The 576716-nt window shown below is 38.7% G+C and overlaps 15 protein-coding genes and 1 long non-coding RNA gene across 31 annotated transcripts in view; 7 read left to right on the forward strand and 9 right to left on the reverse strand.

Annotated features, from left to right (window-relative positions):
• Positions 1 to 107538: 107538 nt before the first annotated feature.
• cxxc4 (CXXC finger 4) lies at positions 107539 to 142602 on the reverse strand. Its single transcript, XM_079616104.1, has 3 exons — positions 142192 to 142602; positions 139942 to 140880; positions 107539 to 108420 (listed from the first exon to the last, which is right to left on the reverse strand). Exons 2-3 carry the CDS (start codon positions 140764 to 140766, stop codon positions 108376 to 108378), a joined length of 870 nt encoding a protein of 289 aa, XP_079472230.1. The 5' UTR covers positions 140767 to 140880; positions 142192 to 142602; the 3' UTR covers positions 107539 to 108375.
• A 41515-nt stretch (positions 142603 to 184117) lies between these two features.
• Positions 184118 to 213772, forward strand: tet2 (tet methylcytosine dioxygenase 2). Its single transcript, XM_079617026.1, has 10 exons — positions 184118 to 184250; positions 204140 to 206929; positions 208755 to 208845; positions 208940 to 209033; positions 209247 to 209455; positions 210107 to 210257; positions 210346 to 210435; positions 210618 to 210755; positions 211384 to 211735; positions 211927 to 213772. Exons 2-10 carry the CDS (start codon positions 204184 to 204186, stop codon positions 213297 to 213299), a joined length of 5244 nt encoding a protein of 1747 aa, XP_079473152.1. The 5' UTR covers positions 184118 to 184250; positions 204140 to 204183; the 3' UTR covers positions 213300 to 213772.
• Positions 213773 to 220975: 7203 nt separating this feature from the next.
• Positions 220976 to 227903, reverse strand: ppa2 (inorganic pyrophosphatase 2). Its single transcript, XM_079617411.1, has 12 exons — positions 227592 to 227903; positions 227126 to 227190; positions 226940 to 226978; positions 226810 to 226863; positions 226363 to 226482; positions 226108 to 226194; positions 225631 to 225757; positions 225420 to 225547; positions 225246 to 225334; positions 223013 to 223082; positions 222892 to 222931; positions 220976 to 222803 (listed from the first exon to the last, which is right to left on the reverse strand). Exons 1-12 carry the CDS (start codon positions 227764 to 227766, stop codon positions 222775 to 222777), a joined length of 1023 nt encoding a protein of 340 aa, XP_079473537.1. The 5' UTR covers positions 227767 to 227903; the 3' UTR covers positions 220976 to 222774.
• Positions 227904 to 238238: 10335 nt separating this feature from the next.
• Positions 238239 to 254077, forward strand: arhgef38 (Rho guanine nucleotide exchange factor (GEF) 38). Of its 4 annotated transcripts, none has more exons than XM_079615449.1 (15): positions 238239 to 238344; positions 238469 to 238728; positions 241841 to 242025; positions 242285 to 242402; positions 243838 to 243985; positions 244073 to 244090; positions 244393 to 244592; positions 244784 to 244917; positions 245015 to 245119; positions 247585 to 247707; positions 248250 to 248561; positions 249419 to 249550; positions 249627 to 249828; positions 250865 to 251076; positions 253629 to 254077. In XM_079615449.1, the coding sequence occupies exons 2-15, from the start codon at positions 238503 to 238505 to the stop codon at positions 253809 to 253811; spliced, it is 2298 nt and encodes a 765-aa protein (XP_079471575.1). In that variant the 5' UTR covers positions 238239 to 238344; positions 238469 to 238502; the 3' UTR covers positions 253812 to 254077. The 4 variants fall into 4 exon arrangements, with proteins under 4 accessions (XP_079471575.1, XP_079471574.1, XP_079471573.1 ...); XM_079615448.1 differs by having other exon boundaries at positions 238242 to 238344; positions 238437 to 238728; XM_079615447.1 differs by lacking the exon at positions 238239 to 238344 and having other exon boundaries at positions 238406 to 238728.
• An 81-nt stretch (positions 254078 to 254158) lies between these two features.
• On the reverse strand, positions 254159 to 260142 carry ints12 (integrator complex subunit 12). 2 transcript variants are annotated; one of them, XM_079615457.1, is made up of 7 exons: positions 259947 to 260142; positions 259247 to 259452; positions 259006 to 259164; positions 258740 to 258924; positions 256605 to 256764; positions 256203 to 256355; positions 254159 to 254950 (listed from the first exon to the last, which is right to left on the reverse strand). In XM_079615457.1, the coding sequence occupies exons 2-7, from the start codon at positions 259400 to 259402 to the stop codon at positions 254357 to 254359; spliced, it is 1407 nt and encodes a 468-aa protein (XP_079471583.1). In that variant the 5' UTR covers positions 259403 to 259452; positions 259947 to 260142; the 3' UTR covers positions 254159 to 254356. The 2 variants fall into 2 exon arrangements, with proteins under 2 accessions (XP_079471583.1, XP_079471582.1); XM_079615456.1 differs by lacking the exon at positions 259947 to 260142 and having other exon boundaries at positions 259247 to 259720.
• Positions 260143 to 260392: 250 nt separating this feature from the next.
• On the forward strand, positions 260393 to 270231 carry g3bp2a (G3BP stress granule assembly factor 2a). 2 transcript variants are annotated; one of them, XM_079615454.1, is made up of 13 exons: positions 260393 to 260469; positions 261330 to 261448; positions 261540 to 261621; positions 261716 to 261889; positions 263775 to 263865; positions 265615 to 265717; positions 265893 to 266079; positions 266273 to 266374; positions 266492 to 266594; positions 266707 to 266766; positions 266912 to 267037; positions 267163 to 267281; positions 269073 to 270231. In XM_079615454.1, the coding sequence occupies exons 1-13, from the start codon at positions 260461 to 260463 to the stop codon at positions 269352 to 269354; spliced, it is 1557 nt and encodes a 518-aa protein (XP_079471580.1). In that variant the 5' UTR covers positions 260393 to 260460; the 3' UTR covers positions 269355 to 270231. The 2 variants fall into 2 exon arrangements, with proteins under 2 accessions (XP_079471580.1, XP_079471581.1); XM_079615455.1 differs by having other exon boundaries at positions 260414 to 260855.
• Positions 270232 to 272269: 2038 nt separating this feature from the next.
• uso1 (USO1 vesicle transport factor) lies at positions 272270 to 319494 on the forward strand. 4 transcript variants are annotated; one of them, XM_079615444.1, is made up of 26 exons: positions 272289 to 272554; positions 272989 to 273075; positions 274703 to 274767; positions 274887 to 274963; positions 275228 to 275239; positions 276827 to 276927; positions 277040 to 277142; positions 288117 to 288172; positions 288263 to 288383; positions 288485 to 288663; positions 296360 to 296500; positions 300637 to 300725; positions 300823 to 300977; positions 302122 to 302327; positions 303124 to 303144; positions 306384 to 306494; positions 306865 to 306983; positions 307488 to 307669; positions 308265 to 308386; positions 309661 to 309799; positions 310192 to 310355; positions 313464 to 313523; positions 313638 to 313736; positions 318298 to 318393; positions 318503 to 318718; positions 319109 to 319494. In XM_079615444.1, the coding sequence occupies exons 1-26, from the start codon at positions 272489 to 272491 to the stop codon at positions 319190 to 319192; spliced, it is 2871 nt and encodes a 956-aa protein (XP_079471570.1). In that variant the 5' UTR covers positions 272289 to 272488; the 3' UTR covers positions 319193 to 319494. The 4 variants fall into 4 exon arrangements, with proteins under 4 accessions (XP_079471571.1, XP_079471570.1, XP_079471572.1 ...); XM_079615445.1 differs by lacking the exon at positions 303124 to 303144 and having other exon boundaries at positions 272270 to 272554; XM_079615443.1 differs by lacking the exon at positions 275228 to 275239 and having other exon boundaries at positions 272315 to 272554.
• A 2163-nt stretch (positions 319495 to 321657) lies between these two features.
• coro2aa (coronin 2Aa) lies at positions 321658 to 345248 on the forward strand. 2 transcript variants are annotated; one of them, XM_079615452.1, is made up of 12 exons: positions 321658 to 321936; positions 331979 to 332179; positions 334406 to 334522; positions 334638 to 334787; positions 336954 to 337133; positions 337656 to 337772; positions 339192 to 339296; positions 339401 to 339497; positions 341473 to 341585; positions 341733 to 341823; positions 342739 to 343019; positions 343122 to 345248. In XM_079615452.1, the coding sequence occupies exons 2-12, from the start codon at positions 331979 to 331981 to the stop codon at positions 343251 to 343253; spliced, it is 1584 nt and encodes a 527-aa protein (XP_079471578.1). In that variant the 5' UTR covers positions 321658 to 321936; the 3' UTR covers positions 343254 to 345248. The 2 variants fall into 2 exon arrangements, with proteins under 2 accessions (XP_079471578.1, XP_079471577.1); XM_079615451.1 differs by lacking the exon at positions 321658 to 321936 and adding an exon at positions 329011 to 329302.
• Positions 345249 to 347198: 1950 nt separating this feature from the next.
• anp32b (acidic (leucine-rich) nuclear phosphoprotein 32 family, member B) lies at positions 347199 to 352439 on the reverse strand. Of its 2 annotated transcripts, none has more exons than XM_079615461.1 (7): positions 352119 to 352439; positions 350212 to 350361; positions 350003 to 350125; positions 348534 to 348720; positions 348330 to 348442; positions 347904 to 347973; positions 347199 to 347799 (listed from the first exon to the last, which is right to left on the reverse strand). In XM_079615461.1, the coding sequence occupies exons 1-7, from the start codon at positions 352170 to 352172 to the stop codon at positions 347705 to 347707; spliced, it is 792 nt and encodes a 263-aa protein (XP_079471587.1). In that variant the 5' UTR covers positions 352173 to 352439; the 3' UTR covers positions 347199 to 347704. The 2 variants fall into 2 exon arrangements, with proteins under 2 accessions (XP_079471587.1, XP_079471588.1); XM_079615462.1 differs by lacking the exon at positions 352119 to 352439 and adding an exon at positions 351532 to 351759.
• Positions 352440 to 354329: 1890 nt separating this feature from the next.
• On the forward strand, positions 354330 to 356944 carry hemgn (hemogen). 6 transcript variants are annotated; one of them, XM_079615467.1, is made up of 6 exons: positions 354330 to 354421; positions 354940 to 355104; positions 355207 to 355273; positions 355750 to 355828; positions 356007 to 356329; positions 356454 to 356944. In XM_079615467.1, exons 3-6 carry the CDS (start codon positions 355216 to 355218, stop codon positions 356576 to 356578), a joined length of 585 nt encoding a protein of 194 aa, XP_079471593.1. In that variant the 5' UTR covers positions 354330 to 354421; positions 354940 to 355104; positions 355207 to 355215; the 3' UTR covers positions 356579 to 356944. The 6 variants fall into 6 exon arrangements, with proteins under 6 accessions (XP_079471593.1, XP_079471594.1, XP_079471590.1 ...); XM_079615468.1 differs by having other exon boundaries at positions 354330 to 354417; XM_079615465.1 differs by having other exon boundaries at positions 354376 to 354417; positions 355750 to 355840.
• On the reverse strand, positions 356668 to 361776 carry trmo (tRNA methyltransferase O). Its single transcript, XM_079615458.1, has 6 exons — positions 361466 to 361776; positions 361210 to 361364; positions 360762 to 360936; positions 359533 to 359690; positions 357892 to 358428; positions 356668 to 357810 (listed from the first exon to the last, which is right to left on the reverse strand). Exons 1-6 carry the CDS (start codon positions 361552 to 361554, stop codon positions 357578 to 357580), a joined length of 1347 nt encoding a protein of 448 aa, XP_079471584.1. The 5' UTR covers positions 361555 to 361776; the 3' UTR covers positions 356668 to 357577.
• Positions 361777 to 362179: 403 nt separating this feature from the next.
• Positions 362180 to 383375, forward strand: spag5 (sperm associated antigen 5). Its single transcript, XM_079615442.1, has 26 exons — positions 362180 to 362335; positions 363085 to 363127; positions 363240 to 363356; positions 363462 to 365497; positions 365582 to 365771; positions 367644 to 367760; positions 367839 to 367931; positions 368005 to 368118; positions 368235 to 368354; positions 369014 to 369106; positions 369202 to 369336; positions 370546 to 370639; positions 370728 to 370875; positions 373918 to 373968; positions 374065 to 374239; positions 374349 to 374482; positions 374577 to 374745; positions 375103 to 375223; positions 375584 to 375670; positions 377452 to 377578; positions 378293 to 378425; positions 378588 to 378668; positions 378771 to 378920; positions 379207 to 379281; positions 380922 to 381002; positions 381107 to 383375. The coding sequence occupies exons 2-26, from the start codon at positions 363101 to 363103 to the stop codon at positions 381176 to 381178; spliced, it is 4740 nt and encodes a 1579-aa protein (XP_079471568.1). The 5' UTR covers positions 362180 to 362335; positions 363085 to 363100; the 3' UTR covers positions 381179 to 383375.
• A 58-nt stretch (positions 383376 to 383433) lies between these two features.
• On the reverse strand, positions 383434 to 385395 carry foxe1 (forkhead box E1). Its single transcript, XM_079615459.1, has one exon. It carries the CDS (start codon positions 384857 to 384859, stop codon positions 383801 to 383803), a length of 1059 nt encoding a protein of 352 aa, XP_079471585.1. The 5' UTR covers positions 384860 to 385395; the 3' UTR covers positions 383434 to 383800.
• An 11811-nt stretch (positions 385396 to 397206) lies between these two features.
• Positions 397207 to 427483, reverse strand: sh3gl2a (SH3 domain containing GRB2 like 2a, endophilin A1). Its single transcript, XM_079615460.1, has 9 exons — positions 427160 to 427483; positions 405252 to 405320; positions 404813 to 404885; positions 404568 to 404711; positions 402754 to 402887; positions 401691 to 401849; positions 400789 to 400892; positions 399976 to 400094; positions 397207 to 399887 (listed from the first exon to the last, which is right to left on the reverse strand). Exons 1-9 carry the CDS (start codon positions 427202 to 427204, stop codon positions 399691 to 399693), a joined length of 1044 nt encoding a protein of 347 aa, XP_079471586.1. The 5' UTR covers positions 427205 to 427483; the 3' UTR covers positions 397207 to 399690.
• Positions 427484 to 449982: 22499 nt separating this feature from the next.
• LOC306999959 lies at positions 449983 to 451502 on the reverse strand. Its single transcript, XR_013797941.1, has 4 exons — positions 450801 to 451502; positions 450542 to 450612; positions 450295 to 450474; positions 449983 to 450027 (listed from the first exon to the last, which is right to left on the reverse strand). It is a non-coding gene; the product is annotated as an uncharacterized lncRNA (long non-coding RNA).
• A 12702-nt stretch (positions 451503 to 464204) lies between these two features.
• The window catches only part of cntln (centlein, centrosomal protein), a 131241-nt gene continuing 18729 nt past the window's right edge, over positions 464205 to 576716 (reverse strand). Inside the window, exons 10-26 of the mRNA XM_079616070.1 lie at positions 539317 to 539412; positions 526800 to 526921; positions 521926 to 522021; positions 503110 to 503195; positions 497364 to 497458; positions 493214 to 493695; positions 492148 to 492226; positions 490733 to 490808; positions 490020 to 490234; positions 481835 to 481996; positions 479253 to 479350; positions 477438 to 477564; positions 477077 to 477214; positions 476514 to 476699; positions 472637 to 472807; positions 472170 to 472244; positions 464205 to 464878 (exon numbers count right to left, since the gene is read on the reverse strand). Coding sequence (XP_079472196.1) covers positions 464768 to 464878; positions 472170 to 472244; positions 472637 to 472807; positions 476514 to 476699; positions 477077 to 477214; positions 477438 to 477564; positions 479253 to 479350; positions 481835 to 481996; positions 490020 to 490234; positions 490733 to 490808; positions 492148 to 492226; positions 493214 to 493695; positions 497364 to 497458; positions 503110 to 503195; positions 521926 to 522021; positions 526800 to 526921; positions 539317 to 539412 — 2415 coding nt within the window. The 3' untranslated portion in view covers positions 464205 to 464767. The remainder of the gene's footprint in view (positions 464879 to 472169; positions 472245 to 472636; positions 472808 to 476513; positions 476700 to 477076; positions 477215 to 477437; positions 477565 to 479252; positions 479351 to 481834; positions 481997 to 490019; positions 490235 to 490732; positions 490809 to 492147; positions 492227 to 493213; positions 493696 to 497363; positions 497459 to 503109; positions 503196 to 521925; positions 522022 to 526799; positions 526922 to 539316; positions 539413 to 576716) is intronic.

Here is a 576716-nt window from a genome sequence, read left to right on the forward strand (position 1 = left end):
AAACAGTTTCCCTCTGATTACAAAATGGACATTTGCTATCAATTGCTGAATTAATTATGCTAACAAACGTATACAGCAACAATACCATGCAGTATTATCCACTGCAAATCCCCATTTGCTGTGGTCAATGGTGGTTTGTACATACTTCTCCACACAATTGTTTTCAACACCAAAATGAACAGCCCATGGTGTTTAAATGTGTCAAAAAGAAATTCCTTGTTTAACATTTTTATCACATAATTCATTCAACTTTTTTTCCATTCACAGAGCAAAAATCTAACCTTTCTAATCTTTTAGTCCCAAGTAAATGATGAGAACTTCCTCTTCAGTAAACATTGGTTAAATGTCCATGTTTGGAAAAATTTAGTTGTCTTCATCATTCAGAGTTTTCTTAACATTGTCCAAAAAACGATCCACCACTCTCTGTGACCGGAGTCCAAAACATTGTGCCACAGCATTCACGTTATCAAAGTCATTTCCAAAAACCTCCAGTAGATGTCTTAAGGTGCATTTTGCTGTTACTAATATTTTCATCATTCAACATCCAGTCTTGGACCTTTAACTAAAGGATCTTCTAGAAGCCAATGAAGAGATGACATAGGCAGAGTCCTTACAGTTCTTACTAATGACCATGCTTTTAGAACACTACTATGATTTTTATTTAACCCCAAACCTCCTACTTTTTCCAAAATAAAATGTATTCATGCTTTGTCCATACCAATTTTTTTTAAAATAAACTGTAATCTAAACGCTGTTTTACGGCTTTCTAGATGCAGAAGACCTTGTCCACAATCATCCCCTGTTAGATATAACACACATTGTGGTACCCAATGCATCTTCTTATTAAAAAAAACAAAACATTAAAGCCTGGATTCTTGACAGAAGACCGGCAGGTGGCTCAAGTACTGCTACACGATGCCACAATGTTGATGCTACCAAATTGTTCATAATAAAGGAGCGTCCTTTATATGACATTTGTGGCAATAGCCACTTCCATTTTTTAAGTTTTCCTTCAATCATCTCTATAACACCATCCCAATTTTTCATCATAGTTTGATCATCACCCAAATAGACTCCCAAATATTTAACGCCCCCTGTAAACCATGACAGTCCGTCTGGTAAACTTGGTTTTCCTTGGGTTTCCACCCACCTACTTCCAATGCAGTACATTTAGACCAATTCACTTTGCTGAAGATACTTTACCATATCTCTTTTCCACCCCTTTGATTTTTTCCACATCACTACTTGCCTTAAAGGAGAACTCGGTCAATTTTTTGTAAATTTGGAGTGCTGTCAATACAGAGAACAACGACAAAAATCTGTGTTGCCTACACCGTGTTATCCTCTTTTTAAAATTTGCACCCTGTTGACTACAGTGGGGCAAGTTTTAAACCTGCTTTTAGCCTCTTAACATCCTTTATCTGTCATTACAAGTGCCCAGCCATGTGAGTGATTTTTTTTAGAGTGAACACGGGTGAATCTGACTGCAGTAGATGTGAAAGATATGAATAAAAATGATGTTATTTCAGCCAGCGCAAATACCTGTATTTACATCCTGTTTTCGGTCGAAGTCCAAAGTAGTCGATTGTCGAGTTCACACGCATAGGTTTAGTTACCTATGATCACGCGCGTGAACTCGACAATCGACTACTTTGGACTTCGACCGAAAACAGGATGTAAATACAGGTATTTGCGCTGTCTGAAATAAAATAATTTTTATTCATATCTTTCACATCTACTGTGACATCATCAAGGCTATCTTGCATCCCAGGCTATGTGCCTAAAGTGCCATCTAATGGCACGGCCTTCGGTTCTGCAGGCTTTTCATCCTCCACCTCACGTGACGGAGGATGAAGAAAGACTTAATTTGCTCTACCCTGTCAGAGCTCTCAAGATTTATGTCCAGAGGTCTTCTTCATGGCGGAAGTCAGACCAGTTGCTGGTGTGCTTCGGGTCGCCCAAGAATGGGCTTGCCGCATCCAAACAGACCATCAGTAACTGGGTCGTTCAGGCTATCTCTATGGCCTATAAGGTGCGCAGCTTGCCTTCACCTTTGGCCGTGAGGGCTTATTCAACCAGAGGCATGGCGTCTTGCTTCATCGCAGAAGCTAACTCTATTTTGTGCCGGCGTCCTTTTGTAGCTTCCGTGTATGCCGTCACATGTTACGTCATGACGCAACACCAATCAGGATTGGATTAGTTTCATTCATACTTCAGATGCGTTACGCTAAGGGCGTTCCCCAAAGTGTCGGTAGTTGACACAGTGTCTCGTTCCCTACTCAGGGAACAAGGGTTACAGTCGTAACCCGAGACGTTTTCCTTAGTTTCCTATTGGCTGAGCTGGGGAAGTCAGGCTATAAAGCGGAAGGAGGCGGCTCTTGGCCGGCAACCAGCTTGTTCAACACCATTTCATCATGTTTCCCTTGTATTCTTAGTTTGTAACTTTAGTTAGGAGCGGGGAGTCTCAGCTTGACTTTATTAGTTGGGTTGTCTTTCTTTTTCCTCTGCTGCTGAGTTCCCCATCTCTCCTCTTTGGTTACTTTTGTGAGTTGTTTGTGTTGTAATAAATACTTTATTTGGATCACGCTAGTCGTTGTCCATCTCTTATGTTATGTGTCCCTTGAATCCTAGACATTTATATTAGGGACCGTAACACCCACCAAATCCCAGAAAGCTTTATGTAAATCAACCGTTAGACCATCTAACCCTGGAGCCCGACCATTTTCCATGCTCATTAAAGCTATACGCAATACTCCTAGAGTTAGTTGTCTCACCAACATTTATTTTGCCTCCACCTCTACTTAAGGTAGGCCTCCGAGAAAATCTTGTACTAGCTCTTGGTCCTCTGTGTACTCGCATTTAAACAAGTCCTTGTAAAAGTCAGAAGCCCTCCTACACACATCAGCAGTTTCAGTGAGCTCTTGCCCAATGGCTGACCGAAGACAATGCATGATTCTTCTTTGGCCATTTGTCTTTTCCAAGATGAAAAAAAAACTTGGATGGAGCATCTATTTCAGAAAAATTCTGAAAATGAGACCTGATCCCCCATGTGCTTTACTACCGAGCAGATCACTTAAAGGATTAGTTCACTTTAAAAAAAACTTTTGCTGATAATTTACTCACCCCGATGTCATCCAAGATGTCTAAGTCTTTCTTTCTTCAGTCGAAAAGAAATTAGGGTTTTTGATGAAAACATTTATCCATATAATGTACTTCACTGGCGACCAAACGGTTCAAGGTCCAAATGACAGTGTCAGTGCAGCTTCAACGGGCTTTAAACGACACCAGATGATGAATAAGGGTCTTATCCAGCGAAACGCTAGTCATTTCAAAAATAAATTAAAAAGTTGAAGTTTTATAAGCACAAACACTCACCTTGCTCTGTTCTGTGATGCGCGTTCGTGACGTCACGTAATACGCAATTACATTGAAAAGGTCACGCTTCACCGAGTCAGTGTTTACAAATGTGCGGAAGGAGGACCATATACACATATTCAAATGTCTTTGTGTCAGTTTATCGTTTAAAATGCCCATTGCATGTGCGTATCCTGGGTGTTGGAATATTAAAAAGCCTAAAAGAAAATTTTCGTCAGGATAGAAATGTTTTACTTTTCATAGAAGCGTGACCTTTTCAACGTAATTGCGTATTACGTGACGTCACGAACGCGCATCACAGAACAGAGCAAGGCGAGTGTTTGTGCTTATAAAACTTAAACTTTTTTATTTATTTTTGAAATGACCGATCGTTTCGCTGGATAAGACATTTTGAAGCTCTAAAATATCATTTTACAGAACTTGTTTGGTTTCTTTCCCAAATCCCACCATTGTTGTACACTTGAAAACATTGCCTTTTTATCCTCCCCATAGGGTAACACTTTATTTTACGGTGTCCGTGATACAGAGTAATTACTTAATTAATACTTAGTAGTGGACGTTGTAATAACATGTAACAAAATGTAATTAGCATGTAACTAAGTTATGGAACAGCCTGTACTTACAGGCTACTGTTTGAGGGGCATCATGTCCCAGCTGAATGACACTCGGTGGGGGACAGTGGCTATCCCTGCAAGACATGGCTCCCTAATGCCTTACATCCACCCAGAACCGAGACCTCAGTTAAATTACAACAGGTAAGCTCACAAAATGCTAGCATTCTTTTTGAAATTATAGTTATATTGGTCACACAAACAACTTAATTAAATAAAAAGTATTGAAAAAAAAGTTACACTTAAACTGTATTGAAACTTTCAATATGTATTCACTTAAACTGTATTGACCTTTTCAAAAAATGCTGTGCTATGCTTGCTAGGCCAATAGTGACTAATAGGCGACATTGCAGTCAACTTTAAAATAATGTCCTATCTGTTCCAGTTGTTAGTTGCTTGAATTCTGCAATCTCTGCCCTTGCCTGAGACTGCAAACAATACCAGCTCTTTTCACAGTCATCTTTGATTCAGGATAGAAGTGGGAAAGCCACATTTATTTGCACACATATTTTCCCACGCATCTTGTTTGATTTTGGAATTTATCTCAACTCCAAATTTCCCTTTAATTATGTCCTTCCTTTCATGTACAGTACACAAGTTGGGCAAGAAGTAACAGCTGTTCTTGCGTCCAGTTGTTTTCTTTTATGTTTGGATGTCTTACTATAGGCCATGATTATTCTAGTCTGTTAATTAAAAGGCTGTTTACGAGATGCACACATGTACTGTAAGAGGCTGACAATTACCATATACTTGTTTAATTAGTGACACCAAGCCTATAAAAATATTTTCAAATATTTACTTGAATATGGCAACATGATACCTCATTCGACATTATTTCTATATTAAATCACTGACTGATACTTAAGCACATGGAATGAGGAATAGAACAATCTGTCAAGATGTACTACCACCCGAGTAAACAAACTGTAACAGCTGAAGCTACGCAGGGTCTGTGTTGTAGGTCAACATCAAGAAGTATAAAGTCCACATTACTTTGTAAAATATATAGGCCTAGTTTGTATAAAATAAATGTTTTGTTCAGTACATTTGCTTAACAGTAAACTTAAAATTATAACTTTTTTACATTTTCCGTTGAAGCTCCTGTCACTTTGCAATACATTCTTTTAAAAGAAGAGACCAATCTTACATCTGTATTCCAAAGCATTCATGAATTACAAACATTTATGTTCAGCTCTATACTGAAAAAGGGGGGTGAGAGTTCACAGGTTAAATTCTAATTCTAAATAAATACTAATAAAGTGTCATGATCCTGGTTCTCTCCTTCTCGGTTTTCTTCCCTCTGCCTCCCTCTGCTGGTCATATTATGTCATACCTTCTCTTTCCTTACATTCTCGCGCACACACCCTTTGCCTCTTCCTCTCATTACCGTCATTTGTTTGATCTTCATCCAAGTTTACGACTGCTACCGTTACTTCTCTGAAGTTATTCCTAGTCCTGTCCTGTCCTGTCTTGATTGTCTGTAAAACGTCACTATTATCTACTGCTGTGTTTACCGCTTCTGTGCTGTATCCAGTCTTCTCCGTGGAGCATAGCAGAGGGTTCCTCATCTCACCTGCTACCTCGCCGCTTAAGAGCCATCCGGGTCTCTGGCTGAAATCATCCGGACTGGTTGGAAAGAGCAGCGGAACACCGTCCAATTACCTTTTGTGAAAAGACTTTGTTTATTCAGCCTGAGTGGCGTTGCCTTATTTATTTATTAAAAGAGATTCCTGCTTTCGTCTCTGGACCCCTCTGTTCCCTGACAGAATAATCTGACCAAAGATGGATCTGGCTGGTGATCACCCTATCCAGGCCGCCATGGAGATGCAAGGAGCTTTGCTGGGAAGGCACGACGAGGAACTCTCCGCAGCTCCCCGTGTAGTGGACTCTTTGTCAGCTCAAGTGGCTGATCTTTCTCAGCAGCTTCACCTGATCTGTATGGATGCTGCCCAGCCTGGCGCTCAGGATTCACCTGAGCCACGGGTGAACAACCCCCCTTGTTACTCTGGCGAACCCACGGAGTGCCTGCCTTTCCTGACCCAATGTGAGGTCGTTTTCTCGCTCCAGCCATCTATCTACACGAGAGAGCGTTCCCTTATAGCCTACGTGGTCTCACTTCTTAAGGGTAGGGCCCGCGAGTGGGGAACGGCTGTTTGGAATGCCGAAAGTGACTGTCTGATTCGTTACTCCCTGTTTAAAGAAGAAATGCTGCGTGTTTTTGATCGCTCTGTCCATGGTCCCGAGGCTTCTCGATTTTTCCGTGGAGTTTCGGACCCTCGCCACCTCTTGCGGTTGGAACTAACCAGCCCTGGTGGCTTGCTTCACTGAGGGTCTCAATGCTGAGATAAGGGACGAGGTGTTGTCCCGAGAAGTTCCAACTCGCCTCGACCTTTATGTGGTCAGGGCTCGCCGCGCCCTGACCACACCCACTCCTTCATCCACAGCCAGCTTTCCGCTTACTTCTATTGACTCTGAACCTATGCAGCTGGGAGGAATACGAATCTCGGCCATCTAACGCCAGAGCCGGATTGTCAACCGTCTCTGTCTCTACTGCGGGTCGGACAAACACTTTGTTACCGCGTGCCCGGTAAAAGCCAGAGCTCACCAGTCATGAGAGGGAGACTGGTGAGCGCATCCTCTCTGGACCCTCTACCACGCTCCCGAACGACTTTTTCTGTTTTCCTCCGCTGGACAAATTTCTCTGCCACCTGTCCGGCCCTGATAGACTCTGGAGCCGAGGGAAATTTTATGGACGAGAACTGGGCCCTCGAGCAGGGTATTCCCCTTATTAATCTCCAGAACCCCACTTCTGTCTTCGCCCTGGATGGCAGTGTTCTTGCCCAGGTTAGCTGTTCTACAGCACCGGTGAGTCTCACCGTATCTGGCAACCACACAGAGACTATTTCCTTTTTAATTTTTAATTCCCCTAACATCCCTTTAGTTTTAGGCCATCCTTGGCTGACCGAACATAATCCCCATATTAACTGGGCTAAGAATTCCATACTCTCCTGGGGTCTTTCCTGTCATGTTAAATGTCTTGTGTCTGCTGTTTCTCCCATGTCCACTGTATCTGTTTTTCAGGAAGAACCAGGGGATTTGTCCGGGGTCCCTGAGGAGTACTTCGATCTGCGGGCGGTTTTCAGTCGTTCCCGGGCCGCATCTCTCCCTCCTCATCGACCATACGATTTCAGCATAGAGCTTCTCCCGGGAACCACGCCCCCCCCCGCGGGAGGCTCTATTCTCTTTCACCGCCTGAGCGCAAGGCTCTTGAAAGGTATCTCTCCGAATCATTAGACGCTGGCACTATCGTTTCCTCCACCTCTCCGGCGGGGGCTGGGTTCTTTTTTGTGAAGAAAAAGGATGGTTCGCTGCGCCCCTGCATTGATTACAGAGGTCTGAACGACATAACGTTTAGAACCAATATCCCTTACCCCTTATGTCTTCTGCCTTTGAGATCCTGCTGGGGGCACAATGCTTCACAAAACTGGACCTTCGCAATGCCTATCATCTTGTCCGTATCAAGGAAGGTGACGAGTGGAAGACGGCGTTTAATACACCCCTTGGGCACTTCGAATATCGCGTTCTTCCGTTCAAGTTGGTCAACGCTCCCGCCGTGTTCCAAGTGCTTGTTAATGATGTTCTCAGGGACATGTTAAACCTATTCGTGGTCGTTTACCTTAACGATATTTTGATTTTCTCTCCTAATCTCCAAGTTAGACAGGTTCTTCAGCGACTCTTAGAGAACCGTCTATTTGTCAAAGCCGAGAAGTGCACCTTTCACGCCCCATCTGTTACTTTTCTCGGTTCGGTTATCTCCTCCCAGGGGATCAGTATGGATCCTGTCAAAGTTCGCGTTGTTACCGACTGGCCCCGACCTGAGTCTCGCGTTGCCCTTCAACGTTTTCTGGGGTTTGCGAATTTTTATCGACGGTTTATTAAAAATGTTGCCTCTCTGCGCTCACTTCGGTTAAGACTCGGTTCTCCTGGACTGAGGCTGCCCAGGCGGCTTTTGAACATCTCAAACATCTTTTTTCGTCCGCTCCTATTCTGGTCACCCCGGATTTAGAGAGACAGTTTATCGTCGAGGTTGACGCTTCGGAGGTAGGAGTAGGGGCCATCCTCTCTCAGCGCTCCGCTGCTGATGAGCGGTGCCCTCCATACATGCGTTCATCCAACGTAGTAAACGAACTTGGAGAAAGGTCAGATCGGCCCTTTGTAAGTTGCGTTCCGTTACGCTCCGGGCCGCCAATAGACGTCGCGTCAGAAGTCCCCGTTATGCTTGCGGACAGAAAGTATGGCTCTCTACTACGAACCTCCCTCTTCAGTACCCCTCGTGCAAGCTTGGTCCCAAATTCATTGGACCATTGTCCCGAGTCGTTAAGGTCCTTAACCCGGCCTCGGTCAAACTTCGATTGCCAGCCAATCTCCGACGTGTTCATCCTGTATTTCATGTTTCTTGTTTAAAACCCGTTATTCGCGCCCCACCTCGTCCTGTCATGTCCCCGGTCCGTGTCTCACCCGTCTACCGAGTTCGCAAACTGCTCGACGTTCACCCCAGGGGGAGGGGTCATCAATTTCTCGTCGATTGGGAGGGTTATGGTCCTGAGGAGAGATGCTGGATCCCCTCCCAGGACGTCCTGGACCGCTCGCTCATTGCCGTCTTTTTTCGCTCCCGTCAGCCCTCTTCCTCTTATGCGCCAGGTGGAGGAGGGGGTACTGTCATGATCCTGGTTCTCTCCTTCTCGGTTTTCTTCACTCTGCCTCCCTCTGCTGGTCATATTATGTCATACCTTCTCTTTCCTTACATTCTCGTGCACACACCCTTTGCCTCTTCCTCTCATTACCGTCAGCTGGCTCTCATGATCTAGCTATATCTAGTTCTCTCTTTCCTGTCTGTATTGTCGGATTATTGTTTGATCTTCATGCAAGTTTACGACTGCTACCGTTACTTCTCTGAAGTTATTCCTAGTCCTGTCCTGTCTTGATTGTCTGTAAAACGTCACTAGCGTCACAGCATAGCAGAGGTTTCCTCATCTCACCTGTGGTCCCTACCTCGCCGCTTAAGAGCCATCCGGGTCTCCGGCTGAAATCATCCGGACTGGTTGGAAAGAGCAGCGGAACACCGTCCAATTACCTTTTGTGAAAATACTTTCTGTTTATTCAGCCTGAGTGGCGTTGCCTTATTTATCCATTAAAAGAGATTACCTGTTTTCATCTCTGGACCCCTCTGTTCCTTGACATAAAGTTATGCTGCGTTCACGCCATGATGTAATAGCCTAACCGTAATTACGAGATGACATCTGTGACATTCTACTCTGAGCTGTGTCACATGGTACAAGTCGGAGCTCTCAGAAAATTCCAATTTACAAGTTACTGTTTACAAGTCCTAATTACAAGTCCTGCAAGGACGTGAACACTTTTTACAAGTCATACTCTCGTAATCAAGGTATTAACGAAATGGCGTGAACACACCTTTCATTTATAAATGAATGCATACTATCTTATTGCAATTAGTTGTTATTTATTCAAAACTTTCCAACACAATCTCATAGCTATTTGTAACTGTAACGTTTTAGTGGCTTATTATGAATTTATACATTCTCATTCATACTTTTTCATACGATCTACCAGTGACTGTTAGGGGTGAATCTTCATGCTTACATCTTTCTAAAAAGCATACCTTTTAATTTAATTCACATTGTATGCATTTGTATGAAATAGCCAACACATAAAACAGTTAAGTTTTTCTGTGAAATCGGGTTGGACTTTCACAGTATTAAGTTCACATTTTTACGTGTAAGATAAAATGGTAACACTTTACAATAAGGTTCATTAGTTAACACTAGTTAATGTATTTAACAATGAGCAATACATTTATTACAGTATTTATTAATCTTTGTTATTGTTAGTTAATAAAAATACAGCTTTTCATTGTTCATGTTAGTTCACAGTGCATTAACTAATGTTAACAAAAACCTTTGATTTTAATAACGTATTAGTAAATGTTAAAATTAATATTAACTAAGATTAATAAATGCTGAAGAAGTATTGCTCATTCTTAGTTCATGTTAACTAAGGTAGTAAACTAATGCTAACTAATGAACATTATTGTAAAGTGTTAACGATACAATTATAGATGTAAAGAGACGTGTGTATGCATTCATGCTTGTGCATTTATCTCTGTAGTTATTTTAGATTTCATATGAAGCATATTGCTCAAGCATGACCGTTTCTGTTGTTTTTGTTTACATGAGCTGTTCTTCCTTTGGTATGTGTGTATGTTTGTGGCAGTCCTTTTTGCTGGTAAGGTTAAAGCGAAAGCAATAAGAGGAGGAGGGAGGGGAGGGAGGGGAGGGGGGGGGGGGGTGTGTGGGTCTTGTGGAAGTGTCAGCTGCTGCGTTCATTGACAGTGTCAATGCACCCTGCGCCCCGGGAGCGCCAGCAGGCTCGCAAAGACAGACAGCATGAATTAATCCCAGGAGAATGTGCGTGACAGTTTGACAGTGCTGTGAATTGAAAAGGAGGAGGCGCTAGGAATTGGGAGGCAACAGCATTTGTCAAATCATAATTAAATGATGAATCACTGTTGTGTTCTTCAGGACCCAAACCCCTCTCTGAGATATATCATATAAGAAAATAAAGCACAAAGTACATCATAAAGAATTTGGGATTTTTGTGTAGAACAGCATTATTTCTTTTTTTTTTTCTAATCTACTAGTTGGAAAACAAAACAATTATACAATAAAATATCACAAAAGATTTAACACAGTTTATATTATTTAATATAGTTTTTTATTTGTTCAGTTTCTCGAATGTTCATTTTATGTCAAGTCAAGTCATCTTTCTTTATATAGTGCTTTTAACCATTTTTACAGAGATAAACGTATAATTTAAGGTAACAGAGATTGTTTTGGCTTTAGCTATAGTGGTTCTTGAAATGCTATTTTCCAGCTAAATTTAGTTTTGATTGATTCACTTCCGTCGAAATGATCATTAAGCTAAGACGCTAAGACAACACTGTTCTCTCTAAACAGACTTTAAAAGCGAACCTGCAAGAAACGCTGATGGCGCTCACGTGCGCATCAAGAATTAATTCTATAGTTGTGCGTTTGAATATATGTGCGCAGGTTTGTAATTCCCTACAAACTATGTCCTAAACAAAATACTTGTCTTGCCTATAAATTTTGATACAGAATTTTATTTTATTTTATCACTTCAGGCTAGGTATGCAAACCGAATTTTCCCACAACGCTTTATAGAGTGGTAATGGGATCCTCCATAGGGAGAGGCTAGTTGGCACTTCAGCACTGCGTTGTCATCGGGTCCAGGCGAAGGTTCTTTGTCAGATCTGGATACGGCCTGCATCCTGCAGGCTGCGGGAAAACCTCGGGATAAACAAATACACTAAAATTAGCGTAGATTCAATTCTTCTTATGATGTAATGAGTACTTCAGGATTTGTGGAAGGTGTTCCCAGTTCCGGCTCACCTAATCTATGCAGCCTAACATTGAATTAAAGAAGTCTATAATGTATTATGTTAATGCTTGGTCAAAGAGATGTGTCTTTAATCTAGCTTTGAACTGACAGAGTGTATCTGCTTCCCGGACAATGCTAGGAAGACTGTTCCAAAATTTTGGTGCTAAATAGGAAAAGGATCTACCGCCAGCAGTCGATTTTAATATTCTAGGTATTATCAACTGGCCGGAATTTTGAGATCGCAATAATGACAAGTGCCCGTTCTGTATGAAAACCTTGCGCACACTAGAAGCAAGCAACCTAGCCCCAGGGGTGGAGAGGTCTAAATCATAAAATTTGACAATTGTATGCACCGAGGACCAGCCTGCCGCATCACAAATGTCGTGAAGGGAAACTCCCGAAATTAGAGCCATAGAGGCAGCCATACTCCTCGTAGAACGGGCCCGGAAGGCCAAAGGTAAAGGCTGTCTGGCCGCTTCATAAGCAAGTGAGATAGCCTCAACTACTCACTTGTTCATTATCTGTTTAGATGCAGGGCAACCTAACAGGTAACCCAAAGCAAACAACTAATTGCTCTTTTATACGCCACAGGGCAGCTCTGTGGACATAAGCATCCAAAGCCCGGAAGGGCATAACAGATTAAGTTTTTCCTGATCTGGGGTATTTGGTGGAGGACAGAAAGCCTGCAGCACAAATGACCCACAAATTTAGAAGGGACCTAGGAATACAACCAGGCCTGGGGTGAAGAAAGACTATCACCCTACCAGGTGCAAATCCAAGTACGTGCAGAAAATGAAATTAAGGATCTCTCCTCAGAGATAACCCAGCAAAGAAACATTCATTGCATAAATCAAGTATTGTACCATCAGGGCAGATAACAAGATTCAGAAGGTGTTCTCCGCACCAGGCAGATAACAGTTTCTATTTCAATACATATTCAGTATTCTCGTGGAGGGAGCTCTAGACTGGAGTATGGTCTCCACGACCTCAGTCGAGAGACCTGAATCTATGAGCTGGGCGCCCTCAGAGGCCGAGTCCACAGTATCCATAACTCCGGAAGAGGGTGCAATATTGTGTCCCTTATTGGGACGCTAAGTCCCTCCTGATCAGAATCTCCAAGGGAGAGCCATCTAGAAGGGACAGTAGGTCTGAGAAACACTCTCAGGCCAGCCAGAATGGGGCTACTAATAATAGATGAGCCCCTACCCGGCAAACCCTCTCCAGAACTACCGGGAGCAAAGATATCGGGAAATGCGTACAGGTGTAGCCTCAACCACACCTAGTACATTGCATCCAGTCCAAGCAGAGCTGGATCCGTCAGGGAGTACCACAAAGGGCAATGCGTTGTATAAACGATGCAAAAAGGTAGACTTGAGTTTTACCGAAGTTCTCCCAAAGGAGGTCCACCACCTTAACCCCTGCCTCAACAGGATATCTGCTCTGATATACGAGACCATCGGTGTGCTGTCCGAAAGGAGAGGCACATGGTGACCTCTCGGGTCTGACAGGAAGTATTGAGATTCTCGGAATACCGCCATCACTTCTAGCCAATTATGTGCAAAAAGGAAGATGGTCCTGCCAAAGACCCTTCGCTGAGTGACCACTCATGATCACCCCCCACTTGTGAGGGAAGCATCTGTCGATAGCATTATGCGTTGACAAGAAACCCCCAACACTGGGCCTGGGCGAGGAACCAAGGTTCTTTCACATGACCGAGGCACGTAGGCATAGCCGCGTGACCTTGATCATGTGAAAACGGATTTTCCCCTCAGAGAAAACCCCTTGGTCCTGAGCCACCACTGCAGGGGTCTCATGTACAGAAGGCCAAAAGTAATTACTTTGGACGCAGCTGCCATGAGACCCAACAGTCTGAAACTGCTTCACAGTGAGTGACTGGCCTAGTTTTACCCCATTTACGGCGAATCGTTATAGCACACCTATAAAAGTGGTCCTCTGAGCTGGGAGGAGCACACTCTTCTTGTTGTTGAGTCGCAACCCCAACATCTTTAAATGAAACAGGACGACATCTCGATGCCGAACTGCCATATGCTCAGATTGAGCTAGGATCAACCAATCGTCGATATAGTATAATACGCAAATGCCCTGGAGTCTCAGAGGAGCCAGAGCTGCATCCACGCATATTGTAAAGATGCGGGGTGATAAACATAGGCCGAACGGAAGAACCCGATACTGGTATGCTTCGCCCCTGAAAGCAAACCTCAGGAACCTCCTGTGATGAGGATGGATAGATAAGTAAGCGTCCTTCAAGTCTATTGTGACAAACCGGTCCTCGGACTGAATCTGTGCACAGTCATATTAGCATAAGCATACTTTGAACTTGAGATTCTGAAACCTGCTGTTTAATTGACGCAGGTCTAGAATAGGACGCAACCCTTCATCCTCTTTCGGAACAATGAAGTAACGGCTGAAAAACCCTGACTGTCTGCTGGGAGGAGGAACCCCTTCTATAGCTCCTTTTGCAGAAGTGTCAGTACTTCCTGCTCCATAACCAGAGCCTGCTCGGGGTCCACCACTGTGGGGAGGACCCCTAGAAATCTGGGCGGACGAGAACCGAACTGAATTCTGAAACCCTTCTATAGTGTGCAGGACCCACTGAGAAATATGTGGCAGTAGTTTCCACGCTGCCAGAAATTCTACTAAGGGCACCAGTCTCTGGAGACTGGCCGTTGGATTTGGTTGAACAGTCACTTCGGTGCCCTGAAGCGGCGAACCGACAGGGAACAACCGAACTGACCGTTCTAAGGGTTCACACAACCCTTATTTCCAAATAAAATCATCTCGGTCTTATCCTCATTTAGTTGGAGAAAGTTATTCACAAGCCAACACTTAACTTCGGCCAAACATGCATGAATAGACTGAATGGCCCATTTATGCCCATGTTTCAGTGGTAAATAAATTTGAGAATCATCCGCATACAGATGATACTGAATCCCAAATTTCTCAAAAATCAAACTTAGAGGGAGCACATAAAGCGAAAATAAAATTGGTCCCAGTATAGAGCCCTGTGGAACCCCACACACAAGAGGGGCAACGGAAGAAGAATAATCCCCTAAATTGACGGAAAAAGTCCTATCCTTCAAATAGGAAGAGAACCATTTCAGTGCTAAGCCCTGAATATCAACCTGATCTCTAAGACGATCAATGAGAATGTTATGATCAACCGTATCAAATGCCGCTGTAAGATCAAACAAAAGCAAAACAACACGGTTTCCAGAATCAACACTTCGTAAGATATCATTAGAGACCCTCAAAAGAGCAGATTCTGTACTATGACAGCTCTAAAACCTGACTGGAATCTATCTGAAATGTTATTCCTCATTAAAAAGTCATTAAGCTGTGCATTCACAATTTTTTCCAGTATCTTAGAAATAAAAGGCAATTTTGAAATCGGACGAAAACTACTCATGTCAAAGGGGTCTAAGCCGTTTTTTTTTTAAAGGGGCTGAATAACCGCATGCTTAAAACTAACCGAAACAACACCAGATGACAAACTAATATTCATAATAGACAAAATACTTGGGCCAATTGAATCAAGTACCTTCTTAAACAGAGAAGAAGGGAGCACATCACCAGGAGACTTGGTGGGCTTCATATGAGCAGTTATATCATTAAGATACTGCAAAGAAACAGGCATACAACTGGTCAATTGGTTCAAAGGGTCAAAAGAAGCAATACAATCATTGACAACAGATGAAATCTGAGATCTAATTCCATTAATCTTGCCAATAAAAAAGTTTAAGAACTCTTCACATATGTCAGCGGAAGGAGTGAGTGAAAGAGTAGCAGAAAAGTACTCTAGAATTATTACAGTTTCTGTAGATGATAACAGAGAAATAATTTGATCTAACCAATTTAACAGCTCTTTGATACTCGTTCAAACGGTTCTTCAAAATCTCATAAGAGACTTGTAATTTATCTTTAACCCATTTGCGTTCAGCCCTCCTACACTCCTGCCTAAGAGCACGGGTAGTACTGTTCAACCAGGTTTTAACTTTTTTTCCCCTGACTTTGACAGGAGCCACATCTAAAATCTCTAAACAAGAAGAGTTAAACTGATCGACCAACTCTTCTAAACCCATACAGGGAGAGTGTGACTCAGTCAATGAAAAAAAGAAGAGACATTAAAAACAGCTGTAAAATTACTAGCTGTGCATGGCTTGAGTATGCGAGATGAAACCGAGGCAGGAACAATATTACCCGGCGCAACACAAGGAAAGTTAGAATTTAAAATAACAGTCTTATGGTCAGAAAAGACAGTATCAACAATCTTCACGCTATCAGAATCCCAGAGATAATACAAGGTCAAGCGTATGACCACGTTCATGAGTTGGACCCGAAACGCATTGTAAAAAAATCAAATGACTCTAGTAAATTTAAAAATTATTTGACCAGGGGCTTTGAAGGGCAGCACACATGTATATTAAAATCCCCCAAAATTAAAATATTGTCAAAAGAAGAGACAATACCAGATAAAAATTCAGAAAACTCCTGTATAAAATCCCCATGAAAGTTTGGGGGTCTATAAATCAATACACATAACACAGATTTAAAAGAATTCAGCGTAATTAACTGAGTTTCAAAAGTGCAAAAAGATGCAGAAGGTGAAAGTCTACACTTAAACTTGTCTTTAAAAACAACTGCAAGACCCCCACCACGGCCAACAGACCCAGGGGACTAAAAAAACTGTAACCAGGAGGAGAAAGTTCAGAGAGAGAAGTCATTTCACCAGTATTTAGCCAAGTCTCAGTAATAAATAAAAAATCTATTTCATGAGAAAGAAAAAGATCGTTCAAAATAAAGGTCTTATTTGCCAGAGATCTCGCGTTAATCATTGCCATTGCCACTGGAGTGGGAGTGGTATCGGAAGAGGATTGCAGAGAGGAATCATAAAATGTTACCGGACTCCCGTCACATAAAGAGCGAAGATTCTGATGATTAACTCCTCGATCTGCAGACTGTCACCTTACGTAAACCATTCGCAAAGACTGAGGCATCAACGCCGAAGATGGAAAGACAGGCACAATGTATGAACATCTCAGGTTCACGACCACGGCCTCCACCATCGAAGAAGTTGGTCCGATGACTGGAAACTTCCCGATCTTCTTCGATCTCACAAGGACTCCAGCACGCTTCCCACGCTTCCTTCGCCGTTTCCTCCACATGCACAGGCATCCCGGCAGGTAACACATTTTCTCAATGCGACTGGCACATAATGCGAGTGCAGATGCCAATCATCTCTGGGATCGCGAAATAAACAATCGGACACAGCCGATCGAATATTAAATAGGGTCATGCGATCATATACCAGAGGGGAGCAAACAGAGCACGTGATAAAACAAACAAGAAACATTACAAATCAAAGAGACAAGGACAGACTGTGGCAAGCCGGAAAATATCCTGGCGCCATCTTCCTGTCAGTGTAACACCTTAGCTGACTAAATAAAACCTCCTTTATAAATAAGCTTTTAAAAAAATCTTTATTCAACAGAGTTATGAGCTGACTTATTTATTTATTGAAAACTCATAAACATCTGCCTTAATACCTATATACATAAATATATTTTTATAAAATACTAACGATACCAATTCCTCGGAACTGGAGATCGCAGCATGAGTGCCTCATCACGGGGAGAATAAACCGCAGCGCATGCTTCTCCCTGAGATAAGGCACTGGATCTAACAGGTGAAAGCTGAGATAGGGCGACGCCCGTTTCAAACCTCGCTGCTAGATCCATTTGCGATCCCCAAGATGCGCGTCTCCGCTGTGCCTCGGCAGTCCAATGGAAGAACGTCCTCCTCGAATTACCGTCCTCCTCGAAGAACGCTGGCGGGAGCGAGGTGATTTCTTTTTTAACAGACAACCTCTTGCAATGCTCAGTCAGCTCCCTCGAGAACTGACTGGGTATGCTCTACTCCCAAACAAGCAACGCAAAGCTGATGTGTGTCCCCACCCGAGATAAAACGAGGGCAGGGAACAACACAACATTTGAATTCTTGTTTCTCCATAATATATATCTAGTTACTGAGACAGACAACAATAAATAGACATGGACATACAGAAAACGTTTGCTGAAGGCAACAAAGCTAATGTGGTATGATCTCAATGGTGCTTTATACAGATGGTACTCAACCAGAATGCCTATTACCGCCGCGCCAGCCACCGCCGCGGTAAAAATAATCCAGTCCGCGGTAAAAATAATCCAGTCGCATTTCAAAGTCATTCGCGAAATGACCGCCTGGTGGCGCAGAGGGACATTGTGCAAAACAGCAGCTATTGCCGTATTTTTAAATGTAAGCGGGGTTAATGTCAATTAACAGATAAAATAGGCTACTATAGAACATTGTTTAGGACAGAAAATAGAATCATAATTTAAAAATATAGACGAGAACAATATAGGCCTAGGCTTTATTTCATATTGTAGCCTACGCCTAGACGTCGGTGGGCGACATAAGCCTATTGCCCGTTGGGAGCAGCGTGATAAAATAATAAATAATAATAATAACAAAAATAACAAACAAAAACAAATTAGGTGCAATGAAGCTGATTATTTTTTACGATTCTATTGAGGAATGAGACGAATGATGAGCGCTTCTCTGGAGAACACACACTGGAGAAACCGGGCATTTCTCAGTGAGTAAATTCATGGCCGAGTGGTAGAACTTACGTATCGATCATTTGGATAACACGGGTTCAAATCCCGGACAAACATAGACTATTGTACATTTTATATTAGCCTATTAATGCATGTCATAGCCTATTATTAATGCAGACAATCAAACAAACAAAACATTTTTTTTATACAGGATATCCTTTTTTTTTGGTTCCTAGCCTATAAAGAGTTTGTAAAAACATGGTTTTAAGCAAGGTGCGATATGCCAGGGGGGACGGGGATTTCCTTCTGGTCTAAACATCCCTGCTTCTGCTGAATTATTTGAATCCTCCCTCCACAGTAATCAATGCTATAAATTACTTCACCAATAGACCATTTAAAATAAAATAAAGATATGCAACAGGCACGTTTAAACGACAAACAATAAAATCAGAACCAGTTTCAGTTACGTTCATGGTTCCCTTAATGCATGCACGGCTTTCAAAATGTCACAAAGCGTTTTGAGATTATTTTGAATGAAATATTGAAGTTTATAATTAAGTATTTTGGCACACCACGCCGAGTGGCGCTATCCATTGTTCTAAAGTCAGGTTTTATTCTGGCATGTTGAATTAGTGTTCGGCAGACGCGGCGGCGCGTTCATTTGGATTTATTTTTCTCATAACAGACAGCTAAAATAACTTAGGCTCTAATAGGCTACTCCGTAGTTTTTTAGTCATACAGATCAGAGTAGAGTAGCCTACAATGCTTGACTTCAATAAACAGTTACCTATCTAAGCATCAAGAATGGTAAAACATTTAACGCTGTCAGCCAAGGCTGAGATTCGATCTCACATCGCTTGAAACTCCGTGAAGCTCGTGCTGTTGCGTTGTCCACTGAGCTATCGTCGGACCGCTGTTAACATCACGTTTTATGCTCTTACAAAGCCTCATTGATATAACCTAATATTTTTCTATTGCAATGTTTTGTGCTGAAATGTTTTCATTATTTATTAAATGTATTACATTTAATTTAAGTCTTGTGATTATGAATTCGTTTAACTACATGTTTCACTTGAATTGATCTGTTACCACATTTCAACCACTCAATGAGCCGCGGCGCGGCGGCAGATTACGCAATAGAGAGAATAAACTGACACTTTTCAAAGTCTGCGAATGTAGCGCCTCTTAGCGGTCAAAGGCAGCAAATACACACCCGCAATTTTACCGCCGCAGGAACGGCGGCGGTAAAAGTCGTATTCTGGTTGAGTACCATCTGTAGCTTCCTGGTCGATGACGTCACCCGCCTATGATGTCTAATTTTTCCATTGGACTGATTTTACACGTGCTTCACAACGCAATCACACAAGGGTTTCCCACCGCGTTTCGACGCAGCTCGAGTTCCCTTGAAAGGTGTAACGCGTCTTTGCATTGACTTAACATTGAAATCACTCGCGCCTGACGCGCTATTCGCGTCCGGTGTGTGGGTGCAGTAAGGAAAACTCAGGTCTTAAATACACAAGGAGGTTAATCAAGAGAACCAGAGACAGGCACATAACATAATCAGTAACCATAGAAACAAGCAAAGCACCAAATCAGCATAATATTTAGTAAGAATCATCTGACACTGAAGACTGAAGTAATGGCTGCTAAAATTTCAGTTTCGCTATCACAGAAATAAATTATAGATTAAAATACATTAGAATAGAAAACTTTTAAATTGTAATAATATTTCACAATAGTGAGTTTGCTTTTTGTTAACAAATAAATGCAGCCTCTGTGAGGATAAGAGACTATTAAAAAACATTTAAAAAATCTTACTGACTCCAAACATTCAAACAATGTTCTTGCTTCCCCCCTAAGAGTTTACAGTTTTTTGCTAATTGCTTTGGTATCAGAAAGGTGTTTCATCAAATAATAAAATATAATTTAATTAAACTCCTTATGATCCATACCTACGAGGAATCAAATTATTCACAAAACTACCAGGCCTCATATAGTCAACCATTTTCCATAATTGAAGCTAATGCAAATAGAACATGTATGAGAGGAAATGGTTGCGCGAGAGAGCTAAGGGAGGTAGATGGAGAGAGGTAAAGCCAGTGCAGACGTGTTGTCATTTTCTGTGCAAGGAAATGGGCGATGTGTGCGTGAATGTAGAGGGGTGGGGGTAATGTTAAGTGTTCTCAGTGTGGAGTCAAGCCTCCTCCGCAGATTGCTGTCTTGTTCTCACCACTCGTTGTCCCTTTGAAGTAATTACTCTTTCACCTGGACAAGCTAATCAGTGAAGGCGTGCCCTGCATCAGCACCCACAGGCTCAGCGCCTTCCAACAAACAACAGATACATATGCGATTTAACACACATACACAAACTACGAAACCGTAAATTAGCGGTATCAGTAAACAAATGTATTGTATACATACTGTATTGTATTTTTCTTTCAAGTGCTTAATTTATATAGGTAAATCATACAATGATACATTCAATGCTTTATCCATGATAAAGGTATAACTAATACAAAATTTCTTGCATCATAAAAATCACTGGTGCTTTTCCGTTGCTAACCTTCAATGCAGAGGACAAATGAATAGAAATAAACATGTTTTGTGTGGACACACACACACACACACACACACACACACACACACACACACACACACACACACACACACACACACACACACACACACACACACACACACACACACACACACACACACACACACACACACACACACACACAGCCCTGTCAGGGGGCTGTGTGGTTAATCTTTATGCACTCTGTGACCTCCTCACTGCCAACCCTGCTAAATATATTATTCCCGTGGGGCTTTCAGTGCTGCTTGGTGTCAGAAATCAATATGTATGAGCCGTGTAGATGGGAATTTCTAATAGATCTCCACGGCCCTGCGCTACTCTTCAATATCTGCCTCGGACTATTAGTGCCGGCTCAGTGGCAGTGAAATAACCGAGATAATCTGTTAAGGTTCCGCTCTTAAGGTGGAACTGCTTTAACAGGTTTTACTGGAGTTTTTTTCATCAGGATTAACTAAAAAGCCATATTATTCATAGGTATGGTAGGTCATTTTTAATTTCAGAGTTATAAATGAAGTGAGCTGTTTTTAAACAGAAAATTTAAAATTATATACATAAAACAAATTTGTACAATTATGAGTCTATCACATTTTAATGGAAAGGTATAAGCAATTTTTTTTTCTATTTGTGAGTGGTTATAGCTACAATATAGGCCTACTTGCTGTTTTTGTGTATCAAGATGTGTATGTTTGTATGCGTGTGTGTGTGTGTGTGTGTGTGTGTGTGTGTGTGTGTGTGTGTGTGTGTGTGTGTGTGTGTTCTCTGTGGTGTTGTCAGGAAGGGATATGGGTCATAGTGCTAATTGATCATTTCCTAATGTGATGATTTGCTGCAGCACTTAACTGCAGTGCATGGCTTCTTTACTGGAAAAAAGACATCGAGTTTCAAGCGGCAGGAGACTGAATGGGGGAGGGGAAGATTTGAATGGAAGAAAGAGACGGAAGAGAGGGGAAGACTGACTCAGACAGCGTGAGGTCTCAGGGGAGAGAGAGACGCTGAAATTATTTCATGGTCATGGTGGCTTTTTCTTCCTCTCCCATCTCACATGCAGGACCTGCAAATATAATCTACAGCCATATATCTGCTGTCTTTTGCACAAAGGTGATCTCCTTAATGCTGTCTGCTACCGGCCAAAGCTGCAGACAGGGAAACTCACTATCCATCACCTGTAATTGCATTAGATTATTGGTACAATGTAGCTAAAAGTCCATTTAAGGAAAACGTGTCGTTTCTGGTCCCAAAATGTAAATACAGATAGTTTTTTTCTATTATTGAATAATAATGGTAAATGAATGAATGAATGAATGAATGAATGAATGAATGAATGAATGAATCTTAGTGGCACCTGGGAAGCTATTGTGATATAGTGTAGCTATATAAGAACACAAGTTATACATTAGTAACCATATCATATTTATGTATGTATTTATTGATTGATTGATTGAACTAGCATATTTTAGTAAACACTTTAATTCAAAATAACCACTTCAGCAGATGGACCATTTCTTATAATTTCCATCACTTTTGGCACTTCATTATGTCTCGTATTCTACACCAATTCCATTTTCCTGTTGCAAATAAATTGAACTGTGTATATCTTCGAGTCATTCTATATTTTGGGGTACATTACATATATGTTACATATTCTTACAACATTTAAGCCTGTTGAATGATGGACACATAACTCCGTTTTGTATAACGTTAATTCTTTACTAGAGAACTGGATATAATCATCACATGTAGTTCTTCAGACCAACCACCACTGAACCGGTTTGTCCTAACTACGGATTCCCCATCAGTACAATTGCGATTCAGATATAACTAAGAACATATAGTCAATGTTCTACATCCCCTTTCTTTAGTAATCTCTCATCAGCTTATAACAACAAATATCCATATTAACTCAAAATCAAAGCATGCATAACCAAATATGCCATTGGCACTTAAAGTGTCACATTTTATGAACAAATGAAACTCAGAACATTTTACTCTAAATGCTTTAACAGTCTCTCTCCAATGCTTAAACATCTCTAAGCAGGTTGCTAGATATACTTTGGATTTGGTTTCGAGATTCTGCCTGATCGAGTCACATAAAGCTGTTTTTCAGAGTCCTTGGTAGGTACAGTGGCCTCCGATTTTAGTTTAGAGTCAGTAGCTGTCACTTGTGCACTTGTGTGATCGGAGAAGAAACTTTGATCTTTTCCTGGTGTACAAACTTTTGGATGTTCTGCTGGGTTGTATTCATCATTTTGTTGTGGCAAAGTTTCAGGGACTGGTAAGATGTGTCTACGATTCCTTCGATAATCCCTCCCCTCTGATTCCACCATATACGATCTTGGTTCCTTGCAGATGTCTTTAATGATTCCCACTTTATTGTACCCTTGAGGTGTTTGTAACCTGACTACTTCACCTTTGAAAAGAGGACGGAGTGGCTTGCTGCTTTTGTCATAATACAGCTTCTGTTGTTGACGCTTGTGTGCAAGTTGTTTTCTGACCATGACATGGCTTTTGGTGGAAGGGACTAGCAACTTCTTGTCAATTGGGAGTGTTGTCCGTGTTTGTCTTGACAGAAGTCTTTCTGCTGGTGATCCGAGAATTCCATCACGAGGTATGTTTCTCAAATTGAGCAGATCGAGGAAGACATCTGTTCCGTCTCGCTTTGATTTTTCCATCAACTCTTTTGCGCTTCGCACTGCTCGTTCTGCTAATCCATTGGATTGCGGATATTCTGGGCTGCTTGTTACATGAACAAAATCCCAGGAACTTGCGAAGTTCTTAAATTGTTGACTGGAAAATTGTGTTCCATTGTCTGTGATCACTTTTTGGGGACAGCCGTGTACTGAAAAGTGTCTCTTTAATTTTATAATCACAGTGGTTGATATCAGACTTCGAAGAAGATCTATTTCAAACCAACTTGAATACGAGTCCACCAGAACAAGATAATGTTGGCCATTCCATTCAAATAGATCAGTTGCAACAATTGACCAGGGAAGTTCTGGAGTATCATGTAGCTTCAGTGGTTCCTTTTGTTGGTGCGGTTTCATACCATTGCAGACAGAACATGAAGCACATTCCGTCTCAATGTCCTTATTCATTGAAGGCCAAAACACTACACCTCGTGCTCTGCGTTTTGTTGATTCTACTCCAGGATGCCCTCTATGAAGAATAGTGATGTATTCTTTCTGCAGTGACTTGGGGATCACAGCTTTTGGGCCTTTCATCATGACCCCATCCTTCGTTGTCAGCTCATCTCTGTATGGATAGTACTGGTGGAGTTCAAGTGAAAGTTTTGCCTGTCGGTCTGGCCAGCCCTGTTGTATTGTCCTAGAAAGCTGTTGCAATGTTGGATCTGTGGCTGTATGCTCTGCCAACTCAGTGAGCCTTGATAGCGAAATATGCTCAACAGACATTACTTCAAAGTCGGCCTTCTCACTGCTTAACACTTCTGTGTTTTTCATGGGGGCACGTGAAATAGTGTCGGCCAGAAACATTTCTTTTCCTCTTTTATAGCTTATCACGAAGTCATACTTCTGGAGCCTCAACATCATGCGTTGTAATCTTGCTGGAGCCATGTGCAGTGGCTTGTTTAGTATTGTCACTAATGGCTGATGGTCTGTTTCAATGTGGATTTTCTTCCCATATATGTAGTCGTGAAACTTACCACATGCAAACACTGCTGCAAGAAGCTCTTTCTCAATTTGAGCATATTGTCTCTCGGTTTGTGTCAGGGTACGTGAAGCATATGCTATGGGAGCATTTTGTTGAAGGCATGCCGCACCAAGTCCGTACTGTGAAGCGTCACACGTCAGTGTAACGGGTTTTTGGACGTTATAATATCTCAGTGTTGGTGGGCTTGTGATGACCTCTTTCAGCTTGTTGAATGCATCTTGATGTTGTTGAAGCCAGCACCATTCAATATCTTTGCGAGTCAGCTCTCGTAAAGGTGCTGAGAGGTCGCTGAAACCTGGAATGAATTTTCCAAGATAGTTAACCATCCCTAGGAAGCGTTGTAGGGCTGTGACATTCTCTGGAACGTCCATCTCTGTGATAGCTTTGATCTTTGAAGGGTCTGGTTTCAGTCCTTCACTTGTGAACACATGTCCTACATAGCATACTTCTGACAGTCGAAACTTACATTTGAGAGGGTTAAGTCTAAGGTTGACCTTTTGTGCACGATCCAGCACTTTTTTAAAATTCTCGTCATGTTCTTCCACATCCTTTCCTCCCACGAGGATGTCATCCACTATAATAGCACATGGATAACCAGCGAATATTTGCTCCATGGTCCTTTGGAACACCTCACTCGCTGTGCTTATTCCAAATGGCATGCGTAGGAATCGGTATCTCCCAAATGGGGAGTTGAACGTTGTCAACATTGATGATTTTTCATCAAGTGAAATTTGCCAGAAGGAGCTTTTCACATTCAAGACTGAAAAGACAGAAGAATTCGGCATTTTAGATGCGACTTCTTCTACAGTACGCATGGGGTGGTGCGGACGTAGGAGGGCCTTATTAAGGTCTTTTGGGTCAATGCATAGACTTATCTCCTCTGAATTCTTTTTGTGGGTTGCCACCATTGATGATACCCATTCGGTGGGCTCCGAGACTGGGGTAAGAACACGCATATTGACCATTCTTTGTATTTCTGCTTCGACCCTGCCTTGCTTGGCTGCAGGAATTTTGCGTGCAGGTTTTACAACTGGGTGCACTTCTGGGTTCAGTCTCATTGAATACGTTACTGGAAGCTTACCAATCTCATCCTTGAAAAGGTCTGAATATTCAGAATGAATTTCGCTTGCAAAGCTTGAAACTTCATCTGTTGTCACATGATGAATTTCTTTGTTGAACGAGACCAGTTTCATTTGTAAGCAGTCTGGCAGACCTATCAATGGTTGCACGTTTTTTTTTATCACGTAGAACGAGAGGTTAAATGCCCTTTCTGCTGTGTGGCAGGTGAAAGTAGCTAAGCCTGCTGTGGGTATCTCCTCACCTCCATAGGCTATGAGCTTGGTCTTCTTCGATGAGCTTAAATCCTCTCCATTTTTTATTTTCATGAACAAAGCCTCAGAAATAACATTACATTTGGCCCCTGTGTCTACTTTAAGATCAACTGAATGTCCATTGATGTTCACAGTGCAAATTAGCTCAGTCTTTTGAGGGGTTTTCTTTTCCACTGTTTGTACAGCAGCATTTTCAAGTGACACTCCATCCACATAGTAGGATTCATCTGCGCTATCTGTGGAAGTTTCATTTGGTTTGAGCTGGTCTACAGCTCTTCTCCATCTATTCGGCATGTGCTTTGGTGTAGTTTTACAGCACTTTTTGAAATGATTCCATTTTTTGCATTTGTGGCACTGCTGACCATATGCTAAGCATTTCTCCTTTTTTGCTTCATGCTTGCCTCCACAACTATTACAATTTACTATCTGAGAGCCTGTGCGATCAGAGTTGGATCTTTGTTTAAATCCTTGTGTCATTTTAGTCTTTGTCTTATGGTACACACTGTCCACGTTAGTGTTGCTTTTAGGCGCTGCAAGAGTCTTTGTGTGCATATCAGTCAGCTCGTGGATTTGACACAATTCTATCGCTTTGGCTTTTGTTAACTCACTGTCTCTCAATAGAATTTTTCTCATACTATCATTGGTCACGCCACACACGAGTCTGTCTCTTATGAGTTCATCACCGAATCTGCACGTCTTTGCTTTGTTCCTTAAATCACTCACATATGCTTCAATGGTTTCACCGGGTTTTTGGTTTCTCATATTAAACTTATGGCGTTCCATAGTTATATTTGTTTGTGGGTTGCATAACTCACGTAATTTGCGTTTTATACATTCCGGTTTCTCTCTGGTTTCAGCCTCCGCGATCATCTGTTGTTGCTCTCCTTCTCCCGTATACACGGCAGGTGCATACACAAACGCGCGCTCCCGCTCGATGGCTTCAGAGCCGGCCAAATTAAGGAGAATAAATGCCTGCGTCTTAGCATCTTTGTCTGAGTGAGCAGCTGCTATAAATATATTGTATTACTGCTCGAAAACGCGCCAGTTCTCACTAATGTTGCCATCAAACACTAGCGGTTCGGGTCTTCGGAAGCCTTCCGCCATTTCTGACGAGGTACGCGAAACTTCTTTTTATCAAGTCTTTTCGATGAAACTTGATGTTCTTCAAAGGCGTTCTCCTTTCCACGAACCATCTTCTGACACCATGTTGAATGATGGACACATAACTCCGTTTTGTATAACGTTAATTCTTTACTAGAGAACTGGATATAATCATCACATGTAGTTCTTCAGACCAACCACCACTGAACCGGTTTGTCCTAACTACGGATTCCCAATCAGTACAATTGCGATTCAGATATAACTAAGAACATATAGTCAATGTTCTACAAAGCCCAAATATTATTTATACATGTGTGTGTTCACTATCTGTCTAGCAATGTGTTTATGCTGACATTTGCATATAACGGTTTGTCTCATATTTATTGAGTTGGCTTGTGCGTTTCTTTTTGTGCGTAAGTTATCTCTGGTAAGGGATCTCCGCAACATCTGACTGCCGCAGGGGTGACGGAGGAACTCAACAGGGTTAGCCATTTCTGGGGATCACTACTGGAGCAAATACGCACGTATCCGGTCCAGTGGGCAGGAGTGGCGCTGCAAGCTGACACTAAGAACGGGTCCTTTGCGCTACTGGTTACTGCGAGGATTTTAAATCAGGATTTAGACCGTACCATAGTACTAAGACAGCTCTCATTAGAGTCACAAATTATTTGCTCTTATCACCCGATCGTGGTTGTATCTCTCTATTAGTGTTACTGGATCATAGTGCTGCATTTGATACCATCAACCACAACATTCTTTTGAATAGACTAAAAAATTATGTTGGCATTAGTGGAATTGCACTAGCATGATTTAAATCATAATTATCTGACCGTTATCAGTTTGTAGCAGAGAATGAAGAGATGTCTTATCGATCAAAAGTTCAGTATGGTGTACCACAAGGCTCAGTACTAGGACCGTTGCTGTTCACTCTGTACATGCTACCCTTAGGAGATATCATTAGGAAGCATGGCATTAGTTTTCACTGTTATGCTGATGATACTCAGCTCTATATTTCTTCACGCCCCTGACGAAACTTACCAATTCACAAAATTAACGGAATGCATAGCTGATGTAAAAAACTGGATGAGCAATTTCCTACTACTTAATTCTGAAAAAAAACAGATATTCTAATTATTAGACAAAAAACTCACGTAATAACTTTGAATACTGTCTAACACTTGATGGCTGCTCTGTCAAGTCCTCGTTGTCGGTTAGGAACCTGGGTGTGCTCTTTGATACCAATCTTTCTTTTGAAAGTCACATGTCTAGTATCTGTAAAACCACAATTTTTTTCATCTTAAAAATATATCTAAATGACGTCATATGCTCTCAATGAAAAATGCAGAACAATTAATTCATGCGTTCATGACATCAAGGCTAGATTATTGTAACGCTATTATGGGTAGTTGCCCTGCACGCTAAATAAACAAACTACAGCGGGTCCAAAATGCAGGATCTAGAGTTCTTACCAGAACTTGGAAGTATGACCATATTAGCCCGGTTCTGTCAACTCTGCATTGGCTCACTTTGAAATATCGTATACATTTTAAAATATTGCTAATTTCTTACAAAGCGCTATGGTTTAGCTGCCCAGTACTTGAGCGAGCTCTTAACACATTATAGACCTTCACCTCTATTGCGATCTCAAAATTCCGGCCAGTTGATAATACCTAAAATATCAAAATTGACTGCTGGCGGTAGATCCTTTTTCTATTTAGCACCAAAACTTTGGAACAATCTTCCTAACATTGTCCAGGAAGCAGACACACTCTGTCAGTTCAAAGCTAGACTAGACTAGAAACACATTTCTTTGGCCTAGATGTACACATAACACATTATAGACTTCTATAACTCAATGTTAGGCTGCATAGTTTAGATCAGCCGGTCTAAATCCATATTGAAATCCTCGCAGATATAATTTCTTGCTAAAGGGAACATAGTTGTGAAGATAGTGCCTTTTCTAGTATCTTTGACAAAAAAGGTAGATTCGAGATCGGCCTGTAATTGACTAATTCTGTAGGATCAAGTTGCGTTTTTTTAACAAGTGGTTTAATCATAGCCAGCTTAAAAGTTTTTGGTAGGTATCCTAATGTCAAAGATGAATTAATGATATTAAGAAGAGGATCTATGACCTCCGGAAGCATCTCTTTCAGTAGCTTAGTTGGTATCGGGTCTAACATACGTTGTCGATTTAGATGATTTAACGAGTTTAGGAAAATTCTTCCTCTCCTATAGCAATGAATGAATTAACATTTTCGTCAGGGAGACTACAATGCACTGCCTGGTGCATTACTCTAGTAGACGGTTGCATTGTTATAATTTTCTCCCTAATATTATCAATCTTCTAAGTACAGAAGTTCTTCTATGCTATCTGAGATGCTAAAACTGATCAGGAAGATTATTAATAAAGCAATCTTTAGTGGCAGAAGTGATAGGCCTAACATATTTGTAACATGGACTAAATTAAGTTTACAAGAGACTAGATAATGATCTGAGATGTCATCACTCTGCTGCAGAATTTCAACGGCATCAACATTTATTCCATGTAATAATATTAGATCTAGAGTATGATTACGACAATGAGTAGGTTCTGACACGTGTTGTCTAACTCCAATAGAGTTAAGAATGTCTTTAACCCTCTAGGGTCTGAGGTGTTTTCTGGGTCCTGGAGGTGTTCTGACATGCTCTAACATTTGTGCTTATTTCTGTTGCTTGTGACATTTTCATGGCTAAAGTCTTATTACACTGCATTCAGCACAAACTCTGCTACAATAATATGTCAGCAGCATGTAATAATAATAATCAAACTGATTATTTCTTCACAAGACTTTTGAAAATTGTATCACGTAGCCTAGAATATTTGCTCCAAAACTATGTGAAAATCATCCACGAGTACTCATTCAGATAAGACAATATATTGATTTAAAATTTGTAAGACATGTCTTGTGTAAGAAAGCTTTATGCGAGTAGGCATAAACCATAAATAGTATGGAGTTATAGAGTATAGAGTGTTTCACACCTGAGAAAGACAAAGACCCTCCCATAATGGCCCTATTAGGAGCTCTCAGGCACTATCATTATGAGGAACCCTCAACAAAGAATGAGGAGATTTAAAAAAGAATGGCTTTTTGATTGTTTGGATTTGTTTACAGCACAACATAATCCAAAGATACACAACAAATGGCAAAAAAGCACATTATTTAACACACTGAACTAAAGACAAAGACACACACTTTTGTGCCATTCCTGAAACATAGTACATACCTGTCATTTCTAAGATGTTTGATTTTTCACTTTACCATGTCTCATGTTGAAGTCAGCAGGACTGGTACCTACAAAAATGTAATAAAAAAAAGCTGTGAACATGCTGATATCAAGATAAACTAGGGCTGCACGATTTTGGGAATAGCCTACATTTTAGATTTGTTCTGGTTAAATTGCTTTTTAAAATTTACAAAATACACACACATACAGTATATATATATATATATATATATATATATATATATACATACATATATGTAAGGAATAATTGACGACAGGCCGTTGAATTTTTAGAAAAATAATGCACACCCGAGGTGGTAATGCGGTCACAGGCGCGCATGCACGTGTTTCGTTGTCACGGCTACACAAATTTCCGCACACAGGAAGACAGATGTTATTGTAATTTTTTACATGTATTAACTAACAAACTAACGTTTGCATCAAGTGAAAGCATCAGGCACATTGGCTACCTACATAATAAGCTGTTTTAAATTTAAAATGTTCAATGCCTTATCGCGCTGATGTGGGCTCGGGTATCCATCCTCTATTTCAAACAGTTATGTATGATTAAAATAATCATTGTTACTTTAATACATAAGTAATGGGTGGAGTCATGTAGTGATGACGAAGTGATGTGCGTCACATATATGTTGAAGTAAATGTGAGCATTAAAGAAGACGTGAGTTCTTGTCGTTCCTGTATTGGTATTCCTGACTCTTCTTTAGTCTGTCTTTATAAGTAAAAGAGGAAAGACATGACAAAGTGGCGAAGAAACTTTCAGAACACTGTGAATTCGGTGATGTTATGAATGACACCATCAGAGACAGGCTCGTATGTGGATTAAGAAGCGAAGCCATTCAAAAAAGACTGTTAAGTGAAAGTAATCTCACATTGCAGAAAGCCACTGAAATAAGTGTAAGCATGGAGCTTGCTGCTAAAGAAGCACAGCATTTCTGTAGCTCAGATAAAGTTCATAAATTGTCTGCTGACATAAATGTAACGTTATAGATGTGGCAAAGTCGGACATCTTGCATCTGAGTGTTGGTGTAGAGATTTGGTGTCCCGTAGTTGTGAAAAAAAAGGCCACCTAGAACGTGCTTGCAGAGGAAAACAAAAGACTATGAAACAAAAATTCAACAAAATGCCTGCCACATAAAAGAAAAAGAAGAATGTGTATACAATACAGTCAAAGGAGTACACAGACGACACGGACTCATCTTTGGAGGAAGTCCCTTTAAAAATTCTAGCCATGGAAGGAGACTCCAAAGGCTATTGGGTGACACCTGTCATTGAGGGAGAGCCGGTGCGTATAGAGATAGACACTAGCGCTGCTGTTTCTATTGTGTCAGATGCTGTATACCACAAAACTCTCAAACATGTCTGTTTAAAGCCCCCCAAAATAGTGCTGAAAACATATACGGGGGAGCCTGTGGCCCTAAGAGGTGTAATGGATGTGGAAGTGGAATTAAATGGTCAGTCAGCAACGCTGCCACTTTACGTGGTTAAAGGGAACTACCCAGCTTTACTTGGACGAGAATGGCTGGAAATAATGAAACTGGACTGGACGATGGTGCAGATGGTGTCAAAGGGAAACACTGAGCTTAGTGCAGTTCTGGAAAAACATGCTGATGTTTTCAAGGATGAACTGGGTACGATGAAAGACATTACGGCCAAACTCGATATCAAGCCTGATAGTAAGTCAAAGTGTTGCAAAGCCCGTTCTGTGCCATATGCTATCAGAGCAAAAGTCGAGACTGCTGGAAGAACTGGTAACCAGTGGAGTCATCGTACCAGTGAGTAACAGTGAGTGGACAACGCCTGTAGTACCGGTGCTTAAGAAGGATGGGTCCATTCGCATTTGCGGGGATTTTAAAGTGACAATAAACCCTGTATTGTCTCCTGACCAGTATCCTCTTCCCCTCATTGATGATCTGTTTGCGGGCTTAGCAGGGGGGAAGCGGTTCAGCAAACTTGATTTGAGTCAAGCCTACCTACAAATGAAAGTCGTTGAGAACTCTAAAGACTTACTGACGATTGTTACTCAAAAGGGACTTTTCAGATACCAGCGTCTTCCTTTTGGTATCACCTCGGCCCCTTCGCTTTTCCAGAGGGCCATGGACCAGGTGTTAAGTGGCCTGTCGGGGGTGCAGTGCTACTTAGATGACATCTTAGTAACAGGAAAAACGGAAGCGGAGCATCTGAGTAATCTGGATGGTACACTCCAGCACCTAAAGGAATATGGTTTAAGAGTGAGAAAAGATAAATGTGAGTTTTTCAAGCAGTCAGTTGAATATCTTGGACATGTGATCGATGCTGATGGACTGCACAAGGCACCTTCGAAGGTAAGAGCCATACTAGAGGCTCCAGCACCACAGAACACCACCCAGCTCCGCTCATTCATAGGTCTTCTGAATTACTATGGACGATTCATCAGTGGCTTAGCTACACTGCTGAAACCGCTACACCAACTCCTGTGTAGTAACCAGTCATGGGAATGGACACAGCAACGTGAGACCACCTTTCAAGAAGCCAAGAAAGCTCTGGTGAAGTCGGGTGTGCTGACCCATTTTAATCCAAAGCTCCCCATCCAGTTAGCTTGTGATGCGTCACCTTATGGTGTGGGAGCCGTGATTTCCCACATCATGTCTTCAGGAGAAGAAAGGCCAATAGCATTTGCCTCACGCACCTTGAACAAAGCAGAGAGCAAGTATGCGCAAATCGAGCGAGAAGCTTTGGGAATCATTTTTGGTGTTCGAAAATTTCACCAGTATCTGTATGGCAGGCAGTTTATACTGCTAACTGATCACCGACCTTTAACCACTATTCTTGGGCCACACACAGGTATCCCCTCTCTGGCAGCGAGCCGAATGCAGAGATGGGCTCTGCTGTTATCAGTACACACATATGAAATAAGATATCGGAAGGCAGAGCAGCACGGAAATGCTGATGGTCTATCAAGACTACCATTACCCGTGACTTGTCCTGAGAGCAAGCAGAAAGATATTTTCTACTTTGAGCAAGTCACAATGGCTCCAGTGACATCAACGCAGGTGAGAAGATGCACACGGAACGATCCAATTTTGTCTGCAGTCATGGACATGGTAAAAGATGGAGCTGTCCCTAAGGACTCCACCAACTTGAAGCCATACATATCTAGGAAGAATTAATTGACGGTTCATTCAGGATGTCTTCTCTGGGGACAAAGAGTCATCATTCCTTCATCGTTGAGAAAACCAGTCCTCCAGCAGCTTCATGTGGGCCATTGTGGTATCGTGCGAATGAAGGAAATGGCACGGAGTTACTTTTGGTGGCCAGGACTTGAGGGGGACATTGAAGGAAAAGCAAAGTCATGTCCATCCTGTCAAAGAGTGAGAAACGAACCTCAGCTTGCCCCATTACACCCATGGGACTGGCCCGAAATCCCTTGGCAGCGTGTACATGTGGATTTTGCTGGTCCAGTTGAAGGAAAGATGTTGTTTATAGCAGTGGACGCCCACAGCAACTTGGCCTGAAGTTGCTGTTATGCACTCTACAACTGCTGAGAAAACAGTTGTAAAACTTGGAGAAATGTTTAGCCGTTTTGGCTACCCCGAACAGCTCGTCAGTGACAATGGGCCACAGTTTACATCACAAGAATTTGCTGTGTTCTTACAACGTTGTGGTGTACAACATATTAAATCAGCTCCATACCACCCAGCCACGAATGGTCTTGCAGAGAGAATGGTTCAAACCATCAAACATGCCTTAAAGACATCACAAGGACAAGCAAGCCTCCAGCAGCGCCTGAATGATTTCTTGTTGTCATACCGAAACACCAGCCATGGGACAACAAAGGTTTCTCCAGCTTCTCTGATGTTGAAGCGTTCGTTGCGCTAGGGATTTGACTTACTGAAACCTTCTACGGTCAAAGAGGTGGTAACTCGTCAGCAACAGAAGCAAGTTCACAGGAGAGACATGAAGGCTAAAAGCAGACTGTTCCATCCAGGACAAAGTGTTTTGGCACGCAACTATACTTCAGGACCAAAGTGGGTACCAGCGACAGTGATGGCTCAAACCGGCCCAGTATCATACACTGTGCTAACATCTGACAAGCTTATCTGGAAAAGACATCTGGATCAGCTGTTGTTGGGATCTGCAACTGAGGCTGAGTCTGTTGTTGCCACACCCACTGCTTATTCAGACTCTTCGATGTTTCCAGAAATGATTGTGGACACACCACTTACACCAGTGGAAGCACCTGCACCACCAGAAACTGAAAACATTCCGCAGATCCAAAACTTTGAAAAACAACCTAAACCAGGCTCCAACATATCTGTTTCAGAGCCCATGTCAAACACAGAACGCCGTTATCCCACTAGGGAAAGATGCCCACCAAAAAGACTTGATTTATAGTCATAAAAAAAAAAATAAGTAAAGAAGAAAAGAGTGTAACTAAGGAGTCTGATCGTTTAAGTTCTTTATTTCAATTCAGTTCAGTAATTGACAGTAAAAGATGCAAGGATGTTTCTGAACTATTTTGTGTTGACATTCGTTCCTGAAAAAAAAAATTTGACGTTCTATTTTGGGGGGAAGGAGTGTTATGTATGATTAAAATAATCATTGTTACTTTAATACATGAGTAATGGGTGGAGTCATGTAGTGATGACGAAGTGATGTGCGTCACATATATGTTGAAGTAAATGTGAGCATTAAAGAAGACGTGAGTTCTTGTCGTTCCTGTATTGGTATTCCTGACTCTTCTTTAGTCTGTCTTTATAAGTAAAAGAGGAAAGACATGACACAAACACACAGCGCGACTGACTCAAAATCACAGTGTGTGCAGAGAACATTCACTGCATCAAGCAACAGTTCGACTGCAATGTGAAATTTATGCAACAATAACTCTAACTAATATAATTCAGAATTATTTCTTACCTTAAAATCTTTCTTGTCTTCAAATCGCGTTCTTCTTCTTCTGATGTAAATCCAATGTTAGATCACAGCGTATCTTCCAAACTCGACGACAGCAGATGATTGATGAAGTTCGGTGCATTGTTTTTGAGGTAATGAGCGCGTTCGCGTGACGCGTGGAAGATTTGCATGTCAATATCTTTTGCGCGTGTGGGTGTGGTCACATTAAAACTAATGAGCAAGTGTTAGAGAAACTGGATATCTTGTTGGTTTTAAACAAATTACTTAAACAGAGAATATTTGTTTTCGTTTTGAATCAGATAATTTAAAACTACACACTTAAATGTTTATAAAGATATATAGCTCATAAATGTGACGAGTTTAGAGACGTGCTCAAGAAGAAAAAGTCCACGAGACAGAGAGGCAGAAACGTCTCAGGTTACGTATGTAACCCTGGTTCCCTGAGAGGGAACGAGACGCTGCGTTGAGACGCGGTGGGAACGCCTTGCGTGATTGCGTCGTGAAGCACGTGCCGCCTGCCGCATTACAGATGTCGTGGAGAGAAACTCCTGAAATTAAAGCCCAGAGGCAGCTATACTCCTAGTAGAGTGGGCCCGGACAGCCAAAGGTGAAGGCTGTCCAGCCGCTACATAAGCAAGTGAGATAGCCTCAACTACTCGCTTGCTCAATATCTGTCTTTAGATTTTCCTGATTAAGGCGAGACACGGCAGGCAAAAACATCGTTTTTTTTTTCACTGGTCAATTTTGAGATTTTTGGCTATTTGTCTTCAATAACATGTCTTCTTTCAGACTTGTGGTGAAAAAAAGTCCAAAATACACATTTAGGTCTTTATTTTACTACACTTTGTCTATTTGCGTCTGTAGATTTATCTGAAATTCAATAAAAGTTGGCGTTCTAAATCAACGTGCTGCTCCGCGATCTCTGTCTGCTTCCTTTAATCTCACACATGTCTGGGAAGCTCTCTCTCTCCTTTACAATGCTGTCGGATCCAAATATGGACATTTCCTTTTAATCAGCAACCAATCGTGAAAGTACAATGGGCATTTAACCCTAAAAGCGAAATCTCATTGGCTGATGTCAATTTCTGACAACCTGATTCGTTCAGATGCATCACGTGACGCGCTCTGACATTTAGATGTGTGTTTTTTGATTGTTTTTCTGCTCAGTTGAAGGCCATAAATGCTGTGTTTATAAGTTTTGATGTGATTTAGGTGGTTTGTATTGTTGTTGCTAATGATTTGATAAGATATTGTGTCAGTAAATAGTTGATTGAAATAGTTGATTGAAATAGTTGAAACATGGCGAAAATACATTTTTTAAGGCTATTGACAGTATATTCTGATTTACAGAATAACAAAAGTAGATATCCATAAATCCCTCTGTAATTTTTTCCCCATGTAATATGTGAACACAAAGAAAAAATAATTTGGAACCTGGCTTTATCCAATTCTGAGATTTCGTTTTTTAAAATATAGGCAAATTAGTGTATATTTAATTAGATAATGCCTAATTTGCATATTTAAACATTAAATTACAGAAAACTTGTAATACATTTTTTTCTCATCTTAATGTAGGTAATCAACTGGGAAAGTTTCATGGTGATATCTGCTAGTTAAAAATATTACCCCATTCACCTGTAGTGTCTCGCCTTAAGGTGGAGGACAGAAGGCCTGCAGCACAAATGACCCGCAAATTGAGTAGGGACCTAGGAAAACAACCTGGCCTGGGGTGAAGAAAGACTACCACCATACCAGGTGCAAATCCAAGTATGTGCAGGCATAGCCTCAAGTACCACGGATAAGACGACATACGGATCTCTCCTCAGAGATAACCCAGCAAAGAAACATTCATTGCAGAAATCAAGTACTGTACCATAGGGCAGATAGCAAGATTCAGAAGGTGTTCTCCGCATCAGGCAGAGAACAGTTTACATTTCAATGCATATTCAGTCTTCTCGTGGAGGGAGCTCTAGACTGGAGTATGGTCTCCACGACCTCAGTCGAGAGACCTGAATCTATGAGCTGGGTCCCCTCAGAGGCCAAGCCCACAGTATCCATGACTCCAGATGAGGGTAACTCCCGGGAGCAAAAGATATCGGGAAATGCGTACAGGTGTAGCCTCGACCACACCTAGTACAATCGCATCCAGTCCAAGCGATGCTGGATGCGTCAGGGATAACCACAAGGGCAAAGTTTTAACCGAAGTTCTCCCAAAGAAGCTCCACCACCTCGGGGTAAAGTCTCCATTCCCCGGGCCTCAGCCCCTGCCTCAACAGGATATCTGCTCTGATATAAGAGACCATCAGTGTGCTGTCCAGAAGGACCTCTCGGTTCTGACAGGAAGTATTGAGATTCTCGGAATACCGCCATCACTTCTAGCCAATTATGTGCCAAAAGGAGATGGTCCTGCCAAAGACCCTTCGCCGAGTGACCACTCATGATCACCCCCCACTTGTGAGGGAAGCATCCGTCGATAGCATAAGTGTCGACAAGAAGCCCCCAACACTGGGCCTGGGCCTGGGCGAGGAACCAAGATTCTTTCACATGACCGAGGCACGTAGGCATAGCCGCGTGACCTTGATCATGCGAAAACGGATTTCCCCCGGAGAAAACCCCTTGGTCCTGAGCCACCACTGCCATGAGACCCAACAGTCTGAAACTGTTCCACAGTGAGTGACTGGCCTAGTTTTACCCCATTTACAGCGAATCATTTATAACACCTGGAAAAGTGGTCCTCTGAGCTGGGAGGAGCACTCTCTTCTTGGCGTTGAGTCGCAACCCCAACATCTTTAAATGAGACAGAACGACATCTCAATGCCGAACTGCCATCTGCTCAAATTGAGCTAGGATCAACCAATCGTCGATAGTATAATACGCAAATGCGCTGGAGTGTCAGAGGAGCCAGAGCTGCATCCACGCATATTGTAAAGGTGTGGGGTGATAAACCTAGGCCGAATAGAAGAACCCGATACTGGTATGCTTCGCCCCCGCGACCCTCCTCAAAGAGTCGCACCCCAGAGCTCGCCGAGGAGAAACGATTTCTCAAAACCGTCCCTGCCCCGGAGGAACCTTCAGAAGCCTGATAGCCTCAGCGTCAGGACTTCTTGTCTAAGTTTTATTAGAGATAACGACAGTCCTCAGATCTTGCCTACCTCTAACTATCTTAGTTCCAACGACCCTCCTCGGAGGATCGTTGGAAAAAGCAGGCACCTCGGCGCCCTGAAACGGCGAACCGGCAGGGAAACAGAACTGATCGCTCTACGACCCTCCTCGGAGGACCGTTTGGGGACGCTGACACCTCGGTGCCCTGAACGGAGGACCGGCAGGGAACAACCGAACTGTCAGCGCTGCGACCCTCCTCAGAGAGTCGCACCCCAGAGGGCGCCGAGGAGAAACGATTTCTCAAAACCGTCCCTACCCCGGAGGGGACCACCCTCAGAAGCCTGCAGCCTCAGCGTCAGGGCTTCTTCTTCCAAGCTATATTAGAGATAAAACAGTTCTCAGATCTTGCATATCTCTAACTGGCTAGACAGCGACCGCCACCCAGGTCCCTCTCGATTGTGGATGAGCCCGAATGGCGACGCTCTATTTTGCAGCACTTTATGCTGAGAGGAGCTTTAGTAGACTGAGACTGCTCCCGCCCAGCAGTCTCAGGAACATTAGATCGGTGAGGAAGACACCTCTGGAACGCCGCTGGATAGTTTATATCTTCATTTTGTTGAAAGCGAAGCGTTCAGAGAACAGACATATTTTTTTTTTCTTTTTTTTTCTTTACACCAGAAAAACTTATATATATCACTCCGTGGCCACCAGCAGGAAAACAACCGAACTGGCTGCGCTGCGACCCTCCTCAGAGAGTCGCCCCCCAGAGGATGCCGAGGAGAAACGATTTCTCGAAACTCTCGAATAGCGTCAGTGCTGGCATCCTCACATTCATCCATGTCCTTATATAGTTTACCCACTATTCGGGAGTGCTTCCTAGTCGATGACGTCACCCGCCTATGACATCTCCCTTTTTCCATTGGACTGATTTTACACGTGCTTCACAACGCAATCACGCAAGGCGTTCCCACCGCGTCTCCACGCAGCTCGAGTTCCCTTGAAAGGGAAGCACACCCTGTTTAATTTCTTTATTTTACAAAAGCACGTTTTGTTTTGATTGTAAGTGGACACATACAAAAGTAGACATCTCACAGATTATTTTTTTCATATTTATTAAGTCTGTATGACCATAAATGACAGAGTATTTTAAGTTTATTTAGCTGCTATGTGAAAAAAATCGCGTGATTGCCGACCCTAGAGGGTTAATGTTTTCTTTGTTCATGTTGTTAACAAGATAATGTAAACAGTGTCTACTGTAACCATAAAATGTTTACTACAGAAAGGGATAATCATTCACTTGTAGATTAGTAGCTTACATGACTCCCACATCAGTTACAGCAGTGCTCTGTAGTTTGTATGCTTCAATTCCTGTCTTTTTAAAATCTGTATTTTGAATTAGTGCTATTAAGGCTCTTCTGGGACATGTATTAGTTTGATAATTGAGATAATGAACACGACCATGCCCTCACTAAAATGGCACCACACAGAATTGCAAAAAAAAAAAAATGTTTACAAACATTTTTCCCTAAAGCCAAAAGTATACTTAAGTTTGTGTGACATAAATTTAATCATCAGCGTAGTATGCACATACTGTATGCATACAGACAGATTTTTCTAACCACACATAATTTGTGTTACGGTTTGGTATGATGAACAGAGAGCTCGGGGGACCAGGGCGGATCGGTCTTCGTGGCCTAGCCGATGTAGCCAGGCTCGACCACTATGGCCGGGGACAAATTACAAGGCTTTGGGGAGACAGGGATGGAAAAGAAGTCCGAAAATGCTTCCTCGGGGGTGTAGGACGAAATAGCTTGAAGAGTGGATCGTCCAAACCACTCCAAAAGTTGGCTTTGAGGGTCTCATCGTTCCAAGACACCTGGTGCGCAAGTTCGAGGAATTCCTCTGTATATTCCTGGACTGGGCGGTGGTTATGGGAGATGGAGAGAAGCAGATCGGCTGGATCTAGGGGGATGAGGAAGATGCCCATCTTGCGGTCTGTTTTAAGTTGGTTCTTTTTGGTTGGTTTGTCCTTCTGTTACGGTGTGGTGTGATGAAAAGAGAGCGCACGATGAAGAAGAATAACTTAATAATATTTACATTTAAACAATATTTATAAACTTGGAGAAGCAAAAGGAATAACACAACCAAAACTAAATTCAAACGAGGACTAATAAAAGTATTAACAAAACACACCTGAAAGAAGGATGCTAATCAATTTGAAACTATGGAGACAAACAGGGAGGAAAGAAGGATGACTGAACCAATGAAAAATAAGTTTCATAATAAGCACTAATAAGTTATTTAAGGTGGCAACTCTGCCCCCGCACATTATTTAACTTTCAAAAAACAAATGGATGTGAAGGAACAACAACAAACTACAATTTTTTACAATCCAATGGAGCCACAGGAAGGATGACAATGACAATGACAATGACAAAATGTACAGTATTTATCACACACACACACACACACACACACACACACACACACACACACACACACACACACACACACACACACACACACACACACACACACACACACACACACACACACACACACACACCTTTGTGGGTTTAACTTAAAAAAGCAAGTTACCTTGTTGCCTTAAAATTTTGAGTTTGTTGTAATAAAAGATTTGGGTTAATACAATGAAGAAGAATGGTTTAATGAACAGAAACTCAAAATAGTATGCTATCTTCACACATTAGTTATCGAAGTTGATTTGACAAAAGGTAAAAAGTTGTGATAACAAATCAGGATTTTTTTTTTACAGTGTACCCATCACAGAAAACTTTCTGTATTTTTTTTAATTTTCAAAGAAACTCATTCTGTATGATTTAAAAGCTTGTTTCCTCATGGGGACCTCAATTTGGGTCCCCACGGTGACATGATTTGCCATGAGCCAGTGTGCATTCAGGATAAAGTCCCCATTGGGATAGCACACACACTTCATTTTATTCTTTTGACATGGCATGTTTCTGAGCCAAAGTGTTTAATTGGTGTGGAATCAGGTGAATTGTATGCAAGGTCAGGTCCAGTTTAATTGAAGATTATTTTCTTATTTATTCAAGCACAGTCAGAGCTAAATACCTTACGTCAAAAAAGAGCATACATTGTCAAACCCTGTGGTTCAATGATTCATGCAATTAGAGACTTATCCCTGACAGCAATTCCAATTATTTCACAGCCAAGCAAGAACTGGATGGAACACTCAAGCTTGTAGCTTCTCACTCAGCATTCACAATCTCTTACATTATAGGTTAGCCAGGAGTTATGCAACCAGGATAAGAAAAAAATAACTCTAATCTGTTACTCTATGTATGAGATACTACATGACCAGTAACAGAAAATTTGAAAAAAGTGCATTAACAAAATTAAGATTACTAGCAGGATTACATTTTTGGCAAAATAAATAATGAATCTTGGTATGGAACCATGCAGTTCTCGGTTCTGCTTCAAATGCTCCTTGATTATCACTTATGCCTATGAGCTTTAGTGAATTTAGATTTTAGACAAATTTGTTTAGTCTCAATTTTTAGACAATCAAATGTAATGTTTTAATGCATATACCGGTAGCTGCAGCTTTGGATTGTCCTAAAGAGATGGCTGTATTCATTAATTTTTATTTTTGTATAGTCAGAAGTTATTATATAGCAAGGAGGACAAGACTGGAGTAACAAACGTCATCCATTTAGTTTTAAAGCCACAGAAAAGTACGGTCATGTTCCATCACTACATAATTTCTAGCATAACTTACCTAACTTCCTGTTTCTTTATACTAAGCAATACAATATTACTCATGAACACAACATTTGTCCCCTTTTTTAAACTAAACCCAAAACCATCCTTGTTCCTCTCAGCAACACTTTAACCTAATATTTAAAAGGCACTGTAACAACAATAATAAAAACTATACAAACAAGCCCTTATCATTAGAACATGTTGAGTCAGAATAATGCATCAGGACCATATCAATAATAAAGACACATTCAATACATTAAATCTAAGTGACATAGTCATTCAACCAATTAGGCCTAAGGGTCTTGCTGCCAGAAATACTGTTAAGGCACCATTTCTCCTTGGACCACTTTCAGGGCACTTATAGCATGGTTCCATTCTAGAAAAAAAATTACTGACATGATTAAAATCATAGAGAAACTTATTTTTATTTGCTAATTATAACATAACCCCACCTCCACATATTAAACCCATAAAGAAATGGAAAGAATATAGCTAAATTTAAATCTAGGCCATCCTTGAAAACTTTGTGGAAGTGCAAGTAGAACACTGGTTAGTGTGGCGACCAATGACAATGAGCTTTGTTAAATTTCATGTGATTTCTTTATTCATTATTTTTTCTCTTTGAAGTGCCTTTGTCAATCACTTTGCTGGAATAAAGGGATACATCTTGCAATTGCTGCAGGTATTACATATTTTTGTAGGCCAGAACCCATAAATAAGTATTTTAGCACTTCCAGCTCCATTGTTCTGAAGTCAGTGGGTTTTTGAATGGGTTTTTATTACAAATGCTTGAAAGAAGATCTGTGGTTTACACAAGCTTAAAGGGGTGGTTGAATATGATTTCACTTTTCTAACTTTAGTTAGTGTGTATTGTTGTCGTTTGAGCATAAACAACATCTGCAAAGTTACAACGCTCAAAGTTCAAAGCAAAGGGAGATATTTGCTTTTAAAGAAATGATTTTTAAGGACTACATAAACGGCTGGTAGGGACTACACAACATTCCTCCCGGGTTAGTGACATCACCAACCCTAGAATTTACATAAACCCCGCCCCCGGAACACTATATATAGACTTTCATGATAGAATATGCTAATCAATAACTAGAAGATAGTTAAAGGCCGTGTTGCAGGTAAAATTTTTCAACAAATTTGTGCAATTTGCTTGTTGGTAATGAACATTTAAACTGTTATCCATTGTATTTTATGTTGTTGGGTATCACAAAACGGAATATAATACGAAAAAGTAGGTACTATCTTACAGCGCCAACGATTCTCCTTTCCGCCACAATGCATTCCATGACGTCACGTTGGGGAGAGAGTTTACCAAAGCCCGCCTTGAGAGCGTTGAGAGTGACTAGAGAGACGAGTAGTAGACGAGAGTATTCAGATAGTGCAGATTATAGAACATGATCATTGTCTATACAACACATCTATAGTCTATAACTGTTTAAGTTGGTTCATAAGACTTCGTGAAAAAAGTAAACAAACAATTAACATAGGCTACTCGTGCGTGCTGGCTTGAAGGGGACCATGATCCTGCCTGAGATGTGTGTATGCTATCTCCAGCACAAACGGGTTCAGGCAGCATTCAGTCACATCTGGTCGCGGGGTGAGCTCCTCGACCAGCGACCCAAACGCACTCACTGCCCTACAGCACAAGCTTTCCAACGCAGTTTCCATGGGACGGCACCGCCCGCACGAGCACCTGCCAAACACCGCGACAGACGCGCGGCGGCTACGTTTGCAAAAACATTTTCACCGGAGGAAGAGAAACGCTTAGAAACGCCCATATAGCTAGCACGAAGCCTTCTATTTAACTTATAGATGACAAAGACAAAGTTTACCAGTAGCTACTATGACAAAGGCTACCGGTAACGTTACTTATTTGAACTAACGTCATGATCACCGCCACTATAAAGAAAACGTTGATTTTTCACTCGGTGCTATTCAATGACAGTAAAAAAAAAATGTGTTGTTATCTCATTGCTGCGTTGCTAAATGATAGCAACTCACCAGGACACTTCACTAACTCTCCACTCACACCTCGGACCATGCATTTCATCGGCTTTGACGGCCATCAGGCTACCTTTCCTTTACTTCTCCCCAACGTGACGTCATCACTCAATTGCGTGAAAAAAAAATGTAATACCAAAAACGTAAAAAAATGGTATTTAAGACCATTTTTGAGACATTTTAAAAATGATATACATATCTTGAGTGATTTATGTACCCATTAATCGACAGTGGTGGTTAACCTGCAACATGGCCTTTAACTCCACATCAGCTACATAAATTCATCAACTAATCTTTCAGAAATCTCCTGTTGCTTTTACATGTTGTCACTTCTTATTGAGTCATCATTTTCTGACTCCAGTTTGAACATAAAAGGCTAAAAGTTTTTTTACTTTTCAGTGCGTGTGTGTGAGGTAAAAGGAGACGAACTGTTGTAGCTCCACCCTCTGTTCCGCGAGCTGCAGCTCATTTGCATTTAAAGGGACAGACACAAAAACTGTGCGTTTTTGCTCACCCTAAAAAAGTGACAATTTTAACATCTTGTGACTAGGGCATTAAACCACCCCTTTAAGATATTTTCATGTTTAATTCTACGATATAGCAGATAAGGAACTCCCGCACACTATCGTTACTTGCAATTTAAAATTAATGTTTCTTAACACACTGTTAATAAACACTGGAGTTTATTCACTAATTCTACGATATAAAATACATTAGAAATGCTTAACTTTTATTTGTATTGAAAGTGTCACAGTGTCTGGTTTGTGTTTCCCTGGGTATCCACTAGAGGTCCTCAGTTTTCACGGTGTCTAGGCATTCTCACTACAATTCCCATCATCCTGTCTGTCACTGATTGTTCATTGTGTTCAGCTGTTTCTCGTCACCTCGTTTAGCACTTGTGTGTGTATATATACCCTGTCTGTTCTAATGTTTGTCACGGAGTCCTTATGGTTTGTCACTACACTTCCGATGTCTGTTCCCTGGTTTGTTCTTGTTTTGATTATTGAGTTGGACTGCTTATTTGGATTTTGACCCCTGCCTGGATACTACGATTTTGGATTACATTTAAATAAACATACTGCACTTGGATCTGTCTTCCCCGCGTGTGTATCGTGACAGAAGGACTCCGTCATCACAAGATCCAGCAGTATGTTTTTTAATGTCTCTTCCCCAGCCACCGAATGGGAGAGAAGAAAATTTTTTGATGCCCACCTTCAGTCCCGCCACGGCCAAGAGGGCTGTCTTTCTCTTTTATGCAGTGGCGGTACTGCATGCGTGGAGGAGGCACAACACGTCTGCCAATCCAGAGACTGTTCCTGTGCTGGAGGTTGTTCCCGTCAGTCCTGCCACGGTCAAGAGGGCCGTCTTCACTTTTTATATGGTTGCTGTCCTGCGTGCCTGGGCTGCACACAACACCAAGATGGCAGCCTCCAGTCCAGTTTGAACCCCGGACACTCTGCTTCAGCCCGTGACTGTTCCTGAGCCGGTGTCCGTGACTGTTCCTGAGCCGGTGTCCGTTGCTGTTCCTGAGCCGGTGTCCGTTGCTGTTCCTGAGCCAGTGTCCGTTGCTGTTCCTGAGCCGGTGTCCGTTGCTGTTCCTGAGCCGGTGTCCGTTGCTGTGCCGTGGCCGCCCGAGGGGTCTTCACCGCCCTGGCCGCCCGAGGGGTCTTCACCGCCCTGGCCGCCCGAGGGAAAGTCTCCGCCCTGGCCGCCCGAGGGAAAGTCTCCACCCTGGCCGCCCGAGGGAAAGTCTCCGCCCTGGCCGCCCGAGGGAAAGTCTCCGCCCTGGCCGCCCGAGGGAAAGTCTCCGCCCTGGCCGCCCGAGGGAAAGTCTCCGCCCTGGCCGCCCGATGGAAAGTCTCCGCCCTGGTTGCCCGATGGATCGCCTGCTTCGCCCTGGCCGCCGGCTAAGTCGTCACCCCTTGTTCCTGTTTCCCTCAATGGACCTGGCCCCCCGTCCCGCCCCCTGATCCTCCACCATTTCACCTCCCGCCTGGACTTGTTTTGTCTGTTATGTCTTGGAGCGTCTGGTAGCCGCTCCGTAGGAGGAGGATTATGTCCCAGTGTCTGGTTTGTGTTTCCCTGGGTATCCACTAGAGGTCCTCAGTTTTCACGGTGTCTAGGCATTCTCACTACAATTCCCATCATCCTGTCTGTCACTGATTGTTCATTGTGTTCAGCTGTTTCTCGTCACCTCGTTTAGCACTTGTGTGTGTATATATACCCTGTCTGTTCTAGTGTTTGTCACGGAGTCCTTATGGTTTGTCACTACACTTCCGATGTCTGTTCCCTGGTTTGTTCTTGTTTTGTTTATTGTGTTGGACTGCTTATTTGGATTTTGACCCCTACCTGGATACTACGATTTTGGATTACATTTAAATAAACATACTGCACTTGGATCTGTCTTCCCTGCGTGTGTATCGTGACAGAAAGAGCCAGGTGCTAACAAGGGGCTAAATGAGACTACAGAAGTTGTACGGCCATTAAATGTCATCCCAATAATGTTCAGTTTAAGTCATTTATAAGTGGTTAGTTATTGACTACGTTTACATGCAGCCAATAGCCCGTTCAAAACCGGGATATTAGCAATAACCCGGTCGCGCACGGCCATGTAAACACCGGCAAAAACCCGGATATGCTCATATCCCGGTTTTTAAAAACCGGGATATTATACCCGAATAGTGACCTTAACCCGACCATAACCCGAATTTTAACAGCTTGTAAACGTAGTCAATGATGAACTAATCGTTTGCAAAACATTCACAAATTAGTAAGTTATATGCTAACGTTTTACGTATGTTTTGGAAATTCCGTTACAAATAATTTACAAGTGATTGGTAAATGATTAACTAATCATTTACGAAACATGTCTATGTGTTCATAAATGATTAATAAGTGATATGTTCATTATTCTATGTTTTGTAGATTCAGTTGTTAGTCATTTACAATTGATTAGTTAATGATTAACTAACCATTTAAAAAACATGACTATGCGTTTCATAAATGTTGTAAGTGCTGACTGGTGAGGGTATAGACAGCTGTCTTCACTGACACACATGGAGTCTCCACTGTGCACCTTATGCGAGCTTCAGTGGAGGGTAAAACCGGTTCACATTATCACTAGATCCCACACAGAACACAAGTCTGCACTGATAAGTGAAAGGATTTAACTTAACGCCGGCAATCCTCTGTCTGACTTTAAATCATTTTAAAATGTTTTTTTTTTTTTCATTTGACAACTAGTAATTCATTATTTAAAAAAAAAATATTTAGCATAATTGTATTTTTCTGGGTTTTAACAGACCAGCTAACAATTTTAACGATGCATCAATAAATTATATACTTATCATTTACTAATTGTTTGATCATCATTTGTTTTTGATTAACAATTGTTTATGAGATAATGGTACGTTGATATTTTAGTGATTAATAATATATTAACTAGTAACTTAACCATTTACTAAGGATCTGTTTGATTATTTTATGATATGCTATGTTTTAAAGATAACTTACGATGTATTTGTAAATTGTTAGCTTATTAATAATTTATGAACTTATAGTCATGTTTTGTAAATGATTAGTTTATCATTATCTAATCGCTTGTAAAATAATGTATATGTCATGAACTGCTCCGAGACACGAAGGTAGAGAATCCAAACGCAGCTTTTATTAAGGGGTAATCCAAAGAACAGGCAGGGTCAAACACAGGAAGGCAGTCCGTACAAACAAACACACAAAACGAGCAGGGGTCCGAGGCAAAAGAGTAATCCAGGGAACAAGGCAAGAAATCCAAAAAGCAAGAGACAAGAAAACCGGGAGAATGCTCAGAAATGCAGTGTGACACTAAAACAAGACTTCGCAGTGAGTGAATGAATAAATAAATAGACTGAGACTAACAGGATGATGAGACACAGGTGAATGCAATCAGTGAATGAGGTACAGGTGAATGTGATCAGTGATAAGTGATGATAAGTCCGGGGAGTGAGTATGAGAAATGTAGTTTGTGAGTGACAGTCTTATGTGGAGTGCCCTCTGGTGGCTCTCAAGGGCACTCTAGCTGGTGACCGTTACATAGCCCCCCCTTTAAGGAGCGGATTCCAGACGCTCCTAAAACTGTCCAGGAGGGAGGTGGAGCGGAGGCGGACCCGGGGGCGGGATGGAGGGCCAGGCCCGTGGAGCGGAAGAGGACCTGGAGACGCAGGGGCGACCGGGGCGGAGCAGGCTGTGCAGGCGACCGGGGAGGTGACGACCCTTCAGGCGGCCAGGGAGCAGACGACCCTTCAGGCGGCCAAGGCGGAGCAGACAGCTTCTCAGGCAACCAGGGCGGAGCAGATAGTCCATCAGGCAGCCAGGACGGAAACCACCCTACAAGTGGCAAGGACAAAGACTCTCCCTCGGGCGGCCAGGGTGGAGACGACCCCTCGGGCGGCCAGGACGGAAACAACCCTACAGGTGGCAAGGACAAAGACTCTCCCTCAGGCGGCCAGGGCGGAGACGACCCCTCGGGCGGCCAGGGCGGAGACGACCCCTCGGGAGACCACGGAACAGGAACCGGCTCAGGAACAGACACCGGCTCAGGAACAGACACCGGCTCAAGCACAGATTCAGTCTCGGCGGGACGAGACTCGGGCGGGCATGACGTGATGCTCAGTCTCTGGATCTGGCTCTGGCTCGGCAGGACTGACGTGAATCTCTGGCTCTGGCTCGGCAGGACTGACGTGAAGCTCTGGCTCTGGCTCAGCAGGACTGACGTGAAGCTCTGGCTCGACAGGACTGACGTGAAGCTCTGGCTCTGGCTCGGCAGGACTGACGTGAAGCTCTGGCTCTGGCTCAGCAGGACTGACGTGAAGCTCTGGCTCTGGCTCAGCAGGACTGACGTGAAGCTCTGGCTCTGGCTCAGCAGGACTGACGTGAAGCTCTGGCTCTGGCTCGGCAGAACTGATGTGAAGCTCTGGCTCGGCAGGACTGACGTGAAGCTCTGGCTCTGGCTCGGCAGGACCGACGTGAAGCTCTGGCTCTGGCTCGGCAGGACCGACGTGAAGCTCTGGCTCTGGCTCGGCAGGACTGACGTGAAGCTCTGGCTCTGGCTCGGCAGGACTGACGTGAAGCTCTGGCTCTGGCTCAGCAGGACTGACGTGAAGCTCTGGCTCGGCAGAACTGACGTGAAGCTCTGGCTCGGCAGGACTGACGTGAAACTCTGGCTCGGCAGAACTGACGTGAATCTCTGGCTCTGGCTCGGCAGGACTGACGTGAAGCTCTGGCTCAGCAGGACTGACGTGAAGCTCTGGCTCTGGCTCGGCAGGACTGACGTGAAGCTCTGGCTCGGCAGGACTGACGTGAAGCTCTGGCTCGGCAGGACTGACGTGAAGCTCTGGCTCGGCAGGACTGACGTGATGCGTAGGCTCAGCAGGTCGAAACCCTAGAACGATGGCCCTCTTGGCAGCGCGTGCAGAGATAAGCGGGGGATCGCCACGCTGGAAACCGTTCCTGTACGTCCATAGACCGATCCAGTGGCTGGCTTGATGGTTGGCAAGACGTGACGATTCCCAGGCCGGGCGGGCGAGATGTGAACTGACTCTGGCTGGGCAGAATGGACGTGGAGCTGTGAAGACCCTGGACTGGACGCGGCCAGCGGTGAGGGCTCTGGGGGTACTGTGAGCTTGCAGGGTGTTTCATCAGCCAAGCCCACAATAAATGCCGTACCGCTCAAGGAGAGGGCCAAGTCGACATACCCTTCTAGGGTCCAGCCGGCATAGTCCTCCGGCATAAATTGAGCAACGTCATCATCCAGCCCGCTCCAAAACAGGTCCATGAGCTGGGTGTCATTTAACGTTCCCAGATGACAGCAAGACAAAAAGTCCCTCGCATACCTCTCAATAGGCTGGCCATCTTGGAACACCGAAGAAAGGAACTTACTCAGGGCCTGGTTGCTAACAACTGCTGGATAGATTTTGCGGCGAAGTCTTCTGTCATGAACTGCTCCGAGACACGAAGGTGGAGAATCCAAACGCAGCTTTTATTAAGGGGTAATCCAAAGAACAGTATAAATAGACTGAGACTAACAGGATGATGAGACACAGGTGAATGCAATCAGTGAATGAGGTACAGGTGAATGTGTTCAGTGATAAGTGATGATGAGTCCGGGGAGTGAGTATAGGAAATGTAGTTTGTGAGTGATAGTCTTATGTGGAGTGCCCTCTGGTGGCTCTCAAGGGCACTCCAGCTGGTGACCGTTACAGTATAACTGAATCTACAAAACATAAACTAATCATTTATGAACTTATAGTCATGTTTTGTAAATGATTAGTTTATCATTATCTAATCACTTGTAAATAATTTATAACTGAATCTACAAAACATACACAAACTGTAACATATAATTGATTAAATATTTATGAAACGCATAGTCATGTTTTGTAAATGATTAGTTAATCATTAACTAATTAATTGTAAATGACTTATAACTGAATCTACAAAACATACATAAAATAATTACCGTATCACTTATTAATCATTTATGAACGCATAGCCATGTTTCGTAAATTATTAGTTAATCATTTACTAATCATTTGTAAATGACTAACGGAATTTACAAAACATACGTAAAATGTTAGCATATAACTTGTTAAGTTTTGTAAATGATTAGTTCATCATTAACTATTATAAATGACTTACAACTGAGCGTTATTATAAAGTGTTACCCACACATCATTATCATGATGTACAAAACGTATAAGAATCAATAAACTTTTGTTGGTCATAGAGCTGGTTTTCTGCAATAATCCAAAAGTCAATGGAAAAATGATATTGGGTTTTTGTCAAGGGAACCAGGTGATGCTAACTTTCGGTTTGACCTACAAAAATACTCGATCACTATATCACACTGTTTGGTGGCCATAAGTGTATTTTTCAATGGTACATCAATGTATTTAAGCCACAGTTTGCCACTGGAATCTATTCAGGTAATCAATTTCTATTTTTTTTTCCAGTTTACTTGTATCCAGTGAAAACACAGAAACTGTTAATCATGGATTTAATGTGGGGCAATTTTTGTACAACAAAACTAAAAAAAAACTAAAACTGTTTTGTGCTGATAACCTTCTACATATTGCTCTATTGGGTTCAGTATAAAGGCAAGTAGCATAGGGGACAGTGGGCAACCCTGCCCAGTGCCCCAGGCTAGGGAAATGTTTTTTTATATTATGTTATTTGTTATAATGGATGCCAGGGGTGAGGAATAAATGCTGATCCATTTGAAAAATTGCTGCCAAATCCAAATTTTCCCAAAGTGCTTCGGAGGAAGGGCCAGCTGACCCTTAAAGCCTTCACTGCATCCCAAGCTTTATTGCTTCAAATTTAATATTTGAAGAAAGCAAGAAATCCCAACAAATCTAGCATTCGATTTAGTACCAACTATCAATATTTCACTCTTCTCATTTATATTTCATTATCTTGATCCAAATTCCAGTGGTAGCAGATTTGAAACATCCATTAAAATATCTAATAGACTGATTACAGAGTTATCATCATAAATACAGTTGTGTATCATATGTTCATCTATGAAAATGTCTCCTATCCATTTTCTAAACCGCTTGTCCAATAGGGTTGCGGGGATACTGGAGCCTATCGCAGTGTATCAGGCCATAGGCAGAGAAACCATCCCGGGGCTAACACACATACATGCACATTCACACCTATGGATTCACACCCTGGCTGACAACAAAAGTCTCCTGTTTTCTTTATTACTTTATGTTTGGGCAACTTAGTCAATAGCGAGAAGAGTCCTTTTTTGTAATTTTTTATTTTATATTCTACAAAGCAACACAAATTTCCATTCAGCATGATTTAAGCCATTCCAAAATGATCTTTGAAAAAAATTAAGCAGCTTTTAAGTTGTTAAATGAAAATCTTGTGATTTGCAGCATCAGCACAGGGATGACATCAAGCAAGACCAAAATAGAACAATTATGTGTATCAGCACTCAGGCTCAGATCATTTACAACATGAATCTATGTTCATACAGGGAAGGTCCTGAAGGTCCCCACTCAAGAGTCAGTGATAGTCTATGACCAAATAATTCATTTAGCAGCAAAAAATATTTAAGAAAGCCTATCATGTGGAGGTTGTCCTTTCACTGCAAAAAATAGTATTTTTGTCTGGTTTCCATTCCAAATATCAAAAAATTCTTAAATCAAGATGCATTTCTTAGTTAGTAAAATGGCATAATATATTATGTCTTGTCCTGGGGAAATTAATAAAAATCAGGTGAGTTTTTGCTTAAAACACACAAAATGATCTGCCAATGGGATAAGATCTTGCAATCTCGTTTTTGTTTGAATTAAGATTGTTTTTCTTACCCCTTTTCAGGGAACGATAGTTACAGTCGTACCCATTCAGGGAGCGACACATATATATACACATATACGGGGAGCGACACATACATATTTCTCGGACACCTCGTCCAAAGGTTCGAAGGGTGCCAGGGATAACCCTTCAAGAAGAGTAACCCCAGAGTGCAGTTTGGACGATGGGGCGGGGCAACACTTTGGGGCGGGGCGACACGTGTCGCTCCGCCCACCAACAATTTCATTGGTTTATAATACAGCAATCTTATTGGAGTAGACACTTGAGGCATGAGCATGCACATTCCTTTATGTACGAGTTTATGAATGATCTTCTACGCAGTTTGGCCGTAGGCTACTACGCATGCCGATTTCAGTAACGATCAATTAAATAATGTTTTTATTAACTTAATACGAGTTAAACAGTTAATACGACTTAATAAGTTAAATGAAGTTACTGTACAACAAACAATCCCTTCAAGGCAGACCGCCGTGTAATATAGCCTATACGCGGTGCTAAATCTGGGGAACGAATTCTTCATTCGTGGCCACGATATATACCTATGTCTATATCAAGTGAAGTCAAGTCAAAAAAATGTGTATAGCGCTCAATTCACATCGTTTTATAGCAGCTTTACAAAAAGTAATATAGGCCTAAGCATTAATATTGAGCAGTTTTAGAGCTGGCCGTGGCTGATATAAAGAAATATGTTGCTGATATAGATGATACAATGTTTTAGATTTAGCTAAATTATATTTATTAATTTACCCAGCAGATATGTCAATAGCACTTTAAGTGAGCAATGATCATGATTGCATTAAATTACTAGCATTGCAAGGAGAGATAGCCTATTAGGCTGATAGTAGACAATATTTTCCGAATGTCATGCAGGGCTGCGTAATTTTACATCATTAATTTATGCTTCTTAATTTTTCCATTAGGATTGGTGAATAAAAACAAACTCGGGATTTTACACTACATAATGATAATTCACTGTATTTCAGTAAGACACAGTTCCGAAAGTGACAAAAATAAGACAATAATAGGCTACCAAATAATACAAGCCCTGGCCATTGTTTTTTTGTGTGTTTTTTTTGCGTACAATGGGAATTTAAAAACCTGCAGTGCTGAGAAGTGAAAAAAAACCTACTAAAACAGATATTATTATGTCGATCTATAGCAAATATTATTATGTATGTGCTCAATTTAAGTAAGTAGGTATAAATAAGTAACTGTTTGAAGTAGGCTACTAGGCCTATGCACAGATTTACAGCGGTGATTTTTTTTTAATAGTTAGGCTACAGCTTCCTATGCCAGTGTTAATATTTGAAACTATTTTTAACAGGTAAACAACAAGGAAATATGAGTTTGCCATTAAAAATTTGATTTACACTTTGTGCCAAAAAATGCAAGCATTGGAGAACAAATCTTGTTAAAACCAACAAAAAACGGTCGTGCTTTAAATTTAAAAAATGTAAATTTAAAATCAGCTGCTTGCGTTCGGGTTTGTCCGATATGTCTTTCCTTTAATACAGCGATTTATCATAATTTGCGTAAAATCCCGTTTTTAAACAATAACTTTGTCTATTCTGTGTCTTAACAATAAAACATTAGCCAATAGATCTTAACTAAAATTACCATGGTAAACCGATAATAAGATACGATTAGAGTTAGAATTTAACATTTCTTTAATATAGAATAGAATAGAATATACTTAATTGTCCCCTAGGGGAAATTTGTCATGGACTCCAAAGTGCGTAGTGCATAGAAGCAACTGCCTTACAGACAAGAAACAAAAAAAAAGAAACACACGTTATAAATACTGAACACCAAGTTATTGCACACTTCTCAGGCCTATCTATTACAGATCGTATAAATCTATTTAAAAATTTTGATTTAAAATTTTGATGGAAACTGGTACAAAGGAGTATTTAAAACGGTTCAATTTAGTTTTAGGGATTCTGTATCTTCTGCCAGTAGGCAAGAGCTCATATTCCGTATGGAGGATGTGAGACGGGTCCAACAATACTCTCCGCGCCTGCCTAAGTACAGACCGCTCGTAGATGGACTGAAGGGAGAGCTTTTCAGTCCTCCCCATCACCTTCATAGCAGTCTGTACCAGGCGCTGCAACTTTGACTTGGACTGTGTGGAGAGATTGCCGAACCACGCCGTCATTCCATACCTGATAATACTCTCCATCACTGCCTGATAAAATAAAAACATGATGCTCTGGCTGACACCAAACACTCTTAGTCTGCGTAAAAAATACAGTCTTTGCTGTAAACGAGAACATACATAATCTACATGGTCACTCCAGCTTAAGAGGTTGTCCAGGTGGAGACCCGGATACCTGTATGAAGTGACCTGCTTGATCTCCTCTCTATGAATGGACAAGGGAGTATGATCCCCCACCGACCGAGGGTCAAACACCATCTCCTCAGTTTTTTTAATGTTGATGGTGAGATAGTTCTTGTCACACCACCCAACAAATTGTTTAACCTCTGAAAAATACAGTGATAGATCTGAGTTCTGGTGAAGCAGACTAAGAATGGCAGTGTCGTCAGAGAATTAAAAAAACAGGTTGCCCGGGAGACTATTAGTACAGTCATTAGTATAAAGCGTAAACAAGACCGGTGAACTTACACAACCCTGAGGTGCCCCCGTACTAATGCATTTTGATTCAGAAAGTAATACCTTCATTTAGACTTATTATGGTATGTGGAATTAATTTCTGATATTGTTATGACCATATTGGGTGATTTTTTACCTTAAAAGGTCAATGTCAAGGTAATTTTCCTATTCTGAAGACCTTGGCCATTATTAGGAATAAAACCAGATGCAATAAGTCTAATTCTAATAAATCTGACATTTAACATTCATTGCTAATATTGTTTTTAACATTAAGGATCATCTTGTCATTGAAATATCAATGTCAACATAATTTTTCAATAACTCGATGGGATCAGATTGTTTTCTTTTATAGTCACTTTTTTATTGTATTTTTTCCCACAATGATTTGTTTTAATTATAACAAGACATGAAGAGAAGAAACGTAACAATTATAAACATCCCCTCAGTGCATGCAGATGGCATTCTGTCTGTTTCAAAGTGTGGTTGTTGATGAGAAAGTTGAGGATATCAGTGATCATCCCAATCTCATGGAACAAGAGCTCAAACTCTGCTACAGCATTTGCATTGTTTGTGGCTCCTACTACATAGTGACCTCCAGGACCCTTTGACACTCGCTGAATGGTCTGCTCGACCTTCATGTCACCTCCCACAGCACAGAACCAGCCAGGGCGATCCTGCACAACCCACTGGCCTATAGAGAAGCGCCGGTAGAGCTCAGGATGTGTGAACTCTAGCACCTTGATTTGTTCAAGATACCATGAGCCATGACTAAGGTAGTTTATGCAGTCACATTCCGCAAAGATTGGCATAGAATCCTCTATAGTAGCCACGTCTAGGTTCCAGTTTCCTTCTCTTTCGGAGACTACAGCATTTTTGATGATGGCCACCAATTCCAGCCAAACTACAAAGAATTGGCAGAGCTCTGACTTTGCTTCACACTCCTTCTCAAACTCCAGAAAGTCCTGATTCAACTTCTGCACTTGTTCAATCAAGGCCTCAAACTGCTCTGGGCAACGTTGATTTGCAGCCAGTGTAGTGTGCAGTGCCTCTACCTGTGCTAGCACTGGATATTCTGCTTTGTCCTTGTGTTGCCAGAACATCTCCCACTGGAGCGACCTGATCACATCCTCCACAATCAGCATCCCAGTGAGAGCCCGGACATAATGACTACCATTTAACACCGACTCTGAAGGTCCAAACATTTCACACTCCACCAATGCATCATCCAGGCCAGAACCTCTAAGCAGTTTTCCCTGGCATCTGAGTAGAACATGGGTCCAATGGAAAGGGCCAATGCAGAGGAACAGATCCTTGAACTGTGCTGTCTCGTGCAGGTAAATATCTACAGCCAGGGCAAACATGCTTTCATCACACCAAATCGCCATTGATGCCTGATTCAGTTGTCTGCGAACACACTGGAAGTTGGTGATGCAATGTCTGACGGTGGCACACTCAGTAATGGGTCTTGGTATGACAGGGAGGAAGCCAACACGCATCATCGGCACCACAGCAGATGAGAAAAGTGTGTGCACAGCGGCCCATATCAAAGGGTCTCCTGCTGATGCACCGCAGCGGATCAGACTGATGAAGAATTCTCGCTTTCCAGATACACTTTTGGCAGTTGCAACATCAAGTAATGTTGCTTGCTTGTTTTCAGGATGCAGCAGCATGTCTGGTGGCAGGGCAGGTCGAACCACTGGCTTGGCATGGTGAGGTACCTCTTGGCATGGCAACTTTGTCCACAGGATTGGATCAGCATGGCTTAATCCTGTGCTTGACACTGGAGGCTTATGAAGGGGTCTGTTCACTGTGGCGTCTTGGAACAGTACTAATGCTGCATAGTGTGAACCCTTGGTACCAGACAGTGATGATTTATCACCATAATCAGAGTTGTCCATGCCTGCCATAGTATAATCCTTCCTTGTAAAAGTACTTGGTATGGGTGTCTCTCCATCTTCTGAGCATTTTACAGCATAGCTACAGATGGTACTCAACCAGATTAAGACTTTTACCGCCGCCGTTCCCGCGGCGGTAAAATTGCGGGTGTGTATTTGCTGCCTTTGACCGCTAAGAGGCGCTACAATCGCAGACTTTGAAAAGTGTCAGTTTATTCTCTCTATTGCGTAATCTGCCGCCGCGCCGCGGCTCATTGAGAAGGATTGAAATGTGGTAGCAGATCAATTCAAGTGAAACATGTAGTTAAATGAATTCATATAATCACAAGACTGAAATTAAATGTAGGCCTAATACATTTAATAAATAATGAAAACATTTCAACACAAAACATTGCAATAGAAAAATATTAGGCTACATCAATGAGGCTTTGCAAGAGCAACGTCTTATCAGCGGACCGACGATAGCTCTGTGGACAACGCAACAGCACGAGCTTCACGGAGCTTCAAGCGATGCGAGATCGAATCTCATTAGCTTTGGCTGACAGCGTTAAATGTTTTGCCATTCTTGATGCTTAGATAGGTAACTGTTTATCAAAGTCAAGCGTTTTGTTTAATTATCAATGGCACATTACAACATAAATTTGCTACTTTCCAGTAAAGCCGCTGCACAGACGAGAAAACTGATGAAGGAAGATTGTCAGCCGATCACGTCAGAAAATGAAAATGACGAAGCTATCTTTAATCTGCTAAATTATTGTTTTGTGAATCATCCACGAAATTGAGATGACTGACATTGATACCCGCCATGTGCAAAGGAAGACATTTTTAGGAAGAAAATTCTATTTTTCTGTCCTAAACAATGTTCTATAGTAGCCTATTTCATCTGTTAATTGACATTAACCCCGCTTACATTTCAAAATACGGCAATAGCTGCTGTTTTGCACAATGTCCCTCTGCGCCACCTGGCGGTCATTTCGCGAATGACTTTGAAATGCGACTGGATTATTTTTAACCGCTGTAGTTTTGCCGCGGTGCCTGGCGCGGCGGTAATAGGCATTCTGGTTGAGTACCATCTGTAGCGAGAAGACTGTGGGAAGATCTGATTGTCTGGTAGCTTGAACATGAACCAATCCTGTTGAAAGTTGTGAGAAGGCTCTTGCTGCGATCTCTTGCATAAATGGCATGGCCAAGCATAATATGCAACGGTGTTCGCTTTACTCTGTGAATGCTATACAAAAGTATTTGGAAGAGACAGTGCAGTTGTGTACTCTTGTGATCTCTCACCCATTTCCCCTCTTCTTCTAGTAGAGACTGTTCTCTCAGTAGATGTTCTTCTCCATGTGTGGGCTGTTGCTGTGGCTGTTCTTCTGCTAGCTGGCTGCCCTTATCCTCCCCCTGTGTGGACTGTCCATTATCCTCTCCCTCTGTGGAATATTGCTGCTGTGATAGCAGTTCCTCTGCTGCTGACTGATTGTCCTCATCCTATAGAGGCTGGAGAAGCTCCTCTAGGTCTCTAGCACTGCTTCTAAAGAGCTTGTGCTTGGGGACCTTGAACAGAGATGCTAAGAACGTAAGAAGAGGCGCTGGCATCATTGTTGTCTCCCATGATGCTTTCAAGTCAGTACTGTCACAGAAGCTGTCTTGCAGACCAAAATCAACGTCCAGGAGCACTTCTCTCAACTTGGTGCCTGCCTCTCTCATTATGTCCTGATTCTTCAGCTTGATGGCCAAGTCGGTAGCGTCAATGTCAGATGAGAAAAAAATCTCAGATTCATTCACCCTACTGTTGGGAGTGAATGTGACCAATTCTCCGTAGTGATTAAGGATCAGCTGTTTCATATCATGGGTCTGGAAGGTACTTGTAAGCACCTCGCCTTCTTCGAACAGGCTATATGCAAAATCCACAATATCACTCTGTTACGTGTTACTGTTTATAATTTTCTATACAGGTCACGTGAGCTCCCGCCGGCTGTGATTGTGGGCGGGCCAACTGCCTTAAAGACGCCCAGTCTGGAGACCGTGGCTCTCTCTCACTTCCCATCCGCTCCTGGTGGCAGACGGAGCACTCTAGCTCCGCTGCGTGCTGGGCCTTTGTTTTCCTTTTGGAATTTGTTAGAGATTGATTTAATGTTGGGTTCACAAGCACGATCCCGATATGGGAGTTCTGTTTGTTGTTTTTTGTTTACTATATTTATTTAGAGCTGGTGGTAAATGGTGATGGGTTTTTCATATTATTTAGCAGAGATTAGTGAAGAGCAGGAGAAAGAGGACCCGGAAGACTCACACAAACTCTGTCTTTTGTTTTGAACGGGAGGCAGGCAAGTTTCATCTGCTAAGAAGAGTAGTGTGGGTCAGGGTTTTCTTTTGTTTATGTTTTGCTTATTTTTGCCACCATGCTCTGCCTACGTCAAGACGTACTACTTGATTAAAATAATTTATTAACACTGTCACCGAATCTCTGTGGTCTTTTATATGTTATGTTGATCCATAATTCATTTGATGGGTTCGTAACACACTCACAGTGCAACACTCTCCCTTCGCCAAAAGCTTATCAATATATGAAAGAGCACGAGCAAACAGCACTTCCTTGATGTTGGTAATGGCCGGTTTCTCTAGTGCTTTGGCTTTGATGCCACGTTCATATTTTCGCATGTAGTTTTGGCGACAGAGATTGTGGCAAAATAAATCAGCTGATATGACTGATTTAACAGAGCTATCTTCATCGTCCTTCAGTCGATCTGCAATTCGTGTGAAAACTACATCTTGGTTATGTTTTGCTGCAGCAATGAGTTTCTTCACACTATCATACTCACAAATTCTGTACTTGTCTCGACATTCTTGTGTTCCACATATCCACATATAACACAGGGCAATGTTCTTGCATCCTTGTCAGAACTTGGAGGTGCACAAGGTGTAACACTTCTCCGTAAGGTTTTCATTAATTTAACACTTGTAGAAGCCTCATCTTCTGTCGCACACACCTTCGATTCTTCAATTCTTTTCTTCTCAATAGATGTCAGTTTGAGAGAATGTATGACTTGTAGCATTTGTTGGTATTATGGTAAACAAACATGCTATTATCATTATCTTCATCATAATCCCCCATCAGAGTTTTGAGACGATTTGTAACCACATCATTACAGATTTTAGCAGCTTGTTTGATTCTCTCACGTCCTGTCTTTTTACTTGTTACAGGCAATTTATTATCATCTTGACAGATGATGCATAACCTTTGATTAAGATTGTCCTGATCTGAAATTGAAGCAACCAAAGTCAAGCTTTTGGGGCCAGCAGGGTTCGAATTACAAAGTGGCTTTCGGGGGAGCCCTATTTTCCAATCCTCCCTGACCCTGACTGACTTTAACGCTTTTGGTGCATGTTCGGGCATTTAAAACAATAGGTTTACAGTAAACCTATTGTTTACTTGGTAAACCGTTACTTCAAAACGCAAGCGTCAGTCAGTGTTGTCAGTGTTAGGGCAAACAGCTCTGTCCACGGTTCTGAATCAACCGCGCTTAGGCCTACATCATGCAAATTAGGGCTGCACGATATTGGAAAAAAATTACATTGTTTGTGCAAAAAATTACAATTAAATTTTTTTCCCCAACGATATATATTGCGATATTGAGAGCCATAACTCCAGGCTAAAGTCAATAATTACCATTCCATGATATTAATAATTTCACTAATAAGCAAGCTTCATTACAAGTGACAAAAAGGTCACTTAATATTTTATTCCAAAATTAGAACATTTCTGTAAACACAAAAGCAGAACACATTTTTTAATAAAACAGCAGCTTTACACCAACCCCTGATTGGTTTACAACAATATAACTTAAAATAAATATATTTTTTATAAAAACAACTTAAAAGATTGTGAACCAAAATGCTTATAAGTCAACTTTTCTTAGCCAAAGTGCCAAAGTAAAACAGTGTTGGTCATCAAAATCATATGAAATAAACAAAATGAAATAAAACTTTAATATATTTTTATCTTAAATTATTATTAAATAGATTTAATTATTAAATTATGAGTGACTCTTCTCCGGTTCCACAACGCGGTCAGATTATCTCTTCCTTTTCCTAGTCTCTTCCGATCTTTGCTTTTTCCATCGTCGAGTATCACGTCTGAAATGCGCGCAAGTGTCTTCGTGCTTACAGAGCGGTGCTTCATATGTTGTTGATGTGTGTGACGTCATTGCCGTAGAGCAAGTCGTGATTCGTCGGGGGCGCTCCTCTCAAACTTGCATTGCTGGTTTTTCCAGCGGCGTCCCCCCCAAGCTTTACTACCAGGATAATTCGCCCTACTATGAGTTTACTATCAGTGTGCCTTTAAGACATGCTTTTTTGGGGCGTTAAATAATGGTGCGAATACCATAAATTGGCTAGCATAAACCTTAGTAAATCACGTTGCATGATTCATTTAAATACTTTTCTCCCATAAATATTGCATTTGAAAGGGAAATTTCTACAAATGCATACACTTGCTTACAAATGTTATTGTACTTATGTACTTCAACCCATTTTGGCACTATAGCTACATAAGTTAGCTAACTTGCTTGCTAGCTACAAAGCAACGAAGAGCACAAGAGTGAACCGTTATCCACAGCACTCTAAAATTTGAACATCCATGCCATTCTTTACGGATTATTGCCACTTTCCCCCCTTATTTCCCCCTTGAAGGTGCTTTCATTGTACGTGGATCTGTTCTTGCTTCATGCTTTTTGGTGGCTACTAAAAAATGTCTAATAAATGTTTCTTATTGCACTTAACACAGAGAAAAGGGAAAGGAGGTGGGGAATTAATTATATAATCAATGATAAATATTCATTATTATTTTTTGAACAAAATTTGTTTAATGTTGTGTAATAATAATTATAATAGGCTACTTTTAAAAAAAATGACACTGACAAAATTTGGTTTACTGCTTATACAAAATAATCATGTAAAATAATTTTTAACATACTTTTTTTGAGTTCCCTTTCGTTGTCACTTCGAGTTACGTCAAATGACGACAAAATGGGGTTCGCTTAGAAGCCTATCCTCTTCGAACAGTAATAAAACGAGCCAATGGCAAGCAAATGCCATGGGTCTGCTGAATTTGCATAGCATAACTCCGCCCCACCTCGTGGGTATAAAGGAAGTGCGCCGGCAACATGCAGATATGTTTTCGCTTCGGAGCCAAGAGCATTCTTCACTCCACAAGCCATTCTGAGATCATCTCTCTTCATTCTTCGAGACGAGCTACTCTTCCGGTGTTGGTGTGACGGCGAATTCCAGCGAGCTTCATATTGCCTGCCGATCTGTGCAGTGGTCTGCCAGTCGTGTGTCTCTCCCTGGGCTTCAACACTGCTGTTTGAGTTTTATCCTCTCTAAAAGAGCTGCACGCGGCGCGTCTTTTTAAAGACGGTTCGCCCGTGTATTTCTGGGTGCGATACACAGATTAAATCAGCTAATGGGCACGGACGCTGTCTGATGTGTTTGGGAAAATGCGCAGACAGCATTCGTGGATGCGTCATGTTCTCATTGCGGGAACATGAACATCGCAATGTAACGATCGAGACTCGATGACCTCCTTGAGAGAGAGTCCCCTTATCCAAACCCCGATCTATTCTCTCCGCAAGAGGGAATACTTCGGCTGGTGGCCAGGGTGATCAGAGGCTGCTGTTGTGGAACCAACCCGACGATCTATCCTCGGTCCACACACCCCTCTTCACATTGCAACCCATGTGGTATTAGGGATGGGACGAAATATCGTTTGACAAAATATCGCGATACAAAACGTGACGAAACGCATCGAGGTCGAAAAAAATGGATCGCGAAATAAAGATAGATGGCACTGCTGCATGATTTGCGTAGTATATAAATAATTTAGTGTATTATATGTGTGTGTGTATGTATATGGGGAAGACATACAGTCTATGGTGACAGGCTGGCAGCACTATCTGCTGATCAAGCAGGGTAAAACTAAATGAAAAAATATATATATCCGGGGAACGGTGCGGCTGCGGTACGTCATCACGTCAAGACAGCGCTGCAACAACAACACTGCAGTCTAGAGCGAGCTAACAAATATTAGCATTAGCACCAACTGCCTTGCCCCCAAACAGCCGACCATGGAGTCAAATGAGGTCGAAATTGAGGACGCTCCGCCTGGATACAAGTCATATATGTCTGGCAGTATTTTGGCTTTCTCATTAAAAAAGACAAAGACGGCAATAGAGTAACTCACCAACTCTACCTCCGTCAAGTCCGCGTGCAAAACAGATTGTGTGAGTGAGCCCGTTTCAGTTGTGTGTGTGTGTGAGCGCGTTTCAGTTGTGTGTGTGAGCGCGTTTCAGTTGTGCGTGTGTGAGCATTTCAGTTGTGTGTGTGTGTGTGTGTGTGAGCGGTGAGCGCGTTTCAGTTGTGTGTGAGCGCGTTTTAGTTGTGTGTGTGTGAGAGCGTTTCAGTTGTGTGTGTTTGGCCAGTTAGGCCTTGTGTTTCCCTGTGTGCAGCTGAAACAAAAATAAATAAGTTGTTGTTATACAGTAATATTTTTTTCTTTTTTTCCCTTTTTTGATATCGTATCGTGACGTATCGTATCGTGACCCTGGCATATCGAGGTGCATCGTATCGTGAGTTTAAGTGTATCGTCCCATCCCTATGTGGTATCCGGATGAGATCGCTGACCAGTCCCGGCCAGAGGTCGCGGGCGGGCCCAGCATTTCATTCGATGCCCCGGCAGATGAAATCTTGTCTATCGCCGCATCACAAGGTGGGCGTGAGTACGCTGGAGAAGACTCGGCTGTGCTGCCTCCTCCGGGTGTGCCAGCATTGCCCGAGTCTGAACCAGAACTCTGCCATGCTTTCCTGGGCAGTCGCGAGCATCGGCCATGTGTGGAACCCTCCACCATGTCCCGAGTGCTTAAGGCTGATGATTGGTTTTTGGGGATGCACCGGCACACGTCGGTCCGCCCCAAATTCCTTTCTTCCTGGACGTGCATGAAGAGGTCATGAGACTACTCGGCCTCTTCCGCCTTCTCTGCCCCCGATGAGGTCGCGGCCAGGGGGTACACTGGGGTTCCCCCCTGTGGAGTGTTCTGTGGCAACACAACTGTGTCCCCACAGCGCCTCCACTTGCGTGGCGACCCGACCACCCACCCCAAAGCCTGTAGGTTTTTTGTCTACTCAGGTGGCAGAGACCTATAGAGCTGCGGGGCTGGCTGCCGCCTCACTGCATGCTATGCCCACCCTTCAGGTCTACCAGGCCAAGGGTGCTCATTGCTGATGCACGAGGGTGGGGCTGGTCCAGGGCTCTTAAAAGAGCTGCGTGCCACCACCGACCTCGCTCTACGGGCGACGAAGGTGACCACATGCTCCCTGGGTCAGGTGATGTCCACATAGGTGGTCCAGAAAAAAAAATGGCTTAGTCTGGTTGATATGCGCGAGGCTGAGCTGAGCAAACCCACTTCCTCAACTCCCCATATCCCAGACTGGCCTCCTCGGTGGCGCAGTCGAGGACTCTGCCCACAGTTCTCGGCTGCCCAGAAGCAGACTGAGGCTCTGATCCCGCGGCCAGCTGCTCAGCCGCCTCAGGCGGCTTGCCAGCGAGGGCGCCCTCCTGCGACAAGGGAGGCAAGCCAGTCTGCCACCCCTGGGGTTGAAATATTACACCCTGCGGGCTGGACACCCCAGTGTTCTCCGTATGCACCCCCCTCTGGGTCATATGTGTATTCTTAAGTCCCCCCCCTTTGGGCAGGCACTGATTGCATATTTCCACTGAGATATGCTTCCCAGTGTACCTTGGTATTCCTGTGTTAAGTAGGAGTCATTTGTCCGTGCTAGTCTCACGACAGGGAGCTCAGACTTACGCAGGGCACTGGAAGACAGACGAGGTGGCGTGATTGGACTGGGAACCCCATTTTGTCGTCATTCGACGTAACTCGAAGTGACAACAAAAGGGAACGTCTCGGTTACGGATGTAACCCTCGTTCCCTGAGTAGTTTCCGTTACGTCTTCCTGCCACTTCCGCTGTACCGCTGGAACAGCCGAGTTCAGCCTTGGCTCCTTCAGCGAAGAAACATATCTGCTTGTTGCCGGCGCACTTCCTTTATACCCACGAGGTGGGGCGGAGTTATGCTATGCAAATTCAGCAGACCCATGGCATTTGCTTGTCATTGGCTCGTTTTATTACTGTTCGAAGAGGATAGGCTTCCAAGCAAACCCCATTTCGTCGTCATTCGACGTAACGTCTCCGTTTCCTACTCAGGGAACGAGGGTTACATCCGTAACCGAGACGTTTCTCAACACACAAAAAGTTTTAGGACAAATTTTCTCTTTAAAGCACAGGATTTTCTCTTTGTTTTTTTATTTATTTGTTTGGTTATTTATTTAGTCTATTTGACTATTATGTAATGCTTCTTCATACGCATTTAATAATTTAACTACAACTGAATGACTGGATTTATTTAACGTGAATGACATAAAGTGGAATTTAAAGAATTGCAAAAAAACGACAGGTAATGATGAAGTGCACTTTAATTCTAGTTAATAAAATAAAAGTGAATTCAGTATATACAATATTTAAATTAAACCAGTCTCTCTATCTGTCTGTCTCTAGAGCATAATATACAACTGTCAAACGTTTATCATTTAGTCTTTGTAAACTTTTTCTTTCCTTTCAAACTTTATAATTTTTTAATCATCTTTGCAACTGCTATCAAATTCAGCAAATGTTACCATTCTTCAATTTTGAATGACTCACAACAAAGAGATACACTCATGCAGTGGAACCACTGCGAAGGTCAACACACCATCCCCCACTTCTCAATCCTGCCATCCCTTCTTGCATCTCTCCCTCTTTCTTTTATTCTCTCTCCCTCTTTTCTCTCTGCCTGTATCTCCTCCTCTCCCATTCCACACACAGACATTTTGACAAACAGTTTTATCGGTTACGTCATATTTCTTCCCTGTTTTAATCAAACAGTTGGGTGGCAAGCTGACTGGCAAGCAGATTAATATCACTATTGATCAGATTGGATGAAAATATTCTCACACATGTTCCTCCTCTCCTCTCCTCTCCTCTCCTCTCCTCTTTTATATAAAATATCCACTGAGAATTTTACCATGTTCTCTATGTTCTATATAATAAAATATTCTATATTTTTATTTTCAAGTCCCCCTCCCCCTGTTACGCAACTGCTCAGAGACAAGACGTTGATATCCAAATGCAGCTTTATTAGGGTTAATCCAGACACGTAATCCAAGAAACAGGCAATGGTCGAAACACAGGTAAGCAGTCCAAACGAACAAACAAACAAAAGCAGGAAACACAGGCAGGGGTCAGAGGCAGGAGAATAATCTGAGGAACAGGCAGGGGATCCGGGAAACAGGAAACCATGAAGAAACGCTCAGGAGTGCAGTGTAACAACATTGTAAGGAAACATACTATGTATAATACGTTTGTAAGGGTCAATTTAGCTCAAAAGGAATTATTAATTAATTTATAGGGAATCTTATAAGAATCGTTTATACGGCCGAGCAAATGACTCGTCCAGCATTCATTTGAACGGGCCGTAGTTATCAGCTCTGCAGCGGATATAAATATCCAAACTATAGTGAAAACACTATTTATTAGCAAGGTAACTTAGATCAGCAGTTTAAGACATTAAATTCGTAAGCACATAACACAAGAACAATTATCTTTCAAATACAAGCAAGACTTTATTGATTATTCTAACACATAAAACTAATCCCAAGTCTCTATATGCACTTATAAGACATGACCTGAACGAACCATCAATCCTTAATTTAACCCTTCAATTGTTTCTTAGGCGGGTTATTAAATTTATATTAATGCACCAGTTCAGTTAAGAGTCTGGAGGTTACTTGCTTGCGTTTCTTTGGGGATTCCTTTTGTCAGCGTAAAAGGGGGTTTTCCCGGGTTCGTTGATTGGCTGGCAGTCTTCTCGTGGCTGGATAGATGTTTTGGGTGGCCAATCACGTGGTATGTTGGCGGGTGGATGGAATATCTTGCCGTCTCTGAACCAATCAGTCTTTCCCAAACTATCTAACTTGACGACGTTCTTCGTTGTTGGGCTCATCTCTTTGACCTTGCATGACCATACATTTCTTACTGGGGGGTTTTCATTGGCTATGGTAGACTGGCTGGTTTTATGACTCTGGATTGGTGATTTTAGGTCTGGAGTGTTGAGTTCTGTGTGGGATTATGTTTGAACGAATCACCTGGAAGATTAATTTGTGTTTGGTTCGCCCTCAAATCCTACAAAATACAAAACTTTGCGGAGAGTGAATGAGTGAACAGGGTACAAATAGGCTAGAGAGACTAACAGGGTGACGAGACACAGGTGAATGCAATCAGTGAAGATGAGTCCAGGCAGTGAATTAATGGAAACAGTAGTTTCCTTTCAGTCGCTCACGTTCGACCTAACGTCGACGTGACTACGTAATTGGGATCACTTCAGGGAGCCCTATCATCTTCAAGTGTCTACAGACAAGCATGGCGTGTGTGAATCGTGTCACGCGCCCTGCCCCGCGGGTATAAACAGGATGCGGGTGCACGCACAAATTGTCTTTCACTTTGGAGCCGAGCTCTCTGTTTGACTTCAGAATTCTACAAGACTCTCTGTTTCCAGTCTTGGTGTGACGGCGCAATAAGCGAGTGGCCGTGAGCTTAAGCTCACACAGCTGCTGTTTTCACAGCAAAGCATATTTCTTTGTCGGTTTCGGTGGGCGATTCCCTGATAGTGTTTACAGCACTGTTGTACACTGCGGCCATTCCCTGGGTGCCTCAGCACTGTGAGAGTTTTCGTAAAAGAGTATTTTTCTTCACAAAAGAGGTTGAGGCTTCACAAGCATGACCCTGCGTCCTTTTCAGGTTGTCATTCCGCTTGTGCGTTTCTGGATGCGATCGTTCCCTGGAGCCAGCAGGCGGCCATAATAGTTGCCTCTCGTGTTTGGGCAATCAGCATGCTGAGGCAGCCTTTGTGAATAGTTCATGTTCCCATTGCGGGAATATGACTATGGCAGCGCTAAGATCGAGACTCGCTTACCGCAAGGGAGGTGCAGTCCCCTCGCCTATGCCCCGATCTAGTGTCTATTCTGGACCTCAGAATAGACCTACTTCTGTGCATGGCCAGGGTGATCTGAGGATTACTGTGAGGGCTTCCCCGCCGAGGCAATCTCCGTGGGTCCCTCACGCCTCACAAGCGCTGCCGCCCGGGTACCTTTCCTTCCGAAGGTGCATGAGGAGCTTACTAGGACGTGGACGGCACAGTATAGTGCCAGAAGCCGACCTAGAGGCTCCTCCCCCCTCAACACCCTCGACGGCGGGGCAGCTAAGGGGTATAGGGGATATCCTGCCTCTGGAGTGTGCCGTTGTGATGATGCTGTGTCCAGCGTCCGCTTCCTCTTGGCGGGGTAATCTACGCATCCCGTCCAAGGCTTGTAAGTTTTCGTCCGGTTTTTCGGCAAAGGCTTACAAAGCCTGTGGACAGGCTGCTTCCGCCCTCCATGCCATGGCACTCTTGTAGGTCCACCAGGCCCAGGTGCTCATGGACATGAACGAGGGTGGTTCTGACCCAGAGCTCCTCCGGGAGCCTGTGTGGCAACTGACCTCGAAGGAAACCGCACGTTCCGTTGGTCCGGCGATGTCCACCTTGGTGGTCCAGAAGCGCCACCTTTGGCTCAACCTGGCCAATATGAGGGACACCGATAAATATCGATTCCTGGATGTTCCTCTGTCCCAGGTTGGATTGTTCGGTGACGCGGTCGAGAGCTTTGCCCAGCAGTTCTCAGCCGGACAGAAGCAGACCGAGGCAATCCGACACATCCTGCCCCGGCGGACCGCTGCTGCTCCCACCCGTCTGTCCCGCTCATCGCCGAGGTCGGCCTCCCGCGGTGTCCTCCGCTTCCGCTAAGCCTCAGCAGAAGCCATCATTCAGGCCTCAGCATGGAGCAAGCCGCAGGAAGCCGACCCCGCCCGTCCAGGTGCTCAGGGCAGAGATCGCAGTCCCACTGGCAAAGGACGCGATTGAGCCGGTCCCTCCAGCCGATATAAAGACCGGCTTCTACAGCCTGTCTTTCATTGTACCCAAGAAAAGCAGTGGGTTACGACCAATCTTGGACCTGCGTGTCCTGAACTGTTCCCTTCGTTCAAGATGCTTACACAGTCTGCCGTTCAAGATGCTTACACAGAAACTCATTTTTAAGTGCATCCGTCCCCAAGATTGGTTTGCAGCGATTGACCTGAAGGACGTGTACTCTCATGTCTCGATTCTCCCTCGACACAGACCGTTTCTTCGGTCTGAAAGTCGCGGAGGTGGCCATTGCTCCCATGTGCGACAGCGTTGTTTGTATCCTCAACTACCTCGACGACTGGCTTATCCTGGCCCAGTCGAGAGAGCAGTTGTGCGAACACAGGGACATGGTCCTCAGTCACCTCAGCCACCTAGGGCTTCGGGTCAACTGGGAAAAGAGCAAACCCACCCCCGGGCAGAGGATCTCTTTTCTCGGTAAGACTAAATCCGCCTTGTCCACTCTCTAATCCCTCTTGGGATTTGTCTCTGGTTCTTTCGGCACTTCAGAGACCATCGTTTGAGCCTTTGCAGTCAGCAGAGTTAAAAATTCTGTCCTGTAAAAACCAGTACTCCTGGTTGCATTGGTCTCCATCCAGAGGGTAGGGGACCTGCATGCATTTTCGGTCGACGTATCGTGCCTAGAATTCGGCCCGGCTAACTCTCATGTGATCCTGAGACCCCGACCCGGATACATGCCCAAGGTTCCCACCACTCCCTTCCAGGACCAGGTGGTGAACCTGCAAGCTGCTGCCTTCGGAGGAGGAAAACCCAGCCCTGGCTATTCTCTATACCGTTCTGTACCGGCGCTGGCATGCGACACCTCGTCTGTAGAACTGTAGAACTGCGGGCTGGGTGACACCTAACACTTTCGCTAGGTTTTATAGCCTACGTGTTGTGCCGGTTTCTTCCTGTGAGCTCGCTTCAACCAGCCGGTAACACCGAAGTTCCCGCTCTAGTGTCGGCTTGCTGCGCCACTCTCCTCCACATAGAGCGGATACGTGTGCTTTTCTGCTCTAGTCGAGTTCCCCACTCAGGTGAACCCTGTAGAGTTCCTCAGCACCCCTTCGGCAGTCAGACGTTGTTGAGCGTCCAACGCCAGGCCTAGTGCTCGTATGCATGTGTAACTTGTGCTAGGCTGGGTTCCATATGTGGTGATCCCTGTGGCTATCCCATGTGCATATTCTTCAACGATCTGCTCCCTGCGGTGAGCCCGTGAGCCCTTGGCAGAGTCCGCTCTGCTGTCACTGTCTGGTGTTGCCTCCCCCTTCTTAGGCTGGAGCCACCCCAGTGACATTCCATATGTTGCACTGCCCCTTCGGCCAGTCCATATGTGTATTCTCCACATGTACCTCTCTTCGGGCAGGATGTGGCTTCCGCAGCGTCCCTTTGGCTTTCCCAGTGTTATCCAAGAGTTCCATTGTGTGGGTAATAACGGAATAGCAGTTTGAACTCCCTCTATGCAGGCGTTCCGCCCCAGCCAGTTGGGGGTCTGAGAGTCTTGCGTAGGGTGCTGGATGTGGCAGCAACCGTGGCGTTTTCCATGGGATAGCAATTACGTAGAACGTGAGCGACTAAAAGGGAACGTCTCAGTTACTAATGTAACCCTCGTTCCCTGAAGGGAACAGGTAAGAAAAACATTTGCTACGAGCCACGTTACCATTGAAGGAAATTAAGTTTCTAAAGTAAGCAAAGTTTATTTTGTTTCATGTTTTTTTTCTGTTATATTTTCTATCTTTTCTCTTCTCCCTGATGCCATGCACCCAACACTGCACTGTTCTGTCTTCCGCATCTCTGCATAATGCGCAGGGGTCAGTGACAGAAGTAAGGAATGTTCAGTGATCCAGGGAGAGAGATGGGATGCACAGAAAAAATTACCCCACATCTTTGGCAGCTAAGTGTACGACTGACCAATAACCAGACCTTTGGCAAACGTTTACTGCAAGGGTGTGTGTGTGTGTGTGTGTGTGTGTGTGTGTGTGTGTGTGTGTGTGTGTGTGTGTGTGTGTGTGTGTGTGTGTGTGTGTGAGAAAGAGATCTGCCAACTGGTTGGTGGATAATCTGAAGACAATTTTAAAGAATATGGGTTGAGTATAGCATTACTAATTAAAGGTGAGGAGTGGCGGAGGTGACAGAGAGCAGGCTGAACTCTCTTTTTCAGGACAAAGGGGTGCAAAGTAAGGCACCGAGGGCATCTTAACAGCCTGTTATTTGTGCCCTTATGCCCTTGTCACTTTTTATTAAATATTTTGGAATTGTTTTTTCAAAATTGAGCTTTAAGAGCAGCAAGAGATGTGTAAAGTATGTACAAAAAAGGACAGAAAGAGATAAAGAGAGAGAGAGGGTGAGAGAGAGAGAGAGAGAGAGAGAGAGAGAGAGAGAGAGAGAGAGAGAGAGAGAGAGAGAGAGAGAAGAATAAGAATCCCCCAACCCCTCAAGAGTGAGCACCTGTGTCATTGTTATGCTTGTTGCCTAGTAACAACATTCTTCACCGCCCACCACAGAAAGAGTGGAAGCCATGCATGAAGATAGGAACAAAGAATCTCATATTTCATAGACATTTTAAAGAGTTTATGTTGGAGATGTGACTGCAAAGTGTCTGCATTCATGTTTTAAAGGTTTATGACAGTCAGTTATAAAAGTAGTAGTAGGCTATATATATACATTTTAGAGTCTTAAAATATGTTTTTCTTCAAATGTGGCCTATTTAAATTTGCACAAGGAATTCAAACAGCAGAACCTGTTACACAATAAGTTGTACAATATACTGTAATACAATATTTACCTTAGCAAATGAATAGTTAAAATAAATAAACATTTACAAAATAAATCACTCCCTTACCCAGTATCCTGCCACCTCAGGCAAGATGAATTTAAAAATGGATTTTAATACCGAAATAGAACAGACTATTTAAAATCACAACGGCCATGTGCATAGACTTTCTGGCATTTAATATTAGCCTGCTATAGCAACATTTTAGTTAAAGACAGTCTGTTTCGCAAATTCACATTTTGATTGGCACCTACAAACTTCCCGTACCACAAAGAATGCAGGTCTACTGAATAGGCTAAATGTATGGAATATTTAGAGAGCTAGATAATTGGTCGTATTTCATTGATTATTTCACTGTATTTGTATTGTATATGTTAGTGAAGCAGCCCGTCCAGGTGCTCAGGGCAGAGATCGCAGTCCCACTGGCAAAGGACGCGATTGAGCCGGTCCCTCCAGCCGATATAAAGACCGGCTTCTACAGCCTGTCTTTCATTGTACCCAAGAAAAGCAGTGGGTTACGACCAATCTTGGACCTGCGTGTCCTGAACCGGTCCCTTCGTTCAAGATGCTTACACAGTCTGCCGTTCAAGATGCTTACACAGAAACTCATTTTTAAGTGCATCCGTCCCCAAGATTGGTTTGCAGCGATTGACCTGAAGGACGTGTACTCTCATGTCTCGATTCTCTCGACACAGACCGTTTCTTCGGTCTGAAAGTCGCGGAGGTGGCCATTGCTCCCATGTGCGACCGCGTTGTTCGTATCCTCAACTACCTTGACGACTGGCTTATCCTGGCCCAGTCGAGAGAGCAGTTGTGCGAACACAGGGACATGGTCCTCAGTCACCTCAGCCACCTAGGGCTTCGGGTCAACTGGGAAAAGAGCAAACTCACCCCCGGGCAGAGTATCTCTTTTCTCGGTAAGACTAAATCCGCCTTGTCCACTCTCTACGAGCCTGTCATCTTCGAGTACTATTAACTATTCCCCTGTGTGCTCCGGCACTGGCGATGGGTCCCATTCCCTGAAAGAGCAACACAGATGCGTTTGCATCTTTTTCAAGATGCCATTCCACCCGTGCGTTTCTGGGTGCGATCGATCCCTGTCCCCCCAAATGGACGGTCACAATAGTTGTATCATGTGTTAGTAAAAAAAAAAAAATTTGTCTGGAAACCACTCTGCAGTACGTTGCACGTGCAGAATGAGGAATGGCATTGTCTTGCTTCCCAGAAAAGATTCCATCCTGATTGCAGTTTATGTCTGTGTAAAATTAAAATATATACCTCCATGTCAATGGTACCTTCACACATATGTAAGTCTCAGATGCACCCCCATACCATGACAGATGTTTGCTTTTGGACCTGTTGCTGATGAAATTCTGGATGGTCCCTTTCATCTTTGGGACTGAGAACTGTTTTTTTCCCAAAAACAAGCTGAAACAGACACTCATCTGACCACAGCACACATTTCCTCTGAGAGACATCTGAGATGACTTTTGGTCATTTTACAATTATCTCGTGAAATTTGGCACAAAGTGATAAGTCATGACCTATCTTTGCTTGCAAAGACAGAGAAGCTAATTTTACACCTAATCACAATACCCTCACAATAAACGTTGGCGTGCATGAATCGTGTCACGTGCCCCACCCCGCAGCGCGGGTATACACACGGAAGTGGACGCACGCACCTTTGTTTTTCGCTGAGAAGCCGAGATTGTGACAGCCGTACAGCGATGGTCAGCAACGGGTGGCGACGGGACGTAAAGTCTCCCGTTCCCTCTTTCAGGGATCCCTATGAAAAACGCCAAGGTTGCTGCCACATCCAGCGCCCTACGAAAGACTCTCAGATCCCCAACTGACTGGGGCGGAAGGCCTGCGTAGAGGGAATTCGAACTGCTGTTCTGTTAACCCACACAATGGAACTCTTGGATAACACTGGAAAAAGTGTGCCTTTCCAGGGGAGAGGGACGCTGCGGAAGCCACATCCTGCCCAAAGGGAGGTAACATGTGGAGAATACACATATGGACTGACCGGTTAGGGGCAGTACAACATATGGAATGTCACTGAGGTAGGAAGGGGGAGACTACACCGGACAGTGACAGCAGAGCAGAGCAGACTCTGCCAAGGGAAAGACACAGGCTCACCGCAGGGAGCTGATCGTGGAAGAATACACATATGGGATCGCCATAGGGATCACTGAACCCAGCCTATCACAAGTTAAACAAGCATACGAGCACTAGGCCGACGTCCGACTGCCAGAGGAACTCTACAGGGTTCGCCAAAGTGGGGAACTCAACTGGAGAAAAAAAGTGCACGTATCTGCTCCATGAGGAGGGGAGTTGGGCAGCAAGCCGACACTAGAGCGGCAACTTCGGTGTTACCGGCTGGTTGAAGCAAGCACACGGGAAGAAACCGGCTCAACACGTAGGGCCCTATCTTGCACCCAGAGCAATTGACTTTGTACACCGACGAATGTATCATTCCTATTTTGCACCCGCGCACAGCGGACTTTTCCCTAAAAAAATCTAGATTAGGCTACACATTTAGAAATTATACGCCTGTTTAACCGAAGCTAATTTGGGTGGGTTTCTCCCATCATCCCCATTATCACTTCTCTGTGTTTTACGGTCCTGACGAGAACGTCAGCCTCCTCGGCTGTGAACCGCTCCTGTCGTGCGCCGGCAAATCCGCCGTTATAATAGCAATCCGCCATGGAACAAGCGCGCCTGCTCTTAAAGGGAATGTGAGAGGACGCTCTGATTGGTTTATTTCACGTTACGCCCAAACCACACCTATGAATAATGCAGCTACTTCAGACGAACCCCTTTTAGATTTGCGCCAGGTGCAAGAGGCATTTATCCCGCCGGGAAAATAGCAACAGCGCCGGGATCCGCCCACAAAGTTACTTGCGCTTTGCGCTTTGACACTTGCGTTTCAGATCGTTAAAATAGGGCCCGTAGACTATAAAACCTAGCGAACGTGTTCGCAACGTGACATATGTCAGAGAGGCGCCGTGTCCCAACGTCCAAGAAGAAGCGACACTCCAATGGAGTAGGCTCTCAACCTGAGCGGGCAAGGCACGCCTTGGGCTTCGTAAGTTAAGGCAACGCACAGGCCAGAAACGCACAGGCGGAATGACATCCTGAAAAGGATGCAGTGTCACGACTGTCTTGCTTTTTGTGAATGTAAAAAGAAAAAAAGAAGAAATATTCTCTGCGTCTCTCACACAGTGCTGAGGCACCTAGGGAATGTGGAGTGTGATAACAGCAGTAGTTGAACTTTGAGCTTGCGACCACTCGTTGCTCGTGCCATCACACCAACACCAACCAGTTGAGAGAGAGAGAGAGAGAGAGAGAGAGAAAGAGAGAGAGAGAGAGAGAGAGAGAGAGAGAGAGAGAGAGAGAGAGAGAGAGAGAGAGAGATCTCCAACGCACAGTAGAGTCTGCAGTTTTGAAGACAAAACAGGAAGCTCGGCTCCGAAGTGAAAGACAAAGGTGCATGCGTCCGCTTCTGTGTTTGTACCTGCGCCATTCACGCCATTCACGTTCATTGGCTCGTTCTGTAGATACTCGAAGATGATAGGGCTCCCTGAAGTGATCCCAAACTGTTAAGTGTACTGTAAGTATTAAGTTTATTTTTTACATAACAATATAAATGAAAAGATAACTTATTAATATTAATAATAATGTATTAATATTTCTTTATATTTTTAATTTTTAATTTCATTACAACAAAACATCACAGAAACACTGCACTGCAGTTCCCTGAGAGGGGACTCGAGCTGCGTCGAGACGCTATGGAAACGCCCTGCGTGATTGCGTCGTGAAGCACGTGTATAATCAGTCCAATTGAAAAACGAGACGTCATAGGCGGGTGACGTCATCGACCAGGAAGCTATAGCACCCCTGCAACCAGACCTCGTTAGCTATTGTGCCTTCAGCAAGCGCTCTATGTATACTGTCCCTGTCTATTTGTTGTTGTTATATTGTTGTCTGTCTCAGTATCTATCTATATATATATATTATGGAGAAACAAGAATTCAAACGTTGTGTTGTTCCCTGCCCTCGTTTTATCTCGGGTGGGGACAAGCATCAGCTTTGCGTTGCTTGTTTGGGAGTAGAGCATGCCCAGTCATTCCCTGAGGGGGCTGACTGTGAGCATTGCGAGAGGTTGTCTGTTTGGACGCCTCGCTCCCGCATCCATTCTTCGAGGAGGACAATTCGGTGCGCGCTCCCAGAGGCGTGGGTACCGCTGCTGCCGAGGCACAGCGGTCGACGCGCATCTTGGGGATTGCAAATGGATCTAACAGCGGGGTTTGAGACGGGTTCTGCCCTATCTCTGCCTTCACCTGTTAGATCCAGTGCCTTATCTCAGGGAGAAGGAAGCCCTGCGGTTTCTTCTCCCCGGGATGAGGCACTAATGCTGCGATTTCCAGTTCAGAGGAATTCGTTAGTGTTTTGTAAAGAGGGGCTTATAAAAGGAGGTTTTATTTAGTGCTGTTGCTAAGTTAAATATTTTCTGGCCAGCTGAACATTATGAGAGTAAGAATATAAGGAACACTCTATATCTCAGCCTCCTCTTCGGGGAATGACGTTTTTTCCCTGTTGAGATCGTGGAATAAACCGGTTTCTATTTTATGTGTTTATCCCCAAACTTCTACTATAGTAATGTTATGGGTATTAAATATCATGGTATGACAGTGCCTCGGGTTAAAGAGACGCTTACTAGCTATCTCTCTCCTGAGTCGGCGTCATCATTACCCCGACGTTACCCACCAGCCATCATAAATAATAGATAAATATTATCAGGCAGCATTGGTGGGTAAAGTATATAAGGACATGGATGAATGTGAGGATGTCAGCACTGACACTATTCGAGAATTGCGTCGCGCAACAGATAAACTACACCGGGGAGGGACGGTTTCGAGAAATCGTTTCTCCTCGGCGTCCTCTGGGGGGCTACTCTCTGAGGAGGGTCACAGCGCTGCCAGTTCGGTTGTTTTCCTGCTGGTGGCCACGGAGTGATATATATACATATATATGTTTTTCTGATGTAAGAAAAATAAAGATAAAATATGTCTGTTCTTCTGGACACTCTGCTTTAAAGAAATATAGAGATAAACTATTCAGCGGCGTTCCAGAGGTTTCTTCCTCACCGATCTAATGTTCCTGAGACTGCTGGGCGGGAGCAGTCTCAGCCTACTAAAGCTCCTCGCAGCAGAAGCCCTGATGCCGAGGCTGAAGGCGTCTGAGGGTGGTCCCCTCCGGGGTATGGACGGTTTTGAGAAATCGTTTCTCCTCTGTGCCCTCTTGGGTGCGACTCTCTGAGGAGGGTCGCAACACTGCCAGTTCGGGGTGTCAGCGTCCCCAAACGATCCTCCTAGGAGGAGCAGTCAGTTCTGTTTCCTTGTCGGTTCGCCGTTTCAGGGCGCTGAGGTGCCTGCTTTTTCCAACGATCCTCCGAGGAGGGTCGTAGGAACTAGGTAGGCAAGATCTGAGGACTGCCGTTATCTCTAATAAAACTTAGACAAGAAGTCCTGATGCTGAGGCTATCAGGCTTCTGAGGGTTCCTCCGGGGCAGGGACGGTTTTCAGAAATCGTTCCTCCTCTGCGCCCTCCAGTTCCTGACTGTGAGGGTTGATCCTCCGAGGAGGGTTGAAGAACGGTCAGTTCGGTTGTTCCCTGCCGGTTCGCCACTTCAGGGCACTGAAGTAACTGTTCAACCAAATCCAGAGGCCAGTGCCCTTAGTGCCCTCGAGAGACTGGTGCCCTTAGTAGAATTTCTGGCAGCGTGGAAACTACTGCCACATATTTCTCAGTGGGTCCTGCACACTATAGAAAAGGGTTTCAGAATTCAATTTGGTTCTCGTCCGCCCAGATTTCTAGGGGTCCTCCCCACAGTGGTGGACCCCGAGCAGGCTCTGGTTATGGAGCAGGAAGTACTGACACTTCTGCAAAAATGAGCTGTAGAAGGGGTTCCTCCTCCCAGCAGACAGTCAGGGTTTTACAGCCATTACTTTATTGTTCCTAAAAAGGATGAGTCCTATTCTAGACCTGCGTCAATTAAACATCAGGTTTCAGAATCTCATGTTCAAAGTATGCTTATGCTAATATGATTGTGTCACAGATTCAGCCCGAGGACTGGTCTGTCACAATAGACTTGAAGGACGCTTACTTATCTATACAGTAGGTAGTCAACCAGAATGCCTATTACCGCCGCGCCAAAACTACCGCGCTAAAAATAATCCAGTCGCATTTCAAAGTAATTCGCGAAATGACCGCAATAAAATCAGAACCAGTTTCAGTTACGTTCAGGGTTCCAGTGGCCTTAATGCATGCATGGCTTTTCAAAATGTCACAAAGCGTTTTGAGATTATTTTGAATGAAATATTGAAGTTTATAATTAAGTATTTTTGCACACCACGCCGAGTGGCGCTATCCATTGTTCTAAAGTTGGGTTTTATTCTGGCATGTTGAATTAGTATTCGACAAACGCGGCGGCGCGTTCGTTTGGATTTATTTTTCTCATAACAGCTAAAATAACTTAGGCCCTAATAGGCTACTCTGTATTTTTTTAGTCATACAGATAGAGTAGAGTAGCCTACATTGGTCAAAACTGTAAACTTTTATTCATATTAGGCTAACGACAAAAGTTCATCTGTCGTCTAGCTCTGTCTCCGGGAACTGCGCGTCACAAAAATGAACCGAAACCCACATTATTGTTTCATTTAATTTCATAATTATTCTATAAATGTTATTTTGTTTAGCAGCAGCACCACGAAGCACTGTGGTTCGAGATTTATATTAAAAAAAATTAATAATAATAATTCACAAATCGCATGCACACTGGTTGTAAGGATCCAAAGATCCCCGTGGAATTCAACAATGAGTTGAACATTTTGTTCATGACAACAAATGAACATGCGTTTGAAGATTGTATTTTTGCTTGGAAAAAGCTGGCCCAAACCCAGATAGTATTTTATTTCTTCAATTATTGAAATAATTAAATGTTTATTAATAAACTTTTATGACAGAAATATTACTACATGTAGCCTAAATAATAAAATTCCTTCATTATCAACACTTTTATAGCCTAATGCTAATATCTATAATTAAGTGTGAATTGCGACTTCTCTTTGTTTTAAGTCGGTCTCAAACTCAGATAGCCTGTGGGGGGTTAGGGGTTCAAGACAAGAGGTGTTAAATGTTCTGTCTTTCATATGGAGTGTGAGCCTGATGAGCAGGCAAAGGCAAAATACTTTTAAGGATAAATCTCTCGATGTGTCCAAATGTAGGCCCTATATCTTATTAAATTATAAATATTGTAGTTTTATGTATTGTATTTAAAGGTTTTTCACACACAATTTCAGTTGAAGTGTTCAATCCATTTGTTTCAACTGGTTTTGTAGAGTTTATAAATGTTTGAGCAGTGTGTTTGTCAACAAACTGGCATTATCCAAACATGAACTATTGACGAAACGCGTTCTTGCCAACTAAACGAATGCGAGTGAGCAGCAGATACAGAGCTCTTTTATTCGTGATCCACCTCGTTTTATTGTAAGGTGAATTCAACCAGGCATTCTGTTTCTTTGAAGCAACAAAGGAAAAATCATTTGTTGCAGTTTTTTTCGTGATTTGTATGGATGACACACAGTGACGTACAGTATTATCAGCTGTATGATGTGTTTTAACCCTGAAATGTTTAATTTCGAGAGAGACCCGGCGCGCACAGTGCAGGGAGACTAAATAGCCAAGTCAACAAAATCAGCCTTTCTCTAATTTGTTCAATCAATACATGGATCTGTTTTTAAAAATGTCTTCCTTTGCTATGGCGGGTATCAATGTCAGTCATCTCAATTGCGTGAATGATTCACAAAACATTGGTAATAAAACAAAACGCTTGACTTTAATAAACAGTTAGTTACCTATCTAAGCATCAAGAATAGTAAAACATGAACGCTATCGGCCAACAACAGGCTACAATGAGATTCGATCTTGCATCGCTTGAAGCTCCGTGAAGCTCATGCTGTTGCATTGACCACAGATCTATCGTCGGACCGCTGTCAAGATTACGTCTTATGCTCTTGCAATGCCATTATTTATTAAATGTAATAAATTTTATTTCAGTATTGTGATTATGAATTCGTTTAACTACAATGTTTCAATTGAATTGATCTGCCACCATATTTCAATCACTCTCAATGAGCCGCAGATTACGCAATAGAGAGAATAAACTGACACTTTTCAAAGTCTGCGATTGTAGCGCCTCTTAGCGGTCAAAGGCAGTAAATAGACACCTGCAATTTTACCGCCGCGGAAAAGGTGGCGGTAAAAGTATTATTCTGGTTGAGTACCAACTGCACATCCTCATCACAGGAGGTTCCTAAGGTTTGCTTTCGGGGGCGAAGCATACCAGTATCGGTTTCTTCTATTCGGCCTAGGTTTATCACCCCGCAACCTTTACAATATGCGTGGATGCAGCTCTGGCTCTTCTGAGACTCCAGGGCATTCGCGTATTATACTATATCGACGATTGGTTGATCGTACAACGTAATTACTTTTGGCCTTCTGTACATGAGACCCCTGCAGTGGGGGCTCAGGACCAAGGGGTTTTCTCCGAGGGGAAATCCGTTTTCGCATGATCAAGGTCATGCCTACGTGCCTCGGTCATGTGGAAGAACCTTGGTTCCTCGCCCAGGCCCAGTGTTGGGGGCTTCTTGTCGACGCTTAATGCTATCGACGGATGCTTCCCTCACAAGTGGGGGGTGATCATGAGTGGTCACTCGGCGAAGGGTCTTTGGCAGGACCATCTTTCTTTTGGCACATAATTGGTTAGAAGTGATGGCGGTATTCCGAGAATCTCAATACTTCCTGTCAGACCCGAGAGGCCACCATGTGCCTGATCTTCCGGACAACACACTGATGTTCTCGTATATCAGAACAGATATCCTATTGAGGCAGGGGCTGAGGCCCTGATTTTGATCTCCAAAATCAGTTGTGATATTTTCCCCTTCTCATCTATGATCAAATTCCTTAAAATCCGTCCCAGATATTCTGCTCATTCCCCCCTTTTTATTTTACCCAATGGAGCACCTCTCTCTCAAACCTGGTTCAGGTCCCATCTCATTTCTGTTCTCAAAAACTGCAGCTTATCTTCCTCTCAGTACATTGGACATTCCTTCAGGATCGGGAATGCCACTACAGCATAATCCAGCGTAATCCATGTGTCAATCAGAGACGACTGTGGTCCACGCGTCAAATCAAAAGATGGCCTGTGGTCCATGTGTCAGATATCAAAAGATGGCCTGTGGTCCATGTGACTTATCAAAAGATGGCCTGTGGCCCATGTGACTTATTCAAAAGATGGCCTGTGGTCCATATGACTTATCAAAAAATGACCTGTGGCCCATGTGACTTATTCAAAAGATGGCCTGTGGTTCATGTGACTTATCAAAAGATTGCCTGTGGCCCATGTGACTTATTCAAAAGATGGCCTGTGGCCCATGTGACTTATTAAAAGATGGCCCGTGCCCCATGTGTCAGTTCCAAAGATGGGCTGTGGTCCATGCGAATCAAATCAAAGATGGCCGTGGTCCATGTGATATAAACCAAAGATGCCCCGTGGCCAGTATGAAGTATTTATACAAATTACATAATATACTTTTCCCGAGAACTTACTCTAATATATTTTTCTCTCTATGTTTAGGAACTACAGGATTCACAACTGGTGGGTATACTTTCCTCTACCGTTCTTTGGGGGTGGGCCCCGTCCCGGTGGATTTATTCCTCCACCTATTTTTGGGGGTCGGCTGCGCCCCTGCCTTCGTCTTCAGGCAGGATATGCAGATTCCCTACCCTCGGAATGCGAGCTACGGACGGGGCCTACGCCAAAGAACTTGATTGTTTGCTGAGCCCTTAAATAAATGTTCATTGTCACAGCATTAATTCTCCCGAGTCTTTCTGGTAGAACTGGTGGCAGACTAAAATGTACGTTATGAAATGAGATTGGAGTAAAAACACGAAGCCTAATGTCATACATGTGTTTCTTTATATAGACAGAAACATGTTGAAATGTGAACTAGACTGGTAGGTAACTTTTCAATGCTAAATTTATATACATGTATGACACGAGGATGATTTTATGTTCGATAATAAAACAAAGCATGATAAAAGTAGGCTAGTATTACTGTAGTATGGTGAATAGTATAATGTTTAGTCCCGTGTTTACTGTTAAATACTGTGTTTGTGGATATCTGCTCAAATGTAGATGTATGTTTTTTCTTGTTGTTTTCTACAGAAGTAAACTACATCCAAGTATAGCAAGGTCCTGATGTCATTTACAGCGCAGTCGTCTCTCGAAACTGGAACTGGACTGTGGATATACAACAGCAAGCAGCTGATTAATTTTTGACAAGCAGCTGATCACAATGGACTCTATGCACATCTGCACTACTTCCTGAACTTTAGCCAGCTCCTTTGTTTCCTGTCTGCCATTATTGGACAAACTGATTAATCCAGGTGTGCCTGACCAACAACAATAATCAGACACACCTGGATTAATCAGTTTGTCCAATAATGGCAGACAGGAAACAAAGGAGCTGGCTAAAGTTCAGGAAGTAGTGCAGCTGTGCATAAAGTCCATTTTCACTTTTCATTTCAGGTGGTATGTTATTCATTACAATATGCATGTTTACTGCTAAGCGTTTCGGGTATTGACAACATGCTTGTTGCTATGGCTCATGCGGGTATTGGCAACATACTCGTTTAGGTCATCCAGGTAAGGGCAACATACTTGTTGCTTAAGGCTTTCCGGTATTGTTGGTAACATGCTGTTGCTCAAGCTTTTCATGTATTGGCAACATGCTTGTTGCCTTGGCTCACCCAGGTAACCACAAAAGCATCCAGATTGCGTTGTCAGTTGGGTTTGGGGGATATTGGCATATGGTTTTGTTTTGGGGGGTTATTGCTGCTCTCCTTGCTCTTATCCATGTTAGGCTGCATGGATGCTCAGGGAGTTCTCGCCCAGAACGGAACCATACCGCCAATCCAAAATGTATGCTAATTGTCAATCATATATGACGATAGTGGTCCTGACAGAAATCAAGCGTAGCGTTAGTTCTGGCAGGTCACGTTAGTCAAGCTCGCATCAGCTGACTATCAGCTGATCCACATCTACCTATAGGAATACGACGCCTATCACCGTATACATATATAAGCTCTTGCGTTTCTCAGGACAAATTACCCTCCTCCATCCCCAGCCCCTGCTCTCGTCATATAGGATTTGGCATTCTGATTCCCCTTGAATCAAAATTCTCGAATTATGTCGTACTTAAAATCTTGAATTAATGATATCTGCAATACATTCATGTTGGTTCTGTTCTGTTTACCCCAAGGGGGGTTATTGCTGCTCTCCCTGCTCTTGTCCATGCTAGGCTGCATGGATGCGTAGGCAGTTCTTGCCCAGAACGGAACCATACCGCCAATCCAAACTGTATGCTAATTGTCAATCATACATGATGATAGTGGTCCTGACAGATATGTGCTTTTTGTCCTTTGTTGTGTGTCTTTGGATTATGTTGTGTTGTAAATAAATCCAAATCCATTCTTTTTTAAATCTCCTCATTCTTTGTGCAAGGTTCCTCATAGGGCCTGATAGCACCTACTAGGGCCATTATGGGAGGGTCTTTGTCTTTCTCAGGTGTGAAACACTCAATATTCATGACGAGTCACGCCTTCCTCGCATACAGCTTTCTTACACAAAACATGTCTTACAAATTTTAAATCATTATATGTGACCTGATCCAGCAAAATGAGTCACAGTGACCCAAATTTCAAAATTGAGATTTTGATATCAATGGAAAGAGGAGATCATAAGCTTTCAAATGATATCCTAGTCAAAGTCATACCTTGAATGGTTTTAAAGATATACACATTTGAATTATGGTCGTCTGCCCTCTTTTTCCAACTGGAAACCTGAGAAAATAGCTTTTAAAGTTTTTTGCCCATATTTTTGTAGATATCTTTCAAAATCCATTGCATTTAAAGGGATAAACTATTTTTTTACAGCTTAATTTGACCAAAGATATTAATATATATAAATGCTATTACAGTAAACCAGGCTGAAGATCAAATTATTGTAAAGTATTTATTTGAATAAATATTTCAAAAGGCACTTTTACAGAGATTTACAAAAATCAGAAAGATTGAACAGAAGTGCTACATTTTAGCTAGAGAGAGAAAGAGTGTGTGTGTGTGTGTGTGTGTGTGTTTGTGTGTTTGTGCGTGTGCGTGTGCGTGCGCGCGCGCGTGTGTGTGTGTTGTGTGTGTGTGCGTGTGTGTGTGCGTGCGCGCGCGCGTGTGTGTGTATGTGTGTGTGTGTGTGTGTGTGTGTGTAGGCTAGTTGACAATAACAGTGTAACAAATTAATAACGGAGATACCAACAGTTAAATATTGGGTTTACACAGAGCGCTGCGAGTCTGACAGGAGGATGGCTGGACCAATCGCGTGCCGCGGGGCTTCCCATTGACAAATGATCAGCGTTTGTGTACATTTCTAAACTTTTTGATTGGCTCAATACAACGTGTAACACCATTTGGAGAGCAGAGATAGTTTCAGGGTATATCCGGGAAATGTTCAGAGGTGACGAGAGGATTTGAGAAAAGCAATGTTCATTTCCAACGAATTTAGTAAAACTTTGTCAAGTTTAATAGTCATTTAAATACATTTGCTCAATCATCTGGACCACGAAACTTTGGAAGATTATTTTTGAATGTCTTTTCTTTGAAATTAGCAAAAAAAAAATTTTTTTGTTTTTTTATTGTTTTTTCACATTATCGGCCCGTATCTTAAAATGGAACGTTGCGACTTCCGACTCATTTCGCCAGATCGGGTCACATATTGTTTTATCTGAATGAGTAGGCAGGATGATTTTCACATAGTTTTGGAGCAAATATTCTAGGCTACATGATACAATTTTCAAAAGTCTTGTGAAGAAATAATAAGTATGGGTTTCATGAACTTATTTCAGTGACAATTGTTTTGTTTTTTCACAAACCACACATAAATGTCATTATCTCAAAACTACACACTTTTACATACATGGTGCTTACATATTATTGTAGCAGAGTTTGTGCTAAATACAGTGTAATCAGACTTTAGCCATAACAATTTCACAAGTAAAAGAAATAAGCACAAATGTCAGAGCATGTCAGAACATCTCCAGGACCCAGAAAACACCTCAGACCCCAGAGGGTTAATCTGGATCTGTTTGCGTCTTGAGAGATGACACACTGTCCACTGTGGTTCTCCCTCACACACCCAGCCCCGCTGGGGTTGGATGCCATGGTGCAGACATGGCCACACACATTCACAAGATTTTATAGCCTGGACCTCCCATCAACACCTGGTGCACGAGTGCTCTTGTCCTAGTTGTGCCTGAGACAGCTTCACACTGGGATAGGCAGGTATGTTGTTGTGGCATAGTGGGTACTCGTTCCCCAAAGTGTCATATCTATGCAGTTCGAGTTCCCTCGAAAGGGAACGTCTCGGGTTACGACTGTAACCCTTGTTCCCTGAGAAAGGGAACGAGAACTGCGCCCCTCCGCCATGGCTCTACCTGCCTGGGAGCTACTTGCTTCATCGCGAAGCTAACACTGACGGCATCCCTTTGTAGCTTCTAGGTGTGCCATCACACTCTACGTCATCACGCAACACCAATAGGATTGGACTAGTTTCATTCATACTTCAGACGCGTTACGCTAAGGGGCGGTTCCCCAAAGTGTCATATTGGAGCAGTTCTCGTTCCCTTTTCTCAGGGAACAAGGGTTACAGTCGTAACCCGAGACGTTTTTCATAAATTTTTGTATTTTGGAACAGTGAGAAACAAACAATTGCTACTGCAATTTAAAATATTTAATTGGACCAAAAACACGGTTTGGTAAACTACATTTTTCCATTGGCTCAACATATTATTTCTGGTTGAGCCCATGTTACCAGACTTTTGCAAAAATTTATAATGTTAAATTCACAGAAATTCAATTATGCCAATTGAAAAATCTAGATGTGACTAGTCAGTGGAATTTCTAGTCAGTAATTCGACTTTGGGTTGCACAACGCATGTGACAAACCATTACCATTTTTATCTTATGAAGATGTCTGTCATTCAAGTGTAAAGAGAGACTTTTTTGTTTAAAAATTAATTTTCTTTGCCCTACCTGCTTGTGAGCACAGAGCGCCACTGCTAGGGCTGTCATACTGGATCAGAGCTCTACTGATTACTTCCACTTTGTCACCTTCATCAGGAAATGATTCTGGCATACACTCACACCCTGGTTTCACCACATCAATATGTGCTGTGAGAAAAAAAAAATGTAGAAAGAAAATAAATAATAAAAAGGAGGGCATGATACAACTTTACACTCTCTCTCCCTCTATGGCTTTTGAGCCATATTTTCCCAGAGGAAAAATTAATTGCTCAGTGGTTGCTTTTCCTAAGCTCAGGAGACTCCTATATCTCTCATTTTAGTATCAACAATATTTCAGATGATTCTTCTAAAATATTAGAAATTAAAGTAGACACAAATGAGACATGAGAAATATCTGAGAGAAAAGGAGTAAAAACTGAGAATGTGCTGGATGAAACATAGAATGTTTTTATTTTCTTACTGTAATCTCTTTCAAGACAAAGGTTGCTCTTTCTAAGCATGAGACTTAGTTGTGATTCTTATATATCTCTCATTTTAGTTTCAACAGTGTTTCAGATTTTTGCCGTAAATAATAGACACAAATTAGACACAACTGAGACATGGGAAAGTTGTTGAGATCTCTTCTGAAACATAGGAGACAAATTTTAAGTTTAGCTATCTATAAATATAAGCCAAATTACTTGGATCTTTAAATCTTTAAATTGCATCTTTGAGGCAAAGTGTTTGTTTTTTTCTTGAGCAGATGGTTGACCCTCTTTACAGGTTCATCAAATTCCGGTTAGTAGAGAGAGGAACGATGGTGGCGAATAAGGAATATTCCTTCCTTCCAGAAAAATAGAGAAATCAGCAAACGTAAACTGAACACTGTTATCAGTAACCATACTTCATGGTGGCTAAAGACTAATGACAGAACCAAAACATCTCAGGTTACGACTGTAACCTATGTTCCCTGAGAACAGGGAACGAGACACTGCGTCAAAGCGCTAGGGGAACGCCTTCGTGTGAACCGGTGTCTGAAACGCTTGTCTAATCACGACAATCATATTGGCCAGCAACAGCCTATGACATCATCACCATGCGACCCGGAAGTATATAAGTGGAGCCTGGAGAAGATGTCAACAACTTATCGTCTGAGGGGACTGTTCAGCAGGCATCCCCGAGGCATGGCGGGAAGACGCAGTGTCTCGTTCCCTGTTCTCAGGGAACATAGGTTATAGTCGTAACCTGAGACGTTATGGTGGGCTCCTTTAAGGCAGGGGTGCCCAATCCTGCTCCTGGCGATCGACTGTCCTGCACAGTTCATCTCCAACCCTAATCAAACATACCTGCCTTTAATTTTGAAGTGATCCTGACATGCTCTGAAGACCTTAATTGGTTGCTTCATGTGTGTTTGATTAGGGTTGGAGATGAACTGTGCAGGACAGCCGATCGCCAGGAGCAGGATTGGGCACCCCCGCTTTAGGGGAATATGGCCAGGGGGTCCAAAGGATTCCCGTCCAGTTACTTTCTGAGGGGGACATGAAGTCAACCCCACATGCCACCAGGGAGGCTGACCAGGTCTAATTTAATGACATAGTCTTGCCAACAACCTGTCTGTTTTCTAAACAGAGTCTCTGACATATTTTGCCTCACTTGTCGATGCATCCGATACGGGGGACTGCAGATAGTGGCAGTTATCGCTCATAGACCGGATCGTAGAGACGGGCACCCTGGAGAGTAGAACTCAGCATAGCACTTTCTAACCCTTGCGAACAAGGAGAGTAACTCTACTCGATCCTGGATCTACACAGTGCTTCAGAGCCCTGTGGAGGCCGGGCACTCTGAAAGGGACCCTAACCAGGGGAGAGCCTTCAACTCTAGGGCTGATCTAACAGGGAGGTCTCGTGAGAGTTCTTCGACCTTCCAACCAGAATTAGGGAGCCAAGTATTCATACAGAACGATCCTCAGATAGATTCTGGAACACTATACTCAAAACCTGATAAGTATTGACCAGGCTCTGGGCTAGGTTTTGCCTTTACAATGCTAAGAATCCATCTCGTTGGGGATCCGCCTTCAAGGAGTGGAGGCATCCGATAGGGCGGACTGCAGATAGTGGCAGTAAGCACTCACAGATCGTATCATAGAGATGGGCATCCTGTAGAGTAGAACTCAGCATAGCGCTTACTAACCCTTGCAAATGAGTGGAGTGAATCAACTTGATCATGGATCTACACAGTGCTTAGGAGCCCTGTGGAGGCTGGGCACTCTGAAAGGGACCCTAATAAGGGGAGGGCCTCCAGCTCTAAGGTTTACATTGCCAATGGGCAGTGTTAAGTATTATCGACCCTTTAAAGCAAGGGGAGTATAATCTTACGCAACCGGACTATCGAGGAGGCCTACTGTAAGGCCTACGACCTAGAATGTCACAGGCGTCAGCCCAGGCAGTGCTTCGGCTCTAAGGGAGCATACTCAACCATCCCAAGTGGGAGGGAGTAACTAATCTGTCTCTACCTGAGCCTGGGTGGTGAAGGGTGATATCTTATATGAGCTATGGGTAGCAAAGTACTGTAAATAAAGACCCTAACAAGGGGAGTACTATCAGCATGACCCTGAGGAATGTATCAGGGTCGAGGCCTATTATATTGTATTTTTACAAGAAAGATTTTACATTCTCTACTAAACCCAAGGAAATGGAAGCTACAATAAGCCAACGACATTCAACCTAATGACTTGAATTATTTTATTCAAGGGACTTGTATTAAATTGTAAGGCCTAGCTGGATAAACTAGCTACAATACTCAGATCAGGAGGCCTGAGCACACTGCTTCTTACTTTCTAGAGAGAACAGGCCTGACAATGCCCATGATATATCTGCATGGGAGAATTTGAAGATAGCCTGCTACTTATGCTGCTACCCTGTAACACCACTAGCATTTTTACGCCTAGTGCAAAAGGCGGGCCTTGGCTAGACGACTTTTGTAGTAAGAGGAGACCAGTACTAGGAACAACTAGATTTACAGAAAAAAAATATCCTGATGGGCTCTAGCTCGAGGCGAGAATGCTTGCAAACCACCACCAATTTCTTAGTTACTAAGCCTAAGCCAGAAATCGAGGCGGCCCCATAAAGGCCGACACACGAATATAAAGTGACTGAAGTTCAGAACTATAATCGCAGTTCATACTTCCCCATTAGTATGCATCATTTGTGCAGTTATTGCCTTTCACCTGTTCTGCATCAGTGTTCATTGTTCAGCCTTTATCTGCCTCGTTTACGGAGTACTCCTTGCGAAGTATTGCGCCTCTACATGTTCATGTCCGAGCCGTTTCTCAATACCCTGTCTTCCTGTGTTACTGACCTTCGCTTATCTACATTATCTGATTGTCTGTAGCCTGCTTTTCGACCCACTGCCTAGACCTCTCACCTGTCCCTGGATACTGTTTTGTTCGCCGCCTGCCTATCATTCAAACTTACTAAAAATTTATGTAAAGGGAGGAGACCTACCAAGCTCAACCTGCTACCCAGAGAGCGATGGCCTAAACGACATTCCCAAAAATGGAGGCCTATCACCATAAAGCCTGTTTTATGCTTCTGCGTCAACTCCACGCCGTAGCTACGCCGTCACTCCTACGTGTACCGTGGCCGTTTTATGGTTCTGCATCGGGTTGTGTTGCATCGCGGTGCATTTCACCGCAGGGAACGCTAGGGGGGTGGGGGTGTGACCAATCACAGCCCTTGTGGCCTGCGTCGCCTCGACGCGTAGTTACAATTTTTTGGAGGTGCACGTCGAGCTACGGCAAATTGAAGGAATAACTCATAATAGGTCCAGCCTCAGGTTGATGCAAGAAGCGCTTGGGGTGCAGGGTGGCTGTGAGGGTTTGGGTTGTATATCCTCTTCACCCTCATCAGCCGCCATCTGCTCTCTTGGGCTGGTTGTTTTTATACACAACAGAGCACCCGCTGCTGGATCAGTGGATGTTAGTAACAACACATATCCTCATCCTGCAGCTCACTCTCGCGAGTCTTTGAAGGGCGTGATAAATTAACAACTCTCTCTACTTCCTCAGCGAGCTCCCTCTGAAAAAACCCACTATTCTAGTCTCTGCTCCGCCTTGTACAGATGTCTGTCCCTCTTCTCTTGAGAAGAGAGCAGACGAGAGTGGAGTTTTCTCAAGGGAAAAACTCACAGTGACACAAGCAGATCCCTCAGGAACTGATCGTGCATGCTCTGAGCCCAAACAATAAACACACAAGTTGTGTGTTCCATGTAGCCATCCGTCCTCATCACAGGAAGTCCCTGTGGTTCGCTTTCGTGTGCGAGGGAAGTGTTACCAATATTGTGTTCTTCCTTTCGGCCTAGGTAAAACTAGGCCAGTCACTCACTGTGAAACATTTTCAGAGACTGTTGGGTCTCATGGCAGCTGCGTCCAACGTAATATCTTTTGGCCTCCTGTACATGAGACCCTTACAGTTGTGGCGCAGAACCAAGGGGTTTTCTCCGAGGGGAAATCTAAAATTTTGCATGATAAAGATCACGTGGCAATGCCTACGTGCCTTAGTCATGTGGAAGAAACCTTGGTTCCTCACCCAAGGCCCAGTGTCAGGGGCTTCTTGTCGTCGCGTAATGCTAATGACAGATGCTTCCTTCACAGGTTGGGGTGCGATCATGACTGGTCGCTCGGCGCAAGGTCTGTGGCATGACCATCTACTTTCTTAGCACATAAATCTGCTAGAAATTATAGTGGTTTTTCGAGCTCTCAAACACTTCCTCCCAGACTTGAGGGGTCATCATGTGCTTGTCCGCATCATGTGCTTCTCTCTGCTCCAGGGACTTCTAGAGAGTTTGCCGGGACAAGGCCCGTCTTCTGTCAATAGCCCCGTTTTAGCAGGCCCGAGCACGGTTCTCAGACCTTGGGTTTCTCCTCGACGGCTCTCCTCTGGAGATTCCGCTCGGGGGGGACTTTTTATCTTAGGCGAGCGGGTCGATCCTTCACCCTCCCCAGAATTGTGGAAACTTTGGGCTTGGCCTCTGAGGGGGCCCAGCTCATAAGTTCAGGTCTCTTAACTGAGGTTGTTGAGACCATCCTCCACTCCAGAGCTCCCTCCACGAGGAAACTCTACACCTTGAAGTGGATATTGTTCACTTCCTGGTGCGGAGAGCACCATTTTTACCCAGTTATCTGCCCAGTGGTTGCAGTGCTGGAGTTCCTGTAGGACCGTTTCTCCACATGGCGGCCTTAGCTGCTTACCACGTCCCTTTAAGTGTGTGCAGAGATTTCACACAGACAGGCACTTGTTACTATGGCGTCGTGGGTATAGTGTTCACACTGCGTCTCGACGCAGCTCGGGTTCCCTTGAAAGGGAACGTCTCAGGCTACGTATGTAACCCTGGTTCCCTGAGAGTGAACGAGACGCTGCGTCTATGGGATTATTTTTGTGCCAATAATAATGAACGTAACTTTTCAAGAAACTGATGAAAATATCAATTGAAACTGAAAAAAATATCTTTGAAACTGAAAAAGAATAAATCGCGGGCACATTTTTTTACTTCGTTTTTAATACACTGCATGTTTTGCTAACTATTTCTCATATTTCTTTCGCTGATCTGAACTTACAAATGCGCTTCCAGAGTTTTCATTTACGCTTCTGAAGTTCCCCTTCAGGAACTCTCGCTGCGAGACTCGCAGTGGGAACGCCCCTCAGCGTGACGCGTCTGAAGTATGAATGAAATCCGTCAATGAAAAGATGGAGCGTCATAGCGAGTGACGTCACCGACCAGGAAGCTATAAATAACCCCGAATCCACAAGCCGCTAGCTTTTTGTTCTTCAGCAGCTATCGAGTGTGTTTGAAATCTGTGTGTGTGAAAATTGTGTTTGACTGTTGTAGGCAGGAGTTTATCACTATATATCTCTATATATAAAAAAACTAACGAGTGTCAATATGACGAGCGAAAAGCAGCAGTATAGAAAGTGTGTTCCCCCCTGTACTCGTTACATCACGGGTGGGGATTCACACCAGCTATGCGTTGCCTGTCTCGGGGTGCAGCATGCCCAGTCAGCTCTCGAGGGAGCTGACTGTGAGCATTGTGAGCGCTTCCCATCCAGAACTCTGCGCTCGCGGCGCTCGCTCTTCGAGGAGGGTGGGTGGCTTCGAGCTCCCCAGGGCTCGGGTCCCGCTTCAGCTGAGGCTGATCGGAGACGCATGTCCTGGGGTTCGCAGATGGATCTCACCGGCGATGTTGAGACGGGCCCCGCCCTATCTCAGCATTCTCCGGCGGGATCCAGTGCTTCATACCCGGCTCTGGAAGCGCGTGCTGAGGCCGCTACTTCTGCCCGGGTCGAGGCACGGGATGATGATGTGGAACTTAGATTATCCAGTTCTGAGGAGCTGGATGTCGAAAGTTTCACATCAGGAGACTCGTCACACATAAATGCAGATGATGAGCTGATGGATGTTTTGTCTCGTGCTGTGGAAAGACTCAGTATTGAATGGCCAGCTGATAGGCAGGAGTCTAGTGATAAAAAAAGCAAATTATACGATAGATTTCTGCCTCCACGTCCACAGCTTTCTCGCCGGTGTTTGCCGTTTTTCCCTGATTTGCACACTGAGGTGTCTAAATCATGGGTCAGTCCAGTTTCAAGCAGAATTCACACGAATAAATCTAATGCTTATTCTAACATTTTTGGAGCGAAAGCTTCAGGGTATGTGTCAATGCCGAAGGCGGAGGAGACGCTGGCTTGCTATCTCTCTCCGGCTTCGGCGTCTTCACTTAAAACACCGGCCCTTCCCTCTAAACCACTGAAAAGTACATCTGTGTTGGTAGGGAAAGCTTATTCGGCGGCGGGGCAGGCGGCTGCATGTTTACACACTATGGCCATTATGCAGGCTTATCAGGCCGACCTGCTCAAAGATGCTTGTGAAGGGGGGGAAATTTCTGTAAATACTGTTAATGAATTAAGGCAGACTGCTGATCTTGCTCTTCGGGCCACTAGGGAGACCGCCAAATCTGTCGGCAGGTCTATGGCAGCTCTGGTGGCCACGGAGAGGCATTTATGGTTATGTCAAACATCGATGAAAGAAAAAGATAAGAATCTTCTTCTTAATGCTCCCGTCTCGCCTGTGGGTCTCTTCGGTGACGCTCTTCATTCTGTCGCTGAGAAATTCCAGGAGGAGAAAAAACAGACGGATGCTTTTCAGAAATTTATTCCCCTAAAAGTGCGTATTACTGGGCCTGCTGAGCGAGGGCAGACCCAGCCGCCGAATACATCTGCTAAAAGAACACAACAGAAACGGAGCGTCGCGTCTCGTGCCCCCCCGCAGAGAAACTGGAGGGACGAGACGAGGCGCTCTCCGGCGCGACCTTCTCGTGGCAGGGCTGATCTGAGGACAGTCATTGTCGCCAAGAAGGCCGCGTCGAAGAGGTCCTGACGCGATCTGCGCCAGGGCTCTGAGGGTGGACCCCGCCGAGAGAAACTCGTGTTCACCTCCTATAATGGTGCCCTGTCTCTCTCGGCTCCCTCAGGGGCCTGCTCTACCAACCCTGCCAAACCAGGGCGTAGAACGGCCCGGCGAGTGTTTTCCCGAGGGACGCTCGCCGCCTCCAAGGAGGGCTCTAGTGTGCTCAGACCAGCTGCTCCCTGCCGGTGCGCCGTTACAGGGCGCTGTGTCTGTCACGCCGAATATTCAACCAGAGGCCAGCCCCGAGGGGCTGGTTCCCTTAGTAGAATTTTTGGTAGAGTGGAGAAACCTTCAAAATGTGTCTCGTTGGGTCCTGCGCACGATCGAGAGAGGTTACACCATACAATTCAGGTCTCGTCCACCTCGATTCAGAGGGGTCCTTCCCACTGTGGTGGGCCCCGAGCAGGCTCTGGTAATGGAACAGGAGGTTATGACTCTTCTACAAAAAGGAGCTATAGAGCGGGTTCCTCCTCCCAGCAGGGAGTCAGGCTATTACAGCCGTTACTTCATTGTTCCAAAGAAGGACGGGGGGTTGCGTCCGATTTTAGATCTGCGTATTTTAAATCGCACTGTAGGGAAACTCAAGTTCAGAATGCTTACTCTCAAACAGATTGTGTCACAAATCAGGTCCGAGGACTGGTTTGTCACAATAGATCTAAAGGATGCCTACTTCCACATATCGATCCTTCCTCAACATCGGAAGTTCCTGAGGTTTGCGTTTGGGGGCCAAGCGTACCAATATCGGGTTCTTCCGTTCGGCCTAGCACTGTCACCCCGAACTTTTACCAAATGTATGGATGCGGCGATAGCCCCGCTGAGGCTTCAGGGCATCCGCATCCTGAATTACATAGACGACTGGCTAATCCTAGCCCAGTCGGAACAGCAAGCGGTTCGGCATCGAGATGTCGTTCTCGCTCATATCAAGAAGTTGGGGTTGAGACTGAACGCCAAGAAGAGTGTGCTTTCTCCATTACAGAGAACCACTTTTCTCGGTGTAGTGTGGGATTCGACGACGATGCAGGCACGTTTGTCACCTGCTCGTGTTGCTTCGATTCTCGCCGCAGTCAAACAGATCAAGCTAGGCCAGCTTATCACTGTAAAGCAGTTCCAGAGACTGTTAGGTCTCATGGCAGCAGCGTCCAACGTGATTCCTTTTGGCCTGCTGCACATGAGGCCGCTGCAGTGGTGGCTCAGAACCAGGGGATTCTCCCCGAGGGGAAATCCGCTCCGCACGATCTTGAGTTCGCGACGGTGTCTTCGCGCCCTGATCGTGTGGAACGATCCTTGGTTTCTGTCCCAAGGTCCTGTGCTGGGAGCTTCTTGTCGTCGCGTTCTGCTAACGACAGATGCCTCTCTCACGGGTTGGGGGGCGATCATGAGTGGTCGCCCAGCTCAGGGTCTGTGGCAGGACCATCATCTTCAATGGCACATAAACTGCCTAGAAATGTTGGCGGTGTTTCAGGCTCTGAAACACTTCCTCCCAGACCTAAGGGGCCACCATGTTCTTGTCAGGACAGACAACACATCGGTGGTCTCTTATATCAACCATCAGGGGGGTCTGCGCTCGCGGCCTCTATGCAAACTAGCCAGTCAGATCCTTCTATGGTCCCAGGGGAAACTTCTGTCTCTGAGAGCGATTTATCTCCCGGGGTATCTAAATCGAGGGGCAGACATCCTGTCGAGGCAGGGGCCGAGGCCCGGGGAATGGAGACTTCACCCCGAGGTGGTGGAGCTCCTTTGGGAGCACTTTGGTCGTGCCGAGGTAGACCTCTTTGCATCCCGAGAGACATCACACTGTCATCTGTGGTTCTCTCTCAGTCATCCAGCCCCACTGGGGTTGGATGCTATGGTACAGACGTGGCCGAGGTCTCGTCTGTACGCCTTTCCCCCGATTGCTCTGCTCCCAGGAGTTCTGGAGAGGGTCCGCCGGGACGGAGTCAAGCTACTCCTGATAGCCCCGTTCTGGCCGGCCCGAGTATGGTTCTCGGACCTTGTGTCCCTTCTCGACGGCTCTCCCCTGGAGATACCGGTCAGGAGGGACCTATTGTCCCAGGCGAGCGGGTCCATCTTACACCCTCGCCCAGAACTGTGGAGGCTATGGGCTTGGCCTCTGAGGGGGCCCAGCTCGTAGATCTTGGTCTCTCGACTGAGGTCGTTGAGACCATCCTTCAGTCCAGAGCTCCCGCCACTAGGAGACTTTATGCCGCGAGGTGGAAACTTTTCACCTCCTGGTGTAGAGAGCGCCAGCAGGACCCAGTTAACTGCCCGGTTGGTACAGTGCTGGAGTTCCTGCAGGACCGTCTCTCTACAGGGTTATCCCACTCCACACTGAAGGTGTACGTGGCGGCCTTAGCTGCTTACCACGCCCCTTCGAGTGGAGGTTCTCTCGGGAGACACCCACTGATATCTCGTTTCCTCCGTGGCACCTTGAGGCTGAGGCCAGCAGTACGCACGAGGGTACCATCCTGGGACTTGGCCATCGTTCTAGAAGGCCTTTCCCTGGCTCCTTTCGAGCCCCTAGAAGAAGTATCTGAAAAGTTTCTCACTCTTAAGACTATTTTCTTGCTGGCTATCTCATCTCTAAAGAGGATAGGAGATATCCAGGCACTGTCAGTGGCTCCCTCGTGCTTGGAATTCTCGCCTGGTATGGCTAAGGTTTTCCTCTACCCTAGGCCAGGCTATGTTCCCAAGGTCCCAACTATGTCTGCTAGACCTGTTATACTGCAGGCCTTTTGTCCTCCTCCCTTTCTGACGTCAGACCAGGAGAAGCTTAATCTTTTGTGCCCAGTTAGGGCCCTAGACACTTATGTCCACAGAGCTGCCCTGTGGAGGAAGTCTGAACAACTGTTTGTTTGCTTTGGGTCCCCTGATATGGGGGCTCCCGCTTCTAAGCAGAGGATGAGCAAGTGGGTGGTCGAGGCCATCACACTTGCTTATGAGTCGGCCGGTCAGCCTTCCCCTTTGGTTGTACGGGCCCACTCTACTAGGAGTATGGCTGCTTCTAAGGCTCTCCTTTCTGGAGTTTCTCTTCAAGACGTTTGTGATGCGGCAGGCTGGTCCTCACCGCATACTTTCGTCAGGTTTTATAGTCTTGATTTTAGCTCCACTCCTGGGGCTCAGATTCTATCGTCAGTTTGTGCTCCCTAATGCACACACTACGGGTATTTGCTTGTATGGAGACGTGGGTATTGCGTTCCCACTGCGAGTCTCGCAGCGAGAGTTCCTGAAGGGGAACGTTCTGGGTTACGCATGTAACCCTAGTTCCCCGAGGGAACGAACGCTGCGAGTTCCTGCCATACTCCCTGCATCCCCCGGATCGCTGCTTCAGAACTTTAGAAGCTAGCGGCTTGTGGATTCGGGGTTATTTATAGCTTCCTGGTCGGTGACGTCACTCGCTATGACGCTCCATCTTTTCATTGACGGATTTCATTCATACTTCAGACGCGTCACGCTGAGGGGCGTTCCCACTGCGAGTCTCGCAGCGTTCGTTCCCTCGGGGAACTAGGGTTACATGCGTAACCCAGAACGTTTTCGTTTACGCTCCCTGAGTTTTCGTTCGCAGTTCAGACACATAGCTCTCGTGGGGGCGGGGCTAGTAGCAGTGTGTTCTCATTGGCTACTGAGTTTTTGATTGACAGCTTCTTGACCTGGAAGTGAAGACGTCAGTGTTGTGTTTACATGTGTGGATGTGAGCGTCTGAAAGCGCAGCTTTCTATTTAATTTTACTGATATTACGTTTGTATCTGTATTTATTTGCTGGTAACGTTACACTATATTGTTGAGATTATTTATTATAGAAGGAATAGTACAGACGAATGATATCATTATCATTAGTCATCGTCGCTCTATCAGGATACTGGATACTCGTGGTAAGTTTTTTACTTTTTTTATACAATACTTAATAATACTATTCATAATACAGTACTTGCTTTTTCAGGTGGTGAGGCATTTTAGAGCTCAGTGAGCCCATAACATTACACAGTGTTGATAACATTATACAGTGTTGTCTTGATTTAACTGTTAGCCCAATCATTACATGACTTGTTTATCTACATATTACAGTCTTTGATTAGATCATATTTGCTTCGATTAGATCATATTTCCCCCCAGCCACCCCAAATAACATTGGGCTAGAGTACTGTACAGTATCTGTAGGCTACTGTGTTGCACTTCAAATTAACATTTCTGATAGTTTTTTTAAAATCTTTAATACTCTTTAATAATAAATATATGTCCAAATTCAAAACCTAATACATGCAAGTAATTATGACTGAAAACATCCAGCAACTAGGGAATACATAGCCATGGATATGTTTATATATAGGGCTATACAGCCATCTACTGGTTACACAACAGTATTACAGATGATAAATGGTGCATGACTCAGATGTACATATTTAGTACTGTAAAATCCCTTAAAATATTTAGATAATTTGTTTGAAATAAATATTTTAAGTCTTCAACTTGTTACTGTATGTGGGAGTTCAAAGCAGTTTGTATTGTTAGATTATAATACGTTTCCTTTCTCATTTTCCATAGACAACTATTCCATAGACAGAATTCTGCTGCTGACACAGAGGATGGAGTGATAGTGCCAGTCAGAGATCCACTGTCCACATCAGACAAGAGTCTTACTTTGTTCAGACACATCACATTTTAATGAGTGGAATCTTGATCTTCAGACACCTGATTTATTTTATTTTTATCTAGCAAATATTTTTATTTCCTCTAGATCAAAACAAACACAGTTCGCAAGTACACAAGAGGTTGCACTTTATTCATATTAGTCTATGCTGATCATGGATTAGCATACTAACCGCATATGAATGTTAAGGGGATAGTTCACCCAAAAATACAATTCTCACTTATTTTCCTCACCCTCATGCTGTCCCAGATGCAGTTTACTTTCTTTCTACAGAAAAACACGAATTAAGATTTTAAGGAATGTAATCCATCTCTGCGAGTCCTAAAGATGCTTTGAAAACGTCTCAGGTTACGTATGTAACCCTGGTTCCCTGAGAGGGAACGAGACGCTGCGTTGAGACGCGGTGGGAACGCCTTGCGTGATTGCGTCGTGAAGCACATCTAAAATCAGTCCAATGGAAACGGGAGACGTCATGGGCGGGTGACGTCACCGACCAGGAAGCTATAAAGCACTCCCGCGATCAGAGAACACTAGCTTTGAAAAAGCCTGAAGCAAGATGATCACAGGTATGCAGGGAGTATGGCAAAGCAACGCAGCGTCTCGTTCCCTCTCAGGGAACCAGGGTTACATACGTAACCTGAGACGTTCCCTTTCAAGGGAACTCGAGCTGCGTTGAGACGCGGTGGGAACCCTATACCCACGACGCCATATGACAAATGCCTGTACTGTATGAAGACCATGCGCACACTAGAAACAAGCCCCCTAGACCCTGGAGTGGAGTCTAGGTCCAAGTCATAAAAAATAGACAACTGTATGCGGTAAGGACATCCTGCCGCATTACAGATGTCGTGGAGAGAAACTCCTGAATTTAAAGCCATACTCCTAGTAGAGTGGGCCCGGACAGCCAAAGGTGAAGGCTGTCCAGCCGCTACATAAGCAAGTGAGATAGCCTCAACTACTCGCTTGCTCAATATCTGTCTTAGCTTTTCCTGATTAAGGTGGAGGACAGAAGGCCTGCAGCACAAATGACCCGCAAATTGAGTAGGGACCTAGGAATACAACCCGGCCTGGGGTGAAGAAAGACTACCACCATACCAGGTGCAAATCCAAGTACATGCAGGCCTCAGCCTCATGTACCACGGAGAAGATGAAATAAGGATCTCTCCTCAGAGATAACCCAGCAAAGAAACATACATTGCAGAAATCAAGTACTGTACCATAGGGCAGATAGCAAGATTCAGAAGGTGTTCTGCACACCAGGCAGAGAACAGTTTACATTTCAATTTTCAGTCTTCTCGTGGAGGGAGCTCTAGACTGGAGTAAGGTCTCCACGACCTCAGTCGAGAGACCTGAATCTATGAGCTGGGCCCCCTCAGAGGCCGAGCCCACTGTATCCATGACTCCAGATGAGGGTAACTCCCGGGAGCAGAGATATCGGGAAATGCGTACAGGTGTAGCCTCGACCACACCTAATACATCGCATCCAGTCCAAGCGGAGCTGGATGCGTCAGGGATAACCACAAAGGCAAAGTTTTAACCGAAGTTCTGCCAAAGAAGCTCCACCACCTCGGGGTGAAGTCTCCATTCCCCGGGCCTCAGCCCCTGCCTCAACAGGATATCTGCTCTGATATACGAGACCATCAGTGTGTTGTCCGGGAGGACAGGCACATGGTGACCTCTCGGTTCTGACAGGAAGTATTGAGATTCTCGGAATACCGCCATCACTTCTAGCCAATTATGTGCCAAAAGGAGATGGTCCTGCCAAAGACCCTTCGCCGAATGACCACTCATGATCACCCCCCACTTGTGAGGGAAGCATCCGTCTATAGCATAAGCGTCAACAAGAAGCCCCCAACACTGGGCCTGGGCGAGAAACCAAGGTTCTTTCACATGACCGAGGCACGTAGGCATAGCCGCGTGACCTTGATCATGCGAAAACGGATTTCCCCTCGGAGAAAACCCCTTGGTCCTGAGCCACCACTGCAGGGGTCTCATGTACAGAAGGCCAAAAGTAATTACGTTGGACGCAGCTGCCACAAGACCCAACAGTCTGAAACTGTTCCACAGTGAGTGACTGGCCTAGTTTTACCCCATTTACGGCGAATCATTTATAACACCTGGAAAAGTGGTCCTCTGAGCTGGGAGGAGCACACTCTTCTTGGCGTTGAGTCGCAACCCCAACATCTTAAATGAGACAGAACGACATCTCGATGCCGAACTGCTATCTGCTCAAATTGAGCTAGGATCAACCAATCGTCGATAGTATAATACGCAAATGCGCTGGAGTCTCAGAGGAGCCAGAGCTGCATCCACGCATATTGTAAAGGTGTGGGGTGATAAACCTAGGCCGCACGGAAGAACCCGATATTGGTATGCTTCGCCCCCGAAAGCAAACCTCAGGAACCTCCTGTGATGAGGATGGATAGATAAGCGTCCTTCACGTCTATTGTGACAGACCAGTCCTCGGGCTGAATCTGTGACACAATCATATTAGCGTAAGCATACTATGAACATGAGATTCTGAAACCTGCCGTTTAATTGACGCAGGTCTAGAATAGGACGCAACCCCTCATCCTCATTCGGAACAATGAAGTAGCGGCTATAAAACCCTGACTGTCTGCTGGGAGGAGGAACCCCTTCTATAGCTCCTTTTTGCAAAAGTGTCAGCACTTCCTGCTCCATAACCAGAGCCTGCTCGAGGTCCACCACTGTGGGGAGGACCCCTAGAAATCTGGGCGGACGAGAACCGAACTGAATTCTGAACCCTTTTCTATAGTGTGCAGGACCCACTGAGAAATATGTGGCAGTAGTTTCCACGCTGCCAGAAATTCTGCTAAGGGCACCAGTCTCTCGAGACTGGCCTCTGGATTTGGTTGAACAGTCACTTCAGTGCCCTGAAGCGGCGAACCGGCAGGGAACAACCGAACTGACCGTTCTACGACCCTCCTCGGAGGATCGTTTGGGGACGCTGACACCTCGGTGCCCTGAACGGAGGACCGGCAGGGAACAACCGAACTGGCAGCGCTGCGACCCTCCTCAAAGAGTCGCACCCCAGAGGTCGCCGAGGAGAAGCGATTTCTCAAAACCGTCCCTGCCCCGGAGGAACCTTCAGAAGCCTGATAGCCTCAGCGTCAGGACTTCTTGTCTAAGTTTTATTAGAGATAACGTCAGTCCTCAGATCTTGCCTACCTCTAACTATCTTAGCTCCAACGACCTTCCTCGGAGGATCGTTGGAAAGAGCAGGCACCTCGGTGCCCTGAAACGGCGAACCGGCAGGGAAACCGAACTGACTGCTCTACGACCCTCCTCGGAGGATCGTTTGGGGACGCTGACACCTCGGTGTCCTGAAACGGTGAACCGGCAGGAGAACCGAACTGGCAGCGTTGCGACCCTCCTCAGAGAGTCGCACCCCAGAGGGCGCCGAGGAGAAACGATTTCTCAAAACCGTCCCTACCCCGGAGGGGACCACCCTCAGAAGCCTGCAGCCTCGGCGTCAGGGCTTCTTCTTCCAAGCTAAATTAGAGATAAAACAGTTCTCAGATCTTGCATATCTCTAACTGGCTAGACAGCGACCGCCACCCAGGTCCCTCTCGATTGTGGATGAGCCCGAATGGCGACGCTCTAAATTGCAGCACTTTAAGCTGCGAGGAGCTTTAGTAGGCTGAGACTGCTCCCGCCCAGCAGTCTCAGGAACATTAGATCGGTGAGGAAGACACCTCTGGAACACCGCTGGATAGAATATATCTTCATTTTGTTGAAAGCGAAGCGTTCAGAGAACAGACATATATATATAATTATTAGTTTATTTTTATTTATTTTTTCCTTTATTTTTCTTTACATCAGAAAAACTTATATATATATATATATATATATATATATATATCACTCCGTGGCCACCAGCAGGAAAACAACCGAACTGGCAGCGCTGCGACCCTCCTCAGAGAGTCGCCCCTCACATACAACCATGTCCTTATATAGTTTACCCACCAATGCTGCCTAATAATATTTATCTATTATTTATGATGGCTGGTGGATAACGTCGGGGAAATGATGACGCCGACTCGGGAGAGAGATAGCTAGTAAGCGTCTCTTTAACCAGAGGCACTGTCATACTATGACATTTAATACTCAAAACATTACTTTAGTAGAAGTTTTGGGGATAAACACATAAAATAGAAACCGGTTTATTCCACGATCTCAACTCCTCAGTGTAGAGATAGGAAAAAACGGCAATCCCCGACGAGGAGGCTGAGATATAGAGATTTAATTATATTCTCACTCTCATAATGTTCAGTTGGCCAGAAAACATTTAACTTAGCAATCAGCACAAAATAAAACCTCCTTTTATAAGCTCCTCTTTATACAACAGAGTTATGAGCTGACTTATTTATTTATTCATTGAAAACTCACACACATCTGCTTTATTCATATATATATATATATATATATATAGATAGGCTATACACATATATTGTTTTTAAACACTAACGATCACCAATTCCTCGGAACTGGAGATCGCAGCACGAGAGTCTCATCGCGGGGAAAAGAAAACGCAGCGCGTGCTTCTCCCCGAGATAAGCCACTGGATTTAACACGTGAAGGCAGAGATAGGGCGCGCCCGTCTCAAACCTCGCTGTTAGATCCATTTGCGCTCCCCAAGATGCGCGTCGCCGTTGTGCCTCGGCAGCAGCGGGACTCGCGCCTCGGGAAGCGCGCACCGAATCGTCCTCCTCGAAGAATGCCCGGCGGGAGCGAGGTGATTAACAGACAACCTCTCGCAACTCAGTCAGCCCCCTCGAGAACTGACTGGGTATGCTCTACTCCCAAACAAGCAACGCAAAGCTGATGCGCGTCCCCAACAACCGAGATAACACGAGGGTAGGGAACAACACAACGTTTTGAATTCTTGTTTCTTCATAATATATATCTAGATACTGAGACAGACAACAATAAATAGACATGGACAGACAGAGAGCGCTTGCTGAAGGCAACAAAGCTAGTGTTCTCTGATCGCGGGAGTGCTTTATAGCTTCCTGGTCGGTGACGTCACCCGCCCATGACGTCTCCCGTTTCCATTGGACTGATTTTAGATGTGCTTCACGACGCAATCACGCAAGGCGTTCCCACCGCGTCTCAACGCAGCTCGAGTTCCCTTGAAAGGGAACCACACACAGTGACCGTGATGTCCATCCGACCTCAGTGATGAACCAATGCCTTCTGGAGTGAAACAATAGGCTAGATAAGAAAAATACTAATAATGTAAACTGTTTTAACTAGGCCTATTAAAAATCACTTCCGACCAACTGTCACACGTACATGAATTACAATCCACTTGTATTATATGGACTCACAGAGATGGATTATTTCCTTAAAAATCTTTGTTTATGTTTATGTGAAGAAAGAAAGTCATACACATCTGGGACGGCATGAAGGTGAGTAAATGATGAGAGAATTCTCATGTTTTGGGTGGACTATCCTTGTGCCCACCCAGTCACTGCTTTACTTTTACTGTAACAGGAACTGTTCAAAGGATCCTAGCATCATTTAAAATGTATATGAATTGTAAATATGTATTCTGTATTTAGAATTGTGCATTTTGTATTGTAATAGCCTATATATCATGAGAATACTGTGCATTACATGTATAGTATGCAGGTGATGTTTTGTGGATTCTGGTCTTTCCTGTCACAACATTATTGCATCCAAGACTTTCACTTTGATACTTGTGTATATGCCATAGTGACAGTAAAGAATGTACATTTATTTGAATTCCTATTTTTAATTACATTAATTTAACTGGTTGTATAAGTCACAATTTAAATTGTTGATGATTGTTAAAAATTTTAATTTACAATTTTAAATGTTAGAAGATATTAACTAAATTAAATAACAAAACAAAAAAATGGCAACAAGAACATTATTTGTGTGAAATATGAAATGCTCTTTGAGGTCTGTATCATCTGACAGCAGGCCACGATTGCAATTTTCATATTGTTTAAATTCCTCTTATTTAAAGGATTAGTTCACTTTTAAAGTGAAAATTCTGTCATCATATACTCAACCTTAAGTTGTTTCAAACCTGTATGAATTTCTTTCCTCTGCTGAACACAAAGGAAGATATTTAGAAGAATGTCAGTAACCAAACAGTTTTTGGTTCCCATTGACTTCCATAGTAGGGAAAAAAATACTATGGAAGTCAATGGGAACCAAAAACTGTCTGGTTACTGACATTCTTCTAAATATCTTCCTTTGTGTTCAGCAGAGGAAAGAAATTCATACAGGTTTGAAACAACTTAAGGTTGAGTATATGATGACAGAATTTTCATTTTAAAAGTGAACTAATCCTTTAAAGGGTTAGTTCACCCAAAAATGAAAATAATGTCATTAATGACTCACCCTTATCTTCGGAACACAGTTTAAGATATTTTAGATTTAGTCCGAGAGATTTCTGTCCCTCCATTGAAGCTGTATATACAGTATACTGTCCATGTCCATAAAGGTAATATAAACATCATCAAAGTAGTCCATGTGACATCAGTGGGTTAGTTAGAAGTTTTTGAAGCATCGAAAATACTTTTTGGTCCAAAAATAACACAAAATAAGACTTTATTCAGCATTGTATTCTCTCCCGGGTCTGTTGTCAATCCTTCACAGTTACGCTGATGGCGTAAGACGCTGATGACGTGTTATCTGGTGCGCCCGAGCTTCATTTATAGACTGAGGGAAACGCACGCTGTAAAAGTGTCTCATCCGCGACATGCACATTTACGCACCATTAAAAAAATGATATCGACGCAAACAATGTAGAATAGCTTGAATATAGCGTGCGTCTTCCTCAGACTGTAAACGAAGCTCGGGCGCACCAGATAACACGTCATCAGCGTCTTACGTCAGCAGCGTCACTGCGGAGTCCTGAACGCAGATTCACAACAGACCCGGGAGAGAATACAATGCTGAATAAAGTCTTATTTTGTGTTATTTTTGGACCAAAAAGTATTTTTGATGCTTCAAAAACTTCTAACTAACCCACTGATGTCACATGGACTACTGTGATGATGTTTATATTACCTTTATGGACATGGACAGTATAATGTATATACAGCTTCAATGGAGGGACAGAAATCTCTCGGACTAAATCTAAAATATCTTAAACTGTGTTCCGAAGATGAACGGAGGTCTTACGGGCTTAGAACGACATGAGGGTGAGTCATTAATTACATTATTTTCATTTTTGGGTGAACTAACCCTTTAAGTGATCATTAATTTTGATGGTGTAAATGCATATGCTAACAATGAGTAATGTGATGGCCATGGTTGCCAACCTTGATTACCAGGTTAAAGTGAAACTTTCTTGACGACTGAATATATCACACGTACTGTATGCCAGTATTCTCTTTAAATTGTAACAGCTCAACCTAATCAGTGCCTAACATGCAAAAGAATCATCAGGAATTAAATATTCTCCGAAAACATTGGAGACTATACAATATTTCCAGTATTATATACAGTACTTTAATGTACAATTACACCTGAATAGATCTCGCTCCTAAAAGCTTCTGTCGGTTAAGTAGTAGGCTAGCAGCAGGTAAATACAGATAAAATAAAATAAAAACATAACTTAATATCAGTAAAATGAAATAGAAAGCTGCGCTTTCAGACGCTCACATCCACACATGTAAACACAACACTGACGTCTTCACTTCCAGGTCAAGAAGCTGTCAATCAAAAACTCAGTAGCCAATGAGAACACACTGCTACTAGCCCCGCCCCCACGAGACCTGTGTGTCTGAACTGCGAACGAAAACTCAGGGAGCGTAAACGAAAACTTCAGAAGCGTAAATGAAAACTCTGGAAGCGCATTTGTAAGTTCAGATCAGCGAAAGAAATATGAGAAATAGTTAGCAAAACATGCAGTGTATTAAAAACGAAGTAAAAAAATGTGCCCGCGATTTATTCTTTTTCAGTTTCAAAGATATTTTTTTCAGTTTCAATTGATATTTTCATCAGTTTCTTGAAAAGTTACGTTCATTTTTATTGGCACAAAAATAATTCCATATGCGTCGCCCTGCCATAATCCCTGCATTCCTGTGATCGACTTGCTTCGGCTTTTCAGAAGCTAGCGCGGCCTGTTTTCAGGTGTGCTTTATAGTTTCCTGGTCGATGACGTCACCCGTCTATGACGTCTCGTCTCTCCATTGGACTGATTATACACGTGCTTCACGACGCAATCATGCAGGGGCGTTCCCACCACGTCTCGATGCAGCGTCTTGTTCCTTGTCAGGGAACCAGGGTTACATACGTAACCTGAGACGTTTTATTTATTTTCACACATATTATGAATGATATGAAGATTATAGAATAATAAAGATTTATTTTCATGCTGTTCCTTTCACAATTCTATGATCTCAAAACACTGCATGATTTGCATACTAATACATTTTGACATTTGCATCACATATAGCTTAATATGTGTTAATTGTTATGATGTAGTAAACTTGTTCGGTTGCTCACCTGGTACAGCATTGCATTTGTGAAATCTTAATGTTTGGGTATGAATCCTGTGAAAACATTTGTCACAATAAAAGAGATATCAAGACCTGTAGAAGCAAACTAAAATGCCATCATTACTTCAGAAAAATATATGTTTAATCTCACATTTGCTTTTGTTAACACTTTCAATAAGGTAGAGCTAAGTGGAGGTGTACGTTAATTTCAAACGCAATAGAACATTGTCAATATGAACCTGTCCGTGCCATTCGCTGGACATTTCATTTCCGAACCTTCACGATATGTACAACAACCAACGTAACAAAACATTGCCAAATTCACATTCATCTATTTCAGATGAAACTGAATGTGCTTTTAGTGACACTCACTGGACATTTCACTTTGAAAGTGTCCTGAAATTTGCAAGAAGCACCGTAATGTTATATTGCATAAATGTCGCCACATGCATGTTTTTCCATGGGTTGATTTGGTTTATTCAGCTTGTATATGAGTTGTTGTAGCCTATATTTTGCCAGTTGTAGTTGTAGTTTCCAGTAGAGGCTAGCTAGTTTGAAACCAGGTGTTAGTGTATATTTATTGATAATGTTGAATTTGCAATAAATTGTTTCCCTTCAATCTTCCCATCAAAAAAAAGTTGTTCTTTCCCTTTTCCAACCATTGAAATATGATTCCAACATCACAATATCCAAAGCTTGATTTACCCAAACACTCGTCTACCCATCAAACTTCAGTATTCCATACACCCAAACCATTCCCCCAAAACCCACCCTTTGCAAGCATTACAAACCACATGGGATTTCAGTCTCTCTTTAAAGCTTAACGCCTCTGGGAGCCACTCTCTTTTCCATGTGACATTTTTGCATTCCAGGGGAAGATGACAATGCCAATGCCTGTTTTCTTCCCACTTTGTATCACCTGTGAGGGTTTGCATTACAATTATGTACACAGAGACACAGGAAATGTATGCTTGTAATAGGATAAGAGAAAGACAATAAATATATACAAATGATATTTAACCGCACATGTGTGATTAAAAAATAATTAAAAATGTTAATGTTTCCTGGCATCAAATTACGTTTATCACACTTTTTTTGTTTCCTTTATTGTTTTAACACGTAAAAGCATCACAACAACAATATACAAATTTTTTAATTAAAAACACATTTACACATGCAACATTAGGGTAAAGACAATGAGCAACTTATTGGATAATTCATTTCGGAATGTGTAATTTACTGTGTTGGGAGAATTAAAAATTCAAGTCACAAATCTTACTGTGATGTTCACAAAAGTTCTTTACTGGTTCTCTACCTACCTTTAGGCAGGTTTTTAAACAGTTTCAACCAAAAAAAAAACTAAGTGGAATGCAATCGAACTTTGAGAGACTATACAAACAACCTTAAAACACCTTCTCTCAGTCTTACCAGACTTTTAAAAGTATGCCATGGCAACAAGATAATGTGCCCTGCACTGCAATATGCCACACAAAATCAACACAGCTGAAAATAAAGAAACTGGCTTTTGTTTACTGTTCGTACATAGTGTGTCAATTACAAAACATCACATTAATAACAGAGGTCACAACGTGTCCTCTCAAACTGGTTTAGGTGAAAAGAGGTATTCTTAAGATCGTTCCAGAGAAAGCTGGAATATGATGGCAAAGAACAATCACCTTTATGATTATTGCTCCAGATCTAAAGATTTATGTTGTGTTTTAAAGAGGTTTGTGATCCCTTTGGCCAATAGCCCATCGGTTGACATTATTTTCTCCTGTTTGTAATGATTGTCTACTCAGTTCTTTACAAGAATGGCTGCAACTTGCACAGCCAAGACACTGAGACACATTGATAGACACTGAAAAATATGCATTATGATGCTGCCATAATTACAATATTAATTACACAGGAAATAAAATTACAAAGGTTTTTTTGTTTTGTTTTTTCACCCTCTCTCATGCTCTGTCATCCACAGTCTGGGTTTCATTTTGGGTCACTGTTGCCCTGCAAGTTCCTTTAGTAGAAAGTCTGTGACCACTGCATATGATGTCACTTGGTTCAGAGTCCTAAAAGAACCATCGAAATGCTTCTCCGTTGTTTACCGGTGTTCTCTAGAGAAAACACAAAAGGAAAGTAGATCAGGCCCACATTAGTTAATGCATTAAATATTGTTACATTTCACCCTATTGCTACATTAATCCAAATGTTTACCAGAAAGTCAAAAGTCAAATAAGTCTCTTAGCTTATTAGCTTATTCAATCTGCAACTGACATAAAAGAAGACAATGAATCCTACATCTTGTTAGGTTTTTATCCTGATGTCTCCTGTTTGAGTATTCATATGAACATATCAATTTCTTTCTCAAAACAAGGCATACAGTAACAAATACATTTCAAATTTATTTTTAGATTCCCTCCACAACTGCAAAATTAACCACACTTCCCTTTGTTTATTTAATTAATTTAGTAATTATGTGATTTACAGTATGTCACACATGTTCAAAAATGTTCCCTTTTTCTTTTCTATTTCATGTCCAGAGAGTACTGTTTGGTTCTCTCGTAATCTATGATGTGTCTAATTACCTAACTACATACAAAAATAAACAAACAAACAAACAAATAATTTGAGCCAAAATTTTAGCCAGTGGTCTAGGATAATGGACATATAAGCTTAAAAGCTCAAAGCAATGGAGCATTCAACAGATTTTAATAGACAAAAGAATGTAGCATAAATCAAAATATGTATTTGTATGAGTGTCAAAAGAACCTTTCAAACAGTTTCAAATAGATATTTTAAAAGATGTTCAAGGCCTAAAATGGTTTAAGTTTTATTGGTGGTTGATTTTATGGTTTTTATTCACAAAAAATAAACATCATTAATCAGTACAAGGACATTCATCCCGCAAGCAAGTGGCGAGACACGACCAAATGTAATGACAAAAGGTTAGAGTTGTTTCATTCAACATTTAAAACCTGGTTTCACTTCATCACAATTACTTGCTTTCAGAGTGCATGAGCATGCCATTTTTCCTATTCAGATGTGCATGGACTTCAACATTTAACATACTAACCACTATAAAGGGTGACAAACTGAAAAATAATAGTAATGCTAATAATAATGATAACATCTAAATCAATAATAATGACCACAAATACATTAAAATGACAAGAAACACAAGAACAGTTATAATATAAATAAAATCAGTAAACAGTAAAATAATAAAGTAACATTGTATTCAAACCTGGGTGCATTGCTGGGAAATCGAGAACTGCATCGATCATTGAAGGCATTCCAGAATTATTGAAACTCCACACTTTCCTCAAAACTGCTTACGTTTGCACTCGACATTCATGTTCACACTTTACATTCCAGTTTGCACTCAATGCAAAAAAAAAAAACTGTACTCTGGTTATTCAAGTCTTTGTTGTGCTTAATGAAAAATAACATGTGAACTTGTGACCTCTTACTTTAAGAGTAATAAAGATACTAGCTAGACCAACACAGATCTTATTCTGAAGGAGCTGAGCTCCCTTAACCTCAAAGGTCCAGTCAGAAAATAAGGAGAACTATCTTTCACGATGAGCAGCAAAAAAGTATTTAAATGAATGTTCTGAATCATAGGGGGTAAAGCAAAAAATCATCCAAAATCCTAGCCCAAGGGTGCAGGAGGATGATATCTTCAGTAAGAGCAGGAGAGGAACAGAAAGAGACAGGGACAAAGTAGAGTAATGCTCTTCTCACATATATGTTGTATAACTGCCAACCACACAGAAAGAAAAAAAAAATCCCAGTGTTGAGATTTTTCTGAAAAAGACATACTCAATATTATAGACAAAATTTAGACAAATAATATAGACAAAAACCCATATTCTTTTGAATGAGAAACCACTGAAATAAGCTGTGGCTTATATTCCCCCATTGATCAGTCCCTAGTGGAAATGTGGCTCGCTGTAGACAGTAATGACCCTGATGTGCGTGGCCGGCATGTCTGCGTTTTGTTAAGTCTCGCACTATTGATCTGGTTGAGGCTTCCTGAGTGCTGCTCAAATTCACTTCCAGCCGTCTCTCCTCGCCTCACTGCTGTGACCAGGCACAAAGAGAGCTCAATTAGCACAGCTCAACGACGGCTCTCTCCCGCCTGCGCACTCCATCAAAATCACTCCATCAAACCACCCAGAGAGAGGGAGGGGGAAGAGAACAGGAGATTGGGGGGTAGTGATACAACGGGGACATGCAAGTAACTTTGAGGTTTTATTTCCAATCAAAAGATGTCAGGACAAATACATGGGTATACAGGTACATGTATATCATCATGCATTCAAAGCTTAGCCTTTGTCAAGAATACAGGGATTCTATTTGTTCTAAAGTCAGCTAATATTAGTAGGCCTATTTTGTAAAACTGGTCTGATTGGTCCAGAATCAGATAATATCAGAGCTTATCTTTTTTCCTCTTTTTCCCCCTCAAAAGTCTGATTCTCCATTGGAACTTCAGTTTAAATTTTAATATAGCAATCTGTATTTACTACCTCAGAAAAGACTCTCACACTTGTTACCTGTTAGCACTCAATCACCGGTTGGACTTCTTTAAAACTGCCTTTTACAATTTTTAGGATAAGTTATTATGATTAAACATACCTAACATGTCTTTATGATATATTTTTCTGGCAACAGTTTTCAACAAGGTTTTATTTGTTACATTAGTTAATGTATTAACCATGAGCAATGCATTTGATACTGCATTTGTTAATCTTAGTAAGTGTTAGTTAAAAATACTGCTGTTTACAGTTTCTTCATGTTACTTCTGTGCAAGAACTAATGTTAACAAATACAACTTTTGATTTTAATAATGTATTAGTCAATGTTAAAATTAACATTAACAAAGACTAATAAATTCTCTAGAAGTGCAGTTCATTTCATGTTACCTAATGTAGTTAAAGCTGCACTGTGTAATTTTTTAAGTTGATTCTTAGCAAAAATCACTTCTTTCAATATTATATGTGCTCATTCATGTGTAATTACTTCCACCAACTAATCAGGTATTTTCGTAACGTAAGCGTATAATCTGCCATTCAGAATAATATGAGCGAGTCGCTCGAATGGCGGCAGCCATGTTGCACCTCCATCTTGAAAATACATTAGCCAAAGAGGGACATACCTGTAAATTCAAGCTTCGCCTTACGCGCTTTTATACTCAGTGGCACTGTGACAAATGCGAGGGGGAGATTACTTGCGACTGCCGGCAGATATGAAAGCCTGTTGAAGATGGAGGATCACGTCTATTCTAGAGGACATGTAACAGAGTCGCCAAGGAAGCGAAAGAGAGAATTAAAACGACAACGCGACATGCAAATCAACAAGACCAAAGTCAATATTGGAGTGGCTTTTCCAAGATGGAAAGATGTTAATGAAGAGCAAGGATTTTAAAAGGGACGCTGAAGTTGCCTGCTTTCTTCTCGACAGGTATTTCAGCCTATTTGTGTTAATTCTAAGTTTTATAGTTGCTTGGTTAACTACAGCATGGTTGTGCATAACGACGTCGTTCCTAGAACTTTTCCGCGTCAATGATGAAAAAGTATTGTTTACCTTAGGCCACCGTAGGAGTTAAACACCCTCAGAATGGGAGGGGCTAGAAAGAAATATACAGTTGGTAGTCATATACAATTTCACCGCTAGATGGGAGAAAATAATAGACAGTGTAGCTTTAACAAATTCTATATAAAACCTTATTGTAAAGTGTTACCATTTTTCTTTATAATGTGTGTGTGTGTGTGTGTATACACATGCACAAACTTGTTGGGTTTCCATGTTTTATGAGGACATTTCCATGGACAAATGATTTTTATACTGAACAATCTGTATATTCTATCTCTAAACCTACCCCTAAACCTACCAATTACAGAAAACAAGATGTATTTTTACATTTTCAAAAAATATATACTGTAATTCTGTATGATTTATAAGTTGTTTTCCTCATGGGGACAGAAAATGTCCCCACAAGGACAATGATTTTGGATATTGCCATCTTTTCTTTTTTACCACACCGCGCGCGTGCGCGCACACACACACACACACACACACACACACACACACACACACACACACACACACACACACACACACACACACACACACACACACACACACACACACACACACACACTAAAAAAGTAGCTGTGTTTAGGTTTGGGGATAAAAAGGGAAATCGGATAAAACCTATCTAAAATATATATTTAAAATGCTAAAAATGTATACTGTAATTTTTTTAACAAAAGTGCACTAAAAACTAAAACTATTGCAACTTTTGCTTAAATATTGGGGAAAGATACTCCTGTTTCATGTAGTGGTGCTTGTTACCCTCTTGTTCCATGTAGTTGCAGGGTAAGTGTGACAATTCGTGCTATAAACTAAAGTGGTGCTTGTTATTGTTATTGTACATATTGTTCCCTTATACTTACATGTAAGTACTTTATAGGTACGCTATAATTACCGAAAGTTACACTGTAAAATCACTTTAATTACGCAGTACTCAATGGGCTGGAATCTAAAGCCTTACCAGGATTTGTAAACATACTGCTTACGTTTTAGATGTTGCCAATAAATCCATATTCTACATTTCAGCATCTACCCATATGTACAAAAAGTTTTCATATCTGTTTCATAGATACATCGTATATCGTACACCTACATATGAACAATGAGACCTGGCTGTCATATCAATTATTATTTATAATAACATAACATAAAATAATGATCAATTATTTGTATCTGACAAAATGTCAAAATCAGTGCACCTCTATTCTTACCTAAAGCCTTCAATAATCAGCATGGATGTATTTATGTGATTGAGATGTTCTGAATAAAGAATACAGTCCTATGTCCTCCTCACAAAAGGAAGACACATCAGAGCCAAAATCAGGCAGGCTGAATGAAAGAGAGTTCTGGATGCAGTGGGGGTCCTAACAGCCATTGACACTGATTGGGGATGGCAGGTGCAGTTAATGACATGGGCCGTGTATGTCCTGCTCTGATTGAGGTGAGAAGTAGAAGGAAAGAGAGGAGAGATGAGTGCTGACTCATAATCAAACCTTAATCAAATGGCAAAAAAACACACACAGACATATATGCACTGAAACACATGCAAATTTTTCACGTAAAAATACGCACACCGATTTTTTCTCTGTCTCACGAATCAAACAGACATACACGCATCCTATCCAATCCCATCCCTTCTCCCCCACCCCCAGCAGCCCTGATATGATGATTCGTGGAGGCCACAGATAAACCACTCAAGACCATGAGGATGATAATGGCAGATGCTGCGGAGACTCAAATTCAATCAGCAGTGGGCTGTCAACGTGGATGAGTTTAAGAGTGAAACACGCTCGCTGACGTACATTAAAGACACATCAGCTGAAGTAAGACAAAAACAGCCCTGGATTAGAGAGATGGTTTGCCCAATCATGACACACTGACATAATCATTAAAGAATCCTGGAGGGAAAAAAATCACATTTTCCACAAAAAATACTAAGCAGCACAACTGTGTTTAACATTAATAATAAGAAGGATGCTTAAAATTCAGCTTTGCCATCAGAGGAATAAATTACATTTTAAAATATATTACAACAGAAACCAGTTAATTTAATAATATTTCACAGTATTACTGTTTTTACTGTATTTTATATATATATTATTATTATTATTATTTTTTTTTTTTTTTAAATATGTCGGAATGTCCTCTACATTGCTAGAAAGTTGGGTTAAAAAAAAAAGAGGGTAAAGTTTAAGAAATAGAAGGCTGACGGGGAAACAATGGGGGTTGGGGGTTCACTGACAGTGGCTGAGACCCTTGTCTCTTCACGAGATGAATACCAGTCCAGGCAGTGTGCTGATGTGCTCCAGAACGCTCATTATAACGCACAGCCCATACGTTGCCCTGACATATCCATTATTTATTAACGTATGGACTAGGGAACCAGGCCACCATTCATGACTGCAATCCTTTGGAGGCAATTCTGACAGGTTCTTTCAGAAATAAATAAATAATCCTTCACTTCTTCCTTCCTTCATGGCTTATGCGCCCAACACAAGAATAGCTCATATGCTCAGACTGTTTCTGCCGTGAAACCTGTAAACATATTTCACATGCATTCACTGCTCAACATATAAAACCTAGAATTGTGATAGACCGTTATATTGTCCAGGCCGATTAATCCAACTCATATTTTGAATAAATATCATGCATAATAAATGTTGTTTATTTCAGCAAATGTGTGTACATCTCACATGCAATTATTAAACAAAGCATGGTAAGTATTTTACCCTTCAGTATTTTTATGGTAACGATATTTACGATGCTACAGTTATTTATACTGTACATTTTAGAAAATAGTTTAAATCATATATTATTAATTCTCAAATGGTGGGTTGCGACCCAAAAATATATTGCAGGTGTGTTCTGACACCAGGATTACAAAAAATGTCATAAAAACAACCTTTAACATTAGTTTTCAAAACTGTGCAACTCACCGAGTGATTAGTGATGTTAGTTGATGTTCCAGAAACAAAAAGTGTTGCGAAATACAGTTTCTGTCGTGTTTTATTCGTCATTTTGTAAAATCCCATTGAATTCTGTTGAAGGACTGAGTGCTCGTTAATATAAATGCGCTACCGGAAACGGAAAGGGGGCTGTTTACATTTGGTCGATGTAGTCTTTTTGCTCGCTTCCGTTTCTCATAAGGCTAGCGAGCAGAGCAACTGTGCTCCGGGAGAGTAAGCGAAATAAACAAACAAAACCTTCATTAATTGTAACTTGTAAAATGGATTATGAAAAGTGGATTATGGAGGACCCAACATCGGTTATCGCCATCAAGTGGTCGGGAGTGTGCTAACGCTTCAGATTCAAATATTGAGCGGAAGTTACACAGTTGTGAAGTGTCTGAAAAAATAGTTCCACTATAGCAAAATAAACGGATTGGAATAATATATTGCGACGATATATTGTTTATAATCATCAACGAACACCACTAACCACTCGGTGAGTTTAACAGTTTTGTAAACGAACATTATTGGCTGTTTTAATGACATTTTCGGACATGCCCATTGACTCCAATGTTAAATGGGTCCATGGCCAATTCTATTATAGTCAAAAACTCGAGAGAGGATCCATTGTCAAAAAAATGTTGTCCACCACTCTTGTTCATCCAAAACAAACTACAATATAGACTCAAGGTGTTAAATACCGGAATTATCCTTTAAGCCCTTTGCATTTCGTTTTGCCATTTAAAAAAATATTCAAAATATTGAGTTACTAAAACTTAAAAAAAATGTTTTATTATAAATCTGTGAAATTAAATATCTCACAAAATATTCAGTTGATTATTTTAAATTTTATGTCTGAAATCCAAAAGAATAGATCACTTATAATAACCAATGAATAAAAAGCCTTCACATTATGTAATGCATGAGTTTAAAACAAAAGGTTTATTAATTAAATTATTATTAATTAAAACTAATATTATAAATTGGTGTTTTCAACTGTAATTCCAATTGGATGAGCTGCATTTGAAGCCAGTCAAATAGTCAATATATGCACACAAAATACGAAACACGTGAACACAATTTGAATACTATTATTAGTGCAGCAATGGGTTGTTAAATGTTAAATGCTCTGTATTTCCATACTAATCCATGTATAAATAACGTAAAGCAGTCCTGCTCACTGATATGCAGATCTGCATTACTATCTATTTTGGGATAGAAAGTAGCAAAATCTCCAGTATGATCGTATATACAGTACTATGCAAAGGTAATGTATATGTCATACAGTATATATCATACTGCCCAGCCTATCATTAAACTGTATTATATATTAATAATGTATTTTATTTTTCAAACTGTATTTTTATCAGTATTAAGCTGTCCATCAGCCACCCTGCTCTCTAAATATCACTATTCAATCACACTCTAATGTTGCGTTGTTGTCTTACTGTTAGTCAAAACAGCAGAAATGATTAAAAAATCTCGTTGTAATGACTAAAGCTATCTGTCTCCAAATAAAAAACTTCAAGCAAGTAACCCTGATTCTTTATTGCTGGCAAAAAAGAACAGAGGATGACATAATCACAGAAAGAGAGGAAAAATTCAACAGATTCAAGCAGTTCAGGGCTGCTCTCCAGACAGAGAAAAATAAAGTTTCTCTGGTGCAGTCAGCCCAAACTGATGTGTTATATATTGCCTGTCACTCTATTCTACGGGAATATTGGGGCGTTGCCTAGCTCAAACCTGGAAGGTACAGCAATCCATCACCAACATTCACAGGAGGAGATCTCATCTCAGTCTTGGTAGCCAATATCCCAGCCGCTTGAGTGCCACATAATAGGGACCAGGTTCAAGGCTGTTTCAAACACCGCTCATCTATGCCTTCCACATTCTGCAGTTGATTGCTTTAGTCTTACATTGCAACGCCTTCATACAAACAGAATGAATGATTAAAAATAAAGGCAATCATATTCGAAAATTGCTTGTACTAAAATAACTTCTTCTTTTTTTTATCTCATCCCTGCTGAAAAATCCAACATTGCTGGTCATCAGCATAAGGTATGTTTTGCATGCTGGGACCAGCATGGGATGCTGGTTGCTGGTTTGCTGGATCCCAGCATGGGATGCTGTTTTCTGGGTTGTGGGTCCCCAGCATGGGATGCTGCTTGTGGACCATCATAAGGTATGTTTTGCATGCAGGGACCAGCTTTGGATGCTGGTGGACAAGCATATGTTGTCTTTTGGGTGCTGATATGATCCCAACAAGACCACAACAAAACTTGCTTATGTGTTAAATATCACTTTTCTTAGTGTGAAAAAACTGTTTATGATTATGCTTTTAAGCATTTTTCTTGGTTTTCATATGTTTTGCAATTACACAAACTCTTTTAAACTGATCTTAACTGATTTGTGCAGATCTTTTGAAACAGGAGACAATTCATTTGATGCTTTAAAATGTTTTTTTTTCTAGTTTACCAGTGACATTGATTAAAAATGTAATCATAACTAAACAATAAAAAAAAATGATATACTTTCAGCAGAGGAAGCAATAAAAAATACAAAGTTATTATCATGTAATTCAATAAATCATATTAACCTTATATTATTTTCCATTTCCATCATTAATGTGTTGAGTATATAAATATGCAAGCGAAAACAATGCTTGTCCCCAAATCACTGCTTGCCAGACAGCTTTCCTACGCACACTCAACCCTGCAAGACCATTCTGGTGAACCAGTTTCACATGCTCCGTTTTGCATGAGAACAGCATGAATATGCTAGACCAGTACTAAACCAGCATAAATCAGCCAGGACCAGCACTATTTAAGCACCAACAAGTGGTGCAGTTTCCTATACAACGACGGAACTTGCTGCTAAACTACCATAGTCACGACCGTTTCCCGAAACCATATTGTCGCAAATTTGTCGTTCAACCACGTTGGTTGATGTTACGCACGTGATGGAGTAATAACTTTAATTTTAATGAATCAGTTTGAGATCGAATTAATGCTAGGCCTATAGTTTTATGATGTCATCTGAGGACTAATTCTCATATTTATCAGTTATTTTGCTTTATTTCCAGATTCAATCATAGGCTCGTTCTTATAGCACGCACATTGAATCTATTGACAAACTAAAAGACATAAACAACATTTGTATATTCTAAATAAAATAGATTGTAGCTACTGAATGTCAGCTTGCTTATTTTGCTCAAGATAAGGATTTATTAAGTCCACGTGTTATACAAACAAAAAAATTATGCTTCTAACCACAGGTTGAGATCTGTTGATCCAACCACACAACTCACACAACTTTGCGATGCTGTTTGCGAATGTTCGTTGAAACTATGGTTTCGGGAATCTTCTGTTTACAGAGCTTGTCACAGAGACAGCACACCATATGTCAGTGATAACTGTCAAGTGGTAGGGATATTCTGTGTTGAATTCCAAATGTAAATTCCTTACAGCACCTTTAACTTGAAGCAATGTCTTATTTACTTATAATACATAATGGTTGATAGCTTTTGATAGCTTTAGGAGTTTGCCACAGTTATCAGACCACAGAGCAATGAAAGAAAAGTGGAATTACTTATTTACTGCAAGAAAACATGTATTCAGACGAGGACAGAGAAAGAAATGTTGAAGAGAGCAGTTAGGAAATGCAATATCCATGTCGTCTTCTGAGTACATATTTAACCTTGTAAAATGAATAAAAGACCTAGAAAACCATAAAGTACATCTGGAGGTTATGGACCATAATTATTTCCCCTCACACAAAAATATACAAAGATAGAAATCAAGGAGAACTGTTACAATCAAGCTGGAGAATTCATTAAGTGTGTTTACCAGTTTAATTTTACACAGACTGGGTAGGTATGACCAATGTAATTAGCACAAAGCGAATAAATAATAACAAAAACTATTTCGTTTTAATGTATTTATTTGTTGATCTCCAATGAATGTACACTGCACATGTGCCTAAAGGGACACAATCAAATTGTTTAATGCGTCCATTGCGAAAAACAAAAGTGTTGGTCAAGTGTTAAGTGCTTGCTATCATGCGCACAATATCATGTTTGGTTTGCGTCATCTCGTTAAGCATTACGATCCTTCTCATCCTCTCTATTAAAAGTGCCAATAAGATAAAATAAAATTGAATTAATATTTAAAAAAAAATTATATTCCAAAATTTCAGTTTTCTGATGAATACATCTCTATTATAATTTTAAGTTCCACAGCATGCAGTGTCTCTATACGCTGTCTTCCCTGAAGAAGGCCATCCTCCATGTAAGCTTTCTGTAAGGCCACTTCTAAAATATTATCATTTCTTACAGACCACAACCCCATAAACAGAGATAATACAGGAATAGGCAAGCGAGAAACTGGGAAATGGGGTTGACGTCACTGTAAACTGTTGATCTACATCAAGAAAATGAAGATTTTTAGAAGGAGAAGTGACACAAGTAGAGAAGGTTCAAGAGAGGATGGTGAAAGAGTGAGAGGAAGACAGTGGCAGCAGGGTTCTTTCTAAGGGCTCTCAGGGGACATTTTGTGGAAAGCTTCCCTCCCTGTGGCGGCCCGCAGGCCTTTAAAGAATGGCAGCGGGACGTCAGTCACTGGCATCGGCACAGGAGAGTGAGTGAGTGCAGCATAGCGATGAGCCATGTGGGTGTATCAGTACGAGGGCTAAGCGATCTGAACAGATTGCCGGTTCTCTGAAATGTTAAATCAAAATGCAAAACAGGAGTTGACTGGTCTTCCTCTCTTAACAGATTCACCAGCATATGTGTGGACAGCTTCTTGTGGATCACTAATATTTAAGGTAATTAAGCTGAACCTCCAACTGCCTGAGAAGCCCTCAGTCTGTCTGTTTGCAATGTTATTTTAGCCATCTTCAGGACAGAAGAATAGGTCTGTGCTATGTTGTACTTGGTATAATAATTCTCTGAAAGTCAAGCCAATTTTGTATTTAAGTTCTTCTCTAACTTAACCATAATTTAGATTATAAATTTGATATAGATAATCTAATTCAGCAGACATATCTATGTGTTTTGAAATGCACACTGTCTGTAAAACCAAATGTACACTGTGATTATCTTCTGTTTTCGATTGGTGTTTGTCAGACTGTACAAAGTGACCTTGGGTAAAAGCCAAGTTTAAACATAAACATGTGAAAATCCTTTTTTGAGATCATTTTAAGGTTTATAAAAAAGTTATACAGTACATGTTGGGAATGACATGAGGGTGTGAAAATTATTTTTTCAAGAATTTCCATATTTGAGTGATCTAAACCTTTTGTACTGTACTTGTCAAATTACAGCCTTAAATACATCTTGACCAAACATACTCATCTAGGAGGAATAATGTAATAAAAGAAAATATATTTCCTAATATATGAATAATCAATATATTAAATTATTTAACTGTATATTAGAAAATATATGGAATAATATATTGTCTAAATATGTTACAATATATTGAATAAGGAATTTACACTTTCATATATTGAAAAATATGTGACAATATATTTATTTATATAGCATAATGTATGTAATTTCATATTCAGTAATACACTTCATAACAAATAGATATATAGCTAGCTAACAATAGTAGTATTTAGCAAAGAGACTATCACTGTGCTGAAGAGGGCACATCCATTACTTTTTATATAAAGCAATTGTAGTCTTCATGGCGTTCAACCAATGGTCAACCTAACCACAGGCTCTACTCTTCAGCACAATAGTAAACACCAAAAAAGGAATATACCAGAAAGCCTTTTAAATTCCAAAATAATACAACTCAAAAACACTAACAGATCTCCCCTATATTAATATTGAGTAATATGTGTAAAATTACACTTTTTTTTTACATTTACTCTCCTTTAACAGTCAAAAGCATGCTGGGAACTAGAAATCTGTTGTAACCACTGATTGCAACTCATTCCGTGAATGTGTATACAGTATGTGTGTACAATACATTCACATTTATATGGGAACAAATATGTGCAATATAATGTACAATTTATGTACACAACAAAGGATAAAACTTTATGAATATTACATGTAATGCTGCATGTCATTCCGTGAATGTATATTTACAGAATGTGTTCAATACATTCACATTTATATGGGAACAAATATATGCAATATATGTGCAATATATGTGCAATATATGTACACAACAAAGGATAAAACTTTATGAATATGACATGTAATGCTATTTTTGTCTTCATTTCTAAATATTTTATTTATATATCAATATATAGCCATACATGGTCAATACATATCGCCTGTCTGCCTCGCTGTGACTGCTGCTGCTGTGAGTTTGTTTGCTGCGTCTAAGCCTCGTATTAGCTTCGTATTTCTTTCTGTTTTGAACCATCATTTATTATAAATTCTAGTTGTTTATACTACTAAATACATCTTACTCAACATCTCAGATTAACCTGACATTGCTAGCTTCCGTTATTGTCAGCACAATACGCTAACTCGCTAGCCTTTTAACGCACCACCCGTGCGCTCAGTTATTTATTTTTCTCTCGCGCGCCCGCGCCTTTGAGTTCATAAAAGCCCAGGTGAGTAAGAATCAGTCAACAAACACGGTGAGTAATGTCTTCTCCTGTTATTGTCACCTGCACTTCATGTCACATGTTTACCATAGCCTTCTCTGTCGGCAATATAGGATTTATATGTGATAAATGCAAGGAGACAGTCAGGCTGACGGAGAAGATTTCAGAACTAGAGACACGCATCCAAACTTTAATCGAGAATAGTAAGAAGAGTGCTAGAGCTTTAGATACTATTTTGGATGCGCCTAGCCTAGTGAACTCTTTACATGAGTCGGTTCCGGCTGAAGTAGAGCCCGTGCAGCAGGGCAGATGGGTGACAGTGAGAGATCGCTGTAGTCGCGGATCAAAAAACCCCTTTTCCGTTCCGATAACAAATCGATTTGCCCCGCTCAGTGAAACACCCACTGAGAATTATTCTGATTGTGCCCTAGTTATTGGCGATTCTATTACACGGAACGTGAAAATAAAGACACCAGCCACCATAGTCACATGTTTGCCGGGAGCCAGAGCGCCTGACATCAAAGCAAATTTGAAAGTGCTGGCTAATGCTAAACGTAAATTCTCTAAGATTATTATTCACGTCGGCACTAATGATGTTCGACTTCGCCAGTCGGAGATCACCAAAATTAATATTAAAGAGGTGTGTGAACTCGCAAGTACGATGTCAAGCACTGTAATTTGCTCTGGCCCCCTTCCTGTTCGCCGGAGTGATGAGATAGTTAGTAGATTGTGTTCACTCAATGGCTGGCTGTCTGGGTGGTGTCCGCAGAATAATATAGAATTCATAGACAATTGGAAAAGTTTTTGGGGCAAACCTGACCTGTTGAAAAGAGATGGTATTCATCCCTCCTGGGATGGTGCTGCTCTTCTCTCTAGTAATTTGGCTCATAGTCTTAGAGCTAAAACATGACAATCTGGGCCTCAGGTCAGGAAGCAGACAGACTGGCTTACCCGACCGTCTGCTAGCGGCCTCACGTCACCAAGGTCAGATAAATCCCATCACATAGAGCCTCTTTCACCGAGATATCATCATATAGAGACTGTGTCTGTTCCCCGAACTTGGAAATCCAAAATACGTTCAAACCCATCTAAGGTTAAAAATTTAATTGATGTTCAACAAATAAAAAACAGATATAATACAAATGAGCAAATGATAAAGCTTGGGTTGCTGAATATTCGATCTCTTACTTCAAAAGCGCTAATAGTTAATGATATGATTACAGATTATAACCTAGATGTGCTGTGTTTAACAGAAACCTGGCTAAAACCAAACGATTACATTGCTTTAAATGAGTCAACCCCACAAGATTACGGTTATAAACATGAACCTCGTCTGAAACGCAAAGGAGGAGGTGTTGCTGTAATTTATAGTAATATTTTCAAAACCACTAAGAAATCTAGTTGTAAATATAATTCTTTTGAAGTGTTGGTGCTTAATGTAAAAATATCTAGTGTAAACGATAAATCACGTTTGAAAATTCTGCTGGCTACTGTATACAGGCCACCAGGGCACCATACAGACTTTATCAAAGAATTTGCGGACTTTCTATCAGAATTAGTATTGGCTGCAGATAAAGTACTAATTGTTGGTGACTTTAATATACACATAGATAATGAAAAAGATGCATTGGGATTGGCATTTAAAGACATCATAAACTCAATTGGAGTTAGACAACACGTGTCAGGACCGACTCATTGTCGTAATCATACTTTAGATCTAATACTATCACATGGAATAGATATTGATGCCGTTGAAATACTGCAACAGAGCGATGACATCTCAGATCACTATCTAGTCTCGTGTAAATTACATTTAGCCAAGGCTGCAAAGCCGACTCCGTGTTATAAATATGTTAGACCGATCACTTCTGCCACTAAAGATTGCTTTATCAATAATCTTCCTAATCAGTTTCATCATCTCAGCATCCCGGATAGCTTAGAAGAACTTGATATTGCAACAGAAACTTTTAACTCTCTCTTTTCCAGCACTTTAGACACAGTTGCTCCGCTGCGCTTAAAGAAGATTAAAGAACATAGTCCAACGCCGTGGCACAACGAGCACACTCAGGCCCTTAAGAGAGCAGCCAGAAAAATGGAGCGCAACTGGAAGAAAACAAAACTAGAGGTGTTTAGGATTTCATGGAAGGAGAGCTCGATTGCTTACAGAGAGGCTTTAAAAGCTGCTAGATCTGCTTATTTTTCAACCCTATTAGAAGATAATAAACATAATCCTAGGTATTTATTTGAAACAGTGGCTAAACTAACGAAAAAGAAAGCTTCAAGCCCAGAAGTTTCCATGCAACACAGCAGTAATGACTTTATGAACTTCTTCACTTATAAGATCGATAATATCAGGGACAAAATTATAACTATGCAACCGTCTAATACAGTATCGCATCAGGAAGTGCATTGTAGTCTCCCTGAGGGAAAATTTGATTCATTCATTGCTATAGGAGAGGAAGAATTTTGCAAACTCGTCAAATCATCTAAATCGACAACGTGCATGTTAGACCCTATACCGACTAAGCTGCTGAAAGAGATGCTTCCAGATGTCATAGATCCTCTTCTTAATATCATTAATTCATCTTTGTCTCTAGGATACGTACCAAAAACCTTTAAGCTAGCTATGATTAAACCGCTTGTTAAAAAACAGCAACTTGATCCTACAAAGCTAGTCAATTACAGGCCGATCTCTAATCTGCCATTTCTGTCAAAAATATTAGAAAAAGCAGTATCCTCACAACTGTGTTCCTTTCTTGAAAGAAATGATATCTGCGAGGATTTTCAGTCCGGATTTAGACCGTACCATAGTACCGAGACAGCTCTCGTTAGAGTCACAAATGATTTGCTCTTATCATCCGATCGTGGTTGTATCTCTCTATTAGTATTACTGGATCTTAGTGCTGCATTTGACACCATTGACCACAACATCCTTTTAAATAGACTCGAACATTATGTTGGCATTAGTGGAATTGCACTAGCATGGTTTAAATCATACTTATCTGACCGTTATCAGTTTGTAGCAATAAATGAAGAGATGTCTTATCAATCACAAGTTCAGTATGGCGTACCACAAGGCTCAGTACTAGGACCGCTGCTGTTCACTCTGTATATGCTACCATTAGGAGATATCATTAGGAAACATGGAATTAGCTTTCACTGTTATGCCGACGATACTCAGCTGTATATTTCTTCAAAACCTAACGAAACCTACGAATTCACAAAATTAACGGAATGCATAGCCGATATAAAAAATTGGATGACTAGTAATTTCCTACTACTAAATTCAGAAAAAACAGAGATTCTAATTATTGGACAAAAAACTTCCACACGTAATAACCTAGAGTACTGTCTAACACTTGATGGCTGCTCTGTTAAGTCTTCGTCGTCGGTTAGGAACCTGGGTGTGCTCTTTGATACCAATCTTTCATTTGAAAGTCATGTGTCTAGTATCTGTAAAACCGCTTTCTTCCATCTTAAAAATATATCTAAATTACGTCATATGCTCTCAATGAATAATGCAGAACAATTAGTTCATGCGTTTATGACCTCAAGGCTAGATTATTGTAATGCTCTACTCGGTGGTTGCCCTGCACGCTTAATAAACAAACTACAGCTAGTTCAAAACGCAGCAGCTCGAGTTCTTACTAGAACCAGGAAGTATGACCATATTAGCCCTGTTCTGTCAACACTGCATTGGCTGCCTATTAAACATCGGATAAATTTTAAAATATTGCTGATCACTTACAAAGCACTAAATGGTTTAGCTCCGCAGTACTTGAGCGAGCTCTTAACGCATTATAGTCCTTCACGTCTACTGCGATCTCAAAATTCCGGTCAGTTAATAATACCTAGAATATCAAAATCGACTGCTGGCGGTAGATCCTTTTCCTATTTAGCACCAAAACTTTGGAACAGTCTTCCTACCATTGTCCGGGAAGCAGACACACTCTGTCAGTTCAAATCTAGACTAAAAACACATCTCTTCGGCCTAGCATACACATAACACATTATAGACTTATATAATTAGGCTGCATAGTTTAGAACAGCCGGGACCGGGAACACTTCCCGTAATCCTGATGTACTTGGTACATCATAAGAAGGACGGCGTCTACGCTAATATTAGTCTCTCTGTCTATCCCGAGGTTTACCGCTGTCCACTGGAACCAGGCCGTATCCAGATCTGATGAAGGACCAGCGCCAGGACACGACGACGACGCCGCTGACCTGAAGTGTCAACCAGTCTCTCCTCCTCTCCACTCTGACTTCAAACAACCGGAACTGGACAAATACTCTGATTCATTCTGAACTTCATACACTGTTCACTCATTGGCCAGAGGAGAACTGGCCCCCGACTGAGCCTGGGTTCTCCCAAGGTTTTTTTCTCCCTTCTGTCACCTGATGGAGTTTTGGTTCCTTGCCGCTGTTGCCTTACCTTCTGGCTTGCTTAGTTGGGGACATTCAATATTCAACAATATTATAGATCTGCCTTAAAGGTGGATGATGATGAAATTATTTTTTGTATTATTTTCATGTTATCACTGTGAAGCTGCTTTGATACAATCTGTATTGTAAAAAGCGCTATATAAATAAAGATGACTTGACTTGACTTGACATATATATACATATACATATATTGCAGTATATAGAAAAATAAGCAGTAGTGTCCTATATATGGAAATGTATTATGTAATATATTGCATTATATTTTGCAGTATATTCTCATATATTTTTGTTACGCAAGGGAAGCGCAGACACTGTATTATACTGTACATGTTGGTCATTTTTGGACATACCTCTTCCAGCCATACCAAAGAAGTTTAGATCAAAGTTGTAAATAATGTTATCCATTAAAATAATGTTATATGCACACATCCATAACTTTAGGCAGGTGCACTATCAGATAAAGCACTTGGGAGCAGCAGTGGCAGTGTGCCGATTTTTGCTTATTCTTAAGTGAAGCACTGTATTACTGTTGCAATTTTGCAATATTAGTTTTCACATTTGAGAATATGTCAATGTTGTTGTTGTCTTTTATTTTTGTTTTTTTACTTCAAAATGATGTATGATTTTTGGGAATCTGACAAAAAAAATAATGAGCTAAACCTGAAGTCGATAGAGTTAGCAAAGTCAATTTTGAGAAAAGTTTTCTGATAGCCTGGTTAACACCAGACCCTTCGCAGTTGTAACTGAGAGTGGGTCTGGGGAAGGTTCACACTCATTCACAGCCCATTTCCAAAGGGGCGTCACCAACGGACATTGCTCAAATGCCTCTGGGCACAATTGGATAGACCTAAAACCAATCTGGGGTGCGTTTCCCAAAGCCAACTATGGTCGCAAGTTTTGTCGTTACCAATAGAGTTCAATGGAACTTGCGACCATAGTTGGCTAACGATGCTTTTTGGAAACGCACCCCAGAGCGATCGTCATCGTGTAATGCCCGCCTCAACGTTTGTGATTGGTGCCTCGATTTGGAAAAATTGGAAATGGGCTTGAATGGGGTCTTGGCCAGACGGACTTGCAGAGCAAATCTCAAATTTGCCAGAAGTTCGTCAGGGTTTTCCCAGGCTAGTTTTCTGAAGGTTCCAAAACAAAATCTCCTAGCAACCATACCTTAAAATCCTTGTTAATAACACCAAATTTGGCACACACCAAGTCAAAACCCATATATATAGGGAAAATATACAGTACTGTATGTTCAACTTTATTCAAATTAATTATATAAGGAATATTTAACATTGTAATCTAAATGATTTTTCTGTTAGTGCGACACTTGTTAAGGGCTACCCTTTCAGCAATCCACGTAGCAAAATTATGCAACAAAATATCAATAATAACAATAAATAACAAATTGTCCATCTCAAGTTAACAAGTTTGTAAAAAAAGACTAAATTCTGTAAAATAATTTTCATGATTTTTCCCGCATGGATGTGTGGCCAGATTAATATAGTGATCAACACAGCTAGCAACGTTAATTTTAATACAGTGATGACAGTTTCATATTGTGCCCATGCCCGACCATTGTACAAGATTTGCAAAATGAATTTCCACAATCATCTTGTTTTGGTGGTGGCACATTATCACTGAAGTAGTCATTAATAAGTTGAGCAAAATGTGCTATGTCAATTGCTCTGATAAGATTCGCAAACCACAGTCCATTTAAAGCATTAGCCACTGACTGAGCACTCTTATTGTCATCCAAATACATTACAAAACAGGCATATATAGACAAAATATTTAATTAAAAGCTTGAAAATGTTACATTTCTGCCGTGTTTACTTTTCGTGTTTCGCACTTCCATGATCCCACAATGTGGAACAAGCTGTTAACATCAGCATGGATTTGAAAATCACAATTCATTGGTTCAGACTGATGCTATTGAGAATTCGCTATGAATATTCACAAAGTTGGAATGTTGCGCTTTACAATACCAAACTTGTGCTGAGGGGAAGCACCAGTAGCAGAGAAAACTGTAATTGTCCATGGATTATAAAGATTTAGGAAGGTACAACTCTCAAAAAAGTTACAAATAAAGATAACTTTAGATTTTGAATTACTATTTGGAACATTGGGATTGCTAATATAGAGCTTAATGAACTCATTTTTGTTAAAATCTTAAATTCGACCGACATTTACATATTTCACTTGTTTTGCCTGTAGCTCGTAATTAGTCTGTGCACATTCTGACTCATTTTCCCAGCACAGGTCACATATTGTGGTGGCTTCCTTTCATTTGTAGCCACTTATGTGGGAAAGTATATTTGACACTACAAACCTGTTTGAGCAAGACTTGTATTTATTGTAACAAAGTTAATAGAAAGGTAGTTGCAATGCAGGTCAAAAAAGGTATTGGGTTACGACTGTAACCCTTGTTCCCTGAGAAGGCGAAAACAACACATTGGAAAACGCCTACAGCGTGATAGGGTCTGAAGCACGTATGGAACTAATCCAATCTCGATTGGTGTTGCGTCATGACATCATGTGACGTTGTAGCGGAAGCTATAAAGGGACCCCGGCTCATAACAGCATCAGTTTATGATAGACACTAATAGGTTCTGATAGGTCCTGATAGGATCTCAGGCACTCAGGAGGTGTGGCAAAAGGAAAGGAACGTCTCGTTCCCTTCTCACGCTGCGTCGAGGAACGAAATACGTGTGTGGAGGGCAGATCCAGGCTATAATATATTATAAAAGTGTGTGGGGAGGCACAGCCAGCAGCATTTCAGACCTCTTGAAGGGAAACCCCTGATAGCAGGGCTTTAGAAGATGCCACTCTGCGTAGGAAAATCATACGTCTCATGTGCTGAAGAAATAGCCTCCACAATCCACCTGCTAATGGTATGTTTAGAGGCAGGGGAACCCTTCTTATGTGACCTAAAATACACAAGCAGCTGGTCCAACTTCCTCCAGCCCGAGGACCTATGTGCATAGGCCTCCAAGGCTCGGACAGGGCATAGTAAATGTATATTCTCTTGATCAGCCGACACATGTGGTGGAGGATGAAAAGCCTGCAAAATCACAGTCCATGACACATTAGACATGTAGCCCGGCCTAGGGTGGAGAATGGCCTTTACTCTACCAGGAGTGAACTCGAGGCAAGAGGGAGCAACAGATAGCGCCTGCAAGTCCCCAAATCTTTTGAGGGATGTGATAGCTAGCAGGAAGGCCACTTTTAAAGAGAGACACTTCTCCAACACCTCGTCAATGGATTCGAAGGGTGCCAGGGATAACCCTTCGAGAACCACTACCAGGTCCCAAACAGGAACCCTGGCTTGGATAACCCTGGTTTTATAAAACCAACAAGATATCCAGTTTCTCAAACCCTTGCTCATTCGTTTTAATGTGACCACACACACACGCGCAAAAGATATTGACATATGCACCGAACTTCATCAATCCTCTGCTGTCGTCGAGTTTGGAAGACATGCTGTGAGCTAACATTGGATTTACATCAGAAGAAGAAGAACGCGATTTGAAGACAAGAAAGATTTTAAGGTAAGAAGTAATTCTGAATTATATTAGTTGGTGTTATTGTTGCATAAACTTCACATTGCAGTCAAAACTTTTTTTGTCCTTTTCACAAACCACGCATAAATGTTATCTCAAAACTAAAAAATTTTACATACATGCTGCTGACATATTATTGTAGCAGAGTTTGTAACGAATACAGTGTAATTAGACTTTAGCCATGAAAATGTCACAAGTAACAGAAATAAGCACAAATGTTAGAGCATGTCAGAACACCTCCAGGACTCAGAAAACCCCTCAGATCCCAGAAGGTTAAGTGTGAAAGGGGAGAGCCCTTGGAGGAACTCCAGCACTGATGCCACTGGGCAGTTAACTAGGTCCAGCAGATGTTCTCTGCACCATAAAGTGAACACATTCCACTTTAAATGACGTAACTTTTCCACGTGGAAGGAGCTCTAGAGTTTAAGATGGTCTCAACAACCTCGCTTGAGAGACCAGCACTTACGAGTTGGTCCCCCTCAGGGGCCAGACCCATAGCTTCCACAGCTCCGGCCGAGGGTGATGTATTGAGCCCTCGGCCTGAAATAGAAGGTCTCTCCTGATTGGAATCTGCCATGGAGGGCCTGCTAGAAGCACTACTATGTCTGAAAACCAAACTCGGGCCAGCCAGTACGGAACCTCTCTAGAACCCTGCGAGCAGAGCGATCAGGCAAAATGCGTACAAACGCCGCCTCGGCCAGAGGAGCTGGATGCATGAGGGAAAATTAATATTATACCATTACAAATATTATTAATATTGCCATTAATATTACAGACGTCCTGTGGTAAAATTACATTATTTCATCTAACCTTGTAATGTCAAATTTCCTTCGGGACAATAAAATCTATCCTATCCATTCACATATATATATATACACACATATATATATATATATATATATATATATATATATATATATATATATATATATATATATATATATATATATATACAGGTGCTGGTCATAAAACAAAAAGTTTATTTATTTCAAGAATTCAAATTAACAGGTGAAACTAATATATTATATAGACTCATTACATGCAAAGTGAGATATTTCAAGCCTGTGTTATAATTTTGATGTTTATGGCTTACAGCTTATGAAACCCACAAAATAAAAAATCCCAGAAAATTTGAATATTACATGAAATCACACAGTAATACCATGGTCATTGAACCAGGTTTTGGTTCGTTTGGCAGTGTGGGCAGGTGCAAATCCTGCTGTAAAATGAAGGAAGCATGAAGTGCTCTTAAAATGTCCTGGTAGACAGCTGCGTTGACTCTGGATTTAATAAAGCACAGTGGACCAAAGTCCTCTTTTTGGGGAGCCATGTCATCGGCTGCAGTTGGTCCACTGTGCTGTCCACTCAACGCAGCCGTCTAGGACATTTTCAGAGCACTTCATGCTTCCTTCAGCAGACAAGCTTTATGATGCTGACTTCATTTTCCAGCAGGATTTGCACCTGCCCACACTGCCAAAAGAACCAAAACCTGGTTCAATGACCATGGTATTACTGCGTAATTACTGTGTGATTTCATGTAATATTCAAATTTTCTGAGATTTTGATTCCGTGGGTTTCATAAGCTGTAAGTCATAATCATCAAAATTATAAACTCACTGTATAATATATTAGTTTCAACTGTTAAGTTGAATTCTTGAAATAAATAAACTTTTTGATGATATTCTAATTTTATGACCAGCATCTGTATATATATATATATATATATATATATATATATATATATATATAGTCATTCTATCACATGCCTCAAATTACAAAAATCAACATCAAAGTTCAACAATCAACATCAACAACAAACGAAGATTCTACATTTTTCAGAATTCATAACAATTCTACAGAAATACAATATTACATACTAAAGAGTTACATAGTTAATAAATTGCAATGCATTAATGTGTTAACTTTTCCAGCCCTAAAAATAATATACAATATGTATTATAATAATATGTTGCACTACTTTTTCCCCAGGGAAAAATGGCATGACCTCAAGTGCTGAGCATGAACACACGACACAACAGCCACAGACATCACACCACAAAATGTTTCTGTTAAAGACAGAGCAACCATACACGGAAGAAGAGAAAGTTCTTGAGCCAGCCAGTTGCAGTCCAGCATGAACCACTAACAGCAATCAAAAGTTTGTTAGGATTTAATCCAAGAATGTAATTTTAATGTATGTATGTTTTCAGAGACCAGGAAAAAAACATATACAATAATGTGCTAAAAAGCCACACAAAAATTTACATTTATTGATTTTACCTCTTACAAAATCAACACTATAAGAATACAAATAGGGGATCCCTTACAGTATGTAGTCTAAGCAACAACAACAAAAACATTACATAAACATTAAAGACCCACACATCCTTTGTATAGTCCCATCACTGTCCCATTCAATTACGTTTTACAGAATCAGCACATGCAACCAGTACCTTATACTGTATTTAACAGACACTCAGAAATAAAGATAAGACATGACACAACAACACAAGTAGAATTACACTTTTTGCCACTCATTTGACAAAAAGGAAAAAAATATATACACCAGTATATTTCAGTATAGACCACTGGGACAAATAAAAGACAACCAAAAAATCAGTTAAAGACACCATGAAATTGATGTTTTTGGTGCTTTTATTATTAGTATGTTAGCCTTAAGCTTAACCATAAACTGGTTTGCTCAAAAACAATGACAACACTATCGTTTAGAAGATATATGAACAACAAATTTACAGTTTCTCTTAACCAGCAATACAGATCGACAATTTTAATGACATCATTCTGCACTTCAACTTGTCATCGGATTTTTTTGTCCAATCAAATGGTCTCAAGAATCTGAAGCCTCCCGTCCCCTGCATTACAAAAGACACTAAAGCTGCTTATGAAATCTGTCACATTTACTACGTATATGTGGTCTGGCTATCACCAGACCAAGCTCAATCTTTTAAGATTGATCATTAGTCTGGGGAGTCTGCTATGTATTTTCTACTGCGCAAGAGATCAACGGGCATAGTTCAAATGACTCTGTACGCAATTGGATAGTCCTTAAACCAATCAGACGTGACAAAAACCAACCAACAAACGTGTCGGTTTGTAGCATTGATCAGAGGTTTGCAGAAGCAGCAATGGCATCAAGCGATTTTTACAGGTTGTGCAAAAAAAAAAAACATGAAAGTGAGTGGTATTTACACCCACTCAAGCGATTTGTTTGCTAAACTAAAGAACCCATTGAACATTGTCGAGAGGTTAAAAGGAATTGGATTCGTCGCTTCTCTATCGTCATCGTGTTAAACCTGCCAATAGCGCGCCAGGTGGATAAGCCAGTTTGTGATTGATTCTTGCAAATTTGTAAAATTCGAAATCAAATCGCCGGCAGATCAGGCTGGGTTTACCCAGTCTATGTACTATTATTTAGTGACTGAGCCCACTCAGTGTGCAGGTCATATGCAAGAGTTGGTGCAGACCACGAAACGTATCTGAATCATTTGAATTCTACACAGAGTGCTGTATTTTATTATGGAGGAGAATATGAATTAGACAGCCATTACAAACAGCACTAATGAGCAGATTAAACAACACTGGTGCCACTCACCAGCCTGAATTTTAAGATTTTCAAACTGCACATCATAACTACTAAAGATTATCACCATTTTGCTGTAATATCAGTTCAATATTAAATACGACTTAATAGTTAATACAATTGTGGCTGTTACAAGTTGTCAAATGCGGATTTGCTAGTCTGTAATGCAAACGAAATGCTACTGGCTTTTTAAAAAAAGGGACAAGCTCTTATGCCTCGCCCAGACTTCTTGTTTTAATCGGAAATACGCCAATGCAATATTCTTTTAATTTGCCCCCTTTCTCTATTTTTTTTTGGTAAATAAAACAAAGATTATTGGAGTACGTTAAAAAAGAAAATACTATTTCAGTCTTTCTACTTAAAAATGTCTTACTTGCTTACTTGCCATTTCTCTGTAATTATTTATGAAAGTTGCTAGCATTTTCTGAGTGAAACCTGTTTCAAAGTAAATCCTGCACATCCTATTTTTAAGTGCATTGTTCATACCCAAATATGTAATACGCAAATTCTGAGGAGACTCAAGTCATTTGACCAAATTACAGTCTTCCATGCTGTATTGTGCTGAGATATAGTGTGATTATGGTTAATGAGCAACATGTTGGATTCAGCATCAAGTAATGCAAAAGATTTCAGTTCATTTACATTTATGCATTTGGCAGACGCTTTTATCCAAAGCGATTTACATTGTATTTCAAGCTACACATTTACATACTTATCAATTCTTGCTTTCCCTGGGAATCGAACCCATGACCCTGGCGTTACTGTTTGAGCTACAGGAAGGATGTCAACACCACTTTAACTTTAACCATGTTTCAAAGACAAAAGAAGTAATTATGAAACTATAAAAATTATATACTTACGTCCTACTTTAATTGTTCAAAAAAACATTCTAAAGTTCTGAAATTCTTAAATACGAATTGCGTTTAAGAAAAATGTAAACTATAAATTTCCATTTAATTGCGATTAATATGTCCAAAAACATAACATTCAGTTTGCATTTAAGTATATCCTTTTAAAGTATATCATTTCTGTCTCAAGTACTCTTTTTAAAAGTATTCTAAAGTGTACTTCTTTTTCACAAGGGTATATGAGCCTTGATCTCATGTGGCACAATTTTTCAAATTTGTCAAAAGTATCTTTTCTTTCATTAGGGTTTTTTAAGTGTACCAATAACTTAATCCGCAAATGTTACTGAAATTTGGTACAAAATGTATGAAATGTTGGCATATTATTGATGCCCTTAATGTAAATGCATTGACTTTCCTCACAAACAGGTCACTGCAGTGATGGGGGAACCATTTAACTTCTCAGCCAGAGCTAGCTATCAATTATTTACAGTCACCTGTTTAAAATTTAAAGTGCCACACATTAACGTTCCCAGCACCTACACTTTCACCCTGACCATCCTCCAATGATCCGCCACCCCTCCCCATCCTAGAAACGGCCAATGATAATGAGTTGCTTTCGCCAGTGAACTGAAGATGTTAAATCAAGCCAGGTCAGAGGAGATGGCAGGCGTCACGGTAAGGGCACAGGCCAGGCATGTCCGATTACGTTTCGGTCTTAATTGGTAGCACAAGCAAAAACAATAAATTCAGCAACAATGTTGTAGCACATTGTGTAGAGCGCTGGTATTTTGGGAAACAGAAACCTAGAGGTGGACAGAACCATATTATTATTATTATTTTTAAGAAACTTTTACTTCACTTCATTCCAATGCATAATATCATACTTTTTACTCCACTACATTTAATAAAAAAGATTTTGTTCCTAGTTATTTACTGAAAACTGAAATAATCGCCACCCGCTCTGTGACTTGAGTGGTGTCCGATTCTTGAAGTGATGCTGCGAAAAGCAAATTACTAATGCCGAATTATATGCCCATCCAAAAAAAAATCCAAATTAACCCCTTATATTGGCATCAGCCACAGCCATTACATATTTAAAACAGTAATATCCTATACTAAACCTAAACTAATCTTGACAAACTATATATAATTTGAAGGCTTACAATCTCTAGTTTAAATTTTCAAAATAAATTACAGAGAAGTCGTAATGTATCAACTTGCAACAATAATATTGTCATACTCCTAAATTCAGACCTTTATTTTGAAATAGTGACTGATGAACATGAAAAATCTTTTTTTTTCATGCCAAGAGTTCAAAAGATAGCATCCATTCAATTCTTTTAGAAAAAAATAGTCTGAAAATCTATAAAATAGTCTGAAAATCTATAAAAAAATAATAGATTCACCATTTGTGATGTGGCAGCGAGCTACAGCGAGCTATAATGCACATACGTGTGCTTTTTGTGTTTCTTAGAGGTTGAATTCATTTCAAAATCTGCCAAACTTCCAATACTACTTCTGAATAGGATGTCTACTTGATAAATTGTATGAAAATTGTAAAAATAATGGTTCAGATCAATCAAACAACATATGGAAATGGAGGCACCTTTATATAGGCAGTAATGTCAACTAGTGAAAAAGTTTGGTACTGCGCCCAAACAAAATCTTACTGAAAGCTTATTTTTTTTGAGATATCAACCTAAAATTTGAAACACAACTTGTTCAGATTTTTGGCTTTGATTTTTTTTGTCCGCCAGGTTTTGAAAATATATATTTTATATAAAATATGAATAATTAAATGTTTAAGATTGTACATTTTCATAAACTCAAACTTCTATAACTTTTTTTCTGTTTAACTTTCTTAATTTATTCCACTTCTACAAAAATGGCAAATGTCTTCTTTAAAACGAGACCAATCTTAAATCTATATTCCAAAGCATTCTTGAATTACAACCATTTAAGTTCGGAATGTGCATTTTCATGTCTATTAAAAAAAGGGGGTGCCGCTTAAGGGGTTAATGCCCATGTGTCTTCCCCACCACCATAGCAATTTCAAATGATTAAACTTGTATGTTTGCACTCATTACACAAATTTAGTTTTTCCTCATTTCTACTATGTTATATTGAATTATTTTCACTTGTTTGCACACTTGAATTATAGGTGTCAGTAGAGTAGTATCAGTGCATGACACGTAAAAAATTAAATGTTTTATTTAGTGTGTAAACAAGTGCATAATCGTCCTTGACTGAGCTGTAACCAATTTAAGCTCTATCTATGTGTCTAATAGTATACCCCCACACATATTTTGCGCAGTAGGATGGAGTGTATAAAATTTCAAAACAAATCAACTTTCATCAATCAGTACATTTTTACTTTTTCACCCACGTAAAATTGAAAAGGAGTACTTAATACTTCTACTGGTATAATATTGTATTGGGGTATCTGTACGGCCTACTTGATTTGTATCCACCACTGCAAACGTTTCCACATATTACATTTTTATTTGAAAATTGGAGGGGAATACTTCCAGCTTTACATTTTACTCCATTTTAAACTATCACTTTAAATTTTTGTCTGTTTCTGTTTTTTATTATATTTTTAACGTGTCATTTACTGTACATACTATATGTTTGTTTTTAATGACATATTTGTGAATAAATGAAATGGTCCAATTCATAGAACAAACAAATTCTTTAATTTCCTCAAGCAAAAAAAATCAATAATTTATGCAGCATTTAAGCTGTGGTACCTCTCATAATCACTTAGATGAAAAGCCCTGTTGTATTACTAAATCTCTCCTCACGCATTACCATAAAAAACAGCAATTTTTGCTTACATTACAGACTATACAGCAGTTTTCATGTTTTCACGGTGAGAGAAAATGATCAGTTGCTTCATGTCCTAAACAGACATTACAAGTGACATTACTGTAATTAAAAGTAAAACCAATCAATTTCCAATATAGATCCTGGTTTATGTAAGCACAAAGCCTCTTGATCAACATCTTTTTTTAAATTCCAACACAAAACCCATGCTCAAACTGTCTGACTAACCTGGAGCATTACTGGACCTAAAGCAAGCTCAGGAAATGTTAGAAAAGATAAGATGACTCCACTAGACTAATCCATTCTGGTGGCAGAGAGAGAGAGAAGAGAGAGAGAGAGAGAGAGAGAGAGAGAGAGAGAGAGAGAGAGAGAGAGAGAGAGAGAGAGAGAGAGAGAGAGAGAGAGAGAGAGAGAGAGAGAGAGAGAGAGAGAGAGAGAGAGAGAGAGAGAGAGCAGTGACACAGGGTAATCCTCCGGGGTCTTGCATTAGCGTGCTAAATTAAAGGCGGCATTAGATTAAATTGGCTCTCCGATTTCAGGGGTGTAAGTAAAATTCTAATTTGCATTTTCCACTGCCGCTTAAGATATAATTAGTTCAGGGTGATTCCCAGGTGCAAAACACTGACAGCAACATCCAGCTGCTTACTGGGAGTTTATCATTTGTTAGCAGCAAAAGGTGCAATCAGCTGGGTCTACATATGCGTGTTTGTGGGTTGTGTATCTGTTCGTATAGGCTTATTGGGAGCAAGTCAATTATAAAAATAAATAAAAAAAGAGTGCATCTTAGTCTGAATGTGTCTGCAGACGCTTGTGTAAAGACACATGGTTCTCCTATACTTGTCATTACACATGTTTGCTCAATATAAATTAATGAAGGAACTGTGTGTGGGCAGAGGATGCAAATCAGTCTTACAGCAAACTCTGATCATACCTCGCACATATACAAAAATACAAATGAATGCAACAACAAAGAGTCTATAAAGACCCATCACGGACGAAAAAAACATTAGCATTATAAATAAATGTGATCAGGTTTCTCTGAATTGAATACAGTAAAACATAATAATATGAAGTATTATTACAATTTAAAATAACTGTTTTTTATGTGAAAATATTATGTAATTTATTCCTGTGATGGCAAAGCTGAATTTTCAACAGTCATTACTCATCTTCAGTGTCCCATGATTGATGAAAACAGTTGTCCTAATTTAACAAAAAAATATTTCTTTATAAGAATGTAAAAGTCTTGACTATCGTTTTTGATCAAATGATTAGCATTGTAAGGATTTACTTAAAATATTAACATATATACAGTTAATATAGTTTTTGTCTTTGTCTTCCACAGCTCCCCAATCTATGGTCACTGAACATGATATCTACACCTCCGTACCCTTCTAGATCTAGATAGATTCATCTCTGTATCAGTCCATACACCGAAAGTAACATGTTCATTAAAACTTCAACCAAGGAAGTTTGTGCTAAATAACTCAAAACTGTATTCTACAGGACATGTTTTCCACAACCCAGAATCCCATTTAAAAAAAATCCAAACTTCCAATCCATAATCTCTTAATTTCTTAATTTAAGACATACAGTATGAATACACTTAAGGTGAAGTCTGTTACCTCTGTTCCATAAGAGGCACCTAATGGAAAATTTAAAAAAAAGTCTGCCACTGGTCAGCCAGACTGGACAGGATATTTAAATATATTTACTTGGACAGGATATTTAAAGACTGAATATTTTTTAAAGTGTCACAGAGGAGCACTGATTAAAATTCTAATGGGAAATCAAACTGTGAATGGTTTACATCCCTCCATATTAATCGAGAAATCTACACACTTCACCTTTCACACGACAACTACATCAACAATGCCTAGTTTGTGATTAGCAACTTGGCCTGTACATTCATGGTAAAGTAATGAGAAGAAAGTAGAACAACATATACTACTTTATCCTAGCTGTTACCAAACACATGTAACAAACTGTATTCACATGCAACCTTAACCTGCACACACGTCAACACATTTAAGAAACCTGTATTAAAAAATCTTTCCATGCACTTAATTAGCAGGTGGAAAAATTTCTTTAGGAAGTACTTCTATGTGAATATATGCTTAGGTGCTGTTTACACCTGGTTTTTACATTCCTCTCAAATGCATTTCCTGCAACCACTTGTGATTGTATTTCATTGAATAGAAGGTTACTGAATGTTGGCATCAGACATGCAGTACAAGTCAATGTGTAATTTTTAATCCTTTGTTTTGGTGCATTGATTGCATATTAGGTGAGTAGGCAGTCATTCGCTGTTGTCCGATTAGCATTAGGACACATTAGTCTTTACACTACAAATATATGTTCCTTTATGTGTCCCTATGTGTAATTGTGTAAGATCAGATAATGGTGCATTGTAACCTGTTTACACTTGTGTTTTGCACTGTCCACATCACCTCACACAAGACGGATGTTCATGCCATGTGTAAACAGAGCCTTCGTTTGCTGAACTAAATTCTTTCAAGAAATATATCCTCTATTTGTCCACTCTCATGCAAACATACACACACCAATACACCCACATTTGTATTTTTAAGGTATTTGTTGGACTGTTATATTTGTATTTTACTTGGACCAAAATTATGGATAAATCACTGCCTGTAAGCCCTTGAAAATAGAACATTTTAGAGAACTCGCATGTCAGAAATAATAAAAAGTGGTTAATCCGTTTAATGGTTTTTGCTATTTTCTTTTCAGTGTGGACATCAAGGACATCAGGAAGAGAATCTAGACTTTCCACATCCCAAGTGTGATAGAAGAACAGCAGCAGGAATTTTCCTATTGCTCTCATTGTGGGGGAGATCGACTAGCCTCGTCAGGAGACAGTTTCTATAATTGGTTAAAATGACCAAGTGCAGAGAAGGATGGCTCTCTGCTGAAAACCATTTCCCAGCTCAGCTTGGAGCAGAGCCAAGCCCTGGGTTGTTCGGATGCGTTCCAGCCCCAGCCTGACTGGCAGCAATTAGGGGTGTCTGAGCCAAGCTCAGCTTGCGCTCCGCACAAACACCCCTAATTACTGCCAATTAGGCTAGGCGGGTAGGCAGATTTGAGAAGCCGGGGGGATGTTCAGGCATGGGTGGGCATGGAAACAATTTTCAAGGGCTTAGAAACGTGACTAGAAGGAAAGGTTAATGCTTTTGAGTGCACGGAGGGAGGGAGGGGGAGTGTGGTGTCTGAGCCGTCGTCTCACCTCTAGTGATGAGCCTGGCTTCTTTTTTAGCTCGTCGCATTTCCGAAACTTGCAGATCTGGTGGCCCGTCTTACGGTTCCGACAACTGCTGCACACTCCACAGTTGATTAGCCTCCTGCAGGGCGCGCAGACCCCACACCTTTTCCTTTTCTTTTTTGCTGGGTTTCCGCTGGATGCAGAGGAATTATTCTGTGGGCAGTCTGCCAGATTGGCAATTTGAAACGCACTGTCTGTAACGGCTGCTGAGGCTGCGGGGGAGTGAAGGGCTGTCATGACGATGACCCCGGGAGGTAATGAGATGCCCCCTAAAGCCGGAATAGCGGAAAAAGTTCCAACACGTTCCGGGAGATTCATTATCTCTGCTTCAGCAGCACCGCATTTCAGCTTGTTCATGCATTCTCCTGCTAAAGGTCTGCAGTGTTCAGGGGATAAGCTAGAGAGGAAATTATTATTTGCCATTTGCAGCGTCTCTGGCGGCACGCCAGGTTTCCCCGGCCTTTGGGAGTCATTTCTATGCATGCTGGTCCTATTAGGGTTTATTGCTGCTGATTTCCTTCCCCAGAGCATGCTGTTATCACAGTTCCAAGGGGACACACCGATTCTGGCACTGGGAAAAATTGGTGTCGTTATGCGGGCAATCTTAGCAGTCTGTGGAAATGCCCCATTAGTTTTGTAAAAGTTTGCAAACGACCTGTACCTTTCCATTTCGGCATTGTAATCCAACAGCTGGCTTAATCCACCGTCCTGAAGATTATCCTTTTGCAAGAGTGACACGTCTGTTCTTTGGCCGCTTTCAATGCAAAGTGCGTTGTTAAGATTAGACATGACTGCTAAGTTTCAAGCGCTCACAATAAATATTTGGGGGAGGGTAGCAGTTGGTTTTTGTCAAGGTGAAGCTTGTTAGACACAAGACGTTACCATCCTGGTTTATCCTCTCCACTAAAACAAGAGAACAAAATTACGGATACAAGTGACAAACATTTACTGGTCATCATCTGGCACTTCCAAATTACTCAAATCTAGTGAAAGCTTTTCACACATCAAAATTGTGAATTACTGATTGCTTTAGTCATAAAATTGGGATTCTAATCTTGTGACTTACCATTGTAGCTATGAAACTTTAATGTTGCATAACAACATAAAACAGACATTTGCATATGTGAAAATAATATGATTAGTACAGTAAATTTACAGTAATTTTAGAATAAGACCACTACAAATAAGTAGTATCATAATAGAAAAAAATAACATTCATGCACATTTTACGGAATTTTTAATAATATTAAATTTAAATTTAATTTAATTAATTCAATAATATCTCGCATATAAGCAGCCTCAAACTATAGAAGTCTCGTATTTTCACAAAATCATATGATCATGCATCAAGCAAGTTTTTTATAAAAATATGTAGAAAAATGAATCACATTGTCAAGATTCACCCAATGATACAAAAAATGCTTTGTTGGGCTCTCTCCAAACAAGTCTGAAGGACTGAGACCTTGACAACTGTAGTGTGTGGGATCCATTTCCGATCTCCCAGTCTGGCTGGGTTTTGTTGCCACAGATAAAAGCCCATTAGACACATATTCCTCTTCTTGCATTACCTTTCTCTAGACTCTCTCACTGACTGCCATACTACACTGCAAGAAGACTACAGCAATTCAAAGCACTGTGAATATCTGAATCTAAATGTAATGGTGCATTTCCACCTGAGAGACAATACTGGAAACCCATCTAAGACCCTGCCATTAATCATTTGAGACCTCACATGAAGCAAGTAATGTTTCTTTATTAAGTTTGTTAAAGAGGCTCATGCTCCTTTATAACTTCCTTATTAAAGGCAAAAAGAACAAAACTGAGTAACAATATGACTTTACACTTGCAAGCGTAATAAGTTTGATCTGTTCTGAGAAACAATCCACACTGTATTGATGATGCAAATTATTTGTTTACTATTATTATCATCGCTTGTTTTAATTAAAAGGGGCTTTTAAAACGTCGATGTTCAAACTGTAAACAAAGTTCAGAGAATACGAAATATCCGATAGGCTACTCAGAGGAGACAGAAAGAGGTCGAGAGTAGACAACTGTGCCTTCGATTACAGCCCGAGACACATATCAAATTGCATAATGGGATTTAATCACTCTGGTGCCTACGAAACCACCCGAAATAAATAATAAAACAGTGGACATTCAGAAAGCATGCGCCACTATCGCTAAGCCAGAAAAAAATGAAAGAGCATCACCTACCAGACAATCCAGACACTAGAGCAGCACATTACTGCGATGAATACACAATAAACACGCGCCGAGTGATCACTACATAAACACCATCTTTACGCACAAAACGCCATTGTTCATGCGAAGAAAAGTAGAAGGAAAGGTATATGTTTATGATGGCGTCCGGGTTGAGGCTGTTGTCCGTGGAGCGATGACTGGAGGTGAGGTGTCTCCTGTCGCTGTGTGTGGCTGATTGGTGCTGAGGTGAGGAGGATGGGGATGTGGACACCAACTGATCATTGGCTGGAAATTACTATAGAAACACCAGGAGCTCTGGGGAGGGGGATGCTCATCAATCGCCACCGGGAAACAGCGTGCTTTCTCTTTGCTATCTGTTTGGTAACTCTTTACATTACAGTCTCAGAGATTACATGTAATGAATTACAATATTAAGTGTGTTTAAAAGCAGTTACACAAAATATTTTCATATTAGCTTTAGACACCCTGGTCCATAACACTGTCAAAAAGTCAGTCAGCTCAATAGGTTGTGTGACATAACAATTAGCCGAAGTATACACCAGTTAAAACGAAATGTTAGCCTGGTAAACTAATGTGCTCAGTGTGGCAAAAACAGTGTTTTTTCATGCATCTATAAATTTTGAGGTTTGGGGCTTTTTGGCATTTCAAAAAAGTGTTTTTTAGACTAGTGGACATGAAAACATCCAAAATACACTGGTAACTGTATCTTTTAGAGCACTTTATCTATTTGCGTCTGTAGATTTCAATTACACTATATATTTAAAGGCCGTTTTCTCAAAATTAGTTTTTCCTCCTACATTGAGCCAGAAATATCCACTTCAACACTTACATGCACAAAACTTTACAGTTTTATTCTTATCTATATTCTGAAGGTTTTTACTGGGGGGTTTGTTCATATATCATTTTTTTTTTTTTTTTTTTGGCTGTTTGACAGTATTTTCTGATTTGTGTAGTGTTAAAAAGAGATATCCAAAATCCCCTCTGTACTAATATGTATTAATATTCACTCCAAAAAGTGAAACAATAATTTTAAATCTGACTTCATCCAATGTTCAGATTTTTGTTCTAGAAATGTATGGACATTAGTGCATGTTTAATTAGATAACGCCTAATTTGCATATTTAAAAATTTTTTTTTTTTTTTTTTTTGCAATTATTAATGTAATTAACCAACTGGTGAAGTAGTGATATTTATTAGTTTTGTGGGTTTTTTTTACCCTATTCACCTGGGGTTGTCACAGTCACCCGTTAGTCACCGTCTGCACTACATGTCCCATCATCCTCCCCGGCTCACACCTGCACTCAGTCCATCTTACCTGCATCTGCCAGCTATTATCAGTTCATCATCTGTTTCTGTGTCTAGTTTATCATCATCTGTGTCACCTGGTTTCTGCTAATCTGGGTTCATCAGTTTTTGTATTTAGTTCCTTTCAGTTCAGCCAGTCTTCGTTCGTTTTTAGTTCTATTTAGTGTGTGTGTTCGTCCTGCGTGTCTGTACCTGTTGGAATTGTATTATAAGTAAAAGTTTGTATTGGAGCCTTTTGACTCATCGTCTTCATCTGCCTACACCAAACCAGACAGTGACAGCGGTGTCTCACCTTAATTTAAATGTTTTTGTCAAAAAGAAAGAAAAAAAAAAATTGTCAAATATAATTTTACTGTCATTGATTAATGTGTGTTTAAAACAAAAATACTGGAGTGGGGCTCTATTTTGTGTTCTCATAATGTCCCAACCAACAATAATCAATGTGTTGACACCTACTGTACCTCTTAATTTTGTTAGAAGCATTGGCTGTGGATTTGTACATCTTTGTTTTGCAATGTTAACCAAAATAAATGCTATTTAATATTTGTGCTAGTTTAATATGCATTTTGAGCATACATTTCATATAACTGCACTCGCATTACTGAATATGTATTAACATGCCTGTACTAAAAGCTCAACAGTATAAGTTCCAGAAGAAAGAATGCATTTATTAATTTAAAAGGTAAACCATTTAAAAGCTCTTGGTGAATTCTTGGTGACAAACTACACTTCCTAAAATCCTGAAGCACAATCCACCAATCAGAGAAGTCCTGTTACCATAGAACAGTGTACCCCCAGTGGCATAGTAGGTGTCCCGTTCATTTCCCATTGATATTCCAGATATTGATGAAATGATGAAAAAATTATGAAAACACTTGCGATCACATTTAATAATAAACACACAAAAAAATGATCAAAATAGGCACCCTACAAACAAGAATACTTCAAGTTCATTTTAATGTTCAACTATATTTTTTAAGTATACATACATTATGTAGTAAGTATACTAATGTCAATATGTACTAGTAGTAAACTTGTAAGTGTACTATTTTAATACTGCTTGGGAGTAAATTGGCCCACTTTTAAAAGTATAAGTTTAAGTGTAAGTGTAAGTGTAACAGCAGTAGTAAACTTTAAGTGCGCAACCAGTTCATAATTACGTTTCTCATTTGTACTGCAAGGGAACTTATGGGTATACTAGTAGTTTAAAAAATAATTCAGGGGCTTAGTAAATATCACAGAAATAATTAACTGTATTAACTTAATAAAATCTCTGAATATCATTTACTTAATGGTTTGAGTTGTTTTCACTAAAATAATTTGGTATTTGACTAAAATTATTTATTTTAAATAAACTTATTCGTGAAATTTCTATCAAAATATTTGAGAATGGAGAATTAAACACACACTTTAAGTATACTATCTACAAGTATTGCCCATCTGCTTTTCTGTAGTATGCATTATTAGTATGGTGTTTACTAAGTTTGATAATATCATTTATTTATTTTAATATCAGTCTAATGCATTAAGCCATGTAGCGTTTCAGATCGTCCCAGAGGACGCGGGTTTCGTGACATCATCGCGTACAATAGAAGTCCCATTTTATTGGCTAGGCGCCAACCAATAAAACGGCTCATTTGAACACCCCCGCTCCCACACCCCTTTCTCTCTTGCCGCCTCTGAGTTGCAAGTGCACAAGTCAGTTCCCTTTCGAACGGTCATTTCGTATTGCGTAGCTATACACAGTGGGGAAACTCATTTCCTCAGATTTATTGAAGCTTAAACTGTAAAGCGCATTGCAGCTGCACAGCTAGACAGTGAGAGACTGGCTCAGTCATTGGCTGTGCTGCAGCAACTGCACATCCAATGCCGAAGACATACGTCAGAGCCCGCCATCAGGGCGTGGCAGAGCCATTATAGCAGATTTACTCAACTTCAGCGACAAACTCCGTCTCTGTGTCCTCTGGATAAATTTGAAGCTTCGCCGTCGAATCAAGCCCTTTTCTGCTAGAACGAGCCATTTTACAACGGACCGCGCTCTTCTCTTCGAAGTTGCTTTCCCCTGTCGCCGTTCTCCTGTAGCCATCCGGCGGTCATCACATATCCTTTGCAAACTAAACTGTTACGTTATACAGTTTTCAGAGAGGCGAACGAGCGTTGTTCCAAATGCCTCGTTCCGCTTGCACCACGTGCGGATCCCATCTGCACGAGGACGACGGGCACTCGGAGTGCGTTTCTTGCCTGGGGCCTACCCATGCCGAAGCCGCGCTCTCTGCTGCCGGCTGCGCTCTCTGCGAGAGCATGCCTGTGTCGCTGCTGCGGTCGCGGCTAGCCCTCGCAAAAAATGGCGACGCCGCACCCCCCACTTTTCCGTTTCCTGCGCTGCTTCTGCTCTTCTGCATGGAGATTAGTGAGCCCATGCCGGCTACGTCCCCGCGTGCCTCGCTTTCTCCGGCCCTGACACCTTCACCCGTCCTGTTCTCACAGACGGACCAGAGTCCCCCCACCCACGTGGCGGGCCTGGTTTCGTTTGGTGCATCGGATGACGAACACGATGACAGCCTCTCCATCGTGGCTTCTGAAGAGGACTCGCCGGGCTCTGCCAACCCCCACCTGTCCCAGTCGAGCGCTAGCATCCCAGCTAGCACGAACTCGGATGTGGAGATGCTCAGGATCCTGGTCTCCACGATTGGTCTCTAAACCCTCAGACAGTTCGTCTGATTTGGAGTGTGTTCGGTGAGGCCAAAGTAGACCTTTTTGCCTCAAGAAACAACTTTCACTGCGCTGTGTTCTTTTCGAAGGACAGGGATGCGCTGGCCCATGTGTGGCCCAGCTGCCCTCTGTATGCGTTTCCCCCGTTTCCATGATCCCCCAGGTCAACAAACGGGTGAGAGATTGGATGTCCAGTCCTCCTAGTGGCACCTCCCTGAAAACCTCTCTTTGGTTCCCAGAGCTGGTTCAGATGGTGGATGAAGTCCCATGGCCTGTCCCTCTGAGGAAAGATCTCCTCACACAGGCGAACGGGACGATCTGGCACCCTCGTCCCGACTTATGGGCCCGACATGTGTGGCTCATCAACGGGTACCTCGGGACCTCCACGAGAAGGGGTCAAAAGTGGTCAGTGTTCTCTAGCTGGTGCTCGGATAGACACTTTGAACCTCAGTCATGCGAGGTATCAGTGATACTATCTTTCCTTCAAGAGCTGCTGGACAGGGGTCGTTCCCCGTCCACGCTCAAAGTATATGTGGCAGCCATAGCAGTTCATCATGCTCCGGTGGTTGGCCAATCACTGGGAAGGAATGACTTGGTTGTGCGGTTTCTGAAGGGAGCTAGGAGTCCTCCCAGACCTGCCTCTGTACCGCTGTGGGACCTCTCCATGGTCCTTAGGGCCCTGAAGGGTCCGTCATTTGAACCACTTCAGTCGGTTGACCTCAAACCGCTTTCGCTAAAGACCGCTCTCCTGTTGGCACTGGCGTCTATTAAGTGAGTGGGTTTGCAGAGGCGCTCTCTGTGAGCCCCTCTTGTTTGGAGTTTGGTATAGGTGACTCTAAAGTCACTCTGAAACCCAAACATGGCTATGTGCCCAATGTGCTCTCTACACCGTTTAGTGCACAAGTGATTTCATTGTTGACTCTTCCCCCTTCTGATGGGGATGTGGAAGTCAATTTACTCTGTCCTGTCAGGGCTCTGAAGTTCTATTTGGAGCGCTCCGCGTCCTATAGGCAGTCAGAACAGCTCTTTGTCTGCTTCGGTGGCCGGTCCAAGGGGGCTCCTGTCATGAAGCAGAGACTGTCCAAATGGATAGTGGGTGCCATATCATTGGCATATGCCTCTGTGGGCAGGGTTGCCCTATAGGCACTAGAGCCCATTCCGATAGAGGTATGGCCTCGTCATGGGCATGGTCCTGTGGGTTTCCCATTCAGGACATTTGTGCGGCGGCCGGTTGGTCTTCGCCCTCCACTTTTGTGAGGTTTTACAACTTGGAGGTTCCTTCCCTGCAGGCGAATGTCCTTTCTGTATGATTAAGACTTGACTAGTCTGGTCTTGTCCATATATTTAAGTCACTGTTCATAAGCACACTATCTCTTACCATGAACCAGCCTTGGCTGTTTTGGTCCCTGCATACATGTATTAGAACCCCGAGGGTTCTAGTCTATTGATGAGTTATTGGGGGTATGAGATGGTGGCATTATTATATATCTGATTTAGACCCGACGGTGTCTGGTCTTATCAGTATATTATGCATATATATACTTATATATGGTATTCTGGCTTGCTTCGTGGACTCAGGGGTCCTGAATTTCATATTCGACCAGTTACTTATGGTGCGGCGTTTTACATTGTGTCCCCACTGCGTATAGCTACGCGAAAGGGAACTACTCGGTTACTAACGTAACTTCAGTTCCCTGAGATAGGGAATGAGTATTGCGTAGCCTGCCGCACTATAGTAACATGGCAAGTTTGTCGCTTCAGTTGATTAAAACCTGCCATAATGGCGAATTCGGGCTCATTTTATAGGCTCTGGCACGCCCTGATGGCGAGCTGGATGTGGCGCCTTCGCTTCGAATGAGCGAGTCACTCACTGTCTAGCTGTGCAGCTGCAATGCACTTTACATTTTAAGCTCCAATAAATCTGAGGAAATTAGTTTCCCCACTGCGTATAACTACAAAATACTCATTCCCTATCTCAGCGAACTGAGGTTACGTCAGTAACCGAGTAGTTTTGCACCTAATATATCGCGAAAAGAGTAGCAAAAGTCAAGGCGCGAAATGTGAAATTGTAGTGATAGATTTGAGAAGTTGCAAGTGACTAATTGAGGTTGTACTGCGAATGTGAATGTAAGATTAAATGCAAATATATTTTACAATTTTGTGACTGTTATTGTATTTTTGTGAATGGCATTTTACACATTTGTGACTACTTGTCTGCAGCCAGCTTCAAATTCAGATTACAGGTTTGTGTGACTATTTGTCTGCGAGTGCAAATTTTAACATTCAACTTCAGATTTTTATTTTACAGGTTTTCACATCAGAGCTGTGAGTGTAAATGTTCGCGTACAAGTATGAATATTTATTGTTCATACTTGAATTACTGTTTCAGGCACCAAACGTGCCTGTCTGGTGGTTATATGGAATACTATTTTACAAAGGTTTAGATGAAAAAAAAAAAACTTCATATTACCCATAAATATTGTTTTTTAAATGTTTAAATGTTAAATTATTTCTTCTAAATTTTATTTGTTAATGTACCAGATGCAGTTACTCATATTTATTTATTATTTTTTACTTGCATTTACTCAATTCATACTGTATATTTCATTGATTTCACAGCTTTAAAATGTACCAAAAAAATTTGAGTGTAAAAATGTTTCACAAAAAACATTTAGTAAATCATAGTTAAACTTTTTAGAGTGTAGGCCTACTTGTAGAAAAAAATTTGTTTATGAAAGTAGTACACAACGTGTACACGTTGATGTACACTCTCAGTAAACTACTAGTTTAGTAGTTTTATACTACAAGTTTTCTTTAAGTGAACTAAACATTATACTTATTTTACTATTTATATATTATGTTTGCACTTGCAGTAGGCCTACCTTTAACTGTACTTTAATTTTAAAAACATTTTATTAGCTTCATGCATCCTTTTTTTATCAACACTTGAATGTTAGTAAGTTTCATAAATAAAGGCAACATTTTAAACAAAACCTGTTGAGAAAATCTCATTTTTGTCAAAGACTACATCTTGATCAGATTCAGAACGATGATCAAAACACAGATGGAGCAAATCGAGTCCAACAACCCCAAAGCTTCACAGTTGTTTTCTCTTCATGTGTTACGCTTCATTTCATTTGGAAACATTAAGCAGTTTTGATTTACATGCTGTTTGATGATCACGTTATTTTACATTTAAGTGAGCAATCTTCTATCAATTGTTTCAGCCTCTTCTCCTGTGTTTTGATCCGGAGATTCTGTACTAGAAGATGTGTCATAGCGCCCCCTATAGTATAACATTGATAGCTGGAAAATTCAGTCAATGGTGGGGAAAGAGTAAAGTAGAATTAAAGTAAATTCTTGTGTACACTACCAGTGGACTAGCCTACACAAAAATTCAGATATGCAGAATTAGAAACATATATGTTTTATATCAATATTGTAATCAATATTTTCAAACCCTGTAAAGTAAAAATTAAGTATGTGTTCTGAGTTTGTCACACCACAGAAAATGTGTTATTAGCCACCCATCCAAATTTGAATTAAAAAAAAGCCGCCAAGTAAATAAAATATGCTATCAAAATCTTGGAAAAAATGGGCTTTATGCACAGCTGCACTACTTCCTGAACTTCAGGCAGCTCCTTTGTTTCCTGTCTTCCATTATTGGACAAACTGATTAATCCAGGTGTGCCTGACCAATAACAATAATCAGACCTGGATTAATCAGTTTGTCCAATAATGGCAGACAGTAGTTCAGGAGCTGCCTGAAGTTCAGGAAGTGGTGCAGCTGTGCATAAAGCCAATTAGCAGTATTCTCTGCTCTTAAACGCTGGGGGTGTGTCTGCTGGCTGCACTGAAACCACGCCTGCGGGAAAGGAGGATGAAGGCAGAGGCGGGAGATAGTCGGTTCGGACCTATTTACCAGTAACAGCGGATCATTATCAGTGAATCCAGGTTTTCTCAGACGAAAGTTTAACTATCTTGTGTAAAATGATCACTACAGAGGCGGGTGTTGGTGGCTCTCCATCGTTTTAGCCGCACCCAAAAAATCCTGAACACAGCAGCGGTTTCTCCACAATTTAGTACTGCACAGTTCACAGTCTTTGTAATGTGTTTTAGCAATACATTTCTAAAATCTATAATGTGTTTAGTTTTTTTTTTTGTTAGAATTGCCTTTATGGGGAACTTTAAGTATATCTTGATCAAAAGATTGAGTAGGCCTACAAGTACAGGCCAAATAAACTTGGACGTTTCTCTCAGTATGAGTCAAGTACCCTTAAGTGTAATTTTAAGTATATTTCTGAAAAGGACATAAAGTATTTTGATACAATATAGGAAATTAACCATTCAAATACATATAAAACACAAGAAAAAACACACACACACACACACACGTTGGGTTTTCATGTTTTATGGGGACATTCCATAGACATAATGTTTTTTTATGTTGTACAAACTGTATATGTTATCCCTATACACTAACCTATCCCAAAACCCACTCATAACAGAAAACATTCTGCTATTTTGGATTTTCACAAAAAGATCATTATGTATGATTTATAAGCTTGTTTCCTCATGGGAACCAAAACAATTTACTAGTATTAGCCTACTATACTTGTGCATGGGGACATTTGGTGCCCATAATGTAGGGGATGCCAGGGCCACACACATACTTACTGTTTAAATGCCCTTTTAAGGAACTTGCAGCCTCCCTGCCAACATGCTCAGCTGACACAATTTACACTACTACCATTCAAATGTTTGGGGTCAGTAAGATTTTCCATTCTTCTTTGCAGAACTTCTCAAGCTCCATCAGGTTGGATGGGGACAGTCAGTGCACAGCCATTTTCAGATCTCTCCAGTGATGTTCAATCGGATTCAAGTCTAGGCTCTAGCTGGGCTACTCAAGGACATTCACAGAGTTGTCCTGTAGCCACTCCTTTGTTATCTTGTTCTTAGGGTTGTTGTCCTGTTGGAAGGCAAGGCAACACACTTTATTTCTGGAGCAAATTGAAAACAGCCACTGCTGGAAGATGAACTGTCGCCCCAGTCTGAGGTCCAGCGTGCTCTGGAGTAGGTTTTCATCAAGGAGGTCCCTGTACAATGCTGCATTCATCTTTCCCTAAGTCCTGAAAAGTCTCTTCACTGTAGGGATGGTATTGGCCAGGTGATGAGCAGTGCCTGGTTTCCTCCAGACATTATACTTGCCATTCAGGCCAAAGAGTTAAAGGTAGGGTTGGTAATCCTGTTCAGAAACATTTTTTATTATACTGGGTGAAATGGTCCTTCCATTCTGATAGTAGTCAATACATTATGTGTTCAGAAAAAGGAATGAAACAAATCTGACCTCTGTAGCAGCTGTAGGACAGTAAAAACTCTGACCAATCACTGCCATTCGGTGCGAATGTAAAGAACCAATCAGATGCCTTCATGTCTCGTGCCCGAGCACCACTGCGTGCACAGCAGTGATGCGCGGGTCAATGTATAAACAACCCGCACCCGACCGACGTTTTCAACTAACCGGCCCGCAACTCGGACCGCAAAAAAAGGTAAGAAAATATTGTACCTGACCCGCGTTTTTTAAAGTAGCAATAGTAAATGCTCATCGCGTCATGGGCCATAGACGGAGGAACTAGGGGTGCGCATTTTTCAGAATGCTGTATGATATAGCCTAGTGTTTTGTAATAAAGGCTTGATTTATTCATTTATTTCGTTTCATTTTCTTAACAATTAAGATGCTGCATGTGTTTATCCAGTCTAATCGACGTGCGTCTTTCCCCGGACTTTCCCAACAAAAATCCCGCCCCCTCTCAGCAAATAGGCTACATAAAACTGACATTACTGAGCTATATGCGTTTAAAAGTAGCCTATTAAAATGGCACAATGGCATTGCTCAGTTCAACGCGTTGGGAAATCGGGCATTTTGTCCCGCGTCAGCTTTTATTCAAAAGTTAATAACGCGTTCAACATTCAAAAGGTAAATAAGGATTTCCCACTGTCATCTGCAGACTGAGCTCGTGCGTCATCCTCGCGCATTCAGCCAATAAAGTGTAGACCTATGTATTTCATAGAACATTGTGTCTAGTACTATATAAATTACAAAGGTAAACGACCCGACCGACCGCGACCCGAATATCATTAAAAATATTTTTGGATGACTCGTAACCGCGGGCGCAGGCACCCGCTCATTTTGGATCAACCCGCGCATCAGTGGTAGGTATGCAGCTGACTCCAAATGTGGATGCGCGTTCATGTTTGTGGGGGGGGCGTAGCTTTGGACGGAGCACTGACAGGAGGGGGCGGAGCTTAGAAGAGGTGCCACTTTCAAATCTGGCTAGCTCTCCAACATTACCTACTCTAGCTTTAATCTTTGTTTCATCAGACCAGAGAATTTAGTTTCCCATGGTCTGGGAGTCCTTCAGGTGCCTTTAGGAAACTCCAGGCTTTTACGGAGGGCGAGGAGGAGGAGTGGCTTCTGTCTGGCCACTCTACCATACAGGCCTGATTGGTAGAGTGCTGCAGAGATGTTTTTTCTTCTGTCAGAGTGACCATCGGGTTCTTGGTCACCTCCCTGACTAAGGCCCTTCTCCCCCGATCGCTCAGTTTGGCCTGGCGGCCAGCTCTAGGAAGAGTCCTGGTGGTTCCAAACGTCTTCCATTTACGGATGATGGAGGCCTCTGTGCTCATTGGGACCTTCAATGCTGCATACATTTTTCTGTACTCTTCCTCAGATCTGTGCCTCGATGCAATCCTGTCTCGGAAGTCTACAGACAATTCCTTGGACTTCATGGCTTGGTTTGTGCATGCACTTCTTCTTCCTTTTCTTCTTCTTCTTCTTCAGGTTTTAATGGTAGCTTGCATCCCTAGTGTTGCATTACTGCCATCTTCTGGTTCTAATTATTTCCCATATACTTTAGTCATCATATTCTTGTCATTAGTCCCATTTTGGTCAGAAAACAAATCAAATATTTAATTCCTTGTTCACTCCTACTGCAGTCCATTATACTCTTTACTCCATGTTCTATTAGTCCTATTTTGTCCATGTCTTTTATCATATCTATCCTCTGTAATTCATATTTTAAGCAATTAATAAGCACATGTTCTACAGTCTCAGGTATTTAGCACTGATCACAAAACCCAGTTAGACGTTGCCCCATTATATGAAGAGTGTTATTTAATTAATGCCCTGTTCTTAATCTGGTTACAATAGTTTCTTCTCTCCTGTTTCCTGTCTTATTTTCCACAGTGCCAACTCTTTTTCAATTGAGTATTAATGTCTTCCTTTTAATTCTTGGTCCCACCTTTGTTGCCATTTTTTAGAAATTTCACCCCATACTATACTCTTTCCTTCTGATCTTGAAAGGCTGATGACTGCTTCTATACTCACTTTTTGCAGAGCTTCCTTAACTATTTTGTGTACATTTTCATTTCCTATAATACCCATTTGTGCTGGGACCCACATAAAAATAATGTCATCACCTTTATTTTTTATTTTTGAATAGATAACCATAATATTATAAAAAACCTCCTGATGATTCTTAACCATACCGGTCATACCGAGACTCTGCAGTACAGAGACAGAGTCGCTGCACTGACATGCACTGTTAACCGTGGGACCTTATATAAACAGGTGTGTGCCTTTCCAAATCATGTCCAGTCAACTGAATTTACCATAGGTGGACTCCAATCAAGTTGTAGAAACATCTCAAGGATGATCAGTGGAAACAGGATGCACCTGAGCTCAATTTTGGGTGTCATAACAAAGGCTGTGAATACTTCTGGACAGTTTCGTTTTTTATTTGTAAAAAAAATTTGCACAGATTTCAAACAAACTTCATTCATGTTGTTATTATGGAGTATTGTTTGTAGAATTTTGAGGAAAATAAGGAATAAACAACAAACAGCAAAATGTGGAAAGAGTTAAGCGCTGTGAATACTTTTCGGATGCACTGTATGTATCACAGTTTTTATGAAAATACTGTTTTCACAACTGTTTTTAACTGATAATAATAATAAATGTTTTCGGGCATATTATCAGCATATTAGAATGATTTCTGAAGGATCATGTGACTCTGAAGACTGGAGTAATGGCTGCTGAAAAAATCTGCGTTTCCATCACAGGAATAAATTACATTTTAAAATATTTTTGTAGCGTAGGTGAGCATAAGAGACTTTCAAAAACATAAACCAAATCTTATCAACCTCTCACATTTTTTAAATGGCAGTGTTGTATATATGGTGTTAACTAAAAGGTCTTACATCATATTTTTAAGACCACAGTTTTTTTTATTAGGATGGGTTTGGAGTTACATTATTTTAGCTCTTTAGGCTCAAGGTAAGCAAGCTTAACTACTAGCTCAGTATTAAGTCAGCTATCAAAACAGGTGCCAAAGTGTAGTATCATGTAAAAAAAAAAAAAGTCTAGGCAAAATTTCATTTATTATGACTGAACCAAGCTAACTACATTAGATTACAACAACAAATTTGTTTTTGAGAGTCAGATCAGATGGATAGAAATAGATGTATGTAGAAATAGCTCTTATAATAACAATTGCACACTATCTCTTTTCATTGTGCTGGTGAGGTGAGCTCTTTTAGATAGATGCTTTCACTGCCACTTCGCCGTTTTAGACCATTATGCATGGACACATCTGTGTCACTCCAAACCTCCCTTACCACAGGCACATTTTATCTTATGAGCGTCCCCTTAATCCTCCTGGGAAATCTGCAGAGATGGTCCTAACTGTCAGCAGACAGAGACGAGAAATCGAGAGTATTTGTAGAATGGAATGGGCCAAACATGGCAGCCACGTGATTGGCTCTGTGCCTGTCTCTTCCTACAGGTGTGTGTGTGTGGTCCTGGTAAACCATATCATCTAATCACGTTCTCTGGGGTATATAACCCAGCCAACATTTGTATGTGGGGCCCATATAGGTATGAAATGGGCTGAAAATGGGCCACATATAGGATTGTCCGCGAGTTCCATAATGGCCCCATGTTAATTGCCCACATGGATTTCATGCAGGATTGCACTTGCTTCTAGGTGGGACCCAGGTGGGCAACATGCATAAGACCCATCTCTGTCCCAGCTTTAAGCAACTTCTTAGCTTACCTTCTTCCGATGACGTAACTCAAGCTCCTCCCCTTCTCCACCTTAGTCCGACATTCATTGTTCTATGTATTCTCAAGGGGGGTGGGGGGATCTAAAAGCTCATTCTACATTTAAAAACAAACTTTACCCATCGACAGCACGCCAAACCCATTTTCCTATACATTTTTGCCCTATTATTATATGGTCAAGCGAACTCATGAAATGAGAACAATGAGTGCCTCAAGAAACTATGGAGGCCTGTTTTATGCCACATAAGAAAATAGTGCATGCTTTAATAATGAGTTAAGTTAAAATTATGGCAAAAAGTGGAAATTATGAGATTTTTTTTGTAAGTTGACTTAGTATGTCATAATAAAGATGTTCTCTTACGAGAGTACTCTCGTGTTGCGTAAGCTAGCTTACGCTATGGGAAAATCCCTTTTCTCGAGAATACTGAAGCCAAATATTATCCTTAATTTTGTATTATTTTTAAACGGATATTGCTGCAGCAAGCAGACCTAGGTGAGGCAGCTCGCGCGCCTATTGGCTGCTCTGAGGCAACTTTCTGCAACCTATCGACAGGCTGCCCGTGACGTAAGCACCAATGAGGGCGCTGGCGTCACGACCCGCCAGAATGGGCGTGGCTTATGCCTTTATAAGCCAGATCCCGATAGGATGCACTTTGATTTTTAATCTCTTCAGCGAAGTGTTCACTTCACATCACTGGATCTTGCCGTTGAAAAGGTACTGCAGCGGGACGAGCCATCTGCATCGCAGAGCCAAGTGTCTGAGGAAGCCAGCCATCTTCTCGCCGCCTTCAGCCGCCGTTCCTGCTGTGCTATCTGGCGCCCATATCCTTTAAACTCTTGCTCCGTGTGTGTTGTTCGCTGCCGCGACACTCACGTTTTCTTCTTAAAAGAGCCGAGGCGTTGTTTCAAATGCCTCGTGTTTCCAAATTTGTTTCCAAATTCTACAAGGGCTCTTGTAGAGCCCTTCTCCGCGACTGGCACATCATGTGTGCTTCCTGCCTGGGACCACGCGGGCCGCGCGCTTTCCCAGGGTGGCTGCCGGGAATGCGATACCATGACTATGTCAACCCTGCGGGCTCGATTAGCCATCTTCGATGTGGACTCCGCGCTTCTGCCTCCCTCTGGCATAGAGCGAGTCGGGTTTCTACAGCCGGTACTTCCCAGTACCCAAGAAGGATGGCGGTCTCAGACCCATCCTGGACCTCAGGCCTTGAACAATGCTCTTATGAAGCGAGCGTTCAGAATGCTCACGACCAGACAAATCCTCGCGCAAATTCGCCCGAGGGATTGGTTTATTTCAGTGGATCTGGAGGATGCATATTTTCAGATACAAATAGCGCCCCGTCACAGGTCTTTCTTGAGATTCGCCTTCGAGGGCCTCTTTCAGGCATGCAAAGTGATGGACCCCAGGTTCATAAAGAACTATCTGGCGAGTCTTCACTCCGCACCCCGCAAGTGAGCTGACTGGTCTTCTTAAGAGTCATTTCTGTGAATAAATACAAAAATGTATCTCTCTACAGACCTTGTTCCCTGTATCGAGCCATGGGGTCATGTCAATGCAATAGGTAAGGCCAAATTCGGGGCCCTGAAGTTCCCCTTTATGTGGCTAGAACGATAGGAAGAAGCACCAGCTGTAGGGGCTTCTCTTGTGATTTAAATTGTGTTAGCCCTTGGGCTCTTTGCCACCTCAGGGTAGAGTAGTTGGTCTCTCTCTCAAATAGGATTTTTGACTTGAGTTTGACTGACGCAAGAGCTTCAGATAGATCTTATGTCCGGCCCATGGGTCCGTTTGACTTCTTTCCTGAGCACATCGCCCCCTTGAGCTCTGTTTCGATTTTCAGTGGGCTGAGCGATTCTGCAGCCCCTTGTATGAAATAATAATAACAATTTTTCTAGTAAGACTGTGGCTCCTTAGAGCCCTCAGGTAGATCTATGCTTGCAGGCTGGCCCTCACCAGGGCCTCTGTAGCTGGCCTAGGCTGTGCCAGGGATAGTGGAGGCGCTCTGCTTAAGCATTTCTGCCTCTGACCCTTCACTTTGTGAATGTAGGTTTCTAGCATCCCTGTATGACAGCCTCCTCCCATGTCGTTAGGCCAAGGCCCGCCCCCTTCTCTGCATTCTGGGGCGACAAGCGTAATGCAGCGTGGTGCAGAGGCATGGTTTATAAAGATCCTAGGTTAGGCCTCAAATAGGCCTCCCCGGTACAATGTGTCTTTATTGAGCAGGGTTAGGCCGTCTTTCGCCTCACGAAGAGACTGGGTCTGTCTGCCCGACCCTGCCGTGCAGAACTAGCATATGGATCTGGGCTGCCAGTATAGGCTTCACTCACCTCGCTGAGCTACTGCTCGAGCGTCAGGTTGTAGGTAGTTGGCTCACAAACAAGCCCCACTCCCCTAGGTTGGGCACAGATACATTTTCTGTCACCCCTAGAGCGACTGGCAGGCCCGCACCCTGGTAAACCTCAGGGTGAGGTGGGAGTATTCCCCTGTGTTACAGGGTAGGTCTGAGTCCTTCCCTTCCAGTTCTGTATTTTCCTACCTCACATCACTATGGCTCGGGTCGAGCAGGAAGCCTTCACTGCTTTTTTGATCGAAGTACGCTCCCCTGAAGCCAGAGCATTGCCATGAGCTGATGCCCATGCGTACAGCTGGTAGGCCCCTGACTCTGGGGCCTCCGTTGAGGCAGAGTGGCATATGTTTTACTCTCCTTGGTTTAAGGGTGCTAGCTGTCTTACTGAGTACACTGCCATGGGCAATGTGATTAGGCACTAGGACGGTAGGCACTGTGTAAACAGCTTATCTGCCAATGAAGGCTGCCCCGTTAGGTAGTAGGCCTCAGCAGGCCTCCTTGAATGGGCAGCCCCCAAGAGGGTGCTATAGGCCAGCTTACTTCACGTGGTTGGCCTTGGTGGTTCGGGCAGGTGACCCACTGATGGGTAGTAGGCCTTAAACAGGCCTCCTCGGAAGTGAGTCCCAACATTGTGGGACATACTCTATAGCCACTACCAGGTTGCTAGCCGTATTAGGCCTCCTGTGGCTGGACCCAATAGTTATGTTGGTGTAGTATGGTTCCCAACAGTGTACCTTTGTAGCAGAATCGACTTTCTATCAGCTAGTAGGCCCGACCAGGCCTCCCTGATAGGCAAGTCCCCAGCTGGCTGGCCTTAGCAGGCCGCCTTGGAATTATCACCACACTTACGCTGGCTATCAGGTAGTAGGCCTCACCAGGCCTCCCTGAAGGTGAGTTCCCCACATGCTATGGTTATCAGGTAGTAGGCCTCACCAGGCCTCCCTGAAGGTGAGTTCCCACATACTGTGGCTATCAGGTAGTAGGCCTCACCAGGCCTCCCTGGAGGCAAGCCACAAGGACAAGGCAACTGGACAGCTAGCTTCACTTACTATCGGGTAGTAGGCCTCTCCGGGCCTCCCTGAAGGTGAGATCCCACATGCTGTGACTCTCAAGTAGTAGGCCTCACCCGGCCTCCCTGAATGTTAGCTCCCAGATATTGTGGCTGTCAGGTAGTAGGCCCCACCAGGCCTCCCTGAATGGGAACTGTCAGGTGGTTGGCTTCAACAGGCCTCCCTGAAGGTTAGTTCCCACAGACTGTGGTTATCAGGTAGGAGGCCTCACCAGGCCTCCCTGAAGGTGAGCTCCACATACTGTGGTTATCAGGTAGTAGGCCTCACCAGGCCTCCCTGTGAGTGGTTTCCCAACTATGCTGGGTTCTGGAAGCTAGTGGCCGCTTGCTATCAGTTCAACTGGCCTTATTAGGCAGCTGCTGAAAGCGAGCTTGTGCCCTGGTTCAACTAAAGTGTTTGTCCTCTGCTACTGGTTCCCTCCCGGAACTTCTTACTCTGCCTACAGCCTGGTTTGCCTACCAGGCGAACCATTGCTCCCCTCACTGAGGGTCGCTATGAGTCTTTGGACCCCTGAGTCTGGTCAGACGGTCGTAGGCCTCTTGTGAGGCCTCCCACTTAGATCAGCCCCTAGGCCTTCACAGGCCTCCTCAGTGTTTTGAAACACAAACACTGGGTAGATCCGTGGATCGAGTAGAGAAACTCTCCTCGCTGGCAAGGGTTGTAAAGCACTATGCTGAGTCATACTCTCCGGGATATCCCATCTCTGAGATCCGGGCCGAGTGGTTCACTGCCAGCTTCGCAGTCCCTTGGGTTGGATGCCTTACGTAAGGCAATGTCCAGAGGCTCTGTCTCCGGACAGACAGGAAGTTGGCCAGACTGAAGTGTCCGACGTAAGTGACACCAGGTCAGGCCGTCCTGGTGGCATTTCGGATGGTACGTTCCCCCGAATAGTGACTGGCTGGGGTTACCTCGGGTTTCCTAGCCACATTCCCTAGAAGGGACCCCTTCTAAATTGAAGTTGTGGTCCTAGGCCTTTGAGCAGGCCCAGGTAGGCCTTCGGTAAACATCGTTTTGGAGGTCCTCCTCCTGTTAGGCTTATAGCTTGGTCTATGACCTTAGAGAATGCTGTCACTGACAGCCCAGTGTGACCTGAGGGTGAGTGGTTCTAGCGTTTCATTTGAATTTGCTGGTTCTGATAGTTGTCACTGCCTCCTGGCATGCACTCCCCTCAGCATGGCGCGTGGTTATATCGTTCCCCAAAGCGTCATTCGACGCAGTGCGAGTTTCCTTCAAAAGGGAACGTCTCAGGTTACAACTGTAACCTATGTTCCCTGAGAACAAGGAAACGAGACACTGCATCTCCTTGCCATGCCTCGGGGCCTGCCTACCAAACAGTCCCTTCAGACGGTAAAGGTGATTTCTTAGGGAACATAGGTGACAGTTGTAACCTGAGACGTTTTCTTTACAAAAGGGAAAAGGGATTCAGATTAGCGTAAGCTAATTACGCAACACTCGTTCCCTCTTCCCTCTTGTAGCAGAAATGGACTTCCATAAGAAACTAAATTGCTTTAGTGGGTTTAGGGGAGAGCGGGGCACAACCTAACGCATTTTGGTTTTGGCTCAATTATTTAAAAAATAATTAGGTTAGATTAATTATTTTTTTTACACAAGAAACATACACATCTCTGCTACAAATGAACACTTAAAGTTTTTTTCTAGGACCTTCCATTTTCGTACAGTTGCACTGAAAGTGACAGAAGTGCAAATGTTACAACTTACCCCATATGCGGGGTTAGTTGTAACAGACAGAGGGGTTAGTTGTAACACTTGTGTGTAACACACATAATTCAGTACTATTTTATCTGTATAGTTTGATGTTGTTTGTACATCTGTATAGATAGATATCCATACATACATCCCTCATCCAATCATCCTTCTATTATGGATCAATATCATGGATAGAGATATAGGAAAGGGCTGAACAGTTTTGCATGCAAAATTATTATTATTATTAATAGTAACAGTAATAATAATAAAAACAAGCTTAAAATCACATTTTAAAGTGTTTATTACATGAAAACAGGCAATATTTTTAATAAATAAACAAGTGATCAATATAGTAAACAAATCCCATAGCCTACAATATTGTGAACACTTGGCGGCTTAGTTGTAACACTGTGTTACAACTAACCCCGCTGTGTAAAAAATATTTTAAACCTAGCTAACAGTTGCTAGGAGTTGCTGACATGTTTCAAAATGGTGCCATGTTTTAGCCAACAAGACAGCGATTAAGGCAATATAAAGTTAGATTTGGTGACGTACACACACAACTAAGAAACAGAAAAATACGTATGATAAAAAAAAATACTAACATGGTGTCAAAACACTCTTTGTCCCGTATCTTCACAAAATATTACCAAAAATTTTCACAAATCCACGGGAGACCGTCTTCTGGCAGCGAGAGAAAAAGATCGTAAACACAACCCGCGTGACCCTGAGTAACTACGTAAAAGGTCCGTGTTACATTTAGCCCCGCGTTAGGTTGTGCCCCGCGCTCCCCTACTATGAGTGAAATATTACAGAATTTTATAAAATATTATATAATGTTTTTTGAAAATGTTTTTTTTTAAGTTTTCTTTGATGGGTATGTTTAGGGGTAGGTTTAGGATTATGGGATACAAAATACATTTGTACAGTATAAAAATAATTATGTCTATGGAATGTCCCCATAAAATATATATGTTGGTTTCTTCCCCATTATACTGAGTTTTACAATAATTTAGCAATTTCACAAAAAAAAAAAAAATGCATTTTGGTTGCAATTGGATCACATTACAACATCAAAAATTGTTATACACATTCTAAAAATTGCTTTAAAATATGTAATCAAAATATAGCTAATGTGTAGTTCACAAATTCGGATTAAATTATCACTACTAAACTGTCACTTTGAGAAAAGTAAATTTGTCTCAAATTAGGTGTCACAAACTCCTGTCTTCGTTTCCATAAACTTTCTATTTCTTTTTATCAGTCACCTGTTTTTCTTTGTCCCAGTATCCCTCTCGTCGTTCTTCTTCTTCTTCTTCTTGGTTTTATGGCGGGTTATGAACCAACTTCATAGGTGCATACCGCCACCTACTGTGATGGAGTGTGAAGAGAATGGACTTTTTCTATACTCTATTTTTTAATCCACTAATCCTAATAAATTTCATGATTGCATTTATCTTCTTTCCTGCGTTTGGACCAATGTTTACTATTTTATTTATTGTGAATTCTTGGTTTCCCAATAATTGTAATTCCTCCTTTAGACTCTTTCGTTCTCTTTCATATGCCTTGCATACCATCATTACATGTTCCACTGTCTCCTCTATTAAACAAACCTCACATAAACCTGTATTATGTTTCCCTATAATATGTTTCCCTACACCATGGCATCAGTAGTCGATTGTCGAGTTCACGTGCGTGATCATAGGTAATGACAATCGACTACTTTGGACTTCGACCGAAAACAGGATGTAAATACAGGTATTTGCGCTGGCTGAAATAACATCATTTTTATTCATATCTTTCACATCTACTGCAGTCAGATTCACTCGTGTTCATTCTGAAGGAATCATCTAACATGGCTGGGCACTTGTATGACACATCAAGGATGTTAAGAGGCTAAAAGCAGGTTTAAAACTTGCCCCATTGAAGTCAAGAGAGTGCAAATAAAAAAAAAGGATAACACGGTGTAGGCAAAACTGATTTTTGTCGTTGTTCTCTGTATTGACAACACTCCAAATTTACAAAAAAATTTGCTCAATGTTAAAATTGACCGGAGTTCTCCTTTAATTGACCCAATACTACCCTCTGCAGGACTAAATGACACATCATTCCCTTCTTTCAATTTTTTTAAAACAGGCTACCTGTTAGCCTGTTTTTAAAACCTCGAAAGAAAAGGAATGAGCTTTGCCACTTAGCTAATATTACACAATATAATTTTCTTTCTTTGCCTATACCACCTCATGTTATTAATTTATAACTACACAGTTCAGTGTCATTTCAGGACAATTATAACCAAATGTGCATTTTGTTTACGGCTCCTGACTGTAAATTTAGGTAGGGCCGATTATGTGTCTTAGCGCTAGTTTAGGATAAACATTTTGTAAGCTTTACATTCTAATCATTGAACACATGTAGACACACTTTTGGCAAAGGTCTAATGAGTTATTCAGCCTATGTGGTGCTCTAATGTTTATTGACAGTCACGCATAGAATGCTATCTTAGTATTGTCTTAATGTAGTATCATGCATCTGAATGTTGTTTTAGAATGTTACAAGTTGTTACAAAGAAAGTTGTTTCTTTTCTCAAAACAAACATAAAACAAACACAACAGAACTATATAAAGGATATCTATTAGCATGTTTAAACTTTCATTAATTTGAAATGAACAAAGACTATATATTTATAGAAAGAATGTTAACTCCTATTACTTATGTTATGAATTGGAGAAACTGCAAAGCGCAATATGGCAGAATACATCCTGCCTTCTGAGCAAAAGAGCCAATCACTGATTGGTTAAGTCATTGCGCCACTGCAGCTGTCTAGAAACTCCAGTTCCCATACAAAGCTGAGACTCGCGCTCAGGACTGCACATGCGTATTGGATGGTCTAGCCTGAAAAAAAACGCTTTTAAATACTTTTAGGCATTGCAAATGGTGACTGAGTAAAAAGATTTTCCTTGAAATGGACTTTGATATGAAGAACACTTGTAGTTTTTGATGTTCTCTTTCGTCTGTATCTCACTAAGGGAACGCCTCCGGCTTGACCGACTATGGGAGCACCAATTACACCACATCTGTCAGACTGACAGGCCAATCGCTACAGCGTTCAGGGAGTCCCGCCTCCCGTGTATATAACTCGCTGCAGCCCCCTGCTGCGTCAATCTTGCTGTCTTCCCCGTGAAGATTGTGGAAGCTGTACTCACTGACGTATTTTGGATTTACTGCTCAGCGGTTTACAGACGAAGCTGACCGGCAACATCACAAACGCGGAAAATCTATATTGCTGTTGGGAGTGCATTTTCTTGCCAGTGTGGGACAACGTCTGCGTCAAGGCTTGTGTCAAATGTCTGCGTCTTCTAATCTAATATGATTCAGTTCTTAAGAGTTTATTTTCAGAATTACTCTGTATTCACTGCTCCGGGCTAGTAAACGTACACGTGAAACTAAAGGTATTTAATACCATGGACTTTAATGATGATGTGGATGATTTTGAAGTGCTCAAAGAGAATTTTAGAGAATACTGTGAGCCAAGAAAGAATATTACGTATCTGAGGCATATATTTTTCACGAGAGCACAGAGACCGAACAAAACCATTGATGCATACGTGACTGACTTGAAAAATAAGGCAAAAGACTGTGAATTCAGAAGATTAAATTATGACTTGATTAAAGATCGCATTGTCTGTGGTGTTAACAATGACACTGTGAGAGCTAGGCTTCTCAGGGAAACAGATTTGAACCTAGCAAAGGCTGTGGATATCTGTTGTGCAAAGAAATAACACAAAGCCATATGAAAGTGCTGCATGAAGAAGCAGAAGTGGCTGTGAACAAAATCACGAAGACAAAGTCAACTGTCAGACAGGTGAATTTCAAGCACACAGGGAAAGAAAAGGAAGAGTGCACAAGATGTGGATATGTACATGAGCCAAGGAAGTGTCCTGCTTATGGAAAAATTTGTAATGAGTGCTCGCGGAAGAACCATTTTAGCCGCATGTGCAAAACACCATAACAAAAAGGCAAACCTAGAAGATTTGAGAAAAAAGTCCATGAGATAGAACAACAAGAAGAAGCTGAATTGTTTATAGGTACCATCAAAATTGAACGAAGTGAGGAAACAGCTAGCAAATGGCTGACACAAATGAATACAGTCTCCACCATGAAAACAAACTTGTTTAGCATGTCCCGGAGTACGTCATTTATAAGGGCCTGGAAGACTGCGTTGGTGAGCCCGAACAGCATCACTAGGTACTCATAGTGACCCATGGGAGTGTTGAAGGCCGTGTTCCATTCATCCCCTTGCTGAATCAAGGGGATGAATGGAAAAGGAGATTGTAGACGTTGCATAGATCCAGTTTGGAGAAAATGGAAGCCCCTTGTAGCAGCTCAAAGGTGGAGGCCATCAGAGGAAGGGGGCAGCGATTCCGAACCGTGATTTTATTAAGTGCCCGGTAATCGATACACGACCTGAATCCTCCATCCTTCTTCCCCACAAAGAAGAAGCCCGCTCCTGCCGGGGAAGTGGAAGCACGGATGATGCCAGCCCCTAGGGACTCCTTGATGTACATGCCCATAGCGATACGTTTGGGAGGAGACAGGAAAAAGATCCGACCTCTAGTGGGACAGGTGCCAGGGAGAAGGTCAATGGTGCAATCATAGGAGCGGTTTGGTGGTAGGGAAGTGGCTCGGGACTTACTAAAAACAGCCTGGAAGCAGTGGTAGACACTAGGGACTCGAGACAGGTTTATGGGTTCTTGAGACTCGGGACTCTGGGCTGGGGGACTCGAGAGGGGACAGGTAACCTTGCATGTAGTACCCCAACTCAGGATGGTTCCAGCTAACCAGTCGATGCAAGGGTTGTGTTGGTGCAGCCAGGGATAACCCAAGATCACAGGGAACTCGGGAGAGTCAATTAGATAAAACTCTTCCATATGTTGATGTTGGAGAACAGTGAGACGAAGAGGGTAAGTGATCTCCGTAATGCAGCCCGGTTCCAAGGGTCTGCCATCTAGGGCAGTAACGGTTTGGGGTCGAGGAAGTAATTGGGTTGGTAGTCCAAGCCTCCTGACCAGAGACCGGTCCAGGAAGTCGCCAGCAGCCCCGGAGTCGATCATTGCTCGGACCTGATGTTGATAGCCCTCCCAGGAAAGAGTTACAGGAACGGAAAGCACTGCATTGGGAGGAGTAGCACTAATCTTCCCCATCACAGCCCTCCTGTAACTGGGCGGGGACGGTCATTTCCCGGAAACTCGGGACAGGGGAGAGTCTGTAATGCCCCAACCCTCACTGGATGGTCGAACACCCGCTTGAACTCCTCCACAAATAGAGCGTATTTGCCACAACAGACATCTTGAGATTCCCATACCGCAGTGGCCCAGGAGAGTGCCTTATCTGCAAGGAGAGTGATGATGTAGGCAATCTTAGAGCGGTCAGTAGGGAAGCTTGAGGGCTGGAGTTCAAATGTCAGGGAACACTGAGTCAGGAATCCTCCACATGAATTGGCATTCCCCGAAAAGGGCTTTGGAGGTGGAAGCCGAGGCTCAGCGAATACTTGGGCTTCATCAATGGGAGGCGGTGAATTCCCTGGAATCCGTTGAAAAATCTGGCCAATGGATTTCATCACATCAGCGAGAAGGTCAGAGTGCTTGGCCATCAGTTCCTCCTGACGGGTGAGAACTGCTTCATGACGTTGATACGCTACCTCATGCTGAGCCATCACTGCCACCAGGTCCTTATAGGTGAGTGTTTCTGAATCCATTGGTCTTTCTGTCACAACCCGGCCTAGAACTCGGGTCTCTAGTGTAAGAGCTAGGCGGTAATACCATTAAGCCACCAGAAAGCAGGGGTAGGATCCAATCGAAACACAAGATACGAGGTCTCAGGTAAGATGGTTTAATAAACAAAAGAAGATGACAAAAACTCCAACAAAGGTTCTCCTCAAAATGGAGGTAAAAAACAAAAGGAAGAAAACAAAAACAAAACAAAACACTAAACAGATGCAAGAGAATTTCTTTAAATAACTTAAACAAAAAGTCTTACTAGTTCAAAGGGTCTCAATAAATCCTAAGAAACTCAGGGCGCACGGCAGACATCTCATACAAAGACCAAGTAACAAGGGAGAACAAAGACAGAGCTAAAATACACAGAGGGAAACAAGGTGTAGGTGAAGATGATTACACAAACGAGAGACCACAGGTGAGTGACATGACATCTAGTGGCAGAACTAAGGAAACAGCAGTCCCAAATGATAACACATAGTGGATGATATTCTGGTGTGGGGTGAAGACATGGAACATGGAGACTAAGACAACTGTTAGACAGAATCAGAAACATCAATCTAAAGTTGAACAAAAACAAGTGCAAGATCAGGATGACCGAAGTCAGCTATGTTGGACACATTCTGACTGCAGAAGGGTTGAAGCCAGACAACGAGAAAGAGCGATACAAAACATGCCAGAGCCAGAGGACAAAGCTGCACTTATGAGGTTCTTAGGCCTGCTTCAGTATCTGTCCAAGTTCGTTCCAAACATGTCAGACATCAATGCTCTGTTGAGGAAACTGCTAGAGGGAGATGTAGCATGGCATTGGGAGTCAGAACAACAGAAGAGTTTTGAAAGACTGAAGTCACTTGTGAGCAACGCCCCAGTGTTAAAGTACTTTGATGTCACCACTCCTGGAAGATGAGTTACAAGTTCATACTTTGTTAATTTGTCTACCAATCTCAAAGGCAAAGCAGAATACATTCAGAACAGCAACAGCAGAAGATGAAGAGTTGCAGAAAGTCGTGGAAGTAGTTCAGTCAGGATGGCCTGCAGACATAAGACAAGTTCCAGCAGACATAAGAAAGTACTGGACTTACAAAGAAGAACTTACCTGTTCCGACGGGTTACTCTTCAAGAACTGGAGAATTGTAGTTCCACAAAGCTTGAGAGCAGACATGCTAAAAAGAGTACATGAATCACATCTGGGTTTTGTCAAATGCAAAGAGAGGGCAAGAGATGTGATGTTCTGGCCCAGCATGGCGAAGCAAATTGAGGATGTCATGTTGAAGTGTGCTATCTGTAATAATTTCAGACGGAGTAACACCAAAGAGCCACTCATCTGCCATGACATTCCAGACAGAGTTTGGACATACCACCTCAAGTCCTGGATTTCCACAGGCAAATGGACTAAGTGAAAGAGCAATCCAGACAGTCAAGAACCTGTTAAAGAAAGCACAAGAGAGCCAAAGAGATGCTGATACTGCTCTACTGGAGTACAGAAATGCTGGATGGTGTGAAACTATCTTCTGCACAGATGCTTATGGTCGAAGACTGAAAACAAAATTGCCTACATCAACACAGGTGTTGAGACCACAACTGTACATAAAGACATCCAGGACAGACAGCTGAAACAGAAAAGTTACTTTGACTGTGAAGCAAAACAGTTACCACCTATAGTAGACGGAGAGAAAGTAAGAGTAAAAGTCAAAAACAACTGGCAACCAGCAATTGTGTTGAGGAGTCATGAAAAACCTAGATCTTATGTGATTCAAAGGCCTGACGGAAACACCTTCAGAAGAAATCGACGACACGTGCTGAAAACCAGAGAACTGACTTTTCCACAACCAAGCTCTATAGAGTTGTAGGAATGTTCTTCAGCAAACAGAGAGTTTGAAGAGAGTAGTACTCCAGTGCAATCACCTGCACTGTCACCAGTGAAAAGACCTGTAACACCAATTGGGGACAAGGAAGAACAGGTCAAAAGGTCAAGATAGGGTAGACTGATTAGACCACCAAAACTCTACTCTCCGTGAAAGCATTAAAGAGGAGTTAAAGAGTAAATATATATTTATAGTTAATTGGTTATGGGAACAACATTGGTTTAAGTTATAGTGTGTAATTGAGAAAATAAAAATAATAGTAGATGTGTTGTTTAAACTATTCTATAAGGGAATTTAGTCCTTAACAGGGAAGATGTGATGTATGGTAATTGTAGTATTATTCCTTACCTGAGGATGGCGCCTCAGTCTAAAAAATGTGTTGGGTTGTAACCTGTAAAAAAGGAGAATAAGAAAGTTCAGCATAGAACCAAGGCTGGGTCCCAATTCCCCTACTTATACTACGACCTAAAAGTATGTACTCTTTTTGTGAAGAAAAAGTATATACTTTTGAGTGTGTAGCAAAAACGTAGGCAAGCTTTGAGACATACTACTTCGTCATCTTTAACGGACAGATCTGTCGCGTGCATCCTGTCACTGTAAACTGCCCTGTCAATCATCTTGCTGCAGATGCAATATAATGTGGACAACATTGAATAAATACATTTTCGTCAGGTTAGATACTGATATATAATCACTCGAACCCCTTTATCTAAACCTCTCTACATAATGCCGGACTACTGTCTGTAGTTTTTTTTAACACTTTTTACTCATGTTTGTAGTTCTAACCGAATCCTCGCCCAACGCACGATGGGGTATTGGCAATATTAGCAGTTAGAGTGTTCATTGATCTGCACTTCGGATTCTGACCGGAAATAGTAGACCATCCGGGTATCTTTGGAACACTTATTTCAACATACTATGATTTGGGACGTACTAATTCTACTTTCGAATGCTATTTAGGACGGATATATGTGAATTGGGATGCAGCCCAAGTCGCATGAAACCAGTGTCTCCGTGAATTATTCAAACTTGCATACAACAAACATCACACCAAGTAAAGCAGAATTTTCACTTTTGGTTGAACCACCCCTTTAAACTACAAGGAGTGTAAATGTTGGAGACACTCACAACAATCAATAATAATAATTAAATACCAAAGAGAAGAAAATGTTGTATGAAACTTGGTATGATATGATTTGAAATGTTGCCTAATATGCTCACTGAATAGTGAAACAGATCACTAAGATCATCAGGATCAAGTCACTTAGAAATACCAAGGGTTCACTCAAAGCAAGAGTCTGCTTTTAGCTACTATGCCAGCCGCAGCTGGAACCAGCTTCCAGAAGAGATCAGATGTGCTCCAACAGTCACATTCAAAGCCAGACTGTGCATTTACTGTATGTCCAACTGATTGCACTTTATCTTATCTATGTATTAATGACTCATCCAGTCAGACAGGGGCACCACGAATTTGGTGATTCAGGTAGTCACGAATAGGATTTTAGCCTAAAGTTAAATATGTTTTTTTTTTTTTTATGCATGATATTGTTCATTCTTATGCATATGGTGTGATTATTTTATGATTATTTTAATTCCTTTTATATGTAAAGCACTTTGAATTACCATTGTGTAAGAAATATGCTATATAAATAAACTTGCCTTGCCTTGCATTGCCTTGCCTTGGTGACTATCTCATTCAACAACAAGAATGTAAACTGCAGCAACAGGCTGGGCATGACAAATGCAGCTCTTGGTGGAAAGTCTCTCAAGTTCTGGCAGTTTCTTTTCTGCTTTTATGCTGAACCCTCTTAGGAGGACCCAAAGGGAGAAATGCAAAAAAAAAAAAAAAAAAACACACACAAATGAAGAAAACACAGCTCTTCTGACTGCCCATAACAATAAAGAATATGTCTGAATCCAAAATAACCCCCTAAACCCTCAATCACTATTCCCTACATTAGTCCACTGTTCACTTGAAGGAGTGAATGAAAACGAGTGAGCGAATTTGGACAGTGGCTGTACACTCGTTATTGCGGTGCAATGTGGGATAGAATGAGTGCACTCGATAATACTATGGTTTCGGACATCACTACAAATGGCTGTCCCTTCAAATAATGCCCTATTTGAGGGTATAGGATTTTTTAGATTTGGAAATCAGCATGTGTCTTGACGTAACGCATGTAAACGAACCAAAAACAGGAAATTATGTCACAAGATGCGACATAAATAAGGACAGACTACTCAAGCATAGGCCTACCTGTTTTTTCTTGTCATAGTTGCGATGTTGCCTAACACAGTTCGGTACAGACAGAGGTGGGTAGTAAAGTGCATTTACTTTGTTACATTTGCATTCAAATTTTTACTTTTAAGAGTACATTTAAATGTGGGTACTTTTACTTTAAAACAATTACATTTCTAATGAAAAAACTGTACTTTTTCTTTGTTACATTGGGCAACGTTCCTCTCTTTACTTTATTTTAATGCAATACATGTTAAGAAATACATAATTTATTCCAAGCGCTCCGTCTCCTTTTTTCTGGGGCATGAGGTCAAATGAATCACTCTTTTGAGTCAATTCTGTTCAAAGACTTGATCAAACAAGTTGGCAAAACTGTCTAAGTTGGTTCACGAATCAGTTTGAATTATTTGTTCAGTTTTCTGCACGCACTGATTTGTCTGAAGCAGTTTCTCACTAGTGATGGGCATTTCAAGGTAAAAAAAGTATAGCAATTTTTAAAAAATCGAAACAATTTATATTGATTCATCCATGAATATCACCTCAAGCCATAATGATTTTAGGCAAGGCCTAAATGCGTAAAAACATTGTGAACAGCCTGAATGACGGTACTTATCTGAACATTAATTTTAACGTCTGTCTTCATAACAATAGCCTTTCTCATATTTTTATTTTAAAAAATTAGCATGTCCACATGTTCAGGACGAAGACGGAAGCGCAATCTGTTCACAATTAGTCAGAACACCCTCTCTGATGGCACAGACCTCCCGGGCACACAAAAGTAGCCTTTGCTAATTTTGCCAGTCGGGTATTTGTGGTTGTTGGTTTTCCACCAGTTCAAGGGGTCAATGTGGATGGGTGGCCACATGTCCTGGCAGCACTGATTTAGTTTGGTTATGTTTGACATTTCTACGTTATAGTCCTCACCAAAGAAGACTGCAATTGCAGATGCATACAGCGAATCACTTCGTGGCTTTTTGGCCAATGGTTGTTTCATCTGATTTTACTGTTATCTCTTCTTCGCTCTCTGAGCTGTTCGAGATGAGATCACGCACCTTGGCCTGCACACCGTGTTTAACTTCCTCAGTTGCGAACCTCAGGTGTTTGAGTCTAGGATCCAGGAAGGATGTGATATATGCAACCTTGCAAGTGCTGCTGACATCTGCAGGTCCAAGTCGGCGCTCCAGTGAATTAGTCACTGTTTGCCTGAACTGAGAGACTTTGGGAGACTCTCCTTGGATTTCTTTGAGGTGTTTTGACAGAAGAGTTACTGTCACTGGGTAAACCATGGAGATGGATACTCCGGATTCTCCACACAAGGCAGTGGCGGCACATTTAAGTGAGTGAAGCACTGGTAAAAGTTCCTCCGTAACTCTCCAGCTATCATCAGTCAGTTTGAGGGTTTGTGCATCTGATAGTTTAGTGAAAGCTCTGTCTGATAAGACCACAGATATTGCCCATCTTTGCTCTAGTAAGTGCTCAAACATGTCATGAATAGAATTCCATCTAGTTCGGCAGTACTGCACTTGTGCTCAGGCAAGTTCTGCAGTTGCTGCTTTTGTTTCAGTGCTTGTGTTGCAGTTGTGCTGTGATGGAAATGAGAAACAAGACAGCTGGCAGATGCAACGACATGGTTTGTGTTGAAGCTTGAAACCGTAATTTGTAGCAAGTTGGAGTGTGTGTGCAAAACAAGGTTGAGAGTCCCACTCTAATCATTCAATGTTGGCAAGCACCATGTTGCTCGCATCGTCATGCACGCATGCAGTGAATTTTCCGCATAGTCCCCAGTGGTCCATAGCAGTGGAAAGGGTATTTGCCAGATTTTCAGTAGTATGCCACTCTGGCATTAGCCTGGTTCTACCAGACTCTCATACATTTAATTTGTACAGAGAGTCTGGCCTCTCTCCATTCACAAGCGTCCTTGTAGGCGGGTACTCTGTTGAAGTTTAAAACTATTGGATCTGCCCAGAGCCACTCAGGATCTGCCATAACCAATCGCTAACGTTTGGTCTTGACGTAGCCTATGTCATGCGCCTGAACCAGACGTAAACACGTATCCGAATGATCAGAGGATTGTGTTTAGAATAAGATGTCTGTCAACGAGAGCTGCAGGTTTTGTTCTTCGAATTGAAGAATTCACGAACCAATTACAAATTCTAAATGTATATTTGACACTAAGGACAGTGATAATGTATTCTAGCTGGGTCTAATGTATGACAAGCTGGGTCTAATCATTAACAATACGCCGCTGCGCTCGGTTCGGATCTGCCGCAAATGCTGTGTAGTGATCAGTGATCGCTCGCATCTTTCTCCGCTGCCATTACTGAACTACAATTCAAACTAACGCACGACATCAACGCCATCGTTCTCAGCCACTCCCTCTGTTCGCTGATTGGACCGGTGAAATTTTGATTTCAGAAAACCAAAGAATACACCACAATCCCAGACCTAGTACTGAAGGAAAATTAAAATTGAGCGGAAGTACGTAGGAGGGCGGAGCCAGGCTACGCTGGCATGGCTTTGGTCTGCAGAACAGCACTGTGAATTTCCCAATCAACAATCTAATGACATGTGACTGTGATGTATGATTTGGTTGTACATCATTTGGTTCAACATTTGTTAACTGACTAAATGAAGCATCCCCCTGCGTAAAGTTACCTCCAGATGACGTAGTTTCAACGCTGTGCTTGTCCGTCCTATGTCGGTATCAGGAGGGTGCAGACTGTGACGCCAGACAACGTATTTTTTCGACATCTACCGCACGTCTAATGTTGACCTCCGTGGGACCTCCGTGTAAGGGTTATTTATAGTCCAAATGTGGTCGTTTGTGGACATCTTTTCAACATCAAATTTAGACAAATTTTACGTTGTTTTATACAACTTCTATAACTGTAGTCCCATGTTTCAAAATGGTGGATGACGTGTTTTCTGTACCATTGTATTTACATTTATGCATTTGGCAGATGCTTTTTATCCAAAGTGACTTATATTGTATTACACATTTATATTCCCATCAGTTCTTGCTTTCCCTGGGAATCGAACCCATGATCTTGCGTTGCAAGCACCAATGCTCTGCTGTTTGAGCCACAGGAAAACTATAATAAACTGCGTCTCCAGATATTAGCTGGTGCTGAGACAATCAAATGGAGTTTTTGGAAAACAATCTTAAATAATTATTAATAATCTGTATGCATATGTATTAATCATGTTGATGACAACAATGTTGATATTTTTAAATTAAAAATATTATATATTAATCATGTACATTTCCTGCACCTGCCATAGACGTCCAAATGACGTCAAAAAAATTACCCATTTCAAAGGTCAAATGTTGAATGTCAATATGACGTCCAAGTTGGGTCATGGTTGGACGTCCAAATTGTGAACCTAGTTTGGACGTTGAATAGATGTCCAGAATTGGTCATGGACCGACAGACCCAATATAGACATGATCTGCACGTCTATCTGACATCCAATGTTTAGTGGGAAATCATGTAAATTTCCTCCACCTGTCTTAGACGTCCACATGGCATCACAGTCTGCACCTTCAGGGAACCAAAATCTGACTTCCAAACATGACGTAGAAAAGACCTCATTTGGAGGTAACTGCAAACCTAGATCATGTCAATTTCCTGCACCTGTATTAGACGTCCATATAACATCCAGAAAATTACCTATTCCGGCGTTCAAATATTGAACATTATATTGACGTCCAGGTGGGGTCATGGTTAGATGTCCAAATAGCAGACCTAGATTGCACGTTGCATAAAGGTCAAAAATTGGTCTTGGACTGACTGACGCAATATAGACATGATCTCCCTGTCCAATAGACGTCCGATGTTTAGTGGGATACAACATTTCTCCAGTCTGGCAGTGATCATTTTTCTAGACAGGACCGTGCTCTCGGGCTCTACAAACTCCATTAGATTTCTAAAACTCTATCCTTCTACAAAGCTGATTGGTTGTTTGCTCTGCCCATCTAGCATCCAACTTGGTTGATCATGAAACTAGCTACTGATTGCTGCTGACCTGTGGATGGACTACTGAGTGCCTCGCCCTCAAATGACTGTGCATTGTGGTTGCCCTATGAAAAGCAAGCTTTGCACGGCAGACTTTGCACTGCACTTCATTCTTATTAATTGTCTAATAAGAACTCCACACAGAACTCTTATTTGACCGACCCAAGTTACTGTATCCGTTATATGCGACGCAAGTCTACAGTGTGCATGTGAGACAATGTGTTCTTCTTCTGTTGTTCTGTGAGTTGATTGACAGCTTTTAGGTGCGTTATTGGCAGTGCCACCTTACATGAACGCATCAGCACCGCATCAGCACCAAAAACATGGGGATTATTTTATTTTTTTACAATAATCACAAAATCTATTAAATTTTCTATAATTAAATCAACTTATCGAATATTCGAAAATCGTGACTGATCTACGGTGTCGTAACAGGAAATTTAAGAACATCAAAAGAGTTGGATGAAGTGGACATAGATTAAAATCAAATCTGCAGACACAGATCTTTATTAGTTGAACATCTGTGTATGCTGAACAATTATCAAACAATCCGTTAATGTGCACTTGTTGTTTGTGTGCAGATCTTCATAGCGGTCATGAGCGCGAGGCGAGCACATGCAGAGTTGTCACTCTTTCTACTCAATGTGGTTCCCTTTACATGCCTTTAATCACAAAACTCTGGACATTCACTTTAATTTGACATTGTCTAATAATCCAAAAGTAGCTGTATACATTTTTATTACACAAAGTAGTGCTGGGCGGTATGACCAAAGATTATATCACAGTATTTTAAAAAATTATACCAGTTTCACGGTATATGCCGATAAAAAATGTTTCAAGCATGACTGGGTGTTAACCACATTTTCTACTGATTGAGAGAGGAAATACTGCAGTAGAGAAAAACTGCAAAAAGGAAAAAAGAAGACTGTTAAGATTTTGTCGGATGCATGATATATATCTAGGCCTATAAAAAAAAATTCAATCTCAAAATTTCTGTGTAAAAGTGTGTGTGTGTGTGTATGCAGCCCATTTAAGCTGAAATGTTTTAATTTAACTTTTTTTATTTGAAAGAGCACGTCAGAACATTGCTCATAAATCTTTGATTTGTTGGTAAGCTTACTTATAATTGCTTATACCCTTATAAGTGATGAATGTCTTGTAGATAATGTAAATAATTGGAATCTGTTTTGGGAGCGACCTAGGCTCTACCGTGCTGATGGCCTACACCCCGGCAGAATCGGAGCGGCTGTTCTGTCGGACAACATCTCCAAGACGTTACACACCATATGACTAGTAAGTCAAAGTCCAAATCACATTCTTTGCTGCCCCAAATTTAGTGATATAAGTACCAGTGTAGAACACTATATAGAAACTGTGTCTATTCCTCGTTTAGTGAGGCCAAATAATAAATCTACTGCAGGATCTAAGAAAAATCTAATTGTGATTAAACCAGAAAATCTCAATATTAGTGAACAAAAACAATGTCTAAAGCTAGGTCTTCTAAACATTAGGTCGCTTACACCTAAGGCGGTTATTGTAAATAAAATGGTCACAGATAATAGCTTCGATGTACTTTGTCTTACTGAAACCTGGCTTAAACCAAATGATTACTTCGGTCTTAATGAGTCCACTCCGCCAGGATACTGTTATAAGCATATCTGATTGGTCGTGGCGGCGGTGTTGCAACAATCTATAGAGATATTCTTAATGTTACTCAGAAAACAGGTCACAGGTTTAATTCGTTTGAAGTACTTGTGCTAAATGTGACGCTTTTAGATGTAAGAAAGAAATCTCTATTATCTCTAGCCTTGGCAACTGTATATAGACCTCCAGGGCCCTATGCGGATTTCCTAAAAGAGTTTGCAGATTTTCTCTCAGATCTATTAGTCAATGTCGATAAGGCAATAATTGTTGGAGATTTCAACATACACGTTGATAACACAAATGATGCGTTAGGGGCTGCGTTTACAGATTTACTAAACTCCTTTGGGGTCAAGCAAAACGTTAGTGGTCCCACTCATCGTCTTAATCATACTCTAGATTTAATTATATCATATGGAACCGATCCAACCGATATAGATATTATACCGCAAAGTGATGACGTCACTGATCATTACATGGTAACTTGCATACTACGTACGGCTGAAATGTGTCATGTTGCGCCGCGTTATCGACCAGGTAGAACAATCCTTCCAACCACTGTAGATAGATTATTGAATAGCTTACCTGATCTATCTCCGCTCCTCAGTGAACCGAAACTAACAGATGAACTAGAGGAAATGACTAGCAGTATGAGCACCATTCTCTCTAGTACATTAGAAATTGTTGCACCAATTAGATTAAAAAAGGTTAGAGAGAAAACTAAAGCACCATGGTACAACAGTGCTACGCATGTTATCAACAGAGAAACTCGTAACTTAGAGCGCAAATGGAAACAAACTAATTTAGAGGTCTTTAGAATTGCATGGAAAGACAGTATGTCACGTTATAACAAGGCTCTAAAAGCAGCCAGGGCTGAGCATCTCCGCAAACTAATAGAAAATAACCAAAATAATCCAAGGTTTTTATTTAGCACCGTGGCTAGACTAACAAATAAACAGACATCACCTGACCAAAATATTCCGTTACATCTTAGTAGTAATGATTTCATGAATTTCTTCTCTGAGAAAATAGAAAGCATCAGAAATACAATTGTAAATGTACAATCTTTGACAGAGTCTTATGATTCAGCCTCAATTATCGCCCCTCAAGAACAACTACAGCGCTTTACAACTATAGGACAGGAAGAGCTAAATAAACTTATTACTGCATCTAAACCAACAACATGTTTATTAGATCCAATACCCACTAAACTACTGAAAGAAGTGTTACCTGTAGTGGAAGAGCCTCTTCTCAATATTATTAACTCGTCTCTATCTTTAGGTCACTTTCCAAAAACGTTCAAGCTGGCAGTTATAAAACCTCTTATTAAGAAACCACAATTAGATCCAAATAACCTAGCAAATTACAGACCCATTTCAAATCTTCCATTTATGTCTAAAATACTAGAAAAAGTTGTGTCCGCTCAACTGTGCTCTTTCTTGCAAGAAAACGATATCTATGAAAAGTTTCAGTCTGGATTCAGGCCACATCATAGCACAGAAACTGCGCTCGTTAAAATTACAAATGATTTACTTTTAGCTTCTGACCAAGGGTGTATCTCAATACAAGTTTTACTCGATCTTAGTGCTGCGTTCGACACTATAGATCATAAAATACTCTTAGATCGACTTCAAAATTACACTGGTGTTCAGGGACAGGCATTAAGCTGGTTTAGATCGTACCTATCAGACCGTTACCATTTTGTCCATTTAAATGGGGAAAAATCAAAGATAACGTTAGTAAATTATGGATTGCCGCAAGGATCTGTATTAGGCCCTCTGCTATTCTCAATTTATATGCTGCCACTTGGTAATATTATAAGAAAACATGGAATAAGTTTCCACTGTTATGCTGATGACACTCAATTATATATTTCATCACAACCAGATGATAACACTAAATTATCTAAAATGACAGAGTGCGTTAAAGATATAAAATATTGGATGACGTGTAATTTTCTTCTATTAAATTCAGAGAAAACGGAGGTATTACTGATTGGTCCAAAAAACTGCCCACAAAACCTCTTACAATACAACCTTAATCTAGAAGGATGTCCTGTTACTCTATCCTCTACAGTAAAAGACCTGGGTGTAATACTAGACCGCAACTTGTCTTTTGAAAATCATATTTCAAATGTCACAAGAACAGCCTTTTTCCACCTTAGAAACATTGCTAAGCTACGTAACATGCTCTCTGTTTCTGATGCAGAAAAGTTAGTTCATGCATTCATGACCTCGAGACTGGATTACTGTAATGCTTTATTAGCTGGTTGTCCTGCATCCTCAGTAAACAAGCTACAGTTAGTCCAAAATGCAGCCGCTAGAGTTCTTACTAGGTCAAGAAAATATGATCATATAACACCAATTTTATCATCTCTACACTGGTTACCTATTAAGTTCTGTATCAATTACAAAGTATTGCTACTGACCTTTAAAGCCCTAAATGGTTTAGCTCCTGTGTATTTAAGGGATTTTCTATCGCCCTACAATCCATCACGCTCTTTAAGATCGCTAAATTCGAGGCTTCTGGTCGTACCGAGGATAACTAAGTCCACTAAAGGAGGGAGGGCGTTTTCACATCTAGCTCCTAAACTCTGGAATAGCCTTCCTGATATTGTCCGAGGCTCAGACTCGCTCTCCCAGTCGCTCGCTCACTAGCCTGTCCCGAGATAACTCAAATAGAGTTCGTCAGCTCCAGTTATGTATCCAGCCCCTCATGGAGACTTCAGATGCCCCAAAGAGACGACTCGACGCCTGTGACGAGACGACCCAACGTCGGCGATATGTTATGCCCTAAATTTATGATTAACTTACTGTATTTTTGTATGTACATTTCTGAAATGCATTTTCTGTAAAGCTGCTTTGAAACAATATGTATTGTGAAAAGCGCTATACAAATAAATTTGAATTGAATTGAATTGAATTGAATGTAATTACAATGTCAGGCTCACTTACTTTACAATTTCTCTTAAAAGCTTCATGTAACACCCTGCCCTGCAATCAAAAATATTGTTACATGTCAACAAGTGTTGAAGCAACAATGCAAGATCAGCTAATGTGATTGGCTTCAAAAATGTAAAGAGATATGACTCTACAACCTTATTTGGTCCATTTTACCTTATAGCCCATTTTAGCTGACTCATCACTATCCGTGATCTATATATGATCCGAAGAAACTAGTTAGCTACTTGAGTAGTTTTTTCATTGGATACTTTTTTTCTCTTTCTCAAGTAACTATTGAAATTATTTATTTTACTTTGAGTCAATATTTCTATTAGTACTTGTACTTTTACTTTTACTTGAGCACAGTTTTTGGATACTCTATACCATCTCTGGGTATGGGCATCAGAACCACGTCTTGCAGCAGATCTTCATTTGTGTGTGTGACAGAGGGATTCCTGCCACTGTTTTGATACATATAGGTATGCATACGTCTCTATTCAGGGTTAAACAGCAGGGGGGAATAACTTATTTTTGCATTTCCATTTTGTATTTTTCTGTGTACTTATTATTTGGATATATATATATATATATATTTAGGCATTAGTGTCCAAATAACGGATTGCTGCAGACTTTGATTCCTGCAGTGACTGTAGTTCGCCAACAGATGGAGGCGCACTTCTTCCATCCATTTTAAAATACCCTACCTTGAGCTAAAGCTGAGTTTATGGATCACAGTTCCCTGCTCTTTGAAACAGATGTTTATCTGGCTGTATATTTAGCAGACTGACAGTGAACTGTCCTTCATGCCAGATGACTTAAAAACAACATATAAATAAATGTAAACAGTTTTGACCTCAATGCAATAAGGAGGAGGAGAGTATAAAAAACACTGTGACTGATCCTTATACTCTGGACAGTTATAAGCCTGGGTAAAAAGCTGAGTTTTTAAACTTGGATTTAAATTTAGATTCTGAAGAGACTGCCGTATTCTGAGGGAAACCGGAAGACAATTCCACAGTTTCAATCCAGCAATTGCAAAGACAACGTCACCCCTCAACTTCAATCTGGATCTCGGGACCATCAACACTCTTTGTTCCGAAGACCTCAGAGATATAACAGATGTATTTGGGTTAAAAAGATCACAGAGATATTAAGGAGCCGTTCCACTCAGAGCTTTTAAAAACAAACAGTAACAGTTTAAACTTCTATAACAAGACCAGAAGCCAGTGCAAAGAGCAAATATAGGGGAGATATGATCAAATTTGCAGGTGCAATCAGAAATCTGGCAGCTGCATTTTGAACCATCTGCAGACGATTTATGTTTGATTGACTTATTCCAATACAGAGGGAATTTCAGTGATCAAGCTGAGATGACACAAATGCATGGATCACTTTCTCGAACTCTGAAAAAGATAAGAAACTCTTAGCTCTTATAAATAAATGTGATTAAATATCTAATTATAAATACTATATTTTGACATTCTGTTTATTGTCACTACATTAAACAAATAAATATGAATATGAAGTGTAACATTGGATTTGTAATACTCTAGTGCCAAGAGATCAATTTGATATTACTTGAATTAACAAAAATCAACATTCGTTACTCTATCTGCAGTTACAGCCAGTGTTATCAATAATGTGTCAGTACATGGAACTGTAAAAGAAAATCTGAGTAACCAAAAAGAAAAACATAGCAAATCTACCCAGATTAAAATCACAACTGAGAGTGGGGGTGCATGCATTTATATTGGTGATTGTTGTTAAATGTGGATATTAAATACCAGCATTAACAACAGTATAAGTTTACTCTTTTACTTAAGAATATTTTCAGTACATTACTGTGCAAACTTCTTAGGCACATTAGATGATTCACAAATCATCTGTTTTAAAATGGTAATTTATATCCGTTGCTTTAGTGTGCCAGTAAAGACATCAAATCCAGCTAATGCCTAATCCCCACTATACCATCTGTTCATGCTGATATGTGAATCAAATGATAGTTTGGTGAACCTAACGTAGAGCTTGAAAAGCAGAAGTGTAATGCAGAAGCTCACGGGAACCTCACGTGAACAGGCCAGCAGTGGCCACAATATGGTCTCATCCCCTGAAGGCCCTACATGACCTGTGTCTGTGCAAAGAGAATAATAAGCCTTTGTGCATAGGGCCTCGTAAAATCCTGCATCCCTACAGAGTGAGAGAGAACCAGGCACCTGTAAACAGAGTGCGTGAAAACAGCTTCAGACCTTTTCACTTGAAGCAACTGCTTAGTAGGGGGTAATTAAAAATGGTTAATTACAATGGAAAATAGCCGAAATGCAGATGCAAGAACTAGAGAAACACAAAACTAATTTTCATTACAAGTTCAGATTTTCTTACTTCTTTGAGTTGGTTATGTCTGCGTAATGTTTGTTCTGCTGTAAACTTGCTGTAACTCTCTGTGCCCTCCTGAACTCCCCAGTTTAGGTCTCTGGCCCTCCTGCTGGGTCTGTATTATTTAGGAAATTAAGGTCTTACACTAACGACTCTTGTAAGATAAGTGCAGAAGTGACTTCTTTTTAGAGGAGGTCCCTAAAGTAATTTGTGTATTTGCACAGAAGTTGATTTATTGCATAAAATTATTTAAGTTAGCCTAACAATCTTAAAATTCAATATAGCAGTGCATGTTGTTTATCAAGCCTATGTCAAATGTCAGCTCTCATGTTTTTATTTGGAGCATCACAAGGGTTGCCTTTAAACTAAAGGTTTAAGCCCTCTTTAATGCCTGTAATCAAGCAGATGTGTGAGGTCACTCGTGTTAAAAGTGTGTCCATTATGTCATTGTCCCCAGCAGTGTGGGATCATCCCCTTTTTCACGCACAAGGTGAGAGTTTTCCCCCAAGACGTGAGGAGTGATGTGAAAGGATGATTTGTCATCTCTGACACCTCTTCACACGACATATATAATCTGTAGAGGGTACGCTTAGATTTGTTTGGTCCATATTGGTAGCTATGTTAATTTTAATTACATTTCATTTTCTAATTGAGAGTATTCACAATGTGCTTTGAGTCCAGGAAACTGGAAAATGCCATAGAGCATAAACACAGACCAGAGCCAGAATGCCGTACAATTCAATCCTAGTATAAGACCCAAGTAATGTCACCAGTATTGAGCCTGGAGTGCATTTATGTTTGTGTATAGGGTGTGTCATAGTAATGACATTAGTAGTTATTGTATGACTATAGGACCAGTGATACCACAAGCAACAAACTATGAAAAAGCACCTTATGATGACAGTTTGTCTTTACGGGACTGTGCGAGATGTGTGTTAATGAATGCACAGACGAACAAACGAATGCAAATGAACAAAATAAAATAGTTACCAGAAACTGAGCCGGGTTTTCAAAAGCAAGAATTGTGTTTTGTTGTGTTTAATCCAAATTGTATAATTTCTTGATGGTTCCAACACACTGATTTTTTTTTTTTTTTTTTACAATTTGTGGTGAATTTGTACAATCCTAATTATATATTTTAAATTATCTACTCGTGCGATTGTGAGGGTTAGTTTTAGGGGTGAAACTTGGTCACATGGTGAAGTTACCTAGAAAGTTTGTGTGAGTAGAAATCAACAACTCGAACAATACTTACAAATTGTCATAAGATACTGGATGTAACATGTTAGCCTAGTAAAATTGCCTTAGTAAAATATGTGGCACAATTACATTATACATCATCTATAAATGTGTTATTCGGTAGTTATTACAATGTTGTAATCCATAAATTGATTATGATGATTAAAACAGCCAATAAATTGAAAAATAATTAAGAATATGAATGTTACAAACATTGGGATTACAATGTGATTACTAAAAAAAAATCTGAAAACATGACCAAATGACTTGGAATCTTTGATTAGTGTTTTAAGTGTTTGACCAGGGAATGCAGCCTGTTCTCTTATTGCAAAATTGCTTAACCTGATATGTGCAATGGCCATTTCTGGTGAGTACTGCTCATGCAAACCTTCCTGCCTTCCCCCACTTCCCTTCCTCCATGCGGTGTAACAACAAATCTCCTTTTCTGCTCCATGCCTGAAACTATTGAGTCAACAAACGTCACTCCAGCTAGGCTGTGTCTCACAGGAAAGAGGTGGGGTCTCCCTTTCAAAACTGGAGAGGAGCTAAAGGCTAATTTTTTTTTTCAGACAAGAACCACCTATTAAAATCCAGACAAGACCAAAAAAAGGATGTTTAAAAGTTTTAAAAAGAGAGTGATGGAGGAGGAGAAGAGCTATTGCAAGCTTTCACATGTACATGACTACACACAGGGCCATAGTGTTAACTGAGAAGCTTTGAACTTTCTGTCTTCAGTACAGAAAATATTTATCTGCATTCAGAGTATTAGGTCAAATATCAGATTTGTTCAATCTAATTTTTATCTCGCTAAAGTCTCACTTTCTTGTCTTACAGTGGTGAATTCAACAGTATAAACTCAGTGTCATGCCTCCTGCTGGTCAGACAAGAATTTGTTCACTTTTTGAAGTCTAAGTGTGCAGCTCCCAAACCACTGTGTGCCAAAATAAGACCAAGCATGTGTAAATAAGGGCAAGGCTTCATAGAAGCTGAGGCAGTGCTTCGCCATCTCAGAGAGAAAGAAAGACAGACTATCAGAGAGATTTTAGTATTATACAGAATAGAGTGAGTAAGAAATTTTGGTTTAATGTCTTATAATAATTCTTTCTCTTTACATGTTTCCATTTTGGTATGCTTTGCGTAGGTGAAACAGATTGTGAGTGAAGGTGTTTTCCCTCCCTCTGTGTGCGCTGGAGTGGGCGGACGGTGCAATCCAGTCCAGTGCTTCGGGGCAGCCAGTAAAGTGTGCACTATTGTGTGCGGCTGAAAAAAAAAAAAGAAAGAGAGCAAAAAAAGGAGGGGGAAGAAAAGAAACTCAGTCCCTTTGTGTGTAGAGGACCCAGCAGGAAAGCGATTTTGCAATTACTTCAGTTTGCCGGCAAAGCAAGCTTGGTTCCTCTAATCTGCACACACTTGTACACTGGACTGTCTCACTCTGCTCACTGTCTTTACAAGCACATACAAGAGTGAGCGTGTGTTTATGGGTTGTGTCTGGAAACGCTTCGAGAGCCAACAACAACGCAGGGTTTCTGCCCCTGATGATGAAAGCAAACGTCAGACTAACCCATGAATATTGATGCGGAGGTAGTCTGTTTCATAGACGGAACAGAAGGAAGCAAGATGGCTGCCCTTTAGGATTTGTTTAAGAGGAGACCTAGACGGTTTGTTGGAATTCTACAAAGTGGAGGGACTTAAAACAAGGTGAGAGAGTTTTTCTGTTCTTGCCCTTTTTCCTCTGTCCCCCAGGGTCTCTTTAATGGCTTCAAGCTCTTGTTTAGCATTGTGCTGTCCTCTTTAAAACCCGTGAGCTGACATAATAATGAAAGCATATTAGATAAAGCTTCACCAACATGGCTGACGTTTTCTGTCTCTCTTTCTCCCTCCCTCTCTCTGTCTCTCTCTCTCTCTCTCTTTTTTTTTTTTTTGGCTTGTGCAGTCAGAAAGTATTTCAAGCATTTCAATCTCATTTGTTTTCATTATTCATTATTTTTTAAAATATAAGATGTTGTGCAGAGGACAGATTTAGAAATGTGCCTGCTTTAAAAAAATGTGATCTTTGTGGGGCTGTTGGCCAATTCTTCTTCAGGCATTATTTCCCAATGGATCTCCTGTCCTGAGAGCAAGACTAAACAGTCACACTACTAACAAAATTATCTTATCTCTTCAGTGTCCACCGGCCTTATTGGACAGCTGAATGTAGTTACAAGAAAGGGGTGTTTTAGGAGGTGAAAATAATTTCTTTAATATTTATTCAAAAAAACTTTCTTCATGTAAAGGATTTTTTTTTTGTATCTGACAAAATTATTCTTGCTACATTTTCTTAATTTGTTCTGTGCTTTGATTGAATGTGGGCGTTTGGCCAGGGTTAGTGGAACTCCTTGCTTTCATTGCATTCATCAGTGAGTGACAAGCAGACACAAAGACTAGCACAGTTCTGAGGTCAAAAAAAAAAACAAAAAAAAAACACAGAAGAGCGTAGTGGTGGAAGCCCACAAGGTCAGAGGCTTTAAAAGAACTGAAACCCAACCCCATAGCACCATTAGCTGAGGGCCACCGGAGAGCGGACTTTTTTTAGTTGTCTGACATCAATAGGATTCCCATTGTTTATTTGTGCACAAGATCTAAATTATATCTTTAAAAAAAAATTTTTTTTACATTTTAGAGAACAGTTTATTGTCCATGCTAAAGTTGATTTAAATTCCTTTAGGATATTATGCACAGCAGAGGTAGGCTATGGTTGCCTGGAACATATCTGCATATGTTTGACATTAAGCTTTAGACTATTGAAATTCCATACTGAGCAAAGAACAAAGAGAGAAAAAAAGAACAAAGACAAAAAGTCAAATGCTTAAATAACTTTGACCATTGTATTAATAAAGTCAACATTCAGCTGAAAGTGACCAAGTCTGAATGTTTTAGATATGTTGAATTCATAGTTGCTTTTGACACGTAACAATCAAAAGTATTAATTTGAGTAAACTGTTACAAAAGGCTACTTTATCTGTACTAATGAATTGCAAATACCACCTTTGTTTAACTGATTTTAACAGCCCTATTAGGATTTACATCATAATTGGCTGATGGAATAATACAGATAAAAGTCCTGCCCCCTTATTTTGTATATTTAGCTTGTGTATTCCAACACTCTGCTTGGATGAGAAGTGTGGAAGTTAGTCCATGCCTGCAAGGGGATGCTTTATGGAGTGTTGTCAATAAACATGATAGAGAGGTGGTGCCAATGCTAATGTAACTACAATGAAGGGATCTGGAGAGAGTCAAGGGCCATAATGACTTCATGTTACTGTTTAAGCTTCAACTCCAACTTTAAGCTTAGAATTGATAATCCCTTGGTGATATAGCAGAGATATCGCAGTACATCACTCGATAAGCATAATTATCAAGCATAGCTTCAGTTCTGGCAGGTCACCTTAGTCAAGCTCGCATCAGCTGACTCTCAGCTGATTCACGTCTACCTACAGGAATATGACGACTATCACCGTATATATAAGCTCCTTCAGTATTATCAGCAGCTATCATGTTTCTCAGGAGCTATTTACCTTCTCCATCCCCAGCTCCTCCTCTCGTCAGTCAGGATGTGACATTCTGATTCCCCTTGAATAAGACTAAATTCTCAAATTATGTTGTACTTTAAAATCTTGAAATAATGATATCTGCAAAACATTCATGTTGGTTCTGTTCTGTTTAACCTAAGGGGGGTTATTGCTGCTCTCCCTGCTCGTATCCATGCTAGGCTGCATGGATGTGCAGGGAGTTCTCGCCCAGAACGGAACCATACCGCCAATCCAAACTGTATGCTAAATGTCAATCATATTTGACGATAGTGGTCCTTACAGAACTACTTTAATACAATTGTAACTGGTACATCTCCATGGGATGACATTATATTTAGTGGTGAGAATACACAACACTGACAACATTAGCTGGAACTGGAACTGAAGTTTAGTCAGACCCTTTTTCCTTGTTAAGAAAGTTTGGATCAAGATCCAAAATTCATGTACTTCTGTTCATGACATGGTAGATCCTTGCATGATAAGAAGTAGCCTATATTTGTGTGGGGTAGACTTGAATTATTCCTTAGGGGGTGGGGGGGATATTTGGTTGAATTCATGAGTGACAAACAAACATTCTGTGTTCTAGAGAATGGCTAATGTGGCTGACAGTGTCTTTTTATTGCATATTCAATTTTATAAACAATCTCTGGCAAAAAAAAAAAAAAAAAAGAATGATCTGTTTTCAAATCAATGCTTAGGGTGACAGATTTTACATTAATTGTACTTATGGTATATTTTATTATTGTTGGTGTCCTTGTTGGTGTTGCTAATTGTAGGATTGAAAATTTTTTAAAGAAAAAGAACAATGAAGAGAACAATGAGCATTCAGGCAGAAATCAAGGTTTATATTGATATTTATTTGCTTTGGTTTGGTGTTTATAGTCATATTTTCCATATAGTTTCCCAAAAGAGATTTTATTGTCTCTACTTGCATTGTATTTTTATACTAGGCATTTAAAGAATTTTTATTTGTAGGGTTTATACACATTTTTATATATACTCTATATCAATTACCATACCCCTTGATCCAAAACATTTTTCAGCCTGCATAGTAATTTATTAGCTGTCTTAGATGGCAGCTTATATTGCACTGTATTTAATAATACTTTAGCTATTTTGGTGTAAATTTTCACAATAGCTCTGATTTCTGGCATTTATATGACACCAGATACACCTCTCATCCTTCAGTGCAAGTCATTGGATGTTTGATGTAAGCCAGCAAACTGAGGAAACTTTCAGGGTATTATAATATGTATTGTTGTGAAGGTTTAATCTTAAACTGAATTTGCAAGGGCACGAATTGAAAAGCACACTCCACGTGCGTACGCGCACATGGTTGCTCTGTTTACAAACATTAACTTACAACCCAGTCACACGGTTAGGTAGGGAAGTGTACTTACGCCAGCCAAGGAGGTCACTGGAAAGCAGGTCATTGACTACGCCAATTCAGACCCTTTCCAGAACATCTGTATTCAAAAGGATTTAGCTAAATTAAATAAAATTATTGCATTTTATTCTGCCATCTTCAGTTCTTCGAAAACTACAAATGTCTTGTGTTAAAGGAGTTGGCTGAACATCTTTGTAAATCTCAGGGAATCACTAAAAAAGATTTTTCAATGCATCATCTTTTAAAATAAAGTAATACAGATTGGTATCCTACTTATTGAGAAAGCCAAATGTTAATTTCCTCTAAGGTAAATGAAGTGATGATGCATTTATAAATGAGGTTTTCAAAAGGTCTTCTCTCCAGTTCCAGATGTGGAGATTCAAAGAAAAATTGATTTCAGAAAACAGTGGTTCATAACAGAAACACTTGATGGTTTTCCCCCTTCAAAATCAAAGATTAAGAAAAAATGTAGGTCAGGATGATTCAAGAATCATTTGCCACATGCTAATTTCGAAAAACGGTTATGTCAGTTCAAGGTTGTAGGGGGATTTTGCCTAAGAATTGCTCAGAAATAAGTCTACCGAGAATAGGATTGTTGCATGTGTCTGTGAAATGTTGTGTGTGTCTGTGTGTGTGTGTGCACAAATCTAATACCAGCAGACTAATCACAACCAGGCTGCTCACAAGCCCATGCAGCCCAGTACAACAAGGCCACAGAGTCAAGCAATCTAAAAGGACCCTTCTCATAAAATACTTCAGAAGAGTGTTTTCAATACTTATTGATACACCGAAAATGCGTGAAAAAGGGTTTATCATTGACATACAGTCATTGGTTGGCACGCTAAAAGTCACCTCCCCATAAGCCTTGCATGACATTACCCCATTTCTAGAGATTAATGATGACCAGGGGTCGATCTGAAACTTGTAGAATGAAATTTCAAACAGACAAAGGGTGTAATGTAGCCAAATACTTTTCATATGGTGTGTCCTGTGTGTTTGTGTCAGAGACATTGTCTGTGCTTTTCATTTCCATCAGTAAAAAATAATGGCATAGCAGTGGTCTCTGAATGGGAAGATATTCCAAGCTAACATCAAATGTAGATCACATGCTTTGTCAGTGTTGTGTGGAATATGTTTCCTGTAAAATTACATAATAATATTAACTTTATTTATTTATTTATTAGAGCTTTGTGCATTACATGTTGTTACAGACATTTGCAGACTTAAATTTCTAGGTAAAACTAGGAAGGAACATTGGGATGAAACAAGATACAAATTACCAAAAAATGCAATTACTATTTTAAAGTTCTGATTAAATATTACTGTTAGGAATAATCACCCATGGCCAAACCGGGGGTAGATTAGCAATAGCTTTAATATCTTTAGGGAAGTCTCATGCCGTCACGCCGAATTTTTTTCTGAATCACCAAAACATTGATGTTGTGACATTCTTACCTTAGTTCAGACTATTATGTGAGCACATTGACAAAAAAAAAAGTGTTTTTAACTGCAGTATGTTTTTATTTTTATTGTAATTGTATCTATCTAAACTTGCTTTGTAAGGAAAACTGGGTTTGCCTATTATCTAGCCATTCCCCTTTGTAGAGCCCAATGATAATCATAATGGATGTTTGTTTTTAAACGCTGACAAATACGTAACAGTTACGTAGAATATAAGATGGTAAATACAGTGCTATGCATAAGTTTAGACACCCATGCTAAAGTTGACTAAAAAGAGGAATAAAAAATAATCTTTTGGAAATTGAACTTAATGCCTTAATTTAAAAAAATAGGAAAAATCCAACCTTTAAGGACACCAATTTTCTTTGTGAATGAATAATGTATCGTAAATAAATAAATGTTCTTCCTTAAATCACAGGGTGCATAAGTTTGGACACCCCTATGTTAAATTCCCATAGAGGCAGGCAGATTTTTATTTTTAAAGGCCAGTTACTATATGGATCCAGGATACTCTGCATCCTGATAAAGTTCCCTTGGCCTCTGGAATTAAAATAGCCCCACATCATCACATACCCTTCACCATACCTGGAGATTGGCATGGTTTTATTTTAGTTAGTCTAACAGCTGGTTTGATTTGCATTGAGAGATGATCTTATGAAAAGTACTCCATGCCAATCTTCAGGTATGGTGAAGGGTGTGTGATGATGTGGGGATATTTTAATTCCAGAGGCCAAGGGAACTTTATCAGGATGCAGAGTATCCTGGATCCATATAGTAACTGGCCTTTAAAAATAAAAATCTGCCTGCCTCTATGGGAATTTAACATAGGGGTGTCCAAACTTATGCACCCTGTATTTTAAGGAAGAACATTTATTTATTTACGATACATTATTCATTCACAAAGAAAATTGGTGTCCTTAAAGGTTGGATTGTTCCTATTTTTTTTTAATTAAGGCATTAAGTTCAATTTCCAAAAGATGATTTTTTATTCCTCTTTTTAGTCAACTTTAGCATGGGTGTCTAAACTTCTGCATAGCACTGTATGTAATTGATGAGTTGTCAAGTAAGGGATAATGTACATTCGCTTCGCGTCGGGATCCTGATCAGCCTGTCGGGGTTGTATTCGCTATAACAACCGCCTTGCTCTACATTATCCCACTTATTACATGGCTACCTACCAAATAAATCAATAATTTGACACAAAATATTGATTTAAAAAGGAATTTATTGATTTAAAACGATTGTATTGTCCATGACAATACTCTATTTTTCATGGCAATGGTGTGTTATCCTTAGCAGCGGTCTGTTATCAAGAAATAACAGACCGCATTCTACATTAGAACCAAGTAATAATACAATAATAACCTATGATTTTACCCCAAAATTCTACATATCTGACACATAATGGTAACTGCAAATCCACGTGTCGCTGTCTGGATTCCAGTTAATTCTGTAAATTGCAGGGATATTATTATTTTTTTTTGCTACTCAGTGGGTGTAACTGCAGTGACTCACGCCTACTATGACGTCATGTGCATATGCTCTGTACTGTTAGTGAACATCCCGACGCCGTCCACACTGCTTACACTGGCATTTAGATGACTATGTAAATATGTGCTGTGTGATTTCCTTTCAATAACAAAATCAAATAAAAAATTACAGCGATGAGAAAACAGTAGTTGAGAAAGCATCTGATTATAGCAATGTGGATATGTTTGCACAAGCTCTGCATTTCGTCACTCCAGTAAAGTTACATCACGTTAATTTATATAGCACTTTATACAACACTTTATGCAATTTATGCAAACAAAACATGAAAAAAAACTGTCAGTGTCTCTTTCAATTAGAATTACAACTTCAATATCTATAAAGTGGCACTCCGGTGTATTCATATTTTCCTCACAGACGTCTGACCTCGTCAGACTGAACAGAAGAAATGAACTGGAGAAGATTTAAACGTCAAAGAAGGTGCAGTGTCAGAGCACACATACCTATTATGTAATCGCCATGGACCAATTGTAGTTCAAATTGTGTTTACCAGCCAGAGCAAACTTTTCCAGAAAATTTGCTTTGGCAAAATGTTTCGAACTTCCGAAATGAAAACAAAACGAACTTCATTTTGGCCTTATTTTGTTCAAAATAACGTCACACCAGCTCATTCTTTGAATTTTCTTTATGTATATCTGGCTCTTTGGACCCAAGACAGCTTTGTGGAAACCATATTTGACTTACATCGGACACCTTGTTATTTATATGAACAAAGTGATAATGATTTGACAGGTGTAATCTCACTCCTCAATCAATTATACTCCTAATCACCTCCCTATAAACAGATTGACCGTATCACTCTCTGTCTCCAGAGTTGGTGTGTGGTGGACAATCTGGTGCACTATGGCTGAAATGCATGGATGGATGCAGAACACTGAAGCTGGTTAATAAGGTAATTGTCCATGTTATAGGCAATTATACAACCTTATAAACTCAATATATGGATCACTGGTAAGAATACCATAGGAGTAAGAAGATAAACCCTTAAGAGTGCATTTTTTTATCAGAAGTGTATGCTCCATTTACTAGCTTCAGAATGCCTTAGCATCAAATAAAGGCAATGCAAACCACTAGCAAGCCAGAATCAATCAAATATTATTAACAATTGATCGACTCAAAGTTTTGGTTCTGTTAATGCTGGGAATCTAGTGTTAATATATTTAAAATATAAACTGAATTAGTTGAACCAGTAATCAAAATGAAGATATGTTGAGATATGCACAAATAGAAAATGAATAGATGGAAACACTGCAACCGTTCCTGAGTGCCTTGACAAAGTTATATGCTGACTATGGCTGCTGACTACCAGCATGACATAATTGTGGTCTCTTACCTACAGAATATCAGTTATCTCAGTTAGTAATCATTCAAAGATTTCATTCTTCACACCATGAAAAGAACAGGTGAAATGATAATCTTCATCTCCAGTGCTGCACTTCATAAGGCTGCAGAAGTCTCTCTTTGGGATCTCCAGTTGATGAAGTCTGATGTCATTGACTCTGCTAAGATGCTCTTGGTGCTCCTCAAGAATGCGAGCACCAGAAAAGCATTGGGACCTCATCTTTTGCCAAAGTGATACAGTATATCTCGTATTACACTGAAATTTAAAAAAGATGAAACCCAACTGCAGCTTGCCCGAGTATTCCCATCCACAGGTTACACTTATGTTAAGGTTTGGTTATGCATACATGGTTTGGCTCAGGTAATGTGCATTTATAAATCAGTGTTAACCAAAGGCCCTGTTTACACCAAGTATTAAGATTCGTTTTCGTGGATTGGACAAGTAGACAAGGGAGACATCTACTCATTTACACCTGGTGTTTTAATGGTGAGAATGGAATGGTGAGAGAACATTGTGCTTTGTACGTTTTTTGTCTTCAAACCAAACTTGGGTCTCCAGCCAAAGCCAAGTCAAGATACCATCATTTATATAGCACTTTTTAAAATACAGATTGTTTCAATGCAACTTTATAGTGATAATAGGAAATGAATGAAACAAAGATTGTTTTGGCTGTATACCAGCTCAAGACAAAAATCATTGTGCAGTTTAAGTAAGATTTTTAACAATTCATTTCTATTGTAAAAATCATTAGTTATTAACTTAGGGGCAGCTTACACGGCATTAATGGTGTTTGGTGGACCGAGAACGCAAACTTTGAAATAGGTTTCAAAATGCACGTTTTTGAAAACAAGTTTTGAAAACGATACCGTTATCATCTCCGTGTAAACTTCAAAAAAGTGAATCTGTGAAAAGTGATGGCATGCACATGCGTATTATGCGTTTAATCTATAAGTATGCGCGTTTGAATGTGTATGTGCGTGGGTGCATAGTCTTTCTTTGTCAAGTCAAGTCATCTTTATTTACAGTGCTATGCATAAGTTTAGACACCCATGCTAAAGTTGACTAAAAAGAGGAATAAAAAATCATCTTTTGGAAATTGAACTTAATGCCTTAATTTAAAAAAATAGGAAAAATCCAACCTTTAAGGACACCAATTTTCTTTGTGAATGAATAATGTATCGTAAATAAATAAATGTTCTTCCTTAAAATACAGGGTGCATAAGTTTGGACACCCCTATGTTAAATTCCCATAGAGGCAGGCAGATTTTTATTTTTAAAGGCCAGTTACTTTATGGATCCAGGATACTCTGCATCCTGATAAAGTTCCCTTGGCCTCTGGAATTAAAATAGCCCCACATCATCACATACCCTTCACCATACCTAGAGATTGGCATGGTTTTATTTCAGTTCGCCTAACAGCTGGTTTGATTTGCATTGAGAGATGATCTTATGGAAAGTACTCCATGCCAATCTCCAGGTATGGTGAAGGCTATGTGATGATGTGGGGATATTTTAATTCCAAAGGCCAAGGGAACTTTATCAGGATGCAGAGTATCCTGGATCCATATAGTAACTGGCCTTTAAAAATAAAAATCTGCCTGCCTCTATGGGAATTTAACATAGGGGTGTCCAAACTTATGCACCCTGTATTTTAAGGAAGAACATTTATTTATTTACGATACATTATTAATTCACAAAGAAAATTGGTGTCCTTAAAGGTTGGATTTTTCCTATTTTTTTAAATTAAGGCATTAAGTTCAATTTCCAAAAGATTATTTTTTATTCCTCTTTTTAGTCAACTTTAGCATGGGTGTCTAAACTTATGCATAGCACTGTATACAGCGCTTTTATAATTTAAAATACAGATTGCTTCAAAGCAGCAGCTGGGCAGCCAACGGACGAACAGTGCATGATTATGATTCAGGCTGCTTTTCAGGTCAGAGGTCAGATTTGATCGGACCATTTAAAATATTTATCCAGTTCCATCTGTTTGAAGATCGGATTCATCACGCCGGTATGGAGACTAGTTTGTTGAAGATCTGTGCCGATGAGGCCTTTACAGGGGAGAGGCACAATCTCTGCTGACACTTCAGGGATAAGTTGTGATTATGTCTAGGTCCTTTACAAAATAATATTGCAAAATTACTTGTCTGGCATGCATAATAAATCATTTTTAGTTGTTTCCACGGATCTGTGTGAACGGGAATCATTAAAAAAAAAACTTTTGTAGAGAAAAATAACTTTTGTAGTATCGAGGAGGCCTCGCAGGGGAGAGTCTAGTAGACACGGTCTCTGCTGACACTTCAGGACTCCGCTGTGGTCGTGTCTAGGTCCACCATCTGATCTGGATATGTCCTGGATCAAGCAGACTATGGTAAACCTCAGGAGAGACTAACATTAGCATAGATCCCATTCTTCTTATGATCTAAAAAATACATCAGGTGTTATTGGAAGTATTCCCGGCTGACCTAACTTATGCAGCCTATAACAATCATTTTATATTACTTGAATTATAGAGATTGATAATAGGTCATGTATGCCAGATTAAAGAGATGTGTTTTTAGACTAGATTTAAACTGACAGAGTGCGTCTGCTTCTCGGACAACGCTAGGAAGACTGTTCCAGAGTTTAGGTGTTAAATAGGAAAAGGATCTACCGCAAGCAGTTGATTTTGATATTCTATGTATTATTATCAACTGGACAGAATTTTGAGATTACAATAGATGTTAAGGACTATAATGCGTTAAGAGCTTCCTCAAGTACTGAGGATCTAAACCATTAGTGTTTTGTAAGTAATTAGCACGCTTTAAAAATGTATGTGATGTTTAATAGGGAGCCAATGCCGTGTTGACAGAACCGGGCTGATATGGGTCATACTTTCTAGTTCTAGTAAGAACTAGCTGCTGCGTTTTGGACCAGCTGGAGTTTGTTTAGGGCAACCACCCAGTAGTGCATTACAATAAGCTAGCCTTGAGGTCATGAACACAAGAACTAACTGTTCCGCATTTGTCATTGAGAGCATATGTCGTAATTTAGATACATTTTTAATATGGAAGAATGCGGTTTTACAGATGCTAGAAATGTGGCTTTCAAATGAAAGAATGGTATCAAAGAGCACACCCAGGTTCCTAACTGACGACGAAGACGTTACAGAACATCCATCAAGTGTTAGAAAGTATTCTAGGTTGTTACGAGGTTTTTGGTCCAATACTTAGAATCTCTGTTTTTTTCATAATTAATTAGTAGGAAATTACTAGTCATCAAGTTTTTATATCAGTTATGCTTTACGGTAATTTTGTGAATTGTTAAGTTTCGTCGGGGCACGAAGAAATAAAGAGCTGAGTATCATTAGCGTAACAGTGAAAGCTAATGCAATGCTAATGCAAACACCACCATGATCAGATAATAAGAGCAAATCATTTGTAACTCTAATGAGAGCAGTCTCATGATACTGTCTATGATACGGTCTGAATCCTGACTGGAAGGAAATCCTCGCAAATTCCTAAAAAGAAACATAGTTGTGAGGATACTGCCTTCTCTAGTATCTTTGACAGTTTGAATGTAGATTCGAGATCGGCCTGTAATTGACAAATTCTGTAGGATCAAGTTGCGTTTTCTTAATAAGTGGTTTAATAATAGTCAGCTTCAAAGTTTTCGGTAGGTATCCTAATGACAAAGATGAATTAATGATATTAAGAAGAGGATCTCTGGAAGCATTTCTTTTAGTAGCTTAGTTGTTATAGGGTAGTATATGTTGTTGATTTAGATGATTCAATGAGTTTAGACTATTCTTCCTCTCCTATAGCAACGAATGAATGTTTTTTTTCTTCTCAGGAACACAACAATGCACTGTCTGATGTGATACTGTAGTAGACGTTGCATGGTTATTTTCTCTCTACTATTATCAATCTTGCAAGTAAAGAAGGTAATAAAGTCATTACTGCTGTGCTGCTTGGAAACGTCTGGGGTTGAAGCTTTATTTCCCATTCTTTTAGTGACTGTATCAAATAAATATAAAAAGTTGTATTTGTTTTCTTCCAAGAGGGTCGAAAAATAAACAGATCTAGCAGTTTTCAAGTTCTTTCCACGAAATGCCAAAAAACTGTTTTGTTTTCTCCCAGCTGTGCTCCATTTTTCTGGCTGCTCTGGCCTGAGTGTGCTTGTTGTACCACAGCATTGGACTCTTTAATCTTCTTTAAGTGCAAAGGAGCAACTGTGTCTAAAGTGCTGGAAAAGAGAGAGTCAATAGTTTATGTTGCAACATCGAGTTCTTCTAAGCTATCTAGGATGCTGAGGAGATGAAACTGATCAGGAAGATTATTTATAAAGCAATCTTTAGTGATAGAAGTGATAGTTCTGCTATATTTGTAACAAGGAGTCAGTTTTGCAGCCTTGGCTAAATGGAGTATACACAAGACTTGATAATGACCTGAGATGTCATCGCTCTGCTGCAGAATTTCAACGGCATCAACATTGATTCTATGTGACAATATTAGATCTAAAGTATACCGACAATAAGTGGGTCCCTGACACTTGTTGCCTAACTCTAATAGTTTAGAGTTTAGAATGTCTCTAAACGCTAATCCCAATGCGTATTTTTCATTATCTATATATGGATATTAAAATCCCCCAAAATTAGGACTTTATCTGCAGCCAGTACTTACTCTGATAGAAAATCAGCAAATGATTTGATAAAGTCTGTATGGTACAGTATACAGTAGCACAAATGTCAAATGGGATACTTACACTAGATACTGTAGCTAGATAGTGTTACATAAAGCAGCACCTCCACCTTTGCCTTTCAGATGAGGCTCATGTTTATAACAGTAATCGTGCGGGGTGGACTAATGTAATCGTCTGGTTTTAGCCAGGTTTCTGTCAAACACAGCACTAGGTTATGATCTGTAATCATATAATTTACAATAAGTGCTTTTGAAGAAATGGATTGTATATTTAGTAACCCAAGTTTTATCATTTGTTCATCTGTATTATATAAAAAAAGTTATCTGTTGAACATCAAGTACATTTTTACCCTTAAATGGTTTTGGGAGTTTTTTGTATTTGCTAATTTGGGGAACAGACACAGTCTCTATGTGATGATATCTAGGTGAAAGAGTCTATATGTGTTGGGATTTATCTGACTTCTGTGACGTGAGACAGCTAGCAGACGGCGGATTAGCCAGTCTGTCTGCTTCCTGACCTGACCTGACTATGTTAGTCAATGTTCAGCTCTAAGACTATGTGTTATATTTCTAGAGAGGAGAGAAGAGCGGTACCACCCCGGGAGGAATGAGTGCCATCTCTTTTTAACATGCAGGTCTTCCCCAAAAACTTTTTCAGTTGTCTATGAACCCTATATTATTTTGCTTATTCTGAAACCACTTAGACAGCCAGCCACTGAGTGATGACAGTCTTCTAAGTATCTCATCATTTTTATCAAAGTTTAAATCCCATCTGGGTAGCGCTTTCCATAATGTTTACGCATTAAGTTAGTAGGTGGAGAGTAGGCGGGCTTTCACGGCTGTTTGTACACATTCGACCACATGCGTTTACACCAAAAGCTATCTGGACGAATGGGCTTTCGACTACCTCTTGAAGTGGTTGAAAGTGGACAAGCTCAAAACGTTTTACACACAGATTACACCTGTATTTAGCATTTTTCACTTGTGATCCAATTGACCAAAATGCATTTTAATGCCAGGTGTAAACAGGGCCAAAATGTTTAGAGGAAACTGTCAGGATTTACAATGGAACATTTTATAAACGAAATCTTTAATTAAAAACAAAGCAGACTTAAATGTCTTGCATATGGAAAGCTTAAACATCTTATCTATAAGATGCTTGTTTTTTTTATTCTTGAGCTTGCCACAAGCATATGCCTTTGTTTAGCTTTGTTTTGTAACTCTGAGCATATTTTCTTCACAGCAACTGAAGACCCCAGTCAATATATAAGAGTTACATTGAAAGTAAAGATATGGCTAGCTTCTCAGCTTTCATGTCATGGCAGTAAATAAAACTCTGTCACATACCCATAAAAGAGAGCTGATCCCACCAGAATCAATGTGCTTAGCACATGTGTTCACTCTTTTGCATTTTCTCTATCTCTTGTCTCTATATCTGTGTCAGTCAGTCATGCTTGGTTAATGTTTAGAGCAGATGGCCATGCAGCACCAATATAATGATCACCATGGCTACCTCACTCTCTGAAAGAAATTTGCTTTGCACTGGGCACAGTTCATCAAATTAGTCAGATATATTGACTGGTGCAGACACAAAGAAATGGGGTGGGGTGTTGGGGGTTGTAGAAAGAAACAGAAAGAAGTTGAGATTAATGTATATTGAAATTATATTTTGGAAGTTGATTTTTGGGAAGGGAGATTGTATGGAACAATGTGCTTAAATACATTAATTACACTGTAATATGTGGCTGTTTTTATGGTTTACTGTCTGAAGCAAAAGGTCTGTCTACTAAAACTGGAGTTATAAAGTGTCTTATAAAAACCTATGCCAAGTTAATTATCATCGACTCAAACACACCAAACACCACCACCACAGGGAAGAAAAGAGGCAGTGTAGGTTTAAGTGAACAATTACAGATAGCCAAAAGATTGATCATTATTTGGGGATCAGCGGGGATTGAGGATGGGATTTCTTTCTTTTCTTACACGTCAGTACAGTATAAATGTATTCAGTTATGAAGTTTTTCAAGACAAAAAATAACATTGTGATTTAATTTAATGCATTATCTTATTTTTTCTTATCTTAAAATGTAAATAAATGTGTTGGAGCAACAACCTAAACACAATTGAACAAAAAATTAACTTTTGACAAGTTAATATTTAGCATGTTAATGTTGATGTTATAGCTGCTGTAGCAGGGTGGATACTGAACCGTACTTCAAACAAAAATCAGATGCTAATTTCTGAATTAAAAATAATAATAAAACCCAGACAGTGACTTATACAATATAACTGGAACATATTGTGAAAGACCCCATTGTAATAAATGTTTCCATAATCATAACATTACATTTTTTCAGTACAATTTCTGTCATGTCAACTTGATTATGTTAAGACTGTGATATGAGTTTAAAGTGTTTTCAGATGTTCAACTTGATATTATTTGCTATAATCAAAGTAGTTGAAATGTGCAAAGAACTTATCACTGAAAGTTGTCAATTTGGCACAACTTTGATTTTTATTAAGAGTTTAAGGCAGAAATTAAGTTAAGTTCATTAGTTGTATCTATGTAGGTCATGCAAAGGTGGCTTGGTATGAACGAGAGCACAAAAACTGGATTGAAAATTGTTTCAGCAGAGCCACATCTGCCTTCTATTAGTAACAAAGGACAATGGCAGGTCCAACACAGACCTGACTCTTCAGAGGGGACCTAGTTGTGGGTGAAATTACAAACAGAAGAGTGTATCTGCCTAGCATTTGAAGTAATCTACCTCTCCTCAAATCCTCTCCCACAAAGAGGATTTAAAATGTCACTGGGGATGAACAAAGGGTTCACATAAAAATTAAGAAACTTTAAAAACAACTTATATTTTATTTATTTTTTGTTTACTATTCCGTTGTTCTAAAGAAATCTGATTAAAATCAAAATGTGATACAATCAATCAATAAATTACAAAACAATTCTCACAGATCTCTTCCAAGCAGACTCAAAGGCATGTCTCATACCTTCCCCCGTACACATGCTGACTCTATAAATACCCGTTCATTTCAAAGGGGTTCTTTCCTCTTTGTTTCCATTCTTATGCTTGTCTTCTGGTTTCTTATTGGAAAATGACGAAATGTTACGGATGTTGGTGGCACCTTTAAAACAGGCAGCGGTGTTCAGAGCCCAAGTAAAAAAAAAAAAAAAAAAGTTGGTTAGTCATAGTGCTGATGTGTTGAATGGAGTGAGAGTGCAGTTTTTTCCGGACACACTCACACACACACACGTTTGTTTTGCTATACTTGTGAGGACATTCCATAGGCTTAATGGTTTTTATACTGTACAAACTGTATATTCTATCCCCTACACTGCCCCTATCCCTAAACCTACCCATCACAGGAAACATTCTGAATTTTTTTTTCTTTTATAAAACTTTTTTTTTTTTTTTTTTTAAAGCTATTTGAATTATGAGGACTCATAAAATGTCCTCATAAACCACGTTTACCGTAAGTTGTAATACCAGTGTAATACACATGTATTTATACAAATTTGTGTCCTCATAAATCACATAAACAAGAGCACACACACACACACACACATTCCAATGGCAGTGTGACACTTGAAAAGGAAAGAAACACTAATCCTGATTATGTTAACTGGCTTATGGTTTCTTTTGGTACTCTTTATAGCAATGTGGAAAATGTTTTCAAGTCAAAGTTCCAAAATGCCAGTTGTCTGTGAAACCTGACATTCTGGTTGAGCTTGTTTCCTTGTCTGTGTGTCAGGGGAAAATAAGGCATGGTTAATGCTCAGAGGAGAAAAGTGAGAAAGACACTTTTACAACCCTGCATGCGTGACATTTAAAGCACACTTGCACATGAGCTGTATGATCAAATTACAGTGGGAAGAACCAAGGGATGAAGTTTCACTCAAGAGCACAACTACAGCCAAACACCCAGCAGCAGTATGTTTAGCTATTTATCCATTCATTATTTAGAGCTTTAAAAAAATAAAAATAAGAAAAAAAGTAATTCCTGTCTGAACTGAGCAAGAGTAACTGTCTCAATTTTTGGTTTTTGAAACAAAAATATATAGCCTATATATTACAATCATGCCTAATTTAATTGTGGATCCTCTGACTGTTTATCCAGAGACCATGTCTGAAACAAGAACAACTCCTGTCTCTTGTCATAACACAGAATCACATTGACACAGAGTAGTGCACCACATATTTTTATAACACTTAACCATAGCATTAACCCAAATACTAATCTCAAAGAAATAATTTAAAGCAATACTACTACTACTACTACTACTACTGATGATAATAATAATAATAATAACAATAATAATAATAATAATGATGATTCACTTGTTTGTCCATAGTACCACTATTAGAGTGTACACCATGAAAGTCATAGAAAATGTCACTCCCCACTGACCTGCTCTACATTTTAACCACAACCCTGAGGCTAAGGAACTGTTAAATTACAAAAACAAAAAATACCATTGCTGTTGTACCTATGTGCTTTTTTTTTCGTATTGGTTCTGCAACCAAGGCACTGATCAGTTGTTTACACTTATTTATTACAGTTGGAGATAACAACAGTTTGAGCTCTTGTGAGATACAGAGAAAGAATGAGGATTTAAAAAGTAAGAAAATAAAAAAACAGGATCGACAACTAACTGAATTTAAAGCCACTCCTAGCTGTCAAGAGACCAGATAAAAACAAATGGATTTTTGTTCATAGGCAATCCTTTGAAATATATCACATTGAAGTTTAAGAAACATATCAATCTTCCTATTTTAATTATATGTATGGATACAGCCAATGCAAACCAATTGTCTCAAAGTTTAGTGCATATAGACAGCTTTCAGCTGGGATCTCGTGCTTTGTCATTCTAGCTCAGAGAGATTTTTTTGTATTGTTTTCAGTGTGGGCTTATCCAACTGTGGCAAGCCGTTTGGCTTTTCTCAGCTGTTGGGAAACTCTGAAATGGCTCTGGAATGGATCCACATTCAAGCTTCATGGAGCACACCAATCACAATCTACCCCTTTCCAGAGATGATAATAGATACAATTTTAAAAACATGTGAACAAACTTTTATTAGTATTGTTTGACTGCAGCCAGTAATATATCACAGGTCAAGTCACAGAAGAGTATTTTGTTCATGAAGATTTCATAAAAAACAAAAAGCCACTTTCCTTTTTTTTTGTTGGTAGAAATAAAAAAGACCAGCTGTTATTTACTGACTACCCCATTATACATCAACTTACACAGTGTGTGTGTGTGTGTGTGTGTGTGTGTGTGTGTGTGTGTGTGTGTGTGTGTGTGTGTGTGTGTGTGTGTGTGTGTGTGTGTGTGTGTGTGTGTGTGTGTGTGTGTGTGTGTGTGTGTATTACATTTACAACCACCAACCTGCCAAATGCAGGTGGATTGTAATATAATCTAAGCTAACGCAAAAGCTAACGTGGGTGTCACATGTAACCAAACGCAATCATCAAACATTTAACAGCATATAATTCTCTGTTTTGATCATCATTCTGAATCAGATCCTGACTTTTGTCTTTGACTTGTGTTATCTGCTCTGTTCTTTATTTTGATATTGTATGTTCAGATATTCATATAACGGCGGAGAAAGAGTTACATTTTTAATATTAACATAGTAAATAAACCTAATCCAACTTATTTGACTATGTGGGTATGTGATGACAAGGTAGATCATGATGGACTTTTCTCAAATAAAAAAGTTAATTAAATAAAAATATATATTAAGATATTATTTATACATCTTGACCTTATTGCTCCATGCTGACTCCAATTTAACTGTCCTTTACCCCCACCATTCTTGACTCAAACAGATGGAAACCATTCAATGAAGAATCTGTTACATATTAGATATCCTGTAGGGCAGTTCTTTCTGTATGGCTCTGTAGATTTGATTACAATACAAACAAAAAATCTACAGTTGTCTATTTTCAAAGATATTTTAGCATTTCTAAGTTATTTTTACATGGTTGCATAAATGTGAAAATGTGTTTTTGAAGAGATAAAAAATTATGATTTATAGAAGTCTGGTTTTGATAGTGCATAGTAAAATTAAATAGAAATGTACAGTGAAATAGATAATGATTTTTGAACATGCAAGGGACTCAAGGAATAAAGTCGCAATATATATTATAATGGCCACGGGTATAAAAAAAAAACACAAATCTTTCTTTGCTATAATCCAAAGCCACTTAATGATAAATGCAGTATTAGGAGTGTACATTTACGTATGTGTTTACAATTTAAAAGCATAAATTGTAATTATAATCAACCCCTAGTTACTCTCATGTTCAACAGTTCTAATTCATATATGCTTAAATCTATAAATACCAACCAACATCATTAACAAATTGACATGGGTACAAAACACCGGATATCAAGATGGCAGGAACCATTCTTTGTCATTAAATATTTAGTGAAAGTTAGGGTAATGTTTATGACTGAAGCTGTCTTAGAACATGTCTTAACAAAATGCAAGAAGTCATTGGTATGCAGATGCACTATACAACCCTTGCCTGTAATCTTCTCAGATTTGACTGTACAAGACAATGCTAAGCATGCAAGGAATGACATCTCTTTTTCTTTTTTAAAGACCATCCCTGGTGGGCATGTCTATTTTGAGATATGGGCTAATATTTCAAAACAGAGTCTGACTTGAGAGGGGAAACAACATTCAGTTCAGACTTTCCTCAGCATCTGTCAACTGAATTCAAGCTCCCTGCACACAAATATACATTAGCTGCATTTCCACCTTCGGACTGTAAGTTTCTAAGGTACAGAACCATTACGGTTATATTTCCACTTGAGCTTGGTTCGGCACAGCACGATTGCAAACTTCTTGGCCCGGAATTCTCAGTACGGTTGACCATGCTGGTAGAATGCATGTAGTGACGTCGCTGCTTAGGATTGGTCACTTGTCTGGCTACCAGTTTCTCTGTATCTGGCAAAGCGAAGTCATTTGAGTGGTTTGAGCGTAGTAAACACCATAATAAAATTAAAATAAATATATGATCATCATCCAACGCGATCACTATTTTCATCTCATACCATCTGTAAACTCTTGCGGTACCAAGGCAACGACTGTTGCATTTGTAATACATTCCAAAGAACTCTGTAATGATATTTTGAAAACATCACTCTTACACTATGTCTATACCAGAGGCGAGCGGCACAATGTAATGCGACAAAAGCAAAAAGAGCCCATTATAAACAGTAACGTTGTCTACACTGGATGCGGCGTGACTATTTCTATATTCCCCATTCTATTTCTGATGTATTCCAAGCGCACATGCAACTTCTGTCACAAAGGACAAATGGATTTGCAACGGTCGCTTTGTCACGTCCAGGCGGTGCGCCGCAACAATGGTCGCGTCCAGTGTAGAGAAAGTGTTAGTAGGTATGAGATCTTGCTCAAATCTAGGCCATTTTTACTTTGATTATCTTTTTTTATTTTTATTTTATACATTTTTGACAGTCCAGATCATTAGCAAGTACCCCCACTACACCAGTACATTATAACTAAATTATGTTTTTACAATCATGGTACTATTCCTTCTCTTCCATGTAGGACGCATAGAGGGCAGCCTTGTGAATGGACCCAGAGCAGACCAGATGGAAACAGAAAAGACCAGTCATGAGACGGAAAAAAGTCTGATACTTGCACAAATCGGTGCTACTCAGCAGACAGACCCCCTTCTCATCAAGCAACAGAATGGAGATCAGTCACCTGAGGTCTTGTCTCAGCAGTTCAATGGAGACTGCAGCCATCTCAATCCCAGCACAGTGGTCTACCCCATGAAACGACAACATGATAATTGTTCTAGCCCTGCTAACATGCAGGGCATATTTGATCAAAACATGTATGAGATGAATGGACAGATGAAACATGCTCTAAGTGAACAGACATATTTGGACTTTCACCAGCCTAAAAAACTCTGTACTGATTCAGAGGTGAATAGAAAGGAAGACCTGAGGCTTTGGGATAAAAGAGAAACCGGAATGGAGAACCGATTAGAAGGATTCTCCAAGCTCAACAAGCCAGGAGATTTTGAGATAAAACATAGTAAAAGAAACTGTTACTTTCCTAATGGGGATTTATTCTCACTGTCACAGAACAAGCAAGTTCCAATGTCCAATGGTGCTACAACAAGCCCACATTCAGTAAAGGGTATAACTGGTGACCTCTTAGAGAAAACTTTGTCTCAGTATTACCCAGAGCATGTGTCTATTGCACCTCAAACCAACTCATCTCAAGTAGATCAGGTCACCAGCAACCTGCCTGAGCAGGCGACTTCTTCACCTTCATTTACCTCAGGTTTTCCTATTTCACCCCATACATCTGCCTCCGAGCCACTTGCCAAGGCAGCCCCAGAAGTACAAAGCAGCAATGGCTACAACCCTGAATTTACAGTGAATGGATTCTCTGGCTTTGCAGCTGAGCAAAAGAAGCCTGCTTATGATCTCTCTGACCTCCCAGAGTTGGGAACACAATCGCTGAGTCCGGAAGCTTCAGAGTCCAATGTGCCATCACAGACAGGCATTAATGGTTGCTCACAGATTAAAAAAGATAGAGAAGATAACCTTCTGAGCGAGACTGAGTGTTTAAGTATATTCTCTAAGTCCAACCAGGATTTTAGCTGTGAATCGTACAAATTACCCCCAGTGATGACAAGTGCCCCCTCACAAAAAACTCAGACAGGTCAGCAGAACCTACAGATTAAGGTGCAACAGAATCTTGAGCCACCAACAGTAGACAGAAGGTTGATTTCCCAGGCCTGTACACCAACATCTCAGAATCAATACAGTGACCACGATAATAAGCCTAAACCAGGTCAAGAAAAGACAATGTCAAAGAGTACAGATCACCCATCCCAGATGGAATGGATAGATTTAAACTCGGCTTCAGCTCCACAGCCATCTACTGACCACTCACAGATGTGGGATTTTTTCCTTCCACAGACCCAAATGCAGCAACATACAGTCTCACAGAGCCAAAGTCATTGTACAAATTCCATGCCCTCAAATAACTTCCAGTCTTTGAATTTCAGTAATCCCAGTTTTCCCTCACATGACAGTCAAGCACAAGATTGTTACAAAAACTCCCTACCTCCTACACAATTTCCCCACAATTCTGCCCCTGAATGTCAACAAAGAAAATCCGGAAGTCATGCTTGCATGCAATTTGACAAACCCCAACACATGTGCCAGGAATTATGCAAAAATGATCAAGACCAGATACAATCCCAGAGCTTCCTCTCTCAGCCACCACCTACTGAGCCTAATCAGCAGGCCACCAGCACATTTCCCCATCAGCTCCCTCAGGACAGACAGAATATGCAAGCAGCTCCACAAAAAGATGTTTCCCACATCCAGGTAGATGCACCACTCTTGAAACGGCTTAAAACAGAGGGTTGTCTTCATTCAGAATCCCAGACAATATCTCTAGCTATTGAACCCCCAGCACAAACACTGTCTAGGACAACTATGAGAGAATACTCAACATTTCCAGACCCATCTAATTCAAATGTACAATCCTTGTCTAAAGAAACAAAAGCTCTAGCAGAGAGGAAACTCCAGCAGAACATACAGTACTCTCAAAACACCAGTAAACAGCAACCAAACTACCAGCAACCTCTCCATCCCAGGGTACACAATCATTTGGAATTCCCACAGTCTCCGATTTCTCATTCACAAGTTTCTAAGGGTCTTCAGATACCGGCTCAAACATTTACCAAAACTGAATTCCAAGAGCTCTTTGCCCAAATCCAGAGGGAGTCTCTCCCAAGCCAAGGTGCTCAAGGAGATTTGCAGAGGCACATAGCCTTGCGAATGCACCTTCTGCAGAGGCAGGAGCGGCAAGGCCCCGACAACATCAGACCAATTATGCCAGCCATAAAAACTGAAAACTGCTCAGGTTTAGAGACCTCAGCTCAACTGCCACCCATGGAAGTGCTACAGCAAAATCAAGACAAAACCAAAGTCATGCCAGTGGTTGTAAAGCAGGAGTATCCTTCTTCATCCTGTGAACAAAGCCTGCAAAGGAGTATTCTAGCTACCATGGAACAGCGGTTAAAACAGTATCAATTATCGCCTGTGTTTGAAAGAAAGTCTTTGGTCATCAAGTCACCCAATAAGGTGAAGGTGGAGATGGCTGGGGCTGTGACTGTGCTCTCAACCAATGCTGAGGGGAATGTCAAGGAACAGTGCAAACCACAAAACTTCACACCACCTAAAAAGATTGAACCCGGGTTACAAAGCTTTCTGGATTCACCCATGAAGATGCTTAATACACCAATAAAAAACTTACTAGATACACCTATGAAGACACAGTATGATATTCCTTCATGTCACTGTGTTGGTAAGAGATTCACACCGCTTTTTTTTTTTACACATTTTGTGTTGTTTATGCATTAGAACTGCACACTTAAAGGAGTAGTTCACTTTCAAATTAAAATTAGCCCATGATTAACTCACCCTTAAGCCATCCTAGGTGTATATGACTTTCTTCTTTCAGAAGAATACAATCAGAGTTACAGTATATAAAAAAATATCCTGGCTCTTCCCAGTTTTATAATGGCAGTGGATTGCAACCAACAGATTGAAGCTCAAAAACGTGCATCCATCCATCGTGAAATGAAACCCAAACTTTATAAAGTAAATAACTAGCTTGCGGCCAAACGAACATACGAATTCCACTTAAAGGGTTAGTTCACCCAAAAATGAAAATAATGTCATTAATGACTCACCCTCATGTCGTTCTAAGCCCGTAAGACCTCCGTTCATCTTCGGAACACAGTTTAAGATATTTTAGATTTAGTCCGAGAGCTTTCTGTCCCTCCATTGAAACTGTATATACAGTATACTGGCCATGTCCATAAAGGTAATAAAAAGATCATCAAAGTAGTCCATGTGACATCAGTGGGTTAGTTAGAAGTTTTTGAAGCATCGAAAATACTTTTTGGTCCAAAAATAACACAAAATAAGACTTTATTCAGCATTGTATTCTCTCCCTTGTCTGTTGTCAATCCTTCACAGTTACGCTGATGGCGTAAGACGCTGATGACGTGTATTTCTGGTGCGCCCGAGCTTCGTTTACAGTCTGAGGGAAACGCACGCTGTAAAAGTGTCTCATCCGCGACATGCACATTTACGCACCATTAAAAAAATGATATCCACGCAAACAATGTAGAATAGCTTGAATATAGCGTGCGTCTCCCTCAGACTGTAAACGAAGCTCGGGCGCACCAGATAACACGTCATCAGCGTCTTCCGTCAGCAGCGTCACTGCGGAGTCCTGAACGCAGATTCACAACAGACCCGGGAGAGAATACAATGCGGAATAAAGTCTTATTTTGTTTTATTTTTGGACCAAAAAGTATTTTCGATGCTTCAAAAACTTCTAACTAACCCACTGATGTCACATGGACTACTTTGATGATCTTTTTATTACCTTTATGGACATTGCCAGTATACTGTATATACAGTTTCAATGGAGGGACAGAAAGCTCTCGGACTAAATCTAAAATATCTTAAACTGTGTTCCGAAGATGAACGGAGGTCTTACGGGCTTAGAACGACATGAGGGTGAGTCATTAATGACATTATTTTCATTTTTGGGTGAACTAACCCTTTAAGTGCAAAGCGCAACTTATGCGAGTAATGCAACGTACTGTTGATATTTAAGCTATACCATGACGCACTACGCTACATCTGACATCATAAATTTCGTAAGTTGCGCATTAGGGGCAAGTAAACTGCTTTTGGCCGGAAGCTAGAATTTTACTTTGTGACATGTAACGTGTTAAAAATTATTTTTTTTCTTACACAAACTCATCGTTTGGCTTCAGAAAACCTTTATTAACCCAGCCGTTTGGAGTTTGTTTAATATGGATGTATATAAGTTTTTTAAGCTTCAAACTGTCATTATAAAACTTGGAAGAGCCAGGATATTTTTTTATATATCTCCGATTGTATTCGTCTGAAAGAAGAAAGTCATATACACCTAGGATGGCTTGAGGGTGAGTAAATCATGGGCTAATTTTCATTTTAAAGTGAACTAATCTTATAATGTAAATAGTTTATAATATCTTACTGATATTTTGTGATATTTTTAATCAAATTAAATCATTTTTATATTAGTTATAAAAAAAAATTCTCCTGACAATCTACTACAAAATCCACAGACCAAATCAGTGAAAGGGACGAAGGCCCATATTATACTCACTTAGGATCAGCACCGACTGTTGCAGGCATCCGCAAAATTATGGAGGAAAGGTATTATGAACTTCTATCATGCACAAAATAAATGCTTGTAACTTACTTTCTCAGATGTATTTGTTTAGCTATTACACTATATTTCCTGTGACAGATCTGGACTGACTGGAAGTGCCATTAGGATTGAAAAAGTTGTGTATACTGGCAAGGAAGGCAAGAGTGGGCAGGGCTGCCCCATTGCTAAATGGGTAAAGGCAATTTATTTATATCTTGTGTGTTCTCTTTTTTGTGCATATGCATCACCTCTCTTTGTCTGTTTCTGTAATTAAATATTAAAACATTCTTGTTAGTTTTCTCATCTACAGCACCCTCTATGGAAAACTCAGTTACATGACAGAGGTCTCAAACTGCTACCTGTATATTTTCTGGATATATCTGTACATGTGCACTATGTTGTGTAGGTAATACGGAGGGCAAATGTAGACGAGAAACTCCTGGTCTTGGTACGAGAACGGGCTGGTCACTCATGTGAAACATCCTGTATAGTAGTGGTCATCTTAATTTGGGAAGGCATATCAACGAACATGGCTGACCATCTCTACACTGAACTCAGTGACACGCTAACAAAACATGGTGCCCTAACCAACCGCAGATGTGCTCTAAATGAGGAGTAAGGACAAATGTTTGTTATTGCTTTTTTCACAAATACAATAAACATTAAAGTCAAGTCAAGGCATTTTTATTTATTTAGCGCTTTTTACAATATAGATAATTTCAAAGCAGCTTTACAGTGATAAAAGAAAAAGTTTGTTTTGGCTGTACAGCAGCCGTAGAAGAAAATAATGTCATTGTCCAGCTAAAGTAAATTCAGTGTTGATTAATTTCGGTTGTAAAAATCATTGGTTACTAATTTATTTAATTTATCTATACAGCAGCTCTGGAGAAAATAGTTATATCATCAGTCAGCTCAGTTCAGTTCTCAAGCAATGGTGTCAATGCAGTCAGATCAATAATATCATTGAATATTAAGTGTGAATTTTAGTAAACATTCACTATCCAAACGTTTTTATTAAAAAAAATGTATTAAATAAATAATTATTATATAATTTTAAATTATTATCAACTAATAAATGTATAGTCTGTGGTCTTGGTATTGCTACATATCTGACCACTTTCTGCTTATTGTACAGTTACGTTATTTATGTTTTCCTAAAGACAAGATATGTCATGGCTTCAACAAAACATAACATTCTAGATATCAGAAGGTATCTTTACAATATGTTATTTGTCTTAAAACTTAACATTCTGTAATTTTCCTTAGGAGAACATGTGCATGCCAGGGTTTGGAACCTGATGCCTGTGGAGCTTCTTTCTCCTTCGGCTGCTCGTGGAGCATGTACTATAATGGCTGCAAATTTGCCAGAAGTAAAATCCCACGAAAGTTCAAACTGCTTGGTGATGATCCCAGGGAGGTGAGATGCTCTCACACAAACACAAAATGGAGTCAACAAAACACATACAAAATAGGAAATAACAGGATCATTTTTTATTCCCTTACAGGAAGAGAAACTGGAACAAAATCTCCACAGTCTTGCAACTTTCATGGCCCCAGTGTATAAAAAAATGGCACCCGATGCTTACAGCAATCAGGTATACATTGAACCTTTCATTTTACAGTATAGTGTATTTACATATATGTATAGTGTTTTAATATATAAAAATAGGTAAAGTGACTGCAATAGTGCATTAATTGAATAAGGGGCATATCCCAAAGTTGGCAAAATTTTTATTTAAAACATTTACACATTTATATATCTACCGATATTTGACAGGTGGAGCATGAACACAGAGCTCCCGATTGCCGCCTGGGCCTAAAAGAAGGACGGCCATTTTCTGGTGTGACAGCCTGTCTAGACTTCTGTGCTCATGCCCACAGAGACCTGCACAACATGCAAGGGGGCAGTACTGTGGTAAGAATTAAAGATGACATCAAACAGACATTGTGATTGTCTTATCTTCCCTATTGTGATGTATTTCTGAGTGAAATGGCTTCTGGGATGAGAAATAAATGTAGGGCGGGACTGGATTTCGTCCTTGGGAATTGATTGGACTGTAGGAAGTTGGAGTTGCTAACTGAATGGAGGCAGATCTGAATGCCAGTTAGCAGTCAGTTGTGAAGGATATTTAATCTCACCCTACACTGAGACATGGCACGAATAGAGCAGATGCTGTTCGAAAGGCAGATTAATGTTTTTTTATTGAATATTATGAGTGGACGTGAATTCAAAAAATAAATAAAGATGTGCACAGAAAATCTATAGAAAATCATCTATAATAAAAACTTTTAAAAAATAACACTCACATAACATTCACTAAAAAAATAAGAATTGTCCATTTTGTTTTTATGGTGATTTTACAATACAGTACAGTGTACCCTAATAAGACCAATAAAGAGCATTCACCAAAGCCAGCAGTTAAGTCTATTACACAATACAAAATATATACCCTGCTTTATACTCTGAAGGTGAAAAAAAGAGATAAAAACACAATTACAAATTAAACAGGCCAAACCTCCCTCTCTCTTTACTCCTGTTGTAGGTCTGCACGCTAACACGAGACGACAATCGTGAGATTGGAAAAATTCCTGAGGATGAGCAGCTGCACGTGCTTCCCTTATACAAGGCCTCATCCACTGACGAGTTTGGCAGTGCTGAGGCTCAGCTGGAGAAGACCAAGACTGGTGCCATTCAGGTGCTCAGTGCCTTTCGTAGACAGGTGCGTATGCTACCAGAGCCTGCCAAGTCTTGCCGGCAAAAGAAGCTGGATGCCAAGAGAGCCGCAGCTAACAAAACAAACCCCAACACACCTAACTCCAAAATGGACAGCACCCAGCAAGCAAAGCAGAAACAGACCACTTATGAGAACCCAGGCCAGAACACAACTGTAGCAGGTACAAAAGCAAGGCTTCAAAATGGATAGAACCAATACTCAATTTTTCTAAATGTATTCAGTTATAAATATTTGAATTAGGGATGATCAAATAAATTATATATAAAAAAGTAATGGAACAGATTCCAAGTGTTTATCAATGTTTCAACACCAAAAGTTTACATTTTAGTCTAATCCCATTATTTCTTCCAGGTAACATAAATCTGGACTCTGGGCATCTCCCCCATGCTCATGCTGGCCATCAGCCTCAGCAGCACCGGCAGCAAACACAACCTAATTCTAATCCCACTTACACTGTCCCACAATTCCCTAGATTCTCAAATGCATCAGGAACCCTCTCAAATGCTTCTAAACCAATGACCCCACATCCTCAAACACCGCCTACTTCCAGTCCTTATCCCTCTCATTTACATGCACCCAACTCTTACATTACCGTGTCTAATACACCCACCCCATACCCCAGGTCTCTTACACCCAACCCTCTCTATACTGGTTACCAATCTAATGGGGGGCTTCCCATGGACAACTACCACCCTTACTTCTCTTCTAATCTAAAGCATCCAGATATGTATCATCCCCAAAGAAATGCACTGTACTCTGAGCAGCAGTACAGTGCACCTCAACATTACGCCGTCAACTACCCACCACACTATGGTGAGCCTAGCTTACCACCCAATGGTTATGGCACCTGTAACATGAAACCTGGCATGCACCCTATGGGACATTACCCAGGTTATAATCCTAATATGCCACCTGATGCCTTCTCCAGGCCTCCTTCAACCCATCTACATTTGGACTATGCTACTATTGGCAAAAGCAGCCAGTTTGAAGCTTACCCCAAACCTCATATGCCCCAGAATCCTCAGATGTTTCCCCCAAATCCAAATACCTTAAGTATGCAAAGTAATAAAGATTTAGAGATAAACATGCATGGAGCAAATGGTATCCCTCAGGTGTTTCCTCCTTTGGGTAATGAATGCTTCAACCCAAACCAACATCCAGGCTTGAGGCATTCCAGTGAAAATGCCCTTAACCCAGTTGTCAACCAGACACCACTTACCCAGAGTTCAGAACAAAAAGAAAAGGAGGATGTGTGGTCTGACAGCGAGCACAACTTCCTTGACTCTGAAATTGGAGGGGTGGCAGTGGCACCTAGTCATGGTTCGATCATTATCGAGTGTGCTAAGCGGGAACTCCATGCAACTACACCAGTCAAGAAGCCTGACCGCAACCATCCCACCCGTATCTCACTGGTGTTTTACCAGCACAAGAACTTGAATGAGGCAAAACACGGACTGGCTCTGTGGGAAGCAAAGATGGCAGAGAAGGCCCGGGAGAAAGAGGAAGATGCTGAGAAGCACGGTGCTGAAAATACAACGAGCAAGAGCAGTGGAAAGAGAGTGAAACGAGAACATTCAGAACCTTCTGAAGCCTCAGAACCTCCATATAAGCGGTTTCTTCTCATGCTTACAGAACGGTCAATGTCCTGCACTACTAATACATATGTAAGCACATCTCCCTATGCCTTTACCAAGGTGACAGGGCCTTACAATCATTTCCTGTAAAAACCTCTCTAGGTTCAGAGCATTCATAAACACAAGAATGAGAGTGGCATCAGAAAAATGATATGGTGCATGAAATGGTGCTACAATATAGTGACCTCAGTGCCACTGGCCACATAACCCATAATTCTTGTTCAGTTTCAGGTTATTGACAATAGTAAGATTCTATAGTATTACTATACGTAGAGCATCAGTTGGCTTTTTACACACTCTTAAAAAGTCAATCTTTACTGTTTGATCAATTGGAAATATTTATGTATTATTTAAATACTCACGTATGATAACACTGTTCTTCATCCATGGTGCTTACAGTCCAACAAATTTGGACATATTTCTGGAAAGAAATATTCATCTTAGGTGACTTTTGTGGCTAATCACTTTTTATGGTGCTAGTGAGTGTTTTGAATGCAAAAACGTGTTTTTAAATGCCTTTCTTTAACAACACACAACTTGTATAATTTTAAAGTTATACACAATGTTTTTTTATTAAGCAATTAAGACATTATCTAGCTTAAATAGTGTTTTAGAAGCACTTTTTTATTAATAATGAGGGTATCACTTTCTGCTCTACAATTTGAAAGACAATTTATAATTACACTGCATTCATTTTAGTTTCAGAATGTGGAAAACAATAATGATGAACTCCATAATGGATAGTTACAAATCATTTACAAATATTTTTTAACTATTTCTCTGGTGCTTTTACAATTTAACAAATTCTTTACACTTACTGTATAGTGCGCCACTGAGGGTCAATTTTGTAACAGTAATGTTCTGAGAAAGAAATAACACAAAATAACAACAACAAAACGTGAAATTTCAGAACACTGAATACTGGAGTCAAGAAAAACAATGGTCAATTTTAGGTCCTGGAAGCATATATCAAGGAACACATAACAGGGTTACTTTTACATCAATGTCACTGTTTCAGAGGCAGCTGGCTTGGCTTGCTGTGGGGCTTTTTTTTACATAATGCAACTTTAGCTGTATAAAAAAAGTTGAGATGTGTACAGTAAATTAATTTGTTTTTGAATGTATGCATAGACAATAGTTTAGTAAAGAAGAGTACTATTTCTTTGGGTTTGAACTGATTTTATTTCAAATGGTGCTACTTGACCTGCTATAAATATAATGTGAGAATCTCTAAGGGCGTTGAGAAGGCTTATGAATGATGTAGAAAAACCTACTTATCATATACCTCAGAACTAGTTTGGCAATAGAATTATAATATCAAGGTGTTTGTTATTTTACTTCCAAACACTTTGTAGCAAAAATAACACATACCTTAAGGCCATTATTGACGCAAAGTTCATTTCTTACTTTCTTCACACTTGATCTACTAGAAAGTGTTGCTTGAACTTCAAGTGTCAATGGAATTGCAAAATCAGGGATATATCAGCTCATTTCTGTGCATAAACATCACTTGTGTTCATGTTGTCTTCTCTAATTCAGGTTTGAGCCTTTATATTTTAAATCCTTATGAATTACTTGTATACCACACACATATCTAACTTTATTAGAAAATTAAAACAATCAGAATTTATGTACTGTTGAAGCAAAATGCTGATAACCCTTTTAAGAAGTAATTTGAACATGCACTGATTTAATTAAAGGGAAAGTGTCATGAGATATAAAGCAATGTATTTGCTCTTTACTGAAGGGTTAGACCAAGTCAGTTAAAATATGTGGACAATTAGTTGCATATGTATAGTTTGAGTTTGAGGCTAAATGCATTTACAACCACTAAACATATGTTGATGCCTCTTACACTACTCCTATCCCTGAATTAAATTAGATATTTGATGAGTTATTGGTGATGAATGAAATACAACTCATTCCACTTTGACATGAAAAAATGAAGCACTTCAATTTGTTTTTTAAAAAAATTAGATGTAAATTCAAAATAGAAAGAATCTTGTAAATTTATTAAATAGATTATTCCACGTTGTAAATACCACATAATTGCATTGCAGAAGTCTAAGTCCATTCTTCTTAATTCTAAGTCCATGTTATGTACAAAGGTTAATTTCCATGTTTTTTTAAAGTACCATCAACCCACACAATAATAATAATAATCATAGATTTTGCTCCAAAAACCTTTGTCTTGTTGGTATTCGGGTTACCTGAGTTTTTTTTTTTCTTTTTTTTCTGTCATACAATAGCAGCGTTTACAAAAAAAAACAAAAAAAAATCTATTAGAAATCAATTTGATGTACTGACTAGTTAAGGAAGAAGCTTCCAGTTCTGTAGTTTAAATTAGATGTTAAATTTAAGTGTACAGGGCCCAGCTTGAGTAGCAGGTTGTGTATGAAGCAAGTGAAATGGGTGGTTAAAATTTAGTGAGTGACAAGAATAGCCATACTTGAAGATGCTTCAGAGTGTTTCTGAGTGGAGTCAACTTTACTTGAATGAATTTCTGACTTCAACTAACGAACTGGGGTGCACAACTTTTACATAGCAGTTTATGTACACGTTGGTATTTTGCCATTAGACACTAAAAGTTTTAAATGTGCTATTTTCTGCCTTTTTTGTATTGCTCCTCGTTTGTAATGCTTAAAACATTGAATTAAGAATGGCTTTGAATACTGTAAGTATTGTATTGTACTGAAGAAGTGTATGCAGTTTATTTGAAAACTATTTGTTATGATTTGTTATCATTCCTAATATTGCTGAAATGTGGGTTTTTTAATAAAATGTATATTTATTTCAAAAGCATTTACAGTAAATTGTACAATGTTTAATAACTTTGACTTTTTTAGTAATTAAACTGTTAAATATATAAAACGTTTTATTTATAATTTGCAAACTAATACTATCAATCAATAGAAAAGTGTTCAACCCTTGAAGTTTTCATGTTTTATTCCTACAACATTTGGATTATTCGTTGCCTTTTATTATTATTTTATATTCCATTTAAACAGTCTAAAGAGGTGAAAAGGCACAGCATGTATGTTTTCACAATAATTGCTGCTTTATAGAAATTACAATCAATTTAAGACACCATTCATCTTGCTTTGAGAATGTATTCATTGAAAAAGCTTTTTTTAAGATAAATATTGGAGAAGTTAATTTATACTAGTCCTTGATTCTGATGCTGCACATTTCAGGGAAAGTAGTACAGCATTATTTATAACGTTTGAGTTTATCACCTTACTAAGACAAACTCATCTTGTCCTAATTTGAACAATTAGGTGAGTTGACAGAGTGAATATATGGTTCCTCTCATGCTGATAGGGTAGACATGGCAATTGTTTGATGACAAGTTGATTGTATTGATTATTTGAACGTGCTCCTCCCGAACTTTGTTTATGAAACATCATTACTTTAAATTATGTTTTAAATGATGGGGAGGGGTGACATTTGCTGTCATGTAATTACAGCAAATTCCATGTTGCTGTAATTTCTTCAGGATTATTGAGAAGTCTTAATATAATTATTTTGAATTGAATGCCTTTCTTGTCATTGTACTTTACAATACAACGAAATTAGGACCGTTTTCCACTGCATACAATAAATACCATTAGTAATAAATATAGCTGCAAGCAGCCATCACCGGGGCCAAGCGCAAAGAAGACGACAAGACATGCCAACATGGCTGGGAGCGTGAGACCAACTGCAGCAAGGAGCAATAGAAGACATTTAAAGACGAATTTAGGCGAAACGGCTGAAAAATCACATACATTAACTACAAATATGATTTAATGGATTATCACTTTCGACCAATAGGTGGCGTAGTTACAGAATTGATGTGATGTGGTCAGAGTGAAGTGAAAATGATTGGTGATACAAAGTTTGGTGTCAATATGTCAAGGCATTGCAGATATAAAGCCTGAATAGTCATTTTGGCATCATGCCTTAATTTTGCCACTGCGGTTTACAAAAACGGTTTCGTTTATCGACACGAAATCCATAACTTTTACTCGGCACGGTCTGGAGATGACACGATCCGATTTTGGTGAAAATCGGACGTTCGGTCTAGGAGGAGTTCGAAAAAGTAGGTTTTAAAAGAAAATAAAGATGGCGGACAGGAAGTTTGACTGACTATGGCAAAATCGGTATCTATGTTTTCAGCATAACCCAAGGAATCTATTGAGATCAGTGTCATTACTATAGGCAAATTTATTCAAAAGTTATTAGCATTTTTGGAAATTTCATTATAACTTTTGACCAAAAGGTGGCGCTGTCTCATAATCTTTTGAGTACTTTCAGGACATGGTGTTGATGGCACATACTGAGTTTCATAATGTTACAGCAATGTATTCGTTAAGTATAGCATTTTACATCACTAAACTGCATTGAAGTCATTGGGAATTTCATGTTTTGTTTCGTTTTAGCGCCACCAAGAGGCTCAATCCCACAATTTTTTTTGTGTGTCCTCAGACTGAGCCCATGCATCTGTGTGTCAATTTTGGTGAAAATATCTCAGTTAGATTCAACGTTATAGACATTTATGTGACAAAACACGTCAAAAATGACTGACACGTGACTTTGATTGAATTTTACTACCCCTTACGATCAATATTTTGAGATTTGGTCATTGGCGTTCAGCTATCGACCTATGTTTTCAAACTTCTGACGGTGGTTTCGTGTCGATCGGACAAGAGGTTTCGAAGATATCGCCAAATGTTTTTTAAGCGCTAAATTACAATGCTGGACAAACCATATGCGAAACCTGGCAAGTCTGGTATCGTTGGACTCGGCAACGATTCAGGAGTCTAAGGAGATGACTCCCGTGAGAATAAGTCGACTACACCCAAAGTTATAAGCATTTGGAAAAAAAATTATCCACTAGGTGGCACTGTTTCGAAACTTCTCAGGCTCCTTTAGGGCATCATGGTGATGACCCATACCGAGTTTTGTAACAATTCGTTCATGCGTTCATAAAATACAGCATTTTAGCACATAATTCAAAATGGCCGACAGCCAAAAACGCCGATCTGGGAAAATTGGACATCAGATGATTTGCCATGAAGCCCTGAATCCAACGAGACCGTTCAGAAGTTATAAGAAAAACTAGCCATTTTTCATATCTCCGGACCAGTAGGTGGCGCTGCGCCGAAATGCTGCATGTTGCCTCAGATCATGCTTGTGATGACATGTACCAAGTTTGGTTTGAATTCGATAAAGCGTTCGGAGATACAGCCGTAAGTCTGTTTTTGTAAGCTCTACGTAAAATTAGTTTGCGCGTTTAATGAGAACAGTTCAATGTTTAATGTTTAATGTTTAATGAGTGACGAATCAACTTGAATTCCATAACTTTTTGTCCCCACAGCCTGAAGATGATCTGGTGCAATTTTGGTTCAAATCGGACAAACCGTCTAGGACAAGTTTGCAAAAGAAGGTTTTTTGGACAATTCAAAATGGCGGACATATTTGTATGACGGAAAATGACGTCAAAGGGTGCAATCAAATTGTCATTAGCTCAGGAATCAGAGGAAACAATTATTTTGTTGATAGGCCTAAAGGTTTAAAAGTTATTAGCATAATATAAGTGAAACTTTGGACAGGTGGTGGCGCTAGAGGGAATGAGTTAGAGACACCAAAATTGGTGCAATTACTGTTGGGACTGTCCTCTATCAGAATGTCAAACCAAAATAAGTTTCCCGCAAACGGTTCTATAGGCTACCATAGACGCCCAGTCGGAAGAAAAAGAAGAAGAAGAAGAACCGGAACAGATACAATAGGTGCCCGCACCTTCGGTGCTTGGGCCCTAATAATAGGAACGGGAACAGAAACAATAGGTGCCTACGCACTTTCAGTGCTTGGCCCCTAAAGAAGAATAAGAACCGGAACAGAAACAATAGGTGCCCGCACCTTCAGTGCTTGGCCCCTAAAAATAATAGTAAAATATAATTAAAACAGTAATCGTAGTGCAGAAGATGACAGTAAGTGACTGGGTTTGCCTATTTGTTTATGGAAACTATTGCATTTGGGAAGAAGCTATTTTTAAATCTGGTGGTGCTGGATTGTATAGACATATAACGCCTACCAGAGGGTAACAATTGAAACAGAAGGTGGCCTGGATGAGTATTGTCCTTGATGTTCTTTGCTCTTAAGAGAGTGCGACTGAGAGTAATATCTGACAAGGAGGGGGCAACCAATGATTTTTTCTGCAATCTTGATAATTCTCTGCAGAGCCTTTTCGTCTGCAGCAGAACACGCCACAACCCACACAGAGATACAATATGAAAGGATGCTCTCAATGGTGTATCTATAAAAGGACACCAGCAGACTCGCATTCATGTTGTTGTTCTTTAGTATCCTCAGGAAGTGGAGGCGCTGCTGTGCTTTTTTTAACAACTGTTGTGGTGTTAGTTGATCATAAGAAACGGTCCGTAATAAGGATGCCCAGGAATTTGAATGAATGAACTTTCTCCATGCACTCACCATTTATGAAGAGTGGTTGGTGCGCGTTACATTTTCTAAAGTCTATTAGGAGTTATTTTGTTTTTATAGTTTAGGAGTAGGTTATTGGCAGAGCACCACTCAAACAGATTCTGCACTTCCTGTCTGTAGGAGGACTTGTCCCCGCCCGTTATAAGTCCTACCACAGCAGTGTCATCTGCAAACTTGGTGGGAAATGTTGGTAAACAGTCAAAGGTGTTTAGTGAATAGAGGAGTGGTCTCAGCACACAGCCCTGAGGTGAGCCGGTGATAAGTGTGATGGTGGAGGAGAGGTGGGGGCCAATTCTGACAGTTTGTGGGCGATTTGACAAAAAGTCCTTTATCCAGCTGCAGGTAGGTGGGGGAAGGCAGAAAGTCAGCAGTTTGTCAGTCAGGATGTCGCGGATAATTGTGTTAAAGGCGGAGCTATAATCCACGAAGAGCATCCTGACGTAGTCATTTCTGTTCGATGGCTCAGGGCAGTATAGAGAGTAATGGATAAGGCGTCATCTGTGGATCTGTAGACCTGTATGCAAACTAGGGGTGGGCGATATAGCCTCTAAATTATATCACGATATTTCAAGAATATTTGCGATAATAATATTTATGACGATATAGAATTTTTTTTATTGTTGAAAATTTTCTTATGTTTATCTCACCTAAATGTTTCCTCACTCATTGTGTTTTTACAATGGGGTAATTTTGTTTTAAATTTCTGGCTTAGTCTGCGCAAGCGCCGTAAAAAAAACACATACGTAATTGTTTTCTTTTACGTCGGTTTAAACATCCTGGATAAGCACAAATTAGTACCATTTCTATTAGCCGTCTTACCTACAATCTCTGTTCTGTGTAAACAATGAGTGACGTACACGCACGAGAGATCACTTACTACTGTATGTTTGCATGTCAAGACAGGCATGTTGGCATGATTTTTGTGTGAATCTGTCTGTTCAAGCACAAGAAGACTTGAAAACAAACTCAATTTAGTATTCATGCACCATCTGAGACTCCCCTTTGAATGAGTGTGTACAAAACTTCACACAGCACGTGTGAGTTCTCTTTTGCATCTTCTTATGCTTGATTGTTTAAATTGGCAAGGCTTAAAAATACACAAATGATCAACTTTTGTGATGATGCAGCACAGGCCCTGTGGACGATTGGGCAGTCCTTACTATCGATCCATGCCAAGCGCTTTTGTTATGGTTTTGTTTTCGTTATTGTTATTGAGTGCCTTCATCCTTCCCTCGCTGGGCAAAATGACCCGAAGCCCTAAATTTTTTTTTTTTTTTTTTTTCATCCAGAAAGCTTATTTCATTTAGATAATTTAGCAATTTTTTGGGAGTCGTTTTGTTATTTACCTTTAAATTACTATTTTATCAATAAATAACAAGCACATTCTTCAAATTTTTTCAACTTAAATTCACAACAACTCATTTCATGCATAACCCTTTTAAATTCAACTCAAAATAGTTGATAACATTGGGTGTCTCTGCTGACCTCTTGTGGAAAAACAATTATATTAACATATTTCATAACTCTTGCCACTAAATGGCCTTTATAGCCCTGGCCTCCAAGGTCCTAAAGACCGTTTCATTCCGTGTTTTCCATAAGTATGCATTCAGGTATCTATTTAGACATTATAACATCTTTTTTTGGCAAAGTCTTAGCATTTTTAGTGGTCATTTTTTTTCTTGTTTTTCTATATATGCATGAAGTGTCAGATATTGTAATAATTCAAGTTAGTAAGTTGGACAGCAAGGAAAAACATTTAAAAGAAGTAAAACCTTTTTAATTCAGAATAAAAAAAAAATGCTGTCACAGCTTCAAAGAAATGCTGTTATAATTTCACTATTTATTTTGTATTTGGGGTTGTTCTGCAGTGTAAATCTGTTAAAATCGAACAACTTCATATCTATGAGCAGTCTTGCATTGTTACCAATTGATTTTTATTTGAAAAAAGGGTTTTTGAATTTCAACCACATTAACTCCTCGAATCCAGTTAATTTATTTTGTGTGCATTCCGAGTTCAAGTGTGACAAAAGTCCTAATGTCTTGGACTACGATGAACACACAAAAAAAAATGTATACACTACAGGTCAAAATTATCCATGGGAAGGATGAGGGTTAAACACAGAAGGCAATGTGTGCTGTTTTAGTCTCACCTGCGCGCTATCAAAAACCAGGTGATGACAGCGTAAGAGTCATATTAGACCTTACATAACTCGCATCAAACAAAGTTTTCAAAGAGTGAATGTTTTGTTCAGTTTTTTCTGTAGCCAGAATGTTCCCAGACAGGAGATTTATGTGATGCATGCAGCAGCTCTATCAGCGGCTTGTCTCCTTCGCTTGCCATGCTGAACTGAAACACCCCAACAACTGTTGTTGTTGGAACTGTGAAGTCAACAATAGATTTACATACTAACAGATGATAGGACAGCTACTCTTATGTGAAACTAATGCGGAGCGTATCAATCGACAGAAGCATACATTAGCGGCCTGTTTTACACATTTTACTGAATAATTAAGTAAACAATTTCTTCATCTTTGTAAAGAAACCTCATTGCTTAACTGGCTACTCTCTGCTGTCTCGGACGACATATTTTCCTGTCGGCCACTGTAACTTCTGTTGGTTGCAATTCGCAACATCACCACTAGATGTCACAAAAAAAAATCATCACACACACACACTGCACCTTTAAAAGGCACTGTAAAAGTATGATGGAAAAAAAAAAACCTCATCACGCTGTGGAAATTGTTGACTATTTAACCATTAAAGTAATAAAGTTAACATGAGCTTTGGCACTGAAACACGTGTATTTTGAAATATGTAAATAAGAGTAATTAAGTACAGAAGCATGTCAAACAATATTACTGCAAGAATACTGAAATACAAGAAAATTACATATATGATAACAAATGAATGACAAGTAAGTGGGTATTGCCTTGTGCTAATAAATAAAGACAAGTTTTAAAAATAAAAAATTTAATGAAACATAAAAATCTTTGAAACATGGACATTACTAAACCCATGTAAAGGCATCGTCTGCCCTTTACTACTTTCTTGTGAATCACTCTGCAAAGTGTGAATGATCTTTTACTTTGCAAAGAAGTGCCATTTGTCCACTGAAAAATGGAAATGAGTTAAAGTTTTATAATTTGTAAAATAAAAATGAATAATAGTAATAAAAAATATATATAAATAAAATTTTACCTTCAGAAGATACTGCGAGGGGTTCCCCATATTCTGCAGCCTACAAAAGCAAATGTGCAGTTGTCTTGTCTGTTCTCAAGGAATAGCAAAAATTTGCCAATATTAAAAGACAAATACTCACAACTTGAACCACAGCACTGGCCTCTGCATCACTGCATTTGAATGGACTATCGCACAAGGAGGTGTTTTGACTAAAAAGAGAGATCAAACTAAATAACAAGATCATAATTACGGTCATCAAAATGACTACCAAATCTTTAACATAGGCTGCGTTTACACTTGGCATTAACATGCAACCTGTATCCGGATGTTGTCCACATACACAGTGTAAACGCGTTTCTGATCGGAATGTTATCCGATCAGCGTGTCGGTCCTGAGGGTTATTCCATAAAACAAGATTAGAATACAAGCCAGGCTTATTTTGGTTAGTCAGACTTATTGTCGGTTGATTCGGTTTCATAAAGCAAACTTAAAATAGTTCAAACTCAGTTACCCTGGCAACTTATGCTGGGAAACTAGCCAGGTCCAGGGCAGGCTAACTGTCAGGCTAAGCCTCAGGTGTTACACAGATCCTCTAACACTGACCAATAGGAACACAATGACTGACAATCTCTCATACCATTATTTGACTTTATTAACCACTATCAGTCCAAAAATAAATATACAGCAAAGAAAATCAACTTAAATAAGGCTACAATGATAAATTAGACAATATAGCCCTACAAACATATGTCAGGGTTTATACATATACATATATATATATATATATATACTGTATATATATCCTACAGGTTTTCTTTTCTTACTGGCTGAATGTTTTGTGATTTAATTAGATAGTTTTAAAGATTTATGAACACATTTCTCTCTGGTTTTATTTGGTAGCTGTAATAAATGGTTATTAGAAGAACATTAGAACATTACAATCTAAAAAAAAAACAGCTTATTAAAGCAGAAGTTAAAAACACAACATTTAAAATATAATTACAAAAGCACAGTATACATTTAAACTGGTAAGATAAATCTGAGCTTAGTAATTGGCTATATTAGTCTACATTTGATTTACCCCATTACAAAAGTCCCTTTACAGTTATTATCCTAAAAACACACTAAATTGTAGGTTTACGAGCAGCGCTCGTTCAATGTGAAGTTTACAGCAAAATGGAACTATTTGCACGACTTTCGAAGATTTTCAGATGGAGAATATTCCTGTGAAATGTAAGTTTTGCAAACACCATGTCTCAAACGCATAAAACAGCACAAAATATATGCTGTTTGATGGTGGATCGATTTGATCTATGATCGACCTCCAGGGCTGCTTAAGAAACGCGTGCACACACAGTTATCTAGACTAGATAAACCTGGATCAAATTAGTGGGATTGCGTGAACTTGAACGACCTTTAATGAAACCGCTTTAGCCCCAACTGATTTGTTAGGTTTATTCAAGTCGGGTTTTGGAGTTTAATCCCCGCTTTTCTTAGCATCTTTTATGGAACAACCAGAGGTAGTCGAGGACGCATTGTGATCGGATCTCAGTGTAATGTAAACGCAATCCAGCCATCGTGTCTGCATTCACAGGTGAACGTCATATAAATCCCCACCCAGACGCAGTTTAGACAATAAATTACACTTATTTGAACCTTACAATAAACGTCAATATTTAAAACAGTTTATTTAGACTTAGCCTACATGATACTGTGCGTGTCATTTTTTCATTTTAATTGTGCAACTTTATCTGAACGAGGCGATCGCCGGTACAATCACAGCTGTGATCAGTCATGAGATCTTAATGAAGAGCGTGCGCTGCTTTGCCAGAGGAATAATGGGAATACATTTTTTATTTTTTAATGTTTTAAAATGTTGAATGTTTTTATTGTTTCAGCATGTTTATCAATCTCCCATTTCTGTTAATATAGTCATTGTACGCTATAATCTTAAACCCAGATGATCGCTGATGTGACTTGTTTAACATGATCAACCCAGTTATGATCAACTCTGGAAATATTCCTTCATTCGAAAAACGTAATTTGATCTAAGACTGGAGATTGCACAGGAAAGTAAAGTGAGTGAGTGAGAGCAATTGGGACATTGCTGAATTTGTATCATCTTTACTCTTAATTTGGTGTCATGCTACAGACCTAATTTAAATATTATGGAAAAACAGAAATCCGATCGGTTATCCAGATACAGAGGCTACTTAATATGAACAAATGTAAACGCACCATGCCCTGATTGGCTAATGATCCGATCTGCTTGATCGGATCATGGTGATCGCATGTTAATGCCAAGTGTAAACGCAACCAAAGAGAAACTCTGTTGTCATTTAAATCTGGTATAAAAATCAAATCTCACTCACCAAACAATTTCATCACCTTTCATCTTTTGTCTCATCACTAATGCTTTCCAGAAGCTGTGTGTTGATTTTATGACTTCTATAGCAAAGTCCTAAAAATATATTTACAACATCAACATGAGATGATCATTAAATGGATTAACACTTCTCCATCAGCAATCTACCATGATACGCTACCTTATCCTTAAACTGTCCATTGAATGCAAACTTGTTCTCAGGCTTTCCATCTGGTACTTTATATTTTTTAAACCAATCCACCGTAGCCTCAAGATGACCAGGCTTAATCTTTCTCACATCCTCAATACCTGTTATTGATACACTAATTGAGATTACTCAGTCAGAAATGTAGATAATACAATAACTACATAGTGTAAAAACAAATACTCACAGTTAAGGCTTGATGCATCTGGGTCCTCTATATTGATGGCTATTACCTTCCAGTCAGTCTCTCCTTCATCTATCAAAGCCAGAATTCCAAGAACTTTAACCTGAATCACCTGCCCCGTTACACACACCTGTGACAGAGATTTACAGTGAGTTACAAAAGTAATCAATCAGAACCCATGTGTTGGTAAAGAAAGAAGAATCTATTGTGCTAAATAATAAAACACCAAAATACATGGAATAATGGGCCAAAAATTCTACATACACATATTTTGTCACAAGCTACAAAATAATTAGTTAAATTGTCAAAGTATTATAATATCAATATAATATATATATATTAAATTTAAGGTTTCGGTGTATTGAATTAAAAGCTAAACTTAAATGTAGGATTTGCAATTTTGTGAACTACGAAACTGCTTAATGGTTTAAATGCTTTTGCAAGACATTATATTATTATTAACTATGCAGTTCCACCCACCTTGGAGCTAATCTCACACACGTCTATGGGGTCATTGTCTCCACAGCACGTAGTTTCCTTGTCAGTGTGGTTGGGATCTTCCCATGTCTTTATATATTGTAAAAAAATAAAAATAAAATAAAAAGTATTATATTCATATTAAAACGTGATAGAGGATTAGTAATACAAAAATATGACAACAATTAAGATACAGAAACAAAAACTGCAGACAGATCTTATGGAAATTCATAGCCATAATCAAAATCAGGACATCACCTGTGGAAGTGCACCATAGTTCCAAATGTAACCTTTGTGCGGAAAAATGTTAGCTACATATCGTAGCTTGCCTTTCTTCACATCTTGCTTGATCGGGTTTAATGGTTCCTTTGTTGCGATCTGTGGGTAAAGAAAATTATGTAGTGCGTTTTTAATTCTGTGCTCAAAATAACGTACTATTGTATTGCACATAAGCACAATATAAGAACATGCAATACTGTATTTAAAAGATTTTTTTTTCTACTGATAGATTCTATCAATCTAATTTAAGTGTTACATTTAATGTGTTTGTTCAATCAATTAAATTAACTTTCCAATTAATTGGCCAAATCAACTGATTGATTTCCAATCAAATTAAGAAATGGAGAGATGCTGGTCATCCTAGCCAGTCAGACACAAGGACCACAGTGGGGTAGAGACTTTTTTAATGTTGAAAAATATACTTACCTCCATCTTGGCATTTGACCAACGAGGAACTTCTACGACCATATTAAACAGGATCTGTTAAAGACAAACCAACATTATTAGTATATTTTGCAACAGTAAGGTCCCAAAATGCTTATTGATGAATGGTTACCTCATTCGTTTTTAATTTCTTTGGAGGAACGCCACATTCCTGATAAATAAGAAGCATTATTAGAAAATAGACTGATTAAGAGTTGTGCCAGTTATCTTGATGCAATTAGGTTATTGGACGAATTCATTATCACCTGACCAGACCTGCAATGATTTGAAGTAGACATCCACATTTATACATACCAACCTGTTCATCAGCAACATACAGAGGAATGTCATGGAAAGGGGATATGTATTTTCCATCGGAAGTTTCTGCAAAGCAAATGTTACAACCTGTATCAGTCGTTCAAATTCAATGTATCTCTCAAGGTATCAGACTCTGATTGTGTTCAAATGAGGTTCTTCCTCTTTCTCATAGTGTTTGATGAGATAGACCATGGGCGTTGCTAGACGAGATGTAGAAAGCATAAAGAGCACAAAAAATTAATTTGAATAGTTTAATAGTTTGGTTTTCAATGCAGTTGAGTGCAACCTAAACCGGGAATGCGTGCATGCATGTTACGTCTTTCACAATCTCCCGCCGTTGGCGCTCACAAATTCGCAGCGAGGTAATACTGTCAGCAAAAAATATTTTATTTGAGAGGAGTGAGGGGCTACCGGGCTAGTCCTCATTTTTTATTAATGACATTTAAAGACGAGAAGGGCAAACTTACTTAAATAAATCCTGTAGTCAGTTGAGTTTGGCCGTCCCCTCTGCTCTGTTAGGTAGTGCACCATTTTTCTCAAATGAAAGGAAGCAGCTGAAATGAAAGACTTGCTTTTCCGAGAGGACTGCGAACAGAGAACAGCTGCAGAAAACTTCGCAGCAGTATAAATAACTGAACGCATTATTTACATTGACTCTCGATTTATATTAGTTCCTGATTGCGTATGAACGTCTCCCACGTTACGCATCACACAATCTCTTTTAGTTATTTCATACTGCCACCTATTGTCAGATGACCGTAATTTACACAAAAGAATCCAAGCAAGTATGGGGAACAGTGCAAATATTAGCACTATTAGCAATATTATTATATTAAAGGGAAGTAGGCCTATAATTTAGTTAATTGTTCATATCACGTTTAACTTATGTTTTTCTATTCAGAATTTTTTTGTTACAAAAATGTAAAATAGAAGACAATGTTTTGGTCTTCTGATGAGGATTCCATATTTGTGATGAGAGTTCAGTAGGGGGCGCTCTTCGTATTTTTTGTAGCTGTTAGAAGGTTCACCTTTTAATAATCTTCATTTTATTCTAGAAGCCTATACAAGAAAGTAGAAAAGAGTAGGATTTGTTGACATTTTTTAAAAGTGAAAGGTGACCATGAGCTGTCAAAACAATAAATAATACATAAACCGTAAATAAATCATGTCGAGAATTCTGAGATCATAGCATATTGTGTCAGGAGCAGACTGAAATTTAACTTGTCACTGATAGTTCCTCAGCTGCACTTCTAAAATCTCATGTGTCGTAAGTCGTAACCCATTAAATTTTTGAAATTATGTTTGAGAGTCTTTCAGTAAATAATGAATCCTTAAAACTTAAATCTCTGAATGTTTCTTAGCTATCCTGTATATCAACCACAACAGAATTGCCTGAGGTTATGAATGCAACCTAAAATGAAGAATACAATAAACATTGTATAAAGCAGGACTGATCTCATAAAAAGCACATTAGTCAAGTATTAAACTCTGATATTGACTGAAGATAATTAGCTTTTTCATGTTGTTGTTGATGTTGTTTTGTCTATTCAATAAAGGTCAAATAGATCCTGCTGCTGCGTAGTGCGCATGCGGACGGGTAGGCCTATGAGAATGTTTATAAACAGAAAATTGAATACAAGCGTTTAGATGACTAGCCCCTTGTTTCACAGACAAGGCTTAAGCCGAGTCCCAGGCTAAAATGCAAGTTTAAATTGTAAAATTAAAGCAATTTGCACTGACATTTCCTAAAATATGTCAGTGCTATTATTTTTGTTTCAAGATGTACACCAGTAGCTAATGCCTTTTTCCCCAGGTATGTTTATGAAAGCTACCTTAATGTCCTAATTGAACTAAAACCTAATCCTGGCTTAATCCGAGACCTGCCTGTTGAAACCAAGCCTATAGATAAGTTGCAAACCACATTTAATAATTTCATTATATTTGTGAAATTTCCTTAATGCAATTTTCAGGCACCATACAATGCCTTGTAGGGCCTAGGCTACTCTTTATTTAAAAAAAAAAATACTAAAACGATTTTCACTAGCCCTGGTAAGGATGAAAAATAAAAGGCTGTGAACTAATTTGATTTATTTGTGAAAGTTTGTAAAGGTATTAATGTATTCCTTGTTTTTGTACTTTTTGTTCTTGTATACTTACTTGTACTTTTACATTTTTTTTTATTTTTTTTTATGGTTTAATATTTTATTTTTCATTTATGAAAAAAATAATTAATTTTTCAGTTATGTTTATGTTTTTTTATTTTTATTGATTTACATACTACTGTAAACTTAAAAACGTATATTGTTCTGGTTCTATCCATAGGTTCTATCCATGGACTTTTATGCTGAAGTTGTAAACCTATTTCCTGTTCTTCTTCCTTTGGATTTAATGGCAAACCAGCTTTGGTGCATTTTCGCCACCTTCTGGGGTGGAGTGTGAAGCGTGGTTGTATATGGAAGGAAAGAAAGGGAAAAAAAAAATCTAAATTCTTCCATTCAAACTTGTTTTCCTAAGATATTCTAATAAAGGTGTGGTCACTTTTGAATTATTGTTAAAAGTTATTTAATGTTAACCTTTTTACAGATACAGATAACATGTCCGACTGCTTCTGGTAATGTTTGCTGCAATTCTGTATTATGTTTACCAATTACAAAAACATTTTTGATTCAAAGTTGAGAGTCCAATACGAAGTCATGAAATTGTTGAGTCATCCCTTCTTTAGCACAAACGGCTCTCTCATTCCCTACTTCTTTATACAATTTGTGGAAGTGTCTTCCCTTTCTTTCCTGTCCACAACATCTATTCATCTATTCTTTATGATCTGTTTAACTAACCCCCTAACTTCAGCTTTTCCCAGAGGGACATTAACATTCTTGAATAAAGCCTCTTTTTTTTTGCCAACTCATCTGTTATTATATTTCCCACAATCCCAATGTGTACAGGCATTTTATTAGATGTTAAATTCTGAACAGGGTCGAAAGGGTTTCTGTGAGAATATCCTGTCTTGAGTCAGATTTTCTTTTAATTTTTTCAAGGCTTGGTAAATAATCAAAACAAATAACTTAAGGACATTAACCTCTTCCACCACTGAATTGCAATTCTGAGGAGTAAACAGATACGAAATTAGATGTTCTTTTATAGTCCAGCTGTGGAATGACTGTTGCAGCTGTTTGCCCAGATTCATGATCTTTTCAGCTGTCAGTATATATTTGAGTGCAATAATGATGATACTCTTGATCCAAATATTGTTCATCCTAATTCCGGTGCCATGTTTGTAGTCCTTTTTAGTTTTCCCTGTTGATATAGTCTTGATTTTTCCTATAGTTGTCTTATTAGTCTATTAGCCCATATGTATACCCCAGTGTTTCTTGTGTTCATTGTTGGTTGTTGTCCATGAACATTACATACAGTTAAGTTACTTTAGTTCCTTGTGTTCCCTTGTTTTGTTTTTGGCTTTGTTTTCATTAAACTATCACTCCTGCACTTACTCCTGCATGGTACGTTAACACAATAACAGTGTTCTAAAAAAAATTCGTTCACACGCATCCACGAAAATGACTACAAATGCTTTATTATGCAGGCCAGGCCAGTAGTTGGCGATGTCACTTTGTAAAGAAACACTATGCATGTGCATGACGTCACCATTTTCACAAAGTTGCATTTTTGTAGTTTACACGAAGAAGATAACTGTATCGTTTTCAAAACTTTAACACATTGAAACCCATTTTCAAAAGTTTGCATTTTAAGCCCCCAAAAATGCTGTTTTGGGGGCTTAAAATCTTGTAAATGAATGGGCTAAATGCATAAAAAGTTATTGAGTCAAAAACAGTGTCGTATAAACAGCCCTTAAGGCTGACCAACACTAAAAGATTTTAAAAATCTTAGTCAAAATCAGGAGTACGTGCACCACAAAAAAAAAAAAAAGTCTGTCACACTGGTGACGGCGCACCATAAAACATTGTTACTCACTGCTATGACTACACACACATAGGCCTAGGTCCAAATACATCAAATAGATGCTCACTTACATTACAGAGCCATTTTCCAGACTTTCCTCTGTGCGAAGTTGTCCTATTAAATCCTGCTATCTTTTTAAAGAGGCTTCCTATTTTTGGTAATTTACTCATTAATTTCTCCAATTCCTCATTTTGTTTTCGATTTTGAAAGCCACTTTTGTGTTTGTAATTTGACGACGACTCCATATGAATATTGTCTGTCTCAAGTTCAAAGTTTTTACTGTTTTACACGCAATACACGTTCACTTACCATATCCGGGATTCGAAATCCCATTTCAAAACAAATTACACCAAAATCCATCATTGTTCGTTTCAAACATGTATTTAATGATCAGTAAAATATGTTGTTGTCATTATTTATTCAAACAAATTTGCGGTAAAGTAAAATGCGATCAGACTAAAACTAGTAAAATGTGATAGGGGGACCCGGCTGTCAATCAATATCTTCCAGTCACGCGGGCCCCTGATTGGTCCGGGCCCGTAAGCAACCGCGTACCCTGCTTACCGATAGTTACGCCTGGACCACAAATTCATAGATTTAAAAGTTGTGTTGTGGAGTGCAGTGGAGTGTCTGAATGTGACAAAGACAGCACACCACAGATTCCAAAGACAAACAACCAGATTCCCGACTTTGAACACAAGAAATCTCATTTCCAAACGTGACTTTATAAACAAACACTGTAGATGACAGGCAAAAAGAAATTGCGATAATAGTGTTTGGACTGCTTTTTACAGGAAATATATGGTGGGTGGGGGGGGTGGGGGGGGAGTTTGGATGAAGTCATGACGATTGTTATGCTTCTGTCTTACGTCAGAGCTCGCTTTCTGATTGGGTATCGTTTCATTCCACGTGACAATCTACTGACTGTTCGAATTTGCCCTTAGGGTTCCCCCTACACAACAGGATTTCTGAATCTTAAATATTCAACCTGTTGGATATACGATTTGAGATTGGTGCAGCCCCAATGTTCTTCTGAGCAGGTCCAATCACTCTTATCACACATCACACCTCTCTTATCACACATCACACCACAACTGAAAATGCAACTTTTAATGACTTCTGCAGATTCAAAATTATTCAACCCCTTCATGGCAAGCATCTTTAGTCCCAACACTCTTTTGCTGTTATGACGTGCTGCAAACGAGATGTATAACCAGACACCAGCTTCTGGCAGTAGGAATCTTAGCCCTTTCCACATGAGCAATGGCCTCCAGTTCAGTAATATTCTTGGGTTTGCGTGCTGCAACAGCCTTCTTCAAATCCCACCAGATATTTTTTATAGGGTTCAAGTCAGGTGACTGTGATGGCACCCAGAAAATCTTCCAGGACTTCTGCAACCAAACCCTGGTGGAATTTGAGGTATGCTTGGGATCATTGTCCTGTTGGAAGGTCTAATGACGCCCAAGCTTCAGCTTCCTCACTGATGGCATGCTGTTTTCTCCTATAGATTTCTTGATACTTCAATGAATCCATATTGCCTTCCACACGCTGCAGGTTTCCAGTGCCAGAGGATGCAAAGCAGCCCCAGAGCATCACTGAGCCGCCACGACCACCATGCTTATAGACAGGGTGTTCTTTTCAGCATATGCTTCATTCTTCCTCCAGAAATACCTTTGATCCTAGGGCTGAAAAGTTTCAGTTTTACGCACCTTACAGTGCAAGCTAAAACCTCAATCTATGTTGCCACCAAGTCTTGCTGCAGGTCTTTTGCAGTCACTCAAGGAATTTTCTGAACCTGTCTTCTCAGAAATCTGTTTGCAGCCATTGATAGCTCCCTTTTTCTGATTTGCAATGGTGATTTAATCATTTTGATTACAACGTATACACCTGTGTTTCAGTCTTTGTTTTTTTCGGTCATTTTCTTTGCAAGTTTTTGGTAAAGCTGTTAGGTTTCGGTTCCCCTTTGGATTGTGTTCTCTCTTGTTTGGATTATTGTCTTCTCTGTTTGGATTATCTTTGTTTTCAGTGGATTCATAAAAAAATGTGAAATTAAGCCTGAAATTAATTTATGAGGAGAGTGCACAGGGATTTGACAATTTTCTTTATTTGAGGAATTATGTAGTGTAGCACCAATAAATAATTATAAAGATTTACAGAACTGGACATATTGGAACTGGGAGTTTGAACCCTTGTGCACACAGCACTTTTAGGTATTTACATCTCAGTTTAAATTATCATCTAAAACACTGAAAAACCCAGAAGTATTCCACTGAGTATTTGTTAAATATAAGTAAATTTTTAACTGTTTGTTCTACAGAGGGGTGCTAAATTAAATGTGGTCATTATTTATTTTGTCATCAGTATTTTTGTTCTTTAGGATTATACAAAATGATTTTAGTCTGATATGAAGTTTATCACAGAACATTGGGCCTCTTCTCCTGAGCCTGTGTAATCACGTGAAAAAGACATTTTGTGTTTATTTAGGCAAACTTTTGTGACTACGTTATAGAAGTTAAAAAATAAAAATGTATACACAATTGCATAAAAGAAAAAGTGAAAATAACATTAATAACTGACATGAATGCAATTCAGTAAATAAAATTTATGTCTGATGCCTTATGTTGATTATGTTAATTGTGAATTGAGTGTGTGCACCCTGTTTTAAGAATGAATGTGAGTCAATGTTTTCGGAAAGGATAAAGTTACTCATATATTTATGAAAAGTTTCATAAATTAAGCCATTGTTCCTTGTTTTGTTTGGTTCAAGTCAGCACGTGTTATCATTTATCATGAATAACTGAATCTGATTGGCTGGAATATACAGTACACTTTACGCACACTGAACATATTTAAAGATTTTTGAGCTTTTATAAGCAATGGTTGAAATTTGTTTATCATATATCTGAATAATTTTTTGTTTGTTAGTCTTGTTACTTTTTTAAAATTTTTGAAACTCTATTTGTAAATCGTCTAATATATTATTTGTGAAATAATGTTGGATTTATTTACTCCTTCCGTTATTTGTTCATATGATCCACACCCACGATGTATTTTAATCTCATAAATGCACTCAAGGTAGGCAATAAACACGAGAAAGCCTTTATAAAACTGGTTTCTGAAAAAAAGGTAATGTCAGACTACAGGCAGAACCGGGGAAAATGTCATCATTAGCTGTAACCAGCTTCAGTGGTGCAGTAAAGTAGAAAGATAACGTTCCTCACAACATGTTTCAATTAAAGGAGAACTCCGGTCAATGTTAACATTGAGCTAAATTTTTAGTAAATTTGGAGTGCTGTCAATACAGAGAACAACAACAAGAATCGGTGTTGCCTACACAGTGTTATCCTCTTTTTAAAATTTGCACCCTATTGACTTGAATGGGGCAAGTTTTAAACCTGCTTTTATCCACTTAACATCCTTTATGGGTCATTACAAGTGCCCAGCCATGTTGAGTGATTCCTTCAGAGTGAACACGATTAATCTGACTGCATTAGATGTGAAAGATATTAATAAAAATGATGTTAATTCAACAAACGCATATTTACTTCCTATTTTCGGTCGAAGTCCACAGTAGTCGACTGTCGAGTTCACGCGCGTGATCATAACTAAGATGATTTTTTTTACAAATATCCATCAGGGCTGATATTCTCAAAACACAACACAGCACCGTCTTCGGCTGACAGCTGACAGTCTGAGTCTCCACTGTTGCTTAGTTACAATCACGCGTGTGAACTCGACAGTCCACTACTGTGGACTTCGACCGAAAACAGGAAGTAAATACAGGTATGTGCGCTTGTTTAATTAACATAATTTTTATTCATATCTTTCACATCTAATGCAGTCAGATTCACCGTGTTCACTCTGAAGGAATCACTCAACATGGCTGGGCACTTGTAATGACACATCAAGGATGTTAAGAGGATAAAAGCAGGTTTAAAACTTGCCCCATTCAAGTCAATAGGGTGCAAATTTTAAAAAGAGGATAACACGGTGTAGGCAACACCGATTTTTGCCGTTGTTCTCTGTATTGACTCCAAATCACAGCACTCCAAATTTACTAAAAATTGAAAATTGAGTTCTCCTTTAAAAAAGGATCCAAATAAAAAGACAATATATTCATCCTTATATTGAAACTGCTGTGTTTAGTATAAACATGCTCATTCAAACTGATGAGGCGGAGATGAGGCGAGGACTCAATCGCAGAAGAATGAAGGTTTTTATTAAAAATAAAACAAACAAAACCTAAGGGGGATGACTTGACTTGACTTGACTTGACTTGACTTGACTTGACTTGACTTGACTTGACTTGACTTGAACAGGAGGAACACACAAGGATAAACATACGACGACAAACCAGCACAGGACTGCAACACAGGGAGAATAAATAGGGAGAGCAAACAAATAGGTAACGAGGGAGGACAGGTGGGGCAAATCAATCAATAATCAGGTAACAAGATGGGAAGGGCAAGACAATAGACAGAGCACATGGCACAAGGGAACACATGACAAGCCATGTCCTCACACCAAACATGACAAAAACACAAGCTCATGGCCAGTAAAACAAATCATAAGCCATGTGCTCAAACAAAACGAGACATTAAAGCACATAGCTAGTGTAAAACACAAGCTGCGTGCTACACAGTACCAGACAAAACATGACATGAAAGCACATGAAACAAGGCACATAGACAAGACAAAACTGGAGTGTACGGCCTCTGTCACAAAACCAAGAAATAGACAGAAGTGACAGAACCCTGACACAAACGGTAGCATGAATTTCCTAATAGAACAGGTCAATGCGTGATTTATTTCACAGGCATACTCTCTGGGAATGACTGGACAATGACTTTGTTAATCACAATCATGTGTTGGGTCTGTATAAGATTTTTCTTTACCTCTTTTTCAAGTTAAGCTAGCACAAATTTGAGAAGATCGACCCTTGACTGATCTGTTCTAGTAAAACTGGGCATAATTAAGTAAAGTTGTTCATTATAATTAAATGAAGGCACATGTTGAGTGAGTTATATTTACAGGAAAGTAAAAAAAAAAAAAGTGTATACAAGAAAAAAAGGAAGGAGAAGGAGGCCAGAAGCAGTGAATGGCACACAATGTATAAAATATACAAGGAAGTTCACACAAATCAAATCAAACAAATAAACAGGGGAGTTCAGTTACCACAAATGACAGGCAGTTTATCACTCCTCTGATACTGAGAAATAAAATAATTTATTTATCACGTCATCAGCACAAAAAAATTGTCAATTTTCTTTCAGAAAAAATAAAACTAGTTGCCTTTTGACTTAAAGACTCAACAACAAATAAAAAAAAATGGTAACACTTTATAATAACTGCATGTTATTAATCATTAGTTAAGCATTAGTAACAGTTAATTCATCATTTATAAAGGAATATTAGCTAAACATTAATAAACAGTTTATAAATACAGCTATAAATGCTTTAGACTTGATTTAAAAGCATATAATGTGTTTAATAATTGTATTTTCATACTTTATTAAAGGTGGGCTATGTAATTCTCTGTTTTGGCCATTTTTTCAAAATCACTTAAAATCCTATTCCTAACCCACTTAACAGCCACTGAGTTAGAAGCACTGAAATAAAAATTAAGCAATTTAATCATCGGTGGAACGGGCAGGACTTGAAAAACTCAATCAATGCGTCAATCAATCGGTCGTACCATCCCCCCTCCCCCCATCCATGTCCATGTTCTTTGAATGGGTGGAGTCAAAGGAAAGAAGGTAGGACCATTTGAGTTGTGTATTTTCAAAATCTGCCAGCCGTTTTGCAAATCACATACCCCACCTTTAATGATCAATTTATAATTTCAAAATGAAGTATTGCATTATTTACACACCAGTTATTTAGGAGTTGTCAGTGGTTCATAAGATCACTAATGTCTATTAATGATTAATACCATGCAGTTATTATAAAGTCTTACCAAAAAAAGTTGAATTAACCTCTGCTGAAAATATTATTAAACTATGCTGGCTTTACTTGTCTACTCTCAGGACTCAAGTTCAAATCTTGTCCTAAAATATTATTTTTAATAATTAAAAAAGCAGATTTGCCTTTATGCGACTATAAAGAGTGAGTATATTGTGACATATTTTTTTGTATAAAGCAAATGCACTGTGGAAGACATGACTTGATTGAACAACCCAATCACACTAAATGCGTCTCTCTATGGTGAGTCAGGTTCAGTCTGCCTCAATCGCAAATTTGTTCTTTCCCAAATAGAAAAGGAACCATACCTGTCGTCCTGTTTGGTGGATGACATGTACAGTAGCCTATATGGTGGAAAAGTCCCTGCCATCATACCTATTTTTCTGAAGATTTAAGGATTTTTTTTTCATCCATACCAGTAGTCTACCCAACACAACTGTTGTATGCAAAAGAAACTCATGCTGATCTTGTTTCTCTCTGTAGTGGACAGTTAAATGCATCCACTCATTCTTTATCTACACCAAAACAAATTGTTATGCAGCTCATAGTTCCAGATTAACCATGTCACCTGAATGAAGGGTAAATTCACATACCTGTTTATAGGAAACTTTTGTATATATTTTTACACAAATACGCAGCTGACCCCTAATGTAGTTATGCATGTCAGTCAGAGTTAATATGACTTGACAACCATCTCTGATTAAGGTACATTTGAGTTTTGAGAGCTTAATCTGGTTTAAATCTAATAAATATCTTATCTATTAAAATATTAATCTGAATAAAACAAAAGGCTTATTTAAAAGCCCACAGATTCTGTCACATGACATTTCATAGGGTTTACGCATTTGGTCGTAATGTTGATATATACACCAGCATTGACGTAATGCTTTGTAAATGTTGACACAAATCGAAAACTTTGCAGGCCTGTTTGATATGTCGACCTTTGTCATGGCCTTCAAAGTTAAGTCATCAGACCCTCCTTCTTGTTTAATATTAACTCTATCTGCACTCATCCGAAACAATATTTCCAGTAGTCTATTGTAAAGCGTCTCACATATTGCTTGTGTCTTGGCTGGCTGGTGGTCTGTTGCTCTCAGTATTTATCATATTCCACATGTCCAACAGGTATGCAAATTCAAGTCACTCAGCAAGATATTACACTGTGTGAAACATTTTATGGCTTTGCCTTAAGGGAGACCAGACTCTAAAGAGACCAGAATCCTCTATCTCTAGCTTCATGACTACTGTCTATTTTGTTAAGAGAGAAGTGAAGGAGGTGTGGCTACAGCTCTCGTGAGACAGGTATGGCGGAAACAGAAGAGGGGGAGGGTTTACCTGCATGGAGTTAGTGTACACAGCAATAGAAGCAACACTGCACCTGTTCCTCTTCCCAGACTCTCCCTCTCTTTCACCACCTCTACTCCAGACAGCCAAACAAGAGGGAGAAGAAAGGGGTCAACATGGATCCCAACCAGGCCAGTGGGAATGACAGAGAGAATGAAAAGGTGGAGAGAAAAGAGAAGGACAAAGGAATTAAAAGGAGAAATAGACTTTTCGTAAGATACCTGGAAAGGAGGAAGACAGATACTATTGTGGAAGATGACGCTTCCAAAGGTGACATCAGCATCGCAACCTTGGTGAGAAGGAGCTATTCTGACAAGACAGAGTATAGTGCTAAACTTAAAGGTAATTTTTCCTCACAAACTGGATAGAATTCTTTATCAGCTAATTTGAATGAAGTTCTGACTTTATAGTGGTTAAACATCAGATCATTTTGTAGTAAAGCCTTGATAACCTTAGAAAGACCGCTGTCAGGCTTACATCAACACGTTTTAACTTGTCACCAATTCTTTTTCTGACATCCTGCAGAGCAGCAGGTTAGCACAGACTTGATTTTATACCAATTATACTCTTTTAAAGCCTCCCATCTCAAATTCCATTAGATCTTTGTGCAGAGTGAAGTAAAAAAAAAAAAAAAAAGAAGAGGGCATGTGTGTGCTGATGCTTAGCACCTGTTGCGTTGTTACATTACAGAGAGAGATCTATTCCCACTGGACTGATGTCACATATGCAAACTGAACCTCGGCCACAGTGCTGAACATGGTTGTGGAACAGTCGTAAACAAGCTCAGCCACAGTGCCGACGCTGTTTACTTTATCAGGAAGTTGCTTTCTGCTCATTTATATTTGGTTTATTCCGCATTGCACTCTTTTTGCATTATTACAGCATTTAACTTGATGGGTAGAATATATTATAAGAAATATGAGGTAATTCATTCATTCATTTTCTTGTGAATGTCATGTCACAGTCTGGTTGTGATGATATGTGAATGTCATCATAATCTTATCTTGAGAATGACATCAGCTGACAGAAAAACTAGTTTAACAGCCTCCACCGAGCAGGGAATGAAGCCTTTCAGGGCTGCCTAGTCATGACATTGAGGACATCTCACAGCTATGAGGACAGTCTTGTCATTCAAGCGTCTTAGTTTTCATACAATAGCCCTTATATAAACAAAATGTGTTGTCATACATTCAAATCATGTCAAGGAGAATTCTGAGACTTCACAATTCATCTGTAAAAAGCAAACAAACCATTTTGAATTTCACTTAACAAACAGCACATAACTGAAACGCTTGCAACTAGTCAGCAGTTTTAGTTTCTTATTGTATGTGTAAAGCATTAGCAATGAGACTTATACTTTTTTAAAACCTTTCAGTTCTTGTAATTAGTTGTTAAATTAACTTTTTTGTTATTAATATATACCTTCGTATACCTCACTATGTTGGAACTATATGAAGGTATATTAATAATTTATTTTAGGCTAGTACAACTCCAACAAAGTGAGGTAGCCTAGTTCATTTTATATTTTTATTTTTTAAATTCGAGACACTTCAGTTCACACATGTTTAGCCATATAGTATATTTATATAGCATAGTATGCCATTGACAGCCAGCTGTATGTCATATGGCACAATTAAAGTCAAATATGATGACATCATTGAGGAAATGTTGATCCCTGAACAGGAAATGCTCATAAAACTGAGTGTTCTTGATCACTTATCATGCTTCATAATGAAACAATAGATTTTAAAACAAGAATGTTGTGTTCGGACATCAGTATGACTGTATAAATGTGTTTGAAATATGATATTTTCATGTCTTTGCCAAAAGAAAAAAAAAATGTCCAAAGCAAACACTTGATCATATGAGATACAAGCTCTTAATGGGCACTTGCAGGGCAGGTTCCACTTGTGTGTGCGTGTGTATAAGAGGTATGTTTGGATCCTGTATGTTTACTTTGTGTTACTGAATCAAACCAAGCGGAGAAGGTAGGATGGGAGTCTTGCTTGAGGCTTTCAAATTTAGAAAATAAATAAAAGGAAATAGGCAGATAGTTATTGATGCTACAAAAGAACTGGAGCTAAATCAACACTCAGTGAGCTCAAAGCACATCTCCAAGCTTGAGCTCAGTCAGGTCATGTTTTCTTGCAGAAATGTGATCTGTTCAGTGTGGCACAGGTTTCCATTAGCCGGCCTTCATTGAGAAGTCTTTGTGTTTTCTTTTCATGAGGACCTTTTGCCAGTCTAAATTGCTCAGCCAGTCAAAATGCAGGTTCACAAGAGAATAATGTATTACTAATGTATTACATTTGCTATGAGGAATTTTGAATTCACTGTATTAGCTTAAGATTGCTGTCATGTTTTCATGTATTCTGCATCAAGACGTACATGTTGGTGATTTGTAGGGCAGAGATTAGTTACCGGTATGATTATATGAGTGGAGTGGAATGAGTGAAACACAACTCCTCTATTGTCATAACCAAACTCGTTGTCTAAGACTTGCTCCTCGAATCATATCTGCCAACTGCTTATTTTTTCCAAACATAATAAGTCACAGTTTTGTTTCCTGGGTAATTAAAGCTGATTTAGAATTTATAAGCATGACATTTATGATTGGATCATTTAGACATATTTAATGCAAGGGAAATTCCTCATATTATTGTAGTAATTTCCTTATTTACATCTAAAAATATTCAAATAATTATTAGTCATTTTAAACACCAAATATGTATGTCTGAGATGTGCACTAAAAGAAATAAAAGGCCTTTTCAGCATTGCATCACTGTGCCAAAAAGAAATGTGACACCTGGCCCAACCTTTGCCTGTAGCCTCTCTGTCTCTTTCTGTAAGGAGGAAGTGTCAAATGGAGGTGACCAGGAAACAAAGAATCATCTCACTTCCCATGAGTACATACTTGCTTTGTTTAACTTTCATATTGCCAGCAGCAATACCTATTTAGTTTTATTTAGTAAGCTAGTGTATTCTATTTTGATGATTCATAACTCAATATAATAATTGCACTGCTGAAAAGACTCTTAATTGCATGCAATTATTCAAATATTAAATTAAATTAATTTAATTAAAAATTTTTAATCCCATTATACCCACATAATATACCCATAATTGTCCCGCAATTCTGACTTTATAACACGCATCTGCACGTTTATATCTCGCAATTCTGAGGAAACCAGTCAGAATTAAAATTATAAAGTCAGATATTAGTCAGAATTTACGAGATATAAACTTGTATATCTCTAATTTCTGACATAACTCACAATTGCGTGTCAGAATTGTTTACATCGCAGTATTTTTTTTTTTTTTTTACTATGAATTTCTGGCAAACACAGATGTGTTTTTTACCAATAGTTTTTACAGGATTTTTTTAAATAATGTATGTACAATCTGAATGTAATTCATCTCTTTTTCTTTTTCTTTTTCTTTGTGCTCGCATCAGAAAAAATGTCCCCGCATGATCTCTCTTTAGCCACATCCCTGGCCATGGATCCAGAAGAAATCCGCCACAGGAAGATGATAAAAAGGTCAAAGGTCATTGAGGAGCTGGTTAGGACAGAGGGAGATTATCAGAAGGACTTGGAGCTCTGCATAAGCGAGGTTCTGCTTCCTCTCAGAGCAGCCCAGGCATGTTCACAGTCCCATAGAGATGCATTCTCTCAAATATGAAAATTCTGTCTTTTTTAAACATGATCAAGAGCAACTTAAAATACAAATCGGTTGGGCCATTACAAACACACCACATTACAATTTTGTAACTGCAGATTTAGATCACATTTAGATTTGTAATGTCATTATCACCATAATGTACATAGAGGTTTTATGTTATCACTAAATACTACAAATTTACTAAACTTGATTTTGGGGTCTGATGGGTTTGTTATAGGTGGTGGATGTGGATCGACTGTTCACCAACATTGAGTCTGTGTGTGTTGTCTCTGCTGATCTGCTCCAAAGGCTACAAGATGCCATATCTGACCCTGACCCTGAAACACAACTCATAGGTAATTTTGAAATACATTTGAAATACTTAAAAAGGCTGACTTAAAACCATTAAAATAACAAACTAATACGTTGGCTATAATTAATGGTTACGTAACAACTGACATTACAAATTAGGATTAATTTAGTGGTTATTATTAAACTAAAGATTAATTAACTTAATAAACCCAATAAAGATAATGTTAATATAATTTTTTTAATTAAAAAAACAGTTAAATAATTATTCAACTATTGTATAATTTTATTAAAATGTATGCAGATTTTTTTTTAAACCTTTTCATAAATGTAAAACATTATCCTATATTGTGACTTAAAGGGGTGGTAAAATGCCATTTTCACAAGATGTAAAATAAATCTCTGACGTCCCCAGACTCCCCAGTGTGTGTGTGTGTGTGTGTGTGTGTGTATGTGTGTGTGTGTGTGTGTGTGTGTGTGTGTGTGTGTGTGTGTGTGTGTGTGTGTGTGTGTGTGTGTGTGTGTGTGTGTGTGTGTGTGTGTGTGTGTGTGTGTGTGAGTGAAGTTTTAGCACAAAATACCCCACAGATAGCATGGTAAAGTTGTCACTTTTTGAGGGTTTGCAAAAACGCACCGTTTTGTGCCTGGCCCTTTAAATGCAAATGAGCTGCTGCAGAGGGCGGGGTTTCAAGAGCTCATGTGTGTTAGCAGCTGCGATTACCTCACGCAGACACAGTAAAATGACAGAAACTGTTCTGTCTTTAATGATAAAACGGAGTCAGACCATGATGGAGAGACTCAAGAAGAAGTGACAACATGTAGAATGCAACAGGACGTCTCTGAATGGTTAGTTTATGAATGTATGTTGCTGATGTGGAGTTAACTATCTTCAATTAGGATATTCTGTCATGGTAATCTATAAATCGTTTGTATAGGAACTGTTGTGAGATGCACACAGAGTGACTTTCTATTGCATGTGAAAAGATGGATGCTAAAGTTTGAGCTGATTTACAAATGTACTCTTATAGCTACAACGTTTCCTCTCAACATGGACTGTGTGTTCCCGGGGGCGGGGTTTATGTACATTGTAGGCTTGCTGATGTCACTAACCCCGGAGGAATAATGTCCTGTAGTTCATACCAGCCGTTTGTTGTAGTCCTTTTCTTTAAAAGCAAATATTCCTTTGCTTTGAACTTTGAGCGTTGTAACTTTGCAGATGTTGTTTATGCTCAAACAGCAACATGAAGTTAGAAAAGTGAAATCATACTTTACCACCCCTTTAATTACACCTTTATAGATTTCTAAACATTAAAAAAAGTTTTAAGTACAATCAACTTGGCTGTTTAAGTCATTTCAACTTAAATTACATTAAACTGACTTGAAAAAAAAGTTGAAAATTGCTTAACTTATTTTGATAAGTTAAAACAATGTGAAAACATATGTTGCCATAACTTGTTGATCATATACTGATTTTTTTTTTAGGAGAAGTTTTTATCCAAGCCAAAGCTGTCATGGAGGAGGTATACAAAATTTACTGCTATCATCACGACGAGGCTAATGCTTCACTCAAGTCTTACGAGGCACAGGAGGACATTCAGCAGCATTTTAGAAGATGTATATCAACACTCAAGTAAAGATATTACCTGCATTTATCTCTTAGATATAGGCCTTCGGCTCTGATGTGTACAATAATAAGTTATTGTCTCTTCTGTCACAGGAAAATATATGACCTGGAGTGAGTATGCAATTTTTTATTTACTCTGCGATAAATAATATACAGTAGTGAAAATTTTGACATTTTATAATTATACAAATGAATGTTACATTATAGACATGTTAATAGACAGCTTAGTTCTCAATGCAACTTATAATTCAAGCTATGCATTAATCGAAACTGTGACTTTGTTGTTGCTATAGCCTCGTGCTCAGTTGAGCTACAGAAACATCATAAAAGTAATTTATACAGATTGTACATAGTGAACAAAGGGGAGTTCACAAAATCTGAATGGTTGTTCTTCATTCAATGTTATTTTTTAGAGGGAAGCCCAATTTGCTTGACATGGGCTCTCTGATCATTAAACCAGTGCAGCGTGTCATGAAATACCCACTGCTGTTGGCTGAACTGAGTAATGCCACACCCACGGACCATCCTGACAACAGGCCCTTACAGGAAGCTCTGACCACTGTGAAGATCATTAACGTCAACATTAATGAGTTTAAGAGGAGGAAAGACATAGGTGAGACACACACAGCATCTTATATAGGCCTACTCGTTTTTAGGTTGCAAGTTGTCCAATGGTGCAAACGTGGTTCAGAAAGTCTTGTGGGTTAAAACCATGCATGTAAAACTCATGTATTAAATATTTTTGTTGTTGTTTGCTTTGTAAGTATTCAAGTTTGCAAATATATGACACTTGTGTTGTTTCAGTGCTGAAGTACAAGAGGAGTGACGATGAAACCTCACTGAGAGTTAAATTCAACAAGTTCAACATTCATTCTATCAGGAAGAAATCTGACCGCCTGACAAGCTATTTTAAGATGCTCACTGGCGTTGAGCCACAGGTACTTTAACCAAACGAGGCAAAAATAACCATGTTTTTACTCAAGCCTCTGTAAAGGCAGTCTGTGTGTATTGTTGCGGCTTTTCTCTTCTCCACAGGTGAGAGATGAAGCGTTTGACAAGGAGGAAAAACTTTTCCGTTGCCTTGAGAAAGCTGTGAGACAGCTAGTGAAAAACATCGGCTGTTACTTGCTCTATACTCAGGTATGAAGAAACATGTGACATATTTTTAGTTATACAAAAATAGATGCAATTAAGGAAATACACTTTAGGCAGTAGTATTTCCATACATTGGTAGATATTTAGATTTTTGAGCTATTTTGCTTCCATAACAGACTAGTAGTGGAAAGAAAACATCCAAATACAGATTTAAGTGTTTATTTGATTACAATTTGTATATTTGCGTCTATAGATTTCCAGAAATCCCCTCTTCAGTTCACACCAAAATTCACAGTTTTATTCATATATCTATTCCATTGTTTTAACAGATGGGATTTGTTCATATACAAGTTTTTTACATTTTATTCGTAAAACATGCAACGTTTTTTTCTGCTGTTGACAGTATCTTCTAATTTATGAGAGTTTATCCAAAACCTCTGTAAAAACCTTTAACTCTATTATTCCAACAAAATGAAACCAAAATTTTGAACCATGGCTTCATCCAATGTTCAAATTAACTCTTCTGGAAATGTATGCAAACTAGAGCATATTTAATTAGATAATGCATAATTTGCTTGTTTAAACAACACAACATTTTAATAACTTAATGATAACAATGTAATAATACCAAGTTCTGGCAAGAAACTGTTGTGCAGGCTGATAGGTCCTGAACTCATTTGGTAGCGATCACATCGTCATCTACATAGCTTAACATGCAAACAATACCAGTATTGCTGTTAGCAGTCTGCAGCTTTCAGAAACTCTCCAACTTCCTCAGCTCCACCTGTATAGATCTGCTACATGGGGATATTTCATGTCTTACATCTGCAGCAGCAGCATGTCTTACATGCTCACAGCAATATCTGTGGATGTATTGGCAGTACCAAGTCATAGCATAGCAGATCTATTCCGCCAAGTCTAAATAAATTAACATTTCCATATCCACTCCCATTACCATGCCAGTCTCTCCGAGAGTTGTCCTGACATAACTATCTTAAAGGGGTGGTATAATGCCATTTTCACAAGATGTAAAATAAGTCTCTGATGTCCGCAGAGTGTGTATGTAAAGTTTTAGCTCAAAATACCCCACAGGTATTTTTATATAGCATGTATAAATTGTCACTTTTTGAAGGTGAGCAAAAGCGCACCGTTTTGTGCCTGTCCCTTTAAATGCAAATGAGCTGCTGCTCCCAGCACTGGGGGCGGAGCTTCAAGAGCTTGTGTCCTTTTACCTCACACAGACATGCACTGAAATTTCAATGTTTATATTCAAACCGGAGTCAGACAATAATGGAGAGACTCAAGAAGAAGTGACAACATGTAGATTGCAACAGGACATTTCTGAATGGTTAGTTGATGCATTTATGTAGTTTATGTGTAGTTATCTTCTAGTCATTGATTAGCATATTCTTTCATGATAATCGCGTTCTCGGGGGCGGGGTTTATGTAAATTTTAGGGTTAGTGATGTCACTAACCCGGGAGGAATGTCGTGTAGTCCCTACCAGCCGTTTGTTGTAGTCCTTAAAAAAAAAACGATTTCTTTAAAAGCAAATATCTTCCTTTGCTTTGACCTTTGAGCATTGTAACTTTGCAGATGTAGTTTATGCTCAAACAGCTACATTACACACTAACTAAAGTTAGGAAAGTGAAATCATAATCAACCACCCCTTTTAAGCTACTTTGATTAATCACCTGGGGAAATATAAGTGATATCTATTAGTTTTTTTTTTTTTGCCTATTCACCTGTGGTGTCTTGCCTTAAACATCTCTTTATTACATTTCAAGTATTGTTTTTGATTTAGAACAGTGCAATGCACATTTGGAACCTCACTGTTAGTACAGACATTGGCCTGTTTCACAAAGGAATCTCCATTGTGATTAGAGCAGTCCGTGTCAACACATTCTTCGCAAATATGATTCATTTAATTTATAGAAAAAATCTGCTGCAGTATATTATCCATCTTCCTCCTGTGAAAAACTAACAATGTTTTTATTTCTGCCTCAGAAGGTATTTTATAGGGGGCATTTTGTACCTCAAATACTATCCTTGCATTTATTCAACAGTTCCTACTAACTGTTAATTCAATCGCCTTGGGGGAAAAAAGAAGAAAATAAAGTATATGTGTAACCTATCTATGTTATAAAGTCTCATAAATATATAAATGGCTAAATTCGTTCTATATAAATCATACCTCAAAACCAATCTTAAAATGGCTGCATGGTTCAGGACAATTTTTGCAGCAAAATTACTGATAGTGCTGGCTACTGAGGGTTTATTTAGAAAAGAAAAAAAAAAACATTCAAAAGGCCTAGCGCCATTCTACTGTAAATTTGGTTGCATTTCTATTAATTGAAAGCACTCAAACTTTTAAATAATGTGTTCTAAATATATTAGATTTATATATAGAGAGATTTTTAAACTACTGGAATATTTAAGACATTAATTATATTGAATTATATAAATGTCGATCAGTGCTATGTCCTGTTTTAATATTTATATTTTCTGTAGGAGATGATATCCATTGCTGTTCAAAATGCACAGGACCTAGAAACTATAATGAAGGATCCAGACAAAATAGACACCAATGGCTTTCAGCAAAAGAGGAATGGCAATGACCCATACAAACAATTTGTAAGTGTTTCCCCTCACACACACACACGGCCGCACGCACGCACGCGCGCACACACACACACACACACACACACACACACACACACACACACACACACACACACACACACACACACACACACACACACACACACACACACACACACAACCACACAAAAATGTATTTGCATAAACTATGGAGTAAAATTTCCCCTCAGTTCTTGTCAGCAACTGCACTGTGAAACATTCTCAAACTTTCTCAAACAGTCATGGATGATCATTTTTAAGTTTCTCTTTAAAATTACTTACAGTATAAGCAACAGGAAGTACAATAATGCACAATATGAGCTCAAAGCCAACATGCTGATTGCGGCACTCTAATATTTTGGCTAAGTGAGATTCACTAAAGTATTCCCTTGAATTTCCACATTTCATACACACAATTGTATCGTTATGCTTCCTTTTCAATCAAAGCATTTAGTCTGTAAGGGCTGTGAACCTATTAAATGTCTGCATCTGCTGCAAATAGCAGGTTAAAAATGTGTATGGTTTGTGTTCCTCAGAAAGATCATATGGAGCATCTGGTTCTGGCTCCTCTCTCCAGCCTGCTGGGAATGTTCGCATCACCACAGAAGCTGATACAGAAGCGCTACGATAAACTGTTGGACTACTGCAGCCAGTTGGATTCCCGATCCTCCAAAGAGGAACAGGGCCTGGCCAAACGAGATTACCAGGCCCTCAATGCCCAGCTGCTCGATGAGCTGCAATGCTTCAACCGAGCTGTCAGGACCATCCTCACCAACTGCTTGATTTGTATAGTGAAATTAATTAGAAAGCTGATGGATGCAGCCCAACCGCCTGTCCACCAGCTACCGGTGAGTTAAAGCAGGCAGAAAATAAATTATGCTAAAAAATAATGATTTGAAAAAAATCCCCAAATAATTTTGAACTGTAGAGAAAGTGACAGAGCCCTTTTTGCACGTTGGAAACCCCAGTTTTAAATGTCTTGCTCAAAGGCAAAACAGTGATTTTACAACGTATCAGATTACTTCTGTGGCCCATGGCTGGATTCAAACCTACAACCTTTGTGTTATCCAAAACCATTACCCTGTTATATTCTAAGCATAAAGGATCACACCATGAAATGTGAACATTCACGTTCAGTGGGCTACATGATAATTTGTTTCAGTTACTTTCTGTAAAACAGTAACAATGGAGATAAATAATAAAGCATATTCAAAAAACTATGTTTAATATAACATTTTAAAGAAGTGTGAAGTCCGCACAGTGAAATTAACTGCTTCCAAAATGGATTTTATTATTAAAAAGGCAACGTTTCGACCCTCAGGTCTTCATCAGGCACAACCTGTATTAACACAATGTTAATATAACATTTTAACCATTACAGTGGTTGTTTCATCTACAACGATGGTTCTCAACTTTTTTTAATCCAAATAGGCTACCTTCTTAAAGTAAGAAAGTAAATTTTTTGTACCCTTTGTACAAGAAAATATTCAAAGGCTATCTAGTCTGATATGTACATCTGGGACTTGTGTTATTTAGATTGTTAGTTTGTGTTTTTAGCATTTTAATTAAGATTATGTTATATACATTTATTTGACTTATTAGGGCACCCGTGGAAGTTTCCTGATGCCCCCTGGTTAAGAATCACTGATCTACAGTATGTCCAACAATAATGAATTTTAATCATTGCATTGGTCATTCCATCCAGGTTCCCTTGTCGAACTTTAATGAAGTCCAAAATTCTATCATGGAGGAGCTAAACAACCTTGGATTCTTCAAAGAAAATTCCCAAAAGCTGATGGAGCGCAAAGTGAGCTTTGAGAAACGGGACAAGAAAATGGTATGATTACAAATAACAAATATGGGTTAACCAAGATTGCTATTAAGGTCTTAGTTGAGTGTAAAATTCTCTTCAGGCCCCAGAGATCCTCAGACAGACCGAGGAGCACAGAGCCTGGCTCCTGGAAGAGTATGCAGTGGATCGGCTCTATCAGCTCAAGCGTAACTGCAATGCCTGTCAGGAAAAAGACATCAGCCTGCTGGAGGGGGAGCTGGTGGCCCTGGTGGAAGACAAAGACCCAATGGGCAGCAGCAGCCGCTGGCTGGTACACACTGGGAGTAAGTTTGTTTACTTGTGTTCAAATACACTTTCATTTATTTTCAGAGAAAAAAAAAGATGTATAATAATGCACAGCGTGTCAGAGGGAAGTTTTAAATATTGATAAGTTAAGATGTACACTACCATCAATTGTGGCTGCAGAAAACATTTCTTATTATTATCACAGTTGAGTTGCTAAATATTTGTGTACAAAAAAAGATTTGTAAAATGTAAAAATTAACATTAACTAATATATTATGAAATAATATGAATTAACAATGTACCATATGTATAAATTAACATTAACCAAGATTAATAAATTCTGTAACAAACTGTTGTACATTGTTAGTTAATGATACCCTAATGCATTAACAAATTTAATTTTATTTTAAAGTGTAACCAGTTTTTTTAACGTTTGCTCATGCTTACGCTATTAATTCACATGAGAGTTTATACTTGTAAACTATATTTAAAGTAGACACCATTAACTAAAGCATTAATAAGGCTGGTGGAAATTTTTTATGCCTATCTATCTGCTGTTGAACTTCATAACCTTACAGCAGAGAGTAATGAAATCCCGTAAGGATATTCTTTCGTCACCTGTCTATAAACTAGCCTCTTGTTAACTCCACAGAGACTGTTGCTTCACAACAGGACCAGCATTCTTGTTATGTCAGGTGATCAACATGTCTGTTATCAACTAATGAAAGGAGTTTCAGGTCATTGGGGGATAAAAAAAAACAGTGACTGGAATTAGACAAAAAAGAGTTGAGCCAATAAAGCCCTTGAAATCTTTAAATATCACAAAAAAATAATGTTATGCACCAACATGCTAACTTGGTCGTGAAAGTGATATTTGAATTGTACTATTAAAAAAGAATGTGAAAAGTGAAATCCATGATCCTTCAGACAGCTCGTTTGAGGTCTGAAACTGATCCATCTGAGATCACGTTCACTCTTGTGGTCTTACAGAGCTACCATTCTTTTGCTCCTATTAGATTAACCAGGCTCCTCCTGTTGATAATGACATTTCTCTTTGTGTGTGTGTGTGTTTAGGTACGCAGGGCTATGTGTACTCCTCATTCCTGAAAGCCTACAACCCCCAGCGAGAGGTGACTGAGAAGCCAGATGACTTTGACAATCTGAGTCTGTTTGTCTCGGGCAGCAGGAGCAGTAGTATGAGGAGCTTCAGTCCAAACAGCACTTCAGACAGTGTGTCCCCTCAGTCTGGACCACAGGACGAGCCGGACCACTCCGAGGACCAATATGTAAGACACTTGGAGTGTGTGTGTGTGTGTGTGAAAGAATATTTAATCAATTTCACACATGCAAGTGTGCCGTTGTTCCCAATATCAGCACTAGTGATGCACTGAAAATATTCACACGAAACAGCAAAAAAAATTTTTTTATCTAAAGCATATCTGAACTCAGATGGCTGTAATTAGAGAATGTTTTGAAATACAAACCTAAGGTTATACTTTCTAAAAACGAAGACTAATTATTGCATTAGTAAAAGTAGCTTCAAAAAAATAAAGTGTAAACAAAATCATACTAGTTTAAGTTTACTGTAAAGTAAAATGTATTAAACTAAATATTTTTGTTTTATACAAAATATACATTTTACAATATAATTTGAACTCTAAAATTGCTAGTAAAACAAAGCCATATATCTAACCAAGTTGTGATGATGTTTATATCATATAAATTGAAATGCTAAAAGGTTTTAAGTACCCGTTTTGCATGCTAACGCAATGTCTAATTTCAAAACGGTTTTCACAGGATAAACTTTGAATTTTTAAACTTTCAGATGATACCTAATTTATGATGATTTCTAAAATATGTGATAAGGAAAAAAGGCAATTAAAAAAAGTGTGTCAAATGTACATTGACACTTAACAGGTTTCTCTGATGACACGTTTTCATGTGTCAGTGTCTATTTCAAGCACACAAGATGGATCAAAAGGTAAACATACAAAAGCTACAAAAGGTGCAAAAAGCTACAAAACATTAAACATACAAAAGCTAAAAACATGTCAGCTTTGTGGATACACTTTACCATGACAATAAATTAAGATAGTCGCAATAAAATTCACAAAAACAGGCGCCTCGTTGCCTGGCTTAATGTATCACCTGAGAACACAACACCCTGAACACCATAAAGAGTTAAATTAGAAATTACCCAAATTTAATTACTCAAACTTTATTTTCGGTTTTGAAATTTTATTTTGGTTTCCAAACTTTGTGGGTGGGAAGTTTGAGTTCAGCAACAACACTATAGAACAGAACAATTATTATTGTGATTGCTTATAAACAATAGTTCAATAAACAAGGAAACTTATTGAAAAACGTAACATTTTAGACACAATGTTCCAGCTACTTTGTCCATTTTTGCTCCACGAATGGAAATAGTTCCAGCCATTCCTTGCCTCAGAGCAAAACAATGGTGTTCCCTTCCTGAACGAATCAATCTTTTTTGAATAATCAGTTGAGTAATTGATTCAATAACTCACTCATAAGACCTGAAAATGCATTTCAGCCCAATTGTAAAGCCAATCAAATTAAAAAGGACAATAATTAACTGTTGTGTAAAGTGGTTTCACATTTTTGAAAAAGTATAATTGAAAGTTACTGGAACAGTGAAAATCTAAGAATATTATTTAGACTTAAATTTCTTAATACTACCTGGAGGACTTATGTACTTTATGTCAAGCAGTAAAGACAACATGAAATGGCATTCCGACTACTTTGCTGTGATGTATGTCAAGTGAAAAAGAATATTGGTCACTAAGGCCGCATTCACATTACATGGTTCAAGTGAACCAATTCGGATTTTTTCCTCCCATATGGCACTGATCAGATATGACCCACAAACATGTAAGCAGGATTTTTTTTTTTTTTTAAATCTGATATGAATAGGAAATGCATTTGCGTCTGCCGTAAGCGGACAGATCGGATATTCCTGTCAATGCGAGTCATGCGTCATTGAAAAAGCAACGTTGGTGAATAACGTCAACTCGTCAACTGTGATCACATGACTCTTTTCAATGGTGTAATGGAGGACGAAGGCTCAACCCAATGTTTTGTTGACCTTAAAAGATGGTACGGAAAGCAAAAGCTTGTATTATCATTTCATTTGCGTCCATTGCAAATCGCACCATTTTTACTTTCTTTTCAACCCAAGCTTTTCCGGGTCAGTATGTCTACCTTTGGTCGTTTCGCCAAGTGTATAGTGGAAATCCAGATATCGGATATGGGCCATTTAAAAAAGATGATGTAGGGTAATACTGGTAGTAAGCTGGTAGTCAAAAAAAAAAAAAAACATAAATAGTCAACAAATGAGGATTTGTCTTGTGATGGGTTGAAGTATGTTAGGCTATGATACTACTTAATCATCACTTAATATCATATTCATATTTTGTTTGCGAACATGACCTTGGCTATAACATTAGAAGAAAAATTATTGTTTCAGGAGGCAGAAAAGTTAGTCATTTTGATGGAAGATTATGAAAAAGTTTTTTTCTTTAGAATAAGATAAATAGACGACTTGAGTGAATGGGGTCAATCGAGTTTAAAATGTCCTATTGTGAATGGATAGACAGCACCATCTACTGGTCATATGTCCTGGAAAGGACAAATCATTTCAAATGAGACAACTGATTTTCAGACACTGTACTGTTATGTAGCAACTGTTTTGCAGTTTAAAACTAAAATGGCATCTGATCACTAAAGTTCAGCTTTCCTGTTTTGAGACTGTTGTTGTCAAGCTGAATGATATAAAGAGAACAACAAGACACTAATTCTACTTCTCTTCTTTCTGCAGTTCTATGCAGTGTATGCATTCCAGGCGCGCTGTGAACAAGAGCTCACGCTTCAGGAGTACCAGCATGTTCGTATTCTTCAGTTTTCAGACCTCGGTGGTAACAAAGACTGGTGGCTCGCTGAATCTAATGGACAACGTGGCTACGTTCCAGCAAACTACCTTGGAAAGATGTCATATGCCTGAAACTATTTTTTAATGTCTCTATTAATATTTTTATTTAAAAAGGAAGAAAATATGAATGATAAATGAATTGCTTAATGAAGGCCAATCCCGCACAAATATTTTTGCACTACATGATGCTACCAACAGTGTTTACTTGAACTATATATAAAACAAAATATGGACATGTTGCTAATTAGAAAAAAATAATATTTTAACTAATTGTATATAGTTATATTAATATATATATAAATCTTATGTGATTATTAAATTATTTATAATCATGCAAATGACCTTGTCTGTTTTGTTTGTGGGTTGTCATTCATTAAAATAAGTATTTAAGTAATTATAAAAAGGTTAACAACAAGATTAAATTTTCTTAAAAAAAGGTGTTATTTATTAAACACATTAAAATGAGCAGCTTGTTTTCAATAATGTGAATGGTTTAGAAAGAATGAGGCACATATTTAAACCAAACCGCTCCAAAAAGACCAGTAACATTCAAGTATATGATTTGAAAAAAACAGATTTGACTTGCTGTTTAACATAATAGTCTGGCTTCGTCCTACTCATTTCTTCAGTTTCTTCTGTGCTGCTTTCTTTTTCACCATCTGCAGGCGTTTCATAGCATTGAGCTGAGACTCCTGGGAAGTGGGCGTCTTGCCATCAGCTGAAGCTTTTGCTCCATTGCCGTTATTGTTGTTGCCACTACTGCCACCACTACTGCCCCCGTTGCCTCCAGACCCACCGTTGCCTCCCAGGCTGCTAGAAGGTGCCGCCCCAGGTGACAAAGATCCAGTCACAGTCATTTTCCCCAAGCTATCTCCACTGGCTGAACGGCTCAACACTTGCTTGCCAAGTGTGAGTGGAGGGGGTGGTTTCATAGGTACCGTGCTGGAGCCATTGTTCCCATTACCACTTCCACCACCACTGCCTCCTGAAGGTTTATTGGCCAGACCTGGCTTAACATTGGCCAGTGCAGAGAGCCCCACAGGTTTAGAGCCTGAGGAAGGTGGGTTGGATTTACTGCTACCTGGCTGACTGGTGCTCAACTTGGTACTGGAAGGTCCTACATTTGAGGTCTTGGTAAAGGCAGCCCATCCTGTAAGGCCTTGGGGCAAAGATGAGCTACTGCCGGAAGCATTTCCTGATGCCGCAGGCGCCTGGTTAGAAGAAGAAGAAGAAGAAAAAAAGTACTTGAGACTTCATAAAGGACATTATACATTGGCGTACTGATCTCTATTTGATTACATGCCTTTCTCACAGTATATAAATAAAACTAGATCACTATAGAACTGGATGTTTTCTCCTTGAAACATCAAATACCCGAATTAGACTTAATTAACATAGAAAAAACAAAACACAGAGCAATGTTTGATACTCTATCTATGCACAACTGTCCTTACATACTGGAGGGTGAGGGGCTGTCAGACCTATCAATGGCCTATCGATGTTGGATGACAAAATAACCTTATAAAGTTCATGTATTAAATGGTAGAGTGCAAAGTATAGTCAATGTATAGTGTGCCATTTGGGAAGGTAGATTTATCCAGTATTTTATTTTAGCTCTTTTATATTTAAATAATTACTGACCGTTACATTGAAGCCAGCTTGTGATTTTTCTTAGACGTTAAAGGGATAGTTCACCCAAAAATTAAAATTCTGCCACCATTTACTCACCCTCATGTCGTTCCATACGTGTAAAACTTTCGTTCATCTTCGAAACACAAATGACATTTTAATGATATCTGAGAGATTTCTGTCCCTCCATTGACAGTCCACTCAACTACCACTTTGATGCTTCAAAAAGTTCATAAAGAGATCATAAAACAAATCCATATGAATTGAGCAGTTTAGTCCAAGTTTTCTGAAGAGACACGATCGCTTTATATGATAAACAGATTGAATTTTAGGCTTTATTCACATATAAACATTCCTCAACTCACACATCAGTTGTGGTAAACAGAAGCTCAAGCATGTTTGCTCAGTGTGCGAGAACCAATGAGGATCATTCTTGTGTTACGCAGGTTGAGCATTTATGTTCGCTGATGAATGTTTATATGTGAATAAAAGTCTAAATTCAATCTGTTCATCATATAAAGCGTTCAATTCTCTTTAAGATCAGGATTTGGACTTAGCAACTTGATTCATACAGCTTAGTTTTAAGATCTCTTTATGAACTTTTTGAAGCAACAAATTGGTAGTTGCGTAGCTGTCAACGGAGGGAGAGAAAGCTCTCAGATTTAATTTAAAGTATCTTCATTTGTGTTTCGAAGATGAATGAAAGTCTTACAGGGTAGGAATTTTTGGTGAACTAACCCTTTAACTGTTCAATTGACACTTTTTTTTTTTACAATTGGTACTTTGAGTTTGAGACCCCTGGTCTATAATCTCTACTGGTGTGAATACACTCACCTTCACCTCTGTTCTCTTAAAGGCCTGGAATGAACCAGTTGTTTCAGGTTTAGGCTTTAGCTCAGCTTTCTTCACTAGTGGATCTTTCAACATAGGTACAGCTGTTGCCAAAGCAGGAGCTGGTTTCTGTGGAGGCTTCTGAGTCTTTTGGGCCTGAGACATTTAAAAAAAAACATCACATTAAGTGTTCCTACTACACTGTAAAAAAATACTTTGACAAATATGATTGGAGCATGTTTTACAAGAAAATACTACTTCAGTCTTTCTACTTCAAAATGTCATGTTAATTCAATATTACTTGCAGTTTCTTTGTGAATTTTAGCAGCAATTTCTGAGTGAAGTTTTTCAGTGTGTTATATAATTTTTTTTTATTGTCATAACTTATTGTCATGCAATTCTCACCATTCGTTTCATTTGCCTGGTGCATCGAGCACAGTACCACACTAGCCGTGGGTCATTGACATCCTTGTCAGTAACTTGAGGTTTGTGGCACTCCTGATGATACAGATTATGACACTCTTGACACTCCACTAGTTGATTGCCAGAAGTGACCGTCATTTGCCTGAGAGGAAAGAAAGCAGGATTAATTTCACACATACAGTCATGTTAAAAAGAAAGTACACCCTTTTGAATTCTATGGTATACGTATCAAATAAAAAAAATACCATCAGGTATTAAAATTATAGTAAGTAAATACAACCTCAGATGAAGAACAACACATGCTATTATATCATGTCATTACTTAACAAAAATAAAGCCAAAATGGAGACATCATGTGTGACAAACTAAGTTTGTAGAACCGCCTTTAGCAGCAATAGCTTGAAGTAATCATTTTCTATATGACTTCATCAGTCTCTCCCATCGTTGGGAATAGTGAATATTCCTCGCTGTAGAATGATGGACTTAAAATAGTTTGGATCATTGCTGATGTCTTTCCTCCTTGGCATTGTGTTAACACATCTGAATGCTCTAGAGCAGCAAACTGCCAAAACTTCTGCTTTTATAGAGGTGATCACGCTTGCTGATGATCAATTAATAAAAGACATATGATTTTTTTTTTTAATTAAGCAGCGCCTGACTTCTACTTACTGCTTCCATAGGAATTAAGAGGTTGTGTACTTAGTTTGTCACACATTACGGCCTAGTTTTTGTTAAATAAACAAAGACATGATGTAATATATCATGTGCTGTTGCTCATCTGGAGTTGTATTTACCTTATTCTGAGAGCTGACAAGGACCAGATGATTCTTTTATTATGTCCTGTGATACATAACACCAAATAATTTAAAAAGGTGTACTTTCTTTTTCACATGACTGTACATGCCTCATCAAGTGACATGAGACATACATTTCCCAAAAAGTTGATCAAATATACTGACAAAGCAATGTCAATACCAAAATAATACTAATATTTTTTAATATTGATATACTTTTCTATATATTGATTTATATACTATTATAGTATATATTATAATGTTGAATTAGCTTTCATTTTAACTGTAGGGTAAGTTTTAGTAATTTTGTACTTTTTATTTCAGTTTTGGTCTTAGTCTAAAAAATATGGACGTAGTGTCCGTGAAGTCACCCGTAGGTTTCTAAAGAGCATTTTTGAAACCCAAAGTAGGCGGAGTCGGCTGTGGCCATCTTGGCGTCACTCCCGGATAAACAAAAATGGTAAAAAAGGCAGGATTAGCTGAGGTGACGTGGACGCTAAAAGACAGGAGACAAACGGCTAGTAGTGATAGCAGCGGCAAACCACCTGTCACTCAAGTGGCCACGCCCTTAATTATGTAGAACTTTAGGGCTTAATATAATTTAAACGGATGAGTTATAAAATAATTCATCCCTCTCACAGTTGTCATGAAGGGCAAATTTAGCTATATAGACCAAAACCACTTTTTGCACCAGGCTGTAAACACATTTTTTTCTGCTGTGAAGTTGGGCATTTTAACATGGGGATATATGGGATTGACTCTTTTTTGCATCCAGCCTCTAGCGATCAGTCGATGAATTGCAGTTTAAGTCACTTCCTTGTTGGTTTCAAGTGAGAGACAGGTAGGTTGCCGTTTGGTTTTAGTTTATTTGTTGTACTTATTTTGAAATGCATTTACTTATGGTAAGAAAGTAAGTTGTCATTTAACATATTATACCTATGACTTTACTGGCTGAGTTAATCGGGAGTAGCTAGTTTTAGACCTGGTTTCACAGACAGGGCTTAGATTAAGCCAAAATTAGGCCTTAGTTAAATTAAGACATTTAAGTAGGTTTTTTTTTTTTTTTTTTACATGCCTTAGAAAAAACATTACTGATGTGCATCTTGACACAAAACAATGGCACTGACATATTTGAAGGTATATCAGTCCAAGATGCTTTTAGTTAAAACAGCTCAAACATGCATTTTAGTCTGGAACCTTGTCTGTGAAACCGGGCATCAGTTTCACAATGGTGATAAATCATGATCCTTGTGGGGTCTAAACCAGTAACCTTCTGGTAACCAGGCCTTAGTTTAGGCTGGTGTGATATTCTACATTACTCACCGACAAACCACACAAGCAAGACCCATTTCCATGGCAAAGTCATCAGCGTTGGTTTCATCAATGTCTGTGAAATCTGGGATGGGAATGTCCTTGGTTTGAAAAGCAATCGGAGCGGGATGACTGTCCTGCTTTTCCACACGAGGTTTTTTAGGTGGCTCTGCTCCTTCTCCAGGATCAACCCTAATCTAAATATCACATTATCTTTTATTAGGTTGAGCTTTTCAAGTTATATCATATTTACAATAATAAACAATAGTGCAAAAAACCTTTTCCAAAGATCTTTTCTCGCTCTCTTTTTTGGTCTTCTCTGAGCTACTTGATTTACTGCTGCTGCTGGTGATGGATGATGATGATGATGAACTGGAGGAGGATTTGGAGTCTTGTTTGGTCATTTTTGGTAATGACACTTTGCTCACTTCAGCTTCCTAATGAATGGAAAATGAGACACAAATTAAAACATCTAACAATTAAATTCCAAACATAAAAATACCTTGGTGATTTGATCACCTTCAGTGATGTCCTATAGATGGAGTCACTGCCTCTGGATAAAGACTCATCCAGCAGGGCCTTAAGTTTCTCTGCTGAGTCTTTGCTCTTGGAGTGAAGGTACCCCAGTCCCTTCAGAAAGATGGGGTCTAGCTCTAGACTTACTGTTCCAGCCATTGTTTAGCATTTATTATAAGACTTTACATAAGACAACGAATCAGCCCGTCCTATGGAAAATAATGTGGTGTATAAACGAATAACACTAACGTTAGATAACCAGCATTTCAGTCTCGTACAATCTCTAGGATTTGTAAGATAAACTAAGCAACCTGAACCGATTCACTCGAGACTAACGTCTTCCAGCTTTTGTCTAAAACACGTTTTATAAACAGTATAAACTATTATTCTTAGCACTGATTAATTAAGTTTACAATGAGTAATTTGCTGCTTGAAATGGTCTGACGACCGCCTACCTATACCTAATAGAAATAGAACAAGTAGAAGCGCTTGATAAAATAAGGAAAACTGAAATGGGAGGGGCTTCGCAGCAAGACTGTTGTCTCTAATTGGTCAGATGGATCCATTTTCAGTTCTTATTTTTTTCTAATAAACACATTTCCTCAGTATTTTTAATTCAAGACAATATTTGACAAAATTATTGTCCACATAAATGCTGAAGCAACACGTGCACGGGTCACATGATAGTTGTTACTTTTCTTACCGTTTACTAGATTGGGATTATTTATACACACACACACAAACAAAGAGAGGGCGAATTGCGTGTGCGGAACTCATGAGAGGGTCAGACAATATTTGAGTCAAACGATTATACTTCAGTGAAGAAATGTATCTAACAAGACAAACAACTTCTCAGATCTGAATGTGCCTCACTGGAGTATCCTGCTTTCTGAGCCGTCAAGTGCCCCCTATAGGACAACAATTTAATAGTGATATTTGCAGTCTAGTCTCCTATTTCTTTCTGATGACGCTATGTGTTTCTTTTAAAACATACCGATATAAGCGATGCGTTTCAACTATCATATTCAGCCACAACACCCCACACAAAAGATACAAACTTCCAAATAATTTATAAATAGCACTGTATAGTTATTAACAAATAAAAACAACAGGCAAAAATGGGATCGTGTCAGTGAATTAAACAATCAAATGAGTCGGACAATAATAATTGTAACACAAGGAAATGCTACGTAGTGCGTAGAATTGTCATATCCTCGATGAAATTGGTCAGTAAAGTCTTATGATGAACTCTTAAAACCCTGTTCTCATATAGCCATCTAAGGCTATCTATTTAAAGACAAATCGTGTCGATTATTTCGTTGTTAACAGTGGACTGAGGAATGCGTTGTTGGAGCGTCATAATTGTGCTGTCGAGTGTAAGAAGCTGATTGGCTGTTGCCAGTGTGACGGGGGTTCTTGTCCCAGATCGCAGGGGTTAGACAATAAGGATCCAAACAGCAGCATTTCCATTAATAACACAGCATAGATGGAATTTTTCTCTCTGTGATTTCAAGCAGCTGGCGCTGACATACACATACAACTGTTATAATTATATGATACGACTTAATACTTATTCTTATTTATTTAATCACGTAGATAAATCCCAGAAAAGGTAAGTGTCTCAAATATATAAACCCTAAACCATTTTAGTTAATTTCGACCTGCTTCATTTCTCTCTAACCTAACGTTAGTCTAACAGAAATCTATCAGAGATGTTATAATAATATATCTTATTTCGTATAGATAATGTTGATTGTGACATTATTGGCAGATATCTTAGAGTAAAGTTGAAAGATTTCTTTGTCATTTTTTTTAACGAATTGTATACAGCCCTCATGTAAGCATCATTATAATAAATTACATGAGATACATTTAAAGCATTCTTGGAATGTTAATGATAGTACAAATGATGATAAATACATAACATACTTTTTAATGATTTTAGGGTTTTCTATTTTTCTTTATTGTTATTATTAGTTTATTGTATATATTGTCTTGTTTTCTAATATATTTGGACCCCGAGTCTGTAAAAAAAAGTTTGATTATGATTAGCTATTATTATTAACAATATTTTTTCCCTCTTCAGATTCTGACTTTTTTTAGCAAAGAAATGGTGATGGAGAAGCCCAGTCCCCTGCTGGTAGGGCGGGAGTTTGTGAGACAGTATTACACACTTCTCAATAAAGCGCCAGACTTTCTGCACAGGTATGCTCCATAAAAATCATAATTTCATTACTTTATATGTCATGGCATTTTTATCTGAAAATTAAAATTATTCAAAACTCGCATAATTCAGATTTTATGGACGAAACTCATCCTATGTCCATGGTGGACTGGATTCGAATGGAAAGCTTTCAGAAGCAGTCTATGGGCAAGCTGTAAGTCTTAATGTTAGTCATTTGTTTATGTATAACCTGTGAAAACATCCAAATTATAAAGATATTCACCAGCATCTGTTTTCCTCATCTGTAGGAGATACATAAGAAGGTAATGTCCCTGCAATTCAGTGAGTGCCACACAAAAATCCGGCATGTGGATGCCCATGCCACTCTGAGTGATGGTGTGGTTGTCCAGGTCATGGGAGAACTTTCCAATAATGGACAGCCCATGAGGAAGTTCCTACAGACATTTGTGCTGGCTCCAGAGGTGTGTATAATAATAACATGCCATATGTAGTCATCATACAATCAAATGCATTATACAGTACCCATAAAAGGAATTGACTCCTTGAAAGTTTTTCATTAAAACTCACAGGATTTTTTTGTAATTGATTACTGCAGATACATTTCTACAGATTTGTTCAAAATGTATTGCTGTAAACACCAAATAAACATTTGTATAGGTATTCACCCCAAGTTAATATGTAGTAGGTATGCAATTATAGCATTTGTGTAGATGGACACAGATTTGCACATATGGTCACTGGAATTTTTCTTTGCAGAACAGCTCAAGCTCAATCAAGTTGATTAGAGATCATGAGTGGAACAGCCTTTATTCAAATAATACACCCACATATTCTGGACGCGGCCACACCAGGACATTAAATGTGCAGTAAGTGATTTCTGAGAAACACTGTTGATGATTTAAAATCAACACCCCAAAAAAACACAACCCTACCCAAAAGAAATGCATCAGACAGCTCGCGCAAATATGGATAAATCAGCTGTGATTCCACAGTAACGGCATATCTTGGTTCTGTGAAATAGCAAAAAACAATGTTACTCCTGTATTGAGCAGAACCAATGCAACCCCTCCAGTGATGGAGCTTTTCCAATATTAATTCAAGTATTAGATCTTGCCAGATCTTAACCATTCTTTTTCCAATTACATTCCTCCACGCCCCCTATTGCTGATGAGTGCTTGTTTTGGTGCGCGGTGGATCAATCCAATCCACTTTCTTTTTTCTCCTGTTTACACAGCCAGGACAATGTACAAACACATTTTTTTCGGCACACACAGAGAACAGGCAACTAATATAATATTCACTAAATTGTTTATTTCAGTGTTGATTTGAATATTCAATAGCGTTTCTCAGAATTCGCTTACTGCACCTTTAACATGACGTTGTTTCTCAAGCTTTCCAGCTCAGTGCAATCTTGAAAAAGTGTGTGTTTTTAAATGCATTGAATGGTTTATAGCCATCTGTAACATAAGTTATTTCATTATATGTTATTTATTTAAGAAAATTTGTGTTTGACAATTTACTCAAGTTTGGCAATGTAAAGAAAAGTGGTCACATTTAACACTTAACTATTCAATTAGTTAAGAAGCGCAACATTTATACACCACCACATTTATACATTATTCATGAGAGACCATGAATTTGTGATAAAGTGGCAGGGAAGTTTGTTTTCACAGATGAGTTAAATCTGATTCAATCTGTATACATTTATTTTAAGTTGGCTTTCCTTCCCTGTTGTGACGTATACCTGAGTGAAACTGCTTCTCGAATGATACAAAATTTAGGGCGGGACTTGATTTTGTCGATCTGGAATTTATGGGATTATTGTCATTTGCTACTGTGGTGATATGTGAGTGACAGGTTGTCAGATGGCGGTTTTTTCCCTGTCCTCAATCCAGTTCACATGTCATCAGAGAAGGAGGGCATGTAAATAAAATAAAATAAAAAGATTTCATGGATAAATCATTTATAATATAAAATATACCGCAATATATAAAGTATAAATATAAAGATTTGTCCATTTTAATTTCATGGTGACTTTAAGAAAATGGAAGTGACAAATATAAGCCTAATATAATGTTGTGAAAACATGTATTAAAAAGCAACAAGAAACCTTTCACTGTATCATAAGACATTTAATCTGTATTTAAAAATCAGCATCATATATACATTTCATTAATGTTTATTGTTAAGTATCTACTGTTAATTTTTCTCCTTGATGCTAAGAATAAAGTTGATCTTTTGTTTGCTAGTATGGTCAGAATATTTGACATGAATTATATTTGCTTCACCTGTATAGCCAGTGGGTGAGCTAATCTGAAAGTCTTTTTCTTTTTAATTGGTGTCTAGGGTTCTGTGGCAAATAAGTTTTATGTTCACAACGACATCTTCCGATATGAAGATGAGGTCTTTGGGGACTCTGAGGCTGAGCTTGATGAAGGTTAGTTGAGAATTAAAGATTATTACATGTATACAGTTCTTACATTACAGCATCTATAAAAAGAAGGGCTGTGAAACGATTAATCGCATCCAAAATAAAAGTTTGTGTTTACATAATAAATGTGTGTGCTCTATAAATACACACACGTGCATGTATATATTTAAGAAAAAGGTGTTATATATATAAATATAACACATATGTATATGTGTACCGGTAGATACATTATATATAAATCTATATACAGTATATACATGCAAATATTTCTTAAATGTATACAAGCATGTGTGTGTATTTATATATATATATATATATAATTCTACACAGTACACACACATTTATTATGTGAACACAAACTTTTATTTTGGATGCGATTAATCGTTTAACAGCGATACATGTCTTGACTTTGGTTGCTAAATGTTTTTAGCTAAGCTGCTCTGGCTCCGTTACGCTTGGAGTCATTTACTCCACTTTTACAATCTGCTTGGCCCCTAATGATTTCCAATTGCAGCTACATTTATTATTCTTACTCAATCTGATTCTGAACTTTATCTACATTTAGTGAAAATTCACCTTTGTGCGCATAAATGGTATGTGGTTATTCATATTTTGTGTAGTTTTGAGATGGATGTGATATGTAGTTGCCTAGCAACTAGCAATGAAATTTGCAATATTCCAAACATCAGCCCTGCTACCCTATTTGAGCTTGGAACTAGAAACTTAACATTTTACATGAAAATCTCTCTCTACATCAGGATCAAATTAGCTTCAAGTCCAACCTTGGAAATGTTTTGAATATTTTATGAATTATACATGCATATTAGATCAAACATTTACAAATCTTCTGATGAACCGCTTGGCCAATAAATCAGAATTTGTTGTCTGTCTGGATATGGCTTTTATGTGTTTTGCTAAACCAAAATAATTTTGTTAGATATGTTTTAAAGTGTGGTTAAAGTTTCAATGCAAAGCACTTAATGTTATACATCCGAATGTCTTTGTGCGTGTTTTCTGTGTGTGCTTGTGTGCGTGTACGTGTGTGGCCTGGTAAACCCTATGGCAAAATGTCTCCACAAAGATGGCAGTATTCTAAATCCTTGTCCTTGTGGGGAAATTGTTTAGTTTTTTGAAAATGTAAAACTGTAGAAAGTTTTCTGTGATGGGTAGGTTTAGGGGATAGAATATATGGTTTATAAAATATAAAAATCATTATGTATATGGCAAGTTCCCATTAAACATGGAAACCCAATGTTTGTGTTTTTTCCCTCAAAAGGTTACTCTTAATAATTTAAAACTGCCATTTTACAGTAACCAGCAATGCACAAATTGTTGCAGCATTTTCCCTCATGCACAAAAAGTCACACTACATCTAAAAAACAAAACACACAAAAAAAACTTTAACAAGGATATTCCTTATAACCCATCTCAAATGGTCTGTAACTGTATACCTTTTGGGATATAACTTTATTTTTGGATGGATGGCAAGGATATACTGTAAACAGTCAAGGCTGGCTTTTTAGACGAAACTCAAGCACACAACACTTTAGTTCTGACGGGCATAAAAGACTCAATTACCATTGCAGAGGTCACCTACAAGCTTTTCACTGGTAAATCCCTATCTCTTGCAGCTGTATTTTGTGAATTGGTTCCTTTAGAGCTAGAGTAATTAAGATGTTTTACAGCAAGGGGATGGTACTTGCTCATTCAGTTTGTTTTTTTCAATGATTTTAAACAAATGTTTTTCTGGGACAGAGTCAGAAGAAGAGACCGATGAGCCAGAAGACAGGCAGCCATCACCCGAACCCCTCCAGGACAGCCCCAGTAATGCAAACTGCTATGAACCCCATCCTGTGAGGTAACCCATATTTCACTTTGAACTTAAAATGAAAGCCTACTTGGACTATAGCTATAGATGATTCTCAGTCCAGTATGGTACTGTTGGGTAAATATCTTGAAAATTGTAAATTGAAGCTCTGTTTGAATTTTAAGAGTTGTCTAATGTTTTTTATCCTTCTCTTTTTCACCTTCAGCTGTAACAATGGTGTGGAAGAAGCTCATGAGGAAGCAGCTATGGAACTAGATTCTGAAGTTGCCCCAGAACCCAAGATTGAGGAGCCGAAGCTCAAGGCAGAAGAGAAGGTTGTAGAGGAGTTTGAGGAGAAGGCACCGTCTCCTGTTCCTATGGAATCACCACCTCACATACAAGAACCACCTAAAGTAAATTTTGACATTTAGTGCCATTTCTAAAATGTAGGTAATTTAGGTTAAAATTGATAGGTATTTTGATAATTTGATAGTTAACGTTATTTATTTAAGAATGCACAGTACCATTTGTCTTAAAATGTCTAGTGGTATATTTTTACTATTCCTGATATGTCATGCTGGGGCAAAATGATCATGTCTCTGGCAGACTTCTTCTTGGGCCTCTGTGACCAGCAAAAATTTGCCTCTCTGTGGGACGGTTCCATCCTCTGGAGGTCAACCACATGTTGTTAAAGCACCAAACTCACAGGTAGCCACTTATGAATACATTAATATCTTTCTTTCTTATTTTGATAAAATGCTGTTGACTCAGCATTACTTGAACCATGTTTCATTTGTATGCTTTCTTGATTTGTACTGTTATCAGCCCAGAGTTGAGACCAAGCCAGAGGTGTCGTCAGCTACAATCCGTCCACGTGACCAGCGCATCCGTGACAGACCTCCAGTAACCTCAAGAGGGCCTAGATCTGGTATGAATCTAGAATAGAATACTTATAAAGCAATGCTTCCATACAACTTTGTAATTTTTGTTTAGGGATTGATGTGATTCAATTACACTCTTTTTTTATCATTTCTCATTAGATGGTATCTCATCTTCCGAATCTCAAACTGGGAAACCGCATTTCAGCTTTGTAAACAAAGGTAAATATGCCTTTCCATTGTGAATATGTTGTAGCTGTTTTGTTTGGGCAATGTTGCTGTTTATTGATAAAGAAAGACTGGTGTTGTTGGTCCCTGTATAGTCATTATTGACGAAAGCTGATGAAATATATTGGATGTTGCTTAGGAAGAGGCGAAGAGTCGAGTGAAATGGACAGCAGAAGGGTTGTCCGGTATCCAGACAGTCATCAGCTGTTTGTTGGAAATCTCCCTCATGACATTGATGAGATTGAACTCAAAGACTTCTTCATGAGTAAGTTTTTTTTGTTTTGTTTTGTTGTTTAAATTGTCATGGTAATCATTGGACTGATCCTTGTTCTCTCATATGTATTAATCAATCATCTTCACATTTGATTGTTCTTTGTCTCTCCAAACTAGCATTTGGAAATGTTGTTGAGTTACGAATCAACACCAAAGGCACTGGAGGAAAGATTCCCAACTTCGGCTTTGTTGTCTTTGATGATTCTGAGCCGGTGCAAAGAATTTTAGGAGTCAAAGTAAGGAAAGCTATTTGTCTTTTGGTAAATGTATTTAAAGCGTTATTTTAAAGGGATGCACTGATTTTACTAATTTGTCCGTCACAATAAGACGTATTTTATACATAAGATATCACATATTTTGTGTTTTGGCTGATGGCCTATAAATGGTCTATATTTAACTAAATAAAAACTAAATGCTATAGTGAATAGACATCACAACATTCTAATGCACTGTATACAATTTTTTTATGAGTAAAAAGTAGGGCTGTAAATGATTAATCGTGATTAATCGAATCCAAAATAAAAGTTTGTGTTTACATAATATATGTGTGTGTGTATAATTATTTTGTATATATAAATACACACACATGCATGTTTATATATTTAAGAAAAATGTGTTATCTATATATAAAATAGTTCTATTTATATATAATATAAATAAAATAAAAATATATATGCAGTATATAAATGCAAATATTTCTCAAATATATACATGAATGTGTGTGTATTTATATATACTAAATAATTATACACAATACACACACATATAATATGTAAATACAAACTTTTATTTTGGATTCGATTAATCGCGATTAATCGTTTACAGTCCTAGTAAAAAGGGTAAATGAGCTTGTAAATTTGTATATGTATGCCCGCCCTGTCCACTGCTGTCAAGGAGGATATTATCAAAATGGTTAAATCTTGTCAATTGAATTATTGCAAAGCACCGTGAGACAGGTACTGTCCAGAATGTAAAGTTCTTGACTGGTCAAAGAAGACTACAGAGCGTTTTGTCACTAGGTTGAGCATTACCACTATGTGACTATTTCAAAATAACTTCCAAAGTCATGGATGAAATATACACTGGATGAGGAACCTCCAATTTAATTTTTCTCTGCAAGGCAAGTATGAAGGATCTGTCTGGATATTGACTAATTTTTAACACAATAAAGATCCCAAACAACATGCAATACAACAAAAACTTAAGAAAAAAAGTATAACTTTAATTAAAGCTGCAAGCAGCAATGAAAGGGCCCTAAATATTAGAAATGACACATAACACAATGTGTAAATCTTATTGAGCAATGCTCAGACTGGCTGTTATTGATTATATTTTAGTCAAGGTTATTATCGTTAACTAAAACCATTAAAAAAATGCATTACTTAAAATAAAATATACAAAAAAACGTAGTTGCTCAAATTTAATTTCAGCTAAAGTACTAAAATAAATTAAAAACGAAAACCTAATAAAACTATATAGACATATTCAAAACTACAATACAAAAAAAAAAACTGGACCTTTAACTGAAATTTAACTGGAATATAGGTTTTATTTTACAATGCAAAAAAAAAATGCATAGAAAGACAATAAGCTGCTTATTGTCTTTCTATGCATTTTTTTTGCATTGTAAAATAAAACCTATATTCCATAATAAGCTGTAGTTTGCCTTTTATGTCAAATAATTGTGTTAGTTTAATATCTTAATACATTTTTACGTTTTCTTATTTCCAGTTTAACTCCACATATTTAATAGCATACCATAATCAAACTTGTAGGGTCATTAAAAACTAATTTTATGCAAATATCCGACCCGGACATACTTTTTTTTACCACAACTGTATATATATATATCCATAAAAAGTCGATATGATAAATGGAAAATACCCCTCTAGTTTTGGCATTGCTGAATGGTACTGATAAATCGGCATCCCTATACTTTTCTTTGTAATACATTTTCTCAGGTGTAAAGAGATATTGATATTGAGAGAATATTTCATAACTGACTCCACATGTTCCTTTGTGATTAGCCAATCATGTTCCGTGGTGAGGTACGTCTGAACGTGGAGGAGAAAAAGACGAGGGCAATGCGTGAGAGGGAAACCCGTAGTGGAGGTGGAGAAGATCGTCGGGACGCAAGACGTAGTGATCGTGGTCCAGGAGGGCCGCGTGGCATTACCGGAAGCAGCATGATGCGAGACCGTGATGGCAGAGGCCCACCTTCACGTGTCGCCACCGTACCTAAACCAGGCATAGCCTCTGGGAGGGGCACGGCTTCAAGTGAGGGCCGGTTTGCTCCTCCGAGGCGTTGAGAGGAGCTCCCCTTGTAGTTCGGATGTAGTACAATGTTCATTTATTATGATATTGAGAAGTCTACGTTAAAACATATACATACTTTTTATTTCCTTACTCCTTATGTTGTACACTTGGATTTTTGCCTTAGGAACGTCAGCTGTTTCACGTGAAACAGATCAACAACTTGAACAACCTTGACTCAAAACACACGAGTCACTTTGAATTGGAATTGTGCTGCAAATCCTCTGGTTTGTCATTTATCAAAGGGTAAAAATTACAAACCTGATGAGGAAACAAGTCAGGTGTATTCAGTGCCGTTAGAATTTCTTTGACATTTCATACTAATTTACCTTCCAGTTGCTATTGGTGTAAAATATGCAGATTGAAAGATTTTTTTTTTATGCATATTATTTCCGAAATTACACTAATCAGCTCATTAATAAGATAAAGGCTACATGGAGGCGCAATTGTGAACTAACAGTATTTCATTTAATTGTATTGAACTGTCAAGAAAGAAGAAAAAGAAAGGCTTTAATTATGTGTTCTGAAAGACAGTGAGAGTGCAGACAAGATGGTGTCCTCTCTCCTATTCTGTTTGTCTTTTTTTTTTTTTTTATGTACATGTTTGATAGCATTTTATGTTCTGGTTCTGCCTGAATAAGTGAATGGAGCAGCAATAGAAGCAATTGTAAAGTGTAAAGGTACCAGGATTTGTGTAAAGGTGTTTTGGATTTATGCTGAATGTTTTTCTTAAGGCAGAGGCACTTTATCAAATTTCTTTTTTTTTTAGCCCAGTTTTCATAACTTTAATCTCATTTTGTGACATGAGTTTCAGTTTACATCCTATGCATTGTTCTTCTTTTTTTAATTAAAACATTACAGATTTATACAGGGTACAGAGAAACATGGCGGGTGTATTTCTCACTTTCCTGACTAGTTTTGCATACATTTTTTATTGAAATTATAATAATGAATAACATTTTAAATATCACTGATTAGAAAAACTGCTCGTCAAAATACTTATTGTAAATCTTTGTTTCCCCAGACACACGTGAGCTGTAAGAGACTTCATTTTCTGAACATTTTGTAAAAAAAAAAAAAAAAAAAAAACTCAGTTAGTAGTTTATGCCTTCTGAAGTGAAGGCATTTTATTTTCTTCTGTTTTTTTTTATTTTGTTATATATATATATATATATATATATATATATATATATATATATATATATATATATAATATATATATATATATAATGATTGATATCCACACCCATTTTCGCCTTGGTCATAATGAGGAACATGTGAATGCCGTTCTTCATGAATTCGAGGAACCATAAGTACAGTAGGCACTGTTTTTATTTTGCAGTGTTAGTCTAAAATTTGCACTGATTTTGTAAGTACAGTTTGATGTAGCGCTATTTTTTATGTTTAATGTCTTCCGTGTCAGGTAGATTGCACTATTTGCAGTATTTTTAGGACAATCCTCATCAGGGACATTGCATTTCTTTTCTTTTTTTCTCTTTTTTTTTGGGGGGAGACAACTTGTTCTCTATAAAAAGACATTTTGGTTGCAGATGCATTTACTTTTAGAAGATTTTGGAAGAAAGTATACCAATATGTCCTGTCTAGAGCCTTCTTTCCCCATCCATTCTACCTAGTTCTTATGTGTTTGGGACCTGGAACGTTTTAATTACCGTGTAAATAAATGCCACAATGGCCTTTCTATTTAGACTTTAAGCACTTCAATCAGCCAAATACTTTAAATGTTTGGATCACAAGAGAGAAAAAATAAGACTTTACACCATAGGGCTTGGTCAAATAACTGCTTTTCAACCCAAAATATGCTTCAGACTTTGATTTGTTTTATTTGTTTATATCATTTAATCATTCTTTTTACCCTCTAATCCTAATGCAAAATATTTTCTTTGGTTTCCTTGCAGTTATTGTGACATTTATAGATGCTCTGTTTATAGATGTAGTTTATTTTGGTGGAACATGAACATGGTTTTGTATTAGCAGGTGGTTACCAAATTATTTTCTTTGGACTGCATATTTGTATGAGTAAAATATGTTGCAACTAGTGTTTATTTTTACTGGGATTTTTTTATTATTTTTATTTCACTTTCATTAGATTTCAATGTGTTAAACTTGACATACAATAAACAGAAATCTGTGCAGTGCAGAATCTTGCAGCACTTGCAGTCTGTTTATTTAGACTCATGAAATAATTATCAGCATGTTTTTTGGTAACAAATAGCAGATTTGGCCAATTTAGAACCATTAAGACAATAAAGTATTATTTGGGGGTTACAATACATACATTTCCAAAATGAATGAAGCAAGTTTTAGAGTTCAAGTCCTTCAAATATCAATATCTTTCTTGAAAATAATAATAATAAAAAAGAACGTGTTTTCTTTGAAAAAAAAAAAATACATTTATGATTGTAAAATTGTGCAATGAGCAGCAATATAATAACTATAAACGTAATGTAAAATGGGTCTATTTTCAAAGGTTCACCAAGGACAATTTTTTGGCTAAAACAGATTTTTTTATACTGAATTAGAGGTCAATCCAAAACACTGCGATGAACACAATTTCAAAATAAGAGGATAATTATTTATTCAATGTGATGACAAAAGGAGCAATTGGGTGAAATACTGTCTTTAAACTAAAAGTTTATTATTTTCTGGGTAACAATTATGAAGTATGAAGGAACTTCACCAACTTTGTTGAGCAGAAATTTTGTGAAAAAATACATATTTAAATTTTGTCACTAAATATATAAATCCCCAAACTTACAAATACAGTCAGGTAAAGAGATCTTCCAAAAGTTTTTTGTTGTTGTTGTTGTTGTAACATTTGAAAAGCTACTACACACAAATAATAGATTAGAGTCAATCAGAATGACTGTAACTGTCTCTTTAAGAGAACGTCACTGACGCTATGGTCAGCCACGTATCGCCACGTCTCTACGCATGCGCGTCCGAGTCAGTTCCGGGCTGGGTGCTGGTGTGTTGTGAGATCAACATCAGGCAGCTGCTAATTTTAATGACATTTACTTTCTGCCTGTCCTTTGGAATCTATAGTTTAACAGACGTTTAATTTGTCTGTAGATCAACGTCTAAAATATTACTACAGCGGACACATAGAAAGATGAATTTCCTCAGGGGAGTAATGGGGGGGCAACCAACAGGCCCACAGCCGACTGGAGCAGAAACAGTGAGTTTAATTACTGCAAAAACAATAAATAAATATATTTGAGAATAAATAAAAAAAATAATACAGTTTATAAGCAGCTAAAAGCAACTACTCATCAAGTCAATGACACACGTTTAGATAGGCTAATGCTTTCAGATCAGTAACGTTAGTTGATAATACTGTACACAGAAATATGAATATGATTAGATGTACATGAACCAGTGTTTCAAAACATTTCTATATGACACTTCCAAATCAGACAGTGTTTATGCTCGAACCTTGATGTAAAATATGTTCAATTAACGTTACACCGTATGTGATGTTTGGTTTGTTACCAATATTCTTTGCATAGTGTTATTTTTACCATTGTGATGTTTCCAAATACATTTTCTGTAGGGATAATGTAACTTCACTCTGACAAGTCATTTACCAACCGTTATTGTGTGTCTGTTCAGATTCAGAAGTTGTGTGACCGTGTGGCTTCATCCACCCTGTTGGAGGATCGAAGAGATGCTGTCCGTGCCCTCAAATCTCTGTCCAAGGTGACCAGCAATTAATGTGTGTCATGTTGATGTTTGTTAATGAGCTGTTGTAATTATACACTGCCATTTAAAAGTTTGGGGTCAGTAAGGAAAGAAATGAATGCTTTTATTCAGCAAGGACACGTGCATACATTGATAAATAGTCTCAATAAAAGATTTCTGTCAAATAAAATATCATCATAGCATCCTGATTTTAAAAAAAGTATCACGTTTAATAATTATAAATGTTACTAGAGCGTCAAATTCAGCTTTTCCATCACAGGAATAAATACAATTTTTAACCATTTTCAAATAAAAAACTGTTTTTAAATTCAAATAATATTTCATAATATTAGCCTACTGTGTTTGCTGTATTTTTGAGCCTTGGTGAGCATAAGAGTTTTCTTTTGCAAACATTCTTATAGACTCCATACTTTTGAATGACAGTATATGCTCAATAATATTGAAGCTTGATGTAATTTATCCATGAGTTTTTGAGTGTGTTTTTTTCTTATTGCTTTTAATATATTCCTACATAAAGATTTTTCTTAAAGACCTCCTGTGGTGAACATCAAGTTATTAATGTCGTCAATATGTCTATGTGGTGTTTTTAATGTGCTTTACGACAAACAATTTGCAAATGCACAAGTCAATATGCCACTTAATGCGTTTGCTTAAAGTCCCCCTGTAGTCAATAATTGTATCCCTCGTTGAGTATTTTCTCCTTAAAACTGCAGTGATCTAAAGACAGTCTCGAAAACGCAGTTTAAAATCGCTGGTGTTTCTGACTTCACAAACTACCTTGTAACCAATCAGGTCAACGTGCCGGCCGGCTTTAGCATATCTTTACTATGCCGTGAAGCAAGGGAGTCTCAAGAGAAGCCAGGTTATCTCGTTATTTATTCTGTTGATATGAAAAATCTGATCAATATAATACAAAATATATGAAATACATCAAAATATGGGTGTATGATGTATATTATAACATTATGATGAACTATTTGCCTTTCTCCACTGACGTTCTGAGTTCTTCAACCTGTTTTTAAGGATGCTGATTGTTAGAAGGTACCTGTCTGAAGGCAAGATTTTAAGGCATGAAGATAATTTTTTTACAGGATTTTTTTATTGACTATTGACTCGAGGGGGACTTTTAAGCAAATGCATTAGTGACATCAGTCTGTTAGATATAGTCCCTACAGAATGTTACTGTGCAACTAAAATAACAATCCACTATGGGAGTTGCACAGTGATATGGTGAACAGGTGTTATTTTGTGAAATATTGCACATTTTATAATAAGCCTGTACACATTTGGCACTGTTTATAATGCATAGGTGACATTACAGTAAATAGAATATAAAAAAAAAAATTAAAAGTACTTCCTCCTATCCCAGTAAGTAAGCCATCATAAACTGATTGGAAATAACTTATTGGTGGGTCATTATGCAGTTATGTTTGGTGCAGCTAATGTTGCAGAAATTTCACTTCTTTCCCAGAAGTTAAATTTCAGGGTAATTTCATATATTTTATTCATATAAAATTGTTATATATTAATATATTTTTCATATATATACATCTCAAATAAACAGAAAATATATACATTACTTCGTTATTTGTTGAACATGTGTCAAGTAGATTTTTAATTACAGAAATACCGTGTGGAGGTTGGAAATATGGCGATGGACCATTTGGTTCGTATACTACAGACTGACCGGTATGTTTCACAATTTGGTCAAAAAAATTTTTGTTGCTATGACGTGAAAGGGCTTTGGTTCATTTACCACACATTGTAACTGTTTAAACGTACATTTTTTTTATTTATTTTTTAAACAGGTCAGACACTGAAATCCTTGGTTACGCTTTGGACACTTTGTACAATATTGTTTGCAATGATGAAGAGGAAGAACCAGGTATGTTTTTAGGCTATATTCTTAAGTTAGTCTGGTTCAGATATGATCATGTTGGGATTTAATTTGAATTGTTTCAATGTCCATAAGCGTCTTGGGCTGATTCATGTCTTATTCTTTGATTCCAAATGAATAATTTTCTTTAAATTGTTCTTACAAACCTTATTTCAGTCTGTTCCTAGTCTCCCTCTTGCAGTTTGTTTGATGAGCTGGGAAATATTGTATATCTGATCCTCCTCCTTTTTCTTTCCATGTTTAATCCACCAGATGAATCTGAAGGTAAAGCACTTTTTTGTGCATGATGCTGTCTAACCACTAGCCTATCCATGCTTTGAAATCACTCAGATTTCACTGCGTTTGAGACACTCAGAGAATTTCACAGTGATCTGAACCTAAATAAATTTTCCTTATTCCATAAAGCAGCAAATTTGAGATGCCTGTATTACGGCATAATGACACTAGCAGTTTTGTTCTTCTCACAAGAGTTCCGTTAAATTAAGAAAAGTCTGTTTTTGAACAGTCTCAAGTGTTAAAATGTTGTTTAGATGTCCAAATGAAAAGATTTGTATAAATGAAAAAACCCAAATCCAGTTTATATTATAACACCTGTGCAGATTGTGCTGCTGGTCAGTAGATAATATTTTTTATTTTTTTCAATGCTAATTTCTGTTAACTGACAGTTGATCATTATGTAGGTCAATCAAAGTTTGAGCTACTGCATATTTTAGTTGTTGTTAACGATAATCTTCATTAATTTTAATGTAAGAGAATTAACATTGTGTACTAATAAACAATAATAATGTAACAGTTAATAACAATTTTTTAATAATAATTGGATTTAGTGTATGTGTTCTGTTATTGTTGTTTTAGTTTTTTTGTTTTTGTTTTAGTTAACAGTTTTTTAGGTTATGTTTAAAGGGAGAGTTCACTTTAAAATGAAAATTCTGTTATCATATACTCACCCTCAAGTTGTTTCAAACCTGTATGAATTTCTTTCTTCTGCTGAACACAAAGGAAGATATTTTGAAGAATGTCAGTAACCAAACAGTTAACTGGTCCCATTGATTGCCATAGTAGGCAAACAAATACTCTGGCAGTCAATGCGACCAGTTAACTGTTTGGTTACTGACATTCTTCAAAATATCTTCCTTTGTGTTCAGCAGAAGAAAGAAATGCATACAGGTTTAAGCGTTAAAGGACACCAAAAAACAGTTTGACGAGTGCAGTTATCTTTCCTTTTTTTCAAAGTGACATTTTATTTTTATTTCATGGTGTCTTTATTAAAAGTAAATAACTTAAAGTTCACTGTCATAAGGGATAGTAATTAAAATTCTGTCATAAGGCTGAATGAAAGTCTTGTCAGTATAGAACCAAGAATTGTCATACTATTAATAATATTTAGTGTAAAAAAAGTGTACTCTGTGTGGGAGAGGTAAGGCTTTATCTGGTGTGGGGTTTTGTGTGTTCTTCTTTTGTTTTATTTATTTATTATTTTATATTATTTTTTTATTTTTTTGCTTTTCACCCTTTCCACTGTCCAATTTCCTAACCTGTGGGTTGATGTGCTTTTTCTGCCCCTCTTTGTATTAATACAGTTCTTGTCCGCAGACACATTCCACTGCTCTTCCGTCTGGAGGCTTGATAACATATGTACTAAAAATAGTTCATTTTCTGGCTCTTTGCAATTTTATTGTGATCAGATTTAGCACAAACGTTTAATTTTCTTCTTCTTAGTATATTACTTTCCTTATCTTTCTATCCCTCTCCCTTTTTTCTGTTTCCCCCTGCATTATCTGTGTTAAAATAATCAAATAGAAGTAAAGACATTAAAGAACAGGTTTCTTTGCATCGCATTTTCTCTTTCAGAGGAGAACCCGCAAAAGCAGGAGGATGATTTGGGAGCTCAGTTCACTGACAAGTTTGTCCAGGAACCAGAAAATGTCACTCTTCTCCTCACACTGTTGGAGGTAAGCTTAAACTGCCAACTATACTGTCTTTTTCAAAATTTTGAACGTCTTGTTGCTTTCCATATTTCCTTCACATATTCCTGATGTTGTTTGACTGTTTTCCATGCTGTAGGAGTTTGACTTTCATGTCCGCTGGCCATGTGTTAAGCTCTTAACTGCACTTTTGAAAAACCAGTGTGCTCAGGTCCAAGGCATCATCCTGGTCAGCCCAATGGGTGAGTAATTTAATTAGGGCCCAAGCCTTGAAAAGGCGAAGGCCCTATTGTTTTCCTCCGGATTATTAGGGCCCAAGCCTTGAAAAGGCGAAGGCCCTATTGTTTTCCTCCGGATTATTCTTCTCTATTATTATTATATTACTACCTTTTGGGCACTTTTGGGGGCCTTAACGTGCTCAAAAACTCTTGAAACTTTGCACAAATGTCAGAACCCGCGGCCATTAGAGCCGGACTGAAGCTGGTACCCGGGCGTGGCAGGGGGGCTCGACAGCGCCCCCTGGAACGCGGTCCGAAAACTTGGTCCATAAATCAAGCACGCTTGCGTGGAATAATATGAAACTCGGTACACTTATAGATCTCATCGGTTCATATATCCTTCCTGCTCTGACTTTTTACCCCAGCCCAACAGGAAGTCGGCTATTTGGCGTAGTTTAAAAAACACATGCAATGGAATTTAAAATACTCCTCCTAGAGAATTCAACCAATCACCACGAAACTCGGTCAGCATGAAGTCAAGACATGGAGGATGATAAATTGCGAGGGGATTTTTGATATCTCGAACGGTTTGGCCGTGGCGAGGAAACGAATTTATGGCGAATATTGGAAACAGGAAGTGTGTTATAACATCCTCATACATTAACTGATCTTGATGAAACTTCAGCAGTGTGTTCACTGTAAGAGGCCGATCACATGGATGTGACTATTGTGAGTCAAAGTTATAGCGCCACCAACTGGCAGCAGGAAGTGTGTCACTTTCAAAATGCTTTGAATTCACCCTCTTATTTTTACCCAATTTGCTTCAAACTTCATCTGTATAATGTAAACACACGGCAGATGTAGACCTGTGAAAGGATTATTGATATCTTAAATACTGTTGCCATGGCAACGCATCAAACTTTAATATTCTTTTTTAAAGTTTTTGAGACTCTTAGCATACTTGAAATTGCATGAAACTCGACAGACACTTTACATTTATTGCCTAGTACACTTGTGCAAAGTTTCAGAAACGGGCGTGGTAAGGGGCTCAGTAGCGCCACCTTTAGTCAAAAATGGGGTATTAGTTTTACCTACAGTAACAAAAATCGGTATCTATATTTATCTCCCCGAGCCGGACAACTTTCTAATTGACAGTCATTAGCTCCGACCAACAGGAAGTCAGATATTTTGGTTTGAATGTGATTTGATGGGAATTTTGCCAGTCTCTCTCAGTGTCTGTGTGTGTGTGTGAGGAGGGGGGCTTTATTTTAACCCTTTCTCTGCTGTGTGGGACTTCTCTGGCACTTTTGAGGGCCTTAACATGCTCGAAAACTCTTGAAATTTTGCACACAGGTCAGAACCCGCGGCCATCAGGGCCAGGCTGAAGCTGGTACCCGGGCGTGGCATGGGGGCTCGACAGCGCCCCCTGGAATGGGATTCGAACACTTGTCCATATATCAAACACGCTTGCATGAATAAGTATGAAACTCGGTACACATTTAGATATCATCGGGCCGAAAAACTTTCGTGCTCTAAGTTTTACGCCAGTCCAACAGGAAGTCGGCTATTATGGGCTGTATGAAAATGCATGCCCCTGGAATTTGATATACTCCTCCAAGAAAAATTATCCTATCGCCACCAAACTCAGTCAGCTTGAAGTAAAGACATTGAGGACGCTAAATTGCGGACGGATTTTTGATATCTTGAACGGTTTGGCCGTGGCGAGGAAACGAAGTTATGGCGAGAAAAGAAAAACACAATGTTTTATAACGTCTTCATACATTTATTGAGCTTGATGAAACTTCAGCAGTGTGTTTGTTGTAAGAGGGCGATCACATGGATGTGACTATTATGAGTCAAAGTTATAGCGCCACCAACTGGCAGCAGGAAGTGTGTTACTTTCAAGATACTTTTGACTAAAGTGGGGGGGGGGGGGGGGGGTATTTTTACCTACAGTCACAAAACTCGATCTGTATATTGTGCTTATCGATCCGGACAACTTTCTCATTTACAGTCATTAGCTCCGACCAACAGGAAGTCAGATATTTTGGTTTGAATGTGGTTTTGTCTCTCTCTGTGTGTGTCTCTGTGTTTGTCTCTCTCTGTGTGTGGGGAGGGAGGGAGGGCACACACACAGACAGCCCCCCCTTTTCTGTGTGTGTTTGGAGGGGAGCAGAAAGACTCACACTGATACAAGCTCTAAAGCAGACTTCTTCTCGACAGTCAAAGCAGGGTTACGTTATTGCCCGTCGTGCACAGGAACCCGAAAGGCAACGGGATGGCGGCTTTTTATATATATATATATATATATATAAATAAATATAGCTGCAAGCAGCGATGGAGGGCCCAAGCCGCTGGCAGCGCCAGCCCGGTGCCTTTAGTGTAACTAAAGGCACCAGGGTGGCGGTGCCACCGGCTTGGGCCCGTAATCGCTGCTTGCAGCTATATTTATTATTATTTTTCTTACGACTATTCGGGCACTTTTGGGGGCCTTAACGTGCTCAAAAACTCTTGAAACTTTGCACACGGGTCAGAACCCGCGGCCATTAGAGCCGGACTGAAGCTGGTACCCGGGCGTGGCAGGGGGGCTCGACAGCGCCCCCTGGAACGGGGTCCGAAAACTTGGTCCATAAATCAAACATGCTTGCATGAAATAATATGAAACTCGGTACACTTATAGATCTCATCGGTTCATATATCCTTCATGCTCTGACTTTTTACCCCAGCCCAACAGGAAGTCGGCTATTTGGGGTAGTTAGAAAAACGTATTCAATGGAATTTAAAATACTCCTCCTAGACGATTCAACCAATCGCCACGAAACTCGGTGTGCATGAAGTCAAGACATTGAGGATGAAAAATTGCGAGGGGATTTTTGATATCTCGAACGGTTTGGCCGTGGCGAGGAAACGAATTTATGGCGAATATTGGAAACAGGAAGTGTGTTATAACATCCTCATACATTAACTGATCTTGATGAAACTTCAGCAGTGTGTTCGCTGTAAGAGGCCGATCACATGGATGTGACTATTGTGAGTCAAAGTTATAGCGCCACCAACTGGCAGCAGGAAGTGTGTCACTTTCAAAATGCTTTGAATTCACCCTCTTATTTTTACCCGATTTGCTTCAAACTTCATCTGTATAATGTAAACACACGGCAGATGTAGACCTGTGAAAGGATTATTGATATCTTTAATACTGTCGCCATGGCAACGCTTTAAACTTTTATATTCTTTTTGGATGCATTTGAGGCTCTTAACATACTTCAAATTGCATGAAACTCAACATGCATATCACATTTATTGTGTAATAGACATGTGCGAAGTTTCAGAAACGGGCGTGGTAAGGGGCTCAGTAGTGCCACCTTTAGTCAAAAATGGGGTATTAGTTTTACCTACAGTAACCAAAATCGGTATCTATATTTATCTCCTCGAGCCGGACAACTTTCTAATTTACAGTCATTAGCTCCGACCAACAGGAAGTCAGATATTTTGGTTTGAATGTGTACTTTTAGGAGCATTTTCCCTCTGCCCCTCTGCGTCTGTGTGTGTGTGTGTGTGAGGAGGGGGGCTAGTTTAGTTTAACCCTTTCTCTGCTGTGTGCAAAATCTCGGGCACTTTTGGGGCCCTTAACGTGCTCGAAAACTCTTGAAATTTTGCCAACAGGTCAGAACCCGCAGCCATCAGGGCCGGGCTGAAGCTGGTACCCGGGCGTGGCAGGGGGGCTCGACAGCGCCCCCTGGAATGGGATTCGAACACTTGTCCGTATATCAAACACGCTTGCATGTAATAATATGAAACTCGGTACACATTTAGATCTCATCGGGCCGAACAACTTTCGTGCTCTAAGTTTTACGCCAGTCCAACAGGAAGTCGGCTATTGTGGGTGGTATGAAAACGCATGCCCCTGGAATTTGATATACTCCTCCAAGAAAATGAGTCTGATCACCACCAAACTCGGTCAACATGAAGTCAAGACATGGATGATTCTAAATTGCGGACGGATTTTTGATATCTCAAACGGTTTGGCCGTGGCGAGGAAACGAATTTATGGCGAGAAAAGAGAAACACGATGTGTTATAACGTCTTCATACATTTATTGATCTTGATGAAACTTCAGTAGCGTGTTTGTTGTAAGAGGCCGATCACATGGATGTAACTAATGTGAGTCAAAGTTATAGCGCCACCAACTGGCAGCAGGAAATGTGTTACTTTTGACAAAAGTGGGGGGGTTAGTTTTACCTGCAGTCACAAAACTTGGTATGTATATTGTGCAGATCGAGCCGGACAACTTTCTGATTTACAGTCATTAGCTCCGACCAACAGGAAGTCAGATATTTTGGTTTGAATGTGATTTATGGTATACTTTAGACTACAAGTTTTTAGCGGTGGTTTATTTTATTCACAACTTTTTCAACATGATGAAAATACATTAAATATGCTAAATTGTGAACGGATTATAAATATCTCAAACGGTTTTGCTATGGCGAGGGATTAAAGTAATGTCCAAAAAAGGAAACACTAAAAGCCTCATATCTTCTAAAAATTTTATTATTCACCATTTATTTCTATATAAAAGTATACAAATATCAGAACTAAACCCATTTTGTTCTTTTTTTCAATTTAAGAATTATGTATATGTTAAAAAACAGCCAGAATGCGCTATTTAGTCAAAAAATAAGTCATACATAGGGCAATACTGCCCTCTTGTGATCAAAATCAGGTAGGCCATTGTATATTGTATCTATATAAATAGTGACTGTTAGAATATTTTCCTACTGGTTAATCGATGTGTGATTAAAGCGGGGGCTTTTAAATCGCTAACTTAAAAGCCAAAGTAAGTAGGCTACTGGACGTCTGAATGAACTAAAACACATTCACTCTGTTCTGCTCGTTCCTCGCCGTGAACGCGTTATTGCTCGTGCAGCCGTGAGCATTTCGTTTAATTTTAAACATAGCACCATTTTGGGGGTGGGATTGCTTGAATTGCGTGTTCAATAGCCTATTATTCTTAATCTTTTCAGTCAGCTCTTCACTCATGATTAATGAAATTGGACTCCTTGTGCTGATGTTTGCTGAGACTCATTCAGCTCACGATTTATTAAACGGACACGTTCAGGTTTTAATAGGCTAGTGCCCACTATATTTGAATATCTGTATGTAATATCTATACCTAGTCACACCCTACTCTTATTAAATGTATGCTTCATAGTTCAATTTTAATTTCTAAATTTGATCTATAAATTAAATTATTTAGAATAATAAGACACTATAGGACTGTTAGCCTACCCTGTGGCTGATCAAATTAAATATTTTACACTGAAAAATAACAATGCATTAAATAATGTTACAAGATTGTTTTAAATATAAGTTAATTAACGATCGTTGCAAAGAATGAAAGGCTACTTTTAAACATAACACTAAACCTCCTTTAGGTGTCGCCAGGCGACCGTCTTAATGAGCGAGTCATTGATTCATTCGTTCAAACGAGTCGTTCAAATGACTGAGTCATTCATGAATGACACAGATTTTTATGGATTGATCATTGAATCTTTGAGTCAAGCGATTCTTTCAAAATGCGGAATCATTCACTAATGAAAAAACACTGAGATGCGCAATGGTTCTGCTGTGATCTTTGTTTAACTATTTTCGCTGCTGAAACAGAACAAAAACAGTCAACATTGTTGTGTGTGTGTGTGTGTGATTTTGGTTGGGTGACATTTGTAGGTTACAGTTTGACAAGAGTTTATAGTTTAACAAAAGCACAATGTTGTGTTTTATTGCGAGTGTACACAAATATAAGGAAACACTTTGCAGTTTGAATGATGTCCTGTATGAACAAAATGACAGAGTATGTTTTTATGTCTCCATTTTTCGATCGATCCTCGTACACACACACACACACACACACACACACATTGCAATCTTGACATTGCAGCCACACACACAGACAGCCCCTCCTGTGTGTGTCTGTGTGGGGAGGGGGGCAGAAAGACTATTAAAAATAGGTATATTGTGCCATCTAGTGTTTTATACTATGCATAAATGTGTTTTTTCTTTTAAACAAGTGTTTTAAAGTACACTAATTTCAATTAATTCAATGCTGCATTTTTATGTATATTTAAACATTATCAAAGACTACTTTCTGTCAAAGTTAGGATGTTATTTTTTTTAGTTTCAAAAGTTCTCTGTCTCCCTCTGTCTGTCATTCCCCTCCCCTATTCCTGTTTTTTCATTGCACGTTTTTCAATGTAAAAAAATCTTTCTGTTTTGATATATTTAAACTTTTTAAAAAAATCTGGCAAAAAATATGCCCTCGATGAGCCTTTTGCACAACCCATTTTTTTATTTTATTTTTTCACTGTTCTAATCAGGTCAGGCAAGTCAAATTCTCTGTCTTGTCCCTTAAAAATTTTAATATATATATATATATTATATATACCACACTTCATATGAATTTTTGGTCTTGTTTACTTACAATGGCTGCTGATTTCATGTGTCCGTTAAGTCCATGAGACTGTAGGGTGTCTAATTTTTCATTTTAGGTTTCAGAAGGGTGCTCACGCATACTTTGTGGTTGATATGTGCCCTCGATGCGCACTTTTGCAGAACCCACACTGATGCAAGCTCTAAAGCAGACTTCTTCTCGACAGTCAAAGCGGAGTTACGTTATTGCCCGTCGTGCACAGGAACCCTAAAGGCACCGGGGTGGCGGATTTTTATATATATATATATATATATATATATATATATATATATATATATATATATATATATGTATATATATATATATATATATATATATATATATATAAATAAATATAGCTGCAAGCAGCGATGGAGGGCCCAAGCCGGTGGCACCGTCTTCCTGGTGCCTTTAGTGCAACTAAAGGCACCGGGGTGGCGGTGCCACCGGCTTGGGCCCGTAATCGCTGCTTGCAGCTATATTTATTTATATATATATATATATATATATATATATATACATATATATATATATATATATATATATATATATATATATATATATATATATATATATATATATATATTTTAATTTTGCTCTTGTAATTGACCGTTCGCAAAGACCCGCCCCCCTTAGTTACTGTCGCTGTGTCCGACAAGCTACGCCGCTCTCACGCCACACCATGTTGTCACGCACTGAAAAATACATCACGGAGCAGAGAGAACACTGACAACACAACGATAAGACAGGACAGACCAGGTTTCTTTTCGGTTACTTTTGATATTAAACATATTAAACAAAGTCTCACTTCTCAAATTTGGTCATTTTTTTAAAAGAAATGTAAACAATAAATACCGTTTTGTGGCTTTTTAATGTGTCTGACAGATTGCTGTAGAGCCTCAGTTAAAGCTGCTTGTGAACCGATCATCTCTTCCTTCTAGTTCATTTATAGCATCAAATAAACATGAATGAACATAAGAAGGAATGTTGTTTTCCTTGTTGATCTACTAACTCTCCTGACTGCTTTGTCTGACAAAATGGCGGATGGCGAAGTATGATTGGTCAAGTCACCTGTCAATCAATCCCTGCGAAGGGTCAATTATCTGATAGTTTAGAACTATTTGCCAGATTGTTTGGTAGTCAGTTCTTTGATCTTTGATTCTACCGTGTTATATATTATCATATTTTACACATTTTACTAACTTTATTTGCTTTTTAACCAGCTGAGATATCTAAAAAACATCTAATTTCAGAATCTGTTGACTCATATGACACAAATGTGAACCGATTGTCTAACACAATTAAAAAAGATGACTTACACATTCTCCTTAAATTTAAACTGGTCTCAGCTATAAATAGAAATTCTGAAACAAGAAGCCCCACATAAATTCACTTCACAAGTTAAAATTCTGTCGTCATTTACTCACCCTCACGTTATTCCAAACCTATATGACTTTCTTTATTCTGACAGAATAATGATGACAGAAATTAAATTTTTGGTGAAAAAAGCGATCTCCTGATACCTAAAGGAGTTTTAGAACCAAAGTATTTTACATTTACATTTAATAATTTAGCAGATGCTTTTATCCAAAGTGACTTACAAATGAGGAGAGCAATCAAGCAAACAATAGGGCAACAAAATGCAAGTTCTAGCAGAGTACATGTAGCAATGTGTTTTTATTTATTTATTATTAAATTAAAAAGAATAGAATAATAAGTGTTTATTTTTACGGGTCAAGTGTTGACGAAAAAGATGGAAATGGTTGAAGACTCAGTGGCTTGGGTTGAGTTAGGCAGGTCATTTCAACAGCAACATTGGTGGTAAGAAGATATTGGTGGTTAAGATAATAAGAAGATATTTTATACATACAGTCAACTTCGCGAATACAGGCAGAAGCCATCTTTTAAAAACAGTCTCTATCAATCAATCTACGAACCGCCGATAAAAAATGCGCTGAACTGTGTAGAATATCATATGGTCCAGCTCATTTGGATTGGCAGTTCGTAGATCGATTGATAGAGACTGTTTTTCAAAGATGGCTTCTGCCTGTATACGCGAAGTTGACTGTATGTATAAAATATCTTCTTATTAAACTGTCTGGACACTTACACAGTTCTCAATGCTTCGGTTTGCATGTAGGGACCCTCATTATGCTACCGTGTTAGTGTGGGGCTATTTTGAGCCTTGTTAGTGGTATTAACAAGCGATTTTTATTTGTCATCATTACTCAATGCCCAATATACTAGCGTTATACTAGCGTTATAGGCTAAACTGTTTTTAGAGATAAAACTATTCGATAATCATGAAAACAAATCTCAGATAACGGTTGACTAGGTAACAATGTGTAATTAGACCAAAGGTTCATTTTGCGCAGCAGTTCTCCTTTAACATTTTTGGGATGTGCTGATGTTGCACTGCTTGCTTGAAATATAACATCCAATATATACAAAAAGTGAGTGGCATGGCAAAACTGCAGCACCCTTTTGTTCATTTAATACCCGAGTATGTGCCACTCCCAAAAATCAAGGCAGCCATACTTGTTTCAAGTTAATGTGGCTTGAGGGTAGGTTTTAGTGGTTAAAGACTTTCATTTGTACTTGATTGGAGTTAGCCAGAGTGCTATATATGTATATATATATATTGCTAGTACCGGGTTGGACCCCCCTTTTGCCTTCAGAACTGCCTTAATTCTTCGTGGCATAGATTCAACAAGGTGCTAAGAGATTCCTCAAGAGATTTTGGTCCATATTGACATCATGCAGTTGCTTCAAATTTGTTGGCTGCACATCCATAATGCAAATCTCATGTTCCACCACATCCCAAAGATGCTCTATTGGATTGAGATCTTGTGACTGGAGGCCCTTTGAGTATAGGGAGCTCATTGTAATGTTGAAGAAATCAGTTTGAGATGATTTGTGCTTTGTGACATGGCATGTTTTCCTGCTGAAAGTAGGCATCAGAAGATGTGGTCATAAAAGGTTGAGCATGGTCAGCAACAATACTCAGTTTGGCTATGGCGTTTAAGCGATGCTCAGTTGGTACTAAGGGGACCAATGTGTGCCAAGAAAATATCCCCCACACCATTTATGCCACCAGCAGCCTGAAACGTTGATACAAGACAGGTGTGCTTTCATGTTGTTTACGCTAAATTCCGAAGTTGGTCGCACACCGGACGAGAAGCGCAGTGCCACGTCACGTCTAGGACAACTCGAGGTATCGCACACCGGACGCGCACTTTCTCAGTTTATGGCCAACAATATTGTTATGTTTAAGGACATTGTGGAATTAAGATAATGTCTGTACTATGTTATGATTGTACTGTAGTCTAGAATTAAATACAATCAGTCTGAACACTTTACCTCAGAGCGTCCGTTAACTGAATGAATTGAGATTATCACCTGAAAATCCGATAACATCAGCAATTTTCATTCAAGCAGCTGATTTCTGTAAATGAATGTAAAACTAAATTTATATTGCAGCACAGTGTGAAGTCAGTATATTCATTAATGACGATTTGAGACAAATAAATGTACATTTAATATAAAACTATGTAAATGGCGCTCTGTGGTGCGGCAGGATTTTGAACACTGTCTTGAGCCGTTGCTGGGCGCCGCGGACAGACGCCAAATGTGTAAACTCATAGAGAATAATGTGTTCGAATTTTAAAAATGTGCCGCTGAGCGACGCGGCGCTTCTCGGCCGGTGTGCGACCCCCTTGACCCTACCATCTGAATGTTACAGCAGAAATCGAAACTCATCAGACCAAGCAACATCTTTCCAATCTTCTTGTCCAATTTTGGTAAGCCTGTGCAAGTTGTAGCCTCAGTTTCCTGTTCTTAGCTGACAGGAGTGGCACCCGGTGTGATCTTCTTCTGCTGTAGCCCATCTGCTTTGAGGTTTGACGTTTAGTGCGTTCAGAAATGCTCTTCTCTGAGTGATTATTCGAGTTACTGTTGCTTTTATATCAGCTCGAACCAGTCTGGTCATTCCCCTCTGACCTCTTTTATTTATAAGGCATTTTCTCCCACAGAACTGCTGCTCACTGGATATTTTCTATTTTCTGGACAATTCTTTGTAAGCCCTAGAAATGTTTGTGCATGAAAATCCCTGTAGATCATCAGTTTCTGAAATACTTAGACCAGCCCATCGGGCACCAACAACCCTCCCACAATCAAAGTAACTTAAATCATCCTTCTTCCCCATTGTGATGCTCAGTTTGAACTTTGTTTTCAACATTGAAAGAAAAATGTCTTGACCACCAAATCAGCATATTAAAATAGTCTTCAGTGTCACATGATCCTTCAGAAATCAGAGTAATGGCTGCTGAAAATGAAGCTTTACCATCACACAACTAAATAACATTACATTTTTTTTTTAAAGGCATGTGTTCAGTGTTATGCAAACACTGTATTTCTATTCCTCATTCACTTTAATTCATTTGTCAAGTTAAATATGGTGTCTACTTTCACTTGAATACTGAATGACTTACTGAATACTGGTTTCTAATGTTGATTTTTTTTTTCTTATTCTGCAGGAGTGTCCAGGTTAATGGATCTCCTAGCTGACTCCAGAGAAGTTATCCGTAATGATGTAAGTGTTATTCCTCTACATTACCACGAGTGTTCATACAGGAAGTCTCTGTTGAAATTAAATTAATCAATTTGACCTTTTTCCATTAAGGGTCTCCTACTGCTGCAGCAGCTCACCAAAGGCAATGCAGCAATTCAGAAAATTGTGGCCTTTGAAAATGCATTTGAGAGACTTCTTGATATCATCACAGAGGAAGGTTCTAGTGATGGAGGTATGCAGTTAACAATCCCATTTAATTTAAAATGGAGAAGGACACTCGTGAATTTCCAAAGGTGGCAAGATTGTGCATTAAGCTCTCTATTCACCTCACAGGTATTGTGGTGGAGGACTGTCTCCTATTGTTGCTCAACCTCCTGAAAAACAATAGCTCCAACCAGAATTTCTTTAAAGAAGGCTCCTATATACAAAAGATGAAGCCGTGGTTTGAGGTTGGGGATGACAACTCTGGCTGGTCAGCGCAGAAGGTCACCAATCTCCATCTAATGCTACAGGTCTGAAATGAAGAATCCATTTAATATGTTTTGCTTAGTGTTACAATTCACACGCAAAAAAAAACAAAACATACACAGTAAATTGGATGTTTTTATACAGATTAAATTAATGGTTAAATATTATTGCTACTACTTTGCAATAAGATTTAATTTAACATTGCTTAACTACACTGAACAAAAATTATAAATGCAACACTTTTGTTTTGCCCCCATTTTTCATGAGCTGAATTCAAAGATCTAAGACTTTTTCTATGTACACAAAAGGCCTATTTCTCTCAAATATTGTGCAATATTTGTGAATTTGATTATGTAGCCTACCTATCCATTTTCTTGCGATTGCCGTCAAGATTACTCTCTGGTGCTGTGCACTTGACGCGAGAGCCCGCCCACACGCTATTCTGATTGGCTGTGGGATTTGATTGATTTTTAAACATCTCGCAGTCGCGTCTAGTGTGGACAGACAAATTATTTGTCGCTGGAATTTATTGCATCACGTCTGGTTAGGACACGGTGTTAGGCTGGCCACAATAAAAGGCTACTCTAAAATGTGCAGTTTTACTGTATTGGTGGGGGGTGGGGGGTGGGGGGGGGTCGGTCTGAAAACCAGTCAGTATCTGGTGTGAACACCATTTGCCTCACACAGTGCAACACATCTCCTTCGCATAGAGTTGATGAGGTTGTTGATTGTGGCCTGTGGAATGTTGGTCAACTCCTCTTCAATGGCTGTGGGAAGTTGCTGGATATTGGCAGGACCTGGAACACGCTGTCGTATACGCCGATCCAGAGCATCCCAAACATGGTCAATAGGTGACATGTTCGGTGAGTATGCCGGCCAAGCAAGAACTGTTTTCAGCTTCCAGGAATTATGTACAGATCCTTGCAACATGGGGCCGTGCATTATCATGCTGCAACATGAGGTGATGATCGTGGATGAATGGCAAGTCAAGTCACCTTTATTTGTATAGCGCTTTTTACAATACAGATTGGATCAAAGCAGCTTCACAGTGATAACATGAAAATAATACAAAAAACTATTTCATCATCATCCACCTTTAAGGCAGATCTATAATATTGTTGAATATTAAATGTCCCCAACTAAGCAAGCCAGAAGGTAAGGCAACAGCGGCAAGGAACCAAAACTCCATCAGGTGACAGAATGGAGAAAAAAACCTTAGGAGAACCCAGGCTCAGTCGGGGGCCAGTTCTCCTCTGGCCAATGAGTGAACAGTGTATGATTATGATTCATGAGCATTACAGGTCAGAAGTTCAGAATGAATCAGAGTATTTGTCCAGTTCCGGTTGGTTGAAGTCGGAGTGGAGAGGAGGAGAGACTGGTTGACACTTCAGGTCAGCGGCGTCGTCGTGTCCTGGCGCTGGTCCTTCATCAGATCTGGATACGGCCTGGTTCCGGTGGACAGCGGTAAACCTCGGGATAGACAGAGAGACTAATATTAGCGTAGACGCCATCCTTCTTATGATGTACCAAGTACATCAGGATTTACGGGAAGTGTTCCCGGTCCCGGCTGTTCTAAACTATGCAGCCTAACATTGAATTATAGAAGTCTATATTGTGTTATGTGTATGCTAGGCCGAAGAGATGTTTTTAGTCTAGATTTGAACTGACAGAGTCTGTCTGCTTCCCGGACAATGTTAGGAAGACTTTTCCAAAGTTTTGGTGCTAAGTAGGAAAAGGATCTACCGCCAGCAGTCGATTTTGATATTCTAGGTATTATTAACTGGCCGGAATTTTGAGATTACTGTAGACGTGAAGGACTATAATGCGTTAAGAGCTCGCTCAAGTACTGCGGAGCTAAACCATTTAGTGCTTTGTAAGTGATCAGCAATATTTTAAAATTTATACGATGTTTAATAGGCAGCCAATGCAGTGTTGACAGAACTGGGCTAATGTGGTCATACTTCCTGGTTCTGGTAAGAACTCGAGCTGCTGCGTTTTGAACTAGCTGTAGTTTGTTTATTAAGCGTGCAGGGCAACCACCCAGTAGAGCATTACAATAATCTAGCCTTGAGGTCATAAACGCATGAACTAATTGTTCTGCATTATTCATTGAGAGCATATGACGTAATTTAGATATATTTTTAAGATGGAAGAAAGCGGTTTTACAGATACTAGACACATGACTTTCAAATGAAAGATTGGTATCAAAGAGCACACCCAGGTTCCTAACCGACGACGAAGAATTAACAGAGCAGCCATCAAGTGTTAGACAGTACTCTAGGTTATTACGTGTGGAAGTTTTTTGTCCAATAATTAGAATCTCTGTTTTTTCTGAATTTAGTAGTAGGAAATTACTAGTCATCCAATTTTTTATATCAGCTATGCATTCCGTTAATTTTGTGAATTGGTAGGTTTCGTTAGGTTTTGAAGAAATATACAGCTGAGTATCGTCGGCATAACAGTGAAAGCTAATTCCATGTTTCCTAATGATATATCCTAATGGTAGTATATACAGAGTGAACAGCAGCGGTCCTAGTACTGAGCCTTGTGGTACGCCATACTGAACTTGTGATTGATAAGACATCTCTTCATTTACTGCTACAAACTGATAACGGTCAGATAAGTATGATTTAAGCCATGCTAGTGCAATTCCACTAATGCCAACATAATGTTTGAGTCTATTTAAAAGGATGTTGTGGTCAATGGTGTCAAATGCAGCACTAAGATCAAGTAATACTAATAGAGAGATACAACCACGATCGGATGATAAGAGCAAATCATTTGTGACTCTAACGAGAGCTGTCTCGGTACTATGGTACGGTCTAAATCCGGACTGAAAATCCTCGCAGATATCATTTCTTTCAAGAAAAGAACACAGTTGTGAGGATACTGCTTTTTCTAATATATTTGACAGAAATGGCCGATTAGAGATCGGCCTGTAATTGACTAGTTTTGTAGGATCAAGTTGCTGTTTTTTAACAAGCGGTTTAATCATAGCTAGCTTAAAGGTTTTTGGTACGTATCCTAGAGACAAAGATGAATTAATGATATTAAGAAGAGGATCTATGACATCTGGAAGCATCTCTTTCAGCAGCTTAGTCGGTATAGGGTCTAACATACAAGTTGTCGATTTAGATGATTTGACGAATTTGCACAATTCTTCCTCTCCTATAGCAATGAATGAATAAAATTTTCCCTCAGGTAGACTACAATGCACTTCCTGATGCGATACTGTATTAGACGGTTGCATAGTTATAATTTTGTCCCTGATATTATCGATCTTATAAGTGAAGAAGTTCATAAAGTCATTACTGCTGTGTTGCTTGGAAACTTCTGGGCTTGAAGCTTTCTTTTTCGTTAGTTTAGCTACTGTTTCAAATAAATACCTAGGATTATGTTTATTTTCTTCTAATAGGGTTGAAAAATAAGCAGATCTAGCAGCTTTTAAAGCCTCTCTGTATGCAATCTATGGAAGTAAAATAATGACAAATGTTTTTGAAATAAAAAAGCCTGTTGAATTGCACTACTTGAAAAAAATATGCATTGCATTAACCATGCTTGTATTTTAATGCATTGTATTTTTAGGCCTCGCATTTTTATGGGCTGAAATTCAACATGGTTGTATATTTAAGCTGTGAATATTACAATTCAAAACATTTCAAACACATTTTCATTCATAACAATTCAATAATCCATTTTCACCTTTCATATTTCACTTCCAAAATATTCAAACTGTTTAAAAATACAACCTATAATATTCAACGGGCAATATTCGGTCCACTTTATTTCGCTTTACAAATTCGCTTCCACAAATTCAGTGGTTCAAATTCGACAGTAAATTCAACAGTGACCTCCAGGAACTGCAGGAAAAGCAGTAGATTACCGAGCATAATCTCCATCTGCTGTTAATCAAGCTCACCAGCAGGGGGTGCAAGCGCGTGTTGTTGACGAAGACCAGAGCAACAGTTAGAGCAAACCATTCATTCATAAAACTGATTTTTAGAAATGTAAGTGTATTTGTGATTATTATGAGGGCTGTTTTCATGTTTAATTCAGTGTCTTCACGGTCCCTGTAGCCTACATCTTTCTCTACCGTGAACAAGATTACAATGTTATTCCCCCGATGCTGATGTACAGAACATATGTTACATTTGAGGTAGACATATATTTCTCTCGGTTGTTTTGCCTTAACTTTATATCGCGACGATGTGCTGCAGTACTGGGGTTTCCCTCAATAATTCAGGATTGCTGGACATATAAAACGCTTAACTTATCCTAATGGACTATTGATATAGTGATATAAAAGACCAAACTCGCACTTTATTGAGAAGGCTGTACTATATGGCTACAGGCAAGCAGACTCAGAATATGAACTTAACACGCAAAGTTTCACGCGTTTCCCGGTCATACTGGTTATAAAGTTGGCATCTATGGTTGGCATGACATTCGCACATTTAGGGGCCGTCTCTAAAGTTACATACGACATTGGTATACACGTTTCTAACTTCAATAGCATTGGAAGAGAATGACTTGCAGTCATAAAAACAACTGTAAGTGTTCATGTAGGTGTCAGGCATGATGCACACCTTTTACATTTTTTATATTTATTCATATAAATAGAAGTTTGCTATTGAAGTTAGAAACGTGTACCAATGTATGAAACTTTAGAGACGGTCCCTAAATGTGCGAATGTCCAACGTCAAGCCAACTTTATAGCCATTGGCCAGTAAGTTATGCTGGGAAACGCTTAGCGTGAAACTTGCTTGCGCGTTAAGTTCATATTCTGAGTCCATCTGCTTGCCTGTAGCCATATAGTACAGCCTTGTCAATAAGGTGCGAGTTTGGTCTTTTATATCACTGTATTAGTCCATTAGTATACGTTAAGCGTTTTATATGTCCAGCAATCCTGAATTATTGAGGGAAACCCCAGTACTGCAGCATCGTCGCGATATAAAGTTAAGGCAAAACAACCAAGAGAAATATATGTCTACCTCAAATGTAACATATGTTCTGTACATCAGCATCGGGGGAATAACATTGTAATCTTGTTCACGGTAGAGAAAGATGTAACGTTAGGCTACACAGGGACCGTGAAGACACTGAGTTAAACATAAAAACTGCCCTCATAATAATCACAAATACACTTACATTTCTAAAAATCAGTTTTATGAATGAATGGCTTGCTCTAACTGTTGCTCTGGTCTTCGTCAACAACACGCGCTTGCACCCCCTGCTGGTGAGCTTGATTAACAGCAGATGGAGATTATGCTCGGTAATCTACTGCTTTTCCTGCAGTTCCTGGAGGTCACTGTTGAATTTACTGTCGAATTTGAACCACTGAATTTGTGGAAGCGAATTTGTAAAGCGAAATAAAGTGGACCGAAAATTGCCCGTTGAATATTATAGGTTGTATTTTTAAACAGTTTGAAAATTTTGGAAGTGAAATATGAAAGGTGAAAATGGATTATTGAATTTTTATGAATGAAAATGTGTTTGAAATGTTTTGAATTGTAATATTCACAGCTTAAATATACAACCATGTTGAATTTCAGCCCATAAAAATGCGAGGCCTAAAAATACAATGCATTAAAATACAAGCATGGTTAATGCAATGCATATTTTTTTCAAGTAGTGCAATTCAACAGGCTTTTTTATTTCAAAAACATTTGTCATTATTTTACTTCCATAGCAATCGAGCTCTCCTTCCATGAAATCCGAAATACCTCTAGTTTTGTTTTCTTCCAGTTGCACTCCATTTTTCTGGCTGCTCTCTTAAGGGACTGAGTGTGCTCGTTGTGCCACGGCGTTGGACTATGTTCTTTAATCTTCTTTAAGCGCAACGGAGCAACTGTGTCTAAAGTGCTGGAAAAGAGAGAGTTAAAAGTTTCTGTTGCAATATCAAGTTCTTCTAAGCTATCCGGGATGCTGAGATGATGAAACTGATTAGGAAGATTATTGATAAAGCAATCTTTAGTAGCAGAAGTGATCGGTCTAACATATTTATAACACGGAGTCGGCTTTGCAGCCTTGGCTAAATGTAATTTACACAAGACTAGATAATGATCTGAGATGTCATCGCTCTGCTGCAGTATTTCAACGGCATCAACATCTATTCCATGTGATAGTATTACATCTAGAGTATGATTACGGCAATGAGTAGGTCCTGACACGTGTTGTCTAACTCCAATTGAGTTTACAATGTCTTTACATGCCAATCCCAATGCATCTTTTTCATTATCTATGTGTATATTAAAATCACCAACAATTAGTACTTTATCTGCAGCCAATACTAATTCTGATAGAAGTCAGAAAATTCTTTGATGAAGTCTGTATGGTACCCTGGTGGCCTGTATACAGTAGCCAGCAGAATTTTCAAACGTGATTTATCGTTTACACTAGATATTTTTACATTAAGCACCAACACTTCAAAAGAATTATATTTACAACTAGATTTCTTAGTGGTTTTGAAAATATTACTATAAATTACAGCAACACCTCCTCCTTTGCGTTTCAGACGAGGTTCATGTTTATAACCGTAATCTTGTGGGGTTGACTCATTTAAAGCAATGTAATCGTTTGGTTTTAGCCAGGTTTCTGTTAAACACAGCACATCTAGGTTATAATCTGTAATCATATCATTAACTATTTATTTACATAATGAGAATTATTGACGATAACAGCCAGGCTTTATCGCCCAAGCCTACCCTCAGCTCAAGGGATTACTCTACAACTGTACACTACAATGTAATGTATATTCATAACAATAAAGCAACGCCTGTCTCCTTTCATTCTGCTTCGGTTGTTTGTTTGTGTATACATCACTAGCCAACGGCGGGAAAAAACGCCGGTAAAAGGCAATGGTCTCTTGACTGTGGGGGCTCGCAAGCTAACTTAACACCTGCAGATGCTTATGGAGATTCTCACTTCCGAAAACGTTTGAGCACATTTTTTATTCCGCATACATTTTCGTAAAAATGCCAATATTTAAAATCTACACAGTTGATTTCGCGCATCAAATGTCCTCAGAAGTGAATTTAGTGATGAAATAGCGTACGAAATTGTAGAAAAACGACTTTCTGTATTGACCTGCCTCTCCTTCCTCGAAATCCGAAATGAATGCTGGGATATTTCAGCCGTCAAGTTCACACAAGTTACCAACCGATGCATCCTCGGTAAAATGGACGTGTCAAGAACACTTCCGGGATTTTTAACCGTTCTTGCCATAATGCAAACTTGTGTATTGGGACAGTACTTGGGCCACAAAAGATGACATTTCACAATAACACAAGTACAGACAAGAACATAGACCGATTTGTGAACAATATTTGAGAGAAATAGGCCTTTTGTGTACATAGAAAAAGTCTTAGATATTTGAGTTAAAATGTGGGCAAAAACAAAAGTGTTGTGTTTATAATTTTGTTCAGTGTATTTTAGTTAATATGATCTAACAATTAACAATACTTCTACAGCATATATTACTCTTAATCAATGGTAATTTCACCATTTACAAATGCATTATTAAAATCCAAAGTTGTATTTGTTAACATTTGTTAATGCACTGTGAACTAACATGAACAAACAATGAAAAATGGATTTAACAAAGATTAATAAATGTTTTAGAAATATATTGCTCAATGTTAGTTCATTTTTTTAACTAATGTTAGTAAATGAGACTTTGCTGTATCCTCCACATGTTTATGTGCTGTTGAGTTAAAATCTCTAGTTGTGTTTTGTCTGTAGCTGGTGCGAGTGATGGTTTCTCCAGTGAACTCTCCAGGGGCTACTGCCAGCTGTCAGAAAGCCATGTTCCAGTGTGGTCTCCTCCAGCAGCTGTGCACCATCCTCATGGCCACAGGTGTTCCTGCAGACATCCTCACAGAGGTCAGATTATTCTCAGAATCTTATTCTCATTGGCCTTATTTACACTAAAGGCCTGCGTTCCGCTCCATATAGCACACAGTTGAGCATATATAAGCCATTCAAAGTATATTCCACTGACCGTGAACATGTAGTGACTTTGTTTCTGAGCATTCAAATCACTTGTACATGAGCACAAGTTTGGGCTAACGCAAAAAAAGAGACAAATTGTATGGAAAACGTGCAATAATTTCAGTTTAACTGCCCAGTGATCCATTATGATCAATGGATTTCAAACTGAAGTGAAGTAAGATCAGAAAAGTCTGTTTGTTTGTTTTCTCGTTCATTGTCCAAAAGTATAAATGCAGACTACAGTAATGTTTCCTCTAGTGGCCGACCGATATATTGCAGCAAATAAATATTTATATAATTTAATTAAGTCTTCGAATAACTAATTAACATTTAATTTTTAAAACCTTGTAAACTTCAGGCAATCCAGTTGTGAGATCTTGTGATATGTGGATTTGTAGCCTGCATAAAAATGTGTGTACTAGCGGAGTAACTCTTCACATGACTCACAGCTCAGGTTGTATCACGGTTTTAGGGTCACGGTTTCGGTATGGTTCCTTATGTCCTATGTTCAGGAAAAAAAATGTAACTATTGGTTACAGTGTTTACTTCCTTTTTATTCATATTTTTTAACAGTTTCTTTATTTGTGAAAAATACTGTAATAGTATTACGAAACCAAGAAGTTGCGATCTAAAGTAAAAATCATATTTTACAGATCAAGTTCAATATTTTCTGATTATTTATTTCTAATTTAGTAAATAGTTCACTAATTGTTATGCATGTGTTTTTACTATCTTTAACCTAAAAAGCATGATGTCATATACTGTCTTTATATCAGCCAGCCTGTTCTCTAAGATATCGGTGATCAAAAACATCAGTCGACCAGTAGTTTCCTCCATTGCCTGTGCTCTCTCATGCATGGCATTAGTTCAGAACCATTGTGAGATGTGATGTGTGTACAATAGAAGTGTGAATCTTCACTTGCCTCATGATTCAGAGGGCAACAATTCGATTATAAAGTGATTCTCGATACTGCTTTTCCTCTAATTCTTTTATTAATAATACTTATTATTTTAATAATCACAAGGTTATTTTAGTTTTTTGTCTTTGTCATTAAAAAATACAACAAAAATGTAATTAACAATCCAAAAAAAAAAAAAAAATTACCAGTACATTACATTTGATCATTTCATATCTATTCAACAGAAGCATTCAAGTGAGAAATAATACAGACAATTAATAATCACATTTAAAAGTAGTCACTGCATAGTCTTTAGTGTATTAGATATAAATAAATTGATTATTAAAGGGCCCCTATTATGATATTTTTAAGTTTTCTAATGTTGATTTGGAGTCTCCTACAACATGTTAACATGCATCAAAGGTCAAAAAACAAAGAAGTTTCATTTTCTCATAATATACATTTGCATATCACCAGATTTTCAGTGATTCTCAAACGACTCGCCAAATTAATCAATCTCTCTAAATCCCTCCTTTCCGCGAGCTACTCTGCTCTGATTGGCCACATGATGCTGTCCAGTGTTCACAGGAATCAGCTGCCGGTTTGAGGTTTAAGATTCCCTGGTGTCTGCGCGCGCAATAAGTGGGCGGGCTAATGTTTCGTCTTGATGTCACGACGAAACGGCTTATGACTCGTTTGAAAAACCATTTAATTGATTCAGAGTCGACTCTTACTTTTGAAAGACAATAAATCAAGCATCGCGCTAGTTCAGGCAGGCCACGTCAGCCAAGCCCACATCAGCTGTTAGCCAACTGTTCATGACGTGGTCCAATCGGTGTCGACTTCTATCTCAGCGGCACACATAAATCTCACACTCCTTCAGCATTTCCCACATAGCTTGCTGCTCGCATCTAACCTTCATCTTCTGATCACTTGTTTTCTCTACAGTATAATCTTGTCAAATGTTCTATCATGTATTGTATTTCATATGTAATTGCTCATTCCAAACCATGTAATTGAGAATTGTAATCATGCATATACTGGTTCGGTTCTGTACCCCATGGGGGTTTGCCTTGCTGCTCTCCCGCTCTGTCCAGGCATAGCTGCATGGACAGGCGTGGGAGTTTTGCCCAGAACAGAACCATACCGCCAACACTAACTGTATGCTATATTATCGCAATAAATCAATTTATCCATAATTGACAAAGTGGTCATGACTGAATTATACGGTGCTCTTTTAGATTTAAAACTTTGCAGGATGTTTTCATTCACTTAGAGCTATATTACACACTACATGAAAGGTAATTTTCAAAAATCCATAATATGGATTATAATAATTTGACTATTCAGTCAAGAGCAGTGAGTGATTCCCTCTTTTCTTTTGTTGTTTGATTAGCACCAGGTTTATATTAAGACCTAATGGGAGAATGCTCATGCCCCAACTGTTTATATTCACTTAAGATGTAACAGACAATGTTTACGTGAATACTCGCCAAGATGGATATTTTGAAAATTCTGTGTGTATTTGACCGTTCAAGCGAAATATGCCGCTAAAGAGAACTGAATTTGGGATTGCATGCTGTCTGAGGCCTCGTTTACACTGCAGGTCTTGATGCCCAATTGTAATTCGTTGCCTATATCTGATATTTTTGACCGTCCGTTTACACGTTCTTTCAATTGTCACCCATATCCGATTAATGTGTTTACACTCGACATACTATCTGAAACATCAAACGGGGTTCTTGCATAGATGGACGAACGTGAAATATGCTTGATGCTAGCTCTTCGATATATAAACATCACCATGATTTTGAGGCGGAGGAGGACGAAAAGTCATTGCAGCCTGCGCATGTGCTTCAGTTATTGTGTGCGAGAGAGATCTCAGGACTGGTGGGAACATATTGTGGCGGGCTTTAATGAGGAGCAGTGGGTCTGAAATTCTAGGATGAGCAAGCCAACCTTTGATATGTTGTGTCAACGTTTGTCACCATCCTTTCCCTTTGCAGATATGCCTGTTTACATGACAGTCGCATTGGCACATATCTGATTTATATCTGATTTATTTCCACATATGAACGAGGCATGAAACCGATCTCGAAATATCTGAATGCATGCATTTTTTTCCTGTTTACATGGTCATAGAATACATCTGATCTGTGTCACTTATGAGCAAAAAATCTGAATTGGGTCACAATTCACTGACAGTGTAAACGAGGCCTGAGAGGGCTTCGGGTGTGTCAGTCAGTGCGAGTAATGCATTGAGATCTTTGCGTGGCTTGATGCACTTAGTAACTCATCCCGCACTTTATTTTCTCATTCATGCATGTTCTTTTTGTGTAAACCGAAACATCAGACACAAGTGCTTTGCTTACGAAGGACATACACAACATTTTTATTAATATAGCATATAATAGAGTACTTTATTTACAATAAAACATTACATTATACTGATGTATGATAGGCCTATTTAATCAGTTTTTAAAAATCGATTAGTTTTATGCATCGATGCAGAAACGTTCACAACAGCGTTTTTGATTAATCATCAAAAACTATTATATTCCACAGCTCCATTATAAAAGACATGAACAGAAGCAAAATGTCCAGTTTTCTCTCTACTCTTATCATTCTTGCTGCTCTCAATTGTTCAAGCCACTTGACACAATGATGCATGTGTCATTACTATAGCAACCAATGTAGATACGGTAACTAGATATTTAGACCACTGCTCAAAGTAGTGGATCTCTATTGAGCCCTTATAAAGTGGCCATTCACACAGAACACGTTTTTACATTGAAAAACGCAAGACACGAGCAGTGGATTGGAAAAATGGCTAGGTATATTGAGAAAGTTTATCTTATTTTGCTTAAATGCGCGTTTTAAGAATGCCATGTCATGCACTCAATGTTTAAAAACCACCATCTAGTTCATTTTTACATGGAGAACAATGGAAAAAGTAGCACAGTGGAATTTAAAAATATGTTGTGTGAACGGCCTCTACCGGTGCTGCATTCAGTTCTAAAAATCTGCTTTGAAAAAATTAATTGCACAGAATTGCATAATGTTTCTTAAATTATTGTGTACCACTGAATTTTTTTGTTAACTATTTTTCTATTTTTCTTTATTGTACAGACCATCAATACTGTGTCTGAGGTCATACGTGGATCTGAAGTGAATCAGGACTACTTTGCATCTGTTAACGCACCATCCAATCCACCAAGGTCTGGTTTGTCCTTTGTACTGTTTTTGAAACGATAATCAAAAAAGTATTTTCTGGTAAAGATTTGAGAATATGACCTTGTTGGCTGTTTTCTTCAGGCCTGCAATTGTGGTTCTTCTCATGTCAATGGTGAACGAGAGACAGCCGTTTGTTCTCCGCTGTGCTGTACTTTACTGCTTCCAATGCTTCCTGTACAAGAACCATAAAGGACAAGGGGAGATTGTAGCCACACTGCTGCCCTCCACTATAGATGGTAAGGGTTGCCCCGACTAGGCGCTTAGTTCTGCCATTAGTTGTTGCAGACTGTTCATGGATCATATGACTTCAGTTGCACTTATTTTATACATGGTGACAGCAGGAAGACAATGTTTCTGTACAAAAATTGTGACCCAGTGTAGCGGTTTCATTTTCTGTGCATAGTCAGCTGTAATTACCAAATAAATTTAAAATTACATGTAAAGTAAAACTAATGCACTTTGTGTTACCTAGGCACATTATTATAATTATAAGCATAATATAAATAAAAATATATTGTATTTATAAATTCTTTTTGCCATATATTTACGCACCAGCACTTTGGACATCTAAGTTGTCTGAAACATGAGAATGCTTTGTTTCTAACTTAAGCAGTTCAAACTAAAGCATAAGCTTTTACCACGTCTTGCCCTCTCCCGCTTTGACAGATGCGAGTGCTGTTTAATGCCTTTTGCACAGCGCATTTCCTCAGCGCAAAACTTACATTTTATGGTTATATCCTCATCTGTAAATGTTAGAAGTTCCGGCAAGTATTTCCATTTAGCATATTCTGACAACAAGCATCTTGTTAAACTTCACAGACTTCAATGAACGTGCACGTCAAACAGACGGAGTGCAGTAGAATAGGAGCGCAATAATTCTGACTAAAATATACATTTTGCTAAAAAAAAAAAAGTGTTAGAAATTAGGTGTAGGTTTAAAAATATACATGTAACACAAGTTATCATATTTATGGGAACAGTAACAGTAAAGGCACAAATGTTAGAATAGCCCATTAATGTAATATAAATACTATGGTCATACGAGTGAATGTGTTCCTCATAGTTAACATTTTGTGCTTTTGTTTTAATTTCTGCTTTAAAATAGTAAGCAATCAGTTGTTTTTAGGTTTAAAATGTTTTGCTTATAATGTACAGCATAGCCTACATAGATACATTCACTATATATGGTTACATAGGCTTTATATTACACATTTTTTTGGAGGACTGCATTGGGCAGGATATGGAATAATATTGTTTAAAATAATGGATCATTTTTGATGGATAATACATTTTCGATTTTTTCAGATTAATCGAAAAAGTAATCGACAGATTATACTTTAATATTGTTTTTGTTTTTTTTCTTGTCTCTCCGTCCCTCAGCTAACTCTATCTCAGCGGGACAGCTGTTATGTGGAGGTCTGTTCTCAGCAGACTCTCTGTCAAACTGGTGTGCCGCTGTGGCTCTGGCGCATGCGCTGCAGGATAACCTCACCCAGAAAGAGCAGCTACTGCGGGTACAGTTGGCCACCAGTCTGGGCAAGCCACCCGTATCCCTTCTGCAGCAGTGCACCAACATCCTGTCCCAGGTACCCATTCTCAAACTTTTAATGTGTGTTTAGTCAACATTTTGGGTTTAATTGGGCTCATTGACGTTAGTCAGGGCTATTAAAGGTTTTGCCTCAGTAATTCTACCATATCAGTCTCTTTGGACTCTGTCTGTTGAAAAGACGAGAATATGTTGTGTTTTGGTTGCTGGTAGGGGTGTGCGATAGGTATGATATTGTTAATATCATACAAGTAAGATTTCTATTTTCCCCTGAATATCAGCATGATTGCAAATGTTTATTGAACTGTTGTATAAAATCATTATCACAATATGTTAAAATTAAGTTAAATTTTAGACACCATATTGTCTGTTTTGTTCTTTTTTGAGAACTGGTGTGTCTCCGAGCTATACACAGTGGTGTTTCGTTCCTAAATAAATTAGCTTTTTTTCTTCCCAAATCGAATGAACGCATGACTCATTGAATCAGTCATAAACAGAGTCAGAAAATGTTAAAAAATTAGATATCATTTTTTGTCAATAGCACACACCCCCAGTTGCTGATCTACTCCATGGGGTGTTGATTTGCTAGTTTGTTCTCGGGCTAAACATCAAGATAAACTTTTTCAACCAGCAGCATGGCTTTCCTCCCGCTAGACCAGCACCAAACCAGCATAAACCAGCCTCAACCATCTTAAAAGTTTATGCTGGTCTAAGCTGTTTTTTCGACAGTTCTGGGCTAGGTTTCCCAAGATTTGGGGACATTCTGAACTCGCATGGGAATGGTAGCTTGTGGTTGTCACTGAATATCAAAGTGAACTGTGCTGTGGTTTTTGCAGGGTGATAAGCTCGACCGGAGGGTGAGTATCTGAGCGTGGACAGTTTAATGTGATGGTGTGGCTTTGCCTCATTTCCACAATGGGGGTTCATTAGGTGTTTTGTGTTCCTTCTGTTTGCTGTTTCTGCCCTGTTTGTTGTGTTCCCTTACTGACCCTGGCAGCCCTGGCTTTGACCGTTTGATTTTCAACTGCTGGCTGCATGCTATGGACTTTCGGGCTTATTCTGGAAGAGACAGAAGTTTCGGACTCTCTGCTAAGTCCAATGAGTTTATGGCTAAATATTCACTCAAAACTAGAGATGCACCGATTATTTTTTATTTTTTTTGCCGATACCGATTTTAAACAACCATTGGCCAATTCCGATACAGTATTTGCCACATTTTATTTGAACTTTTGTCATTAAAAATAGATTGCTAATTTAAAACATGCCTAATATTCCTGCTGCGCTGCTGCTAAGAGCTGCACAGATCCAGTATACTGGTACACATGTGTTTTAGACCGAACCGACTATGTTTACATGAATACTTGCCAAGACAGGCATTTTTATATAATTTTGTGTGAAAGAGAACTCGATTAAGTATTTGATCCGCTTTCCCGGCGTGTGCTTTGGATGTATGCGCTCACAAAACTTCTCAAACAGTAAGTAGAATTGAGTTCTCTTTCACATCATCTTGCACTTTAATATTTAAATTTGCAAGGCCTGTGGAATGGATACATTTTCATGAAGATGCTGCACTGGCCTTATTCTCAAGCCCTGCTGTATTTTATACAGCTTTCATTTTGTTTTGGCAAGTATTTAATTATTTTACCAAAATAAAAATGGATCATGCAACAGACATTATACAACTCAGTGCCTTCATGCAGTTAATTAATAAACCATCGGTTTGTTATATCGGCCCCTTTCTACAGCCGATATGCAGATTGTTTTAAGTTGATAAAAAAAATAGTCTGATACACCGGTGCATCTCTTCTCAAAACTATTCCTGGTTGCTTTTTCTGCTGCCCGGTACTTTCCTGTTTTGCTTTTTGCTAATTGTTTTATGTACATCTTAGTTATCTTGTTGATAATTATTATCTTGTTGAAAAGTTAATAATTACTTTTAAATTTCCATTATGCCTTTTTTTTTTAACCCCTAAAACTAACAGTTCTTATAAGCTAGCCCTTACAGACACTGATGTTTTTAAATAAAACCCTCTCCATATTGTTTGAATGGAAACTTGCTTAGTCCCTTTTAAACACCATATTATAACCATTTTGTAATATACAATACCCTTCAGAAGTTATCTTTTTTTGAAAGAAGGTAATACTTTTATTAATCAAGGACGCATTCAATTGATCAATAATGGCAGTTAAGACATTTATTATGTTACAAAAGATTTTGAAGTCAAATAAATGCTGTTCTTTAAAAAAATATATATCATGGTTCTGACAAAAATATTAAGCAGAACAGCTGTTTTCAACATTGATGATATAAACTGTTTCTTGAGCACTAAATCAGCATATTAGAAAGATATCTGAAGGATCGTGTGACTGAAGGCTCAAGTAATTTAAAATGCAGCTTTGCCGTCACAGTAATATAATTTTTTTTAAACGGTCCCACTTTATATTAAGTGGCTTTAAGTACTATTTACTTACATAGAAAAATAAGTACAATGTACTTATTGTGTTCATGTTGTATTGTAAAATACTTTTTCTGCTATTGAGGTGTGATGCGGGTAAGGTTAGGGACAGGTGTGCTGGTATGGGCAGGTTTAAGGGTGGTGTAAGGGAAGGGTCAACAGTGTAATTACAAATGTAATTACATAAATTAATTACTGCTGTAATTACAAGCAGGTATTTTTTAAAATATAAGTACTATATAAAAACATATATGTACACAATAAGTCCATTGTATCAAATTATTAATTTCATTGTTAGTACATAGTACTTAAAGCCACTTAATATAAAGTGGGACCAAAAAACAGTTATTTTATCACTGTTATTAAATTCAGCCCTGGTGAGCATAAAATACTACTTCTTCTTTTTTTAAACATACAAAATAAAAACGTTTGAAGGGATTGTAAGTAACTCAAGTATTGTTCACACTGTAGACATGTAGTGTACTACGAGTGCTTGATTGTTGTAGTTCTTCAAAAATATTGAAACACTTTATCACTTTATGCACCCAGTGTTTACCACTTTCTTCAAGAAGTGGAGAGGCTAGTACAAGTACCAATGGCAACACATCACGTGCATTTGAAAATAAATGTAATTGAAAAACTGTGAATTATTCTGTGTAGTAAAAATGTTAAATGTTCCATTTGACATGACACTACCATATAGTGTATACATTTTAGAAGAGTAGAGTTGATCGTGTAAGTGCATTAGTATAATTAGTACACCATTTGGGATGCAACTCTTGTCATCCTTTCAAGGTTGTCTCTGTATTTAGACCACATTTTACATTGAGACACTTCAGAGTTTGTGTTGCAATTATCCTGATGGCATTTTATCCTAAAAACTAATTTAAAAAGATTAGGGTTTAACTCTCGCCATTAACTAAATATAAACGCCTAATTACGGTTTATTAATAGTTAGTAAGGTAGTTAAGTTTAGGTATTGGGTAGGATTAAGGGATGTAGAATATCATGCAGAATAAAACATTAATATATGCTTTATAAGTACTAATAAACAGTCAATATCCTAGTAACATGCATGCTAATAAGTACCTAGGTAATAGTGAGAATTGGACTGAAAACTAAAGTGTTACCTCTGGTTTTAGGCCACTCGAAATTTGAAATCAAAACTAATCCTAACAAATAGCACACTATTTGTGCCTGTTTTTCTTTAGCTCATAGATGTTGAATAGAATTTGCCAACAAACATTTTTAAATTAAGTTTTCATTATATGTATTATCTGTAGACTAATTAGTGGAAAATCCTTTGGTCACAAACATCTTGTGTAAGATCAGATAAGATTGCAAGCAAAACCGGTCAAAAACAAGTTCTGACTGAAAGCAACCATCTGCAATTTTGCTTTTTTATTGTATTTCTGCAGAAATGAGCAAATTCGATTTGGAGAACCTTGGAAATACTGTCTAAAAGGACTTAAAATTTAAATTGTACAGTGTTAAGTGACTTGTTTCTTGCAGTTGTTTCTTTATCAATTTATTTGCTCATTTCTTAGATGTTAAAGTTGTAAGTTAGCTCAATAATAATGTGTATGGCAGTATGAGTGTGTGATTAAGACTGTATAATTGTGTTTTTTTTCTGTGTTCAGGGCAGTAGGGTGCAGACGAAGGTCGGTCTCCTCATGTTGCTCTGCACCTGGATCAGTAACTGTCCAATCGCTGTCATGCACTTCCTGCACAATCAAGACAATGTTCCCTTTGTATCCTTTTATCCATACATACACACACACACACACACACACCTGATTTATATAGTTGATATACACACAAACAGTGTATAACTAATCTAATTGTATTGGTACAGTGATGATAAAAAGTTTGAATCTTAGTTAATGATTCACAGAGCGACTTTATTTTTTACCTATGTTTAACTCTGTATGGTAGGGTAGTTCTGATCACAGCTTGGTATGCATTAAATTATATCACAGCAACCACATTACATTTTCAATCTTTACAGATTAAAGTACAGCAAGTGTAAACTTGTCTGTGTTTTTTATGGCTCGTGTCATTTTGAGTACAGTTACCTGTTTGTCAGATACTGTGTTGTGTTTCCTTAAATGATGTGTTCAGCTGACAGGTCAAATTTCAGAAAACCTGGGTGAGGATGAGCGACTGGTTCAGGGTCTGTGTGCTCTGTTGTTGGGGATTTGTATCTACTATAATGACAACAGCTTAGAGAATTACACCAAGTATGTTCTTAATTTGTTTTTCTATTTCCACTCATGCTTTCTTTTGTTCATATTTCTTGGTCTTATAGCTAAAGCTGTCAGCTGATTTAAAATGATCCATGACTAAACTTTTTGATAATTGAAGTGCACATAAATAAATTGTATTCAATAGATTAACACATCACACGTGTAAGTGCTGGTTTTGATTATTTGTGAACAGAACAGAACAGCACAGCCAGTGTCTTTGAGTATTGAACATGGATACTGTTGGTGCTTTTTTCCTTTTGCTGGAGTTTTTAGAAAGCAGATAGAAAACAAAAATGATTCCTATAATGTGTTCAGCTTTGATATCACAGGAATAAATACAATTTTAAAATAGAAAATAAAAGTTATTTTATTTTATTTAATAAATGAACGTTACAATTGACAGCACATTTTATAACAACTCCCCCAGTGCCTTCATTAAGTGTTGAGCCTCCTTCACCATCTCTCAATGTCACACAAAATATATTTTCCTCTTCACAGAGAAAAGCTGAAGCAGTTGATTGAGAAGCGCATAGGGAAGGAAAACTTTGTGGAGAAGTTGGGCTTTATAACCAAACACGAACTGTATTCCCGTGCTGCTCAGAAACCTCAGCCAGCCTTTTCCACCCCAGAACACATGCTGTTTGATCATGAGTTCACCAAACTTGTTAAAGAGTTAGAAGGTTAGTTTTGGAGTCCTGAACACAAACTAAGACCTCTTTTCCATTGTTATTAACATCTGTTGGTGATCCAGTCACAAGTACACAGTCATAAATTCAGGTGTAAATGGGAATCACTCAAGTCACCAGGGGTGCATAGCCATCCTAATGTGTCCTGTCCAACATTAAAGGTTCACTTACTAATGTACATAATCTTTATGTAAAGACAAGGGATTTACACTTTACTGCCTAGGCTCAGCTTTAATAGAAAGCAATCGTCTGATCAAAAATGTTCAGATTGGAAGTTACTGGAAATAGATCACTGAAGACGGATGTTGATAACTTTGTATTTCACACAATGACAAGTAATAACTGCATCCTTAAGAGACAATGTGTTTTTATTATTATTGTATTGTTTTCTTTCTCTGAAGTCCACCGTTTATTCTTTGCTCTAAAAATATGTATATTCATTATTTTCTTCCATGCTCCCTCTGTTCCTCAGAATTATTTTTTTCTGTGCTATGTGAAGTGCTATGTGAATTTGATAACTCATATGATCCATTTGGGTTCAGATAAAAGGTTTATTTTTCATGTTTGCGGTTCTTTTTGTTGTTCATAGGAATGATAACAAAAGCAGTGCTTAAGTCAAGCGAGGAAGAGAAAAAGGAAGAAGAGGTGAAGAAAACACTAGAACAGCATGACAGCATTGTCACCCAGTACAAAGAGTTGATCAGAGAACAGGTAAAAAAATAAAAAAATAATAATAATTATACTGCATCAGACTATCACATTCTCACATTTGTCAGAATGCAATGTTTCAAACTAATCCTAGTGATATTTTAAGTTATATAGTGTATATGTAAGGAATAATTGACGACAGACCCGAGGTGGTAATGCGTCATTATAGTTTGAATAATTCAACAGCCTGGAGTCAATTATTCCGCTTATACTACAGTTACCACACCTCAAAATATTGGTCAGATGATGTATTTCAAGACGTTTGTAATGTTTTTGTCATTAAAACGTTCTTGTATGTAGGACTAATTCCTTGCGCATCTAAACCCATGCTCCGTTGCTAATTCCAAAACGTAATTTTAGAGTTAGTAACGGAGGTTTGAGCCACTGATAGCAGAGTAATGCTGGACACACTTAACGACTTGAAACATTCTCTGACTGTGAATGCAGCAGATTTTAAACACCGCTGTGAACACAGACTGAACGCGCTGAAAACGCGTGCATGATCAGTCATAAGTATCAAATTACATTCATAACCGGCCTTACAGTAAGTGTGTCCCCGGCTTTTTACAGTTATTAATGCAGTTATGAGAGCGAGAGAAGCATGTGTGTCAATTTTATTATTTATTTATTAATTCAATTCGTTTTAATTCATTTGTTTTTTCTATTAGTGACAGTAGACTAGCCTATTAAATGAAACACAAAGCCCTTTTAAGAAGTTTAGGCCTATCAATAATTATTTATTTGTTATATTATCTGCAATAATTACGAAAACCTGTGCAGCAGGACTATCAATTTATTTAAATATTCTGTTTAATTTTCTATTGATAATATATACGACTATATACTTTATTTATTAAACTGCATGTTTCCATTGAGTGTGAAGTTAGACATTGAAAATTGCAGATCAAGTGCATGGGGCTGCATGGTTTTTCTTGTTATGAATTGTATCCTATTTTCCGTTATTACAGTTGACTACGCGAAGTGATATGGAACTGTAATGCGGTCAAGACCTGCCGGAACTACTTTAGCCGTGCGGTTCCCTGAAAAAAATTGCACACCGTAGAACGTTTGTCAACCAATCAGATTCAACGGCCCTGTAGTATAAACTATTAATTTGCCTTGGGTTATTCATGGGGTAACAACAGTTTGCATGCTTCATCAGTCTAATTTTTCCTCTGTATGCTTACAGGAAGTGGAATCATTTCAAAATAGGCATATGTTTAAATTGTAAATAATTTTTTTTCTTTCTCCTATATTTTATCCCCTTTTAATTGCAGGATTCTCAAATAAATGAGCTGAAGGAGCAGGTGACACTGCTGGCGTCCCAGAATGAAAAGATGCAGAGCACTATGACACAGCAGATCTCTCAGATCCAGCAGCACAAAGACCAGTACAACATCCTCAAACTCAAACTAGGTACTGTGCAAATGCTGCGTTCACATCATGTCGAAATTACAGCAAATAAAGCTCCATATGTTTTCCATGCACTCTCGCGGTATCTTGATGTCATACACCGCTAAGTTGAGCACACCTTAAATCTGCAGTGGTCAGGTGGTACAAGTCGTAGCTCTCGGAAAATGAGTTTATATGTTGTGATTGCAAGTTCTACAAGCACGTGAAGGCTTTTTACTGTTCAAAATCATTACAGCAATTACGACATGGTGTGAACGCACCTATAGATATCAGTTGTTTGAGAAGTATTTGCAGTATTTTTGCAGAAATCCATAGTAAATTACTTTTCCTGACCTGCCGTTTTTGACTTTTTAGTTACTTTTACAATTGCTCCACTCTTTCTTCACACTCTGTAGGTAAAGATAATCAGCAGACAGGAAATCAGGCAGAGGCGGCCCATGTGAACGGACTCCAGCCAGAGGAGCTGAGCCAGCTCAGAGAACAGCTTGAGGAACTGCAAAGACAAAACCAGCTGCTGCAGACACAGCTGGGTGACAAGGACTCTCTAATAACCAGTCTGGTATGTGTGTGTGTGTGTGTGTTCAGTTCTTCCAACCTCCCAACATGTATTTTATATTAGTATTAGGGCTGGGTTGACGATAACAATTTCTCGATTTTAGTCGATTCTGATCGAACAATATCGATTCTTAAATCCTAAGAATCGATCTTTCAGTCTATGACGATGTTTTTCAGTTGATGCTTGAACAAAACTTCACTAAACAGCGCTAGTCCCATCAAATAATTCGTTATGTATCTTTTTATAAACTTTGTGCTTTGTTACTGTTGATATGGAACAGTCAAATTCTATCAATTGTATTACGAAATACACTCTGGAGTGGACAATTTTTCTAAATATATATGCACTGTCAAGTCAAATCCCATTTCAAAGCAGCTTTACAGTGATAAACAGGAAAATAATTAAATATTGCATATTTTTACTTCAATGTTGCTGTTCTTTAAAACCGGTAATAATGTATGTTTGAAAAAATCTCTCATGAAAACAAGTTATTGTTATAAAAACCACCTTAAGTGTAATTTAAATGTTTGTATACAAATCAGTTGTTAATTTTAACCTTTAATATTATAGTATTGTACTATGTGATATACAGGGTTCCCTGTATAGTTTTACAGCATTGGTCGAGAGAAATTGATGTACTGTACTTGAGAGAGATTTTATATATATAGTTTAAAATCAATTGATATTGAATCGAATCGTAAGCTTGTGAATTGAAATCGAATTGAATCATGAAATTTGTGTCAATACCCATCCCTAATTACCGGTAGTATGCTAATATCTTAGCCTTTTATGGTATAATTTACACTACCATTCAAAAGTTTGGGGTTATAAACAATTTTGAAAGGAATCTCTCATGTTCACCAAGGCTGAATTTTTTTTAATCAAAAATATAGTAAAACAGTAATATTGTGAAATTATTATTATTATTACAATTTAAAAGAGCTGTTGTTTGATTAATACAAAGCTGTTGGTGCAAATTAATTTTATGAATACAAACTGTTGTTGTTATTATTATTATTATTATTTTTTAAATATATTTTCAAATGTAATTTATTCTTATGGCAAATTTGAATTTTCAGCAGCCATTACACCAGTCTTCAGTGTCACATGATCTTATAGAAATAATTATAATATGCTGATTTGATACCCAAGAAAAATGTCTAATTATACATTTTGAAAACAGTTATGCTTAATATAACATTAAATGTAACTTTATAAATGTATTCACTGTCACTTTTGATCAACTGTAGGCTACTGGTATACAGGTGAAACTAGAAAAATTAGAATATCGTGCACAAGTTTGTATATTTCAGTAATTCAACTTAAAGCTAGAGTAGGTAATGTTGGAGAGCTAGCCAGATTTGAAAGTGGCACCTCTTCTAAGCTCCGCCCCCTCCTGTCAGTGCTCCGTCCAAAGCTACGCCCCCCCACAAACATGAACGCGCATCCACATTTGGAGTCAGCTGCATGTACCTACCAGTGATGCGCGGGTTGATCCAAAATGAGCGGGTGCCTGCGGTTACCCGCGGTTACGAGTCATTGGTCGCGGTCGGTCGGGTCGTTTACCTTTGTAATTTATATAGTACTAGACACAATGTTCTATGAAATACACAGGTCTACACTTTATTGGATGAATGCGCGAGGATGACGCACGAGCAGTCTGCAGATGAAAGTGGGAAATCCTTATTTACCTTTTGAATGTTGAGCGCGTTATTAACTTTTGAATAAAAGCTGACGCGGGACAAAATGCCCGATTTCCCAACGCGTTGAACTGAGCAATGCCATTGTGCCATTTTAATAGGCTACTTTTAAACGCATATAGCTCAGTAATGTCAGTTTTATGTAGCCTATTTGCTGAGAGGGGGCGGGATTTTTGTTGGGAAAGTCTGGGGAGAGACGCACACGTCGATTAGACTGGATAAACACATGCAGCATCTTAATTGTTAAGAAAATGAAACGAAATAAATGAATAAATCAAGCCTTTATTACAAAACACTAGGCGATATCATACAGCATTCTGAAAAATGCGCACCCCTAGTTCCTCCGTCTATGGCCCATGACGCGATGAGCATTTACTATAGCTACTTTAAAAAACGCGGGTCAGGTACAATATTTTCTTTCTTTTTTTTGCGGTCCGAGTTGCGGGCGGGTTAGTTGAAAACGTCGGTCGGGTGCGGGTTGTTTATACATTGACCCGCGCATCACTGCTGTGCACGCAGTAGTGCTCGGGCACGAGACATGAAGGCATCTGATTGGTTCTTTACATTCGCACCGAATGGCAGTGATTGGTCAGAGTTTTTACTGTCCTACATCTGCTACAGAGGTCAGATTTTTTTCATTCCTTTTTCTGAACACATAATGTATTGACTACTATCAGAATGGAAGGACCATTTCACCCAGTATAAAAAAAATGTTTCTGAACAGGATTACCAACCCTACCTTTAAAAGGTGAAACTAATATATTATATAGACTCATTACATGTAAATTGAGATATTTCTTAAGACTTTATTTGTTATCATTTTGATTATTATGGCTTACAGCTATGAAAACATTTTCACAATATTCTAATTTTGAATTTGGGGTTTTCATAAGCTGTAAGCCATAGTCATCAAAATTATAACAAATAAAGGCTTGAAATATCTCACTTTGCATGCAAAATTGGGACACACGAGAAAGCGAAAGTTTTCAAGTAATTGGTTTATTAACTTAAAGGAAAACGATACAAAACTGTGTAATTTAGTAGTCAGTTGTCAGTAATGTCATGCTAGATGAATTAATGAAAATGTAATGTGCTGTAGGTTGTGATGCATGCAAAAGAAGGAAAAACAAAAGTAATCTAATCAAGTCGGCCGCGCCCGTCTGCCATCAGTCTTGCTTCTCTTAAAGGTGAAAAGGGAAGTGGGCAACGGGTGTCACCGATGTAATCAGGTAGAAGGATGGAGTAATCGTCCACTGATGGGGATAAACCTCATTAAAGACACAGGTCGTCACAATATAATATATTAATTTCACCTTTTAAGTTGAATTACTGAAATAAATGAACTTTTGCACGATATTCAAATTTTTCTAGTTTCGCCTGTATTTGGAAATATTTGGTTTGTGTCCAACAGAAAGCCGAGGGTGTCCCATCAGCAGAAGGCTCAACTTCAGAGGTTACAGTGTTACAAAGGGTAAAGTTCCACTGTTTCTCTTCATTATATTCATTCAAGATTTCATCACATAACATTATGCACCATTCTGCACCTGCTAAACCAAACACTTTGAACACTTATGTTTGGCTGCAGGAGGTGGAGTTGCTGAAAGCTCAGCTGCAGAGACAGACTGCAGAGATAACACAATTACAGAGTGAAAGACAGGAGCTTCTCAGAGGATCTGATACTACAGTAAGTGTGCTCCACTCATTGATCATTGTACAGACACTACAGTCCAGTGTGCTGTTGTCTCGGCCTTAGATGGCATCCACACAGACCACCTTTGAACTGTCTGTTGCATAATTCAATCTTAAAATCGCAAGATCCACAGTGAGTCATCCAGGGCCTTTTTTTATCAATCCATTAGGGGAGTGAGAAAAATACATGATTATATCATGCCATGTCCCATGGCATGGATTATTTTATTATTTTATAATGTTTCCTGGGGTACCCTTATAATGTCAGTATGTTTTTTTTAGTCAAACAATTGACCGTTCGCAAAAGCCACGCCCCTTAGTTATTGTTACTACGCCCGTCAAACAATTGAGAACCAGACACATGGCTGGGTTGAGCTCCATACATTAAGTGATTGGTTTTGGAGTACCGGTAATGCAGCAGACATATCCTCCAGGGCACGACAGAAAGTATAGACAGAATAGCGCACGGGAGCACATGCACAAAACAGTTTTGTAAAATATATATATATCAATCATTTTTATTTGATCATATTCATATATAATTTTACAAAACTGTTTTGCGCATGTGCTCCCGCGCACGCTATTTCAGTCACAACACTGCAATCAGAGGACGCGCTGAAACCATCAACTCTCGATGCTGTTCTCTTCATTCATAACTCGTAGCCTACTGAGAAGGATATAGTTGTGCAACTGCGCAAACTTTGTTTTGAAGTGTAATGTTTGAGTTCCAGAGGAATTTGTAACTGTGTACCTGTTCAACCACATCAAAGTTTCGTAATTAGTAAGTCCGTGCTTTTTCTCTTTTTTTCCCTCTTGTTTGCTGACTGATGAGGGGGCCGCAGTGGCGTAGGGAAACGGTGTCTGTACATGTAGCCTATTTTTTAATTATAGTTGCAAGCAATCATAAAATACAGCATATGAAAAAAAAAGGGGGAAAAAAGGTGAGAAACGGACCTCGGGTCGGGCTTAAAATATAACCGTAATGTTCGGGTCAGTCAGGTTACATTATTTCGGGTACGGGCCGGTGTGCAGACCTCACTGCCATAGGCACATCTTTTCACTATCTTGCTGAAATCGCAATGTTTGACGGAGGTCCTTCTCCTTAGTTACAGTTGCTGAGCTAGGATTGGACGAGAACCGTTCGAGGGCAGGGTTTTGCGAACGGTCAATTGTCATAATTTAGAAATAAAAGTAATGTTTCCTAGCTTGATTTTAGCCTCTGATTTGAACGCTCTGTTTGAAGGGGCGTGTCTGTGTGAGACTTCAGTGTAAACACCCACTGTGATTGGCTGACATGCTTGTATATGAAACAGCTAGAATTACATGTGGAACTCTCTCGAAAACTTTTACTATTACAGCTATTATACATTTTTACTAGCTATCGAGATTAACGAAACGTGAGAAGTTTTTAAAGTATTTAGATCTATTCCCTTCACATAAAAGGTTGCAGTGATGAGCATTGAGCAAGCAGATGACAGTCTAATGATCGCGTGAATGAAGATCTTATCATTGCAACGCAGTTTCTGCACTCTCTCTGCTTTCACCAATGCAAACATGAGTTATATACAGTAAGAGCTTCGTTGTGCAGTGTAACAGCGTCATTGATTTCATAACAAGTTTTGGCAAGTGTCCAGATAAACTTGCACTGTGTGATTGACCGCTTTGGTGAATGGAAAGGAATTGTTCTGTGATCGCTTGTATATATTTTAATCTGTTTAAATAAGATTATGTTCATCCTACTAAGAGAAACGATGTGAAGTTGATATTTTAGTCACTGGCTTGATTTACTGATGCACAAACAGTATTGAACGATTTTGGGAGAAAGATTATCTGTCTGAACTTGAATAATTACACATCAGAAATTCACATTACCCACTGGTTCTTCAGAGGCTCGGAAGAAGGAACTAAAAAAAATACTGTTGTGTTCATTTGTACATCCAAACACAGCAACTGCCATGCTTCGCTCGTTTGCAAGCCTGATGTCTCTCTCGAGGAAAAAACAATATTGCGCTCGCGTTGCTCATTTTCTCATGGGTGGGACAAATTATCTTTGCGGGCAAAGCAGAGAAAGGGGAGGTAACCTTTCCTCGTATGACGACATATAGGGAAGATTCCAGATTTGGCCGTCTAAGCTTTAATTTTCTCAAAAGCGGAGCAGGATTGGTTTACACCTATCGAAATTTCTAGCCACTGGGGGACCATATGCAGGATAGGGGAACTCATATTAATGTTAAAAAACATCATAAAGTGAAATTTTCATGCCATGGGACCTTTAAATATTCTCAAATTGCAAAAATCGATTTTCTAAATGTTAGTTAATAACGTAATGTTACCAGAACTGAAAAGGTGGAGGTCAACTGCGAGAGAAGTGCAGCGCCCAGACAGTTTAGAATAGAATGAGGCATTTATATAGCGCTTTTCATATGTACTACTGTACACCCAAAGGGCTTTACAGTCATGCGCTTTACAGTCATGTACAGAGGGTCTCTCCTCAACCACCACCAGTGTGCAGCATCCACTTGGATGATGCGACGGCAGCCACAGTACAACAGTGCCAATGCACTCACCACACACCAGATACAGGTGGATAGAGAGTGATAGAGCCAATTCAGTGGATGGGGATTATTAGGTGGCCATGATTGGTAAGGGCCAATGGGTGGAATATGGCCAGGGCACCGGGGTTACACCCCTACTCTTTATGAGAAATGCAGAGAGTCAGGACCTCGGTTTTACGTCTCATCCGAAGGACGGTGCTCTTTGACAGTATAGTGTCCCCATCACTCTACTGGGGCGTTAGGACCCACACAGACCACAGGGTCAGCGCCCCCTGCTGGCCTCACTATCACCTCTTCCAGCAGCAACCTGGTTTTCTCAGGAGGTCTCCCATCAAGGTACTAACCAGGCTCAACCCTGCTTAGCTTCAGTGGGCAACCAGTCTTGGGCTACAGGGTGATATGGCTGCTGGCACACCTCATAAAGGTGTGCAGTGTGCACATAGAAAGTGCACACCTCATAAAGGTGTGCAACATATATCATCTACAATAATATCATAGCTGTTGTTTTAACAATGTGTCACTCACTTTTCAGAAACAAAACAAAAAAAGCCTTGAAAGTCCATGGTTTCTCTGCATGACGTAAAATAAACTGACTTAAAATGAAGCAGTTCCAGTTCCAAACAAGGCCACACCCGAACCGTTGCACATTTCCAAGCAGCACATAATTACTGAATGAGTCTGCATTTTTGAACGAATCGCTTAAATCTGCAGTCCGTAACTTTTTTTGTGTACCACAAATTTTTTTGTCAACCACAAATGAAAGGCACAGAACAAAAAACTCAGGGAAATATATTTTTTGTATCAAGTTGGTTTACTAAATTGAATCGAATTGATATAAAAAAAAAATCTGTTATTTTCTCACATTAACATTTTAAGATTTACCCATTTTTAGATTTACCCAACTAAATGTTGCATGTCACTCAGAAAGCAAGAATAAGCTGCAATAAGTGTGTGTGCCATTAGGTACATTTATGGCTGATAAAATGATTCATTATTTATAAACACTTCAAACAATTCAGTGGTGTGTGGTTTGTAAGATTTGTTTTTTTAATGTTTTTGAAAAAAAGTCTCATGCTTATACCCAAGCTGCATTTATTTTATTGAAAATACCGTTAAAAACTGTAATATTGTGAAATGTTAATACAATTTAAAATAACTGGTTTCTATATTCATATATATTTTAAAAGGTTTATTCCTGTGATGGCTACGCTGAATTTTCAGCATCATTACTCCAGTCTTCAGTGATCCTTCAGAAATCATTTTAATATCCTGATTTGGTTTTCAAGAAACATTTATTATTGTTATCAGTGTTGAAAACACTCCCTGATATTTTTGTGGAAACTGATACTTTTTTTCAGGATTCTTTGATGAGAACAGATTTTTCAACAGATTTTTGTAGCATTTATTTGAAATAGTAAAGACTTTTACTTTCATACAAAATAGTTCTGTCACTTTTGATGTACCATTGCTGAAAATAGTATTAAAGGAGCCGTATGTAAGATTGTGTCCAAAACTGGTACTGCAATCACTTTCAAATTACTGTAGAGCGGTGTATCCCCTCCCTCTCCCCCCTGACTCGAGGTTGCCAGATAGGCGTTAACGTTAGACATTTTTTACCCGACTAGAGTTAGAGTTAGAGCAGACTAGAGCAGAGCTGGCAACCCGGATGCCGAAACACTACTGACTTTGTGATTGGTAGATAGGTGGAGGGTGGCGCTTCTGGCCAAAACACAAGATGACAACATCAACATCAGTTGAGGGCTGCAACTTCACTTTTTAAATAACAATATCCTGGCCGTACTAATGTTGTCAGTGATATAAGTATTTGAAATGAACATGATTTCTTAATGTCTAGTGACATATCAGGGCCATTTTATGATGAATTGAAATACATTTCTTATATACAGCTCCTTTAATTTCTCTCAAATATATATTTTACTGACCCCAAACTTTTAAATGGTAGTGAATGGGCTTTTTAGTTCATTACTGTCTTTCTTTCAGGCTGCAGTTCCAGGAGAAAATAGTCTCTACACAGAGAAAAATGCCGAGTTAGAGAGCAGGCTCTCTACTCAGACAGCAGAGAATCAAAAGCTTAAGGTGACTTACTATAGACAAACATCATTTACTGATTTGCATTTTACATTTTACATCATTTGCTGTTTGACCTAATTCTTGCTCCTTTTTTCTGTCCCTCACACTCTTTCAGGAGGAAGTTAAAACTCTTCTGGAGAGTCAAGAATCGATGGAGAAAGACTTTGCTTCAGCCACAAGCACAGCCGCCATCATGCAGGCAGAGAATAGCAAGTTGCAGCAGGAGGTGCAGGAGTCCAAGAAGGAGCAGGACGATCTTCTCATGCTGCTCGCCGACCAGGACCAGAAGATTCTGAGCCTAAAACAGAGACTCAAGGACTTGGGAGAGACGGTACATTCCTCACGGCACTCCAGAACATAGTTTCACTAGCTTTGTATTCATCAAATGTTGTTTTGTGGTGTACTTCAGGCCAGTTCACACAGAACACATTTTTGCTGTTAAAAAAGCAGGTCAGTGGAGCGGGAAAAAGGTCTAGAGAAGCGTTTTTTAATTTTTTATTGAACTTTTAACTTGAGCTCCACGTTTTAGAATGCCACGCCACGTGTGAGATACTGGGAAAGACGCGAGACTCGAGCGCAAAGTTTAAAGAACTGCTGTCTAGCATGTGTTTACATTGAAAAACAATGGAAAAGTAGTGCAGTGGAAAAGCTTGTTCTGTGTGAAAGGCCCCTTACATTTCTTCTTACTCTTGGTTTTGATTGACTTTTTTTTCCCCTACAGATTGAAGATGAGGATGATCTGGATTCAAAGGATCAGTTTGATGATGATGATGATGAAGAGGAGGAAGAAGAGTGTGATGAATAAAAAAGTATTGACTTAATAGTGGAAGTGAAAGACTGCTAACATTAACCTGTCACTTACGCTTAGAGAAAGAGATTGAAGGCCTTGGACAGTAGAGCTGATCTTCTGATTTTTAGAAGAATCACATATTTCTTTACTTTCTTCAGACCTGCATTTTAATTTTTGGAATTTATTTCACTGTAGGAAAACAATACAAGGATTATATTTTCCCAGCTAATTGAACCGGACTCATTTCATAAAAAAAAAAGCTTAAAATTTATTGAGATAATAAACACAGGTGAATACTTTGTTTTTGATCAACATTCCCAATGCTTATATGTCATGGTCTCACACCGTAGAAGATTCTAAAGAGCTCTTTGCACTAATGATGGAGAGGAGACAATAAAGAAAAGATTTGCTCCTCCTTTGTTGTACATAGTGCAAAACCATGAAGATGTTCAGTCTGCATTTCTATACTGCTTGAGGGCTTGTTAGAGTGTCTTTGTGCTGGATGGATGGATGGATGGATCCTGAAAGACATCTTTGCTCAGGTGCATAGTGAACTGTGTTTAACATCTCAATCAAATGGTCCATTTCCTGTTTTGCATTAGATTGCCTCCTGGTCAGATAGCTGTTAAGTTTTTTTGTTTTGTTTTTTTTTGCCTGCATGTCAACAGTTTTCAGAATTGTTTAGTCATCCAATCATATTTACAAATGATCAAAACACCAGCCTGCGTTGCATTGCGCTCACCCTAGCCACCTTGTTTCCAATGTGTTGTTATTCATCAAAACGCTGCTGGATTCCCACTAAATGTTGGGATGTACCACTTTCAGGTTCCTCAAAAACTGGAGAGATATTCTGCAAAATTTGGTTTAGCCTTTGGTTAATTTATGGATAAACAAGATTCATTAGAATAAACTATATAAATACTTGTCTGTGATGTTTTGGCCTTAAACTTAGTTTTTAATTCAAGTTTTAAAAAATCCTGGGGGGAAATCCTATAATATGATATAACATATTATATTTGTACACTACAATTCAAACATTTGAAATCAGATAATTTTGTGTTTTTGAAAGAAATGTATTGTTCTGTTCAAGGTAGCATTACATTCTAAAAGTTAAAATGTGTAATAATGTAAAAATGTTTAATTAAAAATAACATCTATTTTTATATTTTAAAAATGTTACCTGTGATGGCAAAGCCCTATTTTCAGCAAGCAGGCGCGAGAGAAGTGGGTGACCCTGATGCACAACAACAATAAGACAAGTATATCAAGTCTCTCAAGACCTGTTGCTCAAATGCTCGTGCCTGTGACGATGTTTTTATGAGTCCCATTTCCTCACTGAATAGGCTGTCGGTCTGTCATAGGCCTGGGACAATGATCATAGCTCTACTGAACATTTGAAAAACAGCGTTCATTTTGAATAGAAGTATTAGTTTATAACTTTATAAATTTCTTTATTGTGATTTCTGATCAATTTAATGCTCCTTCAGTGAATAAATCGATTAAAAAATGTCAGTGATCTCAAACTTATCAACAGTGCTATGAATACAATAGACTGCTTTTAATAGTTGTCAAATAAGAAATATTGGAATCAAGTGGTGTAATTTCGACATCTAGGCCTATACCTGGGCTTTTTTTCTGACCAGCCAAATCCTGAACCTCACGTTAAAATATTTACGTGATTAACCAATAGAACGAAATACAATCATCATATTGTAGTTTAATACTACATCAATAAATCTAGTATTTAACGAATTGAAATTATTTCAGCCTTTAGTTGCAGATGTTACTTGAACATTAAAACACTTTCCTCATTGGATAATTCATTATGTGTTTATTATTTATTGTTAATGTGCATTTAAACATTTAACCCGCACATGTATTTTTTTTTTTTTTTTTGTCCAAAATATAAATCTGGTCCTCTATGAATCACTATGGGGTGGGGGAGGGGTGTTCTCAGATACAGGTTATGGGTTATATCATCTCTCATCATCTCTCAGTCTCCACCCTTTCACTCCACCGCAGCGCCGCCCCACGCCCATAGACATCGAAAAACTGGACGAGGACCGAAAGAGACAAAAACAAGATGAAAATAGGCGGGGCTTAGTGCGAGGAAGTCATTTCTAACTGGACAAGGACAATCTGTCCAAAAATAAAATATATATTTTTTAAACTCTTAACCATATCTTTAAACTAAATGCCAAAAAAGTTTTTCAGGAATATTCTTAATTAGGGGAAATTATTGGCCAGACAAATGTTGGAGTAACTCATTGTCAGCGATGTCACATGGCATATGTTACTTTACACTCCGCAGTAGATGCTGGACCAATCCTAGTCGTTCTCGTTTACTTTTATTTAATCCATTTATTGAGTTTCCTTACAGATATTTACATTTGTTCCAAGGGTAACTGTCATTGGAATTCTTACATTTAAATGATTATACATTGTTGTGTATAAATACATCCAATAAAACAAACAGCGTCTTGGGATTTGAATGGACCTCAATGGCGCGTCAGTCTGTCTGAGCACCTAAGCGCCTCTTTAGGAGGACACGGTTGTGTCACACAGTGAACAGTAACAGATGCCCGCTGATGCTCACACCTCACCTCAAACACTGCGGCATCGATGGACCGCTCATCCTATAATCTCTCACACTCTTCTCTCTCTCTCTGACACATTTCTGTGAGAGACTGTTTAAAAAGACGCGGATCTAGTGGCCGTGGGCAATACAGTTCTCTTCATAGTGCCTGGCCATCACAAAGGTAAGAAAACTAATATTTGCACTTAGCTGTAGTTTTCTCTAGTTTTCTCTGTAAATATTATAGGCAGTGTAATGTTATGTCATTTATTTAGTTTGACGGTAATAGTTAGAGTGACTTCACTTTAGGAGTAGGCTAATGATTTTGGTGAATAGGCTATTATTATTACAACATTATTCTCCACTTGATTATTCTATTAACTGTATAACGCTTTTTATATATTTGACATTGTTTTCTTGTAACCTTTATCACACTTTAGTTAACACAATTCCAGCAATACGTTTACATTAGCCTTATTAATCTTTGCTAATAAAATACAACTGTCCGTTGTTAGTTCATGCTGCTAGCTCAGGTCCATTAAATATTATTAACAAATTCATCTTTTGATTTTAATAATATGCCTATTAGCAAATGTTGAAATCAACATTACATAATAAATGCTTCAGAATGAATTTTATTGTTAGTTCATGTTAATTATCTAATGTTAACAAATGAAACCTTACTGTAGTGTTACCTTTATTTTATTGTGTTTAGACTTTTCCACTATCCTTTCTCTTCAGCTGAACTCACACTTTACATGTGTGAATTGCTTTGAATGCACATGAAAAAAATGTCACCAAAAATGAAAATTTTGTCAACATTTACTCACCATCGTGTCGTTCAAAACCTGTATGACTCTCGTTCTTCTGCAGAACTCAAAAGAAGATATTTTGAAGAATGTCTGTAACCAAACAGTTTTGACCATTGGCTTCCATTGTATGCACAAATTTGTAACATTTTTAATGATAAACAATGACAGAATTTTCAATTCGGGGTGAACTAAGTGTGCCATTTGTGTCAGAACCACAACCACAGTTTTGACATCCACATTTTGACTACTTTTCTTCAAAGAAGCAACCTGCATCGTATAAAACACTTCTGTCATACAACCAATGTCTAGTTTGAGTTGTCTTAAAGACTGTCTTTCACGTGTTTCATGTAAATGGAGAAAATAGGCATGGCTGGTGTGCTGAGTGAGACTCAGGGGAGGCCAGGTAAAGAAAGACAGTTCATGAGGGTTGCCAGGTGTCAAAGTCCTGAGGGTGAGACATGTCAAAGGGAGGTGTGGTCGTGTTCAGACATGCCTGTGAGCCATGAGTGCTGCTGCATTCTGGGTCTTTACCTGGACACAGATTCACTCTGGCTCTTCTGTCCAGGATTTATTCTCACTCCTTCATGTCTTTCTTTAACATCTTTTCATTCAACTGCACATCATTATTAGCTCATTATATTTCCAACAGTTCAGTGATAATTCACAGCATAGACTGAAAAGCAGATTTTCAGAATTGATGGCTGATATTTCGCTGGTTGACAATAAACACTGAAGCAAACTATTTACTTGTATAGGGTAAGAAGAACAGTGCCAGTAAGACTTGACTCTCTCTCGGAATGGGTGCTGCAGTGATGATGTATTTTTGTAGGCCAACCCGAATCACCCTTGTTCCCTTGATGAAAACCCAGTTGGATTTTTCCACTGCCTTTTGGATTTTCGCAGTTATTTTTCACAATAATCTTCATAACTGAACGCTATTGAAGTCTATACAATTGGCAGAAGTAAAATCTATATGGCTATAAACGAACTACACCACTCTTTTAGGCTTTATTTTAAAAAAAAAAAACGTTTTCCCTGAAAGTTGAAGTGAGAATAGTTTGCACATTATAAATGTGAGGCTGTGAAATTGGACTAGTGAGTAGATGAGTTTACCTGTTTAATGTCCCAGATAACTTCCGTAGACCAATTTAGCTTCATATTAGCAAATTTATTTTTCTAGACAAGTAAAAGCTTTAAAAAATTTACAAAAATATGTCATCCCTGCAGCACTCCATTGATGAACTATACACAATTGTATACAGTCATATTGATCAAGTTGAAACAGCGAAACTGATCTTTTCTTCCATATTGTGATGTATACTGAGTGTAATGGATTATCAAAAAAATACAGTAGGGTTTGGGACTAAATGAGCGGATTAAATGATTGCTGAAGTCCTGCATACATCACCAGAGAGAAATCATAATGTCGTTGTTTTTTTCCATCCAGTCATGATCTATTTTGCTAAAAAATAACAAGGTCAAATTTTTTTAAACATACATACTGTAGATGAATCATTCACAATAAGATTGATAAACATGCATTTAGATTTAAATCAAGATTTCATGCCGACTTTAAGACAGTTCATTTTACTTTTAACAACACACCAAATGTTACACCAAACACGAATATTCGGTGAGAATAAAGGTTTTGAATAAAAACAATGAATTTCTGTGATTTTGTTTAGAAGACATCTAAGGGGGCGTTTACACAATACCTATTCAACTGTTAAAAAGTTCAAAAGGAAAACGTTTTATGCATTTTAGCGTTTCATTTACATAAGGGCCTGAAATGGGTTTCAAATTGTACGTTGTTAAAATCTATACCGTTATCCTCTTCGTTTAAACTAAAAAACATGAGTTTGTGAAAACGGTGAACTCTGCTGATATACCACATTAGCTTGACCTGACAGGGAATCCTCAGGGACTATCTTTCTTTTTTTTTCTTTTCTTTTGGTAAAATTAGAAGCTTTCTGATGGAAACGCACACCGGTCTATTGATTCAGTTTTTTTAGAATGGCTGTTCATCGCACAGTTGTCGAGTTAAGAAACAAGGCAACATATGTGCATCAGTAATTGAACACTCTGAACAATTGAAATACAGTAATACTACTTTCTCTGAACAACTTGAATTGATCAGTTGATAAATGCAAAACATCTCATTCATCCAATAAGTTGATGTCAAAAAAGTACACAATTCTTGTTGAACAACGTGTTAATAAGCTAAATAAGTCATCTTTATTTTTCTTTATTTCATTGTTTACACAGTTGAATAAAGTGATCTAGGCCTCTGAAGAGCAGTAGTAAAATGTAGACACATGGTCCTCAACTATTAACACACACAAACCTCAATGACAGTCAACAAACAACACCATAAAGAAAAAACAGCAACATAAAAGATAATAGATAGATAAATATTTTATTCATCCGCTAGGGAAATTCAATCTTTTTTTTTTATACAGCTATATGTTTAGTATAGTGTTGTTTTATCATATTTTTTATTCTATATAAATCAAGTCAGCATACAGCAAAACAATAATCCAATACCTAATTCATCCTGCAATGCATGCTGGGAGCTTACAAACCCTTAACAAATAACGTTGCTCAATATGAAACCACTCTTAGGCTATAGTAAGGACTAGAGTAAATGCCGGTAGCCTAACATTTTATGTACGATTAAAGTCAATTATGCTGATAACATAAAAATGCATGCTAGATAATATGTGCAGCAAAACTCTGCCCTGTTTCTTTTATTATTAATATCACACTGCAGTTACTGTACCCACTTTGAAGACCATAAAGGACAGTTTCCGAACATCCTCTTTTCTTAAGTGGGTTATTGAATGGCATGGAATCTTCCTGACTTCACATCCCTCTGTAATGCTCAAGTCATTATACAGTTTGTGTGTGCAGCACTTCCCTTCTTTGTATTAGTCGATAATCATATTGATTCAGTTTCAGGTTTCATGAGCTCTTCTAAATGGCATAGTGTTTGATGAGCAGATGGCTGTATTGTTTGCAATATTAGGCTATAGTTTCCCTCATTTAGGCAGATGGACAGGTCATGAACGGATCATGATTTATATTAACAAATCGTATGTGGATCCATAGTGTCCACTTTCTATTGTTTAATATATGGTACCATAATAATATAATACACACTAATGCATCACATAATAATTTCAGAGAATACAGACTTATGCAGTTCAGCCATATCCAACTTGAATCATTTGTTTGGGGGAGAAATTACAATTTTGTTCATTTTGTTGTAGTTATGTTTGACTTGGGTTTAAGAATCAGTTGTAACACAAAAATGGCCATACAGGCAAACTGTAAAGTTATTGAAAGGGACAGTTCCTTCACATTATGCTCTTAGATAGTTTGAATCAGTCTGCTAACAGAGTAAAGCCACGTGGCACATTCACTCTCCACCCATATTGCAAGTGTCATTATAGAGTGAGATTTAGTTTGTAAGCCTCAAGACTTGCATTTGATGCACAGTTTTGATTTAACAAGCAACTGCAATTCACGTTGTGTATAGTAATAATAAATCACCCTAGACTGTTTTGTTTCTCTGGGGGATGGAGATGTTTTTATCCATAGATGTCTCTATATAAACCAGCTTGGTGAGCCTCAGCTAGTTTTTTTTTCTGTTAAGAGGGAAATTCAAATGTAAGCTTTGAAATTCAAATTGAACATTCCCACTTTTGTGGAAAAAAAAGAGCTGGTAAAAATGAGCCATGTCCATGTCCAGCTTTAGTACATTGCCAATACATTTGCATTTGCATTTCTCCTGGACACATTGATTGACAAACTGCTGCTCACCTTAATGATTTCACCAAATCAACCAATGATTTCACAAATCCAGATCACCTCCTAGCCTACTAGTGCTAAATAGAGATTGAGTATTTGCTAAGCAAACCGCACGGAGACAGAGTGTATGGGGTGCATTTGCAAAACATATACAAATGTTTTCTTACCCGAAATTTTTGTTTTGTTTGTCTCTATTTTGTTGTTTCCTTTATCTTAACTTAATACTTAGCTCAAAGTTAATGTTGGTTGCAACCTCATTGGAAAAAATGCCTACATTTTTCCAAAACGTACCTAAACATATACAATTCGCTGCAGTTTCCAGCTGAAAGGATCACTAGTAGTTGTAAAACGCCCAACACTTTTATTCCTTTTCAAGCAAATTATGATAACAGGCAGATTACCAATTAATGAAGACTTAATTTTGCACGGTTCCTTGCACAATATCCGTGACCTCAAAACAACAATACCATAGTGCATGATTTTTTTATTCGAATAGATTTGACATTTGCATCACATAATCTTGCATGGTAGCTTACCTGGAACAGTGTTTCACTTGCAAAACAGAGAGCCGTAAAGGACACCTTTACTTCAGCAACTGCAATTTCATGTTTCATAAATGTTTTATTTTTCCAATGAGCCTGGGTTGGTTTATGTAGCATCTTAATACATTCATAAACATTCACGATTGCTTGAAAAAAAAAAAAAAAAAGTATATTAAATATTTCATAAATCTTATATTAAATCATATTCCATATACATTGTATTTAATAATCATAACCTCTAAATGTTATTACATTTATACTGCTAAGAAAAATAAACGTAACATTTTGTGTTGAGCTTTTAATTCAGCTCATTTGGGGATTTTAGGGTTTCAGTTATCAACTACTGTTAATAACTAACAAATACTGATCTTGTGTTGGTGCAATAAAGCTGTTGATTTATTCAGGACACACACTCATGTCCTTATTCCAGATCAAACCTCACTCACAGACCTCCTTTGCAAGAGTGAAAAATAAAGACAGGACCCTCTTGAAAAGCCAGCAGACATTTATCATATCAAAACACAGTCTTTATCAACATTTTAAGGATCATTAACATAACAACCAGTCAATGACCTGTATACTCCCAGGCAATAATAAAGTCAGTGCCTCATCCACACAGTTAGGATTTAGTGAGGTCTTAATGGCCCATAAACTGAAACCAGGTGTCGTATTGTCAAAATGCGGATCTCCCCATTCAAGATCAAATACCCTTTCGGCGCTGAAAGATCTGCACCCGTCGAGCTTTTCCTGTGCTGTAGCTGGTCATCAGCATAATGTCTGTAATCTCTGGACATTAGTCAGCTCTTGAAGATGCATGTCGAGCTGCTCTATAATTGCTTGTATAACAGAGCCTGAACTCATCGCTAATGGTAGTTGTGAACACTTCTTTTTTTGTGTGATCGACATCCGCCTGCAGCAAGTCAGCAAAACGACGCAGTTAGCAGGTTTTTCAACGATTTCGATCATCCTGTGGCACAGGACCTGTGCCTTGTAGGTGTTCAGTTCCACCTCCATCACTGAGCTAACTCACCTTTCAGGTGAAACTTGAACTCATTTGATAGAAGTGATACTGCTCAAACTCTTTCAGACTAAACCTGACCTGTGGACTGGACTCTGTCCCCATGCGTGTGTTTACACTCCTCATATTGAGTTACATCCAGTAACTCTACCGCTTTTACAACTCATGTCCTCCTGTCCTCAATCTCTGAGTATTTGTTTTACCTTACTTGTTATTTACAAAGCATAAACATATTTCTGCCGTGCCTCTGCTGTACTCAGATAACACGTGATAATGAAATGAGCAATCCTTGTTGTACAATCAAACAGCGAAACAGCTTTTGCTTTTGTTTCTGCTCAGTTGAAATGTGTCACACAGCAGACAGATTCGGACTTAGATACCACAAAGAATGGGTGATATGTCAAATACTCATAATAGCCTATATTCTGCTGGAAATAAATATTTAAACAACAGCATGCGCATGCCAAAGAATAGAGAAACTATTTATAGGTCCTTGAGCAAAAATAGAAAGGTAACTGTAGAAAAAAGTGATCACACTACAGATCCATGGAATAAATAATTGATTAAAATCTCACCAAATTGAGCAAAATTGTGAATATTGCAGTGATTTTAATCCTTCTAGCTGCCTCACTATACTGACAAGCATGAGAGAGTGTTAAGAAAAAGAAGCTTTTCTGATTTAAACTATCAACAAATGTTTGATTAATTTTCCTGAATCATTTCAATTCATAACTGTGTATACATTTATATGCATCATCACTCAGAAGTCCATTTTTTCATGTTAGGTGAATGTTTCATTGGAAATGTTGATACACGCAGCTGTGTATTAGTACATTTTGTTATATTGGTGCATGTAAATTATAATAAATAAATAAATTGAATTTAAAAAACACTCCTTCCAAAGAAAATAAATAATTGTCAATATTGTTTATTAATTATAAACGTACTGAGACTTAATTAATTTTGCTTTATCGCCCTAGTGATTAATGTACAGGAAATCCGTGTGAGGAATTTGTCCTGTCTTCCTTCACACCTCCCCATCCCCTGTGCTTTCTGCTGTGAGGCGCCACCCATTTAGGGAGTGTGCGCACATGATCTCTTACCTGCTTCGCTCACACACACTGGACGTGCTGCTGGCATTCTGTCCATGTTTACTCAGGCTGCAGGGCAGAAGTTTGACTGCTGTGTTTATGTGGACCTTTTCTTTCTTTGTCGTCTTCTCTTTTTCTGCGATGCTTTACAAGAGATCTGAAATGGAACTATAACTCGTCCGGTGGAAGTGGCAAACAGGGATCATTTTCTCCACCTTTATTTCTGCACCTTATTCTCTCTTTTCTCTCAGGTCTTCGTGTGCTCAGCACAGACAGGGTGAGTAGTTGAAAATTAAAGGAATTTTGAAACACTTAAAATATGATTTTGCCTTCACTGACCCATATTAGTACATTTCAGTCCAGAGGGGTTTGGAGAGATGAAGGATATTATAATGCATAATATAAATAGGCATTTATGATATTGATATACTCACTACCGTTATTTATTTGTATTTTAACTAATTTTTGGTTGTAAAGATATGATAGTAGTAACACATTAGTAACACATTATTTTTTAGTTAACATGAATTAATAATGAACTGTGCTCCTACAGCATTTATTAATCTTTGTTAATGTTAATTTCAACATTTATTAATACATTATTAAAATCAAGAGTTGTATTTGTTAACATTAGTTAATACACTGTGAACTAACATGAACAATGAACAGGTGTATTTTTATTAACTAACGTTAACAAAGATGATCAAATACATTAACAAATGTATTGCTAATGTATAGTTCATGTTAGTTAATACATTAACTAATGTTAACAAATTAAACTTATTGTTAAGTGTTACCGATATAATTGATTAAAAGACACCCAAAGTCTCCTTTTCTCACTAAATGTGGCAATTAGCTACACTCGAAAGAAAAAGAATGAATACTTTTAGATAGAATACTCACTTTAAATGCCACGTTCCTTATGACATCTACCCTTAAAGTTTTAGTTATTTTAGTAATTGTGCTTTAAATCTATAGCCATGCTTTTTATATCTGTTACCTCCCACCACACCTACATGTCTAATCCATCACTCCGTTAATCATTACACCAGCTTTTGAAAGCTGAACAACTCAAACATACAAATCCTGCCACAGAAGGATTTGCTTATATATTTAACAGTGTTGCAATACTTTATGTTCTCAACTTGATTTCAATATATTTTTGTATGGTTGTGTTTATATTGACGCTGACAGTATTCAGTGGATTCATTTTCGAGGCTGTCTCTAATAAATCAATGAGCATATATCAATGAGCAACTATTTTCCCCCCTTGGCCTGTATTGCCCAGATAAACCTTTACTCCAGCATGTATTCCATTTAGAGGGAAGCTTCATATGTTAATCTCAGGTGTGTGTGAAAATATGTGCGCTTGTTTTGGCGTACAATAGTTCATTGTGAAATCACCTGTACATTTTTAGTTACTTGTAGTTGCAGTTCTAGTCAGGCAGACTCACAATAGTCAGCACACTCACAAATCAGATATGCAAATCCAGTTCTTGAAACAGCATATTTTCTTCTGAATAGAGTTTTATCTTGCTTTTATATCTAGTATGGAAGAACTTTATCCTTCATCATCAGCAAAACCTGTCATCTTGTTTTCAATATGCATTAATCTACACAGTCATCTGGGTTGTTGCTGATGCTTGTTTGTGAAATAGTTTCTGTCAGAAGAACTTGTCTAGTGGGGGGTTTTCTTCATTGTTTCCTGCAGAGGTGGATGATAACTAGGCCCACTTGGAAATCTTTATGGGTAGCTGAGAGTATTAACAAAATTTCCTAGAAAATAAAATTATCAAAAAGGGACAGATATGTGTAGATATTTTTGAATGCTCTGTAAAAATCTGTGCAGGTCTAATAATGGATTAATCTGTCAATTATTTATTTGATTAAGTAATTATATATATATATATATATATATATATATATATATATATATATATATATATATATATATATATATATATTTCAAATAGCATTTATTTGAAATAAAAATCCCGAACTTTTGAACAGTAGTGTGAGTATAATTATATATATATATATATATATATATATATTTATATATATATATATATATATATATATATATATATATATATATATATATATAGGCCTATATATAATTATACTCACACTACTGTTCAAAAGTTCGGCATTTTTATTTCAAATAAATGCTGTTGTTTTTGTTCATAAAAGAATCATGGGGAATAAAAGTACCACGGTTTCCACCAAAATATTAAGCAAAATTAAAAAATAACTTCATAATGGTGCAATCCTAATGGTGAAGTTACAGCATCTATCAGCAGGGTCTTATTGGGTGAGGCTACCCAGACTATTCCTGATTTACCGATTAGAATATCACAGTAAAATATATATTAAGAACTTATGAGAATTTCCCAAGCACATTAAACAGCATAAAATCGCCTGACACAGGAACCACTGAAATCTGACATATATCTTTTTTTTTTTGTCAAAGTTCTTCAATTCTTTGGTCAACTTGGCTCATATAGGCCTACTTTTAGTTTTTTTCTGTTGCCCTTTAGCCTCTATCATTTATTTTCAAATACATTGTTTTCCCAAAAAAGTGCATTTCCCCCCTTCTGTACAGTGATTGAAATAACTAATCGACATTTTTATTATTTCAGTTATCGATTTTCAATTGTTTCAGCCCTGCTAACTTTTATGTTTGTGTTCTGTTGGTGACTCATAGTATTTCATGAGCTGTTCTTACACATTCTCTGTTATGCATTTATGGTTCTTATTTTCATTAAATATTAAACTTGCACAGAACAATTTGACCTTTCTGAACTCTCAGCCTCCTCTTCTAGATGTTTTTAAGGTTCAAATTATGATTATTTTTTCTCTCCCTGTTTATGTCTTTCCTAGCCTTGTGGCATTGGCAGAAATGTTAAATGTGTATCCTGCTTATTTCACTAATTCTTCTGTTTCACTCTAGATGACATGGCGTCCTCAGTACCGTAGTTCCAAGTATCGCCACGTGTTTGGGAAGCCGGCCACAAAAGAGAATTGCTATGATGGCGTCCCCATCACCCGGAGTGTTCACGACAACCCCCTCTGCGCCGCCAACCCTCGCTTTATCGCAGTCATCACCGAATGTGCGGGGGGCGGATCATTCCTGGTGCTATCCATCCATCATGTGAGTGAAACATTCTCATATACGTGACTAGCACACTTAATACTCTTTAAACTAGTGTAACATTCTTTCAAGGACAACCTGGCGAGTTACAGAAATTGGTGTCTTCACTCTTTCTTCAAGGCAACCAAAGACCAATAGCCTTTTTTTACATATTTATTTGCTTCTGATATTTTACATGCTGTTTCTCTTTACACACACACACACACACACACACACACACACACACACACACACACACACACACACACACACACACACACACACACACACACACACACACACACACACACACACACACATGTTGGGTTTAACCCTAACTCTAATTACAACCTTCACAGAAAACTTTCTGCAATACATTTTCAAAAAGCATCACTGATAAGCTGTTAACCAATAAATGTCCCCGAAAGGACAAGGATTTCCGATAGTGCCATCTTTGTCGGGACATTTTGTCCCCATAGTGTAGGACCACACACACACACACACACACACACACACACACACACACACACACACACACACACACATACACACACACACACACACACACACACACACTCACTCATACATGCTTGCCTGTTCTGACACACTTTAGACTTCTGTCATTTTATTGGTCTGTTGACTGTCTCATGTTTAGTCAGGTATTATCTCATGTCTCAGGAATGGCACAGGTTACATGAAAAGCCTGGAGGCATCTTTCTATATTGTCTGTCTCTCTCAACCCTCACACACACACACACACACACACACACTCAACTCTCACACACGCACACACACACACACACACACACACACACACACACACACACACACACACACACACACACACACACACACACCATAGGTTGACTAAAAAGTAGTATTAATTAATTTAAGTATACAATACAATGTGCATATGTAGGAAACAACAATGTAGGAAACAACATATAAAATGGTCTGATCGCACATTTCAAGTTAATGCAGGTTTGAACATTTCAACATTTTAACACCTTTGCCCAGAATCAACACAGTTGTTAGTTTAGATATGAATAATGATAAAGTCAAGTTTCGTCACTTGTTATCTGAGTCATTTGCATTACGTACTTGTTTTTTTTACTACTGAAGGATTTTCTCTTTGTTGAGACTTGTATCTTTTGGAACACATTTCTGTGCTGTGATTCTTGGTAACAACTTTTTTTGTACTACGCTGGAAACAAATCCTATTCTAGTGTCGGTGTCTTGTTTTCAGATAAAATATCGAAATATCCATAAAAAATGGAATTGAAAAGCAACATTGCATAGACTTGTTTTTGGAGAATGTTGAATATAAGTACTCACTTCAGTTGTTTTAACACACATTTTGTGAGATGTATCCTTAAAACAAGCGAAACAAGACCAAACACATTTGTTGTATTCAAGATACACTATATAAGTTTGGGGTCAGTATGAATTTGTATGTATTTGAAAGAAGTCTCTCTTGCTCACCAAGGCTGCATTTATTTGGTTAAAAATACAGTAAAAATAGTGATATTATGAAATATTATTACAATTTATAACCATTTTCTAGTGTAATTTATTTATGTGATGGTAAAGTTGAATTTTCAGCATTATTACTTCAGTCTTCAGTGTCACATGATCCTTCAGAAATCATTCTAATATATTGAGTAGTTGGTGCTCAAGAAACATTTCTCATTATTATGAATGTTTGAAATGCAAATGAACGTACTGCTTAGTGTCACGCAGTGGCTGTAACGAAGTGCAAAGAAAAACAGTCTTTATTTAAAACTCAGGACATCGCTGGAGTATAATGAACACAATCACGTTTAACTTCTTAGACGATACCAGACAAGGGAATGAAGGAAACACAGGGCATAAATACATAAGGGTAATCAAACTGAACAGAAACGGGTGTGAGGGACTAATTAACATTCAAGGAAACTAACTAGGTACTCAGACACGCAAAACAGGAACAGAACTCAGTGAAAAGAAACCAAAACTGAACATACATGTTACACCTAGTATAATTGTGGAAATAGTGATAGATTAGTCAGGATTCTATTATTATTATTATTATTTTTGGATCAATTTAATGTCGCCTTGCTGATTAAAAGTATTAGTCTTACAGACCCCAAACGTTTGAACAGTAGTGTACATAAAAGGTCCATGCTAAACATCCCAAAAACCTTGACTCCATGGTTGTGTATTTATGTGTATATGCATAAATAACGGTGTATCTTTGTGCCTTCTCAGACTGGCAAGGTTGACCCTCATCATCCAAAGGTTTCTGGTCATAGAGGCAATGTACTTGACATCAAATGGAATCCCTTTGATGACTTCTGCATAGCATCTTGTTCAGAGGACACCACAGTAAGTGTGAATCACCTCAGATTCAGACTGGTGCATGTATACGTTTTACTCACGAAAACGGATATCGTGTTCACATTTTTACAGCTTATCATGTGTGCACATGTTTGTTGTTCAGGTAAAGATTTGGGATATTCCCGAACATGGTGTTCTGAAGAACATCACAGTGCCTTGGAAGGAGCTGCAGAGTCATTCACGACGAGTCGGCCTCGTCGAGTGGCATCCAACTGCCGACAACATCATTTTCAGTACCGGCTATGACTACCAGGTAATTAAACTATACGTACAGTTTGTCATGGAATGAAGAGAGACGAGATTTCAGTGAATTTCCCCCTCAGGAAGACATTTCAAATAATCACAGTGATAGGAAGCTCTTTTTGTTAGCTTGAAAACAGTTTCCCAATCTTTTAATTGTAAACACTTCCCTTCCAGTTCCAAGGCCAAAAGAATTGTATTCTTTGAATGTGTGAATGAAATAAATAAAACATTTTAATTATTTTTGTGGATAAACTAGTGTAGTTATTTACTTAAATATGTTTTAAAAGGGAGGGAAAAGAAAAAGGTAATTTAGAAGTGCAACTCTCCAACTGAGCAGATGATAAAGCATAAATGCATAATTAAAACATATACCAAACAAAAACAGGGATATAACATTATATTTTGGGGTAAAAGTTGCAATATTTAGAATATCAGGGTCTTATAGTCTTTATATTCCATTCGATGTATTATATGAATTAAACTAAGTGTTATAATAGTAAACCAGCAGCTGAGTTTTTGGTAGATATCATTTATAACCTGAAAGAGACCCAAAAGTCTGCAGTGACCTTGATAACATTGGAAGAGAGGCTTAAGGATCTCCTAAATAAATAATTATAGCTATTAGTTGGACAAGCAGCGTTCCAAAAATGATGATATATAGTATTGCAGCAGTGACTCTTTTATTTATGTGATCTGATTTAGTTTAGTTCAATTCAATTCGATCTCCCAGTTTTGCTTGTGGCTTATTTTATAAACATGTAATTACAGTTAAAACATTGTAGTCAAATCCAAACTTTCTAAGAACTTTGAAAAAATAGCCCGAATTTTTCTGCATAAAAAGCCTAAAATCAGCAATTCAATTCAACATAACTGTATTAGCATATGAATGTGCCTCATAATATGTAATGTACGCATCACATCTTTCACAGTCAGATAGTAATGCCCCTTTTACAGCCCCCTGTTAAACGTATAATGAAATAAAAATCAGAATAACCAAAAAGGTTGCCAAACCCTGGTGTAGGCAAAGATTGAAAATGTTAATTGATTCCGTTTTGAGCTTCTAAAAACCTGAAGCTGTCTTGGTCTTTGTGTCTGGACTGTTTGTATTCCTCATTACATTTCTTGAATGCTCATAGCCAGTCTGATACATTGTTTCTGGCATTCAAGATGAGATTTTCTTATTTCTTATTCAATTACATTGAATTCCCCCTCCATTTGTATTTATGATACCCCTCCACCCCAACCCCCATGAACAAAAGTGGCTTTAACCATCACTCTTTTTAAGATCTTATTTTTCATGGTCTTCCGACCCTGTCCTCACTTCTTTCTGTTTGGGTTGTTTTTGTGCTGTCCCGAGGCAGTGAAGGTGGGTGTAGAGCAACAATCTTCACAATGATGACTCTCACACATTACCTCACATTCCTTGCAACGTTTCCTTAACTGTAGCTTCGTAACGTAACTGTTGGATTCTTAACTGTAGAGAGTGTGTTGTGTGTTTAAAATTGGTTTCCCACTGACTGAAACGTTCTCCCCCAGTCTTTATCAGATTTTAATGGATGAGATCTAAATTAAAAATTGTGTGTGTGAATTATGTAAAACATTTTTTTAAATACAATTGAAATGTGTCATGTTGTTACAGTTATGGGACACTAACAAAAGTTTCAAAAGTCGGTATAATTTGTAATGTTTTTGAAAAGAAGTTTCTTATGTTCACAGAGACTGCATTCATTTATATTGTGAAAAAAATATGACAGTTTAAAATATCTTTTTCTATTTTAATATATTTTAAAATATAATATACTCCTGTGATCGATGAGCTAAATTTCAGAATCATTACTCCAGTCTTCAGTGTCACATGATCATTCAGAAATCCTTCTAATATGCTGATTTGGTGCTTAAAAAAACGATTTATTATTATTATCAATGTTGAAAACAGTTGTGCTGCTTAAAATCTTTGTGGAAACCATGATGCATTTTTTAAAGGATTGTATGATGAATAGAAAGTTCAAAATAACTTTTCTGAAAAGAGTCTTTTCTGTCACTTTTGATCAGTTAAATGCTTTCTTGATGAATACAATTTCAAAGAAATCGTACTGACTTTTGAACGGTAGTGTATTAAATGTCAGTAGGTGCAACTTAATTGACTTTAAGTGTTTATTTGTGTGTTCATGTGTAGGTTTTGATGTGGAGGCTGGACGTTCCTGAACAGGTGATCAAGTACCCTGTGCGGTCCATCAGTGTGCATTCAGATGTGGTTCTGTCCATGTCCTTCAACACAGATGGCAGCAGACTCGCCACCTCTTGCAAAGATAAGAAGATCCGAGTGATTGACCCGCGTACTGGCATCCTTTTACAGGTGTGTGTGGCCTTGAGTCTGATGTTCCTCTCTATCTGTCATGTTTTTGATGCTCATATTATTAGGTGGAACCAATCATGAGTTTTGACTTCATTTTTCCCCCTGTAAAACTTTACCCATTCCTTCACTTAATTTGAATTATGAGCTGGGACACATACAGCGTACAGTATGTGGACTTGCACAGAAATGCACTTCCCCTTGTCTGCCCCTCTGACACCACACATCCAAAACTAGCACCTTTAAGAAACCAATGCAGCCATGGTTGATCTGTTACCCAGAGGTCAGCATCAGCCCAGAGGCTTACATTCACACTGTCATGTCTCCTCAAGTGACTCGGACGAACACAAGACTCAATTCACGCTTTATTTCATTTTACAGGACATGGTTGATTGAATTTTTGTGATAATTAAAATGTGTTAAAGTTTTGTTAAGGTTTTTTTTTTTTCAGTATATTTTTTGAAAAAGAAAGAGAAAGGGAACGTGCGTTTATTTTGAAATGTCATGTGTAATGTGTGATTTTAGGAGACTGACTGCAAGTCACACAGAGCCATTAAAGTGCTATTTATTGGAAACCTGAAAATGCTTCTCTCTACGGGCAATTCACGCTGGAACCATCGTCAGATTGCACTTTGGGATCAGGTAAGGCTTGTTAAAAATAGACTCCTTAATTATTCCCGTTTTTATATTTGTATAAAAACACACAGCATGTTATCTTTTTATGGCAACATTTTCATTCGTTAATTGAAAGAAATTCTCGATCAGAGCAATTATGGCTACAATGTTACCTATAAAATCAAATACAAAAGTAAAATAATGCACAAGATATCATTACACAAACATGCTCTTCTAAATTGCATTTGATTATAAAAAATATATACTTTCTGCTGTTTACTGTCACAGTACATTTCCATGTAATCACTGTTCATGTTCAGTCTTTAGTGCTATTTTTATTTTAGTTTATTTTCATTAAAAGAGTTTCATATTAACTACACGCATACAAGGCCTAGAATGGAATATAATGAAATATATAAAATCTTAGGTAACAGCTAAACATATATATCCAGCAGAAATTACTGGGCCAAGCAAACCAATGCTAATGCAATTGAACAGAATTGTTTTGTCATAGGCAGTTTTTTATTACAAAAAAAAAACGTCTGAAATTATAATCAAATGATTTATTGATAACTGATATCTATTAAGTCCTATATAAAAATAAATCATAGCACAACTAATTTTTTTATTTTTTATTATTACATTCTAAAACAAAATAACAAATGTGACACCCAATAGTACATTGAAAGAGATAAACTGAAATATGTATACAATCTATATTCACAAAAATAGATGTAAGACAAGTTTGAAAAAGTAAATTTTCACCAAAATTCTAAATGGCAGAAGATTTAGCTGAAACCCACGGGTGCAATAAACTGAGCATAAAGAAAGTATCTTTATTTGTTCAAAAATACAGTAAAATCATAAATATTATAAAATATTATTACAATAAAAAAAATAAAAAAATTTAAGGGTTCTTCGATGAATAGAACAGGTCAAAAGAACAGCATTTATTTGAAAAATATTAGTTTTACTGTCATGTTTGATCAATTTAGGATTTTTTAATTGTTAGCGGCACTAGAGTTTTTAGAGATTAACTTATCATTCCAAAAACAGAGGAATTCACTAAGCACATTTGAAATATCTGGGACATTTTTCCTCACTTCAGGTGGTGTTTTTAATGGGTTACATCTGACTCTGGTTGGAATGGACAGATCATCTATATACTAGCTCCAGTTTGACAGGTCCATCCTCAACAGTCCACGACTCACTTTAGATTTCCCCCTAGTGTCACAATCATGCTATCACAATCACTACAATGCTTTTCTGTCTACTTCCCTATGGGATGAGTTAAATATGGATCTAATGTAGATACAGTTCTAATTTTTGTATTTGTAATAACTTTTTATGGGTATTTTTGATTCAGGGATTTGGTTTAAAGAAACCAGTGCTGTTTAGATTAGATGTGTTGAGTCCTAAACTTACGTTCATGCATGTGTTCTACAGGAGGACCTCTCTGAGCCGTCTTATTCAGAGGACTTGGACGGCTCCTCCGGTGTCCTCTTCCCTTTTTATGACCCTGACACACACATGCTTTACATAGCTGGGAAAGTGAGTACTTATAACCTGGACTACCAGATTGGCAACTAGCGTTTTAGTGCTGTATTGATGATAAAGGTTATTAATGGATAACACAATCCTCCTTCAATCTTTAGGGTGATGGAAATATCAGATACTATGAAATCAGCCCGGAGAAGCCATATGTGCATTATTTGACTGAATACCGATCTCTTCTACCACAGAAGGGAATGGGTGAGTACTATACATGTGCACAAACACAGACTTATGAAAACAATTCATCATAAATCTATTTCCCGATTCCAACTCCATCTCTTGCACAAGTAGTCAAAACAGCAGTAACATAGTTTGAATAGTATAGAATATTGTTTAAAAGCTGGCTCATCCTTGCTACTTCAAAAGTATTTTTGCAATTTATGCCACTAATCAGGTTGGGTAAGTAAATACTTTAAATGCTTTAGGTGTTTGAAACGCACTTAACATAGCGCTTGTACATAAATATAGATCGGTTAAAGAATGTTCCGCTTCATCTGCATCACATGGCTACATACTGTAACATGCCTGTCTCAACTGAACAGACTTCATAATCAAACATGTTTAAGACCCCCAAAAAAATATAGGGACACTTAAATGTATCAATGTTTTCTAAAGAACTGCATTAGAAAACAAAATATTACATTAAAGAGAAGGCATAGGCACATTTTTGAAGCAAACTACTGCACAAAAAGTACTTCTTACTTAGAAAAAAAGTTTACATCTAAAAGATAATTCTGAGAATAGCTCTAGCATCATTTGTTTGCAGATGCCTCTTGGTTTGCTATTTTATTGTAATACAGTTATTTAAAACAACAACTGTACTTGCAGATAATATAACATTAATGAAATAAAAGGCCAGTTAATTGTACGTAAAGAGTTCACTTTCATGACTATGTTTCTTAACACAATAAATACGTGACTTACACGTTTCAACATTTCGTGACATTGAAGTATATATTTAGTTTACCATAAATACTTCAGTACGTCAGTGCATTCATGTCAGGGCTGGGCAGGCAATCAAGAGGAGAAGAGGATATAATTGCTATTGATGTCCGATTCTTGAATGAATCGTTCTATTGATCAAAATTACCCGAAGCCATGAAATTAAACTTAGTCCTTTTTTTTGTCCAGAAAGCTTTTATCATTTAATTTTGATAATATTATAAAAAAAAAATTGTTTACCTCTAAATGAAATTATATATAATTTAAGCACATTCTTTCAACTTAAATACAAAAATTTGTTAAAACAGATCAAAGTGTCTCTTGTGGAAAAAAAATAACATAACATGATATTTCATGACTCTTGCCGCTAGAGGGCCTTATCTCTATATGGAGCAAATAAACTGTTCCCCTGCGGGTCCTAAAGTCACTTGTTGTTGTTTTTTCAGGGTTTTTTTTTCTTCAGTTTGCATTCAGGTACATATTTAGACATCATAAAATCGATTTTTGGTAAAGGTTTAGCATTCGTAGTTTTCATTTTGAGCATTTTTTACGTTTGCATCAGATTTTGTAATAATTCAAGTTAGTAAGGTGGACAGCAGGGGGAAAAAAACAAAAAAGTAAAACCTTGAACAATATTTATTTGAAAATGCTGATTTTGATTCAGAATAACAAAAGTGTCTGTGTGTGTGTGGGGAGTACAATATAATTCTGATATAAAAAAAAATTGTTACTTTAATTTACTATTATCACAGTAAAGCTGTAATGGGAATTGCTAGGTGTTGTGGCTGTGAGTGTGTTATACATTGGATGTTCATGTCTTCATTTGTGTGTGTGAGTGTTTGTTTTGGATTGTGCCAGATTATAAAATTTTTTTGACAAATAAAATAAAAAAATGTATTCCCATTTCCCATTCATTCCTATGTGGGGTCAAATTGACCCGCGAGGGAAGACTATGTTTTTATTTTTAATACAACCACAAAAACGTGCGTGCGTGCGTGCGTGCGTGCGTGCGTGCGTGCGTGCGTGAACACTCAATTTAAAAAAAAAGAAAATGAATTCCCGAAGAGAGCATAAACTAAAATACAATTTGCAATTAACAATTAAGTGTCAGAAAACATTTCATTTAGAAAAGTATATCATTTCTGTTTTAATATTCTATTCGAAAGCATGCTAAAGTGTAATTCTTTTTCTCAAGGGTGATTTTCTACTCAGAACATGTGTTCTCTTTCAGGTGTCATGCCAAAGAGAGGGCTTGATGTGTGTTCCTGTGAAGTCTTCAGATTCTACAAACTAGTGACAATCAAAAGTCTCATAGAACCTCTATCCATGATTGTTCCACGAAGGGTATAATCCTGTTCACACATCCATACAAATACATATAACATAAAGTAGAGCTAGTTCTCTCATATCTGTGCTGTCCTGTCCTTGATGATAGGATCCCTAACTATCCCTAAGTGACTTCAAGAGATGTGTTTGTGTTCTGTTCTGCAGTCAGACTCCTATCAAGACGACATTTACCCCATGACAGCTGGGAACCAGCCCGCCATGACAGCAGATGAGTGGATCAGTGGTCTAGACAAAGGTCAGAGTCTTTAAAATAAATTTTCTGTCATCATTTTTGTACCCTCACACCAACCTTCTTTCTTCCGTGAAACAAAAAAGTAGAAATTTTGTAGAACGTCTAAGCTGCTGTTTTCCATACCATTCCATGTTGACTTTATAGCTTCATAAATGACCCATAAAAGCACCATAAAAAGCATAAAAGTGGCTCAACTTGCTAAGTAGCCATTTTAGTCTCTTGCCCTTCAAAAGACTAAAATAGCCACTTCATGTTTGGCCAGTTTTATGCTGGGAACAGGGGATATTAAAGAGATAGTATATGAGACAGGACACCAAAAAATACACTACCATTCAAAAGTGTGGGCTTAGTAAGATTTTTTTAAATGTTTTATGTGTCTCTTATGCTCACCAAGGCTGCACTAACCAAAAATAGAAAAAATACAGTAAAACAGTAATGTTGTGAAATATTATTGCAATTTAAAATAGTTATTTAAAATGTAGATTTGTCCTGTGATGGCAAAGCTGAATTTTCAGCAGCCATGACTCTGATCCTTAAGCAGTCACATGATTCTTCAGAAATCATTTTAATATGCTGATTTGGTGCTCAAGAGACAATTCTTACTAGTATTAGTGTTGAAAACAATTGTGCTGCTTAATATTTTTGTGGAAACCATGATCAATTAGATAAATAAATAGATAGTTAAAAGGAACAGCATTTATTTGAAATATATATATATATATATTGTAACAATGTAAGAGGCTTTACTGTCACCTTTAAACAATTTGAATGCATCCTTGATGTATAAAAGTATTTAAAAAAAAACATTGGATTGGTAGTGCTTGCATTATTGCTACATATGATGTTATAAAAAATATATAGAGTTTTTTGGGTGATTCAGAGACTGTGCCTCACTTATACTTGCTTTTTACTCTGCAGATCCTTTGATGATGTGTCTGAGGCCTGGAAGTAAACTGGACTCATATGTGGAGGTGGGCTTGAGTAAAGGCCCAACCGACTCGACGGAGACACGCCATTCTCGCAGCCGGCCGAATCAGCTGATTCATGAACGTCTGGATGCCAAAGAGGAGAACGAGCGCAAAGAATCCCACCCTACCTTGCTGCTTCCATCCACAGATGAAAACAGCAGCTCCACAACATATGTCAGCAACGGACAACTGGACTCCACGCACTGCTCGCCACCAAAAACAGAGAACGAGGTATGGTACATGGTACAGACACTCTACTAAGGGGCTACTCACCTCAAAAGTGTTTTCATACGTTCCTCTAATGTGTGTTTATGTATGTGTTTCTGCATATAGCTCCGACAAATGTTTTATAAGCAGCAGGAAGAGATCCGAAGGTTGAGGGAGCTTCTTAACCAGAAGGATGTGCGGATGAAACAGTTGGAATTGGAGATCAAAAATGTGAAAAACTCACAAGCCACTCTTTGAGAGAAACTGTCAAAAGCCGTGTCTTCTTCACTAACATTCTGCCTCATGAATTATGCTGTTAAGGTGTGGTCACGTTTACCATTGCTCAGTAAAATTTCGCGGGCGAAAACCAGTCAATAGGAATTTGCGCTAACAGGAATTTTGTGTAAGGAAGGACATTTTTGTTTGTGTTCAAGTTGGTCAAAGAGAGCTGTTTTTTTTTAAAGTGACTGTGTGAGCTGGACTTTATGCATCGCTACACTATTGACAACGGACAATGGAGCTTTTTTGCCCCCGAAATTTCGCTAACGTGACCGCCCCTTATGGAAACAGGCTACATTCTCATTACTAGCATCTCTTTATGAAAGTCATTCCTTGTATGCAAGTGTTGTGCACATAAACACTGTACAACCTCCTTGGAAGTTTTTTTTTTTACACTTTAGCACTATGCAAAAAAAAAATTTGATTGTGATCATACTTGTTTAAATGTTTTTTTTTAATTATTATTTTAAAAAAGGCGTAATATGTGTGGTTTGTTTTATAAATTGGGTTATTTGTGAATAACATGAGATTTTTTTATTTTCCTGATTAATTTTCTATTTAAATTTATGTGCAAATGGATGAGTGATGTGGCAAGAAAGCTTGATAATGGAAATCCGAATTGTTTTGAACAAAGGGACATAAATTTGAAAATGTAAATTCTTAACTTGTACATTATCATCTTATGTTTAAGTTTTTTTTTTTTTTTTTGGTGTGTGTGTGTGTTTAAATGCTGTTAAAAGAGTTTAGTAAATCCCAGCATGCACTGATGAGGCACTATTGTGGGAACTGGCTGGGGTTCACACAATATCTAAGGAAAGTCAAGTTTAGGTTCAGTAATTCAATTCTGTAACACGTTTGCTGTGAACTGCCAAAATGCATGTAAGTACCATGATATTTTAATGGTTTACCGTGTGTTTCACTTAAAACCAACCCGTTTGTTATGTAAATTAAAAACAGTGACCCATTAGGGGTCCCTGATACAATGCTTAGTTTCACAAATTTGGAAAAGCCATATTTTTTTTATTTTATATTTGAATAATGTTTTGTTTATATAAGGGATCTGTACATGTAAACATCAGAATATATAATGGAATAAGAGGTTAAAGATGCTATTTTAAGTGTTGCTCAAATATTTCTCCAAATTATCTACTAAATGTTGTCCAAACAGCCTTGATTGCAGTCTCTTCTTTTTTAATCCTAACACAAATAAATCAGATAATCGGGTAAAATAGGCCAGATAAAGAGGCTTTCAATAAGGAATTTATTGCAAATAAACATTTGTCACGACTGTTAGGCTGAGTTTTCCAGGGCAAACTGATCAGTTTCTTAGGATAGAGAGACAAAATGGTAACATTTTAAGGTTTCATTAGTTAACATGAACTAACAATGAACACTACTTCTAATGTTTATTAGTCTTGTTGATTTAAATATTTAAAATCAAATGTATCTATTCAAATTAGTTAGTTCACTGGGAGCAACACACACACACAGAGATAGAGAGATGCATGATCACCCTTACTTGTGGAAATTTCACTGGATTGTATCGGCCTCTGTTCCACCTGCCACTCACATTTAAAAATGACTTGTGACTTAGCTGGTATCCTTTTCCAAACAGTTTGAGTGATATTCGTGCCTGTCTCTCAAACACACCCAGCTTTGACAGAATGGTCTAAATGAGTTGAATAAAGTATAGAATGCTATTTATTATATGCATGTTATTTCTAATGTAATTGCTAATTCATCTTATTGTAACACTGACTTAAATTCACACAAACACAATACATATAATTTCTTGTAATGCCATATTCAACAAAAATAAAGATATTAAGGTTTTGAGATGGTGGAGGGAATATGACATTTAAATACACTTTGGAAGTAAACAGTTGTATCTAGTTATAATCAAAGTGTGAATTATGGCAGTGTGATGTGTAATGACAATATGTCTATATACACTACATTAAATGTTCATACACTACCTGTATCATTTATTTATTTTTAAATCATTTTAAAAGAGGTGTCTTACGCAATTTTTTAATCAAAAATACAAGTAAAATAACTGTTTTCTATTTTGATATATTTTAAAATGTAATTTATTTCTGTATTGACAAAACTTAATTTTCAGCATCATTACTCTAGTCTTCAGTGTCACATGATCCTTCAGAAATCATTCTGATGTGCTGATTTGCCCATTTACAGAGCCCTTCGGATGCCCGGTTTGTCCATGTACTTGCAAAAATAGGTGTATCCTGTGTGATTCCTAGAATTACATAATAGTAGTCTACTGAAAATAATAATAAAATATTAATAAATAAGTCCTGCACAAACCATATACACAATCTATATTATGGTACGGGTATATTACAAATTCTAAAGGCAATCCTGTTCCTGTAGAATATTTGACAGGACAAATGGACAGCAGTGACCTGTCCCCTGTCCTGCAGGGGTCCTATCCCTGTTTATAGAACTACACAACATTTTTGTGTAACCATGACAGAAACCAAAAGATGTGGTGTGGTGTCCTCATGTGGCTGTGAAAGGAAACGCAACCACTTTTCAATAGGTCAAAGCAATTAGGAATTAATTTTGTATTTTGAATACAGTATCGAGTTTAAAGCTCCAAAAACCTACAGCTGTTGCACAGGGATATTCTCAGACTGTCTGTCTCTCGCCTCAATAGGATTACGAGACAAAAGTCTGATATTAAGATAATTGTCAATTGCTCCTACTAATATATTTGCTAAAGCCGTTGAGGAAATAAGTGAACACAAGATCACACTGGAATACAGTGAGAAAGGATCTTCTATACAGGTGAAACTCGTGCAAAAGTAATTTAAGGTGAATTACTGAAATAAATGAACTTTTGCACGATATTCATTTCTCGAGTTTCACCTGTAGGCTATAATGAACATTTTAACCTAATGCCTGAACTGTGATTTAAAGACGTATTTTATACGTCAAATGTCAGGTCCGGGCAAGCTCTCGTTGAATTGTTCATACTTTACATACATTCATACAATTTGTTGAACACAATGTTCGGTTGGCCAGCACAATGGTTTATTTTTTTGTGCTATCATTTATCCTTGATATTTAATGGAACGGTTTTACCGATCAACTTTCGCTGACAAGCCTATAATGGGCTATTTAATAACATGTTCCCATTGTGAAAACGTACGTATTTTTTTTTATTGGGCAAAAAAAAGAGAAAAGAATAATAGTTAAATTATTCAATAGCGTTTTTGTTGTGAGTAAACCTATCTTGGGAATTAATCATTGGAGTATTAATGGCTTGTTACAGGCCTCAATAATCACACACAGGAATGCAGAAACATCTAACTACGCTTGTGGATCACAAGTCATTTTCCTTGAACGCAAATGTAAGTTAGTCCATTATTCATAAAATGTTTGTATTAATGTTGACTACAATAAGCTAGTTACAAATAATTATGTAGTGTGATAAGGTTATATGTCAGAGGAGTTAATCATAAAGTGATAATGACTTTTAACAAAATCTGAAGACTTCATAAAATAAAAATATCAGTTATATTTAGTTTTTTGTTGTTGTAGGGCCTCAGACTTGCTTTATTAGTTTGTCACTGCATGTTGATTAAGTTACAGGTTAATAATCATAACTATTTGATCCCAATAACTTAAAGTAAAACTGGCAAAAAGGTAAAAGTCATGATGTATCAGCAGTGAAGAATGAACCTGGTTTTGATTGCATTTGAAAACTATTAAATGGAAAAGGAAAATAAATGACTGCATAATGAATTGTGCATCTGATAAAAAAGATCAATCTTTCCAGCTGCCCTGCAGCTTTACAAGAATCAGGCAATGGCTGTCTTAAAACATACACAAGTCCTCAACCTCTCATTGTCAGTCATCAAATAAATGTTTACACAAAGTACAGAGAAATAGGAGAGCGAGCAAAGCACAAAATGTTATTTTATTTACAAAGTTTTTGTCTTACAGAAAGTAAAAATGTAGCTACAACCTTGATTTGTGCCACAGGCTGCCACACTAAAATTATGGCCCGCTTGTCACACAGTTGCTATAGCAATCGTATTGGGAAATTTGGAACAAAAACTAAAGGGGTAGGAAATGTCAACAAAAGAAAAAAGAAAGAAAGAAAAACACTTTCAACAAAATATTAAAAGCACAGACCCAAAACTAAATACCAGTCCCCAAAGGTTTTTGGAACACAAACGGGCAGGGGATTGACAGTGGACTTGTGGAATGCCGAGTAAGCCACCGACCCAGAAGGCTTTCATTCAGCTCGTAGGCTCCATATGAACAGCTCCACCCGTCCGGTACAGTCTTGCCCCCACAGGGAGCTTAGCGCTTGGGTAAGGGGGAGAGAAAAGGTTGATGGGATAGCCAAGTTGTTGGAAAGGAAGGAGAGGGAAGGGTTGGTAACAGTTGTTCATTGGCTTTTAATCGTCCTCGTCGTCGTCGTCATCATCATCATCGTCCTCCTCGTCGTCGGCTTCTCGTTTTCTCTTCTCACCCTTTCCTCCTTGCACTTCGACTGAGCGAGAGAAAAACAATGTTGCTTAATTAAAAATCACTTGGACACCAACAGAACTAAAAGGATGCCGTAAAATCAGAAAAAGGTTCATTTGAATATCTCACCTTCATCATCATCGTCGTCGTCATCATCTTCATCATCCTCTACTTCTCCATCCCGACCAAAGTCTTCCTCCTGAAAGCAACAAGCCATGTAATTAAATAGGTTTTCTGTGTTCTTAAGGCTAATTTATACTTCTGCGTTGGACCTACGCCGGAGCCTCAACGCTATACTTCATTTATACTTCTGCGTCGTTGTCCGCGTTGACGCGCAATTACAATGCAGAGGGAGCAACCCGAGGGAGGGGTTCTAGCAAACCAATCACAGCGCTTGCATCCACGTTGAATTGGCGCATTGTTACATTTTTGGAGAGGTGCACGTCAGGGTACGCCGAAGGGTACGTGCGCTACACAGCCTACGACGTGAGTTCGATGCAGAAGTATAATTGGGCTTTAGACTCCATAAATAAACACACAATAGTAAACTCGTACCTCATCCTCTCCACTGCCATCCTCATCATCCTCCTCGCCTTCAACCTCATCTTCGTCATCATCGTCATCTTCCTCTTCGTCAAACTCCTCCTCGTCCTCCTCTTCTTCTCCTTCTGTGATTAAAGTGACATACATGAACATTGGTAAGCCTAAAACAAATAAACAGCGGTTTAAACACTGAAACTGAGAGCTGGCCACACCAACCCTCATCATCGTCATCATCGACTCCATCAGCTTCTCCGTCAGAGTCCGATGCCTCACGGTCATCCAGATCGTAGCCGTCAAGATATGTGAGCTGCGGAAGGAGCTTGAAGACGCTTTCCCGGTAGTCATTCAAGTTTGTGACTTCGCAATTGAAAAGGTCAAGACTTTTCAAATGGTCAAGTTTTTTCTGCCAAAAATGAACAGATCAAATCACAAAACTGTACAACTCCATGGTTTGTTTTATTTTCACCATAATTTTTGATGAGGAACACAGCTCAAATGTTTAGTACAATTAAAGGGATAGTTAATTTTTTTTTTTACAATTTACTCATTCTTATGTCATTGGGAAAAAAAATTCTTAGGTGTTACACAAAACATGATATTTTGAGAAATGTATTTTTTGGCCATACAATGGAAGTCAGTGGCAACCACCTATTATTAGGTGCATTTTAGAATATTTAATTAAAATAAAACGCTGGATGGAAACACCATAATGGCAATAAAAAAAACAATCGAGTCGGATAAACTTTTTTTCCGATAAGAAAAGATGCGCATTAACTATGAAACACATTTACCAAATATATTCCTTGATGTACATGAAAAAAAGTACATGACTTTGCGATGGGACGGCATAACTAGAGGAACCGATCTGGTTGCACCGCATTTTAAATGCTGTTTTGGTTGTTCTGTTGTCAAAGTGGTTCAGTATAATTACCTCTCAGAACTCTTACATCACTGTTCCCAAACAGCAGCATCCGCCTCCGAAATCACCACGAATATATACGAAATTATTATATACAGTGGCTTCTCCTACTACAGCAACCATTTTCCTAGTGATATTTAGCCCCAGTTTATCAGGAAGTGAAGATTTTGTTCTCTTCGGCTCAATGGATGGATACCATGCTATATTTGCAAAGGTTTTATGCAATATTTCAATTTTGAGTACAATTTAAATTTGTAACTTTGGATGGAAACATAACTAGTGGTAACCATAACGGTTTGGTTACCAAAATTCTTCAAAATATTGTCTTTTGTGTTCCGCAGAAGTAAGCAAGCCTAACAGGTTTGGAACGACATGAGGCGTTTTTATTTTTAGGACACTTTAACCCTGTAAAGCCTGACATATGAAATACTGTCTTTAAAAATAGTTTATTAAACCTTTAAGACAAAATCCTAAAATCAAAATCCACAAAACAAACGTTTCCATGTGTCGAGTATCATATTTGATACATCAAACTTTTATAGTCAATATTGTATGATACAGGAGATCATATGAGAGGAAATAAACTAAATTTCATTCGGAGGTCAAAACGGAGCCAAAATATGAAATATGGTGCGCTTACTGATATTTATGTCCAAAAAGTAAGATGAAATTCTGACAGATTGTAATGTAAATCAATTAATAGGTTTAATAGGGTTAAACATGGTAAACTATATGCAAGTTCATGAGACAGGAAGTCTGTACAAACCAAAGGTTCCAATGTGCTGATGTCTTTTAGTTTGTTGCCACTTAGGTTTAGATGTGTGAGATTGGGGAGTTTTTCAGCTAAAACATCGAGGCCACCAGAAATTCTGTTGTCACTGAGTTCCAACTGAAAATAAAAAATACATGTATATGTCAGAGCACAAATAAGATAACATTGTACTATAGAGATCAATAAACACAATGTGACATTACCTTTTTAAGTTTTCCAAGTTTAGGAAGGTTGGAAACTGAGAGAAGACCAACATTTATCAAACTTAGAAATTCAAGATTAACAAATTCTGCTGTGAGGCCTTCAATTTTCCCTTCATTTGATCTGCAGTTGTCAAGGACAAGTTCTCGTACCTAGAAGGATCCAACATAAAAGAAAAAAACGTAGCTAACGTGTTAATAAGGTTCAACAACAATAACATGAAATGATGTAAGTGCAACTAATTTAATCAAACAGGGGTGTTGGACACGCTGGCTAACATGGACATGCTCAATGGAGGCGACAAACTATGCTGGTTAAAAAAAAGTTTATCAACTGAGAAAAAAAAATGTTTTGCAAACCACTTGTATTTACAGCGTGGTAGTGCATTTTGAGTTGCCTTGTATGTTATATAGATTTTAGGAAAGAATCAAACGTTAACGTGAAAATCATTGAACACTGTTTAAGCGGTTGTTGCTGTTGTATGGCCCGATGGCTCACTGTCGCAGCGAGTCACCAATGAGAAAACAGCAGATTACACGCCGACAGCCAGACAACATGGACATATCCGAAAGACACCACCGTCTTTTTAGTGAAATTATGTGTGACAAACTGCAAATGGAGGGTACTTAAGCCCCTGTGTAAGATGGAAGCGATATGTCGATGGCGTATTCCTGCTGCGAAAGACGAAGACAGAGCGGAAATTAGTGAGACAAAAATGGAGAGTTTCTTTCTCTCATGACAACATGGCGCCTCCTCAGATACATTATGTTGACAGGAAAACTCTACATATTAAACTAAATTCAAACGCTGCGTTCGAAAACCTGATTCTATGCGGTTACTTGGATTACATGATCATATTTTACGCGATGTTTTGTTGATTTTATAACTGAATTTCTACATTTCCACCGGATTGTCCAACCAAACTAGCACATGTAACGTTAGCTTCTTTTTACTCGAGTCGCTCGTTCCGTCTTTGCAGACGTCATGCTATTTACTAAATCCGTAAAATGTTTGAAAACCATCAGCGCGAATATTTATTCACCATACGCGTTAGTTTAATCGGTAGAGGCGCGTGGGGAGTAATGGCGGGAATCGGTGTCTCGCAGCAGCGAGTAACAATTTAACGAATAAAACTCAACACCATCTCATTAATAACAAATACATGTGTTAATATTACATAGTTAAAGACTACTTTTGATAATCTCTTTACAGTTTAATAAAAAACTTTTTTTAAAATATCACTATTCATATAATCGTCAAGCCACGAATCCCTTAAAAATTAAATTCATAATGCGACTATGTTCGTCAAATTACATATTTACTTTACTTATTGAACCGGTGGTATTATTACGCTTCCTGGACATCGTTGGAAAGGAAGAGCTTTGTTGTAGTGTGATGAAGACCAAAATGTGACCGTATTTAAGAAAGTGTGTTAGTGTATGGTTATCTTCAGATATATCTGGTTTATTACTTTAGCGTTTAAGTGGATGTAATAAAGGGCGCCTCATGTTAGCAACAAACATGGCCACCACGGTGAAATAAACCATCCCAGCCATATCGTACCACGCCGATGTTAAAACGAGCAAATATTACGTTAAGCATAAAAGCATGCTTGATCATGAATACACACATCCAGCATGGGGGGCATAAATTGCTGCAATAATGCCTTCAGCTTTCTAAACTAACATTACTCAGTATAGCTTACACAGTCAGGATCCTTTCATATCAAAACAAGACGAATGGACAACATTAATGCTGTGAATCTATACACGCAGTACTTTCTCTGTGCCGGGGGTATTACACCCATGTGCTTACCATTAAACTACTACACACAGGTCAGTTGAAGTAGAAAGTAGCTCAGCTAGCATGGCTGGGCACAAAACTAAAGGTTTGGCTCAAAATTACTCACATCAGATGGTGTCCTGTTCCTCAGCTCCAAATGAATCCTCTTTTTCATGTCCATATCGCCCTCAAAAGTTGGACTCTTCCCTCTTGGGTTCTGGAGGAATTTCTGTTCAGCCCAAAAGGTAGAAAGATGCCTTAATGGAGGGAGAATATGGGACTGTATAATGATCTGAGCCCAGCGCCAAGTTACTCTGGGAGAGCAGAAACCATGGAGGGAAACGGCACTGAAACAAATATATACTCAATAGCGCCATCTCTGGCCAACGACACACACTGCAGCCACACAAACAAGATCAACGACAGCAGTGCTGCATTACAGTAGCCTGTGACATGAGAAGTTTGTCAACATTTTGTACTTGCACTAAAATGGGTTGGAAAGGTTCCATATATTTTGTATGTAATTTATTGTCGTATCAATAAATAATGTTTATCATGGCTTTTAAATACACATTCATGCATCATTATGGGGAAACAAGCAGAACCCTGTTTTTCTGACTGGGACAAAATGGCCTTATTTTTTTGTATGGCATATCTGCGTTAAAACGTGTAAACATCAACATTTTATTTTCCTTGTTACATCAAGTTAGTTATTCTAGCTCAGACAGCCAATGTTATAGCTATTTTATTATTCAAATGATATCTGCAAAAAAGACACGATCTTAAATCCAAAATGTATCCTAAACGTTTCACTAAAGAAATTATATTAATATTATATTTCCCCCCCCTAAAATATTGTCAAATGCAGTGTTCTCTCATCATATTTATATTCTATATGTATATATTACTTGATTTTCCCTATACTTTGTTGTATTCTTTCCATTATATTTATGGTTAACAGTGTCTGGTAAGCAAATCACTTCATACTGACTATATACACCAACTCTTCAATTATTCAAAATTAATATATAATTTATATATTGATTATATAAAATTAATATATAATTATATAAAATTCCCCCCATGATCTTGCTATTGCAGATACATATGTGTGTGTGTTACTACTATATTAATATGCCTCAAAACAGTATGATTTGTTTTAATCGGGTTGATATAATATATATAATACAATATATTACAAAATTAAAATATATGTGTGTCTTTTTTCGATTTGTGTTAATGTTATAAGGTTATAAACATAGTTTGCTGTTCAACAAGTTCACTTGCTAAATAGGATCTTGCCAGGAGAGGGCATCATTTTGCTTGTGACAAAAATTAAGTGAAACCAAGGGTAATAACTAAATATAACAATTACAAAACATATGCAAATGATTGTCATAGGCTACTTTAAATAAACACCAGTCCTATGTAAGCAAACTAAAGCACACAAGGCAGCAAGGACCAAAGAGGCTACAGAGTCAATCGCAACTCCAACAACTGTTCACAACAAATAATGACTTCATTAGCCAGATATGAACAAAAGGTATTGACAAAGAAGAACGGTGGTCAAAGCTGACCTATTAGACAGACCGTTTCCCTGCAGCATAGTTGGTCAATACTATAAAAGTACAGCATTACGAAAACCCCTGACCCAATTTTAACAAGCACTCTATGCCAACATGGTAGTAGGAGACTTGTAGGGTCAGCCATCTTATTGGTATCATTAAGACCAATGATTGCTCTGTTGCATAATGGCCAAAGAATATGAGGCTGTTTTATACTCGGTGCATGTGGTGCAAACACTTTCCCCTTATGATATTTCAGTGCTCCAGGATGATAACAACCCCCAAAAAATGCAAAACAAGACCAGTTTCCAAGGCCTCTCTGACTACTTTGAACATTTATTTTATCCTACAAAGAACTGTAGGCTTTTCTTCATGAAGAATAATGCAATATCTCACATACAGGCTTCAACTGTTCTGAAGGCGTCTTGATATTAAAATGCTGTTCGCTGTTGCTGTTATTTTGTTATGATGGTGGAGGTAACCACATTATGCAGTGGGAGAGAAGAAAATGAAGTATTTAATTTTAATGGCATGCAACAAAGTGCTAGGGGAAAGTAATTTGTTGCAAAAAGTGTAATGAATTTATAAATAAATGTTAAATCATTTTAATATTGAATTGTCTATGCTAATTTTTAATTCATTAACCTCAAAGTTGTTCAGGGAGAAGTCACGCACAGTATCTAAATGGCGGGACAGCAGAACTCAATATGTTTGGACCTGATTGTGAACACACCCAGTGAGCAGCAGAGATAAAATGAGAGGGCATGAGCTTTATACTTGTTGAGTATTCAAATAACATGGAAATACAGAAATGCCTTTAATGTCAGCATGGTTGTTTTCTCATTCAAAAGGGAGTTTATTGTGGGTGAGATTTCTTTTTTAAACGTCTTCAAAATACAATACTAAGAATGAGAGAGTTAGTGTGTGTGGATTCATTAACCATAGGCTACCTTTTTATAATTTAAACTATAAATATAATTTATCTTTAAATAATTAAATTATTTTAATCTCCCAAAACATCCTGTTTTATGACTTATGTTACCCAAACAATAAACAAAGGAATAGAAGGCATGATAACTGATTATTGATATGTAGAAGGTTAGGTTAAGAGAACGTTCCCAAAATGTTCCAAAAATGTTTGCTGGGATACAGAAACACCTGGCGTCTTGGACTTTAGTGTCTTTAAAACCTTGCTCAACTCCTGTGATATAAAGTTACTTATAAGTTGGCTCTTCAGGATGACAAATAGATCTTCAGCACTATACAATTCTTTGTCTAAGTCATACTGTAGATTAATTTAAACCTATAAATTAATCATTATTAGTTTTGGCCTATATTGATCATTTAACTACATGTTTGTCTATGACCCTTGACCGAGTCCAGAATAGCGGTCATCTCTTGTGACGGCAGGCCAACAGTCACATAAGTGCACAGGCAGCCAGCATCATGACCTCCTTTTTTTTACTTTCTTCTGTGAGTATTGTGCCAAGTCCTCCACCTTTGCAAATAAGATAAGAGCACAACTGCAAGAACTCTCCCAGCACTACGGTAATGTTTAACCAGATAATTATTCTCTTAGCGGCAGGAAGAGTGAATGGGCACATATTTTTTTCAGCCCTGTCATTTCAATACTTCATATTCATGTGACAGGACAACAAAATGGAAGAGATGTTGGAGAAAGAGATTCTGCTGTCTGAAGTAAAAGATTCCGATGAAGGTATGACTTTTGTATCAAAACTTCAAAATTAATCACTTTTAAGAACAGCTTGATGACCTGAATTTGTGCATTATCAATTCATTAAGATTGTATATTAGTGACCGTTTAAGTTTTCAATAAAACTAAACAAAAATGGTTTAGATGAATCATTCAACATCAAGACCAAAACCTTTTGAGTACCCTAGTTCTTTGTTCTTAAGGATTGTAAGACTTATTTCCATGCGGTTTATAAGATATGCGTGTACTAGTTGTTTATTTTTGTGTTGCAATGAGATATTTGAAATGCTCTGGAACCAAAATAATTGCCATGATATACTGATCATATATCAATGCATGAAACATGCATCGAGCAGCTTTTTTATACACTCATGACCTGAATTCTGAACACTTTTGGATGGTGCTATACTGTTACAAAGTAGACTAAAACCTGCAGCAGGCAAAACAGCAAAGGACTGAGTGATTTGTTTGTTTGGTAGGTGGAATTCGGCGGCGACTGAGAGACAGAGACCTGTTGAAGAAACGAAAAGCCGAGGCAGAGGAAAAGGCAACCAACCAGTGGGTTTATGGGTACAGTGTATATTAAGATAGTGTTGAATGAGGCCAATAAAAGCACTGGGAAAGGCTATTGTGCACTGATTATTTATTTTCAATTCAACTCACATTGTGATACTGTGATGCAGATCCACAAATGTGGAAATTTCGCTCAAATAATGTCTCCTAACATTGACTGCAGGGCACAAAGCCTTAAAAGAGCGAAAAAGAGGACCAGCAGTACCCCAGGAAGGAAAGGTCGACCGAGGAAAGAACAGCCCACAGTTATTCCAGAAGATCTGGGTCTGGCTGAGGAAACAGATCCTTCTCCTGTCACACTTCCCATCACAGTACCTGTATTACCCACGACAGCAGAGACAGTGCCTATACAACCAGCTGAGCCACAACCAGAGCTGGTGCCTGTGGAAGCTACAAGTGAAAAACCTCTCGAGGAGTTTCTGATTGAGGATCTGGGGCCGGATGAGGAGGAAGACATGCCTCAAAAAAGCCTTATCATTGATACAGGTATTTGGGGAAACGGCCCTACATTTTTCAGTAGTGGTCTCCATTAATTACTGGGTTATTTATTTGTTAAATGAAGCATTGTATATATTGATTTGTCAATGCAAATGAATGTATGTTGTTTTAGGTGATAGTGAGCAGCCATTTGCTGATGTGCCCGAGCAAAGTGAAGTCTCAATGCCTGTGTTTCTCCCACCACCTGGTCCTTCTCAATCAGACAGCCTAAGCCTTTCTGAGAATTTACTTATCTGAGTATCTATTTTCTACAGAAAAAGAAAAAAAAAATCATTGTGACTAACTCATTTACTATTTACTTCATCTCAAAGGATTTCAAAACCTGAAAGAAAAAGTGTATATTTATTACAATTGTTCATGTTTCTGTGTATATAAGCCACTCATCAATACACTCTGTCCAAATTTTTTAAATAAAATAAAAATATGAAATTGTGTTACAGACTAATATGGCACTTTTGTGCCCCCTGGTGATTGTAAAATAGATTTTTTAAATACCAAATAATTATAAAAAAATGCTATTTTCCTTTTAAACTATATGACAAATAATCTGTGTTTAGTTTGTTTGTACAACTTACTTTAAAATAAATGGGTTTTATATTTTGTCTTTGTTTCTTCATTGGATCCATCCTCCTATGAGAATCAATTTTATTTGCAACACTTTGTAAACAGTACTTCACTGGACACAAATTCTAAAATCTAACAAATAACACACAAACTATGATTAAAATAAAAATTGTATTATGTTGTTAAACTATGAAATTATAGTAATACACTTTCAAACCATTTTTGCTGAGCACAGTATGTTAATATAGAATGTCGATGCTGCGAACCGCAACAATATCTTTAGGTGTTTTGTGAGAAAGAAGAATTTTTAGAAGAATTTAAAGTATTTTTTTTGAATGACAAGGATGCTGCATCAGTTTGGTTAGAGATTTACTTCTAAATCTCTAATACACATAAAATAAAATAAAATCAATTATACAAATTAAAGGGTAGCTGATTTACTCACCCTCATGCCACTCCAAACATACATGACTGTATTTCTTATATGAAAAATATTTTGAAGAATGTTGGTAACCAAACAGTTTTGGTGAACACAGACTTTCATTATATGGACAAAAAACATTTCAAAGTTTAGAAGGTGAGTAAATGATGACTGATGATTAAATTTTCTTTTTTTGGTTGAACTATCCTATTAGTCATTTTCACTGAAAGTGCAGGAATCTGACATAAACCTCACACAATATTTGGGAGTTCTGAACTCTGCACAGGTTTGACTCTCACAACCTCCGCAAAACCATCTCCAAACCAGCAGGTGATGTCAGCTGTATCCAGGGTAAAGAAGAACAGGCGGTCTTGACAACGTGTGCGACGATATACTGATCTGGGGTCAGCTGACAGAATGCCGTGGATAGCAGCCACTGCTTCATCTGGTCCTTTCAAGAACTGGAACTTTGGTCTCGTGCTGTCTATTAAATAAGAAATCAATTACACACAAATGACAATTGCCTTGATTAGAAAAACACTCGGGTATCGGAATGATCTAATACCTGTACTGTCGGGGGGGAGAAACTCTTTGAGCTCTTTTTCCGCATTAGCAGTAAATCGCACATCTAGGTTACTGATAGGAGGTGCCCTGACCCAGGCAGCGATAGTACTGTAGTCCTCATGGCCAAATCTGAGACTGGATGACTTTAAAGGGCTTGTACCCGCCGAAGTGCCTTCAGGAGTATCCGTGTTTTTGTTTTCATCTGGATTCTCAGGGAAAAGTTGTTGCTGTCTGAGATAGTTTTTAACTTCTTCAAGTACATCAGTCACTTCACTGGATCCAGACCTTTCTGAAGAAGAGAAATCTGAAGCAGCGGCTGGACAAACACTGAGCTCCGAGGAAGGTTCAGATGATGTCTCTAAGGTGTCTGGTTCTTCATCTAGATCCATCGGGTCTGTGAATGATGATGTTTGTTTATATTCACTGCTGGTATCATCTGTTCTTGTTTTGGGAGAATCATAGTCTGGAATATATGGCTTGATGTCCAGGACAGGTGTTCCAGCGATAATATCAACCCCTGACAAGTGAAGTGTATCCCCTTGAAAATCAAATGATAACAGATTACTTATATTACATAGGCTAACATATTGACTATGACAAACTTGATGCTACACTAGCTGTCCCGTTAAGCTGAAAGTTATTGTTAGTTTTCATTAAAGATTTGATTGATGATGATAATGGCCTAAAGTGAAAATAAAGTCACTGTTATCACTGTTTCCTCTGAAAAAATCTTACAATGCAGTACATCTCTACACAATATATTGAATCTATCCAAGATAATTGAATAATAATAGTAATTATAACACAAACACAACAACCAACTGGTTAGTTAACAGTTGTTGTTAACTAACTAAAACTATTAAAAATAAATTGTCAATTGAAAATAAAGCTGAAAAAAATATAAATATAAATATGAGATGAAAAACATAAAACTGAGAAATGTCACCTTGCCAACTAACTTAAATAAAATGTAAATAACATTAAAATACAGTAAATAAAAGTACTAAAATGACTAAAAGTAAAAAATAAAAAGAAATCTAAAAAGAAATAAATGTGATTAAAAGTACAACAAAATTGCTAAAAATGTAAATGAACACTGAAAATATAAAAAGCTATTGCAAAATATGAATAAATAAAATAATAGTACATAAATAACACTGGTTCTCAAGCTTTTTGGCGTCCATCATTGATCACAAAATTATTTAAAGGCCCCATGACTTTTCCTGTTTTTCGTGATTTACTGGATAAGGATTAAGGATAATATTTTTTTCTAACATTTTTTTTTCACTCAAATTATTTCTGACAAAATATGTTTTGAGCTAAGCATATAAAAAATGTATTCATTAAATGCTCATGGATTTTTAGAGCATTTATTAATATACACAACTTCTCCATTCAAGAAATCACATTTTTAAAACTAGGCGGCAACGGCTCATACAGTATATCCGGACATTGGAAACCCTGGTTCTTCAAGAGGTGAATTAGAATGGGAAATACTTCTTATACTATCACAAATTATTGATAATTTGTTGTTTTGGCTACTTTAATGCTTATTTTGTTGTCATTTTCATGCCCTCTTGGAAGTTTGCTAGGTTGAGAACCACTGTCCTAGAGTTCATGAAGTCCAGTAAAACTGTGGTACCTGTGATTCTTTCTAGCTTTGCCAAGGTCAGTCCCAAAGCATTGGGTCTGTGGGGGCTGCGGGTGGAGTACACCCCCACTCTCTGGCCATTCAGACGGGGCGGCTTTACTTTGGCTTTATAGCTCATTTGCCCATTCTTATGGAAAAGGAAAATGATCCTGAGAATGTGAAAGACAAAGACAAAAGAGCTCACATAAATGTGTACTTAACTTTCTATTGTCATTAATTAGGTCTGACCACTTGTCAGGACAGTTTAGAAACATTATCAAATGTACTTCTAATGGCTAAACCCATTCACTTTTGACTTTGAATGACCAACATTATCTCCTACACTACATTGCTTTCAAAAAGTGCAGTTCAGTTAAATTATGCTATCTATTGTCCTAACCATCCAGCTAAGCTCTGAGGAACATTATGATTTTGCTACTAGGCTTGCAATGGTATGAGATTTTCATGGAATGGCAACTGTCTCAGAAAATATCATGGTTTCACAATATACAGTATTACACAATAATTGTTATTATTATAATAGCTACATACATCATTGACAGTGACACTTACCCTTAAGAACATTGTTTGGCTGAACATTACGATTGAAACGATTTTTAATGGACGTATGTGTGCAAAAGTCTACCTTTTGAAAAATAAATTTAAAGATATGTACATCTTCCATTTTAACAAAAGCAATTAGTTCTAAAAAAGTAATAGTCACATTTACTGTTGTTCTGCTTTTTTTGTGAGCAAAATCCAGTCATTTCAACAGGAATATTTTGTATATAATATAAATTTGAGTGAGGAGGAAAGTTTTCCCCACGCTGATTTAGCAACGGGTTGAAGTTGGTCAAGCGGATTTGCCACATTTACAAACAAAAAGCTGCTTAGTTTGTAAGTGACTGACTTCTGTGCTTTATACATCGCTACATTATAGACAATGGACCTTTTTTGCCAGTGAAATGGTGTTCATTTCATGTATAGACAACATACATGGGAGTATAATTTCTGTTTAATAGTATTTTGTAACAGAGATCAGATTATTATAGCAGCATGATTTCTGTCTGTAATGAAAGTAGGTAAATCTGACAGGCAGTCGAGGAGGAAAAGAGATGATGTGTATGCGCAAATTAAATTCTCTGTCCAGATTTATTTGTCAATATCCTAGAATAGCAATTTTAAATACCTTAGAATACCATGAAAACCAGTATACCACTGCAATCCTATTTTCTACACACCAGATATGGGAGTATTGTTCCAGTCCAACTAAAGAATGTTCAGGGTTATTGAAGACGGATGGTTCAATCTTCAAGCTGGCCTGTGAAGAACTGCATATTGTGGGTTGTCGTGGAGTGCCAGTTTTGACTGCAAAACATGAGCTGACATATCCAATAGGTACCGTCTGAATACGCCCTGGGATGTTAAAGACAGACACATATGGTTTAGACATATTTATATGGCATGAAAACAAGGCGGTGTGACCACAGCCTCTATAATATTACTTAGGTTGGTTAACATGGTGGCAACAACAACATCTGGACCCAAAAAGAGACTCTTTGACAGCTTTGACATCATCTACGTTAGGGTTTATATTCATCCAATTCTGACAAAGTGCAGCAAATTCAAATGCTGCCTACAAAGTCGACTGCTGTATCAAAAGTTAAAGTGCTATTAGATTAATTTTACCTTGTTCTAATAATTGATTAATTCCACCATGGCTCTGAGATGGGCTTTTGCTCACTGATTGTAATCTGTCATCATGTTTCATACAGTCTGTAAGCATGGACTGAAGAGATGACAACTGCTTCTTATGTGCTCGTATGGATCCATCAATCTGCTGTCTGTTTGACCAACAAACCAATAAAATGAATAAAGGAATCACATTTTCAGGATAATCATATATCATATACGACAATCATGCTGATTTGAGAACCTAACTTACCTGAGATTTTTTATCTCTCTTCTCATTATTGATGCCTGCTGTGTCAGTTTTCTGACTTGTTCGGCACAACTACACAATGATGGAGACATTTTAGTGATACTAACTGTATAAATACACTTCAAAAATTATTTGATGTGATGGTAAACTGATTCGTTTGTTTGTTCCATCAGTTATTATTCTGCTTCACTGACTACAACTGCAGTACGAACACGTGTTTCGCTATTGAGAGGAAAATGTTGGACGACCAACTACTTTCAAGGAATTAACTTCTACTGGCGTAGTACCATACCGCCACCTACTGTTTACTGTGCAATCAACACAGGCCATCTAAAACTAAATTCCTTACTGACCACTAACAAAGGGAATATCTATGTGGAAAGCGAGGACAATTATTTGTATAACAAGGATTTTTTAAAATGTTGTTGAAAGAAGTCTTTTATGTGTACATATTTGATTAATTACAGTTAAACCAGTAATATTGTGAAATATTATTACAAATAAAACGTCCTATCCTCCATTATGGCAAACGTGATAGCAGTCTACAGAACTCATTCTACGTTGTGCAAATAATGTTCTATCAATGATATAAACGGGTTTCGTAAAAAAAAACAAGCAAAGAGAGAATGCCGAATTATTTCACTACAGTCCAGTAGCTGGCACTGTGCACAGTGCATGCACATTTCCAATAAACCAAAGAAGAAGAAGAAATGAGTTTCCGTATGTCACGTGGTGTTTTTACCCAATGAGGTGTTTGTGCGTTTTATTTTGAACGTCGTATTGGCGGTTAAGTCGATAACATTGTGTTTTTATAGTAATCAAGTCAGAATCAAAATAAGCAGCAACGTTAATAAAGGTTTATGAGACGTAAAGGTAAGAATAAAATAAGGAACATACTTTATTATACATTTAACGTTAATCATTAATAATATGTTGTGTTAGTCGATGTCGTTTGTCCAATTTACTTTCATATTCTGCAAAATAAAGACTGTGTTTCAGAACTTACCGAGTTAACTTGCCTAGCTAAAGTTACCTGAACAGTATTTAAGCAGATTTGATAGGCGCGTTTGACAGTCTGCTGGGCGTTGAGACACCGCCAAAGTTGACATTTCTTGAGAGGATGCAATCAGTGTTGTTTATGTCTTAATGCTGATATATATCTATGAATATATCAAACAGCAATACTAACATTACTTAAAAATGTACGTTACTCTGTAGAAACGGGAACCTCATTTCAATAATTTATTTAGCAGATGTGAGAAATGGGTGCACTATATAATTGTATGTTTAACTTCAAAGCAATATAGCCTAGTTATCTCGGCTTATAGTTATTGTAAGCAAGATTTATAAAAAATAAATAAAACGTATATAGAAATCTAACCTTCCCTAAATATTTACTTATTAATTTTGTTTGCTTATTCTCTATTTGCATATTCATCAAACTCTTGTCAAAATGAAATTAACACGACTTTTAAAAATAGCTGATTTAACCTATGTTGTGTTTTCTTGACGAGGGTAACTTAACAAAAGAATAAACATTACGATTTTCCATTATGTTCTTTGACAAGTTTGCTAGTTGAATCTTGTATCATGACCTCTGCTTAATTATTTTGTGATTGCAGATATTGATCTAAAAACATGTCATATGTCAGTGGCTTGTCAAATGTGAGTACTCCATGCCTATGCATATTTTAACCATAAAAAATGTATCTACTGTTCCTACCATCAGTATGACAGTTTGAGCTCTAGGAATAAAGGTTTTTGTTTTGTATTTCAGCCCAGATCAGATAGAGTCCCGTTCAGAGATGTACAGAATGAACTGCTTCATTTGCAGGACACTCCAGCTCTGATGCGTAAACATGTGTCGATGCATGAGAGGGACCCTAAAATAGAGGTATGAAGTAATTCTTTTGCTGATTTCAGATCACTTGCTTTATCTTTCAACCTTCTGTGATGTGTAGTTCATAGGAATAAATTATGATATTTTGATTTCCAACAGCATGAAGTTGTCCCTGATGAAACAGAGGTCCAAAATGATGGGCAAGTTGTTGGTGCCACTGATGAACATCAAGATGTCATATTAAAATCCTTTGTGTGTCTTGAAGGAGAAGTGGTAGTTGAGGATGAACCTGTAAAGTCAGATGAGTCTGTTCTCATCAGTCGTCTGGCACTGGAGGATAATGACCCACCTGACCCAAATGAAACCGCTGAAGCCGAGGGCACAGAAGATAATCAGACCAGTCCAGAGCATGCTGATCATCCATACTATTATAGGAACATGTCGACTGGTTCAGATTCTTCATCCATACTGTATCATGGGGAAGAGGTTTCCACCTGTGAGCTGGGAAACGTCACATTCAAATCCCTCATGTGCTTAGATGGAGAGATTCAGGTTTCGGATTGCTCAGCCATCTCTAATGAATCGATTCTCACAAAGGATCTAACATCAGCAAATCAGTCACAATGCAAAAATACTCCTGTTTCTAAAGTGGACACAGAGGCTGAATCAGTAAACCCTCAACCTTTGGGCCATTCTTACTGTATTTGGAAGAACCATGTGTCTTCATGTGACGATAGTAGCACTATTAGTACAGTCAATGCGGATGACGCTTCTCAGTCAACTCTCGAAGACATTGGAGGTACTCCGTGCAAGCCTAAAAATACAGTGAATCTAAACAATCACAAGAACACTGATCTCTCTGAAGGATGTCATGGCGTGTTAAGCAGAGAAGGAGAGGTCACATTTAAAAGCTTGTGTTGTTCTGGGGTTGAAATAGAAATTGCTGATTTATCCAAGGTGTTAGAAATGTCTGTGCTCGTGGAGAATCTAGCTGAAGAACAAAGTCTGCTTTGTTTAAATGACATCAGTGAAAATGACGGTCAAAGCTTTGCTGCTTTGGCACCTGCAAACAAGCATGTTGACCACGTGTACTGCCATACTAAAGAAAAGTCACAGGTCCTAAATATATCAAGCACTGAAAATGAGGTCTGTTCCAAGTCACGGCGTTCCTCAGCAAGTATTTTGGAAAAATCTGGAAATACAATTGGTAATACAACATCAACTATTGGAAACATAGAGAAAATGTCTGAAACAGTCACATGCCATGAAATAGAAGCATCAAAGACGGTTGATAGCAAGGAGTCAAGCCAACACTTTTCAGCACTGAATAGTGAATATAAAATGGAAAGTACAAATACTGTACTGTTAAGTGATAATAATGACAAACTTAAATTGCTCAAGGATGACTCTTCTGTCACGACTGAAAAGAATGTGGAGCACCTTGATCAACAGTTTCTTCCAGAAAGGACCATGGAAGTTTCAATTTCTGAGGAAATCCTTTGTCCTCAAGGTGCCTCTTTTGAAAATGTTACCCATCAAGCCAGCATTCTCAAAGATAAGACACAGGATTTAAAGGATGAGGAGAGCCAGCCAGAGATTGAAGTTATGCGGTTGTGTAATAGATCTGGTGAAGCTGTCTCAGTTCATCAAGATCTTCCTAGTGCTCTCGTTCTGACAGGTCCCTGCACTCCAAAGACACCCACCCTAAGCAGGAGTGTTTTGAATAACCACACAGCCGAGAACTTATTGAGCCATCTGTGGCCTGAACTCCCGGAGAGTCCCATGCCGCCTCCACTTTTGAACTCCACATCCCTGGCCAATGCTTTGAGCTATACACCTGTTCCTCCAGACCCACCCAAGAAAAAGAGTGTGGAACCTAAATGGGCTACTGCAGACCATCATAAGCTGTTGAAAGCCCCTCCTATTGTGGGCAATGGGCCTCTACAGGAACAGCTCATACAGATGGCTGAACTGTTAATGGCTGCGTCAGGAAAGGTGGTTGTTCAGGCTTCAGCACCAGTGAATCACCGCAATGCCTTAGTTGGCACTTCTCCAATTGCGATGCGTAACGCTTGTGTGTGGAGAACCCCAGTTCAACTGATGGAGCGGAGCGTTAATACTTCAGGAGCCATGGAGATTTTAAATGAAGTTTATGTTTCTGATGCCAACACTTCAACGGACTCTCTGCTGTGGAAGTAAGTTCAGATAAGCAGATAAGCATGAATCTTTGACTCTGTTGATGTGATCTATATTGTCTCTGTGTGACTTTTCCTTTGAAGCCTTACTCCTGGAAATCTGGAGCATTTGTCTAGATCAGAGCTGGAGCAGAGACTGACTTCAACACTCATCATGGTGGAGGTTCTTTCCCAGCAGCTCACTTCTGCACGGGCACATAATCCGAGCAAAGACTCTTCTCCATCTGATCTCAGAGATAAACTCATCCAGACGGACCACACTGAGCTCAGACAGGTACGAACCGCCACTGCTAACATGCGTTGTATCCAGGTATGATGGCAAGTTTCCAGCTTTTTCAGCTGGGCTGGGCAATAAAACTATATATATATGGGAAAAAATAAATCCACATTTTTGATAATAAACCTTTGAGGTCATTCCATATCAAATCAACCAAATTGCGGAAACTTCCCCGGTTAACATTTTGTATGTTGTTAATATTTTTTTCTGAAGAAAGACAAAGATAAATAGTGATGAAAGACAAAATATTAAATGTCAAGAATGTATATATTTACTGAGTTATCCACTAGTTTGTGGATTGGGGTCAAAATGACAATTTTCACCTGAGATATGGAGCCATCCATGAAGATGATTTTAGAAAGATGGCAGCATCATTATTCTATTTTTACACAGAGATTGGTAGGTCTATTAGTTAAATCTGTTCACTTTAGCAATCTTTGTTGCTTTAAATGCCAACGGAGACAAAAAGCACTTGTGTTTTTTGCCCCAAGTTTGCATGCCTGTAACTCAAGAATTATTAAAGATATCTTAATATCCTTTTATATTTAGTTTTTTAACAAACATTTATTTTGGTATCTTGGCATTGCTCGATGATCTGGCGAGAGCGTGTCTGCAATCAGCGGCAATTTTGACGAGAGCGACAAAATGCTGTAAGGAAAGCGTGTGCGGAAAGCCCTTATATGGAGATGGTTTGTGCGTGTTTTATGCAAATTACTAACCTTATGTTAGAAATAAAGTCATGTGCGTAGTCTGCATACGAGCGCGTTGTGAATTAGAAATATTTTTCATGAGAAGTTCTCCTGTGCGTACAAATGCAAAATAATCCATGCAATTATTAGTGAATGAGACCCACTGTTTTTTGTTTAAAACGGATCATGATTCTCGCTCGATTCTGAATAAACAACTAAACAAAATAACATGTAATTTACTACAGGTTCTAACAAAATGTTAATTGCTGTTGTCTATTTAAAAAATATTTAATGAGTTTGAATTATTTTTGTAAAAAAGAAAAATTCAAAAGGTGATTTATTCTGTTTTGATCACTACAGTAGATATCAGTGTTTATATCTGAGCTATAAACTTTTGTCCCAGTACTTCTGTGCTAATTTGAATGAATGTTACAGAAATAATGAGACTGTGTGGTTGAAACAGATTGTTTGTGAAGTTATACCTATACATGACAACTGCTCTCTCTTGGTCAGCGGCAGCGCCAATGTAGATTTAAATGTTCAGCGGTCATCGTATTTGTCAATAGACCTAGACGAATCGTTGTCATTTAGGAATAAGATCGCAATCTTTAAACAATTAATCATGCAGATCCATTACATTTTAAAAAATGTATTCCACATGTTTGTTAGACCTTAAGAATAAGTGTAAACATGATTGTCGTTTTATTTTATACAAATTTATAATCAAAAATCATGTCTAATGAAATAGATACATGATTTTTTATTATAAATTTTATGATTTTTGTATAAAATAAAACGACAATCATGTTTACACTTATTCTTAAGGTCTAACAAACATGTGGAATTAATTTCCTTCCCCATTCATTGTATGAAATTAATATTGTGGCAAATGTCGACATAGAATGATATGGGAAAAAAATATTTTGATAATATATTTGGCCATATTTCCCAGTCCTAAATTCCAGTAATTTTTCTGACCACCGAAAGTTCAGTGCTGTGCTAAGCTGCCTATTAAAAATATGTTGTTGTCAAATAGACTATGCAGAGAAGGATTTTGGACCAGTGAAATTACTCAGCCGGAGGAACAATCAAAGCTCCACAAAAACCTTTCTGTAAAAAAATTAATAATCTCTGAATATGTCTTGTTTTTGTTTTTATTTTTCTTGTCTTTATTTGCCAGAATGGGACATATAGAGATTTGTATGGGACAGCACTGGAGAGAATTCAGAGTCTTGAGCAGGATCAGGAGGTTCTTCAAAGTTTATTTACCAGCATTCAATCAATGCGGGTTGTGATGGTGAGACATTTTTCTTAATTTTTCAAAGCTACACTTACATCTAAATTATTTAATTAAATTGTTATAATTCTTCTACAGAATTCATTTAATTCAAGCACAGAGGATGCCATCTTTAAAATGAAACAGATTGGAAATACTGTTAATGTTGATCAGGAAACTTTATCTAGACAGGTAAGTCAAAGAGCTTCTTAGAAGATATTTGCCAAGGACTCACAGCTCATAATAATAAGTCTGTGTTATGTAGGCCAGTCAGATGAAGTCTCTTCATGGGAGGTACAAGGAAATGCTCCACAGGATGGAGCAGAAGATGAAAGACATGAGACATTGCATGGATGATTTTCTAATAGAGAAGGAAGCGGTGAGATGACATTTTATTGGTTTTGCTGAAGCTTAAGAACACAAGATTTTTGTTGATGAATATGCTGTTGATCTTAGCCTATCCTCTTATCCTGTTCAATTGTTTTTGTTTGTCAGGCCTTCAGTGTAACGCAGCAGCTGAGGAATTACCATACTGCTCAGGTGGCCGAACTAGAGCACACTATTGGGTCTCACCAGGAACTGATGTCAGGCCTCAAACTTGCCTACCCATCACTGGTCTGTTCATATTGCTTGCATCACTACCTCATATGAAAATATAATGTTCCCATTAGCTTAACTCTTTCCCTTGCAGTTTTTTTTTTTCAGACTGCTCCAGCGTTTTTTTTTATTTTGATCAGTTTTCATGGTAGAATATTTTGTTGTATGAATGTCTGAACATACAATATAACAAAAGAAAGAACAGAGCCATTCTTTTTTATCAACACTTGATCGTTTCATAAAACATTTTGAACAAAAAGCTGAGAAAATTGTGTTTTTCTCAAAGACTTAGTCCGGATCGGATCATTCAAAACATAGATGGAGTAGATCTAGTCCATCAACAGCCCTAAAACTTGCACAGTTGTGTACCTCTTTATGGGTTTGACATTTCATTCGGTAATGTTAGGCAGTTTTAGTTCATCTTCTTTCACATGTTTCTGACACATCTTTGTTTGTTTTTTGGATCTGGAGATTCTGTACTATTTCAGAAAATGTGTATCGGTAATAGCGCCCCCTACCGTATAACAGCGAAAGCGGGGAAGCGTTGTCATAAATGATAGAAAATCTGGCGGGGAAAGAGTGACTACAGACAGTCATGGCATGATTGTTTTGCATAATGCATGCTTGAATTTGTGTGTCATTTCCTTATATTCTGAATGTGAATTGTGTAAACCAAGGTTGATCTGAGCAAGTCCTACATGGAATCCATCAGTGCAGCGAATGTCCATTTGAGAAGGAAGCTTGAAGATGACATGAGCTTGTTAGCGGAGGTAAGACTTTACATTAAAATGAAAATGAAATGCAAAGACTAACTCAACCTTTAAATAGCAAAGTAACACATTTGCCTCCTTTCCTCCATGGGAAGCTGAGAAAGACTCAAGAGCTGGTTCAGATGATAAACCCAGTGCTTCACCAGCTCCATCAGAGGACCACCACCGCCGTGGAGCACAGCAAGCAGCATCTGGCAATGAGAGACAGAGCCATTGAAGAGCGAAACCTGGTTAGGCATTTACCACTGAAATGAAACGAAAAGTCTTTTTTCATACTCAGTTCCATGTCTGTTAAACCAAATAGAACCCCAAAACCACCAATAAAATAATCTGAAGCTATATGATAGCTTTGTGCAAAGAACAGACTGAAATTTGTGAGGATTCAATGATCTTATATTTGGTTTTAAAATCAGCCTAATTTTGACCAGCTACTGCATGTTAAGATACATTTACCGTTGTTTGCGAATCCAGTCATTTAGGAATCCATGCAATCTGGAATTTCGTGTGAGGGCAAAGGTTCTCCCCATGCAGATTTCACAATTAGATCAAGGTGGTCACACAAAATCGCCACGTTGACCAAGAGAAAACTGCTTGGTTTGAAAGTGACTGACTTGATTTGTGAGCTGTGATCCTGGAGTTTCTAGACTATTGACAGTAGAAAATGGGCCTTTTTGCATGTAGAAATTTTGCTGATTTAACTGCATCTTTAGATGCAGATTTTTCACTTTCCATTGGCATCACTGCTGCTTGCTCATAATTAAAATAACGTCATTGGTTCCCACACATACCAAAAGACCATTGAGCTTCTAGTCTTTTCTCTGCATATCCATAGACTTTACAGATTATTTCTTTAAAGTCATGACTCTGACAATACGCTTGCATTAATTTGCAATGTATTATGAAATGTATGTACAGCCCTGCAGCACATGATCAATCCAATTAGCTTTTATTTAGGACTTAATGTCTACACTGTCATTTCTTTCATTCTACTGATGAAATTGGATCCATTTGTTCAGACAGTCAGGTCAATATCTGGTTAATTTGTTACTGTAGTAACAACTTCAGCTTCAGCACAATGGCAAAGAACAATAAATAAAAAAAGCTGTCATTGTGGGAAGATTCTAAATTCCATTTCGTTGGATAAGATGCAGGGCTATTATAGTTAACTAAAACCATAAAATATTTTTTTTAAATAAAAATAATGTTAACTAAAATAGAATAGGCATATTGTTTCCCTATCTAAAGCATTAGTTTCAATAAATGGGTAGACATGGTGAAAGCTTTGTGTTGTGAACGTTAAGAGTATGTATATATCTGAGAATATATTTGAAAAAAGTGAACGCAAAATCTTTTTAATCTCTCCATCCAAAGAACTTTATGCATTTATTTAAAATGCAGTCTCTCTTTCTTTAAACACTTATGTTTCTGTAAATCCCCAGATGGAAAATGAACTAGAGCACGTGAGTTCAAGCTTGCATGATGCCAGTCAACAGATTTCTGACTTGAAGATGCAGCAGACCATCATGACTTCAGGTGTGATAGTGATTTACTTTGAATTGGCTTATTCCCTGTGTAGTCAAAGGTGAGCTTTTGCTTGATTTAGCTGTGTGTGTTTGTTCAGAGATGTCAGTGCTGAGGGAGCAGCTGAATCAGGCAGAGGAGGAGCACTTTCAGCTGAAGAGGAGAAGTACTGAGCTCTCAGCCACTGTAACGTCCACGCTGGCCTCTTACGCCTTCCTTGAACAGACCCTCGCCTCTGAGACCAGCAAGTATGTTAGCAGAAATGCCTTTTGCCTTTTGGTTGACTAAATTGGTGCTGAAACTCACCTCAATGAATGGATGCAATTCAGAGTTTTGGTCACACTTTAGATTTGGGTACAATTCTCACTATTAACTATGACCTTTGCCCCAATAAACCCCTAATTACTGCTTATTAATAGTTAGTAAGAGAGCCTACTTGTGAAGTTTAGGTATTGGGTAGGATTTAAAGGTCCCATGACATGGGGTTATTTTATTATTTTATAATGTTTCCTGGGTTGCCCTTATAATGTTATGTTTTTTAGATAAAAAATAGTCCGAATTTAGAAATAAAAGGCATTTTTCCTAGCCTGATTTTAGCCTCTGATTTGAACGCTCTGTTTGAAGGGGCGTGTCTGGTGTGAGATTCAGTGTAACCGGCCACTGCTGTGATTGGCTGACATGCTTGCATATGAAATAGCCACATTATTATTACATGTGAAACTCTTGAATACGTTTACTACTGCTATTATGCGGTTTTTACTATTACAGCTATCGAGATTAACGAATCGTCAGAAGTTTTTAAAGTATTTAGATCTATTCCCATCACATAAAATGTTGCCGTGATGAGCATTGAGCAGATGTTGATCGCGAGAATGAAGATCTTATCATTGCAACGCAGTTTCTGCACTCTCTCTAATGCTTTCACGAATGCAAACACGATGATGTAAGAGCTTTTGTTGTGCAGTGTAACGTGCGTCATTGATTTCATAACGAGTTTAGCAAGTGTCTAGATAAACTCGCGCTGTGTGGAAAGATTGTTCTTTGATCGCTTTCTGTATATAATTTATTCACAATTTAAATAAGATTATTTTCATCCTACTAAAAGAAACGATGTGAAGTTGATATTTTTGTCACTGGCTTGACTTACTGATGCAAACAGTATTGAACGATTTTGAGAGAAAGATTACCTGTCTGAACAATTACACGTCAGAAATTGTTGCTTGGTAGCTCAATCGATTTATTTTCAGACCTTCATCGAGGCCAGCTCTGTATTGGTCCAAGCTGAGGAAACAGTCGTTGGTGAAATGTTTGTCGCAGACATGTATATATGTATACCCAATAATGTGTCGGCGCATTTCCAGAGAAAATTTAATTAATCCACTGGTTCTTCTGGGGCTTGGATGAAGGAACTAAAAAAATACTTCGGTGTTCATTTGTACATCCAATTGTTGAGCAATTATAATGCTTTGCTCGCTCAAAAGCCATGATATCTCTCGAGGACAAACTAAAATCGCGCGCACGCGTTCCTACTTCCTAGCTCATTTTCTCATGGACTGGAAATATTCTCTGGGCGGGCAAAGCAGAGAAAGGGGAGGTAACATTTCTTCTTATGACGTCATAAGGAGGAGATTCAAGATCAGCCCGATTGATCTTCCATTTTCTCAAAGGCAGAGAAAGATAGCAAAAGCTCGATTTACACCGATTGAAATTTCTAGAAACTTGGGGACCATATACAGGCTAGGGGAACTCATATTAATGTTAAAAAAAAACAGAAAGTGAAAATTTCATGTCATGGGACCTTTTAAGGGATGTAGAATATGGTCATGCAGAATACAATAAGGCATTAATATGTGCTTTATAAGTATAATAAACAGCCAATATTCTAGTAATATGCATGCTAATTAGCATTTAGGTAATAGTGAGGATTTTAAAATAATCAAAAACAACTAAGATATTTCTCAATTCATCTTGATTCATGATTCAAGAATCATCCAAGTCATATAAATTAATAATAATCTTATAACTACCATATGCATTTTTGTACTGAATATACATTTTTCTAGTAATGCCAACTCTGAAGTACTGTGTATAAATTTAAGCATGTTTTATTTAGTAAATCTTGAAAGAAAACTGTAAAAGTCATGGTGTCTTTGACAACTGTTGTGGACAATCGAGGCCCCGGAGTCAAAATTGGTGAGAAGAACCACTTATCTAGAGTATAGAATCTCTGCCGCAGGCAGAAAACAAAAGAAGCACACTTGAAATGGCTCAGTGATTTACTGAAGAGAAAGTACTAAATGCAATCAAATATTAGTGTCACTTGATGGTGGATCTGGTGAAAAAGCTGTCAGCGATCAAAATATTGTTTTTAAAGATGTTGAAAATGACAGTTTTGAGAATATGTTTGAAATCGCGAATATGAGCCAGTTTCTAAATGTATTTAGAAATGACCTCTGACAAGGACAGTGATGATGGTATAAAATATCTGCTCAAACAGAACCATTCAAAGCTCTATAAGGAAACAAAATATGCTTTATTTTATTCTTCTGTAATTTTTACTCTAATATCAGGAGAATTTTATATTATTGCCACAGGTAGAGATCCATCCGTGTTAGATGTAGATGTGGGTCCGCAAAAGACCTGAATATGTAATAATGATTGCTGAAACATTCATACATTTAAGGGTAAATCTAACATCTAATTTTACATGTTGAGATGTATTCATCATGGGTGCAGTTTAGCAGACGCTTTTATCCAAAGCGACTTAAAAATGAGGAGATCAATAGAACCAATCAAACCAACAATATGCAAGTGCTGTGACTATTCCCAGTTAAGGTCATTGCACCTTAAAGTTTCGTGTGCGTTTTTTCGTATTTGTGATTTGGTGGCTCTGAATTGTCAAAACACCTCTGAAAATGATTCCTACGTATGCGAAAATAAATAAATACTACCTTATGTTTTGTTAATCACGCTTACACACTGCCTCCGAAACTTTTTTCTGTCATAAAAAAATCGGATCTGGTGTGATTTTCTGCGTTTTCCGCATCCATCGCAAGCATTTTGAATGGTGTTTTGACAATTCAGAGCCAACGAATCACGAATACGAAAAAAACGCTTACGAAAATTTTGGACTCAATGTGCAAGGATCTTTAGTCTAGAACAGTACATGCAGCAAGGTGTTTTTGATTTATATATAGGCCTACTGTATATATATTTTTCCTTGGAAATGGCTAAAGACTCAGCAGCTCAGTTGAGTTATTATTTTCTATCATTTTATTTTTCTACTTTAGGTTGCAGCAGTCAATGTATGATGCACAGCAAGCTACTGAGAGAGCAAACTGGTATAACTTCGCAATTTAATTTCTCCTCTTTTGTTTATCGTTGTATAAAGAAATGTACAAAAATTTACTTTTTAAATCTAAAAATGCTTTCGGCAGTCTTGAAGAAGCTCTTGAAACATCCAGGAAACAGCTAGAGGATTATGAGGACGCTCTGTCACAGAGAGAAACCCTGATTAAAGAACTCCACACTGAAGCTGAGATTCATCGCCATCAGCTCGGTCAACTGGCTCAGCTGCAGACTGAACTCTCCAGTGCAAAAGAAATGAGTGAAGTGAGGAGATATTACACCTTTCACCATAAAACATTGTTAGTACATGTTCACAATATCTTTGCCATGCTAGGTCCTCTCACAATATCCGATATTTGTTTCGTTCCATCAGTTCCTGCAGGCGGAACATGTACTGGCACGGGAACAGATGGAGGAAAGTGAGAGATTTCTGCGGTTCCACTTACAAGGCCTCAGGGAGAGAAACCTGGAGTGTGAAGACCTCAAACTAGCACTGGAACAACTTCGGTACAGCATATTCTTCTCCACCCACTGTTAAGTTTTAGAGCAGGTATGTCAGAATAAATGGCTTTTTTTCTGATGCCGTCCATCCTCCTCTAAGGCTTGAGAAAGAGTCCCTTCAGGAAGAGCTGGACAGCACACGAGACAAAGCTCGCAGTATGTTGCTGGAACAAGGAGAGCAGATGGCTCAGGCGTCTAATGATGTCATGCTCCTAAACCACAGAGTTTGCTGTCTCACAAGTATCTTAAAGGAATCCCTAACCTCCAAGGTTTTTATGCTTCAAACTTCTTTTTTTTCTTCTTTTTTTTAGTTTTCATTTATTTCATTTTCAGATAAAGAAATTTTGTTTTTTAATTGGTTTTTAGTTAAAACACAATAACACTGGTTTGTAAGTTTGCATTTACTATGGACGTATATTGGTCAGTTACACAGGAAAGTTTAAAATCAGAAATGACCTAATGGGTATTCTTTCTTACAAATCCATAATATATTCCATGAAACTGGGTTTTTAGTGCTATCCTCCCTTCTGCTCTGGTTGGCTTAATGTGCTGTAAAAGTAAAAAAAATTACTTGCTTACACAACTTTTTTGTTGTTGACATTGTTTTGCTGTCTTGCATTGCTCAGGAGTCAGAGTGCTCCGATAAGGCACTGCAATCTCGACATCCCTCCAGCTCGTTTGTGGATTCTGTTATGGTGGCCATGATGAAGACACAGGAACCTGAGCCAGAGTCTCCTGAGGATCCAGGTGTGTTAGTGTTTGGTGCTTGTTTTGCCTTATTTGCATTATAATGATGCATAATTTATTGAGGACAACCTTCTATTTTGTGTGAAAGGTTTCTGGATACAAAACTAAAACCTAATCACTAATCACAAACAGTGTTTGTGTGTGGATGTTGTGGTGAATAAAAAGGCCTTAGAAGTAATCTATAGGCCTATGGATGTGTACATTTTAGGAATATGGCATAGAGACCCACACAAAACTATTGATGTCAATTCTATTATAATTTATGTTCATTGTTTAATCACTTTTACATCACTGGAAAATAGATCTGAGATTTGTTTGTCATAATTGTGCAGCTGTCTTTTGTTATCTAATGTTTTGCAGAGGAGAGGGAGGTGCAACAAGACGGCATTGGCAGTGGAACCAGTGCTTTTACCCGAATACCCCCAACTACTCACACTGAAGTGAAAGGTATATTCATTACCAGATTATAACAGTCATATATCAGAACTCAGGTTAGATCTAAACTAGGGCTGTAAAATTTCATTAGAATTTCTAATATTTTTCAAACTGAAAATAAAAATAGACATATCCATCGTTTTCGTTGTAAACAGGTGCTAGACTAGACGGACATCTTTGACAGGTGCACTCGCGTCTCACAAGAGAGCCGCATTTGTGACTTAGTGGGGATTTTCTTTTCCATTCCACTGCATGTCATGTTTTTAAACGCAAAAAATTGCTCTTTGTATTAATTTATGCATTTTTTTTTTACAGATAGTCATGTTATTTCATTGCTTTGAATAAACAATTGATTATGGTGCATTAATTCTGCTCACTGTGCCCTCTTGTGGCCTCAGGAGACAAGCCAAAAGCTTTTTTCCCCCTTTAAAGGGTTAGTTCACCCAAAAATGAAATTTCTGTCAGTAATTACTCGCCCTCATGTTGTCCCAACCCCATAAGACTTTCGTTCATCTTCGGAACACAAATTAAGATATTTTTGATGAAATCTGAGAGCTGGCTCATAGGCTGCTAGGTAATCGATATCTGCCATGCCAGAAAAGTTAGTAAAGACATCGCTAAAATAGTCCAAGTGACTACAGTGGCTCAACCTTAAGTTTATCAAGCCACTTTTTCTAACTTTTCTGGGATGGCATATATCGATTACCTAGCAGCCTATGAAGGAGTGAGCCAGCTCTCAGATTTCATAAACATCTTAATTTGTGTTCCGAAGATGAACAACAGTCTTACGGGGTTGGAACAATATGAGGGTGAGTAATTACTGACAGTAATTAAAATTCCAATTGTCCTTTTTACTTGTTATATCAAATGTGATTATTGATAGTTCATTTAACATATCAAAATATGCTCCCCATACACTTACCCTGTTTTAAATTAAATAACGATGTGATAATATTGTCACCATTATGGAAACAAATAGAGAATGAATCGACATTCTCTGCTATCGATTCTCGCTACTGTAGCATATTTCGACAAGGCAGCACAAATCGTCAGAACACCGGAACTAGCCAGAGACCTACACAATATAAAACACAAAACTACACATTTTTAACACCCGGTAGAAAATATATACATCAATAATTAATCATACTTACAGTTTGTGATTCAGAGGAACAATTTGGTCCAAATAAAGTGGGCACTGTCCCATCTTTAAGGAATAAGCATTTTGTAAATCCCATTTAAACCTCACAGAGACTTGAGTAGCAATCATCAAAAGGTTATACTGCTGTTGTATCGCTGTGGTCATTTTAAAACACTGACCCTTCACATCCTCATCCTTTTGAAGTGTTTACAAAGAGAATTTGCTTTTGCAGAGCAGAAAACAGTGTCTTCTCGACATGCACACAACACCGCTACAGCGTTTGAGGACGGGTCAAAGTAGATGTTGTTTGCGGGCATTATGCAAATGTTACCCATTGACGTGTAGCTGTAACAAAGTGGGATTCGTTTAGTTCAGAGTCGATTCATTCATTTTTATCGTGCACTCTCAGCTTTACAACCTTGCAGATCGTTTACATTCACAGACAGCTACATTACGAATGGCATGAAAGGTAATATTCGAAAAAGCATAACAGGCCGGGTCACTTTAATTTGATTGAAAACAACAACAAATAAAACCATATATGAAAGAAAACAAATAAACAACTGAGTCTTACCTCGCTCCCTGTCAAACATAAGCAAAGTTCAAAGAAAATAGCATATCTACATTTAATGATGTTGTCATGTGTTCTCAGAGGAGAGACGGAGCCATGTGTTGGAGCTGTTGTCTGATTTTGGTGAGGCCATCTCAGATCTTCAGTTAACCATGGACCAACTGAGAATCCATAAAGACACGGAGCAGCAGACTCTGAAGCAGACCATGTGAGTTACTCACACTCAGATTTACTCAGAAATGCTCATTGTTCCAAGGGGAAACCATTTTTCAGGTGAAGTGTTTCTTTAATATGGTGTAAGTGAGCACAAACCACAAATGACATTCAAACATTTCATATTTTGCCATTTTATTTCATATTATATAGGTTTTGGGGATAGAATACGCCTATACAGTTTACAGTATACAATTTTTTTCTATGGAGAGTCCCCATAAAACATGAAAACACATGTTGTTGTTTTCTTTACTTTTTTTAGTATAAAACCTGTTTCTATGTAAAAATAAATAAAAAATACACACATTTTACCGGGCTAAAGCTGTATGATGTGGTTGAGAGGAATTTTTTCGCCAGGGCATAGCTACTTGCATTTTATTATGTAGTTACAATTTTAGCATTTCCATTTCGCACAAAATAACTCAAACTAAATAGCGCAAGTGAGTAATTGAATGTTGCTGTTGTGATTGAAATGTATAAATGCTTCATAGAGTGTGAACAGAAATCAGTTGGAGTGCAATCCCCGTCTCATATTCATTGTTGGACACCAAATTGAGGTTTTAAATTAATGATTATTATATTATTATGTTATAGTCAGTTGTCACGCAACTGTTTTTATATGTATGGCAGTACAGGATTACTGAAAAGGCACAGTGTTTACACAGTCCTCTTCTATGAGGTATTGCCTCACTCCAGCCTGCTGTTTCAGATGTGACCTGCAGGAGGCGCTGCAGGAAGAGTCTCAGAGACGCACACTGGAGGTCTCAGAGCTGAGGCAGAACGTGGACCGTTTGCAGGCTCAGGTGGAGAAGGATGCTGTGGTCCTGCAGCAAAAAGCTCAGGTAAACGTTCATCTTGCTGATTATTACAAGCGGCATTTCATTGAAGTTTCAAAGTTGGTTTTCCAGGGGCAATTATTTTTTTATTCAGCACTCAAGAATATGGAGCATAAGATGATTGAATATGTGATTACATAAGTCATATGTCTGTCTGTGCTTTTTAAGGATGAAAGAAACCTGAGGAAACTCTGCAGTGAGATGGAGGAAAATCTGGAAGCGACACACAAATACAGAGCAGAGAATAGTGTATGTACCCACAGACGTAATGCTGACTATATACTTAAAAAATCAGTGCTGTTATTAGATTGTTGTATAGTATCTAGCATTTGCTCTGGTTGTGTGAAACAGGAGTTGCGTCGAGAAGTTGCTGATTTGCGTCGACTGGAACAGCAGGCACAGGTGGAGGCTCAGGTCTTGAGGGAGGAGCTCAACCGAACAGGTGTCCAATCAGCAGCCAGGACCAATGCATTAGATGAAAGAATCAAACTGCTCAGAGAGGTATGGTAGTTTATCCAGATTTTCCTCTACTAGCACGAAATACTAAATAATACTGAATATAAATTTCACTTTATACCCCCCAACTCTCCAGATGTCCAAATTCTAGACTGGCTCGCTTGTAAAAAATGATTTTTCATTTAATGTAATATTGGGGGAAATACTCATTTCTATTTTTACTCAAATAGAAATGAGTAAATTCACTTTCTCATGGACTTTTGAAAAAAAAGAAGAAAAAAAATTCAACACCCGTACACATTACAACACCCATGGTACATTCTGTTCTTAGGTTGAGAAGCTTAAGGCAAATTTAATGGAAACTGAGGAAAATCGTACTAAGGTTTTGGAGAGGGCAAAACGACATGTAAGTCTTACCTGCTTTATTATTATTACATTATATTCGTTTTCTATAGAAGCTGTGGAAAACAGTGCTATCTGTGTAGAACAGAAAATGTACAGTATGCATTTTTTTTAAAGGGGTCCTATTATGTACTTTTACAAAGACTTGATTTTGTTTTTGGGTTGTACTAGAATGTTTTCATGCTTGATTGTTTAAAAAACGCATTATTTTTCACATATTTTACATCATTACAGCACCTTCTGGCTCGAACACGCCGATTTTGACGAAGCCCCTCGTTCCGAAATACGAAATGTGCTGTGATTGGTCAGCTGGCCCTGTGTGTAGTGATTGGCACCGCTTAGCGCGTGTTCGGGAAATGTCCCGACCCTAGAGTTCTTCTCTAGTGTAAATATTAATTTACCAATTCGAGCGCGATTCAGACCTTGACAATGTTAACGAACAAGAGGATCGTGATTGCATACACAGACTTAGCAAGAACAGATTCACAGGATGTTTCAGAGTCGTGTTTTTTTGAATTATGCATTATAGATACGATTATCCACCATTTAATTGTGATATTTGTCTGAAAACTAAGGTAGCAACCAGTAATGGATCACTTAACCATGGTTCCATTCAGGGATGTTTAGATGACCATAAGAGTTCACATATTCAGATTTCTAAATATTTAGCTATTATATCTATTTAAATGCTTCAGTTTGTTTTCATATTATAATAATATAATATTAAAACAAATCAAAGCATTTAAACTGTTATATTATATCACTTTAAATACTTCAATTCGTTTTTATTTTATATATTTTATATTATAAGCCTAATAAAGAATTTATCTCACAAGGGGATTGTTTAGATCTCCTTGCCATTCAAAAGTTTGAAAACCCCTGATAAAATATGGGAAATTCATAAGCAATAAATGTTTTTTTTATTTTTTATGGTTTAATGCTACCTGTAGCCAATAATTGACTATCCAAATAACACTTAATTGTTGTCCCAAACCATGTCAGTGCAACTGCTTAATTGTTTTTTTTCCGTATTATATTATTGTAAAGAATGGAACTGTCCTGCAGGAGATTTTTTTTATATGATTTTTTTATAGAATTTATTGGTAAAGATTGGTACAATCTTTGTACCAATGTACATTTGGTACAATGTAAAAAAGAAGTTCTCAGGTAACCTAAATTGTGCTTCATTTAGTGACGACTTAATTTTAGCTTGTTTTCTAAAATATTAATACCACTAAGTGTCAAATGAAATAGAAATGGCACATTAAAGTTAAAAGTTACAACTGCACGATGAAACCTTTTGTGTGTGTTTACGTACGCTGTACAGGTCTGCTATAAAGAATGTTTTTGCTCAGGTGGCGAATTAGAGGGAACATTGTAGTTCGTTGCCGTTCTTGGAAAGTGGATTCTGTTAAATAAAATATCTCCCTTTTGAAGTTGACTGAGCTTTGTAACCTTGCAGACCTTTTTAATGCTCAAACAGCAACATTACACACTAACTAAAGTGGAAAGCATAACAGGACTCCTTAAAAAACGCATTTAAGAATTGATCAGAAAAAATACATAAGAAATAACATTTCATGTCAATTTGTATTAATTTTTTTATGTCATTTTAATTCTATAATAAATGAACTGGTTTTGTAGCAAAGGGTTCATGCCATGAACCAGAGTAAACTGGAGAGAGAACTACATATGCTTGATGATATGATCGAAACAGTCAGGAAGGTAATGGAGACTTTAAAAAACTACTTTTGCATCTATCCAAAATACTGTAATTTATTGTACATTTATTAACACATGTACTTTTTTCATATTTATTTTATTTGCAGACATTGTCCTCTGTACCGGATCTTGTCGAGAGCTGTCCTGAACTACAAAAGCTTGTAGAATTTCTTGGATGAGTTTCTGAAAATTCTTAAATGTGTCAGTTTAATTTTTAAACGCATAATTGTTGAATAAACAGGCTTCATGTTTTCTTATCAATATGTTTTTATTTTAAGTAAAGAAAATTCTTCAGACATTACGCCTGGGGAAGTGTAGGTCAATCCGCTCACTGTGTAAAATTAATTTAAGATTAATAAGTTAAATTAGGGTATCGACACATTGTTTAAAAAAAGTAATTGTATTATATTAAAGGTCTGTACATGTGTATTAAACTATTATAGTTATCAGGACGCCAGTAACATTTGTGCTTTTTTTTAGCATTTTAAATTCCTGTATTACAGATTGGGTTTAAACAAATGTATGATTGAATGCTTTTTTTAGGTGTTTACTCATAGTCTGAATCATATACATAAAGGCTGATTGATGAGCAGATAGTCCAGTAATTAATCATAGTTATTCTAATCATGCCAGTGCTTGTGAAAACCTGGTGAACGTTGTGATGTTTTAATCCACCCATTCAAGCACAATGTGTTACTCTGCTTCACTGATACTCAATACCTTGGTCTCTACTTTGGCCTGCCATTTAAAACCTACGCAGTTGACTGCTAAACTTTCCCTTCTCACCATATTAAGATTTTAGTTTTCTTCCATACCTTTTGTTGGAGAAGTACAGTTGTTGAATTATGTGACTAATACAGCAGGACATGTATAATATGTTGAAAAATGTCACGTTAATCCTAGCACTAACTCTGGAGACTTCACAAGCTTGTCAAAAATGCCAGCTTTACACTCTACCCTGATCTTTGAGTCATGACACATGCTACATTGTATGTAGGTTTAAAAAAAAAAAAAAGCTCATGATATTTTCAGTTTAATTGTTAGGTATCAGTCCCTTCTATTTGTTTATGGTTTATCCTGTTTATTGCTTTGTTTTATGCATTGCTTTTGTTTTGCGACTGTTTTTTGGTAACACTTCAATAAGATTTTATTAGTTGACATTAGTTAATGCATTCACTCACAATGAATGAAACATTTGTTACAGAATGCATTAATCTTTGTTAATATTAGTTAGGGTTAAAAATACAGCTGTTTATTTAGTTCACAGTGCATTAATTAATGTTAACAAATAAAACTTTTGATTTTAAAAATGTACTAGTAAATGTTGAAATGAACATTCATTTAGATAAATAAATCCTTTAGACATATTGTTCATTCTTAATTCATGTTAAATAAAGTAGTTCACTAATGAAACCTTATTGTAAAGTGTTACCGGTTTTCTTTCTTTCTTTTTTTCATTGTTATAGATTTATTTAGTTGGTCTTTAACTACACTAAAAATTTCTGCAGCAAGTGTTTACCTCACTAGTGTTTTTTTAATTTTGTCAGCAAACATGCATCTGGTATACTTTTATTAGTATATGTCTTTTTAATATTACTCCTTTAACAAAATGGAGAGTGACTGGACAGATATTATACGTCTGCTGTCAGATCGCAACCTATTTTATGGAACTGGAAGACTGTAATTCTAATAAACCTTAACAAACATAAGTGGCAAAACAGTCCTGTACTCTTAAAAATAAAGCTTCTTTATTTGCATGGATCAATGAAGACCCTTTAACATCCATTGACCTTTCCATTGCACTAAAGAATAGGTTTTTAATATGTAGATGTATTTATTTTATTTTTTAGATGTTAACACTAAGAAAAAAAATTACCTTTTAAGAACTTCTCTGAAAGGTTATTTTTTTTAAAAATTACTCTGACCATTTTGTCATCAATTTAATGTGCAGTGTAACCAACATTAAAAACCACAGTTGCTAATCTGCATGCTATAAAGCACTGTAAAGCTGCTTTGAAACATTCTGTATTGTAAAAAGCGCTATATAAATGAAGGTAATTATATATATACTGGTATACATATTTGACTGAAAGCTTGTCACAAAAGAATATACACATAAAATCCTTAAGTAATTAAAAAAAAATTAAAATTATTTTAGTGCTATATGAATTGTTTATTCTTTCAAATTATATAATAATGTTGTAATATTTTTCAGTAATTTGGCATGATCGGTTTTAGAATTTTTTTTTTAATTTAGAGCTCCGCTGGAGGATGTATTTTAGGACATGTATATGTCATGGTTTTCTTTATTTAGAGCCTACTGTTCATATATTCAATGTTAAATGAAAAAATAAATAAATATGATTTCCTCATTCTCTGAAAGATCCAAAGTTTTTATATCACTGACTTAAGTAAATGTAGTAACTTAATTCAGTAAAAAGTAAATGGAAGCTTTATACTTTTACCACAGATGGAAATGATAAGAAAAGCATGTACAAAGCATATGAACACATTTCACTCAAATAATTAAAAAAAACACCTTGCTTAGAAGACCATGATTAAAAACAATTGTAATTTGTAAAAAAAATTTCCAGCTTGTTGAAATAGGAAAGGTCTGTACATATGTAAATTGAGATCATTAACATTTCAATTTACTATATTGAGGGAATCACAATAAAACAACAACATTTTAAATATCACAGTTGTTTTTCACAATGTTTTTCATAAGTCACTAAAATCGTCTTTCCAAATGTTCCTTTGTGTCAGCTGTTCTCGCTATGGGAAAAGATCCTTGATCTTTGTCAGTTGGCAGACACAAATCTGTCCATATTACCTGAGTAAGCTGGATGCCTGATGTAGGCTCCCGAGTTTCCTACTGGACCAGAGTTATTGTATTGAACAAAAGAGCCCAGCTGTGCGGGGGAGGTTCTTCCATACGGGTCCCCGACAGCATCACCAGCAATGGGAGACAAACTGGAGATGGCCACCCTCCCTGTTGGCCCATATGCCTGGGTGCTGCCTTGTGTATATGATACCTGAGTTTGTCCATGTCCCGGGCCCGAGTAGGCAAATGCCATGTTGTTTGAGGAGCTAGAACAGCAGGATAGCACCGTCTCCCCGCTGCAGGACTGATGTTGGAAGCCTGGTCCACCCAAACTGCAGGATCCACTCTCAGGACTGAAACTGCGGCAAGACTGCTGAGGAATCATTTCTGCGGTTTGGCCCATCCTGCTTGGCGACCCAATGAGAGAGTTGATTCTGAAGACCCTCGACTGACTTCCGCCAAAGCTCGGAGTGGAGGCCTGGTAGTAGGCGGACGGCAGCTGTTGTGCGTATGGTGGGCTCATGTTAGAGTAGACCGAGTTGGCGTAGGCTGAGCGTGCAATTTGGACTGGCGAGAAGACGGGAGACTCGTGCACGTACGATGAATACGTAGTGAAGTCGCTGCGTTTAAAGCGCTTTCGGCGTCTTAGAAAGCTTCCGCTCTCAAACATGTCTTCAGCATTGGGGTCCAGCGCCCAATAGTTGCCTTTTCCGGGTCTACCAGGCTCTCGAGGGATCTTGATAAAACAGTCATTGAGTGTCAAGTTATGGCGGATGGAATTCTGCCATTTCTTGGAGTTGTCTCGGTAGAAAGGAAACCTCTCTGTGATGAACTTGTAGATCCCTCCCAGAGTGAGTTTGCGGTCTGGCGAGTTGGCGATGGCCATGGAGATCAGGGCGATGTAACTGTATGGTGGTTTGCCTCGCTGAAGGGGCCTCTTCCTCCGGCGCCCTCTTTGCGGATCTGCTCTCTGACTGTCATTCACTGGAAGAGTGGTTTCAGAGGGAGAGTCACTCTCCACTTTAACCACAGGCATGACTCTAGGTAAAATGACTCCCAACGGTAGCACAGCTTGGAAATCACGTTTAGTCTGTCACAGTTTTGGATCGCTTGGTTCTTTGTCAGGAGTAACAAATGTTTTTTGCTTGCTGGATATATTCTGGTGAAAAAATACCAGTCATAATTCAGACCTTAAAATCCCCAACCAGAAATATCAGTTCCTTTGCACTTCATCTGTGACGACAGGTGTGTCCATGTAAGTGCAGAGATGCCCTTAAATCTGAGCAATTCTTGCAAGACCAAGTTTTAGAAAAATGGAAGCACTCACATAAACAGCCTTATTTGATGGTGGTCTTCATAATGTTGAAGAGAGAAGTGAGCAGTCAATAACTGGCTGTGCTACCGAAGGAACACACAACCTGAAGAGTTAATAGCCACACCTCCTCAAGCAGGTTATCTGTCACGTGGCTAAAAGCACATGCCTCTGCAGATTTGTATATCTTTAAGTGCTGTCCAAATCGGTAACATTTATTTACTTCTACTTTTGTGGAAACAAGTACACTGTACACTGTAGCCGACAAAAAAGAAAGAAAAGTAAATCAATTGACTGAGTATTTTCTGCAAAAAATTCTTCAATCTCAGAAAATCCACCAAAGCACTTATTCCCCAGACAAAAAAAAAAAAAAATGACCGTAAATAAACCAGAAAGATTTAAAGGTATCAACTATTTGAGTACTCATCCTGTTTTTGTTTATGCTGTAGATTAGTGGTTCCTATCATTGTACTTTTCCCCTACATGCAGCTCATTGTCTTTCGAGGTCCTAATTTTCTAGCTCTCCCGGCAACTAATGGAAAACAAGTCAGTTTATTTTTGTAGCAAGCAAAACAGATTGGGATTCATTTAGGCTAAAGTGGGGCATTATTGAGCTCTAATAGCCCTGTTTAGTGGTTACACAAACTCCATGTCCTCCGCAGAATATATATTTTTCTTCAGTGCCGTGTCAGGCGGTTTCATCTGTGTGAGAAGATGTAAATATGTTATTGTAAGCCATAGTGTGTGCCTCCCTCTGTTTTAACAGCATGCAAATCTGGGTCACATTTTGGTGTGTGGGTATAGACAGGCTGATACCTAGGCCTGGTATCCTGTTTCCATGTTTGGGAGATGTTTTATAAAGAGAATAAAAAATGCAATTGCTGGTATTGTTAACCAGATTTTTGTGGTTTTTAAGTGGAATATAGCCTTGTTTAAACACTGATTCTCATTGAGATTTCTTGCACTTCTTGATTTAGGTGAATTATAAAATGTTGTCCTTAAACAACCTCTCTGACCTGATCAGGTGAGCATCATTCATTATATTCAGTGGTTTGCTTCAAGCTAGTACTAGCAAATACTCAGGCGAAACCTCTTATGTGAGAATCTGCACTTGAGGCCAAATGAAGGGTCTTGAACCTGGAGAGTTTGAGAGGTTATGGGTTGTTCCTCGGACAGACGCCAAGACAACGAGCCTGTCTGTAAAGGTTAAACATTACTTGAGCTTACAAAGAGATTCCTCACCTGTCATCTGAGCGTAATCTCTTGTGCTCGGCGGATTTATACAGAATAATTCCTAAGGGCTGCCCACCTTTGTGCAGTTGGCAGAAAATGCTATAGGGATGAGTCATAAAATGTTGCACTCTATCACATAAAGGATTTTGCATTTAAGAGAAAGAGTTTACCTTAATACCTCATATTTTGTTCATGTTGTCATTGACGTCATCAGAGTTTATAAAAAAAATAAACTCCAACAATTAGTCTACCAAACACTCTTAATTCTACTTATTACAGTATTGAATTGATTAAATACAACAGCTCTGCCTATACAATTAATAATCGTAAAGACTATTTCATAATTACATGTTGACAGTTAATTATTTTTAATATTTCAATATTTAAGACCTTTCCTTGAAATTTGGGTCATGCAATCTAAATGGTAATGCATGAGTAAATTTGCCACATAGCTGAATGATGCACTTTGTTAAAATGAATATAAAAAAATTATACACTTTACAATAAGGATTCTGCATAAAATTTTAATTCTATATTTGAAAGAGCATTTTCTCTACTTTTACCTACATAACTACATTGCCAATATGTGTGACATTGCTGCGTGGAATACTGCATCTGATAATGCAAAACTCTTAACTTGACCTGCAACTTCAAGTGTGTAGAATGAACCAGAATAACCGGAATGATGCCAGCAGTGAATCTCTCTGGTCTCATTATTGTATCTCACCACCAAAAATATCCGGTAACACTTTTTTCGATAGTCCACTTTAGACATTCTACTAACTATACTTAACTTTGCAACTACATGTCAACTAACTGTCATTAGATTATTAGTACTGTCTGCTTAATTTGCTAACACTTTATTTTGTTGGTCCCCCAACAGACATTCTACTGACTATAAGTAACTTGGCAACTACAAGTCAATTTATTCTCCTAACCCGAACCCTAACACCTAACCCTAACCTACCAGTCCACTGTCAGTCTACTAATACTCTAATGAGAGTTAGTTGACATGTAGTTGAAAAGTTACTTATAGTTAGTAGAATGTCTAAAGTGGACTATCGCAATAAAGTGTTACCAAATATTCTTTACAGAAAAAAAAAGCAATATCAGCATTTCACATTTTGCTAAAAAACACACAAACAAAAAAACATGAGGCATGCAGTAAGAAGTACATTAGTATCACATTCATAGTAGCCCTATTTGATATGTGGCAGTTGTGCCAGAATGACAGGAATTTTAATTCTGTAGAAATCACAAGCGCTTTCCCTGGAGTTTTGTGAGTTGAAAAGATTTAATGACAAAGCAAACAATCAACTTCTAATTCAAAACATTTTATTTTTTGTTTTACTTGTAGAGTATGTAATATGTGTATTGTTTGGAGCTGATTGTTCTGTGGATCTCTTCTGAAATTGCCTGGCCTAATAATGATGATAATAATATAAACTTTGTTTTGTTTACATCTCTGTGGTCACACTTTAGATTAGGGTCCAATTCTCATTAACTAACTATTAGCTAAGACTTTTGCCTCAGTAAACTCATAATTACTGCTTATAGTTAGTAAGATAGTTGTAGTTTAAGTATTGGGTAGGATTAAGGGATGTAGAATAAAGTCATGCAGAATAAGGCATTAATATGTGCTTTATAATAAACCTAGTAAAATACATGCTAATAAGTTACTTTAATAGAATTGGACTCTAAACTAAGGTGTTACCATTTCTTTTACACAGACTACTAACCTTTACCTATGATATGCTTGACATGTTGGCATATACTATGTTGATCTCTGCTGCCTGCAAATAACCAATGGAGTTGTGTAATCTGTCCAAACCGACAAGCAAGATGGAGTAAAACTTAACTAATATATTTTTTCAAAGTGTCTCCTAAAAGCATGTTGATAGCATTTTTTGTAAATGATTTAAAACATTGTCAGAAATATTTTACTAGAAAATTGTTCTGCACAAGTATCAATGCGAACAGAACTTTGTTTTTTCAAATGGTTCAAGAGGCGATCCATTGATGAATTATGTAAATCAGAGCTTTGTCATTATAAGCCATGCAAAAGCCTCTGACACCCCCCTCACTCTTCAGGTGAAAAATTGAACCCCATAAACTTCTGTACGTAAAGTCACTGTTTGTGTCAAGTGTAAAATACTTTATAAACTCTGTTCCTTATTGTTCATCTGTGTTATAAATTAGATCACAATCTCATAATTATTATTTCATCTAAAAAAACTAAAACAAACATGTGGTATTGACCTATGATTTATATCCACGTCATTACTTTTTTTCCAGTAATATCATTGTTATTTTACAAATATCCTACCTGTAATTTGATTAGGAAAAGAACCTATAGTGGAGAGGACAGACAAATAGCGTGTTATTATATGTTAGCATAGCTGAAGGCTATAACCCTGATGCTGCTGACAGTATTTGTGTTGATTTTCTCTTAGTGCTCCTCATGCTTGCTGTGTTTAGAATAATAGACATGACTAATTGCTCAGGCGTTCAGTGTATAACATGGCCACTCATTTGCTCCTGCCACGGTCCGTGTGTATCTCAGTGCGTGTTCAGCACTTTACAAGCTGGTAAATTCAGCAGATTCTGGAGATCTTGCACATTTTGTTGTTACTTGATCTTGAAGTAATAATGACCGTTAGGCTCAATGGGTTTAACATGGCTTTAACATATGAATTTAATCAGGTTGGTTTTAGAAGTGTAGCAGAATAGTCTCATTCAGATGTTGTGCTTCAGAACTAGAGCCAAGCTTTATATGCAGAAACTGCCCTTGTAAATATAATCTAGGCTACTCTATATTCAGAGCTATAGGCTACTCTGAAATAATATTTCATATGGAATAAATATACAATTAATCACATAAATAAAACATCAAATGTATTCTATACACTACTGGTCAAAAGTTCAAATAATTCCAACTAATGGGAAAAATGGTGGGAATTCCATTTTTGGAATCATTACTATTTTTTTATGTTTTTAAATGAAGTCAATTTTTTTTCCACAAAGGCAGCATTTATTTGTTTAAAAAATACAGTAAAACAGTTTAAAAGAACTGTTTTCTATTTTAATATATTTTAAAATGTAGTTTATTCCTATTCCATTTTAATATGAACAGACATTTATTAACACGGATAGTGTACATCACATTATTACTAGGCTGCAGATATTTATTTGTTTGTTTGTCTATTTATTTACCCATCGTGTGTTATGCATAAGTGTAGTCATGGTTGTAAGTGTGTATTTGTGTACATCAACATGTATACTGTTTGCATTTAGCCCGAGCCTTGTCAGTGGCAATGCAAACTCCTAGTGCCGGTTGACTGGTTCTCAGGCCTGGCCAGTTTACATAACTGAAGCAGAATGCTGGCTCTCTCTGCTAACGTTCACTCTTTATGACTCTCCACAAGGCAGCCACCTGTCTGTATTGTGACGGCCAATCAGCACTGCTCTGTGTACTGTACATTCGCATTAGAATTATTCAGTAAAAAAATATATAAATTGAACAACCAGTCTGAAAAGATTTTCAGTTGAAAGTTTTTCATTAAAGTCACCCCGAAGAAGGAAGCATTTTACTGTGCATTTCCATTACAAACTTTTCAGTGGAGTTGTTATTCAGCACACATAGGCCCTATATATTCTGTTTTTGGGACTTATGACTGCTCTAAAACTATGTTCAGACTGAAGATAAATATAGCCTAAATCCGATATATATATTTTTGCTCATGACTCAGATCTGTTTTTCTCATGACAGTGTGAACCGCACAAACCACATGAAATCTGATATTTTCAATTCCGATTTGCGCCCCTTCCATATGTGATCCTAAATCCGATACAGATCAGACCACAGTCTGAACAGTCATGTTGGAATACATCTCTCTCAAGATATCTCACAATGCTGCGCTAATTTGCTAAATGCTGCTCAGATTTGACAGATTTTCGCTTACTTTAACGTCCTCCATATTTAAATGCATATGACATTGTGCATAGTGACGTCTTTTTATTGTACTTTTGTGTATGCAGGTCAGTACAGGATCAAGATCTGTTCACACAGGAATCTGATGTAGGCCACATTTAAAACAACAATGTGAACAGCTATACAAAATATATCAGATTTAAATCGGAATTGAGCGCTAAGGCTCGCAGTGTGAACGTAGCCCAAGTCATCTCTTGAAATATTGTCTTCCGATGAAGTTTTTTTTTTTCCCCAACACTGAACAAATTTCAACTGAATAATTACTACCGGTATATTGTATATGATATACTTTATTGTGTACTGATTGTCTATTTAGAGCTGCTTTACAGCAAAATATAATTCTATCTGCATCGTTGAATCGTTATTTTCCTGTTTGTCATTGTAAAGCCGCTTTGAAGCTTGTATTGAATAAAGCGCTATATAAATAAAGGTGACTTGGCCTAAAGTACCTACTCGCTATATTTGCTCTAAATGTAAAGAGATAGTAATTAAACAGCCTGAAAGCATCAAGAACAAACCTCTGCAAACCTCTCTTCAGTGTGCAACAATGTGCATCACTTTCATGGCTTTGAGTTGGCTCCAAGTGTCTGCAGAAATGTTGGAAAAGTACTTTGGTGGCCAACATCTCACTATATGCTCTCAGACACATCTAGACTTCTGTTGGCTCAAACGCTCATTCTCTTTCCCCCTGCCTGCTTCTGAATGGGTTGCTCAATCCAGTTGTATTGTGAGTGTGAAGGTTCAATGTTCTCCATGGAATGTTCTCTCTCATTAGCGAAACTGGTTGTCTAGGAGGACAGATGCGACCACACCTCGCTGGGACGCGAAGATGAAAAGTTCCAGTCGTCAACCTTGAGATCTATTTCTTTTGTTTATTTGCCATTCATGGATATTGTTTCAAATGACAGAGTGGTGATTGAAATTGACTCCGTTCAACCGTTGGAAACCATAGGACTGATTTTTTTAGAATGTAATCCAGATATGTGTATGTGTGTATATCCCTATGCTTTATGAGTTCATGCATGATGTCAAGTGTTCTGAACACCCAAAGCTCTACGTCTCTCATGAATGTCATTCAATGTCTAATCTTTCAACTCCAGCAGATTTAGTTAAGTGTTGGCAGGATTTTGGCTGTTTAACATGTTGAACCTTTTAATATAACAAACATGGTTTTGAAATCTTATTAAAACATCTTGAGCTTAACAAATAAAAAATTAAGGAAGAGAACATGTCAGCAGAAGAATCCCGATATTACCGCTGAAGAGGAATGGATTATCTATCTATCTATCTATCTATCTATCTATCTATCTATCTATCTATCTATCTATCTATCTATCTATCTATCTATCTATCTATCTATCTATCTATCTATCTATCTATCTATCTATCTATCTATCTATCTATCTATCTATCTATCTATCTATCTATCCATCCATCCATCCATCCATCCATCCATCTATCTATCTATCTATCTAATATATCTATCATCAATTCTTTCAAAGTGAAAGAGAGAGGGAGATGGTTGGCATTCGGGGATACCTGACAAAGACAAAGAAAGAAAAAAATTGCATGGTATGCAGTTCTTTTCCAATGCCACCTGCATGTCTGTTACTGCAGGATTTGTATCTCCTCAATCACTGACAATACTGGATTACCTGTTCTTAAAGCAAAGAGCCAACGCAAGCCACATCTTGTGCACAAGTATTCAAGCTCTCACACACTTGATTTTCTTTGCTTTGTGGGATGGATTTTCCCTATTATTACTGGCAGTAGTCTGATATTACACTAATTTCCTGCTCTTTAAACGCTGATTAACCATTCTCGAATGCTTGCCGTTCATTTTTTAAAAACTAAAACCTTGATCTCCAGAAACCAGTTCTAGGAAATACTCACAGCAGCAAACAATAAAAGAACAAAAATGCCTTTTCTCTGTGGTTCAGACCCGACTACGATTCACAACTTTGGTCGACTTTTGGTTCAGTGGTTGGGTGAAAAGGTGTGTTATTGTCCTAGAGAGACAGGCTCACCCTGGATAGGGAAGCACTTTGACAATCAGACTAATCTCTATCAATAAACAACTCCCATCGCCTTGGGTCACACTACAGCAGGTGCATTCTGGGTTTAGAATCGCATGATCTGTCTACGGGACTTTCTTTGAACACAATTTTATATTGCAAACACTTATGAGTTATTCACCAATTTTGACCAGACTGCTCCTTTATGTTCTATGTCCTTTAAAAAATGGTTGCTTTTTGATTATTTTAGTTTAAAATCATCATAAAAAGGCAATATATCCATTAGCATTACCAAGCCATGACATGTCATTCCCATTCCCTCTTCGGTTTACAGAAATAATAAAGTAAACACTTATCACGTTGCAGTGTGATCGAAACGTTATTTGATTGCAAACAAACACAACAAAAAACAAATACCATTGTTCATGCTTTTACCTGTAAATAAAGCAGTAAATTGGTCAATAATTATTTATTTTTTTGTTCTTATGCTTATTTGTGGCTGGCCCATGGCATGTCAAAGTATAATGTGTATATGGCTTCATTTGCATATACTAGTATATTTGCACAACAAATGGTGCCTTCACTGAGCTGTTTTGCATGGTGTGTGCCTGCGTCTTTAGCTGACACTGAGGGTGAACGGCTGCTTTGTTTTTTCTGAAGCTGCACCCAAATATGTGTCCACCTGTCAGTCATCTCCCCACTGTATTTATGTCGATCACATTATGTGTGTTGTGTATGCATTACATGTGAAATTAAGTTAAAGTGGTTTAGTGCCTGGAATATTTGGAGAATATTTTCAAGAGCATTAAAGCAATAAAGGATAAATTATTTTTGGTATATATTGCATTTAAAAGTTGCCATGGGTAAGTAAGATTAATCAGTAAGAATTTTTTTTTTTTTTTTAAGAAATTAATACTTTTATTCAGCATCTATTAAATTGAACAAGAATGACAGAAATATTTTGTAACAATGTAAAAGTTTTTACTATTTCAAACAAGTGCTGTTTTATCTTTCTATTAATTAAAGAATCCTGAAAAAAGTATCATGATTATGTTGTTTGTTACTTCAGCACCAAATCAGCATAATACAATGATTTCTGAAGGATCTCGCCACACTGAGACTGGAGTAATGATACTGAAAACAGGAATTAATTACATTAGATCAAATAAAATGGAAAACAGTAAAAAAACAAACAATATATATATATATACAGCGGGTGAAATAAGTATTGAATACATTACCATTTTTCGCAGTAAATATATTTCCAAAGGTGCTATTGACATGAAATTTTCACCAGAAACAACCCAAGTAATCCATACATACAAAGAAACCAAAACAAATAAGTTCGGAAATTAAGTTATGTGTAATAATGTGAAATGATGACACAGAGAAAAAGTATTGAACACATGATGCAGACTTGATGCAGACATGAATGCATGAACACTGTTTCTGATGCAGAAAAGTTAGTTCATGCAACCATGACCTCGAGACTAGATTACTGTAATGCTCTATTAGCTGGTTGTCCTGCATCCTCAGTAAACAAGCTACAGTTAGTCAAAAATGCAGCTGCTAGAGTTTTTACTATAGGTCAAGAAAATATGACCATATAACACCAATTTTATCATCTCTACAGTGGTTACCTATTAAGTTCCGTATCAATTACAAAGTATTACTGACCTATAAAGCCCTAAATGGTTTAGCTCCTGTGTATTTAAGGGATCTTCTATCGCCCTACAATCCATCGCGCTCTTTAAGATCGCTAAATTCGAGGCTTCTGGATATCTAAGTCCACTAAAGGAGGGAGGGCGTTTTCGCATCTAGCTCCTAAACTTTGGAATAGCCTTCATGATATTGTCCGAGGTTCAGACTCGCTCTCCCAGTTTAAAACTAGATTAAAGACGCATCTCTTTAGCCAAGCATTCACATAATGCATCTCATACCTTTTATACTACAGTTAAATCAGATCAAATGCATTCATATTATGAACAGCAGCTACGCTAATTATTTCCCATCTGCCTTTTTTGTTGTTATCTCGGGACGCCAGCTCCAGTTATGTATCCAGCCTCTCATGGAGACTTCAGATGCCCCAACGCCTGTGAAGAGACGACCCAACGCCGGCGATATGTTATGCCCTAAATTAATACATGATTAACTAACTCTATTTTTCTATGTAAATTTCTGAAATGCATTTTCTGTAAAGCTGCTTTGAAACAATATGTATTGTGAAAAGCGCTACAAATAAATTTGAATTGAATCGAATTGAACATGAAGAAAGGGAGGTGCAAAAAGGCATGGGAAGCCAAGATAACAGCTGAAAACTATCAGTAATTAAAAAGCAATCCAGCCCCCTGTCAGTGCAAATATCAGCTGGTTCAGTCCCAACTGATGGCCTACAAAAAGGTCTCATTGCCAAGGTGTCACACAAGACACATCTCATGATGGGTAAAAGCAAAGAGATAATGCAAAACATAATGATGGCATTGGTTATATGTGTATTTCTAAGCTTCTGAATGTTCCAGTGAGCACTGTTGGGGCCATAATACGGAAGTGGAAAGACAATCATTTCAACATGAATTTGCCTCGACCAGGTGCTCCTCGCAAGATGTCTGACAGAGGAGTGAAAAGAATAATCAGAAGAGATACATTTTTCTATATAATGTGTTGCACTTTTTTAAATTATATTTTAAGTAAAAAATACATATTCAAATATTTATGAATATTTGTTAATTTATACCTTCAAAAAATAAATATAATTATATTTATACATTCTTGTAGTGGAATATTGGGGACGAATTCTCTCCCCTGTTTTGATCAGACCCTTATCTAAATTCCTGCAAAAATTGAGACACAGGATTGGACATTAGTTCGTAAAATAGGCTCCAGGCCCACTTTGAGAGCATTGGAGCAGACAGGTACACTTTACCAGACACAATATTCAGCGAGGTTTCTCTGTCTTACACCCACACACATTCCTGCTGCCACTTCTGGCCTTCACCCTTATCGCATGCTTTTTGTCTTCCAATTTAACTCTTACCTGGCACTCTGTGGGGTTTTCTGATCAAACTCTTTAGATTATTTATTCTTTGAGTAACTAGAGGACATATTTACATTCTGTCTTTTTGTTTTAGTTTAGGCCAATTTTACTACCACAGAAATAGGCTACTTCTGTTAATAAAACAAATAATAATTATCAGGCAATAAAATAAAAAAGGTGATTAAGTCATCGTTATTAAAATATTTATTTAGTACGATTGTTTCCAACAAACTTTAGTCTAAACTACTATTGAATAGGCGCATCGGTGCACTGCGGCTCTAACAGTCATGTTAGCACACCTGAGCTTGTTGCAGTCTGACCTGTCTTACCGCCTCATTTGTCATCTCCAATCACAAGCTCTTTTGAGGGGAGCTGAAAGACAAGGAATTAACAGCCCATGCTTGGCGATGAGAGCTCAACCTGCCGTTCAAAAGAGAAAGTATGTGAGAACACCAGCAAGTTGAACATGTAAGAACACAGGCAAACACACTCTCCTCTGCCAGTACCCTGTGAAGAGTGACTCATGCTTGCATCAAATATTTCTGACATTTAGGCAATGATTAGCGACGCAATGTGATGACATATTTTGAAGTCACAACACTGATTGGATGTCTTTGGCCATGTTAAGGAGAAATTTTAGATCATGACTACTACATTGTCATTACTAGATAATATACTCTTTAAAATCAGGTGAAATTTTTTGTGATTACAATTTTAGTGATTACAGCCTTTTGCTACTCTAAAAAATGCTGGGTTGTTTCAATCCAATCTTGGGTAAAATATGGACAAACCCAAACGTTGGGTTAAAAATGTAATGTAAAAATTTAACCCAATGGCTGGGTTTGTCCATATTTTACCCAAAATTGGGTTGAAACAACCCAGCATTTTTTAGAGTGTAAGCACAAGTCATGTCGTAATTTCAATTTTAGTTCAATTGACAGATGCTTTGCCAAAGCAGTTTTGCACAAACGTAACATTGGAGACAAGTGTAAAATATTGGAAACACTTAACAATAAGGTTCTATTTGTTAACATTAGCTAAGTGTTGTGACCCAGTTTAGTCTAATGCAGTACACATAATTTTTTGTTTTAATAGATATAGAATAGAAAAGAAAGTGTTAGTAGCCTATTAATGGATCAAGTGTTGCTGAAAAAGATGTGAAAGATGAACAAAGATTAATCAATTCTGTAACAAATGGAACACATTATATAATGTTAATAATGAGCTATTAGAAACACTTTACAATAAGGTTCATTAGTTAACATAATGTATTAACTAACATGAACTAACCATCAGCAATACATTTGTTACTGTATTTGTTTATCTTTGTTAATGTTAGTTAATAAAAATGAAGCAGTTCATTGTTTGTTAATGTTAGTTCACAGTGCATTAATACATGTTAACAATATTTTAATAAAGTATTAGTAAATGTTGAAATTAACAAATATTAATAAATCCTGCATAAGTGCAGGTCATGCTCACTAATGTAGTTAACTAATGTTAACTAATGAACATTATTGTAAAGCGTTACCTAAATAACTTTTGGCAGGACAGATTAGTTTGCTAACTAATTGAAATGGATATCTTTTAATTTAAATAATGTATATGATATATTGTATATAGAAATATAAAAAAAAAATATATATATATATACATGGCATATTTATGTATTTGACACACAGACTAATAGCCATTGTCCCAGGCAACATTGAATAAAACCTTATGTATATAATATATGACCCTATGTCTTAGAAAATCAATATTTCATATTCAGGGTGATCCTTTGTTTCATGGTGGGGTCCTGATCATCCTGATGGGGTTTATTTTGTGAAAAACAACAACCTTATACACAATTTCAGACATGAAATACAAGTAAATGTATAAATATGTACTTTCATTCACAGTATGCACAACACACTCTGTTAGTCTTTGGTGTGTTTGCCGACACGCAGTGAGTCTGGGAACAGGATAAATGTTTACATTGTGGCTGTGCAAGAGTGAAGCTTGCTGGATGGTTTGTGTTCATGGAGGGGTGGGGTGGAGTATAGGGTGGATGTGATATGCCTCACTGACTGTAAGTACAGTTGTGAGATGAAGTGACACATCCCTGGCGTGCCAGTATCTGGGCGGGACACATGGAGGTGGAAAATATTGGCGGGAGAGAAGCAGTTGAATGCTTTTTGTCAGAGCTATTAATATCTTAAGATCCCAGTGAATGGGTGCCAAAAATGGAAACTCATCAAAAATAAAAATATGAAAATCACCACAATTTGGGATTTTTCTTAAAATACTAAAGTGTTATCAGTAGCATTCCTTTTGTAAATCATCCTCAGTAAGAAATTACTACCGGTAGTTCATTTTAACAGATTTTTCCAACATGCGTTCCAGTTTCCACATGGTACATTTTACCAAAAAGATACAATTTAATGTAGATGGTGTCAAATAATAAATTGAAATATGTCATTTTGACCTCAGTTGGCACATAAAGAAAAGTGTATTGTGAAAAATCATTCATTTGGACAGATACAAAAAATACTCAGTCTATTGTGGCAGTACTGGTTTTCAAACAAAATACACACACTCCAAGTGCACCCTTAATCTGTTGTATTTATTGTAGTTGCACAGTTTTTTTTTGTGTGTGCTCAATACAAGCCTATTCATTCAGATGAGTCATGAAAATTCATGCTAAAAAAGGAGTTGATATGTAGTGCTTTACGACTAAACACTCCACCAGCACTTCAATAAATATCCAGTGTCTATTTTATATCTAATGGTAAATGCTTCAACACTGATTCAAAAGTAACACATGGTACTATAGTTACATGACTATACACAAAAAGGAAATAAAACACAATAATGACTGTACATACCTCATTGAGGATAACAACACAATTGAAAAATATTGGTATTTCCTGACAATACAAACTACGCTTGTTTTTTTATATATATATATATATATATATATAAAGGGGATCTTAGATTTAATAATAATACCACATTTAATAATAAAATAATAAACACCACATTTTTTTTAGAACATACTTCTGTTTGTGGAAACTTTTGACCAAATTATACATCATTTACAATCAGAAATTGCTTTATATCAGCCATCTTCAGCCTTTTTTTTTCCAGCCAAAATCAGCCTTTTTTTGCGATGTTAAAATACTTTCTCTTATTCCAGTTTAATATGACAAGGTGCAACAACCATTTGTTGATCAATTCCCCCAAACAGTGCAAACACTGTTGCACTTTTAAATTCAGGCCAGGACTGTGCGGTTTTCTGATCAGTGTCATATGGGGAGTACCTGTCATTTCTTTACAATTCATTGCCATTACTTGCACAGAAAAAAACCGCACACTTCACCATCAAAAAAGATATGAAAGAAAAGATGAAATGCACAGTTTCATGGGTTCTGATAACATACACTCAGGCATATTTATAGTCATATATATATGTACACACGCACACATTACTTCATAAAACAATTTTATGTTGCCTTTTAGTGACCAGTTTAACATCTATGGAATGTGATATGGAAAGTTTGAAAAGGCCCACAGGATTCATGGACCATACAGATTGTTAAATGACCGATGAATGACACACTGTAACACAACAAATAAATTATTCTCTTAACAATCTTTGTCTTTTTTTTTTCTTTGTTGCTAAATATGAATCTATTTAAATAGTCAAATCTACCACCACTTAAAGGCTAAAATTTGTTTTAGGACATTAAACAAACAGTGGAACATTTCACGCTATGAATAGGAAAGATGTTACAGTATACAGATGTTACAGTTTGTTTTACAATTATTGCAATTTCGAAGAAAATAAATATGTAAATGTTTAATACTTCAATTCAACCATTATCCTTCAAATAACGTTTCATTAATACTTTATGCTAATAACTTAATACCAAAATAATGTGTTGTCTTCTTTTATTGGAAATATTTTATTTTTTAAAAGGGTGTGGATAAATGTTTTGTTGCAAATGGAAACAGGCAAAAAAAAAACATAACGTCCGAACATACAGGAGGCATAGCAGCAGGCAATGCAGAGGTCTGATCAACCTCAAGAAAGATAAAATAAATCAATATTACAATAAAGTGGTGGCATTCCAAGTCAGGGAATAATATTTACGAAAGGGCACTCGAAGTTTTCATTGCTTATTTCCTATGCGCAAATACCATAACCAAGCTTTTTGTGCTGTTTGTTTTGGTTATTTTCTCCTCTTGCAGAAGTGGTTTGATTGGTCAGGTCATGATTAGGGAACATGCATAAGACTTAGTGGGGCAAAGCTACCAGGATATCTACGTAGTTGACAGGGAAGAAGCCAGAGTGCTCATTGACCTTTCCTTCATACCAGTTGTCGTCAATCTTGCTGGTTAAGGTGATGATGTCGCCTTCCTTGAAGCCTAGCTCACCCTCATTTTCAGCGTCAAAATCATAAAGTGCCCGACAGCAGGGGTGGTCCATTGGAGCTGAAACGGGTAAAAAACAAAATAAAATCTTTACAGCACAGAAAATGAAATCCTGCATATCATAGATTGAATTATTTTAGTGGCTTACCTGGTGACCTAGAAGGGCCACTGAGTCCAATATTCCCATTGTGGTTCTCACTTAAATCCACGGAGGTGCGAGGTTTGGGGACATACTCTCTTCTTGGCTTACAAGAAGCCTCTCTTATTCTGCCAAAATAAATAAATCCGTAAATACGTCTGTATAATAAACTAGGCCTGATAATTTGTATCATTTGTGACAAGACAATGTGATAAAATGAAAAATAAACGGATTACCACAAAATTAACATCTATTAACCATAACGCATACTTAATTTTTACACAATACATTTTCCTCCGAGCAAGCCTAAATGCAAAGCATGGTTTTGCGTATTTTACAGACTTACCATCCCCAGTTGTTACGACAGACATCATAACGTGCTTTACCAAAGCACACTTATCATGAACAGGTGGAGTCATTCACACAGGATATTTTGTGTTCAAATACAGATGGAGTATCTAAACGTGTCAAAACTACTTTTAACTTCAAATACTGAAATGCCTATGTGCGATCAGTCATTATAGAAAATACAATTTAACATGACAGATCACGGTTGTTATGTTGTGTATTTACAGTTTTTTTTTTTTTCATCGCTTGCACTTTAAAAGTAATTCCTGTGTTAATGGTTCCACTGATGATTCACTATATGAATAAAAGCCTAAATTTAACCTAAATGTAATTTTCATTTTTGGGTGAACTATCCCTTTAAGAATAGATGCCTGTAATCGCATAGTTTTTTTGTGGGAAGAGAGGTTCCATTTAAATGTTTAGACTAGATTTCCGAGGAGTTTTGTACTGTGTGGTTTGTTCTACAACACAAACCTGTCCTCTATCTTGGTGGACAGCTGCTGAAGGATCTCTGCGGCCTGTCTGTGGTAGTTCACCTGAGCTTGGACCAAAGCAGAAAGCTGACTCACTTGTTCAATCTGCAGAAACAAAGTTAGAACATCAACAACTATTACACGTGAAATTCCTCAAAGATTGCATATGGCAGGTCAAGACTAGTAAACAATGGCTATATTTACATGCACCCTTATAAATGCAGTACAGTGAAGTACTGCGAGCTCATGTAAACAATACCGTGATTATGATTACGTTCATATTTGGAGTAACCATAAATCACAGTAAAATATGTGGAGTGCTGCGGCTTTAATCGGACTATGCGCTCATGCATGGGTTCGAAAACATGCTGGAACAGAAGAAGCCACACTTCTTGGCATCATGCACATTGATGCTCAGAAATGTGCCAATTCTGACCATCAAAATCAATAAAACACATGATGTCCATGTTGTGTAAAGCTATAGGAATAAACTCCCCAGAAGTGTGGCTTCTGCAAAATGAGGGAGACCATGTACCCTAGAACTGGTGAACAGGTCCGTGAACGCTGGGAGGGCTTGAAGGCTGCCTATTTTAAAGCAAAAACATCACAACTCTTAGCAAATAATCTAAATATGACATGTATCATGTAAACGGGATTGAAAAGGTTTTACGCATGTCATGTTAACATCTTAATTCTTACTTTGATTATTGGTAATAATCAGACTATTAACCATGTAAACATAGCCATTGTGTAAAATGCACTGATAGATGAAAACAAGTGAATCCAGTGATGTATTGCTTCAGAATAAAAGGAAAGATTCATTGGATATAGTATATGGCACAAGAAGGACAGATAATGGAGGCATTAAATGAATGGTGAACAAGGGCAGGCCACAGATCTTACATCACTCTCCAGAAGGTTAAACATGCTTTGTTCGGCAATATCCTTTGAGTCATCAAACTTCTCCAGGGCTTGTTTGATCTCATCTTCTGTGACTTTTCCTTGTCTTTTCTTCTTATAGTCAAAGTCCAACCGTCGCCCTTCCAGCTTCTTCAGGTGATGCTGTCACACACAGAAAAAGAGTTGAAAATTGCACTGATCAGTTACTGACCTCTAGTGGGATTTCAAAGCATTGCCTCCATCAATGGTTGGGACTTCAAAGCTATTTCAAATATTACTACAAAATATTCTCACTGAGATGAATTATTTAGAAGTACATTTAAAATCACACCAATTCTGAAAGTTGAATTCTCAACAGATGCGTATTCAAAATCGATAAAAACAGTGACTGATAAGAGTTAATCAGTGGTATTTTAAAGAGGTGATACTCAGGGGAGAATATTAACAATAAAATTCTGAGTTACACTTAAAATATTGTTAGTACAGTTAGTAAAATCCAAATACAGTCATTATTATTTTTTTATGTCCATTTTTGTTCCTCTTCTCTGATCTGAGAAGTAAATGGCCCATTGCTTGCTGATGTGTGTGAAATGAGATTCAGCACTTTCCAGAATAGTCTTAACCAGCCCCATCCCTCATTCAACAACCTCTTTGGCCTCGCTTACACCTGGTATTAAGATGCGTTTTGGACGATGTACACGGGTCTAAAACGTTTTGCCCTTGTCCACTTTCAACTACTTCGAGGACTCTAAAGGGACAAGACCACAAATGCGGAGATATCACTAAATAGCCAATTCACTGTCTGATTCATTTGTTAACATCCTTACTGTGATTGGATGTAACACTGTGTAACCGGGTTACACTGGATTGTTGGAGGTTAGTGAATAAGATGCAGGTTTTTACACTGAAATATCGCATGCAAAAGGAACAACTGTGAATTTGCCAAAATTTACAAAAAAAAAGTTAGAAAATTGGAGGAATTAAATGTTTCTCACTGCAAGACTTCCTGTAATCTCAAAGGTAGTGGTTTTGGAGGGTTTCAATGCAATAATGTATTGTATCTCACCTGGATCTCTTTTAAGTCTTTATCATGGATATTCTGCAAGGGATCAATGAAGTTCTGCTTGACTTCCATGTCTAGAGCATCTTTAACTTCACCCAGCTCTCGCATGGCATCTCCAACATCGATCAGAGCCACACCTGTAAAACACAAGGGTATGCTATATGTATATTTTAAGGGGAAAAAACATAAAGACTCAATATAGACATCAATGTACTGAATGAAGAATTTATCTGGTTATAGTAAATTACAGATTACTTTTTCACTTGGTTTTAAAATTTGCAGAGACAAACAATTATGGCGATTTCTTAAACAAACCTCATATTTTGAATCACCTCCTTTATCAAAACACTTGATAAAAGTGCTGGTCAGTTTTTAAAACACTCTTTTCATTTTCCAGAGCATATGGTCAAATGTTATTTAAACACATGCACTTATAAATGTTAAGGTAACATTTTATTGTTACCTTAATTGTAACATATCACCAATCTTTCCTGCTAATTGGAACACAATTTACATTTTAATATGCAGCAAACCGTCACTATGCACCATTCAGTGATTACAGTTTTAATTTGATTGCCAATTAAATGTAATTTAACTGTGTGCAAGCAAGCAGTGTGCACAAGAAACTAAATTGCTCACATTACAAGTGCTTGGAATGTAGGCAGATTATTTTATTATAAAGGGTAATACAATGCATCTAGTTGTTGCTTTGCTTCAAGCTGCTCTCTCTCAATGCGTGCTACAGAAGCTGTCTCTTTTACATCCCAGACAGCTTCATTTATTATAATGGGAATGTTCTGATTTGTCGTGCTGCATTGTCCATTTGCAGTGCAGCCAGCCACAAAAGCAGAACTACATTGTCAAAACATTTTGGAATATGGTTGCGGGCCATTGGTAACCTTGTCATGGGCTAGATCTGGCTTGCTGGCAAGTATACAGTGATTTCAGACAACCATATTAAACACCCACAAGCTTGCATTCATCAACACATTTGAAAACTAAAGAGCATGAACAATAAAAATGTTTGTGCTGATGCTGAGTCACGTCAGTTTTTGTGGGTTGCATTTAAACAATATGAATTCGGAATAGCATACTTGTCACTCACTACTACTTCTGCCATATGATTTGGGGCATACTTCTAGGGTGTAATAATGGCTACTTTCATATAAGTTTGTGTGTGTGTGTGTGTGTGTGTGTCATCAGCTACAGATAAAGCCACAATAGTCTGCAGAGCTAACTTGTCAATCCATCTTTATGGGTGATGCTACAGTATGAGCAACAAACAGATGTACTCTGACCAACGAGGGGACAGTTTTATTTGCATGTGACTTGTATAAGCACATTATGGTATGCTTTGAAAGGTTGTCGTGTGAAAGCAAACTGAAATAAGAATAAAATGTAACATTATAACAATTTAAAACACTTTTTCAGAACAAAGCAAACGGGTCTGAATGCATCGAGTTGAACTGTGTTTGCATTTTGAAATTCAGATTTTCTGTTATCAATCTGTGGTGCAATGGTTTAAACATCTAAATACTACCACATTTTTTCTTTATGATTGATAAATCCATTCAGTCATGGATTTTGCTCTTTACACACCAACAGAAGAATGATGCATATTTTATAGTTTAATCTAGTTTGCAAACTAAGTAACCATGTAGTCAAAAGAGCTTGTTGATGAACGCAAAAATAGAACTCATTATTTTGGAATAATGCTATTTGCATTGTGTGTGTTTATACTGCGCAATGTATGGGATAGCTGCCCACAAAGCTAACGGCTCTTACATTGTGTATGTTTATAACAAAGCAAGCATTACCAAAGCAGGAATCCTCCCCGAGTTCCCTGCCAAACTTTTGCATGGACTCTCCCAGGATGACTTCAGTCTGTATGTAGCCGGGACCTTTATCTCCTCCACGGATTTTAGACATGGAGCTCATCATACTCATCTTGGCACGAGTTGCTACAAAAACAATCCACAAAACAGATGTACATGAATTACATTTTTATTTTCTAAACTAGGGATTTACAATGAAAAAAAATATAAAAAAGATCAGCATTTACCTGGATTGGGTTGCAGGTACTCCGTTGTCTTGGTCATAATGTCCATCACTGCCCTTGTGGTGGTGTCAACTTTCTATAGTACAGTAAAGATGAGAACATACAAGAATAGAACAGAAAGAAAACAATTTAGACATGAATGAATTAAACATTCCACATATTTCAAAAGCAGTGTTTGGTATCACATACTGTATCAGCTAGATGCCCAAAAGCCCCCATAAGCTGCTCATTCATTCATTCATTCCATTTTTAACCATCCTTGTAAGAGATAATCTAAAATACACATTTATAAACTCACTCAAAATATTCACACTTAGACTATAATTTTGAGTCAACAGATGACCTAATTAAACCTTCCAAAATTAGAATTCTAATAAACAAGCACATGCTCACTGCCATGCTTCTTGAAAGAGAATCATAACTCTCGCTGGAGGAAACTTACCTTTTCCATTTCCGTAAAGTCATAATCTAATTTAGTTCCTTCTGCCCCTCCGACCCGCTCACTAACTCTCTGCAAAATAAAACACATTTTTTTTCAATTAATTCTGAATTCGGTCATAAAATGTACATTTAATTTATTTTTCCTTTAAATTTTCCATAGACCTCCTAGCTTGAAAACCTCTGCTCTGTATGACATATAGGCTACTGTACTTGTAATCCTGTTTGGACCATAGCCTTAGCATATTTAACTTGTACTCTGATGCAACATGATGCAAATTAGAAAGAAATCAGAAACTTTAATTCATAGAGGTTATTGTAGCATATCCAGTAAAATGTATTCATAAAATCAGACCAGACTCCAATAAATAAAAGGCGTTTCTTGCGTCAGTTGTCTAATGCAGTGGTTCCCAACCCTGCCTCTGGATAACCTTTTTTGATACACCTATTTCAGGGTCTTGTTGTCTACTAATGAGGCGATGAGTTGATCCAGGAACATGGTTGGTGTAGTAATAGGGAAACCACAATTCAATGACACGTGTATTGCTTCTTGACCACATTTGAAACATTAGTACGAGGGGACAGAATGTTCACCAGAATAATAATAATAATAATAATACAAAAAACCTGCACCAAAAACAGTTCTGTAGCGGTCCTGTAATTCAAACAGCAAAGCATGCAAGCAACATCGAGGTCATGGGTTTCATTCTCAGGGAATGCATGTAAATGATGAAATACATTGAATGTAATGCAAATTGAAGAGGTTTTAAGTCAAACCTTTTGTCATGAGTCCAAGTCTCAAATCCTTTTTAGTAAAAGGACAATTAATTGTATGTACAGTATACATATTTTAAATATATTTAATAAAAAAATGCTAAGAGCAAATATATCAAGATTGATCCTTTTCATATTTAATACCTTGTACTTTTAAAATAAATAATTTATTTACTATCCTCCAAGTTGGCACAGAAGGAACTGTGGAAGTTATAGGCTAGTCTTTATTTTTAAAGTGCTTGCTCAACAGGACAACATTTTTCCTTGTAAACCAAGTCAAGACTTCAGTGGGACTCGAGTCGAAGGATGCGTGTCTCAATCAGCACATCATGTACATGAATTTGGGGACTGGTAAAGACAGTAAGGAGTCAGACCCTGGCTCACAACACATAGGGACACGGATGGTGACATGACAACACCCTCATTGTACCAACTCACAACTAGTATTTATGAACAACAGCAGAACGGATCCAACTTTTTTTTTTATAGATTATAAAGTACATTATGATAAATACCTTGATTGTTACATATACCTGCATCATTTCGGTCGTAAATTTAAATGTATTATGTTAGCTAGCTTATGTTCAGTACCTGTCTAGCAATGTATGTTTATATTTAAATATAATAAAATAACGGTTTGTTTTTTCAAAACCTCCATTGTGTCATTGTGTTGTGAGTTGGCTTATGTGATTTATGTTTTGCGCATTAGAACTTCCGTTATAGGAAGTGAGCATCGATGCTTCCTGGATCATGATGTATTGTGGGACTTTTTAGGGAGCAAACATTTCAGTGCAAAACAAGGACTTTTGTTTTAGGCCTACTCAACTATGGAGCTGATTGAGATGCACCAGAAGTCTCACTGCAAATATTGAGGCTTGAGTCTAAGACATATTCAGTTCTAATGGCACCATAGACTAACAAGGTGTTGGTTCGAACCAAAATTACATAAATGCAAAACATTATTAGTATTACATGTGATTACTGTAGTAATATAACAATAGCTCCTCACCAGAAAGGCAATTCTTACTAACCCAATTCAATACTAAAAATAAACAATATTTACTTATAATTATATTATTTAGATATAAAAATATATGATATCAATTATTTAAGTTCTGCTGTACCTTGTCATGTGGAAATGAAACCATTACCAATGTAGTACTTCAATTAAGAGCATTATGCATTTAAGCATTTAGCCTACTTTCTGAAGACTTCTACAAACACACTAAGTCAAATTAAAGACTTGGCTTTTCTGCCAAAGGTTTCTCTTTGCCAAAGACTTTACACAGAGCTACATACTTAATAAAAACCCTTTCTCCCTCAAGATTGAGCTGTCACTGAGTTAAGAAGATTTGAAGGAAAAGATACTAATAAATCCCATGGGATTGGAACAAAATGGCTGCCAAGGATGGTGGTGATAACATGTTTTAGAATAACTCAAATTAGTCAATTTAGTACCGAGGCTCCAATAAGGAAGATCTCATACCAATGAAATATTACAATAAAAGTGAATTATTGCAATACAAGTAGGCTACTTAAGGAATAGTACTTTATCAGAATCCCTCATTCCCATCATTCTCTAAAGCAGGGGTGTACAATCCCACTCCTGGAGCCACTGTTCTGTAGAGTTCAGCTTCAACCCAAATTAAACACACCTGAACCAGCTATTCAAGGTCTTAGGCCTGGGACACATAGACAATTTTAACAACATTTTTAAACCGTGGAAGACCACAGGCATAAGGGCCATTATAATAAATGTTAAAGGGAAACAATCTTATTATAACTCATTTTAGTAAAATAATAATTCTGGAATTACCCATGATTAATTGACAGCTGAAAATATGGATGCAGTACTAGGCCTAGATTCAGCAGCATCAACATTACAAACTGATATGGCCTGCTGAGGAGGATGATGATGATGGATGATGACAGGATACATGCATTGAATACACAGAAATGTTCTTAACACACCAGCCTAATGGTGCACAGCTTAAGCAATCATGATTCATTTATTTAACATGTATGTGTGAATTAAAAGTACCATTTAGCCAACGAGAATGTTTCTGAGCCAAATGAAGATAAAGATGTGTTCTGGCGACTGCCGTGTTTATTGAACCAATCAGATTAGAGTAAAACGAGAGTCAGCTAGAAGCTAATTTGATTGGCTACATGATAAAGGTGGACCCGCCCTCCTCTTCATGCTTGCAAAACTCAAGGAGTGAGAGAATGGTGCCAAAACTGTAAGCGCAATTAAAAGAAAGACGCAACTGTACAAATCGGGTTATTTCGAAGAACTTGTTTGCCCCATGCACACAAGTCATTCAGACATTTGCAATATTAAATTTTTTTTACACAAAGGTTGGTTTTACGTGATCAATCTGTTTTGCAGTTCCTGACTTGCAAATGGCTGTTTACAGGTCAGCAATGCTTTTGGCCGTATTTGTGCACAAAAAAAAAAAAAACTTACCAAAAGTGTAAGCGTGGAAGAGATACAAGAGAATACAGATCCTATTTATTTTGCATTAGCATGAAGCTGCAGCTTCACAATATATGAATTACACTTACGAATTACAGTAAAATGCTGCAAATATTTTTTTCTTACACTTGAAAGGCACTTTACACCTTTACAAATCTTCTCTTGTGCATGCAAATTGAATTTACGCTTGCAAACGTATGTACACTTTCACAAATCTTACCCTGCGCATGCGATTCTTTATGGCATAATATTACCTTATTAGGGAGCCAATGTAGAGTAGACAGAACCGGGCTAATATGGTCATACTTCCTGTTTTTGGTAAGAACTCGAGCTGCTGCATTTTGGACTAGCTGTAGTTTGTTTATTAAGCGTGCTGGGCAACCTAAGCATTACAATAATCTAGCCTTGAGGTCATGAACGCATTAACTAATTGTTCTGCATTTTCATTGAGAGCATATGACATAATTTAGATGAAAAAAAAAAGCGGTTTTACATATACTAGACACGTGACTTTCAAATAAAAGATTGGTATCAAAGAGCACACCCAGGTTCCTAACCGACGACGAAGACTTAATAGAGCAGCCATCAAGTGTTAGACAGTATTCTAGGTTATTACGTGAGGAAGTTTTTTGTCCAATAATTAGAATCTCTGTTTTCTCAGAATTAAGTAGGAAATTGCTAGTCATCCAGTTTTTTATATCAGCTATGCATTCCATACATTTTGTGAATTAGTTTCGTCAGGGCGTGAAGAAATCTTTAGAAGCTGACAATCATCTAAGTAAATTACCAAACATGTTTGATATTTACGACTTGGAATCGTGCAGGCTCCGACATGATCGGGAGCAGTAAAACAATCAAAATGACAGCACACAATTGAGGATTTTTTGGACAAGAAGTCGTTTTTGACAAGCCTTGAACTGGGCCCTGCCTCCCCGATCGCTAGAGGGTGCAAATCGGGCGCAAAATCTTCAAGTGTGTGGCCAGCCTAAGCATTCTAGAAATTTCCAGGAAGGTGTGTGGAAGCAAGTTTGAGCTAAAGTCTGCAGGACAGTGGCCCTCCAGGACAGAGTTTAGACAAACCTGCTCTAAAGTAAACTACAAAATGAGAGAAATGAGAGTGAGAAAAATGCTTAAAATGCATCTAAATACAAAGTGCCGAGCTAAATCATAGAGTAATAGAGGAATACTTAGAGTTATATTACTATGACAAGTTGTCAGAGGAAAGATGAATGTGAAGCCCAGTGGAAACCGTGGAACAAATTCAGCAAAATAAAGTAATACAAGTATGGAACAAACTATGGGTGAACAACTTTTAACTTGACATGGTGTAATAAAAATGCTCATGCTGTAAGGTGCAAACAAAATATAAATTTGGACATAGATTAACAATTACTGGTCTACAGCTGTGCATAATAGCTCACATAGAAATTACATGAATAAAAGTATAAACAAAAGTAATAATAAAAAGAAAGATATTGAATATTGTGCAACTACATGTATGGTGCTATTAAAATAGCCTGGTTCTACCAGACTCTCGTTTATTTCATTTGTACATAGAGTCTGGCCTCTCTCCATTGACAGGCGTTAACTTCATTGTAGGCGGGTCCTCTGTTGAAGTTTAAAACTATTGGATCTGCCCAGAGCCACTCTGGATCTGCCATAACCAATCGCTAACGCTTGGTCGTGACGTATGACGACTCAAACTAGCGTACGACCTCAACGTCATCGTTCTCAGCCACTCCCTCGGTTCGCTGATTGGACTGGTTAAAAATTGACTGGAGAAAACCCAAGAATACATCCCAGATGTAGTTCTGAAGGAAAATGAAAATTGAGCGGAAACGCGTAGGAGGGCGGAGCCAGGCTACTATTAAAACACCTTAAAAGCAATTTCTTACAACTCAGTGAAAGGAATGCTTCGCTTTAACTACAGCAAATAAACATTCCAAATTGCAAACAAAATAAAAAAGATTGATTCAGCAGCGGTGAAGTTAACTTTAAAATATAAGATGATCTTTCATTTGGGTAAAACTTGTTAATGGCTTTCTCGTTAAGATCTGGCGATGGACCGACAAGTGGACGGATGGATTCAATTGAGAGCACAGTGAGGGTGTTTAATCTCTGATGACCCATGGCATTTCATTAAAAAGAAATTAAATCAAGATACAGATGGTTGACATCACCATATCATTCTCATATTTAAAGTGATTACTAGCCTACATTTCCTAATTCATCATAGCATGGAGAGTAATTGTTGAAAGCCATTGAAAATAAATGTTGATTACCTAATAAAATGCAGTCATTGTTTTTATAAAAATGTATTTGATAAATGCTGATTATCATTCATCTATATAGAAATACACCAATTATCTCCATGTACACTAGTACACTCTATGAAGCATGTAAACATACTGTATACAGAATACAAGCTTAACACTAGAACGGCCATGACGGTCATTTTGACCGTTTTGAATTTTATATCTGCAATAACTAAAAAAAATCCTGCTGGTTCCTGACTTTTTAAAAGTCTCTGTATTCTCATTTAAAATGTTTTTCATATAAATTACACGAGACAAAAAAACAAATGAACATATTTACCTATTTCGGCCATAGATGGTCATATTTATTGACCGCACTGAATTTCGCGGTATTCTTTTGTTACATTTCCCGCAGTTGATCTTGGTCTCTCTTACAGTCAACAGAAAGCTCAGAAGCGATCCTGAGTGTTTGCATATATGCTAATTTCTACAAACAAAAAGTATATTAGATAAAATTTGCTGATCAGAAATAGGCTAATAATACCCGACTACTCATGCAAACATGAAACATGATGCTTAGACCTGATAAAACGTAAAAGTGACAGGGAAATCATTGAGTCAGAGGCTCTAGGGAAAGAGCAAAAGCAGAGCGATAACAGGCACTCCATCTAGCAACTGTACCAACTTGACTTGATTAAAGAACAAAACCCTGCCATCACAGTAGTTACATCCATCCATCCATCCATCCATCCAAACCAGTAGGAGTCCCTCTGACCTTTTTAAGTGTATTTTACCTATTGGGTCACCAACATTTTTGTATCAATTGAAATGTCTCCTTTAATAAAGTAAAAAAAAAAAAATGACATGCATATTTTCTTTATATTATAAATTATCTTGTTTTATCAGTTGACACCATCTCTTTAGTTATGTCCCTCATGGCCTTCTATGAAAGTGTACTTGGGATTTGAATAATACAATTAGAAAAAAGACCATACATGTTGCCATTCCCATGAATATATATGTGATTTTTGCTGTTAATGTTTTTTTTTTCCCAATGTGATTTTATTGAATAATCATGAATTTACTTAATTTAGATCCGTACCTCAGTAATCCCTCAACCCCGTTACACAAATCATTCTCCCCCATAAACATAATGAACAGATTCTTATGTGACATCAATAACAGGAAGTCTTCTGAACAACATTGTGTAGACACAGGCCAGTTACCACCTTCTTATACAACTATAGCTTATTTAGAATTGTGATATTGTGGTATTGTGGTTGACAAGCTCAACGACTCAACCTCGTTACATCAAATAAAGATAGAATTCTATTACTTGTGAAAATTATCTTGTTATTTCAACAATATACAGGATTTCTTAATATCACTCATGCCATGTGCTCTCCTGTTATTCACTACATGTAGAGCAGTGGCCATTTGAGCAACAACAACAACAACAACAACAAAAAAAATCACAACACCCTCACTCAACCCCATTACTTTTTTCGCCACGAAGTGCACGCACATGCAAAAAAACACAAACACACACATCAAAAAAGCACACAAGTTGTGTTTTATTTTGATGACCTATTTTTAATGTTCTAATCTAATGCATACTATTTTATTGTTGTTTTTCCTGCAGTCAGGTTAATAAAACTTGAGTTGCAATTGCAATTTATATCTGAATACAAAATACAAAAATGTGAAAGTCCAAATCGTACCGGTTTCGTGGAATGACTCGTATATACATACACATATATATATATACATATATATATATATATATATATATATATATACGTGGCTAGGATATATGGATATATATATATATAAATAATTATACACACACACACACACACACACGTATGTGCGGCTAGGATATAATCTCCCAACTTTTTTCACAGGGAAATTAAGATCAGAGTTTGCAGTGGATCTCTCAGCCAAGAGGGAGCCAGAAACACTAGACATACTATCATGGACCCTTGAGACACATTGACAGCCACTTAATCTTATCTGCAAAGAAAGGCTCAGACTGTGAGATTACTCGCACGTAACTTTAACAAAGCGGTGAGTGTACCGGTATGAATTAAGAATTAAATATATTAATTAAAATAATACATTTCAATGATACTTATTATCAGGTGGTTCTTTGACATGGCAGGATAAGGGGGAAGATGCTCTGGAACAGCCTTCCTGATAATATATTTGGGGTTTATACACATTCTCCCAGTTTAAATCTAGATTAAAGACATCTCTTTAGCCAAGCATCCACAAAAAAAAAAAAAAAAAAAAAAAAAAAAAAAAAAACTCATACGAAATAACAGTGGTATACGCTAAAGAATGTTAAGTTGTTTCAACCCAATTTTGGGTGAAATATGGACAAACCCAGCCGTTGGGTTACATTTTTAACCCAAATTTTGGGTTTGTCCATATTTCAACCAAAATTGGGTTGAAACAACCCAGCATTTTTTAGAGTGTACAACGTACTCCAGTTCAGATCAAAACTATCTATTGCTTGAAATGTTACGAACAGCAGCTACGCCAAGTATTTTCAATTTGCTTTTCTATTTCTACCTCGAGATGCCCATCCTGAGGTAACTAGAGATTACGGCAGCTCCAGATTGGATCTAGCCTCTTACGAAGATTTCAGATGACCCAACACCTGTGAAGAGATGATGCCAACCCCTGCCAGGACTTCAGATGATGCCAACTCTGAATCAACATACACAACTGCCAAATTTTCTATAGCCTATATTACCATTATGAGTTCATTGTTTCTGCCTAAAATTAATAGGCATGTACATGTTAGCCAACTGCATGATTTGTATTATCTTATAACTATACATTTTTAATATATGGACATGATGGACACATTTGATAACGGATACCGGTAACTCTAAATGAAACATGCATTTTCTGTAAAGTGGTCATATAATCTATGATGTTATTATAAGAAAAATTAAATGTGCTACATTTCAAACGGGCCTTAATGAATATTTTATGTTAATCTCATAAATTAAAAATTCTCCAAACTTTAATTTGTAATAGCTATATGGCCTATACTGACTCCTATTCAATTTGATCTGTTCTGCTGCTACAGTACCACAAATGTGCTTTATTGGCATTACAATTGCAATGTATTGCCAAAGCATGTCTAGTGGTTACAGTGAAACTAACAGATGGAGAAAAAAAAAAAAAAAAACGAAAAGAAAAAGTTTCAAAAGAAAAACAACCATTTTAGAATATGACCTATTTATATTTATTTATAATTCAGTGTGCTGGGTGTTTGTGAGCACATCACTGATTTGTCAACGACTCCCTTTTTTTCCTGACAGATCGCTAGTAAAATACAATCTCTTTTTTTCACCTAATAAATATTGAAGTTGTGCATTATTGTTTAACTTTCTGAAGTAAGGGCAAATTATTTCCAATTTTGGATAGAATTTCCTCAATTTCATCTGAATTCATGCTCTCTACAGTAAATACAGTTTGGAGAGTTACTTTGAATGGAGGGAGAGAGAGAGAGAAAGAAAGAAAATATATACACTGTAAAAAAAATTGGCAGATATTTTACTTTTATTTATTTATAATTTAACACATTTTTCCTATTATTACCATCCAACACTTTCAATAAACAGTAAAAGTTCTGCCGAGCAACTGTTATTTTACAGATTATTTAATTACAATTAAAAACCTTCAATAAAGTGTTAAATCATGCTCAAGATTGTAAATTAACAGTTTAATTTTGGAAGAAAAAATTAAAAGTCTGCACAAATATGCTTTACAAAACTGAATTTATTTTTTGAAGAAATACAGTACAAAGTTGAAATGAAATCCATTTAACATTTAAAATACAGATTATCAGTAGAATATACAATACATTTGAATACAAAGTTGAATGAAATATTCTCAACTTACAACTGAAGAAATACAAAACTGACACATCTACAGATTTTTCACTTCCACAACACTATTGATTCTAAAACCAACACATCTAATTTTTCACTTCCACACCACTATTGATTCTAAAACCGTTTCATTATTCAGATGTAAATTTACATCAACAATTTCTTGACAAACAGTTCTTCAGAACCCCCAGGAGGAACTGAATAACTACAAATACAAAGGCATTTCTCCATGTGCCTAATCTTATCATTTAGGGTTACGATCAAGATGAGGTCATGATTTCATGTTATAAAACGGTGGACAAAGGAACAAATTATGGGGTTTGCTGTTAGCTTTGTATTTTATCCGGTATTCTCCAAAACAGTTTTATATTGTTTTCCACAACATTCTACTGATCCCTGTGGGCTCCATATATGGAAATAAAATAATGACAAATATTTTTGAAACAAAAAGCTTGTTGAATAGCACTACTTGAAAAAAAATATATGTGCAAATAGGCTATATGTGCATTGTATTTTTAGGGCTTGCATTTTTATGGGCTGAAATTCAACATGGTTGTATATTTAAGCGGTGAATATTTCAATTCAAAGCATTTCACATGTTTTCATTATTAAAAATTTAATAATCCATATTAACCTCTCAGATTTCCCTTCCAAAATATGAATTGTTTAAAAAATACAACCATAATCTCCATAGCTGTAAATCGACCTCACCAGCAGGGGGTGCAAGCGGCTGTTGACGAAGAAAACTAGAGCAACGGGTGAGAGCCATTCATTCAGAAAAACGGATTTACAGAAATGGAGCAAGCGGTAAGTATTTGTGATTATTATTAGGGCCAAGGCCAATATATATACACACGCACGCACGCACACGTGTAAGTAAATGTACAAGTAAAACATCTGCACCAGAAGTGACACAGCAGATAAAGAGCAATCCTCCTCCAAGTGGCCATAACTTAGCCAGATCCTTAATGCATCAGGGGGTAAAAAAACAAAACACACACAAAAAACAAAACACTATGATTCACTGAAAAGTCCTAAAAAAGGAGCTTTTTTAGCTCCAGATTATGTCAAAAGACACCTGCTTTGTCAGCTATATCTAAAACATGTTAGCACAGAGTTTTGTCTGATACCCAAAACAACTATGATTTTAGTTTGATTAAAAGGTTTCATATGTCACAACATGTTGATGAATTAAAAAAATTCCCCTAACAGATGTCAGTCCAATTAGAAAAATGTGAATTACCAAAAGGAGGAATATGAGGATTCATAACAATGGACACCTTTTTCCAGATGTATCATAGCAAGGTAAACACAGCTGTACCAATTTTTGTACCAAGAAAAATGGCAATTTGTACAACAACTGTGTGTGAATGGACAAAACACAAAATTGTCAAAAAAGTCTGTTTTCTGTCAGTTTTTTTCTTGATGAGTATTCTCATAAGCAGTCTTAAATGAGTTAAGTCTTAAATGAACGTAAAGAGTTGTGAGAAAATCAGCTTCATGTGCATGATCAGGTCTTAAAAATGACAGCTGTCAGCTGCAGGCTGTCATTTAAAGGATAGGGACATACGGGGCACGGTATTTACGGTCTTAACGTTAGTATGGCATGAATACTCACTTCCTCTGATGATCATGTGTCAGAAGACTTTCATTCCCAAAACTTCTGGATCATGAGGGGGAAAACCATGGGGAAAACACACACACAAATTAATATAAATTTGTTTAAAAAAAAACTAGGGATGCTCAGATCGATAAAACGCAGATCGATATTGGCCGATAATCACATTCAATGACTGGATCACTAAATTTGGCTACACAAAAAATCGTGCAAATTGATGACTTAAAACCGTAAAAATAGCTGCAGACGCACAGCGCATCCCTGAAGTGCCAGCCTCATCAGCCCTGTGCAGGCCTCATCGACACCATCAGCCATCGGCACTGATCCTCAACAAACTCGTCTCCATACCGGCGTGATGACTCCGACTTCCAACCAGATGGAACTGGATAAATGCTCTGAATGTTCTGATCCAATCTGACTTCTGACCTGTAATGCTGCCTGAATCATGAACATACACTGTTCGCTCATTGGCTAGAGGAGAACTGCCCCCCGACTGAGCCTGGTTTCTCCCACGGTTTTTTTCTCTCCGTTCGGTCACCTGATGGAGTTTTGGTTCCTTGCCACTGTGGCCTTGGCTTTTGGCTTGCTTAGTTAGGGACATTTAATATTCAAAAATATTATTGATCTGCCTTACTTAACGTGGGCGATGACAACATTTTCTTCTAGAAACAAACTTTGTTGTATTATTTTCATGTTATCACTATGAAGCTGCTTTGATACTATATACATAAAGCTGACTTGACTTGACATGTAAACAGTAGCCATACAGAATGCCATACATTCTGCTCAGTAACTTTGCAAAACATTAGTAAACCATAATTTAAAAATGCACATCTTTATTTAGAGCAGGTTGTCTTGATTCAAACGAGCCCACACATACCATAACTAGATGCATAGATCTTGAGAAAATCCTCATGGAGTGACATGACATGCTGTTTGTCTAAAGCTAAGACTTGTGGGATCTGCACGTCACGATCCTGACGCAAACTTTCCAACGGCATTTGAAATTTCAACCAATGGAAACTGGATCTTGGGTATGGTGGGTAGTAGGGCTGGGCATTGCAAGTTTGTAGTGGCGCTTTTCCACTGCATGGTACGGTACGGTTCGGTACGGCACGGCACGCTTGATATTATATGTATTTTTTATAACCAATATAGAATGAGGCAATAATACCGTTTATATCGAAATACAGTTTGATAAGAGCGCATCTGAAAAATAGCAGAGCACACAGAGTGAGTTGCTACACGGAAAGTGCATACTCCAATTTGACCTAAACAGGAGACATGCTTATATTAAGGGCTTCAAAATAACTTGTAATATATAGTTAAATAGTTTAATGCGGCTTGCCCCGAGAGATACTCTGACTGATACAGGTTGCCTATATAACTTCCATTTCACAGGTATATTCTCAATCTAACAAACATCACAAATGTTAGAAAGTCATGCAAATATTTCCATTTTGCTGTCAGGAGTGGATGAGCCTTCAGCAAGCATCCGCTAGACTTCACAGACGTCAGAGAACGAGCGCGCCAAACAAACAGAGCACAATAGAATGAGTGCAATAATTCAGAGTAAAATAGCCTACAATGTAAACAATTGTAAAAATGTAATGTTAGAATGTAATGTGATGTGATTTTTTTGTACATAATAGCATATATAATAGCATAGCTTACATGGTTACATTCACTATTTGTTTATAGCCTTCAATATTACATTTTTTTGTAAGACAACATTGGGCAGGGAGTGAAATAACATTAAATGTTATAACGTACACTTTTTAAAATATATATAGTTTATCCAAATAGAAAAAGTTAAGGGTGAGAAGTATGTCCACATACAGATATTTTTTTTGGCCATATTATCACCCAGCCTTAATGTGTTGAGACCAATCAGACAACGTGTAAAAATGTTTAACATCATGAACATTCTTCATTCATAAGGTTCTTTATTCCTCATTAATGCACGCTTATTTCAATAACCAAGTAACACTGTGCTACGCGGATATATTTACATTTCGCGATATAAAAATGTATTAACACACAGCCTCCTAACAAATCACAGTAACAGAAACTGGTAGGACATAAAAATGTGCAAATATCGCAATTAGCATCTCACTTTAATGCACTACATCTTGATGTAACTAGAAATTATATATAATAAAAGGTATTTCCCCTCTGCAGTTTGCAATATGTCCATTAGCCATTGTAAATCTTTGTCTTTATGTATACGGCCCTTTACTGTATTGCAGTGTTACACAAACTGTTGGTTAATCCCTTGTCCACAGTAACACTTATTTTCAAACAGTGCCATAATTGACCCTTCGCTAAGCCCCGCCCTCCTTAGTTACTGTTGCTACGCATGACAAGCTTTCGCGCCTCCACGTCTAGCTACAGTATGCATGCACCAGTGTCAGACATTCCCAAGGAGATAATTAGTCATTTGTGGCAAACAGGTGAAATATCAGAGAGCAAGACATAAGGGAATGCAGTATGCATTTAAGGGATATATCCACGACATGAAAACCGATTAGAGAATCATTTAATCAAAATTGAAGCTAAAGTTGGTCCCAGCTGCAAGCAGCAGCCGCCTCATACGCTGACCATTCAAATGGGAAACACAGAAATTGAGGAACAGCTATGTTCATGGACAGCAGGGTAAGTGAAATGTTATCTAATAATTATCATCTAATAATTATAAATCAAACAGCTTATCCATACATCTTGTGGAATAAAAACACTGGGAGAGCCGCGATCAGATTGGGGTAAAGTTACTCAGGGGTAGGCCGTCGATTGACAAAATGCTGAAATATATTTTAAAGTATGTTAGTGTGACTTCGTCTTGCCTTTAATAGTCTTATTTTACGTTCAAATATATGCATTATGAAAAAAAATTAAAAAAAGTTGTGAATGGGGTCTCCCACTGCTTGATCCACGCGCTCAGCATTTCTTTCCTTGGCTTTTAGGTTTCGGGAAGGAAAAAGATTCCACCCCACCGTCCAAACTTTTAGAATACCGGGTATCAGATTTGCACAATCCATATGCACAACGCTTCGGCATGTCTCCCTCGCTCGCGCCTAGTTACGGTTGCTAAGCCACGATTGGCCAGTGGCGGTTTTTAGGCGTGGCTTAGCGAAGGGTCAAATTGTACAAGGTAGCGGTACAACATTTGTCTACAGACTTATTTAACAGCATAGATACTTCAAGCTGTTGACTGCAGTGGTTATGCCGTCATAGCATTCGTGATATGGGACTGAGTAAACAGTCTAAAAAGCTAGTTCACAAGTTTTCGTTTCACGGTAGAAAGTGACAGTCTGTGATGTATTTTAGTTATTCAGAAGTGAAGTCAATGTCTGTATGGATTGGCCCTAAGCCAAAGCTATGTTCCGTTATGACAGTGTTGGCCTTGCTGTCTGACTAATTCAAAAATAATTGAGCAGTTTGATTGTGCATGTATTCATTTCAAAACTGTAGTCAGTGCTTGCAGCAGCATGATGGCTCAGTGGTTAGTAATGTCTCCTCACAGCAAGGTCTTCCCAAAATACCAACACATCCACATTTTTGACAAACTGAGGACTCTACTAAATTGTCCATATATGAATGTGTGTTTTTCACACATTGCATGCAGGGAAACATTCCAGTATTGTTTAAAAACAAAACTTTTTCTCAGGGTTTCTCACACACACTGTGTCATGCTTTGAAATGACCATATGATATGTACATTAACAAATGCATATTCTGATCAGATAACATAACCAATACTTTTAAGAATGTATGCCATCATGAGTGTGTTTGTGAACGTTAATGGGTGGTTTTGGGGGAGTTTGAGCTAGTAAAGATGTGTGCTTTTCTCATCTTTATTCACATTTTCCTTAAAGCAATTTGGATCAACTGTTGTGTGGCTGGGCAGAGGCCTAAAAGTTTCAAGCTGGAGAGCAGAGCTGCGGAGCTCGCACCGAGGGCAAATATTGACTGCAAAGGGGGCGTTTGAGACCAAAAATGACAAATGGGATACCCTACGGTCCCATAGACTTAACGAACACGCACACGTGGCAGCCACAGTAAGTCCACAAGACTGAAAAGTGTGCAATTTTTTGATGTAAAAACAAAAGGCAATAAAAAAAAAAAAAGTACGGTATATTTGTTTCCAGAATATAAAAGTACACCTAAATATAAAAATAATACGATTACGAATACTTTCTGTAAAATTAGGATTTTTTTTTATACATGTTTAAACCCAAACGCTTAAATCAGGGCTTGCCAAAGGTTTCGGATCAACCTTGTTACCTGGAAAGCTACAGACTAAATGGCATTCACATGAAGCCCAATGTGACAGCAGCACAGAAGAGAAATTTCCACCCCCACCCTCCAGTCAGGCGGTCTTAAAATATCCCCCTGAGTCTGTGCCTCCTGGATTACAACCACCAAAGATTAACGTTTTATAAATAGAACAGATAGATGGACAAATGAAGGAGGTTATGGGAGGATGTCCTCCCTTGATTTGTGATTGTCTGCATGGCAGAGAGGGACACGCATCCCTTTGGCAGGACGGACAGTTCCTGCGAGGCTGTATCTCTCTTCTACTATTATTATTATGTGTGTGTAATTAATGGCAGCTGAGAAAGCTCATGCATAAAGATGGCTAAAGGAGGCATGCGTCTGTTTCCTGAACAGATATTATTGTGTGCTCTAAATGCTAGATAATGTTTTAATTAATAAAATCATTCTTAACCAATAGTATCTAAAAAATTAAAATAAACTTTGCAAAAGTAAAACATGTTGGAACAAACAGCAAAAAAAAAAAAAACTGTAAAATAATGATTAATGGCTGGTGAAAGGGAACATTTTTTAAGAATGAATTGGAATTCAAACAGACATGTAAAGGGAAATAGTACTCAAGAGTCAGCTAAATCCAGGGGACACACTGTAAACAAGCATGTGGGGACATGGGAGCCCTTGCTGGAGTGCATGTATGACAATGCTGAAGGTAACAGAAGCACTGAATACAGGATGACACAGCAGTGATCATATGGTGACATTCATATACATTCAAAAAGAAAGATGAGATCATGATTGCTTCAAACCTAATATTAATAAAATACCAAGGACAAGTGCCTGCATGGGTCAATCCAGAGTCATTTTGATGCTATGGGAAATCTGAAATGTTATTGTGATAGTGATGTAATTTTTAAGCCTCAGCCATTACGTAATAGCAGGATGAGCCCTTGCTAGGGATGGGCAACGATTAATCGCATCCAAAATAAAAGTTTGTGTTTAAATAATATATGTATGTGTACTGTGTATAATTATTTTGTATATATAAATATATACACAAGCATGTATTTAAGAAAAATGTGAATTTATATATAAAATATTTATATATAATATAAATGTATAAATATAAACAGGCAAATAGTTCTTAAATATATTATATATATATATATATATATATATATATATATATATATACACGTGTGTGTATTTATATATACAAAATAATTATACACAGTACACATACATAGACTATATTATTTAAACACAAACGTTTATTTTGGAAGCGATTAATCACGATTAATATTTGCCCATCCATAGCCCTGGCATGTAGGCCTAGTATCTTCAGACTACAACTAAGTGATGATTTGGAGATGAATATAGAATAGAATAGATAATCAAGGCTAATAGAAAGTTAGTTTGTATAGTATATTCTATTTGGGATCAGACAAAATTATCTCCCCCATTTAAAAATCAAATAAGGAAGTCTGGAGCTGAATTGATGATGAGATGGTGTATGTTATGTGCTAGTTTTTGGAGCAACATGTAGCCTAGTATGTTCATCTTTAACAAGTCAATTATGTTGTATTTTGTTGATGGGGAGTTTAAAAGGATGGAAATCTACCAAGATATCAAAGATGAAACCAGAGGCAGAAGAGATTAGTGATGTTCTCATTTGTAACACAACAAGTATGTTTCATATGTCCTATCCATTTACTGCATTAGCCCACAAGGCCTTCAACAATCTTCTTCTATACAAGACAAAACAGTTTGTACCCTAACAATGGAGCATTCCTTAATTTAATATAGATATTTGCCACACAAGCAAGTTATTGTGAAACAAATACTGTAAGCATATTAGGGGGCTTGAAGCGACATGGCTTTAATGTGTCCAAAGTGTTATACATAAATAGAAAATGGTCGAAAAATGTACACACAGTGCTATTAATTTAAAGTGCATTGAATTTGGTTCTGACAGTGCACTGAAACTATTAATTCTAAATAACAAATATTGCATTTTGCAATCCTGGTGTGACTATCTGGGATAGGTTCTTCTTGGTTTACTTTTAAATAAAAAGCAAGTAAAAAAATCGAATGATTTAGTCAAAAAAAAAGTAGCTCTTTTGCTTTCGACTGAAATCCAACACAGTTCCTAAAAGTTAACAAACATCCTTAAAATCAAACACTGCAATAAACCCAACAATATTCAGAATTACTCTACATGACTTTTCGTAAATGGTTTCTAAATATCTCTAGAATGTTGATGGTTTCATGCTCTTTGCAGCCAAAAATACACAGCACAAAGCTCATGGTGGTCAGCACAAACAATGTTTTGTTTGTCCTCATTTCAAGTGAACAATGTGGTTTCATGTTTTATCTTCCTTTTAGCTTGCATGGTTTTGTTCATGGCTTTTGAGGTCTCACAACCTGGATGTCGCCATTTGCACTTTTTCCACCAACCCTATAAGAACTAAAAACCTATGAATCACAAAATATGGCAGCCTATTCTAATGCAAGAATAAGTTGTGGCCAGGGTTTTTCAAAGCGTTCCAAATCAGAGGTTAGTAGTGTTGCCTATACAACCATGGCCCTGTCCCAAATGGCACACTCCGGACTTGTGGACTTCCTCAGAGTCCACACTTTGCTGACGTCATGTAGTGCAGACCTAAAGGGCCCTTGGCGCGAGTCCACGAGGGCGCATTGAGAGGTATTTTTGGGACAGACTCGATCGTCACGCCGGAAATAGGAAGACGGTCCGGTTGTTGTTTAAATATTATATTTCTACATTTATATATGACTCAGTAAAGCCCTGACATTCGGTTATATTTATTTAATGAATCATAATGTGATCGTAGCCTATTATTCAGCAAGCTATTTATGTTTATAAAATATAAATATATATTTATATTTATGTTTGAGATATCAACCACTGGTTGATGACCATAATGTTTGTATAAACTGTAGGTAATAACTGGTAAAATGTACACATAGGTCATAAAAACCATAATGATATTTACACTTAAATATTTTCTTCTCATCCATGTTAACGTGAGCGAAAGCTCCTCCCATTCGTTGTCTGATTGGCCTTTCGCAAATTCGCGAGGATTCCTGGGTAGTTAAAGTGCGTGAAGCCTGCATCTATGCGGGCTTCGCGGAAGACCGCTTCAAGGGTACAAAGGGGGCGCTGCTGAGCACACTTCAGAGCGTTAAAGTGATGAATGGGACGGCCTACGGACTCGTAGACTCAGCGAGCACGCGCAATTTAAGTCCACGAGACCGAAAGTCCACATCAAGTGCGCCATTTGGGACAGGGCCCATGAGCGCTCCGACTGACCTAAGAAACGTTTTAGTACGCAGTTATTAATTATGTGTGCCCCATATTTCTGTCGACTGAACCTGCGATGGCAATCATTTGTGAATTAATCAATTTCTTTAGTTGGTGCTACAATGAATTTGCCAAACGGTTTTGCAAAACGTTCAATTCGGATTCGTTCAGACTGCTCACTCTCACTCCTGTGAAACTGACAGTATCAAGATTACTAAAGGACAAACAGCGCTAAATTAATTCGATATTCACCTACAAACAAAAGGCTATTTTTTGGAAGGAAACATTGAGAAAATTCAGCTGCTGCTGCTCTGTGACACGTAAATAGGTGGCCATTCACCCCAAAAATTTGTTTGAAAAAAAAAAACCCCCCCTGTGCACACCCTCAGATAAAATCCTGCAGGCATCCCTGGAGATTAGAACAAAATTCCAACAGGCCCAGCTAGGCTACATGGGACACTGACTGACAGACCAAAACACCACTTTTTAAGATAATGTCTATAGAATTACCATATAATTAACCCTAAGTTGGCTTATAAAATCTTAAAATAGTAAGCCTATTGGGATAGTAGAGAAGATTTTATAAACCCCATCACCTTCACCACTATAAGTGTCTAGAAGCACTTTCAAATGAACAAATTCTCTAAAAAGCAATGCAATGCTTTTTTCCCCCAATGACAAATGTATTAATTTAGTCCTAACTACAAGATCACCTGTATAACACTATAAAAGACATTCTATCCTGAAGGTACTATTTTAGGATATAAGGATATTTTAGTATAATCTGCTTTCTACAATTTGAGACAGCATTTATGTCAGAGACTTCCCATGGGATGCTTAGAAATCCTGTATTGGTAGACACTAAACAGCTCACCTGTTAATTTAATAATATTTTTAAAATAAGAGAAACTGGTAGATATATTATAGATAGCGAATCGATGATGCTGAACATTATTTTACACCGGTCCAACGGTCCAATTCACTAAGATACAATTCATCAAAAGAATGAACCATAAGAGACTAAAGAGCAAATAAAATAAAATATGTATCATCCTTATGGTGTTAAAATATCCTTGTTTGCATTGCTCATTAATAAAGATATACTAGTTAACAAAAATATATTGTCCATGTCCAGGATTATTTTAAAAACACTGGCTTGCCAAGTGTGTTGTATAGCTGACAATTTAAATAGGAAAAACACTGTAGTGAACAATGTCTAGAATTTGTAATAGAGAAAGAATAAAACATCAGCCACGTTTGAGACAGACGATGTGGTGCATAAACAACGCCTTTACATCAAAGAAAGCAAGAGAGAGAAGCTAAAGAAAGGCTCACACTTCTACACTTTAAAGTACAATACTGTAGGAGAACAGATAACACAGAGAATGACTGATTGTGACGATCTCAACTCGCAAATCCAAGTTTTCATCCATCCCCAAATACCCAACGGTGAGCAGGAGGCAGATAATCTCTGATCTTTCGCTTCAGTCTTTTGCATTACACAACACGTGATAAAAAAAAATGAAAAAAAGCGTGGTAGCTGAATGGCAATTTAACTTTATAAGCAGGCTCATTGTATTACAAGCTAGAATTATCAGGTTAAACAACAAACTACATTTTATTAAATTGAAGTACATTTCCAAAACAAAACGTCAGTATAACTACAAACATACATGTTTAGACAATTTACATGAAATCTCTCTTCTCTTTTATGTAAATATTATTCTGGACAAGGAAAAGCCAGAAGGCATGTAGAGAAACTATGTGCTATATAAGCATAACACTTTTCACTATAGAAGCAAATTTCCAAGAATAAATAATGCAGGTGAAACAGGATAAACCTGCCTCTACAACTGAAAGGAGATAAATAAGGGAAGAAGAGAAAAACCCATTCCACCAAACAGGCACTATACTTTGTCACGACTGCAAGACTGCATAAAGATTGTGTGTAAAGTACACAGCAAGCTGTGAGAAGGAGCAGTGTGTTTGAGGAACCATCTGTTCTAAGAGCAGCTCTGAGTCATGCCACCCTCTCCACTGCGCAGCATGCACTGATGATGTCAGAGCCAGACGATTGGTCAGAATGAGGCAGATTATGTTGTTTAATATCAGGCAGCTAGATGCAAGTCCGGGTCCACAACTCACAGAATGTCATATTCCTTTTAAAACAGATGGCCTTCAAAAAGATGCAGAGAGCCAGCTGTCATATTAGTTAAACCTTGTCCCTGGAGCCCCCCCCAACAGTGCATATTTTGAATCTCCCCCTCTCTATCTCTCTCTCTTCATTTTATTTTATTTTATATCAAACAAACCTGATTCACATTATCAGGACCGGATTTGAGAACCAAGGTATGCTGGGGTGATGCCTTTAGCATGTGAGAGCAGTGGTTCCAATAGATGCTGCTGTTCCACAGCTATCCTTAAAATGACAGATACTTCCTCCAAAACCTTTGTTGCACAAACTGTTAGCATTCAATGAGATTTTGATTAATGCGAGGGGAAGCTTCAGGCAAGGAGACTAGATGTACAAAACAGACAAGCCCAGGAGTGAATCGGGCTCAACCTAGTCTGATGGCACCAGAACATTGTTAACCAGCTATTAATTATGATTTTATACTCCCATGAAAAAAAATAAAAAGACATAATATAAATTATTTATGATTTTTATTATTATTATTATAAATATATATATATATAAATAAAAGTCCAAGAGCAATAGGTTGCATAGACTTAAAATATAATTGTACAAAATATTAAATTACTATAAGATATTAAACTGAAAAAAAAAAAAAAAAAAAAATCAGAATTAAAATACCATACAGCATTGGACCCTAAACTAAAGGCTATGTGGTGGCTTTAGATCATCATGGATTGTAAGTGTCACAGCATCATGACTGCTTTAGAGGGCATCGAGGTCAATTTAAGGATATAAGCTATTATGTAACAACTCATGTACGCATCTTAAATATTCATGTTCACACGGTGTCATTTTAACGGTGCAAATAACACCTGATAAAAACAGCACGGAAAGGCACTGGACATACATTCATCTGAATTAATTGATTTTCGACGACAGTGACTAGCCTGCTAGTAACAATGTTAGTGCATTTATTTGTTTACCTATACATCATATTACGGTGCGTTCAAAGAAGCACACACTGTTCCGCGTAAAGATCCGCATTACGATTCAGGACACAAGCTGCTCTGTCTGCTGTAGCACTGCAGCAAACCCTTTTTCACGCATACTGGTCAAGAGAATGATGAATTTCATTGCCGTTGCTTCTTACCTGAGTGGCTTTGTGGAATTGTTTCTTCAGTCCCGCTACAGACATGATTCCGATTGGACTAGTGCTAACGCCGTTTGTGATGTGCAAAGATGTAAATATGCTCACAGATACGTGGATGTGAGACGTTCAAAGATACACCCTTGTACACTGGGAATCACCACAAGCGTAGGCTGATTATAGCAGCTGATGATGACGTGGCCGTGACATCACGCGTCAGATACCGCCTCTCTACAGATTAGAGCAGAGCCCCTCCTCCAGGGGGAACCTTCAAGGTTAGTTCAAAAAGCCGTAACGCCAACAGGTAGAAAGAGGCAGGTCTGTTTTACTGGAGGTCAAGGGAGGAGATGCCTAAAAAAAACTGCAAACTGAAAAAATAATCTTCAAGGTTTGCATTAAATGTTTATTTTGGAGTGACCTGTCACTGTTCATTTATTCACTACATTGTGGTGGAACAAATAAAAAAACACAGTTTATTATACCATACAATTAACCTAGCAACCTAAAAATGTCTGTATCCTACACTATTTTCTCATGAATTTGTTTTTATTTCTGAATTGATTTTAATTTCAGATAGAAATACTTTATACATTTGTTTTTATTAATTGTATTTACCGTTACATAATGACATACACACTATATAACTATTATTATGATTTAATGTTCTAGAAAATCCAAAAAGTCAGTTTTGCAGCTGTGGTGGCAAAAACTGCAAACCTCACATACAATACAAGTCAAGTCAAGTCACCTTAATTTATATAGCACTTTTTACAATACAGATTGTTTCGAAGCAGCTTTACAGTGACAATAACAGGAAAATAATGGAACTAAGTTTGTTTTGGTTGTACAGCAGCTGTAGAAGAAAATACTAAATCTGCTCTGGCCACCGAACGGACAGTGAATGAATGATTCAGGCAACATTACAGGTCAGAAATCAGATTAGATGAGAACATTCAAAATATTTGATCCAGTTCCATCTGGGTGAAGATTGTATCCATCACACCGGTATGGAGACAGGTTTGTTGAGGATCTTTGCTACTAGCTGTCAATGAGGCCTACAATACAAACAATAGAAAAAAAGGGAAAAAATAAGTGATATATTATATATAATATATCAGCTCAATTTAGGGACCATGTGTTATTTCTCTTATTCAACACTTTTCAGGGACCCTGTTTCTATATCTATTTTCAGAAAAGAATGATAAACAATTTTGAAAGGTAAATAACAAATACTAATAACACACAAAAAGACTAAAAAATATAATTAGGCCTTCATCATTCTTCAATTGTTGCAAAAAACATGCATTTATAAATCAATTGAATAACCAAAATGGTAACACTTTATTTTGATAGTCCACTTTAGACATTCTACTAACTATAAGTAACTTGGCAACTACAAGTCAATTTATTATCTGAACCCGAACCCTAACACCTAACCCTAACCCTAACCTAACAGTCTACGGACAGTCTATTAGTCAAGTCTTTTATTGTCAGATGCTCAGAACAACACACGGTTAACTGCCACTGAAATTCTTATGACAAGACACAGCATAGTAACCTGACATTACATAACATATAATATACTAGGTGCAAACAGTTAACTAAAGTGACAGTGTATAAATGACTAAAGAAAAGTGAAGAGAGATGGTCATTGTCCATTTAGGAGCCTGATGGCCCTTGGGAAAAAACTGTTATCCAGTCTTTGTGTGCGGGCCAGGATGCTTCGGTATCGCCTACCTGAAGGCAGCAGGGTAAAAAGACTGAAGGATGGATGGTAACAGTCTCTTAGAATCCTGCCCGCTTTCTTGAGGCATTGTGTGTGGTATGTCCTGTAGGGCTGGGAGCTTCCTGTCGATGATGAACTCTGCAGACCTAACCACACTGCATAGGATTTTTCGGTCCCTGTCAATGCAGCTCCCATACCACACTGTGATACAGTCAGTGTGTTCTCAATTGTACATCTATAGAAGTTAGTGAGGATGACTGGGTCCATGCCAAACTTCTTCAGTCTCCTCAAGAAGAATAGGCGTTTCCAGGCCGCTTTGACCACCTTGTCTGTATGAGCAGACCAGGTAAGGTCATTGCTGATGTTGACCCCAAGTAACTTAAAACAGCTAACATTTTCCACTACAGATCCATGTGCAGGGGTACATGCTCCTCCCTCTGTCTCCTCCTAAAGTCCACAATCATCTCCTTAGTTTTGCTGACATTGAGAGAGAGGTTGTTGTCTTGGCACCATGTCACCAGAGTGTCGAACTCTTCTCTGTAGGCTGACTCATCTCCATCAGAAATGCAGCCCACAATGGTTGTATCGTCAGCAAACTTCACGATGAGGTTGGAACTGTGGTTTACTTCGCAGTCATGTGTGAACAGGGAGAACAATAGAGGGCTGAGCACACAGCCCTGGGGCGTGCCTGTGTTGGTGATCAATGTGGATGAGGTGCGGTAACCGATTCTCACCACCTGTGGCCTCCCCGTCAGGAAGTTGTGGATCCACTTACATAGGGAGATGTTTAGTCCCAGGTCCACGAGCTTGGAGACGAGTCTGGAGGGGATGATGGTGCTGAATGCAGAGCTGTAATCAATGAACAGCATTCTCACATACGTATTCCCCTTGTCCAGGTGGGAGAGAGCGGTGTGCATGGTCAGGGCGATAGCATCATCTGTAGACCTATTGGACCGATATGCAAACTGCATAGGGTCCAGAGTGGGGGGCAACGAGGAGCAGATTAATGGTTTGACGAGCCGCTCAAAACACTTCATGGTGATAGAGGTCAGTGCTATTGGGCGATAGTCCTTCATTTCGGTGGCTTTGGTTTTCTTGGGCACAGGGACGATGGTTGGCCTCTTGAAGCAGGTAGGGAGAACAGACAAACTTAGAGAGAGATTGAAGATGTCACTGAAGACCCCCAGCTAATGTAATGTAAACAACACTCACAACGACTGAAGTAAACTCCCGTGGTAAATAAAAGGGTCTAATTTTCACAGTTAGCAGCTCAAGGACCGGAGAGCAGTGAGAGTCCGTTGCCCATAAAGAGTTAATCATAACAGACCCCGAGGCGAAATGAGACGGCCTCGTTTCTTTTTCCTCCATCTTGATGGACGCAACGGATTAACAACAAGGAGCTCGCTGCAGTCCAAGCACTTAATGTTACTCCGGAAAGTTGAATAAAAGTTTGTGAGATAATCCTCGCCAAGTGATGACCTAATATCCCGAAATGTCTGCTGGTCGTACTGGATGAGCGACACAGTAGCAGGAAAAAAAACAAGTTGCAGATACAAACATAACAAACAAAACCAGGTTAGTGACGGAGCTCTCGTCAGTGTGGCCACGCGCATCGCGTACACGCGCATTAGTATTACAGCCTACTAATACTCTAATGCGAGTTAGTTGACATGCAGTTGAAAAGTTACGTATAGTTAGTTGAATGTCTTAAGTGGACTATCCAAATAAAGTGTAACCATAACAATTATTAAAACAATTATTCAAATTCTCTAGGTAAGATTATGCCAGCTCCAGCTAGGATCCAGCCTCTTATGAAGACTTCAGATGACCCAAAACCTTTGAATAGATGAAACCCACCCCTGCAAGGACTCCAGAACATCAAACATGGATGAAGATTATACACAATGTTCAGTTTATCATTGCGTTTGCCACAAACGAGACTCCCTCGGTTCCTCCTGCTCACCACCGGATGGAACCCTCTCCTGAATATTAAACCATTTGAACTACATTTCCCACATACCTGGCACTGATTACCTTGCACATGACTTTTATCAGTGGACTATTTAAGGTGCTCTCAGACTCTCCCTCACTGCGAAGTTTTGTATTTACCCTGGTGATCATCTCTGAGCGGTTCTTCCCGTGGATTACTTTTGGACTGTCTATTCTCGTCTTGATTCTTTGCTGCCTGCCCTGGACTATATTTTATACTGGACTGATTTATGTAAGTTTGCTGCCTGCCCTGACCTTACGCCTGTTTCTGGATTACGAGTTGCCTCATCTCTACTGTTGTGTTTGCTGGTGATTGACCCTGATTGTACAACCAAGATTATAATAAAACTGCAAATGGATCCTCACTCTCCTGAAGCTTCATTACAGAAAACTTCACCAACACACGATTTCCACTCAAGGTAACCAACTCACCATTCATCAACATCAGCGAACCCATTTAATTACAGTAACGGAGGAGCTCGTCAGGACGCTACAGAGTTGGCAAAAATCACTTACGAACCCAGCACCTTCTCAACCAAACGTGAGTGTGGACGCTTCTCCACCACCTTCATTCACAGTTAACCCACGTCTGGCTCTTCGTTTTAAGTTTGATGGTAACCCAAATAAAAGTAAGGGATTTCTACTGCAATGTTCATTATTCGTTGATCAACAACACGCTATGTATAGCACCGATGCCAGGATTTCCTTGGTATGCTCACTCCTCACTGGCAAGGTGTTAGAGTGGGTGACGGCGGTTTGGAGAGAGGATGGCACTGCTTTTCCATCGTTTGGTATCTTTCTTCAACGCTTCCGGGAAATATTTGAACACCCGGATGAGAGCTGATGATCAACTAGTCGCGTTGAGCCGGGGCAGGAGTACCGCAGCAGACTATGCTTTGACATTTCGTACTCTAGCAGCACAAACCGACTGGTTGGAGAGCACGCTTAAACTGCTCTTTCGCAAGGGACTCGGCTTGGAGTTGCAATCCGAACTGGCCTGCCAAGGTAAAGGGTGATCGCTGAATCAATTAATCGAGCTAACCATCCAGATTGAAAATCTTGGGCAATCATATATCCACATCAGCTCTCTTAGACTCAGGAGCAGCCGGGAACTTTGTCTCATGAGTTTGCTCAACAACAACAACTCCCACTAATCTCTTGCAACTCTCAATTGGCAGTGGAGGCGCTAGATGGACAGCCTCTCGGTGATGGGAGGGTCCTGGACCCCACCGTGGACCTTCAACTACAGCCCGGGACCCTTCACACTGAGATAATTTGTTTCTATATCATCACATCACCTCATAACCCGGTTGTTCTTGGACTCCCCTGGCTACGTCAACATAATCCCCTCATTACATGGAAGGAAGGTCGGATCATCAAATGGGACCCGTTATGTCACTCCAACTGTTTAACTGGCAGCCCTTCACTCTCCATTCAGACCGTTCCGCTAAAGGACGAACCTGTTCTTTTTCCCCACTCTTCCCATTGAGTATTCCGACCTCGTCAAGGCTTTTAGCAAGACCAAGGCTATAGAACTTCCTCCTTACCGCTCAAGCGACTGTTCCATCGAACTATTTCCAGGGACAACACCACCTAAGGGTCGAATTTCCCCCCCATAACAACCTGAATCAGAAACCATGAAGAACTACATCATCAGTCAGTCAGGAGGGAGTCGCCATGGACGAGAAGGTCAAAGCCATTCTAGACTGGCCACTACCAGTAGCCTTAAAGGAATTACAACGCTTTTTGGGATTTGCTAATTTCTACCGACGCTTCATCAGAAATTTCAGCTCGGTAGCCTCTCCCTTAACCTCTATGACTAAGAGAAATTCATCAAACCTCACCTGGTCAACTACAGCACAGGAGGCTTTCGCAGAACTCAAGTCACGTTTCACATCTGCCCCCATCCTCCATCACCCTGATCCAGAACTCCCGTTTATAGTGGAGGTGGACTCTTTAAATACGGGTATTGGAGCCATCCTCTCACAACGGCATGGATCCCCATCCAAGCTTAACCCAGCCGAACAGAACTATGACGTCGGAAACCGGGAATTGTTGGCCATGAAAACAGATATGGAGGAGTGGCGTCATTGGCTGGATGGGTCGAAACATCCGTTTGTGATTCTAACTGACCACAAGAATTTTTAAAACTTACGATCTGCCAAAAGACTGAATCCCAGACAAGCGAGGAGGGCTCTCTTTACACGATTCGACTTCACCGTTACCTATCGTCCCGGTTCAAAGAACACCAACGCAGATGCCTTATCACGCCAACACGACTGTTTAACTCCCATTAAATTAACGAATGCATCACCTGTAACACAAGCAAACATCTCAGACAGTTACCATCTGGCCTACTGCAACCATTGCCAGTTCCCCACCGACCATGGTCCACTCTTGTCTTAGACTTTATTACCGATCTCCCCAAGTCCAATGGGAATACCACAATACTCACTGTCATAGATCGCTTCTCCAAGGCCTGCCGTTTAAGTCCACTTCCCAAGCTGCCAACAGCATTTGAGACTGCCGAACTCATGTGCAACTTTGTGTTTCGCTTCTATGGCCTTCCTGAGGACATTGTGTCGGGCCGCGGGCCCCAATTCACTTCCAGAGTATGGTCAGCATTATTCCAACAACTCAACATTAGCCTCACTTTAGGATATCACCCACAATCGAATGGTCAAACAGAACGTCTCAATCAGAAGATCACCCGGTTCCTCAGATCCTATTGTCATCAGAACCAAGCAGACTGGAGCCGATTCCTCATGTGGGCTGTGTATGCACAACTCACTCCAGAAACCCTCCACCGACTAACTCCATTCTAATGAGTAATGGGCGTCCAACCTCCCCTATTTCCATGGTCAGGGGAACCTACCGAGGTACCCTCTATCAACGACTGGCTCCAGAGAAGCGAAGACATCTGAAATCAGGCTCACACCCACTTGCTACTTGCTGTCAGGAGGCAAAAAAATATCCAGACTTATAAAACCGTGCGTACGCCAGAACCTGCGCACAATTCACTTTATAAATCCCAGTCAGTGCGCCCATGCGTCTCCCCGGAATAACCATATATGGAGCTTACAACGCCTAGTTTTACTATGCATATCCTCATCTGCATATCATTTGCATATTATTATTCATCGCGTGATAGCATGTTTAACGGTACAATACATTAGGAAAATATGAAATACGGATGTGCCATCACATTACATTAATACAAATCATTTAGTAGCCTATCCTTGCCTTGTTTTTGAATAAATAAATCAAATAGTGTAAAATACATAGTTTTTCTCAATCTTTTCCACTGACCAAATAGTATTTTTAATTGATTTATATTTTTAATGGAAACAGATAGACCTTGTTGTGCATTATATTTCCACAATCTACTGTTATCATGATAAGCAATTATCTCTGTAGTTAAAACATTAAAACACAGCATGTCAAAGGAAAAGTGTTCAAAAGCATTGCATCCACAACAAATATTTATAGGCTATTTATTGAATATAACTTTTATTTTTTTTACTTTTCAGTAAATTTCATGTAGTTTAAGGGTTTAACTCAATTAATGAGATTAATCTAAATGTTTATATCAGAAGTAAAACATGGTTTAAATCATTATTTTATTTAAACTGTTATTGTGAACATGCACTGTATTTATGATTAGGACTCATCTGCCGTTAGATATGCGTCAGTTTCACTAAACGGCCCAACGTGCTCGCTGGCGGGCCATTTTAAGGTGTGGATATTTTCTTCAAGTGATAGGCTTGGTGAGTGAAATTATATTTGTATTATCTTTCTGTATATGTATAATTTTCTTTAGATTTTCGGTCTAAAAGTGACCAAAAAGACATTTAACTCCAGCTCACCATGGGTGTCGCCAAACTGCTCCGTCTCCAAAACGTTCGTACGCATGGCTCAGAGTTTGCGTGTGTCAGGATATACACGAGGACAACAAGGTAAGTTGGATTCAGAAAGCTTTAATATGAGAATGGCAGGTGAGCGTCAGATGAAACGGGCAGATGCAGGATATAATATGCAGAGGAATGATAGTGTGATGATATCTTCCAGAGATATGCTTGGATGTGCAAACCGGTTACTAGGATGTGCAAACCGGGAAACACAGGGAAGGATCACAGGAGAATCGGGGAGTATCCAGGAGGAAACGCATGGTCTTGGGAGAGAAGCAGTAGGTAAGTCTTTATGCTGGAATACTGTGGAATCACACTGGAACAGATGAGTATCAGAATCTGGGAATCACAGAGAGAATGTTAGTAGGTCGGTTCCTAGTTCAAGGTTCGACGAAGACTGGATGAGAAGTGTGCTCTTTTGTAGTGCTCAGTGGTGCTGGATTAGACGACAGGTGCAGGTGGTTAATACTCAGGTGATTGTGATCTATGTGCAGTGGGTGTGAATGAACCTGATTGATCCCTGACATTACCCCCTCCTCCAGGGTCCGCGCCAGCGGACCGAGGACCCCGACGTCGTGGTGGTCTGCCTCGAGGTCGTGGAGCCGGTCGCTGTGGATGTTGCTGGTGGAACTCAGTGAGAAGTGTTGGGTCAAGGATATCGTCTCGTGGAATCCAAGATCTTTCCTCTGGTCCATATCCTTCCCAGTCGACCAGGTATTCTAGGCGACCACCCCGACTTCGGGAGTCCAGGATGTCACGAACAGTATAGATGGGATCTTCTTCAATGGGGGGCATGTCAGGATCAGGTTCTGTGGAAGGAGGGAGAACAGCAGGATAGTGAGGTTTTAACAGTGATACATGGAACACAGGGTAAATTCTGAAGCGAGGAGGGAGTTGAAGCTTGTATGTGACCGGGTTGACTTGGTGGAGAATTTTGAAAGGTCCGATGTATCGTGGGCTTAACTTTCGACATGGTTGGCGTAGACGAATGTCCCGTGTGGAAAGCCAGACAAGTTGACCAGGCTCATATGTAGGCGTTTCACCTCTTCGGGCGTCTGCGGACATGTCTGTTGACCACCTGTTGGAGATGACAATGTGCTTCGTTCCAAACCCTTTCACTTTCTCGGAACCAGTAATTAACTGAGAGAACCTCGGACGGTTCACCGGACCATGGAAACAAAGGTGGCTGGAAACCCAGGAAACATTGAAAAGGTGTTAGCCCAGTAGTACCTTGACGTAAAGAATTATGGGCGTATTCGGCCCATGCGAGGAACTGGCTCCATGTCTCGTGGTGGTTCTGACAAAAAGTGCGGAGGAAACGGTTTATTTCTTGCACTTTTCTTTCCGTTTGCCCATTCGCCTGAGGATGGTACCCAGATGTTAGACTGACCGTGACCCCAAGGAGAGAGAAGAAAGCCTTCCAGACACGAGATATAAACTGGGGACCACGATCGGATACAATATCCTCAGGGATGCCAAAATGACGGAACACCTGATTGAAAAGATTCTCTGCGGTTTCGAGGGTCGTGGGGAGTCCTGGTAATGGAATCAATTTACAAGCCTTAGAGAATCGGTCCACGATGATAATGATGCACGTGTTACCTTCAGATGATGGTAGATCGGTGATGAAACCTACCCCCAAATGTGACCAGGGTCGCTGAGGGACAGGGAGTGGTAAGAGTTTCCCAGATGGTAAGTGGCGTGGAACCTTGGATTTAGCACAGATTTGGCATCCTTGGACGAAGCGTTTTACATCTCCCCTCATCTCTTGCCACCAGTACCGTGGTTGAAGGAGATTAAACGTTTGCGTGGCTCCGGGATGTCCTGTACCCACGGAGGAATGTGCAGACTCAATAAGAGGTAGACGAAACTCATGTGGGACATAAGTAAGGTCGGCTGGGCAATCAGGTAGAGGTGGTTCTCGTAGTGTACCTCTTTGGATCTGGTCGTCAATATCCCAAAGGATCGGGCTGATGAATACCGATGTTGGTAAGATCGATTCAGGTTCTTCAATGAGATCTGGGGGAGCATGGAGTCTAGAGAGAGCGTCGGCGCGGATGTTCTTGGATCCTGGGCGGTAGGTTATGTGGAAATGGAAACGGGTGAAGAAAAGGGCCCAACGGGCTTGTCTCAGGTTCAGCCTCTTGGCTTCTTTGAGGTACTGCAGATTTTTATGGTCAGTAAGGACTGTGAATGGATGTTTAGCACCCTCGAGCCAATGTCTCCACTCCTCCAAAGCCAGCTTGATGGCGAGAAGCTCACGGTTTCCCACATCATAGTTTTGTTCTGCTGGAGATAACTTCTTGGAGAAAAATGCACAAGGGAGAGGTTTGATGGTATCTTCCTGCTGTTGAGACAGGATAGCACCGACTCCGGTCGGGGAGGCATCGACTTCCACAATGAAGGCGAGGTTTGGATCAGGATGACGCAGAAGGGGTGCAGAGGTGAATTCCTGTTTCAAGATGTTGAATGCTGTGTCTGCCTCGGGAGTCCAGGTCAAGGACTTGGGTTTTCCCTTTAAGAGAGAGGTGAGTGAAGAGGTTATGGTACTGTAGTTATTGATGAAACGTCGATAAAAATGTGCGAAGCCCAGGAATCGTTGGAGTTCTTTTATGGATTGAGGTGTTGGCCATGAGGTGACTGCTGTGACTTTCCCATCATCCATCTTCACTCCATGTTTACTGACGACATATCTGAGGAACGGGACAGACTCTTGGTGGAATGTACACTTTTCTGCCTTGAGAAAAAGGGAATGATTTCGTAAACGTTGGAGTACTTTAAAGACATGGTGTCGATGGACAGTTTCGTTGGGAGAAAAGATGAGTATGTCGTCAATGTAGACAATCACAAATTTGTTCAGGAAGTCACGGAGTACCTCATTCATGAAATCTTGAAACACGGAAGGGGCGTTGACCAATCCATATGGCATAACGAGGTACTCATAGTGGCCAGATGGGGTAATGAACGCAGTTTTCCATTCGTCCCCTTCGCGGATTCGAATAAGGTTATATGCACTTCTGAGATCTAACTTGGTAAAGATGCGTGCGCCTCTCAGTTGTTCAAGAGAGGTGGGAACCAGAGGAAGGGGATATTGGAACTCGATGGTTATTTTGTTCAGTGCGCGGTAATCGATACAGGGCCTCAATCCTCCGTCTTTCTTGGAGACAAAGAAGAAACTGGAGGCTGCTGGAGAGGTGGATGGGCGAATGTATCCCTGTTTCAAGGCTTCCTGTATGTACTCCTCCATGGCTCGCTGTTCAGGGATGGAAAGTGAGTAAATGTGACCTCGGGGTACCGATTCACCTGGCTCCAAGTCAATCGCACAATCCCAGGGTCGATGTGGTGGAAGATGGGAGGCTTTTTCGGGACTGAAGACATCGGCGAACGTGAAGCAACAGAAAGGAATGTCTGTAGACTGTTTTTCCCGAGGGCTTTCAATGGATGTCACAGCGATGGGAATATTCACTGGAGAGGGGGAAACCGGCTTGGGAAGTTCAGGAAAACAAGTAGGGAAACATGTTGACCCCCATTGCAGAATTTCTCCCTTCCTCCAACAAACTACGGGATTGTGTTGTATGAGCCAGGGTCTGCCCAGAATTATTGCTGCCGTGGAGTTTTCAAGTATCAGAGGAGTGAATGATTCTTCGTGCAAACACCCGACTTGTAATGTGATGGGTTTGATTTGATATTTAACATACCCGGGATTCAGGGCTTTTCCAGTCACTGATTTTGCGGTGAACGGGGTTGGAGAGTGGGTCTTCGAGAGTTGAAGTTGCCTGCAGAGGTCGCTCGAGATGAAATTACCCGCTGACCCAGAGTCGATGAGGGCTGTAACTGAAATACTTGCGTCAGCAGTAATCAATGACACTGTAGCAGATAATGGAGCAACACTAAGGGTACTGGTGGATAACAAACTCACCAGGAGACGCGGTGGTTGGACAGGACAGACGCTGATATAATGGGTGTTGTCTCCACAATACAGGCAGAGATGATTTGACATCCGTCGGGCTCTTTCAGAGACAGTCAAACGGGTATTGTCAATCTGCATAGGTTCTGTATCATTTGCCACAGGACTTTCCAATGATTGAACAGAAACAGGATGTACTGGTTGTCGATTCTCAGGATAACAGTTCTGAACACGTCGGGCCACTCGGATGGATAACTGGATGAATTTCTCTAAACCAACAATATCATCATATACTGCAAATTGCAATCGAAGAGCGGGATTTAAACCTTGCCGGTAGGTAGTGATGAGTGCTTTCTCATTCCATCCGCTTGCCGCAGCCAAGGTTCTAAATTTCAAGGAATATTGAAATATTGAGGACAGCCAAACACCTCTTTGAAATGGGATATGAAAGTCTGGAGGGTATTGGTGGCTGGACCGGCCTGATTCCAGATGGTTTTGACCCATTGCAGTGCTCTGCCAGTGAGTAATGAAATAACAAAGGAGATTTTTGAGCGTTCAGTAGGAAAATGATATGGCTGTACCTCTAGCGCTAGGGAACATTGAAGGAGAAACCCGTTGCAATCCTCCTCCTTGCCTGAGAAGGGCGTTGGTTTTACCATGGGGCTTGCCACACACCACGGAAACGAAGCAGCAGATGCGGAAGCGGGATTGGCTGCCGCTCCGCGCTCGTCGAACACAGGCAGAGGAATTTCGGCTGGATTTCTCTCTGGAGCAGGATTTTCTGAATCCATGGCGGTTTTGGTCGAACCTTCTGTCAGGATATACAGCGTGCCTGACAGCGTGCAGGTGCGCACATTTTCACGTCAAGTTTTTTATAAATCACAACTTATGCGTCGGAAGCATTTCAGGGCCTCTTTCAGGGCCTGTTTTGTGCGTACGCAGCGGTTATAAATGAGGCCCCAGGTCAATGGGTCTGGCTATCCACTCGAGACCTACGCCTCAGACAGGTATGTAGGTCCCTTCCAAATTGATTACACCAGTTTCCTTTCAAGTCATCTTCATTTATTAGGGCTGTAACGATTAATCGCGATTAATCAAAATTCAAAATAAAAGTTTGTGTTTACATAATAAATGTGTGTGTATTGTGTATAATTATTTTGTATATATAAATACACACACATGCATGTATATATTTAATAAAAATGTGTTATTTATATATAAAATAGTTCTATTTATATATAATATAAATCATATAAAAATATATATGCAGTATATAAATGCAAATATTTCTCAAATATATACATGCATGTGTATGTATTTATATATACAAAATAATTATACACAATACACACACATATATTATGTAAACACAAACTTTTATTTTGAATTTTGATTAATCGCGATTAATCGCGATTAATCGTTACAGCCCTATCATTTATATAGCGCTTTTAACAATGTAGATTGTTTCAAAGCAGCTTTACCGAGATAAACGTATAATTTAAGGTAACAGATTGTTTTGGCTTTATAGCGGTTCTTGAATAATGTTATTTTCCAGCTAAAGTTAGTTTTGATTGATTCACTTCCGTCGAAAGGATAATTTCTTATTAAATTAGGGGCCGCTAAGACGACACCGTTCTCTCTAACCAGACTTTAAACGCGAACCTGTGAGAAACGCTGATGGTGCTCACGTGCGCATCAAGAATTAATTCTATAGTTATGTGCATTTGAATATAAGTGCGCATGTTTGTAATTCTCTACAAACCAAGCCTAAACAAACTACTTGTCCTGCCAATAAATTTGATACAGAATTATATTTTATGTTATCACTACAGGGTAGATACGCGAATTTTCCACAACGCTTTATCTGTAGAGTGATAAAGGGATCCTCCATAGAGAGAGACTAGTTGGCACTTTAGCACTGCGTTGTCATCGGGTCCAAGCGAAGGTCCTTCGTCAGATCTGGATATGGCCTGGATCCGGCAGGCTGCGGGAAAACCTCGGGATAAACAAAGACACTAAAATTAGCATAGATACCATTCTTCCTATGATGTACATCGAGAACGAGTACATCAGGATTTAAGGGAAGTATTCCCAGTTCCGGCTGACCTAATCTATGCAGCTAACATTGAATTATAGAAGTCTATAATGTATTATGTGAATGCTAGGTCAAAAAGATGTGTCTTTAATCTAGCTTTGAACTGACAGAGTGTGTCTGCTTCCCGGACAATGGTAGGAAGACTGTTTCAAAGTTTTGGTGCTGAATAGGAAAAGGATCTTCCGCCAGCAGTCGATTTTGATATTCTAGGTATTATTAACTGGCTGGAATTTTGAGATCTCAATAGACGTGAAGGACTATTAATGCGCTAAGAGCTCACGCAAGTACTGCGGAGCTAAACCATTTAGTGCTTTGTAAGTAATCAGCAATATTAAAAAATGTATACGATGTTTAATAGGGAGCCAAATGTAGTGTTGACAGAACGGGGGTAATGTGGTCATACTTTCCTGGTTCTGGTAAGAACTTGAGCTGCGGGTTAAGCATGTGAGACTGGAAGATAATAGAAAAAGCAATAAAGACAGATGTATTCAATTTGCACAGTTGTTGGTCTGGAGTTACTACAGGCCCCATAAAGGCTTGGGCCGGCCCAGCACGCAGTCGTCTTCAGCGGGAAAAATCCCTTCCTACAAATGCGTCGGTTAGTTATTTTCCCATTCTAGCTGCAACATGTCGGCTGCGCAAATAGATTTTTAAACGGCAAATCACATTTTTAGTAGGCCTATTATATTTCTTATTGTGGTATTGTAATTTCAGGGAAGAAATCAAATACATTATTGAAATACATTACACTGGTTACGTCTTATGGGACACGGGACAAGGCCCCTAATTTCTGGACTGTCCCGCAAAATTTGGGGTGGTCACCCTATCTCTCATTGATGTTATTTGATGAGAGGCATGATTGTCTGCTGTAAATAAAACATCATAGGCCTATGTTTAGATTAATAAGAATAGATTCACATTTCATTGAATAATTATGAAAACAATATATCCTATTTATTATTTGAATCTGTTTAAAAATAGGAAGATAGACACGCTTTAGTCGAAATGATTTTCTGTTTTGCATTTTGTCTTAAAATAATGGATGACATTTTAAAAATTTGGAAATTAGCAGAAATAGTCAAGTTAATGCAGCCTCTTATTTACATGATGTAAACATAAAGCTGCTTGGTTTATATTTATATAATTGTTGCTATATAAGTTAATACATATTTTAAAATTGTATTGCATGTATCGCTGCCACAATAATGACCCATTTCAAATGTTTATGTAGTAGAAAAATAAGTACATTTATTGATTGTTTATTTTAAATAAAAATGGCACAAACCTGATTATAAATGTATATATTTAATTTTTATATTAATAAATAATTATTTTTAGTCACCACAGCCACTTATTAAGATTATCCCTCATCTTGGACTCTTGTTGCAGACCAGTATAGCCTTACTTGACACAGTGATAGTGTGGGCGGTGCTAGTTGTCAGCATTAGCATTTTCACCACCAATAGCTTTCAACACCCCCTCAGCCACAACACCTCTGGAGGTGTTGACAAATATATCCAGTGATCCTTACAATAACTTCTGAAGTTCTTCCTTTCTTTTCCCTTCCTACTTTGATGTATTTTGCAGAGAAGCAAGATGAACACACTTATACTATGGGTGCTTCTCAAACGTAAGGCTGCATCCCAGTGAGAATGTGTCTTTAGTCCAGTTTTTTTTTCTTTTGTAGTCCTCCTCAGCATTAAATGCTAGAATTAGACAGTCTAGCAAGTGTGCATAGCTATGTTTTTGTCCCACGAAAATACTATTAAAACTTAATTTTGGAAAAATACTTTGTATTTACCCTCTTTGGTAACACTTTATAATAACTGCACGCTATTAATCATTAGTTAAGCATTAGTAAACAGTTAATTCATCATTTATAAAGCATTAATAAAAGTTTATGAATACAGCTATACATGCTTTATACTTGATTTAAAAGCATATCTATTATGTGTTTAATAATAGTTTTTTCATACTGTATTAATGATCAATTTATAATTTCTAAATGAAGTATTGCATTATTTACGCACCAGTTATTTAGGAGTTGTCAGTGGTTCATAAGATCGCTTAATTAATGATTAATAGCGTGCAGTTATTATAAAGTGTTACCAAATCGGTATATTAAAGGAACACTCCGACTTTTTGGGACTTTAGCCTATTCAACTTATCCCCCAGAGTTAGATAAGTCCATACATACCTTTTTCATCTCCGTGCGTGCTATAAGTCTGTTTGACGCACCCACCGCTAGCCTAGCTTAGCACAAAGACTGGATGTAAATGGTTGCAGCTAGCATACTAATCCAAATTAGTGACAAAATAACACAAACATTTTCCTATTTACATGTTGTGATTTGTATAGTCACAGAGTGTACAAAAAACAAAGTCACATGAGACACAGACATATTTTAACTGTATAAATACTGGGAACTATATTCTCTGAAGGCGAAGCACTGCTACTTGGGCGGAGTGATAACCGCAGCACCTGAGACGCGCCGTGGTGAGGAGCAGAGAGTTCGTTCAGAGCGCGTCTCAGGTGCTGCGGTTATCACTCCGCCCAAGTAGCAGTGCTTCGCTTTCAGGGAAATGAGGGAATATAGTTCCCAGTATTTAGGTGGAAGGCCATGATGGACAGAGGCCACTGGGCAAATTTGGCCTGGATGCCGGGGTTACACCCCTACTCTTTCGAAAGACATCCTGGGATTTTTAATGACCACAGAGAGTCAGGTCCTCGGTTTAACGTCTCATCCGAAGGACGGAGTTCATACAGAACAGGTGTAATGCAATCAGAGCGTAACGATTCATACTAAGCTGAAGTATGAGACACCAGGATTCAGTAGAGAGAGCACGGGGCTGAGAGCGCAGGGGATCACCAGGGCTAGACGCCATAACAATACCAAATAGTTGAGTCTGATTTGTCTCATTTGTTACACACAGACACACACACACACACATATATATATATATATATATATATATATATGTATAAACCGTAGAAAAAATAATAAGACAAAAACTACTCCCACACACAACCTGTTTAACACACTCCAAAACGTTTTTTCTAAAATGGCTACCAGGTGCCCTTTTATCATAGACAGTATATCAGATGGACACAGCGACCCCATAGGTTTCAACGGAGAAAAGTGAAGTCAATTAGAAGCACTCACTTCCTGATGGCTGAGCGTAGTGCATAGGCTCAAACTGAGCTTGACGACGTAGATGTGACGTGAGCAACCTGTCTGACAGTTGTAAGTGTTCTAGTAGCTCTGAATCATTCACTTCCGAATCTAGCAGAGACCGAGAGCGTGAGTATTAGCTGTCCATGAGCTAGCAGCAGGATCAACTTTATGACTCTCTATGGGCTTCTCCCTTGACTTTATGTCTCCACGTCCCCCCGATTTACTCAGAGTGAAGTCCCCACACCTGTTGCCAATCTGCCGTTTAGTTGTCATGACGACAGACACACACACAAGCCCGGGGACAGTGTTACACTAAAAGTGCCCCGGCGGGAACACTTCTCTGGTGGGAATAGTTCCGGGGATTATTTGTCACCCCGTGACATACACACATGAACAGTTTCCACCAGTATACACACAAACAATCTAGATTAGTGGCAAAATAGCATCAGTTAGTATGTGTGGTTAAGTGGAGGGTTGGCGCCAGTCTACCACTGCTCTAACCTTATTCTCATTCATAGCCACGCCCTCTGGACTGATGACGTACCCCAGGAAGGTTGTGGAAGTCTGATGAAAGTCACATTTCTCTATCTTGGCGTAGAGTTGGAACTGGATGAGTCTTTGAAGTACAGCTCGGACATGCTGGATGTGGGCTTCGAGGGTGTCTGAATAGATCAGAATATCGTCTATGTAGACGATTACACTTCGTTGGAGCAGATCACCGAAAACATCATTGACGAAGGATTGAAAGACAGCTGGACTATTTGACAGCCCGAAAGGCATAACGAGATATTCATAGTGCCCAGTGCTTGTGGAGAATGCAGTTTTCCATTCATCCCCCTCTTGGATTCGAACCAGGTTATAGGCAGAGCGTAGGTCCAGCTTGGTATAGAAGTTGGCCAAGCGAAGGAGCTCTAGAGAGGCAGGTATGGGGACCAGAGTTAATAATAATAATAATAATAATTAATTACATTTATATAGCGCTTTTCTGGACACTCAAAGCGCTGTACATAGAAGGGTGGAAGGCCATGATGGACAGAGGCCACTGGGCAAATTTGGCCTGGATGCCGGGGTTACACCCCTACTCTTTCGAAAGACATCCTGGGATTTTTAATGACCACAGAGAGTCAGGTCCTCGGTTTAACGTCTCATCCGAAGGACGGAGTTCATACAGAACAGGTGTAATGCAATCAGAGCGTAACGATTCATACTAAGCTGAAGTATGAGACACCAGGATTCAGTAGAGAGAGCACGGGGCTGAGAGCGCAGGGGATCACCAGGGCTAGACGCCATAACAATACCAAATAGTTGAGTCTGATTTGTCTCATTTGTTACACACACACACACACACACACATATATATATATATATATATGTATAAACCGTAGAAAAAATAATAATGACTCAGATCACAACCAAACACTTCAAAAAGTGTCACACGCAAACGTTGAAAAAGCACCACCATCACAAAAGATCCTTCACCCGTGAGACCTCAGCTCCTGAAAGAAAAGATAGATAAATAAAACAAATTAAATGAAAGCACAGTTTAATATCACAATTAGTCACGAAACAGAAAACAGTGATGGGTAAATCATAAAAAATACATAATAAACAATATACTAATATTCAAAACAGTAGGAAAAACAAAGAAACAATTCAAACACCAAAGGAGAAAGGGCTCGGATGAAGCTACCACGTAGTTTGTGCTACAGCACCAGTTATCACGAGCGAGCCTCGAAATGATAATAGAAAATAAACAAATGAACCAGACAAATGGACCAGACACTTGAAACCAGGCAACAACAAGCCCCTTTTAGTTGAGAGATTATTGCAGCAGGTTCTTGCAGCACGGCAGAAGAGAAGCGTTAGGGCTATAACTATAGTGACAGCTGAGAACAATGATCGTCAAGAACGAGAGGGAGAATCCTAAAATGGACGATACCCAGCTCTATTATCCTTTCACAGGCAAAAGTACACGGCATTCAAATGACCTGCTGCTAAACTGAGAGGTGAGCAGTCGTCAAATCCACTACTGAAGCAAGCCGAGGGAAACACGGAAAGTGATAAAAAGACAGGCTGCAGCTACTGTCAACAAACAGAAAGGGGAGTAGCCGGACGGGACGCATCATAGGCTACAGCCAACCAGCTCTTAAATGGGAGGCACTCTTCACTGATAGGTGATCACAAGTGTCAATCACCACCACTTACTTCATTCATTCTGTCACAATCCACCCCCAGCTTCATGCACAGTTGCCCCTACTGTGAACTTAACAAAACTTACCCTCTGAACCTTCTGTCCTAAGGCCGGAATCAAGCAATACTGTAGCTGTACTACCCACTATACTAGACATTGTACCTGCCCCCAATGATCGAAGGGAGGTGATGTACATTAGAGGTGATGTGACTGCCCAGTAGTCCTCCTTACCACGCTCTCATCCATAACAGCAGAATTTAAAGGAAGATTTATTACAGGCTGCAAGTTCACCTCTGGCTCATGAATTTATTCTGCCCTCTGGGCTTCAACAGACGGTACCTCCTCAGACCTCTGAAGGACAGAGGGGGCAATACCCCAAGGTACTTGCCTAGTACTAACTGGCGGTGTTTCTGGCACCAAAACAAACAAGTCTTCCTCATCTAACTCCTTCTCTCCCAGAAGCCGCACAGACTCAACTACCGGATTGTTCTGCAAGCTGGGGGAAGGGTTCTTGCCGTCTGTGGTGGGGGCAATGGTATACACGGCACCACCTTCCTTTGGTGCTTTCAAGATCTTGTACACCACTGAACTCCACAGGTCGTGGATTTTATGTCGACCTCTCACGCTATAATCGCAGAGACATACCAACTGACCCTCCTTCAGTGGTGCTCCTTGTACCTGTTAGATCATGCCTGGCCTTTTGACGATCTGCTGCAGGACCCAACCACTCACAAGCACCCTCAAAAGCAGCCTGCAACCTATCTTGATGCTCCAGGACCCATCTATACACTACCTGCTTTTCGACTCTACCAAGCAGGAAGTCGACTGGAAGCCAAGGCTCCTGCCCAAACATCAGAAAATAAGGGGATTCCCCCGTAGCTTGATGAGGAGTAGTGATGTGAAAAGTAGCTGCGGGAGACAGAGTGGCCAATCCCCCTTCTTTGAAACCGGCAATGTGGAGAAATGTGAAGCCGCCAATATCCCAATATGGCGCTGACATCATGGAGCCCGAGTCTGCACAGTAGTGAGTGTTCCGCAGAATCGGATAAATTACATGATATTAGTTTGAACTGCTACCGCTGATGTAACTATGGAGAGTAGAGATATTGAATATTGGATAGCAAATAATTTTACTAAACTACCATTCAAACAACAGCTACAAATTAAAAAATAAAGGAAGACCCCATGTCTAAGTTGGATATAGGCTACAGCAATCAGGCTACAGCAATCCAAAACTAAACAACCGAACGTGCTCTTTTAACACAGACATTTAAAAGGACAGAATTATGGATTTTTTTGCTTCAAGTAATAGGCTAGGACTAGGTGAGTGAACGTATACAGTATTTATATTGTCGTGATGTCTGTGTCGTTTTCTATAAAATATTCAGGTATATGAGTAACCAAAAAAGCCATTAAAAAAAAAAAAGTACAAAAATCGAACCGCAAAAATTTTGTGTGCCTCCTCTATTTTAAAAACCCACCAGGCAACCCACCTGATTCTGCTCAGCTAGAATCAGCTTGAAGTCGTGCATGTTCGGAAGTAGAGCATCGTGCAAAGTTCTGTGCACACCGCCATCGCGATGACGTCATTTTTGTCGCACGCACCTTCCTTAGGATACCTTGGCATTAATTTAAAATAAAATAAAAAAAATGCAGACGTGGCGAGTACAATCCCCATTTCCAGAAAAGTTGGGACTTTTTTTGTAAAATGCAATAATAACCATAAGCTGTGATTTGTTTATTCTCTTGAACATTTTTTTAACTGACTGTAGATTTGAAAATCATGCTTTCCCCTGTTATTGTTGAATCACGGAAGCTACACCAGGGGTGTATTCCAGAAAGCAGGTTATGTGACATACCCTGGTATGTTTAAGAGTAAGTAAGTGGATAACCTCTGCTTTCGGTTCCAAAAACGGAGGTAACTTTCGGGTTATGTAAGTAACCATAGCAACTGACTCTCTGAGGATAACCTGCTCCGGAGCAGGTTATGTTGTAGGGTTAGTTTGTTTCAGAGAGGTTTCCGAGCATGGCGTGCCCTTTTGATGAGGATCCTGTGGACGTAGAGGCACAGATTATACGGGGTTTTTTTCGCCGTGAGAGGGTGATACGACCACGTATCGATGTCTTTTCTTATCCTAACGAATATTTGCAGGAGCGCTATCGTTTTTCTAGGGAGTCGTTAATTTATTTAACAAACCTACTAAAACCACACATCTCAAACGTGACAAACCGCGGGTCAGCGCTTAGCGCCGAACAAATTCTTTGTATTGCTCTGCGCTTTTTTGCTACGGGGAGTTTTCTCTACAATGTGGGCGATGCAGAGCATGTGGGAAAGGCAACAGTGTGTAGAGTCGTTCGTACAGTATGCATGGCACTGAAACGGTTTCTACACACGTTTGTACAGTTCCCTGGCCATAAACCTGTGCGCTTTATTAAAGAAGAATTCCACAGGGTGGCAGGTTTGCTCTCATAAATTCTGTCATCTACTTCAATTAAATGACATTTCTTAATAGGTTTATTTTGACTGCACACACACACAAACTTCACAGACTTCTTAAACTTGTAATTAATCTTAATTTCAGGGTTCCCAAACGTGATTGGGTGCATTGATGGCACCCACATTCCTATTAAAGCTCCATCTATCAATGAGGGAGACTATGTTAATAGGAAGTCTGTGCATAGCATCAATGTGCAGGTAATATTTTAATAATGTGCTGGTAATATATTTTGGCTCCTTAATATTGGTGTTACAAATAATAAACTTATTGTTCTCCACAGGTAATATGTGATGCAACCCACCTCATCACCAATCTTGAGGCAAAATGGCCTGGGTCTGTACATGATGCCAGAATATTTAGGGAGTCATCTCTGTGCAACAAATTTCAACAGGGTACGTTTTGTTTGACAAATGCTTGTAGTCTTTACACTTAAAAAAACACCTCAAACATTACAGGACACTTCTATGGTTACTTGCTGGGGGACAGAGGATACCCTTGCCTCCCCTATATGATGACACCCTACCCTAATCCTGAGCCCGGACCACAGACACGCTTCAACCGGTCTCACAGCAGAACACGGGCCAAGGTGGAGATGACAATAGGCATTCTGAAGGCGAGGTTTCAGTGTCTGCGTGGGCTCAGGGTCACTCCAAATAGGGCATGTGACATCACAGTTGGTTGTGTTGTACTTCACAACATTGCCACAATAAGAGGAGAGAGGCATCCCCCCTGTCCTGATGAAGATGACCTAGAACACCCATTGAATCTAGCAGACCACAGAGATGGCAGAATGCTCAGAGACATGATTTGTCAAAATCACTTTATTTAATGTATTCTATTTCTTCATATCCTGAAAAAAAGAGACATGACAGATTTGTATTTATTGCTTTATACACACAAAATACAAAAAAATAACAGATTCATGTTCACATATGATTCTCACCTTAAGGCGATGCTCCAGTAGTTCTATTTCAAGTTTGTCCTTTTTAATGGCCAGCCTTTTTTCCTCTACCTGAAGCTGTATAAGGCCCATTTCCATGTCAGTTTTTTTAATTTGCCTTAATAGATGGACCTTGTACAGCTCCTTTGCAGACAACTAGGAAGGCAAAGTAAATAAGATGGTTAAAGAAAATCTGCCACATAGTAACTATGTAAATAAGGACAACCAGGTAAAAGTTCTTACACTGCTAAGATTATGTGTAGAGGTAGATGGACCCTCATCTGCATGTACATCCCCAGCTAGATTCTGTCACAGGACAAATTACACATTTTGTGAAAAGTGAAAGATCTAAAAGCAACTGGTTCTTAAAATGCATCACTAACAATTGTGACAGACTGTGTGGTTTTAGGAGGATCCAATAATACAATGCGTCCATCAGCAACTGCAAGAAAAAAAGATAATCAATGTGTGAATTACTAAAGTATGACAGACACTGAATAAAGGCATTAGGAACATGCAAGAATAATAATAATAAAAAAAAAACAGATTACTGTATACAGCATATGCTGTAAAATAGAATATGTATACATAATGCACAAGTGAAACAATGACTGCATTTGGGAAGCATTTCTTCCTAATGACAAGAGTTAATGATCATTTTGTCCAAACGTATGACTAAATAATCAAAAGTTCTATATGGTATACCTACATTGTACCAAGTCACTTGAGTCGTTGTGGGAGGTAGCAAATTCTGACGAAGTACCCTCTGGAATACCATCGACCACAGGGCAACCTTTATTAAGTGAAAGAGCCAACTCCTCAGATGGGGTGAGAGGAGGTGGAGGTGGACCCCCGCCAGTTAGACGGGCCTCAGCCTTCTTTCTATTAGCTATATAGGAAGAATACTGTAAAAGTAACAAGACATTGATCTTACAACAGTTAAAATAAAATATTACCTTTTTGGAGAATGTTTTTGTGTTTCATTTTGACTTGGGAAAGAGTCCTTTTGGCTCCAGAAGGATTAAACCTTATAAAACAAGAGGCCTACATATTTCTTGTCAATATACATTACACTGTATTCTTAAGAAACTGATGTAGAGAAAAGTAAATGCTTGTCGAGTCATGCCACATGCTCAAAAAGACAATTGTTCAACTTAGCAAATTAACAAAAAAAAAGGCAAGCATATTTAAAATGTAATAAAAAAATAAACTTACGCATTTACTCTGTCAGTTATTTTTTGCCAAGCCAATTGTCTTTCCCTCGCATATGCAGCTGTATTGCTTTTTTTCATTATAATGGGCTTGAACTCCTCATAAGCCAACATTAAAACTTCTAACTCCGCTTCGGAGAAGTACGCGGCACGTAACTTTTCACCCTTAGTTTCCATGGTGACTCCTGAATTCGGCGTTCCATTGAAAATGCCTTTATATGTTCGCCGTGCGCGCGCATTAACTCGAGGTTATTAGCAGTAGGTTGATTAAACTAACTCGACACAGGTGTTTTGGAACCGACATACCCCGAGTAAGCAGGTTTTGGGTTAATCAACCCAGAGTTCGGGGTTAATCTGATGGTAAATTAACCCAGCTTTCTGGAATACACCCCAGATAGTTTGCCAAGAGATCTCTTGTTTATCATTTTTTATACATGTATCCGACGTAGGAGAGAAACAAGCATAGAATAATAAGGCTAGAGGCGAGGTGGTCTTCATTCCAGATTTCTCTGTTCCCTCACCCCATCATGCCTCAGTTTCTTCTTCATCTCACCCCGTCATGCCTTTATGTTTCTCTGGGGTGCAACAGTAATATTGATCTTATATACACCACTGAGCGACTTTCAACTTCCCTGTAAAGTAGAAAACATCTTGGTACAATACACTTTCCATATTAATAAACTATTTCTGACTTTACAACATATTCTGACTTTACAAAATATATTATGAAATTATTATGAAATTTATCAAGAAAAATAATACTAAATAATAGCATTAAACAATAAAATGTTAGTCTTCACTGACAAAAGGTACAAAGAAAGATTTCCAAAGTTTTTCACTGACCGATATGTATTTTGTAAATAGAAAAAAAAACTAGAACTTGATGGCTGTTGTCACAATCACCGTCTGTCTTCCTCATCTGTCTCTGCACCACACTCCCCAGAATCCTCCTTGGCGCACACCTGCACTCATTCTCCTCTAAGTAGTAATCACCGTCACCTGGATCTCATAACCAGCTCACCTTTATATTCAGCACTCTCCCTTCACTCCAGGTCTGATCTCGTCTACACATGATACAGACTCTCTGCTATACTTACCTGCATTCCTACCTACGATCTCTATCTTCTCAGCCAGTCATCATTCCGTCTTCTAAGGAACTCCTTCTTCATCATGAGAGAGAGAGAGAGAGAGAGAGAGAGAGAGAGAGAGAGAGAGAGAGAGAGAGAGAGAGAGAGAGAGAGAGAGAGAGAGAGAGAGAGAGAGAGAGAGAGAGAGAGAGAGAGAGAGAGAGAGAGAGAGAGAGAGAGAGAGAGAGAGAGAGAGAGAGAGAGAGAGAGAGAGAGAGAGAGAGAGAGAGAGAGAGAGAGAGAGAGAGAGAGAGAGAGAGAGAGAGAGAGAGAATTTTAACACACCTTTATTACAAATAACCTAAACTAATACATTCAGTTCCTACCTACAAGCATACAAAAAACTACACATTCAATATAGCAAATATCCAAATAAATACCCATAAAACATCACTCCAAAACATGTGCAAACTGTAAACTCTCATTAATTATTTCACACAGAGCCCCCTTAAAACACCAAATCAACTCAAAAGACATAAGATCCCCCATAGCTTTGTAATACCGAAAATCAATTAAAATTCTGGATTTTACTAGATTAAAAAACAATTTGCAAATTAACACTTGAATTGCATTCAATTCTTATTTTTCTAGTGTCATATATCGCCTTCTTCGCTTGACCCAGCAAAAAGTTCAGTAATTGGCAACAAAATCGACGTCTCCGGATGTATTTAAAACCACAAATAAACATTTCCAAAGAAAAAACCTCATCAAAACGACCAAATAAACTCTTTAAAGGGCACCTATTATGGAATTTTGAAATTTACCTTTCATGTGTGTAACATAGATCTAAGTGAACAAAAACATCCTGCAAAGTTTGAAATATGAAAGTGCACCGTATATAAAGTTATTGTCTTTCAAAAGTAAGAGTCGACTCTGAGTCATTTTTATGAATCGTTAGAAGACCGAAGCTTTTTCTCTGACTAGATGACGTCAACTTGTCAAGTTATTTGAATACGATACGCCCACTTATTGCGCTCCAAGGCCAGGGAAAACTTGAAAACGTCATGGCGACGAGACGCTGTGTTCTGAAGTGCGACTCAAAAGCAAACTTTTTTTCATCTGCCCAAGGAGGAGCATTTGAAGACTAAGTGGCTACAATTCATATATACAACTATACCACAGAAGTAATAGTCCGAGTCTTGTGCTTTGTTCGCGCCATTTTGAAGACGATTGCTTTTTAAATGCAATCAAACTTGGATTCGCGAGCCGGCTGATATTGAAGGAAGTATATTCAGTTCCAAGTGTATTTGCATCAGCTTCCTCCTCCGTATCACAACCTGTAAGTGTTATTAATAATTGTTGCATTTATGTTTTATGTAGCATGCTTAATAATTATTTTGTTTGTTGTGTAAGCACCGTTTAGCTTCTAGGTCTTCAATGACAATTGTATTGAGATGTGTGAAGTGATTGTCGTTGTTTTCGGAGTTGTCTTAAAGAATAGAATAATACCTCGTAGTTTTTTTTTTGTAAAAACGTTATGTTTATGCATCGGGCTAACGCAAACAAAGACTGATTGTGCTTTTAAAATATGAACTCTGGGCTATGCTCGCTAACATAACATTAAATTCTTTATCTTATTTTTAGTTTTTTACTACAAACTACAAAGCAGTGGACTATAATCATTATTATAACACGATTTATTTGATAAAAGCATAATTGTAAGTTACTCCGTGTTAAACAATAAGTATTATCTCTGTAAACACTGCTGGGTCATCTGACCAATCAACGCAGATTAGCGTCGCTCAAAGGAGGGGTTTGGAAAAATGAGTCGTTGAACGAATCATTTGGGAGTCGGTGAGCAAATCAGGTAAAAATAAATGCATATTATACGAAAACAAAAGTGTTTTTTGACATTGCATGCATGTAAACCTGTTGTTGGGGACTCCCTAAACAACATTAGGAACATTTTAAATGTCATAATAGGTGCCCTTTAAAACCTGAAACAATGGTAAAAGCCTGTTACAATACACAAAAGCATGAAATATGTTCTCTTTCTGAAAGCAAAAAGGGCATTCATCGCTAGTATCATGGTTTATGACTGAAACAAGGGCATTCACGGCAATCGCTCCATGAAGGATCCTCCATTGTAAATCACCCACTTTTTTTGGCAAAGGTGACTTGTATAGTGCTCGCCATTCTGGCTTGAGATCCTCTCCTAGATGGAGGACAGAACGCCAAGGCGTATCAACCCTTTTATGCAAAAACTTCCTATTTAGAGTTTTGACACAATTTTTGTACAAACATTTTCCAGACACTGGATTTGGACCCCTTAACATCAACAAGTTGGGTTGTAAAAAAACACTGTCACACTCTTCAAAATCAGTCAACAGATACAAATCAGGAAACGGGTCATTACAATCTGGAGTAATTAACCCTTTAGTGTAATCTCCCAGCAATCCAACTTCTTCTGACGTAAGTGCTGACTTCCATCTTTCAAGTAATTTGGCTGGTATGCGTTTCGATTTTAGCCCCAAATGTCCTGGGACCACATCGACATTCTCAAAGTCCAGTCCAGCCACTTTAAATAATTGTCCAAGCGTTAATACTCCAGCATTAGGAAGAATGTCACAAATGAGAGAGAGAGAGAGAGAGAGAGAGAGAGAGAGAGAGAGAGAGAGAGAGAGAGAGAGAGAGAGAGAGAGACTTGGTTAAGCATTCATCTGATATACAACTTACTGGTTACTCCCCTGTTTCGCTGTACCGATCCATTCTGCAAATTAAAGGCATTAACTTCCCATTCTGTCTGCTTCGTCTATGCCAAACCTGACAACTGTAACATACTCCAAAAAAGTTGTGACAGAGGCAAAATAAGTGAAAAGATTACATTTACTGAAACAGTCGACAATTAGCAGGTAAATTGGTAATAGGTGAGGGTATTGTGATTGGATGTAAAAGGAGCTTCTCTGTCTTTGTCAAACAATTCAAAAATACAATTTCTCAATGCAAGATTGCAAAGAATGCATGTCTTTCACCATCTACCACACATAATATTGGGAAAAGATTCAGGGAATCCAGAGAAATCTCAGTCTGTGTTGGCCAAGGCTGGGGACCTCTGTTGAATGTGAGTGACCTTTGAGCTCTCAAATGGCATTGTATGAGGAACTATCATGCTACTCTGTTAAATACAGCCATGGGCTCGGGTGTACTTTGGAAAACTGTTTTCACCTGCTTGAAGAAATGCAACCTGAATCTCTGTAACGCACAGATACATGTGTTACTATACAGATGTTTAATCTATACATCTGTTCAATGCAAAATTTCCACTTGAAAAACTGCAACAATTAGTTGTGACAAGCAGGACGGGGTCAAGGGCCGTGAGAGAACGGCGCGAGGCTGGTGGCGTGATTGATGATGAGCGAAACCTGCGTGCTGCACCGCTCTCGTATCTCTCATGGAGGAGCGGAGGCATAAATGGAGGAGCGACAACAGTGAAGAACGAGAGAGGACCAGGCCTGGACTATTTATGATACGTTTTGTTTATGTGGTCGTCGTCTGTGAAGGGCTGCCGCCTTTACTTTACTTTTGTTTTGTTGTTTGTTTATTTGACATTTTTAAAGTGTGTTTAACGTTCGCCGGTTCACGCCTCCTCCTTCCCATAACAACTAACCTTGTTACATTAGTATCCTCAATTCCCAACATGATTAAAAAGTGTAAATAAAATGAAAGGTGATGTGACACAGTGGTAAACATGCCTCTGTCCCAACTTTTTTGGAGTGTGTTGCAGCCATCAAAATCAAAATTTGTTTAGATTTACAAAATACATGTTGGTCAGTGAAAATATTTGTCAGTTAAATAAAGGTTCAAGAAAATAAACAAATCACATATTCTTGATTTTATTGCATTTTACAAAATGTCCCAACTTTTCTGGAAATGGGGTATGTGGAAAACATGCTGAGTTTCATGAATTTCTTATGCTTGGGGCAGGGTCAGCCATTTATATCAATGGGAATATGAGAGATGAAGGACGTAAAGTAATCTTGTCCACCAGAGGGAGACAAAGGATAACAAATCGTTTCTCATAGTTTAAATAGGTCTCAGTTTAAATCTATGCATGGTTCAATAAACTGCCTTGTAGTAAATCAAATGCAAAAACGTATTATAGTTTAATAAGGTATAATTTTATCAGTTCACAAAGAAATCTGTGATGATCAAAACATATTTGTTAAGTTGCCAAACGTGACAATGTATTTCTGTACAATTAAAAGGAAGCGAAAATGGTATTTGTCTATTTTAATACAGTAGCTACATACACTATAATTCCATAAAGACACAAAGACCTTATATTTGTTATAGTTATATTTGAAAAGAGACATGGCCTTTGTATCACCGTAGCATCTAAACCATTTGTGCTTAGAATAATAGCAGCTTGCGGTTATATTTCAGATTAGAATACATATTTGTAAATATTTACAAGCATTTTCTTTTATTGCTTCATTATTTTTGTTGTTGGCATCCCTTTAAAGTAGTGGAATTGTAATGTGCATTTGAAGGCTTTCAGTGCTCGCTCACTCATGCTTGTATACAAGGTAAATTCATCACCACATTAGCATTTATTTTACATCCTCACAAACATGCACTGTGCATGATGTAAAAAAACATTAATAAATATATTTATTTATTTTATTGTATTTGGTGCTATAATGTGAGTGAACAACACTTGCAAGTACTGTATGTGATTTGCATTAAAATGACTTTCCCATACTGGTAAATTTTGTGGTGTCAGTCATCAGAAATAACCTTTAAATGCTACGCCACGTGGATGAGGAGAAGCGCTTCAGTTTCACTCTCTGTCTAATTTGACAATTTTTTTTATACTTTTGAGTGACTGACAGAACGCGTTTACGCTGTTAAAAATGTGAGATGCCACACAACAGTATGAGAATGTAAATCTGCAGTGCTGATGAATGCAAAAGAGCTAGGGTCTCGAAACTGGTTTTTATTTAACTCCACACAGCATCTGAAAAACACGGAACCTGTGTGTGAGATGCTGAAAAATCACAGGAAGTGAATGCGAAGTGGACTTCACAGGGTATTCCTGCATCTTAAATGAGACTCCAGTTGTTCAGTAGGAAGGGTGCCACAGACAGCATATGAAATAAGGGAACATCTACACATCACTTCACAGGAAGTGGACAGGGACATTTACCCTCCAGGCAATGCAGTAAACATGAGTCTCATTGTGGTTTGTATGTGGTTGTTTATAGGTATAAAGTGTGCATGATATTTGGGAGAAATGTTATCACTAGCTTATAGAATAAAACAAAAATGAACATTTTACTAAAAAACATGCCAATAAATAGTAAATCCAGTAAAAACTTTTGCAGTCTCATTTATTTTTCCAGAGCTGTAGGTAGGCCATATACTGTATGGATGTATTATAGCCTACATAAACACAAAATAATGGTAATTTATGTTTATATTATGTCATCATACCTTTCTACTTTTCTAATATGCACGATTCAAGTTTCGTCTGTGTGTGACGTTTCAAGGTGTTCTAAATGAATGCATTTTGTCAAGTGAACTTCAATGAATGTATAGGGAGTGTTAAATACTGTACACTCCCCAGTGTCACCTCTGAGTAATCAGTTTTTCAAGAATTTTAATTGGAAAATAAGACAAAATACTTTTTTTTTCTTCATTATGAAAAACAAAACAAATGTTGGTTCCTGTAAATATTTGATGAAGTTTATATCTGCATATAGGGAGGACAAACAAAGTGTTTGACTTCCTGGTATTCATAAACCAGTTTTGCACAAAGTAATTTGTACCCTTTTATTATATATTGATTATAAGGTATAATGCCTCTGAACATCCATTTATAAGGCAATGAGAACGAGCTCAGTAGGTAAATTGAAGCTTTGACAATAGCCCCCTCTCGTGTATAAATAAGGTATGTGCATTTCCAGACCAGAAATTTCAATGAGGACTGGATGCCATTTAGTGGGGGGTCCATTTATAGACAATAGAAACTAAAATAGTTTTAGCTGGTTCTAGTTTATAATGGCACCCCATGAGCAGTGCAAATTTAACTTCATATTTTAAATTTACTTTAATATACAATATAATATGTCCTTTGTGCTGTTTTTTAACATTGCTCTTAAATGTTAGACCTTAGATAAGGTAGAGGGTATATATAACTTGGCACAAATGAAACGAGTGATAACCAAAAAATCTGCTCACTGCGTTGCTTTTGTTTGCCTTATTGTTACTGATCTATCAGCCAATATATTAACAAATACAGTAACAAATGTATTGCTCATGGTTAGTTCATACATTAACTAATGAACCTTATTGTAAAGTGTTACCATATATATATATATAAACATTGGTTGTGATAATTCGATACAATTACACATTCACAGCCTAGTTTTCATTCAACCCTCACTAAGGTCCATTATCCCTAGTCCAATTGTTTTATCCTCGTAAACTACTGTAGGCTACTATGCAATTTACAGTACAGTAGCCTATACAAAATACTTATTTGAGTAGATAAATTAGATGAAATGTAAAAAACAATTGTACAGAAAATAAATAAAAATCATTTGTTCAACATAATTGCAATAGGCCTACATAAACAATACTATATATCGTAAAATATATAATTTGATACTGTAAAATAAATATAATAATGGTAGCCTATAACTAATATCTGTGGGAATGATTGTGCTACACACTAAAGTTAATTAACAACATTCTTACGCAAGTCATTGGAGCTCATTCATAATAATTGCGTGGATTATTTAGTATTTCTACGCACAGGAAAAACTCTCATGAAGAATCTCGGCCTAATGGTGCGTTCAAGTCATCTCGTATAGATCGTATTTACGAGTTGAACGCACTTGAACGCCACCACAGTATCGTAAATACCAGTGGGAAGCTCGGGATTTTCTCTAAGCCCCGATCTTTACGAGTTGTGGGCGTGGCACTGATGGAGCCTTCACGTGCTATGGAAAAGATGATATTTTACAATTGTGAACTGGTATTTACCAGTGTGTTGAGTTCAAGTGCTTTTGTTGTGTAATGTAGGGAAAAGATGGACTCACAGATCCAGACCTGTTATTTGGCTAAAACAATTTTAGATTGCTTAAGTCATCTGCTACAGCAAGAAGATGATTTATCAAAACTCAAACAGTAAATAATATGCTGTATATTTTCGGTATAACGGTATTGTTAAAACCAACACTGAGTGTTAACGCATTATATTACAATTGGTAATGACACAACATTGTATAGGCTACAAAAACTATCCGCTAACAGTAGCAAAAAAATGTCCAATGCTTAAGGCCATTGCACACTGAGTCCGAAATTTTCGTATGCGTTTTTTCGTATTCGTGATTCGGTGGCTCTGAATTGTCAAAGCACCATTCAAACTGCTTGTTACGGATGCGAAAAACGCAGAAAATCGAACCCGTTTCGATTTTTTTTATGACGGACGAAAGTTTCGGAGGCAGTGTGCAAGCGTGATTGACATAACGTGAGGTCGTATTTATTTTTTAACGTGCGAAAATTTCGGATGCGAATTTCGGACAGTGTGCAATGGCCTTTATTCTCGACTCTTGCGTTGCTCTCCGCCATTTTTAAAAGGTCAAAGGTTATCTCATCTCGGTAACTCGTGCATCAAAATATCCTACGAGCTGCCCAGTGGAAAATACCACATGAGGGGGTGTTCATGTGCATTTTCCACGTCAGCTTTTGGTATTTACCATAATTACCATAGCACGTGAAGGCTCCATGAGAAACATGGCGGAATACCACAATACAAGGTATTGCTGGTCAGGCTTCTGAGGACTTCCCAGGAGGACTTGAACGCACCATAATTCACAACATGTGCGCTGCGGTGCGCATGCACATACATTTGATCTTAACCTCGTTCTAGCAGAGAATGTCTAATACCCCTTTTCCACCAACAAGAACCGGGTGCTGGTTCAGAGCCAGAGCCAGAGGTGGTTCGACTGACGAGCTTACTAAGAACCGGTTTGCCTTTCCACCGGCTAGAGAGCCACAACAGAGCCAGATCTTACGTCACTGTATACGTCTCATGTTGCCCAGCAACCGCTAGTGCGGTAGCGCCAAACACAAACACGCCAGGCTTGTTCGAGATGCATCGGCTTCTTGCAGATGACATCAAAGCACTGCGATAGCGATCTAAAAGCACAAGGAGTCCTATGCTCTCCAAACACTACCGCAGCTCCGATCGGTCCTCACGCTCCGATGCATCTCGAACAAGCCATCAACAATAACGGACGTTGCAATACTATGGATGCTCATGGGATTGCAAAAATACATCGGAATCCAACGCGTTCGTGCAGCTCGCCGTAACTTACATAGACGGATATTATAATCGAGCTGCTATTAGCTCGACTAGCTGCTATTTAAAAATGGCGGTCACAAGTTTCTATTCGTCTTGTTGGTCACGGTAACCCCGCCCCCAGCCCCTGACGCAAGCGGTTCTTACTTGGCTCCGTTCTAGACCCTGCAATGATTTGGTGCTACTTAAGAACCAGTTTTACTGGTTCGGAACTGGTGCTTTGGCGGTGGAAAAACAAAGAACCGATTTGAAACTAGGCTCTGGCTCCGAACCAGCACCAGCTCTGCCTTGGTGGAAAAGGGGTAATAGGAAGAGAATTGGCACTCTCTGGTTACTTCCGGTTTCTGGACTGGCTGCAGTAACACATCTCTGTCCATGCGGGGGCGCTCGCAGGCGAGTGCAGAATGAATGGTTTCACCCACAGAATCCACTTTTCTCAGGATGTAATTTTTTGTCAAGTAATTTGAAAGTTGCATTCAAAAGGGTAAGGCTAAGATAATACACTTAGCTGAAAATTGCATTTTTAAGTTCACTTATCTGTTCTAAAAATCTGTTAAAAAAATGTGATGACGTCACATATTTTCATACTGCCAGAGGTGCTCATGGCATCCTTTCTCGTGGCATCGGCAACGATAACATCAGCTACTATTTGAGGTAAGGCTCTTTCGGTTAATACACGAGTTAAGTGTTAATGTTTCTGATTCTGCTTTAGCTTCAGGTGCCATCAATCGGGGTCTCTGGTCGTAATCAGTCGCAAGTCCGTCACTTACCAATCAGCATTCATTAGCAGAATGCTAGCGTGTTCCAGCCAACAACGGCCCAAATCGAAAGGACAAAAGTACTTATTCATTCGACTTTTGTACTATAATCTATATTGAACTTGCGGAATCAACAATAAAATCTATGTTGATTCAACGACAAGCAGGAGAAAGAGAAACATTTAGCCATCTAGCTTCATAGATTCCCATTCAGTCTGTGCTCGCCTGCGATCACCTCTAGTGGAATTCTAATGGAACTGCAACCAAGATCGAAACAATGGGGCTAATAGGAAGTGCCTAGGCTCTCCGTAGACGGGATCTGGTTCTAGTGAATTCGGAGTATTCTAATCGAGCGACCGCTTGTACAAGGTAATCTCATTTGCATAAACCACGCCCAAACCATCTCCATATATAAGGGCTTTCCGCAAAACATTTCCTTAGCAGCCTTTCGTCGCACTCTCGCCAGATCCTCAGCAAAGCCAACTAAGTGTGCCATTCTCCAAACTTTCAAACTCAATAAAACATTTTTATACAGACCTCTTTTATTCAGAGAAACCTCGCAGCTAAAGCTATAAGGCAGCTTTTATTTCAATGTAGCCTATGAATTATTAAATATATTTAAGATTAAATGATATGGTATAAATAGTTTTTATATAAATAATATTATATAATTATATTCGTGATAAGATGAAATATAACTTTTTAACACGATTATAAGGCTGCATGGAGTAAGTAGCTACTTTTTGCGTAGGCAACGTGTGGTTTGAGTTGTTTCTATAGCCTAGTTCTTTGTAAATTTAGAATACATTTTAGTACTAAAGTTTTTCTTGAATCATCATTTGCTAGTAAAAGAAACGTTCGATTTTACACACAAATTTGTGAATATGCATGCGTAGTGAATGATACATTGTTTTCTAGGATGTTTTATCTGGTTGAGTCTTATGTGCCACAACATGAAAAACTGAATAAACACTGGCACGATTGTGATAGAGCAGTAGTTGTTGAGACAAGACAAAAGCGAATAAGCAGAAAAAAGAAAAGAAAGGGGGAAAAAAACTCAATATACAATTAATTGCATGCATAAATCAAAGCAAGACAGGGATCAGAGCAGAAGCAATGATATGATATGCCATTTTAACCTATGTTAGTCAACACAAGTGACTTTCATATCTGGTTCTTGCAGAAAGAAATTATTGATCTAGGTTGAGCTACGCCTCTTTGTTCACGAAGCTCCCCAAGATGTGTTGTCTTACATATTAAATATATTCCTGTCACCCAGACGCACTTCAAACAGATGAATGTGAACATGTTTAGCTTCAGTTGTCAAATTTGACCTCTCAGTCATTTCATCCGAGCACTGATTCGGGTATGACCTGTGATGGACCTGTTCCAGTAATGCTGCAGGAGACCTCTATACTCTCAGTTATTGATTTTGGAAAAGGGGAGGGGGAGGTTCACGGGTTGAAGCTCCAGCAGCCCCTCATCATCACTCCCAACAGCCCCTGTGGCACCCAGCTACCCACAGCGGGAGGTGAAGCACCTCTCTCAGAGGAACCTGCCAAGACTATCAGAAAGAAGAAAAGGAAAGATTAAGGGTGGAAAAAAGAAGGAAAAAAAACTGAGGGAATGAATGTGTAACTGAAAGATAAATTGATAAGAGGAACAAAGGGATGGAGGAAAGGGAAAATCCTAGCATTTAGAAGTCCTGATCAGTCGGTCCCCTAAGGTGCATTTCTTAATGAGACCTTCACAAGAAGACACAGCAGTGAGACAGAGTTTGCGAGGGAAAGGTTTCATTCTTCTTTTTTAAAACACGAAATATTACATGACACGAAAGATGTGGAGTTGAATGTTTCTTTATGTGTTTATGTTCAGTGGGTGGCTGAGGAAGGCCATGTTAATTAAACCTCAGGGAGTTCAGTGCATTTGAATGTCACAGAAATAGCGGCTGCGGCAAGCGGATGGAGCGGGTATGCAAACATGTTGACTATGCAGTATGCATCAAGGCAGGAGACATCAAGTTCCTGCTAATTTGCGTGCAGCTATTCCTGCGCATGCCAGTCCTCCCTGTAGTTTTCCCCCACTGTAAGTTATTAATGTTTGTCATTAGACACATTATGCTTGAGGACAGTGACTAGAAACCAGCACATTTATATGGGACAAATATTTACAATAGCATGCTCTCGAGTATTCCAAGAAGAAAGGATCCAAACTACATTAACGAATGGTAATTAACCACAAGGGCCCTCCGATCCAGGGTGGCAGATAAATTGGTCCCTGAGATGCTTAGGACAGTCTTGGGCTAATCCTTCATTACAAAAAGATAAATGCAAACGACATCATTAGCATAAAACTGATTAGATAAAAAGTTGAATTCTTATAGTTAATTTTTTGAAAGGATGGCGTTACAAGGTTTCCAATTGTATGAAAAGGGGAGAAGAGTGAATAACAATGGAGAAAATTTAATCATATATCATCTAAAATATGAGCATGGTTTGGTTTCTCACAACAGATTTTTTCCCCAACTGATATAAAGATGCGTCTTAAAATATTTTATCCCAAAAACACAACAGATATAAAAATATCTCAGAAAAGGTAATATAATTTCACATTTAAAACATGAACTGCACATCAGTATTTATGCAACTGAAAATTTTGAATAAATCTATTTTTGCAACCCGCCACCATCAATCTGTATATGCAGAGTTTTACATCTTATCTGCACTACATTCATGCAACTGGAAAATGCAGTGTTAAAATATAAATTGAATTGGAATTATTGAAATATTGAAAAATGGTCGGGTCTCACTCTCAGTTATATTGATGACCATATTTTGCATACAAGCAAATTATTTCAACCATCATCCAATGCAATACATTTTTTTCCATTTGTTCATTGGAACTTTCTCATTAATTTAAATCTCATAAAATCTGTCTTTAGTTACTATTAAGAAATTTAAATGGTTGATCCACTACTCACTGTCACAAAATATAACTTATAAAATAATAATAATATATACACACCATCATAATTATATTTAAAATTGTCCAAGGTTATTGATAATTATGCAATAACGAATTCTTTTTAGCTCTAAACTACTTGCTATTTTTTACGCTAATGAAAATGAAGTGTACAAAAACGAATTAGCTAAAAAAAATCATCCCACCATGAAGGATCCAACTGAGCAATCACAAATGAAAGAGACGAGCAAGATGATGATTGAAGAAAATGAACAATTTAATTTAGAAAATATTCTTCTAATACATGTTTTGGTAGGATTATTTTGCTGAATGTTCTTTAGCCTTGATGGAGTGAACTGTGGTTTGCTGGCTACGTATACATATCATGCCAATGTGTCTCAAATATTCTTCATGGGCAAATCGGGTCAAAACATCAAGTGCAATAATTTACATACAACCAAAACACTAGATCAAATAAAGAAACTAATCTCCTCAAAATCTGGTTTCTCAGTGGTTTCTGAAATCTATAAATTTCAAATAACAAACCAAATGGTGCGTTTGGTTTGCAAGTCCTGAATCATCTTTTCTGCCAAGGAATCAATGTTTTTTTCGGAGGCGAATCACAAAGAGCACTTTATATTGCATCATTTATCTGAAAGTTTGTTGAGAGCGGCAGAGGGCTACAAGAGGGTAAGAGCAGAAAACGGCTGGAGTACTGCGTAGACAAGGGGCCTCCACTGCCATGCAGGGCACACTCCATCTTACAGAAGTTCCACAGTCTCTTGCTCCCTTTCAGTCTTTTTTTTTTTTTCTCTGGTCAGGCGTTTTTGCTGACTGCAGCTGTAAGTGCAGCCAGTTCCTCTGTCAGCACTTTGCCCTCCTTCATCTTCACCAGCATGGCGTCCATCAGCAGGCCTGCAGAGGGGATCTAGGGAGAGAGAGAGGGGGAAAGAAAGGAAAACCTGTCAAAAAGAAAAGAGAGGCTTTTTTCCTGTGCGTTTTTTTTTGACACCAGACAGCTTCTCCGGGGTGTCTTTCGGCTTTGATGACGTCTCTAACCTGTGATGAAACTCAAGTTCTACACTCTGATTAATTATGACAAGGAACAAATTCGAGGAACAGGTCACGGAGGCTTTTCTTCAATCTCCAGAAGAGGATATTTTGTGGAAAACACATTTCCTCAAAAAGTAAATGGGATTGTTTTGAGGTTTGATTTGCTGCCATGCCAGTCACGGCCTGCCACTGCTCCTGGCGATGCAAGGATCGAGAGAGGGATGATAAACGCGCAGTGTGTGCGTCTGCTCTGCGCTAAAGCCCAAGCGCTAACCTATCCTCTGACTTCGCTTTCTTCTTCCACCCAAAACCTTCTCAAGGACTCTGTGGTAATTAGCACTGGGGATCAAAGGCCTGCATCATCCATAAATATTGGATTAAACTTTTCTAAAAGACACACAGTAACATGCATTTTTTATATTCTTCATTGAGCGACTTCGCACAGAAAAATAAATGGTCTTAACTCCAGCAGAATCCTGAGTGTCAGACTGAAAAAGAGAGATGTGTAAACGCAAGAGCAAGAGAGATGCATCGCAAATGAAGAGGAAAGAAAGTCTCATTAGGGAGAGAGGGAGCAGTGTTTTCCCCTGGGGCAGGTAGACTGGAGAAGAAGCCGGTCTCCGTCCTGACTTCATCAAAAGCCCACTTGAGCGGTGCTAAACTTCAACTACAGAGGAAAGGGCTGCAGGGGTTATGGCGAAGGAATGTGATATTATTTAATTACTCTTAAAAATGTCCAATTTTATTGCACAGAAACACCGAAACGCTACGGCATCTGATGCCACGCTAGCCTGGGAGGCCTAAGTCACATCTTGGCTGCGCTCGCTCAAACAGGCCCACAGGGACGGCAGACTCTGTCATTATCATGTAACAGCTGCTTTAGCAGGTAATCTCCTCCCTTTGGACAGCCCTGGTGAGCTGTTCACTATTCAACAAAGCTCTCTTTTGGGCTGCGTTTTCATTAACACACCCAGGAGTTGATTCGGAATCGACTGGCCTGGCCCGAGGAGAAGAGGGGGGGGGGGGGAACCTGCAACAATATGAAGGTGTTTTATAGTCCAATTAAGTGACGCTGGTTTCATAGAGTGTGAAGGCGCCTGGGGCGAAGCTACAGGCTCAGTCGCAATACACTCTGAGCTTCATCCCGCTAAGACACACACCCACAGATACTCTCTCTAAATGGGTTGATCAGGCTCCTTTTGTTATCAGCCTTAAGAGTAGCTTTTGTGGGGCCAGTCTGTGCGCAAACCAAGAGTAGATCCGCGTACAATCAGCTAAATGTTTTGGGAAATCGACGGCAAGTGACGCTGCAGGTTGAGGCAAATATCTGCAAAGCACCGTTTCCTCTGGCATGTCCTACTCAGGTGCAGAAGAAATATTGAAATCTGTTGGCAAACAACTCTTCCGATGCCACTTCAACGCATTTTGCCGAACTCTCCCCCATCCAGACCACCATGGAGTGTGGATTAAAAAAAGAAAAAAAAAAGAACCCCCCCCCAAAAAATACATTGGATTCTATGATCATATAAAGCTTTCTGATCTTTGATCTTCACAAAATTAATTTTAAATCAACATTATTGAACATGGGAATAAAAATAAAAAATAAAAACAACAACCAAAACACCCAAGACCTACTAAAGTCTGCATTTGATTAGAAGATAATGAATGTGTCACATGTGGGAAAACAAGAGATCAGGTAAGAAAATCAAGCGTAGCGCCAATCTATTCTTCTGTGCCAGTAATTACCCACCCTGCAATGCCTCTCTTCTCCATTCTCCTTTTCAGGCCACTGGAGACCAATATGAAAGGGAATTGGACACTTGGGGCCACAGATACTTGTAATTAAAACTCCTTTTTTTAAATGTTGTTTCTTACATCGTCAGGTCTATATAACCTGAGCCGGTAGATCTGACCTAAATACACAGTAGAATAAATATGGAGCACTCCCCAAGTCTTTGTTCCCTTTCTCTCTCATTAGGAACTGATGGAGGGGAGGGAGCAGAATGAGGATCAAACAATAGCATCACACTCGGAGAAGAGTGGTCTGTTGACGATGCTGTCACGTTAGGTTCATTGGTGCTTGACATTGCTAGTGCTGTTGAATGCATATGGAGTGACGGTCATTATATGGAAAGAGGATGATCATAAATAAAAGGTTCCACAATAAATAAATAAAAAGAAGCAAAAGCTAGTATATATGTACTTTTAGTATTTATGTTAATTTCACATGGGTATTAATTTTTGCTATACCATTTTAAAGAAAAGTTTAAATTAAATGACTGTGGTGTAAACAAAATAAAAACATAACTTTGTTTTCAATTGCGAGTGTAATTTTGTACATCTTACTCTTAAAAAAATGTTATGAAAAGAATGATTGTTTTGGGATTTTGCTGAAAAAAGTTTTTCTAAAAATGAACAAGCAGTGAGGCTGTTTTGCTCATTTTTGTTTTCTACTTTATAAGGTAGTCTAGTCTGTAATATTTGATTCTTTTAATTACGTTTTTTTTTCATTATGACAGTTGTATCGCGCTGATTTTTTTAACTTAAAGGGCCCTTGGCTTGTCATCTCTTACTAAAACTAATCATTATTGTTAACTAAAATCATTTTCGGCAATTGAAATGTCAGTAATGAAAATGACTAAAACTGAAATAAAAATGAAAAAAAATGAAAGCTATGCAGAAATATATATTGAAATATAACACCTAATAAAATGACAAAAGCACATAACAAAATTACAAAACCTTAAACAAATGAAGATGATACTGAAAATATATAAAGTTAATTCAAAATATGATTAAATACTATAACACGAACACTAAAATAACACGGATAGCCTCCACCCCAAATTAAAAACATGCTCATCATAGAACAGGTGTCATTGCATGTAGATTTTCTGTTCTCTACATTATATTTTTGCACAAATTAAAGGATGCCAAATTTATATATATATATATATATATATATATATATATATATATATATATATATATATATATATATATATATAAAAAGAAAGCTGACACAAAGATTACAGTGGGCTGCAGCTCTGCCCATTTCAGTCACTGCATTAATTGCCGCAGCAATTCAATTAAGTCTATACAGTGCCACCAAGCCTCCCCCAATATGTCTAAAAAAACACAAACAAACAAACAAAAAAACATTGCGGATAAGGTCACACGATGAAGTCAGTCCACACAAACTGGAAAAGCTCTTCTCAGCGCAACCCTACCAGAACAGAAATACTACAGCTGGAAATTTGTGGACATTACAATCCAAATTCTGCTGGTCATGAAATAATACGAGGATGGAGACTTCTGAAATGACTGTGTGCTGTCAGGCCGAGATGAATGTGGTTGATAAATGACTAGAGGCATGGGTGGCTCAGTTCATTAGCTCGAACAGTCATTTCCATCTCTTCATAAAGGCCGTGGTGTTATAATTTACCTCTAGTCAATAATTAGGAATCCACAAATAAACGCAAGCAATTAAATGTCTACTGCTACTGGGCGATGGGGGTCCCTGGGCTAGATGAGGGTTTGCGGGTGGACACTCAGCATAGGATGGGTTATTCACGGCCTGACACATTAAGCCGCAGGGAGCACTGTGGACTAAATGCTTATAGGTTGGTGATGTTATTCCCAGGTTGTGACCCTCAAGTGTGGAAGTGTTGTTGTCTCATTAAGAGAGAAGGGAATGAGTTTAGAGGTGCTTGGAGCACGTTGTGGCAAGAAAAGAGGAAAAGAGAGATATCCAAAGAGAGAGATATGTTCATTAATGTTATTTGAAGTCAGCAAAGCAGAAACACGCTGTGGCAAAGGCAACAGATCAGAAGCAACAGCCCGTAAGCTTTTGTGCGATTTCCTTTCCTGTGCGACTCAGACAGGCAGATAAAATGACATGAGAGTGAAAGGCACCTCTTCAAAACGCGCACACCGAGTCCCAACATTATTCTGACATGCATGAGCTTGTTACGTTGACATGTGGCACTGGAGTGATGGCTGTGCTATTGACAGGGCCACAGCAGTAATAAGAAGTCGTCACAGTGGTACCGCCATTAGTGGCTGACAGTGACAGCTCACGCTATACACAGAGACTGACAGGCGAGAGAAAAGACCTCGCTTAGGTAACACACACACACACATTACCATTTCACCAAAAAGGCCGTGGTACTGACATGAGACTTTGCATAGCCAGTGGCTTTGGAGTATCATATGAAGATCAAACAACTTGGGCTCATTGTAAAAACGTGCCGCTACCTACATTTTTGCTCCAAACTCTCAAAATGTACTTACACCTGCAATTCACTGCCGTTTGCAGCTGGAATGGACACTAGAGGGCATTAAAACACCTGCAATTTGTATTCCCTTTCACACAATTATTATTATTATGAGGGTAATATACTTTTTTTGTGTGGTTCCTTGCACATTACTACGCTATACTACTCAATACAACAATCTCAAAATGCTATTACCACAGTGCATGATTTGTAAACAATACATCACATAACCAGTTCCGCATGTATGGTTTTTCTGACGAAGTAAACTTGCTCCGTACACATACTGTAGCATCTGCGATGGCAGGGTGCTCGGGTACGCCATAATAAAAGAGCACAAAGACATGTAAAGCAAGTTAAAATTGCAGGGTTGGTTCAGTAAATGCATTAAAACTATCGGTTGGGTTTAGTGTACTGTAGGTGGTACGTTATTTATTTAAACGTGATAGAGCGTTAACCTTTTAGGGACATTCAATAGATTTAATTTAATTTCTAAAATGATACATGAAACAATGAAAACGTGGCGGATAAAATGGAACGCGATTATGGCGCCACTCACTGGACCTTTTTCCCTTTGAAAGTGTTGTGAAAAGTGCAAGCAGCAACGTAATATCAATTTGCAAAAATGTTGCCACAGGCGCGCTTTTCCAATGAGCCCGGGTTGGGTAAAAACATGCTAGTACAACATAAACAAATTGCAACATTGACCTAGTCGTCTGTTATCCCCCCCCCAAGAAAAAAAAAACATTAAAAAACACACCTGCCAATAAACTCGCTTGATCACTAGTCAGAGGAAGAGCCACCCTCCCTGTGGAACGCGTTAGGAGACGGAGGGTGGAAAAAAAAAACAGGATGAGCATGTTGAAAGAAAAGAAAAACTAACGTGCGGGTCACCGTGTCGGTGTCAGCGCACCTCTCTGGGGACTCAGGCTGGTCTCAGCCTTGTCATACAGCGAGCAGTCGTGTCGGCCGAGCCGAGAAAACGTCGATAGCAACTTGCCTGTGAAGAGTCTCCTGCGGGCCGCTGCTCTGTTTGTGTGTACGTGTATGTATGCGAGTGTGTCAATAGCAGCCTGCTGGTGGAGAGTCTCTAGTGGAGCTTGGCTCAATCTCCCTGCATCGACAGACCTGCCAGATCAATACTTGGCCCACCACTAACAAGCTGCTTCGGGGTCTTACAGCCCAGCAGAGGAAGCAAGAGAAAGAAAGAGAGAGAAAAAAGGAGGGAGAGAGACTGAGCTGCCTGATGGCAGTCTTCAGAGTCCTCTAAAGTGTCCAGCGGCAAGAGGCAGAGATGTGCAGACTGGGTATAGACAGGTCACAGAGGTCAAAGGTCAAAGCCACTAGCGCTGTAGTGACACGCCAGAGCCCGTGAATCATACAAGATGCACGTTTCAGGCTGACATCCAAACATGCGCATACACACAGAGAGCAGAAATCATAAATTCTTTAATGATCTCCTAGATATTGTTGCTAAGAGATTTCATATTATTCATAACAAACAAATACTGTATGTAAAAATAGGCTGAAGTTTGAAATAAGGAGAATGGGAGCTAATTCAGTCAATCATAAAATGAATAACATGAATATTTGGTGTGAACTAGATTTTGAATATTGAAACAACGGTTTCTTATTGAGCCTTTCACACCGGGAGCGAAGTTTTTCTTTGGTGAGTATTGTCCCCCCCCCCCCCACTCCCCCCATTAGCTATGAAGCGCACCAACCAGTAGGATTCCAGCTCTGGGTCATGTCTTTAGAGTTGATGCAGATACACATATCAGAACATTTGGTGGTGCTCAAGCACTATAAATTGGACACTGGAGCAGCAGTCTTCTTCACACTCCACACATGTTGAGCCCAAGCCTGAAAATGACTCTAAATTAAATGTTTGCAGTTCGCTTTACACTACACGCATAACCTATAATTAGTAGGTTTGCATAAAATATTACTCAAACATTCAGTCTCCCCATCAATATTCTTTTGTCTGTATTCTGCACATATTTTCAATTACCCACAAGAAACCACATTCTTTCACTACAATTGTATATGTGCATTTTCTTCACCTTGCATTAATTACTTTTTTATTTAATACAATCTAAGATTGTCAAAATATTACAATTAATTCATTTTAAAATATGAATGATTTGTATTGTAGTTAATGCATACAGTTCCTTTTTAAAATAAGTGGGGAAAAAATAACAAATATGTGTGAACTAGGTTCAACAATTTGTTTAGACTGTACTGACAAAAATATATCTATCAGCATATTTGATAATTAGGACAGAGGTACATTTATTTAACATTTTTCTCCCTTGCACAAATAATTATTTAGAAGATTCTATATTCTATAGTTTGAGTATTTACTCAAATAAATCAAATCAAATGATGCAAATCTTTAATAATGAAATGATACATTAAATAATACTCATTGAGATATAATTTATGGTCCAATGTTTTTGCTTCTGACCTTTTATGATTAAATTCCACAAGGGAAATTACTTTACTTTAGCTAAACGTCACAATTTGTGAAATTATTGCGGAAATAATAGTAATGGTAATAGTGCCTCTCATGCTCCTGTTCTTCTGATAGCCAGATGGCAGAGCAGCTGAAATATGCGTTCACGGCGCACCATCTATTGTACCTTGATTTTGCTTTATGTTCAGCCCGACAAATATAGACCAATGAATAGACCATTCATCTGCAATTTGCTGCGCTTTTTCACGGTGTGAAAGGGCCTTTAAAAGATTAATATGTTCATTTTAAAATCTGCAGGATATGTTAAAAAAAAAAAAAACGTTCGATTTCACTTAAAGCACCACTTTAACAAAATTATGTATATTGATAAAATATGAATACTAATATTATTTTTTTAGTTGCTAATGAAATCAAACCTGCTGCTGAAGGATGTGCTGTACATGTTCAGTCCAATCTGTGTCTGGCCCACGACCCACACACGCCTCCTCACACTGCAAATCACAAAACATGGCCGGAAATGCTGTTAAAAGCCATGAAGAAAATACTCTACATTTCTTTTGTGTGGGTGTGTAAGAGCGCAACGGTGTCACTGGATGACCTCAAAAGCAGCCCAGCTTAAATATTTGGAAATTAAATAAAAAATAAAATAAAAGTACTTTAAACACCCATGTGTACATTATTGGCAAGTCTCATCAGAATATTCAAAAGTACAAATTATGCCAAATAAATGTTTGGTTGGCAATAGTAATAGTAATAATGATAATAAAAAATACATTTTTGGAATGTTTGTTTGAGTATTGGGTTTTCAATTCGAGTATTATTTTTTCATTTGTAATACATGTTATTCTACATGTAACTATCTTTTGTTTCCCACAATACTGACCTCATCTGTGTCCAGCATGTCCACCAGGTCTGTTTCTGTCATGTTGAGGATAGATGCTGCTTTCACTAGTGAGCATTTAGACATTCTGTTTCCTTCTTTTTCACTCTTTTTCTTCCTCCTCAAACGGGCTTTAGCATCCTCCACATTCTGTGCCAATTCATTAGCCAGGGCCTTAAAAATAATGGTGAAAATAGACTTTAGCATAAACATATAGTCTCTTACAGTACATCTACAATGGCTAAAGGTGTAAAGAACGTGGTGTGATCAAGAGCTCAATGTTAGGGATGATTTCGTCAAATTGGGAGCGGCCTGAACGAGTAGCCGAATGCTCTTGACTTTTGATGCAAGATGCACTGAAATTTCGAAGGCTCTCGTGTTGATTTGGAGAGGAATTGCACATAAGAGACGACAAGCTGCTAAAAAACACACACTTTGATTTACTTCCTTTTTTGTATGGCACATATTATAATAGGAGCTCTCAGAAGAGGGCAAATAATGGGGAGACGAGAGGCTCTTAAAATGGCGGTGGGGAACGTTGGGTCTTATTCTTTGTTGCGCCCGTTGAGGAGCGAGCTAAATGGGAATTGTTGCTAAATACTGAGAGACAATTAAATGTTAAAGCTGCCACTGTACATGAGAAAGTCAATAAAGTGAGCTCCCCTTTGTTTCATTTTCAGCTTATTGATCGTAGCAATAATCTCTTGTATCATTCCCCATAAGCCTTGTGAAAACCTGACCTTGGAATGGACAGTCTGTGTGTGTGTGTGTGTGTGATTCCAGGTTAACCCACAGAAGTATAAGTGAGAGCAATCACACGCGGTTGATCAGAGCACAGTTCTTTGGGGCATGCTCCATTTCCCACATCTCCCCATCACCGTTATTTGTTTCATAAAGCCTCCATCATAAATACTTCAAATGGATCTTCATTATATTTCAGGGGATGCTACAGGATTACATAAAGGTTAGTCTTGCGTCCTCATATTCACACACTGCGAATGTGCAGCAATGCCATTAGGAACTAAAGCATTTTAACTAGCAAATGTCTCTATCAGGTGTAAATTCTAAAAACATTCATTTATGTACATTAGGGGGAGAAAAAGATTAGATGTACTTCAAAGCAGAGGTGACTTAACAGGCTGCAATTGAGCGTAAATGTGCAGTTTGCTGCCAAGAAAAAGAAGAAGAAGAAGATATTTTAAGAGACTCATTGACCTTGACATACAGTCTTGAGAGTGTTCATTTCCAGTTTTTTCCCTAATAATAACAAAGCTGCTTCACTGCTTATCTTTTGGCATAATATTTTATTATTATTTGTTAGGGAGAAAACAGTTTTTTTCAATATCTTTAATTGCAAAAACTACAAAAATGATACAAAATGTGTTGATAAACAACATTCCTCTTTTCCTCTATTTTCTTTCACACACCCTGCCCCAGAGCGAATAATACAAAAGATAAATAATAATAATAATAATAAGTAAGCAATAATACAAATATATACTTAGTATAGACTATAGTATAGACAACAGTGAGGAAATAATTCTCAACCCATTCTGTCTGATTTTGATATCCATATCCAGGTCTCCTGATTCCACATATAATTATTTGGGGGAGAGTCGTACCCTTTTTAAAATATAAAAGATTGGGATACTATACTGAACTAAATGATTAGGGAATATTTCAATTTCAAATCACTAAACACTCTAAACAAACAAACAAACAAACAAAACAACGCTTCTCCACTGGCATTCTAAAAACAGCCATTTCAAAACCAGGTCTTATTTTACTAAAGTGATTTACTTCATTATAAAAATCTGATAGTCTGGGGCCATTTTTTATTCCCATAATTTCAATTTAGCTTTTTTCAATAACCATATCAGGACATTTATTTGTTTATCTGTTTACTTGAAATTTGCAAAAATACAAAAATTAAATTTAATTCAGTAATTGTTTATCATATACTTGTGTGTTCAACAGATACGAACAAAAAAGAATGTCTTGTCATTACGTTACAATCAATAGATAAATATAAAATTTCCCTGTGATAAACGGTGAGTGGTTAAATTCACAATTCATCAGTCTAAAAACTGTTATACAAATATGCACTATGTAGCAATAGGGTATAGAGTAAAAATGTAAAGAGTTAATAATCATCAAATAATGCAAATAATCTTTGTTGGCGATAGAGGAAAATTCCTGTGAAATTGAGATAAATTGGTCAATGTGAACTTTTACTCCCCTTTCATTTTGCATTTACATACACTACATAAACATTATTAAACCAGAAACATTGAAAATTCTCCAAAGGAATGCCCAGCTCATCAACAAACTGTCAAAAGAGCCTATGACTTTATTTAAAGCTTAATAGATATTCACTGTCACTAGTCAAAGGGTAGATTCAATTGACCTAAGCCCAGCGCACAGAAAAATCCGGAAAGAGATTAAGCGAATTTATCACATACTCTGCACAGCTCCCCTGACCGCTTCTCGAGAGCCAACCGTACTGCAGGATAGTGTGATGGGGGCCAAGAGGAGAAGGGCTCTTACCCACAATCACCCTAGCCACAGGGCCAATTTACCAGTTCCCTCGCAGAGGAAGAGGATTAGAGGAGCCGAGGAGAAAAATTCCTCTTTAAATGACTTACCTGCATTAAACCACGCTGGATTGTATTAGAAGATAAACTATGGAGGAAATTACTGAGAAAATAAATTAGACTTTATCTTAAATCTTTTGTGACATTTGCCATTTTTCACTCTCCACACCATTTGAATGGGGAAGTAAATGTTTACCAGCAACACAAAGTAAAGGCTGGATACAGTCGTGTTAATGAGGTTTCTTAATGACTCTGTGTCATACTAATCTAACACGCTGTCTTAAAGATGTCTTTATTAGCGCAATAAGCATTTAATGCAATTTGAACTATTCCTCGAGTTGAGAAGACAATTAAAAGCATGCAATCCTTTCTCCGTTACACCTGCACTATAACACACTACATGTTATCAATTACTCATGGCCACGGTCATTTGCATAATTCAAACAAAGCTCTTCGATGGATCCCCAAATGTCATTATAATCATCCCAAAAGATCCCTCTTGAAGCTTCCTGACAGGATGGCATGTTCAAAGCTCATCAATCCATGACAGGGGGGATGTAGGCCAGAGAGCTGGGCCGTCTACAGGGACCATCATTAACACACTAGCAGGAATCAGCTACAGGTTAACTATGTTGACTACACGAAACCACAGGCTACAAAACAGTCTGGGTTTTGACGACAGATTTTTTGCAAAGTAGTTTTGGAATGGAATCCATATCTTTTTCTGTAAGGTTTGCATATTGATCAAACCTCAGATGTAACACCCCGTTTACACGTTAAGATCTGTTTGAGGTGATCTGATCACAAGCGGAGAGTGTAAATACAGGTGTAAAAAATGTATCGTGATCTGATCACATTCAGAGGTAGCTGAAAACGCAAATGACCTCACTGCATTTGTAATGAAATCCTAATCTGTCCTGATAACAAAGGTTGCCTCCTCACCTGTCAATTTAGCTGGTTACACAGAAAATAACCATTAAATATTTGTAAAAAAGAAAAATACAGAAAATATGTGTTGGCACTTCTTTAATATGCCTGAAATCAACATAATATGAAATGTGCAGAACACACGCACACAATATTATTACTCATAAAAACAGAGACTTTCTCGGCGAAATAGAATTGCAAATGGTCACAGGATACACATTTAACATGTTAGGTGAAAACAGTACTATGCATTACACAAGTAATAATATGAATGTATTACTCAAGACGGATCTTAATACCAAGTTTGAAAAGCCTAAAGCTAAAATGATGACAAACTATAAGTCGGACAGTTCAAATACCTCAGTGAATGTGCGGAAGTGGTGCAGCTGAGTCTCAGCGAGGGTGAGTTTTCTCTGCAGTGTTTCCAGAGCCTGAGAGCTCTGCTCGGCTAAACCGTGCATCTGTTGGGACGCAGTCCGCTCCAGCTCAGCCATGGCCTGATCACATTCGCCTCTCCGCGCCTGGAGGACGGTCACTCTCTGCTCCTGGGGATATGCACACAGAAATAAGAAATCCCACCCAAATAAACACTATTATAAATTCTCACAGTTATTTCATGATTTAGGACATTACACTTTAGATAAATAACAGTACAGATATCTAGTAAAATTATAGAATGAATCCACAGATCAATAGCATAAGATGAAACTGGGGCAAAGTATGGAATTGAGGCCAAACATCAAACAAGACTAATGGTAATTAGGTGAATAATGGAGAGAGAAAAAACAACAACTCTTGCAAGACAATGAAGGATAAGCTGAAACAGGATTTCAGCTTCATTTACAGAGCATATCACTAAAGTGACATTAAAATTACTGTGTGATGGAAATATGGTTGATGCAGATAGTCAAAGCTCTCAAACCTTTTTCTGAAGCTCCTCTTTGAGTTTTTGGCTGGTTGTCTCATGCTGGTTTTTTTCTGCGGTGGCAACGGTCAATCTTCTCTTCAGAGAGTCGACCAGGGCTTTCCGGTTAGTTGACTCATCGGAGAGAGATTTTATCTAACAAAGAAAAGCAATTGTTATTAAATTAGACTGGGGTCACTAAGAGCGAAATTTCAATTACTTCAATATTTTTAAACAGACAGTTAAATGTGGAAGTCTAGGAAGTTCAGAGACTGGATGAGTGACGCGATCAATAACGGCAGAGAGAATAATTAATTCCAGGTTGCTCCAAGGCTGTTGCCATGGCTAGTACAGTATGTGTTGTTCGAGCAGGACCTACTTTCTTCTCCAAGTCTTCAGTTACTGCTCTGTGGCTCCGCTCGGAGTCCTGGCAAATCTTTAGTCTGCTCCGGACATCTTCCACCAGCTGCCTTTTCATCGTCACATCCCTCTCTAAAACACCGATCCTGTACGCAAACACATTCAGATAAACATTTAAGGTTTTTTTTTTTTTTGGTTTTCATTTTCAGACACAAACCACCATTTTTTATGTGGACTCACTCACTTTAAAAATTAACACATGGCAATTAATAATTAAACAGAGAGAAAACAAATAAAATGCCAGCAGTCTTGTAACCAGATTTGCTCCTAAATAGTTTAAACATCTACACATCTCCGGGATATAAAAGTGTTGGAATATGTTAACATTTGAGGGCTGTTTTACGGACTGCCTCCTTGACCAGAGCTGCTGTAATGATGAGTAAAGGTCCTTTTAAATAAATATCCTCAAATTCCAGAGAGAGAGTGCCTGAAGCAAATGCACTGAATAAATGTGAGAGCTTCTTATTGGAGTGACATTAAATTAAATAAGACTGGGTGGCCTGGGGAAATGGAGTCAGGTTACCCAACAGCCATTAATGAGAAAACCCATATTGACCCCGCTGTAGAGTGGACGAAGCCGTTTCTCCTGTTGACTTACAGCCACGCTTCACCCATCCTCCCCCACTTCACTCCATCTTTCCCAAAGCTCAAGAGAGCAAATGGCAATTAGATCTATAACATTTATTTTAGGGGTACGCGTGCCCAAAAAGAATAGCGGGATGGTGATACTGATGACCGGCGCGAGCCTCAGAACAGCCCGCTGAAACGTTTGAACGTTTGCTTTCCTTCGCGCTCCCCGCTTTGTCTCTTTGGTGTTGAGGTGCTAGATTGCTAATTCAAAATGCATTTTGGATGCTAATACAGTTGTAAGTGCTTTCATAGATCATGGATGCACAGTTTGCAGTAGAAAACAAAGGAGATGAATACATTTATGATATGGAAAGACAACAGGCGGCACATGAAAGGCAGGCCTTTATGAATAAGGCAGAGACCTCTGCGCCGGATATTGACTCAGGACATGGCAGCATGCTTTGAAATTCACTTTTTTTGAAGGCAGTGCAGCAGATGTATTTTTTACAGCGTCTAGACATGTATTTCATTTAAACAAGCTGCGTGGCGTAAGGCGGCTACCGCTCACAGGGACTCCTCATCTGTGATTTCACATGTTGTCACTGACTGGCGGGAAACCTCTGAGCTTTACCTGGATGCGGACACACGCTGTGACATTCACATAATCCTTAGCATGCACATAAAAAAATGCTATTCTCAATCCATGCCTTTGTTGTCCAGTAGAAATGTGAACATTCTTAAAACAAGAATTCTCATTGAGAGGAAAAAAATATGGCATTTGCCTCAATGGCAGATATTTTGCACTTGTTTCAAGCAAAACCTCACTAAATGTATTATTTACTATAACAGCCGTTTTTTTTTCCACTGAGATGGGCTAAAATCAAGTGACGCAGAGAGAACGGAAGAAAATAAAAAGGACAGGGAGATGGAATGCAGTTAACACAACAGACTGTCAGAGTCGGTGCCCAGGGCAAGACATCTTATGACAATAGTGCATAACTACATGGGAAGGAAATTACACCTCCTCTCTCTGCTAGTATCTCTGCACATAGCCAGCTTCACGCGTTTCAAAATCTGGTGTTGAAGTCTGCCACATGGTGGAATCAGACACTGCAAAAGTGACCCAGAGCACGAGAAAGAGAGGGTGAAGAAGTGAGAATACCTCAAGACTATGAAGGAAAGAGAGGGGATAGAGCGCATTTACCTCTCGTGCAGTTCCTTCAGTGTCTGATCTCTTTCATCTAACTGAGCCCTCAGGCTCTTGTTAGCAGCAGTGTGTTTGCTCATCTCACTGCTGGCACTCTGTGGAGAGAAAGAGTCACACATTTATCCTATCATCTGATATCCCATTGTGCACGACTCATTTATGAGTATTGAGCCATCGGGATGCTTAATGAGGATGCTGTTTCACATCTACATATGTACCGTGTATTGGCTCTAGTTTCCTTTATAGGTCAATGATGTGACCCTCATTTTTTTGTCCAGATATATACAGTTATTTCAAAAATAGGAATATGTATTTAGACATATTATGTGTGAGGCTTAAATTAAAAGGTGAGGCTTAAAGTTCAAAAGTATCAGTCTGGAATATTAGTTACCACATTAGTTGACCATCAGTGAAAAATATTTCTAAATCATTTATTATCTTAGTGTTAATGAAAATCAAAAGTTGTATCTGTTAATAGTATTTAATGGACCTCAGATAAACAGTTGGATTTTAAACTATCATTAACAAAAATAATAAACACTGTAACAAATGCTCATTTTTAGTTAATATTAGTTCTTTAATTAAACAATTTTTTTTGTTATTTTAAGAAACAAAGGTGGCCCAAACAGAGTCAGTAAAATACAGCAAGCCTATGAGCATACATGACAAGGTAATAATAATTTTTGTTTCAATAATAAATCACAGAGAGGATACCCTGGATAATCACACCCTGTAGATACCGATGAATGTCTACCATGGTCAGTTTTTTTATATTAGATTATATAAAAAAATTATCTACTACATGAAAATGCATCATTTGCAAAACAAACAAATAAACAAACGAATAAACAAAAAATAGGTTATAGGTTGTAGTTTTTTGTTTATTCGTTTTGTTTGTTTGTTCTATTTGCTTATTTTCTCTTTTTAAATGAATAAGACATGCACACAGAGTCATATATTCAAAGTAAGGAACATATTTATTTACTTAATGGTTAAACTCTGTCTTTTTTAGAGCCTTCATATTAACATTTTGTATATAAAGGCTCTAAAAAATGCTTGAAATTCCACAAAAATAAAATGTCTACAATTCTAAAAACATGACTCCTGCATTTTGGATTTTTAAAGGATTTTTCCTTTTTAACATCAGACATGCTTATTTGTCACTGAATCTTAGATTATTTTTTTGTCCCACTGTATATTTATATATTTATCATTTATAGCATTACTTATTATGCTGGGTTTTGATCTATTTAGTGGCACATTTGCTCAACCTCTGTGAATGTGTGTCAAGGTAAGAGGCACACGCACAGAGCGTCTGAAAACTCTGACGACAGGTTGAGTTGGTGGGATGCCTGTGATCATGTGAATGATGGATATTTGTATGTGCACCTTGTCTTTAGTTGAAAGGAATGGAGGACTCGTTTATGTAGCACACATCCTGACTGCATTTCACACACACCCACACACACTCTCCTGTCTCTTGAACATGACACTATCATTGAGCCCAACACAGAAATATAAAGAGCAGTGCCAGACCCCATAAATCAGTTTGCTGATATTATACACCAAAAGTGTCACCAGCTTTTAACACTGACTTGTTTATAGGAGAAAAAAAAAATAAAAATAAGGAAAACACTGTGAGGGCTGGTTCACACAGAACACATTTTTGCTTTGAAAAATGCAAGATGCGGGCAGTGGAGTGGGGGAAAAAAGCATCTCGAGATGCGTCTTTTAAAAGTTGAACTTAATTTAACGTGAGCGTCGCGCATCATGCAAGTGTTCATTTTTGAATATGCATATATCTATAGCCATTGGTCACCATTTCTTTTATGAGTAAGGTCACTTCTTTCCTGTTTCATCCACTCATAAAATAACCTTCATTTAATAAGTGTATTTAACCGAACAGTCAAATCGTATTATAATAGACCTAAGATAACTTACTGAAAAGGTGTCCAAATAAGATTAGATGTTGCTTTAGCAAACACCTGCACTACTGCACTTCACAGTTTAATTTAATTTATTTAGTCAAATATCAACAATAGGTTCATTTTCTCATCTTAATAGTCTGAAACTTCTTGTTTGCTACTAGAAACCACTGCTTTACATAATAAAATAGTACAATTATTTAAAGTTCTGAAATATTTTAATAATAATTCACACCTGAGGTATTACCACCTCAGGTGTATTCATTTTCAATAATTCAATTCAATTCAATGGCCCGTCGTCAATTATTCCTTATATACTATATGAAATACCTTGTTTTATAATTTAGCTTGCTAATAAATCTAGTATTGTATACTATGAATATTGTTGACCTGTGATGAAATGCTTATTATATTCCTCAGAAATTGCTTTGGATAAAAATGACCGCTAATTGAACAAATGTAAATATTAGTTAAACGACCTAAAAGAACCACACTTTATAAAGAAAAATATTTCTAAAAAACAGTGATTTCATAAACCATTGTCATGTCTGTTTGTTTAGTACTGATGCGAATCGTCCCACACAGGTTACTGTTTTAATCTATCAGTCAAATGTATAAACTGTACCTATTGAACTGAAAATAATTGTAAGAGACCTTCAGTCGTTGAGTGAGCTGTTTGACTTGGGCCTGCAGGCGCTCCGGGTCTATGGCAGGGGGGTTCACTGGTATTTGCTGTCGGATACGTCTCCACTGCTCTAACTCCATCTGCAGAGACGCCTTGTGTTGCTCCAGACCAGCCAGCTCGCACGCCTGCTTCTGTTCACCAACACACAAACAACGAATAAACAAATCCACATGTAGGAGCTCTAACAACAGCTGCGTAACAACGGAGCAGATAAATATCAATTAAGTGAGCAGCACAACAAAAAGGCAAAAGTCTGATTAAACAGTTTCTGGTTAGTTATATTATTAAGGAGCATTTTTTAGGCTCAGGACTACATACGAGTTTGCGATTAAAGCCTTAAATCCGATTAAAGCCATATGCTAATAAGGAGGCAGATCATTCCTCCATTTTTCTGTTGATTGTCAGCCTTAATAGAGCCATTGTCGGCTCGTCCCAGTGCACTCTGGGAGTTTATCAACACTGCGTAGAGCTGAAAGCTGAGCACCAGGGCTAATTGCACTCTCACTCAGTAACACACACACACAGTTACTGCATAGAACTAAATGAATAACACAAAGCCCTGTTTGGGGAATAAAACCACAGAATTTTTAACAACACTCAGTTGTGATACTTCACCCTCTGTCCAAACATAATGATTTCTTACTGCACCTATCATAACATATGTGGCAAATCCACACACACACACACACCACACACCACACACCACACACACACACACACACACACACACACACACACACACACACACACACACACACACACCTCAAATGCCATTCAAGCAACTGCTGATATCTGGGTTCTGACCTTTTAATAGAGCATTCTCTCTCTGTCTCTTTTTTTTTAGGTTTGTGCTAATGAAAGTCATGCCGGCATCATACTAAGATGCATTGATACTGTTTCCAATAATTTGAGAGTTTATAAATGACCCTGCACTGGAGAATCATGTGGCTTTCTGTCTACATCCACACACATCCACTGCCCCCCTATAAGCCAATAAAACACAGATTTTCAAATTTGATGATGCCAAGGACCTCGTATGATGATAACCTTCGAAAAATGTAAAGGTATGCATTTAAAAAGGTATAAATATGAAAACATAGAGTACTGTACAAAAGTCCACCATTAGATGTTGTTTTAGCAATGGTATAATGACCCTATATAATTATTTATCAGTCTCTTTATTAGAACATGAAAAAAAAAAACAGTATTAAAAAAATAGGTTCTATAGGCTAAAAAGGCAATTATTTAGTGACCTCCACTTACACAATAGCATGAACCTAGCTCACTTAAACCTAAATGGAATGGAAAATGACTGGAAGGCCAAGAAAACTTTCAAAATATGATGAGAAGTTTTTCAGAGTTTCTTCTTTGAGAAACTGGAAGAAGTCCAGGAGGTCACACTAAATACAGATTTCTGCTCAAAGAAGCCGGTTTGTTCTGATTAAAAATAATAATATATATATATATATATACATATATATTTTGTTACTTTTTTTTTACATATTTCCTGTATTTCTGTTTGAATCTTAATAAAGAGATCGAAAAATAAATATGTCATTAAAACATTCGTAAACAACAAATTTAGTGGCAGCCTAAGATTTTTGCAAGGTGCTGTACATTTTTTGTGAAAAAAATATACATTTATACTGTGACAAACAGGAAACATTAAGTGTGATATTATAAAGACACAAATATTTGATGTTGCAAAATTAAATAAGTATATATCATTTATGTTGACATTTTACTAAAGTCAAAATAAATTATACAAATATTATCAGGAGATCATTAAATAAATAATGAAGTTTTAAAATAAAGATTTGAATGGTTATTTTGTTAATGTTTACACTAGGGCTGTCAAAATAAAATAAAACAATAAAAAACTGTTTTGTATAATGATAATAAAAAAAAAAAAAAAATCCATAATACTAATAATATAAAATGTGCTAAATGTTACACATATAAGTTAAAACATGAACTTTAACAGTCCTAAAAATGCATTTAGTAAAATGCGTTAGTGTCTTTTCCCCTCAAATTTTAGGTGGACACCAATAACCCTTTGCAGTCCTCTGGGGGTTACCGGACCCCAGTTTGAAAACCCATGCTATAAACCACTGTATGTTCACAAAAAAAAGTATATATATATTTTATATAAATATAATTCGACATAATTATATATATATTTTTTAGCTTTTCATTTTTTGCAAGAATAAATTAGCTTGAGCTGATTTGTCACGTCTACAGATCACTGATTTACGAATTGCCATGACCAGTCAGTCACCTGGAGCAGTAAATTAAACTGTCAAGCTTGTTAGAATCCAGTCACACTCGTCTCCCTTACCAAACTTGGACGAGATGTGGGGAGGTTAGTTGGGCTTAACGTTAACAGCTCCTGAAAGCCTCACTGTCAGACGAGGAGTCTAATCCTGAGGTAATCCCGACCCTTCCTAAAAAAGAAACACGGACTACACCTGCAAATTACACAGATTACAGGCCCGGCCTGTCAAACAGCCTGTCAAGTCCCTCCTCCATGGTGATAGGAGGGGTTCCGCCACACTGCCCTCGTAATCCCACCGCTATGATTAATCTGAACGGCTCAAAGGAGTGACAGCCATCTTCACGAGAAGGCTGACCTGAGTGGGGGTAGATAGGTGATGGTGTCTTACCTGTCAAAGTACATTAAGTGTGTTTCCTCGGTCATCCGTAACAACATGAGCTAAGATTGAGTACAAATAGAGCACTTTTGTCACCTACACTTATTGTGTCACAGCACCAGCTTGTGGTAGGAGCACTTGTTGAATAAAATAAAAAATATGTTGATTCTTTATTTAATAAAGAAAGAAAGACAGCAGCTGGAAGCTCTACAGGGATATGTGCTGTGATTGACTGATGAAAGTGTCACTTCACCTTTGAGCATGTGTTCCACTTAGAGAGAACAAGGAACACACACACACACACACACGCATTATATAAGGTGCTGCTAAAACACCCATCAACCACAGTTCTAACACATGTACGGAAGGGAGAAGCCATTCAACTCATCTAATATACATCACAGACTCTGTACTAAGAGATCCATTCTCTACTAATACTGCATATGACATCCGTGTGATCACTACAGGAGCTCTGTGACACTTCTGCTGTGGTACAGTATGACTACTCTGCTTCTAGGTTTAATTGAACTTGGCCGTTTATCACAAAAGCTTTGTCTTCTCTGCCTAGGCAATATAATGAGAGAGAGAGAGAGAGAGATAGAGAGAGAGAGAGAGAGAGAGAGAGAGAGAGAGAGAGAGAGAGAGAGAGAGAGAGAGAGAGAGAGAGAGAGAGAGAGAGAGAGAGAGAGAGAGAGAGAGAGAGAGAGAGAGAGAGAGAGAGAGAGAGAGAGACATTAAAATGAGCAAAATAAAGGATCGATACCAGACCACAAAGGGCACAGGGATCAATGTGAGCTGAGAGAAGTGTGACACCCGACACGAACACTAATACAGAAGAAACACGGACTCTCACTCACACAGACGGAAGAAAAAAAAGCACCAGAACATGAATGGATAAAAATAATGTTCAATTACTACTAAATAAATTAAACAACAGAAAAAGGTCCAATTTTGTCACAAACATAAATTGCAGTATATTTGCCTGCAGTCAAACCGTTATAATATATGCCATCAGTAATCTTGCTGCTGTAATGACATTCATTTCAATACGAGTTAATGATTCAATGTGATTTCACTTTTTGCAACAGATCAATAAACAATCAATTTACATTTTATGCAACATTTTTTACATTACTTTGTCAATTTCACCAATATTATTATACCAATAAAAAGTATTTCAACAAAACGTTAAAGCCACTGACATACACAAAGAAAATGGATCCAAATTAAATATCTGTTGTTTGAAGATTTCATTCTCAGTCTTTTTTTATTCTTTGCTCCTCTTTTTTGATATCCTAGAATAAAATATTTGATCCCATTCCACTTATTTGTCTTTTTTCTCCTCTCACTGAAATTCTTTTATCTACTTTAATCAAATTTGTGAAAGGACAGTAAGAATAAGAATGTGTATACGATGATGTACAAAAATGGTACAGTGGGGATGGGAACCTTTAACCGAGAAACAGTTAAAGGTTTTTCTATTCTGACTAAGTGTATTTTAATAAACTGGTTAAGACAATGATTCAACTGTCTATCTTGCACCCAGCGCAATTGACTTTGTACACCGACACGTCTCAATCCTATTTTGCACCCGACGCACAGCGGACTTTTCCCTCCACAGACGCACGTCGGTAAATTAGGGAATGAACTTGCGCTCCCGGGTCGGTTCAGCGAAAAGAGGAGGCGTGTTCCAGCGCAAACGTTCCCTGGTGTTAGCAGTTCCAGAAAACAATTCCGCCACTGACCAGGAAAAACCTAGTCTAAAGTCAGTGGCGCGTTGCGCGTGTTATTCATATGGTATTTTAAGGGCGCGTGCTTGGCCATAATGTAGCGTGTGCACAACGCATACACTTTGATTACACAGTTTTCATTTTTGAAAATCATACATTATTACAAGGAAAAATATTACCACACGGGGGAAATCATTGTTGTGTCCATGAAGATGTGAACATATAAATCTAGCTTACACAAATTATTATCTTTTAATTATTATTAAATAATTACCTGTTTAACCGAAGCTAATTTGGGTGGGTTTCTCCCATCACCAATGTCACTTCTCTGTCTTTTACAGCAAATCCGCCGTTATAATAGCAATCCGCCATGGAACAAGCGCGTCTGCTCTTAAAGGGAATGTGAGATGACACTCTGATTGGTTTATTTCACGTTACGCCCAAACCACACCTACAGTATGAATATGAAGCTACTTCAGACCAACCCATTTTAGATCGCGTTTGATACTTGCGTTTCAGAACGTTAAAATAGGGCCCAATGACTCATTGACAAATGACAAATTACAATGACAAAATGTCATTTGTGACAAATACTACTATTTGTCCACTAATGTACCACTAATGGACAGACTAACTATCTGGAATGCTGAAATGATAGAAACACTGAAAAGTCCCAGTGATGGTGAACTAAAGATCAGCACCCGGCTAATGAAATTCCCCATTTACCACAATGTCATGTGACTTCCCATTTCTTCACTTTTCAATCAAGTACTACTTCAACACTCCATTTACAGATACTCTATATTTAAATTACTCAATGCACTAAATCAATTATGTTTAGATAACCAATATAATACTGATGTTGGACTTAGTATTGACAGCCATCGGAATGTCTGGAATGTCAAAATGTCTTGGTTACCAATGTAAATGAAGAAACACCCAATCTGCAGGGGGTATCTCTTAACAATGATGACTTTATACTGCAATCTAAAGTGTCAGATAATAGGTGGGTTTATCAAGATGATGTGAGACATATTCAGGTGGTCACATGATCTCAACATGATTGACCATTCTTATATAACGGTACACTAAAATAGCTTTTACTAGACCACTGATATCTCAAGTGAATAATTAATTTTTAACGTCAAAAAAGTACCTTTCATTTCTTTAGGTGTAAAAGTTTTTTGGACAAAATTGCTCTCTTTTTTCCCACCTGCATCTCCTTCCATCATAGGAACATCTGCTGGTGGAGAAGTGTTTCACTCTAAACCCCCCAGTGCTGTGGGATCAGACACTATTCTAATAATTCAATCTAGAATAAAAGACCCAGCATACGGCTAGGTGAACTCATGAATATACACAAGTATATTTGCATTCAAAGGTGCAGAGCTGGATTTGACACCCAAGTGTTAAAACCCCCACCATTCCAGCTGATAGCGTGATGGCGGGCTGCTGTCTTTTTCCCTGGCTGCCATAGTTAGCACTGATGGAGTCTTATATCAACTTATATCATATCAACATTTGCCTTGTTGCCTAATACAGATTAATGTGTCTCCCTCTCTATTTAACTTTATATCACATAGGCCCATTCTTCCAGATACACATCATTTGGTTAACACCCATTACCAAAACTACTAGCCAAATGTTATAGGACAAGTAAACATCACATTTTTCCGTCATTACTTGGACCGTAAAAAATAAGCTAATTTTTGGCAATGAATATTTGCTGTTTAACACAATAAACACTGTTTTTTTTTTATTATTATTCTTGAAGTAGCTTATAGAATGTCTTTACCCCACATCCTTTACCATTACAGGATGTAAAATATTTAAATGAAATGAAATTAAGTTGTTCTATTTGTAATGTTCTGTAATTGTTAATAAATGATAAATAAAAACAATCTGATCATTTGCAATTTGGCTTTCAATTATACTGCAATATTTAATTATTATAATTTATATTTGTATCCCCATAAATGTAAAAATAAAATAATAATTTTGTATTGGTATCAGTGATAATGGCCTTAATGGATAATGGCAAAAAGATGCTAATGACCAAATAGTTAAATATCAAATATTTAACATACTGTTTATATTGTTTACACATTAATTTGAAGATTCAATGTGAAATGATATTTATAATTACAAGTTATATGTATAGTACAATGTTAGGTGCAATTGATTGTGTTTACTTACAGAAATGTATGCGATTAATTATGATTTTTTAAATCGATCTACAGCCCAGTCGATACTGAAACAAATGTTTTGTGAAGTGCTATCACAGACTGTTTAACGAGGAGGATGTGTCTGGTTCCTCTCAATGTATTTTCTTCACTCTACGGAATTCATCTGTCTGTTTGTCGAATCCCTGAATAGTTGTCTTACAGACAACCATTCTTATACAAGCCAATAAGGGAAAAAAAGACACAACACTCTCAAATTAACATAAACTACAACACACAGTCACGTTCCACACACCACTGTGATTTTATCACCTAATCAGACGAGAGGATCAAATCTGGACACTCCACCTCTAGCCAATTAAAGAGGGTGATCACACTACAGGGCAGCAGGGGGCAGCATGTAAGGGCACTCAACCTGCTGCCCTTTCACCACTCCATTAATAATGCATGATTCTGAGTCGAAACAAACAAACAATCATATATGCGCATGTGCAAGCAAACACACACACACACACACACACACACACACACACACACACACACACACACACACACACACACACACACACACACACACACACACACACACACACACACACACGCGCACACACACACACACACACACACACACACACACACACACGCACACACACGCACACACACGCACACACACGCACACACACGCACACACACACACACACACACACGCACACACACACGCACACACACACGCACACACACACGCACACACACACACACGCACACGCACTCGCACACAGTGTCACTGCAGCATGGTGTTTTTTTTAAAGAGAGATGTTCTGGACACTTGGGCATTCATCTTGACCTCCTGTTCCACTCAAGAGTCTTAATCAAATCTCAAATGGGCTTGGCATTTCCAGACTCACAGTCTAACTGGAGCCAACATACGACACATTCGGAAACAAAATGACATATGAGCCTCATGAAGTCTGTCTCACTCTCCACACATCGCTACACACGTATGTCCAGACAATTTAACAGACTCCAGGGGAGAAAATAATTGACCATCATAAAAAATAGGTAAAGAAATAATTCACAATAGTCAAACAAATAGTTCAATTTAAATATTTTCTTAACTTTTTAAGAAATATTTTTCTAATAAAACAACAAATTAACAAAATGTTTCCTATTTACCTTAAAATCACCAATTACCTTTTTTTTTTATTTTTTTTTTTTAAATAAGCAAATACCTCTATACGAGGCATTTCTAGCTCTCTATCTTATAGCCCATAGTAATTCAATCTGGAATACAAATAACCTAAAGTTATGCTAGATTACATGTGTATTTTAGTATTATAATGCTGTAATAATACTTGAATACACAACTTACCTTGAAGCAAAAGTCCTGACTTAAACTCTAAATTAAAGTTACATTTACAATGATTTTTAATACCTTAAACAAAAGCGGGCTTTGGTAAGGGGGGTGAAGAAAAAAAGTTATATTTAGTATTTCCTAAAATAAAAAATATTATTCTTAAGAATGTTTTGTGAATTCTGTGAAGCCCCAAGGGTGAATAAAGCGTTAGTGGAGTCGCTGTGGTCATGCAGTACCTTTGAAAGCTGCTTGCTGGCGTTGAGTTGCTGGAGAATGGAGTCTAACTGCACTTGTGTTTGCACTTGTCTCTGCTTCTGCTCTGCTGCGAGCTGCTGTGCTGCGTGTCTCTCTGCCTGCAGGGCTGCGACTTGCTGCTGGAGGGATAGAAGACGCTGTCGCAAAACAGCATGGGACTTTGATATTCTCTTCCTCGTCTTCTGCAGGGAGACACCTGAGGGTGGTGGCGAGGACACAATGCTACATTTCATTTGTTACAAGGGTTAAATAGCATTATGTCTTACAGTACAAAACCAGCTGAAGTATCACAACAACATTATATCAACAACATTCAGCCACTGCTTTGTTATTGTTGGCAGCTGTGGCTATAACATTATTTTAGTGACTATTACACAAAAATAATATATTTTTTCTATAGTTTATTAAAGAATATTATAGTATTACATTATTTTCATGCAGCATTTCATTCTGGTTAATCCCTTGAGTCTTCATTTTCACCTTCCTTTTGTATACAATCTTTATTTTTGCAATTGCACATTTCATATTTCGCTTTATGAATGACACTTATGAGAATCTGTTTTGATATTTATAGTAGATTCAGTTTTCTATTCAGTTTTTTAAGAATTTATACGATAAGGGCTGCAAAAGCCATCAAGAGAGAACAATCACTCATCCTGCAAGCGCCTGGGCACAGTTGCGTCAACGAGGTTACCTTGGATTTGGATGTTTCTAGTTTGAGATTCCTCTCCAGGCTCGTCTATGGGGCAGATCAGCATGTACCTGCAGCCCTGCAGGCAGGGAAGAGTTGGAAACACAAAACATGACACAAAAAGCTGGGGCAACAGTTTAACATAACGTAACGTGGCGGCTCACGGCAGAGTGACACAGAGGAAGCGTTTGTAGTCACATCAAAGAGGCTTTGGCTTTTCCCCTCGTTTGTATCGAACACTATTTAAAAAGGTTTTGATCAGTCTCTCTCCCTCTCTCTCCGTGGGTTTGATCATGGATTTATTCAGAAGCTCTTTAGTGTGACACGGGCGGCGCAGTGCTCTGCTCCACTGTCACGCCGATGTGAGCCAGTACAGTTGACGAGTACACAGAGCCATTCAGGCAGGATCTAAGAGAGAGCTGACAGCTGTAGAGCTGAGAGGAAGTGAAAAGAGGAGAAGATATGGAGCTTCCATGTTCCCTGAGGGGATGGGGGAGAGCCAGCGGAGCCCTGAGAGACTGACGAGAAGAGATCGCACTTTACAGGATCAGACACCTCTGATACGCATCTTCTGATCGACACAGCTGCTTAAATTCAAGCAGAAAATGTTTTTTTTTTTTACTTTGCAAATGAAAAGAGGCAATTTCAAGGTGAAGAGAGTAATTTTTTTTAACTCTAAATAAGCCATTCGTAGACTTATTCTGTTCAAAAGTATTAAAACAACATTGCCTCATCCAATTACTTGGGCCCAACCTTTGAGTAGATCATACTACAGCTTTCTGCTTAAGAGCTATTGACTATAATGTTAACTATAACGTTTAAATAATAATTCTATAAGAATGAGATAGAGGAATAGATCTTACTAGATCAAAAAATTGATGAGACCTAAACTAGAGCTGTGGCTATATATGTTTGGCCGACCAATGGCAGATGGAGGGCGTTTTCAGAAAACTTCAACTTACTCTTGAATTTAAGGGGTCCTTGTTGTAGTGTAATTAGATCAATACGAACTGAGTAATATTCATTAACATGTACTTACAGTAGGATTAGGGTTGGAGTTTGAGTTGGGGTTATTTGCTTGTAATTATACATAATTTACTGTTATTACTATAGTACGAGCATGAAACGTGTAGCAAGTACACTGCAAAATAAAGTGTCACCGAACCTTCTTTGAAAAGTCATTACTTCTGCAATTCTGTTTCATGAAGTTGGGAGCGCAGAAATTACATAATGTACTTCACCTTTAAAATGTCTTTGTTACTTAAGAATCTATTGACTATTTTGTTCCAAACAATACATACTGTTTTGTAGACAAACTACAATTATTTAATTTGAGCAACAACAAAAAATAAACAGATATCCAAAAAACCAAACAAAATCCAAAAAAGTAATAAAAAAAATAATGTTGTGTAACAAACCTTACTAGTTTTCTGAGAGGCTCGACGAGTCGGAGCAGAATATCGACTTTGCAGGCTGTCAGAGAACTGTTCACTGTCACTGTGGAGATAAAGTTATAAAATATCTATTTACTTACCAAGATAAATAGATATACTGGGGACTACTATGTGGCGTGTAATTCATATGAGAATGGTTAATTAGCAGAAAACCAGACAACCCTGAAACTTAAACGGCCTTGTGTGGTGCGTAACTGCTGAGGCACAGTCGGGACGTTCTAAATGCTGCGGCGTCTCATTCAAGAGCCTCTTTGAGACAGATTTGGAAAGCTTCCAGCATGCCGTTTTGTTGAGGTAGTGGTGCATTTGGGTGAAATAAATCTGTGGATCATACCATCCATCATGCCATAAACTCTGATGTTGTAGGCGACATAAAACTTTCATGAAATAATTACTGAAAACGCTGCTTGATTTGGAAGATGTTAAACAGCTTGTCGACATCTGGTAGAGAGCCGAACAGAGTCATTCAAAATTTATCCTGTTAAATTAGAGCAAGTACAGGAAAAGGAGGAGAGAAGGGAGACACTGGGACCACAGCAGAATGGGAACGTCACAGGAAAACTCAACTGATTGGCCAGCGTTAGCCTGGGACTCCTCCTCTGTCAGGGATGAATATGCAAAGGAATCACAAATTAAATTAACCTGCCAAACTGTCAATTTCAGGGCTCATGACGTTGGGAAAATGGCATTGGGCAGAGAGTGAGGGGCTGCGGGCGGGTTCAGGTGCTTTCTGGCGCCGGTTCAACTCGGCTGCTCAGAGGTGGCTAATTCTACATGCAAATTTCAGTCAATAAGCTCCTAGCAAGACATCCCAGGATAATTCAAAGGATCAGATTTTTTTTCCCTCTTTCTGCCCCCCTCTTGCTCTTTTTCTCTCTTTTGAATACCAACTAGACAGAAGCTGGGATTCAATCACCCGTTTGCTTGTGTTTTTGCATATGCGTGCTGTCCCTACAGTCAGAAAAATAATGAGAGCTTGAGAGATGGAAAACGAGAAAGAGACAAGGATAGTGAAAGGTGGGGGAAGTACCTGTCTGCGCTCATGTCCTCCCAGTCGTCCTTGGCGGGACTGTCCATCCTGTTCTGCGTCGAGCGCATGCGTGTTCTGCTGGAGGCATCAGCCCAGGGCGTTTTCGACCTGATCTTGTTGTTAGCCAGCGTGGCAGCTTTCGCCTTGAGATTAGCTGCAGACCGATGGAAATCTCTCTCGGCTCGAAGGACTCCCAGTTCCTGTCGGAGCTTGAGCAGCCTGTGTCTGGCCTGGACGGCAGATTTCATGGCCTCTTTTGCTTCTCGCTCAGAACTCTGCAGCTGGGCAAGCAGTCGGTCCTGTTCTTCTCTGGCCTGGGCCTCCTCGGCCTCCTTGCGTTGGTGCAGGAGCTGAACTCTGGCCTGCAGATCCCCCCGCTCTTCAGCCATTGCTCTGTTCTCTTCCTGTAACGCCCGCTTGTCTTCTCGCAAGCGCACGATCTCGCTCTCCAGAGAGACCATTTGACTTTGTAACTGCTCTATCTGTGGGAGTAAGCAGAGGCACGTGATAAAAACCAATTATCACTACATCTTTTTGAGACATTTGTGCTTTAAACTCTCGTTTGGCCTTTATGGAGAGGGTCTGTTCTGGGCCAAGTGAACAACCACTCTGTGATTCCCCCCAAATTTGTTACTCATGGCTAAACATAAAAGAGGGCCATTTAGGCAGCTTGTCAAATCCTGGTGGAGGGTGTGAAAGAGAGGAGGGGATGCCTGCTGGGTGTATACCCCCAGGCAAATCGCTGCCTTTTATTTAGCACTCTCGCTGCCTTACTGCCGCAGCACACCACCTTTCAAACAACATTAGGCCCCTTTACGGCTGGCTGACAACGACTCGCCCCCCCCTCCCACAACTCCATCAAAAATTATTTCATTTATAATGCGTTTGCAGGAGCACATAAACAGCAGTCTGCCCCTGTGGGTTATTAAGTTTAACATGGTGCTTGTCATTCGGTAATAAAGGCGATGACAGCCCCCATTACACGACCATATGGCAGCTGCTGGCATCGCTCACAATGCCATCATCTGCTCCGAATTATTCCACAAACCATTTCATTCCTCTGCTCAGAACGTTCCCTCAGTCCTCACCAGCCCCTCCAGCAAGAACCAAGCTAAATGTTGCTTTAAGGGAAGTCGAGTGCTTTTGAATAGACCATGAGCTTGATTTGCTCAGGCTAAATGCTAATGACAAATGATTTGCTTGTGTTAAATGAGTGAAGGACCCAGTGTCAAACATCAGCAGTGTGTCAGCAATTGAAAACAGAGCAGTTTAGTTTCATTCAAATGAGCCTTAAGCGTGTTTGCTGTGGTGTTGATAGTTTTGCAGGTTGATTGCTTAAATGAGCGATCCATACTACAGGAAAAAAAAAAAAAATGTTTGTGAACATGTACTGTCATGAACATTTTGCATGGCCTCCATCAAATTTAGACAATTTGAGATCTACATGTGAACTACTTGCCTTAGTTTTGAGTTCTTGGTCAAATTTGAAACCAAAAATTATGGACATTTTAAACAAATTTGGACACATTTTTAATTAGACTTTGCCTAGAAACACTAAACAATTCTAAATATTACAATATTTTTGATTGCACTTGTTCTTCCTTCAGGCTCTAACAACTTAAACATTCAATAATATTTCTAAATACTGCACATCTTTAATTGTGTAATTCATGGATGAAATGTACTATTTGCTAATATACACAGGTTTTTTATCCTGTAAAGTGCTTAAGGATGTGTATTTTCCATTTATAAGAGAAAGGTGGTAAGTTCTCAGTAGTGAAATTAAGGGTTTCTCTCCTTGTGTAAACCATAGTGCTTAAACTCAGTCACAGCCTCTACTCAAGCACAGGTAAATGCTTATTAATATCATAGACTGTAAAAAAATATGGACGTAGTGTCCGTGACGTCACCCGTAGGTTTCTGAAGAGCATTTTTGAAGCCTAAAGTGGGCGGAGCCGGCCGTCGCCATCTTGGCCTCGCGTCACCGCTCGTCACTCCCGGATAACAGAATATGGGCAAAGAGGCGGAGCTGAGGAGCCTGGCTATCTGAAACCACGCCCACCTAGCGCGACGTTATGGAGTTAGCTCCATGGTTAGCGCAGGCTTGGGAGCTAATGCTATATGCTACTCACAGTACCAAGTCTGCGACTGCACAGGGGCTCGCGCTAAAGTGACACTGACAGTTGATGATTAAAATCAGAATGCCAATTAAAAAGGTCCTGTTTTTGCCCTTCGAAATATTATAATAGTTAAAAGACATAGCTACAAGTGAGACTGTGTATCGTGATTCTGTACAGCTATTCTGCTAGTTGAAAATGTATTATGCAGTAACTTTACAATATTACTCCGGGAGTGTGAGTGACCGTGATTATGTGAATACATGTCAGTCACTCTTTTATTACAGTCTTTGATCCGTCAGCGCGGCATCGCTCGTCAAGTTCGTAGAGAGCTTTATTATTCAGTCCATTTTAAATTCTGATTTTGGCCGCATCTCAAATGGGTCAAAACATAGATATATTACCTATGAAGTTCAAGTAAATGCGCTAGAAATCCGCGCTCATTCAAGGATGTGCATTTATTGCATGGATGGAGAAACACAGACACCTGCATGATTTCATCTGACAATACATACAGTAAGCCTGTTATAATCTGTTCCAGAGCAACGGCACCGCAGAACGAGTGTAGCCTTATATCTGAAAACTCCAAAAAGCAACGAAATTGTCAGACATCATTAGTGCATGTTCACAGAGGAGAACAACTGGAATACAGCGCTGGCTCTCTCGAACGATACTCGACGACAACGGCGGAATCCAAAGGCGTGGGCGAAGTAATGGGTGTATTAAATTATATGAAATAATCCCGAAAAAAAGCACAAACACGGCAGAGATGGCAAGATCAGCGGCTGGAATTTTCTGAGGTGAAGTGACGGCTAACCGACTAGCATTCACATCAGCGGGAATCCACCTGTCACTCAAAAGTGGACACACCCTTAATTTTGCAGAACTTTAAATATTAATCAACTAAACGGGTGAGTTATAAAAAAATGCACCCCCCTCACAGTTGTTATGAAGGGAAAAATTAGCTGTATAGACCAAAGGCACAGAGAGAACCAGGCTGTAAACATGTTTCTTTCTGCTGTAAAGTTGGGCATTTTAACATGGGGGAGATACAGATTTGACTCCCTTCTGCAGCCAGCCTCAAGCGGCCAGTCGATGAATTGCCGTTTAATTCACTTCCGTGTTGGTTTCAAGAGAGAGACGGGGAGGTTGCTGCTTGATTAATATGCTTCTGGGGATGAGGATTTTAATGTGTTTTTGACAAGATTTTGGTGCATCCCTACTTTTGCATCAATAAACTAGTTGTTTAATTGACATAGTAACACTTTCTAATAAGGTTTGATTTGTCAACAATTGTTTATGCAGTAAGCACTATTAACTAACAATATGTTTACCACATTAATCCAGGCAAATGTTAATTTATACATATGCTAACATATTTTTATCACTTCAAATTGTATACATTTACACTAGTTAATGTATCATGAACAAAAAAATTAATAAGAACACAGACCAAATATAACCTATAATAATAATAAATGCTACATGCATTGTTATAAACGAGTGTTTTTTTGTGTATGTTTGTCCAAGTATACTGTACATGACACAATGTATGAATATTTGAAGAATTAAATACACATCACACCTGTCTTTCAGAGAAAGCAAACACCAGACATTGTTTGACCAGACACTTTACAATAAGGTTCCATTTGTTAATATTAACTAACTACATTAGTTAACATGAACTAACTATGAAAAATACTTTTAAATAATTTGATAATCTTATTTAATGTTAATTATCAACATTTAAAATCACATCCAAATCTGTTAATATTGTTTAATGGACCTCAGATAAAGTGTTACAAAATGGATTTTTTAACACAAAGTGCATGTTAATGTTTATGATACCTAACAAACTGAATCTTATTGTAAAAGTGTTACATTTCATAAATTTTACGTTTGCCAATAGTCTGTCTCTGCACACGATGTAAGGAACACACACATCTATATGACTTTAGTTCATTGTCCTTCAAAAAATTCAGCTAAAGGCTGAACATTTCCAAACATGTAAATAGCAACAGGATGGTTGGTACCTTCTTAAAAGTCTGTTCTACTCTTCGCGCGGATGTCTTGATGGGGGTGCTGCTCCTCCTGACCTCCTCCGACACTTCCCGAAACAAAAGCTCAGCTGAAGGAACAAAAATTCATACTGTCACCTGACAGCCACTTTCCCAATTCAAATAAATTATCATTAATGACACATCATTTCTGGTCTTTTCAAGGGTCTATTCAACTGATTGAGCTCTTAAAGAGGACTTTAATGGACAGACTTAGAAAAAGTACTCGTAACCACAAATCAAAACCTTCTGACCTGAAGCAATCTTGCAGATTATTGTGGAGTAATACATATTAATTTTGAAGGTAATTGTCAATGTATGATGGAGTTTGTGTTTTGGACTTCATGGCAGGATCTTTGTTGCTATGCTTGTTTAAAGATGGGGAAATAAACACATTTGGAGACCACAACTTTCTGCCGCCTCTGGTTAATAAAAGTTTCATGGTGAATGCTCATTTGTCGAATGAAAATGTTGTGAAATATTTACAGTCGTTTTTTTTTTTTGCTGACCTTTGGACAGTAAGCAGCAAGGCTGAAATTCTAGTGAGTCACAGACCTGTCTTTCTCAGTAGCATCATGCACACACTTGCAAAAAATAAAAATAAAAACCTATTCACCTGAGCGCACACAAACTTTTGTTTTTTATATCATTATGCAGACTTTCCATAGACTATGTTTTACTGTACAGACTGTAAGTAAAGCTTTATTTATATAGCACCTTTTAAAACAGTGTTTACAAAGTGTTTTACAGAAGAGAAATACACATACTGTATAGAAATAAGATCACAAATTGACTAAGTTCGGGTTTGTGATTTACACTAGCAGCAACCCCCGGCTTCCTAGTGTCTTTCCACCCTTACTGGAGTTGGAGCATCCAGGTGTACAATAACACCAGCCTGCGTCCTCGGTACTAGTGTCTTACACTCACGTGTGCACCCAAATTATCACTCCCCAATTCTCTCAAACCCCTAAACACAACCCTCACAGAAAACTTTCTGCATTTTACGTAGCTTATACCTGTGTAATATTCTGTAATTTTAATGTAATTAAGAAGCTACTGCATGCATTTAAGCTGTGAACTAGTGGGCTATAATTAAGATGGATAAGGTATGTAGATACACATGAAGTGCACTTAAGTACAATCTTGATACACTTTATTTTTAGTTACATATGTGTAATGCTACAGAACGTACAAAATTACCATGTGTAACTGCAGGCTTTTTCCGACCTTAGTAGCCTAACATATTTAAATACTTGTTGTTACATTGTGTAGTACTAATTACTTTCTTATAATTACACTTTACCAAGTCTGTAACACGTATGTAACCGACTTGCTTGTTACATATGTGTAACAGTAGCTGCCTATTACATGTGCATAATTACAATCTGTAAGAACAGGCTGTTCCATAACTTAGTTACATGTTAATTACATTTTGTTACATGTTATTACAACATTAGGTAATTACTTTGTATCACGGACACCGTAACATAAAGTGTTACCAAAAAAGGCATACATTTACCCACCCATAAACCCTCCCCTAGAATAAATCAGGACAGAAGTGGTCTGGTATGAGGGAGGGAGACACTGGTGTGTGTCTCCCTCGTCTACTCGTGATCCGATTGACCCAAACACATATTAATATCAGGTGTAAACAGGGACTTTGAACACTCATAGTATCTGTAAATGTAATTTCTAATTTTCAGAGGTTTAATGAGATGAATGTTTACATTACTTTTCCAGCCATTTGTTAATAACTGGATTTTTTCACAATATTTTTTTTTTTTGCTCACAATTTCTACCTGATATATATTCATGTTTTGTCTTATTTTTAGCTATCTTAAGCCCTTAAGGTCTTTTTAAATTTTACAAAAAAAGATACAAGAAAGGTATCTCTACCAGTCTAGTCATAAGAAATTGACTATACTTGACCATCAGTAGGTCTACATAGAGTCCACACTTGCAGATTTGAGCATAATATTGCTGCAGAAATTCAATGCATTATTCACAAAGTTACACATCCCCCACTCCTTGCATGTTCATTTATGAAATATTTTGGCTAATCTGACAACACATAAAGCATCATAACAGCGGCATACTCTCAGTTATCCAGACAAAAAAAAAAAGACTAGGATGCCATCGGCTCTTAAAAAGAAACATTTAAGAGCCACATGACTTATTATGAATGATATTTGTTATATTACAGAATTGTTTGATATACATGGATGCTAAGAAGCACTGTCATATTCACTTTCTATCCCAATGTAACGCAGTTTATGAAGTTCCATAGGGAGATGCATTAAACATTACATTTTAACTTTGTCATTGCTAGAATATGAGTTTGTATGTGGAAGAGTTGCTGAAGACTGTGTAGTACATAGTGTACTAGTCCATTGCTAGAAACATGGGCTTCAGTTCAATTACATAGCTTCCTTTTTTAAATGTTTTTTTTAGAATACTATTTATTAATTTAATTACAATTAAACTCATGGTTCATGATAAGGTAGTCAGCTGTGAATTCATAATGGCTAATTTCATGTCTTATAATCACATAGTTTATGCAGTGTTTTAAAATAAAATTTAAGGATTTTTAAGACCAGCACAAAGAAAATGAATACCATATTAGTGGGGTAGGACAATGTCGATGGTAACATAGTAAATCGTATAACTAAATCTTTTGACAAAAACAAAGACAAATTTATAAAGTGATAAATTATAGGAATGTGCGGCTTTAAAATGTGCAGCGCTCACTTTTAATTAAATTATAGCCTTTTTGTAGGGTGACCATACGTCCTCTTTTTCCCGATCAACCTATTTCTAGATCAACCAAAATGTCCAGAATTCGGCTTTTGCTTTCTACAGTCACCATTTTTGCATTGCTTTAGCTCCCTTACCTATGGCTATGAAAAGAAACAGTGTCATGTAAAAGGTGTTCAAAAGCTACATATTTATATTATTCTATTGTTGCGGGACAAACGTTGAATAGAAAGGATGTATTACTTTATGTATTAAAGTACAATAACATAGTTGCAAGGTTGTGAATGCATTTGTCAAGTATTTTTTTATGTATTCACCCCATTCAAAGGTCAAAGCAAAGGGAGATATTTTCTTTTAAAGAAATTGCTTTTTAAGGACTACAACAAACGGTTGGTAGGGACTATAAGACATTGCTTCTGAGTTAGTGACATCACTAACCCTAAAATTTACATAAACCCCGCCCCCGGGAACGTGATTTATAGATTATTATGACAGAATATGCTAATCAATGACTAGAAGATAACTATACATAAGCTACATAATTCATCAACTAACCATTCAGAAATGTCCTGTTGCTTCTACATGTTGTCACTTCTTCTTGAGTCTCTCCATTATTGTCTGACTCCGGTTTGAACATAAAAGGCTAATTTAAAAAAAAAAAAATCAGTACATGTCTGTAGCCGCGTTTCCATTAAAGATTTGCGCAAAACTGCGGGATTTTTTCTAAATGTCAATAAAAAACTATTGCGAAATGACGGCGTTTCCATTACCCGATGTTATGCGACTAAAACTTTTTTTTCCCCTCTGGCGAGAAGTCATTCCAAAAATCATGGCAACGAATGTTGGTAGGTTTATATATTGCAGCCGCCACACTGGCCATAATTATTAATCGAAAGAGATAAGCGTGATATCCAAGCATTAATGGTAAGGAAATACCCTTATACCGTGAGCGGCACATATAGCCTACTGTATGAGGAGTTTCTGGGTGTTTCTCCCTCATTTCTGCTTTGAGGTCTTGATTGTGGCATTTCTTTGAGGTTTAGAATCCAGTATTCCTGTAATTCTTTTGTCTTTTATGAATTTAATAAAGAACTCGATCTCATATTCTGTCCAAACACACCATGTCATTACGTCAGGTGACTGTGAATGCGCAAAAACGGTTTCCATTGCAGTTTTGCAAAATATTTCTTTTTTGAATTGCCTGAAAAACCACCTCATGCGAGCGTAATCACTTTTTTGCGATATATGGGAGTTTTTGCTAAAATGGCGCGTTTCCATTAAGCGTATTTTCAATTTCATTTCAATTTGCGCAATTTGAAGGGTAATGGAAACGCGGCTTGTGTGAGGTACACAATAATAATTATTATTATTAATTAACATGAGCTCTTGAAGCTCCGCCTCCTGTGCTGGGAGCAGCATCTCATTTGCATTTAAAGGGACGCACACAAAACTGGAGCGTTTTTGCTCACCCTCAAAATTTTATAATTTTAACATGCTATATAAACATATCTGTGGGGCAAAATTTCACATACACACTCTGCGGACATCAGAGACTTATTTTACATCTTGTGAAAAGGGCATTATACCACCCATTTAAGACTTGTATTATACCACTGAAGATATTTAAGAATGTTATGGCCTTACATTTGTTCAAATGGAATTTAAGACTTAAAAGAATCAGTTCATAAGAGTAATTTGTTCGCAAATTGGACATCACTTCTTCACATGGTTGCATTCAACTGTTGTGATGATCAAATAGTTAATTATAATAAGTAACGCTTTCTCATGACACAAGCATGGATTTATGAATGGTACCAACTTTCAGAAATGTCCCAACCAAAATTTAGCCAATTTTCCCCAAAGAACTTAGGGTGCTTATACACTAGAGATCGCTCTGATGGAGCGTTTGACGGATAGGAATGTACAAGATCCTTTCTGAGGGTGTGGAAAGAGCCATGTGAGTTTGAAATCAATTGGGAATACAGCAAATTGGATTTCCGAAAGCACATCTGGACCTACCTCTCTCAAATTCTCATGGGTTAATGGTCATGTCATAATTTTATTTCGTGATTTTACTGAAGCAGAAAGGGGATGAAAGATGAAAGTGTGTGTCTGCGGCAGCTGCATGTGGGGAAGCGCTTCGTGCTGTATAATGTTGCCCTATGACCTGACTTTGCCACTGACCAGAGGGAAGGATAATACTTAATGTAACAAATCTTAAAGTTTTTAAATGACTGGTAAGAGGAGGATTTAAGGAGAAATTATCTCAGATATAAAGGAACAGGATAGGTCAACAGCAGTGTTGTTATTGTTAAAACTATATAAAAAAAATTGTTTTTATTAATTGAAAGAAAGCTGAAATAAGATAAAATAAAATGTAAATATCAGATGAAAAACTTCTTCAATTAAAATTATCAGGAGAAAAACCTCTTAAATGAAAATTAGAAATGTTGCTTTGGTAATAACTAACTGAAATATATGTTTAAAGGGTTCACCCAAAAATAAAATGATTATTTATATACTCACTTTCATGTAGTTTCAAACCTGTGGCTTTCTTTCTTCATCTACATTTTCTCAAAATATCTGTTTTTTTTTTATCTTTTATGTTACATAGAAGAAAAAGTCACAGGATTGGAACAATATGAGGGAGTAAATTACACAATTTGTATTTGTGTACATCTTTAAGTTGAAGTACTAAAATGACTAAAACTAAAGCTGAAATAAAAAGTAAATTAAAGCTAAATAAAAAAAATAAAAAAATAAATTGACAACATTTAAAAATATTATTAATCATAAAATTAAAAATCTTAAACTAAAATTCAAAAGGACAACTGAAATATAAAAATAAAGGCCAATATAAATAAATACTATCATAGTATGTAAATACTATAACACTGGTCAACAGTCAGAGAAAGATGAGTGATGCCTGTGATGTGTGTACATGTATGTGTGGACAGTGTGGTGATACCTTGCATTTCCTCCTGTCGACACTCTTGTATGTCTTGAGCTGCAACTGTGTCCAAGGCTGCATTTAGTTTCTCCTCCAGATTAGCTCTAAACATATCAAACAGATTCAGGAATGAACACAGTCAAGTTATTTAGATTGACTATAGCAATACAACAAAAAATATGATTTATTTCAATTTAAATATCACTTCTAAAATGTATATAATAGTTTTTTCTCACATGTATGCTGCAAATTATTTTCATACATATGCTACATTTCAGGTATGATTTAAATAATAAGCTATTGAAGTACAGTCCGTTTACTGACCATAAACCCAAAGCATAATTGAGTTCAATCAGGCAACTCAAATGCCCCCTCACAACTGGAAATAACATGAGTTTTCGGTGATTGCATCACAATTGGATTGCGCTTGGCCACAATAAAAGCCAGTTGTAATAACATCAAAAGACACATTGTGATTGGATGACTAAGTGTATTCACACCAGGAAGTCCGTTAGTTCACTTGCTTTGGTACGGACCAAATCCAATGTTGATTTTTTTTGGTTTGGTGTGGTTTGCTTTCACACTGCCCTTTTTGCAAGTGAACCAGCATTTGTAAACAAAACCACATGTGTGCTAAAGTCATCCATTCATTGGACAGACATTCTCAAGCAGGGAAAAGCAGGAAGTGCAAAAACAGGCAATTTATGGAGATCTTCTGTAGTGCAATTTTTATTCTTTTACTGATTTGGTGTTATCAGCTACTAATGCAATATGAAGAAACTTATGAGCATCATATGATACAATGTCATCTATACGATGTTGTAATTCGGATTTTGCGAACACGAAGATGCGCTGCAAGACGGTTCTGGCAGAGAAAGCATGCTCTTCACTGTAAAGTTCTAACATTATTAAAAACAAGTAAACAGTCAGTAATAAAATAGGAACAAATACACAAGCAGAGATGAATATGAAATATCAAAGTTACAAAGTCTAATTCCGGTACAGAAATTAATAATTAAGCCTAAATGTAAAATGTAGAAATTACATATATAGTTTCATCTTTGTTAGAGCTGTATTTTGTTGTTTTATTAACATTAATGACACAGACAACAGTAGGAATATTGGGTTTCTGCTCGGACCGAGAAAAAAAATGACAAACATCTGGTTTCTTTTTCAATTATGACAAAACCGAGAGAATACTTCCAGAGAATTTAAGACGAGTCCGTCTTAAGGAAAAGCAAAAGAGGAATCAATTCGGTGTTCAAGTGTAATAACGTGCCTCTCTCTCTCTCTGCGTGCGCGCACTTAAGGTGTGTGCGGCTGTGGTCACAGATAACGTGCGAGTCCCGCTTTTCGCCCCTTCTTCTGCATTTAAAATAGTTTGAATGTGTAAATTGGCAAGACAAAACACATTCAAATGATAAAATTTCAGTCTATGATGGTTAAATTTTGTAGTTAATCCGCGATTCACATGCGTGCCGAACAGTGGGGCAGCTGGTCCGTACGGATCACAGATCAACTGCGATCCCTTGCACCACTAATGTATAGGCATTTCATCACCCCAAATTACATAATAAAAATCTGACACTGTCAAAAATGGTGCAGTGCTTTCTGCAATTGGGTTGGTTCATGTTCACACCATAAACAAACCGTACCAGAGTTTGTTTGGAACTGGACCGAGCCCACCTCTTCAGCTGGGTCTCGGTTCGGTTGTTTGGTCCGCACCCGAGTGTGATTGCTGTATTCACACCTGCCCAAAAGATCCGCACCAAGGGGGGAAACGAACTGGAGTTCGATTCAATCGAACCAAACTAGGTTCTAAAACGTTTTGTCCACTTTTTCTTATAATCTCCACTAACATGGTTTACTGAGGGGTTAGTAAAGACAGAAAACAAAAGCATTTTCATGTATCCATCCATGTTTTTAAAATGGAAAATAACAAAAATGTATCAGTTAATGCAAACCCTCAAGTAATGATTTGCTCATGCTCTATCTGATCATACTAGAGACAAGACGCATGAAAGTGTAAATACAGTCTGGCCCAAAAAGCATCCGGTTAAGAAACACATGCCAGGTGTAAAGGAGGCCATAATGTTACTTGACAACTATGGCCGTTGTTTTGGTGCATGAATGTACTCATTAATTTTTATTCTAGACTGTGAATGCAGTAAGTTTCTGTCAAAGTGTGTTAAGCCACTGCTTTTGAAACTTCCTCTTTTACCTTTAAATCACTTCAACTCTGACACCATCCAAATCTCTCCCCCACTGAGATGGAGATATAAAAAGAAACCCCGCTAATTAAATAGCTCTTAATTCACCAAGAAATCAAAGTGCTAAGTGACAAGAAACATAAAACCCCTGGCTGGGGTGTGAGGATTTCTTTTCACCTAGACTGAGAAGGGATTGGGGTGGGGAGCAGGGGGATATGAACAGACAAGTAGCGAATCTAAACCCAATTAAGAACCACCAATTAGCTGTATGGGTTCTGGAGACTAATTAAAAGGGGCAAAAAGAGGCACTTTCAAGTTATTATTAGGACCCAAAAGAAGCCTGTTGAGGATTGGGGTAGGCCCCAGTGAGACATCTGCACCTGAAACACACACCTAGTTCCCCTCCCATTTGTTCTAGTGCAGCGGTAGAAGAACCTCTGCTGAATTGCAGTGGCTTAGTTCATCATGGTGTAACTACTAGCAAAGAACTCTGGTTAATACTCCAGTTGCATCACAACAAGGGACCCAGTTTTTTTGTTTTTTTTTGCTAAGAGATGATACACTAACAAATTGAGATTTCTAATCACCATGTTTCACCTATTTTGGTATAAAACCTGTGCTTCTAAAATCAACTCCTTGTCGTATTGTGCTAGAGTGCAGCATATAAGCAGCGGTGCAAGGTGGTTTATTAGCATTCCAGCTGTGGAGATCAGCTGTAGGTCTCTCATGACCCCACCAGCCACTCTAGAAAAACAGTTACTACAGTTTCTTTTCATGTCAACACCATAGATTTGTTATATATATATATATTTTTTTTTTAGATGGTGTAAAACTCTTTCCCTATCAATCCCCTTTGAATTCCAGTCCCATTGTGTCTTTGAGCGAGTACATCATTTGAATAACAGATGTTTATTAGTATGGGACGGTTAGCAGGCCCCTCTCTAGAGCTTGTTGGATACATTTCAGTATAGATTAAACAAAAAAAAAGTGAAGATGGAAGAAGGAGAAAAGTGTAAACTGAAGGAGAGAAATAAGTAAAAAAAAACACTGTGATTGGATATTCTCTAAAAGAGCACTAGGAAGTGATGATGATACATGTTAAAGGTCCATCATATCTTTTTGCTGTCACAGGCCTTAGAGCAATAACATTTAACAAATAGGTTTTCATTATTTTCTCTTTTAAGCTAGGACAATGAGAACAGAGAAAAACAGTAATGCAACATTCAAACAAGGCTTAAACAGCCCTCAGATTCTCTGCACCTGAATCAATGGCATAACACACTGCAGTTGGTTGCTGGCCACTATTTGCACAACATCAAAGGCTACGGTACTGTACAACATAGCTTGAAAGACATTGAGATGAAAATTGGTATAAGGTATCATGCATTTTTACTGTTAATGTAACTACTGAAATTGTGGTATTGTGACAAGTTATTTAATTGATTTGACTTTAGCATGGATGAATGCTGTATTGACCAATTAGCATCCAGGATAATATATTTTTTTAAAGAATAAATTATGAAGGACCGTTTAAATTATTGAAACATAATGCACACTAGAGGTTTAACAGGCCACTTCGCTTCACGTTGTGGCCGTTACACATCGGGTGTGCATTATTTTTCAATAGTTGAATGGACCAGAGACAATTCTTCTTCTTATACTACGGTTCACAAACCTCAAGACATTATTTTTTTCAAGTTTTATTTCAAGGCGCCGGCGCGATCACTTGCATTTTTTCCTGATAACAGCAGGAAATTGTAAGCGATTGTAAAGGGAACGTTCTTTGATCGCTTTCTATATATAATTTAATCACAGTTTCAATAACAGATTATTTTCATCCTACTAAGAGAACTGGTTTGATTTACTGACAATAAACAATTTTGAGACAAAAATATCTGACTGTAGGCCTATGAATCATAACATATCAGAAATCACTGGTCACTGCACTGGCGATTTTGGTTAGACATGTACACATAATCCGTACATATCAAACGATCTGTGACAAAGCAATAGTGACACAGTAAAACAAATTTACTCACGTAAGTGTGTTGCGCCATTCCTGTTAGATACAATATAGAAGACACAGCATCATTTTTTTATTTCAGGCTCCCTGCAAATCCAATGCAGCTACTGTGTTTTTCCACACCCTGGCACTCCACAACATTTTGCACTCTTTAAAGGCATGTTTATTACTTATTTGCTCAATCCAGTGTTAGCGTCACATCTGTTATTTACCTACTACTACTTGTCGTGCTCGAATCAGTCGGCGGGACTCCTGAACGTGATGTCACCAACCTGGAAACAAACTGTGGCCCCTACCAGCCGTTTTGTTGTAGTCCTTAAAAAAATATTTCTGTAAAAGAACATATCTACCTTTGCATTGAATTTGAGTGTTGTAACTTTGCAGATGTTGTTTATGCTCAAACAGCAACATTACACACTAACTGAAGTAAAAAAAAAAAAAAAAAAAAATCACAATCAAGGACCCCTTTAACAATCTGGAACACGCAGACGAAGGTACCTCGACAATTATTAAAGCAGAAATGTTTGCTTCCCTGAGCTTAACCTTGTTGCAAATATGTCTGTGCTTCACTTGGCATGAAGAATCGGGACGTGCTGTAATTGTTACTGTCTAACTAGACGAAGACTCTGAATGTAGTGTTTGTTAATGTCTCTTTCCTCACAGACTGGAGGCTCAGAATGTGGTTGTATCTGTTGCTGCCTCACAAGCGGTAGACTTAAGAGCATGGAATCTGTTTCGGTCTCACCTTTGCAGGCTGGAGGACGGCATATCTATCCCTAAATGGGAGACTGAGAATTATATATTGCCTATTGTCTCACCGGATGGGAGACTCAGAACATGGGTGTATCTGTTAATGTCTCACTGGATGATCCAGAGACTCAGAACAAGGAATGTCTGTTGAAAGGGTACATTTATCCCTTTCCGATGAAGAGATTGCAATTTGGCACTTCTCAATTCCAGTGCTGCGATTAGCTGTTGGCATCAGAGAGAGCACACACAGTGAGGCCCACCCCTTTCCCTTGTGGAACTCATTTGCATAAAGCATAGAGTTAGTCTTTAAAGTGTCTTTTAAGTTTTACCAATGCATTTCTCACTTTCCAAACCAACACCAGAATACCTTTGCCAATGTTCTAAACAAATAGAGTCCAAACAAGATGGGAAAAGATTGAACTGCCATGCATGCATTTATTTGTACATTAACAGCTGATTTTTTTGTAAGATGTTGCACTACAAATAGCCGTGAATGAGAATACTTATTTCTCTGAATAAGTATGAATTGGAAGTGTGAAGTTTATATCAGTTTTAAGGATTCCAAACATAGTTATGAATGGATTGGATGAATCATTGTGGCCTCCCTCTGTTTCAGCCACTGTACTTGCATAAAAAAAACCCTGCCATGCCAGATCACCACTAACATTGTTTTCTATGAAATTACATTAAATGTGTCTCTAATCATCAAGACAAGATACATTTAGTTTTACATTCATAGTTTTACAGATTGAATAAAGTCTAAACATACTATTTTTCTCCTATATTTGTAATATTTCATTTTGTTCTGTAAAAAAAAAAAAAAAAATTGTAGGGCAGAGCTGACGACAAGTTGTGCTTGTGTGTTTCCATCAGTGTGCGAGTGTGTGTCTGTACAGTATGTGTGTGCGTGCGTGTAGAGAGAGAGCAGGATAAAGAAAGCATGCTTTCAGTAGATAATTAAAGGTAATTCAGTGGGAATAACACAACATTTTTATCCTATTGTTAGTTTATTTGTTTGCTTGGTCAGTGTCTTTGTAGGTTTTGGTTCGTTTGCTATTGTAGGCTATAAGGACCTTTGAAATAATTGTAATACAAATAATTGGGTGAAGTCATATGAAACTGTAATGCGGTCGACAGACCTGGAACTACTTGACACTCAGAATCAAGCATTCAACAGTCCCGTGGTATAAAAGTTGCTGATGTGATCTGCATACAGTTGCTCATAGAATGTCAGATTGTGTGGATTGTTGTTATTTGCAAATAGAGGCAATCTCATATGACTGACATGGTTGCTGGAAGGGAAGGATTATTACCCAGCCCTTGCACCAGTACACACGCACAGGGATCCAGATTGCGGCCATTTTTCCTGCCGGTGCGACTAAAATTTTGATACAGATCACACTGGCCCGACCACAATGTTTCCCAACATCCAATGGGAAATTAAATGAAAGCGGAAGGAAATTTCGCTACTCATTTGTGCTTTACGGACCGTTTATCAGTTCGGACCAATAATATACAGTACATTCATTGTTGCCAGATTGGGCATCATCATTTTGTTTTAAGGAGATAAAAATGGTGTTTATCAGTGGCGTGACTTATGATGAGCGTCACACCTGCACGCGTGGTCTCGAGTTTATCACGGAGGAGCTTCGAAAGCATAAAAGGAGGAGCAATGACAGTGAAGGACGAGAGATGACCAGGCCTGGACATTTATGTTATGTTTATGTTAGGTTTGTGTTTGTTTATTTAAAGGGCACCTATTATGCTACTTTTCACAAGATGTAAAGTCTCTGATGTCCCCAGAGTGTGTATGTGAAGTTTTTAGCTTAAATTACCCCACATAATTTTTTTATAGCATGTTAAAATTGTCACTTTTTTTGTGTGTGTCCCTTTAAATGCAAATGAGCTGCTGCTCCCGGCCCCCTTTCAAGAAGATGGTGGAGCTTCAAGAGCTCATTCTCCGGCATACCAGCAAAAAAAAAAACAAGACAATCTCATGCAATAAAACGTCAGAAATTGTACTAGCGGTGTTCAGTTCGAACCGGAGTCGTACAATAATGCCCACAGAGCCAGAGAATATATGCTGCATGGAGATAGAACAGGTATAGTTTAGTTTAATTATGATTATAACCTTTGTTGTCACCTTGCTTTCCACTACAATCCTGTTGTAGCAGAGTAGACCCCGTCCGAATGATGGCCAGAACTTTAGTAATAAGTTTTATGAAGTTTATTGTACATCACACAAAAGATGAAGCGTCCGTTTTCACTCAAGAAAATCACTTTAAGAGCTGAGTAAAACAGTGCGCATTAAAGTCTTATCCATAAACTCTCTCTCTCCCTTTCATTATCATCAACATACACATAGAATTATAAAAAAAACAATCATTACAACTAACAGTAAACAAATACAGACGTTATGCCTTTTCAGGGGGTGCTTAAAGGGGCCATGAACTGGATTGTTTTATTATTTTATAATGTTGCCTGGGGTTCCCTTATAATGTTAGTATGATTTTTACATCAAAAATTGTCATAATTTTGAAATAAAAGGCATTTTGCCTAGCCTGATTTTAGCCTCTGATTTGAACGCTCTGTTTTAAGGGGCAGGGCGCGTCTGCTGTGAGACTTACATGTGGAAGTATTACATGTGGAACTCTCTTAAAAACTTTTACTATGTTTTTACTATTACAACTATCGAGGTGTTAACAAATCATGAAAATAATTGTTTAAAGCATTATATTTAAATCTATTCCATCACATGAAAGGTTGCCGTAATGAGCACTGAGCAGATGACATACAGTCTGTTGATCGCGTGAATAAAGATCTCATTATTGCAACGTAATTTTTCCACTCTCACGAATGCCTTCACCAAATAACAATGTACAGCAAACACGATGTAAATACAGTAAGAGCTGCACTGTGCAGTGTAAATTGATTTTTATAACGAGTTTTGGGAAGTGTCCAGATAAACTGGTGATTTGGAAAGGGAGAGTTCTTTGATCGCTTTCTTTATATAATTTAAATCACAATTTAAATAAAATTATTTTCATCCTAAGAGAAACAATGTGAAGTTGATCGTTTAGTCACTGATGCATAAACAGTATTGCAAGTTTTTGAGAGAAAGATAATCTATCTGAACTTGAATAATTACTCATCAGAAATCACTGATCACAGATCAAGCATTAGAATAAACATGGTTTCTTACATGTTTGTGGCGTTGCTGCCAGATCAGTGTCGTAAAAGTCTGTTTACAAAGCCTGTGTCGGAAATTGTGACTGATTTACTGATTTAATAAAGTTTAACCATGCATTCCTAATATTGGAATCCGAAGGAAGCTTATGCAGTGACTGTCTTCTTCCACATCCAGGCACTGCACAATATTTACAAAAAAAGGCATGTTTATAGCTTGGTAGCTCGATCCGGTTTAAGAAGTATCACCTGGTAGACCTCTGTTATTTAGCTATTGTATGTAATGCGCGAGTGTGGTGGGCGGGGCTAAACAGGCAGTGTTGAAGTAGGTGTTGATCTTCTTCTGCGGAGGCGATGTTTGATACCCTTTGACGTCATAGATCCCCACTTTGAAAAACCTGTCGTTCGCTGTGCCTGGTGTCAATAAAAGCTTTTATTGGATTAACAAGGAAGTTTTCAGTTCTGAAACTCATAGGATATTATTATGATGACCTCTTATATGTCAAAAGCTCAAGGAAAATTTGATTTATCAGTTCATCACCCCTTTGGTAAACTGGTAAACTTTATATTGTAAAACAACTCCTATACCGTAAAACAGGGGTGCCCAATCCTGCTCCTGGCGATCGACTGTCCTGCACAGTTCATCTCCAACCCTAATCAAACACACCTGCCTTTAATTTTCAAGTGATCCTGACGTGCTCTGAAGACCTTAATTGGTTAAAACAACTCCTATGAACTGTAATAAAGTGCGCGCTCCCCCTTTCATTACTGCCGTGACCAGTATCGCTCCAGAATATTCATCCTCGAGTAACAATTTTTTAGCAAAGCCTGTCTTGTATTGCCCCTCAATCACAAAGCAGTCTGTAGTGAAATGATTTGCGCAGGCATAAACAAATCTAGGTATATTTTTGGCCGCATTACCTTCAAAAATAAAAACTAATCCACTGCGTTCTCAGTGGCGAAGATGATGGGAGAAAATGAAGACTCTTATGTACACTCATGTTACATCCAACAACACAACACTTGCTTACGAGACATTGTTGTTATGTTCAAACACCATGTAAAAGTAGATTTTGCATATTGTGCTCTTTAATATTTTCACAAGATGTAAAATAAGTCTCTGATGTCCCCAGAGTGTGTATGTGAAGTTTTAGCTCAAAATACCCAACAGAGCATTTTTTTACAGCATGTTTAAATAAAAAAAAATTGGGGCTGAGAAAAACTTGCCGTTTTTGTCTGTGTCCCTAAAAATGCAAATGAGCTGCTGCTGCCGGCACAGAGGGCGGAGCCTCACGAGCTCGCGCTCAGTGGCAGGACAATCTCATCTCACGGAATGATAATATCAAAACAGAAACTCTCAGTTCATTTCGACCCGAGTCAGACAGTAATGCCTACAGAGTCAGAGAATATATGCTGTATGGAGATAGAACAGGTATAGTTTAGTTTTATTACAGTTATAACTTATTTGTCATCTGCATTTATCCACTATTAATACACGCCTGCTGTAGCGAACCCCGTCCTAATAATGGCCAAAAATATACTGATGAGTTTTAAGGAAGTTTATTGTACATCACACAAAAGATGAAGCGTCAGTTTTACTCCAGAAAATCACTGTAAGAGCCGAGTAAACACAGTATAATAAGTGCGCATTAAAGTCTTATCCATAAACTCTCTCCCTTTCATTATAATCAACATACACAAATTAGCGAATTACACAAAAACACTCGTTACAACAGTAAACAAATATATACACACCTTTTCAGGGGGTGCTTAATAAACTGGTACATTTTATATCCATAAATGACTCAGATGAACTGTAATAAAGCGCACACTTTCCCTTCCATTACTGCCGTGACCAGTAACGTTAGGCCAAGCGCTCCGGAGACTGTAAGCTGGATCAAGACCAGTTGGTACTGATCCATCCTTGAGTAACAACGGGAGTCTTACATCTTATAACAAAGCACCTCAATTGCTTAGGAGACATTCTTATCTACACCTGTTCCAGCGCCGAAACTATGGCGGACTGTGTACAGCTCACTCAGGGCGGGTCTATGCTCATACGGCAGTGTCAGTCAACAGTCGTGGGAGGAGCCTGTGCAAATCTACGTCACTTTGCACTGAATCTAAGAATGGGTTGTTCTACTATTTATTATTGCTATAAAGACGTTATTTAAAAAAAAAATGTTATCTCGCCAGCCATTTCTATAATATTAAACCATTTGTCTGTGATGCAGTTTTGCTATTCGCAGTCCAAGAGAAAGAGAGAGAGAGATCTCTCATACACGGAGCCACAGCGCGCACAACACAAGCCCTGCTTAATGAGTGACGACGGAGGACAGAATAAACATTCAAACGGAGCCTGGTGTCACTTTAGATCGGTGATATTAGTCTGATTTTATTTTAGATTTTGGCTTCCAAAGATTATAAAAAGAATATATTGAGTGAGGTTTTTAAAAACTATAGCTGCATTCTGTCTAGTGCAACTTCTTCCTTTCGCAGCAGTATGCTGTCATTTCTTCCTAAAACTCAAACTTAACGACAGAATCAGCACGATCGGTGATTGTTGTAAAATGTAGTCTAGCTACTGTTGCTAAATTGCGGGACACGTTTAATAATAAAAAGAGCTATTAAAAGCATAAGAATATGCGCAAGAGATGCTGTTCGGCGCCCGCTCCGAAAAAGACAGAGACAAGCAAATTATACTTTGGGTTTCATGTGCGGTCAAATGTACACAAATTTATGTCAAAATGGGAGATTCACTTAAACACAGTTAATGTCTTAAATGGACGTAGTTATGGAAATAGTTGGGAGAATATGGTGCATCAGTAGCCTATTAGATCAGCACTCGGTCTTAAAGGGGAAGCAGCTATTTATTTTAGCAATAATAAACATGCTGATGATTGCGCCATAATGCAAATCACACAACAAAAGAAAAGGCAAAGAGAAAATCACTCACAGCTCTTGAATGAAAACTTCAGCTTTAATAAGCATTAATCTATCTATGATAAACTAGTTATTTTACATTTGATTACTTTATTAGATTTATTTTTAGACCATACCTGAACAGTAATGTTAGTGGACCTTCCTCCTAAAATTAAAGCACTGTGTAGTAGGCCTATATAATGTGTATCTTTGTTTAATTGTTTAGCTTTTGTTATCTATTGTTTATCATTGTTTAATATTATATATACATTATATATATATATATATATATATATATATATATATATATATATATATATATATATATATATATATATATATACACACACACACACACACACACTTGTTTTGCTTTTGAATTAATATACAATATGAATGACAATAAAGTAATTTCATCTCAACTCAAGCTCAGTGCTTTATTGTGAGCCCCCCAGTGCTACAAAATCAGGGGCTGGCGCCACTTTCTGTAGAGCTTAGTGACACTGGCTTTAGTCTGCAGCCCTGTGAACTTAAAATAAAACTGCAAGTTAAGTTTATTAGTTACTACTAATGCATATGTCAGTAAAACAGTCAAAATCGGGGAAAATGTGAACAACTACATTGCAGGTTGATTTAAGGTGTGCCCCAAAAATGTCTGCTTGTGCGCCACACATTTTCAGTACGGGGCTACAGTGCTCCTAGTAAAAAAAAGTTAGCCGGAGCCCCGCATCATCAGAAGAGAGTTGTTGCGAGGGAGAGGGGACGGTAATGATTTTGATCAAAGATTACGAGGACACATGAATTTAAAAAATGTGCACAGATAAATAATTTAACAAACTAGTAACTTTCAGTAAAAGTGATTTATTGAATCATTCACTCAATTGATTTATTTTATAAACACAGATTCATTCAAGAACGAAATAAGTGATTCTTGCTGTGTCCCAATTCATCTACTTCCATGGATTGCTTTGTTCACAAGTTCACACAACTCCGCCCACTCAGAATCCCTGAATTACATAACTATATTATTAGCACAACTCATTGCCGCTAGTCTATCTAGATCAGGGGTCTCCAACCTTTTTTCATTTGAGAGCTACTATTCTAAAAATGAAAATGGCCGAGAGCTACTCATGTAATAAAATACTTAAATCTCTTAAATAATGTCTCATAATTCTCATATTAACAACTATCTAAGTTGTTTAGACCTATAAAAGACAGAAAAGATCAGAATCAGAGTTTTTTTTTTTTATAGAAAATTGTATTTGCATATTATACTGTAAAAACATGATTTTAGTTGATCATAACTAGAGATGAAATGGCATGAACATTTAATTTCATGATTATAGTGACAAAAATGATCACGGTTATCACAGAATTCTGAATGAACACAATGAAATCAATTCACCAAGTTTTATGTCGAAAACCAGCAAATAACAAATAAAATTAGCATCAATATGCACTGTTTGTTTACATAAACATTAAAACAATAACATTACAAATGACGGCCAGATTTTTCTTGCAACATGTTATCTACTAACATGTACAAGTTCAAATAAAGTTTTGACAAAAAAGGTTTTATAAAAAGATAAACCTCACATATTTCAGCCTTTATAATTTTTATAAAAAGAATGAGTCAAAAAAGATAAATTACTGACATTTACAATGCACATTAGCTTATGTTTTATTATTAATAGTACAATTTGGTCTGATTTTCCCATGGCTGTCTGTCGTTGCTATGGAACCATGCACTGCGCTCTCCACAACGACAAATACGTTTAGTAGCTAATGGATTTCCACCACTGAAAAACGTTTGCTGTAGCTCTGCTACAAAATTTATTTACGCAGAAGAGAAAAACACCCGTAGTGTTTGGGTGCACCTCCATCCTTCATGTTGACTGAGCTTTCAATGTTGTTACGGAAAGGGTGAAGCTGATTGGTTGGTTCCTGTTACATGACCTGCAGTGCGATTGCGGCATTCTGAAAAGTTGAGATTTTTTTTATTATCTCATTAAAAATGAGCTTCAATTATAAGCGTGCTTGCCGCGCGCCTACATTTGAAATAACGAACTTGAGTGCGCAAAAGACGCGATATGTGAACGCGAGCAACGTGTCTGAGACATCTATCATTAACACTGTACCGCATAACAACACTCTAGTAACCACCTTGAGTACCCTAGCAACCGCACAGCAACACCAGCAACCGCACAGCAACACCCAAGAAACCATCCAGAATACCCTAGTAACCACAGCAGGACCCTAGAAACTAATTTGAGTACCTTAGAGCAATCGCATAGTAAAACCCTAGCAACTACCAGAGTACCTTAGCAACCATATAGAAACACCCTAGCAACCACCCCAAGTAACCAAACAACAACACCCTAGCAACCAACTGAGTACCTTAGCAACCGAATAGCAACACATTAGAAACCACCCCGAGTACCCTAGCAACAGCATAACAACCACATAGAGTACCCTAGCAACCGCATAGCAACAACCTAGCAAAAAGCGAGCACCCTAACAACTGCATAGCAACACCATCTATCTATCTATCTATCTATCTATCTATCTATCTATCTATCTATCTATCTATCTATCTATCTATCTATCAAACTATCTATCTATATCGTTTTCTGATAGAATATATTGCCTTCTATAAAAGCCGGAGGGCGCCCTCGCATGGAAAGTCCACAAGAGAGTCCACTTGATCCACCTTTTTCCTGTGCCCCATGATGCTTTGCATGAATTATGGGTGTAACTTCTGTACTGTTAAATAATAAATAATCAATGACATTTTTGCTCTATGAATGTAATAATGTTAAAAACTGGTCACAATGAGATGACATTCTACTCACTGTCCAACCATCAAACATTAAAAGGTTTATTTAAAAGTGTATAAGCATCAACAAAGAACATTGAACATACCACAAATGGCACCAAAAGGTACAATTGTTTCCGCAGCAAGTAAGGACAGGTTAAATATCACCGTGGTAATATATCTGTATTAAATTATATCTGTTAATAGGGATTAGAAGTAAAAAAAGGAGACAATTACATTTTAAAGCATCCATTTGAAAAACCATTTGAAAAGAGATTGAGGATTTGGGGCGAAAAACAAAAGATTCTTCGTGCATTCCAGTGAATTATTAATGGGATGTATCGTAAATTAAATCGGGAGAACAGACCATAAATACAGAGTTTAAGTTGTCTTTTTCATACTGTTTCAGCGGAATACAAAGGATAATTTTTTTTTTAATAATCAGGAGGAAAAGAAAGCAGCAACTGAAAAGAGCTCTTTGCCAAAGATATTCTTGTGATACCATATCACAGTAAAATACCAAGCGTTACATTATTCTCTCATGACGTCTGACAATAAAACATGATGGAAAAATTACAGCTCATTCAGTCAAACTGACGGATAATGAGTATAGTGCAAGCTTATGTTTTGAAATTACTCATTTCAGTCTTTTTGAATGGAAGATCCCCAAACTGGAAGCGTCACCAATAATTCAAAAGATGTTTTGACTGATTAAACATGAAAAGAATAAACACAAAATTGCGACAGTATATGGTTTATCCGTGTTCTTCAATTCATCTCAGGGTTTTAATAAGAAAATAAAATGTATACTGGCAGCCGTAATACTATAATACAAATGCTCATCAACATAGCCTTTATCACTGTTAAAAATACTATACAATAATATAATTTCTGCCTCATTCTGTGATAAGCCACATCACTTTACACAACAATATGTGTCAATTTAAAAAAAAAAAATGAATATAATATAACAGTGTAATAATTTGCTTTGGTTTCAGTACAGACACAATATATAAGCCAATTATTTTGTTTTAGTTACATGTTATATAATATCACAATTTCACACAATATAAATGGGTATTCATACATGAATATGTAGTAGCCGTTATATTTTTGGAAAGGGATCCCTCGCAAAGGTGGTTTTCCCCATGATCCAAAGACATGCTGCATAGGTGAAACTGAGACCATAAATTGCCTGTGGGTGTGAGTGAGTGTGTGAATGTGTGAGTGTGTGTGTGCTAACCTTGCAATGGACTGGCCATCCATCCAGTGTGTTACCAAGAAACTGGGATAGGCTCCAGCATCCCCACGACCCTACATAGGACAAGTGGTTTGGAAAATAGATGGATGGATGGTCCCTTGCAAGGAGATCATTAAAATTGGGGGCCCTTAGCATGAAAAAGTTTGAAAAGCACTATACTAGAGGTCATTGACATCACATGCATTACTGTCAGGCAAACTTTGCATGATTTAGATTTAGCCTAAAGTCCTGTTTGTGGCAAACATTTGCACTCTGTGTGAATAGGCCCACATCCATAGTAACATAAGCATGGGGACCGCATAATCTGGGGAACTGAAAAGTGTTGCCGTCAATGACAGAGTTCCTAAATTAGCATTCGTAAAACTATAAGACATTTCCATTTCAATGTTGAAAATCCAGAATAATTGAGCTAAGGTGCAAGCAAAGAGATATTTCAATAACATCTACTACTAGTTTCCTATCCTAAAAATGAGCTAAAGAAGCAGCAAAACATTCAATCATTGAATGGTGAGCTGCATATTTTAGGGCATCATTAATCAAACAAATAATTAATGGAGGGGGCAAAAGTTGTGCTAGTCTTCAAAACCGACATCAAGCATTCTGACTTTATACGTTCTTCCATTTCTGTCTCTCTGTCTGGGACCCAGGGCAAAAAGACACTCATTACTCCTAATACCTTATAGCAATCAAGATGAAAAGCAAAAAAACAGCGGCACAAGAAGGGTAAACTTTATTAAACTTCATTAAAGTCAAAGTCGGGGATCATGTCTGTAATGGTCACACTCAGTGGAGGGCGAGCAGCGTAAATCATCTCAAAGGCTTTTTTCCAGCTTAATGGCTGGGTAATTTATACTTTGATGTCGTTTGAGTGTAGCTATCACTGTCTAAGGGCTGTTTATTCTGTTTATGAGGCCTAAATAATTCCTGGCTCTTTTTACCCATAAACCCTAAGCAACAATTAACAAGTGCGGACAACCCGAGTAGAGGCAGATGCATAATGAGGAAGAAAGAGCAGATGAAAAAAAAAAAAAAAAAAGCCCTGAGAGCGGGGGGAAGAGATTACAAATGGGCACAGTGCAAATGATACCAAAGCAAATCCAGTCATGTTTCGCTACCAAACAAGATATTTTAATCTCAAAGCATCCAACACTCAGCTTTAGTTGCCCAAGCAATTGACTGAATTGCTCAATTGATATTGAATGTTCTCTCCAGAGAGCTATCCAGACCTGTTCCTGACAATGGGTGTGGGACGGCTGTTCAAGCGTTCCGCTGTTATTAAACACAGGCATTCATAGGTCGTTCTGTTTCCCTGCTGATTTTAATATGCTATTAGCAGTCCCTAGGGCCAAACATCTAAATGATGATCTAAATGCACACAGAAATACACAGACATATAGAGGCAGTCTTGCACAAATACAGGTGATGTGCTAATGTAAATGCTCATTGTTTTGTTTATTAATTTATTCCAAAGAATATGATTATTTTGTATAATCCAATCATAGTCAATTATGTCAGGAATGCCCCACTTTAGCTGTGTAAGCTGCATAAACTGAAGTTGAACAGTGAATGAAATAAAACTGTAGAATTTTGCTCATTTAAAAAAACTCACCTAAACTTATCCTATACATATGTGATTAATCAAACATATACACGATTCTGAACAATATGACATACATGACGAAGTGAACGGACTAAAGAACGAGTTATTCACATTGTGAATTTACGCTCTTTCTGTAGCAGTGCACTAAAATGGTATAAGTATAAATAAAAACAATGAATAACTAATCAACATTACACTTTTTCATCATCTGTTATTTTAGTTCACTAAAATTACATGCCATTATAGTCAGACTAAAAGTGAATAAATATTGATTCATATTATTGGTTTATGCGTAACCCAAAATCTTTTCAAAATGACATGTAACCAACATGAATACGAAGAGTATGTTAAAGAACTCACCATAAATATTTTTTAACTAAAAACAATTTTCCTTTTCTTTATCATGTCACTGACCCATATAACAAGAGGCCCAAAAAAGACATTTGAACTCGTATCCGCTCGAAAGTGTTGTAGAATAGACCGGAAAAAAAGCGTGTGACTGTGAAAAGCGCTTGAAGGAAATGAGGGCAGCAAGATAAGGCAGAGGTGACTTACTGCTGCTCAGTAAGTATCCAGCAGCAGTCTCTGCCGGCAATTAAGACCGCCTAAAACTACAGGCCGCAATAAGGTAATTAACCATTAGCAGATCATCGCCATGCTTATGAGCGCAACCTTCACAAGCACAATCATCCTAATACGGTCAGTAAAACGGCAACCTGCCATCTTCTGCCAGTGCAGACCCGTTGCCACGGCCCATCCTTAATTGTCGGCCATCAACAGTAATTTAGCTTGCTGTCCCACATAACAGCTTGATAAAGAATACCAGCCTAATTACATCTTGCACGTTTCGATCCATTCGAACAATAAATAAAGCAAGGTTAAGTGCAAACGAATGGAAGTCAGGAAGAGGAAGAAACAGAGAGCGTGCAGGGGACCTGTGCTTCCACAATCACACAGTCGGTAATGTTCGTCTCGGGCAAGTGGAGATCAAAGACAGTGCTCCCTTTCCACCCCGACATTGTAGGCTTTTTTTTTTCTTTCCCTAAAGCCCCCCGAAAGCACGAGTTAGGCCGGCCTAACTTTGCTCAGTGCTCGCTGGAACGGGCATGACAGGGATCACGGCTAACCCCGAAGGACAGGTGCTGCGTGGCTGGAAAGAGAGCAGCTCCCTCGTGCTCCTCGCAGGTCACTTCCAAGCAGCGCGTTAGTGCGAGCGCCGCGGCAGAAGGCCCTTAACGGGGAGTGTTGGCTGCTAGCCTGTAATTAGCTTGGACAGCTCAGGCTCAAAGAGAGAGAGGGAGGCAGCCAGGCTACATCATAATGAGCTCAGCTGGGATTAGGAGGACAGGCAGCAGGCAAGGTGGGGGCGTGAAAAGAGTGAGCCCTCCTGTACGAGCGAGCCGGGGGTAGAGATCAAGCAGGGGAGGGCCAGGCCGCACTGGCTGGCAGGGTTAGACCCCTCAGCAAAGGATGGGCCAAATGAGGCCTGGCAAGGAAAGGGCCAAGGCGGCCTAATGAAGCGCGACACCTCCAGCAGACGAGATCAGCAGTAATTAACACACACGCGCACACTGACTGTCACCGAATGTACCCCCCGAAAAACTCCAGGGAGCAAACCTCAAGACAGGAATGTCAGTGTGTTTAGCTGCTATAAATGTCTGGAGTTGCACCAAGCATCTGCATTCAGTGTTCCGTTGTTGTTTTCAGAAAGTTGTTTCCAGAAAAACCTGAAATCATTTCGTCTGCATTCCTTATTATTATTAATTTTTTTTTCAAGGTGGTATATAGAGCACAACAACAACAGAAAAAAAAATCCTGGACAATTGATTAAAATATTTACCTTACTAGCTTTAGAAATACTTACAAGTGATCCAAAATTTCAGTCCTGGTGGCAATCACTGTAACTTTCGGTTGTAAATGTAATAAAAAAATCTTTGAAATGACAATTTCATTTTCCTTGAAGTCTTGTGTCTGCAGTCAACTATGTGAATTTGCAGCAGAATCCTGCTGAGTGCTAATAATAACTGTGATGGCTCTACAGGACCTGACAAAACGACAGACACTTACTTGTCAGACAGTAGTTTCTTGTTCTCCTCCTTATAGAATGATAGTTTGTTCCATAAATCCTCGCTGTCCTCCTGAAGTTGTGTTTTGCGTTTTAACCTGGAACATGGAGAGAGAAAAAAATAAACAAATAAACTCAAATTTAATTAACATTGAAACACATTATACAGTAACTGTACATAACTGTACAAGGCTAATTAAGTTGTGCTTAATACAGCATAAATCTGTGATCAAATTTTCAGAATGAGCACGTCTAATGTCCTGATATGTTGACACTCTGATGAGGATGAACATAACTCAATCACATTTAATAAGCAGAGAAAATATCAGACTTTCAATTAAAGAAACTAAAATTATTAGCTTAAGACATTCACAATGTATGAATATACAGACTTAGAAACAATGGGCCCTATCATACACCCGACGCAAGTGTTTTTTGCTAGCTTCAGTCCGACGCAATTATCATTTTCACGTCCTGTGCCACATTGTTTAAAGCTAGGGTAGGTAATCCTGTTCAGAAATTTTTTTTTTATACTGGGTGAAATGGTCCTTCCATTCTGATAGTAGTCAACACATTATGTGTTCAGAAAAAGGAATGAAAAAAATCTGACCTCTGTAGCAGCTGTAGGACAGTAAAAACCCACCAATCACTGCCATTCGGTGCGAATGTAAAGAACCAATCAGATGCCTTCATGTCTCGTGCCCGAGCACCACTGCGTGCACAGAAGTGATGCGCGGGTCAATATAAACAACCCGCACCCGACCGACGTTTTCAACTAACCCGCCCGCAACTCGGACCACAAAAAAAAAAAAGAAGAAAATATTGTACCCGACCCGCGTTTTTTAAAGTAGCTATAGTAAATGCTCATCATGGTCATGGGCCATAGAAGGAGGAACTAGGGGTGCGCATTTTTCAGAATGCTGTATGATATAGCCTAGTGTTTTGTAATAAAGGCTTGATTTATTAATTTATTTTGTTTCATTTTCTTAACAATTAAGATGCTGCATGTGTTTATCCAGTCTAATCGAAGTGTGCGTCTCTCCCCTGACTTTCCCAACAAAAATCCCGCCCCCTCCCAAAAAAATCCCAATGCTAACAGTAGCTTCTCTGTCGGTGTAAGCCAGTTGCGTTACAGGTCGTAGGTACATGCAGCTGACTCCAAATGTGGATGCGCGTTCATGTTTGTGGGGGGGCGTAGCTTTGGACGGAGCACTGACAGGAGGGGGCGGAGCTTAGAAGAGGTGCCACTTTCAAATCTGGCTAGCTCTCCAACATTACCTACCCTAGCTTTAAATAGCAAATGCATTTGCGCCCATTTGTGCTGGTCTGAAAACGAGGTGTGTTCAGGCGCATTGTTGGTGCGTTGCTATTTTGAGGCAACTGAAATAGACTGTGCCATTGACCAACTGAAACCTGGTCTAAAGTCAATGGCACAATATTTTTCTGTTATTTAAAGAGTGCGTTAGTAATGTGCGCCTATAGGCGGGAGACGGGTCCACAACTCTACACCACACAACTTTACGCCTACACTCAATAAAAAAAAGGATTACAATCTAAAATATTAATATTGTGTACATAAAGATATGGTGGAATGCGGCTTGTCCTGTAGATGGTCTCATTGCGCGCTTTAATCCTGTGCTCGAGCATATCTGTTTCCTCTCTGGAGAGGCGTTCAGTCTTTCCGCTTGCAAATTCCGGCATATAAATAGCAACCCGCCATGGTCCGAGCGCAACTGGCTTTTAATGGGAATGGGAAATTACACTCCGATTGGTTTATTGCACGTTACGCCCAAAACACACCCTTTACTCATTAAGAGAATAGGGACAACCCTTTTAAAACGTGCTTCAGGCACGCCAACCATTTTTCCCATCGTTAAACTAGCAAAAGTGGATTCGGACACGCCCTTAGTGCACTTGCGCCGTGCGCTTTAGACCATGTGCTTGTTGGTTTACACATTTAGATCAGATGACTTCCCATTAATTTGGGTCATGTTCAGCTGCAGTGTGAATGTAGCTTTTGTGTCCAGACAAATCGTTAATTCAAAATGAAAACCATCAAGTTCCATTCCTTCCAATGATACTGTAATAAAAAAAGGAAACCAAACGGTCTCTCTCAGTTTGCACACTACCTTTAAGTCAATATTGCACAAGCAGAACAGCTCTACAACACAAATACTATTTAAACCCTATTCCACAGACACTTTCCTCTCATCACGTCCTTGAACCTACTGTATGGCAGAGTGCCTTTGGGTTCTGTGGGAGCAGCCCTACATCATGTGAAAACATTCACCCTGAGAAGCCACTCCTCAGCTAACAGCTTAACAAGCAGCAGCCCGGAGATCTTCCGTCTTAATCCATTGTGAAATTCAGTATTAAAAGCTGTGAATGGCCTCCTGAAGGACATACTCATGAAATAGACCTTAGAGAAAGACATCTTCATTCCCCTCAAGCCTCCTTCACCTCTATCTTGCTTCATTATACAGCTACCGAGTAAACTGCAAGAACTTTTCCGAAAAGGCAGCAGCTAATTTCTTTGATTCAGCGAATCTGTTTATGAGTGCAACTTTGATCAGCGTGTGGATGTTTTAATAAGTTTTAATTTTATTTACGCATCCCAACGCACCCGGTCTGATTTACAATCTTGAAAATCCCTTCTGGAGAAAGAGAGGGTATGTTTTTATGTTTTGCTAATAGTGGTAGCGCTAATCATGAGTGACGTCGTGGGTTACACAGGGCTGCTGCATTCTAATGAGATGTTAGTCTACAGCCAAGCGCCGAGACTCCTGCTGGGGCCAGCTCTCGCTTGTACTAATACATGTGTAATAACGCTAACTCCTACAATATATTTGGATTGATGCACACCTGACCATCAGAAATGGTTCTTCGGCCAGAAGATGTGGCTCAGGCTAGCGGCTTGCTAAACGATTTTCCACTGCTTTTCAGGCATTCGGCTAATTTGCATAACTGTTCAAAACAAGTTTGTTCAGCGGGTACCCCTGCTTACTCAACTCCCTGAGGAGTGAATGGCACAACCAGCTCTGTACGGAATATGAACGTTCCCGTAACAAGACTGGAAAGCTTAATAAAACAAGAGCTCTTTGGAAAAGTAAGTGTTTTTTTTTTTTGTTTTTTTTAAACTAAGAGGAAGGAGATTATCAGAGACTCTTTCTCTTTTGTGCCTCTGTTACAATCTAACACACACACACAGTTGAGGTGGGTAAATTCACACTCCTTTCACACGGGATCACGTTGCACTGCTGTTTTCTTTAATTAACCCAAAGAGAGCACAGCTGACAAGGTCAACACTTGCATCCCATGTGGATACTCAACATACGCTTCTATTATATATGTTTAAAAAGCTTGTGAAAAAAAGGGGGGGAAATGTTAAGGGGGCTGGGGAAATTGTCATGACATTTTGCTGCTTATAGGGGTTTAGGTTAAAACCAAAGACTCAAAGGAGGGAATCAAAACCTTTTCTTTCAATCTTTACCGCCGCTTTTTTCTTCCTCTCTATTCTGCCGATATATACAATCACCTTGGCCTTTTCAGGATGAAGTACTTCTGCACCCCTCTTGCTTTGAGCCAAAGCCTGTGCTGCATTTCACAGAGATTAGAACAAGAGTGGGAGACAATTTTAAAAGTCAGTTAAAAATAATAATTTCTTTTTTTGAGTTTTTGTACGAACTGAGACAACTCCCATTTTATCCTTAAACCGCAATTATTATTATTTTTTTATACAATCCCTAGGACACATTTCTAAACACTTTTTTAACCTGTTCATACAGTTCTTCTTACCAACTTTCAGCTTGGCACAGCACTACATTTCATATACAAAACACAATAAAACTAACACACTTTGTTACTCATAAAACAATGAGCTAAAGGCCCTCATATACTGTACTCACGGCAAAGTTCAGTGGAGGTATACTGTTAGGGAACATCCCGCTGGCGCACACGCTGTTGCAAGCGGCATTTAGATGAATATGTCAATACGTGCGGCACGCTTTGCTCTCAATAACAAAATAAACACACAACAACAGCGGTGTGAAAACTGCAGTTAAGAAAGTATCTCATCATAGTGACATGGATGTTTACATGTGCTCTGCAAAGCAGCTTTACAGTATTAAACATGAAAAAACTTTGTCAGCTTCGATTACAATTACAACTTAAATTTCTACTATACAGCAGCTTTATAGTGTGTTCATGTTTTTACTTGTGTCTGACCTTGACAGATTGAACAGGAAAAATACCACGTCAAACAAGGCAGAGCCTCAGAACACACCTAACTATTATGAATCGACATGGACCAATGGAAGGTGTTTACCAGCTGGAGCGAACTTTTCCGAAAAGTGGAAGGATGTTTCAAACTCCCATTGTTTTGGCCTAATTTTGTTTAAAATGATGACTCACAAATAATTCATAATTTGTCCCCTTTTGTATAGATGGTCTTTAAATAAATATTAACATCCGTTTATGTATTCAGCTACATCGAATTGTTTTGATAGCATTTAATTTCTTAGATATGGAATATATTTCAATATGGTATTACTGAATAAATGTAGCAAATTGCTGTCTTGTTTATGCAGTTTTGTATTATGTTAGGTTTTGAACTTAAGTTCTTGAGACTGTTTTGAAAAAAGTATTTAATCATGCAAATTAGCCTGTAGGTACATACAGAATTTTGGTGGTTGAAAAAAACATTGAATATACTTTGTACCAAAACAATGGAATATGATCCAACAGTTTATCACATAGAAAACAAGAGTTTTGAACATAAGGTCCCAGAAACTGTAAAAACTCTAATAAGCAAGAGGATGACAACATGGACTAAATATTATTATGTGCAAATATCAAGTTTTAAATAGTAAGTACTTACAAGTCATGGGAATCTTCAGCTTTCTTCAGCTGCTCCGTCACTGTTCTGTAGTTGGTTTGAATGAAGCGTAAACGGTCATGATGTTTGGCATAGGCTCTTCGCAGATCCTCATTCTCTTTAGTCTGTAGATTATAGATGAGCAGATATACATACAAACACAATTAAAATCCATATTGTATGCCTTAGATGAATTCAAATTAAGCTCAAATGTACACATAAAAACGATGACCATCACATTAGAGTTTAAAAATCGGAATTGTTTCCAGTATAGTGGATCATTGACTTTTAAAGACTTTTTAATCAATACTGTATGTCCATAAATAATATTTTATTTAAAAACATATTATGCCTCTCTTTACAATATATAATATGAGCCTGAGGTGTACCATCCATCACGCTCTTTAAGGTCACACAACTCTGGGCTTCTGGTAGTATACTGTAGGATATCTAAGTCCAGTGTCTTCACATTTGGCTCCTAAACTCTGGAATACCCTTCCTGATAATGTTCGGGGCTCAGATTTACTCTCCCAGTTTAAATCTAGATTAAAGACGCATCTCTTTAGCTAAGCATTCACATAATAACATCTCATAACATTGCCAGCAGTTATCAGATCAAAAGTATATGACTATGTATTGCTTGAAACATTATGAAAAAGCAGCTGCAGCTACGCTAATTATTTTCCATTTGCTTTTCCGTTTCTACCACGTAAATGCGGCCTAATTGTCTAAGCATTTTATAGTTTTAGTCAATGAAAACAATTTCGTCATGCTGGATAATGGTTGATTTGATAATCACGATTATTTTGTTCAAAATTATAAATTGTTGACATATAAGAAATGTAATTTTACATTTCATCAGAATTATTGCACTTTAACCTAGCACAAATCAAGGGAATGTTAACTCATACGCATTTATTTTACATCATCTAGTTTCCTGATATGTTGTAGGCTGTTTATCATAAATTAACACTCTCTGAAAACTGGTAAAACAAGAAACTAAAATATTAAAACGTGAAATTCCTAATAGTAACTCAAATAGTTCCAAATTGCATTCAAGATTTTATATTAAAACAACAGCAAAAAAATAATTTGTATTGCCAGACAGAGTAAGCGCATTTATTCCGCAACCACAATCGCAAACAACATAGTTGAGATCAATGTTTGGATTTATTACAGTTCATCACCTAGAAGCTTTGATCCCAGCAAGCAGCTCGTGAAGGGACGCAGATATTAATCTATTTACATTTTTACATCTAACTATGTTAGTCTTGTTTAATGACGTTGGTGTCATCTCGTCATAGTCTCGTCTTAGTCATGGTAAAAAAGGATGTCAACGAAAAACATTTCGTCATAGATTTCATTAACGAAATTAACACGTGTTCATGTTGTATTGCAAAATACTTTTTCAGCTATTGAGGTGGGACACGGGTAAGGACAGAGAGTGGTTCAGTGGTATAGTTATGTTTAAGGGGGGGTTATGGTGTAAGGGAAGGGCCAAACGTGTAATTACACAAATTACAGCTGTAATTAATGCTAATATTTTTTTATACAGCAAAGTACAATGTAAAAACCTGAAATGCAAACATGTATCAAATGTTTAAAAGTTATTACATACATAGTAGTTGACGACCCAAATATAAGTATATCCCATTGATTATTTACTAAATGTAATAAATAATGTTTTTTTGTCTTTCCTGCCTGCCCAGAAAAGCCACAAGAGTTTGTTGAATATCCAAAAAGAGTTTATTGTGTAAGCAAAATGCCAACTATATCCAGAAAAAAAGAAAAAGATTTGGTAACACTTTAGTTTAGGCTCCAATTTTCACCATTAACTAGTTGCTTATTAGCATGCATATTACTAGGATATTGGCTGTTTATAAAGCACATTAATGCCTTATTCTGACATCCCTTAATCCTACCCAAAACCTAAACTTAACAACTACCTTACTAACTATTAGTAAGCAGTAATTAAGGGTCATATCTGAATATCTTAAAGCACTGTTTACAAGGGTAAAAAAGAGTTACTTTTTGTGCAATTTTACAGAGCACGTAAAAATCTGAATCGGTCTGACTAGACTGACTGAAAAAAGTGTGTCCTGATATACTGAAGGGCATAGGTAAATGTGACATTTATTATAATGAGTTTATGTGAAGATTGATTTAAGTTCACTTAAATTAAAAGTTGTTCTTTTTTTAAAAGCCAAATTACTATTAAAATTAATCGTTTTCAATTATACTGTAATGCTATTATTTGGCTCCCTATTAAACATTATACACATTTTTAAATATTGCTGATTACAAAGCACTAAATGTTTTAACCCCACAGTACTTGAGCGAGCTCTTAACGCATTATAGTCCTTCACATCTATTGCAATCCGATTTGGTTTGTTTAATAAACTGAACTGTTAATTTGAACTACCGTTGTCAACTTTGGACTATATACGTTACACAGTCAGTGCCACTAATGCAGTGGAAATTAAATCTCATTGGTGGGTCAGTTATCTTTACAGTCCAAATGAGAAAAAAAGAAGAAAAAAAAAAACACACTGCTCATCACTGAAATAAAAACATATTTGGACTGTTGCCATGAGAATGGTCATAGAGAATATTTCTATTTTTAAGTGTCCTTGCACTGACAGTTTGGGCAAAGTAAGGCCTATTAACACTGAAGGCCAATATAAAATGATAATTCTTCACACATACGGTACTTTTATTCCAAAATATTAACATAAAACTGCAGCACAAATACTTAAAATGTTTGTTCAGAGAATAGTACATGCTTAGTGCCTGCTGCTTCTCTCACAACAATTCACACAAGATCCCCTATCAAAACATATACATATGAATGGGTGACCATTCAACCATCATCTCATGTTTGAACTTTATCCATTCCGCAATGTCTAGATTGTTTAGAAAGTGTAAAAAAATAAATAAAATAAAAATAAGTAAAACCTTAAAGACACTGTTCTAGATGTACCTTAGACTATGCAAATAAGTTCCATGTGGAGAAAGAAGGGTGAGCCATCCCAGTGCGACTACTTCTGATGTCAACAGCCAATCACAACACTGGGATGGAAAAGTGCCATATTATAATCTCTTCCACATCAGAAAGGGTATGCTTTTAATAAAAGTATGCTCTCAACGGACACACCTTGTTCAGAGTGAGGCATGTGAGGTACAAACAATACCAGATACAATCATATTCTGAGTTTCCGCTTCCAACCCCGCAATGAGGTTATGCTCCAATAGCAAACTCTAACATTTCTCACCAGGGGAAGATGTAGCCACCGGACCAATCAACCAAGCACGCAGAACATAAACAGCAATAACAAAACCTCTTTCCAGAGACCTAGACATTAGCGTACTTGTCAGTATATAATGATCTAATGTGCAATATCTAATTATATTGCATACCTAATGGCAAAATGATAAAGTGAGCCTAAGCCCACATACTGTACCCTATATGTCCAGTGGTTGTTTTATTTTTAAATGTTAAAAAAAAGACAATGCATGAGAGTAATTATTTATTTAAAAGCAAATGCAGATGTTTGTTACTGTCATGTGGCGCCAATTGAATTCTTGTTCTTGACTCATTTGGGATAATGTATTGCTACTGTCTGGTAAACATTGTAGTATTCATATAACAACTTTCCAGTTCATAAGCCCTCAGAACAAGCTTTTTATTCCCTAAAATCAGGTGATAAAAAGTATTGCAAGTATTTGTAAGTGTAAAACAAATGCAACCTAAAATTGTTTTCTTGGCATTTAAAAACAATATTAAGTATTTAAAAAGAGAGATTTCATATGCATCTAAAAATATTATAATAACCAAAATATCACTTTTATCTATCAAAAGGGCTTATAATGACCTCTATTGTCCCAAATACGTCCAGTAACCTAAGAATATTGAACCACATATAAAGAGCTATAACTGAATACAATGCATTTCAAAAAAAAAATTCTTCAATGAACATCAACTATTTTTACGTTATTTTTGCTGTGGCGACAAACTGGGCCCACTTTTAGGAAAGACTTTAAGACTTTCTTCTGTCAACACTGCATTGCCTCATTATGAAACATTGTATACAATTATGAAATTTGGCTGAAGATTGATTGTCTGAATTTTTTTTTTAATTATGCCGATTAATTGTCAGTTTTAGGGCATTGACAATAATGCCAATTCATTTTCTGTTTTAGGGCTTTGAAATATTTTTTGTGTGCTTCGTTCATTTTGATTTCCCCCCTTCCGACAATCCTAGCTATGTCCCGATTATCTAGATGGTTCTACAGATTATCTTATCAGATTTTCCCTTGGTGTGAAGTGTGTTAAGAGTGTCAGAACATTTACGATCAGAAATCCTGATGTGTGGGGGGAACCCCGAGGACAAACCCGCGCACTCTGGAGATTATCACGTGAAATGAAACAATATCCAATCAGAAAGCGAGATGATGGGAGACACGGTCATTCACACGCACGCTCACACGCACGCACGCGCACACACACAGGAAGCTGAGTGTTAAGGGTTCAGTGAGGTTCTATAGAGGAATTAAATAAATATTTCTAAAGAGACAATATATCCAATAAAGAATTAATATCTTTCTGTATAAAGGTAGATGTAATGTGGGGTACAATGTTTTTTTCCCCGTGAATTTTCTGTGAAAATCATTCCAAACACTATCATCGCAATTTCTTCCTGTCATGCTTATTCTGAAGGCTCGCAAAATTTCCTGTGTTCACAGTCGAGACTCTGGTTGAAAACTCTGGACTCTGTCTTTGTCACATCATGGCACAACACACACTATAGGAGCAAAACGGTTAAATCTACGATGTTTTTTGTCCTCATGTTTGTGGTCTATCACATTTTGAAAATCTTATAAGATGTAAAAAATCTTTAGGTGGGTACCCAGCATTATTTTGCAATGTAATATTACAGTTAACACCTTTAAAGTCTGCGTGAACCGGAAGTTGCAAACGACTTTTCTCAAGTGTCGTGACGCATTTCCGAGTGAAGCGGAATATTGAACAGAGGGCAGGGTTTTACTTCAGCGCTCCTCCTCTCCATCTCTCGCCCATAGCAGAGTAACGGTTTGAGGGGAGTGGTTAAGCGTTTAACCAACCCAAGCCGTCAAGCCTATGTCATTAGAAAAAGAACCATTCCAGACCCGGAAGTAACTTTTCAGACTTTGATTAAAGATAACTTCGGCAAACAATTTTTTTTCTATGTATTAACTTGCACAGATTAATTGTTCACCACAAGACTAGTAATATCCGCTAACAAAGTAAATGGGGTCAATTTTGATTTCATGCCGACTTTAAATATTTAAGTAATTTATTCATTCCAGCAAATAATTGAATGTATAATATATATATATATATATATATATATATATATATATATATATATATATATATATATATATATATATATATAGAGAGAGAGAGAGAGAGAGAGAGAGAGAGAGAGAGATTTAAGTAGCAAAATACATTTTACATAGCCCCTTACTTACCATACATCTTTATTTTTTATGCATTTTTGAAACTATGCAATTAGTTTAGTCAACTTTAAAGGTATTACAGATAAGACGCAGGTTGTGTCTAGTTTCATTCCACACACACACAAGGGCATGGATGTGATATTTTCTATAGTAGTCAGCCTACAGCCTGTTTTTGACGGGGATTAAAGAGGTTCAAAGAACAAAAACGAACAAAATGCTGGCTGTGCTGTTTATAAGAGAGCAGAGTTTGCCTGTTGTTTGGTGCTGACTGCTATTTTATGCTATTCATTTTGTTTCACATACAAAAAAAGAAAAACTGCATCCTATAAATTCTGAATAGACGTGATTTCTTTAAAAATAATGTTATCAAGTATTCTTCTATTTGATCTGCAGTCTAATAAAAGTTTCATGCCTTCTTAATGTGCTTTAGACCATCAGTTGTCTTGTGCAGAGGAAGGGTGGCTATAGAGTCAATAACCCTATTAGTACAACAACTACTGTACAAATCCATATTATGGCGAGAAACACTCAGTTAGGTAAAGAGAAAAGACAGTCCATCATTACTTTAAGAAATGAAGGTCAGTCAATCCGAAAAATCTCAAGAACTTGGAATGTATCCCCAAGTGCAGTCGCCAAAAACATCAAACGCTATGATGAAACTGGCTCTCGTGAGGCCTGTCCCAGGAAAGGAAGACCAAGAGCTACCTCTATTGCAGAGGATAAGTTTATTAAAATCACCAGCCTCAGAAACCGCCGATTTACAGCACCTCAGATGACAGCGCACATAAACGCTTCTCGGAGTTCAAGTGGCAGACATATTTCAACATCCACTGTTCAGAGGAGACTAATAAAAGTTCAACAGAAAAAAAGAAAATGGTGGCAGTTCTGTAACTGCACCCGTGTTTCTGAATATGTATTGATTTAAATAATAAAAGAAATAATACATAATGAATAAAAAAAAAAAAAACATGACAACTATAAATAAAATAATTTGATATATACAATTTAATTATAAATAATATAGTTTTGTTGCTAGTGGATAAAGAATTGATAGCGCTTTGAATATCTCAGCTCCCGTCAGGAGTTTGCACTGTTGGCAGCTCAGTTATAGCATATTGGGAGTGTTGTACTTTTGCTGTAGACTAAAACAAATTAGAATATACAAATAACATTTTAAAATGACTTTTGTTTCTAAATAAATTAAGCAGTAATTTTTATTTTGATATAACCAGCCTAAGGAAACCTTGAAACTCTAGAACCGCATGACCTTACCGCTTTTGCTCAGAATGAACTAATTCTTTTTTAATCCTTGATTTTAGACATACATGAAAAAAAAATATATATATAATATATATATATAGACTACAGGTTTAAAAAAAGTGCCACAAATGTTATAATTAGGGAAATTAAACCTATCATAATGTGTCTACTCAGGCGATAACACAAAAAAGAAAGCTAAATATTTGCACTTATGAAAAAAGGCCTACACTGCTATGTGACATCAACATGCATTTATCATTCTACAATCACCACCAGAATGGCCCCATGAACTTAAAATTTATTTTTATTTCATTTTCTTCAACAGTTCTCCTTGCGAAACAAAATTCATTTAAAACACAAATTCAATAAGAACAGAGTGGAAATTATTTATTATTAAGCATTAAGCAGGATGTTTTTTTTTTACTACTACTGGTACTAATTCCGGCCAGTTGATAATACCTACTGCAGAATATCAAAATTGACTGCGGGCGGTAGATCCTTTTCCTATTTTACCCAAACTCTGGAACAAGTCTTCCTAGCATTGATCGGGAGGCAGACACACTCTGTCAGTTTAAATCTAGATTAAAGACCCATCTCTTTAACCTAGCATACACATAACACATTATCACATTTCTATCATTCAAATTCCTTAAAGTATTGTTAGGCTGCATAAATTAGGTCAACCTGAATCAGGAACAATTCCCACAACATCATATGTACTTATACATGGCAAGAGGAATGCCATCCACGTTGATATTAGACTGTCTGTCTCATTCTTATGCAGAGGTTAAAGTAGTCAGCCGGATCCGGTCCATATCCAGACCAGATGGTGGACCTTCACCTAGAGATGACCACAGCGCAGCCCTGAATGCCACTAGAGACAGATCCCCTGCAAAGACCTCGTCGACATGACAGCCATTGGCACAGACCCTCACCCGAGACCACGAGAACCAGAGAGGTCCTTTGCGCAAACCCCTACAGCCAGCTTCACCTCCTTCCCACCATATGCTAGCATGCTGTATCCCAACCTTCAAGCGGAAGGAGTTGAATGAAATATTATCTGCATCTGCAGTCTGACTTCTGATGTAGCCTAGAATCATAATCACATGTTGGTCGATTTGGCCAGAGGAGACCTGTTCCCCCAACTGAGCCTGGTTTCTCCCAAGTTTTGTTTCTCTCTCTCTCCATTCTGTCAGCTGAGTTTGGGTTCCTTGCCACTGTCATCTCTGGCTGGCTTAGTTGGGGACAGTCAACCCCTTAACTATTACCCCCCCTTTTTGACAAAAGATGTTAAAATGCACTATCCAAACTTAAATGGTTGTAATTCAAGAATGCTTTGGACCTAAGTTTGGTCTTGTTTTAAAGAAGACACAGCAGATTATTGCCGAAGTGTAATCTGAAGTGAAAATGCTTGAAAAAATTATAGTATGAAAAAGTTATGGAAGTTTACATTTTCCAGTTTAATTACATTTTAATGAATTAAACAGTAATTTACAAATTAAACATTTTCCATTTTATATAAAATATACATTTGACTAAATTCATTTTACTATAAAATCAAAGCCATATATCTAACCAAGTTTTGAAAATTTGACTAATCAAAATTTGAAGGTGATACCACAAAAATATAAGTTCCTATGATGTTTTGTTTAGGCGTTGTACCAAAATTAGCCACCGGGTATCACCCACATTCCATAGATTTTGTTTTAATGCATTCTTCTGCAACAAATTAATACATTTCTGTCCAAATATCACTTCTATCACAAAATAGTAATCAAATATGAAACCTGACCTTTCCGACGATTTGTGTTTTGTCAAAATTAGAAAAGGTTTTGATTATAAAGTAGTTAAAATAAATGTAGTAATATTTAACCCCTACACCGCCCACTAGGGGAGGAGCCCTAAAATAATTTAAAGTACCGTATCCATGGTATTGCAACATCCAATTTCAAAATAGTTTTCACAGAATTAATTTGAGTTTGTATGTTTTTGAATTATACCTAATTTATGATGATTACTAAAATAAGTGATACGAAAAAAAGGCAATAAAAATAAGAGCGCCAAGCATCCCACGGCACGATTACAAACTGTTCTCGGCCCGGATTTCTAGCCCGTTAGCTACCGTGCTGGTAAAATCCATGAAGTGACGTCGCCACTCAGGATTGGTCACTTGTCTGTTGCCAGTTTCTCTGTAGCTGGTTAAGTGTGCTATTTAAGTGAGGTAAACAAAACAATACCGGTAATACAATTAAAAGCAATAACTGATCATTCTCCATAACGTAATAGTGTAAAATGAAAATTAAACCATAACCGTACCAGCTGGCCCGGATCGGCACTGAATGTAACGGTTACGCAATGAGAACCGCTCAGCCCAACAGTGGAAAAGCGGCTATTGACACTATTGTTGTAGAGCTGCTTTACAGCAGAATTGAATTATGTAGTGTTTACACCATTGATTATTAATTTCCTGTTTATCACTGTAAAAATGCTTTAAAACAATCTGTACTATATAAAGCGCTATATACTGTACATAAAGGTGACTTATCTCGACTTAATGCAAGACAAGAATAGATCATGGAAGATCATGATAAGAGTATGGAAGCACCCAAATAAAAAGTTTAGATCAATTGTGTTTGTCTATTGTTAAATTCATGCTAAATATGTTAAATACTAAAGCTACAATACGTTTATTTATCATTTATTTAATTAATTATGCTGAAAAATCATAACTGAATCAAAAGTGTTTATTTAATAAAATAAACAGACCCACCCCCCTTAGTTACTGTCACTATGTCCGACAAGCTACGCCGCTCTCACGCCACACCATGTTCTCACTCTCACCGCTTTACACCGGGCCACTTCATGCGTTTTCTCAGATCGGATAGCTATCTGATTTATCAAAACGATTCCATTTATACCTGGTCACATAGGCCTAAATGTGTTTTTGCAAAACAGATATAAATCCGATCTTCAATTCCCGCGCTATATGCAGATTTAATGGATTTAATGTCACCGAAAGCAACAGATATGAGCTGCATTTTATTGATCATCAGCTAAGCTTACATTTCAAAATCAAAGACTGCAATAAGAGAGAGCGGCAGCCCTGGTAAGATAATTTTGTTTCTTTACTTTTAATGAAGATTATTATTATTGTGTGTTAAAACGCCTGCGACTTACTTTTACTTTGATTTGCGATAGTTTGCACGTTGGCTTGACGCTTGATGAATAGATCATCTGCGGTGATGTGTTGCAGCGCGCCGTCATATCTGACTATAACATACAGCCTGTAACACGCTTTCAAAATAACACGCTTTTTTAAAATAAAAAACAAACGGTCTAATCATAGACTGTAAAAAATGCGCTACACATGGCACTTTAAAAACCGGATAGTTTATTTGTAGTTCGATTACGGATATTTCATGTCATGTTCGAATGCATATTTGAATATCGAATAAAAAGTGACAGCCCTAGTAGCTAATGACAAAAGTGAATTGTGAAGAAAAAAAACTGTAAAACTTGTAAAAGATTTGGGTAGGCTTAATTATTTCCCTAATTCTGGTGATGTATACCAGACCTCTGCAATAATGTCCACTTCATCCCTGCCCCATAAGCATTCTTCACAATCCCACAATCCTCCTCCAATTTTAAATAAAACGCCCACATCTCAAAATTATATCAACCACAAATGGATAGAAAAAACTTTTTTTTTCAACAAGCCGTTACAAGGTCACAATGTGGAAGAAAAGATTCACTACTTTAGTTTCACTGCGACTATCCATAACTTCAGAAAATCCTTCATGTAAGTCCCGTTTAAAAAAACTTTCCAGTTTATATAATTTTTAATGTATTAAACATTCCTCTTTGATCATTCTCATCCTGTTAAGGTGAAATTCCTTTGCTAGTGACCTGAGATAAAAAGAAAGAGGGGTCATCAGACACTCGCATACACTTTAAGTTGCATGACCAAAGTAAATATATCATTGGTACCTTGTGTAAAGATCACTAACAAAGTTTGCTTTTCTTTCTGGATGTTCTTTCATCACTTCTCTGGGAACAGGGCGCTGATAAGCGTTTCCACGCCAACCTGGCACCTGTAGCATTATTGTGGCCTGACATTTCGCCCATCAGCCAATAGGAAAAGGCTGACTTCTCCCACCACTTAAACCCCACAGCAGGAGGAACGCCTCAGTAAGCCGGGTCGCTCCCCAAATGCCCGTAAATATTGGTCTTTGCCTCACAGCTATTTGAAGAAAAAAAAAAAGGGGGGAGGGGGATCTCCTCCAAAGATTATAAGGGACTTTTCAGGGGTGAACATATAGATTTTCCTGACAAGAAGGCCCTCTATTATTCTGACCTTAGCCAAGGCGAACTCTGGCGGAGACAGCAAGCGCACCTTTCAGCTTGAGTGGCCAGGGCCAGGAGACTTGTCGAAAGGCTTTCTGAAAGGGAGGAAAGCTTGTTTACCGCTGCTATGACACGGCAGCCCTGCTGGGCGGGAAATGCAGGGCCCTGAACCCTGTTATTATTAACAAGGACAAAGAGAACAAGCCAGCCCCAGACCAGTTGCCAATGTGACAAGTATGGATTTACTGCTCAGAAATTCACAAGAGGACAGTCAGCCTTTAAACGAAAAAGACAGAGAATGAGACAGAGAAGTGAAACAAAGCAGAGTGCTAATGAAGGCCTGTTCAGATTGAGTGACCAATGTTTCGTGTCTGAGTGACATCACGGAATACAGGGGGGGCGTTTAAAGTACCCGGCACGCATCCACCTGGGCATTAAAATCAATACGAACTGGAGGATGAGTACTCCGCACTGCTGGAAACGTTGACTGTCACTGAGCCTTACAAACTGAAGTATCTGACAGACAAAAACACAGACTAGATTAGTTTACTTGAGATTTAAAAGGAGGGAAATGCAAGAATGAAGAAGAGGGCAGCAGAGAAGAGAACAGGGTAAGAGAGAGAGGCATGAAAAGTCAAAAGAGAGACATGGATGATTGGTTTAGTGAAGAGCGCGAGTTCTTCAGCAGCCTTCTCTCCCGCTGCCTCATTGCCTCTGCAGACAGTCAATGTGTGTGTGCGTGTGGATGATGAAGGATGGAGGTCAGATAGAGGGTAGCGGTCAGAGGATAACATCTGACTCTACCTGCTATGAGCTCCTTCATGCCGAAACTTTAACAGACAGACACACACATATGCAAATACACGTTATTATTCACTGATATGTCGAAGAGCGGACAGTGTCTCAGATTATGATAGTTTTGAATTTAGAATTAGCTTTTTCATTACGTTTTATTTTTATTTACAATGTTCAATGTTTTAATGTTAATTGTTTAATTGTTTAATTGTTAAATGTTTAATTTTTTGTTTTATTTTAACTTTATTTTAATGTGCTAAGTTATATCATTTTAACAGCATTTAGTTTCTAAGAACAGACTAGTGTTATCACTGTCTACTGGCATTTTGATGCTTCATGCAGGTCAATATTTTTTTGAATTATATAATTCCATATAATTATTTTTCTAATCATTTTGGATGCATTAAAACTGTAATGTAGTTTAGTTTTATATTAGTTTTAATATAACTTTATTTAATAAAGTCTTTTAACATTGCACACCTTCTATGTGCTTTTTCTATGTCTAAGGAAGCAGGAGATTGTCGCTCAAACGTTCACATAAGTACATAAATCTCATAAGAGGTGTCCAAAGAGAAGATAAGAGAATCACAGTAACGGAATAAAGTAAGTATTTAGTGTTCACCTTAAGCACGAGTAATTCCTGCAGCCGCTGAATCCTTTGCTCTTGACTGTCTGCTCCATCACTGTTGCCACCACCTGGAGACAGAGACCTGGGGCCCTGTTGAAGACAGAAAGAAAACAATAAAACATCTTTTATCAACACAATAGCCAAGTTTTTAATTATCAAAAGCCAAAGATGAGCAATAGCCCTTCACGTATGAACACACAAACATCAGCTGACACACTCTCCAAAATCTAGCAGGGGACACAGGCTGAATCGTGAGGAGGAGCACACACGGCATGCTGCTGAAGGGTTCTCTGTGCAGGGACCTAATGAGCATGTTCATTTCCATTTACATTGTTTCTTTGACAATAATGATGTCCCATTAGGGGAGACTAAAGGGTTATAGAGTGAGAAACGCGCCAGGCCTCATTACCAAAGGTGGGGAGGGAGGCGCCTTTAATTGCTCTATCAGGGCCCAGAGTTACACTTGATAGGACAACAGAAGCAGACTTTAGGGATAAAAAAAGGAATGAGAGAGAGAGAGAGAGAGAGAGAGAGAGAGAGAGAGAGAGAGAGAGAGAGAGAGAGAGAGAGAGAGAGAGAGAGAGAGAGAGAGAGAGAGAGAGAGAGAGAGAGAGAGAGAGAGAGAGAGAGAGAGAGAGAGAGAGAGAAAGAGAGAGCGCTCTGAAGTACCTAAAACCAGTGGAGAAGTGTGCGACTGGAATGGCAAATCTGGTCAGGTCGGTGAAGGAAGGCCAGATGGCAGAAACAACTGAGAAAGAGTGAAACTACAAAATGGCAGACGCACCACTACAAATCGAGAGATGGAGATCTTCAGGGACCAGATCAAAAACACTTAATCTAGGGAAAAAAACAGTAATACTTCAGAGAACTGAAAAGATCCTTTAAAAGCTGATTAGCACTTGAATAGGCAGCCGTTGAGTGCAACTAACTAGAGTCACTTGCTTGGAGCTCTTAGTCCAAAAGGATCTACCTATTGATGTGTCAAGTCATTAACAGCATAGCTGAACTTTCCTCTGACACATGTCCCAAAACCAGACTTAACATTCTCAGCATTCACAGGAACAGTGGTGTCCTCATCATCAAAGACTTCCACTCTACTAGGATTAGCAAAAGAGTGAAATTAAAGCTTACAAAGAAGCAGCAATCAATACCTGAATATGGAGAACAAAGAAACAGTTTCAGCAGTCATGAGTGACAAAGAAAGCCTTACTCTTCCTACACTTGCTCATTTGCAGGGATGCAAACTCATCAGGGGTGGAAAAAGCTGACAAAGATGTGACCCCCCCTAAAGGGATCCAGGGGCATGCACACCAGAACCTTTTTTTCTTCTTCAAAATATCAGCTTTAAAAGGTAGGTTAGGCAATTTGTTTCATAAACATTCTTTGTTATACTGGTTTTAAACTATTTTCACATCCTGAATAGAACTGGTCTAAATATTAAAACATGTACATCTATTTTATGTGGTAGTTCCAGGACCAATATATTTCCGTCCAATCAATGTCCTACACCTGCCTGCCAACATTTCCATACATCCGCGCAGCTTGCTATCGCAAACATCGCACATTATCAGCTCGTCCCATAAGGTCATGCAGAGTTGTGGACACACAGCCACTGAGCGCCAACAACAAACAGCAGCAGACGTTTACATTTCCTCCTGAACCAAAACAATGAACTTATGATGCATTTACGCCATGTCATAATCATAATTACGAGATGGCAACCCATGACGTTTTACTCAAAGCTGTTCACGTCCTCAGATTCGGATTTATGCGATTCTATGTCAACACTATCAACACCGAAATTAACCTGCAGCAGTCAGGTGGTACAAGTCAGAGCTCTGTAAGTTGTTTACGTTTATTATTATTGTAATGTTATGTGTTTATTATTAATGTATAATCATTTTTAAGGAGGCATGGCTTTGGAGAGCGCTGTGAAGGGAGGGTGGGATCTCATGCTTTCAAAGCTATTTTTTTTTATTGCTAGCCAAAATTGCCTTTAAATTACAATCAAACATTGGGCCTGCTTTGGAAGTGTACCTGGGGTATCCGAAAAGATTCTCGACACTGACACGCAGGATAAGGGATGGGTTATATTAGAGAAAGAGAGAATTAGAGTTTAATATTACAGAAGCAGGTCACTTCAGGGATCAAACACACACACAATTTTCTAACCTTATCTGACTGTAATCATGACCCAAAAGCGATTCAAAGAGTGTATTTGCACGTAATAATGAGAATATGTATTATGCATTTACAAAGGACAGGCGTATTATTAATTTAGGCTACATAGGCCTACATGAAAAACAATCCTGGTGAAATAAAAGTCCTTAATATGGTAACATTAAACAATAAATAAAGTGAAAATATTACTTAACATAACTGAATCAACTTAAATATATTTGGTTACACCAATAAAACGAATTGAAATACCAGCAACCCAATTTAGGCTGTTTAAACTACCTTTAAAATTAGGATTTAAGTCGATTTAGCATGACGATTGAGGATATTAGGGAAAATCACCCTAGAGTGTATATATATGTACACAGTGGGGAGAAGAACTATTCAATACACTGCCGATTTTGCAGGTTTGTGATTTTTATCATAGTACTCTTCAACTGTGAGTGACGGAATCTAAAACAAAAATCTCAGTATATATCTGGTCAGTCTGAAACCTTATTACTGATTGGATGGAATATATCCATTAAAACTGTTTATTACATGGCTTGGTTAAATTCTAATGTAGAATGCGGTCTGCTATTTCTTGATAACAGACCGCTGCTAAGTATAACACACCATTGCCATGAAAAACAGAGCGATGCCATGGACACTGTGTTCTTTAGCGGAAGCAATACAATCGTTTTTAAATCAATAAACTTCTTTTTAAATCAATTTTTTGTGTCAAATTATTGATTTATCCATGTAATAAGCGGGATAATGTAGAGCGAGGCGGTTGTTATAGCGAATACAACCCCTTCAGGCATGTCGGCGTTGTATTCGCTATAACAACCGCCTCGCTCTACATTATCCCTTACTTAAGTCAGCTTCATTATATACTATAATTCATTCAATCAAATAAATGTAATCTTACCGCACTACTTTATCTCTTAAAGCTGCCAGAATATTTAATCTAAGAGGCCAGAACTGAGGAAAATAACCATAATTTTCTCATTTCACTGCCTGTGACTCCTCGCAAACCCCCTCCTGAATTCAAAATCTCAATGGATCTAGACAAATTATCTATTTTAGATTCAAAATGGTGAATTTCGCCAAAAGGTGGCAAGTTTTTTTATCTACATACATAATTCTGCAATTCATATGAACAGTTAACTAAATGGTTCAACTAAATGGCTCACCCATGACAATTCTGTTATCATTCATTCAACCTGATGTAATTCTATACCCATGTTACTTTTTGAACAAAAATAGCTATTTTTTAAAGAATGTACTGCTTGCTCTTTTCCACTCACTTACAAAGAATGTGGACTGGAGCTTTCACACTTCAAAGTTTGGGGTAAAGTATTTCTTTAAGCACTTTTCAGAGGACATGCCCCATCATCATCATGTTAAATGGAAGAGTAATAAGTATATCAGCATTATTATAGTGATAAGTATGTAGGATAAGTATGAGGATTAGTATGTCGGCTTGAACTGTAGAAAGAGAAATATTTTCAGTTGTTAGTGTCAGCTAAATAATCAAACTAATAAAAGTATATGCCTCCAGCTAAAACATGTCTGTATACATGACTTTGTGCCCTCATATGCAATGCATGGATCTACTTTATCTTATCTAAAAAATATTCAGTGTAGTGATATAACTTATTATGATCACACTGATAACACATTTCTGTGTGTATAGGTTCCTGTCATGCATGAATCCTCGGGATAGAGACACACACAATCACATGATAAATGTTACCTTAAAAAAATTGTCTGGAAGGCTGTGTTTAATACACTGACACTTTCATTAAGAAGATAATGGGATATAATGATAATGATAGGAAGATAATGTTTGCCATGGAACAGTTTTTCCAATATAAAACTATATCACAGACTACTTCAAACACAAGGCCTTTTAATTTTATTGAAAAAATTAAATAGTGTACTTATTATTACTAGGGTTGTAAAAATCAGTTGTACTGTAAAATACAATTATTAATATTATTATATTTCTTACATTATGAATATTTTTATATTTAACTATACATGGAATATTTATACTTATTAAAAATGTATGTTATTATTATCACAAAAGTTTTGGTCAAATTGTGCAGTCCTGTAAATAACAATAATATAAATCACTGAAGTAAGCAGATTTCCTCTCATTGTTTTTTCCTCTCTTTGGTGGACTGGTCTGATGAGCTGTTTTTGAAAGCTTTCTGACACTTTCAAGACCAAAAACACCATTGAGAACAGGGGTCAACAAAACAAACGTTTGTTAGAAACACCAGTTGGTGCAATAACAGAAGAAAACGTATTTTATTCAACACACAAAGACAACAGAAAAGTTAATCAATTACACAATCAGAAAATGTGGAAGAACTGTAAATCCATCTAAAACTAGACACCAAAACTGAATGTCCTGTCAATAGGAGCAGGAAGTGTGTTCACAAAGTTACAGAATGTGTTCTGAGAATGTGTTCTTCAGAAAACAGGTCAAAAATCTTGCAACAAAAAAAAGTCTCTACTTGTAAGGAATTCGACAATTCGGAAGATGTCGAAAGAAAACTTTTGAGACTTAAAGCTAAAGCTATCATTTCATCACCATGAGAACACTATCTCTAGAGAGAATCAGGGTGGTGACAGAATCATGCTTTGGCGATGCTTCGCTGAGTCAGGGAGCATAAAGATAAAATAAAAAAAATAGACAGCACTAACTACAGAAAAACTCAGGAGTTAATTAAGCTGCAATCAACATGAGCACTGGGACAATTAATCTTCCATCAAGGCAAAGACCCAAAACATACTGCAAAAGCAGCCCAGAGTGGCATACAAAAGGAAAAACGTCCTAAGCCCTATGCGGACGGGACTCGTTTTTTAGGGGGTCATTAGAGAAATTTGTGTTTCACACGATCTTATTCCCGTCCCAATCTGCCAAGTCAGTGTTTTTCTCACACAACCTCAGTAGAAATTCCAGAGCAAATTACCTACTGTTTTTCGGCAAACTCAACGGTCCTCTGAGAAATGTAATCCAATCGAATGTGAATGTCTGTGATTGCTGATTCTAACGTTTCTCCTTGTGCGTTTTTGAACTGTCTGAGCTACCGTTTCCACACCAATCTTCGGCATGCTTTCATTTTGTTCCAATATGGATGGTATCCGACGAAAAATTTACAAATACAATCAATAAATAGAGCCAAATCACGGAAACTGCGAAGACTGCCCATTTTAATATCAGTGTCAGGTAAGAGTCATTTAAATTTAATATAAAAACAAATGAACAAATAATACATTGAAAGACATGAACGTCATATGTGACATTCTCTAAAGGCCATTGCACACTGAGTCCGAAATTCGCACGTTAAAAAATAAATACGACCTCACGTTATGTCAATCACGCTTGCACACTGCCTCTGAAACTTTCGTCCGTCATAAAAAAAATCGAAACGGGTTCAATTTTCTGCGTTTTTCGCATCCGTAACAAGCAGTTTGAATGGTGTTTGAATGGTGCTTTGACAATTCAGAGCCACCGAATCACGAATACGAAAAAACGCATACGAAAATTTCGGACTCAGTGTGCAATGGCCTTAACTCCCACATCTAGCTTTGTAATAAACACGGAAATGTTAGTCCTGTCCGAATTGGTACATGAAATCACAGATATCGAGTGATAAAAATTGGGCTCTAGAGTGCTCTGTGGAGTACAAGCCAATGTATACAAATAGACTCTGCATGGTGGAATCGTAGTCATTTTGCCAAGAGACTGAGTAAAACTCCCAAACGATACAATGCTGCCTTAATGTATACAGTGGCAAGGGGAACCTTCTGCATTTTATATTTGTACACATATTTACCTTACCATTTAAACGTTTGTGGTTAGTAAGATTTTTTTTTAAAGAAATGAATCTGTAAAGAAAGATGGGACTATACAGAGGTTGTCCGGGACATTAAACATCATCATACCAAACAGGTTACCAGAAACCAAAACTTGTCTACTCATTCATCCACTTCACAGCCTTATTGTGTCAATAATCATCCTCTTGCAAACTATTCCACTTTTTTTTTTTTATAAAGTTTAAAAGAGTTGTCGAAAGCTTGATGGTGGCGTTAGCGACAGTGGTGTAGTTTATTTATACCCTACGTTTAGCGGTTTTCTTCTGCCGATTGTAGGCTTCAAAAGTCATGTTCATTTGTGAGGATTATCATGATTAACAAATTTTTTTGTAATATTTATATAATATATTTTTTGTTATAATATATTAAATAATATATAATAATCCAAAAGCCACTGGAAAATCATATTGGGTTTTGTCGAGGTAACCAAGGTGATGCTAACCAGATGTTAGATACAAAAATACTCAAAAATACTCATCACTGCTGCAATCTATAAGCTTATTTATTCTCTCTTGTTTCCTGTGTTCTAGAATCTAGTGTGTGCAAACTGAAGCGGTCACAGGACACAACACACAGTGAAAACATATGTGTTTTAAACTTAATTGTAGCCGCTAACTCAATCACTAGTGAGTTAAATCTAATTTATTAGCCAGTGGCTAACGACAGACATTTAGTTGCTTAGCGTGAATTTTTTGTCGCAATGTAGAGGGTTGTCAATATGTGAATAACTGCAAATTAATCAACATAACGTAACAATTTTACTTAGTTGACGTCTGTAGTTAGTAATGCTGCACTGCATACACTGGTGTATTTGTTTCACAGCAGTAAAAGAGACATTACAACATTCTGAAACTAACTCCTAGCGAAATAATATGACAAGTGGATCTATTGCAAGCCTGTATCCAGTAAATACCAGATATGATGCTTTCTTTCGGACCAGATGAAGACAGGTGTTACATAATCTTTCCCTTTCTTTGCACAGAGACACCTCTAAGAAAGAGTCTAAAGTTCATCCGTGTTTCTGACATGTTTGTAGCAGCAAGTTTGAAGACTGTGATGACTGGTAATTACCACCAACAGACAAGTAGGCCTTGGCACCTGTGTTTTCTCTGAGAGCAAGATAATGAAAAAACAACAGCGCTGTCATCACCTTCGGGTTCCTGATTGCATTATCAAAACTACAGCCGGGCTTGGCATCTGGGCGTGACCTTGTTAACTGCCAGGGTAATTAAGTTTAACCAATTGGGAGAGGGGATGATAAATTATTAGCAGGTAGATTTTGTTCACATTTTATTAAATTGGCCTGCCAAAAGGGTCGGCCAAATTATCTGGGGCCTCATTTGTTGGAGGCCGGCCACATTGGCGCATCTGTTACAATTATTTATAATTTCAAGCAGTTGAAAACCAACAGAGTTCGGCATCAGCCACGTAAAGCAATTTACAAATGATCTGATGAGGGAGTGTTTGAGTCTTTTCCCCTCATTTCTAGCCAGCAGGGAAGATGAGGGGTGAAGAAGGAGAATAAAAGGGTGAGAAAAAGAGAGAGTGTGAAAGAGTGCGAGAGAGAGAGAGAGAGAGAGAGAGAGAGAGAGGGAGAGAGAGGGAGAGAGAGATAGAAAAAACAGCGTGCTGTAATTACAGAACACGATTAGGTTGTTCTGGGAGTTTTGCTGGCACTGGTGGTCTCAGTGTAGAAGCAGAGGGAACATATGGAGGGGCTCGTGATTGCTCTCCCCGAGGCCCGTGACCCGTCTGCTGGCAAAGCTGCGAGCTGCATCTGAATTAGACTGTTCTACACATGTACCATTTCTGCCACAAAACAAATCTGATCACTGTTAATTACGAAACAGTTATAATCAGGCCCTTGACTGTATGAAGCCAGTAGATGAGGGTTTCGCTCTGGGCCAGAGCTGCTGTAATGTGTGTGTGTGTGTGTGCGCACTGTGTTCCCTGCACGGTTAGCATGAGCGTAATGGAGGTGTAAACACAGAGGCATTTCCGCATGGCTGCATGTTTGTATGAACACAGACGTGTGTGGCTCTCGGGTCAGGGTCGTGTGTGAGCAGGCCTGTGTTTTTAACTGCTGATCAGAGCCCCTGCAGATGGACGGGGACTGTATGTGAGTGAATAAGTGACCAGTTGGGCCTTTAACACATGGCTGGGGTTTATTAATGAGTCTCAGTACACACTGATGAGAGCACTTGAGCACAAGAGGTCATATCATTACAGTAAAAAAACATTCAAAACACACTCACCAGCATTTAACAAAATGTTTAAGGACAGGCAGTGGCTGCATTAATTCGACCCAATTCGAATACAGCGGTTTAAAATGCATTGCAGGATTTCATGTTTTGAAGAAACTACAACACTAAAAGGTCATAGCATCTTTCTTATAATATACAGATCAAATATCAATCAGAATCAAATATAATCAGCTGACCGCTGCCAGGTTCATTGCTGATAGTATAATTTCATCTCACAATTACATACACTTCTGACATACCTGCAAAATCATGGGGACATTAAACAATAAAACATTAACATTATTATTGTTATAATATTATTATTCATTATTAGATTGAAATATATTTTCAACTATGAAATATGAATGTATTATTCTATTAAGAAAAATTAAAAAGACTATTAAACTATTTAAACTATTAAAAAGAGTCATATGACTAGTGCAACCTTTATGCATGATCATTGACAGTGATGACGAATTTCCACAGTTATTAACATCGCAAATCATTATACTTTGTGTTATATTACCTTGGCATTAAATTAGAAAAAAAAATGAAACTGCTGTGAAAGTGTTTCTAATAAAGCAGCTGAGGGAATGACAGCAAATTTGACACCTTTCTCTCCTCTGTGTCATAAGATAAAGACTGAGGAAGACGAAGGTACACAGGATCTAATGCGAAGTGATTTGAATTTACAATAAACACACGAACAGACAGAAGGTTTAACAGTGCGTGTGTGAAACGGGGTAGACACACACAACACGCAAACATCGACCGACAACTGAGGGTGCACAGGGAGGAACTTAAATACATGATGGTGAAGAACTGAATGATAAGCATCTGTGATGATGATTAGTGTCCAAGGTTACTGATGAGTGGCGGGAAAAATCAAACAAAGGAACACATGTGATGAACGAAAACTAACTCAAAGTCCATGAACGTGAAACTAAAGATAAATGAGTCCAGATAACCATGACACTCTGACTGCTGAAATCAATCTCTCTACATTTTTTTCCCTCTTTTGGGAAGTTGTGGAAATGCTATTGTGGATTTATTTTGCTACTGGAGCAAATGAGAATAAAAAATGTAATTTGCCATCGTCTCCTGTTCACTATAGAAGTTTACATATAACTATGATGACTTCCGCTTCTGGGAAACCCGGAAATGTGAAAAGGGCAAAAATCCTTTTTCTGCATTTAAAACGGTGAAAATCAAAAAACAGCAATGAGTTTCCAGGACTGTTCTGATATCAAACAGCTTAATGCCTACTTCCTCAATTACAGTAACTATCCTACAGTTATGGAAGCCTGTGACTTGCAACTGTCACAGTCACATTATTTTTCGTAATGTCACTTTTTTAATTTTATCTTGCTTTTTTATCTTTTTTTTTGTCTTTAACCTTATCTAAAATGATGCTAAAAAAATTTTTTTAGCATAACAATGTGCCCAAACCAGATCCGATGCAGTAATATTCTAGTGACAATCAATTTTCCTGCCCACATCAGAAGCATAGACACATATCGAAGACCAGGGTTGGGCCATCTGCCAAAAAATTGAAAACAATTATATCATTAAAAACGTACAATTTATATTTTCCCATGGGCATCAGAACCATTGAGAACCACATTTACTTTTACCGTGTCTAATTTACTGGTTACATCACTTACGTTCACAGCCCATATCGTTGTTTTACATTTTATTTTATAGTAGCCTAATAAAAATGATTTAGTTCAGTTAGAGAAAATACACTACAATTAAAAACTGAACGTGTCTGCTCAATGCAGCGTGAGCCGAGAGGGTCGCAGCACAGATCAGCAGCAGGAGTCAGATTTCATTTATCATTTTACGTGACGGAAAGACGATGGTGGAAGATTTGGTTTCAAAGCGAAATGTAAAATCGCCTATTTGGCAATATTTGGGATTTAAACCAAATGCAAATACGTAGCCTGCAAATAATTAGTTGTGTTTTTCTACTTATTGTGCGTCCCCGAATTGACGCTAATTCTAAAGCGAAAATAAAATGCGCACGGCCATACAGACATTCATAACGGTGCGTGTCCACTGACGAGCAGCAGAGCGTTTCTATGGAAACTCAACTTCCATAGGAATTCATTGAAATCATGCGTTGCACTGGGCGATATAGTGTGATTAATTAAGATGTTTTTTGCGGGTGGGGGTTGTTTGGGGGGGGATCACGATTGATGATATCAACGATATTCATCGTCTATTGGCCAAACCCTATCTAAGACTCGATAGATTCAATCACAGATCAGAGTCAGTCAGAAAAGCATGTGGGAAGGCTCTCTTTCAGCAAACCTACTACTGTCTCTCAGTCGCAACGAAATGGATAAGTACATAATCAACTGAATGAAAATTAAACCATTTTAACCTTATTCAAAATGCATAACCAGTGACTGATACAATCTTTGTCATTGAACTCTGTGTGAACAAACTGGATCTGAGGTAAAATATCCATTGTCTCTTTCATTGTGGCTGTTAAAGGACAAGTTTAGTGCAAAGACCCATGAGGAACAATTCCACTCATTCATTGCTATAGGAGAGGAAGAACTGTCAAAACTTGTTAAATCATCTAAATGAACAACATATATGCTAGCCCTTATACCTACTAAGCTATTGAAAGAGAGGATTCCTGAAGACATATAGTTTATCTTCTTAATAATATTATTAATTCCTCATTCTCACTAAGATAGTCCTAAACAATTTAATTATGGCTGTTATTAAGCCTTTAGACCCAAAATTTAGACCATATCATAGTACTGTGACTCCTCTTATGTGGTTGTATTTAAATATCAGTGTTACTGGATATTAGCTCTGCGTTTCACACTATCAACCAAAACGTTCTTTTGAATAGATTTGAAAATCATATTGGCATTAGTTGAATTGCATTAGCATGGTTCAAATCATACTTTTCTGACTGTTATCAATTTGTAGCAGTAAATTAAGAGGCATCATATAGATTACAATTTCAGTATGGAGTACCACAAGGCTCAGTACTAGGACTTTACCCTGTACGTATGTTACCCTTAGGAGATATAATTTTGAAATATGGCATCAGTTTTCACTGTTACGCTGCATGATGATACTCCTCTATATTTCTTTGTGGCCTGATGAAACAATTCACAAAACTAACGGAATGCATAGTTGATATAAAAATGGATGGATGAGAAGTAATTTTCTACTACTTAATTCTGAAAAAACAGGTTTTATTTATTGGATAAAAAGGTCTCACTTGATATTAAGTGGCTTTAACTACTATGTACTAACATTGAAATTAATAATTTGATACAATGGACTTAATCTGTACGTACATGTTTTTACATTGTACTTATATTTTAAAATACCAGCATGTAATTACAGCTGTAATTTATCCCTTCTTACTAAATTAGGTTCTTACTAGAACCAGGCATTATGACCATATTAGTCTGGTTCCGTCAACACTGCATTGGCCCCCCTTTAAACACTGCATACATTTTAAATCTTGCTGATTACTAAAGACCTGAATGGTTTAGCTACTCAGTACTTGAGCGAGCTCTTATCTCATTATAGTCCTTCACATTCATTGCGATCTCAAAATTCTGGCCAGTTGATTATACCTAGGTAATCAAAATAAACTGCGGGCAGTAGATCCTTTTACTAGCATTGTTCGGGAGGTAGACACACTTTGTCAATTTAAAATCTCTTTAACCTAGAATACACATAACACACAATCACATTTCAATAATTTTAATATCTTAAAGGATTGTTAGGCTGCATAGATTTGGTCAATCAGAACCAGGAATACTTCCCATAACATCCAATGTACTTGTTACGTCGAAAGAGGAATGGTATCTACGCTAATATTAGTCTGTCTGTCAATTTTTTCATGGATCAAACGGTTGGAAAGTTATAATGTATGTAATGTTATAATGTTTATAATGTTGATGTGAATTATTATTGTGTGTAATTACTATTTTTTGATGTTTTTCAGTAAAGTTGCACTATTTAAACTATCTGCACTTTTACAGAATTAAAGTATATCTGCAATTTTTCCATTTCTGCAAGGACTGGTGTTTTTTTTCTTTTTTCTTTTTTCCATTTCTGCAAGGACTGGTGTTTTTTTTCTTTTTTCTTTCTTTTTTTATGTAATTGTTATATTATAGGAGCCTATTTGATGTTGGGAACATTTTACTTTAGATCAATGTTTGTGTTTCTGAGGCTGTAAGATTGCATGCAGCTATCACTTGTAGCCAAAAACAGTGGTGATTGGTACTATATTTAAATTGTTATTGATATTGTTATTGCAATAAATACCAAAAAATATTGTGATAAAGTTTGAATTCCTTATCGCCAATCCCTATCTCTGACGCCCATACACTTTTAGGGCTTCTGGTTATGCAGGGCTTTATGCTTACATTTCATTTTAGGAGAACTTGTGCTCCTAATTTAAAAAAAATTAAGGAGCACAGTCAAAAATTTAGGAGCACCTTCTGATCAATGACAGAAATAAATCTTCCCATTATGAGGCGATATTTGACTCTTTAAAATTAGTTGCCGGGGAATTTTTTGTTACCTTTGTAAGGGCATTTTTTTCTAACCTTAGAAAAATATACATGTATATACTGAGTTAGAATAAGAAGACACAATCAGGAAGAATAAGTTACCAATCAAATGAAATCAGTATCAACAAAATTCATCTTTGCACTGCAGAGGTGGCATTGAAGAACAAAAAGGTGGCATTTAGGTATATGTACAGAGAGGCGTGTATATGTTTAATGAGGCTCAAAGGTGGCATTAATGCATTTAAATTAATGATAACAATGTTATGAGATTAATGTTTTAAATAGAAGATTTTGAATACAGAAATATCGAATTATTTAAATAACTGAAATTATGCCTTTTTGTAACAATTCTTTTTACTAAAACTGCCAGTAAGGGGGGGGGGGGGGGGGGGGGGGGTCACTGTCTTTGTCACCGAATTATTCTTTCAATCAATTCGTTCAAACGGCTGATTCATTCAGGAACAAAGCAAGCGACTGTCTTTATGAATGGGCCATTGAAGCATTCTCACTACATGTAGAATCACTACATTTGTTTGAAAACGCACATTCATTCATGAACGAAACACCCGTGTTTGCTCTGAGATGCGCAGCGGTTCAGCTGTGATTTTGTTTTGAACTATTTTTGTTGACCAAATAGAGCAAAATCTGACGATACTGTTCCTAAAATGTAAGTCACTTAATATTTACTTAATTTTTTTATTAAATTACTGTATAAAATCAATATTACATTTGCAAACTCCCTTTATAATCATTAAAAGGCTGTATTTAGTTCACGAATTTACTGGTACAACCTGTCACTCACATGAGATTGAAGCAATATCAAACCACAACTATTCAATCAATAGGACAAAATTAAAGTTTTTTTCTTGTTTGAGAAGCCGTTTCACTCGGATATACTATACATCACAACAGGTATAGAAAAGACTTCTGTTTCATGTCGACATTAAATATACAAAGGGTGTGCTCTGAAAAGTTTAAGAAGCATTTGCTGTGGAAGTACAATAGGCCTGATGAGACATCATGCAGCTAATGTTATCTAAACAAATTGAGTGAAACAAACTGGCAAGGCAGCCCGCAGTGATGGAGGCACTGCCTCCTAAAGATTTAAAGCCAAACACATCGGCAGCCTCTCAGTATGCTGGAAGCTCAGGGTTTGAGCGTCAGATAGTGATCAAAAGAAACACATCTACTCATCTAAACATGACCCCACATAACAAGCCGTGTGTGCAGGGAGCGGACACTTCAATTATACATCTGACAGCTCGGCTTTCACTAACACTAATAACACGCAGAGGCAGATGTTGAGAAGAGCGTCTGGGCTCTGGAATAGGGAGAAATTGGGAGAGAGACATTGAAATTTCATCACTTGGGAGGTTTCTCTCAATCTCAAAGTTTAATTAAATTCATAACATTCCACCTATTAAATAAATACTTCTATAGGTGATAAAGCAGATTAAGTGGCCCCTAAATGTCTTTGGCTGTCTATAAAACGCTGGCTTAACACATAAAAAAAAAATAGCAGCATTAATTAATTCTGGGATTAATCAATGATTTCACTCAAAACAAGCTAATAAAATCTGCATGTCCAATCAATCCACATCGCAAGATCAATTTTCCAGATGTGGATAGAGGAGCAACAAACACTTAAGCCCCTTTCACGCAGAGATTCCAGAAAATACACGGATAATGTGACCCGGGATTTGTCCCAGGATCGTTTGATTTTGTTTCAATCACACTGCCAGTGATTTTCCGGGATCTGTGAGTGCATTCACACACATCCCGGTAAGATCCCCTAAAGACACGTGACGTCAGGATGAGACGTGTAACGTACGCTTCGAAAACATGTACACTAACGCATCGCGTACCGTTCCACAAAGCTGGCGAACGGCCTGTAAAGCTCCAGCGCGGAGAGTAAGTCCCTGGTCTCTGCTTCATTCCAGTTTGCAGAAATGTTTTCGTTCTTTCTTTGTTGATGACGAACACAAACTTTCTAGAGTCGCGCGATGGCACGTGCGTCATCACTACGACACCCCTTACGGCATTGATCCTGGCTTTTGTTCACACAGGGCGCATTCCGGGACTGATCCCGGCAATGTTACTAGGTCCCTAACCCGGGATCGATGCCGGCATTAATCCCGGGATACGTTCACACAGAAGGCACTCTTGCAATTTTGCGGCAATTTCCCGGGATCAACGCGCTGTGTGAAAGGGGCTTTACAAAGATGAGCAGCTAGTATGCGGTTCTAACAGTTCTTTGTCAGTATTCATAAAAAAAACATTGTCACTCAGTATAACAGATAGAGTACATAGACAATTGAACAAAAGCTGCAATAAACCTCTTTGCTGCCACCAATCTGCCACATAGCGTGTTAAATGTGTTGCTAATAGACTGCAAGATGCAACACTTCCTCTGTAATCCTCAGGAGGCCAATTCTAGATTTGGTTTTCAATGGCTCTTGACTAGAAAAGGAGAATCTACAAGGCTTAAATGCTGATTTATTGTAGATCAGAGAATGACACAGACAGCATAGTGACAACCTGGGTCACATCGTTACATCAGACTGCCGCAGGAAACAGAGAGATAAAAGGAAATATGGATGTAGCAAAGCACAGAAAAATCCTGAGGGAAAATAGATCACTGGTACTATTTATTTCTAAAGAACAATGACTGAAAATACAGAAAAAGCCACACAGTGGCCCAGTCAAAGTTCAGATCACAATCCAACAGATGCTCTGTAGAAATAACAAGTTCAAAAACAGCCCCAGTTACATCTGGAATTACAGCAATTTAACCAAAAAAAAGTATAAATTGATGATTAAAGTTGATAATTATCATCAACACAAAACAATGTTTTTTTTGTACGAATTCTAGAGAGGGTACTTGCGCAATGACACCTTGCATAACAAAACAATCTCTGGCTCTCTGGAAACTTCTGATTGGTCAACTGAATCATCCTGGTCATATATTTTTGTGCTGAATCGTAATGGTCTGTTGACCTAGGCAACAAATCTCATACATATCTGTGCTGGTTTCATGTCTCTTCTATTATTTCGTTTAGTGGACTCTTTCTTCTCACAAATTAAATTGTTTTTAACAGTCAGTTGATCATTATGTAAAAATTAGCCATTTTTAGCTGAAAAAACATTCCTTTATCAAGCCATTATACATTACTCTTCCAGAATAATAATTGTTGTCAATAGTATTAATTAAAAAGGTTTCTTATTAAAATCCAAGAATATATTATTATTCATGCAATAAACAGTAATAAGAAATAGGGATGAGGACTGTCTTCGAAACAAATGTAATAAAATGTACTTTATTTATTCGGCTTAGTCCCACTGAGGCAAAGTTTGTATTGAATCTTTGAAATTTAGATTATTTATATGGGATAGGCCACATCTATCTTTTTAACCACAGAAGAACATGATTCCAGTCTGAACTGGCCTTTGAGCTCTTCTTTAACCCCAACCAGCAACACAATGGGCTTCTCTGTTTTTTTTTTTGGACTTTCCTTGCTCTATCACTCCTACCGTATTCAAATGAGAGTCTGGTCTCGCGCATCTCCCTTTGCTGATCAGCACTTTGATCATTCCTAACATTTAAAATTAAAATAAAGCTCTAACAACCAGTGCATTACAATTTAACAGGTGTTCAGGAAGAAGCTGATACAGAATACCAGATTACAGAATACACATCCCAGTCAGTGCAATTATAGTGGGGAACGGAAAGCCCTCTTGACTGTGTTATACCTTGGGATAACTGATCAGATCACTTTGATGTCTATAGGAAAAACAGTTAAGAAACAAAACAGCAAGGCAGTCGCTACATGTGTTCGGTAAACACAATTTTATAATTCAAAGCAGAACTCTGCATAAAGCATGCATGGATTACTGGTCATACCCAAAATGATGTGGTGTGCATCACTGTAAGGAGGCATGTGTGTATAAACAGACAAAACACATATCTGGCTGAATCTACAACACCACAGATTGAGAACTACCTACAGTGAGAATAGTTGTGCTTACCATTAATACTCCTCAAACTTAATTTTCGGTAACAATCCACACGACTGTTCCAAAAACACTAAAACTTCATCCACATTCAACCATTTTCCAGTCGACAAAGAAGTTGGACTGGTGACAATGAAATTAACTATGAAATGGAAACAATAAAAAATGACTATGTCTTTAACCGTCAACTAAAAAAAGAGAGAGGATAACTGATGTTATTCATTTTATTTTATATAAATATTTGAATAATTCTGGTCAATACCGATGAGCCAATAATTATTTTCATGTTTCGATGACCGATAACCGTTAAATGACTGCAATTAATATGGTACCATATGGTCTAGAATAAATAAAAAACTTCAAAATGAGCATTCACAGATTACATAAAAAAAATCTTACAGATCCCAAACTTCTAAATGTTTTTAAAAGAAGTCTCTTCTGTTCCCTAAGGCAGCATTTATTTGATTTAAAATACAGTAAATACAGTAATATTGTGAACTATTATTAGAATTAAAAATATATTGAATATATTAAAAAATTACATTTATTCCTGTGATTTGCTGAAATCGTACTCGGTTACTAACGTAACCTCGGTTCTCTCTAGGAGAGGGAACGAGTACTGCGTCGAAGAACGCTACGGGAAAGATATTTCTTTGTCGAGATTGAAGCCAAAAATTAATCCTTAATTTTGTAATATTGTAAAACGCTTTTCGGAAGCATACAACCTAGGCGGAGCAATACAGCTCACCCATTGGCTGCTCTGCCAGAAAAGCACAGCCTATGCGAGGCCAGGACGCTGACCAATGAGGACGCTTCGCGCCCTTCTGCGTCACCTCCCGCCCAAACAGGCGTGGCCTAGGCCTATAAATACGAGCATAGCTGTCTAACACGCCGATTTTCGTCAATGAAGCGACGCAGCGTGGACACGCACGGCATGAGACGCAGTACTCGTTCCCTCTCCTAGAGAGAACCGAGGTTACGTTAGTAACCGAGTACGTTCTCTTACGTAGAGTTCTCTCGTACTGCGTCGAAGAACGCTACGGGAACCCTATGCAAACCGCCGTGCGTGTTCTTGGATCGACACAGACACCTAAGGGCGCGCGCGCCCTGGTATACAAGCGCCTACCCCAAGAAGTATAGGGAGAGCGGCTAAATAGCATCATCCCTTATAGTAGTGCCTCTTAAGGCATAATAGCATATATATGTAAATATAGATATATATGAAGGGTAATAGCATGCTCATGGGACACATTGTCAGTGAGTGATGCTTAAACATTGAAGTGACCTGGGCCGCAGCGCGGGGCAGGAACACTTATACATATTAGGCATTGAAGTGACCTGGGCCGCAGCGCGGGGCAGGAGCACTTGTACATATTACCATTGAAGTGACCTGGGCCGCAGCGCGGGGCAGGAACACTTATACATAGTCTTCTAGACCGAGAGCAGTTTAGCCTGCAACGCAGGAACCTCTAGGTTACAGAACCTAATAAATGTAGACGGGGAGGCCCAGCCTGCCGCCATACAGATATCATGTAACGAGATTCCGCTATACCAAGCCCATGAAGAGGCCATGCCTCTCGTGGAATGTGCTCTGATGCCCAAAGGGCATTCCAAGCTTCTAGATGCGTAGGCTAGCGCAATGGCGTCCACTACCCATCGAGATAGACTCTGTTTCGTTGCGGCTCGTCCCTTGGAGCGCCCGCTGAACGAAACAAAGAGCTGCTCCGTCTGTCGAAAAACAGCGGAGCGGGACACGTAAGCTCTTAATGCCCTGACCGGGCAAAGGGAGCTATTTCCGTCCTCTGAGGCCGGCATGGCCGACAGGGAGATGACCTGAGCCCTGAACGGTGTGTTGAGGGACTTAGGCACGTACCCATGCTTCGGTTTCAATACGACTATAGAGTCGTTTGGCCCGAACTCCATACAAGAAGCTCTCACTGAGAGCGCTTGCAAGTCTCCCACACGCTTCACTGAAGCGAGAGCCAAAAGAAACACGGTCTTGAGAGACAGGTGTTTCATGTCAACTGAGTGAATAGGCTCGAAAGGGGCCCCTTTCATAGCGTTCAACACTGTAGAAAGGTCCCAAACGGGGACTGAAGGAGGCCTTGGAGGGTTTAACCTCCTGGCGCCTCTCAGGAAGCGGACCACCAGGTCGTTCCTGCCTAGTGAACGGCCAAGCGTTGGATTAACGAACGCTGATATGGCAGCCACATAGACTTTGAGCGTGGATGGGGTTCTTCCCTTATCCAATAGCTCTTGCAAGAAGGAGAGAATCTCCGGTTCTCCACACTGAAGTGGTGACAGACCTTGATCTGAACACCATCCAGAGAACACCGACCATTTGGAAGCGTAGAGCCGTCTAGTAGACGGAGCCCTAGCTTGTTCGATCGTGTCTAACACTCCTCTTGGGAGGTTAGCGGGTACCCGTTTATGGCCCATACGTGTAGGGACCAAAGCTCGGGGTGAGGATGCAGAATCGAGCCCTTGGCCTGTGAGAGGAGGTCTCTCCTCACTGGAATCGGCCACGGGGCAGTACCTTTCAGTCGCATCAAAGCTGGGAACCAGGTATGATTCGTCCAGAATGGAGCAACTAGCAGTACTGAGCATCCGCTCTCCTTGATACGCTCCAGCACTTGAGGCAGGAGTGAGACAGGAGGAAAAGCATAGAGCGGGCGGCGGGGCCAGACTCTGGCCAGCGCGTTCGCGCTCTTCGAAAAGAATTCTGGGCAATGAGCGTTTTCCTGGTTTGCAAACAGGTCTATTTCCGCTCTGCCGAACGTTTTCCACAGCAGACGCACTGTCTGTGTGTGTAGGGACCACTCTCCCGTAGGAACGTTGTTCCGTGAGAGTCTGTCCGGGCCTACGTTCAAGTGACCTGGCACGTGCATTGCTCTTAACGAGCGCAGGTTGTGCTGGGCCCACACCAGTATGCGTTCCGCTAACCTGAATAGGTTCCGGGATCTCACGCCACCCTGGCGGTTTATGTAGGCTACTACCGACATGTTGTCCGAGCGGACCAGGACGTGGTGTCCTTTTATCCGGGGACAGAAGCGCCTCAGCGCAAAGTCCACTGCCATCATTTCCAGGCAGTTTATGTGCGGTAGTTCGGCTCGCTCTGACCACTGGCCAAAGAGCGGACTGCCGTCGAGCAGTGCTCCCCAGCCTGAGGTGGACGCGTCCGTGGACACCACCTTCAGGCTCGAGGAAGTCCCCAGGCTTACACCTGACCGGTACCAGTCTGACGCTCTCCATGGTGTCAGGGCTGAAAAGCATTCCTGAGTGACCTTGAGGCGATAACGACCGTGTAACCATGCTCGGCGCGGTACGCGCGCTCTCAACCAGAACTGTAGTGGGCGCATGCGCAGCAGGCCCAACTGCAGCACTGTTGAGGCTGAGGCCATGAGGCCCAGCATTTTCTGAAATCTCCTGAGTGGCACTATGTGGCCGCTGAGGAAGGATTTCGCCATTGCAGGGTATTTTGCCTGCGCTGTGATGACAGCTGTGCTGTCATAGACAGTGAGTTCAGATCCAGTCCTAAAAAGGAGATCCTTTGACTGGGAAACAGTGAACTTTTCTCCCAATTGACTCTCAGACCTAAGCACTCGAGGTGATCGAGAATTAGGGTCTTGTGGCGGATGCGTTCTGAAGGTGATTGAGCTAGAATCAGCCAATCGTCCAAATAATTCAGAATTCGAATGCCGCGGAGTCTCAGGGGTGCCAGCGCCGCGTCCATGCACACTGTAAATGTACGAGGTGCTAGAGACAGGCCGAATGGCAGGACTGTGTACTGATATGCCTGGCCCCCGAAGGCGAATCTCAAAAATCGCCTGTGACGTGACGCAATTTGTATGAAAATACGCGTCTTTCAGATCTATTGCCATAAACCAGTCTCCTCGGCGAATCTGCGCGAGGATAGCTCTGGTCGTGAGCATTCTGAACTTTCGCTTTGTCAGCGCTTTGTTCAGATGCCTGAGATCTAAAATGGGTCTGAGACCCCCGTCTTTTTTCGGTTCCAGAAAATATCTGCTGTACAGACCCCCTTCGCTCTGAGCTTGAGATAAAGGCTCTATGGCCCCTTTGCTCAATAGCTTCGCTATTTCGGCTCGAAGTAGATGTGCTACTTCTGTTTTCACCGTAGTTTCGACTTTCTCCGTGAAACGGGGAGGGCGTCGATGAAACTGTAGCGAATAGCCTCTTTTTATAGTCTCTAGCACCCATTCTGAGACCCCGGGAAGTCATTCCCATGCATCTGCACGTGTGACTAGGGGTTGAATGTAATCTGGGCCCTGGTCGCGAAATGGCGGCGACACGAGAGCAACCGTGTGCTGTGACATGGACGCCGTGGCGTGTGAGGCGGGGGGCATGTTTAACACAGTATGCATCCCGCGCGCGCTCAGCTCTCTGTGTCGAGAGAGAGCGCGCGGGACGAGTCCCGTAGGGCTCGTGATGTTTGTGAATAAACGTGGGCGCTTGGTGGCGGGCACATTTATAACACCGGGAACACTGTTTTTGTGTACTGACTGACCGTTCGTTAGTTTCGTTTTTACAGAAAACCGCGGAACGTGCAGTGTGTAGTGGTTGTGGGCACTTGGCAGTGGGTCACGCTCACTACATGTAAAACACAATCGGCATGAGCCGATTTTATGTGTGCAGACCCTGTGTTGTTCAGGGCTGTGCTTGCACGGGTTGAAAAACCGGGCTCTGGTCGCGAAATGGCGGCGACACGAGAGCAGTCGTGTGCTGTAACATGGGCGCCATTGCAGCGTGATGCGGGGGCGCGCTTAATCGAGCGGGCAGCCCGCGCGCGCTCTCAGCTCTCTCAGCTGAAAGAGGGAGCGCGCGGTGCGAGCCCCGTACGGCTCGGCATGTTTGAGAATAAATGTGGGTGCGTGAACGCGGGTACATTTATAGCACTGGGAAGTACTGTCTATTAGAACTGACTGACCGTGCATAGGTTTCGTTTCATAGAAACCGTGTGACATGTAGCTTGTAGTGATTGTGGGCGCTTGAAAACGGGCACGCTCACTACATATAATGCACAATCGAAATGAGTCGATTTATGTGTGCAAGCCCTGTATTGTGCGGGGCTGTGCTTGTGTGTACAGATGGGCACTGGGTCGTGGGCATACAGTTACACACATTACATCATCGGCCATGGCCGGGACACCGTGTAGCACAGAGAGTACTGTCTATCAGAACCGACTGACCGTACATTCGTTTCGTTTTTACAGAAACCACGGGACATGCAGTGTGTAGTGATTGTGGGCACTGAAAAGCGGGCACGTTCACTAGCTTACATGTGAAGCACAACCGACACGAGTCGATTTTATGTGTGCAAGCCCTGTGTAGGGCTGTGCTTGTGTGTACGAATGGGCACTAGGTAGTGGGCATTACGGATACACACATTACACCATCGGCCGTGGCCGGGACACCAGTAAATACATTTTCAGATTTACCTGAGGCGTCGTGAAAACGGCGTCTGTGTGCAGGCAAACGGGCATTGATGCCGATTTGGTGACTGCAAAATACACTGGCACGGTCGCGAATGTTGGGACTGTGCGAGCGAGACATTTTAGTGAAATCCGGCCGCGGCGGGATTTTAACACTGTAGCTTTCCTCGAAGCAGAAATGCGCATCCTGGCTGAAAACGGGGCTTTCCGGGACTCCGCGATTTCTTCGTGAATTCAGGAAGAAAAGGCGCGGGTCGTGAGGACGGTAACGTACGTTCCTCTGCAGAAAAGCAGCCATCCAGCCGGTAAGCGCATCGATGCTGGTCTTTCTCCGTCGACGCTCACGAGCGGCGGGGGAGGGGAGATCCTCGGAGCTCGCCCATCCCTCGCTACCCGAAGCGAGGAGAGAACAGCAGTCGTCCTTCACAGACACGGCTTCATCTTCCTCATCCATGACGGACGCGGCGGCACACAGCGGCCCTTGTCCGTCGGTCAGAGAGTCCAGCGAAGCGGGCGGAGGAGCTAGCGGCAGCAGCGGCGAGCACCTCGTGGTGAAGGGAGGTTCCGGGCTCCGCTGAGCACGGCGCTTTTCACGGCGCGGCACTACAGCGGGCGGAAAAGGGTGCAGCTTCAGTAAATGAACGCCAGGCGAGTCCGCAGAGTCACCGTAGGCATCAAATTACAGCGATGGCAGCCGCCATCGACGAGAGCTGAAGCTGCGTGATACTCACAGGCAGGAAACACAGCACGTGGTCCCTGTCGCTGAGCGGGGCTCTACACGAGCCACAGGAGGTGCGAGACATCTTGAAAAAGACGCTCGGCTCTTTTAGTGTGGAAAAACTGTGTGACGCGACGGCGAACACACACACAAAACACACACACATAATGTAAAGGATATTCCACGCCGGAGAAGCGCAGCAGGGAACGGCGGCTGAAGGCGGCGATGACCAGCGGCTTCAGGTAAGAGGCGCGTCCTGCTGAGGTGCTTGTATCCAAACGGCTGTGGTGGCTCGAATCCAATCCAACGATGCGTGCAGCTTCGTGAATTTAAGAAAATCGGCGTGTTAGACAGCTATGCTCGTATTTATAGGCCTAGGCCACGCCTGTTTGGGCGGGAGGTGACGCAGAAGGGCGCGAAGCGTCCTCATTGGTCAGCGTCCTGGCCTCGCATAGGCTGTGCTTTTCTGGCAGAGCAGCCAATGGGTGAGCTGTATTGCTCCGCCTAGGTTGTATGCTTCAGAAAAGCGTTTTACAATATTACAAAATTAAGGATTAATTTTTGGCTTCAATCTCGACAAAGAAATATCTTTCCCGTAGCGTTCTTCGACGCAGTACGAGAGAACTCTACGTAAGAGAACCTGCAGTCCTTGCTGAAAAACCTGAATCATTACGCCAGTCTTCAATGTCACATGATTCTTAAGAAATGTGCTGTTCAAGAATTTCTTTTTTTTAAAGCAATGTCGACAACTGTTGTGTAAAAAAAAAGCAGGATTCTTTGATGAATAGAAAGTTCAAAAGAACAACATTTATCTGAAATAGAAAGCTTATGTAACATTATTTTACACAAATAAATGTCTTTACTGTCACTTTAGATCAATTTAATGCATCCTTACTTAATAAAAGTATTAACCCCTCCCAAAAATTTTATTTAAAAAAAAAACTATTCTTACTGACCACAAACTTTTGAACGATAGTGTATAATGTTAAAAAAAGTTATCTTTCAAATAATTGCTGTTCTTTTCAAATGACCGCGTAAGCACCTCACACGCGTCGCGTACACAACATATCAGCTCTAGCATTGCTAACTTGACAACACAGTCTCTTAATTATAAAAAATAAAGTACTTAACCAAACATATAACAAGTTACACTGCTCAATTTAAATAGTCCATAGTACAATCTTTAACGTTCATCGTGAGCACCGCCTCACTGTGGTGTTATGCCAAGCATATTTTTGCGCATATGAAAGATGATGTTTTACGTGGATATTTTGATGTTTTAACGCATGTAAAGTGCAAATAATAGTTTACATAATAATAATAATTTAGTTTCCAAATACATAGAGAATATGGAAACGTTTGGATTTGTGCCAAATGAGAGAGGTAGGCAATGCAAGTACAACGCAGGCTTCTGATTCAGTTTCACTTCAAAGGTAGGGTAAGCAATTTCGGAGAGGCTAGCAATAGCAAGCTAGCATTGAAAGCATGAGATCCCACCCTCCCTTCACAGCGCTCTCTAAAGCCATGCCTCCTTTAAAACACATGAACGCCCACAGCAGAGTCTGCAAAGCGTCGCGATACTGAAATGACCTTTTCTCAAAGCACATAACATTACAATAATAATAAACATAAACAACTTACAGAGCTCTGACTTGTACTACCTGACTGCTGCAAATGTCTGCATTGATAGTGTTGACATAGAAACGCATAAATTAGAGTTCAATGACATGAACGGGTAGAATGGGTAACGTTATAGAACGATGTTACGATGGCGTGAACACAACAGAAGCTCAATGTTTGTAGAAGGTGACTGCTGTTTGTTTGTGGCGCTCGGTGACTGTCTAGCTATGTCCCAATTAGCCTACTTATACTTTGCCCTACAAGTATGTACTGTTTTTATAAAGAAAAAGTACAGACTTTTGAGTGTGTAGCAGAAGAGTAGGCAAGCTTTGGGACATACTACTTCGTCATAATTGCATCTTTAACGGACAGCTCTGTCGCTTAGTTACGTGCGTCCTGTTACTGTATAAACTGCCCTGTCAATCATCTTGTCACAGTTAAAATTATCCACATTCAATTTAATTTAATTTCCTACCGTTTCCTAATTTCCTGCCAGTCGTAGGTTTTTTTTATGTGGAGAATGCTCTTCATATTCATTCCTCTCTACTTAACCATCTGACTGGTTTCGGACCAACACGGAATGGGTTGTAGGCAACATTAGCCGTTAGAGTGTGCATGGATCTGCACTTAGGATTCTAACCGGAAAAAGTAGACCATCTGGGTGTCTTTGGAATACTCATTTCTACATACTACGATGTGGGACACACTAATTCTAATTTCAATTAAAGCTGCAAGCAGCATTTATCGGTGTTCAAGCCTTTAAGGCCTTTGAGCACATTAAAGCATTTAAGACATTAAGTTGTATTTAGCAAGCTTTTAACCACTGACAAAAATAGATAGAAAAGTCCATTTACCATGATTTACAATTTACCATACATTTAGCATGATTTACCATAGTTTACCATGATTTATCAAAGTTTACCATGATTTACCATGTTCTAGGATGATTTATAATGATTTACTATGTTCTAGTATGATTCACCATGATTTACCATGACTTACCATGTTCCAGTATGATTTACCATAGTTTACCATGATATACCAAGTTCTAGTATGATTCACCATGATTTACCTTGTTCTAGCATGATTTACAACAATTGAATACATTCTAGTTTGATTTAATATGATTCTAGCATGATTTACCATAGTTTACCATGATTTATCTTTGTTTACCTTGATTTACCATGTTACAGGATGATTAACCATGATACACCACATTCTAGCATGATTTACCCTATTTACTGTGATTTACCATGTTTCTAGCGTTATTTACCATGATTTACCATGTTGCTAGCAATTATGTGAAGCATCAGAACAAATGAAGTGATAAACTCTGACAAAATATGATTGTGTTATAATAGTAATCGTTATGTAAGGGATTTTTTAGTGTCTAAATATATACATGTAAAATGAAAGTGAGCCAATAAGTGGTCTTCTACTGCCCTCTGCTGGACATTCTACTTATTAATAGTCTTTTAACATGTACTTTTACAAGTCTTGATTTTAACCAGTATTTTGCACTAAACCAAACCAGTTTTTCCATGTTAACTCCATTATGCATGCTTACACACATTACACGTCCATCAAAATAACAAAGATATAGCTTTAAGCATTTGTTTGTTAGTCAATGCTGAAAGCTGATAAAAAGATTACAAATATAATCCTGCTGCTCTCTCTAGTGGACAACAGTGTTATTGCAGCCTCCATCTTACAGTTGAAGTGAATGAATGAATGGAAATTTGGTTTTTCACTTATATTTCGGGAACGAGAAGGCGAAAAAATCTGAAAATCGGAGCTTAGATAGTGCTCGAGGTGCCCTGTGTAATGAGACCATCCTGGTGTTGGTGGGTGATTGGGGCCGGGAGTTATTCCCGTTCAAATGCAATCCTTTTTTGGCTTATATCTCGGGAATGCCCGGGCCAAATCGCACCAAAATCGAATCGAAGCTAGGCGGGGACGGGCCCTTTCCAACAAGCTATTCCACAAGGATCGGGGTGGTCTGGTTCGGGAGTTACAGCCGTTCAAATTGGGAGGTCTCGCGAATTCGACATTCGCGGGGGGGCGTTCCTGAGCTCCGCGACAATAGATTTCGATTAAGAGCCTGGAGAGGACCTTACCATCAAAATTTGAGCGCGCAACGACTTTCCGTTTTCGAGTTATGAGTGAATTTGTACTGCGGGGGGCGTGGCCTAAATGGCGGCCTCCGTTTCACTTTCACTTCCACAATTCCCATTTCTCAGTGTGATACAATTGTCAATAGTAATACTCCAATAGATGAATTTTGTCAAAATGTGATTGTAAGTGTTAAAATAGTGATTTTATAAAGTCTAAATATGAATTATAGAACAATATTAGTGAGTAGTATGACCAAGTGACCAGAAGGGGGCAGTATTAAACCACTTATGTCAATATAGTTTGCAAAAGTAGCTTTTTAACATAATAGCAAATATTTAATGAACAATTTTATTGACAGTAGTGGTTCTTGAGGCAAAGTTGTTCAGTATGAGGAGATCTATCAAAATATATGCATATTATGTGGATGTTTTTAACACCACGTGATTACAGAGATGGAAAATACCATTTACAGCCAATACAGGCAAGTCACCATAGGGAATACATGGTTTTCAAAGCTTTTTAACAGTTATAGCGCCACATATGGTCCGATCTCCATGAAACTCGGCGTGCTTCTTCAGCATGTTATGACACATATGCCTACCAATTTCTGTGAAGTTTTGAGTTTTTGTTTAGGATTTATAGGCTTTTGAGTGTAATTTGCCACGCCCATTTTTTTAAATGACCCTGTTACAGCCACCCAAAGGAAAAAGTTCAACTTTTTTTCAATAACTATTGATCTAGAGAGTCCAGAGAATTGTCTTAGACTTGTTTGGTTCTGATTGGGAGAAAAACCAGGGACTAGTTCGCAAAAGTAGGTTTTTAACATATTCGTGAATATTTAATAAACGGTTTGATTGACAGCAGTGGTTCTTGAGGCAAATATGTTCACCATGAGGAGATCTATCAAATGATATGCATATTGTGACGATATTTGTAACACCACGTGATTACAGAGCCTTAAAACTCGTTAGCGCCAACTAGTGTCCGATTTCTTTCAAAACTCTTACAGACCTTTGGGGCCATGAGTTGAACACGCCCACCGAGTTTCGTTCTGATTGGCCTCCGTTAACCTTGTCTAATAGGTGATTCAACTTAATTGGCCAATGGCGGCCATGTTTTTTGAGATACGCCAATATCCTTTTACACATACATGGGGCCTTGGGCCAAGACACTGCATACCAAATTTTAAGTCAATCGGACAAACGGTCAGGTGTTTATATGTTTTTTCTGTGTTATAGCGCCACCATGTGGCCAATCGACGCGTTTTTTTTACCGTGACCTCATATTGACGTCCGACACATGTGTACCAAGTTTGGTGAAGAAATCTCCTTTACTTCTCGAGTTATAGCCATTTTAGTTAAATAGGCTCCTCCCACAACGTTCATTTTGCGCCCCCTAGCGACTCCGATTTAAAAATTCATTTTTTTTTCGATTATTATTCATCTTCAGACTCCAAAGAACATTTCTGCACTGGTTTGGTTCCGATCGGGTGAAAAACCAGGGACTAGTTCGCAAAAGTAGGTTTTTGACAAAATTCAAAATGGCGGAAAAATTTCCCTACCGGAAATAAAATCGGAGATATACGTTTTGTTCTTCAGGAGTCCAGCTTTCCAATGATATAAGACACTTGAGGCTGGGACATACGGTCTAGGAGATATGACCAGTTTCGCGTATTTGCTGCTATAGCGCCACCTATGGGCCAATCGGGCTCATATTTTGATAACCTCTCCTCGATTTTTGTACTACCCATTGGCAAAGTTTCAAGTCTCTAGGACTTACGGTTTGGGCTGCACGATGCGTTTTACAGGAGAATAATAATAATAAAAATCGGTACAATTACAATAGGTTTTCAGCACTTCGTGCTTGAACACCTAAATACTATTTAGGACAGATAGTAGGCGAATTCGGATACAGCATCTGTCTACAGCTCTACATAGCCATATGGAACGTGCTAATGGCGTATGATGTATGGACGAGCAGGGTGCGCAGAGGTATGGAAATACATATTTGACATGCAGGTAGGACATTGTATCATTGCCTTTGGACTAGGGATGCATCGATCCGATATTCAGTATCGGTATCGGCTCCGATACTGCCATTTTTGCCGGATCGGGTCTCGGTCAGACGAGGCTGATCCAAATCCGATATTGTGCGTATACTATTCTGTGCTATTGTTAAGCCCCACAAAAGGCACAAAAACATTATAAAGCACCATAAAGTTGTCCTGCACTATATTATAAGTGTTCTGAAGCCATTATATAGTATAATGTGAGATAGAAATGAATATTTAAGTCATTAAATTCAAGATCACGTACACTTTTCCCTCCGCTGCGGCTGTCAGTCATTCTCCATTCAGCATCAAACAGCGTCGCGTTCGGTTACGAGTCAACACGATGAAAAACTCTCTCCAAGATGATTCAAAGTTACTATAATTATACTTGATCTGTAGATAAAGGTCTATGGTTTTGCATTAAACAACTTTATCTTGCTGGACTTTATTGCTGCATCATGTTACTTTCTACCGGGTGTCTCTCACAACACTGGAGTCAGAGCACTATAATTGTTCTTCACGCGCACAGTAACTGACATTTAAAACTGTTAAAAGAAAATTCTCAATAAACTATTGCATATATAGATTCTGTAGAATACACTACGCATCAATATGTCTTTCCTTTGTGATTTGAACTTTTCAATGCGGACTCAAAGCGCTGCGCGCTGTGACTCGTGTTGCTTCAAGCGCGTCATTCTGCGCTCACGATGCGCATAAGCGCTGTGTGCCGCACTGTATTGGAGCCTTTCATATCATAATACAGTGACGCAATGAACGATTATTAATAGCTTTTCTAGTTCTGTCCTATGTATATATCATATGTTGCTGCCTCATTAAACCGCTTTGCTATACATTTAAAACATGTCTCAATTTTATAGTAGGCTATAAAATAATTAATCTTTTTGATTTTTGTTATCTTGTTTTTCATGAATGTATTTTACAACAATACAAAGAGTAATGTGTAACGTTTTACCAAATTTATTGTTACACTTATTGTCTCATATTTGTTCCCCACTAAATATTTTTTCATGTTCAGATTTAATACAATTATTGTGCACTTGTGATTTTTTCTAGACTAAATTTTACTACTGAATTATCCACTTATCTAGTTTATAATAGCATTTTTGTCACAGATTATGATCATATCTTTTTTTTATTTGTTGTTTTTCTTTATAATGAAGTTGTCTGTATTAAGTAGATTGTTTTTAACACACAAAAGAGTGATTATCAGTTCAACACACAGAGTTATAGAAATTCTACTTGATTAAAAAGAAAAAAACTGTGCTGGTATCGGATTGGTATCGGTATCGGTCGATACTCAGAATGTTTGGTATCGGATCGGATCGATTCTGAAAAAATGGTATCGTTGCATCCCTACTTTGGACCGAATGCAGTGATTGGACTAAAGTTAATAACCGACTAGAATAAGTACCGACTTACTGACTGGTACAAAGTAAATAAATGTGACGATACCAGGCATTTCCCTCAAGCGTTTTGAGCGCCGTTGATCAGATTCTTAAACGCCTCTGATTGGTCAATGTGTTGACGCGCTCAACATATATACAGTATGTCTGTGATTGGCTACAATGATCAACGCTTCAAAAACATGTTGTCTTTGACGCTCTTTATCAAGCGCTTAACACAGACACACACGGGAGCATTTAAAAGCGCCTTCTATCAGCGGAGCCTGCTTTTAAGCGCTCATGTGTGCATCTATCTATAAGCGTTCGGTGAAGAGCATTGTGGTATCAGCACAATTTGAAAAATTTCACTTTTTGACACCTCTAGATTGGACGAACATTTTTGGTCTTGAGACTTTCACAGAAGATAGTTGTACGTGTTTTAATATTTTGACCACTTCTGTTATTGATTGCTATCAGGATGTGAAGAGAGTTTCAAATAGTATAACAAAAGAAAATGCCTACCGTACCTTTACATGGATTTGTTTTGTTTTAACGTATGTGGGGGTGTGCAGTCTATTTAAACTGCAAATTCTCTGCATACCCAAGCCATTTGTGGACTCGCTAATTAGTATTAATCACTATAAATTACTATAAATTCCCTTGTTTGAGGTGTACAATAAAGCTTACATGACAAAATTGTTATGTATCGTCATCATTGTCCCGCGTTCTCATTGGTTTGCTGGCATATGGGGGATTTCTAGCACAGGAAAAGATGTCTGCTAATCGCTCGCCCAAGCGGAAAAATGTGCTGTTGCTGCCAGATCTCGATCAACGAAAATCACATTGTAGCCTACTTAATACAAAGCTAAAAAGACTAAATCAAATGAAAAAAATCAGAACTCAGAACTTTTTTTTTACAAAACCTACTTTAAGTAGACCTACTATTACTGTCTGAGGTAGTTAATTGTTTGTTAAAGTCATTCCATTATTAGGGGCCAAGCACTGAAAGTGCGTACTAGGCACCTATTGAAATAGTTTGTGTTCTTACTATTCGTCTTCTTCCTCCACTCTGGAAGAATATGGCAGCCCATAGAACCGCTTGGGGGAAAGTTTAGAAATTTGGCACACAGATAGAGGATAGTCTGAACTGTCACCATAGCAAATTTGGAGTCTCTAACTCAGGGGTGCCCAATCCTACTCCTGCAGATCGACTGTATAACGACCGATAACGATATATCTTAGCTCTTAAGAGCGCTTTCTACGTGCAAGGTTATGAACGCTCGCAGCAATTCCACGAGCGTTTCCCAAAACGCTCTATGTGCTACTTAAGAGTCGATGTCCATTCGCGAAGTGCTGAAATATAACCATGGAATCGTATTGTGAACATTTAACCTAATAATTGTCATCTGTTTTGGATTAACAATCAAGCCAATCAAGTCTATATAAAGCACCTACATACAGGCGGAGACACTGACAAAATGGCTGGAAAAAAAAAAATATATATATATATACCTTTCAAAAGGATGAAATTAATGTCCTCTTAGAGGAGATAGAGCAAAACAAAGATGTGATTTGTACCAGATTTAAAGGAACTAATATTACATACTAATAAAGAAAAACAAAACATCTGGGAGGACATTGCTAACTGCAGCCAGGGGTGTTCAAAGGTCAGGGAAGGAGGTCCGCAAGAAGTGGCAGGATTTTGCAAGCCTGGCAAAAAGGAAGAGGGCACTGCAGAGGACTGTAATTAAAAAAAAACAGGTGGTGGGACCAATAGTCCAAGAAGCCAATGAGAGAGACAACAACTTCCAACAGCAGCTCATTGAGCTCAAGAAGGCCAAACTGGCCTTGCACAAACTTGCACTAGAGGAGATGAGTTTTGCAAGGCCCTCAATTGCACGTAGTATTGTGGAACGCACAATAGGGATGTGGAAGATGCGCTTTCGGGCAATTCACCAGTCCAGCGGTGGTCTTTTGTTTGCTCCACAAAAGTGCTGTGCAGTAGTAACAGCTATGCTGCACAACATTGCAGTGCAGATGAGAGTGCCCTTACTTAACAGGGAGGAAGATGAAGAGGTGGAGGAGGAGGAGGAGGATGTGGAGGACGAAGATGTCCTCATAAATCTGTCTTCTTACGATGCACTTGGGGATGTACGATTACTCCAGAGCACTCGTAGTTCTACGAAGATTTTCAAGTGCTACTTAAGCTACGATGCTTTTGGGAAACAGAACATAATATTAAGATCAGTCGTACGATCGTTTTTACGATCAACTTAGGCTTACGATGCTTTTGGGAAACGCAGCCCTGCACAGTTCATCTCCAACCCTAATCAAACACACCTGAAGCAACCAATGAAGCTCCTCAGGATCACTTGAAAATTAAAGGCAGGTGTGTTTGATTAGGGTTGGAGATGAACTGTGCAGGACAGTCGATCGGCAGGAGCAGGATTGGGCACCCCTGCAGGCAGATTTTTTTGCCCCTATGCGACCTGTATCTGATCTTTTCATGACAGTCTGAACGACACAGATCCGATCTTTTCAAATGCGACCCAGGCCACTTGGGTATGTGGTCCAAATCCGATACGTATCCGATCTTTTGAAATGCAACTTCAGTCTGAACGGCCAGGTCACATGTATCCGACCCGCACGTCATTGATACGCTACAAACGTCATAATTCTGCGTTGAAGTAGGCGGGAAGGGGAAGATAAACAACAACTATGGCACGCACCTGTTGCTAGCCAATACACTCCAACGCGTTTCTGCACTGTTATGGGCCGCCGCAGACGTGTCTCTTCCCGTGACAGAGTTAATCGAAGGCGCTCACAAACATAATCGAAGGTGGATCTGGTAATTCGGAAGTTACTGATGAATTATGTATTAGTGAAACCACTCACATCAGTATCCCACCACTCCTGGCTGCAACTCCACACCCACACGTTTCTCTGTACCGACGTTGCTACCACTGCTCCACAAAACGCCATGGCCAAAAACCTTGCTCCCCTCCTTTTTAATTTTCTTCTTAAAACGAGAAGATTGTAATTGTGCTGGCTCCGTTGGGAAAATAACTTTAATATTGCTAAACAGGCTCCACTGTTGACATCCATGTTTAGCTACTTCCGCAAACAACAAGTGACGTCGTTGACCGTTGAGTACTCTTCTGCGCATGCGGGTCACTTCTGGGTCATTTCACGTTCACACAGGAGATCACAAAAGGTCGCATTTAATTGGAAATATGAACGGCCTTGCAAAAAAATTGAATTTTTTCAATAAATCAGAATTGAGCATTAAGCCCTGCAGTGTGAACGCAGCCTAACTCAATCCCCCTAGCGCCACCAACTGTCCAAATTTCCACTCAGATTTATGCTAATAACTTTTGACTCATAAGGGCTAGAAACAATCTTGTTTCTTCTGATTCCTTGGCTCAAGCCGATTTGATTGCACTCTACGACGTCATTTTCCATCATGAAAATTTGCCCGCCATTTTGAATTCTCAGAAAAAACTACTTTTCAAACTCCTCCTAGGTCGTTGTTCCGATTTTCACGAAAATTTAACCAGGTCATCTTTAGTCGATGAAAAGTTATGTAATTCATGTCAATTCGTCAAACCATTCTCGAATACCGCACAAATTAATTTTAGGTAGCGCTTGCGAAAACAGACGTAAGGCTATATCGCCGCAACCCTTTATCGTATTCATAACAAACTTGGTACATGTCATCAAAAGCATGACCTGAGGCTACATGCTGCATTTCGGCGCAGCGCCACCTACTGGTCTAGAGACACAAAAAACGGCTATTTTTGCTTATAACTTCTGAACAGTTTGTACAAAAATCATTCTCGTTAGATTCAGGGCGTCATGCCGAGTTGACTGATATCTTTTCCATATCAACCATTTTAGGCATCGGCCAATTTGAATTTTGTATCAAAATGTAGTATTTTATGAACGCATGAACATATCGTTACAAAACTCGGTATGGGTCATCAGTACGATGCCCTGAAGGAGCCTAAGAAGTTTCGAACCAGCGCTACCTAGTGGTAAAATTAAACTTTCAAATGCTTGACTTATTTTTACAGTAGCATCTCCTTTGGTTCCTGAAACCTTGCAGAGTCCAACGATACCAAACATCCTAGGTTTTGCTTTATGGTTTGTGTACCGTTGTGATTTAGCACTTTAAAAACATTTGCCGATATCTTCTAAACCGTTAGACCAATTGAGACGAAACCACCGTAGGATGTTTGGGAACAAGCTACACGCTGATGCCCAAATGTCAAAATATTAATAGTAAATGGCAAGAAAATTTAAAAAAAGTCAGGTGAGGGTCATTTTTTATGTTTATACATATAAATGACTATAACTCCAAAACGAAATGAAATATGTTCACCAAATTTGACACACACATGTATGGGATCACTCTGAGGACACATAAAAAAATTGATGGAACTGCGCCTCTTGGAGGCACTATAATATAACAAAACATGAAATTGCCATTGACTTCAATACAGTTATGTGATATAAAATGCTATACTTTATTATCGCATTAGCGTATCACTACAAAACTTGGTATGAGTCATCGGCATCATGTCTTGAAGGTACTCAAAACGTTTTGGGGCAGCGCCACCTTATGGTAAAAAAGTTATAACAAAATATCCAAAAATGCTAATAAATTTGCCTATTGTAATCACTGGTATTAATAGATTCCTTTGGTTATGCCGAAAACATAGATACCAAACTTCCTGTCTGCCATCTTTATTTATTTTTTTAAACCTACTTTTTCAAACTTCTCCTAGACCATTTGTCCGATTTTCACCAAAATCTAATCGTATCATCTCCAGACCGTGCCGACAAAATCTTTGTGTTCGATAGACAAAACTGTTTTCATATACCACAGCAGCAAAGTTGAGGCATGATACCAAAATGACTATTCAGGCTTTATCTCTGCAATGCCTTGACATATTGACACCAAACTTTGTATGTGTCATTGTCACCCCACTCTGACCACACACACCACATCAATTTTGTAACTGCAACACCTATTGGTCGAAAGTGAAAAACAATTAAATCATATTATTAGTAGTGGTCGACCGATATATCGCCAAGGCCTATATATCGGCCGACATTTGGCATTTTAAAAATATCGGCATCGGCCGATACGTTTTTCTGATTGGCCGAAGTGTTTGAAGTGGGACTTTTATTTTGACGGCGCTCCGGACTTTTATTTTGACGGGCGGCGCATTCTCAGCGCCTGATCACACAGCCCCAAGGGGGTAATCCATCCGCCGGAAACTGAAGCCTCCACGGGAGCCGCCATTGTAGCAGAACATCACCTGCTGTTAGCATTCCATTGACTCCCATTCATTTTGGCGTCACTTTGACAGCGAATAACTTTACATCTGAGACCAAAGACTCCATTTGTCCATTATTTATTTCTAACGAAACGCGACAATGTATAAAAGGCTCCATTACTTTGTATCTTACGTTATGACCTCGTAGATGCAGTTTTAGTAAAAAATAGGCTAACGATTGTGTCATAACCACGCGACTCTCTGTCGCACTGTAAAGAAATTACCGCATAGACCGGCGGAGAAGTTCGCAAGCAATCGGGGGGACGTGGAGGCATAAAGTCAAGGGAGAAGCCCATGGAGAGTGATAAAATTGATCCTGCTGCTAGCTCATGGACAGCTAATACTAACGCTCTCCGTCTCGGCAAGATTCGGAAGGGAATGATTCAGATTTCTCTCGGCACAGCTACTAGAAGACTCACGTCACATCTACGTTGTCAAGCTCAGTTTGAGCCTGCGCAGTACGCCTGGCGATCAGGAAGTGAGTGCTTCTAATGGGCTTCACTTTTCTCCGTTGAAATCTATGGGGTCGCTGTGTCCATCTTATATACTGTCTATGCACAGCCCTCACTCACATTCTCCGTCTGCAGTAGTTTACGATCTCAGTCAGTCATATCTAATACTTTGTTTGACAGAACTGGTAAACAAAAAGTAAAAGGTATGCAAAAAGTAAAGCGTATGCTTTTATATTATTTGTAACAGAAAAGGCAAACAATCAGACTAAAATACTTTCTCATTTATCATCAACATTCAGCAAATGCACATCCACATCATTTAAACAATCTCTGAATATCTCATAAACATTTCATTTCACAAACCTTGCAGATTTAATCGAATGTAGCTGTGATATCTTGTGAAGTGTGCATTTGTAGTAGCTTGCATAAACTGCGAGTGACAGTCGGTCCTTGCGAATTGAGTGAATGTGAACAAAAGATCAGCTTCACAGGAGATGCAATCGAAAAACTTAAATCCTTCATTACTTTCTTTTTATTCACATATTCATGTTTTTAAACAGTTACTTTATTTGTGAAAATTACTGTAATAGGATTGCAGATTTAAGAAGTTGACATCTAAAGTATAATCATGTTTATTTTAAAGATTTGTTTTATAATTTCATTATAATTGATTAAATATTGATTAAATTAAATATAAAGTATATGTATATATATACCGGTGTATATATATACATTGGCTTTATATCGGCCACCCTGCTCTCGAAGATATCAGCATCGGCCATCAAAAAACAATATCGGTCGACCACTAATTATTAGTGACTGTATATATGATTTTTTCACCTATTTTGCCTAAAATCATCTTCAATGTCTTTAATTGCTCATTGTTGCAGTTGGTCTGACACTTGACACTCCGACATGTTGGCATGGTTTGTTGTCTTTTTTTGGGCTTGGCCCCGATAATGGCTGCTTGCTGCTATATTTTCAACTTGTTTTTTTATTTCTTAAAATTATATTTTACTTACTGTATTTCTAATAGCCTACTAATATTATATTATAATTTATTTTAATTCTTAATTGAAAAAATATATATACTTCCGGCATATACATTTAACCATGGTGTTTTTTATTTGTCATTTCTGATTTAGATCGGAGTCTTTTGTGTTTCCTAAGCTGATGTGCCATGGTGGCACCTAGTAGAATGACAAAAATACAGCATATTTTGCAAACTGCCCTTTTGCACGTCATGCTTCCTTCAAATCAAACAATCACAATCACAGCTCTTACGGGTGCTTGTGACAGCATGTCTCAACAGGTAAATATAGGCTACTTTCAATAAAAGGTCCAACATATTAATAATATTTTTATCTGTGTTGCTATGTGTCA

Source organism: Phoxinus phoxinus (assembly GCF_949152265.1).
Source record: "Phoxinus phoxinus genome assembly, chromosome: 6".
NCBI classification, from domain to species: Eukaryota; Metazoa; Chordata; class Actinopteri; order Cypriniformes; family Leuciscidae; genus Phoxinus; species Phoxinus phoxinus.

What these genes read in the sequence shown, in the direction of transcription:
- cxxc4 (XM_079616104.1), bottom strand. Translation starts at nt 140,766, where the DNA reads ATGTCTAATCTTAACAACGCACTTTGCATTGAAAGCGGCCAAAGAACA. An exon ending in AGCCAGGCTCATCACTAGAG is followed by an intron (nt 108,421 to 139,941) that starts GTGAGACGACGG and finishes TGTTTTCTCTAG; the next exon opens with AGAACACCGGTAAACAACGG.
- tet2 (XM_079617026.1), top strand. Translation starts at nt 204,184, where the DNA reads ATGGAAACAGAAAAGACCAGTCATGAGACGGAAAAAAGTCTGATACTT. An exon ending in GCTGCCCCATTGCTAAATGG is followed by an intron (nt 209,034 to 209,246) that starts GTAAAGGCAATT and finishes TATGTTGTGTAG; the next exon opens with GTAATACGGAGGGCAAATGT. An exon ending in TGCAAGGGGGCAGTACTGTG is followed by an intron (nt 210,756 to 211,383) that starts GTAAGAATTAAA and finishes CTCCTGTTGTAG; the next exon opens with GTCTGCACGCTAACACGAGA.
- ppa2 (XM_079617411.1), bottom strand. Translation starts at nt 227,766, where the DNA reads ATGCGTTCAGTTATTTATACTGCTGCGAAGTTTTCTGCAGCTGTTCTC. An exon ending in GGTCAAATGCCAAGATGGAG is followed by an intron (nt 226,483 to 226,809) that starts GTAAGTATATTT and finishes CTTTACCCACAG; the next exon opens with ATCGCAACAAAGGAACCATT. An exon ending in ACTATGGTGCACTTCCACAG is followed by an intron (nt 226,195 to 226,362) that starts GTGATGTCCTGA and finishes CAATATATAAAG; the next exon opens with ACATGGGAAGATCCCAACCA.
- arhgef38 (XM_079615449.1), top strand. Translation starts at nt 238,503, where the DNA reads ATGGATCCCAACCAGGCCAGTGGGAATGACAGAGAGAATGAAAAGGTG. An exon ending in CCCTGAAACACAACTCATAG is followed by an intron (nt 242,403 to 243,837) that starts GTAATTTTGAAA and finishes TTTTTTTTTTAG; the next exon opens with GAGAAGTTTTTATCCAAGCC. An exon ending in AGAAACGGGACAAGAAAATG is followed by an intron (nt 249,551 to 249,626) that starts GTATGATTACAA and finishes AATTCTCTTCAG; the next exon opens with GCCCCAGAGATCCTCAGACA.
- ints12 (XM_079615457.1), bottom strand. Translation starts at nt 259,402, where the DNA reads ATGGCTGGAACAGTAAGTCTAGAGCTAGACCCCATCTTTCTGAAGGGA. An exon ending in AGAAAAGATCTTTGGAAAAG is followed by an intron (nt 258,925 to 259,005) that starts GTTTTTTGCACT and finishes TGTGATATTTAG; the next exon opens with ATTAGGGTTGATCCTGGAGA. An exon ending in CCAGGCAAATGAAACGAATG is followed by an intron (nt 256,356 to 256,604) that starts GTGAGAATTGCA and finishes TAAATGTCTCAG; the next exon opens with GCCCAAAAGACTCAGAAGCC.
- g3bp2a (XM_079615454.1), top strand. An exon ending in GCGCCAGACTTTCTGCACAG is followed by an intron (nt 261,449 to 261,539) that starts GTATGCTCCATA and finishes CGCATAATTCAG; the next exon opens with ATTTTATGGACGAAACTCAT. An exon ending in TTAAAGCACCAAACTCACAG is followed by an intron (nt 266,375 to 266,491) that starts GTAGCCACTTAT and finishes TACTGTTATCAG; the next exon opens with CCCAGAGTTGAGACCAAGCC.
- uso1 (XM_079615444.1), top strand. Translation starts at nt 272,489, where the DNA reads ATGAATTTCCTCAGGGGAGTAATGGGGGGGCAACCAACAGGCCCACAG. An exon ending in ATCTCCATCTAATGCTACAG is followed by an intron (nt 288,664 to 296,359) that starts GTCTGAAATGAA and finishes TTTTGTCTGTAG; the next exon opens with CTGGTGCGAGTGATGGTTTC. An exon ending in ATCAAGACAATGTTCCCTTT is followed by an intron (nt 306,495 to 306,864) that starts GTATCCTTTTAT and finishes TGATGTGTTCAG; the next exon opens with CTGACAGGTCAAATTTCAGA.
- coro2aa (XM_079615452.1), top strand. Translation starts at nt 331,979, where the DNA reads ATGACATGGCGTCCTCAGTACCGTAGTTCCAAGTATCGCCACGTGTTT. An exon ending in AGATTGCACTTTGGGATCAG is followed by an intron (nt 337,773 to 339,191) that starts GTAAGGCTTGTT and finishes TGTGTTCTACAG; the next exon opens with GAGGACCTCTCTGAGCCGTC. An exon ending in CACCAAAAACAGAGAACGAG is followed by an intron (nt 343,020 to 343,121) that starts GTATGGTACATG and finishes TTCTGCATATAG; the next exon opens with CTCCGACAAATGTTTTATAA.
- anp32b (XM_079615461.1), bottom strand. Translation starts at nt 352,172, where the DNA reads ATGGACATGAAAAAGAGGATTCATTTGGAGCTGAGGAACAGGACACCA. An exon ending in GGAACAGGACACCATCTGAT is followed by an intron (nt 350,362 to 352,118) that starts GTGAGTAATTTT and finishes GGATCCTTCTAG; the next exon opens with GTACGAGAACTTGTCCTTGA. An exon ending in TCAGCACATTGGAACCTTTG is followed by an intron (nt 348,721 to 350,002) that starts GTTTGTACAGAC and finishes CATTTTTGGCAG; the next exon opens with AAAAAACTTGACCATTTGAA.
- hemgn (XM_079615463.1), top strand. Translation starts at nt 355,837, where the DNA reads ATGGGTACAGTGTATATTAAGATAGTGTTGAATGAGGCCAATAAAAGC. An exon ending in AAGCCTTATCATTGATACAG is followed by an intron (nt 356,330 to 356,453) that starts GTATTTGGGGAA and finishes ATGTTGTTTTAG; the next exon opens with GTGATAGTGAGCAGCCATTT.
- trmo (XM_079615458.1), bottom strand. Translation starts at nt 361,554, where the DNA reads ATGTCTCCATCATTGTGTAGTTGTGCCGAACAAGTCAGAAAACTGACA. An exon ending in GAACAATACTCCCATATCTG is followed by an intron (nt 359,691 to 360,761) that starts GTGTGTAGAAAA and finishes TCACATTCTCAG; the next exon opens with GATCATTTTCCTTTTCCATA. An exon ending in AAAGCTAGAAAGAATCACAG is followed by an intron (nt 358,429 to 359,532) that starts GTACCACAGTTT and finishes TTGATTTTCAAG; the next exon opens with GGGATACACTTCACTTGTCA.
- spag5 (XM_079615442.1), top strand. Translation starts at nt 363,101, where the DNA reads ATGTCATATGTCAGTGGCTTGTCAAAT. An exon ending in CTAGCACTGGAACAACTTCG is followed by an intron (nt 374,483 to 374,576) that starts GTACAGCATATT and finishes TCCTCCTCTAAG; the next exon opens with GCTTGAGAAAGAGTCCCTTC. An exon ending in TCCTGCAGCAAAAAGCTCAG is followed by an intron (nt 378,426 to 378,587) that starts GTAAACGTTCAT and finishes GTGCTTTTTAAG; the next exon opens with GATGAAAGAAACCTGAGGAA.
- foxe1 (XM_079615459.1), bottom strand. Translation starts at nt 384,859, where the DNA reads ATGCCTGTGGTTAAAGTGGAGAGTGACTCTCCCTCTGAAACCACTCTT.
- sh3gl2a (XM_079615460.1), bottom strand. Translation starts at nt 427,204, where the DNA reads ATGTCTGTAGCGGGACTGAAGAAACAATTCCACAAAGCCACTCAG. An exon ending in AAGACTTAAAAGAGATCCAG is followed by an intron (nt 401,850 to 402,753) that starts GTGAGATACAAT and finishes TGTGTGTGACAG; the next exon opens with CATCACCTGAAGAAGCTGGA. An exon ending in TTAACCTTCTGGAGAGTGAT is followed by an intron (nt 400,893 to 401,690) that starts GTAAGATCTGTG and finishes TTGTTTCTGCAG; the next exon opens with ATTGAACAAGTGAGTCAGCT.